Here is a 576,716-nt window from a genome sequence, read left to right on the forward strand (position 1 = left end):
TCCTAGTGGGATCTAATGCTACCAAAACTTGAAAGCCAGTTGTCTCACTAATTAACTGTATGGCTTTATGCACGTCACCAGATATATTTATTTTGTCTCTGTGTTCATACTGTGTGTGAAGATATGGTGATGGTGTGTTTTTATTAATACAAAGCATTTCACCATGTGTAAGGGTCATAACTTCAGGAACTACTCTTCCCAAATAACACAAAAACCTTCAGAACTTGGAGAGAGCCACTTATAAGCTTTCCTTCCACATATAAAATATACATCATCGGGAAGACATAAGGAATAGTGAACATAAATAACCCACACATTTCCCTAGCAAGTGATCCTACTTCAGGTTCTCCCATTTGACTCATACAAGCTTCTCGTTGTAATATCTTGGCACAATACCCTTCTGGTACCCTACCAATCATTTCTTTGGTGGAACTTATAGCCTGATTCAGAGCTGCTTGCTCTGACAGAGCGCTCGCTCTGAATCAGGGCCGGGCTTTTTTTTTTGGAGCGGCCTCTTGACCGCTCGCATAGCTGTGGGTAATCACCCACAGCTATAGCGAGCGGCCATCATGATGGTTGCGATGGTCAAGACCATTGCGACCATCAGGCTTGCGATGAGACCCTTGTGGTAGGATCTCGTTCATCACAAGCCCCAGAGCTTTTGGCTCTAACAGAGCCAGAAGCTCTCCACTGACATCACTCCTGATGTCAGTGGGGCCTGCCCCAAATGTCAAGCGTTCCCTCGGGAATGCCTCCATTTGGGCAGCCACCCCCCTGGCCCGTCCACCGACGGGGGCGAACTGTCACTCAACATCGACAGCTTGCCCCCTTTGGGGCGAGACCCAGAGTGATGGATTGCCCATCGCTAGCCGGGTCTCATGCATGCGCACGATGAAGCTGGCTTCGTCGTGCGCATGAGCTGTGGGCCACCATCGACCCGGTTGCGAGCGCTTGCGACCGAGTCTGAATCAGGCCCTTAGTGTATATTTACACTGGAAGTGTCTTCCACTTGAGCTACTGTAATTGTGCGTAACAATTCATAATTCATAGGCTCATGATCAGCTCTTAGTGAGAATGTCATCGTCTGATTATTCCCAGTCACCTCCCAACTTCCTGGTTCATTGCAGTTGGTGATGTTAAAACATAAAAGTGATTTATCTACTTGGTACTGGTGGAGTTTAAAATGAGGGGGTTTTGATTTAAGAAATTTTCCATCTAGTGCATGCCCTCTTTGTGATTCTAAAATTTCAGAGACATTTAATGGGAATGGCACTAATCCTACATTATGCTGTCCTTGGGGCACGTGAGAGCACACCCAACAGTCGGTTTGGTTTAAAATTTTGCCCACCATGGTGTGATAATCCTCTAAAGGATACCCACCCCAATACTGATTACACTTGGGTTGACATTGTTGGATGCATCTCTCATCAATTACGAACCTACAGAACTCACACATACAATAATCCTCAGATGATAGACCTTCACACTGTCTCTGAGTATCCAAAATAGCAGATCTCTTAACAATTACTGTACTAAGAATGGTCAAACACTCCCCTGATTGGCATAGCACTCCTCCTCTCGACTCCACTCCATCAATGCTACCATTAGCTCCCATCAAATAAACCAGGATGATGGAAACTCTGGAAGAGAATACAAAAATTAACACAGCAGACCTGTCCATTGCCGTAGCAAGGACCTACAAATTTCTTTAGTTCAGATATCTCACTGCAACCATTTAACTCTCCCAGAACAAGCTCGCGATCGACAGGTCCACATTATCTGCCTTGTCTCCGCCTTGTTTCTCCACGGGTTGGTAGACCTTCTTACAGTGAGTGGAATGGACCCAGGTATCTCTCTCTGCCACCTTCAAAGATGTGGTACTTGTCAGCAACACCTGATATAGACCTTCCCACCAATCAGTCAAACAACCTGAACACAAGAAATTTCTGATCATAACAAATTCTCCAGGTTCAACATCATGAAAGTTTGTTTCAGGCATATCATGGGACAACAATTTCAGTTTCTGCTGTTGCTTTTTACTCATTGATATAAGATACCTTACAGTTACCTCGTTGTTACCTTTCAAATCTTCCTGCGGAATTATAATCAAATGAGGTTGTCTACCAAACAGTATTTCAAAAGGGGACAGATTTAGAGGGGGTCTAGGAGTGGTCCTTATGCTATGTAGGACCAACGGTAGTGCTTCTGGCCATCCTAGTCCAGTCTCCGACATGATTTTACTCAATTTGTTTTTAATAGTTCCGTTCATTCTCTCCACCTTGGCACTGGCTTGTGGTCGGTAGGGGGTATGAAGTTGACTATTAATACCCATCAGCTTACACATATTTTGGAAAACATCACCTGTGAAATAAGTTTAGGGATACCGTATCTGCATTCAAACTCTTGAACAATTTTCTTGGCAGTAAACGCAGCAGTATTAGTGGCAGTTGGGTATGCCTCAACCCAATTAGAAAACACATCCGTGCACACTAATACATTCCTGCTGGGTGGTAATTGGATGAAATCAAATTTTATTACCTGGAAAGTTCCGTCAGTCGGAGGAATGTGAGATGGCTCAGTAGGGATCGTTTTCCTAATGTTTTTCCTCAAGCAGGTCAGACAGGACATTGCTCTCTTTTCCACTTGCGAAGAAAAACCCGGTGCGCACCAGTATGCTCTCACCAACTTGCACATACCTTGCTTTCCCAAATGAGTCAGACCATGCACTGGCTCAGCCAGGCTTGGGTAGTATACCTTGGGAGCCACTGGCTTACCTTGTCTGTCTCTCCAGAGTACAGAGGACTCTTGCCCACATCCCTTGGTCTTCCAGACTGCCTTTTCCTGAATGGAACACAAATTTTGCATATCAATTAATTTCAGCATATCAATTGTTTGAAAAGTCATCATTTGTTCAGTTGGTACTTTCATTTTTAACCCTGCTGCCCATTTTGCAGCTTTGTCTGCCCTGTTGTTGCCCAGTGACACCGGATCATCCTCACATGTATGGGCTTTACACTTTATTACTGCCACTGCCTTTGGAAATTGGATTGATGTTAGTAGTCCTTTTATATGTCTGGAATGTGCTATTGGTGTGCCTGCTGCTGTCATAAACTTTCTCAGATGCCATAGGGCACCAAAATCATGTACTACCCCGAAGGCATACCTAGAGTCAGTGTAGATATTAGCAGATTTACCTTCTGCTAATTCCAACGCTCTCTTTAGTGCCACCAGTTCTGACACTTGGGCCGAGTGTGGTGGGCCTACAGGTTCGGCTTCTATGATGTCTTCGTCATTTACCACAGCATAACCTGTACATAACTCTCCAGTGTCAGTTTGTCTATGACAACTCCCATCCATGTAAATGTCACATCTACATTTTCTAAAGGTGTATCCCGTATGTCAGGTCTTGCAGTAAAGGTTTGATTTAGATATTCCATACAATCATGTGCATCAATATACCTGCAGAACTCACCTGTCGCCAGTGGCTCACCTCTCTGCACCCTTTGTGCATCATGTTGCATATATGGTAAAAACATAGCTGGATTTAACATACTGCACCTTTTGATGGTGATGTTTGCAGGTGCTAGTAAACAGAGATTAAAAAAATTCTAAACAAACATTGGAAAATACTGTTAAAAGATGAAACACTCAGATCCATCCTTCCATCAAGACCGTCAATAGTTTATAGGAAAGCCCCGGACATCACAAAGCAACTGGTTCACAACCACATCAAATCAGAAGATCCACAACAAACATCAATCATTACGACACGAAGAACGAAAGGCTTTTTTCATTGTTGAAAATGCAAAAATTGTCTTACTATGGGTAATGAAACAACCAAACCAACAGTAATTTTCACCTCAAATATAACAAAGACAACCTTTCAAATTAAACAATTCATAACATGTGAAACAAAAGGGGTCATCTATGTTTTAGAGTGCCCCTGTGGTAAACAGTACGTTGGAAAGACAATAAGGCAATTTAGTCAGAGAATTGGAGAGCACAGGAGAAACATTCTAAATGGTTTCGAGATGCACAGTGTTTCTCAGCATTTCAAACAATGGCATAACCAAGATCCGAGTCAGCTCACATTTCAAGCAATTGAGAAAGTAAAATCCAATTGGCGAGGAGACCACAATTAAAAAATTAGCAAAGCAGAAATAAAATGGATAATGACTCTGGACACATTACAACCGAATGGTCTCAACATAGACCTAGAGATACAAAATATACTATAAAAAACATAATCTGCTACATGATTCCATATAGAATTTAGAGTTGTTTGTTATATTCCGCAATATATACAACATAACCGAAACATCAACCATTCACAATCAGTTTAAGTGAACATGTACCCATACAGATTAACTGAAGATAGGAATAAAAAGAGAGTCACTAGATAAAGAATATAGGAATATGAGTACTTGGCATATCTAGTATTAATAAATAACTATAATTATATACCATTTGAAACTAATAAAATCATAATATATGCGCTAAACCTAACTAGCAGCTTAGAAGGGTAAGATATATAGAAGATATATCATGTTGGAGACATGCAAATTTATTGCATCACCAACACTGCACACAGGCAAATATAGAATATAGATAGTTGGGTATTAATAATATCCAAAAGGTATCCCCTTAATGACCTATATAATATTCGCACGAAGAGATATATCAGTCTGTGAGTATATTTAAAAATCTCAACCTCATAATCGGATTTGAATGACATATGTTAAGACAGAGAATTATTATTTCATTATATATATCGAAGTTAGAATATCAGTAATACTATATCCCCTAGTATGTAAAACAATACCTATTGTGTCACCCTCATGATTCCATCACAATCGCCACACCTCTGGAGAATACAATCAATTACATGGAATGATCAATTAAAGGATTTATAAGAGGCCAAAAGAGACCAAGATGATACACCTTGACAAAGGCTAGACAAAGCCGAAACACGTTGGTGTACTGACACCATACTAGCAGTAGAAGAGACCCAGCACTGCACTGCAGAATTAAGCATTTAATCCCGGACGGAAGACCAGGACAGCGCGCTGACACGCTGACAAACGAACACTTGAGCCACGGCCCGACCAAGCAGCAGGTGCATAATCAGCACACTGACAGCCAAGCATCACAGCAGGACCACGGACAACACGGCAAACGGAGCAGGTCTCACCACAATCACCACCTGAAGGAACACGCCGCACCAGGAGAGAACTACGTTTCAGGAAGCCGTAGACAGAAGCTCCACTCCCGGACTTCAGCGGCAGAACTCCAGCGGTGACCATCCTGATCCGTGACGCCAAAGGAGAGACCGGAGTCTCTGCAGCCAAGGAAGGGTAAGTCACCCACGGGGCTAACAACGGCCGGACCCCAGCGGCTTTAATAACTTTCAAATTAGCCATTATTCCACTACTTCAGCAAAAACCATCCCGGGTCCCCATACAGGACAATTTTTTGGTCCAAGTATATTGGACAGCATCGGGACATCATACAGACCCATCCCTCCCCCCCAATACCCCCATTACCCACACATAGCACTATTGTATTTGTCTATCACATATTCCCACACATTCACCCATCCCAATGTCAGTTTGTGTTGTACACGAACTGTGATGTTTTATGTGGATGTCTTAAAATTGCTCAGTGCAAGCAGGAGATTTTATAGTATCAAATATATGTTCTGTAACAATTAGCTAACATTCTGATATAAATATTTAATCAAGTATTTGTTAACAGTTTATTTATATCCTGTATATAGCTTAGAATTGTCACTTTACTTACCTGCCAATAGACACTGTAGGTGTCTGATAAACAGTTTATATTAACTTTTGATAGTGGTAACATATATTGATAAATAAATATTTTTAAAGAAACAAAAGATCAACATCTATTCATTTATTTAGACTAATATATTACATACAGGTTGAGCGCTGAGGTATTAATATCAAAATCAAAGATCCAGGTGCTAGTAAGGCCAGTTCCCATTTTGTGAACCTAGCTGAGGAGACATGTCTGGTTTGGGCAGAGTTTAGCAAAGCAGATACAACATGGGGAGTATAGACAATCATACCATGGCCTAATACCACATCCTCACTCTTACTGACCAATAGAGCAGTTGCTGCTACACTTCTTAAACATGTTGGGAGTGATCTTGCCACAGTGTCCAATTGTGCACTGTAGTATGCTATGGGCCTACTGGCATCACCAAGTTTTTGTGTGAGGACACCTGCTACACAACCATCAGCTTCCATACAATACAAATCAAAAGATTTTTCATAATCAGGTATTCCCAATGCAGGTGCTCTTGTCGGACTATCCTTAAGATTAAGGAAAGCCTGCTCTGATTCCTCTGTGTGTATGACACAAACGGGCTTTGAGGAAAAGACTAAGGAGCTCATTCAGAGTCGGTCGTGAGCACTGAGCGCTCACAACCGACTCAATGTTGCCCCACAACGCATGCGCACAACGGTGCCAGCTCCGTCGTGCGCATGCGTGAGGCCCGGCTAATGATGGGTGCTCCATCGTTACGGGTCTCATAGCAGATGGGGCGAGCTGTCGATGTTGAGTGACAGCTCGCCCCGTTTGCTGGGTGGGCTGGGGGCGTGGTGGGCCAAATGAAGGCATTCCAGTTGGAACACTTGTCATTTGGGGCAGCTCCACTGACATCATTGATGATGTCAGTGGGGAACTTCCTGCTCAAACAGAGTAGGAAGCTCCCTGGGGCTTACAAGTGCCCAGACCCTACACTAGGGTCTGGCCGCAAGCCCCGATGGTCATGATGGTCTTGACCATAGCGACCATCACCCATGTCGGTCGTTAGAGCTGTGGGTGTTAACCCACAGCTTAACGATCAACAAGGAGGCGGTTGTTCAGGATGCAAGCGGCCGCCCTGATTCAGAGCGACTGCTTGCATCTAACAACTGCCTCTGAATGAGGCCCTAAGCCCTGTAATGTCAAGGCCAAAATAGAAAAACTTGGGATCCACATTCTGCAGTATCCACACATTCCCAAGACGGTACGAATTTGCTGTTGGTTCTGCGGCAGTGTCATGTTCTGTATGGCCTGGATTCTGTTATTTGTGAGATGTCGTAACCCCTGAGTTAGGCAGTGTCCCAAATATTAAACCCTGGACTGGCATGGCTGTAGTTTGTCCATAGCAACCTTGTGTCCTGTTTGCGAGAGATGAGCAACAAAAGTTTAGTATCATTTAAACATGACAAAAACGAATCAGAACATAACAATAAATTGTCCACATATTGTATTAGAACAGAGCCATTGGCTGGTTGAAAATATTGTAAACAGTCGTGTAAGGGCTGGAAGAAGATACTGGGGCTGTCTATGAAACCCTGGGGCAATCGTGTCCATGTGTATTGTACACCCATGTATGTAAAGGTGAATAGGTCTTGACACTCAGGATGAAGAGGTACAGAAAAGAAAGCAGAACAGAGGTCAATGACAGTGAAATGGGTTTCATTTGGTGGGATCTGCATAAGAATGACAGCTGGATTTGGCACTATGGGAAATTGGCTCTGCACCACCTTATTAACCCCTCTAAGGTCTTGTACCAGCCTATAACCCCTCCCACCACTCTTCTTTACAGGAAAGATGGGACTGTTGGCTACACTTGCTGTACGAACTAAGATTCCCTGCTGTAACAATCGCTCAATTATGGGATAAACCCCTAACTCTACCTCCTGTTTTAATGGGTACTAGGGAATTTTTGGAGCTTGCCTACCACTTTTTACATTTACCATTACAGGACTTACATTTGCCATTAATCCAGTATTCTGTCCATCCTTGGTCCAAAGCGAAACTGGAATTTGGGACATTTGATCTACCAGAGATGGATTTTTACCTGAACCAGTAGAGTGATACATTATCCTTTGGGGAGTGTCCAACATATCCCTCACCTCGTGCGCAACTCTCTCTGGGATATCTAGAAATATACCATCAGGGGTACAATATATGACACATCCCATCTTACATAACAAATCCCTTCCCAGTAGGTTAGTAGGAGCCGATGCTGCCAGGAGGAAAGAATGCTTGGTATGCAATGGCCCGATAGTGACTTCTGTGGATTTTGTTAAAGGATAATGTTGCACTTTACCCGTTACGGTACTGTCTTGCTGGTCACCTGTAAGTTAGCGGCATATTTTATCACTGACCTGGTCACCCCTGTGTCTACAAGAAAAGGATATTTAGTACCAGCTACATCAACCATCATTACCGGTTCTTCCCTAGTACTTCCTGTTAAGCTGACTATCTGTAGACTACAGGTATGACCTGACCTCTAGCATTGACTCTCAACCTCCAATACAGAATTTACGGCTACAATTGGAGCTGGTGATGTGTGGATATTACCTGTACTCTGTATATATCCCTTATGAGGATATCCAGGTACTACCTGGTTAGAGGGTTCTGCCTTCTTCACCCTACAGTTCCTACTTATGTGTCCCACTTGGTTGCAGTTGAAGCACCTTCGTGAATGGGGTGGTTGAAAGGGTTGCTGTGTAGGTTGAGCGGTAGGGAAAGATTGAGGGTGTGGATAAGGAGTTTGAGGGTAATATGGTGGTTGTGGATAGTACGGGTTTGAGGTTAATATGGTGGTTGTGGATAGTACGGGTTTTGTGGCTGTGTGTGATAAGTGGGGTAGGGCTGTGTTTGCGGTGGTGCAGGATTGGTGAGGACGTGTAGCTGTGGAGGTGCATGGATGTCTGCTGGCTGTGATGTTACAGTCATTCCTTCTAGAGCTTGAATACTAACAGCCATTAGCTTCTCGCTCTGAGTCTCTCTCTTTTTAAGGATGTTCTTATCATGTTCAATAGCAGATTCTATGAGGGTGTCTACAGTGACTCCCCTCCAGCCAGGTAGTGAGGTCTGAACTCGGGTCTTTAGGTTCTCTTTTAGACCATCCATAAGTAAAGTGATGACCATTCCCCTGTGATTAGTGCTATCTTTAATATCCTCTAACCCAGTGCACTGGGTGATAGCCTGCAGAGCTCAGTTACAATAATCCTCTGCAGATTCACTCTTTTTGTTTGATGGTGAAAATTTTGCTCCATTTAACTACTACTGGAAAATATACACCCAATTGAGTTATTATGCGGGGAATGTTACCTTGATTACTTTTGTCTGTTATGGGAACATCTCCATCCAATACGCAATCCGTGATAAACTTTTTCACATCGGTATTGTGTGGAATACAAGCCCTTAACACCACTTGCCAATCTTTATTGCTTGGTTCATGAGCACTACCCTAATTTCTTAAAAATCTTTGGCATTCAGCTAATTCCTTTTTAGGGTCAGGGAAATCATTCATTATGGAATTTAGCTCTGCTCATGTCCATGGACAATGCATTGCTACCTCCCTTGTTGGCAACAACGTTCACATCCGCATTCCCATTCAGAACAGTTATTGTCCAAATGGGATGCAGACCGGTCGCACTGCTACTTTTCACCTTGTTACCTGGCTGGGGATGTAGTCTATTACTGCTATGTATAGGGTTAACAAATTCCTCTACGGGTGCAGTGGATGTTAACACTTCCTGTACTATCACTGATGAAGATGGCGGCATCACTTGTGCTTGTTGTGATGGAGCATCTAACATGTGTACAGCATGGGAAATGGCAGACATAACAACAGGTTCATCATCCGCATCATAAACATTTTCTTTGTGATTACTCAAGAGAGGGTACAAATTACTTGTTAAATTTTTATGGGTTTTTACAACTGTACCTGCACCCCCATCCGCATAGGACGGTGGTGGTGTGCGTGAACCACTGGCAATACCTTTCACAATGCTACCTTGCTGCACGTGCGCGCTATTTGATGGCACATGCGCACCGCAGTTTAGCGCTGCGAGTGCTCCCTTGTAACATGCCTGTGACGCTAGTTTGCATCGTGTGCACACCTTTAAGCCACACATCCCCCTCACGCTGCCACAATTTTAAACACTCGTTATATTTTACCTTTTTCATTCGAGAACGCACCATACAGATACTATCTCGGACATTGTTCAATACCTCTTCTTCAAAGCTACCAATTCTGGGGAAAGGTCTAACACTCCTCATCATCATTTTAAACCATACATCACAGTACCTAGTTGCATAAGCACCGTACCTAGTATGCATAATATGCCGTGCCAACGCAAGCGGCACTTCCAACAGCAGCACATCATCTAACATCTCTACCGTTTGCTTGGCCCCCATTCTGGGAGAACCCTAAGCTTTTCAATGGAGATTTAAACTGGTGAAAGACAGTCAAGATACTTTCACTTACCTGTGGACATCTTAACAGGACGCGCCCACAAACCTATGGAAGGATAGTCTAGATGCCTCCACCCACCTATGGAAGAAAGTCGAGATGCCTCCACTCACCTATGGAAGAAAGTCTAGATGCCTCCACTCACCTATGGAAGAAAGTGTAAATGCCTCCACTCACCTTTTCCATTTTTGACTACCTTCCAACTGCTAGCATGTAGGCATTCCAATAACACCTACCCTTTTCAGTGATTTTGTCCACCCTCTACCCAGTTCACAATCACAATTTAGCCAAAACTGTGCGGTTCAATTACAATGCTCAAATAACCCTAACTGATCACTGAATACTGTAATCACACTGAGCCGAACCTACAACAAAGACAACAAATACACCTGCTTATGTGTTAGAATGGTATCTACTACCGAGCTACTAGGCCAACCCTTGCGCCTAGTACTTAAGGGTCCTATGATACCCTTAAATAGGGAACATGTTACCCCTACCAACAAATACTCACTGTTACACACCCTTTTTCTCCGCAGAAAAATACACATTTTCCCAGACTATGGCAACACTGATCAAGATGCTTACAACAATGCTATCTATCAATGCGTTCTCAATGGCTTTGTTTAAAACACGTGGCAGCAATACCGGAAGTACGTATACGCTATTGTGCGACTAGTCGCATACACAATAATGCGACTACTACACAACATGTATTATGACTTTTTACGCTATAGTGCGACTGGTCGCATACACAATAATGCGACTTCCCTTTTTAACACACAAAAAACTATCGATGAAGGAAAATAAACTTTTTCCTCCCTCGTCCCTGGATTCTTAATCAGTGCTCCTATAGCCACAATAACAGGTAGTGGACTCTCAGCAACAAAGTGGTAGCAGATTTTCAAAGGCACAATGCGTTCTCCTGCTATGGCGCCTCCACCCTTTTGCTGAGAGATCGCTACCGAGTGTTACCTAGTGACTGGTAGTGTGATTTCACACTGCGAGCCCCCAACTATCGATTCCTTCCTGTCTATACCTTCTAACAATTGATTCCTGCCTATACCTTCTAAACAATATTCATTCCTATACCTTCGAAAATTGTCGCTATTCAGCGTTATGAGTCGCACAAGAAATAAATGCTTTCAGACTTTGAGTGTGGTTCCAAAGCACTAAAAGATATTATTCAATATTAAAACAGATGGTTACACGCTGTGATGTAATTACAATTAGCGCAATTAAATCATATAGACCAAAGGTACAGTTGTTACATACGCACGCGCTCTGGGCCCAGATACTGGCATCAGCAATAGAAATCTCCGTCAACAGCACAGCAAGAAGACTCTCGACTGGGGTCAGAGAGCGCACATATACACTTAAAGGGATAGGCAATACAATAGAACAGATTGGCATGATTCCATTGGTTCTCCTTCATGGTTACAGGATAGTTCATAGGTCAATTCGTATGGACACGTCAGCCTCCAACAGCCCTTTGTGTCCTATTTCCCGCTGCATACTAATCTAAGCTGGTAATATTACAGAGTACATTTTAATGTTCTAACTCTCTATAGTCCATAATTTGCAGACGCATGTTGCGATCTTCTCACCGATGATACCGGAAATCTGTTGAGACACAGTGGATCAGTACAACACCAAACACGGTCTGCTTATCATGTCCTAAACCTTAGATATCAAATAACCTTTATTTCACAACATTAATCATTACTGAATAAACCTTGAATATTACACTTTAATGTTGAGGAACCTTTTGTGTAAGTGTGCAGTGTGTAAGTATTGGGAAATTGGGAAAAGATGCTAGTTAGCGCTGTGCGACTATGTGTTTTGTGGAGTTCACCATGGTACGTGTTTTGCATGGTTAATCATTTTATATGTTTTAGTGACTGTCTGTATTGGTATGGTGAGGACTTTTAACTTCTTTCTATTGCGTGGGAATCACATAACGCTAAATAATAGCATCGCCGTATGTACTTATAATGGCGTGATTCTCTAAAATGGCGCTGGGCGTCCAGTCGCCAAATGGCATCTCATTGCCATTCGCAAAATGGCGTCGCCCCGATCTAATTTTAAACCGATCCTGTCTCAGCCAATTATCCGGTTTTGACAGGACAGTTCAGGGGAATCGTGCTTCAGGTCGGATCGTGAGCACATCGCTATGTGTGTAGGTACCATTAGATGCATTCGTGCCAAATAAGATGCCTGATGCTAGCAGAGTAGCACAGGACTTGGCGCCTTAAAAATGCGAGGCAAATCACACTGTGTGGCATATTGAGGCTAGATGTAGTAGGACTTATCTGTATCTTGAAATAAACATATTTTTACTAAGTTTACGCACTGTGATGAGATGCTGTCTTCATGTGAACAGTGGAGTTGTGACTTGGACCTCATTCATGATGTGTGTGATGTACAGTTAGTTCATACAGTAATGTAAATCACAGTTAACTGAAAAACTAAAAATACAATTTACAGCTGCTAAATAAAATAGTGAAATTAATATATTCTACATAAGCAGCGGCTATGTTCATAAGGCAGATATTTTCAACTTTTTCCAACTCATGGCCTCACTAACTAAGATGTTACTCTAAAGTTGTCAAGCACACATCACTTCAGTCACACCTGCAGCCTGAAGGATTGTTCAGAAGAGGATAGTTATAGGCAAAGCAGCAGACGGGGCCAGTCTGGTGGTGATGTGCTCAAGGTGATATCGCTGGAACTTCACCCACTGCAGTTCCCATACACCATCATCAAGGATTAAGCAGCCTCCAGACAAAGCTGCTGAAATCAGGTAGTAGGACGGATTTTAGCTGGAGGCTGTAGTGTGGCCATTCATGTTCTACAGTATCTATATCTACCCATTTCAAATTATTTTTATATAACATTTAAGTTAACATAAGCTTACCTTACACTGTAATATGTCACAGAAGATGCAGCTGGTCACTTACCGCTTACTAGCAACTAATGTTACTATGATATTTTTATCACAGTTAATGTTTTTTACCTTTGTCATCCACTTCATTATTAGTGTCTTCTTTCTAGGATCACCCCTCCCTAAATCCCTCCCACCCCAGCTCCCTAATCCCCACCCTCCCTCCTCCCTTACTCCCTCCCACACTCACTCCCTAAATCCCTCCCATCCCAGCTCCCTAATCCCTATACTCCCTAAATCCCTCCCACCCCACTCCCAAACCAACACCCTCCCATCCCCACTCCCACCCAAAATCCCTCCCACCCCCACTCCCTAATCCCCACCCTCCCTCCTCTCTTAATTCCTCCCACCCGAACTCCCTAGCCTCTACCCTACCTCCTCCCTCCAACCCCCACTCCCAAACCCCCACCATCCCTCTCCCTTCCTCCCTGCTCCCTCACAAAATCCCATGCACATACACTCTCAAACCCCCACCCCCCACACCCTAACCCCCCCATCTCTTCCAACCCCACTCCCTAACCCCCACCCTCCCTCCTCCCTCCCTAAATCCCTCTACCCCCTCTCCCTAATCCCCACCCTCCCTCTCCCTTCCTTCCTCCCTCCCACCCATCCTCCCTCCCACCTCCCACCAATCCTCCCTCTTCCCCAACTGACTGCTTATTCCAAAGAAGTGACATTTATACCAAATCTGACAGCATATTTGCTGTTTATGATGTAACTCTGTCAAATGACCAGCCTAGCAAGCAGTGACTCAACAAAGGAGGCTGACATCACAATGGCAGTTATGGATCTAAGCCTGTCACATGATCATCCTACTAAAGTGATATAATTCAAATTGCATGCATTTTACCAATTAAATATTTGTATTTATATGTTCATCTATCTATCTATCTAGCTATCTATCTTTCTATCTATTTATCTACAACAGAGGTATGTAAACATTTTTTTTGAGTGTCATATTAAGAAAATTTTCGTTTGGAGGGCCCCAAAACATTTTTTTAGTTTGTAAAGGTTCCCTGTTGGGAAATTATTATCCCAACAAACACTAAAACTAATAAAACTATAGATGTATCTTCATACATCTTTGCTGCAGTCACGCTAAAAAAGCCCCTCTTGGTGCGCCAGGTCCTATGAGACTCTGCTACCACCAGGCATCTTTGTTGCATCTTTTTTTGCCGAAAATGCGTACACACCAACACACTGTGCTGATTCATTTGATATGCGACACTTGTATTTCTGTGTGTAACTGAGCCTCTAAATCTGTATACCAAGTGCTATAATGTAGCGGTCGCAGCTTTTTTTATTCAATGTTCCATTGTGCTTAATTTGTGGCAAAAATGATGCCTGACGCTAGCAGAGTAGCACAGCCAGGCAAGTTGCACTGTGTGGTGTATTGAGGCTAGATATAGGAGGACTTATCTGTATCTTAAAATAAACATATTTTTACTAAGTTTACGCACTGTGATGGGATGCTGTCTTCATGCGAACAGTGGAGTTGTGACTTGGACCTCATTCATGATGTGTGTGATGTACAGTTAGTTCATGCATTACTGTAGATCACAGTTAACTGAAAAAAAAATACAATTTACAGCTGCTAAATAAAATAGTGAAATTAATATATTCTACATAAACAGCAGCTATGTTCATAAGGCAGATATTTTCAACTTTTCCCAACTCATGACCTCACTAACTAAGATGCTACTCTAAAGTTGTCAAGCACACATCACTTCAGTCACACCTGCAGCCTGAAGGATTGTTCAGAAGAGGGTAGTTATAGGCAAAGCAGCAGACGGGGCCAGTCTGGCGGTGATGCGCTCAAAGTGATGTCGCTGGAACCTTACCCACTGCAGTTCCCATACACCACTCATCAAGGATTAAGCAGCCTCCAAACAAAGCTGCTGAATTCAGGTAGTAGGCCAGATTGTAGCAGAAGGTTGTAGTTTGGCCGTCCATGTTCTACAGTATCTATATCTACTAGGAGTGTGCACCGGCCACTTTTCGTGTTTTGGATCTGGATCTTTCTTCGTGTTTTGGATCTCGATTGGTTATGCCAAAACCACCTTTCCGGGTTTTGGCTTTGGCTCTGTATTTTTTTTGGAAAAAAGCATAAAAATGGCTAAAATCACAGAATTAGGTTTTTTTTGTTCCTACGCTATTATTAATCTTGATAACATTACTTACCACTCATTTCCAGTCTATTCTCAACACCTCACAGTATTGCTTTTAGGCCAAAATGTTGCACCGAGGTAGCTGGATGACTATGCTAAGTGACACAAGTGGGCGGCACAAACACGTGGCCCATCTAGGAGTGGCACTGCAGTGGCAGACAGGATGGCAGTTTTGAAAAACTTGGCCCAAAGAGTACAAAATGCAAAAAAAAAAAAAATAGGCAAGATGGAAATGTCCTTGGGCCCTCCCAGCCACCCTTATGTTGTATAAACAGCACATGCACACTTTAACAAACCATTAATTTCAGCACCAGGGTCTGCCACACAACTGTGGCTGAAAATATTGGTTCATTTGGGCCCCCACAAAACAAGCTAGCAATTAATCTGTCCCTGCACAAACTGGATTTACAGAAGCAAGATGTCATCCTCAACCACCGATTCCTCACCCTCTTCAGTGTTGTGTACATCCTCATCCTCACAGAGTATTAATTCGTCCCCGCTGGAATCCACCACCACAGGTCCCTCTGTACTTTCTGGAGGCTGGTCTTCCCAGAAGAATTGATAATTAATTTTGATGAACATCATCTTCTCCACATTTTGTGGAAGCAACCTCCTATGCCTTTCACTGACAAGGTTCCCGGCTGCACTAAAAACTCTTTCAGAGTACACACTGGAGGGGGGGCAACTTAGGTAAAATAGAGCCAGTTTGTACAGGGGCCTCCAAATTGCCTAATTTTCCTGGAAGTACAGGTACAGACTGTCTAACATGCCTACTTGGAGACTGTCACTGATGTAATCCTCCACCATTCTTTCATTGGTGACAGCATCATATGCAGTTATAGTAGACATGTCAGAAATTGTTGACAGGTCCTTCAGTCCAGACCAGATGTCCAAACTTGGTCCTGCCTGCCCTGCATCACCGCCAGCGGGTTGGTTAGGATATCTAAGTTGTTTCCTGGCAGCCCCAGTAGCAGCAGAAAATGAAGGAGCCGTTGCCGTGTCATGTTCGGCTTCAGCTGACAGTGTTTTCACCACCAGGTCTTTGCACCTCTGCAGGCTTGTGTACACCGGAAAGAGAGACACCACGTAGGATTTAAACCTAGGATCGAGCACAGTGGCTAAAATGTAGTGGTCTGATTGCAACAGATTGACCACCCTCAAATCCTGGCAAAGCAAATGAAGGGCTTCATCCACAAGTCCCACATACCAAGCAGAATTGCTCCATCTTAGCTCCTCCTTCACTTTCTCCACTTGCTTCTGCAAAAGCCTAATGAAGTGAATGACCTGACTCAAGCTGGCAGAGTTTGAACTTACTTCATGTGTGGCAAGTTCGAAGGGCTGGAGAACCTTGCACAGCACGGAAATCATTCTCCACTGCACTTGAGTCAGGTGCATACCCCCTCCTTTGCCTATGTCATAGTTGGATGTATATGCTTGAATGGCCTGTTGCTGCTCTTCCATCCTATGAAGCATATAGAAGCATATTCCACCGCATTACAACCTCTTGCTGCAGGTGATGGCAGGGCAGGTTCAAAGGTCTTTGCTGGCGCTCCAGTCTTTGGCACGCAGTCGCTGAATGGTGAAAGTGCGCCAACAAATTTGTTGTGTGAGCAAAACATGGGACATGCTGGAATTTGCCAAGATGTAATGCACGCACAATATTTGTGTCATTGTCAGATATCACAAATCCCCAGGAGATTCTAAATGGGGTAAGCCATTGGGCGATGATTCCCCTCAGTTTCTCAAAGAGGTTGTCGGCAGTGTGCCTCATACTGAAACCGGTGATACACAGCGTAGCCTGCCTTGGAACGAGCTGGCATTTCGGAGATGCTGCTAATGGTGACACTGCTGTTATTGCTGCATAAGGCGATACATCTACCCAGTGGGCTGTCACAGTCATATAGTCCTTAGTCTGCCCTGTTCCACTTGTTCACATGTCCGTGGTTAAGTGGACATTGGGTACAACTGCATTTTTTAGGACACTTTTTCTGATGTATCTGTACATTCTCGGTATCGCCTGCCTAGTGAAGTGGAATCTAGATGGGATTTGGTACCAGGGACTCACTACCTCCATCAATTGTCTAAATCCCACTGCAGTAATGGAGGATAACGGATGCACATCTAGCACCAACATTGCTGTCAAGGCCTCAGTTATCTGGTTGCAACAGGATGACTGCTGTCGTACTTCATCCTCCTCGCAAAAGACTGGATGGTCAATTGCTTAGTTAAAGAAGTAGTGGTGTTCCAACTTCCTCTCTGGGATGATGAATGACTCCCAGCAGCAACAGCAGCAGTGGCAGCAGTAGGCGTAGCAATGCAGGATCCTCTGGAGGAATTCCGGATAGGAGAGGAGTCAGTCATGATAGTGACATGGCCTGCAGGACTACTTCCGATCCTGATTGAGGAAATTGACGAGGAGGGAGTTGCTGGTGTGATTTGCAGGTGCTTGGGTACAACAGGACAAAGGGATTTAGGTGTCCCTGGACTCCTTACAGTCTTAGCCACAGTTTCTGAACTTGACAGTAACTTTTTATGAACGCGCTGCAGGTGACGTATAAGGGAGGATGTTCCTAGGTGGTAAACATCCTTACCCCTACTTATTACACCTTTACATTAGCTACATATGGCAAGACAGTTGTTGTCCGGATTTGGATAGAAATATTTCCAGACCGAAGAGGTGTATTTTTTTGTCTTTTGCCCAGGCATGATGATGGGCTTTTTCATGCCACGGACAACAACTGTCTCCCCCGGTGCCTGATTTAAACAAACCACATCACCATCAGAATCCTCCTCGTCAACTTCCTCCTCAGCGCCATCTACACCACTATGGATAGTTTAGTTTGTTCTAGTGTCATCTATAAGGGAAATGTTATAAAAAATGTTTATCTTACAAGAAATAATTTTAGTTCAAAACTGTGAGTCTGGATAAAGGAACGGATTTATTGCCCGGAAAAGAGACAGTCTCAGGGACAAACAGTTCTGAGAGATATTTCAGGATGCAGCTTCATACACATGGTAAAATATGTTTGCAGAATATACAGTACTATTAACTATCAATCAATATTCTGTGAATAATTGCTTCATAATAATTGAAAAAGTTATTTCACTAATTGCCCATTAGACTCTGGGGGGTAAATTTACTAATGTGTGAGGTGAGTTATAAAAGTGATGTTGCACATAGCAACCAATCAGATTCTAGCTGTTATCTTCTAGAACATGCTAGTTATAGGTTAAGTAGAATCTGATTTTAAAACTCATTTCTAAAAACTCTCACTTTAGTAAATTTACCCCTGATGTCGGTGTATATATGTTGTTGATTTACAAGGGGTGTACACATTTTGCAAATAATGTCTTAGTAAAAATGTATTCTTTGACTTAATAAAATCATATCCCCACATACATATATATATATATATATATATATATATATATATATATAATGTGATAGGATCACTGGTAAAGTGGCCTGTGGCTGGTACATTTGTCCCAGATTCCTGTCTTATGTGTTTTAAATCCCCAGGAGAAAGTCTGCAGTGTAGCAGGCTTGAGTCTCGGCTTTTTGAAAAGCCGGTTTGGGACCTGGGGGTTGTGGGTGAGAGGAGAGGGAGGGCTCCACCCACGGCCACTTCAGGTTTTGGTTCTCGCAGCCTGGTAACAGGCTTGTTAGGGTTTCCACCTGAGAGTGGCCAATATAAGCCTAGAGTGTTTAGGGCTGAGTGTCTCACCTGGGAGAGCAGGCAGGGAGTTTGCTCAGAGACACTTGAAAACCTAACTGTGAGTGTTGTGCTGTGCCTTTGTTGCTGGTGAGGGCATTAGGCCCTGCCAGGTTCAGGTAGTGAGGGAACCACCTGTGAAGTTAGTGCCCCGACAGGGCTAGGATTTATGTTTAAGCTTTCTTTATGTTATTTCTGTTTTGCACAATAAAGACTGGTGCCGACCAGCTTGTACTCGAATCCAGTCTGGCATACTGTTTCCCGGCTGCTGTGTGTGTAAGGAAGGAGTCCTCTACCCAGGAGAGGGACCCCTAATCTGACTGTGTCACAATATGGTGGAGAATGCGGGCAACCACACACACTGAAGTTGCAGCAAGAGGAAAACTTTCCATTTAAAAATAAAAGGGACAGACACCCAATTTGTGAGTGTGGAAATAACACTGTGTCCTTGGAGTCCCATAGAGGAGGCGTAAGCCAATGCTCAGAGAGGCAAGGTTCAGCTTCCAACTTACACCCCAGGACAAAATGGAGAAAATTATTAAGGCCTTGCTCCAAGCTACAGCAGCTCAGCAGGAGACTAACAAACTTCAACAGGTCTCCATCGAGGAAAACAGACAGGCCATAAAAGAGGTGTTACAGCACCTGGTCGCCCGACCCAGAGATGTTAATACTGGTCCTCCCACCACCACTCACTCCGTACGAGCCAGTCACTTCCTCCAAAAGATGACTTCGGGCGATGATGTGGAGGCCTATCTCGCCGCATTTGAAAGAACGGCCGAAAGGGAGAGCTGGCCCAAGGAGCAGTGGGCAAGTCTGGTGGCACCTTTTTTGTCTGGGGAGCCACAAAAAGCATATTTCGACTTATACCTGGCTGATGCCAAGGACTATAAAAAACTAAAACAGGAGATCCTAACTCGCTTGGGAGTCACCACCTTTGTTCGTGCCCAACGGGTCCACCGCTGGGAGTTCCATATGGACAAGCCTCCACGTTCACAGATGCATGACCTCGTCCATCTGTCCTCAAAATGGCTACAGCCCGAGACGCTGACGGGACCACAGATCGTGGAAAGGGTCGTGATAGACCGGTACCTGCAATCATTACCTGTGACTCTGCGCAGGTGGGTGAGCCATGCAGACCCTAAGTCCGTGGACCAGTTGGTCGAGCTGGTGGAGAGGTACGTGGCGGCTGAGGAGCTGATGAGTATGCCCCACCGAGCCCCGATGGCACCCCGGCGAACTCCCACAGACACTGGTAAGACTGTTCCAGGGGAGAAGGGTGCGGGGTGGTGGAATGTACCTAAGACTGAAGGTGTAGAACCTGGAGACAGGCCTGCAAGGCCAGGAAGGTTCTTGCCCTGTAAACGACTAGACATTAATATGACTCAGTGTTTCCGATGTGGTGACTTCGGCCATATTGCCGCTAATTGTTCACTTACAACTGAACCTATGCAATGTGATACTGCTCATGTCTACCGCAGGGCGTCTTTCTTTGCACAGACAGCCTGTACGGCTGATCGGCAGGCTGAGACTGATAAGCACATGTGTGTACTCACTGTAGATGGCAACCGAGTAGAGGCACTGTTAGACTCTGGTAGCTTGGTGACACTTATGAAAGCTGAGCTGGTGAACCCCTTGAGGCGTGAGGGGAAAACTGTTGGTGTGACCTGCATACATGGGGATACTGGATATTATGTTACTGCCGAGGTGAACATCGAGACACCATGTGGTTCTGCTATAGTTTCTGTTGGTTTGGTGCATGGTCTGATATACGATGCAATATTGGGGAAAGACTTTGCTCACTTCTGGAAGTTGTGGGAAAGCCGTTTTGTTCCAGAAGTGAACAACCCCGATCCATTTGAGAAGGTTGTCGATGTAGTGGAGGAGGGAGTTTCTCCTGAGTCAGAGTTATTCCCTTTTTCTACTATGATTGGCGAACTAGAGAATGCGGAGCGTGATGGTGGCCCGTCAACTGATGTACCTCCCATTGAGGTGGGAAGTGTTGTTGGGCCAGGTGATCGTCTGCCTGATTTAGAGGTCAGAAGAGAGGTCTTTGCCGTGGAGCAGTTGAATGACCCTACTTTGGTAAAAGCCAGGGAGAATGTAAAAGTAGTTGATGGTAAACCCGTAGACCCTGATAGTCCTTTGTCCTATCCCCACATGGCAATGTGTCAGGATTTGTTATATCAGGTGACTAAGAAGGGAGAAGATATTGTGGAACAACTAATAGTTCCCAAAGCCTACAGAAGAACAGTGTTGGATCTGGCCCATGGTCATATAACAGCAGGCCATCTAGGGGTAGAGAAAACCACTGAGCGAATAATGCAGAGGTTTTTCTGGCCCAGGCTTCATAAAGAGGTATCTGACTTATGCGCATCCTGCCCTGAGTGTCAGTATCATGCTCCCAGACCACATTTTAAGGGTCCACTAGTTCCATTGCCTATTATAGAGGTGCCGATAGTGAGAGAGCACCTGGAACAGGCTCAACAGGCACAGCAGAGGGTATACAACCGCAATGCTCGGTTACGCAGCTTTGCTCCTGGGGACAGAGTGTTAGTGTTGGTTCCCACTGTGGAAAATAAACTTTTGGCTAAATGGCAAGGCCCCTTTGAAATCTTAGAAAGAGTGGGACAGGTCAATTACAAAGTTTACCAGCCGGGGAAAAGAAAGCCGGAACAAATATACCATATAAATCTGTTAAAGCCCAGGAAAGATAGAACGGTACTGTCGGCCGTCCGAGCCCCTCCAGTAAGTCCAGGGCCCTTAGTTCCCGAAGTGACAGTGGCAAAAACCCTGTCGGCAATTCAACAACAAGAGGTCAAGGAGTTTCTGATCAGAAATAGGGTGCTGTTCTCTGACATACCTGGGAAAACCTCGGTCATTAAACATGACATAATCACTGACCCATGGGTTAAAGTTAATCTAAAACCCTATAGGTTACCAGAAGCACAAAGAGAATCGGTGTCAAAAGAAATTAAAAATATGCTAGAGGTAGGGGTTATTGAAGAATCACATAGTGAATGGTCATGTCCCATTGTGTTGATTCCAAAGCTCGACGGGAGTGTGCGTTTCTGCAATGACTTCCGAAAGTTGAACAGGGTTTCAAAATTCGATGCCTACCCGATGCAACAGTGGAGAAGGAGGCGTTAGAGGCTCTCAGGTACTACTTGGTTGGAAGACAGTTCAAATTGATCACTGATCATGCCCCTTTGAAGTGGATGTCCGAAAATAAGGATTAATGCGAGAATTACGAGATGGTTCTTGGCATTACAAACTTTTAAATTTTCAGTGGAACATAGGCCAGGAAGCCAGCTGGCCAATGCAGACGCGTTGTCACGCGTTCATTGTTTGGGGGCTTCAGTTGTTCCGCCCCACAGCTCGAAACAAAGGGGGGGATATGTGATAGGATCACTGGTAAAGTGGTCTGTGGCAGGTACATTTGTCCCAGATTCCTGTCTTATGTGTTTTAAATCCCCAGGAGAAAGTCTGCAGTGTAGCAGGCTTGAGTCTCGGCTTTTTGAAAAGCCGGTTTGGGACCTGGGGGTTGTGGGTGAGAGGAGAGGGTGGGCTCCACCCACGGCCACTCCAGGTTTTGGTTCTCGCAGCCTGGTAACAGGCTTGTTAGGGTTTCCACCTGAGGGTGGCCAATATAAGCCTAGAGTGTTTAGGGCTGAGTGTCTCACCTGGGAGAGCAGGCAGGGAGTTTGCTCAGAGACACTTGAAAACCTGTGAGTGTTGTGCTGTGCCTTTGTTGCTGGTGAGGGCATTAGGCCCTGCCAGGTTCTGGTAGTGAGGGAACCACCTGTGAAGTTAGTGCCCCGACAGGGCTAGGATTTATGCTTATGTTTTCTTTATGTTATTTCTGTTTTGCACAATAAAGACTGGCGCCGACCAGCTTGTACTCGAATCCAGTCTGGCGTACTGTTTCCCGGCTGCTGTGTGTGTAAGGAAGGAGTCCTCTACCCAGGAGAGGGACCCCTAATCTGACTGTGTCACAATATATATATATATATATATATATACACACATATAGTATGCACAGTGTATATGTATATATATATATATATATATATATATGTAGACAAAAGTGATTGGACACTGACAGAAAATATATCAACAAGATTTTATTGACGTCAGTATGTTGTAGGTCCACCACTTGCAATAATTACTGCAGACACTTCTTCTTGGGATACTGGACCTGATTCAGCAAGGAACGCAGTTGCTAATATGCATGCAATTGGACGATTGTTGCGTTCTGCCTATGTAGACCCAGAGCAGAGTAATTGACAGGAAGTGACGTTTGTCGGTGGTGATGGGGGGGCGGTCAGGCGAATGCTGGCCTGCCAGTGCATTTCAACGCCGTTGCATGGGCAGGCATAAATTATCCACTGTGTGGCCATAAGCAGCCATAGCACTGATAGTGTGCGTTGCTGTTAGCAATTTCTGAGTAATGTCAGGGCTTGTGCAAGTGTGCGTATGGGTCCAATGTTAACGATTATTTCGCTATGTTTCCCTAGTATACGGATTTAAGGTGAAGTGGGCGTTCTTATGCCTGGCTGTGTTCGCAATTTGAATGCTAACATTTAAATAGCACTACTGATATTAGCAACCGCGGTGCGTGTGTATAATCAGAATTGCGATCCGTAGGGAATGAGGCGCACTGTCCACAAGTTCCTGGACAACAGCAGGTGGTATGTTTTGCCATTCCGCCTTAAGGGCCTTATTCAGGTTGGATCGCACGGCTGCGTTTGCACGCAGTTGGTCAATGTTTGTGCTCTGCGCATTCATGACAGTGCGTGTGAGCAAACCGGCTGCTGCGATTGGGAAGCATTCACAGTGAGCGCGCAGTCCAAGAGCATAGTGAGTGACATGAAGTGACTGTTTAGGGGTGGAGAAGGGGGGTGGTCGGCGGAACGCAGGCATGTCTGTGCATTTGATTGACATTACAAGGGCGTGCATAATTAAGCCCCTGCGATTCTATATGCTGGCAGAGGTCTAGAAGGCGACAGAAAGTTTAGCAGCTTGTGAGGTAGGGTCAGGTCAACCACAACTGTGTGAATGCTTCCGATGTTACTCAGTTTTCGCTGACTTGTGGATGCATGTCTTGGGAAGTGGGCAAGTTTATACAGTGATGGAGCATCTTGGTATAGTGCTGCATTTGCCATGCGATTGCATTAATTAGCATATTTTCACAGCTAGTGGGTGCATGCGAACGCAGCCGTGCTGAATCAGGCCCTAAGTACGCAGAGCAGAGCGACAGCAGACTGTCAGTGATTGACCACAAGCTTTGGGAATCATCATTTCAGAGACCTGCAAAACCATCATTACTGTCCTGAAGCAGCAGTACTGGAAGGTAAGAAAAACACCAGTCTTTGGCCCTGATTCAGACGCTCTGACCAGAGCGCTCGCTCTGAATCAGGGCCCTCCTCCATTAAAATGGAGCGTCCTCCTGGACGCTCGTATAGCTGTGGGTCACCACCCACAGCATATACGAGCGTGCAAAAAGATGGTCGCGATGGTCTTGACCATCGCGACCATTGGACTTGCGAGGGAAACCCTGCAGTCGGGTTTCCCAGCCGCAAGGCCAGGAGTGATTTTGGCTCTGTCAGAGCCAAAATCACTCCCACTGACATCACTAGTGATGTCAGTGGGGCCGGCTTCAGATGGTAGGTGTTCCCATGGGAACGCCTCCGTCTGGCAGGCACGCCCCCGGCACGCCCACCAAAGTGGGCGTGCTGTCAATCAACATCGACAGCACGCCCCCTTTGGTGCGAGAACCGGAGCGATGGAAAGCCCGTCGCTCGCTGGGTCTCATGCATGCGCACGACGGAGCTCCCTCCGTCGTGCGCATGCGCAGTGGGGAACATCGACCCACTTGCGAGCATACTGCTGCTCGCGAGTGGGTCTGAATGACCCCCATTATTTCTTGTGAAAGTAAAAGTTTTTCTTTTAAAACTATATAAAATCTGCACCGTATCGGAAAGACGGCAACATACAGTATATTAAAGATTTTTATATATATATTTTTCCATTTTTAAACTGCAGAACAGTATAAATATAATAATATTATACAAGTTTTATAAAAAGGTTATAGTCCAACAACAATTTGAACAGGTAATAAACAATATACTTTTTTGGCATCATTTATCATCAAGTTTGATCATACTCCATAACCTTTGTGATGTACGATATATGGTGCTCCAGTCAGGCCCTATAACTATCACGTGTTTTTACTAGAGATGTGCGCCGACCCTTGTGTTTTGGTTTTAGATCTAGATCTCCCCTGGTTTTGGATCTGGATTGGTTTTGCCAGAACCTCACCTCCGTGTTTTGGTTCTGGATTTTTTCTTATAAAATAAAAAAAAACAGCTAAAATCACATAAAATGGGCCTTTTTTGTTCCTACAGTATTAGTAACCTCAATAACATTTATTTCCACTCGTTTCCAGTCAATTTTGACCACCTCACAGCTCACAAGGGGACCAGGAAGCATGCTTTCCAAAAATAAATAAACAATTGACTTAAATAATGCTTTGCAAATCTTCTATAAACTGGCATTTCCAAACCTGTAGAGGGACATAAAAAAAAACATACTTAGTGGCCTTCAAACCGCTGCTGTTCCCACTGTCCACTTAACCATATGAGATATATTGTGAACAAGCGGAACATTTCAGACCTGCGCCATGCCTGCTTGGAGTTGATTTTTTTCATCCCAGAACGGGACCAGGAAGCATGCTTTCCAAAAATAAATAGACAACTGACTTAAATAATCCTTTGTAAACCTTCTGCACTGTAACAGAATTTTCCAACCTGTACAGGGACATTTAAAAAAACAGAGCTAGTTAATGGCCTTCAAATTGCCATTGTTCCCACTGGTCACTTCTCTTAGATATGTGAATGAGTGTAGTAGACCAAAAATTGGTTAGACCACACATGGCTTGATTGATTAACCATGGCGACTGGATTAGTGTCATAAAGAAGAGGAGGCTGCAAACTGGGTGTCATGTTATTAGTTGGCCATATGGGGTATGTTGCTGTTAAGGGATCAGGCTGGTTATTATCAGTGGACACATTATAGTTGTTGTTATTCTGGGTTGCCATCTCCTGAAGGGTGTTTACCAACAGACAGAGACTACCTACCTATCAGCTGAGGCATAGACAGTTCCTGAAGAACAGAGCTCTGTTCTCTGGATGGAAGCCAAATAGGTGGGAGCCCCTGTTCCAAGTCCAACATCTGAAGCTCCTATCTCTCCACATCTATGATAGAACAAAAAATGTAATTGGGGACATTTAGCTCCTCTTTCTGCACCCTGCTTACCCTTTTTGGACAGGAAGTCCAGGATGGATGGTTTGGAAGAAGGCCTAGCAACAGATGGGGATGGTCATTATCAAGACCTGGTCCCCCCAGTGTGGTGTAGTCTGGGAGGTATTGGTTGGCATGCAGGCAGCGGAATAACAAAGGCCTCCATGTTGTCTGTGCTTACTGTTCCGTATTTCAGTTTGCGATTCAGATATGAATAAAGTCGGCTACAGAACAGTGACAGAATCACTGGATGTCTTAGTGCATTCAGACCAAATACAATCCATGAATTCCCAGACAGATGAATCCTTTGCTTGTAATAATCTTTGGCTATAACACCCACCTTTGCCAGGAATTACCAGACACTTTGACGGCTATAACTCTGAACTGCTTTATAGAAAACATGTGAATGAAACCTTTCCACACTGCAGAACATGATGGAGAAATACCTTGAAGTTCAGCATCTATAGCATCTTTTTTCATGTTCTCTGAGGCCTCTCCTGACTGTGAAGAAAGATTATCCACACCGTAGTCTTCCATTGTAACTTTTTAATGGTGATTTCAATGTTGTCCACTGGCTGAGAGCCATCTCATCTGAGGGTTGGGTTTTCCCATGCAAATTAGACAATTCACATCCAGAAGGTTACTCTTATGTTTAGCTGTGGGGTCAGTCTCTCTTTTGGCAGAATTAGGCTTTAGTTTTTTAGAGCATATAACTTTATAAGCTGTTAGGATAACATTTCTGCTATGTTTAACCCAATAACTTAAAAAAAAGGTTTTCATTGCAATATTCATGCAGTCCCTTGACAGACAGCAGCACAGCACCCCTGCACAGCTATGCCAATGACAGGTGTGCCTGATACGCACACAAAAAAATAGTTTATTATATTGGGCAGCAGCTCCTCGACAGACAGGAGCAGAGCACCCCTGCGCAGATACGCCGATGACAGTGACAACCAGGTGTAAAATTGATCATAAATTAATTAAAAAACAATTCATGGGTGCAGCCCCTGGCTGTTAAATTGATAAATTAATTAGAAAACAATTCATTGGTTCCTAAACCAACCATAATATTAATTGAAAATGTCAGACAGCAATGCCCCAACCAGCACATAATGGAAAGGAAAAGGTGCAAGATGGAATAGTCCTTGGGTCCTCCCACCCACCCCTATGTTGTATATGAAAAAGGACAGTTTAACAAACAAATCATTTCAGTGACAAGGACTGCCAATTGTGGCTGAAATGATTTTTTTGTTTGGACCGCACATAATACAAGCTGATCCAATACACAAACTGGCTTTACATTACAAGTTGTCCTCATCATCCCCATCAGTGTGTACATCCTCTCCTTCACACAATATGAATTCGTCCCCACTGGAATCCACCATAGGCGCCTCTGTAATTTTTTGATGCAATTGTCAGTAGAGGTCTTCCTCGTTGAATTTGTAATTCATTTTAATGAACATCATCTTTTCCACATTTTGAGGAAGTAACCTCCTACGCCGATCACTGACAAGGTTGCCAGCTGCACTGAAAACTCTTTCAGAGTACACACTGGAGGGTGGGCAACTTAAGTAATGCAAAGCCAGTTTGTGTATGGGACTCCAAATTGCCTCTTTTTCCTGCCAGTACTGAAAGGGACTATCTGACACATCTATTAGGATGTTATCTCTGAAATAGTACTCCACCATTCTGTGAATGGAAACCGTATCACACTTAGTCATGGTAGAAGACATATCACTAGTAGGCAGTTCTCTCAGGCCTGACCAGATGTAATTTTTTGGTGAGCGATCTGCATGACCAGCAGGCATTTTGTAAGGAAAATTGAGTTTTTTCCTGGCAGCTGTTGAAACTGAAGGAGATGAAGGTGTTTCACATGCGGCTGCGGCTGACAATTTTTTGACCAACAGCGCTTTGCATAGTTTTAGATTTTGGTCTGTTGGAATAAAACTCACAAGGTAAGACTTAAACCTAGGATCCAGAATGGTGGTCAAAACATATTTTTCAGATTTCAATAGATTGATGACTCTTGGATCCTGGTGAAGTGAATCAAGGGCTTGATCCACCAGTCCGACATACTTTGCGCAATCGCTCCATTTCAGCTCCTCCTTCAGTTTTTCCAGCTGCTTTTGCAAAAGTCTGATCAGGGGAATGACCTGACTCAAGCTGGCAGTGTCTAAACTAACTTCACGTGTGGCAAGTTCAAAGGGCTTGAGAACCTTGCACAACACAGAAATTATTCTCCACTGTGCTTGAGTAAGGTGCATTCCCCCTCCACGGCCTATGTCATAGTCCGTTGTATAGGCCTGGATGGCCTTTTGCTGTTCCTCCATCCGCTGGAGCATATAGAGGGTAGAATTCCACCAAGTTACTACCTCTTGCTTCAGCTGATGGAAGGGCAAATTTAACAGTACCTGCTGGTCATGCAATCTTCGACAAGCGGTCACAGAATGTCTAAAATGTCCGGATATTTTGTGGGCCACCGAGAGCATCTCCTGCATGACCGTGTCACTTTTTGAAAAACGTTGCACTAAATTAATTGTGTGAGCAAAACATGGGACGTGTTGGAATTCGCCCAGATGTAATGCTCTAACAATATTGGTGGCATTGTCCGAAATCACAAATCCCGAGGAGAGTCCAAGTGGAGTAAGCCATTTAGCAATGATTTCCCTGAGTTTTTCTAAGAGGTTCTCAGTGGTATGCCTCTTAGTGAAACCAGTTATACAAAGAGTAGCCTGCCTCTGTATCAGCTGTCTTTTGGAGATGTTGCTGCTGCTGTTGTAGGCAATACACCTACCCAGTGGGCTGTCACAGTCATGTAATCCTTAATTTGCCCTGTCCCACTTGTCCACATATCAGTGGTCAAGTGGATAGTGGGTACAATGGCATTTCTGAGGACATTAATAAGGTTTTTTTAATGTCCTTGTAACAGACTTGGAATTGCTGTTCTAGCGAAGTGGAATCTAGAAGGGATCTGGTAGCGAGGACACAGGATCTTAATTAACTGTTGAAAACCCACTGCAGTAATGGCGGATACTAGATGCACATCTAATACCAGCATAGCTGTTATGGCGTCAGTAATCTGCTGTGCAAATTGGTGACTGCTGTCATACTTGTTTACCCTTGCAAACGATTGTTTGACAGTTAATTGTTTTTTGGAGGATGAGCTACAAGTAGTCTTCTTACTGGTCCCCTTCTGGGATGAAGATCCACTGACAGCAACAGCAGGCGTAGTCATCAAGGATCCTTCTGAGGAATCACGGGTAGGAGTCAATCATGCTTGTAAAACCAACATTGGATGCAGCAGGACTACTTCTGATGACAAATGAGGATGTTGATGATGCAGGTGTTGGTGATCGAAGGCACTTAGATCTCACAGACAGGGAGCAGGTAGGTGACACTGGACTTGTGATGTTTTGAAACTTGGTGATGTACACTTTGATATTTGATGAATGCGTGCCCAAGTGATGCAACAAGGAGGAGGTTCTTAGGTGGTTTAGGTCCCTCCCTCTACTCACTCTTGCATGGCAACAGCCACATATGGCTTGACAACTGATGTCCAGATCGGGATGGAAATAATTCCACACATGAGAAGTAGATTTTTTTGTCTTTTGTCCCGGCATGACAACAATGGGCTTTGGGTTTTTCAAACCATGGGCAACAGCTGTTGCCTTACTTACACAAAGGACATCCTCGGCTTCAACATCCTCATCATCCTTAGCGCCTTCAACTACAAAATATCCTCCTCCATGTGCAATTCCACAGAAGCATCCTCAAGGGGCACACAAATGTTGGAACTTGGAGGATCCTCCAGTACACTAGTATTTAGGTCGGGCTCACACTTGGCATCCGCGGACACACTTGCACTCTTCTCAGGGATTTGTGATTTCGATTTCTCAGGGCACAGTTGGTTTTTCTGGAGCTGTCTTAACAACTTTCACATTTTTAATTGGACACGACCACTACTACTACTACAAGCAGAAGGGCTATCAGAATCAGCAGTCTTTATAAAGAAAGAAGGCCAAGCCCTTATCCTTTCCTTGCCACTTCGTGTAGTGAATGGCATATTGCCAATTTTTTGTTTATCTAAATTTTTTTCTCTTAACTTCAATAAAACTTGCTTTACCATATCGATGGCTTGACTTTAAGCCCTGGGGCATAGGCCTTCCTAGAGGATGAGGAAGTTGACGGCCTTGCACTGCTGGCGTAAGCTACAACATATGGTTCTTGGCCTTGCTCTCCTGTCATGTGACAGCCCTCCACATATTCTGCTGTTTTGAAGCAGTGTCACAATCACCAATAGTGTAGCCAAGGTGTGGTTAAAAACTTCACACACGTGCAGTCTTGCGCGCACACAAAAATATTAGAAGAAAAGACAAATGATGATTTATATTTTTGTCAGCTCCAGAAGAACTTGGGCCCAGAGCACCAATTGATCACGACTGGAGTTGGACAGCACAAGGTTTCAACGTGTGTTGCTGGCTGGCTCTTGTGCGCTACTGCGGTTAAGCCTAACACCCATGAGCACACACAGAAGAAAAAAATATAAGACACTTTATTGGGTTTTTTTGGAGCATGACTGTAGTTGGGCAGCACAAGGTTGTTGCAACGTGCGTTTCTGGCTGGCTCTTGTGCGCTACTGCAGTTAAGCCTAACACCCACGAGCACACACAGAAGAAAAAAATATAAGACACTTTTATTGGTTTTATTTTGGAGCACGACTGTAGTCGCACAGCACAAGGTTGTTGCAACGTGCATTGCTGGCTGGCTCTTGTGCACTACTGCAGTTAAGCCTAACACCCACGAGCACACACAGAAAAATCTAAAAGACACTTTGATTTTTTTTTTACTTTTTTGGAGTCCAGAACTTGGGCTCAGAGATGGACACAGCACAATCCCAGGACACAGCAGACAGCCCAGATGAATCAGCAGACAGCACAGTGACAGCACCGTGACCAGAGACCAGAATGGATCAGCAGACAGCACAGTGATAGTGACAGCACTGTGACCAGAGTGGATCAGCAGACAGCACAGTGACAGCACCGTGACCAGAATGGATCAGCACCAGCCCAGGATACAGCAGATAGCACCAGCACCTCTTTTATTGTTTTTTTTGGAGCACGACTGTAGTCAGGCAGCACAAGGTTGTTGCAACATGCGTTGCTGGCTGGCTCTTGTGTACTACTATAGTTAAGCCTAACACCCATGAGCACACACACAAGAAAAAAATATAAGAGACTTTTATTGGGTTTTTTTTGGAGCACGACTGGGAACTGATTGACGGGAGCAACATATATCACAGGCCACAAAACTTTTTGTGTATGGTAAAACTTGATAAATGGGTCCCTTTTTTAAATAAAATATGACGCCTAATAAATAAAAAATTTAAAAAATGTCATCAGTTCAGAGTTGGTCAGGTAATGTAACATTGATGAATAAATGCCACTCGAAATGGCAGAGTAATAGATGGGTGTGGGATTTTCCACTGATGGGTGGGAGGCAGTATTGGAGTACTGCTCACAGATTGCTGTGATGGGTCTATTATATGGGTTTGTGGCTTAAGTCACCCACCGATCCCCATGTACCACCAGGTCATACACAAGTCTTTCGAACTACACCCTCTGGTTATTAGACATATGCCACATCCTGCTTGCAATGTTGGACGCAAATACGTCACAGGCATCAGACGGTTTTTGCAGTACTTGCTGTGCAGGTGCAAGGATTTCTTGTGACATCAGGGAAGTGTCACCTCTCTGTTGCACAGTGTATTTTTCCTGGGCTTTTGGGGGACAGCAGGGGTTGTGATAAAGTATCCCCTTCAGATTCTGGCAGGATGCTGGTAGTTTCCCGGGAAATGTCTACCAGGAGGTTGCAGCATGTAAAATATTAAAGATATGCTAAGATCATGTATTTATAAGAATATTTTTTTCTAGTTCCCTACAACCATGGAGGAATGGAAAAGTATTACTCAGGAATTTGAAAGACGGTGGAATTTCACTAACTGCGGGGGAGCCAAAGATGGCAAACCTGCAGATAATTCCACCTGCCAATCCCGGAACCTATTTCTATAATTACAATTGATTCTTCAGCATTGATCTGATGGTCGTCGTAAATGCCAACTATGAACAACTACGAATTTATATTTGTGGACTTTGGCAAGAGCGGTCGAGCTTCTGAAGGTGGGTCCTTTAAGCAGAAAGCTTTCTACGAGAAGCTCAACTCCAAAACCCTAAATTTACCGTCTGCTGAGGAAACCAATCACGGCCTCAATTTTGTGTTCATAGCTGATGTGGCCTTTGCACTACATGAGCACATTATGAAGCCATATGCACAAAGGGGACTGGCGAAGGAGAAGCACATATACAACTATGGCTTTCAAGAGCATGCCATATTGTGGAATATGCATTTGGGATCTTAAGCAATTGCTTCCGGATCTTCCACACAGCCACCAATCACAGCATGGACAAGATCGACTAGGTCGTCATGGCATGTTGAGTACTAGATTATTTCTTAAATTGGAACACCCAGCAGCAAAGGGCAATGTAAACAGCTATGCCAGATGACCCAGAGCACACGGATGACCAGAATCGGTGGTCTTTTGTGGCAGTAGGGGGTTATACCAACAGCCTCTGCATGTGCCAAACAAGTCTGTGAGGAATACAGGACATATTTTAATGGTGTGTGTGCAGTGCCATTGCAGGATGACTGCATCAAGTAATTACATTTAGTGGCCAAATGTGAACTGATGGACTGTTGAACATCGAGCATGTTGCGTTTGCACTGAGTTTCCACTTACAAATTCAATGCTGGAAGTTTTTCCCACATCTTCTTCCACTTCTTCTCCCAGCCTTGGGATGGAGAGCCGCTGTGGGTCTGGTCTAATGTGAACGTCATCAGGTTATAGTACCACCGTGTGGGGATGTGTCAGTCATCTGCCCTTCTCCTGAAGACTTTGATTATTTTATGCTCCTTCAGGAACACTGAACAAAGTTCTGAATTTTCTTGCCCACCCAGACTGCATCCTCACAACTGTAGTGCAGTTTGCAGATATCCACTAACTTGTGGATGGCAGAATTCTTGAGCACTTTGTTGGAGTAATTCCTTTGACTTCACCTTCACCTTCCAGAGGCATTCTTTCTACCTGTATAGCTCGATGAAGGGGGTCCAAAAAGAGCTGTTCTTCTCATTGGCCACTCTGGGAAAAAAACAATAAAAAAATATAATACAAAAATGAAACTTTTTTAATATATAAACTTTGTTAAAAGACATTTATAAACTGTGATATTCTGCAACAAAATGTAATGGGGTTTCTGTTGGGGACTGCAAATTTGCTGCTCAAAATGGAGGAGTGATAGGTGGATGATTTACCACTGATGGGAATACTGCTCACTGGCTGGTCACCCCCTGTAGGGGAGGCCATATTAGACATATTATGCGGCCCCCAATCATCAGTGGCTTTTTTAAATAAATTAATGAATTTATTTTTTTTATCGGAATTAAAAGAATATGTGATTTCTTTTTAAAAGGAATAAAAGACAAACGTGATTTTTGAGATTAATTTATTTCTTAAATGATTTTTAATAAAATATGTTTTTTGCTACTTTACTTTTTTAAAGTTTGCTATAGTGTTTTTATTATTGAATGTTTACTTGTCTACATCTAAGAATGCACCAATTGGTATTAACGTGTGTACGGTCGCTGAAAGTGGGTGTCTCAGACCTTGTACATTGGGATACACTGATGTATACAAAGGAAGGAGTTTGTAGTAGCATTTCCATAGAGTCGTAGATGAGTCACCATTAATAGATGCTACTGCATGCGCTTCTGCATCTTACTCAGAATCAAAACCTATGCCACACTGTAGTGCCCCAAAATACCCATTATGCCACATAGTTGTGCCCTAATACAAATTATGCCACATAGTAGTGCCCCCAAATACACATTATGCCACATAGTAGTGCCCCCAAATACAAATGATGCCACATTGTAGTGCCCCCAAATACACATTATGCCACATAATAGTGCCCTAATACACATTATGCCACATTGTAGCACCCCCAAATACACATTATGCCACATAGTACATAGTAGTGCCCTAATATACATTATGCCACTTAGTAGTGTCCCTAATACACATTATGCCACTTTGTAGTGTCCTGGAACACAGTGTGCCACATCGTCGTGCCACCCTGATACACAGTATTCCACATTTTAGTGCACTAATACACATCATGCCACATTGAAAAGCAGAAGTCACTTTATCAGGGGATAAGCTTTATCAGTCCAAGTTAGAGTCTGTAGCATCTGGCACACATCTCAGCCACTGACAGAGGTGTGTATTTGTGTAGAGAGGGAGGGGGTGGACGATATGAGTTTTAAAGCTTGCCCATGTATGTGCCCCGGGAATACTTCACTTCTCGTACTCCATTTACCACTGAGAAGGTGAGCCCTGCCTGGGCTGCTTCACAGATTCTTGGGGGAAGTGGCAGGAGATTCAAGAGTCTCCTATCCTTACTGAATATTGCAAGGGCAAATATTGATCCAACAGGCTTGAACCTGCTCTGCATCAGTGAGGCCTGTCGTATGTCAGCCTGCCAGTATAGCACCATCCTCTCCACTCAGTAACCAGCCAGTGCTTGCACCTTGTGATGATGACTGATGGGAGGCAGAGGCAGCAGGGGGACAATAAAAAGCAGGGCTGAAGTCGAGGTAGATCTTATTGGCTGCAGCATTTCTGCCAGGAGAGGGGGGGTTAGCAGCCTGCGGTTGGTCGGGGGACAGGCTGCCTCGGATGGCCACTGGCATGCTGCTGTAGCAGGACATTTTTTTTTACAGCACCTGGTGTGGGTCTATTTTTATGAGTGGGCCTGGAGTTGCAGCTCCATCCGCCCCATTGTTAATCAAGCCATGACTTCATTTGCACATATGTCATTGCCCTTTATTTGCATCAAAGTAAAACCAAAACACATTTAAAAATGGACCATGACATGTATGTGAATGAGTGCTGCACTGATTAAAGCACAAAAAATTACACTAGGAAAGAGCACACACACATACATGGGTGTGTGGTAGTGATACAAATTACTTGAGCTTGTTGGATTAGCTGTGTGTATAAATAAATATATATATATATACAGGGGCGCTGAGAGAGGGGAGATTGGGTACTAAGTACCCGTGCCCGGGCTTCCTGGAGGGGCCCGTCGGGGGCCCGGGTCTGGTGCTGCCCCCCCTCCCTCTTTCATTACAGCAGCCCAGCACATGCTGCTGTGTGCTGGGCTGCACTGAGAGACTGCTCATGGCTGCTAAGCAGCAGCCACAGCAGTCTCCTATGACTGTGGGGGAGCGATCACACTGATTGCGCCCCCCACTGTCTATGCGCCAGGCTCAGGGGGCTCACAGTGCCCCCCTCCCCAACATGTAGCTAAAATATTATTTTTATTATTTTTTTCCCTAAGTGGGCATGGCCACGCCTCCCGTGATTAGGCCACACTCCCTTCACCCAGGCCCGGCATCGCTCTTGGCGCCCCTGTATAAATACATACTTGCCAACTATCCCTGATTTTCAGGGATACTCCCTGAAATAGTAGCAATCTCCCTGACTCCCTGAAGAGTCTAGCAATCTCCCTTACCCCCATTATGTAGCTGTTATATACTTAGGAAAAAAAAGAAATCAGAGATATATACATAATATAATCAGTGCCATTTCCCTGCATTGGTTATAAGACACAATGATCTGGTTACATGCATTTTTGTAAGGTTTTTCGTAGCCAATTATACGGGAACCAATTGTAAAACACAATAGCAAAATGCTTAGGGACTCGTTTACATATGGAAGTAAGTAATTTTTATGCCACAACTCCAAGATGCAGCAGTGCACAACCACTTTACCGCCATGCTCATAGGTGTTTCTTTTACAATCTCCCTGATATGCTTTTTCAAAAGTAGGTATATATATATATATATAAAATGCAATAATGGCGGCACTACGGAGACTTTTCAGATTAAGTGAAGAAACAGTGGGCCTGATTCAGAGCCGAACGCTCTGACCAGAGCGCTCGCTCTGAATCAGGGCCCTCCTAAATGTTTTTGGAGCGGCCTCATGGACGCTCGTATAGCTGTGGGTTACCACCCACAGCTATAGCGAGCGTCCATGTTGATGGTCGCGATGGTGAAGACCATCGCGACCATCGGGCTTGCGACGAGACCCTGCGGTAGGGTCTCGCTGCCGCAAGCCCAGGAGTGATTTTGGCTCTATCAGAGCCAAAATCACTCCCACTGACATCATTACTGATCTCAGTGGGGCAGGACTCAGACGGTAGGCGTTCCCATGGGAACGCCTCCGTCTGGCAGCCACGCCCCCGGCACGCCCACCAAATCGACAGCACGCCCCCTTTGGTGCGAGACCCATAATGACGGCTTTGTCGTCATTATTCAGGTCTCGCGCATGCGAACGACGGAGCTCCCTCCGTCGTGCGCATGCGCATTCGCCCAACATCGACCCGCTTGCGAGCGACCTTCCCTTGCAAGCGGGTCTGAATGACCCCCAGTGTTTATTATGATCAATGTTTGGGGGTACGGCGACCCCTTCCTCAGGATACACAACCAGTGGTTGTGTATCCTGAGGAAGGGGTCGCCGTACCCCGAAACGTTGATCATAATAAACATATTGTTTCTTCACTAAGGGGACTATTTACTAAGCAGTGTTATGAGACACAGTGAAAAGTGATAAGTCTGTGATAAGGTGCCAGCCAATCAGCTCCCAACTGCCATCTCACAGGCTGTGTTTGAAAAATTACAGTTGGGAGCTGATTGGCTGACACCTTATCACAGACTTATCACTTTTCACTCTGTCTCATAACACTGCTTAGTAAATAGACCCCTACTTCTGAAAAGTCACCGGAGTGCCGCCATTAGTGGATTCTATACATTGGGGACGCATACTCCCGGAGGGCACCCGGTGAAAGGTAAAGGTCCATAGGGACTAGCGGAGTGCCGTACTATTTTGTGTGGATATATATACAAGTGTAAAGCCGGCACTCCACACTTAGAAAGAAAAAATGCCTAGGTGCCCTCAGAGGGGTATTTTGTAATACCAAAAATAGATATACAAAGAAAAACTGCGGTACTCACAGGTTCTTTTGAAGGAAGATTAACAGACAATGCTGTGTTAGTTTTCAACGTTTCAGTCTCAACGACTTTTATCAAGAACGTTCTTGATAAAAGTAGTTGAGACTGAAACGTTGAAAACTGACACAGCATTGTCTGGTAATTTTCTTTCAAAAGGACCTGTGAGTGCAGCAATTGTGAATAGAGGTGCATTATACGCATGGACATCACTAGGCAACAGACAGCAGCTGTTCCCAAGTGGCAATAGGGGTGCATTAAATACATGATCAGCAGTAGGTACATAGGCAGCAGCAGTACACATGGGAGAATAAGGAGGCAATATACGCATGAACATCACTAGGCAACATAGGCAGCAGCAGTTCACAAGTGGCAATAGGGGTGCATTATACGCATACACATCACTAAATATTTAGGCCGCAGCAGTACAAATGGGAGAATAGGGGTGCCTTAAACGCATACACATTAAACAGTACATAGGCAGCAGCAGTACACATAGTAGAATAGGGGTGCAGGCATGGACCTCACTAAACATACCAGAGAAGAGTTCAGATTAGAACAGGACTGCTGCGCTCCAGATGCTGTCCTTTCAAGCGATGATCTAGTCACAAAACTAAGGAGATGCAAGTGTCTTGGGAGTGCCTGAGGTAACGTCCACATCGACCAGATCGGAATGATATATCATTCATTGTCTGGTAGTGCATACACACTGCACGATTTTTGGAAAATCGTTGACGATATCCTCAGATTGAGCAGCATGTACGGCAGATCTGAAGATGTGACGTATGACCCAGCGGGAGCGTGCATAATGCGTACACACTGGACGATTTGAAAGATTTGTCATTTTAATTCTTTGGAAAATTACAAATCGTTTAAAAAAGCTTCTAGTGTGTACCCAGCTTTAGTGAGGCCAAACTCACTGGACTTCTATCTCCCACATACATTTCAATGGTTTCTGTAAAAAAAAAAAAAAAAACTCCTGCTGACCTATCAGACAATTGGTAAGTGCCCACCCAGTTGAGCTGTCACTCATCGGCGGGTCTCGGCAGTATGTGTATGGGCGACAGGCGGGGGCCCATACACACACAGGGCTGGCGATACCACTAGGTAAACTTAGGCAGAGCGTCGGCCCTAAGAGCGCCGGCCCTGCAGGGCGGTAGTGTGGACCGCACATAAGTGTCATCCGCACTACCTACTGGAACACAGAGCCGCCGGCGCCGGCAGCGGTGTGTTTGTTTTAGCAGCCGATGAGAGTCAGACAGACTCTTGTCAGCTGCTGCGCCAACTGCCGGAGCTGGGCTGGAGCTCCGGTTCCCGCAGTGGGTGATGGGAGTGACGTCATGACGCCTCTCCCATCATGCAGAGCGGGCCCGCCCAGGGGACATAGGAGCGGACGCCGGAGCGGGGATTAAGGTAAGTGGAGTTTTTTTTATTTTTTATGTGTGTGATTGGCTGGGATTACTGCTGGGGGGGGAGATCACTACTGGGTGCACTGCTAGGGGGAGGCTACTACTGGGGGACACCGCACGACTATTACTGGGGGGAGGCTACTACTTGGGGCACGATTACTATGGGGGCATTGCTGGGTGGAGGCTACTACTGTGGGCACGACTACTGCTGGGAGGAGGCTACTACTGGGGGCACTGCTGGGGGGAGGCTACTATTGGGGGCTCTATTACTACTGGGGGCATTGCTGGGGGGAGGCTACTACTGGGGGCACGAGTACTACTGGGGGCACTACACAGGGGGGACTAGTACTGGGGCACTATATAAGGGGCAATGCGTAGGTGGGACTACTACTGGGGGCATTATATAAGGGGCCCTGCATAGGGGGACCACTACTGGGAGCACTGCATAGGGGGCCACTACTGGGGGCACTGTATAAGGGCTTGTGTAGCTATATGAGGGTAGGGGGCGCAAGGCTGAAGAAATGCCTAGGGTGCCAAGAAACCTTGCACCGACCCTGCATACACACCAGCAGATGACCGATACTTCAGATATATCAGCCATCTGCTGTGTTGCGGGGCGGATTCCGATTTCTTACGTCTTTCACAGACATATCAGGTGTACACACCCGCTGAAATACTATAGATATATCGCTCTTACAATGAACAGTCAATATATCTATCAGTGTGTACCCAGCTTAGCAATGGTAGCTTTTTAATAACAGCCTATTACATCCAGTGAGTTACTATACATACGCGCCGAAAACTCGAAGCAAGCCCAGGCGACTACAATCTCGCATCCTATTACATTTACCCCTCCATTTTCTTTTATGAGGGTGAGGGGACACTGAGACTGTGTCATGTTGTGATTTGAAAGTATTTAATATGTTAGCTGAAATGTGCTTTCCTACAAACATGGAACTGGAAGGTGTAAAATGTGTCCCATTAAAAGCATGTGGAAAAGTCTTGGATTTCAGCACCTCAAAATCGCCAGAGAATTAGTACTTTTGTAGGAAGGACAATAAGGCCTATTTATAAAACTGAAAATCATTTGGAAACATCTGTTTCCTCCTACATGATGTAAATATACCAGTGTTTTTTTTCTATAAAAAGTTGGCAGTACTCACCTAAAAGGCCGGATTCAGAGGTGGACCTAATGCCAATGTTTGCGCAGTTGAGCTTTCAAGCAGTGTTATTGACAGACAGGGACCATTTGTGAGATATAACAGGGGGGAAGGCAACTCAAATACAGGCATGTCGCTGATAGCAGTGCAGCACAGTGGCACATTGGGAAGCTAGGAAGAAGAGACTGCTGCTACAGTAGTCTCCTCTCACTGCCCGATGTGCCACTGTAGTTGCACAGCTATACCTGCGTGCCCATTGGTATTGTTAGTGGGCTGACAGGAGCTTACAGATGTCCATCCCCTCCCCTGGAGGTGCTCCCATGTGCTGAGTCCCCCTGTGCTTCCTTAAGTTTGTTTTTTTAAGGGAGGAGGCTTGACCATACATCCCCAGATTTGGCCATGCCCCTATAGTACCCAAGCCCTTCAAAGCTCTTGACAGCCCTGGTGAGATCTCCTTGAACCTTAAAGGAAATACAGAGTTCACACGTACATGCCACAGCGCATCTTTTTACGATAGAATAGGCAGTGGAGTCTCCCCCCAAAAAGTCTGGGTACCTGAGGACATGCTGTGACCAATCAGCAGTGCTGTCCTGAACAGTCAATCACTCTCATTCTCCAGGGCAGGCAGAGAAAGTGGAGTAGACAACAGAAAATGTGCACTCCCGCCCTCCCCTCACCCTCCTTCTGCATAGGCACAGTATCCATCCAAGCAGTGTGAAGCTGCAGTTGCCGGTCTGATGGGATAGTAGAGAACAGATAAGGTAAGTACGAAAACCTGCAACTTTTACACTGCAGCCTGCCTGACAGCAAAAGTGACTCAGCATAGTGCAGTGCAAAGGGAGAAACAGATGGGCATATTCGAGAAGAGAGAGAATCCATGAAGGCGGGAGGTAAGGGCAACTACTACTTGGATGATAGTAATATACAGCCCCAGCACAGGAGATGTAGAGAGATATGGATACCCACTAGGCGATATAACTGTCAGGACTTTGACTATTTCAGTACATAAAGATAAACTACACTTGCCGAAATTCCATTGTGGTCATTGGAGGGTCTATCCTGGTTACTGGTGTTCATCACATGCAATGTGCAGAGAGTTAAAGGGATCATCTGTTTCTTAGGTGTCGTCAGGTTGTTGGATTCCTTGATTGCTTATTATTCCAAACCTGATTCTATTTGGGTCACATGTTCTGAACTTCCTATGGATCACAGACCTCTAGTATAAAGCCTGTTACTAACTGTGCCTCATTGTCTGTGCAATGTTACTTTCAGGTCTTCCTTGGACTCCTGCCAGATCCCCGCTGTGCCTGGTGTATGCTGTGGACCCCGCTACATTCCTGCTCGTGTTCTGGTTCAAGTTCTGAGACTGGTTATCAGCTGCACTACAGAGCTCAGCATTGCCATTGTCTTTCCGTTGTAAACTTGCTGCAGGTCTCAGCCCTGCACAGGACCCTCATTACGTCTCAGGGCTCAACCCAGTTCCGGACCCTTATCAAGTCTCATGGCTCACCCGTTCCGGATCTTCATTACGTCTCAGGGCTGAACCTCGATCCAGATCTTGTTACATCTCAAGGCTCAACCCTGTTCCGGACCTCCGTTGCGATACAGGGCTCAACCCTGTTATTGACCTCCATTCCATCCTGAGGCCCTAGCCTCGTGTCGGACTCGGGGTTTCACCCCACACCAGTTCAGTGTGTACTTCAAACTTTGTTTCTCACAGGGGCATACCCCTGCACCTGTTAGTGCATGTCATGAACTTTGTGTTATTGAGATTTAATGTGGAACTTTGCCATAAAGTTTTTGTTCTTGAATAAATTCTATATACTTTTATTTTGTGCTAGTGATAATTCATGAAAAGGTCATTCCTAAGACCACCTCAGTTCATACTACCAAGTAATGTGGGTACACACTGGGCGATATTACTGAATGACTGCATGATTACGACATCGTAATCGTGCAATCGCTCAGTAATCGTGCACAAGTCGTGCACTTTTATGTCGGAAACGACCAGCGATGCGCACTCCCGCTGGTCGTTTCCGACATTGTCCATCGCCTGAACATGCAGCACAACTTGACGACCTCGTCAGGTAGCTGCATGTCAGGGAATGGGGGAGAGAGCCCGGCGGTGAACGATATCGTTAATGATATCGTTCAGCGGCTGTGCTCAATGTCATGAACGACATTGAGCACAGCCTGCCGGGGACACACTACACGATATCGCTCAGGGAGCATATCGTGTAGTGTGTACGCACCTTAAGCCTGACTCTTCCCAGGAGTCTCAAGTGTCTGTAGCTGTGAAAATATTGTTCAGTCCATCTGGCAGTGTGTACACATAATATATCTGTGAAACTTCTTTCAAAGATATATTGCATTAGCCGTGATGCACGGCAGATGCGATATATATCTGAGATATATATTTCACATCTGCTTGCGTGTACACACGACAAACCCATATGCTGGCCACAGGAACCAGCGATAATGACATCACAGCTGGTTTGTCTGGTAAGACATATCGGGTGGCCGCCTGGTTATTTCTGTATAACCTTGCCAAATCATTATATTGGCCAGCAGATCAGCCGATCTAAAGATTTGTCATTCAAGTGTGTACCCCACATTAAAGGGGATGCAGTTAAAATACTGATGGAGCATTGCGGCTGTCAGAATGCCAGCGCCGGAATCCCGACACCTGTCAGAAATCCCAGTGCCGGCAATCTGACTGCTGGAATCCCGAAGGTAAGTACCAGGGTTAGGGAGAGAGTTAGCATTAGAGTTGGCACTAGGGGAGGATTAGGTTTAGGGTGAGGGGAGGATAGGTTTAGGCACTAGGGGGGGAGGTTAGGGCTAAGCGATGGGGAGGGTTAGGGTAGGGAGACGGTTAGCATACCTGTCGGGATGCCGACATCGGGATCCTGAACGCTGGCATCCCGTACCCATCCCATTAAAGAGCAGCAACATAAAAGACAGGTTCCACAGTGACGGGCAGCAAGTCCTACCTTTAGCCCCAGCAAGAGCTGCACTCGTAATAAATCCATCAGAGCAGGAGGAATCAGACTCCTTTAATAGGTGTATACTGTGCATCAGTGGCAGCAGCCATTGGGGCCTATTCATCATCACTTAAATGCTATTTTATTACAAAGTTTTCATGTTAACCTGTAATTTACTAGTAACAGACTCATTCGTCATTCTTGCTATGTAAGAGATATCACTGATATCTCCTGGTTACAATTCTCCTCTGATAGAATATGTCGTCCCCATACATTAGTATGGGGAAGTAAAAATAATGTCATTCATTAAATTTGAAAAATAATTTTTTTAAGGACTTGTGAATGTTACTGTATGTCATCCAGTGATGGCATACAGTCTTCCGAAAGTCTTCATAAGCTGCCATTTACACAGCAGCTTGTGGAGGAGAGGGATCTTTTTAGATCTCTCCCCACTGTGTGCTCACTGCCTCTGGCTCTCCGCTCCACCTCTATCTTCTCTCTGATGGGACACCTGGGTAAATTGGCTCTCCCTGTTTCCCATGGCAGAGCTGCAGAGCCCCCGCATCAAGCTCCTCTTATCCAGCCGGATCTTGTACTTACCACCGAATCTGGGGACGGGGCCTGTGTGAATGACAGTTCAATCCACATCTGCTAGTTCAGCTGACTATGCATGCACTATATTTTAAAGGTGCTTGCTTGGCTGTGAATGGTATCAGAACACCGGAGTAGCAGGGGAAGTGCCTCACACTTCTGTATATGGGAGGCATGATGAATGTCTCCCATATTTAGTTAAAACTTGCTGTTTTATAGAGATATAGACCCCCAATGTTTTGATTTTGGTTTTAATTCATCATTGTGTTTTGGTTGTGGCAAAACCACCCTCAAGTGTTTTATTTCGGATCTGTTTTTAGACTGATCAAAATTCGGTTGATTAAAAAAATCGATAAATCATTTGATTTGGACCTATTTACATGGAATCCAAAACCCAAGTTCAGGTTTTAAATCCGAGTTCCAAACTGACTGCAGAACCGAACCAGGACTCGGTTCGAGTAGGAACCCCAAAGTGATTCAGAATTAGGACTCAATTTCAACTTAAAACCCCTAAGTTCGTGTGTGTTCGTATTTCAGGAAAATCGACCACTCATCTCTATTTTTTTTTGTCACGGCAAGTTCAATACTTTATTACTTATTTCATAAGGAATAGGCCCTACAGAGAGCTGCACATTCTTTGCACCAATGACCCAACACAACTGGTAGCAGGTAAACATATCTCACATCCTATTACCATATCTGCACCTCATTCATAGTTGCCTACTTTGAAAAAGCATTTCCAGGAGATTGTGAAAGCAGAGTCGTAACGACTTTTTGGTGCCGTGTCAGAGAGAGCATATGCGCCCCCCCCCCTTCCCAAACAGCGCCCCCAGCCCTGCAGTGCCCTGTGCCATGGCACTGGTCGCACTACCCTAGTTACGGCCCTGTGTGAAAGCAACACCTATGAGCACGGCGGTAAAGTGGACGTGTACTGCTACATCTGAGAGTTTCATAAAATTGATTACATTCAAATGTAAATGACTTCCAAAGCAGTTAGTACGAGCTACTTGTTGATGAAAATACACTGATATATCTGTTGTTGTTTTTATATAACAGCTTTATAATGGAGGTAAGGAGGAATCAGGGAGATTGGTAGACTCTTCAGGGAGTCAGAGAGATTACTGCTATTTCAGGGAGTCTCCCTGACAATCAGTGAGAGTTATCAAGTATGACCTAATTTTATCTTCATGTTTAATTTTAATCTCTATCTGTTGTTCCCGCTAGGCTGTTTTAGCGGGGTGAGGGCATGTGGGGGGTTTGAGGGGCATATAAAGGGTGTGTGGGGATGTCTGAGGGAATGTGAGACATCCAATTGTATTTTAAGAGGCATGTGGGGAAGTCTTAGGGCACATGAGGGGGTCTGACGAGCATTTAAAGGGAATGTTAGGATGTCTGATTGAAATATACATAATTTATAGACATCATAACCATACATTAGGATGGGACCCAGAAATACTAAAATTGGACCCAATGATTTTTTTATGATGGGTCCCTGGATCACTGAAATATATGAAGATATCGAGCTGGGTGGATTAAACCATGTTCAGAAAGTCATTATAAGGAAACACACTCCAGGATCTTATAAGGAATGTATGATATGCTGATATTCCATTTATTTCCTGCCGATATAGCACCAAGAGGTTTCCTGCTTTGAAGTTTGTTTTGAAGATTTCTCCAGAAGCTACAATGATGCTACAGTAACTGGGCTCTGTTTATATATTGTTTTATATTACAGTGTCATTCTTTTACAACTTTTTAAAATCTTTATTAGACCATTAGAGAGAAGAAAATATTTGAATTATACTTCCTATAGCGGAGCTCAAGTTCATTCTTATTTGGTATTGCATCGGTAAACCATGTCACAGCTGGTTACTACAATACATTGATACAGTGCTACCGGAATGGGATTGTATTGCTTGCGGCTGTATAGCCGCCGGTGGAAATCCCGAAAGCGGCTGGCCGAAGGGAGGAAATCCCAACAGCGGAAGTACAGCTAACCCTCCCCTCTCCCTAACCCTCCTTTAGGGGTGCCTAAGCCTAACCTCTCCCCCTAGTGCCTATCCATAACCTCCCCGTTAGTGTCTAAACCTAACCTAACCCCCCTCTCCCCTAGCCTAACCTTCCCCGAGGGGGACCTAACCCTAACTCCCCCCGGGGGTGCCCTAAACCTAACCATCCCCTCTACGGCTAAGGGGACCGGCGCCCGTACTTACCTCGTTCGGGCCCCCGTTATTCTGCATTTCAGCGTCGGGATTATGACAGGCATCGGTATTTTGACACCAGTCATAAATCCCTAGCCGGCATTCCGGCGTCGGGATTGTGACGGGCGGCCCTTAGGCCGCCGGTCACATAACTACATCCCAGTGCTACAATATTACACAGTGAGAGTGAGAATATTTATGCTGGGTACACATTAGACGACCTGTGTACCCAGCTGTTGGCAGATGCAACGAATGACGCGGTCCATACACACCACACGCTACAGTGAACGACCGCACGATACATTGTTCCCCTGCCGCATCCAAATGCATGGGTTTGTCAGTCACATCCTCAGATTGAGCAGCATGAACAGATCTGCAGATCCATGTCAAAAAATCGTCTAGTGTACCCAGCTTTAATCATTCACATAAGACCTTGCCGCATTGGTGTTTACACACATGCACATGCACTGGACTTTGTAACTAACTAGAATTAGGACATCTAATGTTCAATAGAGCTCATTATTTAAATAAATTTCAATACTTACAGGGTTTAAAAGAATTGCATTTAAAAAAAGGTTAAATATATGTAGTGTAATGTTATGGAAAAGTTAGATGACACAAAGGTACAGCAGAGGGTCTGGGCTGGCTATACTGTCTGTCCCCTCTGCTCCCTCTCCTGCTCTGGATGGGTACGGCAGCTCAGCTCTGGTGTTGACGCCGGGACTTAGTACCTGCCAGGAAGAAGCAGCTTCGCCAGCGTGTCCATATAGGTCTGTGTACAATACGCATGTGTAACTAATGCTCATTTTCAATAAAGCAAAAAAAAAAAAAAAACTACAGGACAACCAGCCAGCCACGTCGTCGTTGTCATCCTAAGCAGCAGCATGTGGTGCGGGTGGGCTGATATAATAGGGCCACTGTGTGATGGGAGAGAGAGGGGAGGTGGAACAGGAAGAGTTGGGCGGTGACTACATGAGTGTAGATGTAGAATGTGTACGAGTGCGGCCAGTGCACACGGTGTGTGAGTCACATTACAGCGCTGTGCTACTCATATCCGACGTGTGTGATAGAAGCGGAGCGGCTCCGGAGTCCAGACATGTCTTCTCCTCCCAAAGAGAAAACGGACACTAAAGCCGGACACCTCCCTGCCGGTATTACCGCACTTCCCTCACTATGGCGCTGCTTGTACTCTGTAGCCAGTAGGAGCTAGTCACAGGCCAGGCGGGCTCAGGAGTCGCCATATGGTAGACACACAGCTGAAGTATGCAGCTAGCTACGGGTGGCTTTATGAAATGTGCAGATTTATATCAGTGTGACTATAACACTAGCAGGTAACGCGATAGGATCTCGTGTTTAACATGTGCAAGGTAAAAAAATAATTTAATTTTTCTTATGTTTGCACTTAATGATATAATATTAGCACTTAATGATAATCGGTGGGGAACATGGTTTTCTTTCAATTGATTGAACCGTTGATTGCAGGAGAATAGTTTTTCAGGTGTGAAGTCTGTATCCCTGGTCTTGTGGGCAGTCATGTACCCCTGGTCTTGTGGTCAGTCATGTACTGTACTGACAGTATCTTATTAGTCAGTGTAATGAGTAATTGTTAGGGGGAGGTTTGGTGTTAAATGATGGCTGTGAAGTGCTGCAGGAGTGGTCCGACAAAGCTGCTTTGTGGCCAGTAACACTGCTGCTAATGTTCCCTTGTGCCTCATAGAGATACACAGGAATGGAAGATAAGAGATATGGGGCTCCTGCATTCTGCCATGCTGTTTGCGACTAAGTATTGCGCTGGCACATTGCACTTAATGTAATATCTCCCTTATTGGAAGGAATTAAATTTGGCAGAATGGGGGTCTATTCATAAAGCAGTGAAAAGTCCTGTTTAGCTGAAAACGGGGCTTTTTACTGCTTTTGGCAATTCATAGAGCCGTATTCAATTTGAGCGGACCTGCAATACTTTTGCACCTCCCAGACTTATCGCCTACATCGCGGAAAAGTAATGCTCGCGTATCCCTATATTCAATTTGAAAGTACGCGAAAATGGGACCCGGCGAAACTTAAACAAGCGGAAAGTACTGTCAGATTTGGGGAAATCAGCCTGACACCCCCCAAAAGATGCTCTGACATGGGAGTTAGCTATGGTTACCCCTTATTTGGCTTGCTGAGGGTATTTGGTGTTTTTAAATGGGATCAACAGCTGCTAAATAGTGTTTTTGTATAAGTGGTGCAGAACAGTATTCTGGATTTTTTTTTTGCAGAAAAGAACTTATCCCAGCAAATTTGGGGTACTTGAATATGGGGGTCAGCATATTTTAAAGTTTAAAGAAATCCTGAAAAATCCATCTGCCGCAAGCCCCTGCAATGAAAAAAAACACCTGGGGCATACTTGGGGACCCCCCCAGAGTCAAGTTCGCTAGTTTTTGACTTTGTCCCCCAACATTTTTTTTTATTTTTGCCTCCGAATTCAAAGTGATTTTTTTTGGGGTGTTAAGTATTTTTTAAAACATTTTTGACACAGTTTACCTTTGGGGGACTGTCTGAAGGCTGCACAGGGGTTCCCGCAACGTTGCACCCCAAAACCCCAATTCTGCACTTTTTTTCTGCCTGCTATTCATAGGCGAAACTTTTCCGCCTATTACATTGCATTGACTTGCCGCCTAGGCGGAAAGTCTTTCAAATTGAATACGGCGATACTTTTCCGCCTGGCGAAATTACTTAATCGGCGAAACTTATCTGCGGATTCAGGCTTTTCGCCTCAAATTGAATACGGGCCATACACTGGGTTACTGGGTATTCCTTCTCCAGTGGCACCCCTGCTTCATGTATGAATCTCATCACCATACCTGTACTTTTGTATGGTGAGTGCAATTCATAAAGGAATGGAAAGCTTCCTCTCCTGTGGTAGAGATTTACCATCTGAGGATGGCATAGTCTGTACTGCAAGCTGAACAGAGCAGAGAAGTAGCATGCTTCCCTGCTGTCTGCCTGCACCCGTTGCTGGCTCTGCCCCTTTTTTCTAGTGTCCATTGCAGCAGACCTGACCTGCTGCTCTCGGACGCCGGTGCATGCACAATAAGAATACTTATTGGGCTCCCGCTATGTCTGTATTCTCACTGCGTGCGGTGAGGGATCGCGGAGTGGCTGGACAGGTAAGTGTACATAAATGGCTACTAAACATATGTATCATATCAATGTGATGCGATATATATTGATGTTTATCGTGAGCCACTTCATGTTCTTTATGAATAGACCCTGATGTGCTGCTGTGCATCGATGCTATGCCCTGCTCTGTGCATGTCTGTTAATTACAGTAGTACTGACATTGCAAGTTTTCCTTTACACCAGTGGTGAACAGGAGTGTAACTACCATAGGTGCAGCTGCTGTGGGGCCCAGACCTGAGGGGGGCCCATCTTCCTTGTCAAAGTTACATGTGTTAGACAAATTTTTCACCATTTGGTGGTATTTAGGGACCCTTATAAACTTTTGTTATGGGTCCTTCAAATACCTAGTTACACCCCTGGTGGTGAATTTCCCATGAGGTATGTGCCTAGGTTTGCCACTTGTTGGAGGGCAGCACTTGGATGCTTGTTTAGTACTGTCAGTCTGAAATTTAGCAGTAACTACAAAATATTTCCTCTATGCTGTACCATATGCCATCTTGAGTGGAGTTCAGACAGGTAGGACATGCACAGACTGCCCTTGTAAGCTGTTGTACATAATCTGAATATAATTAAAATATGTATACTAAAGTGCCAATAATCAAATGAGTGCTTATAGCCAAACATTGAAAATAACTGTGGCACCCTGACCCCTAAATCCACCCTGGTATAGGACATGATATGCTGTTCTAGAGCGGCACATCGCATTTGTGTTGGCAATTGAATTTCCTCCATAGTTCAGGATTAGTGACTAGAGTAGCAAATGATAAAGCAGGAATAAAGCTGGGCATCCACTATGCAATTATCTGTGCAATCTGGCTGGTTGAAATGAAAATCTGGTAATGTTCGGGAGCAAATGACAACTGACCATTTGCTCACACAATGAGAAACAGACAAAAATGGTTGTTCAGACAAATTAGTTAAAACGCACGAATTTAACCAATTTGAACAATTGTTTTTTGTCCGTTTTCCAGTGTTTAAAACCATATGATCGACTGTCATTAGCTCCCATACATTACCAGGTCTCCATTCCAACCAGCCAAATTGGACAGATATCTGACAGATAATTGTATATTGTATACCCAGCATAAGAAAGCACCATCCACTGTGCTTCCATGATTGAACATATGGTAAGTTGCTATTGATCCTAAACTGGCTGATAACGTGCAGTTGGACAATCCAGTAAAAAAGGATGGTAGCCATTTTGTTTTTTATTACAAATTTCTTAGTTTAATGTCTGAAAAATGTTGTAAAAAAAAAAAAAGTTCTTTAAGCATTTTGTATCGGCGCTGCATGTTTTGTTACTTGTGGGAACAGCAGACAAGTGCAGGTCAATTATTTTTAAGGGTTTTGTTCCAAATGGAATGTTATTGGAGAAACTGCTTACAGTGCACTCGTTTGCTGTCCTTTTACTTTAGAGCTATCCGACATTCAGTAATGAGTCATTGATATAGATGAATGCACATTGGAAAAGTTTAATACAAAGTTTAAATTCTAATTGTAAAACGGTTACAGCATTATTAAATATTCCTGTCCAAGTATATACACAATGCTCTGGCCTCTCCATCCATTGGACTTTTCCATCAAATATTTGCTTGGCCCTGGTAGATGGTGTTAGCCATTGTAGCCTATAGTTGTTTAACTTTTAGGCTTGCCAGTCAGCTAGGGAGAAGTGCAGTTAGCTTCTCAGTCTTGGGAGTTTACCTTAGCACACTACTCTTTAGTTCTTTCTTTTGTTTATATTGGCTTCAAACAACTACTGTAGCAAGATCATTATCATAAACTAACAAACAGAAACATTGAATACTAAGGGGGGGCTTCAATCGGTGCACGGCACCTGATGGAGCAATTCAGTTGTTGCTCCTTTGTGCCAGCATTTCTGCTCATCCCCCTCCTGAGGAGGTGAGCAGAGATGTGCAAAAAGTCTGTGGTTTGGGTGCCCTATCTAGGACTTTAGACAGGTTAAGCCATTTTACACGGCTAAAGCCAGTCTATTTGGGCACCCAAAAACAATTTAATTGCAACATTGGGCACCCATTAATTACCGCACCGTAAAAAAAAAAAAATTGAATCTCCCCCTAAATTTCCTACTTTGCTGTTAAAGCAGGGCTCGACAAATCCCCTAAAATTTTAGTCCTGGCGACAGTTTTTCAAGGGTCCCTCCACCCCCCCCCTTCCCCGCCGCCACACTCCTTCCCCGGTCTCCGCAGGGAGGCTCCATTTGCCGGCTTGCCTGCTGAGATTTTGCCAGCGGGAGTCCGACTCCCCGCTGCCGTCCGCCGCTTCTCGTAACTATGGGTGAGACGTCCCTCCTGAGCTCCGGTGTCCTGCTCCCCACACGGGCTCTATGGGAGAGACATCATGACTTCTCTCCCATAGTTATGAGGAGCGGTGGAAGGCAGCGTATGCAGGATCAGGGCTTAAGGTAAGAATTCTGTTTTTTTTTTTTTTTTGGGGGGGTGGTTTGTGTGTGTTCGCGCAGCACTTTTACAGGGGGCTTACTACTGGGGGCACTTTTACAGGGGGCTTACTACTGGGGGTACTTTTACGAGGGGCTTACTACTGGGAGCACTTTTGTGAGGGGCATACTTCTGGGGGCACTTTTGCGAGGGGCTTACTACTGGGGGCACTTTTGCGAGGGGCTTACTACTGGGGGCACTTTTGCGAGGGGCTTACTACTGGGGGCACTTTTGCGAGGGGCTTACTACTGGGGGCACTTTTGCGAGGGGCTTACTACTGGGGGCACTTTTGCGAGGGGCTTACTACTGGGGGCACTTTTGCGAGGGGCTTACTACTGGGGGCACTTTTGCGAGGGGCTTACTACTGGGGGCACTTTTGCGAGGGGCTTACTACTGGGGGCACTTTTGCGAGGGGCTTACTACTGGGGGCACTTTTGCGAGGGGCTTACTACTGGGGGCACTTTTGCGAGGGGCTTACTACTGGGGGCATTTTTACAAAGGCCAATTTTACTATTGGGGCATTACTATTGGGGGCACTACTACTGGGGACACTAATACAGGAAGTATTACTTTTGGGGGCACTATTACAGGGGCTGGTGTTTGCATGTTGCAGAATCTGATGACCATTAAAGAGGTATGTGTGGCGGTTTGATGGCATGTGGGGAGGTTGAGGGGCACTGAAAGACTTTAGTCCTGGTGACAGTCTTTCAAGTGTCCCACCCCCCCAACCCCCTGCCGCCACGCTCCTTCCCCGGTCGCTGCATGGAGACTCCATTTACCGGTCACCCGCTGAGATTTTATTTGTTTTTTTTGGCGGGGGGGGGGGTTTGTGTGTTCGCGCAGCACTTTTACAGGGGGCTTACTACTGGGGGCACTTTTACAGGGGGCTTACTACTGGGGGCACTTTTACAGGGGACTTACTACTGGGGGCACTTTTACAGGGGGCTTACTACTTGGGGCAATTTTACAGGGGCACAAATACTGGGGGCTCTATTACAGGGGCACAAATACTGGGGGCAATTTTACAGGGACATTACTATTGGGGTCACTAATACAGGAAGCATTACTTTTGGGGGCACTATTAAAGGGGCTGGTATGGGCATGTTGCATTAAAGAGGCATGTGTGGTGGTTTGATGGCATGTGGGGAGGTTGAGGGGCACTGAAAGGGCTTGTGTGGTGGTTTGATGGCTCCTAGATTTTACAAAAAATTTGTCGAGCTCTGTGTTAAAAGGACTATTTTTTTTCTTTTTTTTAATTTAAATTTTTTTTTTCCATCACTACCCTGTTCAGCACCCCCACCCTCTCTTTCTCCTCTTCTCACTTTGCTCTTCTTACTCTATCTCTACATCTGTCTATCTTATCAGCACTATTATATAGATCCCACAGCCCAGCCAAAAAAAGAAAATGGTTTAGTTGCAAAGGATATTTGAAACTAATTTAGGGTATTTTGGGATAGTTGAATTCAAAAATGAAAATAGTTTTTTCAAATGGCTCTAGTTTTTGCAGATAATGGATACCCTCAAGTAATAAGGAACGTAGTGATAACATGTGCATATGGGAATATATATTGGAACATTCTGGAAGTGACACGTGAATATTCTAGGTTTTCACTCTGCGATCATTCAAGAATATTTCCCCTCTATATGTGTGTTTGACCACCCAGCCAGTGGTTGGTTGACAGTAACTTGTGCTTTTCATGGTTCTCGTCGTGTTTCTCAAAAATTAAAGCCAATCTAGCAAAACTGATGTCCTATTCGGAATTGGCATCACAAAGCTTCCCCCAAAATCGCTTGTATGCTTGGCAGTAAAATGTGTTGATCAGTGTTATTCTTATACCCCTTTTGCACTGGTCAAAATAGCCAGGTTATTGTTGTGTCAACCCGGGTAGTGCCTCAGTGGAAAAGGGTCCTAGGAAAAAATCCCGGGACTCAAGCAGGGTTTTACGTGGATAAAATCCTGGTCAGGTTCTGGTTTTTACCCCATTCCCGCTTCATACGGGGAGGCTTTTTAATCTCTCCCTGCCCGGTGACAGCTGTCAGACAACCTCCCAAATGACAGCCCATCCCCGGTAAGGACCCCATCACCTCTGGTCCCGGCGTTCAGGTAGAGCTGGCATTTCCAGCGCTTGGTGATTACATCATCGACAAGTGCCGGCAGTGCACCCGGCTGCAGTGTGAATAGCGTCGATCCGGGATATTTTCGTTGATGAAAATATATAAATAATCTTCAATTGCAGTAAGATGCAAGCATGATAACTGCTCCAGATAAGATTAATTTTTTCAGTGCCTTAATTGGCACCTTCAGTTATCCAGTGTTTGGTAGATCCATCCATTTAAGTTGATAATATAAATAAAACAATAAAGCATAGTGTCATTAAATTTCATAATCTCCTGATGGGAATTGCAGTGTTCCAAGGATCAGAGACTGTGTTGTGTATTTTGAGCCTTAGCTCAGCTGTTAACTGGGAGCTTTTTTAAAAAAAAATGTTGGCAACTATATGAAACGGGTCAAAGTCAATTCCTACTCCCAGTGATGGGCAATGTCTTTCTAGTGCCTAATGCAGCCCTCTAGGCTTTCACATAAGGCCCCGCTCCTTCCTGCTTTGTTGTATTAATTTGTTATAGGGGTGTAGTATATTTTGTCAATATTCATAATGTTGACATTGATGTAATGTCGTCATGATTAGAATATCGACAAAACGTCCCTGGTGGGCCAGTGGGGACTTACTGGGTATGGTGGTCAGTCGATGAGGATCCAGCTGCGCTTCCAGCAGTGTCGCTAACTATAGCCCTTCCCCCTAGTGCCTAACCCACCCATGCAGCAGTCTAACCCTAACATCCGCTGCTGGTCTGTGCAGACTTTTGGTGTTTGAAATGTCGACAGAGTGAACCTATAGATATTCCGCACATGTCAACATTATAAATATTGAATTTTGATGGCATGCAATTAGCAGCGGATAAATTGCTGCTGCTTAAGGTTCACTCGGAACTTTCCAATCAGCTCTAAAGTCTGGCTCGACACTGGCAATTATTGTGTTTTTTTTTTTTCCTGGGACCTGATTGTGTCCCGAAATATAATCTCGAATAGTGCTGTGTTTTTTGCTGCCGTGTTGGAGAAAACGCATATCTGTTCAAAGTTCAGACCCATGTGTTTTCGGCCGAATAATACTATTTGCTTGGCTGATCAAATAGAATACAGCAGAGGTTCCCAAATGATAGTCCTCAAGGCTCCCCAACAGTTCAGGTTTTAGAGAGATCCATGGTTGAGTACAGGTGACTTAACTACAGGCGGGCAGCACATACGGTGTAATGGTTAGCATTACTGCCTCACAGCACTGAGGTTGTGGATTCAATTTCAACTGCGGTCCTAACTGTGTGGAGTTTGTATATTCTCCCTGTGCTTGAGTGGGTTTCCTCCCACACTCTAAAAATATACTGGTAGGTTAATTGACTCACAACAAAATTAACTCTAGTGTGTGAGCATGTGGTAGGGCATATAGTGTAAGCTCCACTGGGGCAGGAACTGATGTGAATGGCCAAATATTCTCTGTAAAGCGCTGCGGAATGTGTGTGTGCTATATAAATAATAATAATGATAATTAGTACCTCAATCAATCTGATTTTAACCACCTGTGTGGTTAAATTCTCGGCAGTGCCTGGCCGACCAAAGCACAGTTCCCGGCAGCAGAAGCCTGACAGCGCTGGAAATCCCGATCGTCTACATCTAGACGCCCGGCATTTCACCCTCACCGGGATATGACAGTCGGGAAGCCAGCTGCCGGTATTAAGGCAGCCGGCTTACCGATTGTATACCTTTTTATATAGGTGTTTTTCTTTGACTAACTTGTTTAACCCCTTACTTTTAATATACAGGCCTATTAGAAGGTCACTGAAGTGTATCGATTTGCATATCATAGCTATAAGTAACACCCATATGCATGTCAGACTGGTGTCTGAATTTAAATGATCAATATTACTGCTAATACATTGGCTAAACTATGAGAATTACCGTAAGCAATGATAAACTGCGTTGTTTATCTCTATCTGAAGTTTTTTACGTTTTTTATAAAATGAAAGCAAATAAATGGCGGACAAGTCCACTAAAGTTCTGGCGCCCTAATGATATAATTTATGTAAAAGTTACTGCAGTTAGGTGAATAAGTGTTGTTTAATACTTCATACTAAGCCACAAACCAAAAACTAAAATTACCACTACACTAGTTACATCTTTATCTAATTACACCATCTGCTCTCCATTATAAGAATAAATGAGGCTCAAATGTGATATATAGTATTAAGACTTTACTAAAAGTATAGTCAAAATAAATAGACCTAATAACTTACATTTACTGAAAAGGTAAATTTAAAATGATGGTTTAAGTCAAGAATTCTAAAACCTTGCACATGAAGTACTTTGCACCCAGTGTTTGACACAATGGTCGGAATTCAATTATTTTAGCGTGCCCGATCTCTCGTATAAAGTGACTGGAGATCGCGGGGCGCTATTCTATTGATGCCAATTATCGAGCTGATCACACCCATAGAGGTCGGATTTAGCCGTGTAAAACGGCTAAACCTGACCAAAGTGCTGGGCATGGTTGTGAAAAGTGGCGTTTAGGCACCCAAACGAACACTTTTCACGCATTTCAGCTCGCCACTCTTCACGATACCGGCAGCTGATCGTGCCTGGCAGGAGCAACAACTGAATAGCTCCGTCAAGAGAGAGGGGGGGGAGAGATCAGCTGCCTGCAAAAATAATTGAATAGCGCCCAAAGTGTAAATGTAGCCTCTTATCGTCTATAATGTTGCAGTTAAAATCTGTGGCTGTGGGGTTTAATAAATCCAGATTCCTGCATAAATGGTTTGATAACCAAATAATAGTCATAAAATACCATGTAGCCACACTGAAGAATAATTTAGTAAAGTTACTCACATGAATGCAGGCAAAGTACGCACAGTAGCACTTCTACTTCTAACAAAGGAGCACCTGGACCATTTCTGGCGTCCCAGCGAGGAAAGTAAACAACCAATTTGTATTAATGTGTAGCTGATGTTGGTGCCGTATCAGCGGAGAGGAATAGTCCTTTTATCATGTCCCGTACTGCTGCAGGATAAATTTTCATTTTCCCTAGTCCACTGGTGATTATACCATACTGCAGGGCTTGAACAATGCAGATGTGAGGTGTACACCAGCAAGTGTACATGTGTAGCAGCAGTTCCAGTGATGTCAACTGTTCGTATCCTTAAACTTATTCAAGTGTTAAAGTTTAAGGATACAAAATGCAAAGACTGTTTCAGTTAGGTTGTTGAAGTGTGTGTGTAAATTTATATGTAGTATTCTATTCAGTAGGTTCGGCACTCCTCTTAACTAAGAGTAATGTACTGCGTACCCTTGGAAATATTAACACAAAGAGGGGTATTCAATATGAAACGTTAACTTCACTGTCGAAGTTAACGTTTCATATCGGAGTTTTTACCTGCGTTAAAGTATCGGGCGCGCTCCCGCTTATCCCGTATTCAATATGAAATTAACGAAAACTGGATCCTCCGAAGTTGGATTTGCGTAAAGTTACGAATTTTTCCTTTAAAAAATTGTAGGACCCCCCTAAAGTTGTAAAAACATGGGGGATCACTATGGGTACCCCCGTTTTTAGCCTTTAAATGAAAGTCGGGGATTTAAATAGCCGCAGCAGGTGTTTTTTCCCGACATTGAAGTGGTGTTGCAGAAGAGCACTTAGGTTATTTTTTTCATTTTTTAAGTGGTCCCATCAAATTTGGGGTACATGAAAATGGGTACTAGCATATTTTAAAGTCCCTAAAGTAAGTTTTTACAAATTCTGCATTTGTGCACCTGCCGCTATAAATCTATTCTAGAAAACACCTGCCGCATACTTGCAGAACAGCCCTGAACCTATTTCCCTATTGTTAATCAATTTTTTCAAATTATTTTTTTTTTTTTCACCCCAATTTTTAAAATAATTTTTTGGGGTGTCCCTGTTTTTTTTTTTTTTTTTTTTTGACACAGTTCTTTTTTAAATGTCATTCCCAGGGGTGCAGGCTATTTTTTTTTTTTTTAAGCCTGCACCCCTAAACCCCAATTCTGCACTTTTTTTTGACACCTATTCAATGGTGAAAAGTTATCCCCGTTTTTTATCAAAGACTTTTCAAAACTGCGAAAAGTCTTTGAAATTGAATACGGTGTAAAAGTAAAACCTCCGATAATGACGTCATAGCTCCGATATTAACGCAAAAACAATGTTTTCGCTCCCATATTGAATACCTCTAAAAGTCTATGTACTGCCCTTTCAGGCAAAACGTCACACTGCACAGATTAAGCACAATTCAATTGTAGTTTACTTCAACGTTTCTGAGCTAACATGCCCCATCGTCAGGAAGCCTCTTCTCTTTATATCTTCCTGAAGTAAACTACAATTGAATTGTGCTTAATCTGCAGTGCCGTGTTGCATTTTGCCTGAAAGGGCAGTACATGGAATATGTAATTTATTTATTTATTTTTTCTATCCCAGGTTTAAGGGTCTGTTTGTTTAGCCTAATCTCTTAAACCACTGGATGGATCTTGATGGTTTTTACTATTCTATACAGCATTGGTTGAGGAAGGTTTAGGTGTATGAACCATTCATCTGTGACAAAAGGGAGCAGAGCAGTGATTATTTTACTGAAGCAAGTCACAGAAAAAGCTTATGATGTGTGAGAGATTGACTGCTGCTGCGCCAGGGGTGAGGATTTCGTTATGATTGTTGCTCTGATAGACTCTCTGAGACAGTGAGAGTCTATGTGCCCTGTAGCAGCAGCCTAGAGAGTAGGGAGTCTGGGACTGAGCAGGGTTATGTCTGAGGCAGACAGTGAGAGAGAGCCTCCAACAAACCCATGAAGATGCCTTGATCCTGCATATGGGATGTGGTTAAGATCTTGACAACCGGGATGGCGTCTGCCGAAACCCCGGTACCTGAATCCCGATCGCCGAGAGAATACGGCGACGGAATCCTGACATGACTGGGTATGCCGACGCCAGGATCCCGGCAGACTGCATCCCGATCGTAAGGAGACCGGGGAAAGGTAAGCATCAGCCGGGGGGGGGGTTAGGTTCAGGCACCACCGTGGGGGAGAGGTTAGGTTTAGGCACTTTAGGGTAAGGGTGTGGGTAGGGAAGGTTAGTATAAGGGTGCAGGAAAGGAGGGTTAAGGTTACTTAGGACCGGGGAACATTACTCACCATTCCCCTGTCGGGATTTGAACCATCGGGATGCTGCGGTCGGTGTACTGACAGCTGGCATCCCATCCATCGGTATTTCATACTGATTCCAATGCATACATAGTAGCCAGGAAGGAGCCAAAGGAGGTATAGCTATATCAGGAATTACAAAAGCATTAAGAATTTGCTGGGTGGGGGCCTTTGCAATGATGAAATGTTGTTAATCTCAATATAAGGTCAGGATTTAATTTGATATGTTAATTCTTGCTTACTACTTAGATTATGAAAAAGCTACAGACAACTGAACCTCTGTCTGTAGGATTTGGTCCCTCTAGTGAACTGTGCATCAGATGATTTAGTGTGCTCTGCTTCATGTGATTCCTTAAACAGGCACATATATACAGCCCAGATAATGCCCCATTTGCTGGTAGCACATATATTTTTACAGCCCCGATACTGTACTGTGTGACTTGAGACACATGGCCATTGAGTCGCTGAGATGGGGCTGAATTAACGTGTTTGGAGGCCCCTAAAAATAAAATTGTCAATATTAATAAAAAGTATATTGTGTAAATGCTCCCAGCAAAACAAATGTGTTAAACACACTATTTTCCCCAGGACGCATTATGGCACACAGAAACCTCAGTCCACATATGCCACAGTACCCCCAATGCTGGTGATGTAGCTATGTGTGAGGAGTACTGGTAGACTGCCCAGACCTGCCCTCTTGTTAATCTGGCACTGGCAAACTTAAGGGGCCTATCCATTAGCAGATAAATTGAACGACTGAACAATATATCGTTCAGTTGTTCAATTTATCTGCTATGGATGGGCTCTGAACGATGACAGATGCACACTCCCGCGGCCGATAAATTGAATCTTTCATCTGTCCAACATGTTGGTCAATTATCGCATATCGCTGCCAGATATTAGACTTATCTGGCAGTCTATATGCGTCGAACGACAAAAGATATTAGCAGCAGCTGCAGAGATAAAAAAATCCACTCCCTGAATGATGTCATGCGATATTGTTCATCGTTCGTCTTTTGACAAAATCTGTCATGTACATGACAGATATCTTTCAGCACAGCCGCCGGAATTTTCAATAGATCTCTTTTGTCTTTCATCGCTCAGAAAAACATCTGCTAATGAATAGGCCCCTTAAATGGTCAATTCACACTCACAGATCGATACAAACGACTACTCAAAACATAACTTTAAAATAATACTCTGGTGCAAGGTGACAGTACGTAAACAAAATCCTCCTTAGTTTATGAATAATTATAGTGATTATTTTCCAAGCTATTGAGTTAACCAGGCCCCTGGAGCCTCAGCATAAAGAAGATTTGCAGCTTGCTGCTCTGGCCCCGCAAAGCATCGTTGCAATGTGAACTACAAATTACATAACTCTTGATTCTCTTCAAATGATAGTACTTCATCAAACCCATTTCCTCACAGACCAAGGAAATAATTCACTTAATGTAACACTAGTCTCCCTCTGTGCAGCTATTTAACATCCAGTACAACAAACACACTTTAGGGTTTTTGGTAAAGTGCAAAAAGCCTATTTTCAAGAAGGATTAGAAAGAAGACACAGCTTCAGCCAACTGCTCTCTCCAGCTGTGGGAGAACTACTAGCCCCAAAAAGCCCTGCCAGTCACCAATACAGCATATGCTGAAGCTCGTAATTGTATCAAGATGCCTGCCCCTCGTATGCATTACAGCCATCAGACTATGTCAGTCACACTGCTGCATTCAAGAAGGTGAATGATCGACCGCTGTCTTGCAACTTGTTCTGCATCAGGTTACCTCTGCGTACGAGAGAGCTGAGGACTGTGGTTAATGCATGCAGCCAGTTTCTTACCTTGCAGTCCAAGATCCCCACCAAGGCCAAACTCTTGAGGTACAGACATCCTAACCTAGAGCAGTGGTAGTTCAAACCAAGCTCATTGGGGGGAGGGTGAATTGGCAGCAGAGTGGGACAGTCGCAACCACCCACCAGGAAACACAGTAGGCTGAATAGTAAGGCCTGTCCGCTGGAAGGAGGTGTGGATTCACTGGAGGCACTACACCGTTGAAGGAGCCCCAAAACACAGACAGCTGGTGCGCTGATGAAGGAGCAGTCAGGGCAGTCGGGGCTCTGTGCTGAAAGTAGACACTGCACTCCACTCTAAAATGTACATTGGCGACTGTTCACCTTCCCATGGACAGCCGTGCCCTGCCTATTATAAAGGGGGAGGGAACTGTAGCAGTGATGAGTCTGACTCCACCCGACACTGTCACACGGCCAACAAATCTGTATGAAATGTTATTGCAGCACTACTTTTCACAGTGCAGTGCTGCAGGGCAATTTTGCCAGGTGGACCGAGAGAAACCGCGTGGGGAGAACACTAGAATGATTTCCATTCGATGATGTCAAACATCGGACTGCCACCATCAAATGATAAAAACACTACCATCGGAACAAACATTGATGGTTAGTAACAATCTGATTCCGATGTCCATCCCTACTCTAAACCTTCAAATGGACTCTGGCTAACACTCCACCGTGAAGTATCTCTCTCAAGCGTGCTGTTCCTACTCATCCACACGAGGCACCTCCCATGGAAGTTGGCGCTGTTCTTGGACAGGGACACCATGGCGAGGAGGCTCCGCAGGAATCCCAGGAAATAAAGGGTACATGGGGCATGATTCATCACAGATCACAACTGCAACAGCGCACGCAGATTGGCCGATGGTGCATAGTGTGCATGCAGCACAGCGCGCGAGTTAGCATTGCGATCACTTACGCAGTTACAAAGCCATTGCAGAGTGAGTGACAGGATGTCTGCATTTAGGAGTGGCTGAAGAAACACAGGCGTGCCTGTGTGGTTGAACGCCGTTTCCTGGGCGTGCATGAATTAGCCACTGCGACAGCATATGCAGCTTGAGTACTCATGCGTGCAATGAGAGTTGCTATTTCTGAGTAAGATCAGACCTACTGTAATTCTGCGTGAGGGTCCGATGTTACCAATGTATACGCAGGATTGCGAGGTCTTACGGATGTACAAAAGCAGTAGTGGGCGTCTATGCTGGGTGAGCAGTTGCAGACAGTATATTTTCGCAGCAGATGTGCGTGTGTAATCGCAGCTGTGATCCATAGTGAATCAGGCCCATTGTGCAAAGAGGACATTGCTTACAGTAGCTGCAATAAATATCTCTCTCTCATCCATGATCCTCCTGCCCTTCCCAGCACATCGCAGTGGCTGTTCCCCATCCAGCTGCAGAGGAGGTTGTGGTAACACTGGTGAGATGCAATGGGCTAGGAGGTTGTGGTGACATGGAGTAGGTTATAAGCTACAGGGGGCTGTGACGAGATGAAATTGCTTCCGTGCGAAGCCAGAGCGGTTCGCTAGTTATTTATTTTTAAACTGCGTTGCTGAAAACAAGTTTAAGTGAACCTAAACTGCAGATTTTGCATGGTGAAGGACAGTCTTGCTATGTAAAATACAATTGTGCTTGTGAACTACTATTTATTTATTTTTAATTAATTTAATAATTCTAATATGCAGTTTCTTGATCTTTTGGAAGTATTTTTTTTGTTACTCTATTTATCCAGGTCACTCCTATTTCCTGATAACATGGGGCAATGTACTCAAATGAGCTATCAAAACATTCTAATTGAGAAACTCTTTGAAATAGAGGAATTTAAACGGCTCAGGCAAATTCCACCAAACCATTTGGCCCTTACCACTGTTTCTGTCTTAATTTCTCACCCAACACCTCCCATCCCTCCGCCCCACCTCCCTTTTCACACCCCATCACCCCTGACACGACATCCAACACACACAGACCACGACATACTACCACTTCAGCATCGCACCCATAGGGCGAGCGCACCCTCCGCATCCTCTACCCCATGGCTCAGGCAAATTGACAATTACGCCAGTGGAAACAGTTCATTAAGAACCATTGTAGGTTACTATTATTGCCCCAGAAAATCTGTGCAGGTAGTTCAAGCTGCAGACTGAGAAATGCTCCTGGATTGCAATACGAGGGGTGTGCAATAAGTTTCCGGAAGCACAAAAAGTATTCTACAGTATTTACAAACCAAGTGAACATTACATTTTCTTTTTTTCAATGTATTCGCCAGAGGAATCTATTCAAAGTTGTATGCGCTCAAACCACTTGGTGAAGCAGCTGGGCCAGTCTTCTACATGCTGGATGAATGTCTCCACTGCAGCTTCTGGTGACTCAAAACGAGTAGCACGCATCTTGCGTTTGACTTGTGGGAACACTAAGAAATCACAGGGCCAGGTCTGGACTATGCAGCGGATGACCAAGCTCCTGGTTACATTTTATGAGCCAGAAAATCAACAACTTTCCTGGACTTGTGGGCCGGTGCATTGTGATGGAGAAGAAGACCACGAGCGCGAGATCTTGGACGGCACTGGAAATGGCTTCCAGCACTTGCGGCAGGCATCGGTTGGTGTGCACTCCCCAGATGTGGGTGCAGCTGCACTGGTGGTATGGTAGCTATATGACCCGTCTTAGGCTATGAAAACAGCCACCATCTGCTTGGCCACACTGCACTTACGTTTGAGCTTCTGTGGTGCTGTACCTCCAACTAGGGTCTGCTGGGCTGACTTTTTGGTATTGGGGTCAAACCTGTAGATCCAGGATTCATCGCCACTGATGATCTTCCAGACAGAGTTTGCGCGATCGCCATCAAACCTAGCTAGCATGTTGTGGCTCCAAGTCACCTGCGCCTCCTGCTCTCGAGTCAGCTGATGGGGCACCAAGTGTGCAGAAACCTTGTTCAGGCCAAGCTTTTCGGGAGTATTGAGTGGATGGCTCCTGATGAAAGGACCTCTCCTTCTGTAACTGGGCCACATTCACCCTCAACTATGGCCCTCACTGCAGCAATGTCGTTTTCTGTGATGGCGGATACAGGTCGGCCGCATCGCTTCTAGTCTCACATGGACCGTCTCCCATACCGAAATTCTGTAAAACACTCGCTCAACAGTGGTTTTGGATAGTTCTTCCTTTCCGAAAGCAGCTAGCAGTCAGTCAAAACTATCCTGCTGTCGCAGACTACTTTTGTAGTCCTAGACTATCACTGCTCTCCAGTGGCCTCTGTTGAGCTCCATAACTAGTTTCTTGAAGGAAGTGAACAAGCTGACTTCTGTTTGCAGTGCTGCTTATATATGGTTCTGTGCCCTGACATGTCACAAGAACTTTGGTTGTGAACTGTAATCTGACTAGACAGTTAGATTGTGTCTACTTTACCCATGCACTACACATCCAGAAACTTTTTGCACACCCCCTCGTATAGAATTTTTTTTGATAGATGGCCGCTTTAAAAAGTCTTCTAGTTTTTCTCTTTCCAATGCATAACACCATTTATAAAATGTTTTCCAGTATAATGTGCCCATTGAACTGTTTTTGTTTTTTTCAGTGAAAGCTGGAGGTATGAGAATTGTTCAGAAACATCCACATACACCTCATGTAGAAGCAAAAGAAGATAAAGATCAGGAGGAAGAAAATTGGGAAAGTGGTATTGTGTAAGTATTATGGCTGTGCCACATGGTCATCTTTTTGTTAGCGGTTACCAAAGTAATGAGTGCTTGCATTTGTCAATAAGCCATATTTGACTAGCCACCCATTGGCTCAATGTTACCCTTATTCCCATAGCTCTAAATGTACCCATAAAGTGATGTAATATACAGATTATGCCAAAATTGGGGAATCGCTTGAAATAACTTTTACCTTTTCAGAATAAAAATAGTTCTGGGATACATGTTATACTAATTTTCATAAATGCACTAACTCTGGAGACACTTTGTCAAAGAAAGAAATAATGGCTAAGTGCTAAAAAACTATGGGCTCCATTTATTAACGAGTTCCACTTGCAGTGCTATTGTTCTTTGATTCACGGCGTTGATTTTCAATTTTTATTGAGTATTTATTAAATCCTATGCCCAGTGCAAGCGCTAATGAAGACTGTCCTTCTCAGTGCTATTTTTCATATCTAGATAACGCAGACACTTTTTTTTTTTTTTTTTTTTAAATAAGTTGTTCTGCATGAGAGGATGTTCTTGCTAACTCTGCAGCATGGAGTGGAAATTTGTGACAGGCAGCCTAGGAAGAATCTGATACGCTGCCTATCATTACAGTACGGCAGGCATGCGGAGCTGTGGTGAGCAGGTAGGTTTCCGAGACAGCTCACCACAATGATGTATATAATACATGCAGAGCTGATTCAGAGCTCCCTGCAGCCGGTGCACTGTAATGACAGGCAGCCAATCTGATGTCACAGCTGCCGGGCCCTGGTGGTAGTGATGGCTACACAGTATCTCAACCCACTATCCCTTGTGTGCCCCTGCCCCCTCTCCACTGTGTGCCTCTGCCCCAGCCATCTTTGTGTTGTGATGCTGGAGCTGCCCGCCGGGACCTCAGCGCTTGTAAGCGCTGTTTAACTAACGCCGGTGGCTGGAGAATTGATTTGACATATATGAATGGTAAGTTAGCTTTACCACTAGTTACTAAATAAAGGTTTCCTTACGTGTCATGGATCCATTTCCATATATCGGTGTTATGGCTATGGAGGCGGATATATCATCCATGTGATCAGGTGCAATATCATGTGATGGGACTTCGGCTGCACTTCCGTGTATCCAGGCTGCTATGGACACGGAGGCTGGGATAACAACTACAAGATGAGACATCTCATTGCTGGAGAGACACCAACCAATGGACTTTATAAGTGGTAGTCACCATGACAGTAGAGGAGTGGCTGTAAGTCATGTGATTGGAGGAGCGAAAATTTGGTTAGCCGGGAGAATTCCTTTTCTTATAGGGCATTAGATAATGTTTATATGGAGTTGCCAAGTAACCATTTTTTCCACTAGTATGATTAGTGTTTCAAGATAAGATGTTGATTAGGTAGATGGACTCTGTCTAGATAGGAGGACATATGTGAAAGGTTGGAGGGGTATTTAAGGGTGCATTGGCGATTCCTGAGTGGCTGTGTGGTTTTTGACGACAGGGGTTTGCTGCAGAACCCAGGAGTATCCTGGGGCTTATGCATCATGCTATTTAGAACTGGCCATTCACAGTTCTGAAAGCGTGGCCACTAATCGTTCTCTGTACTGCCACATAAGGACTTCAGCTTTTTCTTTGTGTCCTGTTACTCTATGTATATAAATTGTCAAATGTCTGATGTGCTGCATTTTAAGGAATTACACTATGCATGCATTTTTTTTTTTTTTTTTAGTCTTACCGACACCTAAAGGACATATGAAAGTTTGGATAAAAAAAAAATACCCATATATAAGGATTTTACTTTGCTAGTTTCCAAAGGATACAAGACTAATTGGGACTTTTCTACATTTTATTTGAGGAAAGTGACTATTATATTTATGTCCATTATTTTCATTGTATTTGTTGGAGCACTCACGGGTAACTGTAACATCACACTTTTTCTATTTAACATATGTTATAGGGGTGCAACGAACACCCTAAGAGTTTTTACCTGTAAGCGGCTCCTAGCACATATTGGATTTTCTATTTTTGTCCATATGTTCCTCTACTTTAGCTGCAGATTTGCAGAGATGTTTCAAGCTAATATACTCTGTCAAGGCCATCTAGAGTGAAAAAGCCCTTTGGCTTGTAGTTATATGGCCTTGATATAGACAATATTAGCTTGAAATGTGTCAGACCACTGGACTGTGACCAACTTATTGGAGAGACCTGCTGAACCAAGAGGACATTGGAAAATGGGTATCTTTTCAACACTTATTTTCGATAAATTTCGGGTACGGCTTTAATCAATCTCTTACACCTTTTAACTACTGAAGTGTTTTTGTATATGTTCTACTTTTTTTTTTTTTTTGTTCTACATTAAAACCTTATTTAGCAATACTTCACTATTGTGAGAAATTATTCTCATATGGTGTCTGTGGCTGGAGATCTACCCCCCACTTGACATTTATTCATTGACGATTAAAAGGCAAAACCAACCTGGGCTTGCCTTTTGTGATTGCCATTTTAAAACCTTGGCCAGACTCCAAGCAAGTCGCTGACTATTAAATTTACCCCATAGGGGTAAACCATAGATTTATCGTATAGTACTAAATATATAAGCTTAACTTCACTTTTAACCATGAATTACTCCATCAAATCGCTCTTGTCAAATGTGGCAGGATAGTATAGATTAGGTCCTCGTATTGCGTACCTTGCTGAAGCCTGCAGCAATACAGTTTCTACTGTTAAAAAATGCTAACCATATTTACATGAGTGATGGAATGTACTGGGGATGTTGACAAACTGAAAACCTAAAAGCAGTCTTGCTGTTTCATTAATAATGAATCACTTATTTCTGAAATAGAACAAATTGTAATGTATGATATAGGGCTAAATGTAATACGGTGCAAGTTCTTCTGTATGATTATACTCGCAGTTTGTAGGTGTGAGTTTGTCCCACAACTCGTAAATGTAATAGGGTGCGAGTGTGTAATGTGTGAGTGAGTCCGAGTTTTTCTATGTGAAAAATCTCAACATGTAATGCGAGTTTCATTACAAGGTGCGAGTTTTGAAGTTTACACAGATCCGTGTAGGCTTCTCTGTGTATAAAAAAAAAAAAAAAAATGAATTAGTGTGTTAAAATAAAAAGACATGAGCTTCACCTCCCAAAGCATATCCAGCACCGTATTTTCAACAACCAGCATCTGGCTTTAACTTGCAGGGGTGTAATGCCACAGCCGGGGGGATGTGCTTCACAGGGTCCCCCGGTCAAAGCATTATTCATCACAAACTAGGCAGCCCAGCCTGGGGTCCCCTCCAATAAAGGAGTACCCTCTCTCCAGGGAACCCCTGGGCCGTGCTGTTAGCCTGGAACTATCCTCCACATCCCTGGGCGATGCATGTGGAGTTGATTGTGTAAGAATAATGTGGTCCTTTACAGGAGAACTACAGGTCCCAGCAAGCCGCCTCATGATGGTACTTGGAGAACCACATGTTCCAGCATGCGGGGAATTATGGGCCAGCTGGTACATCTAGTTCACCTGCAAAGTAAATATGAAAAGAACTGACAAGACACACACTGTTTGTTTAATTTTATACATACTCGTCTGGCGCTGGTTGATTTAAAAAAATAAATAAATAAATATGGGGGATCCTTGCGTCTTTTTCTTGCATTATTACAATCAGGACTGGCTCTAAAAACTTGGTGCTGGTTGTGCTTTTCGGGGGGACCCCCACATCATTTTTTTTTTTTTTTAACAGTGTAGTATAACAATTTTATTGCTTACACACAGTAGCCTACACGGATCCTGCTGATCTGTGTAGGCTTCTGCTATAGACACTTACTCAGGCTAAACTCAGTAGCCTGAAGCAGGTCTATTCTGTGCTTGTGTTTTTTTTTAAGTAATTCTGTGCGAGTTAACAACTCGCACCCTAATACAATGTGAAGACATCTGGATGCGATTTTGCACCATGTGAGTTGTGGAAAGGCGAAAAACATACAATATGGTGTGTGCCCAATTTTTTTTTCCCCCATTTAGTTTGACTTTTGGAAATTATTGTCTTACACTTTATCAGCCATAAATAAATCTGTTCAGGTAGCCAATAAAGGGTGTCTTGAACTGGTTGCAGCACCAAGTTAAATTTCACACTGAACTGTGTATATGTTAACAGCAGAGCGTTGCGTTACACTTGCTTTGGTTGTCCGCTTCACTGCCCCTAATGCAATGTCAACAATATTAGCAAACCAGTGGAACTAATTTAGAGAAGATTGTGAAACTAGCAAACAAGAGAAAAACGTGTCAGATAACATGCTCAGTTGTTTAAGTTTTATGTCAACATAGCAAAATATGGGAAATGTAACAGTCCTTGGGCAGACCTTTTATCAAACCTAACATCAGAGTGAAAACCAAACAGGGTAAATGGATAACAGTCTAAATGTACTTTTTACCTGTCAAACCTACACCAACTAGATCTATAGGCTCTCTTTAGAGGTTGCATCTGATAAATTTTTTATATATATATATATATATATATATATATAAAAAATTTATGTGTGAAACAACAAACGGGCGGCACTCTGCAGACTTGTTTCAATCAAGGATAAAAGACCTTTATCACCAATGTTTCGGGGACCTAACCCCCGTCTTCAGGGACATACAGACAATACAAAGACATGCAACAATGCCTTCAGTAATTAGGTGGTGGTACAAGTGCCATGGATCATTCTACATGTTCCTTGTTTTTTCAGGTGCTAGGCTCAATGGCAGCAGTCGCCAATATGAATACTAAAAAGGTGTTGTTTTTTTTTTTGTTTTTTTTTTAATCATAGTAGCTCATGGTTTTCTATAGATGCATAACCATTTAAATATAACTGTTTTTTGGACCAGCTGTTGCTTTCCTGCTGCTGTGAAACTATGATTCCCAGAATAGATGGTAAAGCATTGTTGTGCTGGGTAGATTTAGTTTGCAGCATTAGACCACTTAATATGAGTTGAGCATAGTTTAGATCCCACAGCCTAGCTGAGTATTGTTTCTGACCCTGTTGGTCTCTTTATGGCTACAATCTACCTGTCTTCTAATGACTACGTCCAGCATGATAAAAGGCCATATCACAAACCACAAGTCCTTTCAAGCTAGTTCCTTGACAATGAGTGCACACCTAATGACCAGTACCTTTAAGGATATGGTGAATCAGGGGTTTTGCAGCTGGCAAATGTTTCCAGTACCTCTTTGATTAAATACCATGAAGAATTATGTGTACCGACTACTATCAGCCATAACATTAAAACCATCTGGCTAATATTGTGTAGGTCCACCTTGTGCCGTCAAAACAGCTGTTGTGTCGAGGAATTATTCTTTGGCACCAAAAGGAGTCCGCAGCGCCTTACAAGGTGCAGAAACATAATGAACTAAACAAGAACATTGCAAGGACATGAACAAGGTTTATAAGCCTTACTACATTCGCAGTCTTAATACATGGCAGCAGAAACCAAGGGTTTGGTGCAGTTGTAGGAAGTGCGGAATAGATGAGTGTAAGTGAGGGAAGAGGGTCCTGCTTGTGAGAGCTTAGTATAAAGGGGAGGGACAGGGGTGACACAGAAGGGAGAGACAGTGAGCATGGAGCAGTGGGTTAGGATGAGAACTGGAAGGCTTTGATAGAAGTGGGTCTTGAGAGCCCATTTGAAGTTTTGTGGAGAGTGTTCCAGTGCTAGGGAGCAGCACGGACAAAATATTAGAGGTGGGAGAGGGAGAAAGTAATCTGTTGGGAAGTGAGACGTCATTCATTTGTGAAGCAATGTGGGCTGCAGTGTGAAGGGATATAAGGTCAGACATGTAAATAGAGGATTCGGTGAGGGCTTTGTAAGTGCTTGTGAGAAGTTTGAATTGGGTTTTGAAGGTGAAGGGGAGACAGATGTAGTCTGTTTGGAGAGGAAGATGAGCCGGGCAGCAGCATTGAGGTCAGATCGGAATGGAGAGAGTTGGGAGACGTGGAGGCCAGATAAGAGGAGGTTGCCGTAGTCCAGTCTGGAGATGACCAGTGAGTGTGGACGAGTTTCTTATTTGCCGCCAGTGTGAGAGAGGGTCTGCTCCTGGAGATATTTTGGAAATGGAAGGATTGTGCAAGGTACTGAATGTGTGATTTGAATGAGGGAAGAGTCGAGGAGAACTCCCAAGACAGCGCACTTGCAGGCTAGAGGAGATAATGAAATTGTGGGATGTGAGGTTATTCGGGTAAGTTTAAGAAAGCGTTCGAACATACAGGAGAAAATAGGGAGACAGCTGTAGATACGAATGAGGAGGAAAGATCAGACACTATGCATTTAGCAGCCACGTCTGGAGGGAAGTACTCGGAGACTGCGTGTGGCATATTTGTTGCACAATATTAATATGGGGGGCACTGTGTGGCATAATTAAATTTTATCCTTAATCTGAGCACACTACATATGACCAAAAAAAGACCAAAACTGATTGCTGCAGAATGTATACAGCTTGGTTTGAAACATAATTAACAATATAGTATAAAGCAAAACCTTGTAACACTATGGCTACTTGTAGGTGTTAAATTAACATACAAATCATCTTTACACAGCTCACAAATAACATTATGTAACCTGTGATCCTTGGAAAATGCAACTTTTAATTGATTTACACAAGGGGGGAAATCAATTGTGGTTTTTTTTTTTTGGGGGGGGGCGTGCTATTTCACTGCCCTGTTTCTTCACCGTCGCAATTGAAATGAGTGTCATGTGGGCGTGTAAAATTGGTGGGCGGCGATGATCCTTCACGCCTTGTTAAATGCGCGCCCAGCCAGACCCAGCTTTCCGACGTTAGGCAAGGTAACCTGTGTGTAGTGCAGAGTGCACTACAAACCAAAACACCGACGCCTCCCAGTTTAGGTCCTCACTATGAAATGGCCATAGTAGTGCCCCCAGTACTGTCCCTCCATATGTATTGTTCCTTAGATTGTCCCCAGAAGTGGTTCCCCATGCCAGTTACAAATATGTAAATAGATACAATACTTACCTTGATCCCTGCTTCTGCACCCGCTGCCGCCTTCTGCACCTCTGTCCTCCACCGTCTCTTCACTCACAAGCACCCATGGGCGGAGCTGGGCTGGATCTCACTCCCGAGCCAGCCTTCCGGCACCCGCTGTGGGTGAAAAGACGTAAGTATTGTATTTCACCCACGGCGGGAGCCGGAAGGGTGCGCTCCAGCCCGGCTCCGCCCGTGGGTGCTTGGCTGCTAATACAGACTTGTTGTAGCTGCCAAATGCCCACGGGCGGAGACTGGCAGGAGCTCACTCCAGAACCAGCCTTCCAGCTTCCGCCGTGGGTGAAGACTTTGGAGGACAGAGATGCAGCTGGCGGGGATTAAAGTAAGTATTGTATTTGTGTATTTCTAATGGGCATGGGGGACCACTTCTGGGGGCACTCTAAGGGATAATACATTTGGAGGACGCTATTCTGGGCACTTCATAAGGAGGACCTAAACTGAGGGCACTAAAACTGAATAGTTGGAAACACTACAGGGGGCACTCGGGTACTAATGGGAGCACTGCACAGGGAGGACCTAAACTGGGGTCACTATAAGTGACATGGGGGAAGACTAATGGGGGCACTCTATAAGGGGCACTGCATAGGGAGGACCTCTAATGGGGACACTCCATAAGGAGCATTGCATAGGGAGAACCACTACTGGGGGCATAAGGGTCACTGCATGGGGGGACAACTACCTGGGGAAATGTATAGGGGAAACACTACTGGGGGCACTAATGGGGGCTTTGCATAATGGGCACTGAATAGGGGAAACCACTACCTGGGTTCACTCTATAAGGGCCACTGCTGGGGGAAATGTATAAGGGGACACTGCATAGGGGGAAGACTACTGGGGGCACTCTATAAGGGTCACTGCATAGGGAGGATCCATAAAGGGGGCACTCTAAGGGGCATTGCATAGGTGTCACCACTACTGGGAGAACTGTATAAGGGAACACTGCATAGGTGGAACTATTCTGGGGACACTAGAAGGGGCATTGCATAAGGGGCACTGCATAGGAGTGACCACTACTGGGGGCACTTTATAAGGTTGCATTGCATGAGGGGCACTATATAAGGGCACTACTGGGGGAACTGTGTGAGGGCACTGCATAAGGGGTACTGTATATGGGGGACCACTACTGGGGGCACAGCTCGGTATCCCGGCACCAGTCTCCCGACTCCCGGCATCCTGAAGGTATCTGGGTGTTAGGGGGAGGTTATGGTTAGGCACTAGGGGAAGGGTTAGGGTTGGGCATCAGGGAGGGAGGGTTAGATTTACCTTGATTCCTTATGGGTGCCGGGATGCTGCTGTCGGTATTCTGACCAGTGGCACCCCGACAGCCAGGATTTCATATCCATCATATCTGCTACATCCTGATCACCTTCCCACTCCCCACACAGCTTATTTTTGCCCTGTACTTTATCCCTACAAAAAGGCATTTTATTGAAATATGTGATTAAATCAATTATATTTACCCTTTAAAAATAGCATACCAGTTAATTATTAATAAAATTATAATATTAAAATACTTTTTATTCAAATCTCACACCCTCTAGGGGTGGTGAGAACTAACAGGTGATAAAGTGAAAAATAGGTCCACCAATAATTTTTTATCACTCCTATTTTGCAACAATTGAATAGCCCTGGCCATATTACAGATAGGCTGAAATTTAGGCATGATAAATCCCAATTATCACAACCCAAAAATTTTCAATTGAATAGTGACTAAATTTTATCACACCTAAAATACTTGTTTATCCTGCGGAAAAACATTGATAAAACAATTGAATTCCCTCCAAGGTGTTCCAATTATATTTGCTAAAATATCACGTGATTTTTGGATTATTAATGTGTGAGATACAAATCCAAAACTTGTGGTTAATTGAATCTCTGGCACTGTAACTTAGGGCCTGGTTCAGAGCCGGACGCTCTGACCAGAGCGCTCGCTCTGAATCAGGGCCCTCCTACCTCTTATTGGAGCGGCCCCCTGGCCGCTCGTATAGCTGTGGGTGACCACCCACAGCTATAGCGAGCGGCCATGATGATTGTCGCGATGGTCAAGACCATCGCGACCATCGGGCTTGCGACGAGACTCTGCGGTAGGGTCTCGCTGCCGCAAGCCCTGGAGTGATTTTGACTCTATCAGAGCCAAAATCACTCCCACTGACATCACTAGTGATGTCAGTGGGGCTGGACCCAGACGGTAGGCGTTCCCATGGGAATGCCTCCGTCTGGGCAGCCACGCCCCGGCACGCCCACCACAGGGTGCGTGCTGTCAATCACCATCGACAGCACGCCCCCTTTGGTGCGAGACCCATAACTACAGCTTGGCTGTCGCTATGCGGGTCTCGCGCATGCGCATGACGGAGCTCCCTCCATCGTGCGCATGCGCATTAGGGCACCATCGACCCGCTTGCGAGCGTCTGAATTAGGCCCTTTAATCTCCAATAATGGGTGTGACCTTCTACCGCTTTTCCAATAAAACCCCGGGCTTGACCCGGAGTTGAAACACTGGCCCTGATTCAGAACCGGACACTCTTTCAGAGCGCTCGCTCTGCAACAGGCCGTTTTTTTTTGTTGTTGTTGTTGTTGTTGCGACTTCCTGGCCGCTCGCTAAGCTGTGGGTGACTCCAGAGAGCTTCCTGCTCTAACAGAGCAGGAAGCTCTCCACTAACATCACTGGTTATGTCAGTGGTGCCTCCCACAAACGGCAGGCGTTCCTTCGGGAACGCCTCCGTTTGTATAGCCACCCCCTCCCCGCCTACAAAACGGGGCGAGTTGTCGATCAACATCGACAGCCACCCCTTTTGTAGTGAGTCCTGGAACGAGAGAATTTCTCTCTCGCTCCGGGGCTTGCACATGCACACACTGCACGTGCGCAGTGCCCCACCATCGACCTGCTTGCGAGCGGGTCTGGATCAGGCCCACTGTTCCAAGCCGGGTCAGACCTGGGATTTACCCCGTTCCCACTGCGGCGCTGACCCTGGAATATCCTGGATTGGCGCAGTTAACACTGCACACGGGTGCCAGCGCTTGGAGATTATGTCATCGCCCAGCGCTGGAAACTCCAATTCTCCCCTGAATGCCAGACCGGCAACAAGGTGAGGGAGTCTATCCGGGGATGGGGGGGGGGAGCTGTTATTGGGGAAACGAGCAGGGAGAGATTACAGCCTCCCCGTATGAAAAGTGCCATTCGGGTGCATTCAAATTGGACCGCAGTGTGCACCAGAGTTTGAATACCTGTAAATCGTGATCCTCCAAACAGACATTTTTGCAACATTTTGGATGGCTTTTGTGCCCACAATTTGCATCACGGCACACCCATACTGTACTTTGGTCACCCCCTCCAACCACTGACAGAGCCTCCTTGTTGTAATGTGTCTTAAGTGCATGTTGCTTGGTAAAAAGTCATGCTTAAAAGAAAAAAAAAAATGCATTACGAAAATGCGCTTGTGCACCGACACAAAAGCTGCAACTCTTAAATTTACATTTTGCTTTTTTAATACATGCCACCTTGTGGTACCCTTTTAATACACTTTTGGTTTTATTAGTTTTGTGACTTACATTTTCATTATTTCAGCTATAGCTGAGTACCACTGTTATTAACACATTAATGTGGGGAATTGTAAGTCTCATCTTCCATTGCTGCCTAAAGTAGCGGTTGTAGCTTAAAGCTAAGCAGAAAAACAGTTGGCCACTTATCTGGCAATCTGTATCTAAAATTTCTCTTTGGGGAAAGCACACTGGGTTTGATGAGGTGGGTGCTAATTCATGTACAGCTGTGATCCTGTACGCAGCGGTTGTGCGAAAATATGCAAATGTCGCAGCCGCTGGGATTTGTATTGAGACTATCACTGCCTGAAATCCGTCCGCTTGTGTACACAGACTCACCAGTTGCACCTACCCTATGGTCTCTCAGAATGGGGCAGATGTTCTAATGGTGCGTACACACGGTACGATAAAAATGAACGATAATGATATCGTTCAACGTTTTATCGATCATTTTTAAGTACCAACCAACTTACCCACGACCAACAACGCACATTCCCACATGGACGATGACTATATCGTCCATTGGCCATGCATGCAGGCCTACCTGGACGATATAGTTATCTTTCCATAGGGATCTGCGATTGTTGATCGTGAGTCATTGGTGGATTTTTGGTGTGTGGATGAACAGAAGATCGTTCAGCGATATCATCGATGACAATAGTACCGTCCCGTGTGTACGCACCGTAAGCTCTGGAAAGTGATAAATTAGAGAGTGGTTGGTAGTTTATCAATCCGCTCCTACCTGTCATTTTTCAAACACAGCCTGCAACATGACAGTTGGGAGCTGAGTGGCTGGTAGTTTATCAATCTCCAATTTATCACTTTCTAGAGCTTAGTACATCTCCCCCAGGGTCGGTCGCAAGTAAGCCACCGGATCCAAACCACTGTACACAAAGTCGCAGATACAGACAAGCCCCCCAAACTGGTCACAGCACAGCTCTGTATGAGTCGCCACCCCTCTGTTACCTCCCACAAATGCTTCCTGTCTGTCAATAACACTGTGTCCGAGGCCACACTGCGACCGCTGTAATAAAACTTGGCGCAAGAGCAGTGTGACGCGTGCGCAGAAAAAACAAGCTCAACTGCAGAAACATCGGCATTGAGTCCAACTCTAAATCAAGCCCACTGTGAGCTCCAGCTTTGAGCCATTAATGTCTCGGTCCAATATTTGGACCTGTACAGCCTAACAGCAAAGGTATAGCCAAATAGATTGCAGTGTTGGTGTGTACTGTAGGGTTATTTTGTTTTATCTATAGAGATTAAAGGAATCATTCTGATTCGTAAGCAGCATCGCCATAATCGGTTGCACCATCGAAACTTGCACCAGCTCTATGGCAGTTTCTCTGTTTGACCATGGCCTCCCATTCTTGATGCTGTGCATCTTTTGAACACATCCGCATGCATTGACACTCATATAACACGTCCACTGATGACCATTTTTGCATTCATTTCTAGTCACCTGCCAGTAACCACCCAGAAACGTCTATAATTTTTTTTTTCCATAACATTCCTGATTCTGTCTGTCCCGATGGCAAAAGCACTTTTGTGCGTACACTGTAACACATGCACCATAGGAGTTTGTAGAAATTTCCATGCATGTGCAGTTGCAAACATTAGCATTGTGTGCGTCTCTGAAGCGGGCTATAATGCCATGTGTTTGTTAAAGATACAGTATTTGGATATTCACCTCTGCATTTTGTTGTGTGGTATATGTTACAACACCATATCCTCCATCTAGTAAAACTAGAAAAAATATATGTAGCTGTTTGTTGCTGTGGACTGCTGGGTAAAGTCATGTTTTGGATAGAGGTGGTTTAGAAGTCCTGGTTTCTGTGTGTGTGACTTATCCAAGTTTGGGTCAGCCCAGATATGTCACAGTATTTTCAAAAGGGTTTTTCTCATTTCAGTTCAGCCACCTCCTTTTTAGATGCATTGTAATATGGCTGCATTGTACATATCCTCTTACAATTAATAGCCATTGTATGTGTGATATATATATTTGTGTGTATATACTTTGTTTTTTGTGATTCCTGTGAATAGTACTGTGTTCTTTGTTTTTTAATTTTATAAATGTAATGGCTACACAAGGGTTGCATTCACTGCTATATTTGAATGCTACTTTAGTTTAGAAAATGTCTGTAGTGTATGCTCTACCATTTAATTCACAGCCTACTATGTGCGAGGATGATCCTTGTGCACAATTAGACCATGACCCATAAGACATGTCACCGTAGACTTAATGATCTATTCTGGTAGATCTGGTGTGTTTCCTTTATTAACTCAGAGATTAACATATACAGTACATTTTTCATCGCAACAGTATCATCAAACAACCTGGCTTCAATAGACAAATCATAACGTTTACAGATATGTCAAACATATTGATATATGAAATGGATCACCCTAAAATTTTGAGGTTGCCCACTAAAAACTCTACACTTAAAATTGCAGTGACATCCTGGCTTTCTCCACCAGAATGGTTGTTTTTTGTTTTTTTTTATGGATCCATTTATTGTCCTGTAATTTACTGTTTCAGCAAATGCTCTACTTCGCATCATTAAAACTTAATGTTTTAATGATGCAAAATATTACCCTATGTAGGGCCGTATTCAATTAGTTTCGCATCAGCGAGAGTTTTGCCTGTCTGACTTTTCACTGCCTTTTGCGTGTTTTGGACGTGAAAACTTTTCGTGCGCACTGATTTACTCCATATTTAATTGCCAAACAGGTGAAAAAGGGACCCGGCGAATGTGAAACAGGCAAAAAGTGCAGGAAGAATTAGGGGAACCCCTCTGTACCCCAGAAAAAGATGTTCTGACTTCGGAAATCATTATAGTAGTTTAGTATTAGCCCTAATTGAACTAGTTAGGGTACTTAAGTGGTGGTAAATGCTTGCTATTAGCGTCTTGGTAAAAGTGGTGAAGAATGGCATAAATCAGTGTTTTTGGGAGCAAATAAGTAGTTCCTTGTAAATGGCTACTACCATATTTTAATGTCTCTAAAGTGTAGTTTTAGAACAGTTAAATTATTTCGTCATACAAGCACCTGCAATCCCAAAACTTGGGCCCCTTCTTAGAGTACCCCCAGAAGCTTATTTCACTAATTATTTATTCTTTTTTTTTTTTTTTTGGGGGTGAATTGTTCATTTTGTACCAAGGGTTTTGAGTGGTTTCCCAACATCTGCACCCCAAATTGACTGGAATTGAATACGGAGATACATTTTCAGGCGAAATTTTCGCAAAAAACACCCGAAAACAGCTTTTCGCTTAATTGTAGCTTAATTGTACTTGTTATGAAGGTCCAAAAATTGCAGCATTAACAGAATAAACCACTAATTATGACTTGCTTTGTATATTTTTCATTTGCTCTATTCTAAATTTTGTACTGTTTTTTTATTTTATTTTTATTTTATTTTGAATTTCTCGATTAACCCCTTTAGTGCTAAGCATGAGTGGCGCTTGTCCTCCAGATGTGCATTAAAAGTGCTAAGGAGGAACCCCACATGATCTAGGCAATGCATGAGTACAAATGGAAGAAAACTTACCTAGAAGTGTGATTATTGCTTATATCTGATGCTGGGGGCAGGAGTTGATGGCTCACAGCCTCTGAGAACTCTAGTATGGGAATGGACATCGGCTTCTGATATTTCACAACCCTCAATGTTGTCCTTTTTAGATGTAGCAGCCATCGAATTGTGTGAAGCGATGGCCATCTGATGTTGAATTACAGCTGAATTCAGCTGATTAACATTAGGAATGGGTGCTATTGCGCATGCGCAAAACAGGGTTTTATTTTTTATTTTTGCACATATGCTAATCATATTAGTGTTCCCGCTAGGCTGTTTTAGCGGGGCACCGCGCCCTGCCCGATTTCTGAAGTGCAGAACGCGCCCTGCCCTCCAGCGCGGCGGCACGCTGAGACAGCCTGCGGGTTCTGCCTCCACCCACGGGTCGCTGTGTCCCGCGGGTGGTCAAAACGGCGGTGCAGCGGTCACAGCCGGTGAATGAACGCCGGGCGCATGCGCCCGGCATCCATTCACAGTGACCGCATCGCTTGGGGGCTGCCCAGCATGTCCGTTCGTGCCGGGCACGCCCCCAGGAGTGACTAAAAGGGGATGCGTCATACAGACACGCCCCCCTTTTCTTTGGCCATGCTCCCTTTTCGGGTGCGCACAAAAGTGCCCTAACTCTAGGTCCGGCGCCCTGCCTCCCGCCAGACCTAGAGTGAACACTTGAACGCTACATATGAATTTCCTTTTTTTTTCCATCAAATTCTTTAAATGCAATGGTTGGTTACCATTACATCAAAAGCTTTTAATGTGGAAGCCCAGCCATTATTTGATGGTGGGCTTCTGATGTCCATCCCTACGCCAGTATGTCATTAAGTTCTGCCCCCTGCAGTGTCATATGTAATGTAAGAGGGGAGCACTCGTAATATGCGCTTTCCTCAATCGTATCCACAGACTCAGGTGTATGATCACCAAAGAAGAACTCCTACACTGCAGAAATCATTAAGGAGTTCAGGGATGTGGGATTATCTCCCGTATTATGGCTTCAATAAACTTGGGGTGTGCGTGTATATGTATATAACAATTCTATATCACAGGGGCTCTGCACTCACCATAATAATAATAAATAGTGGGGTTTTGGTTCATGAATTGATCAATGCATTTAAGCTTGCAGCCCCCCGACAAGGGACCCCACTTTACTGCAAGTTCCTACTCTATTGCTCAGAATTATAACATGGAAATAGCTATCACATTAGTGTTAAACTCCGGGTGTGCTATCAAGGAAGGGTCAGTGCTTTTTGTTTATTTGATTAATTTTTTGAACTAATCATTTTGTGATCACATTTTCTCATGCACCCCTTTTAACCTGTTTAATGTAGCTTGTGTCAGCTGTTTTCCTAGGTGTTTTGCAACACTTGTGCTAGGTGACTGTCTCACGGTTAAAAGCAAAGTTGCTGTGAGCTTTAAACCTTGATAGCACACCCTGAGTTTAACACTGTGATGGCTATTTCCATGTTATAATTCTGAGCAATAGAGTAGGGACTTGCAGTAAAGTGGGGTCACTTGTCGGGGGCTGCAAGCTTAAATGCATCGATCAATTCATGAACCAAAACCCCACTGTTTATTATTATTATTATTATTATTATTATTATTATTATTATGGTGAGTGCAGAGCCCCTCCGATTTCCATTTAAACAGTGTGGTCACATACCATGTTGCACCCCAAATCTAGGAATGGTGAGTGCCGTGGATCAGTGCTTATATATATTATAATGTAAAAAATCTAAATAGAATAGGCATTCGCCAATCAGTAGAAAGTTTCTATAATTACTCACGAGTTGCATAGCAGAGAGTCGACGTTTGTCTCGTCTTGACAAAGGTCTTTACTAGAGCGAATCACCACAAAGCTACCACCAGAGAGACCCATAACCCACAATTCCCTAGAGCTAATTAAAATACCCATGTCAATTAATGAGGCGCCACCCACAACCAGGAAGTCAATACCCACGAGACCTGCAGCATCAGAGCCGATAGTAATCAACGAGCAAGACTTACCGTGGTCACCGGAGATCAATATCCCCGAGCCCAATAACAAAGGCAAACCCGTGCAGTGTGGAAAGGTTAGTAGCTTCTGCACTTCTTGGCATCATAAAAAGGGTGCATCATATGCAGTAGGTTTTCATTAGATTTTGCATTTCATTGAAACCAGTAAAAAAATGTGTTTTTTCAAATTAAAGTATAGATTTTACTGTAAAAACTTGCGTGTAGAATCCTGATTTTTGCTGTTTTGGAAAGGTTGATTAATACTGAAGTAAGAACCACAAAGTATTTGTTGTTGGAAGGAAAATATACAAATTTGCTTACTTTCCATTTGAATAAAAAAAATTAGGTAGATATTCTTGTCTGTGGAGATTTCAACAAACTAATTATGTTTTCTGAACAAAAAACTAAATCTTAAAAAAATACTTATTATTGAGGCTGTGTTCTGAGCAACCAAAAAAAGTGCCAAAATAGTCTCTGCACAGGCAAGATAAAAGCCTGAGCAGTGAAGGGTTTATCTTACACCACTGGTGTCAAACTCTGGCCATCCAGCTACAGTGGAACTACACATCCCAGCATGCACTGCCAGTTTTGCTATTGGGGTATGCTAACTCTGGCAGGGCATGCTGGGATGTGTAGTTCCACTGCAGCTGGATGGCCTGAGTTTGACACTGATTTGACTGCATCTTGATGCAAGTAGTATGATATAAATACATAGTATAATATGTGCTGCATCTATTATAACTTCATCCAGTGCAAAGAATTCACATATTTTTTCCATGATTTTATCTTTTTTTTTTTTTTCTTTTCTTTATGCAGCCCACCCAAACCACCTCTGATCATCTCTGGTGCTGTAGCACGGGTAAGAGTGTGTTTCAATTTTCTGAATTGCAGCACAGTATACAGTTTGAATGTTTTAGAATGGATTATTCTCTTGTTTACTTGTGTGTTTTTATTTTGTTTCCTGGGGTCACAGAGTGGACAATGTTGTCATACTTTACATAGATAGCTAGAGAGATAGAGATAGATATATATCTCTATCTATGTGTACATACATCTAAAAAAAAGTTCTGTGTCAGGACACTTTTATGTTTGGAAACTTCAATTAACAGGATCTCCAAATTATGTGGAAATGCTTCCACTATTCTGGAAGATAATTCCACCTGGGGGTGGAACGAGAAATATATAAACCTGAAACTTGAACATGTACAATTTTAGTAATGGAGGAAGAGGAGAGCCCCTTACTCTCCCCCAAGCGAACTGTGAATAACGTCACTTTCCGACTGGTCTCGCCTTACTGTTTAAGTTTGCAAAATTTTTCACAAAATATTAGTTTTGTTGGAATTACATTAAGAATTTCGTAGGTCATAAAGAAATACTCATGAAGCTTAAATAGTTTTATACTTAAATAAAAACAATGTACTTTGACTATTCCAAAAATTTAAAAATATACTTTCAAGTCTTTTGGCCTGTATGTGTGCGCCTTTTTAAATCTTTAAACTTACCGGGCCTGGAGTATGCAGTTTCCAGCATCAAAGTCTTAGTGGTAAATTTACTAAAGTGAGAGTTTTTAGAAGTGAGTTTTAAGGTGCATACACACACAACGATTTTTTGAACGATATCGATTATCGTTCATCGTTGAAAAACTCGTTCACTTTCTAAGTTAAAACGATGAACGATTATCGTTCATGCGCTTTCACGTTTGTAGTTCAGACTGACCAACTGAACTATTTTCATTAAGGGAATATGCAAAAATCGTTTGTAGTTCAAAAAAATCGTTCATTACACTCTAAAAAATCTGACAGAAAATCATTCATATAATCGTTGGTAACAAAATCGTGTGTGTGTGTATGCAGCTTTAGAAGAGATGTTGCACATAGCAACCAATCAGATTCTACTTAACATTTAAGTCGCACCTTCTAGAAGATAGCTGGTTGCTGTCACAGTCGTGGGGCTTTGAGGCTGTGTTCCCGGGCTGGGTCTAGAACTTGTGCTATTAACCTCGGGTGCTCTCTGGAGGAGACTTGGTTTTATGAAATTTCTCCACATGAGAGGGTGCAGAAGAGTGGTATAGAGTTTGGTTCAATACAGAGACTACTTAATGCGGCTGGGGAACCGTAAGGTGAATGGTGGCAGTACTGACTGCTTGGAGCGGCTGGGAAGCCGTGAGGTGAATGGTGGTAGTACGGACTGCTTGGAGCGACTGGGAAGCCGTGAGGTAATGGTGGCAGTACGGACTGCTTGTAGCGGCTGGGAAGCCGTGAGGTGAATGGTGGTAGCGTGGAAGCTACTTGGTGCGGCTAGGAAGCCGTTAGAGAATTATAGCTGGACGATAGTAGATAACAACGGAGCTCAGTGAGTAGGCTTACTTAGTAGACTAAGGGACTTGTTGCACTGGCAATTTGCTAGTGGGACAGGAGGTCCCTTTATACCAGCTGCTGGAAGCTGACTGGCCAGATCCAGAGGGGGAGCTGCTCCATTGGTGGAGACAGCATCACATGTCTAGGGCCAAGATGGCTGCGCCCATGTCCACTGGGAGTGCGGTTGGCGCACGCGTGGATGACAGCCCAGCAGAGGAAAACGGAGTGCAGGTGCCGGCGGGGAGCGGAGAGAACAGCGGCCAGCCGGGAGCAGGGGCAGCAGAGGATCGGCGGAGAGTCGGAGCGCCGCGGGACAGCGCCCGGACAGGTAAGCAGTGGGGTCTGTTGCGGAGGTCTCGGCGGCTTGTGACAGTACCCCCTTCTTCATGAGTGGCCACCGGACACTCTTTTGGTTTTTGAGGAAACCTCATGTGAAATGCTTTGACTAGGCGAGGAGCATGAACTTCGGAAGAGTTTATCCAAATCCTTTCCTCTGGACCATATCCTTTCCAATTGATGAGGTATTTGAGACGATTAAAACAATAACAGTATGCTTCCAACCTCAAATTCTTCTCCTTGTTGGGTTTGTACACTTGAGACTTTGGGAAGAGCCTTCTGGAATCTGTTTAGAGCGGTTTCAGGAGAGAGATATGGAAGGAATTGGGTACACGAAGAAAAGGTGGTAATTTTAGTTGGTAGGCAACGGGGTGAATCACTCTGGCTAACGATAAGGGTCCGATGAAACGTGGAGCCAACTTCATGGAAGGAACTTGAAGTCTGAGGTTACGAGTGGAGAGCCAGACCATATCTCCAGTTTGAAAGCTCTCGGACCAACTCGTCTCTTGCGATCGGCAAATTTTTTGTATCGAGCCGAGGCTTGGGTCATAGCAGAATAAACCTTTTCCCAGATGACAGAGAATTGTTGGAGCGATAACTTGGCCGCCGGTACGTCAAATGTTGGAAGCAGAGTGAATTCTGGAACTAGTGGGTGATGGCCGAAGACCGTGAGGAAAGGAGTTGACTTAGCGGTGGTATAGTAGTGATTGTTGTGGGCAAATTCAGCCCAAGGAAGGAGTTCATCTCCTCTCAAGATGGCTGGATTGAAGGTGCGAAAGAACTGATCTAGATCTTGATTAACCCTCTCGGTTTGCCCGTTTGTTTGAGGATGGTATGCAGTGGAAAACTTCAGTTTCACCCTTAGAGCTGAACAAAGTGACTTCCAGAACTTCGCCACGTACTGCACCCCTCTGTCAGAAATGATTTTTTGGGGTAGACCATGTAATCTGAAGATCTCCTTAATAAAGGTTTGAGCAAGTAATGGTGCAGATGGTAATCCGGTTAGGGGTACGAAATGGGCAATTTTGGAAAATCTATCAACGATAACCCAAATAGTATTATGACCTCGAGATGGAGGAAGATCAGAGATAAAGTCCATTGAGAAGTGGGTCCATGGTTTTAATGGAATCGCTAGAGGTTGGAGCTGTCTGAGTGGAGCATGTCGGGGTATCTTGTGCTGGGCACACTTGATGCATGACGACACATAGGACCTTATGTCCCCTTTCATCGAAGGCCACCAATAGGACCGCTGGATGAATTCAAGAGTCTTATCCATACCTAAGTGACCAGAGAACTGAGAAGCATGGTAGTAACTTCTTGCGGCGTTTAGGAGCAATAAAAGTCTTCCCGAGAGTGGGCATTGAAGATAGTCTGGTAGTAGCAAAGGTAACTGGATCCAGGATTTGATGAGACTGTTCTATGGGTAGATCAGAGTCACCCGTCATGGAATGAGAGAGTGCGTTGGCTTTGTGGTTTTGTGAGCCAGGGCGATAGTTTAAAATTTAACCTGGAGAAGAACATCACCCACCTGGCTTGCCGAGGGTTCAAGCAATTTGCAGACTTAAGGTAAAGCAGATTCTTGTGGTCTGTATAAATGGTGATGGGGTATTGGGCCCCTTCTAGAAGATATCGCCATTCTTCGAGCGTCAGTTTTATGTCGAGCAGCTCTTGGTCACCGATAGCGTAGTTCTTCTCTGCTGGCAAGAACTTCCGAGGAAAGAAACTGCAGGGACGAAGTTTCTCATCTTCAAATCGTTGAGAGAGTACTGCACCAACACCTTCGGAGGAAGCATCCACTTCCAGGATAAATGGCCGGGTAGAATCCAGTTGTTTTAAGATTGAAACAGAGATAAATGCTTGCTTTAGGAGTTGAAACGCTGAAGTAGCTTCGACGGACCATTTAGTTGGATTTGCACCCTTGCAGGTGAGGGCTGTGATAGGTGCTACCAACGTCGAAAAATCCTTCACAAACTTGCGGTAGTGGTTGGCGAAGCCTAGGAACCGTTGTATGGATTTCAAAGATGAAGGGAGAGACCAATCAAGAATGGCTTGTAGTTTTGAGGGATCCATTTGAAGACCTGTTCTGGAGATGATGTACCCCAGGAATGGTACACTTGAGACTTCAAATAGGCATTTCTCCAGCTTGCAGAAAAGTTGGTTGGAGCGTAATCTCAGAAGAACTTCTGTCACCTGATCACGAGGGCATTTGAGGTCTTGAGAGAAAATCAAGATATCGTCCAAATAGACGACCACACACTTGTACAGAAGATCTCATAAAATTTAATTGACAAAAAATTGGAAGACAGCTGGGGCATTGCAGAGGCCGAAGGGCATAACAAGATATTCATAGTGCCCATCCCTGGTGTTGAAGGCCGTTTTCCATTCGTCCCCAGGGCGTATACGGATTAGATTATAGGCTCCTCTTAAGTCGAGCTTGTTGAAAATGTGGCTCCCTTGACTCGATCAAACAATTCGGTTATGAGGGGAAGAGGGTAGCGATTCTTGACTGTTATATCGTTAAGACCCCGGTAGTCAATACACAGGCGTAACCCACCATCTTTTCTTTTTTACGAAGAAAATTCCAGCTCCAGCTGGAGACGTGGAAGGTCGAATGAAGCCTTTACTTAAATTTTCCTTTAATATATTCTGACATGGCTTGAGTCTCAGGAAGCGATAGAGAGTATGTTCGGCCCCTGGGAGGATTCTTTGCGGGATCAGCCTATGAGACAGTCCCAATCGCGATGGGGAGGCAATAAATCTGCGCTCTGTTTGCTGAAGACGTCCAGGGACCCCAAATAAGATTCGGGTAGGACTGTAGGACTCTGTAGGGCAGAAGATCGAACAGGTACTACCCGATGAAGGCAGCTCTTGAAACAGTCAGAACCCCAGGAGGTTATCTGCATGGTTGACCAATTTGTGGTGAATGTCTCTGTAGCTAGTGTCACCCAAGAACTAGAGAATGAGAGGCTTTGGGAATCACTAGGACGGATAGTTGTTCGGAATGGAGCACCCCGATGGTAAGTTTAAGTGGTGTCGTGTGATGAGTGACTGTTCCACTAGCAATGCGACTACCATCGATGGCGGTTAAAGTGATGACTCGAGGCAGTGCTTTGACGGAAATCCGATTGGTTATGGACAGAGTCCAGAAGGGCTAATACAGCTTTGGAACCTCGAGGAAGCTTCAAATGAGCCTGGATGGTGGAATCTGACTTCCTAGGTGAATCAATAGCAACGCCTAACTTAACCTCTCTTTCGTAAGTTAGGAGGCGTGCCCAGGACAGAAGGGACAGAATTTAACTAAATGTTGGGGTGATCCACAGTACATACAAAAATTTTTCTTTCCGCCGTTCCTCGTTCGACAAGCGAGAGTGGTTGATCTGCATGGGTTCGTCGCCCACGAAAGGAGAAGGTACACGAGGGACCGGACGTGGTCTACCGCGATCAAATCTGCTTTCTAGAGCACGCTCTCTATGGCGCAAGTCCCACCTTGTTCCAGAGAGAGATCAAATCGTCTAGCTTGGGTGGAAGTTCACGGGAGGCCAGATCATCTTTGAGTCTTTCTGAGAGACCACTCCAAAAGGCAGCAATGAGAGCATTCTTGTTCCAGTTGAGTTCTGAAGCCAGGGTTTGGAATTGGATGACATACTGGCCGAAGGTCCTGCTGCCCTGACTGAAACGTAGAATATCGGCTGATGCAGAAGTGGTCCTTCCAGGCTCATCGAAAATTCTGTGAAATGTGGCAATGAATTCAGGATAGTTAGAGAGCAAAGGGTCAGATTTCTCCCGGAGAGGCGAGGCCCAATCGAGTGCTTGATTTGAAAGCAGAGAGATAATGTAAGGTACCCAGGTTCTGGCTGTCGGGAAGTTGGCTGGCTGAAGCTCGAAATGAATTTCGCATTGGTTCAAAAAACCTCTGCATAATTTGGGGTTGCTGTCAAATTTGCTTGGAGGTGAGAGCTGAAGACTGGCAGCGGGTGGTGCTGGAGGAGCAGGAGGTACAGCGGGAGCAGAGGGAACTTGAGCCCCAACTGGAGTACAGTGCGACAGCAAGGCCTGAATGCTGTCCAAACGAGACAACATATCCTGGATGAACTGAATCAACTGTAACTGAGAGGTCTCTTGTCTTTCCAGACGAGATAGCACAACTTGCGAGGAATCTGCCCCAGATCCTTGGCCACTTGCCGAGTCCATTGGGTCAGTGCAAACTGTCAGTCGTGGGGCTTTGAGACTGTGTCCCGGGCTGGGTCTAGGACTTGTGATATTAAACTCTGGTGCTCTCTGGAGGAGACTTGGTTTTATGAAGTTTCTCCGCATGAGAGGGTGCAGAAGACTGGTATAGTGTTTGGTTCAATACAGACTATAATGCGGCTGGGGAACTGTGAGGTAAATGGTGGCAGTACGGACTGCTTGGAGCGGCTGGAAAGCCGTGAGATGAATGGTGGCAGTACGGACTGCTTGGAGCGGCTGGAAAGCCGTGAGGTTAATGATGGCAGTACGGACTGCTTGGAGCGGCTGGAAAGCCGTGAGGTTAATGATGGCAGTACGGACTGCTTGGAGCAGCTGGGAAGCCGTGAGGTGAATGGTGGCAGTACGGACTGCTTGGAGCGGCTGGGAAGCCGTAGGAGAAGGGTGGTAGCGTGGAAGCTACTTGGTGCGGCTAGGAAGCCGTAGGAGAATTATAGCTGGACGGCAGTAGATTAAAGAGCTCAGTGAGTAGGCTCACTTAGTAGACTAAGGGATTTGTTGCACTGGAAATTTGCTAGTGGGACAGGAGATCCCTTTATACCAGCTGCTGGAAGCTGACTGGCCAGATCCAGAGGTGGAGCTGCTCCATTGGTGGAGACAGCATCACATGTCTAGGGCCAAGATGGCTGCGCCCATGTCCACTGGGAGTGCGGTTGGAGCACTCGTGGATGACAGCCCAGCAAAGGAAAACTGAGTGCAGGTGCCGGTGGGGAGCGGAGAGAACAGCGGCCAGCCGGGAGCAGGGGCAGCAGAGGATCGGCGGAGAGTCGGAGCGCTGCGGGACAGCGCCCGGACAGGTAAGCAGCGGGGTCTGTTGCGGAGGTCTCGGCGGCTTGTGATAGTTGCTATGGATAACATCTCTTCTAAAACTCACTTCTAAAAACTCTTTAGTAAATTTACCCCTTACTCGTATTCTGTGTCCTCTCTCCTGAGGCTTTGGCACAATCAGTACATGGTTTCTAATCTTTATAGGCACAAAATGACTGCCAGATCAAAACGCCACAATAGGCTAATTCAGTGAAGGAGCAAGGCAGAAACCCTTCCTCTTCCTGTGAAAGGATGAATCTTGCTTTTAAATTTTCAGTTACTGCTGGAACATCTTTGCATCTGATTGAATTGGCCGCTAAAGGTGCATATCCACTACGTGACCTTACTGCACGATTACGACATCATAATCGTGCAATCGCTCAGTAATTGGCTGCAAATCGGGCATTCAAATGTCAAAAACATCCAGTGATGCACGTGCCCGCTGGTCGTTTTTGACTTCTATCATCGCCCGTGCATGCTAGTCAACCTGACGATCACGTCAGGTTCAGCTTGTACGGGGATGATGGATGTGCCTACACTGAACGACTGAACGTTTAATGTAGGCACATCACAGACTGAAACGAAAGCACGATTACAATGTTGTAATCGTGTTCTCATTTCTCCGTCTATGAGTGGATATGCACCTTTAGAGTTTTATTGTGCTTCTTATCCTCAGTATATAGTATATCTAAATCTGTTATAAATAACTTTACATAAGTATATAAAAAGAGTTCTAGTGTCCTCTCAAACTCAAATTGTCTATTGTAACAAGTAATCCCAAATTATAGGAAATAAATCATATAAACAAAAATAACCATATTGGTGCTTCGGGGATAAGTTGATTAAGACTACAGATTTTTGTGAGCAAGAAACAAAACAGAAGTCTGAAAAGATTGTGCAAATTGTTTAATCCAGATTGTAAGTTTTTCTATACAAGGTTGTGTGGATGGAAGTTTTTAAAGCAAGAAGAGGAGATGTAAACCACACAATTTTATGACTTGACCTCGTCCTCTATGCACCAGTAAAAAAAATGTTTTCTATAGATTTTGTTCATAAGCTTTGCATAAGCATTTCCATTAGGAAGTTGTTACACATAAAATAAATGGAACATCCTTTTATTTTACATAAAATGTTTTATCACCTCATCCTAAAAATATTATTTACTGTTACAAAAAAAACTTAATGAGAAATGAAATGTGGAAATGAAAACTCTTGTTTTGGGTATATTTATATTTCTTAGTAGTAATACATCCTCCTGTAGAGAAAATCGGCAAGCTTTTTACTGTATTTGGGTAAGAATTGCTAGTATGTTGCATAGGTTCTTAACAACATATGATATTACAGAGTTTGGAAATATGAGGGGAATGGTGGGTATTTGTATCTTGGAAGGAAGGATTAAAGAAGACCTCATCAGTAAAGGTCATACAGGGCAGCAAAAAGGGTAGCACTTTATGCAGATAGCACTTTTACAATGAAAGTATTTTCCACTTTTCGCAGGGTGACAAGGACTTTCCTCCAGCTGCTGCACAAGTAGCTCATCAAAAACCACATCCAGCTGTTGAGAAGTTGCCTACCACACAGCATGTCAAACAGCACATTCATCAGCCTCGAAAATGAAGGGACCGTATGACTGAAAACATACAAACATCCTGAATATAAGAATTTCGTCTGTTTTCTGACTTGACGCTCTAAATTTAACAAAGTTCCTGATGTGCATCATGGACTTCTCGTTACCCCCCCCCTCCCCCCCCCAAAAAAATAAATCTAAGTTGAATCCATAGTTATATTCATATTCCATATTACTGTTAAGGTCTATAACGCAATAAATACAATACATTCAGTTGAAGGGTCAAATATGTTTTGTGTAAGAAACTTTTAGATAATAAGATATACATTTTCTTGCCAGTTGGTGCTACTCCACCAGATACAGTACTTTTAAAAAAAAAAAAGACCATATTTGTAGCAGAATCTAACATAATCGCTACACCTTTTGCACTATGGTAGCCAACTTTCCTTTAGGTGCATAGTACAACAAGCACACGTAACACACAAACCATGATTATGTTTGCACATCTCCAACTGAAAAGTTTGACGTGTTTGCTCATTAATTGTTCAAAATGCAAATGGTGCCATTTATCTTTAAGGTATTGTACAATTTCAGGTACGTCATATATGGAAATGTGTATTTGCCTTGCATCACTAGTTTTAATTCCATATATGCAATTAAAGGAAACCTACCAAGAAAAGTATTTTTTATGCTGTATTTACATTTTGCTTATCTCAGTGTATAATTTTCTATTTCGTATAAATTGAATTTGCATGCTCATGAAACATTTTAACTTTTTTCAGTTTTGTTCCTAAAGCAGAACAAAAATTGAGTTTTTAGAAATTGTGCTTAATGTAGTGCCTCTCCGTATACATTAAATGTAGCTCTGGTGTTTTTAGGGGGAAAAATGTCTGTTTAGGATGCATTTTAATTTATGTTTTTTCCTGACGTTGAGCGTTTTTTTATGTCCTTCATTTGAAGTTACATTTTGTTTTTTTGTTTTTTCAGTACAGAACATACATGAATGAATAACTGAAGGGGAGATGTGTAAAGCTTTGTATTGAGAGAAAGTAAAGAAGTTGCCCAAAGCAACCAATCGGCTTCTAACTGCCGTTTCAAAAACTGCTAGATAAATGCTCTACATTCCGCATTTCAAATACAGTTTTGTGATAATTTTGCCTAAATTTACATAGCAAATTTAGGACATTTCACAGGTATGTATGAAGATTCACATACAGGGACAGAGCTTGTGAGAAATCTCTATCCCTGCAAATACACTTCTCACTGTCCACGCACCGTCGCTGGCCTTTCAAATTTTTTTGATAAATAGGGCCCTATCTCTCTCCAAGGATTGATGCATCTCCCCTTGTCTACTCTAATTACACATCAAAGAAAATAGCCTAATAAAAACAAATACAAATAAACATTTCCTCCCCATTCCTCATATTATCAAACCTGGATCAGCTGCCATACATTATAATGGTCCACAGCTAAGAACACAGTATCCGTTTTTTTTTATTTGTGCAAAAATTATTTGTGTTTGTGGAACTATGATTGTTTATCAACATCGTACATTTGGGGACACCTACATTGCAGTTTTAGGAACTAATTCAACTGAAACATTCTGCTACATTTGATTGATTTTAGAATACATTTGTTTAAAATATGATTAAAAATTGCACTTTCCTGTCTGAAGTGTGCCTTGAATATTCAAACCTTATAATTGTGCTTTGCAATAATGAGATGAATAACTAAATGGCTTTTCAAGCTGACAATGTGTTCTATATAAATAAATGCTACTTATTAAAGAGTAGTTGTGTACCTTTTATTTATTTTTTTGCTTCTGGATATCGTATAGATAAGAAGGTCCAAATTCTGAAAGTGAAATTATGCAAATGTATCCATATTCTGCATTAGGGACTTGCTTCTGGAAAAGGGTTGTAAGCTAATTATAGATGCACAAAAAATGCATGTGACGTACTTCCTATGACTATAAAACTACCATTTCATTAATTATGAGGGGATTCAATTAGCTGTGAAAAATGGAGGTAGCCACAGCCTTTAACGCCCGAGGCTATTCAATTAGGCTCCCTTTTTCACCCTATACCATTGTTAACGCCCGGTACATTGACGTGTTAACGCACAAATCTGTGAAAAGTTCCGATTCGTGCGTTAACAGGATCGCTGCACACGTTGACCACCTAGTTATCTGGGATTTTTTTTTCACTACCTGTGATATCCCAGATAAGTGCTGCACTCTGGGGTGAATTCAATTAGCTGCAGTAATTTATTGTGGGCTAATTGATCCTCTGGGGCTAATTGAATTCCCCCTCCTTAAGCTAGGTACACACTGACAGACATATTGCGTTGGCCTTTAAATTTCTTTCTGGCTTGTTGTCACAAGTCCAGTGGTCAATCATATATAACAATGTTAGATGTCTTATATTTTAGTGCACATGTTTTCAAACTTGGTAATCAAGACCCCAAACAGTGCATGTTTTCCAGCTCTCCTCACAGAATCTCAAGTGAAATAATTAGCGCCACCTGTGGATTTTTTAAAATGAGTCAGCGTAAAGAATACACCTGTGTACCTGCTGGGTGACCTGGAAAATGTGAAATGTGTGGAGTCCTGATGACCGAGTTTGAGAACCACTGTTTTAGTGCATCAAGATTAATATATAGGCTTGCTATCTAGGCTTGAGCTTGCTCACAGCCATATTCATGACTCTATCTTCAACTCGTCAATACTTTTTTCTCCTGAAGTTCCTGTTGCTTGCATATAAGAATACAAGATCCGACTTGCTACTCAAAAGCAAAACTCAACAGATTAAAAATACATTGTATTAAATTTGATCTCTGTTTTAATTTTAAGTGTCCAAATAACAAATGTCTTCCATTTTTCATTCCTAAAACTGGTCATTAATAATTTTTCTTATTTAGTGTAACCCCCCTTACTCTCTAAAAAGGACACCAGTTTACGAACTCCCTTGTGGTTAAGTGTACCCACTTATATCCTCCCACTAATACCCCTTTTGCACAGAAAACAAGCAATTTTACCTGGTAATTTGCTGATCAATACGGGTAATTTTTCTGTGTGAAAGGATAAATAAAAATAAAAGACCAGTGTTGATCAGCAAATTACCAGTTAAAAGTGCTTTACCTGGTAATTTTGTTTTCTGTGTGAAAGGGGGATTAGGCTAGAACCGGCAAAAAGAACCGGGACTCAAATGCCAGGTAAAAGCTGTGATTTGTAACAATTTCTGTGTGATATAGGTATAAGTGGTGTACATACTTTCGTTAGATCAGTTTCTCCACCCAAGTATCAGTAGTAATTCAGGGCCTATTTGGGAAAACCCTAATATGTATTTATTTGGATAGTTTCTTGTTTGGGTAAACCTATATTGCTCTGTTTTATTTATACTGTTTCATATAATGTAATGTTCTAGGAACTAACCTGCTCTTTGGTTTTTTTTTTTAGGTTCCCATGTCCTCTTACACCTCTCACCATTATTCCAGATAATTGACACACTATCAATTATACGTAGATTCAATGTTGTTTATATAAGAATAAATACAGATAGATATGCACAAATAATTACCACATTACATCGACCTGAAAATACTCAATTGTGTACAATAAGATGCATATAATATTTTAACAATACCATAAATAACTGACATATACATTCAGTATAATTAATGCAATATAACTTGGTGTTTAGGTAATACAATGAGTCTCTGAATGAGTCCATGGGATGGGAATGCAATATCCACGGTTTATGTCCTGCAGCTTATACAGTTTTAAAAGTAAAAAATCCAGCCAACTAGCTAGACCTGTACTGTCATAGCTGCAGCAACAGAAACCTGTTATACCGCTTTAATACCTTAATTCTGGGTCTGACCCGAAGGTTGGATCAGACCTGGAATTTAGCCGGCACCGACCCAGGATATTCCCGGGTCGGCGCCATTCACACCGGAGCCGGGTCTGCAGTGACCCGGCTCTTCCAACATGGAAGTGGACGCTTGGAGATGACGACATCTCCAAGCGCCACTGAAGCTGGCCAATCAGCCAGCATGCGGCACTCTCCAGGTCATCGCGACCCGGATCGCGCCGTTTACACTGCAGAGTTTCACAGGTCATTCCTGTGTTAAACCCTGCAAGTTACCTGGGTTGGATTGCTGGGTCACTCGACACGGAAATCCAACCCTGTCCCCTTTTACACCAAGGAGCTACCCGGGTTAACCTTTCAATAGCTCTGGTGTAAAAGGGGTCTAACTTTGTTCTACAATTCCCCAGTGAAACCTGATACACTTGTTATTACTTTTGGCAACAGTTTAAGATCAGTGGCCTATTTAGACCCAGTTTTGCTTACAATAACTATATATACATTATAAGGGCACAGTCGTGCCCTTATATTAAGGCTGCATCTAAAAAAACAGATTTCTCCATAGAGAATTCTGAACGGGGGGCGGGGGGGGGGGCAAGGTGTTCAAGGGGCTACACCTCAAAACCTATGGGAGGTACGGATCTGAAATTTGGCATGGCCGGGTAGAACTGTCTCTGGGTGCTGCATGCCGAATTTCAGGGCAAAAACATAAAAAAAAAATGAGGATTTGGGAGTAATATAAAGCTCCAACTGTCAGTTTTTTTCTGTTCTCGATTAGGAACCTTTTTCTGCTGTAGTCTATGGGGGATTTTTGGGAAGGCAAAACTCAGGGTAGGCTGCAAATTTAGACTTGGGGTTTGTTTTATTAGGTAGCTATTGTGCCAGGGTATGTGTTTTTGAGGTTCAGGTAAATTAGAAAGTTATAGTTTTTAAACTTACCTCAAGAATGTGCCATTATAAAGATAGGACTTTTCAACTTATTGCGCAGCCGCAGTAGGAGCCTCCAGCAGGTGTAATCATAGTGGCTTTACTCTGGTGCACAAAGATGGCCATCGTATGTGGGAGGTAGCGGGGGCCAGGTCCGGGGGGAAGAAGCTGGCGTTAGCTGCAGCGGGAACCGGCAGAGAGGCGCGAGAGGGGGTAGCGGGTGTCAGTTGCGGCTAGAACCCGGGGACAGTAGTGGGCTTTAGCGGCTGCGGTGATGCAGGCGCTAGGACCTGTGGGACCTGTGGTAGATCCATGATGCCTACTTATGTGTTTAATTAATTTATGTGTTTAATTTGAAAAAAAAATGGCGTGGCCCCGCCCCCCAGAAAACAACCAGCTCGGGCTTTGGAGCCCCAGTACTGGTTGTGCTAAGTACAGGGGACAAATGACGTAGGGCTCCCCTGTATTAAGCATAACCAGCACCAGGCTTTTGAGAACCTGTCCTGCTTTCCAAAATATGGGGTACAAATGTACGTAGGGGTTCCCTGTGTTTAGTGCAATCAGCACAGGGCTCTGAGCCAGTCCTGGTTCTGGAAATACAGGGGAAAAAAATGTATAGGGCGCCCCCTGTATTTTCCAGAACCAGCACCGGACTCCGTCTAGCGGGGGGGTGATGCCACAGCCAGGGGAGCCCTTTCACCGGGCCCCCCAGCCGCAGCATCACCCCTGACCGCTAGTCAGCCCAGGCCGGGGATCCCCCCCCAAAAAAAGAGGGGTCACCCCGAGGCCCAGGCTGATAGCCCGGGGCTATCCCCGGCATCCCTGGGCGGTGGGTGCCGGGTTGATTATGTATAGTGTGGTGCATAAGAAAATATAAATATTGGCTTTTGCAGTACTACAGATCCCAGCAAGCCTCCCCCGCATGCTGGTACTTGGAGAACCACAAGTACTAGCAGGCGGAGCATTAAGGGCCTGCTGGCACCTATAGTACCCCTGCAAAAGAAATATTAAAATAAAACACACCGTTTTTAAAATTATTTTATTATGCCGTACCTTTAACTGGAGGGCGACGGCCTTTATGCTCTTTTACAGGGCTTCTACGGTGTCTTAACCTGGAGTGCAGCGGCCATTAAGCTCTTTTGCGCACCCGCCGCCCATCCAGGGCTTCCCGCGGTTTCTTGCTTCAGCTGGTCTCCAGCTCCCCAGCCGACGAACTGAATGGACGGAGTTCGCGCTGGCTTTATTTAAGCCAGCCGAGGGGGCAGGTCGAGGATATCGCAAGCCGTGATTGGCTTGCGGCGGCCATCTTTGAATTTCAAAAATGGCGTTGAGGCGTAATTTTTGAAAAGGGCACGCTCGGTTCTCACCATTGAATTCAATGGTGAGAACCGCTCATTGGCTGAGAGTATTGTGTGTGTGCGTGTATTCCAATGAGCACACAATTCTGTGAATTAGCAGCTCCACCATTTTGTGAGTGACAACAATCTCATTCTGTGAGTGCTGAATCTGAGGTTAACCACAGGATGTGATGGCATACCATATCTGTATTGCGCAAGGAACACGTCCATTAAGGCATCAGCCTTAATGATCGTAATTTCATTGCTTTTTTGAAGCTTGAGTGGCAGAAAATCAATAGGTTTTGTGAATTTTCAGATCATGTCTAAGCAGCCTTAATGAGACATATGAAACCGTAAGGGTTTTTTGTCTATGGAATATATATATATATATATATATAAAGTTGCTCTCATAAATGGAACAAATATATCCCCAGATATTGCACATTTGTTGCTGTAAATTAGAAAATTAGATTGCCCAAATTGATATTTTAATATAGTCTTCCACATTTGGCTAAGTATTTATTCCTCCCCCCGACTGCTTCATATGCTTTGATGCTATGCAATTTCTTCACAGGGTATAGCAACTGATAGCTGCTCAAATTGCCATTCCCCTCTCATCAATGTCCCACCAGGCAATAAAAGACTAACTGTGCCCACACACATATCGACTTTTCATCCAATTTGGCCGATTTCGACGAATCGTGACAACAGATCATGTAAAAAAATGGCCAAATCGTGAGGTTCTACTCTTGATCATGATGCCGATGTGCGTCCCCGCTCGTCGTACCTCGCATCTTCAGATCTGCCGTGCTGTAGGGCAGATTAGCCAATCTGGGATACAATGCACTGGCTGCACAATAGATCTTAAATCAGATTGAAATTTTTAACTCCAAATCGTGACCACGACTGCCTGGGGGAGAGTTCAGGGGAAATCTTGTACATAGGCTGATTGGGAGCAAGTCGGTATGTGTGTGGGCACCATTAGGGGTCTATGTACTAAAAATTGTGGCACTGCAGCAACTATTATGTATCCAATCTTGCGAAGCCGGCCAGGGGCTGCGGGGGAGAGAAGTGCTAATTAGCAATTTGCCGGGGATTCTGTGAAATCTCCGGCATTGTGCTATTAATAAATAGCAGCAATATATAAAATTATGCAGAAACTGCAGTTTCTGCACAAGTTTATGTAAAAATCAGCTAGATACATAGGCCCCCAAAAGCTTAATGATGTGCACCCAGCCCAATGTCTCGTGCGGCGGGACCCGCAGGGGGTGCCGGCATCGGCAAGGACATACACACGTGCTGATGCCGGTAGCGACGGAGCAACAGCGGGGTCCATGCTGCATTCAGCAGCATGTCACCCACTGATGATACCACCCGTCAAACCTGCATCATCAGCGACATAGTGGGTACACACTGGCTGATGTGCCCGATATATCGTCCGATCCACCAGATCTTGACGACATATCATCTAGTGTGTACCCGGCTTAAGAGTTACCAGACTGAGACAGCTGAACTTTTGCTGGCTGTTAATTTATGATCTACCTCTACAGTGGTGTGCAGCTGACAGTCTAGGATACCTAGACAACCCTCCTATAGCTCTTGTATTGATCTGCCTGTTTCTGACGACACCCCCCCCCCCCCTCCCAGGGCACTATACATTGACAGCTCTATAAATCAGTGTCGGTGCTGCCACTACCAACTTGACACAAAGGTGCACCCCAGGCGACTACTTTACTACTCTGAGAAATCCGGCCCCTCATTCCTGACCACCACGGCACTCCTCTTTATGCTGGCCAATGAGCAGTCCTGCTGAAAAACACTTACTGACTGCATGCTGCTGCTCCCGAACTGCAGCCAGCTGCCACTCTCCTGTCCTGGTGATTTCTGTGTATATGCAGTGTAAGGGGCTATCTTGCTTACAGCTACTGTCACTTCTGAAGTGTAGACTTTCACCAGCCAGCCGCTGCATGAATTAGCCCTTATGACAGTATATGTTTACTACATACTGCCAAGCCCCTCCACTGTTGCTCCGCCCCATAGTTAGCAGCTACAGACGGCTCCACCAGCTACTGTCTGTCTCTACCGGTTGCCTCTGCTGCTGCTCCGCCACTGAGACCACAGCTGCTGCTCCACCACCGGGGCCTCATCCTCTGCAGCCTGCAGCGATGCTCCCCTACAGTCAGCGGTAAGCTTCCTCCGCTGACGGCCACCGCTGCTGCCTCCTCTTCACCCCCTGCTCCCGGCAGCCGACCATGGCTCCGCCGCCTGTGACACTGGGTGAGCACTTGAGGAGGGGAATGCCAGACTGGCCGGCAACTCATACACCCCTAGCTACAGAGGCACACTTCCCCTTACCCACGGGCCCCTCCTTCCCGCCTAGTGTTCGTGCTATGTGCCTCGCGCTAACCACTAGCAGGAGTTTTCCACAGTGTTGGCTCGTGATATTTCTGGCACCTTCCATCAGCAGCCAGTGTTGCCAAGTCTGAAATGGAAACAAGCAACCTATAAGTAAAAAACAAGCCCAAACCGATCCTAAAAAGCCCAATTTATGGGGATCTCTTTGTCCTCACGCTCTACCTACCTATCTTCCTTTATTCCCACTCTTCTATAACCTAAATATTTTAGTGTATGCATATTGCTTTTCTCCCTCTACACCAGCCTCCATATTTTTACCTCCTCCCTCTTTTCATACCTCATTCCCTTGCCAGTCTTCAGCTGGGTACACACTTGCCGATGTGTGTGTCCAGCGATGCGACACCCGACCACGCAATATATATCGGGTTCGTCGATAGATACTGCACAATGTGGTGTCCAAACGTCCGATATGTCGGGCACCGGCTCCATCCACTATTCCGGCATCGGCATCTGGGTCGTTCCATCGGCCCTACATGCAGGCCGACGGAAAGACTCCGATGGACGACCCACGGAAGTGCACAGGGTCATGCATAGTGGGTACACACTGGCCAATGTGGACGATAATCAGCAGAATCAGGCGACATATAGTCTAGTGTGTACCCACCTTTCCTTTACCTGACTCTTCTCCACATTTCTCTCACCCCTCTTATACCCCTTTTCCACCTAAATTCCGGGTCTGACCCAGAGTTGGAACAAAGTTCCTATCCAGATCAGACCCGGAATTTTGCCGGCGCTGACTCGGGATATTCCCGAGTCAGCGCCGCTCACACCGCAGTCGGGTCTGCATAGACCCGGCTTTTGCGGAGTGAAAGTGGACGCTTGGAGATGACGTCATTTCCAAGCGCCACTGAAGCTGGACCAATCGGCCGGCTAGCAGCGCACTCCAGGTCATCGTGACCCGGAGTGCGCTGTTCCTATAGCAGGGTTTCACGGGCTACGCCCGTGTTAAACCCTGCTAGTTACCTGGGTTGGATTGCCGGGTCACTCGACCTGGCGATCCAACCCTCTGCCCTTTTACACCAGGGAGCTGCCCGGGTTAACCCTTCAAAAACCCGGGTTTTAGCTCCGGTGTAAAAGGGGTATAATTTACACCATTCATTCCTGTCACCTGTCTAATTCCATTATCCCCTCTTTTTAATAGCCTCAGTAATTTTAACTTGCCCCCATGTACCTGCCTCATTTCTATCATCTAGTTTACCTCCCCTTCCAACTTCACCCTGTCCACTGGCTACTGCCCTTTATTCCCGAGAGACAACCTTCCCCCCTCCCTCAGTCACTACCAGTGCAAAAAACACATACATCACACACACATTTACTTACATCCAGGGGTACCTCGGCAATGCACAGAAAAAAAGCCCCAAAACAAGCACCCCAAAAACAAGCAACAAGCAACTTGCAAAAAAAAAACAAGCCCAATTCCGCTTGTTATAAGCTTACTTGGCAACTATGTCAGCAGCTCGTGCTGCATTGGATGCCACCTAATACAATGTACACAAGCACCACAAAAATCAGTGTTATCACAAATTCCATTAAATATTTACATATAATGAATTACAATGCACGTTTTCAACAATATCCATACATGAATTACCACACAAATTATAGATTTATTTATACAATATATACTGTATATATATTTTCCCTTAACTTGAGTTACATTAGTAACCTTCTTAAATTATTGTCTTATGACTGACTTGTTTCTGAATCTTGAAATTACCTTTGATCAACTATTCCAGAGGTTCCCAAACCCGGTCCTCAAGGCACACTAACAGTCCAGGTTTTAAGGATATCCGTGCTTGGGCACATGTGACTTAATTAGTACATCAGTCAATTTCAATTAACCATCTGTACCATGGATATCCTTAAAACCTTGACTGTTAGGGTGCCTTGAGGACCGAGTTTGGGAACCTCTGATTACTATTCTGTGATGGATTGGAGGGGCTGTAGCACAAAAGTTCTTGGGTAAAATTATCTGATGTTAATGACTATTTAGTCAAGAAGTTTCTTTAGAGAGCCTAACAAATTAAGAATGTTTTCCTACCTGGAAACACTGTGCACCCATCCTTCTAATCAAATACACAGCATATGAACCAGCTTTGTTATCAATGTTTATTATGCCCACTGTTGGATGCAGGTGTATGCATTTGGATGCATGCCAATGACTTAATCAAGTCTCTGTTTAAATGATTCTGCACTTTGGTCAGTGCCTGAACAGCATATTTTGTACCTTAGTTGTGTGAACTTCTCTACTTTGTAACTGAATTGCTATGTATTGATAGAGTTAACATTATGTTCTGTATGTCTGGCTGCCATCTTGTTTTATCGACAGCCATCTTGTACCATTCTGTGCTAAATGTTATTCATGAACCTATTTCATTGTTAGCTATATGACTTACAAAAAGACCTGTTTAGAAATGTTTAGAAACTTTCACTTACTCGCTAGCAATTTCTGAACAGCCATCTAAAGGACAGGACTGCATGCACATCCAAGAACAAATACTGAATGTTTCCTGCTTCATGCTTATCTTATTGCTATGCAGAATATCCAGTAGATGGGGATTGAGATACTTTTTACCAGAGTGCTATAACATTGTAACTGAAATGAATACACTTCAGACAATATCATAAACCACCCATTGCTGTGTGTGTTGATTATTGCTCTCCGACCGGTCGTGAAAACAGCTGATTCCTGAGACATATACTAAACGCTCTTTGGGCCCGGTGACCCCAAAAAAACAGATTTATCAGTATGAATGTTTTTACTGCATGCTGGTAAACCCGACCCTCTGCCTTAATATGTAATTTTGTACTTGTTTTGTATTCTGCCTGTCTCTGATCTTGGATTGAATTCTGATTTTAAACCTGAGCTGAAATTCCTGTCAACAGTCACCTAGCAAGATTAGTCTGGCTGCTGTGAACTGGTGATTGACTGCATGGAGTTTGACTACTCTCTTGTTAGGGAACATGGTAAAAACCAAGGGGGTGATTCAGCAAGGACCAAGGGGGTGCATTCAAGCAGCTTTGCAATTATGTCCTTGCTATTATGCAAATGCAGCAGGAAGTGTACGACACCCCCTACTGCATTTGCAATCCCAGCACTGCGACAGAGGTTGCAGGCTGGGATCACCATCGCAACCATCAGTGTTCGATGGTCGTAATGGTGGACGGCACCGGGCCGCCAGCCCGCTGAGTAAGCCTCAGCTAACTCAGACTGGCTCGCTTGCGTGCCCAGGACACTGCGTCAGTGCAGTCCCTGGACTTGCCCCTCCTGGAAAACACGGTGGACACACCCACATTTCTGGTAATGCCAGCCGCCCTTGCACCTCCCCTTAAATGTCTCTGCCTGTCAATCGTACGTTTCATTTACATTATAAATTTACCTATATTCCCTGAATTTTTTGCTGACATCGGTAGTAAACAAGTAGTATTAACACATAAGGGCTTTTGGTAGATTTGTGGGAATTCTATGTGAACAATGGCACCTAGTCCTTAAAGTGTACGCTAAATTTGCACACGTTTATGCAGCCCTGTTGCTGGTGTTTTCTACACTTGGAGGAAAGGTAGTATGGATTATGTAGGTTGCATAAAGAGGTGTTTTCCAGTAGGCCAAGCTCAGCTCTTTACTAACTACACCCATCAGCCATAACATTAAAAACACCTACTTAATATTGTCCCCCTCATGCCATCAAAACAGCTCTGATCCATCAATGCATGGACTTCACAAGACCTCTGAAGGAGTCCTATGGTATATGGCACCAAGATGTTAGCGGCAGAATCTTTATGTTATATAATTTGCAAGGTTGGGTCTCCATGGCTCGGACTTGTTTTTTAAGCACATCCCACAGAAGCTCGATCGGATTGAGTTCTAAAGAATTTGGAGGCGAAGTCAACACCTTGAAATCTTTGTCATGTTTCTTAAACCATTCCTGAACAATTTTTGCAGTGTGACAGAGCATATTATTATCCTGCTGAAAGAGGCCACTACCATCAGGGAATACTGTTGCCATGAAGGAGTGTACTTGGTGGCAAAAATTTTTAGGTAGGTGGTACGTGTCAAAGTAACACCCACATGAATGCCAGGACCCAAGGTTTACCAGCAGAACATTACCCAGAGCAGCACTGTTTCAGCTTGCCTTCTCATAGTGCATCCTGATGCCATCTCTTCCCCAAGTAAATGATGCACACGCACCTGGCTTTCCACATGATGTACAAGGAATTGCAAAATGTAAGTAATCAGACAAGGCTACCTTCTTCCATGGCTCCATGGTCCAGTTCTGAGGCTCATGCAAATTGTAGCCGTTTCTTAGCGGTGCATTGGGGTCAGCATAGGTACTCCAATCAGTCTGCAGCTACACAGCCCCATACATTAAGCTGCAATGCAATGTGTGTTCTGACACCTTTATATCACAGCCAGCATTAACTTTCAACAATTTGTGCTACAGTAGCTCTTCTGTGGGATCAGACCAGATAGGCTAGCTTTCGCTTCTCACTTGCGCCAATGAGACTTTGGTGCCCATGACCCTTGGATCACCAGTTGTCCTTCCTTGGAGAACTTTTGGTAGGTACTAACCACTGCATACCAGAAACACTCTACAAAACCTGTTGTTTTCAAGATGCCTTGAACCTGTCGTCTAGCCTTCACAATTTGGCCCTTGTCAAAGATGCTCCAGATCCTTATGAAGAGGAGGTTAGAGATGTAGGTAGCAGTGGAGTTGGAGAGGGCCTTGTACATGATGGATGTGGGGTTTAAGAGGATTCTGTAGGGGAAGGGGAGACAGTGAAGGGCTTGGCAGAGAGGGGAGGCAGATATGGAGCAACAAGAGTGGAAGGTAAGTCTAGCTGCAGCGTTGAGTACAGATTGAATAAGAGCAATATGGGAGCAGGGGAATCGAGTGAGGAGATGGTCACAGTAGTCAAGGCGAGAGATGATCAGTGAGTGGAGCTGGAACCGGCAGGATAGGGCAAGAGATTGAACGTGGGGGGGCCAAGGAGAGGGAAGAGTCAAGAATAACTCCCAGGCTTCAGAGTTGGGGAACAGAGGAGACAGTGGTGTTTTGGCAGTGATAGAGAGGTTTGGTAGGGGAGGAGACTAGACGGAGGGAAGACAATGCATTCAGTTTTGGCCATGTTGAGTTTGAATAAGCGCTCAGACATCTAGGAGGAGATAGCAGAGTGGCAGGGAAGAGGAGAGATCAGGGAGAGAGGAGAACTCAGAAGAAGGGAGGTAAAGTTTATTGTCATCAATACAGATGTGATAATGGACGCCAAAGGAACTGATTTGTTCACTCAGAGAATAAGTGTACAGAGAAAAGATCTGGAGCAGGAAATAGATGTAATGAAGACCCTAATAGATCCCTTTTCAGATTTGGAGGACTATAGAGAATATGAATTTAGAATATTAAAGAATATAGAAAAAATGAAAGGGAACTTATGTTCAAAAAACAAAAAAAGTACATAAGAGATAGGATAGATTATAAAGAAGGGACCCAATAAGAATTGAACATATTAAAAACAAAATAGGACGAGGTGGAGAGAAATGACACACCAATATTCCACAAAATGGAATTTAAAGGAAGTCCTGAAAAGGTACAAAGAAAGGATAATTTTCAGTTTAAAAATATGGAGACTAAAGGAATTCCTAGGAGAAATCAAATAAAAGAGGATAGATATAGGGAAAAAGATAGGAGATTCCTGGGTGAAAATGACCAGATAAATGAACGTTTTACGCACAGGAATGTCTACCATATCCCTGGAAAAAAGAGATACATTTGTAAGATCGTCTATACACAAAGACAGGCACCCTTTCAGACTCAAAGGGACAATTATGAGAGAATGGAGAAAGCAAGGAGGAGTAGAAGATCATTTTACAGACATCAACAAAGGAGGACAATAGAACAACATCCAGATCACAATATTTTTTAGGAGGAAACTGGTCCCCAAAAAATTATAAGTAGAACAAGAACAAAATAATAAGAAAAATAGAGGGAATAGAGCTGGAATATACCACAAAATGTCTAAAAAGAAAAGAGGTATATTAAGAAATAAAAATAATACAGACAGAGATGTTAAAGGTCATGATGAGAAAGATACAGAGATAGGTAAAACCAAGATCTTTAATCTCAGCAAATATGAACTAACAAAGGATGAACAGGACCTTTTAGAGAAGGGACTTAAATTTGTCCCATCCAACAAGATGGATGATTTTGATGTTTTTGTGGATTTACAGCGTTTCATAAGAAAACTGACGCTGAAAAGATTTTTTGTGGAAACTAATGTTATTAAAAAGGATAAAGATATTTCCAGTCCAAACATTAAGGTGTTCAAAAGAAAATCTAATTTTTTTCCTAAACACAAGAGAGGATGTTTTGTTGAGAGTTTTGAATGTTTAGGGAAAGAAGATTTGGAAAACACAAAATTTACTGCCCCTAAAAGGAGGAACCTGACTGCTGGACAAAGGAAGGCCATTAAAACGTTGAAAAATAACGAATAAATTGTTATCAAACACACCAATAAAGGCGGGGGAGTTGTCATCTTAGATAAGGAAGAATATCATGCAGAGATTTTACGACAACTTCCAGACAAAGAAACATTTATCTCTGATTTTTAATGTATGTGTGTACAAGCGCTCTAAGAGCAGATAATCTTGTGGTGGGGGCAGCTGTGGGTATATGAGGTAACCACCCTCGATTCACACATGGATCTTTAATTTTGATAATGATACCTCAGCACTCAACCTGTGTGTAATATATTAGTATAAAATAAACTGATATGAATCTGTTTGTTTAAAATGTTTGTCAATTTATGTTGACACCATCAAAAATTGATGAATAATATTCACAAATGTCTACAATACTAGCTAAAGTTCTCTTTGCAGGTAAGTGAAGTTTGGTATTATTCCAAAGTATATATACAGGATATCAATGAATGAACCAACTGTTCGCAAATATTGATTAAATTCATATATTAGAATGATACAAAACATATATAATTGGTGCTTTGAACTCTCCTGCTATATCTATGCAATTCTAGGACGTCCACATATAACATCACGGTACATGTACAACACAGACTGACAATGGGATGGGTGAATGTGTGGGAATAAGTGATCTAGACACATACAATGGTGCTATGTGTGGGTACAGGGGGTAGCAGGGGGAGGGATGGGTCTATAGAATGTCCCAATGTCGTCCAAAATGCTTGGTCCAAAAAATTGTCCTGTATGGGGACCTGGGGTGGTTATTGCTGAGGACCACAGGTACTCAGGTCCTCAGGTCATGTTTTCCAGGTCTCCTCTCAGAATCACAAGTGAAATAATTATCTCCACCTGTGGATCTTTTAAAAATGTGTCAGTGAGTAATGAATACACCTATGCACGTTCTGGGTCACCTGGAAACTGTGAGTGGGGTCCTCAGGACTGAGTTTTAGAACTACTGCTCTACACCATCATACAACATTAAGATGGTCTAGAGGCACTAAAATATCACTTAGAAAAAGAGAACACTGAGGAAAAACAGAATTTATATCCTTTTCTGGTATGAGGGTGATTTTTACTTACAACTATCTGGCACAGAGATGGGTACCAGGCTGGCACCCAGCTATGCTAATCTTTTCATAGCCCATTGGGAAGATCTACAGGCGTGGATGGGCCATGAGTGGGGTGCCTGCCTGGTCCTATGGACACGTTAAATAGATTACGTGTTTTTTATATGGGTGGGGACAAGACCTCATTGCAAAATTTTTGTAACTATTTGAATATGAATAACAAAAATATAGAACTTTCTTTTCAAATAAGTCAGACTGAAATCAATTTCCTGGACTTAACAATATACACAGAAGGGGGAGAACTATTAACTAAAAATTATACTAAGCCCACAGACTGCAACTCGTATATCAACCATAATAGTAACCACCATATAAATTAGTTAAAGAGTGTGCCGAGGGGCCAATTATAATGTCTAAGAAGGAACTGTTCTAAATTAGAAACATATGACAATCAAGCAGAAATGATGGAACAACAGTTCCTAAGCAAGGGCTATGATAAAGAAATGGTCCTACATGCCAAGGAAATAAGTAGCGATTCAATACGAATGGATATTCTTAGAAAGGAAAAAGAACAAAAAAACACGATGGAAAAAGAGGTATTATTCAACACACAATATAAACATAACAACTAGAAAGAATTATCAGAAAACATTGGAACATTTTGACAAAATATCCTCTAATAAAAAGCTGTACTACTAATAAACACAAAATAATCTATAAGAAAGCAGAAAATGTAAAAAATCTATTAGTCAAAAGTGCTTTACCTATAGATAAGAGGTTAATGAGGGTCAACTCAAAAGGTTTTTTCCACTGCAGTACATGCAGCATGTGTAAAAATTGTAAGATGGACAGTAAAACTACACATTGTAAGTCAACTACTACTCTAAGGTCGTATTTAATAAAATACTTCATAACATGTAGTACTAAATTTGTCATTTACCTGTTAGAATGCAGCCGCGGTGCCCAATACATATGTAAGACAGGAAGAATGAATATCTTAGAAACATAAATAAAGGATATGACAAACACAATGTATCTTTACACTTCAGGGGTAAACATTGTTGCAATACCAAAGACCTGAAAAGTTTCTGCGGCATTAAAGTACGTAAAATAAATTGGAGAACTAAAGACACAGAGGTCTCTTTAGCAAAATTAGAGATGAGGCCTATGGGCCTGATTCAGAGCCAGACGCAATTAGCGCTCGCTCGTCCAGAAAATAGGGGTGGCTATTCAAATGAACCATTCACTGTTTGCCGTCTGTTCACGCCTCTAGGTCTGAACAAACGACCAAAACTTGCGGACGTTTTTTGGGAAACTACGCCCCCTGGCCGCTCGCATCCTACGTCATGTCCGTTATTTATTAGATTAATCGAGTACATCGACCAGGGTATGAACTGCTCGCTATTCTTGTGGTTGGTTTTTGCTACCACAATTTTGCGAGCAGTTCTGGCTATTAAATAACCCAGTGACGTGGTCAATGACGCTGCTGTTTTAATTATGCACACCCATAAAACGCCCGTTTTGACCTTTAAGCACGCCTGCGGTCGGATCTCCACTCCCCGTTTTCAAGCACCTTCCCCTGTTACCACCCACATACGCCTCATTCTGTCACTCAAATTATCAGGCATTCGCTATTTTGCGAGCACATGAATTTCGGCCGCACTGACTGGTTCGCGCATGCGTATAACGATCCGTACGCATGCGCAGTTGGGCAAACATCGCTCGGAGCGAACGAGCGCCCGCTTACGAGTGGCTCTGAATCAGGCCCTATATACCAAATGAAGACTCTAACACCGGATGGTTTAAATATTGATTTTGAGTCTAAATGGTTCTTATAATATTATGTTACATATTTGATGTCAGCAAACCAATGTGCTTTTATGTTTCTCCTCCCTCTCCCCTCTTATATGTTCCGTGCATAATCAATTCACCATACTAAATGAGAATTCAGCATCTAATGATATATATTCATATTAATACTATCTATAAATTCTGTTTAGATATGTTTTTAGCTTCAGAATGTATATATGTTTAGCATCTATTAGTATACTTTAATTTGCAAGTAAGACTCGGTATTATAACATTCAAACATACTAGATCGTATTTTAACTGTTGTAATTGCAGGAAATACATGACGTGATAGGCAGTGTTTAAATTAAAATCCGGGTCACAGAAGTAAGGCGGCCTATCTTGAAAAAGGAGAGTGAATTCTCCGAAACGCATTAAAGTGCTGCCATAGTGGAAAGGATACATCCCAGCCCAGACTGACTGAGCCGCCTGATTCGTGGAAACAGCTGCTAACCACTACACAGGGAGCAGAGCAAGTTTTCCATCCAGCCTTTTTGGGACTCAGGTTGATGTGCCTACGATGAACTTTTATTCTTTTATGTGGACTCTTTTATTGGAATCCTATGCATGGAGATTGAATTGCTTTTGAATAAATATTTACAAAAATGTCTGCGGAATCGTTTAAATACAAGGAAAGGTACTGAAAGATACCTTGAAGCGAATGCGAGACAGAATATAAATGTAAGTGTCTTTCAATTTGAAAATATGTAATGCCATCCTGAATTTCAGAAGTGAAAGATACCTTGATGTGTACACCAGTTAAAACCAATATGTAAGTGTGTTTCTGGTTAATACAGACAAAAGAACAGGAAGAAGTAGAAAAAATCATTCTCTACGTGGAACAAGTGATCTCCACCCTGATATTTTGTTAAAACAACCTATTATAGCTCCATTTGAGACATTTTCAGCACTGGTGACTTCATATATCCCTTTGGTACAGAGAAAAGAGCAGAGGACCAAGTCCTGCTATTCAATTAAGGTTATTTGACTGGTGCAATGTATACAACAAACTTACAGGGAACCCTGTTTGTTTGTTTTTAATACTGAAAACATTAATTTCTGAACATATTGGATTGAATCCTTTTGATATATGCTGCTTTACAGTTGAAAAACCTGGTTTAGGTATTAATTGATTACATAAGCCCTGTGAGAAATAAAAGGGCATCAAAGTATTCAGTAGAAACATTTAGTTCAATACTTGGACTATGGATGTATATCTTCTTCCAACAAAGCATTACTCTACTAAGTGTTTGCTTGACATTTTCAGAAGCACTCAAAAGACACATATTTTGGATTATTGATATTTATCTGTCCACCGAGTAATGACAATAATTATATCATACTATTTTAATCTGTTGAGAATATGTTGTATTGCATGTACAGATTATACTGTAGTTTTACGCTTATACTTATATGATATGTGTTGGGTACGGAATGTCGGCGGTCGGGATGCCGGTCGATAAGAATACTGACAGCGGCAACCAAACAGCTAGAATCCCAACGCCTGAAGGTAAGTAGCCTAACCCTAACCCCCCCGCAGTCCAAACCTATTCCCCCCCCAGCAGCCTAACCCCAACCCTCCCCTTAGTGCCTAACCTTAACCACTAAACCTAACTCTCCCCCTAACCCTAAAGGTGCGTATCCACTAGGTGATTAAAATGAGCGATTGAACTATAATGGCATCGTTATCATTCAATCGCACATTAATCGTTCAAGAATCGGGCATTAAAATGTCGAAAACGATAAGCGATGTGCGCTCTCGCTGGTCGTTTTCGACATCAATCATCTCCTGAACATGCTGGTCAATCTGCCGATAATGACAGATTGTGAATGTTCGGGGATGAGGGAGGGTGCCTACACTGAATGACATATCGTTCAGTGTAGGCACTACTGGGGATGAGGAACGACTGTACAATTACAATGTTGTAATCGTACTGTCGTTCCTCTATCGCCTAGTGGATATGCACCTTAATGCACACCGGATTCTGTGCCTAACCCACCGGGATAGTGAATACATCCTTTAAATATTCTTATAAGGATTTATTACTGATGCAGGTAGGTTTTTCTGGCTGCATATTAGATGTGCCTGGTTAGTTCTTTACATTATGGGGTATACTCAATTCCAGGCGAAAAGTCCAGTACTTTTCGCATGCCGGACTTTTCGCTGACATCGCTGGTTTTCAATCCGCTTATCCCCGTTCTCAATTAGAAACAAGCGAAAACGGGACCCGGCGAAACTCTAGCGTGCGAAAAGTACTGTCAGATTTGGGGAAATCAGTCTGACACCCCCCAAATGATGCACTGACATTGGGGATCACTATAGATACCCCCGAATAGGCCTGCTGAAGGTATTTGGAGTACTTAAATAATCTCAATAGCTGCTATTTAGCATCTTTGCATAAGTGGTGAAGAATAGCATTTAGCAGTGTTTTTTGGAGATAATAAGTAGTCCCAGCAAATTTGAGGTACATGAAAATGGGTGCTAGCTTATTTTAAAGTTGCTAAAGTGAAGTTTTAAAAGATATAACAAATCCACCTGCCGCAACCACCTGCAAACTTAAAAACACCTGGGGCATACTTTGGACATCCCCTGGAGTCCTGGAGCCATCACATTATCCATCTGTACCAGTCATGGATCCGTTCAATCTCCCCCACACAGATGTGATTCCTATTCCAGCCACCGATCCTTTAGAAGCCATAGCTCTCATCCTTATGAAAAGGAGAGTTACTACAGTAGCAGAGACTAGGGATGTGCAAGCTCGGATTAGTTTGGATTTTCCCGCCAAGTTCGGATTTTTCCCGCAAAAAATCGGGACTTTACTTTGATGAAGGGCAGTGTACAACCCACAGGACAGCCCCTGTAAAAATGAGTTTGATGAAGGGCAGCGTACAATCCACAGGACAGCCCCTGTAAAAATTATTTGTATGAGCAAACCCCTACAGCAGACAGGGCAGCCCCTGTAAAAATTATTTGTATGAGCGTACACCTACAGCAGACAGGGTAGCCCCTGTAAAAATTATTTGTATGAGCGTACACCTACAGCAGACAGGGCACCCCCTGTAAAAATTATTTGTATGACTGTACCCCAACAGCAGACAGGGCAGCCCCTGTAAATATTATTTGCATGAGTGTACACCTACAGCAGACAGGGCACCCCCTGTAAAAATAATTTGTATGAGTGTACCCCTACAGCAGTCAGGGCAGCCCCTGTAAACATTATTTGTATGAGCGTACCCCTACAGCAGACAGGGCAGCCCCTGTAAAAATTATGTGGATGAGCGTACCCCTACAGCAGACAGGGCACCTCCCTGTAAAAATTATTTATATGAGTGTACCGCTACAGCAGACAGGGCACCCCCTGTAAAAATCATTTGTATGAGCGTACCCCTACAGCAGACAGGGCACCCCCTGTAAAAATTATTTGTAAAAGTGTATCCTTACAGCAGACATGGCAGCCCCTGTAAAAATTATTTGTATGACCGTACCCCTACAGTAGACAGGGCAGCCAGCCAGCCCCTATGGACAGGACAACAGCCAGAGCCTATATGGACAAGGACAACAGTAACCAGCCTATGTATTGTATATGGACAACAGTAGCCAACCAGCCCCTATGGTCAGTGTCAGCAACAGCTCCCAGCTCCCTCCCTCCCTCCCTCTTCACAGTAGCCAGCCAGCAGTACTACTTATATTTAATTTTTATAACTAACACACAACACTGAGCACCCAGCTCCCTAACTCTGCACACTCCACAGCCAGAATGAAAAATGGCAGCGATCACGGGACCTTTATAGAATCCAAAAACCGCGAGAATCTGACAGCATGATGATGGCATTTTGCCTCGTTTCGGGATCCGAGTCGGGCGAGAAAACCCGAGCTCGTGGGAGGTTTGGATTTCGGAAATCCAAACCCGCTCATCCCTAATTAAAAGTACAGATTGAGATAAATCTGCCCATAAATACAGACTGATCGCATTTCCCATTAGAGGTATTGGGAAATGTGATCAGTATTCAATAGGGATACAAATTTTAGGTTGTGGATATTTTTAAGAAATCTCCAATACCCCGGTTTATAAAACGAAGAGATACCTAAATAATGATAAAAAAAATGATTAATAGGCCACATAGGGGTATATACAATTAGCCGCGGGGTTTACCCCGCGACTAATTGTCGCGCTGGTGGTGAGTCAATTAATGGGGATTCCACACGCGGGTGTCCACGAGACCACGCTCGCGAGTCCCCCGCTGTCGTGCTTTACCTCGCACCTCATGTACATTTTTGCACTGAATAGAGGCTTTTGGCATAATCTTGGCCAAAGTTATGGGCCTACCCACCACATCCGGGTAACCTCTGTCGGGTAGGTCCCTAACATACTAGGATTCAAATCCAGAGCGCAGGACACCCCCAAACTAGCCCAGCTAGGCCACCCCAAGACACCGCTCTAATAAGAAAGGTGAAGTGTAAAAGAAATAGTTAAGAGCAGCCGCAGCTGCTATTAAAGAATAAAAAATAAAAAAGTGAATTACATATATAAAAAGGAAAAATGTGTTATACTGCGGTGCACTGAGGCAGATCAACCCAAGCAATCCAGGGGGACCCACGCCCCAAAAATGAATCAAAGCTGCACTACACTGTCTAAATATTGCGCCTCTGACAGGTGTGCATATTACAATGCCAGACTCCATGCTAGAGGCGGATTTAGACCTCATAGGGCCCAAAGCAAGATATCAATTTGGGGCCCTACTCCCTCAACAGCATGCAATTTTACACACACACTGCCCTCATAGCCACACACACACACACTGCCCTCATAGCCGCACACACACACACCGCCCTCACAGCCGCACACACACACACTGCCCACATAGCCACACACACACATGCACTGCCCCATAGCCGCACACATACACACTGCCCTCATAGCCGCACACAAACACTGCCCTCATAGCTGCACACGCACACTGCCCCATAGCCCCACACACACACTGCCCCCATATCCACACACACACACACACACACGGCCCCCATAGCCACACACACACACACACTGCTCTCAAAGCCGCACACACACACACACTGCTCTCATAGCCACACACACACACTGCTCTCATAGCCGCACACACACACACTGCCCCCATAGCCACACACACACACCGCCCTCACAGCCGCACACACACACACTGCCCACATAGCCACACACACACATACACTGCCCCATAGCCGCACACATACACACTGCCCTCATAGCCGCACACAAACACTGCCCTCATAGCCCCACACACACACTGCTCTTATAGCCGCACACACACACTGCCCCCATATCCACACACACACACACACACTGCCCTCATAGCCGCACACACAAACTGCTCTTATAGCCGCACACACGGCCCCCATAGCCACACACACACACACTGCTCTCATAGCCGCACACACACACACACTGCCCCCATAGCCACACACACTGCTCTCATAGCCGCACACACACACACTGCCCCCATAGCCACACACACACACACTGCTCTCATAGCCGCACACACACACTGCTCTCATAGCCGCGCACACACACGCACTGCCCCCATAGCCGCACACACACACGCACTGCCCCCTTAGCCACACACACACTGCTCTCATAGCCGCACACACACACTGCCCCCATAGCCGCACACACACACACACTGCTCTCATAGCCGCACACACACGCACTGCTCTTATAGCCGCACACACACACACTCTGCTCTCATAGCCGCACACACACACACTCTGCTCTCATAGCCGCACACACGCACTGCTCTTATAGCCGCACACACACACACACTGCTCTCATAGCCGCACACACACGCACTGCCCCCTTAGCCACACACACACACAAACACTGCTCTCATAGCCGCACACACACACACTGCCCCCATAGCCGCACACACACATACACTGCTCTCATAGCCGCACACACACAAACACTGCTCTCATAGCCGCACAAACACACTGCTCCATAGCCGCACACACACACACTGCTCCATAGCCGCACACACGCACACACACACACAGCCCCCATAGCCGCACACACACACACACGCACTGCTCTTATAGCCGCACACACACACATACACTGCTCTCATAGCCGCACAAACACGCACTGCTCTTATAGCCGCACACACACACACCTCTCATAGCCGCTCAAACACACTGCTCCTTAGCCGCACACACACACACACACTGCTCCATAGCCGCACAAACACACTGCTCCATAGCCGCACACACACACACACAGCTCCATAGCCGCACACACACGCACTGCTCTGATAGCTGCACACACACACGGCCTCCATAGCCGCGCACACACACACACACTGCTCTCATAGCCGCACACACACACACTGCTCTCATAGCTGCACACACGCACGACCCCCATACATACACACACTGCCCCCATAGCCGCATATATACACATACATGTACTGACACACACACTTATTGACACCACTTACTGACACACACTTATTGACACCACCAAGTGGCTGACACACACTTACTGACACTGACACCTCGTACTGATGCAGACATTCATTTATTACACATTCACACAGCACAAGACAGTCTTTATTTGCTTGCAGCAAACACCCACCCCCACATCCTGCAGAGTTTATAGGAGGAGGGTGATAGAAACATCAAACACCCCCTCTGCCCTGCGGACTATAGCAGGTGCAGGTGGACAATTCCCCCCCCCCCAATCCACAGCACCATAGTATGTGGCCCAACAGGCAATGGCACTCACCTTCTATTATACTCTCTCCAAATGTCAGCATGGAGGGCACCTCAGCCTCTTCTAGGCTCCGCTCCTCTCTCTGTGTGTGATGTTACTGGTCACATGCAGCACAGCAGAGCAGGGGAGACTAGAGGAGTGCAGAGACACAGAGCAGCACCCGGCAGCTGTCCAATCAATGTGCTGACAGTCTGCCGGGCAAAACAATAATATAACAAGCCTCCGTTCTACAGCCCTGTCTACAGGCCACCAGGGACCCGCCGGGCCCTAAGCGGCCGCTTGGGTTGCCTAGCGGTAAATCTGCTACTGCTCCATGCTCTAAACTAGGGGTGAGCGGGTTCGGATTTCTGAAATCCGAACCCCCCCGAGCCCCCCCGATCCGAGTCCGATCCGAATCAGGCTCGACTTTTCCCGCCTGACTCGGATCTGAAATCGAGGCAAAACGTCATCATCCCGCCTTCCGAGTCTCGCGGGTTTTGGATCCTATATAAGGTACCCACGTCGGCGCCATTTTCTCACTCGGCTGTGGACAGTGAAGAGGGAGGGTGGGAGTTAGGGCTGTGTAGTGTAGTGTAGTGTAGTGCTGCTGTTGTCCACTACTTCAAAGTCCATAGGGGCTGGCTGTGTTGTGCTGTGCTGCTGTTGTTAATAGGGGCTGTGTCCACTACTTCAAAGTCCATAGGGGCTGGCTGGACTGTGTTGTGCAGTCAGTTCTCCATAGGGGCTGTGTCCACTCCAAAGTCCTGTGCAGTGTCCCAGTCCTAAAGAGGTGCTGTAGTGTTGTCCAGGGGGTGCTCTGTCCATCAGGGGTGCTCCCCCCAAGTGCTAAAAAAATAATATATTTTCTGTGTTTGTGAATTGTGTGCGCAGTAGCCGCACGTGCATCAACAAAGTAGTGCCAAGCGTGCGCCTGTGTCATAAGTAAAGGGCCGGCTGGCTTGACCGTTAAGGGTGCTGTAACCCCCGAAAGTACACTCCAGTCCAAACCAAAAAAAAAATTATTTTCTGTGTTTGTGAATTGTGTGCGCAGTAGCCGCACGTGCATCAACAAAGTAGTGCCAAGCGTGCGCCTGTGTCATAAGTAAAGGGCCGGCTGGCTTGACCGTTAAGGGTGCTGTAACCCCCGAAAGTACACTCCAGTCCAAACCAAAAAAAAAATTATTTTCTGTGTTTGTGAATTGTGTGCGCAGTAGCCGCACGTGCATCAACAAAGTAGTGCCAAGCGTGCGCCTGTGTCATAAGTAAAGGGCCGGCTGGCTTGACCGTTAAGGGTGCTGTAACCCCCGAAAGTACACTCCAGTCCAAACCAAAAAAAAAATTATTTTCTGTGTTTGTGAATTGTGTGCGCAGTAGCCGCACGTGCATCAACAAAGTAGTGCCAAGCGTGCGCCTGTGTCATAAGTAAAGGGCCGGCTGGCTTGACCGTTAAGGGTGCTGTAACCCCCGAAAGTACACTCCAGTCCAAACCAAAAAAAAAATTATTTTCTGTGTTTGTGAATTGTGTGCGCAGTAGCCGCACGTGCATCAACAAAGTAGTGCCAAGCGTGCGCCTGTGTCATAAGTAAAGGGCCGGCTGGCTTGACCGTTAAGGGTGCTGTAACCCCCGAAAGTACACTCCAGTCCAAACCAAAAAAAAAATTATTTTCTGTGTTTGTGAATTGTGTGCGCAGTAGCCGCACGTGCATCAACAAAGTAGTGCCAAGCGTGCGCCTGTGTCATAAGTAAAGGGCCGGCTGGCTTGACCGTTAAGGGTGCTGTAACCCCCGAAAGTACACTCCAGTCCAAACCAAAAAAAAAATTATTTTCTGTGTTTGTGAATTGTGTGCGCAGTAGCCGCACGTGCATCAACAAAGTAGTGCCAAGCGTGCGCCTGTGTCATAAGTAAAGGGCCGGCTGGCTTGACCGTTAAGGGTGCTGTAACCCCCGAAAGTACACTCCAGTCCAAACCAAAAAAAAAATTATTTTCTGTGTTTGTGAATTGTGTGCACTGTGGCTGCACGTGCATCAACAAAGGAGCAGCGCCAAGCGTGCGCCTGTGTCCCATAAGTAAAGAGCCGGCTGGCTCATTTCTTAAAGGGTGGTGTAACCCACAAAGTGCACTACTCTCCAGCAAAAATAAAATAATATTTTCTGTGTTTGTGTGCGCTTTAGCCGCACGTATATATATCAATATAACATAAATGGAGGACCAAACTTTCTCCGATAAAAATAAAATAGGGAAAGATCAAGAACCACTTCCTCCTAGTGCTGTTGCTGCTGCTGGGAGTTGTTCATCATCATTGAGAGGAAATAGGAACATCACTACTTTTACTAAACAATTGACCCTCCAACAGTCCCTAGCGATGAGGATGAAGTACGACAGCAGTCATCCTGAAGCAAAACGTATAACTGAGGCCTTGACTGCTATGTTGGTGTTAGACGTGCGTCCGGTATCCGACATTAGTGCAGTGGGATTTAGACAATTGATGGAGGTAGTGTGTCCTCGGTTCCAAATCCCGTCTAGATTCCACCTGCATCCTCAAAGCAGCAGCGACAAGCGTGCGTCTGTCTGTTAAAGGGTGGTGACACCCTCAAAGTGTGCTACACAAACAATTAAAATATTGTTCTTTTTTTTTCTGTCTTTGTGAATTGTGTGGGCTGTAGCCGCACCTGCATCCTTAAAGCAGCAGCGACAAGCGTGCGTCTGTCTGTTAAAGGGTGGTGTAACTCTCAAAGTGCTCCAAAAAATAAAAAACTATTTTTTTAATGTGTTTGTGACTTGTGTGCGATGTAGCCGCACCTGCATCCTTAAAGCAGCAGCGACAAGCGTGCGTCTGTCTGTTAAAGGGTGGTGACACCCTCAAAGTGTGCTACACAAACAATAAAAATATTCTTCTTTTTTCTGTCTATGTGAATTGTGTGGGCTGTAGCCGCACCTGCATCCTTAAAGCAGCAGCGACAAGCGTGCGTCTGTCTGTTAAAGGGTGGTGACACCCTCAAAGTGTTCTACACAAACAATTAAAATATTGTTCTTTTTTTTTCGGTCTTTGTGAAATGTGTGGGCTGTAGCCGCACCTGCATCCTTAAAGCAGCAGCGACAAGCGTGCGTCTGTCTGTTAAAGGGTGGTGTAACTCTCAAAATGTTCCAAAAAATAAAAAACTATTTTTTAATGTGTTTGTGACTTGTGTGCGATGTAGCCACACTTGCATCCTCAAAGCAGCAGCGACAAGCGTGCGTCTGTCTGTTAAAGGGTGGTGACACCCTCAAAGTGTGCTACACAAACAATTAAAATATTGTTCTTTTTTTTTCTGTCTATGTGAATTGTGTGGGCTGTAGCCGCACCTGCATCCTTAAAGCAGCAGCGACAAGCGTGCGTCTGTCTGTTAAAGGGTGGTGACACCTCAAAGTGTTCTACACAAACAATTAAAATATTCTTCTTCTTTTTTCTGTCTTTGTGAATTGTGTGGGCTGTAGCCGCACTTGCATCCTCAAAGCAGCAGCGACAAGCGTGCGTCTGTCTGTTAAAGGGTGGTGTAACCCTCAAAGTGTGCTCCACAAACAATAAAAATATTCTTTTTTTTTTCTGTCTTTGTGAATTGTGTGGGCTGTAGCCGCACTTGAATCCTCAAAGCAGCAGCGACAAGCGTGCGTCTGTCTGTTAAAGGATTACATCGGTGACAGCATCCAAGTAGGCATGTCAGACAGTCCGTACCTGTACTGGCAGGAAAAAGAAGCAATTTGGAGGTCCCTGTACAAACTGGCTCTATTTTACCTGAGTTGCCCCCCCTCCAGTGTGTACTCCGAAAGAGTGTTTAGTGCAGCCGGGAACCTTGTCAGCGAAAGGCGTAGGAGGTTGCTTCCACAAAATGTGGAGAAGATGATGTTCATAAAATGAATTATCAACTCTTCCAGGGAGACCAGCCTCCAGAACGTACAGAGGGACCTGTGGTTCCAGCAGGGACGAATTAATACTCTGTGAGGATGAGGATGTACACACTGAAGAGGGTGAGGAATCGGTGGATGAGGAGGATGAGGATGACATCTTGCCTCCGTAGAGCCAGTTTGTGCAGGGACAGATAAATTGCCAGCTTGTTTTGTGGGGGCCCAAACGAACCAATCATTTCAGCCACAGTTGTGTGGCAGACCCTGGCGCTGAAATGATTGGTTTGTTAAAGTGTGCATGTCCTGTTTATACAACATAAGGGTGGGTGGGAGGGCCCAAGGACAATTCCATCTTGCACCTCTTTTTTTTCTTTGCATTATGTACAGTTTGGGGCCTAGTTTTTCAATGCCATCCTGTCTGCCACTGCAGTTTCACGCCTAGATGGGTCACGTGTTTGTGCCGCCCACTTGTGTCGCTTAGCATAGTCATCCAGCTACCTCGGTGCAACCTTTTGGACATAAAAACACTATTGTGAGGTGTGAGGTATTCAGAATAGACTGGAAATGAGTGGAAATTAAGGTTATTGAGGTTAATAATAGCATAGGAGCAGAAAAACCTACAAATTCTGTGATTTTAGCTGTTTTTATGCTTTTTTTCAAAAAAATACAGATCCAAAACACAAAACCCAGAACCCAAAACACGCAAGGGTGGTTTTGGCAAAACCAATCCAGATCCAAAACACGAAGAAAGATCCAGATCCAAAACCAAAACACAAAACACGAAAAGTGGCCGGTGCACACCCCTACTCTAAACCAATGTAGTAGGGGTGCTAGTCTGAGTGGAAAGTGTCTAAGGCTTTCCAGGTGTGCAAAGCAATGCACTGACTGGATTCATATAGAAAATGGGCGTCAGACTGCACACCATGAGCATACCTCCCAACATGACCCTCTCCAGGAGGGACACAATGCTCTGGTCCTGGACTTCCCTGGTAATTTATGATTGGTGGAGGCTCCAGGGGCGGGGCTGCAGTACAGTCCAAAATTCAAATAGGTGAGTCACACCAACTGCCAGTGAGTCCCAGCCAGTGATGTTTGGCAGTGTGTGAAATGACAGTTGGTGTGACTCCCCTATTTAAATTTTGGACTGCGCTGCAGCCCCACCTCTTACCAGGGAAGTCCAGGACCAGAGCATTGTGTCCCTCCTGGAGAGGGTCATGTTGGGAGGTAAGCATGAGGGTGTGCAGTCTGAGGCCCATTTTCTATATGTGGCTATGATTAGGCGTTTGCCTCCAATTGGCTGCTGGACCGCAAACACCCGCGGGACCCAACGCCGCTTCAAGGCTTCCTTGCTTGCACCCGGAGCCAAGCTTCTCCTGACTCCACTTTACCGCCGGCCCAGTTGATCTCAGCACGACTTTCCACAGCGGGCGGCCAGTTCCACCTCAGAGCATACTGCGCTCTGTGTGGTGGCACCATCCGCACCACCCTAGTTATGGCCCTGTCAATAATTAACAGTGTATATGGCATATAGCATAAGCTGTTGGGGAGGAAGTCTAAAAAACAAACTTTCTGTATCAACATATAAAATACATTTAAATACTATAAATGGTCAGGAAAATGTTAAACATCCCATAATAAATATACATACTTAGTACAACCATTAGGAGACAAACCTGAGCTTTCTAAGCACATATGCTCCCAGCTCAAGGTAAAACTTTTGTATATTCTTGCTGGGATCTCAGTCAGTGTGCTGACTGAGGGCCTGATTCTGTAAGGATCGTAATTGCAAAGCTGCACTCAGGCAGCTTTACAACTGCGATCCTTGCAGATATGGCAATGCACAGGAGGCATCATGCCCCCTGTGCATTACTTAACCGAGCTGCGTTGTTCAACGCAGCATCGGTTAATCTGCGTACCATCGGCCAGCCGGCTACCGCAGTTAACGGTAAGAGGCCAGGAAATCTCTGTCACTCTACGGAGATCCTGGCCACTTCCCTCCCCCCAACAGCGGCGACACGCCTCCTTTTCGGCTAACGGAGGCTGTCGCCACCCCCTCCCCGCCCCATACGGTAGCAGACTGTCAATCACTAATAATCAACTGCCAGTTTACAAGCGGCCTCGCAGACTCGCAGAATGGGTCTGGCACCTGTGCAGATTCCCAAACATGAATCAGGCCCTGAGTGCTGAGGTCCACACACACAGCAGACTTGAGGGGAGATATATCAAGCCTTGGACAGAGAAAAAGTGGAGAAGCTGCCCAAAACAACCAATCAGCTGATATAATCATATTTAGAAGTTGATGGGTTTCTATGGGCAACTTCTCCACTTCATCTCTCTCCAGGGCCGAAACTAGGATTTTTGTCACCCGGGGCAAGACAGTAATTTGGTGGCCCCTCAGCCCATCATAGATGACCTTTTCTGACATAAATTTTATATCCATCCCTTAAAAATATTAGTTATGGTTTCTTAAAGAAAACCATTAAATGTCCAAATTATTTTTCTGGGACTGTCTCACCTGTGGGCCGAAGTGTCCTGAGGCGGGGGGGAAGTTGGAGGGAGCATAAACCGCTGCTCTGCTATGCAGAGCAGCAGGTGTGCAGGAGGAGAACAGATGTCGTGCACATGCGCACGGCATCTGTTCACCAGTATATGGAGAGCCTGGGGGCTGCACAGCATCTTGGAGAGTGCTGGGCACACCCCCATGGTGACGTAAACGGGGGAAGCCACGGTTTCATGAGGCTCCTCCCCCTTTTCATAAGCCACACCCCCGTTTTGGTCGCGCGCGCCGAAGGCGCGCAACTGTCCCTCTTCGTGGGACCTAAAAGTTGGGAGGTATGAGAACATATTACACATAATGCCACATATTCTAATGCCCTTTATACATAATGCTACATATTGTAATGCCCTTTACACATAATGGCACATATTGTAATGCCCTTCACACATAATGCCACATATTATAATGCCATTTACACATAATGCCCCCCACAGCAGTGCCCCTATAGTAATGCCCCCTGTAGTAGTACCCCTACAGTAATGCCCCCTGAAGCAGTGCCCCTATAGTAATGCCCCCTGTAGTAGTGCCCCTATAGTAATGCCCCTGCAGCAGTGCCCCTATAGTAATGTTCCTTGAAGCAGTGCCCCTATAGTAATGCCCCCTTCAGCAGTGCCCCTATAGTAATGCCCCCTGCAGCAGTGCCCCTATAGTAATGCCCCCTGCAGCAGTGCCCCTATAGTAATGCCCCCTGTAGTAGTGCCCCTATAGTATTGCCCCTGCAGCAGTGCCCCTATAGTAATGCTCTCTGAAGCAGTGCCCCTATAGTAATGCCCCCTTCAGCAGTGCCCCTATAGTAATGCCCCCAGAGGTAATGCCCCCTGCAGCAGTGCCCCTATAGTAATTCCCCCTTCAGCAGTGCTCCTATAGTAATGCTCCCTGTAGAGCCACTTACACAGGAAAAAACAAACAATACTTACCTTAAACCCCGCTCCTGCATCCGCCGCCAACCGGTCCGCCCGGCTGCTCCTCAGAACTATGGGGAGACGTCATGATGTCTCTCCCATATTGCCCGTGAGGGGGGTGGGAAGCTGGAGTCCAGGAATCACACTTTTTTATTTGTAGTACATTTGATTTGTGCGGTAACTCCACCCTTCTTGCCCTTCTGCTCCACGGGAGGTTTCTGTCCTCCCTGAGCTCGCCTTAGGACACCTGCGTTACGGTTTGACAGGTGTACCGCCCCAGTCAAACTCCCCACCTGCCACTGTCCCCGGAGCGGGATAGTGATTGGACTTAAGTAGTATAAATAGATAGAGCTAGCACATCATCCTTTATGTCTTGATAAAGGCTCCGAAGAGAGCAGAAACGTGTCAATCATAAGGAGGTGTGCTATTTTGTATGATCCGGAGGCATGTCATCTTTTGGAACTTGCATTTACATTTTTTAACTTGGAAAAAACAGATTTCCAAATAGTTGATCTGTTTTTATGCTTGTTTTCTTTTTTTGACGGCTGTATGGAACATCTTTTAACTTTATTGTATTTTTATTGTGGAACCCAAGTTTTATGGAATTTATTCTTTTGGAATTGGACTATGAATAAATGATTGGATTGATTATATTTGGAATCTTGAGTTCCTCCCTCTTCTTGGATACATACGATAAGTGGGCTCACATCTATTAAGAATTTATACAAAGTAATATTGATGTCCAAGTACAACATCTAAGACATGGGGTAGATGTATGATAGCGGCACTTAATGTGCCGCTATAACGCTTTCTGCTTCACCTCTTTACCGAGGCGAAGCAGGAAGCACTACCGATGAAATGTAAGAATATCTCATCGGCCGGAGAGGGGGAGCGTTAACTCCCCCCCTCTGGCTCTACCCGCTAGAGACCACAGCGCATCAGCCTAGTGCTGATGCCCTGTGTCTCTGTCCCGGCCGGCTCCACTGAGCATGCGCGGGATCTCACAAGTATCGCAAGATCCCCGTGTGCAGCCTGGAGCCGGCAGCAGGGACAGCACTGTCCCTGCTTTGGAGATAGGGCAGCACCAGGCTGTAGCTGTCGATAACGACAGCTACAGCGGGCCAAACGGTCAGGCGATCTGACCATTCGTACATGGCGCCTCTGTCATTTACTGCCCAGACCCCCGATCATACATCGGGGAGAAGCAGTATCAGCGCACCTAACGTGCGCTTATATTGCTTCTGGGCTTCTTACATCTCCCCCATTGTGAGTGGGTTACGCTATTCCAAAAAACCTTTACAATATTTCTACTATCCACTTTAGAGTGAGTTAACAGTATGCAGTACCTTTTTCCTTCTGACACACATTGGGTGAAGGAGTTTCCGTTTAAAGATACCTTTATGGGAGTCCACATGGTGTCCTTTTTGTGAGTAGGGTACAGCCTATACTCTACCTACTTACCTAGAGTGTGAATCTCCTTCACACTATACTTATTATTGTGTGACATATTAGTGATACTATATATATTTTCTTTGTTTCATGCAAATACCCATTGGAGGGAAACAATTGTGAAATAAAAGAAGGAAAGAAAGAAGCATTTGAGAGAGGAAAAAAAATCCCAACATAAGGGACATTTTACGATCCATATTTAATAAGTATAAACCTGTACTAAGCGCCCATTTGTGTACCTCCTTGTTTCGCTTTTTCTTTTTTGTGTTTATATATGTGGTTAAGGTGATTTCCATTCAAGAACTAGGAGGTCCTTAAGGCAGCTTTTTTGCTCAGTTAGTTTGAAACCCTACACATTTAAATCTTATTTGGATGAAAAAAACCTGGTAATATATGGGAGCAATTGACAGTCGATCATATGGTTTTAAACACTGAAAAAAGCTAAAAAAAAAAAAAAAATTTGATTAAATTGGTTACATTTCTGTGTTTTAACCAATTTGTCTGAACAACCGTTTCCAGTGTCTGTGAGCAAATGGACAGCTGTCATTTGCTCCCATACATTACCAGGTTTTCATTCCAACCAGCCAGATTGGACAGATATCTGACAGAAAATTGTATAGTGGATGCCCAGCTTTACACTATCATCTACTGTCAATATATATATGTGTATTTGAGCAAAAAAAATCAAGTGAAATGCACAATGATAATTTTGATGTTCATCACTTAAAAATATGATTAATGATGGGGGGAGGTAAGTGGGGTTTATATTTTCCTGACAAATTCACAAAAGATAAAGAATCCCTGATTATAAGGTTTGGGGAATAATGAAAATGTACAGTAATACATATTATTAGCTCTGTCTATAGAATAATATTCGTTCTAAAGAGGATATACAGTATGATGTCAATTTGTTGTTGCACCACTAGATGGCAATAATTCCTAATAGACCAGTGATCCTCAATAATGTTTCACTTGGTTACCCTATTTGAATTATTTGTGCCCTCAGCATTTGTACATGTAAAGAATATAATTGCCATTAGAAAAAATGTTTAGACACCACTATATATAAAAGTAATACATATGCTATAAACAAGATTTATTTGTTAACATTTACATATATAGCATCAGCATATTCTGTTGCACTTTTCAATTGGGAATAGATCAGTAACAAAACAAGAGTGAGTAATGACAGATAAGGAGGTAAGAGGGCCTTGCTTAATAAAAAAAATGGCACAAGAATACAGGTATTGTAGATATATTTCTCTCACATATTACAATTGATAAAGAAATGTAAAATTGACAAGGAAAACTATAGTCCACATATGTCTTTTAAATTTTGTTATAATCCCACTGTGATGCATGGGGCTAGAGGTCTCTAGCACACTGTTTTCCTATATGTTTAATCATCACTTGAATGTGCCGCCTTGCTCCACCTTAACAGAATTTTTTTTTAAGTACTTCTGAACATTACAGCAAGTCAGTGGCGTCACTCACCCTGGTGACACCTGGTGCGGACCCAGTAGAAGAGATAGAAGTAGTAGACAGAAAAAAAAACACACACTTTGTTCCACACGGTAAAACATACACATTAGGCCTAATTCAGAGCGCTCGCAAGCGGCTCGATGGTTCCCTACTAAACACGCACTGCGTCCGGCATGCGTGAGTCCATCTGAGTGACTGAGCTTCAGCGCTGCGGGACTCGCTACAAGATGGGGCGGCTGTTGATGGTGAGTGACAGCTCGCCCCATTTTGTAGGCGGGTAGGGGGGGTGGCTGCACAAACGCGGGCCCTTAGGAACGCCTGGCGTTTGTGGGAGGACCTACTGACATCACTAGTGATGTCAGTAGTGGATTTCCTGCTCTATTAGACCCTTACCCCAGGGTCTCATCGCAAGCCTGATGGTCGCGATAATCGTGGCAGTCTCCAGCCCGCTCGCACAAGCTGTGGGTGGACACCCACAGCTTTGCGAGCGGCCTGGTGAAAAAAAAAATTCCCAGAGACCCTGCGAGCTGCCTGTGGCAGCGAGTGGGTCTTAATCAAGGCCATTGTCCCTTACAGGAAAAAAAAAACCACACACACATTGGTCCCCACATGGAAAATAAACACACTAATTCGCCCCCACATGGAAAAGAAACACACATATTGTACCCAACAGGACAAAAAACACAAACATAGGCCCCCACAGGTCAAAATACACACACATTGTCCCCAACAGGACAAAAAACAAACACACTGTGTCCCCAACAGGACACAAAATACACACATTGTCCCCAACAGGACAAAAAATACACACATTGGCCCCCCACATAAAAAAACACACACACACATTGTCCTGAACAAGACAAAAAACACAAACATATGCTACCACAGGGTAAAAAAACACACACTGGCCCCCACATAAAAAACACACACATTGGCCCCCACAGGGTAAAACAACACTCACTCACATTGTCCCCAACCCAACATGACGAAAACCACAAACAGGCCCCCACAGGGTAAAAAAACAGATTGGCCCCACATAAAAGACATACATTGGCCAGCATAGGGTAAAAAAACCCTCACACCTTGGCCCTCATATGAAAAAAAACACACACATTGGCTCCCACTTGAAAAAATAACACACACATTTTCCCCAACAGGACAGAAAAACCACAAACATACTGTAGGCCCCAAAAGGGGAAAAAACACGCACACATTGGCTCCCACAGGGTAAATAAACACACACATTGTCCCCCACAGAGTAAATAGACACACATTGGCCTCCACGTGAAAAAGAAAAAAAAAGCACATTGAATCAATGATTGCTCCCAGAGGAAAACAAATTAAACACACAATTCATTTTCATTGCCCCTTCAACACGCACCTCACTAAACCGCTCAACACCTGCTCAGCCTCCATCAGCATCTGCTTACTGTACATCCCCCTCAGCAAAGTGGCCTGAGTCATCTCTCACCTGCTCATCTCAGCCCCTGAGCACAACCACAGCAAAACTGAGTCTTCAACTCAGGCTCACCGCAACCAGCAGCTGTAATCAGCAATGCACCCTGACCTCCCATGCCCCTGTTTTAGTATCAGTGATGTACTCATTGTGTCACTGCATCACTGACACTGTGCGAGGTTACGTGACCTACTGTATGATGTCACACCCCCACCTGTAGGATCACGTCTGAACAGGTTAGTACAAGGCAGCGAGGAATCAGATGCAGCACAGTGGGTTCTGGTGGCAAAGGCTATGGCCACTCTGGTATGGCGCCAATGTACGCCCTCTTCGCTGGAACTGGCCGCAAGCCTGCCCTACCAGGATCTCTAAATGTGTGGACACCATTTGAATTGCTATCTATAAAAAAGTATTACATTTTCCAACTATAACAGGAGAGTAGTAAAGTGGAGCACTTCAAACAAGATTTCCACACTTTACACAAATCACACTTTTTGAAAAAATATTTTGCTTGACCTTGTTCAAAGGGGAATTGGCTAGTTTTAATAATGAAGGACTGAAGATCAATTATTTTGTCCCATTCGCAAACTGGCACTTTCTTTTTCTTATTATTTTAGTTGTTATTATTAATAGTTTAGTGGTAGAACTTCTTTATGAACATATAAAAAGGATACAGTACCAATACAAAAGGGACAGGACCATGGCTGGGTAGGACTATGTGAATTTCAGTATTGCAGAGTCTGGTACTGTGGTGTTCTTTTGGTTCTTAAGATGAGTCATTATGATCTCCTCAAGTCCTTCACCTGAACAGTTATAGGTATGGGGAGGGAATTGATTATGCACAATGTCTAGTTCACAGGTTCTCAAACTCGGTCCTCAGGACCCCAAACAGTGCATGTTTTCCAGGTCTCCTCACAGAATCACAAGTGAAATAATTAGATCTTTTAAAATGTGTCAGTGAGTAATGACTACACCTGTGCACCTGCTGGGCGACCTGGAAAACGTGACCTGTGTGGGGTCCTGAGGACCGGTTTAAATGTGGCCTCTGTTTCTTAGGGATTGGACAATGTGGCAGTCACTGAAAGTTGGTTAATGAGCTGAGCCCTATAATTAAGGCACAAAGTTAGTACATGTGATATACAGTATTAAGAAAGTGGTAGCTCACATGCAAGGTTTCCTCTAGATACAACAGTATGTTGGGCCCTGGTCTTTTTCCCTTTTTGACAATCGTATAATGTAGTTGCAATGGGGATAATGTTTAAGCCATTTTACACTGTTACATATTGTAGTCTCCCTCTATCTAATAGATTATTGGGGCTTATATTCCACTCACCTCCTCATTTCCTTACTGTCAGCTGTGATCACTATGGCTGCCACCCCCAGTGGGCCATTCACTGCTGTGACTGCAACACACCTATATCTGCTTTATTATTGGAGGCTGATAAGGCTGCTACCTAATGACTTTCCCCACCAACAACTACTGTACAATCTGCTACCTTATATATCATGTATTCCCCACACATTAGATTGTAAGATCATTTGGGCAGAGCCAGTTTAGCTTCCATCCTCTTAATATACAGCCTTACATAATATGACAGTATACATACTGTAATAACATAGACATTTCCACATTGACAGTGCATTCATGTGAGCCGTGCTCAACATTGCCTCTATATCATGTGTGTTTGGTAGATTTAGGTAAAATGCAATACAGTTATTTTTAGCTAATTAACAAATGCACACATTCTGTTTTTGTTCTACCCCGTTTCTCTGTGTCTTTGTGTATGTATGTATGTATGTATGTATGTACTGTATGTATGTATGTTGCTCCATCAATGTATCTATTAAGCTCTACTTGAATTACATAATACTTGCTTGGTGTGTGTCCAAATTTGCTTCCATTTTATTTTTTACAGAATATTAACATATTTGAAAATGCTAAAATGTTTCTCATATTGAAGTAACAGTCGTCTTTCATCAATATTCTATACAATTTGTAACAGTCTTTGTATGGGAATCTTTCACATGCACAGAAAATATCAAGTGAAAGTTCTTTTCTTAATCAATTTTTTTTGTCTCTGCTTTTCGGCTTCCTCAAATTTGCGCTGCGCCTCTTCCTCGGCTCTTCTCCTCTCTTCCTTTATTTCCTTGTAACGCCATTTTGGAATCTGTAAGTAGCTACAGTCATGAGCGCTGCTCCTTTTCCTTGACCTATCAGGGTAGTATGTAGGAGTGGGAGCTTTACTTATGCGAACTTTTGGAATTACATATCCTGGCCTCACACTGCTCCGTCTGACCAAATTTAAAGGTAAAAGGCTTGTTCTTCTGCTGGTCACTACGTTAGGCCTGAGGGATGAATGTGCTTGAAGACTAGATCTCCTCTCCTTTTTCTTGGGAATTACTGTCACACGAGAGTTTTGGAAAAGCTTTTCATAATTCTTGGTGTGATTAGTGGCAGAACCTGTAGTCTCAGGTGCTTGCTGTTTCCTCATAATCTCCTGCACAGAGTATCTATGTTTCCCAACACATGGAGGACTGTCTGGACATACAGTTCTACAACTAATGGCAACAAATGGACTGTTCATGCTTGTTGTAATTTTAACCATGAAATCAAGGACCCCATCTTCTTGAGGTTCATTAAAATAATTAAAACTAAATGCTGATTTCATACATTCAGATATTTTCTGTGTACATGATTTGGGTTCTGCAGCCTTGGCTAGGAGCTCCTTCATTTTAGGCCATTCCATTTTAAATTGCTCACTAAATTGTTCTGGGGAGGGTTTGTCTAACAGTCTCTGCATAAGATAGGCAGTGTCATGTCTTCCTGTAAATCTTGCCCATTCTCTAGCTGTGTAACCCCGACTTGGATCAACGGCATGAACATTGGCACCTAAAAAACAAATGTTTGTAAGTTTAGGAAAAATACTGTAAATGTAATGCCAAATATAAGGTGAGCACAAAATATAAATACTAATCAATTTGTCAAACATACTTCTACTGAACATCAACTTGTCAAGGTATTGATCAAAGTTACGGTCTTTCCATTATGCAGCTATTCGCTACAGTAATCTAGTGGTTCTGTGACACTGGTGCTCTACAAATGTAGTAAATGGGAAGGGGTGGGAGAGGATTGTCAGATGGAAAAAAGATATAATAGATTGTATATAAAATGCTACTTTCCTGATATGGTGCCTGTTTGCAGTGTCTTCAGCATGTAGTCATACAGTATATATGAAATTACATTAATTATGGTCACACCCGCTTCCTTATCACAGGGTCAGTGGCGTCACAGGGGGGGTGTGGGGGGTGCGGCCCACACCGGGTGTCACCCTTCAAAGGGGTGACACCAAAGACAGAAGCACACACACCCTCGGGTCGCACCCCATCCACACCCCCTTCCCTGGCACCACCACACCTCTGCCAAAATGGGCTCGCCCTGAACGCCGTCGGGGGGTCACTTCCTGCTTCCTCTCACAGCGGCCATCGGCCAGCTCCACACACAAACACAGAGCACAGAGAATCTCTCTGTGCCTGTGTGTGGCTCTGGAGGCCGGCCGTGGTGACATCATAACGCATGCGGCACGCCGGAGGGAGAAGAAGGAGGTGCGTGCCCGGACATGGTGAAGAGAGGTAAATAGTATTGCACAGGGCAGGGGGCACAGCATAAGGGGCGTTACTGAGGGCATTCTGGGGCCACTGTATAGGGGCACTAATGGGGGTACTGTACGGGGGCACAGTATAAGGGCACTATTGTCTGGGGGCACTGCGAAAGGGGAGCTTCTGGGGATATTGTATAAGGGGCACTACTGGGGGCATTGCATAAGAGCACTACTGGGGGTACTGTATAAGGGCACTACAGGGGGCACTGCATAAGGGGAGCTCCTGGGGCTATTGTAAAAGGGGCACTGCATAAGAGCTCTACTGGGGGTACAGTATAAGGGCACTACTGTCAGAGGGCACTGCATAAGAGGAGCTCCTGGGGGTATTGTATAAGGAGCACTACTGGGGTCACTACATAAGGGGCACAGCATAAGGGGCTTTAATACAGGGGCATTGCATAAAGGGGCACTACTAAAGGGGGAACTGCATAATGGGCACAGCTACAGGAGGCATTGCATAAGGGGCACTACTACAGGTGGCATTGAATCAGGGGCAATACTACAGGTGGCATTGAATAAGGGGCACTACTACTGTGGGCATAGTATAAGGGGCACTACTGTGGGCATTGTGTATAAGGGTCTATAATGTGGCCATTGTGTAAAATGGGCACTACTGTGGGTCAGAACATATACACTACTTTATGGTGTAATGTGATTCAGGGGCTCTATGTGTGGTGTAATGTGGGTAAGATTGTGCTACTGTGTGGCGTAATTTGAATTTGGGATATTATTTCATGACCACGCCCCTTTCTTTCGAGATCACGCCCCTTTTTTGTGCCACAAGCCTTAGGCGCACGCTGTCCTTTTATTGATAAATCGCAGAGGAAGGGGGTCGCTCTACCACTTTAAGCACTGCTACCCAGAATATCGGGTGTGATATCATCACGCCTGCCGGGTACGCCTGGCATTCTGGGAGAAGCACAATGTGACTGCTGGACTGGTAAGGGGGAAGAGTTCGCAGAGCTGCGCACCTTGGTCCCGAATTTTTTTTTCTGTGTACAAATACAAAATTAGTACCCACAGCATCTAACTGGTCATATCTAATATTACAATAAAAAGAGGTTGGTTGGTCCGCACTATTGATTGTGAGATATGCACAATATTATAAACATTGGGGGAATGAATTGTTAATTAGGATAATAAAATGAATGAATCCCACACGTGTGTTAATCTACTATTTATTCTATTTGATCAATGAATGGTTTATATAGAAGTCACAATGCTCTTATCCCATTCATAAACCAGGTGAGTGCTCCATCGGGTAAGTTGTGCACCTGGCGGACACGGGACACCACTCCACCAGACACAGCCCCCGGGACATATCTCCACCTGCTAGCAGCAGTAACATCCACCTAGCCACCCAATTAACATCACTCCCGATCAGGGAACTAACAGTCCCCAACGTATACCCGTTTAGGGTAGGTACGTTTATTACACAGTTAATTTTTACCATTCAGGTTACTGACTAAGCTCTTTCACATAAAGAATCCAGCAATAGACATTTTTTACTTACTAGACACCACCTGGTTTATGGATGGGATAAGAGCATTGTGACTTCTATATAAACCATTCATTGATCAAATAGAATAAATAGTAGATTAACACACATGTGTGGGATTCATTCATTTTATTATCCTAATTAACAATTCACTCCCCCAATGTTTATAATATTGTGCATATCTCACAATCAATAGCGCGGACCAACCAACCTCTTTTTATTGTGCCAATTAATAATAGGGAAGGGCTACCCTATGCAGGTCCAGCAGCTGATAAACAACAACCCTGAATCTAGAGAGCGCTTACCAGAAACAACCAATTAGAGTGATTATTTAGCCTCTTGGCACCAGCTGCTTCTAGAAATATGGGTTTACTAGATATATGATAACATAGGTCCACTGCAGCGGAATCACTATTCTTAGAACTTGACGCAACATCCAGATTGCATGACAAGGGGCAAAAATTCTGCGATAGTTTTCTACAATTAGAAAAACTTGTAAACAGGGAGTCAAAAGTGTGGTGGGACAAACAGACTCTTAATTGGAATAGAACCAAATTAGTTGTACCAAAAGGACTCAAAATTACAAAAACACCCACTCATAACACAGAAAATAATGAATTATGATCAAATGGAACAACATATTACGTGATTGTTCTATGAACCTCATTGAATTAATTATTGAAACACATGAGATAGAATTAACCAATATTGAGAAAGAAATAAACAAATTAAATACAGAATTAGATCAGTACCGAGAGGATCAGGAATTCAAAGTACTGGAGAATCTAGCACAAAATAGATTTTAAAAAAATGAAGACAACATCATAGCAATAAAAAAATCCAAGATTATCAGAGACAGACTCCCTAAAGAAACACACAAGAACAAGAAAAACAACAAAAAACACAAACTTAAACATGAGAAACTAAATCCAATCCCCACTCAGAATACGGTAGGACAGAAGCATACAGTTAAGAATAGCAGAACACTGATATACAAAAATTTCAAATTAACATATCAGGAATATATGAGAAAACTACACACACAAGTATTGGTTACACCGAGGAAACACAAACAACAGGAAGAAAAAGAAGTAAATAATATCAAGTCCCCAATAGAGTCAGATCAAGACTCCACTTTAGACACATCCTTTTCAACATACAGCCTAGAAGAGGAAGAAACCTATGACACATTGGCTCGTCAATCATTAGGGAGAGGATTCCAACTTACAAACATAGGGAGTACAGCTGTACCGGACAACGAGGCAGAATGGGGGAAGGTTTTTTAGAGCAGGAAGCAGGACACCAGCCCTGCAATATGCAACAAAAAAGAAAGCTGGAAAGACAAGAAGTGGAGTCAGAGGAGGAAGGAAACACACCAGACAAACCAACCAAGAGACAAATCACAATGACATTGACCATGGCATAATGAATTTGAGCAGTATCATATTAACCAATACTCCGAAAAAAGTGTTACATAAGGGACTGAAATTCGCACCTACTGCGAAAATAGATAAATTCAAGACCTATCTGGATGTACACAAGTTTATTCGGAAATTAACATTGGCCAAATACCACCATAATCCACCGTCTATACACAAACAAATAGAGGACACACAATTCAAACATTCGGACTTAAGACCCAAGTCGAAATTTTATCGTCAGCACCTGAGAGGACACTTTATTGACACATTTGAACGTCTAGTAACAAGAGATGTAGATAGAATACAGGATAGAAAGAATAGTAAGAGTATGAATATCACCAAAGCAAAAGGACAGCATTGGAGGATCTCAGTCAGAACAAAAATATAACAATAAAACCAGCAGATAAGGGGGGCAGTATAGTTATACTTAACACCACAGACTACAATTTAGAATCCAATAGAATTTTAGGAAACTGGATCACGTACGAAAAGTTATCCAAAGACCCTACAGTTACATATCAAAAAATCTTGAGACAGTTACTAGAGGAATGTTTAAAACGAGGGATCTGAACGAAAAAAGAACACGAATATATGGATATACAACATCCCGTGACACCAGTGTTCTACTACTTGCCAAAAGTGCACAAAGATGTGTCGAAGCTGGATTAATGGCTGAGACAAGATCAGTTTAAAATTGAATCGCAGCGACTCCATCTTGCGGCCATTTTGCAAAAGGCCGCCTAAGCGCCATTTTAGATAAACTCACATTTTAGTACATGTGGCGATAATACCATTAGCATCATGCGAATGCATCTGTGACCATTACCATAGGTTGCGGCGATTCACTAAAAGCCTATTTCATTACTTTACGTATTATAAGGTATATATTCCAGAAATGGCTTTGCAGTACTGCAGTAAGCAAGTGGCCAGGTGACAACTGGCTTGTGTAGATAAGCTTCCTGCATAGTGTTTGTTCACTATGGGTGGTCTGGCTAGAATAAATAAGCAAGCTTCCTGCAATGACACAGGAAAGGTGGGAGGGCCTGCTGACAGGACATGTAGAACTATCTGGCCCAGCATGCTAAAATGTTAGAGACAAATGCACTCATCTTCATACACACATTAAATATGTCTTTATATCAAACCCCGAATACTCACACATTTCATATTCACACATAAGGTTCCATAAGCATCAAAATGTATGATCCAAATTGGTTAAGTTAGTTTAAATGCTGAGAAATAAAGGTTTTTGATAACTAAGGTATTATACATGATAAGCAAGTTGTGTTTGGTCTTGTTCTGATGCGTACACTTTTTACAGCATTCCGGTATTATCGGTGGAGAGATCGCATCATGCAAACTCAAGTTATGGATCGCAGAACCTACAAGCAACAAAATGTTTAAACTGTTGGAATGTACAGAAGGTGTTACTAGAAAGATTTCCCTGCTGTTAGAGGCAGGGAGAGTCTATTTGAAACAGCCTGTTAAATGTGCTGTAACATATGCTTCTCCTCTGGGAACCAATGATATCAGCAAGAAACTTTCCCTTTGTCCTGTTTTAGTCTGAGGGGGATAAATATGTGTGCTTGGATATACTGATTTTTTTTAGTCCATGCTGAAGGTTGTATGAACTGAGGGTCTCTAGTCTGAGGTCTATCTCTGGGTCTGGAGGCGCAGCATATGTATACTGTACTTGGGTCTGTAATATTTCCTTTTATGCCTAAATTGTGTATGTATCAATTGCGTGTAACTGACTGTACTTTTACCTGAATAATACTTGTGCGTTGGAACCACAGATTCCACTCCTGTCTTTATTTGTGGTCAGACTGCATACGCAAATTAGCGTTATTCTTAGAGGTTTATAGGAAGGATATTTAGAAGGTATAGGCAGGGGTATATAGAGGTTCATTGTAAAATCAACAGATGGGGGCTCATCCAGTGAAGTCACTTACCTACTCACACGGCACATACAGCTATCGATGTCTCAGCAAAGGGTGGAGTGGCCACATGCAGTTTTCCTGCAACCGCTTTGTGCTGAAAAATCGCTATTCGTTTTCGTGCGAGCAAAGGAAGCTGCCTAGAATCCAGGGACAAGAGAGGAAAAGTTTGTTTCCCTCTGTTGTTAGAACCTTGCGTTTAGAGGGGTGCCGCAGTATTGCGTGCGCGGCTAAAACGCATTTTTGCATACGCAGTTAAAAAGTCATTATACGGTTGTGTGGTAGTTGCATTAATGTGTATGCGGATGGTCGCACAATAGCGTATACGCACTTCCGGTTCTGCTGCCACGTGTTTGAACAAAGCCATTGAGGTTTACATTTTTTTCTATTACCAATATCTGGGTTAAAGGTGTATTTTTCTGCGCAGGAAAAAAGTGTGTAACAGTGAATACTTGTTGAACAAAGTTAAGGGTATCGTATGATCCTTAAGGGCTAGGTGCAAGGGTTAGCCTAGTCGCTCGGTAAGCAGCTTTACCGTTCTATACACAGTAGCAGGTGTACATGTTGTCTTTGTTGTATAGAGGTGCGTGAGAGTAGCCAACATATAAACTCTCATAGGTTTGGAAGTTACCTTACTAAAACTTATCCGGGTGTGGAAGTTGCCTGTTTCAAATCTTATCTAGGTGTGGAAGTGGCCTTACTAAATCTTATCCAGGTGTGTGGGCGCCGCCAACTTAAATCGTCCACTGGTAAGTGAAAGTATCTTGATTGTCTTTCACCAGTTTAAATTTTTATTGAAAAGCGTAGGAGTTGTCTCAGAATGGGAGCCACGCAAACAGTAGAGATGTTAGGCAATGATGTGCTGCTAATGGAGGCTCCGATTGGACAGCCCGTCGTATTATGCATACTAAGTACGGTACTTATGCAATAAGGTATTGTGATTTATTGTTTAATATGACGAGGAAGTGTGTTAGACCGTTTCCCAGAATTGGTAGTTTTGATAAAAATGTGTTAGGCAATGTCCAGGATCACATCAGTATGGTGCGATCCCGAGAGAAAAAGGTTAAAAATTTTGAATGTTTAAAACTATGGCAGCATGAAGGGGATGCTTGGCTTAAAAATGTGCAAACGACGCAAACTAACGTTGCGAGCGCATTGCCAGAAAATACATCCGCGACGCTGAGTTGCAATACGGGCAAGCCGCAAATTGGCGCGCACGTGCGGCAAGGTAGCGTCGTGGAGAGTATTGCCAGCAGTTCACGCTCACAGTTAAAACAAAAAACCCATAAAAATGTAACAAGCAACTTGTACCCTCTCTTAAGCAACTGTAATGAAAATGTTCATGATGCGGATGATGAGCCTATTGTAATGTCTGCCATTTCCCATGCTGTGCAAATGATAGATGCTGCATCACCACAATCACGGGTGGTGCCGCCATCTCCATTGGCAACAGCAAGGGAACTGTTAACACACTCTGCACCCATAGAGGAAGTTGTTAATACCATACGTAGCAGCAGCAGATTAAACCCCCAGCCAGGTAACCAGGTCAGAGGTAGCAGTTGCCAGTCTGCATCCCATTCGGACAATAAATGTTCCGAATGGAAATGCGGATGCAAACTGTGTAGTGCCCACGAGGGAAGTAGTAATGCATTGTCCATGGACAAGAGCAGAACTAAATTCCATCTTAAATGATTTCCCCAATCCCAAAAAGGAACTAGCCAAATGTCAAAGATTTTTGAGAAATTTGGGTAGTTCTCATCATGAGCCCACTAATAAAGATTGGCGTGTGGTGTTAGGGGCCTGTCTGTCATGCAATACCGATGTGACAAAATTTGTCACGGATTGTGTATTGGATGGTGACGTTCCCTTAACAGACCAAGTAAACCAAGGTAACATTTCCCGCATTGTGACTCAATTGGGTATGTATTTTCCAGTAGTAGTTAACTGGAACAAAATCTTCACAATCAAACAAAAGGAGAGTGAAACTGCAGAAGACTATTGCAACCGGGCTCTGCAGGCTATCACCCAGTACACTGGGATAGAAGATATTAAAGATAGCACTCACCACAGGGGAATGATAGTCACGGTACTCATGGACGGTCTGAAAGATGATTTAAAGATTCGGGTTCAGACCTCACAACTTGGCTGGAGGGGACTCACAATAGATGACCTCATAGAGTCTGCCATAGAACATGATAAAAATATCACAAAGAAGAGAGAGACCCAGAGCGAAAAACTAATGGCTGTCAGTATCCAAGCTCTGGAAGGAATGACAATAACATCACAGCCAACCGACACACCTGCACCCACACACACACATGCACCTGAACAATTACACATCCTCACCATTCCCACACCACAGCAAACACATCCTTACCCCACATATCATACACAACCACAGGTCCCATACTCATATCCCCCACAATATCCTTACCCTCCCTATCCTTACCCATACCCACCACCTTTCCCTCTTGCTCAAATCCCACAACAATCTTTTCATCCACCCCATTCAAAATTATGTTTTAACTGTCACCAAGTGGGACACATAAGTAAGAACTGCAAAATGAAGAACACCACACAGGAACACGAGTTTCCCATGGGTTCATAGGTAACCCCAGTATCTTCTCCCAGGCCTTATATGACTGTTTATAATCTTTTCAACCTATCAATGGATCTGTTCTAATGTAAAATGTGGATGATTTATTGTTGTATTTTAGGTCATGTTTAAATGATATTAAACGGTTGTGCTTTATCTCCCACTCATAGGACACAAGGTTGCTGAGGATAAAAGGCAGCCATGCCAGGCTGAGGTCGACTACTCGGAATACTATCCAAAACAGTGGCACAGGCATTATTTAGAACAGTAGCTATTAATAACAAGATTTAATTGCAGGAACCTGTATGCAGATACTATATCCCTAGAATTATTAAAAATGATAGGGGGACTTATTTTACAGGTGACGATTCCAAGAACATGTGTAAGATGATGGGTAACAACACTGAGATTATCCCAGACTGTCTTTTCCTTTATTTGCCCCCCTTTGAGATACTGTTCAAACAGGCAGCCTCATGTGAAAATATGATAATGAGGTTACTGTGCAGGGTCTCACGAAGATGAATGAGAATAACCAAAATTGAAAGTGTTATTAACTAACATGTCTAATGCAAACTGTCATGATGTCCAAATCTGGAAGAATTTGTTATGATCCAAATTTTTTTTAGCTCAGGTCGTTTGACTGATCGGTGGAAAGGTCCGTATCTGACGAAACAGCATCCTCAAAGGGTGGCCGGGGAAGATACGTGGGTCCATTCCACTCACTATAGGGAGGTTAACCAACCGGTGGAGATACAAGGCAGAGACAAGGCTGATAACGTGGACCTGTCGATTGTGAGCTTGCGCCGGAAGGATTAAAAAGGTGACGGTGAGATATCTGAGTTAAAGAAATGTGTAGATCAGTGCTTCCAGCAACGGAGTGGTCTGCTGTGGTCATCCTAGTTCTTTTTCTTTCCAGAGTTTTTGTCATGATGATCTGTTTGGGGATACTCAGTGTCTGTGATGGGGGACCGATAAAGGAGATGTGAGCTGATGGCGGAGCTGATGGAGTGGAGTCAGGAGGAGTGCAATGCCAATCAGGGGAGTTTCTGACCAATTTTAGTATTGTAATTGTTATGTTATTTGGGAAAAATACTTCCAGAAGTTATGACCCTCACACATGTTGAAATGTTGGGAATACATAAAAACACACTGTCACCATATCTTCACACACAATATGAACACAGAGGCAAGAGAAATACGATACCTGGTGATATGCATAAAGCCGCTCAGTTAATCAGTGAGACAACTGGCTTCCAAGTTTTAGTCGCCCTGTGTCCCACCAGGATTGCTAGGGGTACATAAAATTTTAGATATATCCAGGAACTTGCTAAATTAATAGATTATCACATCAAGATGTACGATGACACATTCAGGTACACAGGGAGAGAATTGCAAGCGTACAAGAAAGAACTAGTGCAACACAGGCTAGTGTTGAATTATTTAACTGCTGTTACTGGAGGGTAATGCGTAATGTTAGCCACCCAATTTGGAGTAAAATGTTGCACTTATGTCACCCATGATACCAGCGACTCTAAGGAGGTGATAGACCAGAAGATGGATGAGATTCTGCAGCTAAAGTGGGAATTTTCGAAAGAACCATAACGCATCAGTGGCTGAAGCAGGGGAAAAGATAGAAGGATGGGTGTCATGACTGAACCCAGTGAAATGGTTCTCAGGTCTAGGGGAATGGGTCCAGGAAATGATTGCCAGCATAGGCAAATTCTTGATCCTTATACTGATTGTCATCATAGTAATTGGCATATGCGTCCGGTGTGTTCCTATTGTGTTGAAGTGTGGAAAATGTAAAAATAGAGTAAAACGAAAGAATGAAATTATGATAGTGGTCAGTATGAATACCGAGGTAGACACAGAACTGCATTACAACCCTGAGCTAGGAAGTACCATCATTTAATGTATTATATTTAGACATGCATAGAATGTGTTATTGAAATGTTATTTATAGAATACCTCAGACAATGTAAAGTCTCAATTCCCCTTCAAGACTGCTATTATAAGACTGGTGCATTCCCACACCTGTCACATGATCTTCCAAGATCCGCAGTGTGCATATAATAGTAGTTTTATGTCCCCACACAGAGACACATTATTGATGGATTAAGAACCACCTTGTGCCATCCCATAATAACACTAAATAATATGTAAATGTAAGCCTAAATTAAATTTTAATAGCAGAGTGTGATAGCATGTTCGCTATCAAAGGGTGGACTGGCGAAGCTGGATTTCTGGCTGAGACAAGATCAGTTTAAAATTGAATCGCAGCGACACCATCTTGCGACTGGCTGCAAGACGCCATTTTGCAAACTTGCCGCCTAAGCGCCATTTTAGATAAACTCACATTTTAGTACATGTGGCGATAATACCATTAGCATCATGCGAATGCATCTGTGACCATTACCATAGGTTGCAGCGATTCACTAAAAGCCTATTTCATTACTTTACATATTATAAGGTATATATTCCAGAAATGGCTTTGCAGTATTGCAGTAAGCAAGTGGCCAGGTGACAACTGGCTTGTGTAGATAAGCTTCCTGCATAGTGTTTGTTCACTATGGGTGGTCTGGCTAGAATAAATAAGCAAGCTTCCAGCAATGACACAGGAAAGGTGGGAGGGCCTGCTGACAGGACATGTAGAACTATCTGGCCCAGCATGCTAAAATGTTAGAGACAAATGCACTCATCTTCATACACACATTAAATATGTCTTTATATCAAACCCCGAATACTCACACATTTCATATTCACACATAAGGTTCCATAAGCATCAAAATGTATGATCCAAATTGGTTAAGTTAGTTTAAATGCTGAGAAATAAAGGTTTTTGATAACTAAGGTATTATACATGATAAGCAAGTTGTGTTTGGTCTTGTTCTGATGCGTACACTTTTTACAGCATTCCGGTATTATCGGTGGAGAGATCGCATCATGCAAACTCAAGTTATGGATCGCAGAACCTACAAGCAACAAAATGTTTAAACTGTTGGAATGTACAGAAGGTGATACTAGAAAGATTTCCCTGCTGTTAGAGGCAGGGAGAGTCTATTTGAAACAGCCTGTTAAATGTGCTGTAACATATGCTTCTCCTCTGGGAACCAATGATATCAGCAAGAAACTTTCCCTTTGTCCTGTTTTAGTCTGAGGGGGATAAATATGTGTGCTCAGATATACTGGTTTTTTTTAGTCCATGCTGAAGGTTGTATGAACTGAGGGTCTCTAGTCTGCGGTCTATCTCTGGGTCCGGAGGCGCAGCGTATGTATACTGTACTTGGGTCTGTAATATTTCCTTTTATGCCTAAATTCTGTATGTATCAATTGCGTGTAACTGACTGTACTTTTACCTGAATAATACTTGTGCGTTGGAACCACAGATTCCACTCCTGTCTTTATTTGTGGTCAGACTGCGTACGCAAATTAGCGTTATTCTTAGAGGTTTATAGGAAGGATATTTAGAAGGTATAGGCAGGGGTATATAGAGGTTCATTGTAAAATCAACAGATGCCATACACCCCCCTGGCTGACCCATAATATCAGGGATAGATTCTATAACTTTGAATCTATCAAGATATGTAGACACCTTCCTACAGCCCTATGTGAAGAACCATAAGTCATATATAAGAGAGACAACAGATATATTGAGAACACTCGAAGAGGTACAATGGGATGGTGATATGTGGCTGTGTACAAGTGGTGTTACGTCCTTGTACACAGTTATAGATCATGAACAAAGCATGGAAGTAATACAACATTACTTGATGCAGGATGATTCAATGCAGTTACAACAGACACAATTCATCATACAAGCAATAAGATTTATATTAAAACATAACTACTTCTGGTTTGGAGGCGAATACTATTGCCAGACATCAGGCACTGCGATGGGGACTGGATTTGCACCGAGCTATGCATATCTTTTTATGAGCTATTGGGAGGACCGTAATATCTGGTCAGGGCATGGCTTTGGCGCAAATCTAGTCCTCTGGAGGAGGTTCATTGATGACGTAATCTTTATATGGAATGGGGAAGAACAAGTAAACTTTCTGGACATCACAATATACATTAAAGACAACCAGTTACATACAAAAACTTATCTTAAACCAATAGATGTGAATAACTATATCCTCTCTAGCAGTGGGCACCACCCCAATTGGCTCCTGAGTATACCCGTGGGGCAATTCACTAGGTTGAGAACTATGAGATCCAAAGTCAGGATATGAGAGATGAGTTCATAGCCAAACAATATGACAGGGAACTGGTGGACGAAGCTCACCAGAAAGTAAGAGATACAGAAAGGGGGACATTACTCCAATATAAAGTAAAAGAGAAAGGGGATGACATGGAGTTCAAAACAGCCTTTATCACCAAGTACAACAAAGACACAAAGAAATTGCGTAAGATAATAAACAACCATTGGCATGTACTAATGGAAGATGAAATCCTTGCAGATATATTACCAGACTGTCCTAGAATGATATACAAGAAAGAACAGGATCTACAACAGAAATTGGTAAAAAACCACATAAGAATAGACAAGAAAACAATTCAAACTACACTACATCATGACACCCTTAGGGAGGGATTCTATTATTGTGGTAATTGCTCCAACTGCAGGAGCAGTGTAAGCACTACAAGGAGGGTAGAGTGCTTTCAATCCACTTTCACCAAACAAACTTACAAAATCAAACAGCACATTAGTTGCAATAGTACAGGGGTGACATATCTCATACAATGCCCCTGTGGCCTATAATATGTAGGACAAACCACCCGCACACTAAAAGTGAGAATTTCAGAACATATACGTAATATCAGGAGAGGGGTAGATACACACAACCTCTCACTTCATTTCAAGCTCAAACATAATCAGAACCCACAGGGTCTGATATTCATAGGGATTGCTCGAAGGGATGGAGACAGAAGATGCTGAAGACAGAAGACTACTCTACTGCTCACCAGGAGGTGAGCGCTCCATCGGGTAAGTTGTGCACCTGGCGGACACGGTACGCCGCTCCACCAGACACAGCCCCCGGGACATATCTCCACCTGCTAGCAGCAGTAACATCCACCTAGCCACCCAATTAACATCACTCCCGATCAGGGAACTAACAGTCCCCAACATATACCCGTTTAGGGTACGTTTATTACACAGTTAATTTTTGCCGTTCAGGTTACTGACTAAGCTCTTTCACATAAAGAATCCAGCAATAGACATTTTTTACTTACTAGCCACCACCTGGTTTATGAATGGGATAAGAGCATTGTGACTTCTATATAAACCATTCATTGATCAAATAGAATAAATAGTAGATTAACACACATGTGTGGGATTCATTCATTTTATTATCCTAATTAACAATTAATTCCCCCAATGTTTATAATATTGTGCATATCTCACAATCAATAGCGCGGACCAACCAACCTCTTTTTATTGTGCCAATTAGTAATAGGGAAGGGCTACCCTATGCAGGTCCAGCAGCTGACAAACAACAACCCTGAATCTAGAGAGCGCTTACCAGAAACAACCAATTCATATCTAATATTAGTTCAGAAGTGATCCAATTTTAATTATAATAAAGAGTGAGGAAAACTTCCTCGCAAGTAACATCGTCGCAAACTGTTAAGAAAGGAAAAGGAAGTAAAATAGAAACAGAAAACAGAAAGTGGGGAAAGGAAAGAAAGAGAACAGATATGAGATAGAGAACCAATGGGGGTGAAACCTCAAGCTTGAAACTACATAAAATAAAAATGAACACAGGCAATTACCTGTTAAATGGGGATGGGGCGTTCTGAGAAGCCAACCAAGGACTGCAAACTATATCAAACGATTTGGATGAATTATTAATCATGCTAGTCATTTAGTCTATCTTATAATTATGCTAGTCGCGTGAGAGTACTGACTGCAAAGATGGGGGCTAGGGTGTCTTCCAGTCAGCAGCAATTTGGCAGGTCATAGCAGAAATTATATGATGCATTACCTTATTTTGGTGTCTAGATAATGCTGTGAGATGCAGGGAAAGAAGAATGTGTTTAGGGTCAAAAGGAACAGGCACGTTAAATAGTTGCAAGAGGAGGTCTATGACTTCCCACCAAAAAGCCGTTATCCTTGGGCAAGACCACCATATATGGATAAAGGGCCTTTATCGGAGAACCCCATCCAGCATCTATCTGTAATGTCAGGGAACATTTCCCTCCGCTGAGAAGGTATATATTACCATTGGTACAGTCATTTACATACATTCTCTTTAATTTTAACACAGATAGAACTAGAAGCGGCATTGTCCCAGATCTCCAACCATTCCTCAGTATCCAAATTTATTCCTAAATCTGCTTCCCAAGCTAGTTCATGGGTGACTCTCACGGGAGATGCCTCCTCGACAAGCAGCATATATACATCTGAGATTAAGGCCAGCTTTAACTTTCTGTTGACTAAGTCCCATGTGAATAGTGAACGGAGACAATCGTGAGAGATACAGCATCTGGGGACGGCGAGTCCTTGAGAGCCATAGGATGCTTTTATATCAAGCCAGACATTCTCTGCACCAGGGTTACACCATTGTACACAGCGGGAGAGTTGAGCTATATAATAATACCTCTTGAACTTGGTAATACCCAAACCTCCACCCGAGAAGGGTGCTGCAATAGTATCAATTTAACCCATGGATGTTTATTGGCCTAATTAAAATGTAAAGTTTCAAATTATAGTAATTTGAAGACATAGGAGGGAACATATATTGGGAGGGTTTGAAAAAGATAGAGGAGCCGAAGGAGTACATTAGTTTTCACAGAGTTTACTCAACCTATCTAGGAGATAAAGTGACTAGTCCATGAGTGAAGGTCTGATTTTATTTGGTCTAATAAGCGGGGGAAGTTGGCTTGAAAAAGCTGGTGGTGGCGGTGAGTTAGATAAATGCCAAAGTATTGTACTTACTTTTTTGTTTATGCCAAGTAAACGGGAACGATGCCTCTAATATAAGTTTGGACAGAGTTGGAATATAAATATCAAGCACTTCAGTTTTACTGGAGTTGATCTTGTAGCCCGAATGTTGAGAATAAAGATCAATCTCAGAGAGGAAGGGCTGTAGGGATTGAGCTGGGTTGGTAAAAGAGATTAGGACATCGTCTGCATAGAGCATGATTTTGTGTTCTGAAGAACAGGTTCGCATCCCAAAAAATATCTGCATTGCAGCAGATCCTCACCGCTAAGGGCTCCATTACTAAAGCAAAAATGAGGGGCGAAAGTGGACACCCTTGTGTTGTACCATTGGCAATTCCAAAGCTAGAGGTGGGGAGCGGTACAGTGCTGAGATACCATCATATAATTGACCAGCAAAGCCCATCTTTTGGAGATTTGTGAAAGCAAAGGGCCACGAAATACAGAAGAGTGCTGTCTCCGCATCCAGGGCTAAAATGAGCGTGGGGATTCTCATGTTTGTTTTATTTTAACACTCTGGACCTCATTCAGAGTCTCTCGCTAGATGCGATCGCTCGCCCCCAGCATATATGAAAATTTGTCAAAGTGGCGTGGCGATCGCTCGCCAAGGCATAAGCACACCCACCATATCTTAGCAAATGGCCAGCGTACGCCCAGTCGCACAGGCAGAGCCGCCCACCAGCACACGTCATCTCCAGGAAGTGTATTAAAACATTGGTACATCGAGGACAATCGGAAGTGATCGCAGCGCTTGTGCTTGCCTTACCCTACCGCAAGCACTGCGAGGACTTCAGTGTAAAAAACAGGCATGTGACATGTACTGTGACATGTACTATGACACTGCGTGTTCATTATGCATGCCTCTAAAATGCCGTTGAAACACTCAGGCAAGCCTGCGTGTGCACCTCCACTCCCCCGTTATTAGTGTCCTGCCCCTGTTACCACCCACAAATGGTTTGTCCTGTCACTCATTTCAGTGGGCTGTCTTTGCTGGGCAAGCGAGCGGCCAGTGATTGCACAGAGTAGTTTGCGCATGCGCAGTATTAAGCGTGCGCATGCGCGTATGCAAACCATCGGGCCGCTTGCGAGCGCACCGTGCTAGCGAGAGACTCTGAATGAGGTCCTCTGTCCTGCTGTTATCTGGTAAGTTGACAACATCTACTAATTTAGGACATATGACAATTTATATATTCTTATGCCAAATAGTGTTGCGCTTTGTTTAATGTCTCTATCATATATAGGACTACATGCTGAAGACACTACAACCTGGCACCATATAAGGAAAGTAGCATTTTATCTACAATCTATTATATATTTTTTTCCATTTGCCCATCCTTTCCCACCCCTTACGATTTACTACATTTGGATAGCACCAGTGTCACAGAACCACCAGTATATATACTACTTGATCTCTTGGTTTTTTGGGGTAGAACCTAGGTTCTGACACATAGGCTGTCTGCTTTCCCTGTGAAGTGATGGTCTATATTACTCCTTTGTCCTTACAATTGCCATAGTGCAAGTTGCGATGGTAGCATATAAGGATGTACCAATCAGTATTACAGCGTATAAGGATGCTAAAAGTAAGCATCTCAGTCCTTGCACATTCGGCTTAATGATTATATAGAAGGGAAGGAGACTGTAGCGGCCTTTGAATAAAGTTGCAGACGGGCGACTGCCAAAATACGCTTCAGCATGTGACTCAGAATCAGGCCCTAAGAGACCAAGATTGAAACAAAAGTACTGGGAGTAATGTGACTCCTAAATTAATGGATAAAGTAATCTTAAATAATTAACCTTGATGCATCACCAGACACTCAAATAAGAACAATGCAGGTAGTACTTCCAACAAAAAGATGAAGAAGAAAGAAACTCAGATGCTTTTTATTGGCTCCATAACTGAAAAAAAAACATGGATGGACAAGATTGTGGTTCTCAGTATTCCCATGCTGCATGTTCTACCATAAGAATTCACAAAGAACTAAACTGGGTAACATGTCCACAAGAAGCTATCAACTATTGGATACTTAACTAAAATAACTTTACATTTTTTGAGAGTGATGCTTCTAATGATCCAAATCGATGAAATGAGGAACAAAATACAAAATTTCTGAGAATGCACAAACCGTTCTGAGGACAAAATAGAAATGAAAATTGAGTAAAAATTCCCATTTTGATAACACATTTGATCTTTGTGACATAATTTACAGTAGCAAAACAAAGTTTGATTGATAGGTATTCATGAGGAAATTAAACTACCGGTTTAGTATAGATATTTAATGGGGGTGATGTAAGAAAACAGCAAAGTTATATAATAATTGATGGTTGGATTACTGAATCTAAATTGTCCCAGAGCATTATCATAATTTTACAACACCCACCAACTTATCCTGTTCTTGAGCAATTTAAGACCATTCTACTACCATCTCTGCATTAGCCCCAGATTCCTTAAATGTTAACGGGCTGAATTCACAAAAGAACCTTAGTTCTACAACTTGTGACATGATCACCACAGATGGCAATCTGTGTGGGGCTGGAGGGATCCGCCCACACAGGATGTAATTAAAACCAAGTGTTAGCTCACCTAATGGCTGCCCAGTGGATTCAGTCCAGGGAGGACTAAGGCAGTTGAGTAAGACAGAGCTCATTGTGCCAGAAAGCCATTGAGGGCCATGAGGAGAAGGCCATAAAACTCTGGGACTGAGCCGTGTGAATGTGAGTAGGTCAGAGCCCATGTTAACTGCAAGGAAGCAGGCCAGACTGTGATGCTGTGGCAGCCAGCAAAGCTAAAGACCAGGCTGGAGCCTATGTCAGGACAGCTGACAATTGAGAAGCTAGAGGCCAAGCTAAATATCCCAGTTTTACTCTGCAGCAGGCAGGGAGAGACTTTGGACTATGTTTGCAGACTAGCTGCCCAAGGTTTGTCAGGACTGAATAAGTGAGTCAGTGTCCTAATGGGGGCTAGGGATTTGTTGTTTTGTTTCTTGATCATGCTGACATTAAAGCATTATTTCATTTAAAGCTGTGTGGACCCTCACTCGAGCACTAAGTACTGCACCACTGACACCCATCTACCGAGCGAATCACACTATACGATACAGATTGGAATGATATATCATACAGATCATGCAGTTTGAACGCCCAGTTGCATGTGCACTAGTGCCGTTCATCGTATTGTCCCATATGCTGTGCTGCACAGAAAATAGGATGATGTGATGAACAACCATGTGCTGTTATGTGCAGTCATACACCTGATCATTCAGTGTGTACAGTGCGTGTGATATATCATTACATTGCATCGTCGTCTGGGTCATACATCGAATAATGAGTAGCCAGCTTTAGTTCTACTGCTAGAAGCTCATTTTAAACACTCCGAATCTACACTCACACAAAGACCTTATTCAAAAGCTTTCTACTCCATGGTTGACATGAAACAAAAGGGAACTGCAAACCATGTCCACAATAAAGCTCCAGATTAATACTACAGTGTCACAGTGCTATCAACACATACTTATATAGCATCAGTGTGTGTGCTTATTCTGTGGGAAAAGGTATTTTTCTCCAATCTGTATTTTCTGACATCTAGAACAAACAGCAAGAGGACACTTTATAATGTCCCTGAATGCCAAAAGAAGTCTCTCCATCTTGTGAGAATCCAATATCTTGAAAATGATTAAAAAAAAATTAGGGATGTGCGCCGACCCCTGTGTTTTGGTTTTGTATCTGGGTCTCCCCTGGTTTTGGATCTGGATTGGTGTTGCCAAAACAGCACCTCCGTGTTTTGTTTTTGGGTTTTGGTTTTGGATCTAGATTTTTTCTTAAAATATAAAAAAATAGCTATAATCACATAGAATGGGCCTTTTTTGTTCCTAAATAACCTCAATAACATTTATTTCCACTCGTTTCCAGTCAATTTTGACCACCTCGCAGCTCACAATATTGATTTTTTCATCTAGTTAAAGGGCCAAAAGGTTGCATCCAGCTTACTGGTTCAAAACTGATTGATATAATTATTAATAGAGTTGAGGACTGTGCAAAGATGATAGTTGGGATACCCTTGAGGATTGAAGAATTGATAGTTGACAGTTGGTGCAGCCCCTGGCTGTAAAATTGATAGTAAATTAATTAAAAAACAATTCATTGGTACAGCCCGGGTGAATAATTAATAATAATTTAATTTAAAAAGTAAAAAACAATTCATTGGGTGCAGCCCCTGGCTAAATAATTAATAAAAAGAAATTCATTGGTGCAGCCCCTGGCTGTAAAATTGCTAATAAATTAATTTAAAAACAAATCATTGGTTAACCAACCATAACATTAATTTAAAAAGTCAGGCAGCAATGCCCCAACCAGCACATAATGGAAAGGAAAAAGGTGCAAGATGGAAGAGTCCTTGGGCCCTCCAACCCACCCTTATGTTGTATACGAAACAGAACATTCACAGTTTAACAAACCAATCATTTCAGCGACAAGGACTGCCAATTGTGGCTGAAATGATTGGTTTGTTTGGACCCCCATAAAACAAGCTGCCAATGTGCTTTGGACATGGAAAGGAAAATGATCCCATATACAAACTGGCTTTACATTACAAGTTGTCATCATCCTCATCATCCCCATCAGTGTGTACATCCTCTTCACACAATATTAATTTGTCCCCACTGGAATCAACCATAGGCGCAGTTGTAATTTTTTGATGTAATTGTTGGTAGAGGTCTTCCTTGTGGAAATTGTAATTCATTTTAATGAACATCATCTTTTCCACATTTTGAGGAAGTAACCTCCTATGCCGACCACTGACAAGGTTGCCAGCTGCACTGAAAACGTTTTTGGAGTACACACTGGAGGGTGGGCAACTTAAGTAATGCAAAGCCAGTTTGTGTATGGTACTCCAAATTGCTTCTTTTTCCTGCCAGTACTGAAAGGGACTGTCTGACATGCCTATTAGGATGTTATATCTGAAATAGTACTCCACCATTCTGTGAATGGAGACCATATCACACATAGTCACGGTAGAAGACATGTCACTAGTAGGCAGTTATCTCAGGCCCGACCAGATATCATTTTGGTGAACGATCTGCATGACCAGCAGGCATTCTGTAAGAAAAATGTAGTTATTTTCTGGCAGCTGCAGAAACTGAAGGAGGAGGTGATGGCGTTTCACATGTGGCTGCAGCTGACAATTTTTTTACCAACAGCGCTTTGCATAGTTTTAGATTTCAGGCTGTTGGATAAAAACTCACAAGGTAGGACTTAAACCTAGGATCCAGAATGGTCTCCAAAATATATTTTTCAGATTTCAATAGATTGACGACTCTTGGATCATGGTGAAGTTAATCAAGGGCTTGATCCACCAGTCCGACATACCTTGTGCAATCGCTCTGTTTCAGTTCCTGCTTCAGTTTCTCCAGCTGCTTTTGCAAAAGTTTGATGAGGGGAATTACCTGACTCAAGCTGGCAGTGTCTGAACTAACTTCACGTGTGGCAAATTCAAAGGGTTTTAGAACCTTGCACAACACAGAAATTATTCTCCACTTGAGTAAGGTGCATTCCACCTCAACGGAATATGTCACAGGCCATTGTATAGCCCTGGATGGCTTTATGCTGTTTCTCCATCCGCTGAAGCATATAGAAGTTAGAATTCCACTGAGTTACTACCTCTTGCTTCAGCTGATGCAGGGCAAATTTAACAGTACCTGCTGGTCATGCAATCTTTGACAAGCAGTTGCCGAATGTCTAAAATGTCCAAATATTTTGCGGGCCACCGAGGGCATATCCTGTACGCCCCTGTCATTTTTAAAAAAATGTTGCACCACCAAATTATTTGTGTGAGCAAAACATGGGACATGTTGGAATTCACCCACATCTAATGCTCTCAAAATATTGGTGGCTTTGTCCGAAATCACAAATCCTGAGGAGAGTCCAAGAGGGGTAAGCCATTTAGCAATGATTTCCCTGAATTTTTTTAAGAGGTTCTCAGCGGTATGTCTCTTAGTGAAACCAGTTATACAAAGAGTAGCCTGCCTCTGTATCAGCTGTCTTTTGGTAGATGTTGCTGCTGCTACTGTTGTTGTTGTAGGCGAAAAACCTACCCAGTGGGCTGTCACAGTTATGTAATCCTTAGTTTGCCCTGTCCCACTTGTCCACATATCAGTGGTCAAGTGGACAGTGGGTACAATGGCACTTCTGAGGACATTAATAAGGTTTTTTTAATGTCCTTGTACACACTTGGAATTGCTGTTCTAGCAAAGTGGAATCTAGAAGGGATCTGGTTGTGAGGACACAGGACCTCAATTAACTGTTGAAAACCCACTGCAATAATGGCGGATACTGGATGCACATCTAATACCAGTATAGCTGTTATGGCATCAGTAATCCGCTGTGCAACTGGGTGCTTGCTGTCATACTTGTTTGCCCTTGCTAACTATTGTTTGACAGTTAATAGTTTTTTTGTAGTATACACTACAAGTAGTCTTCCTCCTGGTCCCCTTCTGGGATGAAGATCCACTCACAGCAACAGCAGCAGCAACAGGCGTAGTCATCAAGGATCCTTCTGAGGAATCACGGACAGGAGAGGAGGCAATCATGCTTCGAATAACAACATTGGATGCAGCAGGACTACTCCCGATGATGAATGAGGATGTTGATGATGCAGGTGTTGGTGGTGGAGATCGAAGGTGCTTGGATCCCACAGAGAGGAAGCAGGTAGGTGACACTGGAGTTGTTACATTTTGAGATTTGGAACTTGGCGACATACACTTTGATATTTGATGAATGCACTCCAAGTGATGTAACAAGAAGGAGGTTCTTAGGTTGTTTAGGTCCCTCCCTTTACTCACTATTGCTTGGCATTGGTCACATATGGCTTGACAACTGTTGCCCGGAATGGGGTGGAAATAATTCCACACGTGAGAAGTGGATTTTTTTGTCTTTTGCCCTAGCATGACAACAATGGGCTTTGGCTTTTTCAATCCATGGGCAACAGCTGTTCCCTTACAGAAAGGACATCCTTGGCATCAACATCCTCATCACCAACATCTTCATCATCAACATCCTCATCATCCTTAGCACCTTCATCTACCAAAATATCCTTCATTTACAGAGGGCACACAAATGTTGGAACTTGGAGGATCCTCCAGTACACTAGTATTTAGGTCTGACTCACACATGGCAAATGCGTACACGCTTGCACTCTCCTCGGGGATTTGTGATTTCGATTTCTCAGGGCACACAGTTGGTTTTTCCGGAACTGTCTTACTCTTCTTAACAACTTTAAATTTTTAATGGTACCACCACCACTACTACTACAAGCAGAAGGGCTATCAGAACCAGCAGTCAACATAAATAAAGGCCATGGCCTTATACTTTCCTTGCCACTTCATGTTTTGAATGGCATATTGTCAATTTTTTGTTTATCTAAAGGCAACTTGCCATTCGATTTTCTTTTTTATTTACTACAGTAAAAGTAGCTTTACCATATCCATGGTGTGACTTAAGCCCTGGGGCATGGGCCTTAATAGAGGACAAGGAAGTTGACGGCCTTGCATTATCATGATTACTGTGGGCAGCAGCTACAACATGTGGTTCTTGGCCTTGCTCTTCTGTCATGTGACAGCCCTCCATATATTCTGTGGTGTTGAAGCAGTGTCACAAGCACCAATAGTGTAGACAAGGTGTGGTTACAAAATTAACACACATGCTGTCGTGCACACACAGAAAAAAATATACAAAGGACACTATTTTTTTTCTTCCGGGTCCAGAACTTGGGCCCAGAGCACAGATTGATGACGACTGGAGTTGGGCAGCACTAGGTTGCAACTTGCATTGCTGGCTGTATCTTTTTCTTGTGCGGCTAAGCCTAACACGCACACACACACAGAAAAGAATTAGACAAAAAAGACGCTATTTGTTTTATTTTTTGGGGGGTCCAGAACTTGGGCCCAGAGCACAGATTGACGATGACTGGAGTCGGGCAACACTATGTTGCGTTGCTGTATCTTCTGCAGCTATGCCTATAACGCACACACACACAGAATATAAACAGACCAAAGACACTTTTTTTTTTTTTTTTTTCAGGTCCAGATCTTATGCCCAGAGCACAGATTCATAAGCACAGATTGACGCTGCAATATTGTCAATTTAACCCGTGGATGTTTATTGGCCTAATTAAAATGAAAAGTACTGTACTTAATTTTTTGTTTATGCCAAGTAAACGGGAACGATGCCTCTAATATAAGTTTGGACAGAGTTGGAATATAAATATCAAGCACTTCAGTTTTACTGGAGTTGCTCTTGTAGCCCGAATGTTGAGAAAAATGTTCAATCTCAGAGAGGAGGGGCTGTAGGGATTGAGCTGGGTTGGTAAAAGAGATTAGGACATCGTCTGCATAGAGCATGATTTTGTGTTCTGAGGTACCGGTTCGCATCCCAAAAAATATCTGCATTGCAGCAGATCCTCGCCGCTAAGTGCTACATTACTAAAGCAAAAATGAGGGGCGAAAGAGGACACCCTTGTCTTGTACCATTGGCAATTCCAAATCTAGAGGTGGGGAGCGGTACAGTGCTGAGATACCATCATAGAATTGACCAGCAAAGCCCATCTTTTGGAGATTTGTGAAAGCAAAGGACCACGAAATGCAGAAGAGTGCTGTCTCCGCATCCAGGGCTAAAATGAGCGAGGGGATTCTCATGTTTGTGCTTGTGTTTCATCATCGATTATCCTTATCTTTTGAGGCAAAAAAAAACAATTACTGTGATTTTTCTTTTAAACTCGTCGATTAACCTTCCACAGTCATGTTGTTTGCTGGTGGGAGCAAATTTTAGTCCTTTTTTGAGAACTCTTACTTCTATGTCATTGAGTTACTTTCTACTTAAATTGAAGATTTTACCTTGTTCTATAGTAGTGCGGGTAATCTCACAGTTGTTTTTTGATGGTTTCAATGTACTTGGATGAGTGGCTTTTTTTCCTCCTTTTTTTATGTTGTTGATGCTATGGCTTTTATCTCCATCTTTGGGATCTCCTCCCTTGTCCTAAAAAAGGGGATCTTGGAATATAGTTTAATTCTTCCTGATCTGTATGCCAGTGAGCTCATTTATTAGGTTGTCTATAGTCTTAATTTCTTTATTTATAAAATACATAAAGGTTTCATGTATGTTTTATGTATTTTAAAATGTTTGTATTTTAAAAATTATTGTGTTGTTTTATTTTAACACTCTGGACCTCATTCAGAGTCTCTCGCTAGATGCGATCGCTCGCCCCCAGCGTATATGAAAATTTGTCAAAGTGGCGTGGCAATCACTCGCCAAGGCATAAGCACGCCCACCATGTCTTAGCGAGTGGCCAGCGTACGCTTCAATCGCACAGGCAGAGCCGCCCACCAGCACACGTCATCTCCAGGAAGTGTATTAAAACATTGGTACATTGAGGACAATTGGAAGCGATCGCAGCGCTTGTGGTTGCCTTACCATACCGCAAGCACTGTGAGGACTTCAGTGTAAAAAACAGGCATGTGACATGTACTATGACGCTGTGTGTTCATTATGCATACCTCTAAAATGCCGTTGAAACACTCAGGCACGCCTGCGTTTGCACCTCCACTCCCCCGTTATTAGTGTCCTGCCCCTGTTACCACCCACAAACGGTTTGTCCTGTCACTCATTTCACTGGGCTGTCTTTGCTAGGTGAGCGAGCGGCCAGTGATCACACAGAGCAGTTTTCGCATGCGCAGAATGAAGTGTGCGCATGCACGTATGCAAACCATCGGGCCGCTTGCGAGCGCACCGTGCTAGTGAGAGACTCTGAATGAGGTCATCTGTCCTGCTGATATCTGGTAAGGTGACAACATCTATTAATTTAGGACATATGACAATTTATATATTCTTATGCCAAATAGTGTTGCGCTTTGATTAAATGTCTCTATCATATATATGACTACATGCTGAAGACACTACAACCTGGCACCATATAAGGAAAGTAGCATTTTATCTACAATCTATTATATATTTTTTTCCATTTGCCCATCCTTTCCCACCCCTTACGATTTACTACATTTGGATAGCACCAGTGTCACAGAACCACCAGTATATATACTACTTGATCTCTTGGTTTTTTGGGGTAGAACCTAGGTTCTGACACATAGGCTGTCTGCTTTCCCTGTGAAGTGATGGTCTATATTACTCCTTTGTCCTTACAATTGCCATAGTGCAAGTTGCGATGGTAGCATATAAGGATGTACCAATCAGTATTACAGCGTATAAGGATGCTAAAAGTAAGCATCTCAGTCCTTGCACATTCGGCTTAATGATTATATAGAAGGGAAGGAGACTGTAGCGGCCTTTGAATAAAGTTGCAGACGGGCGACTGCCAAAATACGCTTCAGCATGTGACTCAGAATCAGGCCCTAAGAGACCAAGATTGAAACAAAAGTACTGGGAGTAATGTGACTCCTAAATTAATGGATAAAGTAATCTTAAATAATTAACCTTGATGCATCACCAGACACTCAAACAAGAACAATTCAGGTACTACTTCCAACAAAAAGATGAAGAAGAAAGAAACTCAGATGAAGGTAATTACTTTTTATTGGCTCCATAACTGAAAAAAAACATGGATGGCCAAGATTGTGGTTCTCAGTATTCCCATGCTGCATGTTCTACCATAAGAATTCACAAAGAACTAAACTGGGTAACATGTCCACAAGAAGCTACCAACTATTGGATACTTAACTAAAATAACTTTAAATTCTTTGAGAGTGATGCTTCTAATGATCCAAATCGATGATATGAAGAACAAAATACAAAATTTCTGAGAATGCACAAACCGTTCTGAGGACAAAATAGAAATGAAAATTGAGTAAAAATTCCCATTTTGATAACATATTTGATCTTTGTGACATAATTTACAGTAGCAAAACAAAGTTTGATTGATAGGTATTCATGAGGAAATTAAACTACCGGTTTAGTGTAGATATTTAATGGGGGTGATGTAAGAAAACAGCAAAGTCACATAATAATTGATGGTTGGATTACTGAATCTAAATTGTCCCAGAGCATTATCATAATTTTACAACACCCACCAACTTATCCTGTTCTTGAGCAATTTAAGACCATTCTACTACCATTTCTGCATTAGCCCCAGATTCCTTAAATGTTAACGGGCTGAATTCACAAGAGAACCTTAGTTCTACAACTTGTGACAGGCTGCCCAGTGGATTCAGTCCAGGGAGGACTGAGGCAGTTGAGTAAGACAGAGCTCATTGTGCCAGAAAGCCATTGAGGGCCAGGAGGCGAAGGCCATAAAACTCTGGGACTGAGCCATGTGAATGTGAGTAGGTCAGAGCCCATGTTAACTGCAAGGAAGCAGACCAGACTGTGATGTTGTGGCAGCCAGCCAGCTAAAGACCAGGCTGGAGCCTGACAATTGAGAAGCCAGAGGCCAAGCCAGGCCAGGCTAAATATGCCAGTGTTACTCTGCAGCCGGCAGGGAGAGACTTTGGACTATGTTTGCAGACTAGTTGCCCAACGTTTGTCAGGAGTGAATAAGTGAGTCAGTGTCCTAATAGGGACTAGGGATTTGTTGTTTTGTTTCTTGATCATGCTGACATTAAAGCATTATTTCATTTAAAGCTGTGTGGACCCTCACTCGAGCACTAAATACTTCACCACTGACACCCATCTACCGAGCTAATTACCCTTGTTTTATCACATTATACGATACAGATTGGAAAGATATATCATACAGATCAAGCAGTATGAACGCCCAGTTGCATGTGCACTAGTGCTGTTCATCGTACTGTCCCATATGCTGTGCTGCACAGAAAATAGGATGATGTGATGAACAACCATGTGCTGTTATATGCAGTCATACACCTGATCATTCAGTGTGTACAGTGCGTGTGATATATCATTACATCGCATCGTCGTCTGGGTCATACATCGAATCTACACACACACAGACCTTATTCTATGGCTTTCTACTCCATCGTTGACAAGAAACAAAAGGGAACTGCAAACCATGGGCCTGATTCAGACCCACTCGCGAGCGGCTGTCTGCTCGCAAGTGGGTCGATGTTATGGACTGAGCATGCGCACGACGGAGGGAGCTCCGTCGTGCGCATGCGCCAGACGCGACGAGCGAAGGAAAGTCCTTCGCTCGTTGTGTCCGATCAAAGGGGGCGTGCTGTCAATGTTGATTGACAGCACGCCCCCTTTGATGGGCGTGCCGGGGGCGTGCCTCCCTGACGGGGGCGTTCCCACGGGAACGCCTCCCGTCAGAAGCCGGCCCACTGACATCACTAGTGATGTCAGTGGGAGTGATTTTGGCTCTGATAGAGCCAAAATCACTCCAGAGCTTGCGGTTGAAAACCTCAACCGCAGGCTCCGGCTCGCAATTTCGATGGTCGCGATGGTCTCGACCATCGCGGCCATCACAAAGCACGCTCGTATAGCCTGTGGGTGGTGACCCACAGCTATATGAGCGTCCAGGAGGACGCTCCATGAAAATGGAGCCCGGCCCTCATTCAGAGCGTGCGCTCTGCTCAGAGCGTACGGCTCTGAATGAGGGCCCATGTCCACAAAAAAGCTCTAGTTTAGTATTACAGTGTCACAGTGCTATCAACACATACTTATATAGCATCAGTGTGTGTGCTTATTCTGTGGGAAAAGGTATTTTTCTCCAATCTGTATTTTCTGACATCTAGAACAAACAGCAAGAGGACTCTTTATAATGTCCCTGAATGCCAAAAGAAGTCTCTCCATCTTGTGAGAATCCAGTATCATGAAAATGATTAAAAAAAATTAGGGATGAGCGCCGACCCCTTTGTTTTGGGTTTGGTTTTGGATCTGGGTCTCCTCTGGTTTTAGATCTGGAATGGTTTTGCCAAAACCGCAACTCCGTGTTTTGTTTTTGGGTTTTGGTTTTGGATCTAGATTTTTTCTTAAAATATAAAAAACAGCTAAAATCACATAGAATGGGCCTTTTTTGTTCCTAAATAACCTCAATAACATTTATTTCCACTCGTTTCCAGTCAATTTTGACCACCTCGCAGCTCACAATATTGATTTTTTCATCTAAAGGGCCAAAAGGTTGCATCCAGCTTACTGGTTCAAAACTGATTGATATAATTATTAATAGAGTTGAGGACTGTGCAAAGATGATAGTTGGGATACCCTTGAGGATTGAAGAATTGATAGTTGACAGTTGGTGCAGCCCCTGGCTGTAAAATTGATAGTAAATTAATTAAAAAACAATTCATTGGTACAGCCCGGGTGAATAATTAATAATAATTTAATTTAAAAAGTAAAAAACAATTCATTGGGTGCAGCCCCTGGCTAAATAATTAATAAAAAGAAATTCATTGGTGCAGCCCCTGGCTGTAAAATTGCTAATAAATTAATTTAAAAACAAATCATTGGTTAACCAACCATAACATTAATTTAAAAAGTCAGGCAGCAATGCCCCAACCAGCACATAATGGAAAGGAAAAAGGTGCAAGATGGAAGAGTCCTTGGAACCTCCCACCCACCCTTATGTTGTATACGAAACAGAACATTCACAGTTTAACAAACCAATCATTTCAGCGACAAGGACTGCCAATTGTGGCTGAAATGCTTGGTTTGTTTGGACCCCCATAAAACAAGCTGCCACTATGCATTGGACATGGAAATGAAAATGATCCCATATACAAACTGGCTTTACATTACAAGTAGTCATCATCCTCATCAGTGTGTACATCCTCTTCACACAATATTAATTTGTCCCCACTGGAATCCACCATAGGCGCCTCTGTAATTGTTTGATGTAATTGTTGGTAGAGGTCTTCCTTGTGGAAATTGTAATTCATTTTAATGAACATCATCTTTTCCACATTTTGAGGAAGTAACCTCCTATGCCGATCACTGACAAGGTTGCCAGCTGCATTGAAAACTCTTTCGGAGTACACACTGGAGGGTGGGCAACTTAAGTAATGCAAAGCCAGTTTGTATATGGGACTCCAAATTTCTTCTTTTTCCTGCCAGTACTGAAAGGGACAGTCTGACATGTCTATTAGGATGCTATCTCTGAAATAGTCCTCCACCATTCTGTGAATGTAGACTGTATCACTCATAGTCATGGTTGAAGACATGTCACTAGTAGGAAGTTCTCTCAGGCCCGACCAGATATAGTTTTTGGTGAACAATCTGCATGACCAGCAGGCATTCTCTAAGGAAAATTGAGTTATTTCCTTGCAGCTGCAGAAACTGAAGGAGGAGGTGATGGCGTTTCACATGTGGCTGCAGCTGACAATTTTTTTACCAACAGCGCTTTGCATAGTTTTAGATTTCAGGCTGTTGGGAAAAAAACTCACAAGGTAGGACTTAAACCTAGAATCCAGAATGGTCTCCAAAATATATTTTTCAGATTTCAATAGATTGACGACTCTTGGATCATGGTGAAGTGAATCAATGGCTTGATCCACCAGTCCGACATACCTTGTGCAATCGCTCTGTTTCAGTTCCTGCTTCAGTTTCTCCAGCTGTTTTTGCAAAAGTTTGATGAGGGGAATTACCTGACTCAAGTTGCCAGTGTCTGAACTAACTTCATGTGTGGCAAATTCAAAGGGTTTTAGAACCTTGCACAACACAGAAATTATTCTCCACTGCACTTGAGTAAGGTGCATTCCCCCTCAACGGCCTATGTCATAGGCCACTGTATAGCCCTGGATGGCTTTATTCTGTTCCTCCATCCGCTGAAGCATATAGAAGTTAGAATTCCACTGAGTTACTACCTCTTGCTTCAGCTGATGCAAATCATGCAATCTTTTGACAAGAGGTTGCCTAATGTCTAAAATATCCAAATATTTTGCGGGCCACCGAGGGCATATCCTGTACGCCCCTGTCATTTAAAAAAAAATGTTGCACCACCAAATTATTTGTGTGAGCAAAACATGGGACGTGTTGGATTTCACCCACATGTAATGCTCTCAAAATATTGGTGGCTTTGTCCGAAATCACAAATCCTGAGGAGAGTCCAAGTGGGGTAAGCCATTTAGCAATGATTTCCCTGAATTTTTTAAAGAGGTTCTCAGCGGTATGTCTCTTAGTGGAACAAGTTATACAAAGAGTAGCCTGCCTCTGTATCAGCTGTCTTTTGGTAGATGTTGCTGCTGCTACTGTTGTTGTTGTAGGCGAAAAACCTACCCAGTGGGCTGTCACAGTTATGTAATCCTTAGTTTGCCCTGTCCCACTTGTCCACATATCAGTGGTCAAGTGGACAGTGGGTACAATGGCATTTCTAAGGACATTAATAAAGTTTTTTTTAAATGTACTTGTACACACTTGGAATTGCTGTTCTAGCAAAGTGGAATCTAGAAGGGATCTGGTAGTGAGGACACAGGACCTCAATTAACTGTTGAAAACCCACTGCAATAATGGCGGATACTGGATGCACATCTAATACCAGTATAGCTGTTATGGCATCAGTAATCCGTTGTGCAACTGGGTGCTTGCTGTCATACTTGTTTGCCCTTGCAAACTATTGTTTGACAGTTAATAGTTTTTTTGTAGGATACACTACAAGTAGTCTACATCCTGGTCCCCTTCTGGGATGAAGATCCACTCACAGCAACAGCAGCAACAGGATAATCAAGGATCCTTCTGAGGAATCACGGACAGGAGAGGAGGCAATCATGCTTCGAACAACATTGGATGCAGCAGGACTACTCCGATGATGAATGAGGATGTTGATGATGCAGGTGTTGGTGGTGGAGATCAAAGGCGCTTGGATCCCACAGAGAGGGAGCAGGTAGGTGATACTGGAGTTGTTATGTTTTGAGTTTTGGAACTTGGTGACCTACACTTTGATATTTGATGAATGCACTCCAAGTGACGTAACAAGGAGGAGGTTCTTAGGTTGTTTAGGTCCCTCCCTCTACTCACTCTTGCTTGGCAATGGTTACATATGGCTTGACAACTGTTGCCCGGATTGGGGTGGAAATAATTCCACACGTGAGAAGTGGATTTTTTTGTCTTTTGCCCCGGCATGACAATGGGCTTTGGCTTTTTCAATCCATGGGCAACAGCTGTTACCTTACAGAAAGGACATCCTTGGCATCAACATCCTCATCACCAACATCTTCATCATCAACATCCTCATCATCCTTAGCACCTTCATCTACCAAAATATCCTTCATTTACAGAGGGCACACAAATGTTGGAACTTGGAGGATCCTCCAGTACACTAGTATTTAGGTCTGACTCACAAATGGCATCTGCGGACATGCTTGCACTCTCCTCGGGGATTTGTGATTTCGATTTCTCAGGGCACACAGTTGGTTTTTCCGGAACTGTCTTGCTCTTCTTAACAACTTTAAATTTTTAATGGTACCACCACCACTACTACTACAAGCAGAAGGGCTATCAGAACCAGCAGTCAACATAAATAAAGGCCATGGCATTATACTTTCCTTGCCACTTCATGTTTTGAATGGCATATTGCCAATTTTTTATTTATCTAAAGGCAACTTGCCGTTCGATTTTCTTTTTTATTTACTACAGTAAAAGTAGCTTTACCATATCCATGGTGTGACATAAGCCCTGGTGCATGGGCCTTAATAGAGGACAAGGAAGTTGATGGCCTTGCATTATCATGATTACTGTGGGCAGCAGCTACAACATGTGGTTCTTGGCCTTGCTCTCCTGTCATGTGACAGCCCTCCATATTTTCTGCGGCGTTGAAGCAGTGTCACAAGCACCAATAGTGTAGACAAGGTGTGGTTACAAAATTCACACACGTGCAGTCGTGCGCACACTGAAAAAAATATACAAAAGACACTATTTTTTTTGGGGTCCAGAACTTGGGCCCAGAGCACAGATTGATGACGACTGGAGTCGGGCAGCACTAGGTTGCCTTGCTGTATCTTCTGCAGCTATGCCTAACACCAGGGGCTGGCTGGCAACTTTTAGCCTGGAGGGCCTGCAGGCAGCCCTGGCAGAGTAGCATGTCGCCAGGGTGCACGAAGAACGTGCGTGTGCAAGAGGACCCCCTTATGCAGTACTCCAGTAGTGCCATAAGTAGTGTTCCCCCCTGTGCAATGCCCCTTGTGCCCCCAGTAGTAAGCCCATTATATAGTGCACACAGTAGTGGTACCCCTATGCAGTGCCCCTTATATAGTGCCTCCTGTAGCAGTCCACCCCCCATGCAGTGCCCCCAATAGTGGTAACCCTTATGCAGTGCCCCTTAAATAGTGGTACCAGTTGTAGTCTCCCCCATGCAGTACCCTCAGTATTGCCCTTTTTATAGAGCCCTCAGCAGTGGTCCCCTGATGTAGTGCCCCCAGTGGTAGTCCCCTCCCCCCTGTGTAGTGCCCCTAGTAGTAGCCCCCTCCCCCCTATGTAGTGCCCCTAGTAGTAGTCCCCTCCCCCCTATGCAGTGCCCATAGTTGTCCCCTCCCCTTGTAGTGCCCCTAGTAGTAGTAGTCCCCCCTTGTAGTGCCCCCAGTAGTAGTCCCCCCTTGTAGTAGTAGTCCCCCCAGTTACAGTCCCCCCCTTGAAGTGCCCCCAGTAACAATCCCCAGTAGTGGTCTCCACCTTGCAGTGCCACCAGTAGTGGTCCCCCCTTGTAGTGCCCACCCCCCTGTAGTCGCCCCCCCTTGTAGTGCCCCCAGTAGTGATATCCCCCTTGTAGTGCCCCCAGTAGTGGTCTCCCTCTTGTAGTGCCCCCAGTGGTAGTCCCTCCCTATTGTAGTGCCCCCAGTACTGGTTCCCCCTTTGTAGTGCCCCCAGTTGTAGTAGTCCCCCCCTTGTAGTGCCTCCAGTAGTGGTTCCCCCCTTGTAGTGCCCCCAGTAGTAGTAGTCCCCCCCTTGTAGTGCCTCCAGTAGTGGTTCCCCCCTTGTAGTGCCCCAAGTAGTAGTAGTCCCCCCCTTGTAGTGCTCCCAGTATTAGTAGTCCTCCCCTTGTATTGCCCCCAGTAGTAGTAGCCCCCCAGTAGTAGTAGTCCCCCCCTTGTAGTGCCCCCAGTAGTAGTAGTCCCCCCCTTGTAGTGCCCGCCCCTCCCCCAGTAGACACACGTAATTAAAAAAATAAAAAAAACACTTACCTCAATCCCTGCTCCCACCTTCGCCATCCGCTCCTCCATCTGTCCTTCCGGGCCGGGTCGCTCTGCATTATGGGAGAGACATCATATGACGTCATGATGCCTCTCCCATTAACCACTGTGGGAGCCGGAAGATGGAGTGGATCCCGCAGTGGGCGCAGCAGCAGCTAATGAGAGTCTGACAGACTCTCATTGGCTGCTGATCAAAACAAACACACAGATGCCGGAGCCGGTGGCTGTGTGTTTGCAACTTGAGTAGCGCTGACCGAACTCCGTCCAGTCAGCGCTACACACGCAGTGCAGTCTGTGTCCAGTCGTGCTGGTGTTTGGCGAGGGGCATTGGCTGTGCGTGGTTCTGTGCAGGCACATTGTCACTAGGCCTGGTAAGGTCTGGCAGTGTTTCTGTTACGCTGCCATCTTGCCTGCGGCCATGTGATTCAGCTGTCCAATCCTGGTAGGTCATGTGCTCATTCCAGCCAGTAACATCGCGGCACTGAGTATTTAGGAAGGTCCAGAACCTTTCTTCCTTTGCCAGTGCAATGTGTTTCTCAGCTGCGGCTGAGAGAGAGTACCTGTGCCTTACCTGCCTCCATGGAAGTGTTACTAGCCTGAACCTTGCCTATTCCAACATGCTGGACTTACCCTGCACCCTCCATTTACCTTTTCACCTGCCTGAGTACCTGAACCTGCTGTTTCCCTGCACCTTGCCTCCACTCACTCCTAACTGGACTTCATTACCTCTGCCTGCATTCTGTTACAGTTCACCATACCTGCATTCTGTTACAGCTCACCATACCTGTATACTGGACTGCTCCTGTCTGTCACTATCTGGACATTCTCCGATTAACCCCTACTACAGATATCAAGTGCACTTTAGTGCTATATCTGGACTTTTTTGTTTGCCATTCCCATGTCTTCTAAGCCACTTATTAAAAATTCCACTTTTTCATTTAAGTCTGCTTCTGTGTCACAACCCCGGGTCCACAACAAAATCAGAACCTCACACTCATTCAATACAAAGTGTTTTTGCTGTTCTAGCTGACTACAGCATATATGATTGAGTTGACCCTGACAGCAACAAACTTGGTATACAACAAAGCTTTTGGAAAAAGCTGGTGTTTAGCAAGAAAATATTAAAATCTATATATTAATATCGGCAATTTGAAAGCATCTTTTCTTCTTCTGGGTACTGGTTAAACTTAGGAAATGCTCTCTTACATTGGCCTTAGCCAAAATGTTGAAAAAGGTGAGATAACGTTAAGTGTGATTCATTAAGTCTGACAAATATATCTAATGTCCTTTCAGATTCTGTGAATATTTCTGCATTTAATAGAAATTACTCATTTAACTGGCAACGCAACTAAAAATAGGGTATCACACTGGATTTCCATGGTCATCAACATAATGGCATGGTCTGAACCGGAAATTCGGGAGACCCAAGCTTCTTGGAGTTTCTGCATTAGCTATCTATCAGCCAGGATTCAAAAATGTTGTGCAAGTTGTACCAAGGAGAGAAATGGGTGTAAGTTTTCTGTTGTGAATAGAGGTCATAAAACCCATATTTTTTTTTAGAGATGAGCGGGTTCAGATCTCAGAGATCCGAACCCACCCAAATTTTGAGATCGGGGGCGAGAACCGAATGTACGTTCTGTTCCCCCACCGGCAGAGCCAGCCCTAGCCAAATTAGTGCTCTTGGCAAGATTTTGGGTGGTGCCCCCCCCACCATAGGATCCTGAAAAAAGTGTGGCCTCATAGCAGGGCCATGGTCTCACTGTACTGTGGCCCCTTCCCCATTGTGCTGCACTCCCAGCACCCCTCACAGATCACAGCACACAACACCCATCACCCTTCTCCCAGCACAGCACTCACGCTAACCACTAGCCATCGCCCAGGTGCCTCGTCCCCGCAAACCACCGCTGCCCACTCACTGTTTGCTGTGCCAGACCCGATTGGAGCTGTCAGCTGAGCTCTGATCATGAACGCTGCACAGTGACAGTAGCAGCTTCCATAGTCTCTGCCCAGCCTGCAGCAGGTGCCCCGGCTGTGCTTGCTCCAAACCTCTGCCAGCCCTAGTCAGGCTTGGGTGCCCCTAGGCATTTGCTTAGTTTGGCTATGCCTAGGGTCAGCTCTGCCCGCCGACCCCGGATCTCAAACCGAGGCAAAACCATAGAGACGAAATCTTGCGGCTCACAAGATTTCATCTCTATGTATATAAGGGACCACGCGGCGGCCACCATTTCACTCCGGCTGTGGAGACTGAACAGGGAGGGTCGGTAGTGTAGAGCTGGGAGAGTAGTACTACTTACCTCTGCTGTTGCTGTGCTGGTGCTGTGCTGTCTGCTGTGTCTTGGGCTGGTGCACTGCTGATCCATCTGGTGCTGTCACTGCTGTGCTGTCTGCTCTGTCCATCTGGGCTGGTGCTGGTGCTGATCCATCTGGGCTGGTGCTGATCCATCTGAGCTGGTGCTGTGCTGTCTGCTGCGTCCATCTGGGCCCAAGTTCTGGACTTAAAAAATATTTATATATATTGTCTATTTATTTTTTTTCTGTGTGTGCATGTTAGGCTTGGCCGCACAAGATACAGCAATGCAACCAAGTGCTGCCCGAGTCCAGCTGCCAGAGACACCCTGCCACAATGACCTCATATGTAATACCCGGTGACCACCATGCTGAGAAACCCTGGCCGTGACAATGAGGAGATACTAAATTCAGAACAAATCACACTCAAAACAGCATTTTGTTTATCAAGGAGATAAATAACCAATTCATTTTTGACACCAAAGAAATCATGTTTCCAAGAAGTTTTTTGCATTCTTATATAACTACATATCTCCGTGTAGAGATCATAATTCAGTAGATACCAAAAAAGTATTATTCTCTCCTGAGGAGGTCACTCATGTATTAAAGGATGTCAAAAATAATCTGTTACAATTCCAGATGGCCTTCCCATTTCTTTTTTTGCAAATTATTTTTTATTGAAAACAACAACAATATACAGTCAGTACAGTGTATCAGTTCAGCAAATACAGGGAAAACATACACTGACCAAGTAACAAATCATCACGGTTAATTGGTAATATTGACATTATTGAGAATACACAAAAAACAAAACATAAAATACAATAAAAAAAATTATGAAAAATGTAACAATACACGGAAAAGGAAAAAAGGGGAAAAGAGAAAAAGCCACCATACCAGGGAAATGAATAATAGGAATAAAGAAAAAAATCTACCATATAATAGAAGGAAGAAAAGTCTAGACCATAAACTGTTTCTCATGATATGAGGAGGTGTCTTAGCTAGCAACCGTACTGGTGTCTCCACCAGCCCTACCCTCATTTCCCCACAGTGATTTATAGTGGTCTGATTCCCTATAAGTCATCCATGGGTACCATATAGTTGTAAAATCTTGGCGAGAGTTTGATAAGGACAGTATAAGGTCATCCATAGACATATAGAGATCTAAACGAGCACACCATTCAGTCATAGTGGGTATAGAAACCGATCTCCAGTGCACTGGAATGACCGCCTTTGAGGCACTTAAGATATGTCCGAGTAGTGTATTTTTATACTGTGCCTGAGGTCTCCAAAGGAGATTTAATAACCAAAAACTTGGGCATGAGGGTATATCTTCTTGGAGAATAAGACTGGCTGTTTCTATCACCCCATTCCAGAAGGGCCGGATCAGGGGACAATCCCACCAAATATGCAAAAGTGTTCCCACCTCCTTGCTGCATCTCCAGCATGTGTTCTGGACTCCTGGGTACATTTTAGAGCGTAGGCTAGGACAATGGTACCAGCGGAAGAGAACTTTATAATGTGTTTCCATCACCAACATATTTGAAGAGCTAGAAAATTTATTTCTAAAGATCTCTGGCCAATTGTCCTCACCCACCAGACCTTGCAGATCCCTCTCCCAGTTACGAGTAAACTTAGGTCTAGTGGAAAAGGCATTATCCACCAAGATCCTATTGATAGAGGACAAAGGGTGGGAGGGGTATGATTGAGAGGTGCACATTTTTTCAAAAGGGGTAGTTCCCCTATGATAACCAATGTAAAAAAATGCTTGATCTGGAGATATCTCCAAATCTCTTTATTTGGTAAGTCCCAATTAGCTTGAATCAAAAGGAAGCTCAAAACGTTTGGTGCATCTACTAATTGGCTTACCTTAGAGATCCCAGAAGCCCGCCAAACCTGGAATGTGTTACTTGGTACTCCTGGAGGGAAACTAGGATTTCCAAATAAAGGGGTGAGAAGGGAAGGGGTGGAAGACAAAAGAGGTTGCTCACATAGACAACGCCAACAAGAAACAGTAGGGCCCAAAAGGGGGTGAGATATGGATGTAAAAACTGAGAGCCAGGGTAGTTCCTGACTGGGAGAAGGTAGAGATGCAGCCTCAATATCAACCCACTGTTTCTTATACAAGGACCTGCCCCATTCCATAATTCTTGTCAGTAAAACTGCATGGTAATATGAGGGAAAATGGGGCAATTGGTGGCCACCCCTGAGTTTATTTCTATACAATATTTTGGCCTATGACCTGCCCAAATAAAGTCTCTAACTATACGATGGAGTGCAGTGAACCAAGAGTTGGGGATTGCAATAGGGAGGGTTTGCAGGAGATATAGCACCCTAGGGAGTACGTTCATTTTTATAACTGCTCTCCTCCCCATCCACGAAATCTTCTTATTACACCAAGTAAGAAGATCTGCCCAAAGTCTGGGCTAGTAATGGGGGAAAATTAGAATGAAAAGTCTGGGAAAGATCTTTATGCAACATTACTCCAAGGTATTTAATTTGTGTCGGGTGCCACGAAAATTGAGAAGCAGACTTCACATCTCAGAGGCCAGTTTGATTCATTGTGAGGTTAAGAGCCATTGATTTAGATAAATTAACCTTAAAGTTTGACAAATTTCCAAAACGCCCAAATTCAGCCAGCAGACTGGGGACAGAGGTCAGAGGAATTGTCACTATAGCGAGAAGGTCATCTGCAAACAGCACTATTTTATGTTCCTTCGCACCCACAGTCAACCCAGTAATCTGGCTGTTCTGTTGAATGGCCCTCGCCAAGACCTCCATACATAGCACGAATACCAATGATGATAAAGAGCAACCCTGACGAGTGCCATTCGGATTCTGAACAGGCTCAGAGAGATCCCCATTAATCTTCACATGAGCCGAGGGGGTAGAATAGAGAGCCCGGATCCTCTGGAATGCCATCAGACCCATGCCCAGATGCTCCAGCACACCTAATAAGAAGTCCCAGTCTACCCTGTCAAAAGCCTTCTCTGCGTCAGTTGAGAGAAGAATGGGAGGAATCTTCTGATTGGAGGCTTCATGAATTAAGTCTAAGACCTTTGTGGTATTATCCCTGGCTCCACGACCAGGGACAAATACCACCTGATCCGAATGAATAAGTCTGGGGAGGAACAACTTGAGACGATTGGCCATTAATTTGGTGAAAATTCAACAGGGAGATTGGCCTATAACTGGAACATAAGGCTGGGTCCTTCCCTTCTTTAGGGATTACTGAAATGTGGGCCAGGAGAGACTGGGAAGAAAAAGGCAAAATATCTGAAACTGCATTGAAGGCCCTGAGTAATAGGGGTGATAAAGCTTCACGAAATGTCTTATAGTACCCAATAGAGAATCCATCTGGACCCGGGCTCTTACCATTCGGAGTTGATTTAATAGCCCCCTCAAGCTCAAGCAAAGTAAACGTTTCCTCTAATGTCGCTATCTCCCCTTCTGAGAGAGTAGGGAAACCAACCTCTGCCAGGTATGCTTTAATAGAGGCCCTCCAAGACGTGACATCCAGACCTGCCACCGGGTATTTTAAATTATCTAATTTGGAGTAGTAGGATCAAAAAGCTGCGGCTATATGTTTCGTACAAATACAAACCGATCCAGAGTGAGACTTTGCCTGGGCGATATATGTAATATCACGTTGGGCTCGCAATGCTTTAGCTAACATCCTGCCCGGTTTGTTACCCCAAAGAAAATAGCGCCTATGACATTTACAGGTATTTAGTTTGATATTATCTGACATACAGTAAGAGTATTTAGTTCCTTGCGAGCATTTATGAGAGATTGGAGAATATCAGTGGAAAGTGAGGACTTGTTTTGGAGTTCCAAGGTCTGTATCTTCTGTAATAAGGCACCTCTGGCAGCCAGATGCTGTTTTTTTAGGTATGCACCTAATTGTATAAGTTTCCCCCTTATAATGCACGTGTGCGCCTCCCAGACTGTAGTGGTAGATGCATGAGGCAAAAAGCTCAGGAAACAACCAATGTGGGGAGTATATTCACATGGCCAACCAAAGAAAAGCAGTGAATGCGAGTCAATTACTCAACAAAATATGTTGTACTATTTTGGGACACTTAGTGAGCAAGTGATACATTTTCTGGATTATTAGACACACAAGAAGAATTGAAAATCCTAGTATATCAACATTCAAGTCATTGTTTCCAGAGAGACTGTAGAAGAGGGTGAGGAGGGGTGATGATGTCTCCGGGATCCAGGAGAAGACCCTGCAACTTGAAAAGGAGGAATTCTTGGAGGGGCTTGCGGTGGTAGAACACGGGCCTGCAAAGACTGTCACTCAGGGATTTGAACAAGCGGGATATCCAAGTGTGAGCAGAAGGGGGAAATATCTTCTGGGGAATGTAGAGTGAACATTTTCCCTCCATTCGTAGCTGTGAGGCTAAATGGGTAACCCCATCTGTATTTGATGTTACGGGACCTTAACGCATCCGTTAACGGCTTTAGGTGTCACCTTGTTTGCAGAGTTTGCCAGGAAAAATCAGGAAACACCTGAATGGCCCGATCATCTAACTTCAGGCCATCAGTGCCCCGCAGTTTGCGTAGTCTCTCTTTTTGGGCGAAGTAATGCAAACGACAGATGATGTCACGTGGGCGATCAGGCCGTAGACCCCTAGGACAAAGCGCCCTATGTGCTCTATCAAATATTATGGACTCATTAGGATCTTGACCAAGAACTTCATTGAACAATTTAGTGAGAACATCTTGAAGATCTTGAGAGGGGATATCTTCAGGTATGCCTCTAATCCTCAGATTATTCCTGCGGCGTCTATTGTCAAGATCTTCCAAGTGGTCCCAGAGGTTCTGAATCTCAATGGTTTGTAACTTCAGAGTGTCGACTAAAGCATGTTGAAAATCGTTAGTTGCCTCTCCACGCTCTTCTTGAGAGACAATGCAAGACCCTAGGTGTGTCAATTCAGTCTTTAGTGTGGCCACCTCAGAGTGCACTACATCACGTAGCTTGTCCTCTAAAGAAGCAAAATCAGCCTTGGTAGGTATGTCCGCTTTATTAGGCAGAGACTTGAGAAGGTGAAGAACCATACGGATATTTTGTCACTCTCCTGAAGCTGAGATGCCAGAGAGATCATCCATTTCAGCAGGAGCCTCAGAGCTAGTCGATCTAGCAGGTGAGGCAGGGCCCGGTGATGCACACGTTTGAGTCTCCTTGAGGGCGGAGAAAATGGCAGAGGTCCGTGCAGAGCGAGGCTCCTGAAGTCGTAGAAATGCCCTTCGGTCCCCTTCACCTCCTTTGACTCATGAAAAAATACTAAAAGCCCTCTTGAGGATAGCTTGGAGTCCCAGAAGCACCAGAAGGTAGGCCCTTTCTCGGCAGTGAGAATGGTCAGTAGAGAGTAATTATATCATGGTTTGTGTGTAGATATTTCTGTGAGAGATCTCAGGAACCAATATAAGCAAAGTCGGCATTTGGGTGTTCAAATATTAGTAGCAGCAATATAGGTAAATGTGTCGGTTGTCTTAGTCGTCAATCCCCATACAGGCTTTAAGAAGCCCTCATGGGAGCCATAGATCCCAACAGCATACTCATACTGTAGAGGGAATTATAATAGCAGAGGGCGTGTAAATTTCCTGCAGCTGTGTAGTCCCGCATATAGCAGACAATGCAGCAATGTAATGCGCTGCAAGTTGTAGATCATAACATATTGCTCTGCAAGATCTCAATAAGATGTAATTCATGAGACATATCACAGGAGGGAGCTCTTGCACTGTAGATGAATATAGAAATTGGAGTTTGTAGTCGAATAGTGTATGCACCTCTTATTTCACTTTTGGGGGATCACCAGTACAAGCAAGTCCAGTAGATTCAAGAGGTGAATGGAAATATATGTGTATATATATAGTGCTCACAGCAGATGGGTTCTCACATACAGGCACGAGAGTCCTCTTTCAGAGATTATAGCCCAGGTCTTTTACACAAGTGGCCACAACAAACAGGAGGGCAGAGGGAGATCAAGCTGACCACTCAACAAGCTTCTGCAGGGGAGGGAGCCAGTTAGGAGCAACCTGCACAGTATTGTGTAGTGGCCGGTGAAATCAGCAGCAGCAGCAGCCGGCAGGTGACGTCACCGACCTGACTTGCAGGTCTGAAGGAGCCAGGTAGGAGCAGTCCTCACAGCACAGTGGTCAGCGGGATTAGCAGCAGCCGCGGCCGGCGGATGACATCATCAATCCGACTCGCAGGTCTGAGGGAACAACAGAGATGAGCCGGGCAGCCGCAGAGGACCCCGGGCCCAAGTCAGAGCACAGATGAGACTGCTTGGGCACAGGGGAGCTGCAGGGGACAGGCGCCGAGGCCAATCAGCTGAGGAGAGTAGGCCATGTGACGGACGCTACCCCAGGTGCCAAACAACAGCAGGAGGCTAGACCTGAATGCCTCCCCGGCAGCCACAGGGCTCTAGGGGCCGGTAGGAAGAGTGTGGGAGATGCGGAGATCCTAACAGGGCCAAAACTGCAGGGGCAGACACGGAGCTCCACAGAAACAAGTCCATCCACAATGGCTGCCAAGCCATGCCCCCCGGCCTTCCCATTTCTAATTGCAATAAAATAAAAAAATTGTCACTATGTTAGTAGATTTGCTTCACTCAATTTTGAAAGGAGCCAAATGTGCCAATGCCACCACCAGGGCAGAAATACTAATTGTACCTAAGTCTTGCGTAATGTTGACCTAGAACTTTTGGTAAAATCCTGGCAAATAGGCTTGGAAGGGTAAATCATTCTTTGTTTCAAATAGACCAGGTAGGCGTCATCCCACATCACCAGGCTATGGATAATATTAGAGATTCAATTGATTTGTTCTATGTAGCTAACTCCTGGAAGTCCACCCCAACTTCAGTCCCACTTTGGAACAACCTGGCTTTTTCCTCGAGTGTAAGTGCCTGTTCCTTTTCTTCAAAAGGGAGGGGGGATAGTTGGCAGACATTGCACCACTTCATGGTTTCCCACTATTCACAGAGATCCAATGCAGGCTCACTACAAAGATGAATATATAGAGGGGATGACAGACATACAATACTACTATAAAGCAAATTTACTAGATGAAATAGCTCACTGAGGCAGACCCCCAAGTAAAAGAAAATAGATGAAGACAGAGAAACCATGAGTATACTCATCACTTGCACAACTGTCATGGTCACCAGTACCTACTCTACAACAATCCAAACTTTGGTTATTAGTAGACAAGTAGTTAGCACACCACTGTAGGCTTGCCTACAATAAAGCATTAAAGTAAAGTAAAGGGTAATCTCAACCCATTATCTGAATCACGTGACTAGGTTGCAAAATAGTAGATTAAAAATTAGTTGACTCATTGATTAGTAAAAACTTTAGATATACAGACGTAAATTAACATTTACATATCGGAAATCAACAAGTGTCTTCAATAAGGAAACTATTAATAACCACCACAGATAATTTTAGAAAATCTTTATATATTCAAAAAAAGCTTTGAGTCCCATAAAGAATTAAAAAATGTTCTCTGTGATAAAGTGGGAAAAAGGAAGGGAAATAATTTACATTAAGATTAAGAAGGTTACATTATCTTACATTAGATAAGAAAAGTTATTAGAGATATACTCAAAGTAAAGCTGGGTACACACTAGGCCAACAGGTCAGCCATTTTGCCAGCCTGCCGACCTTTATAATGATTGATAAGTGTATACACACTTACCAAACATCTGCCCGATGTGTTGGGTCCGACATCACAACTGGGCGGGTATTTAAGTTTGTCCGCCCAGTTGAGCTGTCACTCATCGCCAGGTCCCAGCAGATAAAATGATATATATGCAAGATACAGCTTCATCTGCTGTGCTGCACAGCAGATCAGATATGTCTGTGAATTATGTCGTTCACAGACATATTCGCTGTACAAAGTAGTAGATGCACTATAGATGTATCGCTTGTTCAATTATATCTATCAGTGTGTAACCTACTTTACCCTCTGTAGAATTACCAACAACTACTAACAATTGTACTGGTACTTTTTACCCCAATCAACCTATAACATTTACTCATATTTATCTATACTGTGCTGCAGTGATTGCTGGTGGAATGCATACTGTCCCAGTCTAAGGGAAATATTTATAATGGGCGCACACCCTGCACCCATAAAACCTACCTCTCTGGAGTCCCACATCAGCTCTGGCGTCTGCACCTGTAAAAAATGGCTAGAAAATGGCCATCGCGGCCATTTTCCCGTTGTTCGCGCATGCACATTACAGGGAAAATGGTCACGGCGGCAATTTTCCTGGTGACCTGCACATGCGCTATAAACTCTGGGCACACTCTAGTGCCCAGAGTACATAAGTGCGGCTCTGGCCACCGGACCGAGAGGAGGGGGCCCATGATGGAGACTGCATATGGGCCCCCTCCTCTCTAGAAATGCCCCTGCCCAGTGTACTACACTAGTTAGCATTAATAATGGTAGTGATGGAACCCAGTGGCTGACAGTCAATATAGGATGTTATAAGTATTAGTATTATATAATAAGGATTGTAAAGACCTAATCAGAAGCTGGTTGGAACCAATGGTCAGTTTTGCAGCCTAGAGCTCTTATACACAGGTTGTTGTTAATGCATTGTATGAAAGCTAAGGACTGGTACACAGTAATTCAGCAAAGTGGTAGCGACGTTTTGGTACACAGAAACTCATGTTTAAAGTCAAGGTTTGCTACACAGTAATTAAGAAGTGTGATAATCAGGAGTATCTGATACATGGTAATTCAGATAATGGAAAACTATTTTCTGATCCAGCGGACTTAATGATCTGGAAACTTCAGAATCATAGTAAGAAAATTATAGTTTAAAGTTATATATATTTATTTAGGGGATCTGGGAGTACCCTTAGTATTTTAGCCCATGGCTGCTGTGTTGTTGATAAGGGTTTGGCATACTTATTTTCATCACTAACATCTCATTGTCAGATACTTATAGCCACAGCATATGCAATAAAAGTCTATATTTGTCCAGTCTGCCAGCCTTACTATGCAGATCAATGAGGCAGGCCATTAGCAGTTACTGGAGGCTGGCTTGCTGCACTGTTAGCAGCCCAGCCTGGATGCCAGCAATACAAATATGGGAGATTTGTACTTAACATGCAGTTTTTTATAAAAGCTAGCTGTTATGAATCACTGGGATAATTCACAGGAACAAGGATTATCATCAGAGGTGTGAATCAATTGATAAGAAGTCTATTTATAAAGAAGCTTGGAAGAGTCAATTGATAAAGAAGTTTTGGGAATTTGATTGATGAGGAGTTAATTAATAAAGAAGCTTTGAGGACTGGAGTGTACTTGACTGGAGTGTGGCTTGATGGCCAAGTTGCAGCCTTGAAGACTGATTTAAACCTGGCTGATGGCAGCCTTGAGGGCTGATGTGCACTTGACTGGTTGCAGCCTTGAGGGCTGACGTATACTTGACTGGTTGCAGCTATGAGGGTTGAGGTATACGTGGCTAGTAGAAGCCACGAGGGCTGACGTGTACTTAGCCGGTTGCAGCCTTGAGGGCTGATGTGTAGCAAAGAGTCCACACAGATGCTGGAGTGTGGCAGAGACTGCTGTGATGTAAATAATTAAAAGTCCACACAGATGCTGTAGAACATAAGAGACTGCTGTGATGTAAATAATTGGTAGTGTACACAGACATTAAAGTGCAGCAGGGACTGCTGTGGTGTATTAGCAGATAGTCCAGATAGACACTGAAGTGTGACACAGGCTGCTGATGTAATTAGTCATAATCCACACAGATGCTGAAGTGTGGTAGTGACTGTCATGATGTAACTGGCAGATAGTCAACACCGATGCTGAGGTGTGGCCAAGATGGCTGTGGAGTACTGGCTGAAAGTACACACTGGCGCTGCAGTGCAGCAGGAACTGCTGGGGTGTTTCTATGCAGCAGATGCTGAAGTGCAGCAGAGACAGTAGAGATACACGCTGGACACGAGGAGCAGGAACATACAGGAACATGAACTCATTCACAGGAACCGGAAGCTACGTACTGAACCCTATAGCTGGCATCAGAGCAGAGAACCAGTGGAGGTAAAAAAGGAAGATCCAATCGGTGGAGGAAGGGGGTAACGGAGCAGTAAGGTAGGAGGACCTCATGGAGTAGCACCCTGGCGTCCTTGTTTCCGAGCAACAGGCACTAGAGAACCGCCTGGAGAATTGATGCCAAACAAGACATTATGGCAGCTTGTGACAGAACCCCCCCCACAACCCCTAGAACCAGGTTTATCAGGGAAGTTTTCAAAAAAACTCTCTTTTTAAAACAGTAAAGATTTTTTAGAGACTCAGGAATGCTCCTCCAGCCTGTACCCCTTCCAGTGAACAAAAAATGTAAAATCTCGTGGAAACCTGGAATCCAAGATTGTCTCCATGACGAACTCTAGATGACCCTGGATGAGTACAGGAAATGTTCTAGCTAGACATCTGTAACTGAACCTCGGGGAAGAAAAAACAGGTTTGACTAGGGAGCAATGGAAGGTATTGTTAATCCTGAGTGTGTTAGGCAACTTCAACCGAAAGGTGACAGGATTGATCTGAGAGATGATTCTGAAAGGACCATTGTATCTAGGACCCAACTTCTGTGAAAGTTGGTGAATGTTGACATTCTTAGAGGACAGCCAGACCAAATCTCCAACCTCGAACCTGCTTGGCTTGTGGTGCCTATCAGCCAAAGTGGAATGATGATTTGAATTAACACTGACAAAACTTTTTCCAAACATAATGGAGTCTAGATTCTGGATTTGAAAATTAAGTTCCTCCATGATCAATTTCAAAAGAGTTAACTCAAGGATGCAATCCGGGGTTATAGAAAAATGGAGAAATGGTAGAAGATGAATGACAAGAGTTATTGAAAGCAAATTCTGTTAATGGTAAATGGGAGACCCAGTCATTTTGATACTTGGAGACAAAACACCGGAGCTATTGCTCCAAGGACTGATTGACCCTCTCCGTTTGCTTGAGGGTGATATCTGGAGGAAAGAGTGAGGCTGATGCCATGAGAAGAACAAAAGATTTTCCAGAAACGAGCAATAAAGTGAGTTCCTTGGTCTGAAACGATGTCTACTGGAAGTCCATGAAGTCAAAAAATGTGTTGAATGAACAAAACAGATAATTTTCTATCAGAAGGCAGTTTGGAGAGTGGAATGAAATGTTTCATCTTACTAAAACGGTCAACAACTGTCCAAATGACAAAGCAGCGAGAAGAAGGTAAATCAACAATAAAATCCATTGCAATGTGAGTCCAGGGTTTGGATGGAGTTGACAGAGGAAGAAGAAGACTAGAAGGAGCGGTGCAAGGAGATTTATTATGAGCACAAACATCACTGTCCATGACAAACTCGCGAACATCCTGGAGTAAGGATTGCCACCACACTGAGCAGGAGAGAAGTTTAGCAGTTTTGGAGATGCCCAGGTGACCAATAGCTCTAGAAGAATGAAAGTCCATCAAAACTGCTTTGTGAAATCTTTCAGGGCTTTGAGTAATCCCAGCAGCTTTCCAGAAGGAGCCTTAGCCTGACAGGAATGGAGAGCATCAGCTAAATTCCTGGTCAAGACCAAATGATTGTGAGAAGCAGGAATGATGGTCTCTTCAAAAGATGTGGTAGGTTGAATGGGTGAGTGAGCTTTGTGAGTGTTACAAGTCGTGGTCACGACTTGACCCTTTCTGACATCTTTCCCAGGCAGGACAGGGTTACTCCCGTTGTTCCTGTTGCAAGGCGATTGGCACGCCTCAGTAAGTGATGTCTCATCAACAGGTGCAGCTTGATTAAGTGCGTCAGCCTATTTATACTTACTGAACTATTGCACCCGTGCCGACTATAACGTGTCTGTGGATTTCATCAGCTTAGCTGCATGGGCAGCTTTTGTTCTCTCCATGATATTGCTTCCATTTGGCTTCCTAGCTGCATCAAGTAGCTCCCGTGCTACCATCGTCCTCCAAATGGCTTCCTAGCTGCATCTAGCAGCTCCTGTGCTGCCAACGTTCACCATATGTCCTCCTAGCCACACCAAGTAGCTTCCGTGCTACCACCAATCTCCACATGGCTTCCAAGCCGCATCAAGCAGCTCCCGTGCTACCACCATTATTCATTCGGCTTCTTAGCCACTCCAAGCAGCTCCCATGCTGCATCATTGGCACCAGCAGTGCAACACTGGCACCATTGCCGCAACATTGGCATAGTTGCCGCACCATTGACTCTCAAAGCCATTTCCAAACTCTAGACTGTTTATCTACAGCTACTGCCGCAACATCGGCACCATCTCCACAACATCGGAACACTTGCCACACCATCGGCTCTCCAAGCCATTTCCAAACCCTAGACTGTTTATCTATGGCCATTGCCACAACATTGGCAACATCGCTGCAAAATCAGCACAATTGCCGCACCATCGGCACACTTGCCATATCATCGATGCAATTGCTAACTCATCAGAACCATTATCTGTATCAGCTACAACTGTACACTTCATCTCTTGAATTCCCTTGTACCTCCATGTGAGCCTCTACTACCCTGTGTGTAAGTCCAGGCGGCCGCCTAAGTACCGGTGAATGTGTCATAGTTCTAAGGGAACAACGGGCGGTTGTTTTTGTTGACAATCTCGCTAGCCGGAATCTAGGAGAATCACACATGGAGCAGGCAGTGGGATTCATAACATTATAGTCGGCCAGTAACACAGGTACACTTGGAATTAGATACAGAAAGAGTCATATCTGAGTTATAGCTTCTGCATCATGGAGCAGGGACAGAGTCCTGCCCAGGTGCTTGCAGCCCAGATCCAAAAGCTCACCCAGAAATTCCAGGAGCTCACTATACGAGTCGAGGAAAACCATTCTCCTGTGCAAGCAGTCCCTCATCTTGAACCCAAGGTAAATCTGCCAGATCGGTTTACTGAGGGTTTTTAAACTTTCGGGAAAGTTGCAAGCTTTATTTCTGACTTCGTCCCATCTCTTCAGGGACTCAGTTGCAACAAGTGGGACTGGTAATCTCTCTCCTTCAGTGGGATCCACAGACTTGGGCCTTTGGAGTGCCTTCAACCCATACGGCATTACAGACCATCGAGGCTTTCTTTACTGCCTTGGGCCTTTTGTATGATGACCCGGACCATGCTGCTTTGGCTGGTCTTTCTGAGGATATCAAGGACATTCTTGATCAACATTCACCTCCTGAGTCCTTGGATGATCTCATACAACAGGCAATTAGGATAGACCGGTGGCTACAGGAACATAAACGAGAACAAAATCTCCCCATCAAATCACCTCATTCTCGGGATTGGGTTCCATCTTCGGTCACAGAGGAACCAATGCAGATTGGGTCCTCTTGACTATCATCAGAAGAGAGACACAGAAGATGGTCCCTTGGCCTCTTATACTAAACCGACAGACAGTAATGCATATATCAACATGAAGAGTAATCACCACCCAGTTTGGCTAAGAAATATACCAAAAGGCCAAATTAGGAGAGTCAGACGAAACTGTACCGAAAGAGAAGTTTTCTTTGAACAAGTAGAGACTCTACAAAAGAAATGTGTGGTTATTCTAAAAAAGAATTGGAAATACCAGTGAAGGAAATGGAAGAGATTAACAGAGAAACTTTATTATTGCCTAAAACCAAGAAAATGGATGAAAAGAAATTAATATTACCCTTTATTACTACTTACAATGGGCAATATAAATTAGTGGAAAAATTAATAAAGAAGTATTGGCATCTTTTACAAAAAGACCCAATTTTAAAGCCTTTGATTCCTGATAAACCCTGTTTTATATATAGACGAGCGGAAAATTTGAAAAACAAGTTGGTGAAAAGTGCAGTCCCTTTAAAAAGGATCCAGGATCAAATCAAAAGGTTTTTATCGATGTGGATTGTGCCAGATGTGCAAAAATCACCTGACACAACCAAATAAATCAGTACAATATAACTCCAGTCACACAGGAGTTAATTATGAAATTACACAATTCATCACATGTAACAGCACTAATTGTATTTATTTAATCGAATGTAAATGTGGACTACAGTACATAGGGCGAACCAGCCGGTCCTTAAAAGAAAGATGGTCCGAACACGTAAGAAATATAAAAAAGGGGTTTGAAAAACACTCATTATCTCAGCACTTTAAGGAACACCACAATAGTTCCATTAACGGGGTCCACAAAGTGTTAGGCATAAAATTGGTTGTGAAACATTGGAGAAAAAAAGAACATAGACAATAATTTAGCACAAGCCGAAATGAAAACAATTTATGAAATGGGGACCCTTCACCCCAAAGGAATGAATATGGACTTCGAGCTTAAGTGGTTTTTATAAATTGCTTTTATAAGTCATTTATATCATTCCAACTCATGTTCTTTTTTATTGGTTATTTTAGTGTCTATATTTTATGTGTGGCTTTTATTACTCTTCCACATGCATTTTATATATGTATTAATCATCTATGTATTATTTATTTTTATGGATTTTAAATAACTTGTAAGTGTGTCCCCCAGGTTGTTACTAAACCGGATGTTTTTAAAACCCCTTAAAAAACATAAACTATTTATTATATTAATCTGCTAAGATGTGAGAAACATGGGACATCAAATATATACTAATTATACATGTGTATATTTGTGACACATGCGTTCCATGACGATTATGCCTATGGAACGCAGAAATATCCAATCCACGGGAGTATTTACTTCCAGTAACAATTCCCGGAAGCATATGGACCCCACGTGACCACCGCAGGGGAGTGCGGTGCTTCTATGTAAACCCCGGCGGATATTAAAGTTTCCGGCGGGGAGAGCAGGAGACACTGACAGCCCAGCCGGAGGACACGCTGGAACACTGTTTTGACAGTGTTCTACACGGAGGGATGCGTTCCACACAGTCAGTGTGGTGGAACGCATTACCTCTGATGACGCGTGGCGGGCAGCCTATCAACGCTACTTCCGGTGGAAGCATCCGGAAGTCCGTGCGTTCCACGAGCACAATGCGGTGGAACGCACTCGATAGTAAAAATAAAAACGGGCATATATTATCCATGTATATTAACAAGTGGGGGCACACAAAGGTCATTTGGGAATCACTATATACAAAATACTGTGTATAACTATATTGCTGTAAGGATTTAGATAAATCTCCATTAACTACACATGGCACAGTATTAACCAATGGAATTATAGGAGGTGGGATAAAAATAGGAGCATTTGGTCTAGCCCAGTACACCTTGACAAAGGCTTTCTTTAAGCTGAAACGCGTTGGTGGATGTTTTGAGGAGCTGATCCAGATCAAAAAGCAAAGTGGGTGGATTCTTGAACCCAGGAGGTACCCAGTTATTTCTACATATGCTTGATGGTGTTTTTATACACCATTTTATCTGGTACGCAGCCTCATAATTACTTTTTAATTGTCACTCAAAATAAAATTACCTTATCACACTATTGCGATTTTTCTTGCTTTTATATTTGAGGAACAAGAGGTACCCTAGTGTGTTTGGAGAGGAAAAAGAGTGGCTTTTTGTGACTTTGGGCAGACCAGTGCATTATACAAAGAAGACGTTCACTTGTACCATTTGTAACAGAAGAACTTTTCTAACTGAATTAACGGATTACTGATGGTGACATTGGACTTATTTTTTATTTATTAATTTATTCTTATTTATTTGGAAAATATTGATTCAGGAACTTTTTGATGATATTTATTATTTACAAATCAATTTGAACATATTTTTAAATCCATTTCCCTATTGAGTTGTTTGCGCAAGGTGCATCAATCCTCGTTTTTCTGTATGTATGGCAGTGTCAAGGGACATACTGTGAATAATTGTCCGCTCAGACTGGTAAAAAGACAGGGCCTAAGTGTTCAGGAGGATTTACACTTGGGTCTGGCATCTTTTACTTCCAGGAATTCTGTCTTAATTCCAGCAGTCATCCAACTCGCTAATTCCACTTTGTCTACTTCAGCCTTCCTTGCTAGTGGGGCGGCAGGCAATTTTATGGATTTTCATTTCTTTCGCACTCTGGGAGTACCAACTGTCCCCTTGGAACAGAAAATTTCGATCTGTGGTCTGGACAGAGGTTTGATTTCTTCAGGACATGAGAAGTTTAAGACGCCTCCTCTACATTTTTTGGTAGGGACTTTACACTCAGAGACTTTGGACCTCATTCAGAGTCGGTCGTAGCGGCCGCACGGTCGTACGCCACTGATGTTTGCTAAACTGCGCATGCATAAAGTTCGCAATGCGCGTGCGCAAACTAGCTCTTACGATCAGAAATTTCTCTCTCCTTGAACACAGCCAGGTCATTAGTTTGAGTGACAGAATGAGGCGTTTGTGGGTTGTAACAGGGGAAGGTGCTTGAAAACGGGGGAGTGGAGATCTGAACGCAGGTGTGCCTAATTATGCGAACGGCATTTTATGGGAGTGCATAATTAACAAAGTAGTGTCATAGCACACGTGACATGGGAGGTTTTTACACTGACATGATCGTAGTGCTTAAGAGAGGGTCTGGTCAACCTTAAGCTCTACGACCAGTTTCGATGATTCCCGATGGTCTCGATTAATCCTTATATGCCTGGAGATGACATGTAATGCGTACGAGAAGGCGGCGTATTTTTTTATCTTCCGGCCGCATCCTCCCCTTGGTCGGCCAGCTACCGATCTGATCTTAAGGATACAACTTGCGAGTGCATCATTTGCATATCCGGCCCCTTTTCCCATACGACCGTGCGGCCGCTACGACCGACTCTGAATGAGGTCCTTTGTCTTTTTACCTCTTGAATTGTCCTTTGGCTCCAGTCATTCTAGGTCTTCCATGGCTTAGACATCATAATCCTGTGATTAATTGGCAATCTGGTGAAATAACCAAATGGAGTCAGACTTGTCAGAATCATTGCTTGACTATGCCTATTCGGTCCGTACTTCCTACGATTTCTGAGACATCTCTGGCTATTCCGCCTCAGTACATGGATTACGCTGATGTTTTCTCCAAAAAACTTGCAGATGTTCTTCCTCCACTTAGGTCTTACAACTGTGTTATCAATTTGATACCCAACGCCAAATTACCCAAAGGCTGGTTGAATTTCCTCTCAATATCAGAGGATAAAGCTATGAGAGAGTACATTGAGGATGCTTTGACTAAAGGATTCATCCGTCCCTCAAAATCACCACTGGGAGCTGTTTCTTTCTTCGTAGGGAAGAAGGTACGGGTCTCTTCATACCTGTATTGATTACAGGGGACTCAACAACATTATGGTAAAGAATTCATACCCATTACCTCTCATTCTGGTATTATTCGATTAGCTGCGTCAGGCTAATATTTTCTCCAAGATTGATCTCCGAGGGGCATATAACCTGATTCGAATCAAAAGTGGAGACGAGTGGAAAATGGCCTTCAGTACTCATTCCGGACATTATGAGTATCTAGTCATGCCTTTTGGCTTATCTAATGCCCCAGCGGTTTTCCAGGACCTGATTAATGAGGTTCTTCATGAATTTTTTGGTGGTATTCATGGTCGTATACCTAGACAATATTCTCATTTTTTCCCAGTCACTGGACCAACATCATCAGCACATATGTCAGGTTCTTCAAAGATTGCAGTAGAACCATCTGTATGCCAAGTTGGAAAAATATGACTATGATGTCACTCAGGTCTCTTTTCTGGGATATACCATCTCGTCCCAGGGATTTTCAATGGATTATGGAAAAGTCGACACTATACTTAAGTGGGACCAACCAAATTCCCTTAAAGCCATCCAGCGGTTCCTCGGCTTTTATAATTATTATCGCCGAATCATAAAATATTTTTCCAGCATAGTGGCACCCATTGTAAATTTGACCAAGAAAGGAGCGGATACCTTAAACTGGCCAATTGAGGCAATCCAGTCTTTTAAAACTCTCAAAGTTGCTTTCACTCAAGCACCTGTTCTTCGACATCCCGATCCTGACCTTCCTTTTATTTTAGAGGTAGATTCCTCAGAAGTAGGAGCAGGAGCCATTTTGTCACAGAAAGACCCGACAGATAGTAAGTTGCACCCATGTGCATTCTTTTCTCGAAAATTTTCCTCTGCTGAATGCAATTAAGATGGAGGAAAGAAATTGAGAGTTGCTAGCTATTAAATGGGCTTTCGAGGACTGGAGACACTGGCTGGAAGGGGCCAGACACCAGATTTTGGTTCTTACTGACCACAAGAACCTGTCCTATATTCAGTCTGCTAAAAGGTTGAATTCCCGGCAAGCACATTGGGCATTATTTTTTACCTGGTTCAACTTCCTCATCTCCTTTCATCCTGGTTCCAAGAACATCAAAGCTGATGCCCTATCCAGGAGTTTTGAAACAGTACAACTGATGTCCAGGTCAGATGAAGCTATCTTCTGGCAGATCTGATTCAGGCATCTCAATCAGAATCACCTCCGGAGAAGCCTTCTGTTCGTTTGTTTGTGCCAGAGAAGTTCAGAAGAGCAGTTCTGCTGGATTTTCATGCTAGTCAAGTTTCTGGTCATCCAGGTATCAGTAAGACTTCAGAGTTACTCTCCTGTTCTGTTTGGTGGCCATCATTGACTAAAGATGTGCATGAATTTGTCTTGGCATGTGAGGTATGTGTCCGGAATAAGACACCTTGGACAGCTCCTTCGGGTCTGTTACTTCCACTTTCCATACCCAGCAGACCCTGGAATCACATCGCCATGGATTTCATCATTGATCTCCCAATATCTGCTCGATGTTCTGTTATCTGGATGGTGGTGGACCAATTTAGTAAAAAGTAAAATGGCACACTTCATACCATTGCAAAAACTTCCTTCTGCTCAGGAACTTTCCAGCCTGTTTCTCCAACACAATTTTTCAGGTACACGGGTTACCAATGGATATTGTGTCGGATCAAGGATCAAAATTTGTGGCACAGTTTTGGCGAGTGTTCTGTACTTCTCTGGGCATTGATCTTAGTCTTTCTTCAGGTTACCATCTGCAGTCCAATATACAGACTGAGCATGTTCATCAGTGTCTGGAACAATTGGGTATCACATCTGCCACTTGCTGAGTTCGCTTTTAATAATTCATGTCACTCTGCATCTTCAGTATCCCTATTCTTCTGTGTTACAGGGCAACATCTGAGGTCAAATGCCTTCAACTCCGGATCACCAGTTTCTTCTTCTGTCTTTCGGCTCCAACATATTTGGGGTAAGGTTCATCAAAGCCTTTGGAAGGTATCTTTCTGCTCCAAAGAACCTGTTGACAAGCATCGGAGGTCGTGTACTTTTAGGAAAGGTGATTTGGTTTGGCACTCCACCAAAAACATCAAGGTCCGTCAGCCTACACAGAAGCTGGGTCCCAGATATATTGGTCCATTCTGAATTATTTCACAGGTGAACCCAGTAGCCTTCAAACTTCATTTGCCCAACTCTCTCCATATTAATAATACTTTCCATTGTTCTTTGCTTAAACCGATCTACTCATCAGCCAAGTTCAAATCTAGGTTCTCGCCCAGGTCTGCTTCAGTTATGGTCCTTGGTCAGCATGAATTAATTGTGGAGAAAATTATGTACTGTAGATTATCCGGGGGTCATCTGCAATTCTTAGTCTACTGGAAGGGCTATGTGCCAGAGGAACATTCCTGGGTTCCTGATACTGCATTATATGCTCCCAGGTTGAGAAGATGTTTCTTTCAGGATTTTCCAGATAAACCAGGTTCTGGAGGTTCTTCAAGAGGGGGTACTGTTACAAGTCGTGGTCACAACTTGACCCTTTCTGACAGCTTTCCCAGGCAGGACGGGGTTACTCCTGTTGTTCCTGTTGCTAGGTGATCGGCATGCCTCAGGAAGTGATGTCTCATCCACAGGTGCAGCTTGATTAAGTGCTGTAGCCTATTTATACTCACTGAACTATTGCACCTGTGCTGACTATAGCGTGTCTGTGGATTTCATCAGCTTAGCTGCATGGGCAGCTTTTGTTCTCTCCATGATATTGCTTCCATTCGGCTTCCTAGCTGCATCAGGTAGCTCCATTGCTACCATCGTCCTCCAAACGGTATCCTAGCTGCATCCAGCAGCTCCCGTGCTGCCAACATTCACCATACGGCCTCCTAGCTATGCCAAGTAGCTTCCGTGCTACCACCAATCTCCATATGGCTTCCCAGCCGCATCTAGTAGCTCCACCATTCTTCATTCGGCTTCTTAGCTGCTCCAAGCAGCTCCCATGCTGCATCATCAGCACCAGTGCTGCAACATTGGCACCATTGCCGCAACATCAGCACAGTTTCCGCACCATTGGCTCTCAAAACCATTTCCAAACTCTAGACTGTTTATCTACAGCTATTGCCACAACATCGGCACCATCTCCACAACATCGGCGCACTTGCCGCACAATCGGCTCTCCAAGCCATTTCCAAACCCTAGACTGTTTATCTATGGGCATTGCTGCAACATCGGCAACATAGCTGCAACATTGGCACAATGGCCGCACCATCGGCACACTTGCCATATCATTGGCAATTGCCAACTCATCAGAACCATTACTTGTATCAGCTCCAACTGTACACTTCATCTCTTGAATTCCTTTGTACCTCCATGTGAGTCTCTATTACCCCGAGCGTAAGTCCAGGTGGCTGCCTAAGTACCGGTGAATGTATCATAGCTCTAAGGGAGCAACAGGCAGTTGTTTTTGGTGAAGATCTCACTAGCCGGGTTCTAGGGGTCTCAAATGGAGCAGGCAGTGGGATTCATAACAGTGACAGAGTGTTTGCCTTGAGATTCCTGGAGCCAGGTCAGAAAGAAATAATGTAGTTAAAACAGGTGATGAATAGAGCCCAACGTGCTTGTCTAGCATTTAATCTCTTTGCAGTTTCAATATATGCCAAATTTTTATGGTTGGTCAAGACTGTGATCAGATGTTTAGCTCCTTCTAACCAGTGCCTCCAATCTTCAAAATTCCATTTGATGGCTAACAACCCTCAATTCCCAACATCATAATTTCTCTCTGCTGGCGCAAATTTGTGCGAGAAGGCACATGGATAAAACTTGTCATCCCGGGGATCCTTTTGCAACAAGATAGCACCAAAACCAACTTCGGAGGCATCCACTACAACAATAAATGGAAGGTCCGGATCAGGATGATGGAGAACAGGAGCAGTGATGAAAGCTAACTTTAGGGAATTGAAGGCCTGTACCGCCTTAACAGGCCAGTTAGCTGTATCTACCCCTTTTTTAGTCAATTCAACAATAGGAGCAACAATGGTAGAAAAGGACTTGATAAATCAGCGATAATATTGTCATACAGGAAAAGGGGAAGAAGATTGATTGCACAGGAAAACAGTTAATTCTAACGATCTAATTATAGATTTATTGGATACACGTATCTAGGTATATTTCAAAAACTGGAGGTGCATCCCAGGAGTAAATATTATCAAGGTTTAGAAGAGGAGAGAAAAAATAAAGAAAAGGCTCCTATCAGGGCACACTCCTGTGCTGTATTGATGGCTACAAAATTAGTATTGGAGAAATAGGACAAACTGATTACATCTAAGTGAGATCATAATCATATGTGAAATTTACATTAATGTCTCAATTAGCAGACAGACCACCATATATTTACCCATTTAATATATCTGAAATAGATGTATTGATGTTGATATTAAAACTAAAGTTTATTAAATTCTTAAAATGAAACAGACACTCGAAATCAACTTATTATACAAAGACAGCATAGACAAATAACAACATTAATAGTGTATGATACACTATATCTATTAACAGTGATCCACTATATCCAGGTCTATTTGACAGTACTGGAAGTATAGTTATAAATATTTGCTAATGATATACACAATTGAAATCGACAATTCATCGAAATGCCACCCTAAATAGTACACATGCGATACTTCACTAATCACAGAAACCATGCATATGGTGCTGGGGGTATAGTTATAAATATATGCACTATTGGAATAGATAATTCATCAAAGTACCACCCTACCTAGTACACATATTAAAATGCAATATTTCAATGATCACAGGAAACATACATATGGTATGTCTAGTGAAAGTAGTCCCTCAATAATCCACCGGAACCAGTGAAAAAATAATACATAGGATGAGTCCACCACAGCCTTCTAATGTGATATTAGTTAATAAAGGTGTAATGTACTGTTATCTAGGGTAGGATATTCTAAGGTTGAGTGGATCCACCTGTATATTTAGATATACAAATAACATATAAATATAAAAAACATGTATCACAATTGACATACAAATACAAAACTAAAGGCGAAATAATAAACAAATACATACAACATGCAAAAGGTATAATGATACCACAATATTAAAATGCTGAACACCACGGATACCACCTATATATATAATATGGAGGTTATTAGAGGCGTCCCTCTATTCCGATCTGGGAGAGTACATATGGTACTAAATATTTTCCTGATATAGATACAGGTATAGAGTGGTGTGCTTATATGCCCAGGATCTGCTGTTGCCCGTCTTAGATATTAGAGGACAGGGAATGAGAGTCCCAGGAACTGGCATCAGAAATTAGAAAGCTGCTTCTGCTGTTACAGCCCAGTCTCACTAGTATCCCTGTTGCCGTACAGCAGCGCAGGGAATCCAGGCAGCTGGCTATAATGAGAGAGCAGGAAAAAGTAGAAGGAAGAAAGTACCTGCCAATATTGTCTCCCTTCTGTATGATCGTCTGTGGTGCAGGGGTCCAGAGTGCGCACTGTGGAGCCCACCAGCAGGCTGTCTGACACGTGTTTCGCCGGGGCTTTATCAAAGGAAGCACCATGCTGTCATGTGCATGCCAGAAATAAATAGTGCTGGCTGTAAGCTGATAGGTTGCTGTTTGTTATTGACAGCATAATCCACCAATGGGCATGTGGTATTGAATAAAGGGGAGGGAGCAGTATATGCTGTTCGGCTGATATCATCTGTCTCTTAGACAAGGAGCTGGCCTGATCGTCAGCTGTGTCAATTACGCTGCTAATCTATGGTAAACTCTCATTATATCACCTAAACCCATATAAAGAGAAATAGTTGTAACAACAGAAAGTGACCCACTGTGTACTAGGTTAGTATCCATTATTAAATATAACACTACAAATAGAATAGACAATATTAAATAAAAATACAGTGATAATTAGCTATATTAGTTTTGCACAAGTAACCACCTGTAGAGTCTTTTTAATCAATATAGATAACAATCTGTAATTAAATACAATGTCAGCTCAATCCATAGTATTATAATTCTATAATGATGAAAATCATTATTAAACATCCTTTGTTACTGATGCGGACCCCTTATGGTTAAATCATTAGCACACAAATTTTCTATCAGTATGCAGAATGCTCCATACGTTATTGTTTGTAATGAAATATGTTACGAAAACTATTTTACATATTCCTGCAGATCCATGTACTTAGATATTAATACCGCATAATAGAAATAAAGAGAACTATATTCCCACCTATGTCCTAAATTAATTTTGGATTAGTGTAATTGTAGGTAATTGTGACAGTAGTGCTGTTATGTGAGAGTAGTGATCACAAAAGGGTGTAATTTGTAAAAATGTTAATAAATACATAGATATTCCTTATAATGGTAAGTGATGTGACAATGGTGCTGATAGGTGAATGTAGTGATCACAAATAGGTGTAAATTGTTGATAAAAATAATAATAAAAATAAATATGAATAAAGATGAATGAAATATGATATAATGACTATCAAAAATATACAAAAATAAGTAATGGTGTTAGGAGCATTCTTAAGACAGAAATGCAATAATATGAGACAAAAAATGAAAATGAAACAAAAAATATATAAAGTGAAATAAAGTATGATATAAATAGTGATATATTTGATAACATGTATGATATAACAATGAATTATTGTAATTACCTCATACTTCAATAGGGGGAATAATATAACACTTGAAGATTAAAAATATAAGAAAGAAAAATATTGAAATGTAATTATATTTACAAAAGGTCAATACCAACCTAACCAAATCGAAGACAAAAATATCGATCTCAGCTGATGTAAAGATTGGCCTAAATATCAAGAAAAGGGCTATAATTGATGGTTTCATTCATTTCAAAGGGATTAACTGAGCCCATACGAAAAGTCCATTCGCATTCCCTTTTTAAGAGTTCTCGAGTGAGATCTCCTTTTCTGATATTCATTGATACCTTCTCAAGACCAAATGCTTTCAAGTCTTTATATGATCCATGATGTTGTAAGAGGAAATGCCGGGCTACCGTGGTAATTTTGTTGAATTTTTGTAAATCACTAGAAGCATGTTTAATATTTCCTATATGTTCTAGTATTCTTTGTTTGAGTGGCCTTGTTGTCATTCCTATATAGTGTTTTTTGCAGGTGCATTCAAGACAGTATATTACAGCGTTGGTATTGCAGTTTATATATTGTCGGATCTTATGTTTCTTGCCATATCGATCCAAAACCTCATTCCTCTTGGCCATATTAGGACAGGCTTTACACTGACCACAAGGAAAAAACCCCATGATACCTGGTTTCCTTTTATTCTCTGTAGTACATAGTCATTTCACTACAGAGAATAAAAGGAAACCAGGTATCATGGTATCCGACAATATATAAACTGCAATACCAACGCAGTAATATACTGTCTTGAATGCACCTGCAAAAAACACTATATAGGAATGACAACAAGGCCACTCAAACAAAGAATACTAGAACATATAGGAAATATTAAACATGCTTCTAGTGATTTACAAAAATTCAAGAAAATTACCACGGTAGCCCGGAATTTCCTCTTACAACATCATGGATCATATAAAGACTTGAAAGCATTTGGTCTTGAGAAGGTATCAATGAATATCAGAAAAGGAGATCTCACTCGAGAACTCTTAAAAAGGGAATGCGAATGGACTTTTCGTATGGGCTCAGTTAATCCCTTTGGGATGAATGAAACCATCAATTATAGCCCTTTTCTTGATATTTAGGGAAATCTTTACATCAGCTGAGATCGATATTTTTGTCTTCGATTTGGTTAGGTTGGTATTGACCTTTAGTAAATATAATTACATTTCAATATTTTTCTTTCTTATATTTTTAATCTTCAAGTGTTATATTATTCCCCCTATTGAAGTATGAGGTAATTACAATAATTCATTGTTATATCATACATGTTATCAAATATATCACTATTTATATCATACTTTATTTCACTTTATATATTTTTTGTTTCATTTTTATTTTTTGTCTCACATTATTGCATTTCTATCTTAAGAATGCTCCTAACACCATTACTTATTTTTGTATATTTTTGATAGTCATTATATCATATTTCATTCATCTTTATTCATATTTATCTTTATTAATATATTTATCAACAATTTACACCTATTTGTGATCACTACATTCACCTATCAGCACCATTGTCACATCACTTACCATTATAAGGAATATCTATGTATTTATTAACATTTTTACAAATTACACCCTTTTGTGATCACTACTCTCACATAACAGCACTACTGTCACAATTACCTACAATTACACTAATCCAAGATTAATTTAGGACATAGGTGGGAATATAATTCTCTTTATTTCTATTATGCGGTATTAATATCTAAGTACATGGATCTGCAGGAATATGTAAAATAGTTTTCGTAACATATTTCATTACAAACAATAACGTATGGAGCATACTGCATACTGATAGAAAATTTGTGTGCTAATGATTTAACCATAAGGGGTCCGCATCAGTAACAATGGATGTTTAATAATGATTTTCATCATTATAGAATTATAATACTATGGATTGAGCTGACATTGTATTTAATTACAGATTGTTATCTATATTGATTAAAAAGACTCTACAGGTGGTTACTTGTGCAAAACTAATATAGCTAATTATCACTGTATTTTTATTTAATATTGTCTATTCTATTTGTAGTGTTATATTTAATAATGGATACTAACCTAGTACACAGTGGGTCACTTTCTGTTGTTACAACTATTTCTCTTTATATGGGTTTAGGTGATATAATGAGAGTTTACCATAGATTAGCAGCGTAATTGACACAGCTGACGATCAGACCAGCTCCTTGTCTAAGAGACAGACGATATCAGCCGAACAGCATATACTGCTCCCTCCCCTTTATTCAATACCACATGCCCATTGGTGGATTATGCTGTCAATAACAAACAGCAACCTATCAGCTTACAGCCAGCACTATTTATTTCTGGCATGCACATGACAGCATGGTGCTTCCTTTGATAAAGCCCAGGCGAAACACGTGTCAGACAGCCTGCTGGTGGGCTCCACAGTGTGCACTCAGGACCCCTGCACCACGGACGATCATATAGAAGGGAGACAATATTGGCAGGTACTTTCTTCCTTCTACTTTTTCCTGCTCTCTCATTATAGCCAGCTGCCTGGATTCCCTGCGCTGCTGTACGGCAACAGGGATACTGGTGAGACTGGGCTGTAACAGCAGAAGCAGCTTTCTAATTTCTGATGCCAGTTCCTGGGACTCTCATTCCCTGTCCTCTAATATCTAAGACAGGCAACAGCAGATCCTGGGCATATAAGAACACCACTCTATACCTGTATCTATATCAGGAAAATATTTAGTACCATATGTACTCTCCCAGATCGAGATAGAGGGACGCCTCTAATAACCTCCATATTATATATATAGGTGGTATCCGTGGTGTTCAGCATTTTAATATCGTGGTATCATTATACCTTTTGCATGTTGTATGTATTTGTTTATTATTTCGCCTTTAGTTTTGTATTTGTATGTCAATTGTGATACATGTTTTTTTATATTTATATGTTATTTGTATATCTAAATATACAGGTGGATCCACTCAACCTTAGAATATCCTACCCTAGATAACAGTACATTACACCTTTATTAACTAATATCACATTAGAAGGCTGTGGTGGGCTCATCCTATGTATTATTTTTTCACTGGTTCCGGTGGATTATTGAGGGACTACTTTCACTAGACATACCATATGTATGTTTCCTGTGATCATTGAAATATTGCATTTTAATATGTGTACTAGGTAGGGTGGTACTTTGATGAATTATCTATTCCAATAGTGCATATATTTATAACTATACCCCCAGCACCATATGCATGGTTTCTGTGATTAGTGAAGTATCGCATGTGTACTATTTAGGGTGGCATTTCGATGAATTGTCGATTTCAATTGTGTATATCATTAGCAAATATTTATAACTATACTTCCAGTACTGTCAAATAGACCTGGATATAGTGGATCACTGTTAATAGATATAGTGTATCATACACTATTAATGTTGTTATTTGTCTATGCTGTCTTTGTATAATAAGTTGATTTCGAGTGTCTGTTTCATTTTAAGAATTTAATAAACTTTAGTTTTAATATCAACATCAATACATCTATTTCAGATATATTAAATGGGTAAATATATGGTGGTCTGTCTGCTAATTGAGACATTAATGTAAATTTCACATATGATTATGATCTCACTTAGATGTAATCAGTTTGTCCTATTTCTCCAATACTAATTTTGTAGCCATCAATACAGCACAGGAGTGTGCCTTGATAGGAGCCTTTTCTTTTTTTTTTTCTCTCCTCTTCTAAACCTTGATAAAATCAGCGATAATAGTTTGCAAAACCAAGAAAGCATTGGATGGCTTTTAATGTGGAAGGCTGTACCCAATCTGAAATGGCTTTCACGTTACTTGAATCCATAGACGACCCCTGGGAAGAGATGATATATCACAAAACAGAGACCTCCTTCACTTCAAACTCGTATTTCTCTAGTTTTGCGTACAGATTATTCTCTTGGAGTTTGCGTAACACCTGTCTCACATGTTGGCAATGTTGTTCCAAAGACTTAGAATAGATGAGAATATCGTCTAAGTATATGACGGCAAAGACTCCAAGGAACTTCCTCAAAATATCACAAACGAAGTCTTGAAAGATGGCAGGAGCATTTATAAGACCAAAAGGAAAGACCAGAGATTCATAATGGCCCAAATGAGTATTGAATGCTGTCTTCCACTCATCACCCTCCTTAATCCGGATCAGGTTATAGGCCCCTCGCAGATCGATCTTGGAAAAAATGGATGCCTCACAAAGTTGGTCGAACAGAACTGATATTAATGCTAATGGATAAGATTTTTTAATGGTGATATTATTTAACCCACAGAAATCAATGCACAGTTGAAGTGATCCATCCTTCTGCACAGAAAAAAATCCAGCCCCAACCGGTGATTTGGATCGACGAATAAAGCACTTCTGAAGAGTGCCTTGGATGTACTCTTGCATAGATTGACTTTCAGGTAGGGACAAAGGGCCTGATTCAGAGCCACTCGCTGCTAGCAATCAATCGCTCTGAATCAGGGCAGGGATTTTTTTTTTACCAGGCCGCTCGCTAAGCTGTGGGTGACCACCCACAGCTTTTGTGAGTGGCCTGGAACCTGTCGTGATTATCGCGACCATCAGGCTTGCGAGGAGACCCTGTGGTAGTGTCTCAGCTCTCGCAAGCCCGAGTGGAATCCCTGCTTTAATAGAGCAGGAAGTCCACTACTGACATCATCGACAGCCACCCTGTCTTGTAGTGAGACCCATAGCGACAGAGCTGCCATCACTAGACGGGTCTTGCGCATGCGTATGCCGGAGGCTGTGCATGTGCAGAGGGGGACCATTGACCCTCTTGCGAGCACTGTGCGCTTGTGAGCGGGTCTGAATCAGGCCCAAAGTGTATAACCTGCCTTTCAGAAGTTTGAAGGCTGAAGCTCAATGGCACAGTCATATGGACGATGTGGAGGTAGAGTATCAGCCTTTTTCTTAGAAAAAACCTCAGAGAGACACGATAGGGAGCAGGAATAGCAGATGAAGATTCTTACTGGATGGTAGCAATTCGTACCGGTAGAGCGAGACATCATTCGGAACAGGTGGATCCCCACCAAAGGACTTTATCCGATTGCCAGTTGATCACAGGATTATGATTACTAAGTCATGGCAACCCTAGAATTATAGGTGCCAGAGGACAATGAAACAGCAGGAACATTATGATTTCGGAATGTAAAGCTCCAATTGATAAATGGATGGGAGGTGATTGATAGTTGACTACCCGTTTGGTAACAAGATTGCCATCCAAACCAATAATTGAGACAGGTTGATGTAAGGACTCAGGAGTCAAGCCTAAAGAATTAAAAAATGTCCATGAAATTGTCTGAGGAACCACTATCCAGAAAGGCAGAAATGTTTAATTCTTGATCAAAAACTTGGACGACTGTAGGAATAAGGACTACATTACTGGGAGTGACAGATGCAAGGCCCAGATGTATCTCCCCCTGTACATCTAGACCATGCCTTTTTCCGACTTGACTGGGAAAACATAGGCATTATGGACCTCATTCAGAGTCAGTCGTAGTGGCCGCACGGTCAAACTAGCTGCTACGATCAGAAATTTCTCTCTCCTTGAACACAGGGTCTCATTCAGACCTGCTTGTGAGTGCAGGACGCTCGCAAGCGGGTCGATGGTGCCCTAATGCGCATATGCACGACGGAGGCCCCACTGGGTCCGGCCCCACTGACATCACTAGTGATGTCAGTGGGAGTGATTTTGGCTCTGATAGAGCCAAAATCACTCCAGGGCTTGCGGTCACCGAGACCCTACCGCAAGGTCTCGTCACAAGCCCGATGGTCACGATGGTCTTGACCATCGCGACCATCATCATGGACGCTCGCATAAGCTGTGGGTGGTAACCCACAGCTATGCAAGTGTCCAAGAGGCCGCTCCCTTTTTAGGTAGGAGGGCCCTGATTCAGAGCGAGCGCTCTGGTCAGAGCTTCTGGCTCTGAATCAGGCCCACAGCCAGGTCATTAGTTTGAGTGACAGATTGAGGCATTTGTGGGTTGTAACAGGGGAAGGTGCTTGAAAACGGGGGAGTGGAGATCCGAACGCAGGCATGCCTAATTATGCGAATGGCATTTTATGGGAGTGCATAATTAACAAAGTAGTGTCATAGCACACATGACATGGGAGGTTTTTACACTGACATGATCGTCGTGCTTAAGAGAGGGTCTGGTCAACCTTAAGCTCTACGACCAGTTCCGATGGCTCCCGATAGTCACTATTAATCCTTATATGCCCGGAGATGATGTGTAATGCGTACGAGAAGGGGGTGTATTTTTTTGTCTTCCGGCCGCTTCCTCCCCTTGGTCGGCCAGCTACCGATCTGATCTTAGGGACGCAACTTGCGAGGGCATCATTTGCATATCCGGCCCCTTTTCCCGTACGACCGTGCGGCCGCAACGACCGACTCTGAATGAGGTCCTATGTCCCTTATTTCCACAGTAAAGACATAAACCAAGTGCTCGTCTTATGCGCTTCTCCTCAGAAGAAAGATGGAAAGCCTCTAGCTGCATGGGCTCTTTTAACTCAGGAGGAGTAACTCAAACTGGATATTGAGGACAAACAGTAGGCAAATCATTGTCCAGACTACGCTCTTGAAGCCGATGGTCAATACAGATGGTCAGTTGCATAAGTCCATCCAGATTCTCATGAGCTGGATACTGGACAAAGATGTCTTTGATTTGGTCAGAGAGACCCAACAAAATTGACTACAGAATGCGGGATTGTTCCACCAGTAATCTATTTACCACTTGTGGAACTCCATGCAGTAATCTTCTGCTGCTTTCTGTCCCTATCTTAGAGATCGAAGACTGGTTTCTGCCATTGGTGCCTTATCTGGGTCATCGTATAATAGTACTAGAGCAGAAAAGAAAGCATCAACAGTGTGAAGTGCAGAATGGGTGGATGGTAAACCAAATGTCCAGGTTTGAGGGTCACCTTGGAGTAGAGATATAATGATTCCCACGTGTTGGGCTTCAGAGCCAGAGGATTGGGGACATAACTTGAATTATAATTTGCAACTTTCCCAAACATTTACAAAGTCTTTGCGGTTCCTGGAGAACCGGTCAGGAAGGTTCAACTTAGGTACTCTAATGGCGGTTAGAGCAGAAGAAACATATGTATCCTCAACCTGGAGGGACAGTTCTTGAACTTTCTGGGTTAAGGCCTGAATTTGTGCTGCAAGGACTTGTGCCAGATTTTGAGTGGGATACATGGCAATGCAACAGTACCTCTATGAATATCTTTGTTGTGGCCGGTTATAATGTTATGAATCACTGAGAGAATTCACAGGAAGAAGGATTATCATTAGTTGGTGTTAATCGATTGATGAGAAGTCTATTTATAAAGAATCTTAGAAGAGTCAATTGATAAAGAAGTTTTTAGAATTTGATTGATGAGGAGTCAATTAATAAAGAAGTTTTGAGGACTTGAGTGTACTTGACTTGAGTGTGGCCTGATGGCCAAGTTGCAGCCTTGAGGACTCCTCATATAAACCTGGCTGGTGGCAGCCTTGAGGGCTGATGTGTACTTGATTGGATGCAGCCTTGAGGACTGATGTGTACTTGGCTGGTTGCAGCCTTGAGGGTTGAGGTATACTTGGATGGCAGCAGCCTTGAGGGCTGTTGTGTACTTGGCTGGTTGCAGCCTTGAGGGTTGAGGTATACTTGGCTAGTAGCAGCCTTGAGAGCTGACGTGTACTTGGCCGGTTGCAGCCTTGAGGGCTGAGATATACTTGGCTGGTAGCAGCCTTGAGGGCTGATGTGTACTTGATTGGATGCAGTCTTGAGGGCTGATGTGTACTTGGCTGATTGCAGCCTTGAGGGCTGAGGTATACTTGGCTGGTAGCAGCCTTGAGGGCTGATGTTTAGCAGAGACTGCTGTGATGTAAATAATTGGTAGTGTACACAGACGTTAAAGCGCAGCAGGGACTGCTGTGGTGTATTAGCAGAAAGTCCAAATAGACACTGAAGTGTGGCAGAAGCTGCTGATGTAATTAGTGATAATCCACATAGATGCTGAAGTGCGGTAGTGACTGCCATGATGTAACTGGTGGATAGTCCACATCGACACTGAAGTGCGGCAGAGACAGCAGTAGAGTACTGGCTGATAGTTCACACTGGCACTGCAGTGCAGCAGGAACTGCTGTGGTGTTACTAGCAGATAGTCCACACAGATGCTAAAGTGCAGCAGAGACAATGAGATACATGCTGGACACGAGGAGCTGGAACATACAGGAACATGTACCAGGGCCGCAACTAGGGGGGGTTAAGGGTGCACGTGTGCTGGCTGCCGCATCTAAGGGGGTAACAGGACGAAAGAGGGTAGTGGCGGAGTATCTCCAGGCAAGGAAGCAGTGCAGTGTGTGCAGGACACAGACAAAGCGGCATGACTGTCGCTGCTGTGATCGGAATGATGAGCACTCTGAGGCCTGTTGGTGACTCTGGCTCAGCAGCACGAAGGTGGTGAGTGGGTGATGTGGGGCCTCTAACGCACCGCCAGTGGCGGCGTATCTACAGTCCCTGCAGCCCCCGCGGTGGCTTGGGGTCGGTGCCGAATGAGGGCTGCACCGGCATCATTGAAGTGAGGGTAGAGCAGCACTAATGACTGTGCTGCCACCATCACTGACTGTCAGACGGACGGCGGGCACATGGTATCTGGTGAATCACCGGCCGGGGGTGATACAGGGCTGCATAGCGGCTGCTTCACTCCTGGCTGTGTGATCTATTCAGCGAGAGCTTAGCTGCCCTGAAGTGAGGACCGTGTGTCGCCTGCGGGGACAGGTAGGCAGTGCTGGGCTCAGTAAAAAGTGTCTTGCCCCGGGTAACAAAAATCCTAGTTTCGACCCTGCATGAACTCAATCACAGGAACTGGAAGCTACGTACTGAACGCTATAGCCAGCATCAGATTAGAGAACTGGCGGAGGTAATAAAGGAATAAGATCCAATCGGTGCTGGGAGCAGGTAACGGAGCAGTAAGGACCTCATGGAGTAGCAGCCCGGCGTCCTTGTCTTCTAGCAACAGCCACCTGGAGTTTTGATGTCAAACAAGATGTTACGGCGGCTTGTGACATTAGCTTTGACAGTAACTGAAGTCTTAGATGAGAGTTTAAATCGTGAGAGTTTTTGAGTCTAAAAGAGTTTGTATGTTCTCGGACTCTAGGCCTGATTCAGAGCCGGATGCTATTTGCGCTCACTCGTCCAGAAAAAGGGGCTGGCTATTTAAATTAACCGTTCGCTCTTTGCGGTCTGTTCACGCCTCTATGTCTGAACGAGCGAACAAAACATGCGAACGTAATTTTGAAAAAAACGCCCCCTGGCCGCTCGCATCATACATCATGTCCGCTATTTATTAGATTAATCGAGTACATCGGACGGCGTATGAACTACTCGCTATTCTTGTGGTTGGTTTTTCCTACCACAATCATGGGAGCAGTTCTGACTATAAAACAACCAAGTGACGTGGTCGATGACGCTGCTTTAGTAATTATGCACACCCTTAAAACGCCCGTTTTGACCGTTTGGAACGCCTGCATTCGGATCTCCACTCCCTGTTTTCAAGCACCTTCCCCTGTTACCACCCACAAACGCCTCCTCCTGTCACTCAAAATAGCAGACATTCGCTATTTAGCGAGCACACGATTTTCGGCCGCACTGACTGGTTCGCGCATGCGTATTAAAATCCATACGCATGCGCAGTTGTGCGAACATCGGTCAGAACAAACGAGCGGCCGCTTACGAGCGGCTCTGAATCAGGCCCACTGTTACGTTCTCAGCGTTTAAAAATTTTGAGCTAAACTTTTTCTAAACTCTCACCCTATTACATTATTAAAACATTACATTATTACATTTCTTTTGAAATCCTGAGAATCAGCAAGGCCACCATCCAAGCTAAAGTATCGACCTTATTGCAAACATAGGGCCTGATTCAGCAAGGATCGCTATTCTGCTAGAACGTATGCACTGCATTTGTTAATATTAGCGGTGAAATGCAAATGTTTGCAATCACATTGTGATCACAGCTTAACATAAGGACGCTCACTTCCCCTCACACACATCCGTATACTTTGCAACATAGCAAATTAATCGGTAACATCGGACCCATATGCACTCACTCAGGAATTGCTAAATTCAGCACACGCTATGAGGCCTCATGCTGCATATGGTATTGTAGTGGATAATTTATGCATGCCCCTGCAACAGCATCCAAATGCACAGGCACGCCTGTGTTCATCTGACCACTCCCTGTCACCACCCACAAAAAGCACTTCCTGTCAATCACTGTGCTCTGGCTCTGCATAGCCTCTGCAAATGCAGTACCCATCGCATTTAGGTAAACAATTCATACAGAAGGGATATGGTGAGGAATTGGTGAAAAAAGCTATTACACGAGCTCAAGATCTCGATAGAGATCAAGGCCCTCATTCAGAGCCGTACGCTCTGAGCAGAGCGCACGCTCTGAATGAGGGCCGGGCTCCATTTTCATGGAGCGTCCTCCTGGACGCTCGTATAGCTGTGGGTCACCACCCACAGGCTATACGAGCGTGCATTTTGATGGCCGCGATGGTCGTGACCATCGCGACCATCGAAATTGCGAGCCGGAGCCTGCGGTTGAGGTTTTCAACCGCAAACTCCGGAGTGATTTTGGCTCTATCAGAGCCAAAATCACTCCCACTGACATCACTAGTGATGTCAGTGGGCCGGCTTCTGACGGGAGGCGTTCCCGTGGGAACGCCCCCGTCAGGGAGGCACGCCCCCGGCACGCCCACCAAAGGGGGCGTGCTGTCAATCAACATTGACAGCACGCCCCCTTTGAGCGGACACAACGAGCGAAGGAAAGTCCTTCGCTCGTCGTGTCTGGCGCATGCGCACGACGGAGCTCCCTCCGTCGTGCGCATGCTCAGTGCAGACCATCGACCCACTTGCGAGCGGACAGCCGCTCGCGAGTGGGTCTGAATCAGGCCCCAAATCCTTAATTATGTTGGTAGTAGAGGAAAGCAGAAGGATATGGGAATACCCTTTATTACAAAATATCATAGTCAATATAGACAGGTAGAGACTATTATTTCAAAGCATTGGGATGTTTTGTTAAGGATCCTATAGTAAAGGGACATATTAAAGAACATCCAGTGTTTATTTAACATCCAGTGTGAGGAGTATAACATCTAAACCAAAAGAAATAATGACAAATAAATCAAAAGGTTTATTTAGATGTGGAGAATGCATTATGTGTAGACTATGTAAAAGTAAGGAGTCTCACATTAAGGAATATAAATCAACCCAGACCAATCAAAAATACAAGATCAATGATTTTATAACCTGTCACAGTAAATTTTGTGTGTATTTGTTGGAATATGTCTGTGGTTCACAATATGTTGGCAGGACAACCCGCATGTTAAAAGTAAGACTGGCAGAACATGCCAGATATATTAAAAAAGGGCTTAGCACACATAGTGTATCACTACATTTCCAACAAAAACATCAATGTGATATCACACAATTATCAACATTTTGTGGGATTAAAGTGATCCCAGATAATTGGAGAATAGATAATAGGGAAGAAAGTCTTGCACAAGCAGAAATTAAATTAATATATTTACTTAGGACATTGGGCCTGATTCAGACCCACTCGCGAGCGGCTGTCCGCTCGCAAGTGGGTCGATGTTATGCACTGAGCATGCGCACGACGGAGGGAGCTCCGTCGTGCGCATGCGCAAGACGCGACGAGCGAAGGAAAGTCCTTTGCTCGTTGTGTCCGATCAAAGGGGGCGTGCTGTCAATGTTGATTGACAGCACGCCCCCTTTGGTGGGCGTGCCTCCCTGACGGGGGCGTTCCCACGGGAACGCCTCCCGTCAGAAGCCGGCCCACTGACATCACTAGTGATGTCAGTGGGAGTGATTTTGGCTCTGATAGAGCCCAAATCACTCCGGAGCTTGCGGTTGAAAACCTCAACCGCAGGCTCCGGCTCGCAATTTCGATGGTCGCGATGGTCTCGACCATCGCGGCCATCAAAGAGCACGCTCGTATAGCCTGTGGGTGGTGACCCACAGCTATACGAGCGTCCAGGAGGACGCTCCATGAAAATGAAGCCCGGCCCTCATTCAGAGCGTGCGCTCTGCTCAGAGCGTACGGCTCTGAATGAGGGCCATTGACCCCTAGAGGTCTTAATATAGAATTCGAAGCTAAGTGGTTCCTGTGAAAAGGGTGTATATGTTGGTTTTGTGTGCAATTATTCTAATTTTGTTATCACTTTTTTTCTCTTCTATGTATGTTGGAGTAATACCATCTCCAATTACATGACTATGGATTATGGCCCTCATTCAGAGCCGTACGCTCTGAGCAGAGCGCACGCTCTGAATGAGGGCCGCCCTCCATAAAAATGGAGCGTCCTCCTGGACGCTCGTATAGCTGTGGGTCACCACCCACAGCCTATACGAGCGTGCAGTTTGATGGTCGTGACCATCGCGACCATCGAAACTGCGAGCCAGAGCCTGCGGTTGAGGTTTTCAACCGCAAGGCCCGGAGTGATTTTGGCTCTATCAGAGCCAAAATCACTCCCACTGACATCACTAGTGATGTCAGTGGGCCGGCTTCTGACGGTAGGCGTTCCCTTTGGAACGCCCCCGTCAGGGAGGCACGCCCCTGGCACGCCCACCAAAGGGGGCATGCTGTCAATCAACATCGACAGCACGCCCCCTTTGATCAGACACAACGAGCGAAGGACTTTCCTTCGCTCGTCGCGTCTGGCGCATGCGCACGACGGAGCTCCCTCTGTCGTGCGCATGCTCAGTGCTGACCATCGACCCACTTGCAAGCGGACAGCCGCTTGCGAGTGGGTCTGAATCAGGGCCTATGTTTTGACGTAAATGAGACCCCCTGTTATGATGATTAGCAATAGTGAGGATAAGTTACTACATGACAACACTCCGCATCCTTCTGATACCCATCCATCCATATCTAAATGGAGGATATTGTCTACAAACATGAAAGAATGATGGAACCTATAATCCAGGATTGCGGGGATGAATGTCCGTAAAGCTCAATCACCGGATGTAGTACATGACACGCACCGAGTTCCAGTTATGGAGATGATCACTTCCAGTTTCGCCGCGTGTACATCTGGAGTGACGGAGGAAGCAGCTGGTTGTTCGGCTTCCGGGTTTGAGTGTCCTAATTAGAGTAAGATGTGGGTGGTGAAATTACCTAATAAGGACTTCCGCTAGGCAATACAGAATATATGGTGGACATGAGGACTGTGTTCCATTCATTAATCGGAGTAGAGGGATGGATTTTTCCCCCTCATTTTGGGTATCACCAATGATTATGTCTGATTTATGTTTTTTATGGTTTTCATATAACCATTGTAAAATGGAGTTTCTGTTATCCATGCACTATGTATTTATTGTTTAGGGATACATTGTAAGGAACGACAGATGGTAATGTAAGGGTTTATAATGAGGTTTTTAACATGTAATTGTGATTATTGGATAACGATCTTATTATTGCTGTCCATAACAGAAGGGTATATAAGGCCCTTCTCAGACTTCTTGCTCCACATCCTGAGGAAGGACCAAGTGTCTGAAATGTGTTGATTGTGGAGCTCTAAGCAGGGACTGAACCACAGGTGATATCATTTTGTTTTTTGGTTGTTCGCCATATGATTTTCTCCAACTATTTATTTTTCCCTGGAGATATACCTCTAATTTTTTAGGGTATATGGAGATATACATACGAACTGAACTACAGACTTTGCATTGCCACCTGTGAGTTTCACACTGCTTTTTTGTTTTTATATATTTTTATTTTGTATTTTTATCCATTGTTGTTCAAATTTCCATGGTTTCTCTGGGAGCAATAAATTATTTTATGAAGAATACCACTACTGTTTACTAATCTCCGTGAAAAGTGTTTTTCTAATGAAACCTTGATGTGTATGACCCAAGGGGGATAAACGGTGAGTGTGTCTAGTGACTCCTAGAAGTATGATGTACCCCAGAGAATGAGAAAGTATGAAAGAAATTTCTTAGTGAACGTCAGTTAAGTTCCCATGGTGAGTTCCATCCAGTATATGTGAAAAGGAAGAAAACCCTAGGGCCCTGATTCAGAGCCGTTCGTTAACAGCAGTACGCTCGTTGCGTTCCGATGTTGACTAACCGCGCATGCGTCTGTGTTACACTGCGCATGTGCGTACGGCAGATTGCGAGCTTTTTTTGTCTCGTTCGTCAAATAGCGTACAGGAAGTGACATGTCAAATGTGATTGACAGAACAGGGCGTTTTTGGGTGTTGACGGGGGAGGAGATGGAAAAACGCAGGCGTGGCGAGGCGTTTTTGGGGCGTACATACATTAACAAATGCGAACGTCAAATGTGTTCGTACCAACTCATACGTCACTGGATGATCCTCTTTCCCTTCAAAATGCTCGCACAGCTTGGGGTCTGGATAACTCGACCACATTGGCGATGGCCTTCTCCTCCGTCCCGGCACTCCACGATGTTGCATCGATTAATCACGGCTTGTCAGAAAATCAATTAGTGTTGGATTGAAAACCGGCTTGGTATGTGTTTGGAAAGCAGTTTTTTTGGATTGCACAAAACCGAACGCAGGTGGAAATCATAGCTGCTAATGTCTGGATTACACAATCAATTAGCGTACATTTGTGGGGGTTTATTTTGGCAGCAATGTGTTGTTTTTGGACTATTGTAACAATAATGTCATCATGTTTAGGTTTTGTGCCTCATTTTGTTTTTGCAAGGTGAATTTGCATCCTTAGGTAATGTTTTAAACGTTCCTTAAAGAGTCCTTTTTTTCAAATGTTAAATTTTTTTGTTTGAACGTTGTTGGCTTGTGGGCCCTGATTAAATGTAACCCATTTTGTCAATAATGTCAGAATACAAAGTCTTACATTTGATGTAAATTTATTGGTATCCCAAAAACAATTAATGCGCATATTTAGCACAAACATTTTTGGCAGTGTTCATTCCACAATATTTATTAATTGTGCAAACAATAAATTGTTGGTAAACGTAAATGCAAAAATTAAAAACAATTCACAAGAAAGGAGAGGGAAGTTTTGGCCAGAAAGGAATATGAGGCAAGCACAGAAGGAGTGTGGGAAAAGTAGCCAATGCTGTCACTGTTTTTTCGGCCGTTTGGCTGGGGGAGGGAGGGTGCCAGACCGGGTCCGGGATGTCATCGGGCTGGCCTGTCCAGAGGCAGATGTTGTGGCCTCTGGACTAGGCCCAGGGCTAGGCACATTTGGAGGATTGGCTGATGTTGTGCCAGAGGTGGAGGATCCTGATGTTCCGGCAGGAAGGGAGGTCGGCTCCACCATGTGCTGGCGAACGAGCTGCTCCAGGGCATTGGCGATGCGGATGTTGGCCCTGGTATTTTCCGCCAGGGCCTGGCCAATGGTCACGTTGGCCGCAGCATTTTGCTCCAGGGCCTCAGCCACCCGTACCAGACTGGCGTCCATCCTCTGCAGAATCTCCGTATGGAAATCCGATTTAAAATTGAGTTCTGTGAGGAGGGACACTGCCTGCGAGGGGGATTGCCCAGGACTGGCTTCTGCCTGGTCCTCAGCCAGTTGTACTGGTTCATCCCCTGCAGAGCCTGCAGAAATTCTGCGGCCAAGGCTCCCCTCTGGAGCAGACTCATCCACCTGTGTCTCTGTTGGAAAAATGAGAAAAGAGTCACATTAGAATCTACATATTGGCACAATAACATTGCAGAGTTGGTGACATCACAATATTTACCTGGGACAACATGAGGAGCTGCAAAGTCTGGCATGTCCGTATCCATGTTGGACATGCCAAACACCTCCACAGGCTGCACACACCCCTGTGCCAGCTCTTCTAAATCAGTCAACTCCAATGACGTCCCCCTTGCATGCCTAGCCCTGTCCGCCAGTTTTTGCTTCAGGCGATATTTGAAGTCTGCCCATCTGTGGGTGAAATTGGAACCATTATCCTTTTGTTTAAAATGGGTTTTAGTTTTAGGGGGGGGCAAGTGTTTACTTACCTCCGTTTGATATCCCGGGCTAGACGGACATAATCACCCACCCTATTGACATCAACGGCTACCTCTTCCCACATTCTCCACTTCTGGCTTGCACTCATATTCCTGTCTGCCTGTGGCAGGATGTCCACACACTTCTGAATCAAAACCTCCATCTCCTTTCTTGTGAATTGTGGCTGCCTTTTCTTTTTGGCAGCTTTGCCCGGAATACTGGGCCCAGCAGCCTCTTCCATGTCATCCTCCTCACCTATTTGTGTAAATTTGGAGAATTCACAACTTGCACAATATTATGTTTCTAATTAATCATTGAGTCAAAATGCCTGAAATACTTACCGCCAGACTGTTGTCCATTGTTTCCCTGGTCTGTAGCCATGTCTGAGCTCCAAACAAGAAATACACCAGAATGTTTGTTTTGGCTCGTGACGTATTTATACATGCGTCCTTATTTTTCGGCCGCATCATTGATTGTGCATTCCTCAGATCCCTCCTTAATTTGTGCGGGAAACTAAAAACTATTTATGGCTTGGGGCGTCTCGAGTCGAGGTGGCGTTTTTTGAATGTTGGAGGTTACGTTGTTTGGAGTTGATTGTTGGCTGGTGTAGGAGTTTGCTTTGGTGGAAGTAGTTTTTTGGGATATATTCGCATTTTTATTTCCGTTTGCTTTTTTTCGGTTGTAATTTTTTTGGGCGTTTCCAGTTTTGGTAAGTTTTGGGAAGTCTAACTTTGGTTCAATTTGTGTCTCCTTCTGTTTATGAATTTTCTAACGTTTTTTTGGCGTCATTTCATCTCTGTTAGGTTTTATTTTGGCTCTGCCCCAAAGACCTTTTGATCCGGAATCTTATATATTATCTCTTGGTAAGTTTATTTTTAAAATTGTTTTGTAAATGTTCTTGTTTGTCTTTACGCAACTTTGGTTGGCCTTACACATGTAACCTTTGATTTTCTAATTCCGAAATCTGTGTTTTTTTTGTTTTTTGTTAGCTGCGTTTTTATAACTTGTACTTGCGAACTAATTAGCGCATTTTTATTACTTTCTATTGTGACTTGTATTTGCGAACTAATTAGCGCTTTGTGAAATGCTTATTCATCCCATAAAATTGTTTGTTTTCTCGTTAGCATTTGTTGCTTACATTTGGCCTCAATTTGACGTAGTGTGCGCAATGTCGTTTTGCTCTTTGCCCAAATGTGTGTTTCTCCCCTTTTATGTTTTGTCTTGCTTAAAATTTGGAATCAGAAATGGCCAGCATACAATTATGTATATTTATGTTGTGATTATTTCCAATTTGCACATATCATGACAATACCCCGGCATGTAAGCATCAATGGATTGTATCTTCAAGCTAAGTTAAATTTTTAATTTTTGGGGGGGGGTTAAAAAGCCTGACATTCAAATCTTGCCATTTCAGGTTGATCTGGGTCGGATTGTTCTGGCTATGCTCCCGGAAGCCGACCAACCTCAATCTCATCCCAGGCGTAGGCATCGTAGGCGTGCAAGGCCACAGATATTTCGAACACGTGTCACCCTTTTTGGAATGCCCGATGATGAGGTTTTAAGACGCTACCGTCTTCCTCCCAAAATCATCATAGACACTCTCTCATTAATAGAGAGTGATCTTGAGCGGCAAATTGACAGTCCTACAGCAATACCACCACTTACGCAATTTATGGTGGTGTTACATTTCTGTGCCTCAGGATCATTCCAAACAACGGTGGGAATAGTGGCGGGCATATCACAATCCTCCTTTTCCCGGATCCTGAGGGCAGTGATGGAGGCACTTTTCAAGCACCTCCATCATTTTATTCAAATGCCTTTGGATATGGGTGCCCTTAGTGTGGCCAAGGCCAATTTTTACCAAATAGCTGGCTTCCCACACATCATAGGGGTTGTGGATGGTACTCACATACCACTTCAGCCTCCAGCATGGCTGGAGGCAATATTTAGAAACCGGAAACACTATCACTCTCTCAATATAATGGTGGTATGTGATGCCTCCCTCCAGATCCTGTCCCTGAATGCAAAATTACCAGGAAGTGCACATGACTCCTTCGTCATCCGGCAATCAGGGATATGGCACAAATTAACCAACCTACAAGCTGGTGATGCGTGGCTTCTGGGTAAGTGGAGACCTTTAGTACATAACAATGTTAAGCTTCATACAGAGTGATCCTGATGTTGTCTATTCTTTTTCACAGGAGACAGTGGCTACCCTTGCACGCCCTGGCTGCTCACTCCTTATTTGGCTCCCACACCAGGGCCACAAGTGAGTATAATTCCACACTTACAGCCACCAGGCAAGTGGTGGAGCACTGTATTGGCCTTTTAAAAGGCCGATTCAGATGCCTCCACCGCTCTGGTGGCGAGCTCATGTATTTGCCGGATATGGTTTCAAAAATTGTGGTCCTGTGTGGGATATTTCACAACATCGCCATAAGGAGTGGTGTCCCAATGCAGCCAGAGGATTCCTTACCAGAGGATGGCCCCCCCCAGGTTGGTCGGAGGTCAGTATGTGGGGGGGCCATACGCGATGATGTGGTGGCCAGATTTTTTAGGTAATTATTGTCAAAACAACAGTGTTTATACCCAATGTGGTACGGTTTGTTTGAGAACATCTAATTAATTTTTTTATTTTCTCCATCTTCTGTTTTTTCACATAATCTTTGGCACTCCAACGATGACTACTTCCTGCTACCCTTAAAAAACCTGTATGTGGACATTTTGGGGATATATTATGGAACCCATATTGCAACGCCATATTTGTGGAATCATGTTGGCATGGTCCTTCGTCAACCAGTTATTGATTTGTTGTGTATTTTTTTTGTTTTGTTGGTATGTGTTGTATTTGTGATTATCACTGTGTGTTTTGTTTGTGAGTGACCACTTTGATTTTTGAGTTATGTTGTGAATAAATGTTTTGAGAGTGAAATTTTGTACTTTTTTTTTAACGTTACAAGCAAGTGTAACCAGGTTCACACACGTTACATTTGCCTAAGGGGTAATCCAGTAATGACGCCAGTTGAGCTAAAATGTAATATGTTTTCAGGGTCCAAACCAACACCCAAAGGAATCCTGTACAATCAGTTGGCTTCGTAATATTGGCCTAAGCAGCTTGCACCCCAACTAGGAACCTGTAAAATGTAGTAATATCTAATTGTGACTACACCAAAAAAGGGAAATGAGATTGTTACTGTTAGGTGTTTCTTGTGCCTGTTTTACATAAAAATACAACACACAATCTTAGTGACAAAAATTGCTAATCCTTGCAGGAAGAGTCTACTTATGTCAGGGTAAACAATCTCTGATTTTGAAAAAACGAATGAGCCAGAACAGTACTTAGAAAATATTAATTTAATAAAATTTGGCCAAAAAACAAAAAAAACTAGTCCCTAAGGAGGACCGACATATGGTCAAGGACCAAAAGCAGACCGATGATATTGTGCCGCATACGGGCCACACAGGCGGCTAATTCAGCCCGACACCTCTGTTCCTCTGTGGGTGAGAATAGTGTGGGGATTAATACAACAATAATGAAACCACATTAAAAAACAAGCCAAAACCAAAAAAATAAATAAAAATATTTAGAAACTAACCATAATTACACCATTAAAACCCATCCACCCAAAATGGTGTAGGCCAAAAATACAAGGCCAATCAACAAATTCCGACAGGTGTGATATGTGTATGTTGAAATCAGCAGTAACAGGTAAAGGCAATCTGCAAAATCACCAAAAGTCTAGCAAAAAACTCCAAAAAAAGGAGCGACACATGATTACATACAGTTTGTGGTGAAAAAGAAACCAAAACAAATACATACCGGAAGAAAAAATGGCAGCTCCAGAAGGCCCTCCCTTGTCCTCCTCGGAGGTGCCTCCATTCCCCAACGATCTGGGTGGGGTAATTACCGATTCCGGGGAGGGGGTAATTCGAAGAGGGGTAGTTGGAGGAGAGGGGGAATTGGGATGGAGGGGAAGGAGCCCAGAAATTTCCCCCAGAGGGTCTTGGAAGGCTGGGGAGGAGTGGGGAATAGGGGAATTTGGGGTTGTGGAGGGTTGGCTGGGGGTTGGGGAGAGTGGCCGTGAGCGCCGTCTGGGCTGACGATGACGGCGTAGTCTTCGCTGGGCCCGTAAAAGATGTGAAACAAATTGTGGTTAGTTTCAACACAAATCCTAGAAAAACACCATTTTCTAATCCCCCCCCCCCAAAAAAAGGCCATGCAGATATGAGTACAATGAATAAATATGACCTACATGGAAAACATGGCCATGCAGATATGAGTACAATGAATAAATATGACCTACATGGAAAACATGGCCATGCAGATATGAGTACAATGATTAAATATGACCTACATGGAAAACATGGCCATGCAGATATGAGTACAATGATTAAATATGACCTACATGGAAAACATGGCCATGCAGATATGAGTACAATGATTAAATATGACCTACATGGAAAACATGGCCATGCAGATATGAGTACAATGGTTAAATATGACCTACATGGAAACATGGCCATGCAGATATGAGTACAATGAATAAATATGACATACATGAAAACATGCACACGCAGTTAGGGCCACAAAGACAAACATGAAAACCACAGTCCCTAAAACTTACTTTCTGCGATCTGCATGCGAAAGCATGCCAGCAAGCGGGGCGTCCGCCGTTGCAGGTCCGACCACCTGCGCTCCAGCTGCCCGATCTGGCGGCATGAGCCGAAGGAGCGCAGGCGGGCCCGTACCTCCGCATATGCGGAACGCTTTTCGCGGTTGGTGATGGGTGGAGGCTGGCTGGTGATCCGCTTATCCATCACCTCTGTTAGCACCAGCAGCTCGCGCTTGGTGAATGCGGAGGCTCTCATGATGGCAATGGTGTATTTGTGAAAAATCATTTTTAATAAAGTGCCCCAAAAATTTTTGATTGGCTAATGTATTTGGGTAATTAACAGGACCAATTCTATTGGTTAGTGTATGAGTCATGTGTTCGACAGGGCCAGAAATCTCTTGAGAGTTATGATAGGCTTGATGAAGTGACATGCGTAAGCAAATTTAAATAAAGAAATGAACTCCGGGAAATATGCGGGTAGAAAAACAAATAGAACAATTGTTTAATTGGGGCTAACATGTATTTTGACAATTAAAAGCGAATGTTTAAGCCGTACGTATTCTGCGGGTAAACACAAACACAGACAAGAATAAAGTTTATTGCATTGTGTTAAAAAAAAAAACAATTAAGCTAATTCATATATTGATTGGCATGATACGATTGAGGGAGGTAGGCAGAATAAATGAGCAGATAATCGAAATCTGACAGTCCCACTTCCGGGTAGTACTAGTGCGTGTGTTCCCTTCAAGCCACTTCGGGGATGTACGCTCGCTATTTGGCAAGCTCGTTAGAGGAGGGGGTCGCTTGAGTTTGGGGAGGATGTTTGGCTGCGATCGAAAATACGAGCGAGTGCTTGAATTTAAATATTTTTTTACGTACGCCGAACGTACGAACGGCCACTTGCGTCCGGGTCTGAATGAGGGCCTATGTCCGGAAGCAATATCAAATTGAGATAAAGGGGACTGCCTTGCATATTTATATAGAAAGACTGCGCTATTGACACTATCTCCTATTGTGTAAAGTCTGCAAATGCAGTACCCATCACAATAGCTAGTTTGCGTGCATTGGCCGAGTGCGTGCGTTCTCTCCTGTGCATTCCTTGCTGAATCAGGTCCATAGTTGTCTATAGTAAAGTACTGGAAACAAATAAGCCCAATTAGATTTAAGTGATAAGGTGTAACTATTGTGAAGCATGACAGACATCTCCAATCTTTTTTAATTATATGTTACTTTGCTTAAAGTATCTGCCAGTTACTGTTATTATATTTTTCAGTGTTCACTCTAAGGCCCCGCATGAAAGTTATCAGAATATCTTGTTGCAGTCTAGAACCTCTATGTGGATCACGGAGTGCTAATCAAAATTTAGAACTGGAGGTCATGTAGAACCATAAATATTTTGAGGATTCAACTTAAGAGCACATGAGTTGATTGCCTCATACTTAAGTTCAGTAGTAATTACTAAACACTTGGCAACTCTCACACAAGACAATTTAAATTGCTATCCCAGAGAGGTAATTTATTTCTATTTTTGCAAATTGATTTTGGGAGCATCATTCTACCTAAATACTTATATATAGCAACTCTTGCATTCATCTCACCAAATATTTCCCTTAAAAGCTATAATCCATAGACTGTTTTATATTTCTACTCTTGCGCAATTTTAGTCCTTTTGAATTTTCCTGTGAAATTTGTCTGAATTAATTTATGAGAATATATATAAATATATATACACATATAATAAGCAAGAAAGTGTGTTTGTCTGTCTATTTGTCCTTTATGCACAGCCACAGTTTTGTACATAGCTCCACCAAATTTGGCATAGTTGTGTAGTTTGACAATCCCATAAAACTGGGACATTCTTAAATTACACAGGTTCTGTGGCTGAGGGACTGGTTTCATACACACACTGTCACACTCTCTTCCAAAGTGCTGTGTTATCAGGGGCGGATCTAGACTTTTCTTTTAGGGGGGGCAGATTTAGAGTTAATCCTAAATCCTCCCCTCTCTATGCATTACTCCTCCCACTTCCAGTCCTGGCTTCTCCAATTGCATGTGCTGAGACCAACAGGCATATCAATCAATGAAATATGTGCCCGCAGGCATACAGGCAGCCGCTGCACCATTTCATATGTCACAGCAAAAATCATCCAGAACACACCCAGGGGTGCCGGGGATAGCCCTGGGATATCAGCCTGGGCCTCGGGTGCCCTGGAGAGGGGGACCCTTTTTTTGGGGGGATGTCCCCAGCTCCCCAGGGATCTCTGGCTTGGGCTGACTAGCGGCCAGGGGTGATGCTTTGGTTGGGGGGGCCCAGGTGAAAGGGCTGCACTGATTGTTGCATTTCGCCCCCCCCACTAGAAAGGCTATGGTGCTGGTTCTCATAAATACAAGGGGTCCCTACACATTTTTCCCCCTGTATTTCCAGAACCAGGGCTGGCTCAGAGCCCAGTGCTGGTTGCGCTGAATACGGGGGAGCCCTACATCATTTGTCCCCCCTATTTTGGCAACCAGGGCTCGCACTCTGCACCTCCCAAACCACCTCCTGTGTGCTGTCCCCTCTTCCAACTGCGCTACTGTACCATTTTATTGCCCTCACCTGCAGGTGGCCTGGTTTTCTCATCCAAATCCTAATAGTTAATACATTTTAAAAAGCTATGAAATTCCATGGAAAAAAACCTTACGGTTTCACAAGTCCAATTAAGGCTGCTTAGACATGATCTGAAAATTCACAAAACCAATTGAATTTCTGCCACTCAAACACCAAAAAGCAATGAAAATACGATCATTAAGGCTGGAACTTTAATGGACGTGTTCCTTGCATAATACAGATATGGTATGCCATTTGGGCTCTCCTCAGGATTTGTGATTTTGGACAATGCCACCAATATTGTGAGAGCACAACATGTGGGCGAATTCAAACAAGTCCCATGTTTTGCTCACACAAATAATTTGGTGGTGCAACATTTTTAAAAAAGTGACAGGGGCGTGCAGGAGATATTTTGCTGGCACACAAAATATCAAGACATTTTAGACATTCGGCAACTGCTTGTCAAAGATTGCATAACCAGCAGGTACTGTTAAATTTGCCCTTCCATCAGCTGAAGCAAGAGGTAGTAACTTGGAGGAATTCTACTCTCTATATGCTTCAGCGGATGGAGGAACAGCAAAAGGCCATCCAGGCCTATACAGTGGACTATGACATAGGCCGTGGAGGGGGAATGCACCTTACTCAAGTGCAGTGGAGAATAATTTCCATGTTGTGCAAGGTTCTCAAACCCTTTGAACTTGCCACACGTGAAGTTAGTTCAGACACTGCCAGCTTGAGTCAGGTCATTCCCCTCATCAGACTTTTGCAAAAACAGCTGGAGAAACTGAAGGAGAAGCTGAAATGGAGTGATTGCGCAAAGTATAACAGACTGGTGGATCAAGCCCTTGATTCACTTCACCATGATCCAAGAGTCGTCAGTCTATTGAAATCTGAAAAATATATTTTGGCCACCATTCTGGATCCTAGGTTTAAGTCCTACCTTTTTAGTTTTTTTCCAAAAGACCAAAATCTAAAACTATGCAAAGAGCTGTTGGTCAAAAAATTGTCAGCTGCAGCCACATGTGAAACGCCTTCATCTCCACATTCAGTTTCAACAGCTGCCAGGAAAAAACTAAATTTTCCTTACAGAATGCCTGCTGGTCATGCAGATCAGTCACCAAAAAATGACATCTGGTCAGGAATGAGAGAACTGCCTACTAGTGACATGTCTTCTACTGTGACTATGTGTTATACGGTCTCCATTCACAGAATGGTGGAGAACTATTTCAGAGATAACATCCTAATAGACATGTGAGACAGTCCCTTTCAGTACTGGCAGGAAAAGAGGCAATTTGGAGTCCCATACACAAACTGGCTTTGCATTACTTAAATTGCCCACCCTCCAGTGTGTATTCCGAAAGAGTTTCAGTGCAGCTGGCAACCTTGTCAGGTTGCTTCCTCAAAATGTGGAAAAGATGATGTTCATTAAAATTAATTACAAATTCCACGAGGAAGACCTCAACCACCAATTACATAAAAAAATTACAGAGGCGCCTATGGTGGAATCCAGCGGGGATCAATTAATATTGTGTGAAGAAGAGGATGTACACACTGATGGGGATGATGAGGACGATGACAACTTGTAATGTAAAGCCAGTTTGTGTATGGGATTATTTTCTTTTCCGTGTCCAAAGCACATTGGCAGTTTGTTTTATTGGGGTCCAAACAAACCAATCATTTCAGCCACAATTGGCTGTCCTTGTCACTGAAATGATTGGTTTGTTAAACTGTCCTGTTTCGTATACAACATAAGGGTGGGTGGGAGAGCCCAAGGACTATTCCATCATGCACCATTTTCCTTTCCATTATGTGCTGGTTGGGGGATTGCTGCCTGACATTTTAAATTAATGTTATGGTTGGTTTAGGAACACCCAATTGCACCCAATTAATTGGTTTTTAAATGAATGTATGATCAAATTAACAGCCAGGGGCTGAACCCAATGAATTGTTTTTAAATGAATTTTTAATCAATTTAACAGCCAAGGGCTGCACCCAATGAACTATTTTTAAATTAATTTATGATCAATTTTACACCTGGCTGTCACTGTCATCGGTGTAGCTGTGCAGGGCTGCTGTGCTCCTGTCTGTCAATGGACTGTTGCCCAAAATAATAAATAAACAATTTTTGTTGTGTGCGTGTCAGCCACACCTGTCATCGGCATAGCTGTGCAGGGGTGCTGTGCTGCCTGCTGTCAAGGGGCTGCATGAATATTGCAATGAAAACTTTTTTTAAGTTATTTGGTTACAAAAAGTTTTTATTTTAATCTAAAACATAGCAGAAATATTATCCTAACAGCTTATAAAGTTATATGCTTTAAAAAACTAAAGCCTATATTTGTTAAAAAAAACTAAAGCCTAATTCAGCCAAAAGAGAGACTGACACCACGGTTAAACATAAGAGTCACCTTCTGGATGTGAATTGTCTCATTTGCATGGGGAAAATACAACCCTCAGATGAGATGGATCTCAGCCAGTGGACAACATTGAAATCACCATTAAAAAGTCACAATGGAAGACTACAGTGTGGAGAATCTTTCTTCACACTCAGGAGAGGCCTCAGAGAACATGAAAAAAGATGCTCTAGGTGCTGAACTTCAAGGGATTTCTCCATCATGTACAGAAAAAACACTTGTTTCTGCTTGCCTGTGACTCTCAACTCATAGTAAATGTTAGCAGCTCTCACCCGCGGCGTTATTATGGATACAGCATTCATGAGTGACAACCATTATTAGTCCCATTTTACTTGCGAGCAGTATTGCCGCATTGATATATATTAAGGCTGTTTTGTTTATATCTTTGAACAGTATATATCCAGCGCTGTTTTTTGACACTAAAATGTTTTTTCTGTCCTAATTTGATACACCTAGCTGAAAGGTGTGAGCATCAGGTGCAGCAGCAGGGAGGAGAACTCCATTTGAATACTTTAACCATTATACGATTTCTCCATCATGTTCTGCAGTGTGGAAAGGTTTCATTCACATGTTTTCTATAAAGCAGTTCAAAGTTACAGCCTTCAAAGTATCTGATAATTCCTGGCAAAGGTGGGTGTTATAGCCAAAGATTATTACAAGCAAAGGATTCAACTGTCCGGAATCTGTCTGGATCGTATTTGGCCAGAATGCACTAAGACATCCAGTGATTCTGTCACTGTGTTCTGTAGCCCACTTTATTCCTACCTGAATCGCAAACTGAAATACGGAATAGTAAGCACAGACAACATGGAGGCCTTTGTTATTCCGTTGCCTGCATGCCAACCAATACCTCCCAGACTACACCCACTAGGGGGACCTGGTCTTGATAATGACATCCCCATTTGTTGCTAGGCCTTCTTCTTCAAAACATTCATCCTGGACTTCCTGTCCAAAAAGGGTAAGCAGGGTACAGAAAGAGGAGCTAGATGTCCCCAATGACTTTTTTTCTTCTATCATAGATGATGTGGAGAGATAAGAGCTTCAGATGTTGGACTTGGAACAGGGGCTCCCACCTATTTGGCTTCTGTCCATAGAACAGAGCTCTGTTCTTCAGGAACTATCTATGCCTGAGCTGATAGGTAGGTAGTCTCTGTCTGTTGGTAAACACCTTTCAGGAGATGGCAACCCAGAATAACAACAACTATAATAATAATAATAATAATAACCAGCCTGATCCCTTAACAGCAACATACCCCATATGGCCAACTCATCATAACATGACACCCAGTTTGCAGCCTCTTCTTCCTTATGACACTAATCCAGTTGCCATGGTTAATCAATCAGCCTTGTGTGGTCCACCCAATTTTTGGCCTTCTACATTCTAAGTTTCTAACATTCACATATCTAAGAGAAGTGGACAGTGGGAACAATGGCAATTTGAAAGCCACTAACTAACTCTGGTTTTTTTTATGTCCCTGTACAGGACAAACATTTCCGCTTCAGAAAAGAAGGTTTGCAAAGGATTATTTAAGTCAATTATCTATTTATTATTTTTGGAAGGCACGCTTCCTGGTCCCCTTTTGGGATAAAAAAAATCAACTCCCAGCAAGCAGGCATGGCGCAGCCGCACAACGTAATACTTAAACCTTAGGTCTGAAATGTTGCATTTGCTGCTCAGTTCCGCTTGTTCACAATATATCTCATATGGTTAAATGGACAGTGGTAACAACGGCAGTTTGAAGGCCACTAACTATGTTTTTTTTATGTCCCTCTACAGGTTTGGAAATGCCAGTTTATGAAAGTATATAGAAAAAAGAAGACTCTTGGTTGGGGGCACTCGAAATACTGTATCAATAGTAAAAACTAGTGATACTAAAACTTAACTTTTAATATTCAGGATTTTAAAACAATAGATACTCAACAATACATTACATACAACATATAACATAAAAATCTTCCACTAAACCACTCAGGCAAGTGGGACAAATGGCGCACGTGACACTAATAAATGATGTGAAAAAATAAGCTAATTAAGCTAAGTTCAGGCGAATATTATTCTTGTTAGAATGAATCAACAAGCTGTGATTATCAAATATTATTTATGGATTCTCCTAATATTGCATATGACTAATCAGTTGCTCACACAAATGGGCATGCAAAGATCACCATAACAGACGTTTAGCACAACAGTACACCAAAATGTCAAGTTGGCGTATATGTTAAGCCAGTATGTCAAATAATAGCTAAAAGTTATACCAAGATATGTTGGCTGCATGAAATTTAAACAATTTGCATATACATGACATATGTCAGTTTATATTATTAGAGCTTATTATACAATTTCGTTGGTTTTTATACTGTGAGGGTTTCTGCAGCAGGTTTCTAAATGAATATCAATCTGATACTATCTATTTAGCAAAAGTCATAGTATTTAACAGTGCACACGTCATGCTTTTCAGGATGCTATACACAGAATGCTTACTGTATCTAAATGACTGGCTATAGATTAGCCTAGGACATAATATTTAGTATAATTATAACAGACATTTAGTCACTGTGTCACCTAGATCAGGGAATGAAATACATATAGTTATCATAAGGCAAACCATTGCACAGGGGTATATGAATTCCTGTAGGCAGTACCAAAAGGGGCCGAGACAAATGTCTCCCCCGTTTCTGCTGTCACTGTGTCATGTAAAAACAAGGACACGGGATGAGAGAACAGGGTTGGCAGCTGGTAGGAAGAAAGAGAAAGGACACCTCTGCTGTCAGTGTGCACCAGTTGTGACTCCCCTGGTATCAGAAGACATTGCAGGACATGTACAAGAGGCAGACTGATGAGAGAGTGCAGAAAATACTCTCTATATGTGCAATTGTCCCCTAGCAATTTCATACATAGAGGAATTTACATGTAAATTATTAGTTAGAAGTATAAGACATACATAATAATATCTATGATTCTTGTTTAAGATTGCAAGTTCCTGAGCCACTATGTAGTCAATATTGGGTCATACAGTAGCAAAGGTGAATATGAAGCACCCTGATCTGGTTATCCGAAAAGTAAATAAGTAATAAGTAAAACACTTCCCTGCAGTGATTATGCAGAGTGGTATCTGATTAGTCAAGGGTAAATAAATAAATATATACTGGGGGGAATGTATCTCCCAGCAACGTTCGTTAGTTATTCCTCCAGAGCAGGTGCACGGCATAGAGAAATGGACTCGTGCATCGTGATCGGGAGAGCAGCAAAAAATAGGAGAGGATCCCTCAATTGAGAAGACAGCGGAATCTGGCTGTCTGGTCACAAATAAGAGAGGGGAGGGTAAAAAGGTAAAATACTTCTTACTTCAAACAATGAGCGGCTCTGGCTGCGTGTTTATATCATTCAGGCAGTAAGCGGGATGACGCCCGGCCGGTCAAGTTGTTTAGGCGGTGAGTAATTTGTTTTCATGAACGAGCGGCTGTGACTGCATGCTGCTTTCCTCAGGTAGTCTGCGGGATGGTGCCCGGCCGATCGGATCATTAGGCAGGGGGTGATGACGTACGTTTCGCCTCATTAGGTAAGGCTTGTTCACATCACTGGTCCCCTTGTGAGCTGTGAGGTGGTCAAAATTGACTTGAAACGAGTGGAAATAAATGTTATTGAGGTTATTAATACTGTAGGAATAAAAAAGGCCCATTTTATGTGATTTTAGCTGTTTTTTTTATTCTTTAAGAAAAAATCCAGATCCAATACCAGGGGAGATCCAGATCCAAAACCAAAACCAAAACACGAGGGTCGGTGTACATCTCTACTTTTTGGAGTTTGAGTGGCAGAAATGTAATAGGTTTTGTGAATTTTTAGATCATGTCTAGGCAGCCTTAATATGACATGTGAAACCATAAGGTTTTTTTGTCTATGGAATTTCATAGCTTTTTTAAAATGTATTAACTATTAGGGTTTGGATTAGCAAACCAGGCCACCTGCAGGGGAGAAGGGCAACAAAATGGCACACTAGCGCAGGTGGAAGAGAGGACAGCACACAGGAGGAGGTTTCGGATGTGCAGAGTGTGAGACAGCTGTAGGGGTGCGGGGTATGGAATATATATACAGTATATACACACATACATACATACATACATATGTATACATATATATAGATAAACACATACATACAGCTGCATGAATTGCATGAATAGTTCTTGTATTTTAATGTTATAATTGCACCCCCAGACCCTTATTAAACAGACCTCAGATCTATGGGATGCCCAAAGTATTCAGCCCTTCATTCTTTCCCTGGCATTCTCTCACTGAGTTTTTTGCTGGATAGCTCCTTCCATCCACCAGTCAGTGTGTGTAGACCTCCCACCACTATCATGGGTGAATGGCCAGCATCATCCACCAATCTGAATGCTAGCAGTAATTGTTTACAGGGTATGACAGATTTGTCATCCCCTGTAACAGCGTGGCTGCAGCGCACACTACTGTGTGTTTTAAAGAATCCAACTGGCATCCAGGAGCAGGAGGCAGGCAGTGTAAGTGAGGGGATCTCCCCGGCGGCTACTCCAACCCTAAGTGAGCCGGATTGATGCCCCAGGTCCCCTGCTGATGACCCTCCCATCCTACTCTCCTCACTGCTGCTGGAACTGCTGGGGGAGCGATCATATATGAGTGACTTAGCGGTGGCGATCAACCTGATCGCCCCCCCTAGATCCGCCACATATCACTTTTCCAACAGGAGTTAGTCAGCCCTCTGTGTTTGAACAATTAACTTAAACAGTGTACATTATTAGCATTTCACTCACTCTCTCATCTTAAAGCAGCCACCCTGGGTGTCTTAGCAGAGTGCCTGGCAGGCTCATGAGCAGCTCAGCGCTTAATACATTCAGACTGTGGCAGACAGCATAATCAATCCACAATCTTTGATCCTTGCAAAAGTTAGCAAATGGAGATTACACACAGCAGGGGAGATTGATCACAGCCACACAGTGCCATTGTGGGAGGGCACCCTTCTGACCAGGAATGGGACTCCAGTCCTGGCATTTTCCTCCTGATGGCAGCCCTGCTAGACATGGTCTTCAAAGTGATTTCAGGGAGTGATTCAGCTGTGGGCACAGTGACAGGGATCATTCAGATTCCTGATTATCGAGAATCTGTGCATGCATCTGACCCGTACTGTACAGGTATGTGATTCCGCATGCAGTCTGTCAATCACTGATAGGCTGTTGCCATTTTTGGGCAGGGAGAAGGCAACGAAGGCCTCCATTTACCAAAATGGAGACATGCTGCCGCAGAAGGGGGGGGGGGAGTGGAGAGGCCAGGATCTCTGGCAGCTGACGGAAATTTCCTGGCCTCTTTTACTCAACTGCGATGGCTGGCTTGCATTATCCCATGGTAACTTAGCCAGCCGAAGGGATCGTAGATGATCTGATGCTGTATCCATTGACGCAGCTGAGATCAGTAATGAATGCAGGAAGAGTGACGCCTCCTGCTGCATTACCATATTACAGCTATTGCAGCTGCTAACAAGTTAGCAACTGCAATAGCATATCCGTCCGCAGCAGAATCACCCCCTCTGTTCTGCAGTGATTTCTGAAACTCAAGTGATTTTGGAAGCTATACTGATTTCTGTTCAGTAAGTCAGTCTGCTCCTGACATTCCCCATTCCAAACGGTGTGAGATACACCTGCCTGCACTGTCATTTACTCCTAATGTAACAAGTACAGGTAAAGGCTGTAAATATATATTATTAGCAGAAATCAATACATTACAATGTGAATCCAATCTCGGGCCCCCTTTATGCAACTCCTGTAAGATTATTATTACAGAACTTAAAAATGTACATAATAGAAATTGGTGAGTTTTGCTCAATGAGTAACAGTGAGCAACCAGCATACATCTCCTATATACATGTAATGATGGCTAAGACGCAGACAAGTGGCAGGTATAGGTGTGTAAATGGAGAGTCCAAAATCAAACATGAATTGCTGACAAGATCTCTCCCTTTCCTCATTAAGAAGCATATTTATTATGATAATTATTGGGGGATGGATGGCCCCCAATAATTAACATTCTTACTTGCCGCAAGTGCCAAAGAAATTCATCATTGCTCTGGCGTGAAGTCAGCTGATCCAGAATCAGCTGTCTCCACAAATCTTTTTACTGTTATTTTTGTAGCAGTGAAAATTAGTACTGCTGAATATGACTCGACAGTGCTAGTGCACTTGCATGAACTAGGGATCACTCGGGCCCTGGCATCCAGCAGAAGAAGCTGGACAGAGCTGTAGAGATCTGAAATGTGAATGTTTCTGCAGTCAAGCTCTGAAAATATTGTATTTTCAGAGCTTGATGAATTTAGGTCCCCATACTAGTGTATGGGGATAGCAGTACAGATCGGGCAGAAAGGTAAGCAGGAGATAAACCTTTATAATTAGAGATGAGTGGGTCCGGTTCTCCGGGAACCAGACAAGCCCAAATTTTGGGGATCCAGGGGGATCTGAGAAACAACTCCCTGCCTGTCTTGGATTCCTAATCAAGGCAAAACCTAGGGATCCCGCTGTTAGATCTTGAGGTTTTGCCTCTAGTGGCCATTTTAGAAAGTCCCATTAAATTCAATGGGCTTAACACTTATTGGCTGAGAGAGCCGCCTGTCACAGCTCTCATCCAATCAGTGTTAAGCCCATTGAATTCAGCAAGCACAAGAAGGTAGGAAGATGCCGCCCATCCACCTTGCCTGGCCCCACCAGCACCGACTGCTGCCGGCACCCCAGCACCGACAACGCCGGCACCCCCCATTGCTGACCCCCACTGGTGGCACCCTATGCTGCCAACACCCCCGCTGCTGACACTGCTGGCACCCTGCATTGAGGATACCACCGGCACCCATGCACTGCCAACACCACCAGGACCCCCACAATGAGGACAACACTGGCACCCCTGCTCTGCCGACACCACCAGCACCCTGCACTGAGGACAATGCCAGCACCCCTGCACAGCTGCCCCACATACTGAGGACACCGTCAGCAACCCCACACTGCCAACACTGCTGGCATTTCTACACTGAGAACACTACCAACACCCCTGCACTGCTAACACTGTCAGCACTCGTGCACAGAGGACACCACTGACACCCTCACTTTGCCAACACTGCCGGCACTCCCACACTGAGGACACCACCATCACCAAAAACCGGCAAGGCCAAGAACCACATGTTGTAGCTGCCACCAGCAGTGCAAGGCCATCAACTTCCTCGTCCTCTATATGGTAAAGCTACTTTTACTGAAGTTAAGCAAAAAAATTGATAGGAAATTTGCCTTTAGATAAAAAAGTTGCCAATATGCCATTCACTACACGAAGTGGCAAGGAAAGGTTAAGGCCTTGGCCTTTCTTTATGAAGACTGCTGGTTCTGATTCTGATAGCCCTTCAGAAAAAACAACTGTGTGCCCTGAGAAATCGAAAAAATCACAAATCCCAAAGGAGAGTGCAAGTGTGTCCGCGGTTGCCATGTGTGAGCCAGACCTAAATACTAGTGTACTGGAGGATCCTCCAAGTTCCAACATTTGTGTACCCTCTGTAAATTTGGGAAAGGGCAGTCAACATCTTGCAGACGTAGTCAGTGAGGATGCTTCTGTGGAATTGCACATGGAAGAGGAGGATATTTTGGTAGTTGAAGGCGCTAAGGATGATGAGGATGTTGATGATGAAGATGCTGGTGATGAGGATGTTGATGCTGAGGATGTCCTTTGTGTAAATAAGGCAACAGCTGTAGCCCATGGATTGAAAAAACCAAAGCCCATTGTTGTCATGCAGGGGCAAAAGACAAAAAAAGTAGTGAGTAGAGGGAGGGACCTAAACCACCTAGGAACCTCCTCCTTGTTACGTCACTTGGAGCGCATTCATCCAATATCAACGTGTATGTCGCAAGTTTCCAAACCTCAAAACGTAACAAGTCCAGTGTCACCTACCTGCTTCCTCTCTGTGGGATCCAAGTGCCTTCGATCTCCAGCACCAACACCTGCATCATCATCAACATCCTCATCGTGAAGTAATTTAAAAAAACAATTGACTATTAAACAGTCTTTTGATAGAGGAAGTAAGTATAACAGCTGTCACCCGGTTTCACAGCAGATCACTGACGCCATGAAGGCTGTGCTAGTATTAGATGGTGAAATAATAAAAAATGAGGATGAGAGTGTGGAGGAAGTGCTAAGGTGTATGAGGGGGAAATTTGTGTCCTATCTGACACTAACGTGGATGTTGATGATAAGGATGTGGTTTGCGTAAATCAGCCACCAGTGGCAGCAGTTCTTGCTAATGATAAAAAGCAAGCCAGAAAAGCAAAGTCTTGGGTGTGGAATTATTTTAATCTAAATTCTGACAACAGTTGTGAAGGCATCTGTTCCATTTGTAAAGCCAAAGTTAGCAGAGGAAGGGACGTTAACCATCTAGGCACCTCCTGCCTGTTACATAATTTGCAGCGAGTTCATGTAATTGTTTAACAAAATTATAATTTGTAAATTAATAACAAGCAGTCCAGTATCAGCTACCAGCAGTTTGGACCAGCACATGCAATTTCCAACCACCAACAACCTCATCATCAACATCCTCCTTAATAAATGAAGGTAGTCCTTCCAAAAAATGTTTTGTGGGGGCCCAAACAAACCAAGGAGTTCAGCCACGAAAGTGTCAGTCCTAGTGGCTAAAGTGCTTGGTTTGTTAAACTGTGCATGTCCTTTTTAATATCCCACATAAGAGTGGGTGGGAGGGACAATTCCATCTTGCACCTCTTTTCTTTAGATTTGGCACAATTTGGGGCATTGCCGACTGACATTATTATAGTTCATTAAACTGCCATCCCGTCTGCTAGTGCTGTGTGGCAATGTTTCATAGATGTCCTATATTTTTTTAAACTGCCATGCGTTTGTGCTGCTGCTCTGTTGCTTACTTTAGCCAGCCTGCTCGCTGCAGCCTTTGGCCTGTAGTGGTGAAAAATAGTGAAATCAATATTGTGAGCTGTGAGGTGGTTAAAAATGCCTAGAAATGCCTGAAAATTACTGCTATTAAGGTTAATAATACTGTAGGAACAAAAACAGGCCCAAATTATGTGGTTTTAGCTGTTTATATAATTTTTTGGAAAAAATACAGATCCAAAACCAAAACCTAAAAACAAAACACCAAGGAGAAAAATCCAAAACCAGATTCAGATACAAAACCAGGGGAGATCCAGATCCAAAAACCAAAACACGGGGGTCGGCGCACATCTCTAATAAAAACATGGACCTGATTCAGACCTGCTCACTAGGATGCGATCGCTAGTAGCTGACTGATATTTGCATTCTGCGCATGTGTATGCTTCACAATGCCCATGCACGAACCACTGCGACAGATCAGGAAGTGCTCACTCACCCAGCATAGACAGCCCAGTTGAATGAGTGACAGAAGAGGCCGTTTGCGGGTGGTAACGGGTAGGCCACTAGAAATAGTGGAGTGGCAGTACAAACGCAGGTGTGCCTGTGTGTTTCAACACCGTTTCATAGGTGTGCATAATTAACAGGCAGTGTCATTGTACACGTCACCTGGTTGTATTTCACACTGAAGTGATCACAGTGCTTACGGCCAGGTATAGTCAACCTCAAGCACTGCGAGCACATCCGATGGTGCTCGTTGTACCAATGTTTTCATGCTCTTCCAGGAGATGACGTGCGCAAGTGGGCGTCTTATAAATGGCTGGTGGGCGTCTGCATACACAAAGTGATCGCTCGCCAAGACATAGTGGGCATGCTAATGCCTTGCCGTGCGATCGCCTGCCTTGCTGGTGTGCACTGGATTTGCATACGCTGGGAGCAAGTGATCGCATCTAGCGAGCGGCTCTGAATCAGGCCCTATAACCTTGACTTTCATCCAAGCAACATGTATAATACTTTTGATGTGTCTAGACCTTATGAGTTAGGAGTACAGACGTGTGCGGATTAGAGATGTGCGCCGACACCCGTGTTTTGGTTTTGGATCTTTATCTCCTCTTGTTTTTGATCTGGATTAGTTTTGCCAAAACCACCCTTGCGTGTTTCGCTTTTTGGTTTTGGTTTTGGATCTGTCCTTTTTCTTAAAAAAAAAATCAGAAAAACAGCTAAAATCACAGAATTTGGGACTGTTTTTGTTCCTACAGTATTATTAACCTCAATAACATTTATTTTATTTCCACTCGTTTCCAGTCAATTTTGACCACCTCACAGCTCACAATATTGATTTTTTTCATCTAGTAAAGGGCCATAAGGTTGCATCCAGCTAGCTGGCTGACTAAGCTAAGTGACAGCAGTGGGCAGCACTAACATGTGGCAGTTCAGCTTCGAACATGGCACAGAGTGGCATTGCAGTGGTAGACAGGATGGCAGTTTAATAAACTATACAACCCCTAGGAATTTTAAAAACAAAGAATGTTTTCCTTAACTAGGTCAGAGGCCTGACGGAGTTGGAATGTTTATGGACTGAAGACTGGGAAAGGATGGAAAGAATGAGAATTTATTTAATTTAAAAAATGATGAAGGAAGATCAATCTTGGATCAAGTTCTTCAGTTCCTAAAAGACATCTTTGATCTGGAGGAGGTTTTTAAATTTTTTATGCATCATGATCTATTAAAAAAAATGAGGTGGCCTTGCTTGTGGATGTCCTGGTACAACATACTGTAAACAGACGTATACAAGTTTGTACTCAGGGAGGTTGTTGGGATAATGGGACCAAGACTTGCTGTTAACATTAGAGGAAAGCAGCCTGTAGTTCTCTGACTGAATTAGAACTCCCACCATATGTGATGTTTGCTGGACCTACAGGAAGTTATTTGTCAACAACAGGTGGCGTGCTTCAGGTTACCTCAGCCTGCTTTACGCACTGTATGTACCATGTAAATATATTTGTATGTGACCAATATAAACAACTAATCTTTGTATTAAACGTATTTGCACTTTATTGCACACATCCTGGCCGGAAGATGTTATGTGCTGCTGCTGCTTAATTTGCCCACCTCATCAATTTGGTGGTTCAGAACTTTCTTTAAAAAAATTAAAGGGGCATACAGGAGATGCTGTCTGTGGCCATTACAATTTCTGGACAATCATAAACCATAAAATTTAAAATGTCAGACAGCAATGCCCCAAACAGCACATACAGTACTGTAATGCAAAGAATAGAGGTGCAAGATGGAATTGTCCTTGGGCCCTCCAACCCACCCTTATGTTGTATATATTAATTAGGACATTCACAGTTTAATAAACCAATCACTTCAGCGAAAGGGACTGCAACTTATGGCTGAAATGATTGGTTTGTTTGGACCCCCCACAAAACAAGCTGCCAATGCGCAGTGGACATTGGTGGCAATGATCCTATACACAAACTGGCTTTACAATACATTAGATTAGATGTCGTCATCGTCATCTCCATCAGTGTGTGCATCCTCCTCTTCTTCACATAATATTAATTTGTCCCCGCTGAAATCCACCGTTACAGGCGCTTCTTTATTTTTTTTTACTTAATTTTTTTCACATTTTTGGAAGTAACCGCCTACGCCTCTTTCAGAGTACACACTGGAGGGTGGGCAACTTAAGTAAAGCAAAGCCAGTTTGTGTAAGGGATTCCAAATTGCCTCTTTTTCCTGTCAGTAGTGAAACGGACTGTCTGACATGCCTATTTGGATGCTATCCCTAAAATAATCATCCACTATTCTCTGAATGGTGACCATATCAGACAAAGTCACAGTAGACATGTCACTCATTGTAGGCAGATGTCATTAGGTTTTGCTGACTGATCTGCATCACCACCAGCAGTGGGTCTCTTAGCAAAATTTGTTTTTTTCCTGGCAGCCGCAGAAACTGAAGGAGAAGATGCTGCCATGTCACGTGGCCGCTTGAGCTGACAATTTTTTCACCTCCAGCTCTTTGCATCTTTTCAGATTTATGTCCATCGGAAAGAAAGACACAAGGTATGACTTACACTTAGGATCAAGTATGGTTGCCAAAATATAGTGATCTGATTTCAAGAGATTGACGACCCTTGGATCCTGGTGAAGCGAAATGAAGGGCTTGATCTACAAGTCCGACATACTTAGCAGAATCACTCCATTTCAGCTCTTCTTTCAGTTTCTCCAGCTGCTTTTGCAAAAGTCTGATTAGGGGAATGACCTGACTCAAGCTGGCTGTGTTTGAACTAACTTCAAAGGGTTTGAGAACCTTGCACAACATGGAAATTATTCTTCTCTGCACTTGAATAAGGTGCATTCCCACTCATTTCCCTATGTCGTAGGTCGTAGTGTAGCCTTGGATGGCCTTTTGCTGCTCCTCCATCCGCTGAAGCATATAGCGTGTAGAATTCTACCTAGTTACTACCTCTTGCTTCAGCTGATGGCATGGGAAATTCAACAGTACTTGCTGGTGCTGCAATCTTTGACACGCAGTTGCTGAATGTTGAAAATGTCCTGAAATCTTTTGGGCCACCGAGAGCATCTCCTGCAAGCCCCTGTCATTTATAAAAAAATGTTGCCCCATCAAACTAATTGTGTGAGCAAAACATGGGATGTGTTCGAATTCGCGCACATGTAATGCTCACACAATATTGCTGGCATTGTCAGAAATCACAAATCCCAAGGAGAGTTCAAGTGGCATAAGCCATTTTACAATGATTTCCCTGAGTTTTTCTACGAGGTTCTCAGCTGTATGCCTCTCAGTGAAACCAGTGATACACAGAGTAGCCTGCCTCTGAATGAGCTGGCATTTGTTAGATGCTGCTGCTGTTTGCACTGTTATAGCCAATACACCTATCCAGTGGGCTGTCACAGTCGTGTAATCTTTAGTTTGCCCTGTCCCACTTGTCCACATATCTGTGGTTAAGTGGACAGTAGGCACAATGGCATTTTGGAGGACATTCATAAGGTTTTTTTAATGTCCTTGTACAGATTGGGAATTGCTATTCTAGAGAAGTGGAATCTAGAAGGGACATGGTAGCAGGGACACAGGACCTCAATTAACTGTCTAAAACCCACTGTGTTAATGGTGGATACTGGACGCACATCTAATACCAGCATAGCTATTATGGCATCAGTAATTCGCTGTGCAACTGGGTGTCTGCTGTCATACTTGTTCACCATTGCAAAGGATTGTTTGACAGTCGATTGTTTGGTTAATCTAAAAGTAGTCTTCTTCCTGGTCCCCTTCTGTGTTGAAGATCCACTCACTGCATCAGCAGCACTCAAGGATCCTTTTAATGAACCCTGGATAGGAGAGGAGTCAGTCATTCTAATGAAATTGGATGCAGGACTACTTCTGATCATGATTGAGGATGTTGATGATGATGCAGGTGTTGGTGGTGGATATTGCAGGCGCTTGGATCCAGAGAGAAGGGAGCAGCTAGGTGACACTGGACTGATTGTTGTTACGTTTTTTTTTGCCAAAGTTTCTGAATTTGAAAAACCCTTTCAATTTGATGAATGCGCTGCAAATGACGTAACAGGGAGGAGGTTCCTAGATGGTGAAGTTCCTTACCTCTACTCACTGTTACTTGGCAATGGTTACAGATGGTTTGACAACTGTTGTCCAGATTGGAATGGAAATAATTCCACACATGAGAAGTGGATTTCTTGGTCCTTTGCCCAGGCATGGCAACAATGGGCTTTTTCCCACCACGGGCAACAACTGTTGCCTTATATACAGTTTTTATGCAAACATCCTCGGCATCAACATCCTTATCATCCTTGTTTGCGCCAACTACAGAAATATCCTCCTCATCCTCCTGGTGCAATTCTACAGAAGCATCCTTGATTTCTATGTCAGCATGTTGATTTGTGCTGCTCATCCACACATTTGCAGAGGGCACACAAATGGTGGAAGTAGGATCCTCTTCAAGTGCAGTATTAGAAAGGTCAGGCTCAAACATGGCAACCGTGGATATACTTGGACTCTTTTTGGGGATCTGTGACTTTTCTGAGCACAAAGTTGGTTCATGTGCCTTAGCAATTTGAATTTTTTTGACACTTCTAAAGGGAAAAGGGCTTACATCATCATAAGATGCAGAACCACCAGTCATAAATAAAGGCCAAGGCCTTATCCTTTCCTTGCCACTGCACGTAGTAATAGGCATATTGAACATTTTTGAAATTTTTTATTTCTCTGCAGCTAACTTAACTTTTAATTTTTTTTCTTTAACACTGTAAAACATTTCTTGCTTGATTTTAGATGCCTTGACTTAAGCCCTGTATGCCCTTGGGCATCAGCTTTAGTACATGATGTACAGTAGATGGACTAGTATCGTCATGACTTGTGGCACTGGCAGCAGCTCCACTACTACTGTAGTATGTGGTTCCTGCAATCTCAACTGATCATTCTCCATGACAAACATGAATGAAGTGGGGTACAGCACACACATCAATTTGTACAATTTTAAATATTACAGTGTGGTATCAATGACCTACAGTGTGACAATATTTTTTACGAATACACTGCATTTTCCACTTATACTGTGGACAATACTTTTTACAAATACACTGGGTTTTCCACTTACAGTGTGACAATATTTTTTATGAATACACTGCGTTTTCCACTTAGTGTGACAATATTTTTTATGAATACACTGCATTTTCCACTTACAGTGTGACAATTTTTTTTACAAATACACTGTGTTCTGTCCACTAACAGTGTGAAAATATTTTTTACAAATACACTGCATTTTACACTAACAGTGTGACAATATTTTTTCAGAATACACTGCGTTTTCAACTTACAGTGAACAGAGCAGGAAGCTCCCTACTGACATCACTGGCGTTCCTTTGGGAATGCCTCCATTTGTCCGCCCACAATGGACAAAATGGAGCGAGCTGTCGATCAACATCAACAGCCACCCCGTTTGTAGTGAGTCCCGGAGTGAGTGAATTTGTCACTCGCTCCAGGGCTTGCGCACGTGCACTGCGAACGCTGTGCATGCGCATGCCCTCACCATCGACCCACTTGCGAGAGCATAGCGCTTGTGAGCGGGTCTGAATGAGGGCCAATATTTTTACGGATATACTGCGTTTCTTTCCACTAACAGTGACAATATTTTTTACGAATACACTGTGTTTCTTTCCACTAACAATGTGACAATATTTTTTACGACTACACTGTGTTTCTTTCCACTAACAATGGCACAATATTTTTTATGAATACACTGCGTTTCTTTCCATTTACAGTGTGACAATACTTTTTATGAAAACACTGAGTTTTCCACTTACAGTGTGACAATATTTTTTACGAATACACTGCGTTTTCCACTTACAGTGTGACAATATTTTTTACGAATACACTGCATTTTCCACTTACAGTGTGACAATATTTTTTACGAACACACTGCGTTTTCCACTTAGTATGACAATATTTTTTATGAATATTCTGTTTTCCACTTACAGTGTGACAATATTTTTTAAATGGTGCCAATCACTGTGAGGGAGGGACTTTTTTACACTCCAAAACCCGCGAGAATCGGACACAGCAGGATGATGACTTTTTGACTCACTTTGAGATCCAAGTCAGGTGGGAAAACCCGAGCCGGACTTGGATCTGGAAGTTTGGGTGGATTCGGTTCTCAGGGAACCGGACCCACTCATCTCTAGTGCAGATGTTTTGGTTTTGAAAAACCCACCTGCAAGTGTTTCTGTCCAGATTCAGTTTTGGTCTCTGTAAAATTGATAGAAAACAGCTAACATCAAGTCATTTGGACCTGTTTACATGCAATCCAAAACCCAAGCTTTAGTTTTTAAATTTGAGTTCCAAACATACAACAGACCCAAGCCGGGACTTGGCTCTAATTGTAACCCCAAAAGTGATCCATTACTAGATTCGGCATGGAACTCCTACGTTCAGGTGTGTTCGGTTTTCAGGAAAATCGAATCACACGTCTCTAATTAGGAGCAAATGTACAAGTGGAGAACCTACCTGCTTTTACATGTGTAAGACTCCACTTTGAGAAGTGATGCCATTGCCATGGATTTCAATGTGTAAGAGAAAAGTCTGGAGAGTTCAGAGAAAAAAATGGTATTAAAGGAGAGAAATTGAGATGTGCTGAGGAACTGAGTGGAACTTGTGAGAAGGAGATACCCTGGAAAAAGGAACTGTTGGTGTAAAGCAAATGTGCTGCTGAGAAAGAACAACATGCTGAGAATGTGACAGAATGGATTGTGAAAGGATAAAGAAGTATTGAGAAAGGACCAAACATAAGAGAAATAGTGAGCAGGATTTGTTGGAATGCAGGGGGGTATCTATAATGGGTGCAGGTGTACATGGGTCCAGGTCCAGGGGGGCCCACACCGCACACCCTGCACCAATATAGTTTATACTTATCTGTCCATAGTGCTGCTCAGCAGCCATTTTCCCAGTGACATGTGCATGCACAGTACTGCTGTCCCTAGGAAAACAGCGCAGGCGCCATTTTCCTGGAAACCTGCAAATGCGCAGTAGATTCTGGCACAAAGTCAGAATCTACTGCACCCAATGCACCGTGGCACTGCCAGAAAGAGGAGGGGGCCCACACTGAGTCTGCACACGGGTCCCTTCCTCTCTTAAAACGCCCCTGGTGGAATGTTACAGAAAGGTGGGGAAGCTGCCCATTTTCAATAACAAGCAACATAGGGGCCTTTTCATCATCACTTAATTTATATAAAAGTAGGTGAAAATTAAGATTTTCACCTATTTTTTAATAAATTAAGTGTCAGGGTTATTCATCATACATGTAACGCAGGAGATATTATTAACATCTCCTGGTTACAATTGTCCCCCGATAATTTCCACAGTCCTCATACTATAATATGGGGATGTGGAAATTATATAATTCATCAAGTTGCATAAAAGCATTATTTGGGGAATTTGACAGTGACACACATTTTGAGATGGCGTACAGCACCCAATGCAGCAGAGGGATCTGGAAAGATCCCTCCATCCGGGGTCCTCTTACCTTAAGCTGCTCCCACCTGGCTCCCCAAGCTCTACTCCTGTGAGCAGGAGCAAGGGAAAGGGCACAGCAGCAGTGGCATTACTATCTGTTGGTACTCCCACCTATTCCAATATGATTTATCTACTATTTTCCATAGCATTAGCAATATCAGTGTGTTGATTTATAATTGGAAGTACATTGGAAGAAATGAGTTGTCTAATGAACCATTTAGTTATTTTGTTATGTCATTGAACCTGTAATACATGCAGTTCATTTTGTTGATTGCATAACCTGTAATTCATCTTACTTTAAAAAAATTTGCTCATCTTGCAAAAAAATACATGTGTTGCAGAAAGTTATTCCTGCCAAACTAAATAACTGTTACAATAGATTGACGGGGAAAAAAACGGGCCTCACGATCATTCTGACTTTTTGGGTTTTAAGAAGGAGAGTCAGAAAAGTTACCTGATTGGTGTCAACTTCCAACGTGACCTATTTTTCACCCATTTCCATGGAAACCTGGAAGCGATCTTGCTAGTTGCAGTTTTTATATGTTTTTAGAAACGCTTTACGTGAATAATAGAGAGAATCGAAGTGGTTGTGAGTACCGATCTCTTCGGAGTTTGATATGATATATATGAGTATATTTACATTGTTAATTTGTCTAAACTATTATTTTTTTATTGCACATTGTAGATGAATATATACTCATATGCACTAACTGCTAACCAATCCATTTGCAAAATAAACACCTGCAGTTCATTGAAACCATTTAGGAGGGTATTTAACACAGAGAAAGTGGAGGTGGGGTAAGTAAGCCTCTGGCAAAGCTGTGGATACAGAGAAACGCGTTAGCCGGACCTAATGAACAGACCCCGGACTTGCATGTACGAGAATTCACTGGTATATCAGGACTTTCATCAAGTGAGCTTTCATTCTGGTCCTAATAATTCTACTCTTTAATAACGCATAGGATAACAGGAACATCCCAGTAGACTGCACAGAGCTACACAGAAGTTTTTGACACCCAGACGGAGACATCTGGGTGAAAGTACTGACCGGTCAACACTGACATTGTTCCCCGTGGCTGTAATCACGTAAGCTGCTAATTTGGAGTGGCCGCGGGTGGTAAGGTATAAACCTTTAATTGACTGTACCACTGCCGATCAGCCTTACACAGCAATAGCAGCTCTCTATGAGAGGCCGCATAAAAAAAGCAGGCAGACTGACTGTAAATACACCACTTGTGCTGGGACATAAATATCTACAGCTACATTATCTATGAAAATTAATGTCCTGTCTGTGACTTGTAAGACTGTGTAGGAATCAGAGAAACAGGTGACAGTCTTATCTCCATATGTCAGCAAAGGTTGGAGAGTGAATGCTAGTTTGCATTACTAATTAAAGAAATTTAGCACATCTCTGAGCACCTTAAGATTTTTTCTGCAAAGTGCTATTTTATCCTGTATAAATATGCCTCTATTGGAAATAATGTACTTTGACCATATATTGGATACAATCTTTCCACACCTGTGGATAAAGACTACTAATACCCCTTTTAAATCAAAGCTTCGGGTCTGACCCAGGATTTGGAATACATTTCCAACCCAGATCAGACCCGGGACAGACTCCCTTTTACACATAGCCCGACTCGGCACCGTTCAAAGCGCTTTTTACCCTCCCCCTCCATGACCCCCTTACCTTACTCCGAAGTGGTCCGGATGCACAGAGGGCGGGTGGGGTGTGCTGCTTCGTTCTGCTCGGCCCGGCAGTCAACACTGCCAAACGGTCAAAATGGGCATTTTAAGGGTGTGCATAATTAACAAAGCAGCGTCATCGGCCACGTCACTTGGTTGTCTTTTAGCCTGAACTGTTCGCATGATTGCGGTAAGAAAATGCTACCACAAGAATAGCGAGCAGTTCATACACTTTTCGATGTACTCGATTAAGCTAATAAATAGCGTAGGTGACGTATGATGCGAGCGGCCAGGGGGTGTTTTTTCAAAATAGTGAGCGCATGTTTCGTTCGCTCGTTCAGACATAGAGGCGTCAACAGACCGCAAAGAGCGAGCGCTTAATTTAAATATCCGGCCCCTTTTTCAGAACGACCATCCGCAAATAGCGTCCGGCTCTGAATCAGGCCCACTGTCTTATGTTTTATTGTTTTATTTTATTGCATTGGATATATTGAATTTAACTGTGTAATACATTTGGATTAAATTTAATATTCTGACAGCGCCTCGAAATACTCTTTATTCTCTCTGCTATAGCTATTTGTGGGTTGGTTTATTTCCCGCTTTTGTCTTCTTGGCAGCAGTCAGAATATTTCCATAGTGTGACCAGGGGAATCCACCTGTGAAAGGGCACTGAATGTTACAATTGGACACGGTAAAACAACATCATACCTACCTGCAGGTTAGGTCATTAACCATCTGTTCCAGTGACGTGCACTATACCAAGTTTAGTACCAGGATTTTTGTTTACAATATATCCTTTATTAGAACATACCTTTTTATTGAATGCAATACTTCATTTTTCATTCATCAAGTGTCGGGACTTTTGTTCATCACATATTATTTATTTATTCCTTACAATATACTGTAGGCTTTTACATTCATGGTTTTTTACTACCGTGAGATTCACGTTTTAATTCATGTTATGTGAATAAATTTTATTCTTATATTTACATCTATCTTTGTGTTAGAAGTTCATATTCCAATTGATATTCATATATTTATATAGATTTTCATTTGAATTTCGCTCATTCTCACACACCGTGCCATTGTGCTGTCCTTTCCACATAGTCTTTGATTGGAAAACTGGTTCATCTTGGAACAGCTCAATTTAGTACAAATATATATAGAGAAATAAAATTAAGTGCAATGTTACTCATAAAAGGAGTGATTGGTAGATATATACAATTTGAATGTTTCTAAAAAGGCAAGTTATATAATATAAGGCAATTCTTAAACTGGACATATAGTGAAAGATTTTTCCAGCCAATATAAAGTTCTGAACTATTATCATTCAGTCTAAGTACATCCAATCCAGATAAACACCAAAATACAATCATGATTGTTGGTTTTCAGTTAAAAACATGTTCCATATGGCAGATTGTTGTTCTGCTGATTTCATTCAGTGTACTGTACATCGTCACAATGAATTATTCAATTTATGGAGCCACTTCAAAGTCATCTCTATCACCCAGAGCCAAGATAGTCTGAAAAATCTACAGTGTATGGCTGTTTACGTGTGATTTCTATTTCCATGTTGATCTCATCAGTCCAGTTCAATAAAGGCCTTTGTGTACAATTAATTACTCCTACAAATAATTATTCTTGTTCTTTAAATTTCTAAAAGTTAATTCCACTACAGGATGAGTCTCCCATATCCAAAATGCTTGGGACCAGGGGTATTTTGGATATCGGAATATTCCGTATTTTGGAATAATTGCATATTATAATGAAATGTCTTGGAAATGGGACCCAGATATACACACAGAATGCATTTATGTGTTATATACACCTTATACACACAGCCTGCAGGTCATTTTAGACAATATTTTTTATAATTTTGTGCATCAAAAAAAGTTTGTGTACATACATGAAATTCATTTATGTTTCATATACACCTTATGCACACAGCCTGAAGGTTATTTTATACAATCTTTTTAATAATTTGTGCCTTAGACAAAGTTTATGTACATTAAACCATCAAAAATCAAAGGTTTCATTATCTCAGTCATGCTGAAAATATTCCGTATTTCGGAATATTCCGTATTTCGGAATATTTGGATATGGGAGACTCAACCTGTACTAAACAATTAAATATATTAGACCCAAATATAGTTCAATAGTGTTCATGCACCCACATAAATGGATTACAGCTGCTGGGGTGCTTCCACAAATTAATAAAGAATCTTTAGGCTACTCCACACATTTAGAAATTATGAGGGCACTCACCAATTTCAAAAAGTTAACCTCATTCAGCGTTGGATGCAAACATATAATGCGCCCAGAAAAAAAGTGCATTTTGTTTCTGTATCTCTTCAGAGTTGGATGTGAAAGAATTCTGGCCAGTATGAGGTGAATGCTATGCAGTGGAATTACTAGGGGGATGCAGACCGCACCCAGTGTCAAACTGAGGGAGTGACACAAAAATGCCGGCTCCTCCTCAGTGAGAGGAAGCCGAGTGCTGTGCACTAACATCACAGTGCAGCGCCCAGCTCTCGATCACTGAGGTGGATCCTGCAATGCAGGGAGAGTCTCTGGGGGCAGAAGAACATCTCCAGGAGTGCCTGTCATGCCCCAGACTGATGAATCTGAGGGTTTGCAGTAAGGCCTTGTCCTCCAAGCGAGACCATGCCCCCTTTTCAGCAAGGGTTTTACTTGCAGCACTGGGTGTCACCGACCCCAGTGCCGCCACTGATGCTATATGTAATTATAATTATTGCCAGCATGATGTGGAGTTATGTGCAATTCAAAAGATTATTTGAAAACAGTTATCCTATTTTCATAGTAGGGATGTACAGGCTCGGTTCTACTCGGTTCCGTTCGTTTTTTTTTACCGAATCTTATTGGGTTTCATCTGTCACGAGTTTTGGATAGCCAATAAGATTCGGTAAAAAAAAACGAACGGAACCGAGTAGAACCGAGCCTGCACATCCCTATTTCATAGGCGTGCGTAGAAGCCGTTACATGGAGAACATATTCGGCACTACCCCTTCTCCGGATCATAATACGAAAATCTAGCATTCCATTTATCATGGGATGCATATATTCATACTTGCCTACTTTTGAAAAGTAGTTTCAGGGAGATTGGATATACGCGCGGTGCGCCATTAAGGGGGTGTGGTCAGCTCCGCCCAAATGGGCATGTCTAGCTCCACCTATGGGTGTATATATTCCTATAAGCTGACACCCTAGCTCCCCCACTGGCATTAATATATCTGTGCCATCACAATTCATTGAGGAAAGAATTGTTGTTTTAGGGCGGGATGCATGACGCATTGCACTCACGATGCAATGCATTCCGCCGGTCATCGCATGCATGCCAGCATTGGTAGCGCCGGTATGCATGATGATCACTTCAAAGGACTGCTCTATCAATAAGAGCAGCCCTTTGCGGTGGAGGGACTTCCGGGTCTATGACCCAGAACCCCCTCCAGCATCCTTCCGCGCATGCACAGAAGGACGCATGCGCCGCGGGAGGTGCTGGGAGTTCTATTGGCACTATAGGCTTCTATGGATAATGCCAAGTCTTGGTGCATATGAGAAATGCGGTCAAACCCACTTTTTTGGTGTTTGACCGCATTTCTCCCCTTGATGCATCCCACCCTTTTAAGCTGTGGTGGAATTTCTATTCTCAATTCCAGAAACTAACTCTTCAGTGGAACATGTATTCTCACGTAAGAACTATGGACAGATGATTAAAATAGTTAGACATTGATACAGTAAGAACCAGTCTAGTAGTGAGACTCATTTTGTACAACTATCTTGTGTGGAGTTTTACCAGAAGATTCTTAAGAACAAAAATTGATGCAACAAATCCATACAGTAGTTCATGCAAATACTCCTCCTCTCAAAAACAAAATGAAAGCAAGGGTCCAGGAACATCATTATCTACATCATAGTGTGAGTGTTTGAAAATATTTCTTAAATTTTTCAGTGGACACATTATTTTAATTAATGAACATGCATACAGTCAGGATAAATTGTCAAATGTTAATGTGCTTTAAATTTGCAAACATGACCAAAATCTATGTACAGCCTGTATTTTGCCTTAATAGTGTCCAGGGCCTGGACACTAGCAGAACGGGAGGGGGCCCACGTCTGCTCCTACCACCGACACGCTACTGGAAGTAAGAGGTCAGAGGAGCCGTGGCACATGAGGAGCCACGCCAGCCAGACCTGGACGAGAAGAAGCCAGAAGGAAGGAGCATTCTTCAAGGCGATAAGGTAAGTCATGACTCATGACACTTGTAGCAGGGGTAGGGGGAGGGGGGTAGGGGCCCTGCCTATTTTGTCAGTCCCGGGCTCCACAATATCTTATGGCAGCGCTGACAACTGCTAAAGATGACCTAACAACCAGATAAACTAATATTTTCCTTTGAGGTTAACCTAAGCCATGAAAAATGACCTCATTCTTCTGTAAGATTTAGAGCTACCCACTTTTCAATATTATACATTAGTTCACGCAGGCATCGTAAAGCTCATCACACTTCTATGAAAACATTCTGTGGTTAAATCACTCTCATTGTTCCATTGTTGTAGCAGTGAGTGGGTTTCTGTGGGCAGAAAAGGCTCTTTTCTTCTGTCACAAAGTTTCTCAACAAAGTTGTTGAGAATGGCTAATACAATAGTTCTTTAGCTGTTGTTTTCTCTTTTTCTATTTGCTTAAATCAATTGTGGAACACTTTGAGCTGGAACTGTAGGAATGTAAGCCACAACATAGATGTGCTGGATGCAAAGAATTTTTTCAGGAGTTTGGGACAGGTTGCTTGGGAAAGTACAGTAAGTAGGATATCAGAGCATCTGCTGGAAACAATGTCAAATGTCGTAAAATGCCTTATGTACTGTACATAAGCAAAATCGCAAAACTCTTGTAGACTTGTCAAATGGACAGTATTAATATGAAACTATGAATATATCTTGCATATAATTGTTTCTACATCAACTGGTAACACATCACTGGCACATGGAATATTGTTGTGCAAAATGTGAGCAACACACCCTTGCAAAAATGTTCCTTTTTAAATGTGATTTTAGTTTAATAAAAAACATTGCCTTTTCCCCCATGTTTGACTTCTCCAAAGTTAGTGTTCTGATTATCTGCAGATAATGCTATTACTTTATCTGTCAGCTTGTATTGTTCAGAACGTCAATAATCAAACGCGTAATCAGGTCAGAAGTTTCTCCCTGAAGATTAATAAAGTGAATTATTTTCATCATGATACCTACACCTGGCACAAAGTAGAGAACAAGGACAGTGTCACGACCTGGCCCTAGAGACTTCCAGACAGGGGACTAGGAGTAGAGGGGACTAGACGGCGAGGCAGCTGTAAACGAAGAGATCAGTAAGTAATTTAGCACTGAAGTATATCACTGGAAACAGTCACTGGAAGTATGCAGCGTGGAGCCTGGAACGATGCTTAGCAGCAAGCAGCTTGTAGGTGTAGTAAAGAGTTACTCAGGCAACTTCCTGTTTCCTGGAGTCCTACTTTATACCCTATGGTAGCTGTGCATTAGAGGAGAGAGTCAACTGAGAACTGACAAGGCTACCATTGGATAAGGATCCTATCAGGTGATACAGACAACATGGCTGCGCCCATGACCACCGCCGCGGGATCTCGGATATGGAGAATTGCATCGAAGTCACCTGGGCCCCAGGGAGAATACTCAGCGTGTCACTCACTGCCGCACCTGACATCTGACCGTGCTCGCTAGTCAGGGGAAGCCGGCACCGCGGTAAGTAACAGCCGATCCCAGGCTGATCCTGACAGACAGGAACTAACTTCATGGCTTTATGATTGGAACTGTCTGTTATAACGGTTACAAATTGTGCATCTTCCAGTTCACGAACAACTTCTTCCATCGTGTACAGTGCCAGTATATTAGCAAGGTCTGTTGATTTTGCCGTGCAGATGTAAATGTCATTTTTTCAAAGATTTCACTTACAATTTCTGAAGTGCAGTTCATTGAACTGAAACTATGATTATGCTCTACCATATGGAAAGCCATAGTTCCCTCACATGCTGCCAATTCAGAGCACTCACTATCCATTTTGGCAGGTGTAAAAAAACTGGTCACTTTCCCAGAAAATTAAGAATCCCGAGATGAAAGTCTGTGTTTCTTTGTTTTAATATGATCCATAATGTCCAACCTCCCACCATGGCTAATTGAAATCACAGCACTGCACATTGATCATAACACTGTTTCATTGTTATTCTCTTTAAATTTCTTAATATAAGGAAAGTCAGTACACAATTTATCAGTTACCTGACATTTTCTCTTTTTTGGTGGCATTTTTGTAATAATCACAATTTAGAACTTTTATCTTAAGCACAAAATAGGATTTAAAATAAATGAATCAGCATACAGGGCACTGGATTACTATTTTTTATCAGCACACAGGGCACTGAATTACTATTTTTTATTAGCATACCAGGCACTGGATTACTATTTTTTATCAGCACACAGGGGCACTGGATTACTATTTTTATCAGCATACAGGGCACTGGATTACTATTTTTTATCAGCATACAGGGCACTGGATTACTATTTTTTATTAGCATACAGGGCACTGGATTACTATTTTATATCAGCACACAGGGCACTGGATTACTATTTTATATCAGCACACAGGGCACTGGATTACTATTTTATATCAGCACACAGGGCACTGGATTACTATTTTTTATCAGCACAGGGCACTGGATTACTATTTTATATCAGCACACAGGGCACTGGATTACTATTTTTTATCAGCACAGGGCACTGGATTACTATTTTTAACAGCACATAGGACACTGGATTACTATTTTTATCAGCACACAGGCTACTGGATTACTATTTTTATATCAGCACACAGAGAACTTAATTCATACATTCCAACCCTCCCAGAAGTCGCGTGAGGCTCCTGATTTTTTGGGTAACCCAATGTACCCCCAGAAGGGTAGGCACTTCTTCCACATTCTGCCCACTTCCTAGTGAAGTGGGCAGAATAAGGAGAATTTTCTTGTGAACCGAAAGGTCCGTGAGTATGGGGCATTTGGCCATGCCCCTTATTTAAATACGCACCGTGAGGGGGCAGAGCTTAATTATGCATCCCGACTGGCGCCGCCCCAACACCTCCTTCCTGCTTCTCCTCCCACTTCTCCCAGGGAGGAAAAATCAGATGTCGGCAAGTATGACTTAATTACAATTTTTTAATCAGCACTGGATTAAGATAAAACAACAGCAGTGTCACGATTCTGGGTTTTAGCATTTCTGACAAGCTCAGACACTCCTTCATTGCTGGCCTATGCAGAAACAGTCCATTGCAATTACCTGATGCCCCTGAGCAGTTCAGCAGTGCTCACCTGATCCTCTGCTCCAATAGGAATGGACTGTTTGCTATTTAAATCTGCACATTGGTTGAACAACATGTTTCCTTCCCAGGATTCATTCCTTGTGTTCTGATATCATGTCTCCTGTGAATTCCATTGTTATTTCATGGACAACTCTTTGGATACCATCCTCAGCTATTTCTGCCAGCGTTGCAGCTTCCACATTGCATTCAGACTTATCTATTTGCTATTGTTACCTGCATTCTATTTTCTATACTGCAGCCTCCATGCTGCATACAGACCTGCTCCTAGTACATGTCTGTGGACTCTGCTCTACATCAGTGCCGCTGGGACAGTTCATGCAAGTTACCTTTATTATATTACTCTGTGTTCTGTGGTTATTCAGGTTATACTATTGTGCTGACCTTGTATTGGTTACTCTGTGCTCTGTGCAATTGTCTTGGGATGGTTCAGAGAAGGCTGCTAGTACCAGGGCTAGGGTTCAGTGTGCAGTATACTGTCTGTAAACTGAGGTGTCCAGTAAACTGTATTACTATCCTGACTCTCAGTTTCTGAGTTCCTCAATCAGTTCTAGTTCCAAGTCTTGCATCAGAGCAGTACCAGAGTTGCAGCTTTCTCAAGCTGTACTCTGACTACATTAGACTTTGATTCTTGGCCTGAGTTCTGATTTCCAATCTACCAGTACTAATGTTCTGAGTTCCGGAGGTCACCTTTGTCTCTGGAGTGTATCCCCGGTCTTGCTGGCCTTCACAGGTCACTAGGCATGTGGTCACCCAGTGGACCTGATCTGTTCACTCCAATTCCAGTTCAGTATACATGCATATCACTAGGAGAGGAAACCAATCCGAGCAAGGCAGAGATGATGGAGAAGCCGGATAGGAAGACCTCATGGAAAAGCAGACCGGTGTCTCCTAGCAACAAGCCTACGAGAGCTGACCAGAGCACTGTTGCCCAACAAGACGCAGCGGTGGCCTGTGACAGATCCTGGGTGCTAACTACCATTCATTCAGTGACAGTCCTTTGAATGAGAGGCAGTTAGCGGCTGTTGCATGACACAGGTGAAGAGAGATGCACATATACCCTGCCCCCTGAGCTCTGCTCACCCATCATCCTCTTGTTTGGCCTGGTCAGGACTCTTGTTTTGCTGCTGCACTGCAGTCCATTCCACGGAGGATGTGGCCATGTAGGTACATATAATAAAAATACCTCTCCCCCTCAGAAATTTGCCATTTGTTCCTGCTCCTCCCGCCCTGTGTGTCTGTCTCAGACTCTCACTCTGTCTCAAATCTTCTCCCATACTTTATTTATTTCATACACCACAACTTCATCCTCCTCATCTTCCATTTAGCCCTCTTCATGCCTTTCCATCCTCCTCTTCTGGATGTTGTAGATAGAACCAAGGCTAGTGCCTGCCTTTCAGAAGTGGCGTGGACAGCTGGAAGCACAATCATGTTTAACACTACACAGAGCCTAAGGAGGTCAGGTAAGTACACTTTTCCTTTATTATAGGGTTACCGATGATAACACTGTTATCACCAGCAGTAACTACTGCCAGTGGTTTGCATGATGGAACCTAAAAAACAAGTAGTACTTGTTCCACTATAATAAACAAAAATATATATTTTCCATATGCTTTATTCTTTGAATCAAGTGTATTTTTCAATCTTTACATGTTTTACATTTTTTTGTTTTGGGACATGTGGGGAACCCTGATAGAATGTTGCACTTCTCCCCTGTTGGTGCCCCCCCTTTCTCTGTCACTCAGAGCATGTGCCACATCTGCCCCTTGACCACCCCGTTAGCTGTGCCACAGCCCTAGGGTAAGACAAAACAAAAGCCCTAGTCTGACAGTTAACAATTGAGCCTAAAGGTGGGTACACACCTGACAGATATATCTGCAGACATATCTGTCCATTGGCTGTGCAGCACAGTCAATGCGACATCTCTGTGAAAAACGTAGTTCACAGACATATCGTCTGTACACACTGGCCGACGGGCAGCAGATATATTGGCCGATCAATTGATCGGCCAATGTATTGCCCAGTGTACCCAGCATTACAAAGGGTTATAAAATAAAGTATAATGCTATGTCTGCAGTCTAAAGATGCAGATCAGAATGAGATATCGTACACACCGTATAGTGGACCTGATTCAGACCCACTCGCTAAGGTGCGGTCGCTCGCTGTGAACGATTTTCGCCCAACTGCACATGCGTAAAATTCGTAGTGTGTGTGCCCAAGCCATTCATTGCGATCTGATTTTGGTAGCTCATAAGCCACTAATAGGTCGCTGCTTTGAGTGACAGATTGCTTTGAGTGACAGTGCGGTTTGTGGGTGGTAACAGGGGAAGGTGCTTGTGAACGGGGGAGTGGTGTTGCAAACGCAGGCGTGTCAGTCCCCCAAAACACTGTTTAAAGGGCGTGCATAATTAGCAAAGTAGCGTCATTGTACACGTCACCTGCATGTATGTCAGCCCGCACTGATCGCAGTGCTTGTGGCGGGGAAAGGCAACCCCAAGGACTGTGAGCTACTTCGATGGCTCATGATGGTCCCGATTAATCATACATTTTACGGAGATGACATGTGTTTTGCGAGAAGCAAGGGGGCGTCTTCATATACTTGCGAGAGCATTTTGCCATAGCTCACTAACACACAGGGGGCGTCCTTACGCGACGCAGTGCAACGGCTTAATTTAAATATCCAGCCCCTTCTGGCCAGCGAGCGATCGCATCTTGTGAGCGGGTCTGAATGAGCTCCAGTGTGCATGTTCGATCCATCATTAAGGACGGTCATTCATCGCATCGTCTCATCTGCTGTTCTGCACAGACGATGGAACGATTCAATGAATGACGCGGTACTGTTACATGCAGCATGTAACAATACATCACGCCATCGTACACTGTATTGTGCAGTGTGTACAGAGCCCACAATGTATTGTTTTATCACATCGCACCATTGCTGAGTTGCACATCATATAATGTATACCCAAATTAAGACTCCTTTTTTTTATACATACTTACTGTAGGCTACAACAAATTGTACTCTCAAGCGTGTCCGTAACCTGACAAGAATTTTATTAAATAGAAATACACTTACCTGCTAACATTAATGCTCTAGCACAGTCTGTTCTGCCTTGAATTGATGCTTTCATCAAAGCGGTAAATCCATGGATATTTCTCCTTTCAAGGTCCAGTCCAGGAAAATAATTTAACAAATGATTTGTGATTGTTACATGTCCTGTAAGTTATAAATATACTTTATTATCCAAGGAAAATCCAAGAATATGTAATGTACAGTATCCCCCTTTTTAAAACAAATAAATGTAATATCACAATATTACTGTATATGTTATGGTACACTACTTGGTGTTATAAGTGTTAAATTACAGCATAAACCCAACTCAATTCATTTATGGAGTACAAAGCAGATTATTGATAGAATGTAGTTCACTTAAAACTATAAGAAAATAAATTGAACAAAACATATTGCACACTTTCATAACAATTTTAATGTCATGCACATATTTGGAGTTTGGCTATTATCAATTTAGTAACCAAAAATTTTGTAACACAAAGCTGTTTTGTCAAGCAAATGCGGTACAAAACGCGGGATGAATTAAGTATTCCAGGGAAGTAATCCAGGAGAAACTAGCTGGATCAGAAAGAGTAGAGAGATGGAAGCAGCAGTGTGCCACATAGGGATAAAGAAAACTTGCTCTGAAGATTAGAACAATGCTGTATGTGTGTGCTATGTGTACCCCAGAGATATTGTCTATAGGGTAAAGACGTTCAGGATAGAAGGGGGTTAGGTTTGTTAATTATTTAGTTGACCTATACCAAAATTAGTGGGCTCTCTTTTAGTTGCTGATTATTGCTAAGTGAATGTGTGGAACCAAATTGCATTCAAGCAATTTAACAGAAGGAATAGCGAACTTGCAGACATTATATGTTCAGAATGGGTTTAAAGAGTAACTGTTTGGACATCTGAAGAGCCAAGTATAACCCTGAAATTGGAATTTCCTGCTGGTAATCTTAAGTACTGTAACTTTTTGAAATGTCTTAAAAATGAAAGCATTAATTCAAAGTGTTAATGGCCTGTTCATCATTCATCATCATGGACCTGTTACACTAGTGTTTCCGCATGTTTTTTGTAACTGGCCCATTTAGTATTAGGAGCCAGATGAGGCAGCCTTTTAATCAGTTTGCTTGTGAGAACCAACGTCATCTTCAGATGGCATTGATTCCTGGAATCCCACTCCTTCCTATGGAAAGTAGGTCTAGGGTTGCAAAGAAAACTGGTATCTAACATGGCCACTGGGGGGTGTAGTACCCGGCAGAGTGGGACTTAAGCTCTGCCCCACAATTAAGCCCCACCTAACAGCGATGTCACAATTAGCCCCACCTCCTGGCGATATCATCTGTCAATCACTGGGAGGGCAGGGGGAAACAGGCTACACAGGGGCGAGGCATCACTGGTCAAAAAGGTGGCGTGGCCTTGCGGCAGGCACAATTATGTCCCGGCCATGGCTCCAGCCTGTGATGTTGGGGACTGAGTCTATGAAGACTCAGGTTCCCCCATGTCCTCATGTAGGAGGGCAGCCATTTTATGCTGGGGCCGCGGGATGGGAGGAGGGAGGTCCAACGGTACCCTGGCATTCAGGGGGGTGCATGGAAACTGCCATGAGCTACAATTTGTATATTCGATGAGAATACAATGCCCCTAGGCAATAAGGGGTCTTAAACAGAGAAGTCCCTAGTTACAGAGTTCAAGAGGGGAAGTAACCATGACAATGCTGCAGGGGAGCTGTAGATAGAGTAAAAGCCCATGTAAAGTAAAGAGGGCCCCCTTATAAGTAGCTCCACATGAGAAGGGAAAGCCCCTGCAAAAGGAGGAACTCCTGGGAGAAATATAAGAGTTGCCCTGTGATACTAAAGAGATGCCCCCTGTGGAAGATGAGAGGGAACATGCTGTGTGGCTGTGGCATGCCTGCAGTGAGGCAGGAGTGTGCAGTGGAGAGAGCTCCTGTACAGTGTGACCCCTGCAGCAGACCAGTGAAGAAACTGAAGAAACTCCTGTGAAGAGAAAGCTGTGTGTAAGAGGGTGAGTGTCTGCATGATTTATAATACTGGATCCCTGGCTGATAGCCCCTGGAGAAGTGTCCCATAGTGAGGGAGTGGTCAGTGCAAGATGACAGCAGGGCTAGAGGGGAGTCCCATTGAAGAGTACGGAATAACCATGTGCTGAAGTAGAGAAGCTCTGCAATGAAAGGGTTAATGGTCTGCATTAAGTTGCCAGCACGTCTAATGAAAGGTCCCTGGATAGAGGGATGTGTGCTAGTGGCAGAGTACATGGATATACAGGGTGTCCCAGTGTAATGGGGATGTGCCGCTCTTGAGAATTGAGATGAGTACGAAGAACTTCGAATCTGGTATCCCTTGTATGCTGTATAAGTTGAGCTGACTTGCAGTGGAACTACTGGGCCCAGCAACACCGGGTATGTGCTTCCATTTCACTGCTGTGTCACTTGTGTAAGGCTGTGCTGGAGGTGTTCATTTGGAGTGGAACATAACTAATCTTCTGTAATCATTAAGCTTAAAAAAAATACTGCATTTATCATCTGCTGCAAGTATTGTGCTGAAGGAATTTGGCAAACTAGAGCTTGTAACTATTACGCTTACTGTGCTGGAGGATATGGAGGAGTGTAAATAAAGTTTTCCTGTTCTTGTATCATGAGATGGTCTGGCACCCAACATTTCTTTATTGCACTGCATTTATTGTCCATGTGTCCACTCCTGGCCTGGCGACAGGGGGAGACAAAAGGGACACTTGTAATGGGCCCCGAGATTCTGAGGGGCCCCGAACCCTCAGGAATTTCAGGAGCCCAGATCATGTGTCCCCCTTGCCTCTGCAGCCTCTGCAGACAGCTGTATAAGCAGGGCACCTGGCATAACAATTGCGCGTAGATTCTCCTGACTAGTCTCAGCAAACACAGGGAGGCCAGACGGTTGCAGCGAGCGTGATGTCAAGACATTGCGCTGCTGAATCAGACTGAGGAGCCGCTGGGTGTGAGAGCCGCCAGAGAAGACTGAAAAATATAGGCAACACAGCAGGTACATATTGGTAGAGGCAGGGAAGGCTAGAGAGTCACATGTTAGGTGGTGAGGAGATATAGATGAAGGGGTGGTAGACACAGGGGCTGGGGTACATGTGACAGGGGCTGGGGAAGAGGGGGAGATGTGACAGGGGCTGGGGAAGAGGGGGAGATGTGAAGGGGCTAGGGAAGAGGGGGAGATGTGATGGGCTGGGGAAGAGGGGGAGATGTGACATGGACTGGGGCTGTGTGTGACAGACTGGGGAAGAGGGGTGTGTGACACAGGGGCTTGGGAAGAGGGGTGTGTGACACAGGGGCTTGGGAAGAGGGGTGTGTGTCATACAGGGGCTGGGGAAGAGGGGTGTGTGACACAGGGGCTGGGGAAGAGAGAGACATGTGACAGGGGCTAGGGAAGAGGGGAACATGTGACAGGGGCTGGCGAAGAGGGAGGCATGTGACAGGGGCTGGGGAAGAGAGGGAGATGTGATAGGGGCTGGGAAAGAGGGGAAAATGTGAGAGACACAGGGGCTGTGTGTGATGGACTGGGGAAGAGGGGTGTGCGGCACAGGGTCTGGGAAAGAGGGGTGTGTGACATGGGCTGGGGAAGAGGGGTGTGCGGCACAGGGTCTGGGAAAGAGGGGTGTGTGACATGGGCTGGGGAAGAGGGGTGTGTGACACAGGATCTGGGAAAGGGGTGTGTGACGTGGACTGGGAAGAGGGGTGTGTGACACAGGATCTGGGAAAGAGGGGTATGTGACATGGGCTGGGGAAGAGGGGTGTGAGACACAGGATCTGGGAAAGGGGTGTGTGACATGGGCTGGGGAAGAGGGGTGCGTGACACAGGGGCTGGGTAAGAGAGTTGTGTGACATAGGGTCTGGGGAAGAGGTGGGGTGACTGACAAGGGGGCTGGGGAAGAGCGGCCGCACTGCGTGTGCACAAGCCCTGGAGTGAGAGAGAAATTCTCTCACTCCGAAGCTCACAACAAAAGGGGTGGCTGTCGATGTTGATCGAAAGCTCGGCCCGTTTTGTAGGCGTGGCCGGGGGGTGGTTTCACAAATGGAGGCATTCCTTAAGGAATGCCTGCCATTTTGTGGGTGGCCGCACTGATATCAGCAGTGATGTCAGTGGGGAGCTTCCTGCTCGATCAGAGCAGGAAGCTCCCTGGGGCTTGCGGTTGCCGAGACCCAACCTTAGGGTCTCGTCGCAAGCCCCGATGGTCGCGATGTTCTTGACCGTCATGACCATCATCCTGGTTGGTTGCTAAAGCTGTGGGTGGTAACCCACAGCTTAGCTAGCGACCAGAAGGCTGCACTTCAAAACCCTAGCGGCCGCCCTCATTAAGAGCGACCGCTCGCATTTTGTGAGCGCCTCTGAATGAGGACCATAGTCCTGGGATTGGGCCTGGAGATTCTGCCAGATCTGGTGATGAAGTAAGGAGCAAGAGAAACAGACTCTTTATGAGACACTTCAGTCCCAGATGTGGTCTGTTGGGTGAATCAAGGATTGAGTTTCTGTTCATGATGGTGCTCACCTTCAGCAGGTGGTGAAAGAGGTGATTTTACAGGTTCAGGCACCCCTAGCAATTGAGGTTTGTTGCTCTCAAGCAAGGTAGCATCAACTTTGACAACATAGCTGTTGGGTCTGTCAATATGTCTTGGCACAGTGCCTAACTTCCAAAATCCTACAGGGGTTTGGATGCACTCAGCTTGCCCTGGATACAGATGGCTTAGACAGTGTGATGATTTGCCATAGCTGGACTTGAGCCATTGACTAGAGTTTGCCAAGGCACTTTGGACATTGCATTATACCTTTGGCATTATGTTGCACTTGGACATGGGGATGACAGTGTGGGTGCACCTATAGAGGAGGCACTGTGCAGGTGAAGGCAGTACATCCCATTGGAGTCTTTAGTAAATTCAGCAATGACAGAAATAAATCTGACCCATCTCTTGAACACTTTTCAAGCAGGTGTTTTGCAGTAGAAACTGCTCTTTTAACCTGTCAATTTGACTGTGAATAATGTGGGTGATGTCCCATTGAAGTTTTTGAATTCAGTGCTCATTAACTGCATGGCATTATCTGTGAAGAGCTGTTGTGGCATTCCATTTACTGAGAAGTTTCTCTTGTTTATAACTGCATTGCTAATGATTTTAGGTAAATAGTTCATTTTGAATCCACAAATATGAGGTGTCAGTCACAACAATGGACCTGGGTAGATCAGGAATGGAAGAGGACTACCCTTACATGATAGGAGCGGAGCAGCAATGTCTCATTCAACATCAGCCAGCATGGATGGCCAGAAGAGAGCTTCCTTCACTCCTTGTTTAGTAACCTCACACCCTGGGTGCCTTTGATGCACTTGGGTGGCATAAAAACTATACAGTGCATAGGGTATGATGTAGCATTGAATCCTAATGAGGATACCATCAGATGAAGTGAACTCATGGAAAGCAAAGAAGATGTTCTAGCAGACACCTGGAGGACAACGCATCCAGCTCCATCCCATCCAGGTTATCTGTCTCTGTGAGAGCTCAGAAGGCAAAAGCAACAGGCTTACTGGGCTGCATGCATACAGTACCTAGACTGTGCTGAGAGGTATCCACTTGTATGAGGACCAGGAGATGTATATCAAAGAATTGAAGGACTGAACTGTTGGTAAGCATTGATTTTAGCTGAGAAATGGCACCATCATGGTGTGCACCCTAACACCACTCAGTGTCCAGGTGTAACAATTGACTAATCTCACATTAGTGGGGCAGAAATTTACAGTAGATAAGTAATTTGTCATGCCCAGGGACACTGAAGGCTTAGTTTCTCAGAAAGGATGGGCACCTGTTGAAAGGCCAGTGTCTTGAATGGGTTGGCCCTGATACCCTGTGAGGTGAGCAGATGACACGAGTAAGGAACTTATATTACCTGAAACCGGCATTTGTCAGGGTTGACTTTCATGTTGATGGAACAGTTATCTTTAACACTTTGGTGAGGTGCTATTCATGCCCATTCATAGTGGGACCCCAAATAGGGATGTCATCAACAATATTTTCACTGCATTAGCCCTCAAACAGTGATTTGCTAAAATATCACTTAATTTGTGTAGATTCTAGTAAAAGGATTTTCCGTAATTACCTTTTCCACAGTTTTAAGAGGGTGATCTGTTACCGTGAATTCCTTGTTCAAGTGTACTGAGTCAATCAGATGTGTACACTACAGATGCATCCTTTTTAATGACAGTCACCATGGCAGACACCTGCTGAGTTGCATTCCCCACAGAGGTGATTACTCCAAGTGCTGTCATGTGGTTTAGTTCGGAAATGACTGTTCTTCATGGCTAATGGTCTCCGTCTGGGAGCACATACTACTGTATGAGTGTGTCAAAATTGTCTAGATGCATGTGAAGGGAAACAGGCAATTTGTCAAAGATACTATCACAAAAATCTGCAAATTGTTTCATTTCTGGAATTTCCTGCTGGATAACATGTACATTTGTTCCCAGCAAGATTAAACCCAATTTGACACTATTCGGCAAAATAAGGAGTGGCTTAACATCACTGTCCACTATGTTAAATAGTAACAGAATGGTTGAGAAGTTAATGACATACATGATCAAAGTCTAGATCATTTGACTACTGTAGGTTATAAGGTTCACTCTTTGAGCATGGTCCACCTGTATGTTACTATTAGTTCAGCGGAGGAGGTCCATGACATTGGACTTGGCACATGTGTTAATTTTCACTCTGATGGCATTGTGGGTCTTTTTGTCATTAATGGTGGTAAATATTTTACCTTCCTCAGCACTGAGATTTATTCACAATGGAAGCCTGTAACTGGTGTGGTGTATGTTGTGAGCACTCTGGTGTTTATTCTGTTTGGCAGGCTGCTTGTTTAGGACTGTCCATTATCACTTCTGATTTTTGATTTGCATGACCTTGCAAAATGGCTGAACTCACCACAAGCATTTTAGCAATTGTCAAATGCAGGACATATATGACTAGCCTCCTTTTTTAAATTCTTGGACACTTTTGTATATGGCTCATGCAAAATGTATACTGTATGTGTATGGCCAGTGGCGGAACTAGCGGCGGTGCAGCTGGTGGTTTACACCGGGGCCCACTGTGGTGCTGGGGCCCATAGCTACTTGCATCCAACAGGGCGGCTGCACACGCCGCCAGTGTTCCCCGGGCCCCACAGCATTTAAGTGTAGTGCAGACCGCAGTGTTAGCAATCCGCACTACACAGAAACAAATACACCACCGCCAGCGGCGCTGTGTGTTTGTTATAGCAGCTAATGAGAGTCAGAAAGACTGTCATTGGCTGCTGAGTCCACTGCGGGTGATGGGAGAGATATCACAACATCTCTCCCATAGTGCAGCAGAGTGGGCCGGGAGGAGCAGACAGTGGCGGTTGGGACAGGAGTGGGGATTCAGGTAAGTTGTGGGGGGGGGGTTGTGTGTAAGGGGCACTGACACTGGCACTGCAGAGGGCGGTGCCACTGAGGACACTATATAGGGGATGGTGGCCGCTACTAGGGGCACTGTATTGGGGGCATTACTGGGGGCACTGTATAGAGGGAGCTGCCTGGGGGCACTGTATAGGGGTGACTACTACTGGAGGCAATGCATAGGGGGACTACTACTGGGGGCAATGCCTAAGGGGGACTACTACTGGAGGCAATGCATAGGGGGGACTACTACTGGGGGTACTGCATAAGGGGGACTACTACTGGGGGCAATGCATAGGGGGACTACTACTGGGGGCACTGTATAGGGGGGACCACTTCTGAGGGCACTGTATGAGGGGTACTACTGGGGGCACTGCATAGGGAGACCACTACTGGGGGCACTGTATATGGGGCACTGCATTGGGGGCCCAAAGCATATTCTTGCACCTGGGCCCACCACTCTCTAGTTCCGCCACTGTGTATGGCCATGTATAATGTCAGTAATTTCTCACAGGAGGTGGCTGCAAATTCTGTTATTGTGAATGTCAGTCTATTTTGTCACTGATAAGTTCATTTGTGAGTGCACCATAATTACATTTCATTACCAGTCATTAGCACCACATGACTGTATATTTATTGTGTTTTCCACTTGATTGTTAAATGAGTTTGTCCATAATACCATTATTAACTGGTTGGCATATTTCATCAAACTTTAATTCTTTATTACCTTCTGCATAGACAAGTGTCAGCAAGATTCAATAGTGGACCAGCCTGTAACTCTTTTGATTTGTCAGTTAGACTAACAGTAGCAATACAAACATCATTCTCTGCTGTACAAACACATCAAAATTGCTCAATGCTGTGGAGACCTCATAGCCAGTATTCTGATGCCATGTAAATGTGTTTAAGCCTTGTAACACAACAGAACACAGGAACTGTAACCAAACATGGCTTTTCTGCAAGATCTATCTATCTATCTATCTATCTATCTATCTATCTATCTATCTATCTATCTATCTATCTATCTATCTATCTATCCTGCTTGAAAAGTAATGAGACTGCCTATGTCCCATAGGTAGACGTGGCAATGCTATGCTGGTTATTGTGAAGCTCATAAGTAGATAGAGAACACTTTTTCGTCAAACTTAATTTGACGGGTACCACGCCCCCAGCCCCTCCCATTTACCCTCCTCCTGGCACTCCAGATCACTGCCGGTGTTAAGCTGACAAGGATACTGGGTTTACAACCTAAAATTAGGTTTTTAAAGCCATGTGCCGACATCAACGGGGGGCAATATACGTTGTACGTGTACACAGACATTATCGAACACCAGAGGGTCGGTGATAGTTATGTACCATTGCTACGGACTGTTGAAATTAACAGGCGTAACAACAAAATGGTCACAATTCGATACGAGAAATTTAGAAACTCTTTACCGCGGTCGGTTTGCAGCTTCTTTGGCACGCAGCCCTGCTGAAATATTTTTTCAAAAGCGCTAGCGACGGTTGCTGCTCTCTTAGACATTAGGCTTACGGCCCAGGCTCTCTTACTGAATATATCGATAACTGTTAATATATACTTAAAACCATCGTTGTACTTCGCAAGGTCTATCAGCGATACCAAATCGCATTGCCATTGCTGATTTATATCGGATACGCAGATCATGTTCCTTTTATAGAATTTCCTAGCCGGTTTATGTAACGTATACGCATCTTGTTTTTGAATCCATTTTTTAATTTCCGTTCTTTTAAACACGTCTTTATTGGCCTTATAATACTTATCAAAGCCGCTATAACTGCCGGGGTTCAATACCGTGTAATACGCCTTTTTCATCCGCTTTTTTCGATTAGCGGCACGGCGCGACGCACCGTTTCTTTTGTTCGTAGGCATGGCTGGCTGTTAGATAAAGATGTATTTACTTTTATAGCTATCACGAAGTTTAACAACAATACTGCCTGTTTAAGCATTGAACACATTTTATATCAAGATCTATCGCATTTATATACATTTGATTTAGATTTATTTATCAAACCCTATCAAAAAGATATCGTTTAATATGAATTTATTTTCATTTAATATTAAAAGCTATAAATTCATATAAAATTTTATATGAAGCGATATCAAAAAGGGGAGGAAAAGTGGGAGTGCCAGGAGGAGGGTAAATGGGAGGGGCTGGGGGCGTGGTACCTGTCAAATTAAGTTTGACGAAAAAGTGTTCTCTATCTACTCTCATACATCGATGTGAATTAACCTGCAGTTGGACTGCCGTAGTCTTCTTTGTTTGGTCACAGCGAGTGGAAGCTCTTCGTACGTTTCGTCATGGCGGATGAGGAAGACATGTCTGTGAGATTACGTCAGAGATGTGTAATTGAATTTTGTGTTAAACTTGAAAAAAGCGGCAGTGAAACTCATGAAACATTACAACAAGCATACGGTGGAGAAACAATTAGCCATGCTGCAGTATTTCGGTGGTGGAAACACTTCAAAGTGGGTAATACGCAAGTGACTGACAAAGCGCGTTCTGGGACAATCCACCGCAGGTACAGATGTCAACATTGCCAAAGCTGTGGAGATGTTTTAAAATTACAGAAGGGTAACTTTACGCGAACTTTCAGCTTCACTTGGCATCTCATTCAAATAGGTTCAGCATATTGTGACAAAGGAACTGAAAATGTATCGCGTGTGTGCCAGGTGGGTACCCAGATATCTCACAGAAGAGCAGATGCGACGACTAGTTGAATTCTGCGAGAACACTGTTTCAATATTGAAGAGGAAACCCAATTTCCTGACGTTGGTTGTGACATGTGACGAATCGTGGATTCGTCATGATCTGAAATCCAACAACAGTCCAGTGTATGGAAACACTTGAATTTGCCTCTGCCAGAAAATTCTGTGTGATTCCTTTGGCGTGTAAAGTCATACTTCTGCTGTTCTTTAATACACAGTACGATCCTACAGCACTGAGTTCCCCGTGGACAGAGAATTAATGGCGACTACTATGCAAACTTCCTGAAAACCCATTTGGAGCCATGAGGATGAATTGACCACATTTCAGGAGAAAACAGTTTTTTTTCTCCAAGACAATGCCCGACCACATGTTGCTGCTGTTGCATTGGCAGAGCTGACTGAAATTAATGGAACAACACTGGAATACCCTCCATATAGCCCAGACTAAGCACCCTGTGATTTCTGGGCATTTCCAAGTCTGAATAAACAACTGTGTGGAAAGAATACACAGTAGGTAATTAACTCCTGGTGCTAGTAAATCCTATTGTAAAAACAGCAGCAAGTGTACGAAGTTTGGCAAAAACTTAAAAAAATGATAGAACATAAAAATAATAAATTGACACTGTGCTAATTATATGCCTAGGTGTACGTTATAATAAATAAAATATCACTGAGAGGCTCAAATATACATAAATACAAACATTATTTATTTTGAGACTAAAAGATATCATTTGAACATTGGATGGTATCACAGTAATAAACTCACATCCACAGTGTATTTCTATTGAAAAATTACATAAATAGAATGTTGCAAATAACAAGCTGTTCTCATGGGTAGGCTTAGTCTATCAATGCACAAGTTCTTTAAAGCTGGCCACACACATAGCGATATTTTACCCGATCTGGCCGATTCCGACACATTGGAACGACAGATCGTGTAAAATATGGCCAAATTGAGAGTAAATCATGAGTCCCCACTCACGATCACGATGTGATGCGCGTCCCCGCTGGTTGCAAATCGCATCGTCAGATGTGCCGTGCAGTAGAGCAGATCTGACAATCTGGGACACAATGCACTGGAAAAAATAAAAAAAGTTAGTATGCACGATAGATCTTAAGTCAGATTGGATTTTTTACTCCAAATCGTGTGTAGGACTACCGGGGAGCTCCCGGAGGAGAGTCCAAGGGAAATCACACATGATGTCGGATCATGAGCACATCGCTATGTGTGTGGGCACCTTTAGACGTGCTTCCAATTGCTCCATGTGTTAATATCTGTGTTATAAGAGATTTAGAGGTCTATTTCCTAAGCAGTGTTAAGAGACAGAGTGAAAAGTGATAAGGTGCCAGCCAATCCGCTCCCAACTGTCATTTTTCAAACATAGCCTGTCAGATGGCAGTTAGGAGCAGATCGGCTTGCACCTTATCACTTTTCACTCTGTCTCCTAACACTGCTTACTAAATAGACCCCTTAAAATCAGTGATAAAAAAGCAGCAAGTTATTATATATTACCTCTCTGAAATAGTTGTGGTCATCTGTGCTAGCGTCCCAGCACAGGTATGTTTTGGCTCTGTATGCCACAGATCAATAGTCAGGCGTTATTGTATAGCAGACTCCCCAAATCCGGCAATAATGTGAGAGGGGAATAAACTAGAGATGTGCGCTGGACCATTTTTGCTGGATTTGGATATTCTCTAATTCATCGCCTGGCTTTGGATTTGGTTTGCCAAACTGCTGTGATTGGTTTTGGATTTGGATTTTTTACAAAAATTGACAAAAAAAAATCTAAAATCGAATAATTTGTTTTGTTTTTATTGTTCTTTTTGTTCCTAGAGTATTATTAACCTCATTTACAGTCATTTACAGCCAATTTAGACCACCTCACAGCTCACAATATTACTGGCTGGTTAATAAGCGACAGAGTAGCGGCACAGACACCACAGTTTAAAGCACCTCTGTGAAACATTGTCACACAGCAGTGACAGAAATGAAAGGTAGTGCAAGATGGAATTGTGCTTGGGCCCTCCCACCCACCCAGCGGGGTACGGTCAGCAGAGTCACAGTACTTGTATACACAGTGAGCTATGGCTCAAGGAGTCACAGTGCTTGTATACACAGTGGGGTATGGCCAACAGAGTCACAGTACTTGTATACATAGTGGTGTACGGCTCAAGGAGTCACAGTGCTTGTATACACAATGTGGAAAGCACAAATAAACAGTTTTTTTTACTTTTATTAATTTTTTTAACTTTGCTTGCGTTAACTTGTCACAGTGGGCTACAGCCCAAGGAGTCACAGTGCTTGTATACGCAATGGGGTATGACCCAAGGTATAACAGTGCTTGCATACACAGTGGGATAAGGCCCGGGAGTCACAGTGCTTGTATACACAGTTGGCTTTGGCCAAAGGAGTCAGAGTGTTTGTATACACAATGGGCTATGGCCCAAGGAGTCACAGTTCTTGTATACATAGTGGGGTACAGCCAACAGAGTCACAGTGCTTGTATCACAGTGGAGTATGGCGAACAGTGTCAAAGTACTTGTATACACACTGGGATATGGCCCAAGAAGTCACAGTGCTTGTATACACAGCGGGGTATGGCCCAAGGAGCCACAGTCCTTGTATACACAGTCGGCTATGGTGCAAGGAGTCACAGGGCTTGTATACGCAATGGGCTATGGCCAAAGGAGTCACAGTGCTTGTATACATAGTAGTGGGGTACAGCCAACAGAGTCACAGTACTTGTATACGCAGTGGTGTGCAGCCCAAGGAGCCACAGTGCTTGTATACACAGTGTGGTATGGCCCAAGGAGTAACAGTGCTTGTATACACAGTGGGCTATGGCTCAAGGAGTCACAGTGCTTGTATACACAGTGGGGTATGGCCAACAGAGTCACAGTAATTGTATACACAGTGGGGTAAGGCCCAAGGAGTCACAGTGCTTCTATACACACTGGGCTATGGCCCAAGGAGTCACAGTGCTTGTATACATAATGGGCTAAGGAGTCACAGTGCTTGTATACATAGTGGGGTACAGCCAACAGAGTCACAGTGCTTGTATACACAGTGAGATATGGCCAACAGAGTCACAGTACTTGTATACACAGTGGGGTACAGCCCAAGTAGTCACAGTGCTTGTATACACATTGGGGTACAGTCCAAGGAGTTACAGTGCTTGTATACACAGTGGGGTACAGCCGAAAAAGTCACAGTGCTTGTATACACAGTGAGGTACAGCCAACAGAGTCACACTACTTGTATATGCAGTGGTGTATGGCCCAAGGAGTCACAGTGCTTGTATACAGAGTTGGCTTCAGTTAACAGAGTCACAGTACTTGTATACACAGTGGTGTATGGCCCAAGGAGTCACAATGCTTGTATACACAGTGGTGTACAGCCCAAGGAGTCATGGTGCTTGTATACACAGTGGGCTATGGCCCAAGGAGTCACAGTGCTTGTATACACAGTGATGTACAGCCAAAGGAGTCATGGTGCTTGTATACACAGTGGGCTATGGCCCAAGGAGTCACAGTGCTTGTATACACAATGGGCTATTGCCCAAGGAGTCACAGTGCTTGTATACATAGTGGGGTACTGCCAACACAGTCACAGTACTTGTACACTCAGTGGTGTATGGCTCAAGGAGTCACATTACTTGTATACACAGTGGGGTACAGCCCAAGGAGTCACGGTGCTTGGGGTACACACATTGGGGTACAGCACCAACAACCTTTATTGTACACACTCGTGAGTTTGGACACAGCCACTTTAATCAGCAGAGTATAGTGCAGCATACATTAGCGTGCAGTGTGCCCCCTATATAGTCACTGTCAGGGCCCAATTATGGTCTGTGGGGGCCCCTGGGCAACAAACATGTGGGGGCCCCTATTAAATGTGTCAAACTGGGGGTATGCGCAATGGGGACCCCAGTAGTGTCATTTCTCACACTGGTAGTACCCCGGTATGCAGAGCCCACAGTAGTGGTGCACTTTATGCAGTGCAACCAGTAGTAGTGCCCGTTATGCAGTTCCCCCTATGCAATACTCCCATTAGAAGTGCCCCCAGTAGTCATGCTCCCTGTAGTTATGACCCCCAGTAGTAATGCCCCCTGTGGTTGTGTCCCCAATAGTAATGCCCTCTGTATATCTATCCCAGTAGTAATACCCCTGTAGTTGTGCGCCAAATAGTAATGCCCCCTGTGTGTGCCCAATAGTAATGCCCTAGTAGTAATGCCCCCTGTATAAATGTCCTCAGTAGTAATACCCCTGTAGTTCTGCCCCCAGTAGTAATGCCCCCAGTAGTCATGCCCCCTGTGGTAGTGGCCCCCTGTAGTAGTGCCCCAGTAGTAATGCCCCGCCTTCAAGTAGTAGAGCCCCAAGAGTAAAACCCCTAATAGTAATGCCCCTGAGTAATGCCCCCAGAAGTGGTGCCCCCAATAGTAATGCCCCCATGAGTAATGCCCCTAGTAGTAATTCCCACCCTGAGTAATGCCCCCAGTAGTAATGCCCCCCCCCGAGTACTGACCCCAGTTGTAATCCACCCCCCCGAGTAATGCTCCCAGTAGAAAAGTCGCTTGCTCCAGCTTCAGTCTCCGGCTAAAGCTGCCACTGCGGAGATGGGCCGGGCGCCCGCTGGTTACAATCTCAGCGGGTGCCTGGCAAATGGTGCCTCCCTGCGTCGGCGGAGTTAGGTTGGCCGGAGGAGGCAGAACTGGTTCCGACTCCTCCGGTTCACGTTAACCCCAATGGGTGTGGGGGCCCTTCAGGTGTGGGGGCCCAGGGATGATCGCCCCTGTCGCCCCCCATGAATCCGGACCTGTTCACTTTGCCAACACAGCCACTTGTGAGTCTGAACACAGCCACTTTAATCAGCAAAGTAAAGTGCAGTATATATCAGCATGCAGTGTGCCCCCTATACACAGTCACTTTATGAGTCTCTGGACACAGTTACTTAATCAGCAGAGTATAGCGCAGCACACAATACATCAGTCTGCAGTCAGTGCCCCCTATACAGTCACTTTACCAACAGAGCGACTCAGCAGAGCAGTGCGCAGCGTGTGAGTGAAATGGCGCCGAGTCCTGGTCGTGGCGCGTTATAGAGAAATCAACTCTCATGAGAATCTGACGTCACGAGGATGACATTCAGCCTCGAAGTGGGATCCGAGTCAGGCGGGAACACCCTAGCTGCGGCTCTCGTGTATTCAGATCACCGGTGTTTGGAGCGGTTCGGATTCCACTGAATCCGAACCACTCATCCCTATAATAAACCCTTGTAAATTACCACCTTGGGTGACCTTCCTTGGATAGCGGTAAAGTCAAGCCGACCTGCTATAAGTCAAGCGGAATCTTACAGCAGATGTAGAGAGCTTGGTCCGGCTCTGTTCTCGTGTGTCTTGAAATATCCGGCTTTATCCACATGCAGCTGGGAGCACTGGGCTGGCAATAAGCTCGTGGAGGTTTTGCTCAGAGAGGTGATGAAGTTAAAAATTCCACAGCGGCAATGCTAAAAGTGATGTCACAAAACAGTCTACTGCACATCTTTGAATTGTTGTTGAAACGCTGCAAAAAATGTATTGAATGTGAAGGCTGCTATTTTGAAAAATGTCCAGATCCTGTGGAGTCAACTGATTCTGACTAAAAGAATCAGTCTCATTACTTTTCAATCAGCCCTAGTGTGTGTTTATAATATATACTGTACACATATATATATTAGGGGTGTGCACCGGCCACTTTTTGTGTTTTGGTTTTGGATCTGGATCTTTCTTCTTGTTTTGGATCTGGATTGGTTTTGCCAAAACCACCCTTCCGTGTTTTGGGTTCTGGGTTTTGTGTTTTGGATCTGTATTTTTTTTTTAAAAAAGCATAAAAACAGCTAAAATCACAGAATTTGTGTGTTTTTCTGCTCCTATGCTATTATTAACCTCAATAACCTTAATTTCCACTCATTTCCAGTCTATTCTGAACACCTCACACCTCACAATAGTGTTTTTATATCCAAAAGGTTGCACCGAGGTAGCTGGATGACTATGCTAAGAGATACGAGTGGGCGGCACAAACACGTGGTCCATCTAGGAGTGACACTGCAGTGGCAGACAGGATGGCAGTTTGAAAAACTAGGCCCCAAACAGTACATAATTCAAAGAAAAAAAAGAGGTGCAAGATGGAATTGTCCTTGGGCCCTCCCACCCACCCTTATGTTGTATAAACAGGACATGCACACTTTAACAAACCAATAATTTTAGCGCCAGGGTCTGCCACACGACTGTGGCTGAAATGATTGGTTCGTTTGGGCCCCCACAAAACAAGCTGGCAATTAATCTGTCCCTGCACAAACTGGCTCTACGGAGGCAAAATGTCGTCCTCATCCTCCTCATCCACCGATTCCTCACCCTCTTCAGTGTTGTGTACATCCTCATCCTCACAGAGTATTAATTCGTCCCTGCTGGAATCCACAACCACATGTCCCTCTGTACGTTCTGGAGGCTGGTCTTCCTGGAAGAGTTGATAATTAATTTTATGAACATCTTCTTCTCCACATTTTGTGGAAGCAACCTCCTACGCCTTTCGCTGACAAGGTTCCCGGCTGCACTAAACACTCTTTCGGAGTACACACTGGAGGGGGGGCAACTCAGATAAAATAGAGCCAGTTTGTACAGGGACCTCCAAATTGCTTCTTTTTCCTGCCAGTACAGGTACGGACTGTCTGACATGCCTACTTGGATGCTGTCACCGATGTAATCCTTTAACAGACAGACGCACGCTTGTCGCTGCTGCTTTAAGGATGCAGGTGTGGCTACAGCCCACAACTTTCACAAAGACAGAAAAAAAAAGAAGAATTTTTTATTGTTTGTGGAGCGCACTTTGAGGGTTACACCACCCTTTAACAGACAGACGCACGCTTGTCGCTGCTGCTTTGAGGACAGTATCATATGCAGTGACAGTAGACTTGTCAGAAATTGTTGGCACGTCCTTCAGTCTGGACCAGATGTCCAAACCGGCCCTTGACTTATGACACAGGCGCACGCTTGGCACTACTTTGTTGATGCATGTGCGGCTACTGTGCACACAATTCACAAACACAGAAAATATTTTTTTATTTGGTTTGGACTGGAGTGTACTTTGGGGGTTACAGCACCCTTTAACGGTCAAGCCAGCCGGCCCTTTACTTATGACACAGGCGCACGCTTGGCACTACTTTGTTGATGCACGTGCGGCTACTGCGCACACAATTCACAAACACAGAAAATATTTTTTTATTTGGTTTGGACTGGAGTGTACTTTGGGGGTTACAGCACCCTTTAACGGTCAAGCCAGCCGGCCCTTTACTTATGACACAGGCGCACGCTTGGCACTACTTTGTTGATGCACATGCGGCTACTGCGCACACAATTCACAAACACAGAAAATATTTTGTTATTTGGTTTGGAGTGTACTTTGGGAGTTACAGCACCCTTTAATGGTCATGCCAGCCGGCCCTTTACTTATGACACAGGCACACGCTTGGCACTACTTTGTTGATGCATGTGTGGCTACTGTGCACACAATTCACAAACACAGAAAAAAAATATTTTTTTTTAGCACTTGGGGGGAGCACCCCTGACGGACAGAGCACCCCCTGGACAACACTACAGCACCCCTTTAGGACTGGGACACTGCACAGGACTTTGGAGTGGACACAGCCCCTATGGACAACTGACTGCACAACACAGTCCAGCCAGCCCCTATGGACTTTGAAGTAGTGGACACAGCCCCTATTAACAACAGCAGCACAGCACAACACAGCCAGCCCCTATGGACTTTGAAGTAGTGGACACAGCCCCTATGGACAACAGCAAAACAGCGCAGCACAGCACAGCACAACACTACTCTGCACTACACTACACTACACAGCCCAGCCAGCCCTAACTCCCACCCTCCCTCTTCACTGTCCACAGCTGAGTGAGAAAATGGCGCCGACGCGGGTACCTTATATAGGATCCAAAACCCGCGAGACTCGGAAGGCGGGATGATGACGTTTTTCCTCGATTTCAGAATCCGAGTCAGACGGGAAAAGTCGAGCCTGACTCGGATCTGACTCGGATCTGCCTCGGATCGGGGGGGCTCGGGAGGGTTCGGATTTCAGAAATCCGAACCCGCTCACCCCTAATATATATAGATATAGATAGATGATGTATAGATATAAACCACCCTTCTACCTTTAAAAATCCTGCTTTTGCCCCTGAGTAGGGGGGGCATAGATGCACAAACAGGTGTGGAATTGCATATTGAACATACAGTAGGGAGAGCATTATTAAACGTACATGCAAAGGTGTACAGTATCTACAATAAGTGCAGGGAGTGCAGCTGCTACTGGAGTATGGCCATATTCCAATACTGCCCCTAATGTTTAACTGGTGTAATTGCTACACATCTGGCCATTTTTCTTCCTGGCAATAGTGAGCACAAGAATGAGCATAGAAGATATACAGATAATGGGGAGAGCACATGAATGGACATAGGACATACAGCTGGGGGAGAGAGCAACACACACAGGAGTGGGAAACAGCAACACATACAGGTGGGGCGAATATCAAATATAAATACACACAAAGGTAGGGGGGAGAGCATAAATATGAATACAGGTGGGGTGAGAGCATAAATACACATACAGATGGCAGAGAGCATAAATTATCATAAAGGTGAATACTTCTCTGACTGGCTACCTCACTGCCAGGGCTGGACTGTGCATCTGGCACTTCTGGCAAATGCCAAAAGGGCTGATGACCAATCTGGCCAAGCAGCTCGGCCACCCAGCTCTCTACTCAGCTTGTTCTACGGCCCAAGTCCGTCCCTGCTCACTTCTTTATTATTCCTATTAGCATCTTGGTTTACTTTGGATCATTCACACCAATAAAAATATCAGTTCTATTAATTTTGAACAATTTTCAGACATGAATGTTGATATTCAAAATGTCTACAATAACAGAATATCGACATAACATAATGTTGAGAGATGATTTTTAATGACTTTAGGGTTAGGATCAGGGTCACTTGCCACATCAATGTAAAACTGTATAGTGCTGACTGTCAACATTTACGATGTCTACATTTTGGCAGTTTTTGGCATTATGCCAATGCCGACATCATGAATGTAGACATTCAGAACATGTCGACATTGTCAATGTTGACATTCTGAATGGCAACATTTTGTACGATACCCCCTTTAAATAAATGTTCTTCAAATAAATTATATTATGTGATTACATTTTTTTATGTAGTTTTTACTTATAAGAAGTGCCAAAGTAGTTTTTGTTTCCAAATTTTACATTGTTGTATAAAAGTATAATTTTGTAATAAATTTATCTTTTGACAAAAAATATTTCCGCAATAAAAAAAATCTAATTTGCAACCAGCTGCAAAGCTGCTGTGCACACAAATATTGTTGCAAACAATAAAATATCTTTTGTGGCGTAAAATATATTTTATTTCAAGAAATAAAAAGTTCTCTTATGGATTAACATAATAGATCTTAATCTTTTTGACACTTCTGCCTTTCCATGACGGTTGCATACATTTATTTTGTAGCACACACATTATGCTTTCCTGTTTATTTTTGCAAATGCACTCTGGGCCTGATTCAGAGTTGTACACTATTCCAATAGCACTGAGTTCTGTGATGTAAGGTGCCCCAGACAGAAAGTCCCATGGATGTCATCTGTCACCTACACTACTACATGCAGAAAGTTAACATTCTTAGAAAAGTCCATCACTTGGATGGCATTGATGTGGATGGTCAGAGGATCCAAATCTGTCAGGACATTTCCTGGGCTACTTTACAAAATCGCAGAGTTTTCTGTCCCCTGACAGCCAAATGGGTAAATTGGACATTAAATATAGGTGGGGCTTCATCATCAGCCTACAAGTCTCGCCTTAATTGAAAAGTGATTACCTTATTATTATCATTATCCTTTATTTATATGGCACCACAAGGGTTCCATCGCAGCGCCTTATAAAGTACATAATAACTGTTTTTCTTGTGTGCTCATTTGTTTAACAGTACAAACAATACAGGGGCCAATACATGGTTTATAAACATTAGTGCATAACACTTAAAATAAGCAGCAGGGTGTCAGCAACCAAGTGCTAAGCACCATTGTGGGGAGTTAGCAGTAAATTAAGGTATATGTAAGACAAGGAGAAGCACGTGAGGAAAGAGGGCCCTGCTCAGTAGAGCTTACATTCTAAAGGGGAGGGGGAGACAAACAATGGTGACACAGATAGGCTAGATAGTGGGGAAGGAACGTGGAGTAGTGGGTTAGGATGAGTGCTGGAAAGCTTTGAGGAAGAAATGGGTCTTGGGAGCCCATGTGAAGATTAGGAGCCAGGAAGTAAAGTTATCAAGGATTTTGATGCTAAGGCCAGGGGGATGGAAAAAGGCAGCTACTCGAAGGTTGACTGGTTGTAAGAGGCTAATAGCATGACCCTCAATGGAAATAATGAAAGGGAGGGTTCAGAAGGTAAGAGTTGGTAGGAGTGAACAGAGGATAGAAGGCTGTCTACAACATGGTGACCCCCCCCCCCAGACCATGGTGTGTGAGAGAATGTGAGGCCCCCAGAAGAAATAGCTGCAGGAGAAGTGGTGTCAGATGGGTAAATTAGGGAGTTGAAAATGAAGCTGTCATGGATGGGGACCAGTATTATAGACAGATCTGGCTTTCCAGAGGGCATATGAGAGAGGGACATAGTTAAGAGGAGAGAAGAGAATGAGATTATTAGGGTTGATGTAGTGTGGAGGTGAGATTGATTTAGAGCAGGTGGATGATGAGAGTGTGGGGATGTGATGGGCTTCTGAATGAAGAATGGTGATAGCAGGTGGTGGGCAAGGTGGAGGTTGAGTGTTGTGTGGGTGGAGAAGAGGAAAGGAGAGGTGACTTGGAAAAAAATGAGGGTGCAGGGCTTAGTGGTGGTGTAGCAGGACCATGGTGGAAGAACAGCTATTCCTACAGGCGGCAGTGTGCATGGCATACTTAGAGCATCCAAAGTTATACTGGCTACAGGGTGCCATACCAGGCACTCTGCTAGCCAAAAGCAAGAGCCATGGGGCAGTAGCAGTGCTGACCACAGAGCTCTGAGCTCTGAGCAGTGACACTGGTTGCACACCCCTAGTTATGGCCCTGGTGCAGGTATATGTAGGTTATACAGCAGGGTATGCAGCATACTCAGCATGTCCCACAGTGGTACTCATACACAGTGACAAGATGGCACCATGCATGCGCAGAAGACCAATTACCATCTTGGTAAGGTAGAATGTTTCAAGTAATGGAGCATTCATGGAGACATCACAGTAGCACACTCTATATTTCAACACCTCCCCTCTCTGCAAGCTTTTCTATATTATGCAAACATTTCTTATACATTTACTGCAGCAACCTGTTAAACAAGCAAGAGCATACAGTATTAACATTTCAAGTAATTCTAGTCCACACTTCTTTAGAAACATGACCAATAACTGTGGCATAATCATTTTTATAAGCAAGCAAGCAAGCAGGATTTTCTCACTAGATATGTGAACCACAACAACAGTTCCATTCACTCAAAGTCTATTTAAGGTGAACAGCTTCCTTGGTTATTGAATTTCCACTTACACCAGTCATTTCTTGACTTTGCTTCTTGGATAATTTGAGACTCACAGAATGTAATATTTGCAAATTCTTCATAATATCTTTTTGGTGGATATCCACTGTTTGATCTTGCAGAGGTTATTTTCTGAGGTTGGATGTCCATGCTGGTAGCCTCTGGTTCAGGTATGTGTCCAGCTGCTGGCATATTCAATAACACATACTTGTTCTGCAAATACAATTCCAGCTTTTCTTTAAGTGGCGCTGTCTCATGAAATATGACATCCCTTGACTTGACAAGCTTCTTGGTCTTTGGATTCCAGAGTCTGTAACCTTTACTCTCTTGGCAATATCCATGCATGATGCATTTTCATAGAATTGGATCCACCTTACATCCTTTGTTTTTGCATATGTATACAAAGGTAGTTCAACTAAAAACTCTGAGTGGTCTGATATTTGGTTTTCTTCCAGATCATGCCTTTATTGGTATCTTGTCTTCAAATAGACTGCTGTAGATGCTGCTTCTGCCCAATACCACTTGTTTAGGCTGGTATCTTTCAGTATGCATTGGGCTCATTCACTTGCACCATTCTATTCTGGTGTGTATGCAATGGTCAAGTGGTGTTAAATAACTTGCATATTTGTTTAGATATTCTCCTCCATTTTCCAACCTCTTTAGTTGTGACCAGTTTGTGTTTTCACAAAATTTTCATAGTCTGCAATCTTGTGCATAACTGCACTCTTTTTTTTGATAAAGTAAATGTGTCATTCTTATGAAATCAATGATGAATGTTATGAAGTATCCACTTATTGATTTAACCTCCATCAGACCACAAACATCCATATGCATGATTTACAAATTCCAGGGATGCCACAGCTCTGCATGCTGATTTTGGAAATGGACAGCGGCCTTGTTTGCCTGTAATACAGCTTTCTTACATGGGCTTTTCTGTATCAGTCACTGATATTCCTGTAACCATCCCATCTTGGAGTTTGTGGACATTGGTCATATCTAAGGTGACTTAACCTTCTGTGCCAGAGTTCCAAAGATTTTAGGTCAGATGTTATCATTGTATAACACTGTTGTGTGTCAAGGACATAAAATTGACAACACCGGGTGCCTGTGGCTAATACAGTCCCTTTTTTGTTCTGTACAATGCACTTTCCTTTTGTGAACAGGACTCTGCAGCCTCTTTGCCCTAGGATACTTACACCTATGAGGTCTGTCCCCATATCTGGTACATAAAGCAAATCTTGGATTTCTGTGACTTTGGTTCTAATCCCTATTTTCAAGCGGCAGTGAATGTCCCAACTTTGGTAGCTGTAAACACTTAATTTCCTATTCTTTTGATTGTTATAAGTTCACTAGTGTTCAATGTAGTGAACCATTCTTTTTTGCAACTTAAATGTCTTGTAGTACCTGAGTAAATATACCAGCAATATTTTCTTGGAGTGTCTGTGACACTTAAAGCTGACTCATCATTTCTGCTGCACTTCTTTCTTTGTGTAGCATTCACATTTTTAGGTTTATGTTTAAAATGCTTTATGTCCTATCTAATGACATACATAACAATAGTATTTTCATTTTCTGGGCTTTTCACTTTTAGCGTGCAATGCAGTATTTTGATCATTTAACTGCTCCCCCTCTCTCCCTTGGAACTGTAGCAGATTTTTCCTGACAATCTCTGTAGATAGCTTGGCTATGTTATACTCTAATGCCACCACCAGGAAATCAAACTCAAGCATTGATTTCTGTAGCATTGTCATTGCAATCTCCTGTTCATCAACCTGGACTCCTACAGATGTCAACTGCTGAATTATGGACATCATGTCAATGTAGTCACTCAATTTAGTGTTATACAATACACACCTCAGATCAATTCTTTTCATCAGAACCCCATCCTCATATGCTACCTGCATGGGTATCAACATGTCTTTAGTTGACATTTTCCCATGTATAATAGAATACATATTCTGTTCAACACTTAAGCCTATTATTCCCTGGCTTTTGTTTTATATCACCTAATCTTGGATTGTCACCTGGGTCATTTGTAACTTTCCACAACCTTTTATGCATTTGTTGCATTTCCATTGAAAATTTCAACTTGGTGTAATTCTCTAAACCTTTCAGCTTAATGAAACCCATCATTGAGGCGGCTCCTGTATACATGCCGTGCACTGAAAACAGTCTTACAGTCTCACTCATTAGTTTTACAGGTTAAGTTTAGTGACTCTCTGCACTGACACCCTGTGCTTCTGGTGTTAGGTGCCTGGCATTTGTGTGCTTGGGCCCATAGCCTGTTGATATATGTGGTATTGGAAGTGGAATACACAATATAATAGCAACAGCAGCGGAATCCAGATACACCAAACAGCCCAAGTGTCTAACCACATGTCAGGTTTATTGTAGTGTAGCGTAGTTGCTAGTACAGCTGTACTCACAGTGATGAACTTGTTAATCTGGATGGAGCAGCAGCCAGTGATGTATGAAGATAGCGGTGCAGGTATTGTATTTGCAGGTTATAAAGGATTATCAGCAGGGTTTCTGGAGCTAAGTGGAACATGTCTGTGTCCCACTGTGGCGCTCATACACAGTGACAAGGTGGTGCCACGCATGCGCAGAAGATTGAATGGCAGCCATCTTGGTAAGGTAGAGTGCTTCAAGTAAGGAGCATTCATTGAGGTGGAGCAGTAGCACACTCCATATTTCAACATGTTTAACATGTGTAAATGGAAAAAAATCTCAAGTTATTGTTCGCAATTGTGTCCATCTGTCTTCATTTATAAAGAACCTGAATTTACACATCAATATCAGTGTCAAACATTACTGTTTATATGATCCTTTGTTTTTGTATTTAAATTTGGAGACCACTTTTATTGGGCTGTCAACTCACAGTGGTGAAGGCTGGTATGTAGAAATATATGAATCTGTCCTCTGCTGTAGCAGCAGCAGGGGGTTTCAACTGTTAGGGGACCGGATGGGGGAGGGGGCACTTCCCCATTCAAAGTCCCATATGTATGTGCATTTTTTTCACCATTGGACTGTAATGGCCCAGTCTCTCTAGTGGCTCACTTTAACTATATAGACATAAACAAAGTAGATCGGATGGACATTTCTATGCAGTAGATTAATGTCTTTAGTTTTATTTTTGTAAGGAAAGGAAGTATGGTTTAATATAAAATTATTTTTTACATTTTCTACCCTGATGGTGCTGCTAATAACAGTTGAAAATATACCATACTGGTTTAATCTTATGCTCAGTTAATGATAATTAGTTACAGTGAATAAAAAAGAAGATATTAGTAATAATAATTACCTGCTTGTGCTGCTGTTATAAGAGCAGTGTTCCCATCATTGTCTTGCCAGTTCACATCAACATGGGGACATTGTGATAAAGCTATTACAATATCCACATAACCTTGATAGCATGCAACAAGAAGGCCAGTCTGTGAAAATGGAGTACAAATACATTTAGAAAATATGTACATTCTTAGAATTGGCTCTACAACAATGTATCCTATAAGGTGAATTATTTGTAAATAAGAGATCTATTTAAGGGTGTGGTATAAGAGATAGACAGTAATTAGATAGACAATGTCTAGATAGACACCAGATGTTAGACAGTCAGTAGTTAGACAGGGACAAAAGGTCGACAGGGACAAAAGTCAGACACACTAAAGTTAGACATGTAAAAAGGTTGAGAAGTACAAAAGTTCGACTGTCTATCTATAGTCCAGAACCCCTATTTAAAGAAAAGTTACATCTGATCAATAAATATACTGACGGTTTTCGCAGCATTTTCAGTGAAAATATTGTTGATATTTAGATAAATTATACTGCCGAGGCAGACCAAGTGCTAACAGCGTGTCCCACCGAGCTCTTTATCAATGATGAGCTGACATCCTTTGCATTTGCAAAACATGTCACTAACATCACTGCTCAGTCATCGATGTCGCAGTGTTAGGAGACAGAGTGAAAAGTGATAAGAAAGTGATAAGGTGCCAGCCAATCAGCTCCCAACTGTCATCTCACAGGCTGTGTTTGAAAAATGAGAGTTGGGAGCTGATTGGCTGGCACCTTAACACTTTTCACTGTGTCTCCTAACACTGCTTAGTAAATAGACCCCATAGAGTCTTATGTATGTTTTGTATCAGAATTCAATAACAAATCCTCTCAAATTAAAAATATCTTGAATAACAACTTTAACATCCTAAAACAAGACCTCATTCTGAATGAAGTATTGAAGACTAAACCCAGAATAGTATTTAGAAACAATAAGAATCTAAAAACACACTTGGCCCCAAGTAGTTTGAAGAAAATTTTGAATCCTAAACTGGCATACTCAGGAGAAAGGCAAATACTTTATAGCCTTGTTTTGTCTGTTCGTTCTGCCTAGGGTGATATGCTCCCTCTTGCTGTAACTCCACGTACTATTGCATGTTGTTTTAGCCTTGACCACTAATCGTGTGCTAATCCTGCCTAATTGTTTTTGGTCCCGTCCACATGAGGCCACTTCTAAAAATAAATTCCAGGGCCACTTTAAATTCCCAATCCGTCCCTGTTGACAAGTCAGGTGAAAGGGTACAATAAATGCGGCAGAAATAGATGTATCATTAACTGTGCAACTATGTATTGTATATATGTATTACAATGTCCATGTGGACTACAGTACATAGGACGAATGACCTGTACAATAAAAACCAGATTCAGGGAGCATTGCCTTAATATCATCCAAAAATATCAACAACATAGTGTTTCTCGTCATTTTTGTTTTCATCATAATGGGAATCCTAAAGGACTGTCTATTCTCGGTAGAGATGTGTGCCGACCCTCGTGTTTTGGTTTTGGTTTTAGATCTGGATCTCCCCTGGTTTTGGATTTTTTTCCTTGGTGTTTTGTTTTCGTGTTTTGATTTTGGATCTGGATTTTTTTCTTAAAAAAATTTAAAAAACAGCTAAAATCACATAAAATGTGCCTTTTTTGTTCCTACAGTATGAATAACCTCAATAACCTTTATTTCCACTCGTTTCCAGTCAATTTTGGTTACCTCACAGCTCACAATATTGATTTTTTTCATCTAGTTAAAGGGCCAAAAGGTTGCATCCAGCTTGCTGGCTCAAAACTGATTGATATAATTATTAATAGAGTTGAGGACTGTGTAAAGATGATGGTTGAGATACCCTTGAGGATTGAAGGCATGGGCCTTCATAGAGGACAAGGAAGTTGACGGCCTTGCATTATCATGATGACTGCTGGCGGCAGCTACAACATGTGGTTCTTGGTCTTGCTCTCCTGTCAAGTGACAGCCCTCCATATTTTCTGTGGTCTTGAAGTAGTGTCACGAGTACCAATAGTGTAGCCAAGGTGCGGTCACAAAATTCACACAAGTGCAGTCGTGCGCACACAGAAAAAAAATATACAAAAGACACTATTTTTTTTTCCGGGTCCAGAACTTGGGCCCAGAGCACAGATTTGTGACGACTGCACTAGGTTGCGTTGCTGTATCTTGTGTGGCTAAGCCTAACACGCACACACACACAGAAAATAAATAGACAAAAGACACTATTTTTTTTGGGGGGGGGAGGTTAAGGGGTCCAGAACTTGGGCCCAGAGCACAGAATGACGATGACTGGAGTTGGGCAGCACTAGGTTGCATTGCCGACTTGCTAGATCTTGTGCGGCTAAACCTAACACGCACAGACACACAGACAATTATTAGTAAAAAAGACAATTGATTTTTATCTTTTTTTCAGCTCCAGAACTTGGGCCCAGAGCACAGATTGATCACGACTGGAGTCGGGCAGCACTATGTTGCAACTTGCGTTGCTGGCTTTATCTTGTGCGGTACTGCGGTTAAGCCTAACATGCATGCACACACACTCAGAAAAATATAAAAGACACATTGATTGATTCTCTTTTTTTTTTTTTAGCATGACTGGAGTCGGGCAGCACTAGGTTGCAGTACTTAATATTGTTGGTGTTGTATACCTGCGCTCTTACCAAAATAGTGGGGAGTATTCACTCAGCAGCAGAACCTTCAAGGTGACCCAAACTTTATATATAGGTTTAATAAATAAATGACTGGAGGGGGGTACTGCGCTCCAATGAAAATGTTATTGCGTGTGAACTGATGAGGCTCACACAGTATCTTGAGTACTGCTGTGTTTATTTAACAGGGAGTCACAATGCTGGGTTAATATTGTATTGGGGGTAAGCAATCTGGGTGTGTACCCATAAAGTGTGGGAAATAGTCCTGTGCTTGAATGGCAGATTAAACTGGGATTGATTGCTTCCTGGGTGGGTGTTGGTGCACATGGTATATTGGGTATGCAATCATGTCTTATTGTAGTCACTCAGTGGTGGGATGATCTGGACTGTGAAAGTCTCACTATGCGAGGCATGTAAGCAGTGTCTGGCAGGGCGGCGTCCCGTATCCCCCAGGTGCACCTACTTACCCTCTGCGTCCTTTCTGTACACCTCTGGGTGTACCTTTTGTCTTCCTGTGTCCTCCTGGTCTCCGATGTCCTGCGTCTCTAGGATGCAGTCCACACTGTGTCCTGCGAGACTTCCGGGTGTCACGATCTCGCGTGATCCTGCGGCACCAGGGCTCAGCAGAGGTAACAGCGGCTCCACTCACTCATGCAGCGAGGAGTCTTCGGATTCCTTATTAGGTATAATGTGGTCTCTGATACTTGGGTGAAAGTCTGGTGGTGTTAGCTCCGACGCATATAGGCCTTCCGGGCCTTCCTCAGGGAGTGGAAGTGGGGACAGGCCCTGTTGTGACTCCCTGCTGAATAAATACAGCAGTACTCAAGATACTGTGTGAGCCTCATCAGTTCGCACACAATAACATTTACATTCGAGCGCAGTACCCCCCTCCAGTCTGTCAAAGCCGGATGATTGGCTGAGACAGAATCTGTTTAAAATCAAGATCTGCAAGACGCCATTTTGCAACTGGTCTTAACGCCATTTTAGCTACAACTGAAAAAAATCCTTACATTGAATATCCAGTGATGACGAGACAGGTTTTGTGGATTTGTCTGTGACAAGTGATTAGAGAAGACAAATGGTGAGCATTTGCTCTGCACACAGAACAGTGGGCCTGATTCAGACCAGCTCGCAAGCGCTGAGCGCTCGCAAGCGGGTCGATGGTGGCTCAGTGCGCATGCGCACGACGGAACCGGCTCCGTCATGCGCGAGACCCGGATAGCGACGGGCAAGCCGTCGCTCCGGGTCTCATACCACACGGGGCATGCTGTCGATGTTTTAGCCGAAAGCACTCTAGGGCTTGCGGCAACGAGACCCTACCACAAGGGTCTCGTCACAAGCCCGATGGTTGTGATGGTCTTGACCATCGCGACCATCTTCCTGCCGCTCGCTATAGCTGTGGGTGGTCACCCACAGCTATGTGAGAGGGCAGGGGGCCGTTCAAAAAAAAAATAGCCCGGCCCTGATTCAGAGCGAGCGCTCTGTCAGAGCATCCGGCTCTGAATCAGGGCCAGTATGCTTATGAAAATGTAAGTATAATACAGACACTAATATATTCAGAATGAATGGATTGGGAAACAATTGTTAGACATCTAAGCTATCGTTAGCCATTGTAGGCCTTGTATCTAATGTGATGTGGTTATGGAAAATAAATTGCATTCTAAATAAACCATTGTCTTTAAGTCTGAGGCTTAAACAAATTAGCCTTACCTATGTGATCTCATCAAGCCTCATTTGATCACATATGTAAACACATTGCCTGTTATTGTTGTAGCCCATCAATATCAAAACCAAGTAATGCAGAGAGAGATATATATGTATTTATATAACAGGCTTAAAACATGGCACTCAACCATTTGGGGTGCCCTTGGCATGTGACCACGCCATCTACATAAAAAATATCATACAAACTCTTCACTCACTTGGTTTTCAAACTGCAACTCCTTTAAATACAGGGAATGTTGGTTCCTAAATATTGCAATAATTTGTTAAGCTGGCCACCACTTCACGGTCATTCCCATCTGGCCAGTCCCTACACTGATTCTCAGATAAATGATCTTGGTCTGCCACCTTTGGCTCAAGCTTGCATACATTTTAAACATGACTATGGGTCCTGACTTAAAGAGACAGGACCACATATATATATATATTAAATTCATGATAAACACATGCATGCACATAGACAATCGCATGTGTACCCACAATGCGTGCATATATATATATATATATATATATACAGTTGCTATTTCAGATATAAACGTACACACAGCGCACCTTTTTGTGCTCAGACACACAACGCATACTTACATATAATCATAAATATACACACAATTATATTAAAAAGTTCTGCAGTATTTTAGGTTAATATTCAAGGTTTTATTTATATCAGCAATGCTGTGAAGTGCATGTTATATGATATCTATGGTTTAGTACATGATAAGCAGACCATGTTTGGCGCCATTCTGATCCGCTGCTTATTTGCAGATCTCCGGTTATATCGGCAAGGGAATCGGATCATGCGTTCGGGAGTTATGGACCATAGTGAATTATTGGTTGAAATATAAAACTCTGTATGCTGAGCCTGTGGTTAATTTAAATCAATTAAAGAAAGACAATGCAATCTGGAGAAGATTGGACATAACCCTAGAACTGCCCAATAAGAAAATCACCCACAAGCAAGAACCAATGGAATTATGTTTGTCTGTCTACATTGTTGTTATCATGATCTGTAAGGTATAGAGCCTCGTCCCGACCCCAGTTAGGAGCCATTCTTCTTCTTGGATGACCGTAGGCTACTGGATTGATGGCTGTAACTGGGACTGGTACGCTGGCGTATGTATTGACTGTACCCAGAGCCGGCCCTAGGCATAGGCATTCTAAGCAAATGCCTAGGGCGACTGGAATGCCTAGGGGCATTCCAGGGCTCTGTCGCTGCCCCCCTCCAATAAAGCTGCTGCCTGTGCGGCGCCTGCTGTAGTAAGGAATTTTTTTTTTCTACACAGCCTGCCTCCGTTGCCCCGCTGGCGGCCGTCCAAAGCCCCGCCCACATAAAACCCAGCGACACCCACCTGTCAACCCCCCCTCCACGATGGAGCCTGCCAGTGACACCATAGGTCCCGTCCCCTTACTGATGCCCCACCCCCCACCCGCGACCCCCCTTCCCCACCAGAGGCTTAACTGAATGGCCCCCAGCAAGGAGTGACTTCCAGTATTTTATTACTGTCTGAAGGGGACCAGTCACAGCAGCGTCAGCACAGCTCCACTTACTGGAGCTCCTCACACTATTCCACTCAGCCCCTCCCCCATGTTGACTGTTTCACTATGCAGAAGTAGTGTGCACAGCATGCAACTAACTAATGACAATGGATGGACATTGGCAAGCAATGCAGGAGATTTCAATGCCTGACTCCTTTCCTTCTTACTTCTACACAATGACCTTCAGTAAAGTGATCCAGCTTAAGTGATCCAGATTCCAGGACTAAGTAAATCAGGTGCATCTATATATAGATGTGTGAGTATAAATGTCTGTATAGATATTTGTGTGTGTGTGTATATATATATATTAGAGGTGAGCGGGTTTGGATTTCTGAAATCCGAACCCCCCCGAGCCCCTCGATCCGAGGCAAATCCGAGTCAGGCTCGACTTTTCCCGCCTGACTCGGATCTGAAATCGAGGCAAAACGTCATCATCCCGCCTTCCGAGTCTCGCGGGTTTTGGAACCTATATAAGGTACCCGCGTCGGTGCCATTTTCTCACTCGGCTGTGGACAGTGAAGAGGGAGGGTGGGAGTTAGGGCTGGCTGGGCTGTGTAGTGTAGTGTAGTGTAGTGCAGAGTAGTGTTGTGCTGTGCTGTGCTGCGCTGTGCTGCTGTTGTCCACTACTTCAAAGTCCATAGGGGCTGGCTGTGTTGTGCTGTGCTGCTGTTGTTAATAGGGGCTGTGTCCACTACTTCAAAGTCCATAGGGGCTGGCTGGACTGTGTTGTGCAGTCAGTTCTCCATAGGGGCTGTGTCCACTCCAAAGTCCTGTGCAGTGTCCCAGTCCTAAAGGGGTGCTGTAGTGTTGTCCAGGGGGTGCTCTGTCCATCAGGGGTGCTCCCCCCAAGTGCTAAAAAAATTATTTTTTTTGTGTGTTTGTGAATTGTGTGCGCAGTAGCCGCACGTGCATCAACAAAGTAGTGCCAAGCGTGCGCCTGTGTCATAAGTAAAGGGCCAGCTGGCTTGACCGTTAAAGGGTGCTGTAACCCCCAAAGTACACTCCAGTCCAAACCAAAAAAATATATATTTTCTGTGTTTGTGAATTGTGTGCACAGTAGCCGCACGTGCATCAACAAAGTAGTGCCAAGTGTGCGCCTGTGTCATAAGTAAAGGGCCGGCTGGCTTGACCGTTAAAGGGTGCTGTAACCCCCAAAGTACACTCCAGTCCAAACCAAAAAAATAATAATTTTCTGTGTTTGTGAATTGTGTGCGCAGTAGCCGCACGTGCATCAACAAAGTAGTGCCAAGCGTGCGCCTGTGTCATAAGTAAAGGGCCGGCTGGCTTGACCGTTAAAGGGTGCTGTAACCCCCAAAGTACACTCCAGTCCAAACCAAAAAAAAAAATATTTTCTGTGTTTGTGAATTGTGTGCGCAGTAGCCGCACGTGCATCAACAAAGTAGTGCCAAGCGTGCGCCTGTGTCATAAGTAAAGGGCCGGCTGGCTTGACCGTTAAAGGGTGCTGAAACCCCCAAAGTACACTCCAAACCAAAAAAATATATATTTTCTGTGTTTGTGAATTGTGTGCGCTGTAGCCGCACGTGCATCAACAAAGTAGTGCCAAGCATGCGCCTGTGTCATAAGTAAAGGGCCGGCTGGCTTGACCATTAAAGGGTGCTGTAACCCCCAAAGTACACTGCAGTCCAAACCAAAAAATAAATTTTTTCCTGTGTTTGTGAATTGTGTGCGCAGAAGCCGCACGTGCATCAACAAAGTAGTGCCAAGCGTGCACCTGTGTCATAAGTAAAGGGCCGGCTGGCTTGACCGTTAAAGGGTGCTGTAACCCCCAAAGTACACTCCAGTCCAAACCAAAAAATTAAAATATTTTCTGTGTTTGTGAATTGTGTGCACAGTAGCCGCACGTGCATCAACAAAGTAGTGCCAAGCGTGCGCCTGTGTCATAAGTAAAGGGCCAGCTGGCTTGACCATTAAAGGGTGCTGTAACCCCCAAAGTACACTCCAGTCCAAACCAAAGAAAAAAATATTTTCTGTGTTTGTGAATTGTGTGCGCAGTAGCCGCACATGCATCAACAAAGTAGTGCCAAGCGTGCGCCTGTGTAATAAGTAAAGGGCCGGCTGGCTTGACCGTTAAAGGGTGCTGTAACCCCCAAAGTACACTCCAGTCCAAACCAAAAAAAAAAATATTTTCTGTGTTTGTGAATTGTGTGCGCAGTAGCCACACGTGCATCAACAAAGTAGTGCCAAGCGTGCGCCTGTGTCATAAGTAAAGGGCCAGCTGGCTTGACCGTTAAAGGGTGCTGTAACCCCCAAAGTACACTCCAAACCAAAAAAATATATATTTTCTGTGTTTGTGAATTGTGTGCACTGTGGCTGCACGTGCATCAACAAAGGAGCAGCGCCAAGCGTGCGCCTGTGTCCCATAAGTAAAGAGCCGGCTGGCTCATTTCTTAAAGGGTGGTGTTACCCACAAAGTGCACTACTCTCCAGCAAAAATAAAAAAATATTTTCTGTGTTTGTGTGCGCTTTAGTCGCACGTATATATCAATATAAAATAAATGAAGGACAAAACTTTCTCCGATAAAAATAATTATAGGGAAAGATCAAGAACCACTTCCTCCTAGTGCTGTTGCTGCTGCTGGGAGTTGTTCATCATCCCAGAGAGGAAGTAGGAATCACTACTTTTACTAAACAATTGACCCTCCAACAGTCCCTAGCGATGAGGATGAAGTACGACAGCAGTCATCCTGAAGCAAAATGTATAACTGAGGCCTTGACTGCTATGTTGGTGTTAGACGTGCGTCCGGTATCCGCCATTAGTGCAGTGGGATTTAGACAATTGATGGAGTTAGTGTGTCCCCGGTTCCAAATCCCGTCTAGATTCCACCTGCATCCTCAAAGCAGCAGCGACAAGCGTGCTTCTGTCTGTTAAAGGGTGGTGACACCCTCAAAGTGTGCTACACAAACAATGAGAATATTGTTCTTTTTTTTCCGGTCTTTGTGAAATGTGTGGGCTGTAGCCGCACCTGCATTCTTAAAGCAGCAGCGACAAGCGTGCGTCTGTCTGTTAAAGGGTGGTGACACCCTCAAAGTGTGCTACACAAACAATAAAAATATTGTTCTTTTTTTTTCTGTCTTTGTGAAATGTGTGGGCTGTAGCCGCACCTGCATCCTTAAAGCAGCAGCGACAAGCGTGCGTCTGTCTGTTAAAGGATGGTGACACCCTCAAAGTGTGCTACACAAACAATAAAAATATTCTTCTTTTTTTTCTGTCTTTGTGAATTGTGTGGGCTGTAGCCGCACTTGCATCCTCAAAGCAGCAGCGACAAGCATGCGTCTGTCTGTTAAAGGGTGGTTACACCCTCAAAGTGTGCTACACAAACAATAAAAATATTCTTCTTTTTTCTGTCTTTGTGTATTGTGTGGGCTGTAGCCGCACTTGCATCCTCAAAGCAGCAGCAACAAGCGTGCATCTGTCTGTTAAAGGGTGGTGTAACCCTCAAAGTGCTCCAAAAAATAAAAAACTATTTTTTTAAAGTGTTTGTGACTTGTGTGCGATGTAGCCGCACGTGCATCAACATAGTAGCAGCGCCAAGCGTGCGCCTGTGTCATAAGTCAAGGGCTGGTTTGGACATCTGGTCTGGACTGAAGGACGTGCCAACAATTTCTGACAAGTCTACTGTCACTGCATATGATACTGTCCTCAAAGCAGCAGCGACAAGCGTGCATCTGTCTGTTAAAGGGTGGTGACACCCTCAAAGTGTGCTACACAAACAATAAAAATATTCTTCTTTTTTCTGTCTTTGTGGGCTGTAGCCGCACTTGCACCCTCAAAGTGTGCTACACAAACAATAAAAATATTCTTCTTTTTTTTTCTGTCTTTGTGAATTGTGTGGGCTGTAGCTGCACTTGCATCCTCAAAGCAGCAGCGACAAGCGTGCGTCTGTCTGTTAAAGGATTACATCGGTGACAGCATCCAAGTAGGCATGTCAGACAGTCCGTACCTGTACTGGCAGGAAAAAGAAGCAATTTGGAGGTCCCTGTACAAACTGGCTCTATTTTACCTGAGTTGCCCCCCCTCCAGTGTGTACTCCGAAAGAGTGTTTAGTGCAGCCGGGAACCTTGTCAGCGAAAGGCGTAGGAGGTTGCTTCCACAAAATGTGGAGAAGATGATGTTCATAAACTGAATTATCAACTCTTCCAGGGAGACCAGCCTCCAGAACGTACAGAGGGACCTGTGGTTGTGGATTCCAGCGGGGACGAATTAATACTCTGTGAGGATGAGGATGTACACACTGAAGAGGGTGAGGAATCGGTGGATGAGGAGGATGAGGATGACATCTTGCCTCCGTAGAGCCAGTTTGTGCAGGGACAGATTAATTGCCAGCTTGTTTGTGGGGGCCCAAACGAGCCAATCATTTCAGCCACAGTTGTGTGGCAGACCCTGGCGCTGAAATGATTGGTTTGTTAAAGTGTGCATGTCCTGTTTATACAACATAAGGGTGGGTGGGAGGGCCCAAGGACAATTCCATCTTGCACCTCTTTTTCTTCTTTGCATTATGTACAGTTTGGGGCCTAGTTTTTCAAACTGCCATCCTGTCTGCCACTGCAGTTTCACGCCTAGATGGGTCACGTGTTTGTGCCGCCCACTCGTGTCGCTTAGCATAGTCATCCAGCTACCTCGGTGCAACCTTTTGGACATAAAAACACTATTGTGAGGTGTGAGGTGTTCATAATAGACTGTAAATGAGTGGAAATTAAGGTTATTGAGGTTAATAATAGCATAGGAGCAGAAAAACATACAAATTCTGTGATTTTAGCTGTTTTTATGCTTTTTTTAAAAAAAATACAGATCCAAAACACAAAACCCAGAACCCAAAACACGGAAGGGTGGTTTTGGCAAAACCAATCCAGATCCAAAACACGAAGAAAGATCCAGATCCAAAACCAAAACACAAAACACGAAAAGTGGCCGGTGCACACCCCTAATTTATATATATATATATATATATATATATATATATATATATATGTATATAGTGTGTGTATGTACGTATATATATATATATATATATATATGTATATATATGTTCTCCCCCCCATGTTCCTCCCATCTCCGCCTGTGTACCTTCTGTCTTTCCATGTTGTTCCCCTTGTTTTCCTCCTGTCGTTCCCTGTTTTTATCCCATCTCCCCTGTTGTAATCATTCTGGTGCTTAGTGCATATTGGAAATGCAGTAAAACCTCATTGAAAACGGCAACGCAATTTTCAGTGGTTTTACCTCATCCCGCCCTAGGGCCATATTCAATTAGGTGCGAAAAGCCATTTTTGGCGAAAAAGTTTCGCCGGTGATGCCAGCGGAAACTTTCCCCCGTTTTCAATTGCGGAGACTTTTCGCCAGTACGGAAAGTCAATGCAATGAACCCTGCGAAAAAGTTTTGCCTATGAATAGTTGTCGAAAAAAAGTGCAGAATTGGGGTTTTGGTGTGCAAAGTTGCGGGAACCCCCCTGCACCCTTGGGACAGTCCCCCAAAGGTAAACTGCACCAACAAAAGTTTAAAAAATACTTTAGATCACCCCAAAAAAGTACTTTCATTTTGGGGGTGAAAAAGTCCAAAGTTGGGGGACAAACTTAAAAACTAGCGAAATAACTCCAGGGAGGTCCCCATGTATGCCCCAGGTGTTTTTAAGTTTGCAGGTGCTTGCAGCAGGTGAATTATTTACGTTTTTTAAAACTTCACTTTAGCAACTTTAAAATATGCTGCCCCCCATTTTCATGTACCCCAAATTTGCTGGGACTACTTATTTTCACAAAAATCAACCTGCTAAATGCTATTCTTTACCACTTGTGCAAAGTCATTAATTCGCAGCTACTAAGACCATTTAAGTGCCCCAAATACCTTCAGCAGGGCTATTTGGGGTGATCCCCAATGTCAGTGCATCTTTTTGTGGGTGTCAGGCTAATTTCCCCAAATCGGACAGTACTTTTCACCTGTTAGAGTTTCCCCGGGTCCAGTTTTCACCGATTTCAAATTGAATACGGGGAAAAGCAGGGACGAGTGCGATACTTTTTGAAAACCAGCAATGTCGGCGAAAAGTCCGACATGCGAAAAGTATGGGACTTTTCACACCTAATTGAATATGCCCTAGTGAGAGAATTGGTGTGGGGGGCGTTGAAGAAGTGTGGAAGATGACAGTGGGCAGTTAGAGGAATGTGTTCTGACTATTTTTTTTAAGCTCGGTACACATTAGACTATTTTTGGCCTGAAATATCGTCAAAATCGTCTAATGTGTACCCACTATGTCGGCCATTGCGCGCTCCTGTGGGGTTATCAGCTGCATCTTCCCTACATGTAGCTCAACCTGATGATGCGACTAACGAACCCATGCAGCAGGATGCAACAGGGGCTGACATATCAGGCGGTTGGGCACCAGATAGTCTAATGTGAACCGGCCGCCTGATATGTTGGCCCATCGGCAGGGGAGGTCAACAATCGCGTCACTGGGTACACATCATTTAATGTGCACCCAGCTTTAAATTTAAGGTAGTCTATATTATTAGCATTTGCATTTGATGTACTATCCCACTATTAGATTTCTCAAGACAGCCTTAATCGAAAGACAGACGCCTAATCAGAGGTGCGCGCTATGGCGATGCCGCATGAAAGTGCCAGATATTTTCAGTCTGCTTTTGCGTCCAAGTCACAAACACAGAAGAAAATGTTTTATTTTTGTTGGAGTGCACTTTGGGGGTTACACCACCCTTTAACAGACAGACGCACGCTTGGCGCTGCTGCTTTGAGGATGCACATACAGTGCACACAATTCACAAACACAGAAGAAAATGTTTAATTTTTTTGGAGTGCACTTTGGGAGTTACACCACCCTTTAACAGACAGACGCACGCTTGGCGCTGCTGCTTTGAGGATGCACATACAGTGCACACAATTCACAAACACAGAAGAAAATGTTTTATTTTTGTTGGAGTGCATTTTGGGGGTTACACCACCCTTTAACAGAAAGATGCACGCTTGGCACTGCTGCTTTGAGGATGCACGTACAGTGCACACAATTCACAAACACAGAAGAAAATGTTTTATTTTTGTTGGAGTGCACTTTGGGGGTTACACCACCCTTTAACAGACAGACGCATGCTTGGCGCTGCTGCTTTGAGGATGCATGTACAGTGCACACAATTCACAAACACAGAAAAAAAAATATTTTTTGGAGTGCACTTTTGGGGTTACAGCACCCTTTAACGGACAAGCCAGCCGGCCCTTTACTTATGACACAGGCGCACGCTTGGCGGTACTTTGTTGATGCACGTGCTGCTACTGCACACACAATTCACAAACACAGAAAAAAAAAATATTTTTTGGAGTGCACTTTGGGGGTTACAGCACCTTAAACGGACAAGCCAGCCGGCTCTTTACTTATGACACAGGCGCACGCTTTGCACTACTTTGTTGATGCACGTGCGGCTACTGTGCACACAATTCACAAACACAGAAAAAAATTATTTTTTTTTGCACTTGGGGGGAGCACCCCTGATGGACAGAGCACCCCCTTGACAACACTACAGTACCCCTATAGACTTTGGAGTGGACACAGCCCCTATGGACAACTGACTGCACAACACAGCCCAGCCAGCCCCTATGGACAACAAACTGCACAACACAACCCAGCCAGCCCCTATGGACTTTGGAGGAGTGGACACAGCCCCTATGGACAACAGCAGCACAGCGCAGCACAGCACAGCACTACACTACACTACACTACACAGCCCAGCCAGCCCTAACTCCCACCCTCCCTCTTCAATGTCCACAGCCGAGTGAGAAAATGGTGCCGACACGGGTACCTTTTATCAAATCCAAAACCCGCGAGATCCGGAAGGCGGGATGATGACGTTTTGCCTCGATTTCAGATCCGAGTCAGGTGGGAAAAGTCGAGCCTTACTCGGATACGACTCGGATCGGGGGGGCTCGGATTTCAGAAATCCGAACCCGCTCACCCCTAGTGTGGGCACAATATCGTATGACTGGGAGAGTTCAGGAATTCAAGGGAAATCGCAAACAAGATTGAATCGTTTGCAAATCGCACCATGTATGGGGGCCTTAAGACTGTTGATTTTGAATCTTTTCTTCAATGATTGAGGGAGGGGCCTCATTTCAATATCAAATTTATATGGTCAGGTTATTAGTATAAGTTAACTAGGGTATATATATAGCTATATTTGGCTCATAGTATGGTTCCTTGTGCATGGTTGCTAATGGTTCCTCTTCATTGGGCATATATAGGTATATTCAATGGAGGGAGGTTATAGGATAGTAATAATATCGAACATAGTTCATCTTATATCTCAATTGTACATCTGGTATTCCATAAATGAATAAACAATGTGAATACAAGTAGTACTTATTAGTTCCACATAGTTATGAGGATCTCTGGTTAGTTAATTCATAGCTTATTTAGTGGCAATTTTATAATACATAGGTTTAGTTGGTCTTATGAATAGGTTTGTTCATATAAGGCAAATTGGTTTAGATTCATTAGTTACACAGGGATCATATGACATCCATATGGTTAATCTAGGATAGAGTTAATCATTGTGTAACTTGGGGCACTGTGTCCAAGATTAGGGGGGAAATAAAGAGATATATAAGGAAAGTGATCAATAACCAATAATAGACAGGTTACATACATTGAATTGATAATATGTGATTTGAAGCTGTTAGATACAGGCCATAGATATGGTGCATTACCAAGTAATTTCAGATGAATATAGGTGATCATTTTAAAGGTCTGGGGTTCATACTTTGTTTTACGGATATTAAAATTGGTCACACTTTTTGAGAATTCATAATTTATAGGTACATGCATTTAATGGGGGGATGGTAAGTTAATTTAATTTTAAGCATTAATAAGGATTTAAACTCATTAAATATATTCATTACAATATGAAGTAGGCCAAGGTGTTCATGAGGTCTGTTTGTTTAAATGGGGAGGTAACTCTATATTACTTAAGACGTGTATTAATGAGATGGTGAACAGATTCCAGTGATAATTCACACCAGGGCCTCATTTATCAATGAGTGATTTTCATTTTATAACTCCAAACTGTCATGTGTTTGAGAAATTACAGTTAGGAGCTGATAGATTGGAGCAAAATTTAATTAGTAAAGAGTGATAACAAGAATATCACATACTGATAAATGAGGCCTTAAGTTCCGTTGTGCTTCATTCGCGACGTTGTAGTTATTTAAACCTAATTTCTGTGTGGTTAAAGTCACAGCCCGGGGTCTCTGGTACAGATTGAGTGGTGTTTTGTTGCATCTGCTGTGCGAATAATATGCAAACGTATAGTAAAATCGCTATTCTACAATGCTCTGCACGGCTTACTTGCGCAAGGCATTTTGCGCCTCAGCGTATTGAGGCTTGGTGAATAAGGAAACAACTCTACACTGATTGTTTTTTTAATGAAAAGTTTAAAAAATTGTGGTATTCTTTAAGCCCTGTATAATGTTTATTAATAAGGTTTCTTGCCTCTTAACCTTCTTCTGTAAAACTAAACGTCTACTAGTATCTGTAACTTACTGGAGATAATTCTTGCTGAAGGAAGAAATGCTTATTATTTTTGTTTTTATTATTATCATTATTATTATTAGTAGTAGTAGTAGTAGTATTATCATTATTATTATCATTATTATTATTATTATTATTAGTAGTAGTAGTATTATCATTATTATCATTATTATTATTATTATCATTATTAGTAGTAGTAGTATTATCATTATTATCATTATTATTAGTAGCAGCAGTAGCAGTAGTAGTATTGGAACTTCCATGTAAACCCCTCTCCATAATTGGTTTTCACCCTATCACCGACGACAGCCTAATGTTACCAGCGATTGGTTACAGTGATATGTGCATGAGCATTGAGATTTCATTTGGAGAGGATCCAGCAAATCCTCTGCAGCTGTTCCCCCATTACCAGGTAATGGCGTTATCTAGTCGTGAAGAACATAGCTTTTGTGCCGTTTGTTAAATTGATTATAGCCGCTGTCTGCATAGACAGCAGTAAGAGGTGCAGAGAGATACAGCGAGAGATTTCTACAGTTTACCTCTTCTTAACGTGTTAGAAGCAGTGATAACTCCTTTCTCCAGCTGAAAAGCCAAAGACAGGCGTTAACAACGCTTCTTAAAAAGACCCCTTACCCTTATGCAGGAAAGTATGTTGCATTTTGGAGTAGGCCCTAATGTGAGATATGATATACATATCTAAAAGACAATACAGAGATGTCACTAAATATGCAGGATTCTGTAGGTGGTAAGTGACAATCACTGTGGCTAGTACTAAAAGGGCCTGATTTATTTCATTGTTGCATCACGCTCTCCTTTGAAATGAAGGGAATTGTTATCTGGGGTTGCAACCATAACAGGCAGTCATTGGGGTCTAATTATCATTCATTTATACACATGACACTTACTTTCTGTGTCTTTTGCACAAACTGAACTAACTGCCCGACTCATGGTCTAGGTAACACAATCTCCTACTTACTGGACAGCACTGAAGGGGAACACATTCGCCATATTACTCTAGATCAACAAATACATATTTTCCATAATTGTCACTGTCAGGACAGCATAATTAACTCAAGTTGTCTTGGAAATGACAGTGAAAAGAATGCCTTGTTGTAAACTGTAACTCATTTTGGTCTGGCGATGATCTGTCACGGGTTGGCCCTATGAAAAGTTGGTCTCCCTAACTACAGGTGGGACATATTTAAAATATGCAGACAGATTTAAATTTAGGAGGGGGTGTGTCCCAGCTTAATGTTGAATTTCAACGTAAAAAAAAATGCTACGAGTATTCACTACATGCAACAGTAGCCGCGCACAGCTCAGTGCGCTGCTGGCCACCGGGCGGAGTGGAGGGGGCCTGTGTCGGACACAGAACATGGGCCCCCTCCTCTCTAGAAACGCCACTGCACATTGCCAAACCCTATTTCCGTGTGAATTCATTTGATGGGCGCACATTGTCTCGCTACCCCTCTTCCTGATGTTGCGAGATAAGTTCTAAATCTGAATCAGGCCCAAATATGTTTTCCTCATCAACAACAGGAAGGTGTTTTCCAGGTTGTGGAAATTGCAAAACAAATTGGGAGCGCTAAATATCACAAAAATGTTTAATTGTTTAATTAATAAACATTGTATCATAATGTTAATAGCAATATATAAAACGACGCACTGTGGCCATAGGAAAATAAAACAAATGCAATAAAAAACAAGCATAAAAATCAAAAATAGAAAAGGGGAGGTAGTCAGTAATAAATAATATTGTATAAAAATGCCTGTTTGGTTTATCCAAATTAATAATACAGCTTCAGAAAAAATACTTATTCACTCCATCTGTAGATAGCATAATGCAGGAGCAATGTCTATAATTTAGACAACTTTGAAGCTTTGTAGCAGACTGTAAAAACTGTTCAGTATTCTTTAAAAAAGCAAATACTCAAAATCACCAGTCCGCATTAGGACATAGACTCCATGCTGAAGGAATGGTAAATACCGTGATGCTGATATCAGCGTGGACCTCCGGAGTGGCCTTCCTCCTGTGTCCTTAGGCAGAGGGATCCCTACGTCTGCCGTGAATCCTATCGCAGGGAGTCAAGGTGACATGATGCGGCGTGGACAAACCGCCGGCTGTAGCAGCACAATGAGCGTCTGTATAAACAGATGGACAGTCCCGTCCTGCAGTATTGCCGGAATCAGCTGAAGAATCCAGTAGGGAGATGCAAATGCAGAGAAAAGGTCCTGGGTGCACTAACGTGCGGGCGTGTTCAAGGCCTAACGCATTTCTCAGCCACAAGATCACCGGCTGTTTCCCAGGTTGTGTAATTCTTTACACAACGGAAGTGGCAATGGCAAATTCCCCTATAGGTCTAAAATGATAGTTGATTAGTTGCAGGATTTGTTTTGCCTGTCTCTGGAGCAGCACAGCTAGAAATTACAAACAGTTGAAACTATTCAGTAGAGGTATTCAGCTAGTATTTGTAGTAAGCCACTCTTATATGTTAGGGAGATTTAGTAGACCAGACGTTTAAGTCTTACTACAAAAAATTTACTGAAAGGAGAAACATAAAAAATGTTCCCTTTACATAGCTTTATAGATATCACCCCCCATTTATATAAAATGATTGTGTACCCCCCTCCCTTTTATATAGCTTGATTGCGTCCCTCTTTCTTATGCTGATGTCACCTCACTCTCCAGATAAACTGAAGCCAATTAATGAGGATAAACAGAGCTGTATTTTAGGGAAAGAACTGAACTGAAAAATATAATTTCTGAGTCGCATTTCCCTATGGCCATGGCTTTATACTTGCTTTCATATTCTAATATGACAATTGGTCAAACTAAGGGCCTTATTCATCATTGCACGTACGTGTGCAGGGCGGGTCCTGTGTGATCAACGCAGAGCGGCAGATTGTCAGTGATTGACAGTCTGCTCTGCTGCCATTTGGAGGTGGGGAGAGGGCAGCGACTGCCTCTGTTTTCCAAAATGGAGGCGTGTCTTCGGTGTTGGGGAGAAGGTAAGAGGCCAGGATCTCTGTCGGCTGATGGAGATTTCCTGTCCTCTTTGTTGTATCTGTGACGGCCGGCTTGTGTAACTCAGCTGGCCGATGGGATTGCAGATTGATGCTGCATCCTAGGAGACAGCTCGGATAAGTAATGCAGGCAGGAGGTGTGACGCCTCCTGCTGCATTACCATATTACAGCTACTGCGTCCTCTGCTGAATCACCCCCTAAGTCGTAAATTTATGCATCTGAAAGTGCAGGCCTATCCCACCCACTGTTCACAGATGCAACTGTCATCATTAGTATAGCCACTGGCACCAACCCCAAGCTAGGTGCAATAGATCCGTCTTTAAATCACATGAAATGCAGTGCTGCTGTCAGCTCACTCTCAAGATAACATGAAGCCAATTAATGAGGCTAAAGAAATGAAAAATATCATTATATGAAATAAGTGGTTATAAAGTGGCAGATTGGACTTAGGTGTGACATTTGCAATTTTACATAGTCCATGTCTTCAATTTTTTTTCTTTAACTCCTAGTTACTCTTCCAGTATGTGCAGGTATCTCCAAAGATGAGATAGTATGCAAGCACCTCGAAGTGCCTTATCCAAACCATCTCGGTGCATCAGTTTGTTGTGCAAATTAAGTGTACTTTGTAAGGACTTTTGCATTCAAGGTTGTCACATATGATATGAACAATTATACAGTTATAAAAGCAAGCAACAAAGAAGTCATCCAAATAAAATATTGCCTAATATACATGTAGCTAGTACACTACAGTATAAATATATAAAACATAAAAATAGCATTCAAGATTGTTTATTAAAATTAGCTGTCAGCTTGTATCTGTTTATCGGCAGTCAGCAGCACCAAGAGAGGGGCTACAAAGTAGCCTTTTTTGGAAGCCCCTCAGAGGATTGTAGTCGGCATCCCAGGGCACAGAATGCCGGCACTCAAACTCCCAGCGCCAGAAATCCGTAAGGAGTCAGAATCCCGTCTCAAGAATCCCATCGGCTGCAATCCCGATTGTGAGTATTAGGGTTAGGTTTTGGGTTAGGGATTAGGCACCAAGGGGAGGGTTAGGTTTAGGTTGCGGGGGGGTGAGGGCTAGAGTTAGGCTGCGGGAGGGGAATGTTAGGGTTAGGCTGCAGGAAAGGTGGGTAAGGAGTAGGGTTAGATTGCTTACCTGCATATGCCAGGATATCCATCGTCTGGATTCCGGTGCCAGGATTGACCGCCGATATTGTGTGCACTGGGATTGCATACCCAACTCTCCTCAGATTATTATTTTGAGGAAGTGACTTTGTGGACCAACAGATTGCTTATGATGTCTCTCCTACAATTTTCCAAAGGTACATTTCCCCCTCAGCTCCTGCACTGCACAACAACTTTTTATTTTCAGCAGCCATGATGCCAGTTTATCAAAGTGAATGCATGATTATTTACTATAATTACTGTCATTTCAACATCTTTCAAAAATGTAGATTCTTAAAAACCGTCAGCAACGGAGCTGTATTTGCTTTAGACTAAATGTGCATACTAACAACACTGCTACCGTTAACCAATTGCATGGATCTAAAGGAGGAAACATATGACTGCACACACAGGCCTGATTCTGAGTCTCTTTTCCCTATGGTCTCTATTGTACTTACTTTCATATACTAATATGGCAATTGGCCAGACTAAGGGCCTTATTTAGCATTGCACGTACTGTATGTGCAAAGCTAAATGCAGATTCCCAATAGCCACATGTGCAGAACAGGGCCTGCATGATCGTACACAGGGCCCGATTCAGACCCGCTCGCTAGATGCGTTTGCACGCAGCCAAGGTATACAAATCCCACGATAGCACAGCAAGACATTAGCACGCCCACTATGACTTGGCGTGCAATCGCGGTATGAATTTAGATGCCCACCAGCCTGTCACAAAATGCCCACTTTCCCTTAGTAGCACACATCATCTCCAGGAAGTGTATGAAACAATCGGTAACATCGAGTAACATCGGACCCATATGCACCACTTGTGGCTGACCATACCCTACCGCAAGCACTGCGAGTGCTGCTGTGTGTACTTAAGCCATGTGACGTGTATGTCACTCATTCTAGCGAGGAGTCTGTGCACAAGGGGCGATAACTTCGCTATCGACGTGACTGGTTCGTGCACGCGCACTGCATCTTATACGCATGCACAGATTGCAAATATCATCAGGCTACGTGCGAACGCATCCTAGCGAGTGGGTTTGAATCGGGCCCACAGAGCAGTATACTGTTAGTGATTGTCAGTCTGCTGCCGTTACAGGGTGGGGAGAGGGCGGCAACGATTTCCGAAAAGGGGGCGTGTCGCCGCCGTTGGGGAGGAAGGAAGAGGCCAGGATCTACGTCGGCTGATGGAGATTTCCTGACATCTTTGTTGTATCTGCGGCGGCCAGCTTGCATGACCCGATGGGATCACAGATTATCCGATGCTGCTTCCTAGGATGCAGCTCGCATAGGGGAGTCACACCAACTGCCAGTGAGTCCCAGCCAGTGATGTTTGGCAGTGTGTGAAATGACAGTTGGTGTGACTCCCCTATTTGAATTTTGAACTGCGTTGCAGCCCCATCTCTTACCAGGGAAGTCCAGGACCAGAGCATTGTGTCCCTCCTGGAGAGGGACATGTTGGGAGGTATGCAGCTGAGATAGCTACTGCGTCCTCTGCTGATTCACCCCCTAAGTTGCAAAGCCGTCCATCTGAAAGCGCAAGCCTATCTCACCCACTGTCCGCAAATGCAACTGTCATCATTAGTGTAGGCACTTGCACAGCTCCATGCTAGGTGCAAGAGATCCATCAGAAACACGTCACTTTCTTATAAGCATGACTCTGAATCACACAAAGAGTCATATACATGCCCACACACTCCCATGAAATGCAGTGCTGATGTCACCTCACTCTTAAGATAAAATGAAGCCAAGTAATGAGGCTAAAGAATTGAAAAATATTTCATGAAAGAAGTGGTTATAAAGTGGTAGGAGATTGGATTTGGGTGTGACATTTGCAATTTTACACAGTCCATGCCTTTAGATTTTTTTAACTCCCAGCAAACCTAGTCACTCTTTCAGTATGTGCAGGTATCTCCAAAGATGAGATAGTATGCAAGCTCCTCAATGTGCCTTATACAAACCATCTCAGTACAGACTCAGAGTCGCACATACATGTCAGCAACACTACCATGATACTCCCATTAATAATAGCTGCTTTGCATGTCTTACAATTCACTGCCCCCACCTGCCGCCCAGAAATGCCTACTTCATGCTGGTCTCTGTTTGCACAAGATGTGACGTGCACAAACCTCCTTGGGACTTCGGACACATCATGCAGCATATGTACACACCATGTTTTGAAATTTTGATGCATGAACAGTCTGCTCAAAAACGGGGATGCGCCATTTTCACATATGTTTCCTACTCAGTCCAAGACAATTGAAGCTACATTCATTGCTTATTTGAACATTTCTTCTGGGGAAACATCCACACTCTCCGTCAGAGCACTGCTCAGTGTTTTTAACTCACTTTGCACCTATTGATTTTGCATTTTTATTGTTCTGTTTTTGAAACTATGGTGATGATTTATAGGTGCATGCTGTTGCAGTAGCGGCTGCGTATTTTGTCACAGCAGCTAGTGCGTCTATATTCTAATGCCAAAGCTGAGGCGCTAATCTGCAAATGTACGTACAATCTGCGCACCAATGGCCACACCTTCACACATTGAATCTGCCCTCTGGCAGGAGCAGAATGTCCGACATGGATGCTTGTGTCAGTGCAACTGTTTCTTTGAGGCAGATTATAGTTTAAATGCTAATTATGCCCTCTTCATGGATTGGCCACACTCTAAAATAAAACAATTGGAAACCCCAATTTACAAATCTTGCGTTTGCCCCTGCTTGGTGTCTATCTCTCATGGAGCAATGTTAATTTGTTACTTATACTCTTAAATTATAACCCAGAACCACATTTCACTTATATCATTCACCAGCAATTCACTTTGATTTAATCCAAGTTATAGTCACAAATGCCAAATCTTGTACATAAAATATACCACCTTTTTTTAGCTCTACTGTGACTAGATTACTAATACCCCTTTTCCACCTAAATTCCGGGTCTGACCCGGAGTTGGAACAAAGGGCCTGATTCAGAGCCGGACGCTCTGACCAGAGCGCTCGCTCTGAATCAGGGCCCTCCTACCTGTTTTAGGAGCGTCCTCATGGACGCTCGCATAGCTGTGGGTTACCACCCACAGCTTATGCGAGCGTCCATGATGATGGACGTGATGGTCAAGACCGTCGCGACCATCGGGCTTGCGATGGAGACCCTGCGGTAGGGTCTCGCTGCCGCAAGCCCTGGAGTGATTTTGGCTCTATCAGAGCCAAAATCACTCCCACTGACATCACTAGTGATGTCAGTGGGGCCGGCTTCAGACGGTAGGCGCTCCAATGGGAGCGCCTCCGTCTGGCAGCCACGCCCCCGGCATGCCCACCAAAGGGGGCGTGCTGTCAATCAACATCGACAGCACGCCCCCTTTGGTGCGAGACCCGGAGCGACAGCTTGGCTTTCGCAGTCCGGGTCTCGCGCATGCGCACGACGGAGCTCCCTCCGTCGTGTGCATGCGCAGTGGGGCAACATCGACCCATTTGCGAGCGTCCTTTGCTCGCGAACAGGTCTGAATGACTCCCAAAGTTCCTATCCGGATCAGACCCGGAATTTTGCCGGCGCCGACTCGGGATATTCTCGAGTCAGCGCCGCTCACACGGCAGTTGGGTCTGCATAGACCCGGCTTTTGCGGAGTGAAAGTGGTCGCTTGGAGATGAAGTCATCTCCAAGCGCCATTAAAGCCGCACCAATCGGCCGGCTAACAGCGCACTCCAGGTCATTGTGACCCAGAGTGCGCTGTTCTCACAGCAGGGTTTCACAGGCTGCATCCGTGTTAAACCCTGCTAGTTACCTGGGTTGGCTTGCCGGGTCACTCGACCCGGCGATCCAACCCACTTCCCTTTTACAACAGGGAGCTGCCCAGGTTAACCCTTCAAAAACCCGGGTTTTAGCTCCGGTGTAAACGGGGTATTAGTAATATATGTTCTGTGCCTACCAAGTGAAACATTATTTTGGGGTATGTTGGAATAGATTGTTAATTGTAAACAGCATCCATAAAACATACAAGTAGCTATATAAAAAGCCACTTCTTATCCTTCTGTCTGCTCCATTGTGTATATTATTATTAGTGCCCAAGGTAAAATTATGATTTCTTTTTTTAAGCTCTGTTATTTCTTACCAATAAATGCACTTGATATGCCCAATAATTATGCCCCATATCCTTGTTCCACTTTTGCATTCCCCACAGACAGGGCCGGATTTACCAATGGGGCAACCTAGGTGCCCGCCTAGGGCCCGCGGGTCCTAAGGGGCCCGGGCCGGGCCCCACGCCCCGCCCAGCCTCCCCTGGTTCCTGCCCAGGAGATAACCTGCTGCTCTGTGCACTGGCCGAGGAGAGATCACATCACAAAGGCAGCAGCAGCATGTAACTCCGCCTCCGACCATGCTGCTGCCTTTGTGATGAGCTCACTCCTCGGCCAGTGCACAGAGCAGCAGGTTTCTGCAGCGTGTACCCTCCGGTCAACACTGAGATGTGCCATGTGAGGCTGCTGCTGTCACACGGCTGACTTCAGCGCGGGGGTAGGGGGCAGAGGAGAACTTACTGTTCTCCTCTGCCCCCTACCCCCCACGTTGAAGTCAGCCCACACTCCAAACTCTCTCCCCGCAGTCTGCATTGCCCCCTACCCCCCCTATTCTCCACAGAGTAGCTAGCCCCCTATTTGCAGCATGAGCTAATCTAGTCAGCTGATTCTAATCAACCCCCCCTAGCCTATGCAGTCACAGTGAGTGCTGCGAATCCCCTCCATTGCAGCGCCTCTCACCTCCCCCTGTGGTGTAGTCAGTCTCCTCTAACAACCCCCTCCCGACAGTGTGCTTTCACTCCCCCGACTAATACCACAACTCCGGCTGAGGTCAATGGATCAGACTGGACTTCTGCTTCCTATGACATGAGATGGTAGTCTGAGTAAGTCAAACTGAAATAAAAAAATGATCTTACTGTTAAATAACACTCTCTCTACTTGTATGTATGTAACTATATATATATATATATATATATACATATATACATATATATATATATATATATATATATATACATATATATATATATATATATTATACACACACACACATTGGTCACCTTGAAATATATACGTATTTATTTGAGTCCCTAGCTATTGTGTAGGTGTTTATTTTCATTTTTGTTTTCCCATCTTCTCTCGTCTCCCTCTGTATGTTCCCTTTTCCTCCCGTCTCCCTCTGTATGTTGCCCATTCCTCCCGTCTCCCTCTGTATGTCCCCCATTCCTCCCGTCTCCCTCTGTATGTCCCTCATTCCTCCCGTCTCCCTCTGTATGTCCTCCATTCCTCCCGTCTCCCTCTGTATGTCCCCCATTCCTCCCGTCTCCCTCTGTATGTCCCCCATTACTCCCGTCTCTCTCTGTATGTCCCCTTTTCCTCTTGTCTCTCTCTGTATGTCCCCTTTTCCTCCCGTATCCCCCTGTATGTCCCCTTTTCCTCCCGTATCCCTCTGTATGTCCCCTTTTCCTCCTGTCTCCCTCTGTATGTCCCCTTTTCCTCCCATCTCTCTCTGTATGTCCCCTTTTCCTCCTGTATCCCTCTGTATGTCCCCTTTTCCTCCCGTCTCCCTCTGTATGTCCCCTTTTCCTCCCGTCTCTCTCTGTATGTCCCCTTTTCCTCCCATCTCCCTCTGTATGTCCCCTTTTCCTCCCGTCTCCCTCTGTATGACCCCTTTTCCTCCCGTCTCCCTCTGTATGTCCCCCATTCCTCCCGTCTCCCTCTGTATGTCCCCTTTTCCTCCCGTATCCCTCTGCATGTCCACTTTTCCTCCCGTATCCCTCTGTATGTCCCCTTTTCCTCCTGTCTCCCTCTGTATGTCCCTTTTTCCTCCCATCTGTCTCTGTATGTCCCCTTTTCCTCCTGTATCCCTCTGTATGTCCCCTTTTCCTCCCGTCTCCCTCTGTATGTCCCCTTTTCCTCCTGTCTCTCTCTGTATGTACTCTTTTCCTCCCATCTCCCTCTGTATGTCCCCTTTTCCTCCCGTCTCCCTCTGTATGTCCCCTTTTCCTCCCGTCTCCCTCTGTATGTCCCCCATTCCTCCCGTCTCCCTCTGTATGTCCCTCATTCCTCCCGTCTCCCTCTGTATGTCCCCCATTCCTCCCCTCTCCCTCTGTATGTCCCCCATTCCTCCCCTCTCCCTCTGTATGTCCCCCATTAGTCCCGTCTCCCTCTGTATGTGCCCTTTTCCTCCCGTATCCCTCTGTATGTCCCCTTTTCCTCCCGTCTCCCTCTGTATGTCCCCCATTCCTCCCGTCTCCCTCTGTATGTCCCCTTTTCCTCCCGTCTCCCTCTGTATGTCCCCCTTACCTCCCGTCTCCCTCTGTTCCTCCCCTTTTCCTACTGTCCACCTCTGTTCGTTCGTCCCCCTTTCCTCCTTTCTCACCTATTATATATATATAATATATACACACGCACATCTTATTTATACACATACATACACACTTCGTTCATACAGCACATATGTTTACACACACATATATATATATATATATATATATATTTATTACAAAATTTTATATATATATATATATATATATATAATTATATATATATATATATATATAATTATATATATATATATATAATTATATATATATATATATATATATATATATATATGTGATCTAGTAACACTACTAACTGTACATATATTGCAGAAGGTGTCACTGGAGCTAGATACACACATCACACACACATATATATATATATATATATATATACAGTATATATAATGTGTGTGTATATATACACACACGTATATATTTATATAAATATATATATTATGACGCCTCTATATAACATGATTTGTGTAGCTTGATCCAGCGACACCAACTGTAATATATGCACAGGATTGTTTGAGGTAGGGGGCCCCAAACCGGTATCTTGCCTAGGGCCCCATGAGATCTAAGGCCCTGATTCAGAGCCGCTCGTAAGCGGCCGTACGCTCATAGCGGTCCGATGTTGTCAAACCACGCATGCGTCAGTGTAACAGTGCGCATATGCATACGGCTGATTGCGATAATTTTTCCAGTCGTTCATCGAATAGCGAACAGGAAGTGACATATCAAATGTGATTGACAGAACTGTCCGTTTTTGGGCGGTGAAAGGGGTGGAGATGGGAAAACGCAGGCGTGGTGAGGTGTTTTTTGGGTGTACATAAATTATCTGATGCGAACGGCCAATGTGAACGGAAAAAGTGTTACGTCACTGTCTGATCAACTTTCCATTCAAACTACTCGCTCAGCTTGTGGTCTGGTATTCTCTATCACAATGACGATGGTCTCTTCGTTCCTCCCTTGGCTCATCGATGGTCTCCTGATTTATCAATTGAGGCCTCATAAACAATCACTTTTTAATTGCAAAATTGCTTGTATGGTGTATAGCAAATAGCCTTTTTTTATTAGCCAAAAACCGTACGCAGGTGAACTACTCAGTTGCTAATTTCTGGGTTAGACAATCAATTCGCTTACAAATGTCTTTTAAATTTGCGTGTTTTTCCTAAATTATTATCTTTTTTTGTTTATGCCAACAATATTGTAGGCATGTTGGTTTTTTTCCTTTTTTTTTTAGGTGCCAACTAAACAATCGTTCTTTTTTTGTTTGATAATTGTTAATTAAAACTGTTAAATGGTTTTTAACCCTTGCTTTTTTTATAAAATAAATAATGTTTACATTTCCGTTGTATTGTTTGTAATTTTGTTTGTGGGATTACCTTTTCACCAGTTTTTGAATGAATTAACAATAGATTTGTTCTGATTTTCAACCTTTTTTTTTTTTGTACACATTTTTTTTTGTGTGTTTTTTCATAAATAAAATATGGATAACTATAAGAAAAAAATATATATATTTTTAAACGCACAAACAAAAAAAGTGGCATTTTCAAACCACAAACAAACAAACAAACTTTAAAAACAATTCACAAGAAAGGAGAGGGAGGTTTTGGCCATTAAGGAATATGGGGCAAACACAGAAGGAATGTGGGAAATTTAGCCAGTGCTGTCATTGCCTTTTGGCACGTTTTGCCAGGGTAGGGAGGGAGCCTGAACGGGTCCGGGAGGTCCTTCGGCTGGCCTGTCCAGAGGCAGATGTTGGGGCCTCTGGACTAGGCATAGGGCTAGGCACATTTGGAGGGATGGCTGTTGTTGTGCCAGAGGTGGAGGATCCTGAAGTACCGGCAGGAAGGGAGGCCGGCTCCAACATCTGCTGGCGAACGAGCAGGGCATTTGCAATACGGACGTTGGCCCCAGTATTTTCCGCCAGGACCTTAGCAATGGTCATGTTGGCCACAGCACTTTGCTACAGGGCCTCCGCCACCCGTAGCAGACTGGCATCCAGCCTCACCAGAATCTCAGTGTGCTGATCCATTTTAATATTGAGATCAGTGAGGAGGGTCACTGCCTGCGAGGGGGATTGCCCTGGACTGTCTTCCACTGGGTCCCCTGCCAGATATACTGGTTCCTCCCATGCAGAGCCAGCAGAAGTTCTGCGGCCAAAGCTCCCCTCTGGAGCAGACTCATCCGCCTGTGTCTCTTTGAAAAAAAAGAGAAAAGAGTAACATTTGAATCTAGATATTGTCCAAAACACATTTCTGAGTTATTAACATTACTACATTTACCTGAGGCAACATGAGGAGCCGCAAAGTCTGGCATGTCGGTATCCATGTTCGACACGCCAAACACCTCCTCATCCTGCACACACCCCTGTGTCATCTCCTCCAAATTGTTGAGCTCCAGTGACACAGGAGTGGGACCCCCACCTGTCCCCCCTGCATGCCTAGCCCTATCAGCCAGTTTTTGCTTCAGCCGATATTTGAAATCGCTCCATCTGTGGGTTAAAAAGTTGGCATTATTCCTGCAGTATTTGGACCTGTAAACACTTTTTACTAAATTGTAGTTTGTACGTACCAGCGTTTGACCTCCCGGGTTGCTCGTTCAAAATCACCCACCCTAATGACAGCACTGGCTATGTAATCCCACATTTTCCATTTCTGGCTTGCAATCATATTCCTTGCTGCCTGGGGCAGGTTGTCAACGCACATTTGGACCAAAACCTCCATCTCCTTTCTTTTGAATTGTGGCTGTCTTTTTTTTTTGGTTTGTTTTCTTGGCCTGCTAGGGCCAGAAGCCTCTTCCATTACATCCTCAACACCTATTTGTAAATTGGAAATAAAATTTATAATATAAAATGTACCTAAAATGTTGTTTCCACATAATCCTTTAGGCCCAAAAATACAAATACTTACCTGGCGCCTGTTGGACAGTGCTTTGCTGCTCTGTAGCCATTTTTGACTTTCAGGTCTCACTACAGCAGACCGATTGGGGTTTTCAGTGATGTTTTTATACATGCGTCAGCATTATTCGGCCACATAATTGATTGTGCGCTACAATTGTCCATCCGTAATTTGAGCGGGAAAATAGAGACTATTTATGGCTTGGTGTGACTCGAGTCGAGGTGGCGGGTGATGAATGTTGGAGGTTTGACGTAGGAGGTGTTTGTTGGCGGATTTTGGAGTTTGGAGTTTGGAGTTTTCTAGTGTGATCATTTTTTTTATTTTCTTACTTAATTGCTTTTTTTTTTTGTTTACCTTTTTTTTGGGGAGTTTTTGAGTGTCTTTTTCCAAACCACCGTAAACAATAATAGTAAATAGTTAAAAAATGTTAGTACTTATTTTTTTTTTGTTTTTTTTACAGTTATTTTGGCCTTGCCCCCTTGACGTTTTTGGACTTTGGGTTATTTGTCTGTTTTTGGTAAGTGTTTTTAGTTTCATGAAGTTACAATTTCAATGTGTTAGTCTTCGCCTATGTTTCGCTAAGTAATTTTTTTTTGGTGGTAGGACCAATCATGTCTTCCCACTAAATATTGCGTACTCTTTTGCGAAATAATGTTTGAGTTGTTTTTATTTTAAAATGAACGTACTATTTAGCGCACTAATGTCTCCTTATTGAACTGTAAAAGTAGCGTAATATTTAGCGAACTCATGTGTCTTGTTTTAACTGTAAAAAATGCGTACTATTTAGCGCACTAATGTGTTTTTATTATTTCAGTGTAAAATCATGTTTTACCACTAAATGTAGCGTGCGTTTTTCCGAACTAATGTGTGCTCCCTTCTCTTTTTTTTAAGCCTAAAAAATGTGATCACAATCCAAGTTTTCCCAATAATAACTAAATATTTTTTCTACTTTTGAAATGTAGGTTGTTCTACTCATGACAAGACCCCAGTCTATAAGCATCTTTGGATTTCTTAAAAAAGATAAGTATATTTTTCTTTTCAAATTTATCGAAAATAACTTCCTGGCTTACCATTTCAGGTTGATGTTGGTCATATTTTCTTGGCCATGATTCCAGAACCCAACAAAACCACAACTTCGTCCCAGGCGTAGGCCTCATAGGCGTGCAAGGCCCCAGATATATAGAACACGTGTCACCCTTTTTGGAATGCCAGATGATGAGGTCTTAAGACGATACCGTCTTCCTCCACAAATCATCCTAGACACTCTCTCATTAATAGAGAGTGATATTGAACGGCAAATTGTCAGTCCTACAGCAATACCACCACTTACGCAATTAATGTCGGTGTTACATTTCTGTGCCTCAGGATCCTTTAAAACCACGGTGGGAATAGTTGCCGGAATCTCCCAATCCTCCTTTTCAAGGATCCTGAGGGCAGTGATGGAGGCCATTTTTAAACACCTCCATCATTTTATTCAAATGCCAGTGGATATGGGTTCCCTTAGTGTGGTGAAGGCCAATTTTTACCAAATAGCTGGCATCCCACACATCATAGTGGTTGTGGATGGCACTCACATACCACTTCAGCCTCCAGCAAGGCTGGAGGCTATTTTTAGGAACCGCAAACACTTTCATTCACTGAATGTAATGGTGGTATGTGATGCCTCCCTCCAGATCCTGTCCCTGAATGCCAAATTCCCAGGGAGTGCACATGATTCGTTCGTCATCCGGCAATCAGGGATTTGGCACAAATTAGACAACCTACAAGCTGGTGATGTGTGGCTTCTGGGTAAGTTGACACCTTCTGTGGCAACCAATGCAAAGCTTGTTACACAATGGTCCTGATGTTTGTTTTTGTTTTTTCACAGGAGACAGTGTTTACCATTGCACGCCCTGGCTGCTCACTCCTTATTTGGCTCCCACACCAGGGCCACAAAGTGAGTATAATTCTGCACTTACAGCCACCAGGCAGGTGGTGGAGCGCTGTATCTGCCTTTTAAAAGGCCGATTCAGATGCCTCCACCGCTCTGGTGGCAAGCTCATGTATTTGCCGGCTATGGTTTTGAAAATTGTGGTCCTGTGTGGGATATTTCACAACATCGCCATAAGGAGTGGTGTCCCAATGCAGCCAGAGGATGCCTTGCCTGAGGATGGCCCCCCTGAGGTTGGTCGGAGGTCAGTATGTGGGGGGGCCATACGCGATGATGTGGTGGCCAGATATTTTAGGTAATTATTGTTAACAATTTAGTTAATTGACACAATGTAGACATTTAAGATTTTCATAGCCAATTTTAATGTTTTTATTTTTATTTTTTGTGTGTCTTTTATTCCATAAAATTTACCCGAAAAAACTATGCCTACTACCTGATCCAAAAAATTGTCTTCATGTGGCCACATTGGATATAACTTCTGGAACAATTATTTCTTCGCCTCATTTGTGGATTCATGTTGGCCTGTTACTTCTTCAAACAGTTCTTGATTGTTGTTGTTGTTTTGTTTATTTTGGTGGTGGATGTTCTTTGGAGTGTGTTTTCACTGTGTGAATTGATTGTCACAATTCACTTTTTGGTTATTATTTGTGTGTATTAAGTGTTTGGTTTCCGTTAAAAAGACTTTTCCCTGGTAAATTACAAGCAAGTGTAACCTGGTCCAAAAAAGCCAAACTTTCTTACAGGCTAATCCTGTAATGTGTTAAATTGTAAAGTATTTTACCATGCTTTGTGGCTAAAAACAAACACCAAAGGTAGTATGGTGAATCAGTATGTTTTCTAATCTAGGCCTAAGCAGGTTTGATTTAATATTTACATTACCCACCAAAAAAAAAACAAGCTGGTAATTCTACAAACCTATTGGTATTGTTCGGTGTTTAATGTGCCAGCTTACATACTTACTTGAGCTTTCTACAGTCAAATTTACATTACTTTAAAAAACATGCTCCAATAGTCGACTTATGTAAGGTTAAACAATCTAATATTTACAGACAAGGAAAGAAACTTGAATAAAGCAAATTTTTTTTTTATTTTTAAACACATTTTTAGGGGGGAAAAAACATAAAAATTAGTGGTGCAGGACCGCCAACATGTGATCAAGGACCACAAGCATCCCTATGACATGGCCCCTCAATGTGTGCAAGCCCGTCTGCATTGCTTACAGCCGCCTCTAGTCCTCTGGGGGTAAAAAAAATGTGTGGATTACTAAAATGACACCTTAAATTATATGTTACCAAACAACTTCAAAATCAGACTATATTTAAAAAAAGAGAAAAAATGTTTAAAAAAAAAAATGGCAAACGCAAAGATGATATAAATACAAACTAAACAAATAACACATAAAAAGACAACCAAAAAAGGGCAAAGTACGCAAAAACACTACATTTGTTGGTACCGTTAACTAGAAAGACACAAATATGAGTGATTGGACATGTGTGATATGTGTAATGGGAAAACATCCTAGACATTGATTTGCCAAGATATATATCCAAAACATTAGAAATACTTAACAAATTGGAAATGCACAGGCAAAAGGACAACATCACCCAAAACCTAAAAAAGACAAAAGCAACCATAGTTCAAAAGTGAAACATACCGGTCATATTGATGCCTGGTGCAGAAGCCCCGACATCGTCCTCCTCTGAGGTGGGTCAGTGCTGGTCCGATGGAGGAGGGGTGATTTCAATTTGTGTGGAGGGGGAGGAAAAGAGAGGGGTGGGTGGAGGGGAGGGTGATGAAAAGAGAGGGGGGGGTGGAGGGGTGGGTGAATTTTGAGGGATGTTAATATTAGGAGAGGGAGGGTCCGGGGTGGAGGGGGAATTTTGGGAAGGTTGGGGAGAGGAGGTTGGGGTGGGTGTGGGGGATAGGGGACGAGGCCAACGTCGTGCTCATCTTAGACATCCTTGTCTGCGTTCAGCCCCTAAATGATGGTTAAAAAATTTTAAGCTTATTTTTTATTTTTGGAATTTTATTAAAAATTATGCCACCAAAAATTAAAAAAAAAAAAAAAACATGCACATGCAGGTATGTCCTAAATAAACAAACAGGGTTATACTGGAAACATGCACATGCAGGTATGTCCTAAATAAACAAACAGGGCTATACTGGAAACATGCACATGCAGGTAGGGCCAAAACACACACACAGGGCTATACTGGAAACATGCACACGCAGGTAGGGCCGCAAAAAAAAAAAAAATCAGAAACACTTACTTTCCTCAATCTGGAGCCGCAAACATGCAAGCAGGCGTGGGGTTCGGCAGCGCAAATCCGACCACCTACGCTCCAGTTGGCCGCTATTTCGGCGATATCCGAAGAAGCGCAGGCGGCGGCGCACCTCCGTGTACGCCATACGCTTGCGGACGTTTGTGATGGGGGGAGGATGATGCGTGATCCTGTGGTCCATGACCTCTGTGAGGACCAGCAGCTCACTCCTACAAAACGCTGAGGCTCTCATGTTGGCAATGATTTTCGAAAACAAAAACAGTTTTAATAAAGGCCCCTGAAAAAATTTGATTGGCTAATGTACTTGGAAAATTAACAGAACGCATTGTATTGGTTATTGTATGAGTCATGTGACCTACAGCCTCACAAATAAAATGTGAGTTATGATAGGCTTGATGCAGTGAAATGCGTAAGCTAATTTAAATAAACAAATTAAAGTTCTAAAATATGCCTAGAAAAAACAACGGAAAACAATAGTATCATTCCTAAAAACATGTAATTTGTAAAAAAAAAAAAACATTGGTGAAACCGTACGTATTCTGTGGTACAAATGACACACATTGACAAGAATAAAGTTTATTGACAATGAAAAAAAAAAAAGGATTGAAAACAAGTGAATAGCAATTAAGGTAATTAATATATTGATTGCCATGAAACGATGAAAGTATGTTTGAAGAATGAAGTAGCAGGCAATCGAAAACTGACAGGGCCACTTCCGGAATAGAATTGTGCGAGCGTTCTCTGCAACCAAAGAGGAGACGGACGGTCGTTATTTTGAACGTTCGCTAGCTAGAGGAGGGGTTGGGAGACTATGGGGCAGTAAATTAGCAACGAGCAAACTTATGAGCGAGCGCTTGAATTTAAATATTTCCGCTCGTACGGCGGACTAGCGAACGGCCACTTGCGTCCGGGTCTGAATGAGGGCCTAAATCCGGCTCTGCCCACAGACACCAACATTGTGGTCTACAAATTACAATGCTTATTAAAAACAGATGCAAGCGCACAAAGTAGGGTATTTGCAATATGATTCCCAGCATGTCCTAGCAGCAAAGAGCCATGTCATCAAAATTTGGGTTTTGGGCTCCAGAATGAGAGGAAAAGAAGGAAAAATGCAGGAGTTTGCCGAGGGGCAAGGCCAGCAGCACCAGGAAGTTGAGCACTGCCTGGAGCATGGGTCCCCAATATAGAAGCTGCTCGGTGCTGTGAATCACCATGAGGGCTTTGGCTGCACCATTTGAGGACATGGTTATTTCTCCATGGCAGGCCCATACCCTCATGAGAGGCCCAGGTACCTTGGTGGCAAGGTGAGTAGTCTATGTCCTGGAGAGAGGGCGGGATGGGATAGTCCATGACCCAACAGAGGGGGAGGTCCTGTTGTGGCACCCCTTGTGCCAGCTTCTGCGCATGCCTATGACTGTGTCCAAATCCTCGCTGCGACCGCTGATGGTAACGAAACTTGATGCATGTGCAGTGCGACTCATACACATGCGCAGTGCGACTCACACACATGCACAGTGCGACTCATACACATGCAAAGTGCGACTCATACACATGCGCAGTGCGACACATACACATGCCCAGTGCGACTCATACACATGCGCAGTGCGACTCACACATGCACAGTGCGACTCATACATATGCGCAGTGCGACTCATACACATGCGCAGTGAGACTCGGACACATGCACAGTGTGACTAATACACATGCACAGTGCGACTCACACACATGTGCAGTGCGACTCATACATATGCGCAGTGCGACTCATACACATGTGCAGTGCGACTTAGACACATGTGCAGTGGGACTCAGACAAATGTGCAGTGCAACTCAGACATATGTGCAGTGCGACTCATACACATGTGCAGTGCAACTCAGACACATGTGCAGTGCGACTCAGACACATGTGCAGTGTGACTCAGACACATGCACAGTGCGACTCATACACATGCGCAGTGCTAACTCACACATGCACAGTGCGACTCATACGTATGCGCAGTGCGACTCATACACATGCGCAGTGCAACTCGGACACATGCGCAGTGTGACTAATACACATGCGCAGTGCGACTCATACACATGTGCAGTGCGACTCATACATATGCGCAGTGTGACTCAGACACATGTGCAGTGCGACTCACACATATGCGCAGTGTGACTCAGACACATGTGCAGTGCGACTCAGACACATGTGCAGTGATACTCAGACATGTGCAGTGCGACTAATGCACATGTGTAGTGCGACTCCTACACATGCACAGTGCGACTCATACATATGTGCAGTGCGACTCATACCAATGTGCAATGCGACTTAGACACATGCGCTGTGCGACTCAGACAAATGTGCAGTGTGACTCAGACATATGTGCAGTGCGACTCAGACATATGTGCAGTTCGACTCATACACATGCGCAGTGCGACTCAGACACATGTGCAGTGCGACTCATACACATGCGCAGTGCGACTTAGACACATGTGCAGTGCGACTTAGACAAATGTGCAGTGTGACTCAGACATATGTGCAGTGCGACTCAGACACATGTGCAGTGTGACTGAGACACAGGTGCAGTGTGACTCAGACATATGTGCAGTGCGACTCATACACATGCGTAGTCCACTCTTACACATGCACAGTGCGACTCATACATATGTGCAGTGCGACTCATACACATGTGCAGTGCGACTTGTACACATGTGAAGTGCGACTTACACACATGTGCAGTGCAACTTAGACAAATGAGCAGTGCGACTAAGACACATGCGCAGTGTGACGTAGACACATGTTCAGTGCGACTCATACACATGCGCAGTGCGACTCAGACATATGCGCAGTGCGACTCATACACATGTGCAGTGCGACCCACATGCGCAGTGTGACTTAGTGCGACTCAGACAAATGTGCACTGCGACTCAGACATATGTGCAGTGCGACTCAGACATATGTGCAGTGCAACTCAGACACATGTGCAGTGCGACTCATACACATGTGCAGTGCGACTCAGACACATGTGCAGTGCGACTCAGACATATGTGCAGTGCGAATTAGACACATGTGCAGTGCGACTCATACACATGTGCAGTGCGACTCAGACACAAGTGCAATGCGACTCAGACATGTGTGCAGTGCGACTCTTACACATGCACAGTGCGACTCATACATATGTGTAGTGCGACTCATACATATGTGCAGTGCGACTTAGACACATGTGCAGTGCGACTCAGACATATGCGCTGTTCGACTCATAGACATGCGCAGTGCGACTCAGACACATGGGCATTGCGACTCAGACACATGCACAGTGCGACTCATACATATGTGCAGTGTGACTCAGACAAATGTGCAGTGTGACTCAGACATATGAGCAGTGTGACTCAGACATATGGGCAGTGTGACGCAGAAACATGTGCAGTGTGACTCAGACATATGTGCAGTGTGACTCATACATATGTGCAGTGCAACTCATACACATGTGCAGTGCGACTTATGTACATGTTCAGTGAGACTTAGACACATGTGCAATGTGTCTCAGACAAATGAGCAGTGCGACTTAGACACATGCACAGTGCGACTGAGACACATGCGCAGTGCGATAAATACACATGCGCAGAGCAACTCAGCAACTCAGACAAATGCACAGTGCTACTCAGAGATATGCGCAGTGCGACTCATACACATGCGTACTGCGACTCATACATATGTGCAGTGCAACTCATACACATGTGCAGTGCGACTCAGACATATGTGCTGTGCCACTCAGATGTACGTGCAGAGCGACTCAGACATATGCACTGTGCGACTCATACACATGCGCATTGCGACTCATACACATGAGCAGTGCGACTCAGACCTATGCGCAGTGTGACTCATACACATGCGCAGTGCATCTTAGACACATGTGCAGTGTGACTCAGACACATGTGCAGTGCGACTCAGACACTTGTGCAGTGCGACTCAGACATGTGTAGTGCGTCTAATACACATGTGTAGTGTGACTGTTACACACGCACAAAGCGACACATACATATGTACAGTGCGACTCATGCACATGTGCAGTGCGACTGAGACACATGTGCAGTGCGACTCATACACATGCACATTGCGACTCATATACATGTGCAGTGCGACTCAGACCTATGCTCAGTGCGACTCATAAACATGCGCAATGCATCTTAGACACATGTGCAGTGCGACTCAGACACATGTGCAGTGCGAGTAATGGACATGTGTAGTGCGACTCCTACACATGCACAGTGCGACTCATACATTTGTGCAGTGCGACTCATACCAATGTGCAATGCGACTTAGACACATGCGCTGTGCGACTCAGACACATGGGCATTGCGGCTCAGACACATGCGCAGTGCAACTCATACACTTGTGCAGTGCTACTCATACACATGCGCAGTGCGACTTAGGCACATGTGCAGTGCGACTTAGGCACATGTGCACTGTGACTCAGACAAATGTGCAGTGCGACTCAGAAACATGTGCAATGTGACTCAGACATGCGTAGTGCGACTCATACACATGCGTAGTGCCACTCTTACACAGGTGTAGTGCCACTCTTACACATGCACAGTGCGACTCAAACATATGTGCAGTGCGACTCACACACATGTGCATTGTGACTCAGACATATGTGCAGTGCCACTCAGACATATGTGCAGAGCGACTCAGACATATGCACAGTGCGACTCATACAGATGCGCATTGCGACTCATACACATGCACAGTGCGACTCAGACCTATGTGCAGTGTGACTCATACACATGCGCAGTGCATCTTAGACACATGTGCAGTGCGACTCAGACAAATGTGCAGTGCGACTCAGACAAATTTTCAGTGCGACTCATACACATGTGCAGTGTTACTCAGACACATGTGCAATGTGACTCAGACATGTGTAGTGCGTCTAATACACATGCGCATTGAGACTCATATACATGCGCAGTGCGACTCAGACCTATGCTCAGTGCGACTCATAAACATGCGCAATGCATCTTAGACATATGTGCAGTGCGACTCAGACAAATGTGCATTGTGACTCAGACAAATGTGCAGTGCGAATCATACATATGCACAGTGCGACTCATTCACATGTGCAGTGCGACTCAGACACATGCGCAGTGCATCTTAGACACATGTGCAGTACGATTCAGACAAATGTGCAGTGTGACACAGACAACTGTGCAGTGCGACTCATACACATGTGCAGTGTGACTCAGACACATGTGCAGTGCGACTCAGACACTTGTGCAGTGCGACTCAGACATGTGTAGTGCGTCTAATACACATGTGTAGTGTGACTCTTACACATGCACAAAGCGACATATACATATGTAAAGTGCGACTCATGCACATGTGCAGTGCGATTCAGAAACATGTGCAGTGCGACTGAGACACATGTGCAGTGCGACTCATACACATGCACATTGCGACTCATATACATGCGCAGTGCGACTCAGACCTATGCTCAGTACGACTCATAAACATGCGCAGTGCATCTTAGACACATGTGCAGTGCGACTCAGACACATGTGCAGTGCGACTCAGACACATGTGCAGTGATACTCAGACATGTGCAGTGCGACTAATGCACATGTGTAGTGCGACTCCTACACATGCACAGTGCAACTCATACATATGTGCAGTGCGACTCATACCAATGTGCAATGCGACTTAGAAACATGCGCTGTGTGACTCAGACACATGGGCATTGCGGATCAGACACATGCGCAGTGCGACTCATACACATGCGCAGTGTGACTCAGACCTATGCTCAGTTGCACTCATAAATATGCGCAATGCATCTTAGACACATGTGCATTGCGACTCATATACATGCGCAATGCGACTCAGACCTATGCTCAGTGCGACTCATAAACATGCGCAATGCATCTTAGACACATTTGCAGTGTGACTCAGACAAATGGGCAATGTGACTCAGACAAATGTTCAGTGCGACTCACACACATGTGCAGTGTGACTCAGACACATGTGCAGTGTGACTCAGACACATGTGCAGTGCGACTCAGACATGTGTAGTGCGTCTAATACACATGCGCATTGCAACTCATATACATGCGCAGTGCGACTCATACCAATGTGCAATTTGACTTAGACACATGCGCTGTGCGACTCAGACACATGGGCATTGCGACTCAGACACATGCACAGTGCGACTCATACACATGTGCAGTGCTACTCATACACATGCGCATTGCGACATAGACACATGTGCAGTGCGACTTAGGCAGATGTGCACTGTGACTCAGACAAATGTGCAGTGCGACTCAGAAACATGTGCAGTGTGACTCAGACATATGCGTAGTGCTACTCATACACATGCGTAGTGCCACTCTTACACAGGTGTAATGCCACTCTTATACATGTGCAGTGCGACTCACACACATGTGCAGTGCAACTCATATATATGTGCAGTGCCACTCAGACATATGTGCAGAGCGACTCAGACATATGCACAGTGCAACTCATACACATGCGCATTGCGACTCATACACATGCACAGTGCGACTCAGACCTATGTGCAGTGTGACTCATACACATGCGCAGTGCATCTTAGACACATGTGCAGTGCGACTCAGACAAATGTGCAGTGTGACTCAGACAAATTTTCAGTGCGACTCATACACATGTGCAGTGTTACTCAGACACATGTGCTGTGCAACTCAGACACATGTGCAATGTGACTCAGACATGTGTAGTGCGTCTAATACACATGCGCATTGAGACTCATATACATGCGCAGTGCGACTCAGACCTATGCTCAGTGTGACTCATAAACATGCGCAATGCATCTTAGACATATGTGCAGTGCGACTCAGACAAATGTGCAGTGTGACTCAGACAAATGTGCAGTGCGACTCATACTTATGCACAGTGCGACTCATTCACATGCGCAGTGCGACTCAGACCTATGCGCAGTGCGACTCATACACATGCGCAGTGCATCTTAGACACATGTGCAGTACGACTCAGACAAATGTGCAGTGTGACACAGACAACTGTGCAGTGCGACTCATACACATGTGCAGTGTGACTCAGACACATGTGCAGTGCGACTCAGACACTTGTGCAGTGCGACTCAGACATGTGTAGTGCGTCTAATACACATGTGTAGTGTGACTCTTACACACGCACAAAGCGACATATACATATATAAAGTGCGACTCATGCACATGTGCAGTGCGATTCAGAAACATGTGCAGTGCGACTGAGACACATGTGCAGTGCGACTCATACACATGCACATTGCGACTCATATACATGCGCAGTGCGACTCAGACCTATGCTCAGTATGACTCATAAACATGTGCAGTGCATCTAAAAACACATGTGCAGTGCGAATCAGACACATGTGCAGTGCGACTCAGACACATGGGCAGTGATACTCAGACATGTGCAGTGCGACTAATGCACATGTGCAGTGCGACTCAGACACATGGGCAGTGATACTCAGACATGTGCAGTGCGACTAATGCACATGTGTAGTGCGACTCCTACACATGCACAGTGCAACTCATACATATGTGCAGTGCGACTCATACCAATGTGCAATGCGACTTAGAAACATGCGCTGTGTGACTCAGACACATGGGCATTGCGGCTCAGACACATGCGCAGTGCGACTCATACACATGCGCAGTGTGACTCAGACCTAGGCTCAGTTGCACTCATAAATATGCGCAATGCATCTTAGACACATGTGCATTGCGACTCATATACATGCGCAGTGCGACTCAGACCTATGCTCAGTGCGACTCATAAACATGCGCAATGCATCTTAGACACATTTGCAGTGTGACTCAGACAAATGGGCAATGTGACTCAGACAAATGTTCAGTGCGACTCACACACATGTGCAGTGTGACTCAGACACATGTGCAGTGCGACTCAGACACATGTGCAGTGCGACTCAGACATGTGTAGTGCGTCTAATACACATGCGCATTGCAACTCATATACATGCACAGTGCGACTCATACCAATGTGCAATGCGACTTAGACACATGCGCTGTGCGACTCAGACACATGGGCATTGCGACTCAGACACATGCACAGTGCAACTCATACACATGTGCAGTGCTACTCATACACATGCGCATTGCGACATAGACACATGTGCAGTGCGACTTAGGCACATGTGCACTGTGACTCAGACAAATGTGCAGTGCGACTCAGAAACATGTGCAGTGTGACTCAGACATATGCGTAGTGCTACTCATACACATGCGTAGTGCCACTCTTACACAGGTGTAGTGCCACTCTTATACATGTGCAGTGCGACTCACACACATGTGCAGTGCAACTCATATATATGTGCAGTGCCACTCAGACATATGTGCAGAGCGACTCAGACATATGCACAGTGCGACTCATACACATGCGTATTGCGACTCATACACATGCACAGTGCGACTCAGACCTATGCGCAGTGTGACTCATACACATGCGCAGTGCATCTTAGACATATGTGCAGTGCGACTCAGACAAATGTGCAATGTGACTAAGACAAATGTTCAGTGTGACTCATACACATGTGCAGTGTGACTCAGACACATGTGCAGTGCGACACAGACAAATGTGCAGTGCGACTCAGAAACATGTGCAGTGCGACTCAGACAAATGCGTAGTGCGACTCATACACATTCGTAGTACCACTCTTACACAGGTGTAGTGCCACTCTTACACATGCACAGTGCGACTTATTCATATGTGCAGTGCGACTCAAACACATGTGCAGTGCGACTCGTACACATGTGCAGTGCGACTCGTAAACATGTGCAGTGCGAATCAGTGCGACTCAGACAAATGTGCAGTGTGACTCAGACATGTGTAGTGCGTCTAATACACAGGCGCATCGTGACTCATATACATGTGCAGTGCGACTCAGACCTATGCTCAGTTCGACTCATAGACATGTGCAATGCATCTTAGACACATGTGCAGTGCGACTCAGACACATGTGCAGTGTGACTCAGACACATGTGCAGTGATACTCAGACATGTGTAGTGCAACTAATGCACATGTGTAGTGCGACTCCTACACATGCACAGTGCGACTCATACATATGTGCAGTGCGACTCATACCAATGTGCAATGTGACTTAGACACATGCGCAGTGCGACTCAGACACATGGGCATTGCGACTCAGACACTTGCGCAGTGCGACTCATACACATGTGCAGTGCTACTCATACACATGCGCATTGCGACTTAGACACATGTGTAGTGCAACTTAGGCACATGTGCACTGTGACTCAGACAAATGTTCAGTGCGACTCAGAAACATGTGCAGTGTGACTCAGACATATGCGTAGTGCGACTCATACACATGCATAGTGCCACTCTTACACATGCACAGTGCAACTCATACATATGTGCAGTGCGACTCACACACATGTGCAGTGCGACTCAGACATATGTGCATTGCCACTCAGACATATGTGCAGAGCGACTCAGACATATGCACAGTGCAACTCATACACATGCGCATTGCGACTCATACACATGCGCAGTGCGACTCTTACCTATGCGCAGTGAGACTCATACACATGCGCAGTGCATCTTAGACACATGTGTAGTGCAACACAGACAAATGTGCAGTGTGACTCAGACAAATGTTCAGTGCGACTCATACACATGTGCAGTGAGACTCAGACACATGTGCAGTGCGACTGAGACATGTGTAGTGCGTCTAATACACATGCGCATTGCGACTCATATACATGCGCAGTGTGACTCAGACCTATGCACTGTGCAACTAATAAACATTCGCTATGCATCTTAGATACATGTGCAGTGCGACTCAGAAAAATGTGCAGTGTGACTCAGACAAATGTGCAGTGCGACTCATACATATGCACAGTGCGACTAATACACATGCACATTGCGACTAATACACATGCGCAGTGCATCTTAGACACATGTGCAGTACGACTCAGACAAATGTGCAGTGTGACTCAGACAAATGTGCAGTGCGACTCATACACATGTGCAGTGCGACTCAGACATGTGCAGTGCAACTAATGCACATGTGTAGTGCGACTCCTACACATGCACTTTGCGACTCATACATATGTGCAGTGCGACTCATACCAATGTGCAATGCGACTTAGACACATGTGCTGTGCGACTCAGACACATGGGCATTGTGACTCAGACACTTGTGCAGTGCAATTCAGACATGTGTAGTGCGTCTAATACACATGTGTAGTGCGACTCTTACACACGCACAAAGCGACACATACATATGTGCAGTGCGATTCATGCACATGTGCAGTGTGACTCAGAAACATGTGCAGTGCGACTGAGACACATGTGCAGTGCGAATCATACAAATGCGCATTGCGACTCATATACATGCGCAGTGCGACTCAGACCTATGCTCAGTGCGACTCATAAACATGCGCAATGCATCTTAGACACATGTGCAGTGCGACTCAGACACATGTGCAGTGCGACTCAGACACATGTGCAGTGATACTCAGACATGTGCAGTGCGACAAATGCACATGTGTAGTGCGACTCATACACATGCACAGTGCGACTCATACATATGTGCAGTGCGACTCATACCAATGTGCAATGCGACTTAGACACTTGTGCACTGTGACTCAGACAAATGTGCAGTGCGACACAGAAACATGTGCAGTGTGACTCAGACATATGCGTAGTGCGACTCATACACATGCGTAGTGCCACTCTTACACATGTGTAGTGCCACTCTTACACATGTGCAGTGCGACTCACACACATGTGCAGTGCGACTCAGAAATAAGTGCATTGCCATGCAGACATATGTGCAGAGCGACTCAGACATATGCACAGTGCGACTCATACACATGCGCATTGCGATTCATACACATGCACAGTGCGACTCATACACATGCGCAGTGCATCTTAGACACATGTGCAGTGCAACTTAGGCACATGTGCACGGTGACTCAGACAAATGTTCAGTGCGACTCAGAAACATGTGCAGTGGGACTCAGACATATGCGTAGTGCGACTCATACACATGCGTAGTGCCACTCTTACACATGTGTAGTGCCACTCTTACACATGTGCAGTGCGACTCACACACATGTGCAGTGCGACTCAGATATATGTGCAGTGCCACTCAGACATATGTGCAGAGCGACTCAGACATATGAACAGTGCGACTCATACACATGCGCATTGCGATTCATACACATGCACAGTGCGACTCACACACATGCGCAGTGCATCTTAGACACATGTGCTGTGCGACTCAGACAAATGTGCAATGTGACTAAGACAAATGTTCAGTGCGACTCATACACATGTGCAGTGTGACTCATACACATGTGCAGTGCGACTCAGACACATGTGCAGTGCGACTCAGACATGTGTAGTGCGTCTAATACACATGCGGATTGCGACTCATATACATGAGCAGTGCGACTCATACCAATGTGCAATGCGACTCAGACACATGCGCTGTGCGACTCAGACACACGGGCATTGCGAACCAGACACATGCGCAGTGCGACTCATACACATGTGCAGTGCTACTAATACACATGCGCAGTGTGATATAGACACATGTGCAGAGCGACTTAGGCACATGTGCACTGTGACTCAGACAAATGTGCAGTGCGACTCAGAAACATGTGCAGTGCGACTCATACACATGTGTAGTGCCACTCTTACACAGGTGTAGTGCCACTCTTACACATGCACAGTGCGACTCATACATATGTGCAGTGCGATTCACACACATGTGCAGTGCGACTCACACACATGTGCAGTGCGACTCAGATATATGTGCAGTGCCACTCAGACATATGTGCAGAGCGACTCAGACATATGCACAGTGCGACTCATACATATGCGCATTGTGACTCATACACATGCGCAGTGCAACTCAGACCTATGCGCAGTTTGACTCAAACATATGCGCAGTGCATCTTAGACACATGTGCAGTGCGACTCAGACAAATGTGCAGTGTGACTCAGACACATGTGCAGTGCAACTCATACACATGCACATTGTGACTCATATACATGCGCAGTGCGACTCAGACCTATGCTCAGTACGACTCTTAAACATGCGCAGTGCATCTTAGACACATGAGCAGTGCGACTCAGACACATGGGCAGTGCGACTCAGACTCAAGTGCAGTGATACTCAGACATGTGCAGTGCGACTAATGTACATGTGTAGTGCGACTCCCACACATGCACAGTGCAACTCATACATATGTGCAGTGCGACTCATACCAATGTGCAATGCGACTTAGAAACATGCGCTGTGTGACTCATACACATGGGCATTGTGGCTCAGACACATGCGCAGTGCGACTCATACACATGCGCAGTGTGACTCAGACCTATGCTCAATTGCACTCATAAATAAGCGCAAGGCATCTTAGACACATGTGCATTGCGACTCATATACATGCGCAGTGCGACTCAGACCTACGCTCAGTGCGACTCATAAACATGCACAATGCATCTTAGACACATGTGCAGTGCGACTCAGACACATGTGCAGTGTGACTTAGGCACATGTGCACTGTGACTCAGACAAATGTGCAGTGCGACTCAGAATCATGTGCAGTGTGACTCAGACATATGCGTAGTGTGAATCATACACATGCATAGTGCCACTCTTACACAGGTGTAGTGCCACTCTTACACATGCACAGTGCGACTCATACATATGTGCAGTGCAACTCAAACACATGTGCAGTGCGACTCAGACATATGCACAGTGTGACTCATACACATGCGCAGTGCATCTTAGACACATGTGCAGTGTGACTCAGACAAATGTTCAATGCGACTCAAACACATGTGCAGTGTGACTCAGACACATGTGCAGTGGGACTCAGACCTCTTACACAGGTGTAGTGCCACTCTTACACATGCACAGTGCGACTCATACATATGTGCAGTGCAACTCAAACACATGTGCAGTGCGACTCAGACATATGCACAGTGTGACTCATACACATGCGCAGTGCATCTTAGACACATGTGCAGTGTGACTCAGACAAATGTGCAGTGTGACTCAGACAAATGTTCAATGCGACTCAAACACATGTGCAGTGTGACTCAGACACATATGCAGTGTGACTCAGACATGTGTAGTGCGTCTAATACAAATGCGCATTGCGACTCATATACATGCGCAGTGCGACTGAGATCTATGCTCAGTTCGACTCATAAACATGTGCAATGCATCTTAGACACATGTGCAGTGCGACTCAGACACATGTGCAGTGCGACTCAGACACATGTGCAGTGATACTCAAACATGTGTAGTGCAACTAATGCACATGTGTAGTGCGACTCCTACACATGCACAGTGCGACTCATACATACGTGCAGTGCGACTCATACCAATGTGCAATGCGACTTAGACACATGCACAGTGCGACTCAGACACATGGGCATTGCGACTCAGACACTTGCGCAGTGCGACTCATACACATGTGCAGTGCTACTCATACACATGCGCAGTGCGACTTAGACACATGTGTAGTGCAACTTAGGCACATGTGCACTGTGACTCAGACAAATGTGCAGTGCGACTCAGAAACATGTGCAGTGTGACTCATACACATGCGTAGTGCCACTCTTACACATGTGTAGTGCCACTCTTACACATGCACAGTGCGACTCACACATATGTGCAGTGCAACTCACACACATGTGCAGTGCGACTCAGATGTATGTGCAGTGCCACTCAGACATATGTGCAGAGCGACTCAGACATATGCACAGTGCAACTCATACACATGCGCATTGCGACTCATACACATGCGCAGTGCGACTCAGACCTATGCGCAGTGTGACTCATACACATGCGCAGTGCATCTTAGACACATGTGTAGTGCAACACAGACAAATGTGCAGTGTGACTCAGACAAATGTGCAGTGCGACTCATACACATGTGCAGTGCGACTCAGACATGTGCAGTGCAACTAATGCACATGTGTAGTGTATGTGTAGTGCGACTCCTACACATGCACATTGCGACTCATACATATGTGCAGTGCGACTCATACCAATGTGCAATGCGACTTAGACACATGTGCTGTGCGACTCAGACACATGGGCATTGTGACTCAGACACTTGTGCAGTGCAACTCAGACATGTGTAGTGCGTCTAATACACATGTGTAGTGCGACTCTTACACAAGCACAAAGCGACACATACATATGTGCAGTGCAACTCAAACACATGTGCAGTGCGACTCAGACATATGCACAGTGCGACTCATACACATGCGCAGTGCGACCCCGACCTATGCGCAGTGAGACTCATACACATGCGCAGTGCATCTTAGACACATGTGCAGTGTGACTCTGACAAATGTGCAGTGTGACTCAGACAAATGTTCAGTGCGACTCAAACACATGTGCAGTGTGACTCAGACACATGTGCAGTGTGACTCAGACATGTGTAGTGCGTCTAATACAAATGCGCATTGCGACTCATATACATGCGCAGTGCGACTCAGATCTATGCTCAGTTCGACTCATAAACATGTGCAATGCATCTTAGACACATGTGCAGTGCGACTCAGACACATGTGCAGTGCGACTCAGACACATGTGCAGTGATACTCAGACATGTGTAGTGCAACTAATGCACATGTGTAGTGCGACTCCTACACATGCACAGTGCGACTCATACATACGTGCAGTGCGACTCATACCAATGTGCAATGCGACTTAGACACATGTGCAGTGCGACTCAGACACATGGGCATTGTGACTCAGACACTTGCGCAGTGCGACTCATACACATGTGCAGTGCTACTCATACACATGCGCAGTGCGACTTAGACACATGTGTAGTGCAACTTAGGCACATGTGCACTGTGACTCCGACAAATGTGCAGTGCGACTCAGAAACATGTGCAGTGTGACTTAGACATATGCGCAGTGCGACTCATACACAAGCGTAGTGCAACTCTTACACATGTGTAGTGCCACTCTTACACATGCACAGTGCGACTCACACATATGTGCAGTGCAACTCACACACATGTGCAGTGCGACTCAGACGTATGTGCAGTGCCACTCAGACATATGTGCAGAGCGACTCAGACATATGCACAGTGCGACTCAAACACATGCGCATTGCGACTCATACACATGCGCAGTGCGACTCAGACCTATGCGCAGTGTGACTCATACACATGCGCAGTGCATCTTAGACACATGTGCAGTGTGACTCAGACAAATGTGCAATGTGACTCAGACAAATGTTCAGTGCGACTCACACACATGTGCAGTGTGACTCAGACACATGTGCAGTGCGACTCAGACACATGTGCAGTGCGACTCAGACATGTGTAGTGCGTCTAATACACATGCGCATTGTGACTCATATACATGCGCAGTGCGACTCATACCAATGTGCAATGCGACTTAGACACATGCGCTGTGCGACTCAGACACATGGGCATTGCAACTCAGACACATGCACAGTGCGACTCATACACATGTGCAGTGCTACTCATACACATGCGCATTGTGACTTAGACACATGTGCAGTGCCACTTAGGCACATGTGCACTGTGACTCAGACAAATGTGCAGTGCGACTCAGAAACATGTGCAGTGTGACTCAGACATACGCGTAGTGCAACTCATACACATGCATAGTGCCACTCTTACACAGGTGTAGTGCCACTCTTACACATGTGCAGTGCGACTCACACACATGTGCAGTGCGACTCAGATATATGTGCAGTGCCACTCAGACATATGTGCAGAGCGACTCAGACATATGCACAGGGCGACTCATACACATGCGCATTGCGACTCATACACATGCACTGTGCGACTCAGACCTATGCGCAGTGTGACTCATACACATGCGCAGTGCATATTAGACACATGTGCAGTGAGACTCAGACAAATGTGGAATTTGATTAAGACAAATGTTCAGTGTGACTCATACACATGTGCAGTGTGACTCAGACACATGTGCAGTGTGACTCAGAGAAATGTGCAGTGCGACTCAGAAACATGTGCAGTGTGACTCAGACATATGCGTAGTGCGACTCGTTCACATGCGTAGTGCCACTCTTACACAGGTGTAGTGCCACTCTTACACATGCACAGTGCGACTCATACATATGTGCAGTGTGACTCAAACACATATGCAGTGCGACTCAGACATATGCACAGTGCGACTCATACACATGCGCAGTGCGACCCAGACCTATGCGCAGAGTGACTCATACACATGCGCAGTGCATCTTAGACACATGTGCAGTGTGACTCAGACAAATGTGCAGTGTGACTCAGACAAATGTTCAGTGTGACTCAGACATATGTGCAGTGTGACTCAGACATGTGTAGTGTGTCTAATACACATGCGCATCGTGACTCATATACATGCGCAGTGCGACTCAGACCTATGCTCAGTTCGACTCATAAACATGTGCAATGCATCTTAGACACATGTGCAGTGCGACTCAGACACATGTGCAGAGATACTCAGACATGTGTAGTGCAACTAATGCACATGTGTAGTGCGACTCCTACACATGCACAGTGCGACTCATACATATGTGCAGTGTGACTCATACCAATGTGCAATGCGACTTAGACACATGCGCAGTGCGAATCAGACACATGGGCATTGCGACTCAGACACTTGCGCAGTGTGACTCATACACATGTGCAGTGCTACTCATACACATGCGCATTGCGACTTAGACACATGTGTAGTGCAACTTAGGCACATGTGCACTGTGACTCAGACAAATGTGCAGTGCGACTCAGAAACATGTGCAGTGTGACTCAGACATATGCGTAGTGCGACTCATACACATGCGTAGTGCCACTCTTACACAGGTGTAGTGCCACTCTTACACATGCACAGTGCGACTCATACATATGTGCAGTGCGACTCATACATATGTGCAGTGCCACTCAGACATATGTGCAGAGCAACTCAGACATATGCGCAGTGCGACTCATACACATGCGCATTGCGACTCATACACATTTGCAGTGCGATTCAGACCTATGCGTAGTAAGACTCATACACATGCGCAGTCAATCTTAGACACATGTGCAGTGTGACTCAGACAAATGTGCAATGTGACTCAGACAAATGTTCAGTGCGACTCACACACATGTGCAGTGTGACTCAGACACATGTGCAGTGCGACTCAGACACATGTGCAGTGCGACTCAGACTTGTGTAGTGTGTCTAATACACATGCGCATTGCGACTTATATACATGCGCAGTGCGACTCATACCAATGTGCAATGCGACTTAGACACATGAGCTGTGCGACTCAGACACATGGGCATTGCGACTCAGACACATGCACAGTGCGACTCAGAAACATGTGCAGTGTAACTCAGACATATGCGTAGTGCGACTCATACACATGAGCAGTGCCACTCTTACACAGGTGTAGTGCCACTCTTACACATGCACAGTGTGACTCATACACATGTGCAGTGCGACTCACACACATGTGCAGTGCGACTCAGACATATGTGCAGTGCCACTCAGACATATGTGCAGAGCGACTCACACATATGCACAGTTCGACTCATACACATGCGCATTGCGACTCATACACATGCGCAGTGTGACTCAGACCTATGCACAGTGTGACTCATACACATGCGCAGTGCATCTTAGACACATGTGCAGTGCGACACAGACAAATGTGCAGTGTGACTCAGACAAATGTTCAGTGCGACTCATACACATGTGCAGTGTGACTCAGACACATGTGCAGTGCGACTCAGACACATGTGCAGTGCGACTGAGACATGTGTAGTGCGTCTAATACACATGCGCATTGTGACTCATATACATGCGCAGTGCGACTCAGACCTATGCACAGTGCAACTCATAAACATGCGCTATGCATCTTAGACACATGTGCAGTGCGACTCAGAAAAATGTGCAGTGTGACTCAGACAAATGTGCAGTGCGACTCATACGTATGCACAGTGCGACTAATACACATGCGCATTGCGACTCATGCACATGCGCAGTGTGACTCAGACCTATGCGCAGTGCAACTCATACACATGCGTAGTGCATCTTAGACACATGTGCAGTACGACTCAGACAAATGTGCAGTGTGACTCAGACAAATGTGCAGTGCGACTCATACACATGTGCAGTGCGACTCAGACATGTACAGTGCGACTAATGCACATGTGTAGTGCGACTCCTACACATGCACATTGCATCTCATACATATGTGCAGTGCGACTCATACCAATGTGCAATGCGACTTAGACACATGTGCTGTGCGACTCAGACACATGGGCATTGTGACAAAGACACTTGTGCAGTGCAACTCAGACATGTGTAGTGCGTCTAATACACATGTGTAGTGCGACTCTTACACACGCACAAAGCGACACATACATATGTGCAGTGTGACTCATGCACATGTGCAGTGCGACTCAGAAACATGTGCAGTGTGACTGAGACACATGTGCAGTGCAACTCATACACATGCGTAGTGCCACTCTTACACTGGTGTAGTGCCACTCTTACACATGTGCAGTGCGACTCACACACATGTGCAGTGCGACTCAGATATATGTGCAGTGCCACTCAGACATATGTGCAGAGCGACTCAGACATATGCACAGGGCGACTCATACACATGCGCAGTGCATATTAGACACATGTGCAGTGCGACTCAGACAAATGTGGAATTTGATTAAGACAAATGTTCAGTGTGACTCATACACATGTGCAGTGTGACTCAGACACATGTGCAGTGCGACTCAGACAAATGTGCAGTGCGACTCAGAAACATGTGCAGTGTGACTCAGACATATGCGTAGTGCGACTCGTACACATGCGTAGTGCCACTCTTACACAGGTGTAGTGCCACTCTTACACATGCACAGTGCGACTCATACATATGTGCAGTGTGACTCAAACACATATGCAGTGCGACTCAGACATATGCACAGTGCGACTCATACACATGCGCAGTGCGACCCAGACCTATGCGCAGAGTGACTCATACACATGCGCAGTGCATCTTAGACACATGTGCAGTGTGACTCAGACAAATGTGCAGTGTGACTCAGACAAATGTTCAGTGTGACTCAGACATATGTGCAGTGTGACTCAGACATGTGTAGTGTGTCTAATACACATGCGCATCGTGACTCATATACATGCGCAGTGCGACTCAGACCAATGCTCAGGTCGACTCAAACATGTGCAATGCATCTTAGACACATGTGCAGTGCGACTCAGACACATGTGCAGTGCGACTCAGACACATGTGCAGAGATACTCAGACATGTGTAGTGCAACTAATGCACATGTGTAGTGCGACTCCTACACATGCACAGTGCGACTCATACATATGTGCAGTGCGACTCATACCAATGTGCAATGCGACTTAGACACATGCGCAGTGCGAATCAGACACATGGGCATTGCGACTCAGACACTTGCGCAGTGCGACTCATACACATGTGCAGTGCTACTCATACACATGCGCATTGCGACTTAGACACATGTGTAGTGCAACTTAGGCACATGTGCACTGTGACTCAGACAAATGTGCAGTGCCACTCAGAAACATGTGCAGTGTGACTCAGACATATGCGTAGTGCGACTCATACACATGCGTAGTGCCACTCTTACACAGGTGTAGTGCCACTCTTACACATGCACAGTGCGACTCATACATATGTGCAGTGCGACTCATACATATGTGCAGTGCCACTCAGACATATGTGCAGAGCAACTCAGACATATGCGCAGTGTGACTCATACACATGCGCATTGCAACTCATACACATTTGCAGTGCGATTCAGACCTATGCGTAGTAAGACTCATACACATGCGCAGTCCATCTTAGACACATGTGCAGTGTGACTCAGACAAATGTGCAATGTGACTCAGACAAATGTTCAGTGCGACTCACACACATGTGCAGTGTGACTCAGACACATGTGCAGTGCGACTCAGACACATGTGCAGTGCGACTCAGACTTGTGTAGTGCGTCTAATACACATGCGCATTGCGACTTATATACATGCGCAGTGCGACTCATACCAATGTGCAATGCGACTTAGACACATGAGCTGTGCGACTCAGACACATGGGCATTGCGACTCAGACACATGCACAGTGCGACTCATACACATGTGCAGTGCTATTCATACACATGCGCATTGCGACTTAGACACATGTGCTGTGCGACTTAGGCACATGTGCACTGTGACTCAGACAAATGTGCAGTGCGACTCAGAAACATGTGCAGTGTGACTCAGACATATGCGTAGTGCGACTCATACACATGAGCAGTGCCACTCTTACACAGGTGTAGTGCCACTCTTACACATGCACAGTGTGACTCATACACATGTGCAGTGCGACTCACACACATGTGCAGTGCAACTCAGACATATGTGCAGTGCCACTCAGACATATGTGCAGAGCGACTCACACATATGCACAGTTCGACTCATACACATGCGCATTGCGACTCATACACATGCGCAGTGTGACTCAGACCTTTGCACAGTGTGACTCATACACATGCGCAGTGCATCTTAGACACATGTGCAGTGCGACACAGACAAATGTGCAGTGTGACTCAGACAAATGTTCAGTGCGACTCATACACATGTGCAGTGTGACTCAGACACATGTGCAGTGCGACTGAGACATGTGTAGTGCGTCTAATACACATGCGCATTGTGACTCATATACATGCGCAGTGCGACTCAGACCTATGCACAGTGCAACTCATAAACATGCGCTATGCATCTTAGACACATGTGCAGTGCGACTCAGAAAAATGTGCAGTGTGACTCAGACAAATGTGCAGTGCGACTCATACGTATGCACAGTGCGACTAATACACATGCGCATTGCGACTCATGCACATGCGCAGTGTGACTCAGACCTATGCGCAGTGCGACTCATACACATGCGTAGTGCATCTTAGACACATGGGCAGTACGACTCAGACAAATGTGCAGTGTGACTCAGACAAATGTGCAGTGCGACTCATACACATGTGCAGTGCGACTCAGACATGTGCAGTGCGACTAATGCACATGTGTAGTGCGACTCCTACACATGCACATTGCATCTCATACATATGTGCAGTGCAACTCATACCAATGTGCAATGCGACTTAGACACATGTGCTCTGCGACTCAGACACATGGGCATTGTGACTCAGACACTTGTGCAGTGCAACTCAGACATGTGTAGTGCGTCTAATACACATGTGTAGTGCGACTCTTACACACGCACAAAGCGACACATACATATGTGCAGTGTGACTCATGCACATGTGCAGTGCGACTCAGAAACATGTGCAGTGTGACTGAGACACATGTGCAGTGCAACTCATACACATGCGTAGTGCCACTCTTACACTGGTGTAGTGCCACTCTTACACATGTGCAGTGCGACTCACGCACATGTGCAGTGCGACTCAGATATATGTGCAGTGCCACTCAGACATATGTGCAGAGCGACTCAGACATATGCACAGGGCGACTCATACACATGCGCAGTGCATATTAGACACATGTGCAGTGCGACTCAGACAAATGTGGAATTTGATTAAGACAAATGTTCAGTGTGACTCATACACATGTGCAGTGTGACTCAGACACATGTGCAGTGCGACTCAGACAAATGTGCAGTGCGACTCAGAAACATGTGCAGTGTGACTCAGACATATGCGTAGTGCGACTCGTACACATGCGTAGTGCCACTCTTACACAGGTGTAGTGCCACTCTTACACATGCACAGTGCGACTCATACATATGTGCAGTGTGACTCAAACACATATGCAGTGCGACTCAGACATATGCACAGTGCGACTCATACACATGTGCAGTGCGACCCAGACCTATGCGCAGAGTGACTCATACACATGCGCAGTGCATCTTAGACACATGTGCAGTGTGACTCAGACAAATGTGCAGTGTGACTCAGACAAATGTTCAGTGTGACTCAGACATATGTGCAGTGTGACTCAGACATGTGTAGTGTGTCTAATACACATGCGCATCGTGACTCATATACATGCGCAGTGCGACTCAGACCAATGCTCAGTTCGACTCAAACATGTGCAATGCATCTTAGACACATGTGCAGTGCGACTCAGACACATGTGCAGTGCGACTCAGACACATGTGCAGAGATACTCAGACATGTGTAGTGCAACTAATGCACATGTGTAGTGCGACTCCTACACATGCACAGTGCGACTCATACATATGTGCAGTGCGACTCATACCAATGTGCAATGCGACTTAGACACATGCGCAGTGCGAATCAGACACATGGGCATTGCGACTCAGACACTTGCGCAGTGCGACTCATACACATGTGCAGTGCTACTCATACACATGCGCATTGCGACTTAGACACATGTGTAGTGCAACTTAGGCACATGAGCACTGTGACTCAGACAAATGTGCAGTGCGACTCAGAAACATGTGCAGTGTGACTCAGACACATGCGTAGTGCCACTCTTACACAGGTGTAGTGCAACTCTTACACATGCACAGTGCGACTCATACATATGTGCAGTGCGACTCACACACATGTGCAGTGCGACTCATACATATGTGCAGTGCCACTCAGACATATGTGCAGAGCGACTCAGACATATGCACAGGGTGACTCATACACATGCGCAGTGCATAATAGACACATGTGCAGTGCGACTCAGACAAATGTGGAATTTGATTAAGACAAATGTTCAGTGTGACTCATACACATGTGCAGTGTGACTCAGACACATGTGCAGTGCGACTCAGACAAATGTGCAGTGCGACTCAGAAACATGTGCAGTGTGACTCAGACATATGCGTAGTGCGACTCGTACACATGCGTAGTGCCACTCTTACACAGGTGTAGTGCCACTCTTACACGTGCACAGTGCGACTCATACATATGTGCAGTGTGACTCAAACACATATGCAGTGCGACTCAGACATATGCACAGTGCGACTCATACACATGCGCAGTGCGACCCAGACCTATGCGCAGAGTGACTCATACACATGCGCAGTGCATCTTAGACACATGTGCAGTGTGACTCAGACAAATGTGCAGTGTGACTCAGACAAATGTTCAGTGTGACTCAGACATATGTGCAGTGTGACTCAGACATGTGTAGTGTGTCTAATACACATGCGCATCGTGACTCATATACATGCGCAGTGCGACTCAGACCAATGCTCAGTTCGATTCATAAACATGTGCAATGCATATTAGACACATGTGCAGTGCGACTCAGACACATGTGCAGTGCGACTCAGACACATGTGCAGAGATACTCAGACATGTGTAGTGCAACTATTGCACATGTGTAGTGCGACTCCTACACATGCACAGTGCGACTCATACATATGTGCAGTGCGACTCATACCAATGTGCAATGCGACTTAGACACATGCGCAGTGCGAATCAGACACATGGGCATTGCGACTCAGACAATTGCGCAGTGCGACTCATACACATGTGCAGTGCTACTCATACACATGCGCATTGCGACTTAGACACATGTGTAGTGCAACTTAGGCACATGTGCACTGTGACTCAGACAAATGTGCAGTGCGACTCAGAAACATGTGCAGTGTGACTCAGACACATGCGTAGTGCCACTCTTACACAGGTGTAGTGCCACTCTTACACATGCACAGTGCGACGCATACATATGTGCAGTGCGACTCACACACATGTGCAGTGCGACTCATACATATGTGCAGTGCCACTCAGACATATGTGCAGAGCAACTCAGACATATGCGCAGTGCGACTCATACACATGCGCATTGCGACTCATACACATTTGCAGTGCGACTCAGACCTATGCGTAGTAAGACTCATACACATGCGCTGTCCATCTTAGACACATGTGCAGTGTGACTCAGACAAATGTTCAGTGCGACTCACACACATGTGCAGTGTGACTCAGACACATGTGCAGTGCGACTAAGACACATGTGCAGTGCGACTCAGACTTGTGTAGTGCGTCTAATACACATGCGCATTGCGACTTATATACATGCGCAGTGCGACTCATACCAATGTGCAATGCGACTTAGACACATGAGCTGTGCGACTCAGACACATGGGCATTGCGACTCAGACACATGCACAGTGCGACTCATACACATGTGCAGTGCTACTCATACACATGCGCATTGCGACTTAGACACATGTGCTGTGCGACTTAGGCACATGTGCACTGTGACTCAGACAAATGTGCTGTGCGACTCAGAAACATGTGCAGTGTGACTCAGACATATGCGTAGTGTGACTCATACACATGAGCAGTGCCACTCTTACACAGGTGTAGTGCCACTCTTACACATGCACAGTGTGACTCACACACATGTGCAGTGCGACTCACACACATGTGCAGTGCGACTCAGACATATGTGCAGTGCCACTCAGACATATGTGCAGAGCGACTCACACATATGCACAGTTCGACTCATACACATGCGCATTGCGACTCATACACATGCGCAGTGTGACTCAGACCTATGCACAGTGTGACTCATACACATGCGCAGTGCATCTTAGACACATGTGCAGTGCGACACAGACAAATGTGCAGTGTGACTCAGACAAATGTTCAGTGCGACTCATACACATGTGCAGTGTGACTCAGACACATGTGCAGTGCGACTCAGACACATGTGCAGTGCGACTGAGACATGTGTAGTGCGTCTAATACACATGCGCATTGTGACTCATATACATGCGCAGTGCGACTCAGACCTATGCACAGTGCAACTCATAAACATGCGCTATGCATCTTAGACACATGTGCAGTGCGACTCAGAAAAATGTGCAGTGTGACTCAGACAAATGTGCAGTACGACTCATACGTATGCACAGTGCGACTAATACACATGCGCATTGCGACTCAGGCACATGCGCAGTGTTACTCAGACCTATGCGCAGTGTGACTCATACACATGCGCAGTGCATCTTAGACACATGTGTAGTGCAACACAGACAAATGTGCAGTGTGACTCAGACAAATGTGCAGTGCGACTCATACACATGTGCAGTGCGACTCAGACATGTGCAGTGCAACTAATGCACATGTGTAGTGTATGTGTAGTGCGACTCCTACACATGCACATTGCGACTCATACATATGTGCAGTGCGACTCATACCAATGTGCAATGCGACTTAGACACATGTGCTGTGCGACTCAGACACATGGGCATTGTGACTCAGACACTTGTGCAGTGCAACTCAGACATGTGTAGTGCGTCTAATACACATGTGTAGTGCGACTCTTACACACGCACAAAGCGACACATACATATGTGCAGTGCAACTCAAACACATGTGCAGTGCGACTCAGACATATGCACAGTGCGACTCATACACATGCGCAGTGCGACCCCGACCTATGCGCAGTGAGACTCATACACATGCGCAGTGCATCTTAGACACATGTGCAGTGTGACTCTGACAAATGTGCAGTGTGACTCAGACAAATGTTCAGTGCGACTCAAACACATGTGCAGTGTGACTCAGACACATGTGCAGTGTGACTCAGACATGTGTAGTGCGTCTAATACAAATGCGCATTGCGACTCATATACATGCGCAGTGCGACTCAGATCTATGCTCAGTTCGACTCATAAACATGTGCAATGCATCTTAGACACATGTGCAGTGCGACTCAGACACATGTGCAGTGCGACTCAGACACATGTGCAGTGATACTCAGACATGTGTAGTGCAACTAATGCACATGTGTAGTGCGACTCCTACACATGCACAGTGCGACTCATACATACGTGCAGTGCGACTCATACCAATGTGCAATGCGACTTAGACACATGTGCAGTGCGACTCAGACACATGGGCATTGTGACTCAGACACTTGCGCAGTGCGACTCATACACATGTGCAGTGCTACTCATACACATGCGCAGTGCGACTTAGACACATGTGTAGTGCAACTTAGGCACATGTGCACTGTGACTCCGACAAATGTGCAGTGCGACTCAGAAACATGTGCAGTGTGACTTAGACATATGCGCAGTGCGACTCATACACAAGCGTAGTGCAACTCTTACACATGTGTAGTGCCACTCTTACACATGCACAGTGCGACTCACACATATGTGCAGTGCAACTCACACACATGTGCAGTGCGACTCAGACGTATGTGCAGTGCCACTCAGACATATGTGCAGAGCGACTCAGACATATGCACAGTGCGACTCAAACACATGCGCATTGCGACTCATACACATGCGCAGTGCGACTCAGACCTATGCGCAGTGTGACTCATACACATGCGCAGTGCATCTTAGACACATGTGCAGTGTGACTCAGACAAATGTGCAATGTGACTCAGACAAATGTTCAGTGCGACTCACACACATGTGCAGTGTGACTCAGACACATGTGCAGTGCGACTCAGACACATGTGCAGTGCGACTCAGACATGTGTAGTGCGTCTAATACACATGCGCATTGTGACTCATATACATGCGCAGTGCGACTCATACCAATGTGCAATGCGACTTAGACACATGCGCTGTGCGACTCAGACACATGGGCATTGCATCTCAGACACATGCACAGTGCGACTCATACACATGTGCAGTGCTACTCATACACATGCGCATTGTGACTTAGACACATGTGCAGTGCCACTTAGGCACATGTGCACTGTGACTCAGACAAATGTGCAGTGCGACTCAGAAACATGTGCAGTGTGACTCAGACATACGCGTAGTGCAACTCATACACATGCATAGTGCCACTCTTACACAGGTGTAGTGCCACTCTTACACATGTGCAGTGCGACTCACACACATGTGCAGTGCGACTCAGATATATGTGCAGTGCCACTCAGACATATGTGCAGAGCGACTCAGACATATGCACAGGGCGACTCATACACATGCGCATTGCGACTCATACACATGCACTGTGCGACTCAGACCTATGCGCAGTGTGACTCATACACATGCGCAGTGCATATTAGACACATGTGCAGTGAGACTCAGACAAATGTGGAATTTGATTAAGACAAATGTTCAGTGTGACTCATACACATGTGCAGTGTGACTCAGACACATGTGCAGTGTGACTCAGAGAAATGTGCAGTGCGACTCAGAAACATGTGCAGTGTGACTCAGACATATGCGTAGTGCGACTCGTTCACATGCGTAGTGCCACTCTTACACAGGTGTAGTGCCACTCTTACACATGCACAGTGCGACTCATACATATGTGCAGTGTGACTCAAACACATATGCAGTGCGACTCAGACATATGCACAGTGCGACTCATACACATGCGCAGTGCGACCCAGACCTATGCGCAGAGTGACTCATACACATGCGCAGTGCATCTTAGACACATGTGCAGTGTGACTCAGACAAATGTGCAGTGTGACTCAGACAAATGTTCAGTGTGACTCAGACATATGTGCAGTGTGACTCAGACATGTGTAGTGTGTCTAATACACATGCGCATCGTGACTCATATACATGCGCAGTGCGACTCAGACCTATGCTCAGTTCGACTCATAAACATGTGCAATGCATCTTAGACACATGTGCAGTGCGACTCAGACACATGTGCAGAGATACTCAGACATGTGTAGTGCAACTAATGCACATGTGTAGTGCGACTCCTACACATGCACAGTGCGACTCATACATATGTGCAGTGTGACTCATACCAATGTGCAATGCGACTTAGACACATGCGCAGTGCGAATCAGACACATGGGCATTGCGACTCAGACACTTGCGCAGTGTGACTCATACACATGTGCAGTGCTACTCATACACATGCGCATTGCGACTTAGACACATGTGTAGTGCAACTTAGGCACATGTGCACTGTGACTCAGACAAATGTGCAGTGCGACTCAGAAACATGTGCAGTGTGACTCAGACATATGCGTAGTGCGACTCATACACATGCGTAGTGCCACTCTTACACAGGTGTAGTGCCACTCTTACACATGCACAGTGCGACTCATACATATGTGCAGTGCGACTCATACATGTGTGCAGTGCCACTCAGACATATGTGCAGAGCAACTCAGACATATGCGCAGTGCGACTCATACACATGCGCATTGCGACTCATACACATTTGCAGTGCGATTCAGACCTATGCGTAGTAAGACTCATACACATGCGCAGTCAATCTTAGACACATGTGCAGTGTGACTCAGACAAATGTGCAATGTGACTCAGACAAATGTTCAGTGCGACTCACACACATGTGCAGTGTGACTCAGACACATGTGCAGTGCGACTCAGACACATGTGCAGTGCGACTCAGACTTGTGTAGTGTGTCTAATACACATGCGCATTGCGACTTATATACATGCGCAGTGCGACTCATACCAATGTGCAATGCGACTTAGACACATGAGCTGTGCGACTCAGACACATGGGCATTGCGACTCAGACACATGCACAGTGCGACTCAGAAACATGTGCAGTGTAACTCAGACATATGCGTAGTGCGACTCATACACATGAGCAGTGCCACTCTTACACAGGTGTAGTGCCACTCTTACACATGCACAGTGTGACTCATACACATGTGCAGTGCGACTCACACACATGTGCAGTGCGACTCAGACATATGTGCAGTGCCACTCAGACATATGTGCAGAGCGACTCACACATATGCACAGTTCGACTCATACACATGCGCATTGCGACTCATACACATGCGCAGTGTGACTCAGACCTATGCACAGTGTGACTCATACACATGCGCAGTGCATCTTAGACACATGTGCAGTGCGACACAGACAAATGTGCAGTGTGACTCAGACAAATGTTCAGTGCGACTCATACACATGTGCAGTGTGACTCAGACACATGTGCAGTGCGACTCAGACACATGTGCAGTGCGACTGAGACATGTGTAGTGCGTCTAATACACATGCGCATTGTGACTCATATACATGCGCAGTGCGACTCAGACCTATGCACAGTGCAACTCATAAACATGCGCTATGCATCTTAGACACATGTGCAGTGCGACTCAGACAAATGTGCAGTGTGACTCAGACAAATGTGCAGTGCGACTCATACGTATGCACAGTGCGACTAATACACATGCGCATTGCGACTCATGCACATGCGCAGTGTGACTCAGACCTATGCGCAGTGCAACTCATACACATGCGTAGTGCATCTTAGACACATGTGCAGTACGACTCAGACAAATGTGCAGTGTGACTCAGACAAATGTGCAGTGCGACTCATACACATGTGCAGTGCGACTCAGACATGTACAGTGCGACTAATGCACATGTGTAGTGCGACTCCTACACATGCACATTGCATCTCATACATATGTGCAGTGCGACTCATACCAATGTGCAATGCGACTTAGACACATGTGCTGTGCGACTCAGACACATGGGCATTGTGACAAAGACACTTGTGCAGTGCAACTCAGACATGTGTAGTGCGTCTAATACACATGTGTAGTGCGACTCTTACACACGCACAAAGCGACACATACATATGTGCAGTGTGACTCATGCACATGTGCAGTGCGACTCAGAAACATGTGCAGTGTGACTGAGACACATGTGCAGTGCAACTCATACACATGCGTAGTGCCACTCTTACACTGGTGTAGTGCCACTCTTACACATGTGCAGTGCGACTCACACACATGTGCAGTGCGACTCAGATATATGTGCAGTGCCACTCAGACATATGTGCAGAGCGACTCAGACATATGCACAGGGCGACTCATACACATGCGCAGTGCATATTAGACACATGTGCAGTGCGACTCAGACAAATGTGGAATTTGATTAAGACAAATGTTCAGTGTGACTCATACACATGTGCAGTGTGACTCAGACACATGTGCAGTGCGACTCAGACAAATGTGCAGTGCGACTCAGAAACATGTGCAGTGTGACTCAGACATATGCGTAGTGCGACTCGTACACATGCGTAGTGCCACTCTTACACAGGTGTAGTGCCACTCTTACACATGCACAGTGCGACTCATACATATGTGCAGTGTGACTCAAACACATATGCAGTGCGACTCAGACATATGCACAGTGCGACTCATACACATGCGCAGTGCGACCCAGACCTATGCGCAGAGTGACTCATACACATGCGCAGTGCATCTTAGACACATGTGCAGTGTGACTCAGACAAATGTGCAGTGTGACTCAGACAAATGTTCAGTGTGACTCAGACATATGTGCAGTGTGACTCAGACATGTGTAGTGTGTCTAATACACATGCGCATCGTGACTCATATACATGCGCAGTGCGACTCAGACCAATGCTCAGGTCGACTCAAACATGTGCAATGCATCTTAGACACATGTGCAGTGCGACTCAGACACATGTGCAGTGCGACTCAGACACATGTGCAGAGATACTCAGACATGTGTAGTGCAACTAATGCACATGTGTAGTGCGACTCCTACACATGCACAGTGCGACTCATACATATGTGCAGTGCGACTCATACCAATGTGCAATGCGACTTAGACACATGCGCAGTGCGAATCAGACACATGGGCATTGCGACTCAGACACTTGCGCAGTGCGACTCATACACATGTGCAGTGCTACTCATACACATGCGCATTGCGACTTAGACACATGTGTAGTGCAACTTAGGCACATGTGCACTGTGACTCAGACAAATGTGCAGTGCGACTCAGAAACATGTGCAGTGTGACTCAGACACATGCGTAGTGCCACTCTTACACAGGTGTAGTGCAACTCTTACACATGCACAGTGCGACTCATACATATGTGCAGTGCGACTCACACACATGTGCAGTGCGACTCAGACATATGCACAGTGCGACTCATACACATGCGCAGTGCGACCCAGACCTATGCGCAGAGTGACTCATACACATGCGCAGTGCATCTTAGACACATGTGCAGTGTGACTCAGACAAATGTGCAGTGTGACTCAGACAAATGTTCAGTGTGACTCAGACATATGTGCAGTGTGACTCAGACATGTGTAGTGTGTCTAATACACATGCGCATCGTGACTCATATACATGCGCAGTGCGACTCAGACCTATGCTCAGTTCGACTCATAAACATGTGCAATGCATCTTAGACACATGTGCAGTGCGACTCAGACACATGTGCAGAGATACTCAGACATGTGTAGTGCAACTAATGCACATGTGTAGTGCGACTCCTACTCAGACATGTGTAGTGCAACTAATGCACATGTGTAGTGCGCAGTGCGAATCAGACACATGGGCATTGCGACTCAGACACTTGCGCAGTGCGACTCATACACATGTGCAGTGCTACTCATACACATGCGCATTGCGACTTAGACACATGTGTAGTGCAACTTAGGCACATGTGCACTGTGACTCAGACAAATGTGCAGTGCCACTCAGAAACATGTGCAGTGTGACTCAGACATATGCGTAGTGCGACTCATACACATGCGTAGTGCCACTCTTACACAGGTGTAGTGCCACTCTTACACATGCACAGTGCGACTCATACATATGTGCAGTGCGACTCATACATATGTGCAGTGCCACTCAGACATATGTGCAGAGCAACTCAGACATATGCGCAGTGTGACTCATACACATGCGCATTGCAACTCATACACATTTGCAGTGCGATTCAGACCTATGCGTAGTAAGACTCATACACATGCGCAGTCCATCTTAGACACATGTGCAGTGTGACTCAGACAAATGTGCAATGTGACTCAGACAAATGTTCAGTGCGACTCACACACATGTGCAGTGTGACTCAGACACATGTGCAGTGCGACTCAGACACATGTGCAGTGCGACTCAGACTTGTGTAGTGCGTCTAATACACATGCGCATTGCGACTTATATACATGCGCAGTGCGACTCATACCAATGTGCAATGCGACTTAGACACATGAGCTGTGCGACTCAGACACATGGGCATTGCGACTCAGACACATGCACAGTGCGACTCATACACATGTGCAGTGCTATTCATACACATGCGCATTGCGACTTAGACACATGTGCTGTGCGACTTAGGCACATGTGCACTGTGACTCAGACAAATGTGCAGTGCGACTCAGAAACATGTGCAGTGTGACTCAGACATATGCGTAGTGCGACTCATACACATGAGCAGTGCCACTCTTACACAGGTGTAGTGCCACTCTTACACATGCACAGTGTGACTCATACACATGTGCAGTGCGACTCACACACATGTGCAGTGCAACTCAGACATATGTGCAGTGCCACTCAGACATATGTGCAGAGCGACTCACACATATGCACAGTTCGACTCATACACATGCGCATTGCGACTCATACACATGCGCAGTGTGACTCAGACCTTTGCACAGTGTGACTCATACACATGCGCAGTGCATCTTAGACACATGTGCAGTGCGACACAGACAAATGTGCAGTGTGACTCAGACAAATGTTCAGTGCGACTCATACACATGTGCAGTGTGACTCAGACACATGTGCAGTGCGACTGAGACATGTGTAGTGCGTCTAATACACATGCGCATTGTGACTCATATACATGCGCAGTGCGACTCAGACCTATGCACAGTGCAACTCATAAACATGCGCTATGCATCTTAGACACATGTGCAGTGCGACTCAGAAAAATGTGCAGTGTGACTCAGACAAATGTGCAGTGCGACTCATACGTATGCACAGTGCGACTAATACACATGCGCATTGCGACTCATGCACATGCGCAGTGTGACTCAGACCTATGCGCAGTGCGACTCATACACATGCGTAGTGCATCTTAGACACATGGGCAGTACGACTCAGACAAATGTGCAGTGTGACTCAGACAAATGTGCAGTGCGACTCATACACATGTGCAGTGCGACTCAGACATGTGCAGTGCGACTAATGCACATGTGTAGTGCGACTCCTACACATGCACATTGCATCTCATACATATGTGCAGTGCAACTCATACCAATGTGCAATGCGACTTAGACACATGTGCTCTGCGACTCAGACACATGGGCATTGTGACTCAGACACTTGTGCAGTGCAACTCAGACATGTGTAGTGCGTCTAATACACATGTGTAGTGCGACTCTTACACACGCACAAAGCGACACATACATATGTGCAGTGTGACTCATGCACATGTGCAGTGCGACTCAGAAACATGTGCAGTGTGACTGAGACACATGTGCAGTGCAACTCATACACATGCGTAGTGCCACTCTTACACTGGTGTAGTGCCACTCTTACACATGTGCAGTGCGACTCACGCACATGTGCAGTGCGACTCAGATATATGTGCAGTGCCACTCAGACATATGTGCAGAGCGACTCAGACATATGCACAGGGCGACTCATACACATGCGCAGTGCATATTAGACACATGTGCAGTGCGACTCAGACAAATGTGGAATTTGATTAAGACAAATGTTCAGTGTGACTCATACACATGTGCAGTGTGACTCAGACACATGTGCAGTGCGACTCAGACAAATGTGCAGTGCGACTCAGAAACATGTGCAGTGTGACTCAGACATATGCGTAGTGCGACTCGTACACATGCGTAGTGCCACTCTTACACAGGTGTAGTGCCACTCTTACACATGCACAGTGCGACTCATACATATGTGCAGTGTGACTCAAACACATATGCAGTGCGACTCAGACATATGCACAGTGCGACTCATACACATGTGCAGTGCGACCCAGACCTATGCGCAGAGTGACTCATACACATGCGCAGTGCATCTTAGACACATGTGCAGTGTGACTCAGACAAATGTGCAGTGTGACTCAGACAAATGTTCAGTGTGACTCAGACATATGTGCAGTGTGACTCAGACATGTGTAGTGTGTCTAATACACATGCGCATCGTGACTCATATACATGCGCAGTGCGACTCAGACCAATGCTCAGTTCGACTCAAACATGTGCAATGCATCTTAGACACATGTGCAGTGCGACTCAGACACATGTGCAGTGCGACTCAGACACATGTGCAGAGATACTCAGACATGTGTATTGCAACTAATGCACATGTGTAGTGCGACTCCTACACATGCACAGTGCGACTCATACATATGTGCAGTGCGACTCATACCAATGTGCAATGCGACTTAGACACATGCGCAGTGCGAATCAGACACATGGGCATTGCGACTCAGACACTTGCGCAGTGCGACTCATACACATGTGCAGTGCTACTCATACACATGCGCATTGCGACTTAGACACATGTGTAGTGCAACTTAGGCACATGAGCACTGTGACTCAGACAAATGTGCAGTGCGACTCAGAAACATGTGCAGTGTGACTCAGACACATGCGTAGTGCCACTCTTACACAGGTGTAGTGCAACTCTTACACATGCACAGTGCGACTCATACATATGTGCAGTGCGACTCACACACATGTGCAGTGCGACTCATACATATGTGCAGTGCCACTCAGACATATGTGCAGAGCGACTCAGACATATGCACAGGGTGACTCATACACATGCGCAGTGCATAATAGACACATGTGCAGTGCGACTCAGACAAATGTGGAATTTGATTAAGACAAATGTTCAGTGTGACTCATACACATGTGCAGTGTGACTCAGACACATGTGCAGTGCGACTCAGACAAATGTGCAGTGCGACTCAGAAACATGTGCAGTGTGACTCAGACATATGCGTAGTGCGACTCGTACACATGCGTAGTGCCACTCTTACACAGGTGTAGTGCCACTCTTACACATGCACAGTGCGACTCATACATATGTGCAGTGTGACTCAAACACATATGCAGTGCGACTCAGACATATGCACAGTGCGACTCATACACATGCGCAGTGCGACCCAGACCTATGCGCAGAGTGACTCATACACATGCGCAGTGCATCTTAGACACATGTGCAGTGTGACTCAGACAAATGTGCAGTGTGACTCAGACAAATGTTCAGTGTGACTCAGACATATGTGCAGTGTGACTCAGACATGTGTAGTGTGTCTAATACACATGCGCATCGTGACTCATATACATGCGCAGTGCGACTCAGACCAATGCTCAGTTCGATTCATAAACATGTGCAATGCATATTAGACACATGTGCAGTGCGACTCAGACACATGTGCAGTGCGACTCAGACACATGTGCAGAGATACTCAGACATGTGTAGTGCAACTATTGCACATGTGTAGTGCGACTCCTACACATGCACAGTGCGACTCATACATATGTGCAGTGCGACTCATACCAATGTGCAATGCGACTTAGACACATGCGCAGTGCGAATCAGACACATGGGCATTGCGACTCAGACAATTGCGCAGTGCGACTCATACACATGTGCAGTGCTACTCATACACATGCGCATTGCGACTTAGACACATGTGTAGTGCAACTTAGGCACATGTGCACTGTGACTCAGACAAATGTGCAGTGCGACTCAGAAACATGTGCAGTGTGACTCAGACACATGCGTAGTGCCACTCTTACACAGGTGTAGTGCCACTCTTACACATGCACAGTGCGACGCATACATATGTGCAGTGCGACTCACACACATGTGCAGTGCGACTCATACATATGTGCAGTGCCACTCAGACATATGTGCAGAGCAACTCAGACATATGCGCAGTGCGACTCATACACATGCGCATTGCGACTCATACACATTTGCAGTGCGACTCAGACCTATGCGTAGTAAGACTCATACACATGCGCTGTCCATCTTAGACACATGTGCAGTGTGACTCAGACAAATGTTCAGTGCGACTCACACACATGTGCAGTGTGACTCAGACACATGTGCAGTGCGACTCAGACACATGTGCAGTGCGACTCAGACTTGTGTAGTGCGTCTAATACACATGCGCATTGCGACTTATATACATGCGCAGTGCGACTCATACCAATGTGCAATGCGACTTAGACACATGAGCTGTGCGACTCAGACACATGGGCATTGCGACTCAGACACATGCACAGTGCGACTCATACACATGTGCAGTGCTACTCATACACATGCGCATTGCGACTTAGACACATGTGCTGTGCGACTTAGGCACATGTGCACTGTGACTCAGACAAATGTGCTGTGCGACTCAGAAACATGTGCAGTGTGACTCAGACATATGCGTAGTGCGACTCATACACATGAGCAGTGCCACTCTTACACAGGTGTAGTGCCACTCTTACACATGCACAGTGTGACTCACACACATGTGCAGTGCGACTCACACACATGTGCAGTGCGACTCAGACATATGTGCAGTGCCACTCAGACATATGTGCAGAGCGACTCACACATATGCACAGTTCGACTCATACACATGCGCATTGCGACTCATACACATGCGCAGTGTGACTCAGACCTATGCACAGTGTGACTCATACACATGCGCAGTGCATCTTAGACACATGTGCAGTGCGACACAGACAAATGTGCAGTGTGACTCAGACAAATGTTCAGTGCGACTCATACACATGTGCAGTGTGACTCAGACACATGTGCAGTGCGACTCAGACACATGTGCAGTGCGACTGAGACATGTGTAGTGCGTCTAATACACATGCGCATTGTGACTCATATACATGCGCAGTGCGACTAAGACCTATGCACAGTGCAACTCATAAACATGCGCTATGCATCTTAGACACATGTGCAGTGCGACTCAGAAAAATGTGCAGTGTGACTCAGACAAATGTGCAGTACGACTCATACGTATGCACAGTGCGACTAATACACATGCGCATTGCGACTCAGGCACATGCGCAGTGTGACTCAGACCTATGCGCAGTGCGACTCATACACATGCGTAGTGCATCTTAGACACATGTGCAGTGTGACTCAGACAAATGTGCAGTGCGACTCATACACATGTGCAGTGCGACTCAGACATGTGCAGTGTGACTAATGCACATGTGTAGTGCGACTCCTACACATGCACATTGCATCTCATACATATGTGCAGTGCGACTCATACCAATGTGCAATGCGACTTAGACACATGTGCTCTGCGACTCAGACACATGGGCATTGTGACTCAGACACTTGTGCAGTGCAACTCAGACATGTGTAGTGCGTCTAATACACATGTGTAGTGCGACTCTTACACACGCACAAAGCGACACATACATATGTGCAGTGTGACTCATGCACATGTGCAGTGTGACTCAGAAACATGTGCAGTGTGACTGAGACACATGTGCAGTGTGACTCATACACATGCGCATTGCGACTCATATACATGCGCAGTGCGACTTCTACACATGCACACTGCGACTCATACACATGCGCAGTGCGACCCTGACCTATGCGCAGTGTGACTCATACACATGCGCAGTGCATCTTAGACACATGTGCAGTGTGACTCAGACAAATGTGCAGTGTGACTCAGACAAATGTTCAGTGCGACTCAAACACATGTGCAGTGTGACTCAGACACATGTGCAGTGTGACTCAGACATGTGTAGTGCGTCTAATACAAATGCACATTGCGACTCATATACATGCGCAGTGCGACTCAGATCTATGCTCAGTTCGACTCATAAACATGTGCAATGCATCTTAGACACATGTGCAGTGCAACTCAGACACATGTGCAGTGCGACTCAGACACATGTGCAGTGATACTCAGACATGTGTAGTGCAACTAATGCACATGTGTAGTGCGACTCCTACACGTGCACAGTGCGACTCATACATACGTGCAGTGCGACTCATACCAATGTGCAATGCGACTTAGACACATGTGCAGTGCGACTCAGACACATGGGCATTGTGATTCAGACACTTGCGCAGTGCGACTCATACACATGTGCAGTGCTACTCATACACATGCGCAGTGCGACTTAGACACATGTGTAGTGCAACTTAGGCACATGTGCTCTGTGACTCCGACAAATGTGCAGTGCGACTCAGAAACATGTGCAGTGTGACTCAGACATATGCGCAGTGCGACTCATACACATGCGTAGTGCCACTCTTACACATGTGTAGTGCCACTCTTACACATGCACAGTGCGACTCACACATATAAGCAGTGCAACTCACACACATGTGCAGTGCGACTCAGACGTATGTGCAGTGCCACTCAGACATATGTGCAGAGCGACTCAGACATATGCACAGTGCGACTCAAACACATGCGCATTGCGACTCATACACATGCGCAGTGCGACTCAGACCTATGCGCAGTGTGACTCATACACATGCGCAGTGCATCTTAGACACATGTGCAGTGTGACTCAGACAAATGTGCAATGTGACTCAGACAAATGTTCAGTGCGACTCACACACATGTGCAGTGTGACTCAGACACATGTGCAGTGCGACTCAGACACATGTGCAGTGCGACTCAGACATGTGTAGTGCGTCTAATACACATGCGCATTGCGACTCATATACATGCGCTGTGCGACTCATACCAATGTGCCATGCGACTTAGACACATGCGCTGTGCGACTCAGGCACATGGGCATTGCAACTCAGACACATGCACAGTGCGACTCATACACATGTGCAGTGCTACTCATACACATGCGCATTGTGACTTAGACACATGTGCAGTGCGACTTAGGCACATGTGCACTGTGACTCAGACAAATGTGTAGTGCGACTCAGAAACATGTGCAGTGTGACTCAGACATATGCGTAGTGCAACTCATACACATGCGTAGTGCCACTCTTACACAAGTGTAGTGCCACTCTTACACATGTGCAGTGCGACTCACACCACACACATGTGCAGTGCGACTCAGATATATGTGCAGTGCCACTCAGACATATGTGCAGAGTGACTCAGACATATGCACAGGGCGACTCATACACATGCGCATTGCGACTCATACACATGCACTGTGCGACTCAGACCTATGCGCAGTGTGACTCATACACATGCGCAGTGCATATTAGACACATGTGCAGTGCGACTCAGACAAATGTGGAATTTGATTAAGACAAATGTTCAGTGTGACTCATACACATGTGCAGTGTGACTCAGACACATGTGCAGTGCGACTCAGACAAATGTGCAGTGCGACTCAGAAACATGTGCAGTGTGACTCAGACATATGCGTAGTGCGACTCGTACACATGCGTAGTGCCACTCTTACACAGGTGTAGTGCCACTCTTACACATGCACAGTGCGACTCATACATATGTGCAGTGTGACTCAAACACATATGCAGTGCGACTCAGACATATGCACAGTGCGACCCATACACATGTGCAGTGCGACCCAGACCTATGCGCAGAGTGACTCATACACATGCGCAGTGCATCTTAGACACATGTGCAGTGTGACTCAGACAAATGTGCAGTGTGACTCAGACATATGTGCAGTGTGACTCAGACATGTGTAGTGTGTCTAATACACATGCGCATCGTGACTCATATACATGCGCAGTGCGACTCAGACCTATGCTCAGTTCGACTCATAAACATGTGCAATGCATCTTAGACACATGTGCAGTGCGACTCAGACACTTGCACAGTGCGACTCATACACATGTGCAGTGCTACTCATACACATGCGCAGTGCGACTTAGACACATGTGTAGTGCAACTTAGGCACATGTGCACTGTGACTCCGACAAATGTGCAGTGCGACTCAGAAACATGTGCAGTGTGACTCAGACATATGCGCAGTGCGACTCATACACATGCGTAGTGCCACTCTTACACATGCACAGTGCGACTAACACATATAAGCAGTGCAACTCACACACATGTGCAGTGCATCTTAGACACATGTGCAGTGTGACTCAGACAAATGTGCAGTGTGACTCCGACAAATGTTCAGTGTGACTCAGACATATGTGCAGTGTGACTCAGACATGTGTAGTGTGTCTAATACACATGCGCATCGTGACTCATATACATGCGCAGTGTGACTCAGACCTATGCTCAGTTCGACTCATAAACATGTGCAATGCATCTTAGACACATGTGCAGTGCGACTCAGACACATGTGCAGTGCGACTCAGACACATGTGCAGTGATACTCAGACATGTGTAGTGCAACTAATGCACATGTGTAGTGCGACTCCTGCACATGCACAGTGCGACTCATACATATGTGCAGTGCGACTCATACCAATGTGCAATGCGACTTAGACACATGCGCAGTGCGAATCAGACACATGGGCATTGCAACTCAGACACTTGCGCAGTGTGACTCATACACATGCGCATTGCGACTTAGACACATGTGTAGTGCAAATTAGGCACATGTGCACTGTGACTCAGACAAATGTGCAGTGCGACTCAGAAACATGTGCAGTGTGACTCAGACATATGCGTAGTGCGACTCATACACATGCGTAGTGCCACTCTTACACATGTGTAGTGCCACTCTTACACATGCACAGTGCGACTCACACATATAAGCAGTGCAACTCACACACATGTGCAGTGCGACTCAGACGTATGTGCAGTGCCACTCAGACATATGTGCAGAGCGACTCAGACATATGCACAGTGCGACTCAAACACATGCGCATTGCGACTCATACACATGCGCAGTGCGACTCAGACCTATGCGCAGTGTGACTCATACACATGCGCAGTGCATCTTAGACACATGTGCAGTGTGACTCAGACAAATGTGCAATGTGACTCAGACAAATGTTCAGTGCGACTCACACACATGTGCAGTGTGACTCAGACACATGTGCAGTGCGACTCAGACACATGTGCAGTGCGACTCAGACACATGTGCAGTGCGACTCAGACATGTGTAGTGCGTCTAATACACATGCGCATTGCGACTCATATACATGCGCTGTGCGACTCATACCAATGTGCCATGCGACTTAGACACATGCGCTGTGCGACTCAGACACATGGGCATTGCAACTCAGACACATGCACAGTGCGACTCATACACATGTGCAGTGCTACTCATACACATGCGCATTGTGACTTAGACACATGTGCAGTGCGACTTAGGCACATGTGCACTGTGACTCAGACAAATGTGTAGTGCGACTCAGAAACATGTGCAGTGTGACTCAGACATATGCGTAGTGCAACTCATACACATGCGTAGTGCCACTCTTACACAAGTGTAGTGCCACTCTTACACATGTGCAGTGCAACTCACACCACACACATGTGCAGTGCGACTCAGATATATGTGCAGTGCCACTCAGACATATGTGCAGAGTGACTCAGACATATGCACAGGGCGACTCATACACATGCGCATTGCGACTCATACACATGCACTGTGCGACTCAGACCTATGCGCAGTGTGACTCATACACATGCGCAGTGCATATTAGACACATGTGCAGTGCGACTCAGACAAATGTGGAATTTGATTAAGACAAATGTTCAGTGTGACTCATACACATGTGCAGTGTGACTCAGACACATGTGCAGTGCGACTCAGACAAATGTGCAGTGCGACTCAGAAACATGTGCAGTGTGACTCAGACATATGCGTAGTGCGACTCGTACACATGCGTAGTGCCACTCTTACACAGGTGTAGTGCCACTCTTACACATGCACAGTGCGACTCATACATATGTGCAGTGTGACTCAAACACATATGCAGTGCGACTCAGACATATGCACAGTGCGACCCATACACATGTGCAGTGCGACCCAGACCTATGCGCAGAGTGACTCATACACATGCGCAGTGCATCTTAGACACATGTGCAGTGTGACTCAGACAAATGTGCAGTGTGACTCAGACATATGTGCAGTGTGACTCAGACATGTGTAGTGTGTCTAATACACATGCGCATCGTGACTCATATACATGCGCAGTGCGACTCAGACCTATGCTCAGTTCGACTCATAAACATGTGCAATGCATCTTAGACACATGTGCAGTGCGACTCAGACACTTGCACAGTGCGACTCATACACATGTGCAGTGCTACTCATACACATGCGCAGTGCGACTTAGACACATGTGTAGTGCAACTTAGGCACATGTGCACTGTGACTCCGACAAATGTGCAGTGCGACTCAGAAACATGTGCAGTGTGACTCAGACATATGCGCAGTGCGACTCATACACATGCGTAGTGCCACTCTTACACATGTGTAGTGCCACTCTTACACATGCACAGTGCGACTAACACATATAAGCAGTGCAACTCACACACATGTGCAGTGCGACTCAGACGTATGTGCAGTGCCACTCAGACATATGTGCAGAGCGACTCAGACATATGCACAGTGCGACTCAAACACATGCGCATTGCGACTCATACATATGCGCAGTGCGACTCAGACCTATGTGCAGTGTGATTCATACACATGCGCAGTGCATCTTAGACACATGTGCAGTGTGACTCAGACAAATGTGCAATGTGACTCAGACAAATGTTCAGTGCGACTCACACACATGTGCAGTGTGACTCAGACACATGTGCAGTGCGACTCAGACACATGTGCAGTGCGACTCAGACATGTGTAGTGCGTCTAATACACATGCGCATTGCGACTCATATACATGCGCAGTGCGACTCATACCAATGTGCAATGCGACTTAGACACATGCGCTGTGCAACTCAGACACATGGGCATTGCAACTCAGACACATGCACAGTGCGACTCATACACATGTGCAGTGCTACTCATACACATGCGCATTGTGACTTAGACACATGTGCAGTGCGACTTAGGCACATGTGCACTGTGACTCAGACAAATGTGCAGTGCGACTCAGAAACATGTGCAGTGTGACTCAGACATACGCGTAGTGCAACTCATACACATGCGTAGTGCCACTCTTACACAGGTGTAGTGCCACTCTTACACATGTGCAGTGCGACTCACACACATGTGCAGTGCGACTCAGATATATGTGCAGTGCCACTCAGACATATGGGCAGAGCGACTCAGACATATGCACAGGGTGACTCATACACATGCGCATTGCGACTCATACACATGCACTGTGCGACTCAGACCTATGCGCAGTGTGACTCATACACATGAGCAGTGCATATTAGACACATGTGCAGTGCGACTCAGACAAATGTGGAATTTGATTAAGACAAATGTTCAGTGTGACTCATACACATGTGCAGTGTGACTCAGACACATGTGCAGTGCGAATCAGACAAATGTGCAGTGCGACTCAGAAACATGTGCAGTGTGACTCAGACATATGCGTAGTACGACTCGTACACATGCGTAGTGCCACTCTTACACAGGTGTAGTGCCACTCTTACACATGCACAGTGCGACTCATACATATGTGCAGTGTGACTCAAACACATATGCAGTGCGACTCAGACATATGCACAGTGCGACCCATACACATGCGCAGTGCGACCCAGACCTATGCGCAGAGTGACTCATACACATGCGCAGTGCATCTTAGACACATGTGCAGTGTGACTCAGACAAATGTGCAGTGTGACTCCGACAAATGTTCAGTGTGACTCAGACATATGTGCAGTGTGACTCAGACATGTGTAGTGTGTCTAATACACATGCGCATCGTGACTCATATACATGCGCAGTGTGACTCAGACCTATGCTCAGTTCGACTCATAAACATGTGCAATGCATCTTAGACACATGTGCAGTGCGACTCAGACACATGTGCAGTGCGACTCAGACACATGTGCAGTGATACTCAGACATGTGTAGTGCAACTAATGCACATGTGTAGTGCGACTCCTACACATGCACAGTGCGACTCATACATATGTGCAGTGCGACTCATACCAATGTGCAATGCGACTTAGACACATGCGCAGTGCGAATCAGACACATGGGCATTGCAACTCAGACACTTGCGCAGTGTGACTCATACACATGCGCATTGCGACTTAGACACATGTGTAGTGCAAATTAGGCACATGTGCACTGTGACTCAGACAAATGTGCAGTGCGACTCAGAAACATGTGCAGTGTGACTCAGACATATGCGTAGTGCGACTCATACACATGCGTAGTGCCACTCTTACACAGGTGTAGTGCCACTCTTACACATGCACAGTGCGACTCATACATATGTGCAGTGCGACTCACACACATGTGCAGTGCGACTCATACATATGTGCAGTGCCACTCAGACATATGTGCAGAGCAACTCAGACATATGCGCAGTGCGACTCATACACATGCGCATTGCGACTCATACACATTTGCAGTGCGACTCAGACCTATGCGTAGTAAGACTCATACACATGCGCAGTCCATCTTAGACACATGTGCAGTGTGACTCAGACAAATGTGCAATGTGACTCAGACAAATGTTCAGTGCGACTCACACACATGTGCAGTGTGACTCAGACACATGTGCAGTGCGACTCAGACACATGTGCAGTGCGACTCAGACATGTGTAGTGCATCTAATACACATGCGCATTGCGACTTATATACATGCGCAGTGCGACTCATACCAATGTGCAATGCGACTTAGACACATGAGCTGTGCGACTCAGACACATGGGCATTGCGACTCAGACACATGCACAGTGCGACTCATACACATGTGCAGTGCTACTCATACACATGCGCATTGCGACTTAGACACATGTGCTGTGCGACTTAGGCACATGTGCACTGTGACTCAGACAAATGTGCAGTGCGACTCAGAAACATGTGCAGTGTGACTCAGACATATGCGTAGTGCGACTCATACACATGAGCAGTGCCACTCTTACACAGGTGTAGTGCCACTCTTACACATGCACAGTGTGACTCACACACATGTGCAGTGCGACTCACACACATGTGCAGTGCGACTCAGACATATGTGCAGTGCCACGCAGACATATGTGCAGAGCGACTCACACAAATGCACAGTTCGACTCATACACATGCGCATTGCGACTCATACACATGCGCAGTGTGACTCAGACCTATGCGCAGTGTGACTCATACACATGCGCAGTGCATCTTAGACACATGTGCAGTGCGACACAGACAAATGTGCAGTGTGACTCAGACAAATGTTCAGTGCGACTCATACACATGTGCAGTGTGACTCAGACACATGTGCAGTGCGACTCAGACACATGTGCAGTGCGACTGAGACATGTGTAGTGCGTCTAATACACATGCGCATTGTGACTCATATACATGCGCAGTGCGACTCAGACCTATGCACAGTGCAACTCATAAACATGCGCTATGCATCTTAGACACATGTGCAGTGCGACTCAGAAAAATGTGCAGTGTGACTCAGACAAATGTGCAGTGCGACTCATACGTATGCACAGTGCGACTAATACACATGCGCATTGCGACTCATGCACATGTGCAGTGTGACTCAGAACTATGCGCATTGCGACTAATGCACATGTGTAGTGCGACTCCTACACATGCACATTGCGACTCATACATATGTGCAGTGCGACTCATACCAATGTGCAATGCGACTTAGACACATGTGCTCTGCGACTCAGACACATGGGCATTGTGACTCAGACACTTGTGCAGTGCAACTCAGACATGTGTAGTGCGTCTAATACACATGTGTAGTGCGACTCTTACACACGCACAAAGCGACACATACATATGTGCAGTGTGACTCATGCACATGTGCAGTGCAACTCAGAAACATGCGCAGTGTGACTGAGACACATGTGCAGTGGGACTCATACACATGCGCATTGCGACTCATATACATGCGCAGTGCGACTTAGACACATGTGTAGTGCAACTTAGGCACATGTGCACTGTGACTCAGACAAATGTTCAGTGCGACTCAGAAACATGTGCAGTGTGACTCAGACATATGCGTAGTGCGACTCATACACACGCGTAGTGCCACTCTTACACATGCACAGTGCAACTCATACATATGTGCAGTGCGACTCACACACATGTGCAGTGCGACTCAGACATATGTGCAGTGCCACTCAGACATATGTGCAGAGCGACTCAGACATATGCACAGTGCAACTCATGCACATGCGCATTGCGACTCATACACATGCGCAGTGCGACTCAGACCTATGCGCAGTGTGACTCATACACATGCGCAGTGCATCTTAGACACATGTGTAGTGCAACACAGACAAATGTGCAGTGTGACTCAGACATGTGTAGTGCGTCTAATACACATGCGCATTGCGACTCATATACATGCGCAGTGTGACTCAGACCTATGCACAGTGCAACTAATAAACATGCGCTATGCATCTTAGACACATGTGCAGTGCGACTCAGAAAAATGTGCAGTGTGACTCAGACAAATGTGCAGTGCGACTCAGACATATGTGCAGTGCGACTGAGACACATGTGCAGTGCGACTCATACACATGCGCATTGCGACTCATATACATGCGCAGTGCGACTCAGACCTATGCACAGTGCAACTAATAAACATGCGCTATGCATCTTAGACACATGTGCAGTGCGACTCAGAAAAATGTGCAGTGTGACTCAGACAAATGTGCAGTGCGACTCATACATATGCACAGTGCGACTAATACACATGCGCATTGCGACTCATACACATGCGCAGTGCATCTTAGACACATGTGCAGTACGACTCAGACAAATGTGCAGTGTGACTCAGACAAATGTGCAGTGCGACTCATACACATGTGCAGTGCGACTCAGACATGTGCAGTGCAACTAATGCACATGTGTAGTGCGACTCCTACACATGCACATTGCGACTCATACATATGTGCAGTGCGACTCATACCAATGTGCAATGCGACTTAGACACATGTGCTGTGCGACTCAGACACATGGGCAATGTGACTCAGACACTTGTGCAGTGCAACTCAGACATGTGTAGTGCGTCTAATACACATGTGTAGTGCGACTCTTACACACGCACAAAGCGACACATACATATGTGCAGTGCGATTCATGCACATGTGCAGTGTGACTCAGAAACATGTGCAGTGCGACTGAGACACATATGCAGTGCGACTCATACACATGCGCATTGCGACTCATATACATGCGCAGTGCGACTCAGACCTATGCTCAGTGCGACTCATAAACATGCGCAATGCATCTTAGACACATGTGCAGTGCGACTCAGACACATGTGCAGTGCGACTCAGACACATGTGCAGTGATACTCAGACATGTGCAGTGCGACAAATGCACATGTGTAGTGCGACTCCTACACATGCACAGTGCGACTCATACATATGTGCAGTGCGACTCATACCAATGTGCAATTCAATTTAGACACTTGTGCACTGTGACTCAGACAAATGTGCAGTGCGACACAGAAACATGTGCAGTTTGACTCAGACATATGCGTAGTGCGACTCATACACATGCGTAGTGCCACTCTTACACATGTGTAGTGCCACTCTTACACATGTGCAGTGCGACTCACACACATGTGCAGTGCGACTCAGAAATAAGTGCATTGCCACTCAGACATATGTGCAGAGTGACTCAGACATATGCACAGTGCGACTCATACACATGTGCATTGCGATTCATACACATGCACAGTGCGACTCATACACATGCGCAGTGCATCTTAGACACATGTGCAGTGCGACTTAGGCACATGTGCACGGTGACTCAGACAAATGTTCAGTGCGACTCAGAAACATGTGCAGTGGGACTCAGACATATGCGTAGTGCGACTCATACACATGCGTAGTGCCACTCTTACACATGTGTAGTGCCACTCTTACACATGTGCAGTGCGACTCACACACATGTGCAGTGCCACTCAGATATATGTGCAGTGCCACACAGACATATGTGCAGAGCGACTCAGACATATGAACAGTGCGATTCATACACATGTGCATTGCGATTCATACACATGCACAGTGCGACTCACACACATGCGCAGTGTATCTTAGACACATGTGCTGTGCGACTCAGACAAATGTGCAATGTGACTAAGACAAATGTTCAGTGCGACTCATACACATGTGCAGTGTGACTCATACACATGTGCAGTGCGACTCAGACACATGTGCAGTGCGACTCAGACATGTGTAGTGCGTCTAATACACATGCGCATTGCGACTCATATAAATGAGCAGTGCGACTCATACCAATGTGCAATGCGACTCAGACACATGCGCTGTGCGACTCAGACACATGGGCATTGCGACCCAGACACATGCGCAGTGCGACTCATACACATGTGCAGTGCTACTAATACACATGCGCTGTGCGAAATAGACACATGTGCAGAGCGACTTAGGCACATGTGCACTGTGACTCAGACAAATGTGCAGTGCGACTCAGAAACATGTGCAGTGCGATTCATACACATGTATAGTGCCACTCTTACACAGGTGTAGTGCCACTCTTACACATGCACAGTGCGACTCATACATATGTGCAGTGCGATTCACACACATGTGCAGTGCGACTCACACACATGTGCAGTGCGACTCAGATATATGTGCAGTGCCACTCAGACATATGTGCAGAGCGACTCAGACATATGCACAGTGCGACTCATACATATGCGCATTGTGACTCATACACATGCGCAGTGCAACTCAGACCTATGCGCAGTTTGACTCAAACATATGCGCAGTGCATCTTAGACACATGTGCAGTGCGACTCAGACAAATGTGCAGTGTGACTCAGACAAATGTTCTGTGCGACTCATACACATGTGCAGTGTGACTCAGACACATGTGCAGTGCGACTCATACACATGCACATTGTGACTCATATACATGCGCAGTGCGACTCAGACCTATGCTCAGTATGACTCTTAAACATGCGCAGTGCATCTTAGACACATGTGCAGTGTGACTCAGACACATGGGCAGTGCGACTCAGACTCAAGTGCAGTGATACTCAGACATGTGCAGTGCGACTAATGTACATGTGTAGTGCGACTCCTACACATGCACAGTGCAACTCATACATATGTGCAGTGCGACTCATACCAATGTGCAATGCGACTTAGAAATATGCGCTGTGTGACTCATACACATGGGCATTGCGGCTCAGGCACATGCGCAGTGTGACTCATACACATGCACAGTGTGACTCAGACCTATGCTCAGTTGCACTCATAAATATGCGCAACGCATCTTAGACACATGTGCATTGCGACTCATATACATGCGCAGTGCGACTCAGACCTACGCTCAGTGCGAATCATAAACATGCGCAATGCATCTTAGACACATGTGCAGTGCGACTCAGACACATGTGCAGTGTGACTTAGGCACATGTGCACTGTGACTCAGACAAATGTGCAGTGTGACTCAGAATCATGTGCAGTGTGACTCAGACATATGCGTAGTGCGAATCATACACATGCGTAGTGCCACTCTTACACAGGTGTAGTGCCACTCTTACACCTGCCCAGTGCGACTCATACATATGTGCAGTGCAACTCAAACACATGTGCAGTGCGACTCAGACATATGCACAGTGTGACTCATACACATGCGCAGTGCATCTTAGACACATGTGCAGTGTGACTCAGACAAATGTGCTGTGTGACTCAGACAAATGTTCAGTGCGACTCAAACACATGTGCAGTGTGACTCAGACACATGTGCAGTGTGACTCAGACATGTGTAGTGCGTCTAATACAAATGCGCATTGCGACTCATATACATGCGCAGTGTGACTCAGATCTATGCTCAGTTCGACTCATAAACATGTGCAATGCATCTTAGACACATGTGCAGTGCGACTCAGACACATGTGCAGTGCGACTCAGACACATGTGCAGTGATACTCAGACATGTGTAGTGCAACTAATGCACATGTGTAGTGCGACTCCTACACATGCACAGTGCGACTCATACATACGTGCAGTGCGACTCATACCAATGTGCAATGCGACTTAGACACATGCACAGTGCGACTCAGACACATGGGCATTGCGACTCAGACACTTGCGCAGTGCGTCTAATACACATGTGCAGTGCTACTCATACACATGCGCAGTGCGACTTAGACACATGTGTAGTGCAACTTAGGCATATGTGCACTGTGACTCAGACAAATGTGCAGTGCGACTCAGAAACATGTGCAGTGTGACTCATACACATGCGTAGTGCCACTCTTACACATGTGTAGTGCCACTCTTACACATGCACAGTGCGACTCACACACATGTGCAGTGCGACTCAGACGTATGTGCAGTGCCACTCATACACATGTGCAGTGCGACTCAGACATGTGCAGTGCAACTAATGCACATGTGTAGTGTATGTGTAGTGCGACTCCTACACATGCACATTGCGACTCATACATATGTGCAGTGCGACTCATACCAATGTGCAATGCGACTTAGACACATGTGCTGTGCGACTCAGACACATGGGCATTGTGACTCTGACACTTGTGCAGTGCAACACAGACATGTGTAGTGCGTCTAATACACATGTGTAGTGCGACTCTTACACACGCACAAAGCGACACATACATATGTGCAGTGCGATTCATGCACATGTGCAGTGCGACTCAGAAACATGTGCAGTGCGACTGAGACACATGTGCAGTGCGACTCATACACATGCGCATTGCGACTCATATACATGCGCAGTGCGACTCAGACCTATGCTCAGTGCGACTCATAAACATGCGCAATGCATCTTAGACACATGTGCAGTGCGACTCAGACACATGTGCAGTGCGACTCAGGCACATGTGCAGTGATACTCAGACATGTGCAGTGCGACAAATGCACATGTGTAGTGCGACTCCTACACATGCACAGTGCGACTCATACATATGTGCAGTGCGACTCATACCAATGTGCAATGCGACTTAGACACTTGTGCACTGTGACTCAGACAAATGTGCAGTGCGACACAGAAACATGTGCAGTGTCACTCAGACATATGCGTAGTGTGACTCATACACATGCGTAGTGCCACTCTTACACATGTGTAGTGCCACTCTTACACATGTGCAGTGCGACTCACACACATGTGCAGTGCGACTCAGAAATATGTGCATTGCCACTCAGACATATGTGCAGAGCGTCTCAGACATATGCACAGTGCGACTCATACACATGCGCATTGCGATTCATACACATGCACATTGCGACTCATACACATGCGCAGTGCATCTTAGACACATGTGCAGTGCGACTTAGGCACATGTGCACTGTGACTCAGACAAATGTTCAGTGCGACTCAGAAACATGTGCAGTGGGACTCAGACATATGCGTAGTGCGACTCAAACACATGCGTAGTGCCACTCTTACACATGTGTAGTGCCACTCTTACACATGTGCAGTGCGACTCACACACATGTGCAGTGCAACTCAGATATATGTGCAGTGCCACTCTGACATATGTGCAGAGCGACTCAGACATATGAACAGTGCGACTCATACACATGCGCATTGCGATTCATACACATGCACAGTGCGACTCACACACATGTGCAGTGCATCTTAGCCACATGTGCTGTGCGACTCAGACACATGTGCAGTGCGACTCAGACATGTGTAGTGCGTCTAATACACATGCGCATTGCGACTCATATACATGAGCAGTGCGACTCATACCAATGTGCCATGCGACTCAGACACATGCGCTGTGCGAATCAGACACATGGGCATTGCGACCCAGACACATGCGCAGTGCGACTCATACACATGTGCAGTGCTACTAATACACATGTGCAGTGCGACATAGACACATGTGCAGTGCGACTTAGGCACATGTGCACTGTGACTCAGACAAATTTGCAGTGCGACTCAGAAACATGTGCAGTGCAACTCATACACATGCGTAGTGCCACTCTTACACAGGTGTAGTGCCACTCTTACACATGCACAGTGCGACTCACACATATGTGCAGTGCGATTCACACACATGTGCAGTGCGACTCACACACATGTGCAGTGCGACTCAGACATATGTGCAGTGCCACTCAGACATATGCACAGTGCGACTCATACATATGCGCATTGTGACTCATACACATGCGCAGTGCAACTCAGACCTATGCGCAGTTTGACTCAAACATATGCGCAGTGCATCTTAGACACATGTGCAGTGCGACTCAGACAAATGTGCAGTGTGACTCAGACAAATGTTCAGTGCGACTCATACACATGTGCAGTGTGACTCAGACACATGTGCAGTGCGACTCATACACATGCACATTGTGACTCATATACATGCGCAGTGCGACTCAGACCTATGCTCAGTACGACTCTTAAACATGCGCAGTGCATCTTAGACACATGTGCAGTGCGACTCAGACACATGGGCAGTGCGACTCAGACTCAAGTGCAGTGATACTCAGACATGTGCAGTGCAACTAATGTACATGTGTAGTGCGACTCCTACACATGCACAGTGCAACTCATACATATGTGCAGTGCGACTCATACCAATGTGCAATGCGACTTAGAAACATGCGCTGTGTGACTCATACACATGGGCATTGCGGCTCAGACACATGCGCAGTGCGACTCATACACATGCGCAGTGTGACTCAGACCTATGCTCAGTTGCACTCATAAATATGCTCAACGCATCTTAGACACATGTGCATTGCGACTCATATACATGCGCAGTGCGACTCAGACCTACGCTCAGTGCGACTCATAAACATGCGCAATGTATCTTAGACACATGTGCAGTGCGACTCAGACACATGTGCAGTGTGACTTAGGCACATGTGCACTGTGACTCAGACAAATGTGCAGTGCGACTCAGAATCATGTGCAGTGTGACTCAGACATATGCGTAGTGCGAATCATACACATGCGTAGTGCCACTCTTACACAGGTGTAGTGCCACTCTTACACATGCACAGTGCGACTCATACATATGTGCAGTGCAACTCAAACACATGTGCAGTGCGACTCAGACATATGCACAGTGCGACTCATACACATGCGCAGTGCGACTCAGACATATGCACTGTGCGACTCATACACATGCACATTGCGACTCATACACTTGCGCAGTGCGACTCAAACCTAAGCGCAGTGTGACACATACACATGCGCAGTGCATCTTAGACACATGTGCAGTGTGACTCAGACAAATGTGCAATGTGACTCAGACAAAAGTTCAGTGTGACTCACACACATGTGCAGTGTGACTCAGACACATGTGCAGTGCGACTCAGACATGTGTAGTGCGTCTAATACACATGCGCATTGCGACTCATATAAAGGCGCAGTGCGACTCATACCAATGTGCAATGCGACGTAGACACATGTGCAGTGCGACTCAGACATATGCACAGTGCGACTCATACACATGCGCAGTGCGACCCAGACCTATGCGCAGTGTGACTCATACACATGCGCAGTGCATCTTAGACACATGTGCAGTGTGACTCAGACAAATGTGCAGTGTGACTCAGACAAATGTTCAGTTCGACTCAGACACATGTGCAGTGTGACTCAGACACATGTGCAGTGTGACTCAGACATGTGTAGTGCGTCTAATACAAATGCGCATTGCGACTCATATACATGCGCAGTGCGACTCAGATCTATGCTCAGTTCGACTCATAAACATGTGCAATGCATCTTAGACACATGTGCAGTGCGACTCAGACACATGTGCAGTGCGACTCAGACACATGTGCTGTGATACTCAGACATGTGTAGTGCAACTAATGCACATGTGTAGTGCGACTCCTACACATGCACAGTGCGACTCATACATACGTGCAGTGCGACTCATACCAATGTGCAATGCGACTTAGACACATGTGCAGTGCGACTCAGACACATGGGCATTGCGACTCAGACACTTGCGCAGTGCGACTCATACACATGTGCAGTGCTACTCATACACATGCGCAGTGCGACTTAGACACATGTGTAGTGCAACTTAGGCACATGTGCACTGTGACTCCGACAAATGTGCAGTGCGACTCAGAAACATGTGCAGTGTGACTCAGACATATGCGCATAGCGACTCATACACATGCGTAGTGCCACTCTTAGACATGTGTAGTGCCACTCTTACACATGCACAGTGCGACTCATACATATGTGCAGTGCAACTCACACACATGTGCAGTGCGACTCAGACGTATGTGCAGTGCCACTCAGACATATGTGCAGAGCGACTCAGACATATGCACAGTGCGACTCAAACACATGCGCATTGCGACTCATACACATGCGCAGTGTGACTCAGACCTATGCGCAGTGTGACTCATACACATGCGCAGTGCATCTTAGACACATGTGCAGTGTGACTCAGACAAATGTGCAATGTGACTCAGACAAAAGTTCAGTGCGACTCACACACATGTGCAGTGTGACTCAGACACATGTGCAGTGCGACTCAGACATGTGTAGTGCGTCTAATACACATGCGCATTGTGACTCATATAAATGCGCAGTGCGACTCATACCAATGTGCAATGCGACTTAGACACATGAGCTGTGCGACTCAGACACATGGGTATTGCTACTCAGACACATGCACAGTGCGACTCCTACACATGTGCAGTGCTACTCATACACATGCGCATTGCGACTTAGACACATGCGCATTGCGACTCATATACATGCGCAGTGCGACTCATACCAATGTGCAATGCGACTTAGACACATGCGCTGTGCGACTCAGACACATGGGCATTGCAACTCAGACACATGCACAGTGCGACTCATACACATGTGCAGTGCTACTCATACACATGCGCATTGTGACTTAGACACATGTGCAGTGCAACTTAGGCACATGTGCACTGTGACTCAGACAAATGTGCAGTGCGACTCAGAAACATGTGCAGTGTGACTCAGACATACGCGTAGTGCAACTCATACACATGCGTAGTGCCACTCTTACACAGGTGTAGTGCCACTCTTACACATGTGCAGTGCGACTCACACACATGTGCAGTGCGACTCAGATATATGTGCAGTGCCACTCAGACATATGTGCAGAGCGACTCAGACATATGCACAGGGCGACTCATACACATGCGCATTGCGACTCATACACATGCACTGTGCGACTCAGACCTATGCGCAGTGTGACTCATACACATGCGCAGTGCATATTAGACACATGTGCAGTGCGACTCAGACAAATGTGGAATTTGATTAAGACAAATGTTCAGTGTGACTCATACACATGTGCAGTGTGACTCAGACACATGTGCAGTGCGACTCAGACAAATGTGCAGTGCGACTCAGAAACATGTGCAGTGTGACTCAGACTTATGTGTAGTGCGACTCGTACACATGCGTAGTGCCACTCTTACACAGGTGTAGTGCCACTCTTACACATGCACAGTGCAACTCATACATATGTGCAGTGTGACTCAAACACATATGCAGTGCGACTCAGACATATGCACAGTGCGACTCATACACATGCGCAGTGCGACCCAGACCTATGCGCAGAGTGACTCATACACATGCGCAGTGCATCTTAGACACATGTGCAGTGTGACTCAGACAAATGTGCAGTGTGACTAAGACAAATGTTCAGTGTGACTCAGACATATGTGCAGTGTGACTCAGACATGTGTAGTGTGTCTAATACACATGCGCATCGTGTCTCATATACATGCACAGTGCGACTCAGACCTATGCTCAGTTCGACTCATAAACATGTGCAATGCATCTTAGACACATGTGCAGTGCGACTCAGACACATGTGCAGTGCGACTCAGACACATGTGCAGTGATACTCAGACATGTGTAGTGCAACTAATGCACATGTGTTGTGCGACTCCTACACATGCACAGTGCGACTCATACATATGTGCAGTGCGACTCATACCAATGTGCAATGCGACTTAGACACATGCGCAGTGCGAATCAGACACATGGGCATTGCGACTCAGACACTTGCGCAGTGCGACTCATACACATGTGCAGTGCTACTCATACACATGCGCAGTGCGACTTAGACACATGTGTAGTGCAACTTAGGCACATGTGCACTGTGACTCAGACAAATGTGCAGTGCGACTCAGAAACATGTGCAGTGTGACTCAGACATATGCGTAGTGCGTCTCATACACATGCATAGTGCCACTCTTACACAGGTGTAGTGCCACTCTTACACATGCACAGTGCGACTCATACATATGTGCAGTGCGACTCACACACATGTGCAGTGTGACTCAGACATATGTGCAGTGCCAATCAGACATATGTGCAGAGCGACTCAGACATATGCACTGTGCGACTCATACACATGCACATTGCGACTCATACACTTGCGCAGTGCGACTCAAACCTAAGCGCAGTGTGACTCAGACCTATGCGCAGTGTGACTCATACACATGCGCAGTGCATCTTAGACACATGTGCAGTGTGACTCAGACAAATGTGCAATGTGACTCAGACAAATGTTCAGTGCGACTCACACACATGTGCAGTGTGACTCAGACATATGTGCAGAGCGACTCAGACATGTGTAGTGCGTCTAATACACATGCGCATTGCGACTCATATACATGCGCAGTGCGACTCATACCAATGTGCAATGCGACTTAGACACATGCGCTGTGTGACTCAGACACATGGCCATTGCAACTCAGACACATGCACAGTGCGACTCATACACATGTGCAGTGCTACTCATACACATGCGCATTGTGACTTAGACACATGTGCAGTGCAACTTAGGCACATGTGCACTGTGACTCAGACAAATGTGCAGTGCGACTCAGAAACATGTGCAGTGTGACTCAGACATACGCGTAGTGCAACTCATACACATGCGTAGTGCCACTCTTACACAGGTGTAGTGCCACTCTTACACATGTGCAGTGCGACTCACACACATGTGCAGTGCGACTCAGATATATGTGCAGTGCCACTCAGACATATGTGCAGAGCGACTCAGACATATGCACAGGGCGACTCATACACATGCGCATTGCGACTCATACACATGCACTGTGCGACTCAGACCTATGCGCAGTGTGACTCATACACATGCGCAGTGCATATTAGACACATGTGCAGTGCGACTCAGACAAATGTGGAATTTGATTAAGACAAATGTTCAGTGTGACTCATACACATGTGCAGTGTGACTCAGACACATGTGCAGTGCGACTCAGACAAATGTGCAGTGCGACTCAGAAACATGTGCAGTGTGACTCAGACTTATGTGTAGTGCGACTCGTACACATGCGTAGTGCCACTCTTACACAGGTGTAGTGCCACTCTTACACATGCACAGTGCAACTCATACATATGTGCAGTGTGACTCAAACACATATGCAGTGCGACTCAGACATATGCACAGTGCGACTCATACACATGCGCAGTGCGACCCAGACCTATGCGCAGAGTGACTCATACACATGCGCAGTGCATCTTAGACACATGTGCAGTGTGACTCAGACAAATGTGCAGTGTGACTCAGACAAATGTTCAGTGTGACTCAGACATATGTGCAGTGTGACTCAGACATGTGTAGTGTGTCTAATACACATGCGCATCGTGTCTCATATACATGCGCAGTGCGACTCAGACCTATGCTCAGTTTGACTCATAAACATGTGCAATGCATCTTAGACACATGTGCAGTGCGACTCAGACACATGTGCAGTGCGACTCAGACACATGTGCAGTGATACTCAGACATGTGTAGTGCAACTAATGCACATGTGTTGTGCGACTCCTACACATGCACAGTGCGACTCATACATATGTGCAGTGCGACTCATACCAATGTGCAATGCGACTTAGACACATGCGCAGTGCGAATCAGACACATGGGCATTGCGACTCAGACACTTGCGCAGTGCGACTCATACACATGTGCAGTGCTACTCATACACATGCGCAGTGCGACTTAGACACATGTGTAGTGCAACTTAGGCACATGTGCACTGTGACTCAGACAAATGTGCAGTGCGACTCAGGGTGACTCAGACATATGCGTAGTGCGTCTCATACACATGCATAGTGCCACTCTTACACAGGTGTAGTGCCACTCTTACACATGCACAGTGCGACTCATACATATGTGCAGTGCGACTCACACACATGTGCAGTGTGACTCAGACATATGTGCAGTGCCAATCAGACATATGTGCAGAGCGACTCAGACATATGCACTGTGCGACTCATACACATGCACATTGCGACTCATACACTTGCGCAGTGCGACTCAAACCTAAGCGCAGTGTGACTCATACACATGCGCAGTGCATCTTAGACACATGTGCAGAGTGACTCAGACAAATGTGCAATGTGACTCAGACAAAAGTTCAGTGCGACTCACACACATGTGCAGTGCGACTCAAACATGTGTAGTGCGTCTAATACACATGCGCATTGCGACTCATATAAATGCGCAGAGCGACTCATACCAATGTGCAATGCGACTTAGACACATGAGCTGTGCGACTCAGACACATGGGTATTGCTACTCAGACACATGCACAGTGCGACTCCTACACATGTGCAGTGCTACTCATACACATGCGCATTGCGACTTAGACACATGTGCAGTGCGACTTAGGCACATGTGCACTGTGACTCAGACAAATGTGCAGTGCAACTCTGAAACATGTGCAGTGTGACTCAGACATATGCGTAGTGCGACTCATACACATGCGTAGAGCCACTCTTACACAGGTGTAGTGCCACTCTTACACATGCACAGTGTGACTCTCACACATGTGCAGTGCGACTCACACACATGTGCAGTGCGACTCAGACATATGTGCAGTGCCACTCAGACCTATGCGCAGTGTGACTCATACACATGCGCAGTGCAACTCATATATATGCGCAGTGCGACTCAGACCTATGCACAGTGCAACTCATAAACATGCGCTATGCATCTTAGACACATGTGCAGTGCGACTCAGACAAATGTGCAGTGTGACTCAGACAAATGTGCAGTGCGACTCATACACATGTGCAGTGCGACTTAGATATGTGCAGTGCGACTAATGCACATGTGTAGTGCGACTCCTACACATGCACATTGCGACTCATACATATGTGCAGTGCGACTCATACCAATGTGCAATGCGACTTAGACACATGTACTGTGCGACTAAGACACATGGGCATTGCGACTCAGACACTTGTGCAGTGCAACTCAGACATGAGTAGTGCGTCTAATACACATGTGTAGTGCAACTCTTACACAAGCACAAAGCGACACATACATATGTGCAGTGCGACTCATGCACATGTGCAGTGCGACTCATGCACATGTGCAGTGAAACTCAGAAACATGTGCAGTGCGACTGAGACACATGTGCAGTGCGACTCATACACATGCGCATTGCGACTCATATACTTGCGCAGTGCGTCTCAGACCTATGTTCAGTGTGACTCATAAACATGCGCAATGCATCTTAGACACATGAGCAGTGAGAATCAGACACATGTGCAGTGCGACTCAGACACATGTGCAGTGATACTCAGACATGTGCATTGCGACTAATGCACATGTGTAGTGTGACTCCTACACATGCACAGTGCGACTCATACATATGTGCAGTGCGACTCATACCAATGTGCAATGCGACTTAGACACATGTGCTGTGCGACTCAGACACATGGGCATTGCGACTCAGACACATGCGCAGTGCGACTCATACACATGTGCAGTGCTACTCATACACATGCGCAGTGCGACTTAGACACATGTGCAGTGCGACTTAGGCACATGTGCACTGTGACTCAGACAAATGTGCAGTGCGACTCAGAAAAATGTGCAATGTGACTCAGACATATGCGTAGTGCGACTCATACACATGCGTAGTGCCACTCTTACACAGGTGTAGTGCCACTCTTACACATGTGCAGTGCGACTCATACATATGTGCAGTGCCACTCAGACATATGTGCAGAGCGACTCAGGCATATGCACAGTGCGACTCATACACATGCGCATTGCGACTCATACACATGCGCAGTGCGACTCAGACCTATGCGCAGTGCGACTCATACACATGCGTAGTGCATCTTAGACATATGTGCAGTGTGACTCTGACAAATGTGCAGTGTGAATCAGACAAATGTTCAGTGCGACTCACACACATGTGCAGTGTGACTCAGACACATGTGCAGTGCGACTCAGACACATGTGCAGTGCGACTCAGACATGTGTAGTGCATCTAATACACATGCGCATTGCGACTCATATACATGCGCAGTGCGACTCATACCAATGTGCAATGCGACTTAGACACATGAGCTGTGCGACTCAGACACATGGGCATTGCTACTCAGACACATGCACAGTGCGACTCCTACACATGTGCAGTGCTACTCATACACATGCGTAGTGCCACTCTTACACAGGTGTAGTGCCACTCTTACACATGCACAGTGTGACTCACACACATGTGCAGTGCGACTCACACACATGTGCAGTGCGACTCAGACATATGTGCAGTGCCACTCAGACATATGTGCAGAGTGACTCAGACATATGCACAGTGCGACTCATACACATGCACATTGCGACTCATACACATGCGCAGTGTGACTCAGACCTATGCGCAGTGTGACTCATACACATTCGCAGTGCATCTTAGACACATGTGCAGTGCGACTCAGACAAATGTGCAGTGTGACTCAGATAAATGTTCATTGCGACTCATACACATGTGCAGTGTGACTCAGACACATGTGCAGTGCGACTCAGACACATGTGCAGAGCAACTGAGACATGTGTAGTGCATCTAATACACATGGGCATTGCAACTCATATACATGCACAGTGCGACTCAGATCTATGCATAGTGCAACTCATAAACATGCGCTATGCATCTTAGACACATGTGCAGTGTGACTCAGACAAATGTGCAGTGTGACTCAGAGAAATGTGCAGTGCGACTCATACACATGTGCAGTGCGACTTAGACATGTGCAGTGTGACTAATGCACATGTGTAGTGCGACTCCTACACATGCACATTGCGACTCATACATATGTGCAGTGCGACTCATACCAATGTGCAATGCGACTTAGACACATGTACTGTGCGACTCAGACACATGGGCATTGCGACTCAGACACTTGTGCAGTGCAACTCAGACATGTGTAGTGCGTCTAATACACATGTGTAGTGCAACTCTTACACAAGCACAAAGCGACACATACATATGTGCAGTGCGACTCATGCACATGTGCAGTGCGACTCATACACATGCGCATTGCGACTCATATACTTGCGCAGTGCGTCTCAGACCTATGTTCAGTGCGACTCATAAACATGCGCAATGCATCTTAGACACATGTGCAGTGATACTCAGACATGTGCAGTGCGACTAATGCACATGTGTAGTGTGACTCCTACACATGCACAGTGCGACTCATACATATGTGCAGTGCGACTCATACCAATGTGCAATGCGACTTAGACACGTGCTGTGCGACTCAGACACATGGGCATTGCGAATCAGACACATGCGCAGTGCGACTCATACACATGTGCAGTGCTACTCATACACATGCGCAGTGCGACTTAGACACATGTGCAGTGCGACTTAGGCACATGTGCACTGTGACTCAGACAAATGTGCAGTGCGACTCATACACATGCGCGTTGCGACTCATACACATGCGCAGTGTGACTCAGACCTATGCGCAGTGTGACTCATACACATGCGCAGTGCATCTTAGACACATGTGCAGTGCGACTCAGACAAATGTGCAGTGTGACTCAGATAAATGTTCAGTGCGACTCATACACATGTGCAGTGTGACTCAGACACATGTGCAGTGCGACTCAGACACATGTGCAGTGCAACTGAGACATGTGTAGTGCATCTAATACACATGCGCATTGCGACTCATTACATGCGCAGTGCGACTCAGACCTATGCACAGTGCAACTCATAAACATGCGCTATGCATCTTAGACACATGTGCAGTGCGACTCAGACAAATGTGCAGTGTGACTCAGACAAATGTGCAGTGCGACTCATACACATGTGCAGTGCGACTTAGACATGTGCAGTGCGACTAATGCACATGTGTAGTGCGACTCCTACACATGCACATTGCGACTCATACATATGTGCAGTGCGACTCATACCAATGTGCAATGCGACTTAGACACATGTACTGTGCGACTAAGACACATGGGCATTGCGACTCAGACACTTGTGCAGTGCAACTCAGACATGAGTAGTGCGCTAATACACATGTGTAGTGCAACTCTTACACAAGCACAAAGCGACACATACATATGTGCAGTGCGACTCATGCACATGTGCAGTGCGACTCATGCACATGTGCAGTGAAACTCAGAAACATGTGCAGTGCGACTGAGACACATGTGCAGTGCGACTCATACACATGCGCATTGCGACTCATATACTTGCGCAGTGCGTCTCAGACCTATGTTCAGTGTGACTCATAAACATGCGCAATGCATCTTAGACACATGAGCAGTGAGAATCAGACACATGTGCAGTGCGATTCAGACACATGTGCAGTGATACTCAGACATGTGCATTGCGACTAATGCACATGTGTAGTGTGACTCCTACACATGCACAGTGCGACTCATACATATGTGCAGTGCGACTCATACCAATGTGCAATGCGACTTAGACACATGGGCATTGCGACTCAGACACATGCGCAGTGCGACTCATACACATGTGCAGTGCTACTCATACACATGCGCAGTGCGACTTAGACACATGTGCAGTGCGACTTAGGCACATGTGCACTGTGACTCAGACAAATGTGCAGTGCGACTCAGAAACATGTGCAATGTGACTCAGACATATGCGTAGTGCGACTCATACACATGCGTAGTGCCACTCTTACACAGGTGTAGTGCCACTCTTACACATGTGCAGTGCGACTCATACATATGTGCAGGGCCACTCAGACATATGTGCAGAGCGACTCAGACATATGCACAGTGCGACTCATACACATACGCATTGCGACTCATACACATGCGCAGTGCGACTCAGACCTATGCGCAGTGTGACTCATACACATGCGTAGTGCATCTTAGACATATGTGCAGTGTGACTCTGACAAATGTGCAGTGTGAATCAGACAAATGTTCAGTGCGACTCACACACATGTGCAGTGTGACTCAGACACATGTGCAGTGCGACTCAGACACATGTGCAGTGCGACTCAGACATGTGTAGTGCATCTAATACACATGCGCATTGCGACTCATATACATGCGCAGTGCGACTCATACCAATGTGCAATGCGACTTAGACACATGAGCTGTGCGACTCAGACACATGGGCATTGCTACTCAGACACATGCACAGTGCGACTCCTACACATGTGCAGTGCTACTCATACACATGCGCATTGCGACTTAGAAACATGTGCAGTGCGACTTAGTCACATGTGCACTGTGACTCAGACAAATGTGCAGTGCGACTCTGAAACATGTGCAGTGTGACTCAGACATATGCATAGTGCGACTCATACACATGCGTAGTGCCACTCTTACACAGGTGTAGTGCCACTCTTACACATGCACAGTGTGACTCACACACATGTGCAGTGCGACTCAGACATATGTGCAGTGCCACTCAGACATATGTGCAGAGCGACTCAGACGTATGCACTGTGCAACTCATACACATGCACATTGCGACTCATACACTTGCGCAGTGCGACTCAAACCTAAGCGCAGTGTGACTCATACACATGCGCAGTGCATCTTAGACACATGTGCAGTGTGACTCAGACAAATGTGCAATGTGACTCAGACAAATGTTCAGTGTGACTCAGACACATGTGCAGTGCGACTCAGACACATGTGCAGTGCGACTCAGACATGTGTAGTGCGTCTAATACACATGCGCATTGCGACTCATATAAATGCGCAGTGCGACTCATACCAATGTGCAATGCGACTTAGACACATGAGCTGTGCGACTCAGACACATGGGCATTGCTACTCAGATACATGCACAGTGCGACTCCTACACATGTGCAGTGCTACTCATACACATGCGCATTGCGACTTAGACACATGTGCAGTGCGACTTAGGCACATGTGCACTGTGACTCAGACAAATGTGCAGTGCGACTCTGAAACATGTGCAGTGTGACTCAGACATATGCATAGTGCGACTCATACACATTCGTAGTGCCACTCTTACACAGGTGTAGTGCCACTCTTACACATGCACAGTGTGACTCACACACATGTGCAGTGCGACTCACACACATGTGCAGTGCGACTCAGACATATGTGCAGTGCCACTCAGACATAAGTGCAGAGCGACTCAGACATATGCACAGTGCGACTCATACACATGCACATTGAGACTCATACACATGCGCAGTGTGACTCAGACCTATGCGCAGTGTGACTCATACACATGCGCAGTGCATCTTAGACACATGTGCAGTGCGACTCAGACAAATGTGCAGTGTGACTCAGATAAATGTTCATTGCGACTCATACACATGTGCAGTGTGACTCAGACACATGTGCAGTGCGACTCAGACACATGTGCAGTGCAACTGAGACATGTGTAGTGCATCTAATACACATGCGCATTGCAACTCATATACATGCACAGTGCGACTCAGATCTATGCATAGTGCAACTCATAAACATGCGCTATGCATCTTAGACACATGTGCAGTGTGACTCAGACAAATGTGCAGTGTGACTCAGAGAAATGTGCAGTGCGACTCATACACATGTGCAGTGCGACTTAGACATGTGCAGTGTGACTAATGCACATGTGTAGTGCGACTCCTACACATGCACATTGCGACTCATACATATGTGCAGTGCGACTCATACCAATGTGCAATGCGACTTAGACACATGTATTTTGCGACTCAGACACATGGGCATTGCGACTCAGACACTTGTGCAGTGCAACTCAGACATGTGTAGTGCGTCTAATACACATGTGTAGTGCAACTCTTACACAAGCACAAAGCGACACATACATATGTGCAGTGCGACTCATGCACATGTGCAGTGCGACTCATACACATGCGCATTGCGACTCATATACTTGCGCAGTGCGTCTCAGACCTATGTTCAGTGCGACTCATAAACATGCGCAATGCATCTTAGACACATGTGCAGTGATACTCAGACATGTGCAGTGCGACTAATGCACATGTGTAGTGTGACTCCTACACATGCACAGTGCGACTCATACATATGTGCAGTGCGACTCATACCAATGTGCAATGCGACTTAGACACATGTGCTGTGCGACTCAGACACATGGGCATTGCGAATCAGACACATGCGCAGTGCGACTCATACACATGTGCAGTGCTACTCATACACATGCGCAGTGCGACTTAGACACATGTGCAGTGCGACTTAGGCACATGTGCACTGTGACTCAGACAAATGTGCAGTGCGACTCAGAAACATGTGCAATGTGACTCAGACATATGCGTAGTGCGACTCATACACATGCGTTGTGCCACTCTTACACAGGTGTAGTGCCACTCTTACACATGTGCAGTGCGACTCATACATATGTGCAGTGCCACTCAGACATATGTGCAGAGCGACTCAGACATATGCACAGTGCGACTCATACACATGCGCATTGCGACTCATACACATGCGCAGTGCGACTCAGACCTATGGGCAGTGTGATTCATACACATGCGCAGTGCATCTTAGACACATGTGCAGTGTGACTCAGACAAATGTGCAGTGCGACTCACACACATGTGCAGTGTGACTCAGACACATGTGCAGTGCGACTCAGACACATGTGCAGTGCGACTCAGACATGTGTAGTGCGTCTAATACACATGCGCATTGCGACTCATATACATGCGCAGTGCGACTCATACCAATGTGCAATGCGACTTAGACACATGAGCTGTGCGACTCAGACACATGGGCATTGCTACTCAGACACATGCACAGTGCGACTCCTACACATGTGCAGTGCTACTCATACACATGCGCATTGCGACTTAGACACATGTGCAGTGCGACTTAGTCACATGTGCACTGTGACTCAGACAAATGTGCAGTGAGACTCTGAAACATGTGCAGTGTGACTCAGACATATGCATAGTGCGACTCATACACATGCCTTGTGCCACTCTTACACAGGTGTAGTGCCACTCTTACACATGCACAGTGTGACTCACACACATGTGCAGTGCGACTCACACACATGTGCAGTGCGACTCAGACATATGTGCAGTGCCACTCAGACATATGTGCAGAGCGACTCAGACATATGCACAGTGCGACTCATACACATGCGCATTGCGACTCATATACTTGCGCAGTGCGTCTCAGACCTATGTTCAGTGCGACTCATAAACATGCGCAATGCATCTTAGACACCTGAGCAGTGCGACTCAGACACATGTGCAGTGCGACTCAGACACATGTGCAGTGATACTCAGACATGTGCAGTGCGACTAATGCACATGTGTAGTGTGACTCCTACACATGCACAGTGCGACTCATACATATGTGCAGTGCGACTCATACCAATGTGCAATGCGACTTAGACACATGTGCTGTGCGACTCAGACACATGGGCATTGCGACTCAGACACATGCGCAGTGCGACTCATACACATGTGCAGTGCGACTCATACACATGAGCAGTGCGACTTAGACACATGTGCAGTGCGACTTAGGCACATGTGCACTGTGACTCAGACAAATGTGCAGTGCTACTCAGAAACATGTGCAGTGTGACTCAGACATATGCGTAGTGCGACTCATACACATGCGTAGTGCCACTCTTACACAGGTGTAGTGCCACTCTTACACATGTGCAGTGCGACTCATATATATGTGCAGTGCCACTCAGACATATGTGCAGAGCGACTCAGACATATGCACAGTGCGACTCATACACATGCGCATTGCGACTCATACACATGCGCAGTGCGACTCAGACCTATGCGCAGTGTGACTCATACACATGCGCAGTGCATCTTAGACACATGTGCAGTGTGACTCAGACAAATGTGCAGTGTGACTCAGACAAATGTTCAGTGCGACTCACACACATGTGCAGTGTGACTCAGACACATGTGCATTGCGACTCAGACACATGTGCTGTGCGACTCAGACATGTGTAGTGCATCTAATACACATGCGTATTGCGACTCATATACATGCGCAGTGCGACTCATACCAATGTGCAATGCGACTTAGACACATGAGCTGTGCGACTCAGACACATGGGCATTGCTACTCAGACACATGCACAGTGCGACTCCTACACATGTGCAGTGCTACTCATACACATGCGCATTGCGACTTAGAGACATGTGCAGTGTGACTCAGACACATGTGCAGTGCGACTCAGACACATTCGCAGTGCGACTCAGACATGTGTAGTGCGTCTAATACACATGCGCATTGCGACTCATATACATGTGCAGTGCGACTCATACCAATATGCAATGCGACTTAGACACATGAGCTGTGCGCATCAGACACATGGGCATTGCTACTCAGACACATGCACAGTGTGACTCCTACACATGTGCAATGCTACTCATACACATGCGCATTGCGACTTAGACACATGAGCAGTGAGACTTAGTCACATGTGCACTGTGACTCAGACAAATGTGCAGTGCGACTCTGAAACATGTGCAGTGTGACTCAGACATATGCGTAGTGCGACTCATACACATGCGTAGTGCCACTCTTACACAGGTGTAGTGCTACTCTTACACATGCACAGTGTGACTCACACACATGTGCAGTGCGACTCACACACATGTGCAGTGCGACTCAGACATATGTGCAGTGCCACTCAGACATATGTGCAGAGCGACTCAGACATATGCACAGTGCGACTCATACACATGCGCATTGCGACTCATACACATGCGCAGTGTGACTCAGACCTATGCGCAGTGTGACTCATACACATGCACAGTGCATCTTAGACACATGTGCAGTGCGACTCAGACAAATGTGCAGTGTGACTCAGATAAATGTTCATTGCGACTCATACACATGTGCAGTGTGACTCAGACACATGTGCAGTGCGACTCAGACACATGTGCAGTGCAACTGAGACATGTGTAGTGCATCTAATACACATGCGCATTGCGACTCATATACATGTGCAGTGCGACACAGACCTATGCATAGTGCAACTCATAATCATGCGCTATGCATCTTAGACACATGTGCAGTTCGACTCAGACTAATGTGCAGTGTGACTCAGACAAATGTGCAGTGCGACTCATACACATGTGCAGTGCGACTTCGACATGTGCAGTGCGACTAATGCACATGTGTAGTGCGACTCCTACACATGCACATTGCGACTCATACATATGTGCAGTGCGTCTCATACCAATGTGCAATGCGACTTAGACACATGTGCTGTGCGACTCAAACACATGGGCATTGCGACTCAGGCACTAGTGCAGTGCAACTCAGACATGTGTAGTGCGTCTAATACACATGTGTAGTGCAACTCTAACACACGCACAAAGCGACACATACATATGTGCAGTGCGACTCATGCACATGTGCAGTGCGACTCATGCACATGTGCAGTGCGACTCAGAAACATGTGCAGTGCGACTGAGACACATGTGCAGTGCGACTCATACACATGCGCATTGCGACTCATATACTTGCGCAGTGCGTCTCAGACCTATGTTCAGTGCGACTCATAAACATGCGCAATGCATATTAGACACATGAGCAGTGCGACTCAGACACATGTGCAGTGCGACTCAGACACATGTGCAGTGATACTCAGACATGTGCAGTGCGACTAATGCACATGTGTAGTGTGACTCCTACACATGCACAGTGCGACTCATACATATGTGCAGTGCGACTCATAGCAATGTGCAATGCGACTTAGACACATGTGCTGTGCGACTCAGACACATGGGCATTGCGACTCAGACACATGCGCAGTGCGACTCATACACATGTGCAGTGCTACTCATACACATGCGCAGTGCGACTTAGACACATGTGCAGTGCGACTTAGGCACATTTGCACTGTGACTCAGACAAATGTGCAGTGCGACTCAGAAACATGTGCAGTGTGACTCAGACATATGCGTAGTGCGACTCATACACATGCGTAGTGCCACTCTTACACAGGTGTAGTGCCACTCTTACACATGTGCAGTGCGACTCATACATATGTGCAGTGCCACTCAGACATATGTGCAGAGCGACTCAGACATATGCACAGTGCGACTCATACACATGCGCATTGCGACTCATACACATGCGCAGTACGACTCAGATCTATGCGCAGTGTGACTCATACACATGCGCAGTGCATCTTAGACACATGTGCAGTGTGACTCAGACAAATGTGCAGTGTGACTCAGACAAATGTTCAGTGCGACTCACACACATGTGCAGTGTGACTCAGACACATGTGCATTGCGACTCAGATACATGTGCTGTGCGACTCAAACATGTGTAGTGCGTCTAATACACATGCGTATTGCGACTCATATACATGCGCAGTGCGACTCATACCAATGTGCAATGCGACTTAGACACATGAGCTGTGCGACTCAGACACATGGGCATTGCTACTCAGACACATGCACAGTGCGACTCCTACACATGTGCAGTGCTACTCATACACATGCGCATTGCTACTTAGACACATGTGCAGTGTGACTCAGACACATGTGCAGTGCGACTCAGACACATTCGCAGTGTGACTCAGACATGTGTAGTGCGTCTAATACACATGCGCATTGCGACTCATATACATGCGCAGTGCGACTCATACCAATGTGCAATGCGACTTAGACACATGAGCTGTGCGCATCAGACACATGGGCATTGCTACTCAGACACATGCACAGTGCGACTCCTACACATGTGCAATGCTACTCATACACATGCGCATTGCGACTTAGACACATGTGCAGTGCGACTTAGTCACATGTGCACTGTGACTCAGACAAATGTGCAGTGCGACTCTGAAACATGTGCAGTGTGACTCAGACATATGCGTAGTGCGACTCATACACTTGCGTAGTGCCACTCTTACACAGGTGTAGTGCTACTCTTACACATGCACAGTGTGACTCACACACATGTGCAGTGCGACTCACACACATGTGCAGTGCGACTCATACCAATGTTCAATGCAACTTAGACACATGTGCTGTGCGACTCAGACACATTGGCATTGCGACTAAGACACATGCTCAGTGCGACTCATACACATGTGCAGTGCTACTCATACACATGCGCAGTGCGACTTAGACACATGTGCAGTGCGACTTAGGCACATGTGCACTGTGACTCTGACAAATGTGCAGTGCGACTCAGAAACATGTGCAGTGTGACTCAGACATATGCGTAGTGCGACTCATACACATGCGTAGTGCCACTCTTACACATGTGTAGTGCCACTCTTACACATGTGCAGTGCGACTCACACACATGTGCAGTGCAACTCAGATATATGTGCAGTGCTACTCAGACATATGTGCAGAGCGACTCAGACATATGCACAGTGCGACTCATACACATGCGCATTGCGATTCATACACATGCACAGTGCGACTCAGACACATGTGCAGTGCGACTAATGCACATGTGTAGTGCAACTCCTACACATGCACAGTTCGACTCATACATATGTGCAGTGCGACTCATACCAATGTGCAATGCAACTTAGACACATGTGCTGTGCGACTCAGACACATGGGCATTGCGACTCAGACACATGCGCAGTGCGACTCAAACACATGTGCAGTGCTACTCATACACATGCGCAGTGCGACTTAGACACATGTGCAGTGCGACTTAGGCACATGTGCACTGTGACTCTGACAAATGTGCAGTGCGACTCAGAAACATGTGCAGTGTGACTCAGACATATGCGTAGTGCGACTCATACACATGCGTAGTGCCACTCTTACACATGTGTAGTGCCACTCTTACACATGTGCAGTGCGACTCACACACATGTGCAGTGCGACTCAGATATATGTGCAGTGCTACTCAGACATATGTGCAGAGCGACTCAGACATATGCACAGTGCGACTCATACACATGCACATTGCGATTCATACACATGCACAGTGCGACTCATACACATGCGCAGTGCATCTTAAACACATGTGCAGTGCGACTCAAACAAATGTGCAATGTGACTAAGACAAATGTTCAGTGCGACTCATACACATGTGCAGTGTGACTCAGAAACATGTGCAGTGCGACTCAGACACATGTGCAGTGCGACTCAGACATGTGTAGTGCATCTAATACACATGCGCATTGCGACTCATATACATGAGCAGTGCGACTCATACCAATGTGCAATGCGACTTAGACACATGCGCTGTGCGACTCAGACTCATGGGCATTGCGACCAAGACACATGTGCAGTGCGACTCATACACATGTGCAGTGCTACTCATACACATGCGCAGTGCGACTTAGACACATGTGCAGTGCGACTTAGGCACATGTGCACTGTGACTCAGACAAATGTGCAGTGCGACTCAGACACATGTGCAGTGCGACTCACACACATGCGTAATGCCACTCTTACACAGGTGTAGTGCCACTCTTACACATGCACAGTGCGACTCATACATATGTGCAGTGCGACTCACACACATGTGCAGTGCGACTCACACGCATGTGCTGTGCGACTCAGACATATGTGCAGTGCCATTCAGACATATGTGCAGAGCGATTCAGACATATGCACAGTGCGACTCATACACATGCGCATTGCGACTCATACACATGCGCAGTGCAACTCAGACCTATGCGCAGTTTGACACATACACATGCGCAGTGCATCTTAGACACATGTGCAGTGCGACTCAGACAAATGTGCAGTGTGACTCAGACAAATGTGCAGTGCAACTCATACATATGCACAGTGCGACTAATACACATGCACATTGCGACTCATACACATGTGCAGTGCGACTCAGACCTATGCGCAGTGAGACTCATACACATGCGCAGTGCATCTTAGACACATGTGCAGTACGACTCAGACAAATGTGCAGTGTGACTCAGAGAAATGTGCAGTGCGACACAAACACATGTGCAGTGCGAGTCAGACACACATCTGCAGTGCGACTCAGACACTTGTGCAGTGCGACTCAGACATGTGTAGTGCGTCTAATACCCATGTGTAGTGCGACACTTACACACGCACAAAGCGACACATACATATGTGCAGTGCGACTCATGCACATGTGCAGTGCGACTCAGAAACATGTGCAGTGCGACTGAGACACATGTGCAGTGCGACTCATACACATGCGCATTGTGACTCATATACATGCGCATTGCGACTCATACACATGCGCATTGCGACTCATACACATGCGCAGTGCGACTCAGACCTATGCGCAGTGTGACTCATACACATGCGCATTGCATCTTAGACACATGTGCAGTGCGACTCAGACAAATGTGCAGTGTGACTCATACAAATGTTCAGTGTGACTCATACACATGTGCAGTGTGACTCAGACACATGTGCAGTGCGACTCAGACCCATGTGCAGTGCGACTCATACATGTGTAGTGCATCTAATACACATGTGCATTGTGACTCATATACATGCCTAGTGCGACTCAGACCTATGCTCAGTGCAACTCATAAACATGCGCAATGCATCTTAGACACATGTGCAATGCGACTCAGACAAATGTTCAGTGTGACTCAGACATATGCGCAATGCGACTCATACACATGCGCAGTGCGACTCATACACATGCGCAGTGTGACTCATAAACATGCGCTGTGCGACTCATTAACATGTGTAATGCGACTCAGACACATGCGCTGTGCGACTCTGACACATGGGCATTGCGACTCAGACATATGTGCAGTGCGAGTCATACACATGTGCAGTGCGACTCAGACATATGTGCAGTGCGACTCATACACATGTGCAGTGCGACTCAGACATATGTGCAGTGCCACTCAGACATATGTGCAGAGCGACTCAGACATATTCACAGTGCAACTCATAGACATGCGCATTGCGACTCATACACATGGGCAGTGCGACTCATACAAATGCGCAGTGCATCTTAGACACATGTGCTGTGCGACTCAGACAAATGTGCAGTGTGACTCAGACAAATGTTCAGTGCGACTCATACACATGTGCAGTGTGACTCAGACACATGTGCAGTGCGACTCATACACATGTGCAGTGCGACTCAGACACATGTGCATTGATACTTAGACATGTGCATTGCGACTAATTCACATGTGTAGTGCGACTCCTACACATGCACAGTGCGACTCATACATATGTGCAGTGCGACTCATACCAATGTGCAATGCGATTTAGACACATGCGCTGTGCAACTCAGACACATGGGTATTGCGACTCAGACACATGCACAGTGCGACTCACACACATGTGCAGTGCTACTCATACACATGCGCAGTGCGACTTAGACACATGTGTAGTGCGACTTAGGCACATGTGCACTGTGACTCAGTCAAATGTGCAGTGCGACTCAGACATATGCACATGCGTAGTGCCACTATTACACAGGTGTAGTGCCACTCTTACACATGCACAGTGCGACTCATACATATGTGCAGTGCGACTCAAACACATGTGCATTGCGACTAAGACATATGTGCAGTGCGACTCAGACATATGCACAGTGCGACTCATACACATGCGCAGTGCGACTCAGACCTATGCGCAGTGTGACGCATACTCATGCGCAGTGTAACTCATACACATGTGCAGTGCATCTTAGACACATGTGCAGTGTGACTCAGACAAATGTGCAGTGCGACTCAGAGACATGTGCAGAGCAACTCAGACATTTGTAGTGCATCTAATACACATGTGTAGTGCGACTCTTACACACGCACAAAGCGACACATACATATGTGCAGTGCGACTCATGCACATGCGCAGTGCGACTCATACATATGCACATTGCGACTCATACACATACGCAGTGCTTCTTAGACACATGTGCTGTGCGACTCATACAAATGTGCAGTGCGACTCATACACATGTGCAGTGCGACTCAGACACATATGCAGTGCCACAGACATGTGTAGTGCGTCTAATACACATGTGTAGTGTGACTCTTACACATGCACAAATAGACTCATACATATGTGCAGTGCGACTCAGACACATGTGCAGTGCGACTTAGAGACATGTGCAGTGCGACTGAGACATATGTCAAGTACGACTCAGACAAATGTGCAGTTCGACTCAGACATATGTGCAATACGACTCAGACATATGCGCAATGCGACTCATACACATGCGCAGTGCGACTCATAGACATGGGCAGTGTGACTCATAAACATGCGCAGTGCGACTCACTAACATGCGTAATGCGTCTCAAACATATGTGCAGTGCAACTCATACACATGCGCAGTGCAACTTAGACACATGTGCAGTGCGACTCAGACAAATGTGCAGTGTGACTCAGACAAATGTTCAGTGCGACTCATACACATGTGCAGTGTGACTCATACCTATGCGCAGTGCGACTCATACACATGCGTATTGCGACTCATATACATGCACAGTGCGACTCAGACCTATGCTCTGTGCGATTCATAAACATGCGCAATGCATCATAGACACATGTGCAGTGCGGCTCAGACAAATGTGCAGTGTGACTCAGTCAAATGTGCAGTGCGACTCATACATATGCACATTGCTACTCATACACATGTGAAGTGCGACTCAGACACATGTGCAGTGCAACTCAGACACATGTGCAGTGCGACTTTGACACAAGTGCAGCACGACTCAGACAAATGTGCAGTTCGACTCAGACATATGTGCAGTTTGACTCAGACAAATGCGCAATGCGACTCATACACATGCGCAGTGTGACTCATACACATGTGCAGTGTGACTCATAAACATGCGCAGTGCGACTCATTAACATGCATAGTGCGACTCAATCACATGCGCAGTGCAACTCAGACAAATGTGCAGTGCGACTCAGACACATGTGCAGTGCGACTCAGACAAATGTGCAGTGTGACTCAGACAAATGTTCAGTGCGACTCATACACATCTGCAGTGTGACTCAGACACATGTGCAGTGCGACTCAGACACATGTGCAGTGCGACTCAGACACATGTGCATTGATACTCAGACATGTGCATTGCGACTAATTCACATGTGTAGTGCGACTCCTACACATGCACAGTGCGACTCATACATATGTGCAGTGCGACTCATACCAATGTGCAATGCGATTTAGACACATGCGCTGTGATACTCAGACACATGGGCATTGCGACTCAAACACATGCGCAGTGCGACTCATACACATGTGCAGTGCTACTCATACACATGCGCAGTGCGACTTAGACACATGTGTAGTGCGACTTAGGCACATGTGAACTGTGACTCAGTCAAATGTGCAGTGCGACTCAGACATATGCACATGCATAGTGCCACTATTACACAGGTGTAGTGCCACTCTTACACATGCACAGTGCGACTCATACATATGTGCAGTGCTACTCAAACACATGTGCATTGTGACTAAGACATATGTGCAGTGCGACTCAGACATATGCACAGTGCGACTCATACACATGCGCATTGCGACTCATACACATGCGCAGTGCGACTCAGACCTATGCGCAGTGTGACTCATACTCATGCGCAGTGTAACTCATACACTTGTGCAGTGCATCTTAGACACATGTGCAGTGTGACTCAGACAAATGTGCAGTGCGACTCAGACACATGTGCAGTGCTACTCAGACATGTGTAGTGCGTCTAATACACATGGGTAGTGCGACTCTTACACACGCACAAAGCCACACATACATATGTGCAGTGCGACTCATGCACATGCGCAGTGCGACTCATACATAAGCACATTGCGACTCATACACATGCGCAGTGCTTCTTAGACACATGTGCTGTGCGACTCATACAAATGTGCAGTGCGACTCATACACATGTGCAGTGCGACTCAGACACATATGCAGTGCCACAGACATGTGTAGTGCGTCTAATACACATGTGTAGTGTGACTCTTACACATGCACAAATAGACTCATATATATGTGCAGTGCGACTCAGACACAAGTGCAGTGCGACTTAGAGACATGTGCAGTGCGACTGAGACATATGTCCAGTACGACTCAGACAAATGTGCAGTGTGAGTTAGACACATGTGCAGTGCGACTCAGACATATGTGCAGTGAGACTCATACACATGTGCAGTGCGACTCATACACATGCGCAGTGTAACTTAGACATATGTCCAGTGCGACTCAGACAAATGTGCAGTGCCACTCAAACATATGTGCTGTGCGACTCAGACACAAGTGCAGTGCGACTCATACACATGTGCAGTGCGACTTTTACACATGCGCAGTTCGACTTAGACACATGTGCAGTTTGACTTAGACACATGTGCAGTGTGACTCAGATAAATGTGCTGTGCAAGTCACACACATGTGCAGTTAGACTCAGACACATATGCAGTGCGACTGACATGTGTAGTGCGTCTAATACACATGTGTAGTGTGACTCTTACACATGCACAGAGAATTATACATTTGTGCAGTGCGACTCAGACACATGTGCAGTGCGACTTAGACACATGTGCAGTGCGACTGAGACATATGTCCAGTACGACTCAGACAAATGTGCAGTTCGACTCAGACATATGTGCAATACGACTCAGACATATGCGCAATGCGACTAATACACATGCGCAGTGCGACTCATACATATGTGCAGTGCAACTCAGACATATGTGCAGTGCGACTCATACACATGTGCTGTGCGACTCAGACATATGTGCAATGTGACTCATACACATACGCAGTGCGACTCAGACAAATCTGAACTGCGACTAAAACAAATGTGCAGTGCAACTCAGACATATGTGCAGTGCGACTCATACACGTGCACAGTGCAACTTAGACACATGTGCAGTGCGACTCAGACACATGTGCAGTGCAAATCAGACATATGCGCAGTTCGACTCATAGACATGCGCAGTGCGACTCATAAACATGCGCAATGCATCTTAGACACATGTGCAGTGTGGCTCAGACAAATGTGCAGTGTGACTCAGTCAAATGTGCAATACGACTCAGACATATGCGCAATGCGACTGATACACATGCGCAGTGCGACTCATACACATGTGCAGTGCAACTCAGACATATGTGCAGTGCGACTCATACACATGTGCAGTGCGACTCAGACATATGTGCAATGCGACTCATACACATACGCAGTGTGACTCAGACAAATCTGAACTGCGACTAAAACAAATGTGCAGTGCAACTCAGACATATGTGCAGTGCGACTCAGACACATGTGCAGTGTGACTCAGACATGTGTAGTGCGTCTAATACACATGTGTAGTGTGACTCTTATACATGCACAAAGCGACTCATACATATGTGCAGTGCAACTCAGACACATGTGCAGTGCGACTTTGACACGTGTGCTGCATGACTGAGACACAAGTGCAGCACGACTCAGACAAATTTGCAGTTCGACTCAGACATATGTGCAGTACGACTCAGACAAATGCGCAATGCGACTCATACACATGCGCAGTGTGACTCATACACATGTGCTGTGTGACTCATAAACATGCGCTGTGCGACTCATTAACATGCATAGTGCGACTCAATCATATGCGCAGTGCAACTCAGACAAATGTGCAGTGCGACTCAGACATATGTGCAGTGCGACTCATACACATGTGCAGTGCGACTCATACACATGCGCAGTGTAACTTAGACATATGTCCAGTGCGACTCAGACAAATGTGCAGTGCCACTCAAACATATGTGCTGTGCGACTCAGACACAAGTGCAGTGCGACTCATACACATGTGCAGTGCGACTTTTACACATGCGCAGTGCGACTTAGACACATGTGCAGTTTGACTTAGACACATGTGCAGTGTGACTCAGATAAATGTGCTGTGCAAGTCACACACATGTGCAGTTAGACAGACATGTGTAGTGCGTCTAATACACATGTGTAGTGTGACTCTTACACATGCACAGAGAATTATACATTTGTGCAGTGCGACTCAGACACATGTGCAGTGCGACTTAGACACATGTGCAGTGCGACTGAGACATATGTCCAGTACGACAGACAAATGTGCAGTTCGACTCAGACATATGTGCAATACGACTCAGACATATGCGCAATGCGACTAATACACATGCGCAGTGCGACTCATACACATGTGCAGTGCAACTCAGACATATGTGCAGTGCGACTCATACACATGTGCTGTGCGACTCAGACATATGTGCAATGCGACCCATACACATACGCAGTGCGACTCAGACAAATCTGAACTGCGACTAAAACAAATGTGCAGTGCAACTCAGACATATGTGCTGTGCGACTCATACACGTGCACAGTGCAACTTAGACACATGTGCAGTGCGACTCAGACACATGTGCAGTGCAAATCAGACATATGCGCAGTTCGACTCATAGACATGCGCAGTGCGACTCATAAACATGCGCAATGCATCTTAGACACATGTGCAGTGTGGCTCAGACAAATGTGCAGTGTGACTCAGTCAAATGTGCAATACGACTCAGACATATGCGCAGTGCGACTGATACACATGCGCAGTGCGACTCATACACATGTGCAGTGCAACTCAGACATATGTGCAGTGCGACTCATACACATGTGCAGTGCGACTCAGACATATGTGCAATGCGACTCATACACATACGCAGTGCGACTCAGACAAATCTGAACTGCGACTAAAACAAATGTGCAGTGCAACTCAGACATATGTGCAGTGCGACTCATACACGTGCACAGTGCAACTTAGACACATGTGCAGTGCGACTCAGACACATGTGCAGTGCGAATCAGACATATGCGCAGTTCGACTCATAGACATGCGCAGTGCGACTCATAAACATGCGCAATGCATCTTAGACACATGTGCAGTGTTGCTCAGACAAATGTGCAGTGTGACTCAGTCAAATGTGCAGTGCGACTCATACATATGCACATTGCGACTCATACATATGTGCAGTACGACTCAGACATATGCTCAAAGCGACTCATACACATGCACAGTGTGACTCATGCACATGGGCAGTGTGACTCATAAACATGCGCAGTGCGACTCATTAACATGCGTAGTGCGACTCAATCACATGCGCAGTGCAACTCAGACAAATGTGCACTGCGACTCAAACATATGTGCAGTGCAACTCAGACATATGTGCAGTGTGACTCATACACATGCGCAGTGCAACTTAGACACATGTGCATTGCGACTCAGACAAATGTTCAGTGCCACTCAAACATATGTGCAGTGCGACTCAGACATATGTGCAGTGCGACTCAGACATATGTGCAGTTTGACTCAGACATATGTGCAGTTCGACTCAGACATATGTGCAGTACGACTCAGACAAATGTGCAATGCAACTCATATACATGCGCAGGTCGACTCATACACATGGGCAGTGTGACTCAAAAACATGCGCAGTGCAACTCATTAACATCCGTAGTGCGAATCATACACATGCGCAGTGTGACTCAGACAAATGTGCTGTGCGACTCTGTCATATGTGCAGTGCGACTCAAACACATGTGCAGTGCATCTCAGACATATGTGCAGTGCGACTCAGTGCGACTCAGACAAATGTGCACTGCGACTCAAAATATGTGCAGTGCAACTCAGACATATGTGCAGTGTGACTCATACACATGGGCAGTGCAACTTAGACTCATGTGCAGTGCGACTCAGACAAATGTGCAGTACCACTCAAACATATGTGCAGTGCGACTCAGACATTTGTGCAGTGCGACTCATACACATGCGCAGTGCGACTTAGGCACATGTGAAGTGCGACTCATACACATGTGCAGTGCAACTCAGACATATGTTCAGTTCGACTCATACACATGCGCAGTGCGACTCAGACACATGCGCAGTGCGACTCATACACATGTGCAGTTTGACTTAGACACATGTGCAGTGTGACTCAAACATATGCACAGTGCAACTCAGAAACATGTGCAGCGCGACTCATACACATGTGCAGTGTGACTCGTACACATGTGCAGTTCGAATCAGTGCGACTCAGACAAAGGTGCCCTGTGACTCAAACATATGTGCAGTGCAACTCAGACATATGTGCAGTGCGACTCATACACATGAGCTGTGCAACTTAGACACATGTGCAGTGCGACTTAGACAAATGTGCAGTGCCACTCAAACATATGTGCAGTGTGACTCATAAACCTGCGCAGTGCGACTCATTAACATGCATAGTGTGACTCATACACATGTGCAGTGCGACTGAGACACATGTGCAGTGCCACTCAAAAATATGTGCAGTGCGAAAAAGACATATGTGCAGTGCGACTCGTACACATGCGCAGTGTGACTCAGACAAATGTGCAGTGCGAATTAGACATATGTGCACTGCGACTCATACACATGCGCAGAGGGTCTCATACACATGGGCAGTGTGACTCATAAACATGCGCAGTGCGACTCATTAACATGCGTAGTGCGACTCAATCACATACGCAGTGCAACTCAGACAAATGTGCAGTGCGACTCAGACATATGTGCAGTGCGACCCATACACATGCGCAGTGCGACTCAGTGCGACTCAGATAAATGTGCACTGCGACTCAAACATATGTGCAGTGCAACTCAGACATATGTGCAGTGTGACTCATACACATGCGCAGTGCAACTTAGACACATGTGCATTGCGACTAAGACAAATGTTCAGTGCCTCTCAAACATATGTGCATTGCGACTCAGACATATGTGCAGTGCGACTCAGACATATGTGCAGTTTCACTCAGACATATGTGCAGTTCGACTCTGACATATGTGCAGTACGACTCATACAAATGTGCAATGCGACTCAAACACATGCGCAGGTCGACTCATACACTTGGGCAGTGTGACTCATAAACATGCGCAGTGTGACTCATTAACATGCGTAGTGCGACTAAAACACATGCGCAGTGTGACTCAGACAAATGTGCAGTGTGACTCAGTCATATGCGCAGTGCGACTCAGAAACATGTGCAGCGCGACTCATACACATGTGCAGTGCGACTCGTACACATGTGCAGTGCGAATCAGTGCGACTCAGACACAGGTGCCCTGTGACTCAACATATGTGCAGTGCAACTCAGACATATATGCAGTGCGACTCATACACATGAGCTGTGCAACTTAGACACATGTGCAGTGCGACTAAGACAAATGTGCAGTTTGACTCAGACATATGTGCAGTGCAACAAAGACATATGTGCAATGTGACTCATACACATGGGCAGTGTGACTCATAAACCTGCGCAGTGCGACTCATTAACATGCATAGTGTGACTCGGACAAATGTACAGTGCGACTCAGACAAATGTGCAGTGCCACTCAAAAATATGTGCAGTGCGAAAAAGACATATGTGCAGTGCGACTCATACACATGCGCAGTGCGACTCAGACAAATGTGCAGTGCGACTCAGACATATGTGCATTGCGACTCATACACATGCGCAGTGGGACTCATACACATGGGCAGTGTGACTCAAACATGCGCAGTGCGACTCAGTGCGACTCAGACAAATGTGCACTGTGACTCAAATATATGTGCAGTGCAACTCAGACATATGTGCAGTGCGACTCATACACATGCACAGTGCAACTCAGACACATGTGCAGTGCGACTCAAACACTTGTGCAGTGCGATGCAGACATGTGTAGTGCGTCTAATACACATGTGTAGTGTGACTCTTACACACGCACAAAGCGACACATACATATGTAAAGTGTGACTCATGCACATGTGCAGTGCGATTCAGAAACATGTGCAGTGCGACTAAGACACATGTGCAGTGCGACTCATACACATGCACATTGCGACTCATATACATGCGCAGTGCGACTCAGACCTATGCTCAGTGCGACTCATAAACATGCGCAATGCATCTTAGACACATGTGCAGGGCGACTCAGACACATGTGCAGTGCGACTCAGACACATGTGCAGTGATACTCAGACATGTGCAGTGTGACTAATGCACATGTGTAGTGCGACTCCTACACATGCTCAGTGCAACTCATACATATGTGCAGTGTGACTCATACCAATGTGCAATGTGACTTAGACACATGCGCTGTGCGACTCAGACACATGGGCATTGTGGCACAGACACATGCGCAGTGCGACTCATACACATGCGCAGTGCGACTCAGACCTAAGCTCAGTTGCACTCATAAACATGCGCAATGCATCTTAGACACATGTGCTTTGCGACTAATATACATGTGCAGTGCGATTCAGACCTATGCTCAGTGCGACTCATAAACATGCGCAGTGTGACTCATTAACAAGCGTAGTGCGACTCAATCACATGCGCAGTGCAACTTAGACAAATGTGCAGTGTGACTCAGACATATGTGCAGTGTGACTCATACACATGTGCAGTGCGACTTATACACATGCGCAGGTCGACTCATACACATGATCAGTGTGACTCATAAACATGCGCAGTGCGACTCATTAACATGTGTAGTGCGACTCATACACAGGCGCAGTGTGACTCAGACAAATGTGCAGTGTGACTCATACACATGTGCAGTGCGTCCCAGACATATGTGCAGTGCGACTCATACACATGCGCAGTGCGACTCAGACAAATGTGCACAGCGACTCAAACATATGTGCAGTGCAACTCAGACATATGTGCAGTGTGACTCATACACATGCGCAGTGCAGCTTAGACACTTGTGCAGTGCAACTCAGACAAATGTGCAGTTCTACTCAAACATATGTGCAGTGCGACTCAGACATATGTGCAGATCGACTCATACACATGCGCAGTGCAACTCAGACCCATGTGCAGTGCGACTCATACACATGTGCAGTGCGACTCGTACACATGAGCAGTGCTAGTCATACACATGTGCAGTGCGACTCAGACACATATGCAGTGCAAAAGACATGTGTAGTGCGTCTAATAGACATGTGTAGTGTGACTCTTACACATGCACAAAGAGACTCATACATATGTGCAGTGCTACTCGTACACATGCGCAGTGTGAGTTAGACACATGTGCAGTGTGACTTAGACACATGTGCAGTGCGACTCAGACAAATGTGCAGTGCGACTCATACACATGCGTATTGCGACTCATATACATGGACAGTGCGACTCAGACCTATGCTCTGTGCGACTCATAAACATGCGCAATGCATCTTAGACACATGTGCAGTGCGGATCAGACAAATGTGCAGTGTGACTCAGTCAAATGTGCAGTGCGACTCATACATATGCACATTGCGACTCATACACATGTGAAGTGCGACTCAGACACATGTGCAGTGTATCTTAGACACATGTGCAGTGCGACTCAGACACATGTGCAGTGCGACTCAGACATGTGTAGTGCGTCTAATACACATGTGTAGTGTGACTCATACATGCATAAAGCGACTCATACATATGTGCAGTGCAACTCAGACACATGTGCAGTGCGACTTTGACATGTGTGCTGCACGACTGAGACACAAGTGCAGCACAACTCAGACAAATGTGCAGTTCGAATCAGACATATGTGCAGTACGACTCAGACATATGCGCAATGCCACTCATACACATGGGCAGTGTGACTCATACACATGTGCAGTGTGACTCATAAACATGCGCAGTGCGACTCATTAACATGTGTAGTGCGACTCATACACATGCGCAGTGTGACTCAGACAAATGTGCTGTGCGACTCATACACATGTGCAGTGCGTCCCAGACATATGTGCAGTGCAACTCATACACATGCGCAGTGTGACTCAGTGCGACTCAGACAAATGTGCACTGCGACTCAAACATATGTGCAGTGCAACTCAGACACATGTGCTGTGTGACTCATACACATGCGCAGTGTAACAGTGAGACTCAGACAAATTTGCAGTGCCACTCAAACATATGTGCAGTGCAACTCAGAAACATGTGCAGCGCGACTCATACACATGTGCAGGGTGACTCGTACACATGTGCAGTTCGAATCTGTGCGACTCAGACAAAGGTGCCCTGTGACTCAAACATATGTGCAGTGCAACTCAGACATATGTGCAGTGCGACTCATACACATGAGCTGTGCAACTTAGACACATGTGCAGTGCGACTTAGACAAATGTGCAGTGCCACTCAAACATATGTGCAGTGTGACTCATATGTGCAGTGCGACTCATTAACATGCATAGTGTGACTCATACACATGTGCAGTGCGACTGAGACACATGTGCAGTGCCACTCAAAAATATGTGCAGTGCGAAAAAGACATATGTGCAGTGCGACTCGTACACATGCGCAGCGTGACTCAGACAAATGTGCAGTGCGAATTAGACATATGTGCATTGCGACTCATACACATGCGCAGAGGGACTCATACACATGGGCAGTGTGACTCATAAACATGCGCAGTGCGACTCATTAACATACGTAGTGCGACTCAATCACATACGCAGTGCAACTCAGACAAATGTGCAGTGCGACTCAGACATATGTGCAGTGCGACCCATACACATGCGCAGTGCGACTCAGTGCGACTCAGACAAATGTGCACTGCGACTCAAACATATGTGCAGTGCAACTCAGACATATGTGCAGTGTGACTCATACACATGCGCAGTGCAACTTAGACACATGTGCATTGCGACTCAGACAAATGTTCAGTGCCTCTCAAACATATGTGCAGTGCGACTCAGACATATGTGCAGTGCGACTCAGACATATGTGCAGTTTCACTCAGACATATGTGCAGTTCGACTCAGACATATGTGCAGTACGACTCAGACAAATGTGCAATGCGACTAAAACACATGCGCAGGTCGATTCATACACATGGGCAGTGTGACTCATAAACATGCGCAGTGTGACTCATTAACATGCGTAGTGCGACTAAAACACATGCGCAGTGTGACTCAGACAAATGTGCAGTGTGACTTAGTCATATGTGCAGTGCGACTCAAACACATGTGCAGTGCATCCCAGACATATGTGCAGTGTGACTCATACACATGCACAGTGCGACTCAGTGTGACTCAGACAAATGTGCACTGTGACTCAAACATATGTGCAGTGCAACTCAGACATATGTGCAGTGTGACTCATACACATGGGCAGTGCAACTTAGACTCATGCGCAGTGCGACTCAGACACATGCGCAGTGCGACTCATACACATGCACAGTGCGACTCATACACATGTGCAGTGCGACTCGTACACATACGCAGTGCAACTTAGACACATGTGCAGTTTGACTTAGACACATGTGAAGTGTGACTCAGACAAATGTGCACTGCGACTCAAACATATGCGCAGTGCGACTCAGAAACATGTGCAGCACGACTCATACTCATGTGCAGTGCGACTCGTACACATGTGCAGTGCGAATCAGTGCGACTCAGCCCTGTGACTCAAACATATGTGCAGTGCAAGTCAGACATATATGCAGTGCGACTCATACACATGAGCTGTGCAACTTAGACACATGTGCAGTGCGACTCAGACAAATGTGCAGTGCCTCTCAAACATATGTGCAGTGCAACAAAGACATATGTGCAGTGCGACTCAGACATATGTGCAGTGCGACTTAGACACATGTGCAGTGCGACTGAGACACATGTGCAGCACGACTCAGAGAAATGTGCAGTTTGACTCAGACATATGTGCAGTACGACTCAGACATATGCGCAATGTGACTCATACACATGGGCAGTGTGACTCATAAACCTGCGCAGTGCGACTCATTAACATGCATAGTGTGACTCAGACAAATGTACAGTGCGACTCAGACAAATGTGCAGTGCCACTCAAAAATATGTGCAGTGCGAAAAAGACATATGTGCAGTGCGACTCATACACATGCGCAGTGCGACTCAGACAAATGTGCAGTGCGACTCAGACATATGTGCATTGCGACTCATACACATGCGCAGTAGGACTCATACACATGGGCAGTGTGACTCAAACATGCGCAGTGCGACTCAGTGCGACTCAGACAAATGTGCACTGTGACTCAAATATATGTGCAGTGCAACTCAGACATATGTGCAGTGCGACTCAAACACATGCACAGTGCAACTCAGACACATGTGCAGTGCGACTCAGACTCTTGTGCAGTGCGATTCAGACATGTGTAGTGCGTCTAATACACATGTGTAGTGTGACTCTTACACACGCACAAAGCGACACATACATATGTAAAGTGTGACTCATGCACATGTGCAGTGCGATTCAGAAACATGTGCAGTGCGACTAAGACACATGTGCAGTGCGACTCATACACATGCACATTGCGACTCATATACATGCGCAGTGCGACTCAGACCTATGCTCAGTGCGACTCATAAACATGCGCAATGCATCTTAGACACATGTGCAGTGAGACTCAGACACATGTGCAGTGCGACTCATACACATGTGCAGTGATACTCAGACATGTGCAGTTTGACTAATGCACATGTGTAGTGCGACTCCTACACATGCACAGTGCGACTCATACATATGTGCAGTGTGACTCATACCAATGTGCAATGTGACTTAGACACATGCGCTGTGCGACTCAGACACATGGGCATTGCGGCACAGACACATGCGCAGTGCGACTCATACACATGCGCAGTGCGACTCAGACCTAAGCTCAGTTGCACTCATAAACATGCGCAATGCATCTTAGACACATGTGCTTTGCGACTAATATACATGTGCAGTGCGATTCAGACCTATGCTCAGTGCGACTCATAAACATGCGCAGTGCGACTCATTAACAAGCGTAGTGCGACTCAATCACATGCGCAGTGCAACTTAGACAAATGTGCAGTGCGACTCAGACATATGTGCAGTGTGACTCATACACATGTGCAGTGCGACTTATACACATGCGCAGGTCGACTCATACACATGGGCAGTGTGACTCATAAACATGCGCAGTGCGACTCATTAACATGTGTAGTGCGACTCATACACATGCGCAATGTGACTCAGACAAATGTGCAGTGCGACTCATACACATGTGCAGTGCATCCCAGACATATGTGCAGTGTGACTCATACACATGCGCAGTGCAGCTTAGACACTTGTGCAGTGCAACTCAGACAAATGTGCAGTGCCACTCAAACATATGTGCAGTGCGACTCAGACATATGTGCAGTTCGACTCATACACATGCGCAGTGCGACTCAGACACATGCGCAGTGCGACTCATACACATGTGCAGTGCGACTCGTACACATGCGCAGTGCGAGTCATACACATGTGCAGTGCGACTCAGACACATATGCAGTGCAACAGACATGTGTAGTGCGTCTAATAGACATGTGTAGTGTGACTCTTACACATGCACAAAGAGACTCATACATATGTACAGTGCGACTCGTACACATGCGCAGTGTGAGTTAGACAAATGTGCACTGTGACTTAGACACATGTGCAGTGCGACTCAGACAAATGTGCAGTGCGACTCATATACATGGACAGTGCGACTCAGACCTATGCTCTGTGCGACTCATAAACATGCGCAATGCATCTTAGACACATGTGCAGTGCGGATCAGACAAATGTGCAGTGTGACTCAGTCAAATGTGCAGTGCGACTCATACATATGCACATTGCGACTCATACACATGTGAAGTGCGACTCAGACACATGTGCAGTGTATCTTAGACACATGTGCAGTGCGACTCAGACACATGTGCAGTGCGACTCAGACATGTGTAGTGCGTCTAATACACATGTGTAGTGTGACTCTTATACATGCATAAAGCGACTCATACATATGTGCAGTGCAACTCAGACACATGTGCAGTGCGACTTTGACATGTGTGCTGCACGACTGAGACACAAGTGCAGCACAACTCAGACAAATGTGCAGTTCGAATCAGACATATGTGCAGTACGACTCAGACATATGCGCAATGCGACTCATACACATGGGCAGTGTGACTCATACACATGTGCAGTGCGACTCAGACACATGCACAGTGCGACTCATACACATGTGCAGTGCGACTCATAAACATGTGCAGTGCGACTCAGACACATGCGCAGTGGGACTCGTACAAATGTGCAGTGCGACTCAGACAAATGTGCAGTGTGACTCAGACACATGCGCAGTGTGACTCAGACACATGTGCAGTGCGACTCAGACAAATGTGCAGTGCGACTCAGAGACATGAGCAGTGTGACTCAAACACATGCACAGTGTGACACAGACACATGCACAGTGCGACTCATACACATGCGCAGTGTGACTCATACACATGGGAAGTGCGACTCAGACACATGCGCAGTGCGAATTAGACACATGTGCAGTGCGACTCAGACACATGTGCAGTGCGACTCAGACACATGCGCAGTGCGGCTTAGACACATGTGCAGTGTGACTCAGACAAATGTGCAGTGCGACTCAGACATATGCGCAGTGTGACTCAGAATCATGTGCAGTGTGACTCAGACATATGCGTAGTGTGTCTCATATACATGCGTAGTGCCACTCTTACACATGCACACTGCGACTCAGACACTTGCGCAGTGCGACTCATGCACATGTGCAGTGCGACTCAGACATATGTGGAGTGTGACTCATACACATGTGCAGTGTGACTCAGACACATGTGCAATGAGACTTAGACACATGTGCAGTGTGACTCAGACAAATATGGAATGCAACTCAGACATATGTGCAGTGAAACTCAGACTGCGCAGTGTGACTCAAAAACATGTGCAGTGCGGCTCAGACATATGTTTAGTGCGAGTCATACACATGCGCAGTGCGACTCATACCTATGTGTAGTGCAACTCATACGCATGCGCAGTGCGACTCTTACACATGCACAGTGCGACTCATACATACGTGCAGTGCAACTCATACACATGTGCAGCACGACTCGTACACATGTGCAGCGCGACTTGTACACATTCGGAGTGCTACTCAGACACATGCGCAGTGTGACTCATACACATGCGCAGTGCGACTCATACACATGGGCAGTGCGACTCATAAACATGCGCAGTGTGACTCATAAACATGCATATTGCGACTCAAACACATGCGCAGTGCGACTCAGACACATGTGCAGTGCGACTCAGACAAAAGTGCAGTGCGACTCATACACATGCGCAGTGTGACTCAGACACATGTGCAGTGCGACTCAAACAAATGTGCAGTGCATCTCAGAGACATGAGCAGTGTGACTCAAACACATGCACAGTGCGACACAGACACATGCACAGTGCGACTCATACACATGCGCAGTGTGACTCATACACATGGGCAGTGCAACTCAGACACATGCGCAGTGCGAATTAGACACATGTGCAGTGCGACTCAGACACATGCACAGTGCGACTCAGACACATGGGCAGTGCAACTCATACACATGCGCAGTGCGACTTAGACACATGTGCAGTGTGAATCAGACAAATGCGCAGTGCGACTCAGACGTATGCACAGTGTGTCTCAGAAACATGTGCAGTGTGACTCAGACATATGCGTAGTGTGTCTCATACACATGCATAGTGCCACTCTTACACATGCACACTGCGACTCATGCACATGCGCAGTGTGACTCATACATATGTGCAGTGATACTCATACATATGTGCAGTGTGACATGTACACATGTGCAGTGTGACTTAGACACATGTGCAGTGCGACTCAGACATATGTGCAGTGCGACTCATACACATGTGCAGTGCGGCTCAGACATATGTTTAGTGCGAGTCATACACATGTGCAGTGCGACTCATACCTATGTGCAGTGCGACTCATACGCATGCGCAGTGCGACTCTTACACATGCACAGTGCGACTCATACATACGTGCAGTGTGACTCATACACATGTGCAGCATGACTCGTACACATGTGCAGCGCGACTTGTACACATTCGGAGTGCTACTCAGACACATGCGCAGTGTGACTCATACACATGCGCAGTGCGACTCATACACATGGGCAGTGCGACTCATAAACATGCGCAGTGCGACTCATAAACATGCATATTGCGACTCAAACACATGCGCAGTGCGACTCAGACACATGTGCAGTGCGACTCAGACAAAAGTGCAGTGCGACTCATACACATGCGCAGTGTGACTCAAACAAATGTGCAGTGCATCTCAGAGACATGAGCAGTGCAACTCAATCACATGCACAGTGCGACACAGACACATGCACAGTGCGACTCATACACATGCGCAGTGTGACTCATACACATGGGCAGTGCGACTCAGACACATGTGCAGTGCGACTCATAAACATGCATATTGCGACTCAAACACATGCGCAGTGCGACGCAGACACATGTGCAGTGCGACTCAGACAAAAGTGCAGTGCGACTCATACACATGCGCAGTGTGACTCAGACACATGTGCAGTGCGACTCAAACAAATGTGCAGTGCATCTCAGAGACATGAGCAGTGCAACTCAATCACATGCACAGTGCGACACAGACACATGCACAGTGCGACTCATACACATGCGCAGTGTGACTCAGACACATGCACAGTGCGACTCAGACACATGTGCAGTGCAACTCATACACATGCGCAGTGCGACTTAGACACATGTGCAGTGTGAATCAGACAAATGTGCAGTGTGACTCAGACGTATGCACAGTGTGTCTCAGAAACATGTGCAGTGTGACTCAGACATATGCGTAGTGTGTCTCATACACATGCATAGTGCCACTCTTACACATGCACACTGCGACTCATGCACATGCGCAGTGTGACTCAGACACATGCACACTGTGATTCATACACATGCGCAGTGCGACTCAAACACATGCGCAGTGCGACTCAGACACATGTGCTGTGCGACTCAGACAAATGTGCTGTGCGACTCAGGCAAATGTGCAGTGCGACTCAGAGACATGAGCAGTGCGACTTAAACACATGCACAGTGCGACACAGACACATGCACAGTGCGACTCATACACATGCGCAGTGTGACTCATACACATGAGCAGTGCGACTCAGACACATGCGCAGTGCGAAATAGACACATGTGCAGTGCGACTCAGACACATGCACAGTGCGTCTCATACACATGTGCCGTGCTACTCATACAAATGTGCAGTGTGAATTAGACACATGTGCAGTGTGACTCAGACAAATGCGCAGTTCGTCTCAGAAACATGGGCATTGAGACTCAGACACATGCACAATGTGACTCATAGATATGTGTATTGCGACTCATACACAAGCACAGTGCGACTTAGACACATGTGCAGTGCGACTTAGACACAAGTGCAAGTGTGACTCAGACTGCGCAGTGTGACTCAAAAACATGTGCAGTGTGACTCAGACATATGCGTAATGCGACTCATACACATGCGTAGTGCCACTCTTACACAGGCGTATTGCCACTCTTGCACATGCACAGTGCAACTCATACATATGTGCAGTGATACTCATACATATGTGCAGTGCGACATGTACACATGTGCAGCGTGACTTAGACACATGTGCAGTGCGACTCAGACATATGTGCAGTGCGACTCATACGCATGTGCAGTGCAGCTCAGACATATGTGTAGTGCGAGTCATACACATGCGCAGAGCGACTCATACCTATGTGCAGTGCGACTCATACACATGCGCAGTGCGACTCAGAAACATGCGCAGTGCGACTCATAAACATGCGTATTGCGACTCAAACACATGCGCAGTGTGACTCAGACACATGTGCAGTGCGACTCAGTCAAATGTGCCGTGTGACTCATACACATGAGCAGTGCGACTCAGACACATGTGCAGTGCGACTCAGACAAATGTGCAGTGCGACTCAGACACATGCGCAGTGCGAATTAGACACATGTGCAGTGCGACTCAGACACATGCACTGTGCGACTCATACACATGATCAGTGCTACTCATACAAAAGTGCAGTGCAACTTAGACACATGCGCAGTGCGACTCAGACACATGGGGATTGCGTCTCAGATACATGTGCAGTGCAACTCATACACATGTGCAGTGCGACTCATACACATGCGCAGTGCGACTTAGACACATGTGCAGTGTGACTCAGACAAATGTGCAGTGCGAGTCAGACATATGTGCAGTGCGACTCAGACATATGCACAGTGTGACTCAGAAACATGTGCAGTGTGACACAGACATATGCGTAGTGCGTCTCATACACATGCGTAGTGCCACTCTTACACAGGCATAGTGCCACTCTTACACATGCACAGTGTGACTCAGGCACATGTGCAGTGTGACTCAGGCACATGTGCAGTGTGACTCAGGCACATGTGCAGTGTGACTCAGACATATGAGCAGAGCGACTCATACACATGTGCAGTGCGACTCAGACAAATGTGCTGTGCGACTCATACACATGCGCAGTGCGACTCATACACATGCGCAGTGCGACTCATACACATGCACTGTGCAACTTAGACACATGTGCAGTGTGACTCAGACACATGTGCAGTGTGACTCATACACATATGCTGTGCGACTCAGACACATGCACAGTGCGACTCATACACATGCGTAGTGCGACTCTTACACATGCACAGTGCGACTCATACATACGTGCAGTTAGACTCATACACATGTGTAGAGCGACTCGTACACTTATGCAGCGCGACTCATACACATTCGCAGTGTGACTCAGACACATGTGCAGTGCCACTCAGACACATGCGCAATGCGACTCATACACATGTGCAGTGCGACTCATACACATGCACTGTGCAACTTAGCCACATGTGCAGTGCGACTCAGACACATGTGCAGTGTGACTCATACACATATGCTGTGCGACTCAGACACATGCACAGTGCGACTCATACACATGCATAGTGCGACTCTTACACATGCACAGTGCGACTCATACATACGTGCAGTTAGACTCATACACATGTGTAGTGCTACTCGTACACATGTGCAGCGCGACTCATACACATTCGCAGTGTGACTCAGACACATGCACAGTGCGACTCATACACATGTGTAGTGCGACTCATAAACATGTGCAGTGCGACTCAGACACATGCGCAGTGGGATTCGTACAAATGTGCAGTGCGACTCAGACAAATGTGCAGTGTGACTCAGACACATGCGCAGTGTGACTCAGACACATGCGCAGTGCGACTCAGACCAATGTGCAGTGCGACTCAGAGACATGAGCAGTGTGACTCAAACACATGCACAGTGTGACACAGACACATGCACAGTGCGACTCATACACATGGGCAGTGTGACTCATACACATGGGAAGTGCGACTCAGACACATGCGCAGTGCGAATTATACACATGTGCAGTGCGACTCAGACACATGCACAGTGCGACTCATACACATGTGCCGTGCTACTCATACAAATGTGCAGTGTGACTTAGACACAAGTGCAGTGCGACTCAGACACATGTGCAGTTCAACTCATACACATGCGCAGTGCGGCTTAGACACATGTGCAGTGTGACTCAGACAAATGTGCAGTGCGACTCAGACATATGCGCAGTGTGACTCAGAATCATTTGCAGTGTGACTCAGACATATGCGTAGTGTGTCTCATACACATGCGTAGTGCCACTCTTACACATGCACACTGCGACTCAGACACATGTGCAGTGCGACTCAGACATATGTGCAGTGTGACTCATACACATGTGCAGTGCGACTCAGACACATGTGCAGTGCGACTTAGACACATGTGCAGTGTGACTCAGACAAATATGGAATGCAACTCAGACATATGTGCAGTGCGACTCAGACTGCGCAGTGTGACTCAAAAACATGTGCAGTGTGACTCAGACATATGCGTACTGCGACTCATACACATGCGTTGTGCCACTCTTACACAGGCGTAGTGCCACTCTTGCACATGCACAGTGCGACTCATACATATGTGCAGTGATACTCATACATATGTGCAGTGTGACATGTACACATGTGCAGTGTGACTTAGACACATGTGCAGTGCGACTCAGACATATGTTTAGTGCGACTCATACTCATGTGCAGTGCGGCTCAGACATATGTTTAGTGCGAGTCATACACATGCGCCGTGCGACTCATACCTATGTGCAGTGTGACTCATACGCATGCGCAGTGCGACTCTTACACATGCACAGTGCGACTCATACATACATGCAGTGCGACTCATACACATGTGCAGCACGACTCGTACACATGTGCAGCGCGACTTGTACACATTCAGAGTGCGACTCAGACATATGTGCAGTGCGACTCATACACATGTGCAGCACGACTCGGTCACATGTGCAGCGCAACTTGTACACATTCGGAGTGCGACTCAGTCACATGCGCAGTGTGACTCATACACATGCGCAGTGCGACTCATACACATGGGCAGTGCGACTCATAAACATGCGCAGTGTGACTCATAAACATGCATATTGCGACTCAAACTCATGCGCAGTGCGACTCAGACACATGTGCATTGCGACTCAGACAAAAGTGCAGTGCGACTCATTCACATGCGCAGTGCGTCTCAGAGACATGAGCAGTGCGACTCAAACACATGCACAGTGCGACACAGACACATGCACAGTGCGACTCATACACATGCGCAGTGTGACTCATACACATGGGCAGTGCGACTCAGACACATGCGCATTCCGAATTAGACACATGTGCAGTGCGACTCAGACACATGCACAGTGCGACTCAGACACATGTGCAGTGCAACTCATACACATGCGCAGTGTGACTCAGACAAATGTGCAGTGTGACTCAGACAAATGTGCAGTGCGACTCAGACATATGTGCAGTGCGACTCAGATGTATGCACAGTGTGTCTCAGAAACATGTGCAGTGTGACTCAGACATATGCGTAGTGTGTCTCATACACATGCATAGTGCCACTCTTACACATGCACACTGCGACTCAGGCACATGCGCAGTGCGACTCAGACACATGCACACTGTGATTCATACACATGCACAGTGCGACTCAAACACATGCGCAGTGCGACTCAGACACATGTGCAGTGCGACTCAGACACATGTGCAGTGCGACTCAGACAAATGTGCAGTGCGACTCAGAGACATGAGCAGTGCGACTTAAACACATGCACAGTGCGACACAGACACATGCACAGTGCGACTCATACACATGCGCAGTGTGACTCATACACATGAGCAGTGCGACTCAGACACATGCGCAGTGCGAATTAGACACATGTGCGGTGCGACTCAGACACATGCACAGTGCGTCTCATACACATGTGCCGTGCTACTCATACAAATGTGGTGTGACTTAGACACATGTGCAGTGTGACTCAGACAAATGCGCAGTTCGTCTCAGAAACATGGGCATTGAGACTCAGACACATGCAGAATGTGACTCATAGACAAGTGTAGTGCGACTCATACACAAGCGCAGTGCGACTTAGACACATGTGCAGTGCGACTTAGACACATGTGCAAGTGTGACTCAGACTGCGCAGTGTGACTCAAAAACATGTGCAGTGTGACTCAGACGTATGCGTACTGCTACTCATACACATGCGGAGTGCCACTCTTACACAGGCGTATTGCCACTCTTGCACATGCACAGGGCGATTCATACATATGTGCAATGATACTCATACATATGTGCAGTGCGACATGTACACATGTGCAGTGTGACTTAGACACATGTGCAGTGCGACTCAGACATATGTGCAGTGCGAATCATACGCATGTGCAGTGCGGCTCAGACATATGTGTAGTGCGAGTCATACACATGCACAGAGCGACTCATACCTATGTGCTGTGCGACTCATACACATGCGCAGTGCGACTCATAAACATATGTGCAGTGCGACTCATAAACATGCGTATTGCGACTCAAACACATGCGCAGTGCGACTCAGACACAAGTGCAGTGCGACTCAGACAAATGTGCAGTGTGACTCATACACATGCGCAGTGTGACTCAGACACATGTGCAGTGCGACTCAGACAAATGTGCAGTGCGACTCAGAGACATGAGCAGTGTGACTCAAACACATGCACCTTGTGACACAGACACATGCACAGTGTGACTCATACACATGCGCAGTGTGACTCATACACATGGGAAGTGCGACTCTGACACATGCGCAGTGCAAATTAGGCACATGTGCAGTGCGACTCAGACACATGCACAGTGTGACTCATACACATGTGCCGTGCTACTCATACAAATGTGGAGTGTGACTTAGACACATGTGCAGTGCGACTCAGACACATGTGCAGTGCAACTCATACACATGCGCAGTGCGGCTTAGACACATGTGCAGTGTGACTCAGACTAATGTGCAGTGCGACGCATACATATGCGCAGTGTGACTCAGAATCATGTGCAGTGTGACTCAGACATATGCGTAGTGTGTCTCATACACATGCGTAGTGCCACTCTTACACATGCACACTGCGACTCAGACACCTGCGCAGTGCGACTCATGCACATGTGCAGTGCGACTCAGACATATGTGCAGTGTGAATCATACACATGTGCAGTGCGACTCATACAAATGTGCAGTGCGACTCAGACACATGAGTAGTGCGACTCAAACACATGCACAGTGCCACTCAGACACATGCGCAGTGCAACTCATACACATGCGCAGTGTGACTCATACACATGGGCAGTTCGACTCTTACTCATGCACAGTGTGACTCATACATACGTGCAGTGTGACTCATACAAATGTGCAGTGCAACTTAGACACATGCGCAGTGCGACTCAGACACATGGGGATTGCGACTCACATACATGTGCAGTGCAACTCATACACATGTGCAGTGCGACTCATACACATGCGCAGTGCGACTTAGACACATGTGCAGTGTGACTCAGACAAATGTGCAGTGCGAGTCAGACACATGCGCAGTGCAACTCATACACATGCGCAGTGTGACACATACACATACGCAGTGCGACTCTTACTCATGCACAGTGTGACTCATACATACGTGCAGTGTGACTCATACACATGCGCAGTGTGACTCAGACACCTGTGCAGTGCGACTCAGACACATGAGCAGTGCGACTCAAACACATGCACAGTGTGACACAGACACATGCACAGTGCGACTCATACACATGCGCAGTGTGACTCATACACTTGGGCAGTGCGACTCAGACACATGCGCAGTGCGAATTAGACACATGTGCAGTGCGACTCAGACACATGCACAGTGCGACTCATACACATGTGCAGTGCTACTCATACAAATGTGCAGTGCAACTTAGACACATGCGCAGTGCGACTCAGACACATGAGGATTGCGACTCACATACATGTGCAGTGCAACTCATACACATGTGCAGTGCGACTCATACACATGCGCAGTGCGACTTAGACACATGTGCAGTGTGACTCAGACAAATGTGCAGTGCGAGTCAGACATATGTGCAGTGCAACTCAGACATATGCGCAGTGTGACTCAGAAACATGTGCAGTGTGACTCAGACATATGCGTAGTGCGTCTCATATACATGCGTAGTGCCACTCTTACAGAGGCATAGTGCCACTCTTACACATGCACAGTGTGACTCAGGCACATGTGCAGTGCGACTCATACACATGCGCAGTGCGACTCATACACATGCGCAGTGCGACTCATACACATGCGCTGTGCAACTTAGACACATGTGCAGTGCGATTCAGACACATGTGCAGTGTGAATCATACACATATGCTGTGCGACTCAGACACATGCACAGTGTGACTCATACACATGCATAGTGCGACTCTTACACATGCACAGTGCGACTCATACATATGTGCAGTGCGACTCATACACATGCGCTGTGCAACTTAGACACATGTGCAGTGCGATTCAGACACATGTGCAGCGCGACTCATACACATTCGCAGTGTGACTCAGACACATGCGCAGTGCGACTCAGACACATGCGCAGTGCGACTCAGACACATGTGCAGTGCGACACATAAACATGTGCAGTGTGACTCAGACACATGCGCAGTGGGACTCGTACAAATGTGCAGTGTGACTCAGACACATGCGCAGTATGACTCAGACACATGTGCAGTGGGACTCAGACACCTGTGCAGTGCGACTCAGACACATGAGCAGTGCGACTCAAACACATGCACAGTGCGACACAGACACATGCACAGTGCGACTCATACACATGCGCAGTGTGACTCATACACTTGGGCAGTGCGACTCAGACACATGCGCAGTGCGAATTAGACACATGTGCAGTGTGACTCAGACACATGCACAGTGCGACTCATACACATGTGCAGTGCTACTCATACAAATGTGCAGTGCAACTTAGACACATGCGCAGTGTGACTCAGACACATGGGGATTGCGACTCAGATACATGTGCAGTGCAACTCATACACATGTGCAGTGCGACTCATACACATGCGCAGTGCGACTTAGACACATGTGCAGTGTGACTCAGACAAATGTGCAGTGCGAGTCAGACATATGTGCAGTGCGACTCAGACATATGCGCAGTGTGACTCAGAAACATGTGCAGTGGGACTCAGACATATGCGTAGTGCGTCTCATATACATGCGTAGTGCCACTCTTACACAGGCATAGTGCCACTCTTACACATGCACAGTGTGACTCAGGCACATGTGCAGTGCGACTCATACACATGCGCAGTGCGACTCATACACATGCGCAGTGCGACTCATACACATGCGCTGTGCAACTTAGACACATGTGCAGTGCGATTCAGACACATGTGCAGTGTGACTCATACACATATGCTGTGCGACTCAGACACATGCACAGTGCGACTCATACACATGCATAGTGCGACTCTTACACATGCACAGTGCGACTCATAGATACGTGTAGTTAGACTCATACACATGTGTAGTGCGACTCGTACACATGTGCAGCGCGACTCATACTCATTCGCAGTGTGACTCAGACACATGCGCAGTGCGACTCAGACACATGCGCAGTGCGACTCAGACACATGTGCAGTGCGACTCATAAACATGTGCAGTGTGACTCAGACACATGCGCAGTGGGACTCGTACAAATGTGCAGTGTGACTCAGACACATGTGCAGTGGGACTCATACACGTGCAGTGGGACTCATACACGTGCAGTGCCACTCATACACATGTGCAGACAGCTGATATTCACTCAAGTGCAAAAACATCAGCATTGCGTTTACCTCTGAATCAAGTCCTCTTTGATCACTTATAAAGTATTTATGGGCTATGCATATTAATATAAAAGGGATTCTATTTTACTATTCTATGCATATGCTGTATGTGTGAGGATTTGCATTTTATATCAAGTAATAATTAGAGAAGTGTTGCAGCAGCCGAGGTTAAGAAGTGTGTTTTGATTGACAAGTTGGCTGGTTATTCACCTTATACAATTATTAATAGTAATTTAGGGCCTGATTCAGCTAGGAACACATGGATGCAGACGCACGCAATCGGTCGATGTTTTTGTTCTGCACATGCATATGCTTCGCAGTGCGCGTATTCGAACAGGGCAGTGTGATGGAGTATGCATAAGCAGGGAGTCCGCAGCCCCAGGGACAAGTGATTGACAGGAAGTGCCGTTTGTGGGTGGTGATGGGGGAGTGGTCGGGCAAATGCAGGTGTGCCTGTGCGTTTGGACCGCGTTTCAGGGGCATGCATAATTAAGCACTTGTGGCAGGTGGACGCAGCCTGAGGTCTAGTTGCACACAGGAAGTCTCGCTATATCTGTGGGAGGGTCAGGTCAACCAATATTGTGCGCATGGGTCCGATGGTTCTCAATGTTACCGATGTTTCCAGTTTTGCCAGGTATAGAGGATGCAAGTAAAGGGAAGTGGATGGTATTTTGTAGTGCTGGGCGTCTGCTTATTCTGATGCGATTGCCGTACGTATGCATTCATTAGCATATTCTTGCAGCGGCCGGGTGCGTGCGTCTGCATCTGTGCATTCCTTGTTGAATCAGGTCCTATGTGCATATTAACATTATTATATTTGTGCATAATTATATGTAATTTTCATGATGATCATTTCTATTCATCCGCTGCATTGTTATTTTTATGTGAAGCCTCATGTCATTTGTATGCTGATGCTTAGTTCTTGCATATACTGTATTATATTTTACTATTTGGACATGTGAACTCCTACTTTGTTAATGATAAATTTGTCTGATTATTCTGCCTGTCAAAGTTGTCAACTTAAGTAATTTTAGTGTGTATGAGCATAGCCCAGGCTCAGAGTGGGCTGTCGTGGAGCCGGTTAAATCCCCGGTAGACCCCACTGATCTCAGACTTGCTGTTGAGGGGCGGGACTTAACGGGTCACGTTTGGGGAGGGGGGCGGAGGGTTGCTGCCCAGCATGTATGTCAGGGTCTGTCACCAGCCTGCAATACAGCTCTTCTAGTCTGTGACTCTGAGCACTTCAATCTGTTGCGGAGCTGGATAGGGATGGGCAGATCGAATCACTGTACTGAGTTGAGCCTCATGGCTCAACTCAGTGAAGTGTCTCGAGACACGGCTCTTTAGATAGAGCAAGTGCTGGAGCCAGCAGGGGAGCTAGCGACTCAGAGTGAGTCGCTGACAGCTCTGCCCCCCGCAGCCCAGCACTACAGCTCAGGGTTCTCACTGACTCTCTTGAGTCAGTGAACTCCCCTGAGACCTTGCTGTAGCTGTGCGACTCAGTGAGTCGCTGACAGCTCCGCCCCCCCAAGGCCAGCTCAAGCCTCTGCACTGACTCAGGAGAGTCAGTGCACTGCCCTGAGCCCTTGGCAATAGCTGCACGACTCAGAGTGAGTCGCTGACAGCTCCGCCCCTACACTGCCGATCTGACACAGTGGAGAAGTATGATCAGGTTGGATCAGCAGTGTAGGGGGCAGAGCTGCCATTCACTAGCTACCACTGGCAGAGAGGCTAGGGAGGTCAGTGTCTCAGCTCACCAAACACTGAGTGACTCGAATCATTCACTCATCTGAATGATTCAAGTCAGTGTGTTGAGACACTCACTCACTAGCCATCTCTAGAGCTGGATAGGAGAAGGACGTAAGAAGATCCAGCAAGAAGCAGGGCTACACAGATCAGTCCTTCAGCAGAGTGCAGTCACCTCACCATAGACACAGGAAGGAGAGAAGTTACTGCAGTGCAACCTCCAGGCTTCCAGAGCACAGCCGGCACTGACAGTGGGGTAAATAACTGGTCTGTTAGGTATGAGGGACAATCTTGTGTGATTCAGGCTGTGTCTGTATGTGTGTGTCTTTGTGTCTGTCAGAAAAACAGATTCTGCGTGTATGACACACTGTCTCTCTGTGTTATACCCTCAGTGTGATAGGGTTGAACTGGACCAGCGGGGGAGCAGGTAGATCCCCAATGGCCCCCTGCTTTTGATCCCCGCTGACAACAAGCGGGTCTAGTATAGTGCAGCAGCTATTATTGGCAAACGCCGTCACCACAAACCTGCCTGAGCCACCGCTGCACAGCGGAACACTGCTACATCTGAGTATTGACTAGATCTCCTCCTGACATCATGTGTGGATTCCATGAGGTGGGCTCATACTAGTCAGCATGAGACTGTGAGTGAGACAGGAGAGAGGCACCACAGGGCATCACCTCCAAGGGGAAGTGGTCAGAGATGAAGTCAGGAAGGGGAAAGCTGCTAGTAGGAGGAGCCGAGCAAGAGAAGGCTCTGACACGTTTAATATATTTTTAGGTGCTTCTGAAGTGCAATTTTTTCCCCCTTACCTCTTACTCATTCTCTTTCTTTCCATGCTATCTCTTCATTATCTATCACCTTTTTTTCTCTTATATTTTGTCTATTCATATTCCCTGCTTTCTTTTTCTCCTGCTAAACCCTCTATATATTCCCCTCTCTCTCTGTCATGCTGCTTCCCCCCATCATGCTCCTTTCCTCCTCTGTGCTACCTGCCCCTAAAGCTGGGTACACACTAGGATGATGTCGGCACAATATGTAGTTTTCGGCTATATCTGCTGAAACAATTACTAAAGCAGGTGCAACATCGCCTGATAGTTTGTTAGGTCCCTGTGATTAACTGAAAAGAGCATGTTGGTAATTGCAACATGAACCTCCTACAAGTTAATTTATTGTCCGTGAACCTCTCTTTGCACCAATGATAATCTAGGTCTTGACCTCCCTAAACAATTAGTCCTGAAGAGACATTGTTGGGGGCTAAATAACACATTTACTAATACTTGAAATACTTAAAAAAAAAATGTAATCAAAAATTGCCTGTTAGTAAATGTGTGATGTAGCCCCAGAAACACAAAATTGATGTTGGTTGATTTTGATCGATTTTGATAAATTTCAAACTGACTTTTAATAAATATACCCCAAGATATCTTTAGTACCAATGTATAGTGTACTAGTCACAGTATCCTTGACGTCTACTATATATTTTACTTCACCTCCCCGATTTAGGCATCGATGACAACTTTTCTCTGTCTTGATCCCCCAGTGATAATATTTATGCTTTGCAAAGTCTATGGGGGTCAGTCAGACCCAGTCGCAGGCACTGAGCGCTCGCAACCGGGTCGATGTTCCCCCACTGGGCATGCGCACGTCGGAGCCGGCTCTGATGTATGCATGCGCAAGACCCGGCTAGCGACGGGCGCTCCATCGCTAGGGTTCTCACACCAAAGGGGGCGAGCAGTCGATGGTGAGTGAGCAGGAAGCTCCCTGGGACTTATGAGTGCCGAGACCCAACCTTAAGGTCTCGTCGCAAGCCCCGATGGTCGCGATGGTCTTGACCATCGCGACCATCACCCTGGTCGGACGCTAGAGCTGTGGGTGGTAACCCACAGCTTAGCGATTGACCAAGAGGCGGCACTACAAGGTGCAAGCGGCTGCCCTCATTCAGAGCGACCGCTTGCATCTAACGAACGCCTCTGAATGAGGTCCTATATCCTGTCTGTCTTGAGATAAGAGATACTGGGCCTGATTCAGAGATGAACACAATGTCGAAGTTGGACACAGTGGAGTGATTTTTTTGCCACTGCTCACGCGTGGCAATGGATCAGCGATGGCGGTTGCAGAGAAGATTTCTTCGCAAAGTACGTGACAGGTAGTCAGCCTTCGGGGGAGGTAATGGAGGTGGTTACAAAATGCAAGCTATCGGGGAACATTTTCTGGACATGATATAGTGAGCCTCGGCATTTTCGTTTGCAGCTGCAGAGGTCCTGGTGTCATAGGAGAGCTGCTCTGTCTTAGACAGCATAGTCTTACTCAGAAGTTTGATGTGCAACCGATGTTTCCACGTCTGCAGCCCACTGCTCCAATAGTTGTCTTCCCTGCTTATAGGCCTAAAGAGAAGTGTCACCTAACTAGGATATATACATTACAAAAAGTCAACATGGTCGACCGTTGAAGCTTTATATGTAGTAGCTAATACCTTTTTTTTCTGACAACATAGTTAACAATGTGGCCTTGTAATACCCCTAACTATATCTTTACAAAACCAAGTGTCTGCACAGATTCTGAGCATGCAAAAGAGAAAGAAACATACAGCAGGTGTCACTGATGTTTGAAAGTCCTGAAGCTGATCTGAGGAAGAGAGTCAGTACAACACTTAGCTACTGGGAAATACAGAACACAGATCTACTGTCAGTACTCTGTACATGAGATTCTTATGGCAAGTTGAAAATGTCAAGAGATTACGCTATTTAACACACTATTAGAGATGAGAAGGGCTTTACAATGTATTGACAGAGGGCCTGATTCAGCAGAGGACGCATTAGCTGCGATAGCTGTAATATGGTAATACAGCAGGAGGCCTCTGCCTCCTGCATGCATTACTAATCTGATCTGTGTCATAGGATGCAGCATCAGATCATCTGCGATAACAAAATTATGCTGGTTAGGTGACCCATGAGGTCATACAAGCCGGTCGTTGTAGATGCTCAAAAAGAAATCCTGGCATCGTCACTCCCTCCCAGTGGTGGCAAGACACCCCCATTTTGGGAAACCAATGAAGTGAGTTCAGAGTCAGTTGATTCCCTTAATCTACTGGAAAAGTAGCTAAAGAAGCTGAAGTAGGAGATAAAGCAAAGTGATTCCACTGAGTATGTTGGAATTGTAGATCAAGTTCTTTTTTTGCTTTGCCAGGGCCAAAGGGTTTGTAACATTTTGCAAGTGGATCAGTACATTTTGGCAACCATACTTGTTCCTAGGCCTATGTTGTGTGCAATGTCTTTTTTTCCAACTGACGCAGAGATGCAAAGAGCTCCTTGTGAGCAAGTTGTCAGCTCAAGTGGCACATGAAGTCGTCCACTGCTTCAGTGTCTTCTACAAATGCTGCTGCCAGGAAAAAGCTTACTTTTTCTAAGAGACCCACCGGTGATGATGATGAGACAACTCAGCGCACTGGAGTGAAACAACATTGTGCCATCTGGTCAGGCTTAAAATAATTGGCCACAATTATTTACAATATGATACAGTAAACATCAATAGAATGGTGAATGATTATTTTAATGACAATCCGCAAATTAGCATTTTAAACAGTCCCTTTGAAAACTGGGAGGAAAAAAGGCAATTTGGAGCCCCTTGTACAAACTAGCTTTGCTTTATTTAAGATGCCCACCCTTCAGTGTGTACTCAGATGGAATGTTTAGCCCACCATGTGAGCAATTAGCATAGGAGGCTACTTCCAAAAACTGATGTCCCTAAAAATTAACTACAAATTCTTTGAGGAAAACCTCTGCTGCCAATTACTACAGAAACTTCTGTAATGGTGGATTCCAATAGGGTTGAGCTAATTTTGTGTGATTATGATATTAGCACTGATGAGTTTGCGAATAAGCATGATAATGACATTTTCGAACTGTGACAATTATTAACAACACTGTTAGCCACCTTAAGCCCATTAGTAGCTTAGTAGCTTGGTTTGTGGGGGCACCAAACATACCAAGCACTTCAGTCACAAAAGTTGCATTCCCTGTTGCTGAAGTGCTTCTCATTAGCTTCTCATCCAGGCATATAGGCCCCATTTCCTGCTTCTCTGCAGATACAGAGTAGTATCATCAAATCATATAATTAATAATTATTGACTTCGAATAGGCAATTACACAACCTTGAATCCTGAGGCCTGTGATTGCTGTTTAGATTTAGTTTTCACTTTAAAAATCTAATTGAGATTTTACAAACTTTTTTTTAATAGTGTTTTCCATGTCTCTGATTTTTTTTTAATGTATTTATTTAGTACTGCAACCAATCAATCAATGCTTTACCTGACTTCCACTAAATACTACACCTCCATTTACCTGTGCTGTTCTCAGGCCTTTCATCTAGTTCTTGATTAATTAAAACATTTTATAGCATCATATAGTTTATTAAACTGGCATTCTGTCTGCCACTTCAGTGGCACTATGTTTTATAGAATTGCTATATTCGTTTTTAAACTGCCATGTATTTGTGCATGGGTTTGATGTTATTTATACTGTAGGGACAAATATAGGCCCACATTACATGATTTTAGCTGTTTTTATCAATTTCAAAGAAAACCAAAACATTTGAGGGTGGTCCGTGCACATCTCTACGGTAAGTGAAGAATAAAAACATATGTAAATGTAACCAACAGGTGGTGTTGTAGGTCCAGAACCAGGGTTCTTGATGTCTACATAACAGTAATAGTATCTGTCAGTTCAGAGCTTCCAATAAGTAATGCCTCCACTAGCAGAACAGTGAGAGAGGGCTGCAGCAATTCGTTATATCTCTGAGTTTATGTATTAATTTTAGTCTCTTCCTTTACTCTGCAATCCTCTGTGATTTTCTCTCCATGTGCAGAGGAGCTCATGCTCTAGTTGTTCCTGTCAATCTCTCTTCTGTCTGTCTCTATGCAGTACGACTGCCTCTTATACTGAATTGCTGTCCTTTTTCCATTCACTGTGCTATTCCCTTTTCATATTCATTTCGGCCGCTTAGTGCTGGAAATCAGCTTATTGTTACATATATCACCATTATTCTTTCTGTTCTCCCTTAATCAATAGAACCCAGACACTAAAAAAAGCAGACGTTCTCTCCATCTGACACCCGCAGCTATTCCCTGCTCAGGCTGTGCACGCAGCCTAGGCAAAAGTGTTGTCTGATTACAACATTTGTTAAATCTGTATCAAGCAATATGTGGTAACTTTGTCATTACACACCCAGTAAATACAGAATATACAGATACTCACATGTCTGGCCTGGAGGGATAACATGGCCAGGCTAGCCTTTGCAGATGGGGACATGTGGCAGCTGGCTCGTGCATATTCAGTGAACTGAAATCACCTATTTGAGCTTGAGTTCTAAAAGCTAGTATAATAATAGTAATTAATTTATATTAAAAATAAGTCTAAATCAAAAATATTGAATAATAATAACAAAAGATATTTGCATGTTCTGTCTGCACAGGTATAACCTGTGTAAGCACTGGGGAGTGCAACGTACTATGCTGCCTCCTTCAATTACATCATTACAGTGGTAAAAGCAGTGATGGGGGTGTTACATTACAGGAAGGGAACAGCCTGATCTTTAACAACAAGGCTAGGTAGAGTGCCGTCATTGAGCTTATCTTTGCGGTATCTCACTATTTCAATCAACTTATAATGTGGGTGGTGGGGTTAAGAATGCTGCAATTAACACTCACATATTTATATATATGGGGTACAGCAGGACGATACTCAGCAGACTAAAACACAGGTCAATAAAGATAGTAAGCTTCCTGTAGTACAATATTTTGGGTCGTTAATGACCTATATATATACAGTGTGTATATATATATATATATATATATTTATTTATCTATATCTCTGTGTCACACCTGTTAGTCTGCCCCTCCCCTTTAGAATGTAAGCTCTTACGAGCAGGGCCCTCTACCCTTTTGTGCTTCTCCATTCTTTACTTTCATCTACTCCTTACTTCCCACTAGGGCACCTAACACTTGGTTGCTTTGCTCTTTTGCTTATCTGGGTGTTATGGTCGCGAATGTAGCAGTGTATATTATCCATGTCCTGAATTGTACCGTAAGTCACTGGTCAACCTATTTGTTTATGAACTTTGTAAGGCGCTGTGGAACACTTGTGGCATCATATAAATAAATGATGATGATAATAATAATAATAATAATAATAATAATAATAATAATATATACAGCAGGTAAAATAAGTATTGAACACATCATCAAGACCATCGCGACCATCGGCGATCTATCAGAGCCAAAATCACTCCCACTGACATCACTAGTGATGTCAGTGGGGCCAGACCCAGACGGTAGGCATTCCCATGGGAACGCCTTCGTCTGGGCAGCCACGCCCCCGGCACGCCCGCCAAAGGGGGCGTGCTGTCACTCACCATCGACAGCACGCCCCATTTGGTGCGAGACATGGAGCGACGGCTTCCTCGTCGGTCACCGGGTCTCGCGCATGCACACAACGGAGCTCCCTCCATCGTGCGCATGCGCACTTGGGCACCATCGACCCGCTTGCGAGCGTACAGCGCTCGCCTGCGGGTCTGAATGAGACCCAGAGTTCATAGAAGAGGCTCACGGAACCTTCAAGATTTGAAGACTGTGTGGAAGAATGGGCCAAAATCACACCTGAGCAATGCATGTGGCTAGTTTCTCCATACAGGAGGCATCTTGAAACTGTCATTATCAACAAAGGCTTTTGTACTAAGTATTAAATAAATTTCAGTAAGCGTGTTCAATACTTTTTCCCTGTGTCATTTCACATCATTACACATAACTTATGGACATATATGGTTTGATTTCTTTACATGTGTGGATTGCATTTGTTGTTGCTGACATTTGGTGAAAATTAAATTACAATAGCCCCATTACAAATATATTTACTGGAAAAAATGTTGATGTGTTCAATACTTATTTTACCAACATATATATATATATATATATATATATATATATATATATATGTGTCTGTGTATGTATGTGTGTGTGTATATATATATATATATATATATATATATGTGTCTGTGTATGTATGTGTGTGTGTATATATATATATATATATATATATATATAGATTGGCAAATAACCAAAAAGTCATGAAGTGGTTAACTATTCATCTATGTAATGGGATTAACAAAAAAGCTTTAAGACTCATTCTTATCCTTTCTTTAAACGTGATGCGCACAGAGTCTATCTATTTATAGAATTTTCTTAGCTTGCATGCATGAGCTTAGCTTCCTTCATAGATCACTTCTCTCACAAGTGAACCATAAAATAAAGCTTTACCAAACTAAAGAGCACTGAACAAAAAAATGCAGCAGAAGATCACTGCACAAAATACATGTAGAGCAGTAACCTAAGCATCACCTACTTTTTCACTGTCCTCTTTCTTCTTTATAAATGTTCTTTTTATTGGAATAAATGATAACAAAAAGTCATAAACACACATTTTTTGTTTATTTTTAAAAACCAAGCAGAATGTAGCACTGAATTGTAGAAGACTAGAGAATATTACCTTTGGTTTGTGATGCTTTAGTTGCTAGTTTTTATTCCCCTCTTCTGGACAGGGCGCAACTAGGGGGGGGGGGGGGCTAAGGGGGCTGTACTTGAGAAGGTGACGAGAAGAGGCTGTAAAGGTGGGGCGGCCCCAGGTAGTTACACATGTGGGTTTGAGCCTCACGCTGGCGCCTGCTGTCTGGCCTTGAGAGACACAGTGCAGCCATCAGTTTAATGTGTTGCAAGCCAATCAGAGTTTGCGGACCGGCAGCCAATCAGCAGTGGCTGCCAGTCAACAAGCTCCAATCAGTTCGCAACCAGCGCCACATTAGAATGAGTGGCGCTGACCGATCCATGGCATGTGGCATCTCCGTCCCATCCCGCACCGCCCAAGCGCCCAAGCACACCCACCACGCAGCACCGGTAGGTAAAAGGAGGGAGCTGGCTTACTGGGAGATCCCATTTTAATGTGAAAGTCTGATTTTAATAGTGTTTCATCTGTCAGTTCTGGGGCGGCTGCAGTCACTAAGGGGCGAAGGAGGGAAGGCAGGCTAACTGGCAACAATACAAACAACTGCGTTATGTACTTACTGTAACTGGAATGGGATTGTAAAGCCAGCGTCGGTATCTCGACACCTGTCATAAATCCCTAGCCGGCATTATGGCGTCGGGATTGTGACTTAACTACATCCCACTGTAACCTACCCTCCAACATGACCCCTTCTACCTGGTACAAAATGCTCTGCTCCAGCCACCTGTGCTGAGCTAGTTAATAAATGAGAAGGGTGTTTCACCACAGGTGGTTGCAATCATACATTAAGAAAGAAGTCCAGGAGCAGAGCATTTTATACCAGGTAGAAGGGGTCATGTTGGAGGGACTGTAACACCACATGCATCTTGGCCAAACACATTATACCCTAGTTTAACTATTGTCTGGTGGACTACTGCTCCTAGCACAATCTGCTTGCACATTATAGTGACTGTCTATGGATAACTGTGTTTTTGATCCTAATTTGGTGACTACATCACTACGAATACATGCTTTAAACCTAAGGGTGAATCGTCCATGTTCATATGTGGAACCCTGTTATCCTAATTAGCACCGTCTAAAATTGTATTGGTACTAAACAAAATGTTTTTTATTGTAATAAATTGTATTATGTTTTTATAAGGGTGTCAACAGCTTTTTGTCCACAAAAACTACTAGGTTTTTATATGTGAATGTTTTTGTACTTCAATAGTAGTATTTTGAAGTGTCTATCCAGAATGGCCTTTTCTTTATTAATTCTCCAGTATAAACTACAAAGTTACTCAAGCTCTATCTCACAGACCTTTTTATATCTCTATTATCCAGTCCCACTAACAGAGGACTCTGGGGGTCATTCAGACCCACTCGCGAGCGGCAGTACGCTCGCAAGTTGGTCGATGTTCCCCACTGCGCATGCGTACGACGGAGGGAGCTCCGTCGTCCGCATGCGCGAGACCCGGCGAGCGATGGCCTTTCCATCGCTCGGGGTCTCGCACCAAAGAGGGCGTGCTGTCAATGTTAATGGGCGTGCCTTTGGTGGGCGTGCCGGGGGCGTGCCTGCCAGATGGAGGCGTTCCCATGGGAACGCCTACTGTCTCAAGCCGGCCCCACTGACATCACTAGTGATGTCAGTGGGAGTGATTTTGGCTCTGATAGAGCCAAAATCACTCCTGGCCTTGTGGCTGGGAAACCCGACCGCAGGGTTTCCCTCGCAAGTCCGATGGACGCGATGGTCAAGACCATCGCGACCATCTTTTTGCACGCTCGTATATGCTGTGGGTGGTGACCCACAGCTATACGAGCGTCCAGGAGGATGCTCCATTTTAATGGAGGAGGGCCCTGATTCAGAGCGAGCGCTCTGGTCAGAGCGTCCGGCTCTGAATCAGGGCCACTGTATGAGTAGCTGCTAGTTTTAGCTCTCTGTTTAGGTGCAGGATAAGGGTGGTTTGTATAACTATATATATATGAATATATATATGTATGTGTATATATATATATATATATATATATATGTATATGTATATATGTATGTATATGTGTGCTCCAATACCTCATAATGACAACGTGTAATAAGTTTTTATTTTTAGATTTTTGCAAATTTCATTAAAAAAACAAAACTAAGAAATCACATGTACATAAGTATTCACAGCCTTTGCCATGAAGCTCAAAATTGAGCTCAGGTGCATCCTGTTTCCACTGATCATCCTTGAGATGTTCCTACAGCTTAATTGGAGTCCACCTGTGGTAAATTTAGTTGATTGGACATGTTTTTGAAAGGCATACACCTGTCTATATAAGGTCCCACACTTGACAGTGCATGTCAGAGCACAAACCAAGCATGAAGTCCAAGGAATTGTCTGTAGACCTCCGGGACAGGATAGTCTCGAGGCACAAATCTGGGGAAGGGTACAGAAAAATATCTGCTGCTTTGAAAGTCCCAATGAGCAAAGTGGCCTCCATCATCCATAAATAGAAAAAGTTCTGAACCACCAGGACTCTTCCTGAAGTTGGCAGGCCGTCTAAACTGAGCAATCACTGGAGAAGTACCCTAGTCAGGGAGGTGACCAAGAACCCGATAGTCACTCTGTCAGAGCTTCAGCATTCCTCTGTGGAGAGAGGAGAACCTTCCAGAAGGACAAGCATCTCTGCAGCAATCCACCAATCAGGCCTGTATAGTAGAGTGGCCAGACTAAGCTACTTCTTAGTAAAAAGCTCATGGCAGCCCGCTTGGAGTTTGCCAAAATTCACCTGAAAGACTCTCAGACCATGAAAAACAAATTTCTCTGGTCTGATGAGACAAAGAATGAATTCTTTGGTGTCAATGCCAGGCGTTATGTTTGGAGGAAACCAGGCACCGCTCATCACCAGGCCAATACCATCCCTACAGTGAAGCATGGTGCTAGCAGCATCATGCTGTGGGGATGTTTTTCAGTGGCAGGAACTGGGAGACTAGTCAGGATAGAGGGAAAGATGAGTGCAGCAATGTACAGAGACATCCTGGATAAAAAACCTGCTCAAGAGCGCTCTTGACCTCAGACTGGGGCAACGGTTCATCATTCACAGGACAACGACCCTAAGCACACAGCCAAGATATCAAAGGAGTGGCTTTAGGACAACTCTGTGAATTTCCTTGAGTGGCCCAGCCAGAGCCCAGATTTGAATCCGATTGAACATCTCTGGAGAGATCTGAGAATCGCTGTGCACCGATGCTTCCCATCCAACCTGATTGAGTTTGAGAGGGGCTGCAAATAGGAATGGGAAAAAATGCCCAAAGATAGGTGTGCCAAGCTTGTGGCATCATATTCAAAAAGACTTGAAGCTGTAATTGCTGCCAAAGGTGCATCAACAAAGTATTGAGCAAAGGCTGTGAATACTTATATACATGTGATTTCTTAGTAGGGGTGTGCACCGGCCACTTTCGTGTTTTGTGTTTTGGTTTTGGATCTGGATCTTTCTTCGTGTTTTGGATCTGGATTGGTTTTGACAAAACCACCCTTCCGTGTTTTTGGGTTCTGGGTTTTGTGTTTTGGATCTGTATTTGTTTGAAAAAAAGCATAAAAACAGCTAAAATCACAGAATTTGTGGGTTTTTCTGCTCCTATGCTATTATTAACCTCAATAACCTGAATTTCCACTCATTTCCAGTCTATTCTGAACACCTCACACCTCACAATAGTGTTTTTATGTCCAAAAGGTTGCACCGAGGTAGCTGGATGACTATGCTAAGCGACATGATTGGGCGGCACAAACACGTGGCCCATCTAGGAGTGACACTGCAGTGGCAGACAGGATGGCAGTTTGAAAAACTAGGCCCCAAACAGTACATAATGCAAAGAAAAAAAAGAAGTGCAAGATGGAATTGTCCTTGGGCCCTCCCACCCACCCTTATGCTGTATAAACAGGACATGCACACTTTAACAAACCAATCATTTCAGCGCCAGGTTCTGCCACACGACTGTGGCTGAAATGATTGGTTTGTTTGGGCCCCCACAAAACAAGCTGGCAATTAATCAGTCCCTGCACAAATTGGCTCTACAGAGGCAAGATGTCGTCCTCATCCTCCTCATCCACCGATTCCTCAGCCTCTTCAGTGTTGTGTACATCCTCATCCTCACAGAGTATTAATTCGTCCCCGCTGGAATCCACCACCACAGGTCCCTCTGTACGTTCTGGAGTCTGGTCTCCCTGGAAGAGTTGATAATTCATTTTTATGAACATCATCTTCTCCACATTTTGTGGAAGCAACCTCCTACACCTTTCGCTGACAAGGTTCCCGGCTGCACTAAACACTCTTTCGGAGTACACACTGGAGGGGGGGCAATTCAGGTAAAATAGAGCCAGTTTGTACAGGGGCCTCCAAATTGCCACCTTTTTCCTGCCAGTACAGGTACAGACTGTCTGACATGCCTACTTGGATGCTGTCACCGATGTAATCCTCCAACATTCTGTCAATGGTGACAGTATCATATGCAGTGACAGTAGACATGTCAGAAATTGTTGCCAGGTCCTTCAGTCCGGACTAGATGTCCAAACTTGGTCCTGCCTGCCCTGCATCACCACCAGTGGGTTGCCTAGGATACCTAAGTTTTTTCCTGGCAGCCCCAGTTGCGGGAGAAAATGAAGAAAGAGATGTTGACGTGACACGTTACGCTTCAGCTGACAGTGTTTTCACAAGCAGGTCTTTGCACCTGTGCAGGCTTGTGTTGGCCAGAAAGAGAGACACCACATAGGCTTTAAACATAGGATCGAGCATGGTGGCCAAAATGTAGTGGTCTGATTTCAACAGATTGACCACCCTGGAATCCTGGCAAAGCGAATGAAGGGCTTCATCCACAAGTCCCACATGCCGTGCGGAATCGCTCCATCTTAGCTCTTCCTTCACTTTCTCCAGCTGCTTCTGCAAAAGCCTGATGAGGGGAATGACCTGACTCAAGCTGACAGTGTCTGAACAGACTTCACGTGTGGCAAGTTCGAAGGGCTGGAGAACCTTGCACAACACGGATATCATTGTCCACTGTGCTTGAGTCAGGTGAATACCCCCTCCTTTGCCTATGTCATAGGTGGATGTATAGGCTTGAATGGCCTTATGCTGCTCCTCCATCCTCTGAACCATATAGAGGGTTGACTTCCACCGCGTCACAACCTCTTGCTTCAGGTGACGGCAGGGCAGGTTCAAGAGTGTTTGCTGGCGCTCCAGCCTTCGGCACACAGTCGCTGAATGGCGAAAGTGGCCAGAAATTTTTCAGGCCACCCAAAGCGTCTCCTGCACGCCCCTGTCGCTTTTCAGAAAATTCTGCACCACCAAATTATTGTGTGAGCAAAACATGGGACATGCTGGAATTTGCCCAGATGTAATGCCCGCACAATATTGTTGGCGTTGTCAGATATCACAAATCCCCATGAGAGTCTAAGTGGGGTAAGCCACTGGGCGATGATTTCCTTCAGTTTCTCTAAGAGGTTGGCGGCGGTGTGTCTCTTACTGAAACCGGTGTTACACAGCGTAGCCTTGCTTGGAACAAGATGGTGTTTCTGAGATGCTGCTACTGGTGACACTGCTGTTGTTGCTGTATAAGATGATACATCTACCCTTTGGGCTGTCACAGTCATATAGTCCTTAGTCTGCCCTGTTTCACTTGTCCACATATCCGTGGTTAAGTGGACATTGGGTACAACCACATTTTTCAGGACACTGAGGACACTTTTTCTGACGTTTTTGTAGTGAAATGGAATCTATCCGGGATTTGGAACCGGAAAAACACAACCTCCATCAATTGTCTAAATCCCACTGCACTAATGGCGGATACCGGTCGAACGTCTAACACCAACATAGCAGTCAAGGCCTCAGTTATACGATTTGCTTCAGGATGACTGCTGTCGTACTGCATCCTCCTCGCTAAGGACTGTTGGAGGGTCAATTGTTTAGTAAAAGAAGTGTTGTTCCTACTTACTCTCTGGGATGATGAACGACTCCCAGCAGCAACAGCAGCAGCGGCAGCAGTAGGCGTAGTAATTCAGGATCCTCCAGAGGAAACCCATATAGGAGAGTCAGTCATGCCAGTGACATGGCCTACAGGACTACTTCCGATCCTGACTAAGGAGGAAATTGACGAGGAGGGAGTTGACGGTGTGGTTTGCAGGTGCTTGGATACAACAGGAAAAAGGGATTTAGGTGTCCCTGCACTGCTTACGGTCTTAGCCAAAGTTTCTGAACTTGACAGTAACTTTTTATGAACGCACTGCAGGTGACGTACAAGGGAGGATTTTCCTATGTGGTTAACGTCCCTACCCCTACTTATTTCCCCTTTACATATGGTACATATGGCAAGACAGTTGTTGTCCGGATTTGGCTAGAAATATTGCCAGACCAAAGAGGTGGAATGTTTGGTCTTCTGCCCAGGCATTACCGTGATGGGCTTTTTCATCCCACAGACAAAAAGTGTCTCCCCCGGAGCCTGATTTAAAAAACCACATCACCATCAGAATCCTCCTTGCTAACTTCCTCCTCAGCGCCAGCTATACCAGTATCCTCATCCTGTTGTACTTCAACAGTGACATCTTCAGTTTGCATATCAGCAAGTGGACTGTGGGTGCTCTTTTCAGCACTTGCAGAGGGCGTGCAAATGGTGGAAAGAGCCACCTCTTCCCTTCCAGTGCTGGGAAGGTCAGGCATCGCAACCGCCACCACACTTGGACTCTCCTTGGGGATTTGTGATATCTTCTTAGAACGCACAGTTCTTCGCTGTGCTTTTGCCAGCTTAACTCGTTTGATTTTTTTAGTGGGATGAGGGCTTCCATCATCATGTGAAGCTGAACCTCTAGTCATGAACATAGGGAAAGACCTTAGCCGTTCCTTGCCACTCCGTGTCGTAAATGGCATATTGGCAAGTTTACGTTTCGCCTCAGATGATTTAAATGTTTTTTTTTTAAGGTCATTTTCCTGAACTTTGTCATTTAGTATTGTATATGCCCTCTACTATGACATTAGGCATCGGCCTTGGCAGTCGACATTGATGGCATGTTATCGTCTATGTCATGACTAGTGGCAGCAGCTTCAGCACTAGGAGGAAGTGGTTCTTGATCTTTCCCTATTTTATTTTTATCAGAGAAAGTTTGGTCCTCCATTTATGTTATATTGATATATACGTGCTGCTAAGGCGCACACAAACACAGAAAATAATTTTTAATTTTTGTGGGCGACTAGTGCACTTTGTGGGTTACACCACCCTTTACGAAATGATCCAGCCAGCTCTTTACTTATGGGACACAGGCGCACTCTTGGCGCTGCTCCTTTGTTGATGCATGTGCAGCTACAGTGCACACAATTCACAAAGACAGAAAAAAAAGAAGAATTTTTTATTTTTTGTGGAGCGCACTTTGAGGGTTACACCACCCTTTAACAGACAGACGCACGCTTGGCACTGCTGCTTTGAGGATGCAGGTTCAGCTACTGCGCATACATTTCACACACAAACAGAAAAAAAGATTATTTTATTTTTGTTGGAGCGCACTTTTGGGGTTACACCACCCTTTAACAGACAGACGCACGCTTGGCGCTGCTGCTTTGAACGATGCACGTAGAGTGCACACAATTCACAAACCCAGAAAAAATGTTTTTTTTGGTTGGAGTGCACTTTGGGGGTTTACACCACCCTTTAAGAGATGAGCCAGCCGGCCCTTTACTTATGGGACACAGGCGCACGCTTGGCGCTGCTCCTTTGTTGATGCACGTGCAGCCACAGTGCACACAATTCACAAACACAGAAAATAATTTTTTATTTTGTTTGGAGTGCACTTTGGGGGTTACACCACCTTTAACAGATGAGCCAGCCGGTCCTTTACTTCTGACACAGGCGCACACTTGGCGCTACTTTGTTGATGCGCGTGCGGCCACAGTGCACACAATTCACAAACACAGAAAATTATTTTTTATTTTGTTTGGAGTGCACTTTGGGGGTTACACCACCCTTTAACAGATGAGCCAGCCTGCCCTTTACTTATGACACTGGCGCACGCTTGGCGCTACTTTGTTGATGCACGTGAGGCCACAGAGCACACAATTCACAAACACAGAAAATAATTTTTTATTTTGTTTGGAGTGCACTTTGGCGGTTACAGCACCCTTTAATGGACAAGCCGGCCCTTTACTTATGGGACACAGGTGCACGCTTGGCGCTGCTCCTTTGTTGATGCACGTGCAGCCACCGTGCACACAATTAACAAAAACAGACGAGCCAGCAGGCCTTTTACTTATGACACAGGTGCACGCTTGGCATTACTTTGTTGATGCACGTGCGGCTACTGCGCACACAATTCACAAACACAAAAAAAATATATTTTTTTTTAAGTGCACTTTGGGGGAGCACCCCTGATGCACAGATCACCCCCTGGACAACACTACAGCACCCCTCTATAACTACAGCCTTTATGGGACACTGCACAACACAGTCCAGCCAGCCCCTATAGACTTTGGAGTGGACACAGCCCCTATGGACAACTGACTGCACAACACAGCCCAGCCAGCCCCTATGACAGCAGCACAACACAGCCCAGCCAGCCCCTATGGACAACAGCAGCACAACACAGCCCAGTCAGCCCCTATGGACTGAGTGGTCACAGCCCCTATGGACAACAGTAGCACAACACAGCCCAGCCAGCCCTATCTCCCACCCTCCCTCTTCACTGTCCACAGCCTGAGTGAGAAATGGAACCGGTGCGGGGACCTTTTATAGGATCCAAAACCCGCGAGATCCGGAAGGCGGGATGATGACGTTTTGCCTCGATTAGAATTCCGAGTCAGGCGGGAAAAGTTGAGCCTGACTCGGATACGACTCTGATCGGGGGGTCTCGGGGGGGTTCGGATTTCAGAAATCCAAAACCGCTCATCCCTATTTACCTATAAACCCTTAGGGTTTTTTTTTATTAAATCTGCAAAAATCTCATAAAAACTTTTTATATGTTGTCATTATGGGGTATTGTGTGTAGAATTTTGATGACAAAAATGAATTTATTCCATTTTGGAATAAGGCTGTAACATAACAAAATGTGGAAAAAGTGAAACGCTGTGAATACTTTCCGGATGCACTGTACTGTATGTTTTGTTAATGCCAGGAGATGTGACTTGACAGTGTTAGTAGTAAATGCTACAGTACTGAATTTATTCAAAATATACTTTAATAAAGTGTAATATGCAGTGGCATAACCAGGGGGGTGCGTGTGAGGCACCTTGCCCTGGGCGCCATCTGACAGGTCAGGCAGAGGAGGGTGCGGCCAACAGCGCTGGGATCAAGTGCTGATCCCAACTCCGGAGGTCCTGCAGTCCAGTGAGATGTGTCCCCGACGGGACACATCTCACCAGACTGTTCCCAGCGGCAGGTGACATATGACACTGGCTGCGAGCTGGGTGCAGCTCGTGCACCAGCAGCCATTTGAATTTGGAGCTCGTCACAAGCCAATTATGGCTTGCAGACCAGCAGCCAAGAGAAAGTGGCCAGGATGAGCTATATTATGGCCTGTTCTGCCCGCGGCATCTGCCGTCAGACACCATTGGGCAGAGAGGTCAGTTCAGTGGGCATAGGATGCAGACATTGTGTGAAGAGCTCTGGCGGCCCTTGAAGAGGCCAGAAGACACCGGGCTCAAGACAGAAGGGCTCCGGTGGTGGTGCCTTTGGCCAGGCCGGGGCAGCATCAGAAAAAAGCAGCCAGACAGGTAGGCTACCATTAATTCCTCCCTAGACCACCAGGTTGTTGGGCACTAGGCCCATGGGGTAATTAGACCTGTGTCACTGATAGGGGGCGGCGACATTTATTTATGAGGTGTGATCAAGCCTTGGCGAAACTTACGTCACCTGACCTCTAACGGGACGGATTGTTGTGAGCAGCCAGGTACCTTCCTGTAACGGAGCATGGAGGGTCATTCCCGCTGCATCTGCCGTGTTCCCCGATCCTATACCCGACCACCAACTGAAGGGAGATTCAGGAGCAGCCAGGTACCCTCCCGTAGTACAGCGTGGAGTTTTATTCCCGCTGTCTCTGCCGTGTTCCCTGGTCCGTCTATATAGTTGATAAAGGACTGATAGCGGCAAGGTATTTTCCTATTGTGCAATGTAGAGGGATATTCCTGCTGCCGATGCCGCATCCCCTGATGTCTGTGATTTTTATATATATGCCTGAATATACCCTGTTCATAACGGAGTAGTCTGATTATAACGTGAGGTGAAATCCCTCACTGTGGTGGAATCCCTCACTGGCCTCCGGTATCTATATACTTTATAAGCACAGATAATAACAATTGGAATGTTATAGTGGATACAATGTAACCAATATAAGTTAATCTGCAAACTGTATCTCACTTTTTAGATAGACGGATAGCCTGTCTTTTGTTACTATACAATTCAGCTCCGTTTATTATTGAATTTAATATATCACTCTTACATATGAGATACATTGATTCGATGTTGTTACAAATCTGAATAATACTGACATTTGCTATGTTGTTGTAAATCTGAATAATACTGACATAAACTATGGATGCTGGATATATCTTTAAAAAGTGTGTGTTTATATGAAAAGAAGAAACTCTTTCTTGGTATTGCAGATTTTCTGTCTAAAAAAAAGTCACCCTATCTCTATACCGCTGCGTCCATGGAAAATGTAAATATTTGTTAACAACAAGAATTGGTACGAATGTATATGTTCAGGCAAACAATCTCATGACTGGATATCCTTTATATGATATTATTAGAGATAAATTGGATTATGGATTAGAATACACTATTTTTGGTTTTCAAATATTTGCATGGCTTGATCAATAACTATCTATATATCAAATTATCGGACCTGGTATAGGATATATTTATCCTGCATAAATTAATTTTCCTTATGGAATTAGGGATATATATGTATGTTTTTTACCGTTTATGTATGTGTGTCTAGTTCTTGATTTTTTAAGGGTTACTTATTAAAAGTAAATTTTTAATTAGATCATGTCTCATACTTAAGCAGTGCCCCCTAAAAGAGTCTCCTTTTGTCTCTTGGTGTATTTTGAGCAGCAGAAGAAAGCAGCCAGACAGGTAGGCTATGATTAATTTCTCCCTAGACCACCAGGTTGTTGGGCACTAGGCCCATGGGGTAATTAGACCTGTGTCACTGATAGGGGGCAGTGACATTTATTCCCTTGCCCTGGGTGCCAAACCCCTAGATACACCACTGGTAATATGCATAAAATATGTTTATGTATGGACAATGTTATTAATAACTAAATTGCTGTGACAAAATTTAGGACTTACCACAGGTCTCTGGAACAGATCCTGTCTTCAATCTTGCTGGCAGATATCAGGGTGGGGCAGCTCAAACAGAACATCTGGGTTAATTAGTCTTGTATAGACAACAAGCAGTTGCTATCCTTGCTATTATGCAAATGCACAGGAGGTGTATGACACCTCCTGCTGCATTTGCGGTCCCAGCACTGTGACGGAGGTTGCATGCTGGGATCACCATCAAGACCATCGGTGGTCGATGGTCACGATGTTGGATGGCGCCGGGCCTCCGGCCAGCTGAGTAAGCCTCAGCTTACTCAGGCTGGCCGGCTTGCGAGCCCAGGACACTGTGTTGATCTACGCAGATCCTGGGCTGGCCACTCCCTGAAATGGGATTGACACGCTCCCGTTTCTGAGAATGCGGGTTGACCCAGCCCCCGGACCGCCCCTTAATTGCCACTGCCTGTCAATCAGGACTGCGTGCGACTATGCAGGACCTATTCTGCACGCTCGCAGAATGGTTCATGCGCATGCGCAGATTCCTGATAATCGGGTTTCTGCAATCAGCAGTGCAATGGGGGGACTGCTGAATCAGGCCCTGAGAGTTCACAGTTACTCTTTTGTATTAGTTACTGCTCTATTGCATCTATCCCGACACCCACATGCACTAACTCTCTCCTCCTCCCTTTCTTTTTCTGTCTGCCTGTCACTTGTTCTGTCTGCCTCTCTCTCTTTCTATGTTCATCTCTCTTTCTCCTTCAGGGTCTGATTCAGAGGTGGATGCAGTGTCAATTTTGGTTGTATGTGGCTGTTTTCAGTCTGTGCATGTGTCAGTGTAGCACGGCGCATGTGTCACGATGGTCTTGCGAAAGGGGTTGTAGTATGGATTAGGACAAGAGTTATTGACAGACAGTGACCATTTGGAGGAAGTAACGGGAAAGTGTGACTATTGTAAAACACAGGCATGTCTTGACTGTTTCAGGTCCTTGCCACAGCCAGCAACTGCTTCCTTGTACGCAGCTGTTTACGTCCCAGCGGCTTCGTTGCTGTCACAGTGCTCCAGACGCCGGCACACACTTACCGGGTCCGGCGGCACTGGTCTGCGCGGGGACAGGAGGCGGGGGGTTCCCTGCATCTGCCGCTGGTCCCCGCTGCTTGTTCCTCTCTCTGATCTCTGATGCAGGCGGGGGCGGCTCCCTACGGGTACGCGCACCGACCTGCTAGGGATTTAAAGGGCCATGCACACACCCTTTTAGTGATGTCACAGGAAGTGACTAGGATAGCTGCCTATATAAGGAGGACTCTGTGAACACTCCAGTGCCAGAGTATAGGCTCATTACCATACTCCAGCGTTCCATGCATATCCTGATTACACTGTACAACAATTTAATACTTTTAATTTGTTTCCTTTCTAAAAATAGTCATACATTACTAATTTCAGGTCAAGAAAAACTAAAATTATTTCAGAATGTGTTTACTAGCTCTATTTTTGAGCTATACTACTTGCATTATACTGTATGTACATTAGTAATAAAGTCATAGTGAAAAGCTATTTAAAAAAAATGTAATATTTTCTTGATAGAAAATAAATAACAGTTGTTTTAATTCAATCACTCACAAATAAGAACACAAAACGAAACAAACATACAGCATACGAAAGTACTATCTAATATAGTGGCCTATTCATGGGGGTGCTTTCTCTCTGCTTGTCGCTTGTACTCCTATTCTGGGGCATCTCTTGTCACTGTCCAACAGTAGTGATTCACCTACCCTGATATCTTTGTTCCATTGCTGAAATGTCTTGGTGGAACCGCTCACTATGCTTGTCACTCAGTGCACCACAGTTATCTTGTGTGGGTAATCCCGTGAATCGCATATATTTGAATAGGGGAGGGGACAAATAACTGATTCATTTAATTGGGTCATTAGGCCCCACCCCCTCTGCACGGAACGCAGATTGCTGGTAAGATTCTCTCCATTCTGCCCACTTCACTAGGAATACCCCTATATCGTCATAAATGGGCTATATCTCGGAAATCAGAGCTAACTGAGAGTTTTAAATGTCATATTCATTCTCTGCATGCTGAAATCAATTAGAAGTAACTATTTTCACATCTGAAACATTTTCATTGTTGTGCAGTGTTACCGATTTGACCTTGGCTTCGTTTGTGACCGCGATTCTGTCTGATCCCTGGTTCTGCGTTGATATCTGGGTCTCATCTCGGCTATTCCCTGTGACCCGCTTATGCCTGCTCCCTGGTACCATCTCATCTGTATTGGTTCTCACCCGGCTTGTCGACTACGCTAATCTCCTGCACTCTGTCTAAAGTACAACAGCACCTGTATAGAGAAACCTAACCTGAGGGCCACGACCTGTGTGTCGGACGCAGCCAAGCCCATACCTTCTTGCGAGGGTCCCTGGTGAATACCGTCGGCACATTAGACTCCGCGCCTCAGGAATAGGTCTAGCCAATTTCCTGCATACGGGTTGCATCCACAATCCACCCGAGAGTTGTGACAGTTGCAATCTGCATTCTGTGTGACTATAGGGTTTTTCAGAAGTCAGATGGTGCAATCACTGTGCAACCAATGGTGTGTCTTGATACGCAAGCAGCGGACTTAAGACTTTGCTAGTGGGCATCTCAATACAAGTCCCGGCGGCTGTGACATACACATATATTCTCAGAAAATGCTTTGTGTGGAATCACAGCTGCATTGGAATTTGCATCCACCTCTGAATCAGGTCCTCTGCTCTCCCCCTGTCCCTCATACTCTTCCTCCCTATGTTGGGATGTGCTGGAGAAGCAATAGTGAAGGTTAGGTTGTCCTTATTTTTTCCTCTGGGAACCCACTTTGGAGACTGCCTGCCTGTTGGAACAAGGAGAACCGGTGCAATCCCTTTTAATTACTGCTCTGCAAAATGATACTACAAGAGCCGGATCCCGGCTTCATCTGCTGGTACTAAGGATTGCCGCGCTCTGTCTCCCAAGTGCCGCTTGATGGAACCCCATGCCCGCAGCACCGAACACCAGCTAGGGTAAGAGATCAGCTGGCCATATAGTCACATGGTCGGTATCCAACTACAGGAGAAGTGGAGCATAGCACTGGCTGGACTGTTATATTGAGTCCGGATAATTTAAAGGACTGTGCACCAAAATATACTCGGTGACATTTGGTACTAATGATTAGCAATTTTCAATAAGGTCGTGTATTGAAACTCATCCAAAGGATTACTAAATAGAGGAACAATATTTTCCATGAAGGATTGCTTATTCTATCTGACCAATATCAGATTTTTTGCTGGGACTCAAGTCTTCTCAGTACATTTTTAATACATTTTTTATTAACAAATACATTTGTATAAATTGTTTATGATATTATACACGCTCTCTTTGAATCTCTTTGAATGATTTATTTATCATTCTGTTTGTATATATATATATGTCTATTGTAACAATGCAGAGTTGTTTAGTAGGGAGCAGCTGATTTATTCATACAGTATATATTGATACATAATAGCGATCAGCAGAATTTTAATTGTTTATTATATATACAGTATGCATACCGAAAATATATTTTTTTACGCCTGATTATATTAATGGGTTCTTTTTTTTACAATAGTGAAAGTCACTGCTCTTTGTTTCTGGGTGCCAGCCACATAAGTTTCTTTATGACCTGTAACTGATGGCGCTACAGATATAGCGGTTATTACATCACCTGTTATTTGATCTCAGTTTGCCACAAGACAGAGATACATGGAACAGTTGGACACTAAAAGCGACAGCAAACTTTAGAACCTGGCTGTAAACAAGAGGTGCAAAATGCACGTTTGGCCTGGTGAACTTGCGTACATGAGTGGATTGAGTGGCAGACAAAAATAGGTAATTAAGAGGCTTATTCATCTCGTGTGGCCCCCAATTATGAGATATCCATCTCTACATGGGGGATACTCAACTCTGGAGCAATCATCATTGCTCAGTAGTGGTGCCCCTTATGCAGTGCCCCCAGTAGCGGTAGTGCCCCTTATGCAGTGCCCCCAGTAGTGGTAGTGCCCCTTATGCAGTGCCCTCAGAGGTGGTAATGCCCCTTATGCAGTGCCCACAGTGGTAGTGCCTCTTATGCAGTGCCCACAGTGACAGTGCCCTTTATTCAGTGCCCCCAATAGTGGTACCCCTTATGCAGTGCCCCCAGTAGTGGTGCCCCTTATGTAGTGCCTGTTATGCAGTGCCCACAGCTACCACCTACAGCTTATGCAAGCGGCCGTGATGATGGTCGTGATGGTCAAGACCATCGCGACCATCAGGCTTGCAACGAGACCATTGTGGTATGGTCTTGTGGCCGCAAGCCCCAGAGAGCTTTTGGCTCTAACTGCCGGAAGCTCTCTCACTGACATCACTGGTGTTGTCAGTGAGACCGCCCACAAACGGCAGGAGTTCGCTTGGGAACACCTCCGTTTGTGAATCCACCCCCCGGCCATGCCTACAAAAGGGGTCAAGCTATCGATCAACATCGACAGCCCCTCCTTTTGTAGTGAGTCCCGGAGCGAGCGCTTTTTGCGCTTGCTAAGGGGGCTCGCGCACACCGTTCGTGCTCACTGACCCACCATCGACCCGGTTGCGAGCGCACATCGCTTGCGACCGGGTCTGAATCAGGCCCTAAGTAACAATATGTAGGGAAGGCTTGCTGGGCCCTCTAGTTCTCCTGTAAAGGACAATATTATTTGTTCTATTTTTTTATTACAATCAACCCGGCATCCACTGCCCAGGGGTGTTGGGGATAGCCCTGGGTTATCAGCCCAAGTCTAAGGTGCCTTGGATAGGGAAAACCCCTTTATTGGGGTAGTGCCCACCTGTCCAGGGATCTCTGGCCTGGGCTGACTAGCGTGGGGTGTGAATGCTTTGGCCAGGGGACCCGGTGAAAACTAGTCCCAATAACTACATCTTTTTTTCCCCATATTTTCACAACCAGGACCGGCTCAGAAAAGCCAGCTGCTGGTTGTTCTTTTAGGGGGGGACCCCACGCTATTTTTTTATTTATTGTTCTATTTTAACACTTTTATAGCTTTAAGCATGCATTGATCACACTGATCTGTGCATGCTTCTGTGTAACCAGCATCTTATAATTAAAGTCGCATTACAAGGTTTGAGTTTACCCGCAGTTTAACTCGCATGCCATTCAAACTTGGACCCTTGAACTCGCACTATGTTACATTTGCAAATTTATGGACAAACTCGCACCTTCCAAATGTACGAGAAGGTGCAGGTATGACCCACACTAAAAACTCGCACCCTGTTACATCCCACCCATATGATAACTTTGGGGTTTAAAGGTTCCAATCACAACTAATAAAAGTTAATTGAACATGGATGCTCCAGAGAAAGTTTGCCTTTTTATAACAAATATACACAGATAGGGATAGACTTAAATAAGAAAACTGCTTGTGTGCATGGCCTGGTTGCCATCTTGACAGTGTGCATCTACACTGTGCTCCATTTCCAGTGTGCTCCTGCAACGTGGAAGAAAAAAATCCTGAACATCTGAGTACCCTCTATTCCTTACATCCTTTCACTGCTCTGTAACCATTGTAGGTTACTAAGCCAATATTTGTTTTGGGACCTTCTGTGCAGAAGTTGTGTGCCAGTGGCCTATTTCAGGCCTACATCACAGGAGATGCAGACAGAGGGCCTGTTTCAGACCCTGACGCTAAGCCGCGATCGCTCACTATGGGCGATTATTACTTGTCTGCAGTCCACGTGCGCGAGCCAGCCACTGCGATCGCCAAACGATCGCTCTGTGCAAATTACCAGTGCAATAGTTTGAGTGACAGAAAAGGATGTCTGTGGGTGGTGGCCGGGGCAGTTCTGTGTAAACAGGGTGTGCTTACACTAGCACGGGCATGGCTGGGCATTTTACACCAACATATGGGAGTACATAATTAAATTGCATCGTCACTGCACATGTCCCCTGGCTGTGTTTTTTTTCCTCTGCACCACTCAAAGTGCCTGCGGTAGCCTAGGGCCTACCACAAGCACTGCGTTTGCAGTCGGTGGTTCTCTTCGCTGCTGATGTTTTCAGTCACAGATAATAGAGTAGCAGGTGCAACTCATTGCATTGTATAATTGCTATGTAGATGTGTTCTTAAGCCTAATTCAATTATTTTTCAGGTTACTCTATTTGTTTATGATTGTGATGTGTTTATACATACCAAATACATTTAACTGCCCTAACAATTGTCCCTATATTTTATCATATTCAAATACAATCAAAATTGTGTTTTTTGTATTTAAAGTGTAATATAGACAACTGTGTAATATATTTTTTATTTATGCTCCCTTCAAGCTGGTGTGGAACTGCACATTCCCTGCATGCCACTCCAGAGTATATACATACCTTCATAGCAATACTGTGCCAGGCCAGGCTTGGATTTGTAGTTCCATAGCAGCTATAGAGGTTTTGTTGTCATTTTTAGAAGGTAAAAATGCAGATAAAAAAAAAATATTGAAATTTAAACAGTAAACTTTTATTTGTTCATACAAACATTTTTTTTTTAAATAAAAAAAACAAAATAAACAGAATAAAATTAAATGAATAGATACACTATTTTCTGGACAAATTTGGAATGGGTACACACTTGCAAATGTGGGTTGTGACTTTTGTGCCATCACGAAATGTCCCTCCTTCACCCCCTACAAATCATAATTCACCTCCAAATATGTCTGGCATATATGATGGCAAGATACAAGCTCAAATTATTTATTTGTATAGTTTCCAGGGGCACTAACCAGATCTAATTTTTGGCCATAACCTTCCATAAAGTTGGTGGAGAAATCTGGGTGGTAAAAATCTAAGATCAGCAATCTTTGCACTTCCGCTTTGCAGCCGACTCCGGAGACTTCAACTTACGGATCCGGGTGGACTGTCGTGTACCCTGCTTGGAGCTCGTTCCAGCCATAGCAGGGCACTGGTCCACCTCATCTTGTCTTGGGCCAGTGAGTTGTTCTTTCATCTCCCTGACATCTTGGCTAATTGTCCTTAGAATATATGTTTGCTCCACCATGCTGGCCTGGACTGCCTCAATGGCTGCAGATTGGCATTCCACTGCCTCCCTAAGGCAATTGATGACTTCGGCAGTGGTGGATGGGGGAGGCACAGTTGATGGAGGTTGTGCCCTCACCCCATCCGACTGCAGCCTTTGATCCATGGCAGGTCCTTTAAAAATGAAGTAGTACAAATTTGTATTTCTACTTTATACATAGATACAGAGACAGGTGTATGTTAATAATTACCAGACACAGCATGTTGGCCATCTTGTTGAGGCGCCAGATGGAGTAATTGGGTCTCCGATAATAACCTCCATTCTAAGGAACCCAACATATGTTGTTCTCTTTGGGTCAAAGCCAAGCTGTCAGGGAGGGGACTACATGGCCCATTAAGGTATTGGATCTGTAAATTGAGTTTTGTCCGGAGTCGGCTGCAAAGGTCACTCCATCTAATAAGATTTTTATTGTTGTTTTTCAGATTCCAAAAACATCTTGCTATGTCACAAATCATGTCTTGAACATTGGGCTTACAACATTGGGACAACAAAATATACTTCATTTTATTATATTTTTTAAAGAATAAACAACGAAAATCAAGATGCATTTTTAAATTTGTATGAAATTAAAAATATACATACCTCAATCTAAGGTAATACATATTATAATGAGAGGAGTGCTTCAGATTGATGATCTTGGTTATTTCCACCCAGATCTCTCCACGAGCTACTAATGGAATGTCATGGCCAAGATATGGTTAGTGCCTCATGGATGAGTGTATCCATAACCATACAAGTAATAACTTGAACTTGTATCCTGCCATCTGATGGTGCCAACACATTTGGAGGTAATGTGTCTGTAGGAGGTGGAGGAGGAACATCTAGTGTTGTCCAAGGCAGACTTTCCACACCCACATCTGCAAGTGTGTCCACATCTTCATTTTCAACTGCTAGTACCAATCCAAATTCATCCAGAAAATCATGTATCTCCTTCATGCAGTCAGACATACGGCTATCCTGATAATCCATGACTGCAAAAATCTAAAAGCTAGGTGTTGCCATTTATAAGCATGTGTGTACGCAGCTGTCTTTGCGCGCCACTCCCATGCAGTGCCCTATGCAGAGCACATGCGACCAACCGGCACAAACACATGCCTATAAAACCGCACCACCAAGTTACACTCACTTTCACAAGGAACTGCAGAGTGTTGGGAGTGTACGAAATGCCACACAGGCATATGCCAGCTATGGGATTAGGTGAGACAAATGCTGTATGGAAGGTGTTATGTTGATATAGATGTAGTAAATTAAAAAACTGTCCTGTGCCCATCCACCATTTTTGGAGGGGTGGCTTGCCAAACGGAGGCATTCCCGACGGAACGTCTGCCGTTTGGGGGCGGCCCCACTGACTTCACTGGTGATGTCAGTGGTGAGCTTCCGGCTCTAATAGAGTCGAAAACTCACTGGGGCTTGCAGTAGACGAGACCCTACCACAAGGGTCTCGTCACAAGCCCCGATGGTCGCGATGGTCTTGACCATCGCGACCATCAACCTGGCCGCACGCTAAAGCTGTGGGTGGTCACCCACAGCCTAGCGAGCGGCCAGGACGCCGGCCCGGAAAATAGATGCGGCCACCCTCATTCAAAGTGAACGCTCGCATTTTGCGAGCGCCTCTGAATGAGGTCCATTGTTACATACACTGTTTTTTTTAAAACAGTTTTTTTAAAAATACAACAAAAAAAACAGCCAAACATTGTAATCAGAAATGACATTTTGAAAACCAAGCTTATATAATGACAGTTAAGAGCTGAATTAGGACACATTATACATAGTTATAAAGATATATAGATATCTCTCGCGCTCTCTCTCTATAGATATATATATATATATATATATATATACACATACACAGAGAGAGAGATTTTGAGAGAGAGAGAGATTTTGAGAGAGAGAGAGATTTTGAGAGAGAGAGAGAGAGATTTTGAGAGAGAGAGAGAGAGATTTTGAGAGAGAGAGAGAGAGATTTTGAGAGAGAGAGAGAGAGATTTTGAGAGAGAGAGAGAGATTTTGAGAGAGAGAGAGAGATTTTGAGAGAGAGAGAGAGATTTTGAGAGAGAGAGAGAGATTTTGAGAGAGAGAGATTTTGAGAGAGAGAGAGAGAGAGATTTTGAGAGAGAGATTTTGAGAGAGAGATTTTGAGAGAGAGAGAGAGAGAGAGAGAGAGAGAGAGAGAGAGATTTTGAGAGAGAGAGAGAGATTTTGAGAGAGAGAGATTTTGAGAGAGAGAGATTTTGAGAGAGAGAGAGAGAGAGAGAGATTTTGAGAGAGAGATTTTGAGAGAGAGATTTTGAGAGAGAGAGAGAGAGATTTTGAGAGAGAGAGAGAGAGAGATTTTGAGAGAGAGAGAGAGAGAGAGAGAGAGAGAATGGCTCAGCACTCTGTTAACTCCAATCAGGGTATGTACATTGCTCCAGGTGCCCTCAAAGGTGGAGCTCACTTCCCTTGATATATACAGCAATGGAATAGCAGCACTCAGGAGACACCTTAATACGGTGAAAAAAGTGTCTTGAAAGACACTTTTTTCAACGTGTTAAGGAGTCTCCTGAGTGCCGCTATTCCATTGCTATATATATATATATATATATGTGTGTGTGCGTGTGTGTATATATAATATATATATATATATATATAAATATATATGGAAATAGGGTATGGAAAGAACATGCGCCTGATAGTGTAGTATTTAAAAATGTTTTAGCACGTGCTCGAATATAAATGTGCGTACCAGAAAATAAGTCTTTAAAGCTTATCTGTAGGTCTTTTACTGGGACCTCGTATGGTGGGATGTTTTCACAGCTTCGGGGTGACCCGGAACCTTAAATAAGATTGGCTCGTATCAAGCCAAAACAAGCACATATAGTGTGGTAATTTTATGTCCAGAAAGAATGGTGTGGTAAAGCAGTTAAAAATGCGTACCAGAAAGTTACTTGAATCTCTGCATAAAGTACTAAGTCATCGGAACCTCAAAGATATTTTAGCCCCTAGTATGCTTCAACCAACAAAATCCAATAGGCAAGACCTTAATAAATGTCTGGGTGCATATAAATGTGGACACTGCAATATGTGCAAGTTTCTACATCCTAATAGGAGGCAGTTCTCTAATTTTGACAATTCCAAAATGTATAATATGAAGCATTTTATTCATTGTAACACCTGCTCTGTTATTTATTTGCTTGAGTGCCCATGCGGCCTTAAATATGTGGGCAAAACCAAAAGAAATCTTAAATTCAGAATACAGGAACATGTCAGAAATATAAAGAATAAAATTTAGAGCCACTCGGTGTCCAGACACTTTAAGTTACACCATAATGCCAATCCAGAAAATCTACTCTTTAGAGGTATTAAACACGTGAAACTGGGTCCGAGATGTGGTGATCTAGCCAATAGACTATCTCAAAGAGAGATGTTCTGGATCTTTGAGCTGAATACTCTCCTACCCCAGGGCTTCAATGACAGCTATGAAATTGCACCTTTTTTATGATTTTTTATGATTATTGATCAGTCTGTGATTTTTTATGGTGTTGTTGCATTTTATGGTTTTAATATTCATACTGTGGATTTTATAGCTTTATGATTTTAAAACATCGTTCAACCCCATACTCTTATTTATCTTCTTTTAAGTGATGCGTATTTTAGATCCATTTTTAATATTTAGTCCCTGTTTTTGTCTTTATTCTATTAACCTCATCAAGTTTATGTTACTATTTATATTATTATTGTACTTTATAACAATATTTGTTTGATATATGCTGCTGCTTGGTGATTCTCATATACAATGAGAAATTAACAAAATGGCCACTTTATGTCTTATGATAGGGCCATTTTCCACCAACAAAATGGCCACCTATCATTTATTGCATTCATTGTATTTATGGGATCCTACAAAATGGTTGCCGCCGCGTGTGTATACTTTTACAGCGGTGGTCACATCTAATATGAAGTCCCGCTAATGTTGGACCTCTACATCATTATATCTGGGAGCATGTTCGTGGCAAACATCCCTCATTAGCTGCCGCGATCTGCGCATGCACGAGGTCAGCCGCGCGGCATCTTGGGAATTGCAGTTCCCGATACAAGATGGCCGCGGGCAGCCGCGCATGCGCAGTATGGCGTTTGACGCCGTTACATCTTCAGATTGATAGCGGTGGTCTTACTTAATATAAGGACCCGCTAATGCCAGATCCCTGTATCACTCCACTGGTGAGCACGATCGCGGCAGACATTTCCCATCAGCTGCCGCGATCTGCACATGCGCGAGTTCGGCCGCGCGGCATCTTGGTACTTGTAGTTTCCCATACAAGGTGGCCACGGGTAGCCGCGCATGCGCAGAACGGCACTAGATGCCGTTTTTGGTGCAAATCAGCACCTTATCATTTATGTTATAAATAGGGCACCCCAAACAGTTCATCCATACCCCTGAGGAAGTATTTTTGGACGAAACGCGTTGGAACCCCTGTTCCAGCTCCTCTCCACACTACTGATTGTTCAGATAAGCATCCCTTTATCTTATTTCTATGTTTTTTAACCCCTTGTGTACCTTGTATTCCCCATGTACTAAGTATTATTAAACCACTTGTTGATGAAGCTCCTTTGAGTAAGGGTCACTTTCTGCTTGTTTTAAGTTGACTTACAACACCTGCAAATGCTAATGCTGGGGCCACCATGTGAGTTTGAAGAGACGACTTAGTACTTTATGCAGAGATTCAAGTAACTTTCTGGTACGCATTTTTAACTGCTTTACCACACCATTCTTTCTGGACATAAAATTACTACACTATGGGCCAAATGTAATAGGGTGAGAGTTTAGAAAATGTGAGAGATTAGCAGTAAACTCTCACATTGGTTGAGTTTTATCTTCAAAATGGGAAAACATCTGAATGAGATTTTAAATCGTGAGTGTTTTTTAAGTCTAAAAAATCATGTGAATTCTCTCTGTTACTTTGTTTTTGGACTCAATTACATTGGCAAAGTTTAAAAGTGTCAGAAACTCTCACTTTTCTAAACTCTCACCCTATTACATTTGGCCCTATATGTACTTGTTTTGGGTCGATACGAGCCAATCTTATTTAAGGTTCCGGGTCTCCCCGAAGCTGTGAAAACATCCCACCATACGAGGTTCTAGTAAAAGACCTACAGATAAGCTTTAAAGATTTATTTTCTGGTACGCACATTTATATTCGAGCACGTGCTAAAAATATTTTGAAATACTACACTATCAGGCACATGTTCTTTCCATACCCTATTTCTAGATCACATTCCACCTGACTGCCATACAGGAATACGGGAAGACTGCTGCCACCTTCACCAAAAGGGATCTAAGTGTCACACCTGTTAGCACTAACTGGACTTTATTATTTTTGCACTACGGTGCAATATCACTTGAGATTTGAACCAGAGCGCCATTCTACACATCCTATACACATATATATATATATATATAAAGTCCAGTATTAGTCCACACTCACGTCTGAAAATCCAATTGGGATCACCTGTATCCCTGCATACAAAAAATGAACAAAGGGGGTGCACTCACCAGTCTTCTAAAATGAGTTTTTATTTCATCTTTTTAAAAATAATTTACAGCATCATAGTAAAGCTCCGACGTTTCGGTCCTAGCCATGGACCTTTGTCAAGGTACAATTCCAAGTAGTACTTTGCATCAATATATACCTGAGTCCAATTAAGAGACTCCTCCCTCACAATCATGTGAGTACAAACAATACAAACATATAGAGACATGAAGACATCATTTCTAATTGTGCAATAATGCCAATCCAAGACTAACACTAAAAAATGAAAAGTTATTAAAAAAACATGTTAACAGACACATATACAAAAACAAACCTTACAGGTATAATCGAGCTGCATCCCCCGCTAGCGTGCGTGTCAACTCCCCAAACTTCCTGCCAAGTGGAACGCAAGCCGGTACCATTTCCTGTCAAGTGGCACGCAAGCTAATACAGCAGTCATGACAACCGCTGTTAATGCTTCCTGCACTTCATCTGTCGATGCTAGCGCCCGGAGCAATCAAATCACAAAGTAATATACAAGAACACTAGGGACCCGGTGATGCAGACAAACAAGTATACGTCACCATATAACTAGGGGTGAGCGGGTTCGGATTTCTGAAATCCGAACCCCCCCGAGCCCCCCCGATCCGAGTCCGATCCGAGTCAGGCTCGACTTTTCCCGCCTGACTCGGATTCTGAAATCGAGGCAAAACGTCATCTTCCCGCCTTCCGAGTCTCGTGGGTTTTGGATCCTATATAAGGTACCCACGTCGGCGCCATTTTCTCACTCGGCTGTGGACAGTGAAGAGGGAGGGTGGGAGTTAGGGCTGTGTAGTGTAGTGTAGTGTAGTGCTGCTGTTGTCCACTACTTCAAAGTCCATAGGGGCTGGCTGTGTTGTGCTGTGCTGCTGTTGTTAATAGGGGCTGTGTCCACTACTTCAAAGTCCATAGGGGCTGGCTGGACTGTGTTGTGCAGTCAGTTCTCCATAGGGGCTGTGTCCACTCCAAAGTCCTGTGCAGTGTCCCAGTCCTAAAGAGGTGCTGTAGTGTTGTCCAGGGGGTGCTCTGTCCATCAGGGGTTCTCCCCCCAAGTGCTAAAAAAAAAATTATTTTCTGTGTTTGTGAATTGTGTGCGCAGTAGCCGCACGTGCATCAACAAAGTAGTGCCAAGCGTGCGCCTGTGTCATAAGTAAAGGGCCGGCTGGCTTGACCGTTAAGGGTGCTGTAACCCCCAAAAGTACACTCCAGTCCAAACCAAAAAAAAAATTATTTTCTGTGTTTGTGAATTGTGTGCGCAGTAGCCGCATGTGCATCAACAAAGTAGTGCCAAGCGTGCGCCTGTGTCATAAGTAAAGGGCCAGCTGGCTTGACCGTTAAAGGGTGCTGTAACCCCCAAAGTACACTCCAGTCCAAACCCCAAAAAAATTTATTTTCTGTGTTTGTGAATTGTGTGCGCAGTAGCCGCACGTGCATCAACAAAGTAATGCCAAGCGTACGCCTGTGTCATAAGTAAAGGGCCGGCTGGCTTGACCGTTAAGGGTGCTGTAACCCCCGAAAGTACACTCCAGTCCAAACCAAAAAAAAAATTATTTTCTGTGTTTGTGAATTGTGTGCGCAGTAGCCGCACATGCATCAACAAAGTAGTGCCAAGCGTGCGCCTGTGTCATAAGTAAAGGGCCGGCTGGCTTGACCGTTAAAGGGTGCTGTAACCCCCAAAGTACACTCCAGTCCAAACCAAAAAAAAAATTATTTTCTGTGTTTGTGAATTGTGTGCGCAGTAGCCGCATGTGCATCAACAAAGTAGTGCCAAGCGTGCGCCTGTGTCATAAGTAAAGGGCCAGCTGGCTTGACCGTTAACGGGTGCTGTAACCCCCAAAGTACACTCCAGTCCAAACCAAAAAAAAAATTATTTTCTGTGTTTGTGAATTGTGTGCGCAGTAGCCGCATGTGCATCAACAAAGTAGTGCCAAGCGTGCGCCTGTGTCATAAGTAAAGGGCCGGCTGGCTTGACCGTTAAAGGGTGCTGTAACCCCCGAAAGTACACTCCAGTCCAAACCAAAAAAAAAAATATTTTCTGTGTTTGTGAATTGTGTGCGCAGTAGCCGCACGTGCATCAACAAAGTAGTGCCAAGCGTGCGCCTGTGTCATAAGTAAAGGGCCGGCTGGCTTGACCGTTAAAGGGTTCTGTAACCCCCAAAGTACACTCCAAACCAAAAAAATATATATTTTCTGTGTTTGTGACTTGTGTGCACTGTGGCTGCACGTGCATCAACAAAGGAGCAGCGCCAAGCGTGCGCCTGTGTCCCATAAGTAAAGAGCCGGCTGGCTCATTTCTTAAAGGGTGGTGTAACCCACAAAGTGCACTACTCTCCAGCAAAAATAAAAAAATATTTTCTGTGTTTGTGTGCGCTTTAGCCGCACGTATATATATCAATATAACATAAATGGAGGACCAAACTTTCTCTGATAAAAATAAAATAGGGAAAGATCAAGAACCACTTCCTACTAGTGCTGTTGCTGCTGCTGGGAGTTGTTCATCATCCCAGAGAGGAAGTAGGAACATCACTACTTTTACTAAACAATTGACCCTCCAACAGTCCCTAGCGATGAGGATGAAGTACGACAGCAGTCATCCTGAAGCAAAACGTATAACTGAGGCCTTGACTGCTATGTTGGTGTTAGACGTGCGTCCGGTATCCGACATTAGTGCAGTGGGATTTAGACAATTGATGGAGGTAGTGTGTCCTCGGTTCCAAATCCCGTCTAGATTCCACCTGCATCCTCAAAGCAGCAGCGACAAGCGTGCGTCTGTCTGTTAAAGGGTGGTGACACCCTCAAAGTGTGCTACACAAACAATTAAAATATTGTTCTTTTTTTTTCGGTCTTTGTGAAATGTGTGGGCTGTAGCCGCACCTGCATCCTTAAAGCAGCAGCGACAAGCGTGCGTCTGTCTGTTAAAGGGTGGTGACACCCTCAAAGTGTGCTACACAAAGAATAAAAATATTCTTCTTCTTTTTTCTGTCTTTGTGAATTGTGTGGGCTGTAGCCGCACTTGCATCCTCAAAGCAGCAGCGACAAGCGTGCGTCTGTCTGTTAGAGGGTGGTGTAACCCTCAAAGTGTGCTCCACAAACAATAAAAATATTCTTTTTTTTTTTCTGTCTTTGTGAATTGTGTGGGCTGTAGCCGCACTTGAATCCTCAAAGCAGCAGCGACAAGCGTGCGTCTGTCTGTTAAAGGATTACATCGGTGACAGCATCCAAGTAGGCATGTCAGACAGTCCGTACCTGTACTGGCAGGAAAAAGAAGCAATTTGGAGGTCCCTGTACAAACTGGCTCTATTTTACCTGAGTTGCCCCCCCTCCAGTGTGTACTCCGAAAGAGTGTTTAGTGCAGCCGGGAACCTTGTCAGCGAAAGGCGTAGGAGGTTGCTTCCACAAAATGTGGAGAAGATGATGTTCATAAAATGAATGATCAACTCTTCCAGGGAGACCAGCCTCCAGAACGTACAGAGGGACCTGTGGTTCCAGCAGGGACGAATTAATACTCTGTGAGGATGAGGATGTACATAACACTGAAGAGGGTGAGGAATCTGTGGATGAGGAGGATGAGGACGACTTCTTGCCTCCGTAGAGCCAGTTTGTGCAGGGACAGATTAATTGCCAGCTTGTTTTGTGGGGGCCCAAACGAACCAATCATTTCAGCCACAGTTGTGTGGCAGACCCTGGCGCTGAAATGATTGGTTTGTTAAAGTGTGCATGTCCTGTTTATACAACATAAGGGTGGGTGGGAGGGCCCAAGGACAATTCCATCTTGCACCTCTTTTTTTTCTTTGCATTATGTACAGTTTGGGGCCTAGTTTTTCAATGCCATCCTGTCTGCCACTGCAGTTTCACGCCTAGATGGGTCACGTGTTTGTGCCGCCCACTCGTGTCGCTTAGCATAGTCATCCAGCTACCTCGGTGCAACCTTTTGGACATAAAAACACTATTGTGAGGTGTGAGGTATGCAGAATAGACTGGAAATGAGTGGAAATTAAGGTTATTGAGGTTAATAATAGCATAGGAGCAGAAAAACATACAAATTCTGTGATTTTAGCTGTTTTTATGCTTTTTTTCAAAAAAATACAGATCCAAAACACAAAACCCAGAACCCAAAACACGGAAGGGTGGTTTTGGCAAAACCAATCCAGATCCAAAACACGAAGAAAGATCCAGATCCAAAACCAAAACACAAAACACGAAAAGTGGCCGGTGCACACCCCTACATATAACCCATTAATTTAAATGAAGATGTAACTAACAGAGTTTTCATATATTGACTCATTAAGCTAATATCAATCGGGCAGTCGACATGCACGCCCATCAAAAAGACGCAGCCTGTAAGCAAACCAATGATAAACACCTCCTCATAGATAATATAATGATAGGGCAACGTCTATCCATCTGGATTGAATTACATATGCCTAAATTATAATGTATACAAAAACATGGTTTGTCAACACGTGTGTGTCGACATTTTTTTTTTTTTAAATTTCAATTATAAACATAACCAAATTTAGACACATTAAATAATTAAAAATAAATAACAAATAAACAAACTCCATAGAAAACCCACAATGCCACAACACTCGAAAAAACAAAAAATAAAAAATAAAAAAAAATTATCATTACAAAATCTGATGATGCATTTTGCTGCCTCCGGTCCGGTATTCCTGTATGTGCTCGAAGTGTGCCTGCATGTTTCGCATACCGGCACTTCGATGGACTGCACTGCACACAGCGGGGGAGTGGCTTGAATGCCGAGAGCCTGGAGGGTCGGGTTTGTGTGAAAGCAACAGCCACACACTCTAGTCTGGAGCCCTGCTGTCCCGCTGCCCGCCTGTTAATGGAGCCTTGCTGTCCCGCCGAAAGGTCTGCAGTTACCCCAGGGTCAGTGTTATTGGTGGCCGGATGGTCCCTCATACCAGCCGCAGCGGCAGTCTCTGCTGAGCCCTGGAGCGCATCCCTGCTGTTGGAGCTTTTTAGTAAGGTCCTTCCCACCCGCTTGAGTACCGCTGCTGCTGCTAATGTGGGTTTGGTTGCCGCTCGACATTACTTCTCTCCCTGCTGCCTTCATTCTGTGCCTTCTACACCGCCTCCGGATCCCGCTACCACTCGACTGGTCACAGAAGCAGCTGGTAATACCATCCATTTCCACAGTTATACCTGTGTAGCTGTCATCTAGTACTTATGTTCCTCTCCTTAGAGGTGGTGAGGTAGTCTACATTTCCCTAAATATTTGAGTGCCTGCCTATATGTTACTCTGTTTGGAGCTGGGAATATGCTTCTGTGATACACTATTATTTTCCTGTGGGAGCCTGTGTGTGTTTTTTTGTCCTGTGGGTGCCTATGTGTGTGTTTTCTTGTCCTGTGGGTGCCTATGTGTGTGTTTTTTCGTCCTGTGGGTGCCTATGTGTGTGTTTTTTGTCCTGTGGGTGCCTATAGGCCCCATTTAACAAGGATACATAACCAATTTAGCACTCACTAAAGGGATTATGGGGGTCATTCAGACCCGTTCGCGAGCAAAGGATGCTCGCAAACGGGTCGATGTTGCCCCACGCCCCACGACGGAGGGAGCTCCGTCGTGCGCATGCGCGAGACCCGGACTGCAACAGCCAAGCTGTCGCTCCGGGTCTCGCACCAAAGGGGGCGTGCTGTTGATGTTGATTGACAGCACGCCCCCTTTGGTGGGCATGCCAGGGGCGTGGCTTGGGGCATGGCTTGCAGACGGAGGCATTTCCATGGGAACGCCTACCATCTGAAGCCGGCCCTACTGACATCACTGATGTCAGTGGGAGTGATTTTGGCTCTGATAGAGCGAAAATCACTCCAGGGCTTGCGGCAGCGAGACCCTACCGCAGGGTCTCCGTCACAAGCCCGATGGTCGCGATGGTCTTGACCATCGCGACCATCATCATGGACACTCGCATAAGCTGTGGGTGGTAACCAATAGCTATGTGAGCGTCCATGAGGACGCTCCTAAAACAGGTAGGAGGGCCCTGATTCAGAGCGAGCGGCACAATGGATTGCAAATGCGCATACACATGCTTCGCTCTGCGTGTGCGCGAACTACTCTATGCGATCGCAGGCCGCTCGCTCGCTCAGCAAAGACAGTCCAGTGAAATGAGTGACAGGAAAAGCTGTTTGTGGGTTTTAACAGGGGCAGGACACTAATAATGGGGGAATGGAGGTGCGAACACAGGCGTGCCTGGGTGTTCCAACGCTGTTTTTAAGGCGTGCATAATTAACAGGCAGCATCATAGTACAAGTCACATGCCTGTTTTTTACACTGAAGTCCACGCAGTGCTTGCGGAAGGGTAAGGCAAGTGCTGCGTTCACTACCGATGGTGCTCGATGTACCAATGTTTTAAAACACTTGGAGAGGAAGTGCGCTGGTGGGCGTCTCTACATACGCTAATGGGTGTCTGCATACACAGAGCACTTCTAAAGTGGGTGTGCTTATGCCTTAGCGGACGATCGCTTCCCATGGCATCACAATGACAAATTTGCATACGCTGGATGCGAGCGATCGCATCTAGCGAGCGGCCCTGGGACCGTTCAGATATAGAGTACCTGGGAGCTCAGCACTTAGCTGTAACTTCAGCAAGAAGCGACATTGTACTGGCAATAGAGGTTGGATCCCTAGGGATTGTATGCTACGATCAGTGCTCTGAGTGGAGGAAGAGTGTCAGATGACAGATTCCAACATGGCTGTGCCTATACTGTTGTTTAGCAGATAACTCTGGCATGTAGCCTGTATGCCATCATGCTGGGAAAACATGCTGTAAGCAAAAGGCTGCGGAGAGCCATCTCCATGCTCTGTAACAGGACACTGAGCGGACGGGACAGGAGCAGCGCAGACAGACCTCAGCACCAGCCGAGAGCGATGTGAAGCATGAGTGGACCTCTGTGCTATCCTGGACAGGCATCAGAGAGGTAAGAAAGTGGATTTAATAGTCTGGACTGTGACACATCTAAGAGCAGAAGCACATGTAAGACCTCTGACTTCATCACCAGATACACTCCTGCTGGACCTCTCTGCTCTGCCTTTTACCTATGCTTTCTGCACCTTGCAGCTTGGATAACCACCTTTCTTTCCCGCTTCCAAGTCGTCTATTGTGCTGCTCCCCATTTAAAAAATGCCCATCCCACCTTAAAATATTCCAAACTTTGATCTTTTAAGCATTCCCTCAGAATCCAACTCTTCACTTTGGCTTACCCTGCCCCCACCGGAGGCTACTCCCTGTGCACTTACCTCCTACTTCCAATAAGCACCATTTGTCTTGGCTTTTGCTTCCTACCTCAAGACTGTAAGCACCCATGAGCAGGGCCCTCCCCTACAGTACTCAGTGTAGGACTGGGGTATAAAGGGCCTACCAGGAGATTGCAATAGTAGGGACCCACTGAAGGCGCTTAACCATCTGCCATAGTGAGTGTACTCATTGAACAGAGACGTGTGGCAATAATATGTGCACAACCTACAGCATGGGGACACCTTAGTGATATACACTTACTCAAGGGCGTAACTAGGGTAGGGCGACCTGGGGCAAGGGGCACTGTTTAGCCATGTCAATAATACGGTTTATTATCATTCTCACTTGTAGCCTCCTCTACTTTTATCCCCAGCATCTCCTGGCTGCCCCAAGAGTTCCCATATCTCCTCCCTGGCCCTTCCCCATGAGGGGATGGTCCTTTTTCTAGTGCACTATATTATGTTCCAGTTTAAAAAATGGGGGGGGGGGGGGCGCCAATGCTCTCTCTGGCACAAAATGTCTAGTTACAGCTATGCACTTACTACAGCCTGTATACACCAACACACATCTCTATATAACACTGCAACTGCCTGTATACTGACCCACGGCTCTATATAACAAAGCAGCCCCCAATATACTGGCACACAGCTCTAAATAACACTGCAACTGCCTATATACCAACATACAGCTCTATTTAACACGGCAGCCCCCTATATACTGGCACACAACTCCATATAACACAGCAGCCCCCTGTATCTATATAACCACAGCACACAGCTCTATATAACACTGCAACTGCCTATATACCGACACACAGCCTTATGTAACATTGCAGCCTCCTATATACTGGCACACTGCGGGGGAGGGTTAGGGTTAGGCTCCCCCGGGGGGAGGTTAGGGCCCCCCGGGGGGACTTAGGTTTAGGCAGCGGGGAAGGGGGGATTAGGGTTAGGCACTTGGGGGGGAGGTTAGGGTTAAGCACCCCTAAGGGAGGGTTAGGGTTAGGGGGGTAGGTTAGGTTAGTTAATACTTATCTATGGACAATCGGGATTTCCAGCGCAATCGGGCTGCCAAGGCCGGGAATTTCATACCGATTCCCTAAATAACACCGCAGCCCCCTGTACAGTGGCGGGCTGGGCCGGGGGGCAGGGTGCCATGTGCCCCCCGGGCCGCAGCGTCATGCGGGCCGCGGGCCGGTGCAGTCTGTGTCACTGTGACACAGACTGCACCGCGTGTGTAGCTACACAGCACAAGCACACAGCCGCCAGAGCCGGCAGCTGTGTGTTTGCTGTAATCAGCAGCCGCTGAGAGTCTGTCAGACTCTCAGCGGCTGCCGCTGCTCCCACTGCGGGAGCCATCTTCCGGCTCCTGCAGTGGGTAATGGGAGAGCCGTCATCATGATGATGTCTCTCCCATAATGCAAAGCGGCCAGAGGAGCCAGTGGAAGCGTTGGGACCAGGAGCGGGAGTTTCAGGTAAGTGTTTTTTTTTTATTTTTTTATTAAGTCTCTCTCTACTAGGGGGGGATTACTATGGGGGCACTACCAAGGGGGGGATTACTATGGGGGCACTACCAAGGGGGGGATTACTATGGGGCACTACCAAGGGGGGGATTACTATGGGGGCACTACCAAGGGGGGGATTACTATGGGGGCACTACCAGGGGGGGGATTACTATGGGGGCACTACCAGGGGGGGGATTACTACTGGGGGCACTACCAGGGGGGTAGATTACTATGGGGGCACTACCAGGGGGGTGGATTACTATGGGGCACTACCAGGGGGGTGGATTACTATGGGGGCACTACCAGGGGGGGGACTACAACTACTGGGGGCACTACAAGGGGAGGGGACTACTACTAGGGGCACTGCATAGGGGGGAGGGGACTACTACTAGGGGCACTACATAGGGGGAGGGGACTACCACTGGGGTCACTGTGAGGGACCACTGCTGGGGTCTCTATACTGGGGGTACTGCATAGGGGGGAGACTACACCTGGGGCCACTATTTAAGGGACATTGCATAAGGGTTACCACTATTGGGGGCACTGCATGGGGGGGTGGACTGCTACTGGGGCACTGCATAGGGGGTACCACTATTGGGGGCACTATATAAAGGGCCTACTACATGGGGCACAAGGGGCACTGAACAGGGGGGGACCACTACTGGGGGCTCAAGGGGCACTGCATAGGGGGGGATCACTACTGGGGGCACTTCTGGAGGCCTGCACAAGGGCGTTATCTCTTGTGGCACACGGGGGCACTGCATATGGGTACTACAACAGGGGGCTGCCCCTAATCTTTATTTGTATCTTACATTAATCCCATATGGACCCGCCTCCTCCCTGAAACACTTGAGGGGGGGCGGCGCCGTAGCACGCACGTTCTTCGGGCACCGTGGCTACACGCTACTCCTCTGCCAGGGCCGCCTGCATGCATTTGCCCCCCAGGCTAAAAGTTGCCAGCCAGCCCCTGCCCCTGTATCTATATAACAGCAGCACGCAGCTCTATATAACACTTCAACTTCCTATATACTGACATACAGCTCTATATAACACTGCAGTCCCCTAGATACAGAGACAGCTCTATATAACACTGCAACTGCCTATATACCGACATACAGCTCTATAGAACACGGCAGCCCCCTATATACTGGCACACAACGCCATATAACACAGCAGCCCCCTGTATCTATATAACCGCAGCACACAGCTCTATATAACACTGCAACTGCCTATATACCGACACACACCCTTATGTAACATTGCAGCCTCCTATATACTGGCACACTGCTCTATATAACATTGCAACTGCTTATATACCGACACACAGCTCTAAATAATGGGATGCAATCGGGAAGCCGGCTGACATTATACCAACAGCCGGCTTCCCGACTGTCATATCCCAGCGAGGGTGAAATGCCGGGCGCCTAGATGTAGACACCGCTTATTTTAGTATCACCTATAGTTATTACAAGGCAATTGGAGTAGAATTCGTAAAATTCTACTCCAACCCTGAAGAATCACTTAATTTTAGTAAGCAGATCGCATTTCCCATAATTGTAATGGGAAATGTAATCTGGCCAAAGTTACTAAAAATAAATTGTAAAAAAATACCGGGGAAAGCCATGTGATAATAACGCCACCTGGAGGTGGCGTTATCCAGGGTCTCCCCCGGTTACCGGGCTCCTACTCTGCTCTAACAGGGAGAGCAGAGCCCGGAGCCGGTCCTAGTGATCAGCTATGTGGTCTAAACAGACCGCAAGCTGATCTCTGCTAAAAAAAAAAAAAAAGTTAAAAAAAAATGTACTTACCTCACTCCATGGAACGTTGGTTGGAGCTCCGGGGATGACTCCCCTCTGGTCAGCTGGTGTCCCATGGTGCACTGGGGCCCGGTCATCAGGTGATCGGGTCCCAGTGCAGTATGGGATATCAGCTGACCGGAGGCATGGAAAACATCACCGGAGCACCGATGACTGCAGGTAAGTGCTATTAAGGGATGGGGGGGTCGCAGGGGGGGTCCGTGATCGCGGGGGCGGGGCTTAGTGATGAGGACGGGGCTTAGCGCCGGGGGAATAGCAGCGTCAGCCGGTTGGCGCATGCGTGGGCACTTTGTCACGGTATTGTTTGTGAAAGTACCGTGACTAGTGTGCGGAGGGTATTCGCAGGGACAGAGATTTATCGCAAGCTCTGACCCTGCAAGGGATTTGTAGTAAATCCCTGTGATATTGCCTGAATTCGCAATGTAAATTCAGTCGATAATATCACACTACAATCTGCATTACAAATGCGGATTGTAGTAAATAGAGCCCTATATAACACAGCAGTGGACTAGATACAGAGACAGCTCTATATAACACCATGGCCCCTATATACAGACACAGAGTCCCCTATCAAAGATAATACAGCACCTATATACAGACACATAGTCTCAAATAAAATGTAACAGTCCCTGAATCGAAAAACACACTTGAAATAAATGTCAATTAGACAGCTGGCTACTGTAATCAATCACTGTATTATGCGGTATAAGTATGCATATACAGTATTCTAAAAGTCTTAAAAGGAATTATATATCAGAAGATGTATAATTCCACACCCCACATGTGCTGCCATCTTCACTAAACAATGCACCTCCAACTATAAACAAATTAGTTAAATGAAGAACCAGAATATTATCACATTATCCTTATATAAACTAGGGGTGAGCGGGTTCGGATTTCTGAAATCCGAACATCCCTGAGCCCCCCCGATCTGAGGCAGATCCGAGTCAGGGTTAAAGGGTGCTGTAACCCCCAAAGTACACTCCAAACAAAATAAAAAAATATTTTCTGTGTTTGTGAATTGTGTGCGCAGTAGCTGCACGTGCATCAACAAAGTAGTGCCAAGCATGCACCTGTGTCCCATAAATAAAGGGCCGGCTGGATTGACCGCTAAAGGGTGCTGTAACCCCCAAAGGGCACTCCAAACAAAATTAAAAAAAAATTTCTGTGGTTGTGAATTGTGTGGGTTGTAGCTGCACATGCATCAACAAAGGAGCAGCGCCAAGCGTGCGCCTGTGTCCCCATAAGTAAAGGGCCGCCTGGCTCATTTCTTAAACGGTGGTGTAACCCACAAAGTGCACTAGTCTCCAACAAAAATAAAAAATTATTTTCTGTGTTTGGGTGCGCCTTAGCCGCATGTATATATCAATATAACATAAATGGAGGACCAAACTTTCTCCGATAAAAATTAAATAGGGAAAGATCAAGAACCACTTCCTCCTAGTGCTGAGGCTGCTGCCACTAGTCATGACATAGACGATAACATGCCATCAACGTCATCTGCCAAGGCCGGTGCCTAATGTCATAGTAGAGGGCACATACAATCCCAAATGACAAAGTTCAGGAAAATGACCTTGAAAAAAACATTTAAATCATCTGAAGAGAAACGTAAACTTGCCAATATGCCATTTATGACACGGAGTGGCAAGGAACGGCTAAGGTCTTTCCCTATGTTCATGACTAGTGGTTCAGCTTCATATGACGATGGAAGCCCTCCTCCCGCTAAAAAATTCAAATGAGTTAAGTTGGCAAAAGCACAGCGAAGAACTATGCATTCTAAGAAGATATCACAAATCCCCAAGGAGAGTCCAAGTGTGGTGGCGGTTGAGATGCCTGACCTTCCCAGCACTGGAGGGGAAGAGGTGGCTCTTTCCACCATTTTCACGCCCTCTGCAAGTGCTGAAAGGAGCACCCACAGTCCACTTGCTGATATGCAAATTGAAGATGTCACTGTTGAAGTACAACAGGATGAGGATACTGGTGTAGCTGGCGCTGAGGAGGAAGTTGGCGAGGAGGATTCTGTTGGTGATGTGGTTTGTTTAAATCAGGCTCCGGGGGAGAGAGTTGTTGTTCGTGGGAAGAAAAAGCCCATCACGGTCATGCCTGGGCAGAAGACCAAACATTCCACCTCTTTGGTCTGGCAATATTTCTAGCCAAATCCGGACAACAACTGTCTTGCCATATGTAACATATGTAAAGGTGAAATAAGTAGGGGTAGGGATGTTAACCACCTAGGAACATCCTCCCTTATGCGGCACCTGCAGCGCGTTCATAAAAAGTTACTGTCAAGTTCAGAAACTTTGGCTAAGACCGTAAGCAGTCCAGGGACACCTAAATCCCGTTGTCCTGTTTTATCCAAGCACCTGCAAACAACACCATCAACTCCCTCTTCATCAATTTCCTCCTTTGTCAGGATCGGAAGTAGTCCTGCAGGCGATACCGAGACTGTACAGAAACGTCAGAAAAAGTGTCCTGAAAAATGCCGTTGTACCCAATGTCCACTTAACCACGGACATGTGGACAAGTGGAACAGGGCAGACTAAGGACTATTTGACTGTGACAGCCCACTGGGTAGATGTATCACCTTACGCAGCAACAGCAGCAGTGTCACCAGTAGCAGCATCTCAGAAATGCCAGCTTGTTCCAAGGCAGGCTATGCTGTGTATCACTGGTTTCAGTAAGATGCACACCGCCGACAACCTCTTAGAGAAACTGAGGGAAACTGAGGGACTCTCCTGGGGATTTGTGATATCTGACAACGCCACCAATATTGTGCGGGCATTACATCTGGGCAAATTCCAGCACGTCCCATGTTTTGCTCACACAATAAACTTGGTGGTGCAGAATTTTCTGAAAAGCGACAGGGGCGTGCAGGAGACGCTTTGGGTGGCCTGAAAAATTTCTGGCCTCTTTCGCCATTCAGCGACTGCGTGCTAAAGACTGGAGTGCCAGCAAACACTCTTGAACCTGCCCCGCCATCACCTGAACCAAGAGGTTGTGAAGCGGTGGAACTCAACCCTCTATATGCTTCAGAGGATGGAGGAGCAGCAAAAGGCCATTCAAGCCTATACATCCACCTATGACATAGGCAAAGGAGGGGGTATGCACCTGACTCAAGCGCAGTGGAGAATGATTTCCGTGTTGTGCAAGGTTCTCCAGCCCTTCGAACTTGCCACACGTGAAATCAGTTCAGACACTGCCAGCTTGAGTCAGGTCATTCCCCTCATCAGGCTTTTGCAGAAGCAGCTGGAGAAAGTGAAGGAGGAGCTAAGACGGAGTGATTCCACTCAGAATGTGGGACTTGTGGATGAAGCCCTTCATTCGCTTTGCCAGGATTCCAGGGTGGTCAATCTGTTGAAATCAGACCACTACATTTTGGCCACCGTGCTTGATCCTAGGTTTAAAGCCTATGTGGTGTCTCTCTTTCCGGCTGACACAAGCCTGCAGAGGTGCAAAGACCTGCTGGTGAAAACACTGTCAGCTGAAGCGGAATGTGACACGTCAACAGCTCCTTCTTCATTTTCTCCCGCAACTGGGGCTGCCAGGAAAAAACTTAGGTATCCTAAGCAACCCGCTGGTGGTGATGCAGGGCAGGCAGGACCAAGTTTGGACATCTGGTCTGGACTGAAGGACTTGGCAACAATTTCTGACATGTCTACTGTCACTACATATGATACTGTCACCATTGACAGAATGGTGGAGGATTACATCGGTGACAGCATCGAAGTAGGCATGTCAGACAGTCCATACCTGTACTGGCAGGAGAAAGAGGTAATTTGGAGGCCCCTGTACAAACTGGCTCTATTTTACCTGAGTTGCCCCCCCTCCAGTGTGTACTCCGAAAGAGTGTTTAGTGCAGCCGGGAACCTTGTCAGCGAAAGGCGTAGGAGGTTGCTTCCACAAAATGTGGAGAAGATGATGTTCATAAAAATGAATTATCAACTCTTCCAGGGAGACCAGCCTCCAGAACGTACAGAGGGACCAGTGGTGGTGGATTTCAGCGGGGACAAGTTAATACTCTGTGAGGATGAGGATGTACACAACACTGAAGAGGGTGAAGAATCGGTGGATGAGGAGGATGAGGACGACATCTTGCCTCCGTAGAGCCAGTTTGTGCAGGGACAGATTAATTGCCAGCTTGTTTTGTGGGGGCCCAAACGAACCAATCATTTCAGTCACAGTTGTGTGTCAGACCCTGGCGCTGAAATGATTGGTTTGTTAAAAGTGTGCATGTCCTGTTTATACAACATAAGGGTGGGTGGGAGGGCCCAAGGACAATTCCATTTTGCACCTCTTTTTTCTTTGCATTATGTACAGTTTGGGGCCTAGTTTTTCAAACTGCCATCCTGTCTGCCACTGCAGTATCACTCCTAGATGGGTCACGTGTTTGTGCCGCCCACTCATGTCGCTTAGCATAGTCATCCAGCTACCTCGGTGCAACCTTTTGGACATAAAAACACTATTGTGAGGTGTGAGGTGTTCAGAATAGACTGGAAATGAGTGGAAATTAAGGTTATTGAGGTTAGTAATAGCATAGGAGCAGAAAAACCAACACATTCTGTGATTTTAGCTGTTTTTATGCTTTTTTTTAAAAAAAATACTTATCCAAAACACAAAACCCAGAACCCAAAACACAGAAGGGTGGCTTTGGCAAAACCAATCCAGATCCAAAACACGAAGAAAGATCCAGATCCAAAACCAAAACACGAAAAGTGGCCGGTGCACACCCCTAATATAAACAGTTGCAGTATTTAAAAAAATAATAATTTACACTTTGGATCTGCAAGTCAGTATGCCACTATGCTTTAAAGTTACTATACCTTGCTCAAATACAGTATACTTAACTCCTGCTTTAAAATCCGTTCATCTTCCCTACAGAGTGTAAAACAGTTCATATATGTATTTTAATGTATGAGTAAGCTCTTAAGCTTCAATTAAGTAATTGAAACACGTTAAGGGCAGTTAGGATTGAGCTGGTTCCTAGCACCCTAATCTGCATCGTGGAAAGCCTTAGGCAGCTTGCGCTTCTAAGCGCATGGAATATTTGGAATATTGCAAAAAAAAAAAAAGGCAGGTGAGGAAAAAATGCTGCAAAATAAGAATGCTTTCAAAAATAGAAGTGTGAATAGTTTATTTTTATTAATTAACAAAATGCAACATGAATGAATGAATAGAAGAAAAATCTAAAATCAGATCAATATTTACAGACTGCACCTCTCCTAAAAGATGAGAATCTAAACTGTTTGTTTTTTCACCTTTATGCCACTCATTATTTTGTATGATTTGTAATTGATTTTTAATTTCTACGGCTTGCTGTTGCAGTGTTTTTACATTGTAATGCCTTCTTATTTAGGGGCATATGTATCAAAGCTTGATGTGAGATAAAATTGTGAAATTATATATATATATATATATATATATATATATATATATATATATATATATATATACACACACACACACACCAACCAATCAGCTCCAAACTATCATTTCTTACACACAGCCTGCAAAATGTAAGTTAGAAGCTGATAGGTTGGTGACATATATCTCACAATTTTATCTCACATCAAGCTTTGATACATATGCCCCTCAATCTTTTCCTGTGCTACAGTATATATATATATATATATATATATATATATATAGATTTTTTAAATATATTTATTGTGATATCTTGGGGTAATTAGCTCGGTAGCCCTCTCTTAGGGTACTAGCTCACTTCTTGTCTGAGAGGTTTATGGTCTCCCCTTGCCTCCTGCAAGGTCCAGACACAGGCCTGCATTCTCCACCACATGTGATAACTTGGGGTAATTAGCTCGGTAGATTGGAGTCAGTGGTGCAGTGATTAGGTGCAGAATTAGAGTCCACACATGGCATTCCAGTAAAATAAAGAAAATGGTTCTCTACTTCAGCATGATAATCAGGAAACAAAAATAGAAAATAAAAAACAACCTAGCCCTCTCTTAGGGCACTAGCTTACTTCTTGAACCCTCTCTATCAAGGTGCAGCTAGTCTGCCAATAAAGTCTCTGCCTGCTTCTCTCCAGGCTTGGCTTGTACAACTGTACAAACACCATCAGTCTTTGTGGCCTTCCCTGTATCCTCCAGGTATACAGTAGGTCCTGGCTTCCTCAGCCTGCATCCCAGCTGCTTCAATGTCACACAGTCTGAGAGGTCTATGGTCCCCCCTTGCCTCCTGCAAGGTCCAGACACAGGCCTCCTGGTCCCCAATGGCTCACTTAGCTTCACTCTGCTCTCTGGCTGCCACAGTCCCACATAGACTGTTTCCAACAGCAGCCTGACTGGTCTGCCTCCTAATCAGCACACACCTGAGCTCTCTCCACAAGGCACCCACAGGTGTATCACAACTCAGTATTAATACCCTGTGTGGGAGGATCTATCCAACCCCACACAGAATCTGCTGCTCACCAACGCCATCTCTGGTGACACTGCCACATATCACCCTCCCCAGCTTGAAACCCCTGGGTTCAGTGACATGGAATGAGGCATTCTTATGACAATGTCCCTCTTCACTCTCCTCATGAGGGAAATCCACCACATCCACGGTCATACAAACTCATGTGATTTCAGGGGGTCTCATCCCCCAAGTTCCAGAGTTAATTTTTCTCCTTACTTTTTTCCTCACTTTATGGTACCAATGGTGGCACTTGTTTTCTTTATGCAGTACTTGAGGCTCACCCTTAGGTACCCAATGAGGCATTAAGAACTTGAAGTAACTTTTTCCAAAGAGACATCTTTACTCTTGCTAGCTACTTCAAAATCCAGACTCTCATGTCCGTGTAAGATACTTGAGTATTTACTCCATTGATCCGCAGACTTTATCTCATGGTTTTGATGGTTTTGATCTGCCACTTCATTAAGGCATATATCATTTGCATTTTCTTGTGCTCCTGCTTTTTGAGCCTTGAAAATATGATGAACAATTTCAACATGGTCCACCAGCACAGGTTGAAGTTCACTCTCAACAGAGGTCTTTATTTTCAAATACTGTCTAGCTGGACTACTTGCTTCAAGCTTTATCAAGTGAGACCACTCTACTTCCCCACAGACAAATTCATCAGCATTGCATGTTCCATCCTGCTTGCATGTAGGCATTGTTTCACAAACATGAGTAGTATTCTTCACAAGACTCTCAGAATTAACTTTCTCCAAGGGTCTGCTTCGCACAGCAAAACTGTGTGACTTGGGCACATTCACATCACTGTGGTACATAGTGACAACTGAGTCTCATCTTTGGAAGCCATCAACATATCTGTAGACTTCTGTACATCCTGTACCTTTGCCTTATGGGTTATGCGATCACCATCCATATACGTTAGTTCTTTATCACCAACTTCAGACAGAGTTTTGCAATATGGACCTGTGCCCCTTTTGGAGGACTTCATACCCTTAGCTATCACTGTAAGCTGAAAGTCACTGCAAGGAATCTCATCTACTTTTACAATACTGTCCGTTAGGGAATTTCCCAACTTTGATACTTCTGCCTTTTCTTGTACACTGGTACTGTTAATAAGGACATCTCTATGGTCCCACTGCTCATCATACAAGACATTATCTACTGGTAGCATATAACTCTGCATGCCAGCCTTTTCAGGATCAACCTGTAACGATTGCTGCTTGTGTTTATGTACTTCTGCCACACTGGGTTCAGTGAAGACATTGGATGCCATTTTAGGTCCAGAATCCAACTTTAGAATGTTATTTAACTTCTCTTCCTCCTCTGATTCTGAGCCATAGACAGCTGCTCTTCCAGCTGGGCAATTTTCACCATGGCGCTTTCCAACTTACTCTCAGATTGCAGTAGATTGTGATCCACAACTTCACGCTCAGCAAGTCTCAACTTTTGTACAATTCTTTCAGACTCTGCCACGTTTAATTCACTTTGCAACTCAAGTTCTTTGGTACTCCTCTCCACTTGGAATCTTTGCAACTGGTCCTGTGTACATAGCAGATACTTCTTAAAACTCTCACTCTGGCCCTGATTCAGAGCCGGACGCTCTGAAAGAGTGCTCGCTCTGAATCAGGGCGTTTTTTTTTTTTTCTTGGAGCGGCCTCCCGGCCACTCGCATAGCTGTGGATCACCACCCACAGCTATAGCGAGTGGCCAGGTTGATGGTCACGATGGTCAAGACCATTGTGACCAACGGGCTTGCGATGAGACCCTTGTGGTAGGGTCTCATGGCCACAAGCCCCAGAGAGCTTTTGGCTCTAACAGAGCCGGAAGCTCTCCCATTGACATCACTGGTGATGTCAGTGGGGCCGCCCCCAAACGGCAAGCGTTGTGTTTGGAACACCTCCATTTGGCTGGCCACCCCCCCAGCCTGCCCACCAAATGGGGCGAGCTGTCACTCACCATCAACAGCTCGCCCCTTTTGGTGCGAGACCTGTAGCGACGGAGCACCCATTGCTCGCCGGGTCTTGCGCATGCCCAGTGGCCAAACATCGACCCGGTTGTGAGCGCTCAGCACTTGCGACCGGGTCTGAATCAGGCCCCCTGTTCTTGCAACTTCCAAGCCCGGCCATGGGCAAGGTACAGCTTTCTCTCCAAAGATTCAGTTTGCTCCGTGGCTTTATGCAGACTTTCCTCCAGGAATACATTTCTTTCCGCCAGACCTTCTGAAACTGCTCTAGCTGCAGCTAAATTGGAGTGGAGGGTTTGTACTTGCTCCTTACAGCTGACTTCAAGATGTACTATCTGCATCTTTTTTCCTTCATGGTCTGTCTCCCACTGAGCGTTAGTCTGCAGCATCTGGAGATGCTTCTGTTTCAATTCACAAAACTTTTTAGCCAAAGAACTTTTCTCAAATTGACATTCTTTAAGCTTTACTTGTGTAGACACAATTAAAGAGTCTTTTTCCTTTAACACCAGAGCCTGATCTGCCACTTTTACTTACGTGCACTCTGCATCACTCTGATGTCTCTGGACACCTTCTTTCAATTCTTCCACTTCCTGCTGAAGTACCACACACTTTTGCTGCAATTCAACAACATCTTGCTCTAATAAGTCATTATTTGCATGGAGCACATCATTCTCATCCTTTGTAACACATTGGGATATTTTAGCCTTCTCAAAGCGTTAAGACATCGTTGCCAATTTGAGGTCTGTCTCTTTAAGTACTTCACATTTTTTAATTTCTTCCTGCTCAAATGCCATTTTCAAGGTGGACAATTCACTCCATAATTTCTTTTCAGTTTGTTCATAAAAATTTCTCTCATCAGTCAATTGTTCCATTAAGTAATCAATCTGCCCAGCATAATACATATTACTTTTATTCAAAACTTTACGCAAACTGCCAAATTTTTCCAGGCTGATATAGTCCCCTCTGGACGGACCTTGCACCATACACTGACCACTTTCTTTTTGCGCCTTGAGCTTGCCCACTGTTGCTTGTTGGCTTCTTGCTGAGCTGCTGTAGCCAGCAGCAAGGCCTTCACCATGTCATCCATGTTGTCTCAAAGGGGTAAGAGTGAAGCATAATTTGACTTGCCTGATAATCACTGGATGACACCTTCATGGGAAACACGGGACAACAGTCTTTTCAGCCACAATGAATTGGGTGTATGTCACTTTAAGGATTAAATGTTTTTTTTTTTTTAGTGCACAGTTTTTAACTTGCAACACTTGGTTTTAAATGTATACACTTCACAACATAACACAGTAACTACTTTGGTTGTCATTTGCACCAACTTTGATTGCAATGAACACCATATAACAAGTCTCTTTCCCTTTAATTGCAAAAGAAAAAGCCCAGGATACAGAATAGCACACCTTGAAATTAACGAGCAGGTCCTAAGCATTCAGCAGAATAAACCACTTTTCTTGCAGGTTTTCAACATTAGAGGTTACACACATTTCTCTTCACAGTCACAGTATATATTGTATAGCTGGTCATTTCAACCTTTAAACCATGATTTGCAGGCATGCATACAACTTTTTCATGAAATACTTCAACAGACTTCTCTTCACTCACCACCTTGATGAGCCTTCCATCACTCAGGTGCAAAGAGCCTCCTTTAGCTTTCTAATACCTCTTTTCCACCAAAAACCCAGGTCCAACCTGGGTTTTTGGACATGGTTCCAACCCTGGTCAGACCCAGGTCAGACCCATTTACACTGCACCTTTGATCTGGGTTACTCCCAGGTCAGCCCTGTTCACACTGAACCTGGGTCTGCCCTGCTAAACCTGTGAGGTCATAAAAAGTGGAAGGTGAATGCTCCACTACCACCAATCAGCTCATTTTAGGCATGATCCAGGTCAGATAACCTGGGTTGCACCATTTACACTGCACCATTACCTGGGTCCATCCTGGGTCCAACCCTGGTAGCTACCTGGGTTGGATTGCAGGGTCACTTAACCCAGGTTATTTTTCAGGGACCCTTTTACACTGAGCTGCGACCCGGGTAGAACCAGCAATAACCCAGGTTTTTGCTCTGGTGTAAAAGGGATATAAGAGAGTCCAATTATGTAGTGCAATAAGCATCCATATTTCCATTTGTACTCCAATTTTTCTGTACCTGCTGTAATCCACTTTTGCACAGACCTGTCTTGCGTAGACCTTTCTTGCGTAGAATCTTCATCCCTGCATTCTCCACCACATGTGATAACTTGGGGTAATTAGCTCGGTAGATTGGAGTCAGTGGTGCAGTGATTAGGTGCAGAATTAGAGTCCACACATGGCATTCCAGTAAAATAAAGAAAATGGTACTCTACTTCAGCATGATAATCAGGAAACAAAAATAGAAAATAAAAAACAACCTAGCCCTCTCTTAGGGTACTAGCTCACTTCTTGTCTGAGAGGTTTATGGTCTCCCCTTGCCTCCTGCAAGGTCCAGACACAGGCCTCCTGGCCCCCAATGGCTCGCTTAGCTTCACTGGGCACTCTGGCTGCCACAGTCCCACATAGACTGTTTCCAACAGCAGCCTGACTGGTCTGCCTCCTCATCAGCCCACACCTGAGCTCTCTCCACAAGGCACTCACAGGTGTATCACAACTCAGTATTAATACCCTGTGTGGGAGGATCTCTCCAACCCCACACAGAATCTGCTGCTCACCAATGCCATCTCTGGTAACACTGCCACAATATATATATATATGACTGTTACTATATGCTAGTTTATTGTCTTAATAGTTTTTAATAAATTGGATGTTATATATTTTTTAAACACAGCTCTCAGTCATATTTTAATGTGGTTTCTACACTCTATTACCCTATTCTTTCTTAATCATTTGTTTGCAAAGGTTACTTATCATCGCCTATTTTACTTATGGGTGAGCTGACGCCCTTTTGTCACATATAGGGAGTGTTAATAAAGACTGAAGGCCTGATTCAGCAAGGATCGCAGTAGCATAGATGCACACATTCGGTCGATTAATTTGCATTGTGCATGTGTATGTATTGCAGTACATGTGCGCAAACTAGCAATTGTGATGGGAACTGCATTTGCAGAGACTACGCAGACCCAGAGCACATTGATTAACAGGAAGTGCTGTTTGTGGATGGTGATGGGGGTGGTCGTCGGGTGAACGCAGGTGTGCCAGTGCGTTGCAACGCCGTTGCAGGGGCGTGCATAAATTATCCACTGCAATACCATACGCAGCATGAGGGCTCATAGATTGTGCTGAAGTAAGCAATTCCTGAGTGAGGTCTGACCTGCCTTAACTGTGCGTATGGGTCTGATGTTACTCATTTGACTGCTGGTAGGAAAAAAAGGTAATTTGGAGGCCCTTGCACAAACTGACTTTGCGTTACTTAAGCTGTCCACCCTCCAGTTTTCAGCACAGCCGGGAACCTTGTCAGTGATCGGCCTATGAGTCTACTTCCCCAAAATGTGGAAAAGATGATGTTCATCAAAATTAATTACAAGTTCCACGAGGAAGACCTTTACTAGCAATTCAGTAAAAAAAATACAGAGGCGCATTTAATGGTGGATTCCCATGGGGACTAATTAATATTGTGTGAAGAGGATGTACTCACTGATGGGGATGATGATGATGATGACATCTGATGGATGTGCTGCAGATGAAGTAACAGGGTGGAGGTTCCTAGATGGTTAAGGTCCCTATCTCGATTCTCTACTAATTTTGGCTTTACAAATGGTACAGATGCCTTCACAACAGTTGTCAGGATTTGTGTTAAAATAATTCCACACCCAAAATGTGGCTTTTCTGGTGTTATGCCCAGGCGTCACCCCAGCCTATAACCCCAGTTTATATCATTACCCCAGCCTATACCATCACCCCAGGATATACCAGCACCCAAGCCTATATCGCCATCCAATCCTGTGTTGTGTATAAATTATAGCTGTGCTCCTTGTTAGATTGGGGATTCATTGTCCAGTTTAGGGATTGAGAGTTCCATTTAAATCCATATCACCACACCCTCTACACATCTTCTGACCTGGGCTACAGGAGGAGCAGCTGTACTCTGGTATATGGTTGCATGGAGTTGCCCCTCTGACTCGCTGATATTCAGGTAGAGGGACCATTGGTAGGGAGCAGGGTCACTATAATCAGAGAACACAGTTTTAGCTGCTTTATTAAATTTTTTAAACCATATCCTCTATTTTCACCTTTTGAAAATATGTTTATGTGAATCTTAGCTGAGGCATTTGTGATGTCATTATGTTTAATATATTATGCACTTTATTTAGCACTTTGTTGTGGTCTTGTAGTCCGCGTGTAGACTAATCAGTTATTCATGATTGAGGAAAGAAGAGAAAAGTTGCATTTTATTATTGCTAACTTTGTGTTATTAAATTGTAAAACTTACAGTGTGACAATATTTATTACGAATACACTTCGTTTTCCACTTACAGTGTGACAATATTTTTTACAAATACACTGCGTTTTCCACTTACAGTGTGACAATATATTTTATGAATACACTGTTTTCCATTTACAGTGTGACAATATTTTGTATGAATACACTGCGTTTCCAAAAAAAAAATAAAAAAAAAAAAATATATATATATATATATATATATATTACACTGGGGTACAGCACAAGAAAAATATATAATATATTATTTTTGTTATTAATAATATTATTTATTAGCTTTTTTTATATACACTGGGCACCCTTGGATGGACAGAGCACCCCCGGTTGGACACAGCAGCCCCTGACTCTGGATGGACAAAGAAACCCCTGGATGGACACATAAGCCCCTGCCCTAGATGGATGCAACAACCCCTGGATGGACACAGCAGACCCTGGATGGACACAGAAGCCCCTGCCCTTGATGGACACAGCAACCCCTGGATGGACACAGCAGACCCACAGCAGCTCCTGGATGGACACAGCAACCCTGGCCTGGATGGAAACAGCATCCCATCTTGGATGAAGCACAGCCCTGACAGCCCGGGACTCAGCAAGCAAATGGAGCCGATCACCGTGGGGAAGGGACTTTTATACAATCCAAAACCAGAGAGAAGCCGACAGCAGGATGATGATGTTTTGCCTCACTTTGAGATCTGATTCAGACGGGAAAACCCGAGCCGGACTCGAATATATGGAAGTTCGGGTGGGTTCGATTCTCAGGGAACCAGACCACGCTCATCTCTAGTACAAAGGGTGATGTAAGAAACATACGGAGAGTAACCCTCTAATGGGGCACACTCACAACCACCCCCTTCCTCATAAATAGTGTACCCTGTGCTGGACACTCTACACAGGTAGCAACACCGCAGGTGTCTTGACGGTAACGTAGTGTCAAGGACACCATGGATAGAGGCACCCTTAAGGAGCCGGCTAATGACCCAGGCAACCACTCCCATCTTATGTGATTTTAGACATTCAAGTTGTTTCTATACTGAAGCACTGTGTATTCCACGTTAATAAACAATGTTTTCTACATTCTCTGATTGTTGTCCATAATTGTCTCATATACATGAGGGATATAGAGTATAATGGGTGATAATGGGTATAATGGGTGAGCGCTTAGTACATAACTGCCATCCTAAAGTATTATTTTTGGAGTAAGGACATCTTCAGCACCCAGCAGCTCCCACAACCATAGGTGTGATACCTATATAATGCGGAAACATTCAAAACATTCACACAAATTAAATTTGGTGTGCTACATAGACCCCTCTGATTTCTTCACTAGACCAGGTGATCCCTTGTGCTCAGTTCTCACTGCTGCATGTCACCTCATTCTCTGTCATAGTACACCAATTCTCACACCTGTCAGGATCAGCTTTACACTTCGCTCACTTCTTTCTCTCCCATTAAACTGAACTTCATTCTCCCTCACTCTACTTTCAACTGGAAGCCTCACTCATCCTGCTTGAACTAGCGCTCCGCTCACCTCTATTCAAACTCTGCTCAAGGCTGCAACTAGAACTAGCACTAGAACATCACTCACCAAACTATGGGGTCTATTTATCAAGCAGTGATAAGTGTGGAGAAGTGGACCAGTGGAGAAGTTGCCCATAGCAACCAATCAGCTCGTACCTATTGTTTTATAGACTGTACTTGATAAATACTACTTCAAAGCTGATTGGTTGCTATGGGCAACTTCTCCACTGGTACACTTCTACACGTTTCACTGCTGGAAAAATAGACAACTATGTGTGTACCTCCCTTTAAGATGTGCCACTCCCGACCGCCGGCTTCCCGACTGTCTAATACCGGCAAGGCACTAATGACAGGCATCGATATACTGACGCCTGTCATTAGACCTATGCCGTGGGCCCGACACCCGGCTTACCGATTGAAGGTAAGCCTGGCGCGGACAGCTGTGGGAGGGGGTTAGGTTAGAGGCTCCTGGGGGGGCCTTAGGGTTAGGCACCCCCGGGGGGGAGGTTAGGGTTAGGCACCCCCCCAGGGGGACTTAGGTTTAGGCTGCGGGGAAGGGGGGGTAAGGTTTAGGCGCTTAGGGGGGGATTAGGTTTAGGCACTTGGGGGGGAGGTTAGGGTTAGTCACCCCTAAGGGAGGGTTAGGGGGGGAATTAGGTTAGCATACTTACCTTAATGGACGATCGGGATTTCCTCCTCTGTCGGGCTGCCGCTGTCGGTACATCATACTTAATCCATTCAAATATATCTATTACCACATTGAGTTGCCTGGTATTCCTGCTAGTTATACTTATATTTATATATTACTATTATAGTATATATTGTACAATATCCTATAACTTTCTCCACCACCTCATTCCAACCAGAATACACCACCCCACTGGTAGATCAGCAAAATATGTGTTGCCAATGGCTGATCAAATATTGGTAGCAGATACAGAGTTGGCCTAACAGTAGCAGTACTTTGCCCACCAATAGATATAATTATTATGCACCTTCTTTATGTATCTTGGGTAAGAACGTTTGGGCAGGGCGATTTTAACTTTCTGCTTCATGTCATTGTATGCAGTGGTGTCTCTCCCTGTGGTGACACCCGGTACGGGGAGGGATGTAGTGTGTGCGCCTGCAAAAGGGAGCATGACCTCGTGGCCAGAGATGTGGCCTCACGGGCAGGGGCGTGGTCTTGCGGGTAGGGCCATACCCAAACCTCCATTTTAGTCTCTCCGGGGGGACACCCTGTGTGCAGTGCCGGCTCCCTCACTGTGTCAGGAGCCGAGTAATGCACATAATGCTACAGTGCAGCACCCAGCTTCTGTCACTGAGGAGGAGTCAGCACTTTGTTGTTACCCCTCAGCAACCCCTGCACCTCCCTTGTGGGGGAAAATAATGATAATAATTAATAATAACAGTATCCTAATAATAATATGTAGTATTATTCATATGTCATGCTTGTTATTGTACACTGTTTATGCTGTTACTCTGAGTTCATTTAATAATGTTTGTAATGTATATGCTATGTTAGTAGGCTGCACTTTGTTGCTTTCTTTTTATGCTTTTTTCCCCTTGTTCCCTACACATTCATTTGTACACATCTGTTATTTTCAGTTACCCTACGCCATGATCCTCTGTCATATGATCAGATTTATAGTCTATGTGGTATCACACACTCAGCACAGTCTTATTTATTGTATTTATCTGTATATACTTCATGAATATCAATTCTTCTTGACTTTATTACTTTATCTACTTGTAGAAATTATATAATGAACACTTCTGTCTGTGTCTTACTGTATTATGTGAATCAGGTCATAGTCAGATTTATACCACATGGCAAGAAACTTTGCCTTCCTGCCAATCAAAGAGGCTGGTCATGACACAACCCTGTCCCTCTTCTGGCTAGCTGTGGGCTTTAGCATAATGAACACAGGGCCTGATTCAGACCCGATCGCGAGCGCTGAGCGCTCGCAAGCGGGTCGATGTTGGCCCAGTGCGCATGTGCACGACGGAGCAGGCTCCGTCGTGCCCATGCGTGAGACCCCGGATAGCGACGGGCAAGCCATCGCTCCGGGTCTCGCACCAAAGGGGGCGTGTTGTCAATGGTGCATTGGTGAGTGACAGCACGCCCCCTTTGGTGGGTGTGCCGGGGGCATGGCTGCCCTGACAGAGTCGTTCCCATGGGAATGCCTACCATCTGGGGCCGGCCCCATTGACATCACAACTTCACAAGTGATGTCAGTGGGAGTACTTCCGGCTCTGATAGAGCCGAAAGCACTCCAGGGCTTGCGGTAATGAGACCCTACCACAAGGGTCTCGTCGCAAGCCCGATGGTCGCGATGGTCTTGACCATCGTGACCATCTTCCTGGCCGCTCGCTATAGCTGTGGGTGGTCACCCACAGCTATACGAGTGGCCAGGAGGCCGCTCTAAAAATTAAGTAGGACGGCCCTGATTCAGAGCGAGCGCTCTGTCAGAGCGTCCGGCTCTGAATCAGGGCCAGAGTTCCTGTGAGTAATTGTAATGGCATTGCATCTTTGCATTCATTCACTAACCTACAATTAAGTCATCCCAGTGGTAAGAGCTCAGATAGCTGAATTGTTTTTACCATAGCATTTATTTTGCCTTTACAAGACATAATGCAGTGCTCATTTAGTTTTGACATTGGCCGGTGGTCCCCTATAACATTTACAGTACTACAATGTGGTATATATAGACAGGATCATCATCATGTGCAATCAGAGGCGCTGTGAGGGGGGAACAGGAAACTAATTAGGGCCCAGGCTTGTAAGAGGGGCCCGGCAGGGGGCCTGGGTCCAATATCGCTCCCCCTCCCTCTTACCTGTCAGCAGGGCTGGCTCCAGGAGCCACATCCTGTGCAAAATGGTACTGAGGAGCCCATTACCTGCACACAGCTTAGCCGTGTGTGTCTGAAAATGGGGGCTAATTATCATAGGCCACACCCCCTAAATGGAGTTATTTGGGGGCGTGTCCATTTGGCATGCCTCCCATTTAACATCAGGCTGGGGGCAAGCCCAACACTCCCCCAACCCTCTTTCTCTACTGCGAGCGGCATCCATTCTCTTCTCCCGGGTCTGGCACCGCCACACAGCTGCGGCGGTGGAAGTGCCCATCCTCCCGACCACCCGTGGGACACTTTGGCCCATGGGTGGAACAGTGGGGCAGTGCCCAAAAACCGGGACTGTCCTACTGAAATCGTGAATGGTTGGTAGGGGTGCGCCCTCTATGGGGTGGCACCCTTGTTCGACCGTACTGGTCGAACATGCCTCGAGCCGGCCCTGCCTGTCAGCAGCCCAGCACATGCTCCTCTCCTCTTCCTGTGGTGGGGTGCGATCGTGGCACCCCCCTGTTTTTGCCTGGACCCCTAACACTGAATTCTCACGGTGGGCCCTCCATGCCCCCTGTTATTAATGTTATTTGAGGGGAGGTAATTAATGTTATCTATGCCAAATAACATTAATATATTAATTAATAAAGTAATACACCCCTGCACACCTATCCAAGAAGAAACAAATGTACAAAATAGAGGAGAGGAGTGGCTATCAAATGAAGAGGAGAAAGAGATGGTGGGAGGGGAAGAAAAGGGGCATTGTTGCCTGGCACTGTGTATGGGCCTGTCAGCAGGAAGCAGAGCAGTAGATTAATCCTTTAATGCAGATCATCCATTATGTGACCCCAGGCCCCTATTGCTCTCTTCCAGGCCCTATTGCTCTCTTCTGTTGATCCCTAGGCAGTGGTCTAAGGGAGAGATGTATGAAGGTGTGATAAATGTATCTTTGGTGACTGAGCATGTCATGTGCTGCAGTTACCACTTCCCTGCATTATCGGTGCTGCTAATAACTAGATATATTGCTGATCAGGTTTGGCAAGCAATGGTTGGTCAGTGGCACTGACCGCTCCGACAACTGCAGATATTTTGACAGCTGTAGCTGTCATTGTCACACACATAGCACTGTCCCTGGCTGTCAGAATATGCAGCCAGGGATTAAGTTTACCAAAAATAATAAAGTTTTTTTTCCATTATAGCCGCGGGTGCAGCTGGGAAGTTATGACTAGCGCATGCACAGAATCCCTGCAAGCGGTGTTCAAAGCTGCCAAAAGAGGGAGAGTGACAATTCACAGGAGAAATTAGTTAACACTCTCTCTTTCTTTGACAAATAATTTTTCATATATCCGTGCAGAATTTGGCCCTGCTTAACCTCGATAATGGGCAATGCAGAGCCATGCATTCAAAGACTTTTAGCAACATGATAATACATCTTCCCCTATGTTTGGAAAATGTCATGAACTGATTTTTTGGTACTTTATCTGTCTCCAAGTTTTGATACATCTCCCCTATTACCTCCATCTGTCTATTAAATGGCATGTGGCATAATTATGCTGTTATAATTTTTTACCTATTTGATTAGCAGCACTTGCACTTACTTTGATTATGTTAAGCCGCATACATACTAGACGATTTTTATGAATGATATGGACGATAACAGTATCGTATGTATGCAGTGATGTATCAAAACAATGATGCACGCTCCCACGGGTCATTAACGATGTCTTTTGTTGTCCGTATATGCAGGCCAATCTGATGATATCGTCAAGAATTGCCTGTTAAGAGATGTTGCAGGATGACTTCACTGAAAGATATCTTTAAAGATATCTTTCAGTGTGTACACCCAATATCGTTTGTACTGCACTACAAAAAGTTCAAGGCAAATCTTTCACCAATATCGTTCATACAGCACATTGTCTAGTGCAGGGGTCTTCAAACTTGGCCCTCCAGATGCTGTGGAACTACACATCCCAGCATGCACTGCACATAGTTTTAGCATGTTGTTATATCAAAAAGGTGGCAGTGCATGCTGGGATGTGTAGTTCCACAGCAGCTGGAGGGCCAAGTTTGAAGGCCCCTGGTCTAGTGTGTATGAGCCTTTAGACTATAGTGCATATGCTTTTTATGATGTGCCATCCATTCTGTATGTTTTCACATTCCCGTATTTACCCAATATCACATCCCTTTGTTTACATTACCAGAAAGGAATGGGAGTGGTTAGCATCCAGAAGAAGCATAGCCATTATGTGATAGGTCTCTGTATGATGATTCATTGTAATCTTTGACACTCTACAACATATTTAATCCCCACACATCTGTTCCACAAAACTCCACCCATACAACAAGCACACCTTGGCCCATCACCATAATAAGTATCAATAGCAAAAACAACAAGTGTTAATCTGTCACTTCTATACACTAGATAGACAATGAATCCAAGCGGAAATAGTAGTTACTGAAATGCCTATGTAATTATTTCTTTCAACCATTTCTATTTGACAATCACTGAAATTCATAGAAACATAGAAATGTGGCAAATTGTTTTGCTCAGCTCAGAAGCCAGGTGTTTTCCTCTATGATCCACTATAGCAAAAGTAACCTATTGTAGGTTCAAAAATAAGAAATCCACAGTCAGCTACCATTATTGTTGTAATTATTATAAACCTCCTAAATCTTACAAGTTAAAAGTGTTGAATATTTTTAACAATGAAAATGTAATAAATACAAAGGATCTATAGTTTGGACTTACCCTGTTGTTTCTGTCTGTCTCTCCTACCTCTTCCTTGGTCACGCCTTGGCGCATAAAGGCCTTTAAAATAATTGCGTTATTGCTACTGCAGGCTTTAAATAAAGAAAGTGGTTCAGGACTTGTCATGCTCTCTACGCTCCTGAAACTGTCACTGTCCAATCCTGCTCCTTCATCTTGCTCCTCATCTTCACTTTCATCACCTTGATGCCAGTAGCCTCCAGTCTCAAGATCAGGTGGATAAAAGGAGTCATCGGATGCAATGCTTCTAGTATCAGAAAAGTCTGAAAAATCATCATATTCTTCAACTTCTTCACCCTTGTTAATACAAATCTCTAAGTTGGGGACAACTGCAAGGAGCTGTGGCAAAGGGTCTCCAGTCCCCTGCCATGGAAGACTTTCCTCTTCATAAATATTTCCTCCTCCTTTATCATTTTCACCAGAATCTTTTACTAGTCCTTTACCATCTCTCACATCTTCAACAGGTTGTACCTCTGTCCTCCCCTTTCCTGCCTTTGCATCACCACCTGCATTCTGTGTCCCAGACAAAAGCACCATTGATCTCAATTAGATAAAAGAATAGTAAATAGGAATCACTATTGGTTAATTGTATTTTCTTATAAAGTGCAATTAAGCTGATACATAATTTGACATCATGATAAGATGATAAAACGTCCTTTGCCTTTAAAGATACTTTTTGTTTTTATTTCCATTAATTTTGTCCTTTTTGGATGTCCTCAGTTCCCTTGTCCAAGAAAATGTTGAATTGTTCACTCATTTAACACCGTTGCAATCTTTATTTTTCTTCCTTGAGTAGAAATAAGTTACAAGCAGCACGTTTTCCCTCTTCTGCACAGTCTATGCAGCTCTCTGAAAATAACAATTTCACTTAACTTTTTATGCAAATGAAAGGGTTGAAGTTATGCCAAAAATACCAGTCTCTGTTTTTGTAGCTAAAAAATGTGACATACAAAAATCTATACAAATTGTTTGGCTAGTGGCCTAATTTATCTTTGTTTCAAATGCCTAATGCTTTTAAATGGCTTCATAATTGTGACTTTCAGTCAGTAAATAAGAATGAATCCCCATCATCAAATTACAAGTGAAAACAAACATAAACAAAGAAAAAAACACTGTATGGTCGAAATGCTTACCATACTTTTAAAAATGGAATCTGATCCCTTATCAGTGTAACAGCGTAGCGCAGTAAGCAAAAGGTTCGTATGATAGGTTGAAAAAAAATCAGGTTGACATTAAAAATAGAAATACAAATACTTGCTGAAGTATAAAAACAGAACATGTAAGAGGTCCTTAGCATCCGACTTCAGTGGAGAGAAAGACATTTGGAAAAGTCCGGCTCCCTAATCCGATCATCATTTCTGAGAAGATTGAGAATCCAGCTTAGCATGTTGACATCACGGGCACATTTTAAAAGAGATTTAAATGGGAAATGTGCAGCTGTCAATGTTAGTCCCTATAAAGCAGAAACGTAATCATGAACGACTAGCAGGTGAGAGTTTTCTTTCATTTCTGGTAAACAAGGTGATATACAATATGTTGTGAAATTAATAAGTGGACTTGGGAAAAGCCTGCAATTGCATCACTGGTTTAGACTGGTTATGCATTGTATTTTTATTATTTACATATTTCACATTACTGTAAACTAGATATAGTTCATTTATTGTAGACGTTGTGTTTATTTAGTCATCTAGTGATTGATTAACTTAACAAACGTAATCAAAAAGATTTTGTGGAATGCTTATTTGCAATACTTGTTAGTAGTATACTTTCATTTTGTGTAATAATATATTATCTCTTTATTATATTTTACCATACTGTAGTCGTTTACACTTTGTATGTAATGCAAGTGAAAAATGAAAAATGCAATGATAAAAAATCTGATCAGACTTTAAGGGGTCAATTCAATTGTGGGTGATGCTAGTGAGCCCCCAAACAAACAATCACAATTTAGGGGGGAATTGGGGGCAATGTGGTTTGCTGTTGCTAGTGTCCCAGCATTAAACCTGCATCATTATTGTCATTCCTCATGTACAGCTTCTTTGTGACTTATTTATAAATATTTGAGTATTTGCTGAGCTGTGGATTTAGTTTTTACATTTGTGTGTGTGTGTGTATATATATAAATATATATATATATATATATATATATACACTTATTGTAAGGTAATAAATATTGTAATATTAATTTCTATTTCTAGTTGTGCAAGTAGCTTTGTTTTTTTTTCCTTTTACATAGAAACATAGAATTTGACGGCAGATAAGAACCAAGTTCACCCCAGATGCCCGGGGGCAAGTTAAAATTTGTTACCACCCGCTGTCACAGCCGCTGGCACTGCAATGTAGCAATTTGCATGCAGACAGGCTATAGATAGATGAAGGCAGCAGCTGATGGTCTGACATGGAGCTCTCCACTAGTGTATGGTGGCTTCTCAGATGCCGGGAAGGGGTGCCATGTATTGGGCGGCCATGATGGTATATACTGGGTATATAATTACATGGAGGAGGTGCCCCTTCAGAGCTGGAGCCTGGCGGCAGGCGCCTCCATTGTCTCCCATAGTTCTGCCCCTGACTTGGCCCATTTAGTTTGCCCCTTTTTATGTATCCTTTAGGCAACTTCAACCCTATTTGCTCCTTATGTCTCTCTTAAGGATATTCTTCTGCCTAACCCAAGCATGTTTAAGTTGTTCCACCATTTTAGCTTCAACCACATCTGATGGGAGGCTATTCCACTTATCCACTACCCTTTCTGTGAAGTAATTTTTCCTCAAATTTCCTCTGTGCCTACCTCCCTCCAGTTTCAGTGCATGTCCTTGTGTTCTTGTACAACTCTTCCTTTGAAGAATGCTTTCCTCTTGTCCCTTGTTAAAACCCTTCATGTATTTGAAAGTTTCTATCATGTCCCCCCTTTCCCTTCTCTGTTCCAATCCAAACTATACATATTAAGATCTTTTAGTCTTTCTGGGTAAGTTCTGTGCTGTAGGCCATGAACAATTTTAGTTGCCCTTCTTTGTATTGTCTCTAATGTGTCTATATCCTTCTGGAGATATGGCCTCCAGAACTGAACACAGTATTCTAGATGAGGCCGTACCAAAGACCTATACAGTGGCATTATCACTTCTTTTTTCCTGCTACTGATTCCTCTCAATATGCAACCAAACATCTGACTTGACTTCCTCAATGCTTTGGTACATTGCTTGCCTGCCTTTAAGTCACTTGAAATGGTGACTCCTAAATCCCTTTCCTCCTCTGTATTCTCATTATAGTGTCCTTTTTACTATATTTAGCCTTTAGATTATTGAGACCCAAGTGCATGATTTTGCATACATGCAAATAGAAAATGTGTCCCAGACAGGATGTAGTTATGTGACAATCCCGACTGCACAATGCTGGCAAAGGATTTATGATAGGTGTCTAAAATACTGACGCCTATCATAATCCTGATGCCGGAATCCAGTATGACACGTGCCCGAATGAGGTAAGTCCGGGGCACCCATCTGGTTAGCCGTGGGGGGGGGAGGGTTAGGTTTAGGGCAGTTAGCAGGGTTAGCATTAGGTTTTGGGGGGACAACATTCAGTTTGAAGTACTACTAATTATAATTATATAATAATATATGATTTCACATTATCGATTTCTAAGCACACTCAATGCATGAAGCCCGACTATTACTTCTGCAATACATTCAAATTATTATTTCAACTAATTTTTTAAAAAACAAATTCATACAGAAAAAATTGGTATCAATATCTCTGCTACATACTTACTAGCTGTCCCCTTATGGAATGAAAGTCCCATACTTCATAACATCTAGACAAAAAAACTACCACCACCTGACAGTGACCAGGCATAGCTCATAAAACAATGGTCCCATTTGGCATTGGTTGTACATACATTCCATTATTACTCACTTTTTGTCCCAAAAAATTTACTGGAATATACCCTATTAACTGGGATAGTTCTTCTTTTGGGCCCAAATAACCCAGTCCCTCATTACCTTTACATAAATGGTGGCTTTTATGTGCCTAGCTAGTGTGGAAACTTTGTGTGTAGTAGTTAAACTAGCAGAATGTCATACTTAGCCCATTGTTGCTGTGGAGCACTTGGTGATCTCAGGTGGCTTTGGATGTCCTGGATATGGATGTCCAGAGTAGTGTAAATAGGAATTTACATTTTACTAGCTGATGTACCCGGTTTCACCCAGGTAGACCTTAGATATTTACTGCCTTCACTGATCTGTGAAGGCTTCTGTGAAACATGCACGTACTCAGGCTGAACTCGCTAGCCTGAAGCAGGTTTATTATATTGCTAGTTTAATTTAAGTTATTCTGAGTGAGTTTTAAACTCACACTCTCGTTATATTGGCCAAATTGTATGCTTTCCATGGGAAAACATTTGGATGTGAGTTTGGCCATTGCGAGTTGCGGGAATACTAGAAAAATGCGACTTTGCATGTTCTTGCACCCTATTACATGTGCGAGTTGTAAAAAAATGTTAGCGTTAAACTTACATTTTTTTTACAACTTGCACCCTATTACATTCCGCCTGACATCTTTAATATTGGAGGTTTATTAAGAGGTGAGGACCATTCTATGATTCCCTGCTAAATTGGTATGGATTCTGAAAATAAAAAAAATGAAAACCTCATGGTTTAAAAAATTATTATTTACTTGGAAGTATGGTTGAAGATTTTTCTTGTTCTTCTCTCTGTTTCTGAAATATACTCTTCATTTATGCTAAAGTATTTTCCTGCTCTCTAAACACCATCCTTTTCTTAGGAACTACTGTTGAAAATTTTGTAGGTGTTAATTAGAGTTCTTCTTGATACAATTGGATATGAAGCATGCAATTCGTTTATGGCCTTTGTTACAAATTTAGATTTATTTTTAATTTTTATTCATTCTTCTGTGTTGGTTAATTCAGAGTTAGGAGTGACCTGTCTGCATAATTTTAATGTGCTTTCACATTATATATGTGTACAATTATTAAGGACTATTTGAATTGCTAGTGCAATTACAGGTTTGACACATCTGCTAGATAATAAATCAGCTAAGGGGGTTTTAAGATGACTCCAGATGCTGGTGAAATGCATTAAGCATTAAAGGTTTTTCAAGCCGCTGATCACCAGTGTATATCACAGTCCCTTCTCCTATATTGATGTGGCCCATGCAAGGATATGCTCCTGCTGTGGAGGTGCACATAAGGGACATAGGACCTCATTCAGACCCGGTAACAAGCGCTGAGCACTTCTACTACATTGGTTACAGCATGGAGTCTGGCAATGTAATATGCACACCAGTCAGAGGCACAATAATAGGTAAGTCCTGCTAATATTTAGACTGTGTAGTGCAGCTTTGGTTCATTTTTGGGGTGTGGGTCCCCCTAGATTGCTTTGCTGATCTGCTTCAGGGCACTGCAGTATAACACATTTTCCTTTAACACATTTTAATACCTCACTGTCTGTTTCTTTTATATATATGTATTTCACTTTTTTATTTTTATTATTTATATGCGGCCAGCGGCTGCTCTTAACACTTCACTTTTCTTATTAGAGCGGTGCCTTGGGGTGGTTTAGCTGGGCTAGTTTGGGGGTGTCCTGCGCTCTGGATTTGAGCCTTAGTATGTTAGGGACCTGCCCGACAAGAGGTTACCCGGATATGGTGGGCAGGCCCATAAGCTTGGCCAAGATTATGCCAAAACCCTCTATTGTATTTACTGCAAAATGTATTTATTTATATTAGGGGTGAGCGGGTTCGGATTTCTGAAATCCGAACCCCCCCGAGCCCCCCCGATCCGAGTCCGATCCGAGTCAGGCTCGACTTTTCCCGCCTGACTCGGATTCTGAAATCGAGGCAAAACGTCATCTTCCCGCCTTCCGAGTCTCGCGGGTTTTGGATCCTATATAAGGTACCCACGTCGGCGCCATTTTCTCACTCGGCTGTGGACAGTGAAGAGGGAGGGTGGGAGTTAGGGCTGTGTAGTGTAGTGTAGTGTAGTGCTGCTGTTGTCCACTACTTCAAAGTCCATAGGGGCTGGCTGTGTTGTGCTGTGCTGCTGTTGTTAATAGGGGCTGTGCCCACTACTTCAAAGTCCATAGGGGCTGGCTGGACTGTGTTGTGCAGTCAGTTCTCCATAGGGGCTGTGTCCACTCCAAAGTCCTATGCAGTGTCCCAGTCCTAAAGAGGTGCTGTAGTGTTGTCCAGGGGGTGCTCTGTCCATCAGGGGTGCTCCCCCCAAGTGCTAAAAAAATAATATATTTTCTGTGTTTGTGAATTGTGTGCGCAGTAGCCGCACGTGCATCAACAAAGTAGTGCCAAGCGTGCGCCTGTGTCATAAGTAAAGGGCCGGCTGGCTTGACCGTTAAAGGGTGCTGTAACCCCCGAAAGTACACTCCAGTCCAAACCAAAAAAAAATTATTTTCTGTGTTTGTGAATTGTGTGCGCAGTAGCCGCACGTGCATCAACAAAGTAGTGCCAAGCGTGCGCCTGTGTCATAAGTAAAGGGCCGGCTGGCTTGACCGTTAAGGGTGCTGTAACCCCCGAAAGTACACTCCAGTCCAAACCAAAAAAAAAATTATTTTCTGTGTTTGTGAATTGTGTGCGCAGTAGCTGCACATGCATCAACAAAGTAGTGCCAAGCGTGCGCCTGTGTCATAAGTAAAGGGCCAGCTGGCTTGACCGTTAAGGGTGCTGTAACCCCTGAAAGTACACTCCAGTCCAAACCAAAAAAAAAATTATTTTCTGTGTTTGTGAATTGTGTGCGCAGTAGCCGCACGTGCATCAACAAAGTAGTGCCAAGCGTGCGCCTGTGTCATAAGTAAAGGGCCGGCTGGCTTGACCGTTAAGGGTGCTCTAACCCCCGAAAGTACACTCCAGTCCAAACCAAAAAAAAAATTATTTTCTGTGTTTGTGAATTGTGTGCGCAGTAGCCGCACGTGCATCAACAAAGTAGTGCCAAGCGTGCGCCTGTGTCATAAGTAAAGGGCCGGCTGGCTTGACCGTTAAAGGGTGCTGTAACCCCCAAAGTACACTCCAGTCCAAACCAAAAAAAAAATTATTTTCTGTGTTTGTGAATTGTGTGCGCAGTAGCCGCATGTGCATCAACAAAGTAGTGCCAAGCGTGCGCCTGTGTCATAAGTAAAGGGCCAGCTGGCTTGACCGTTAAAGGGTGCTGTAACCCCCAAAGTACACTCCAGTCCAAACCAAAAAAAAATTTATTTTCTGTGTTTGTGAATTGTGTGCGCAGTAGCCGCACGTGCATCAACAAAGTAGTGCCAAGCGTGCGCCTGTGTCATAAGTAAAGGGCCGGCTGGCTTGACCATTAAAGGGTGCTGTAACCCCCGAAAGTACACTCCAGTCCAAACCCAAAAAAAAATTTTTTTCTGTGTTTGTGAATTGTGTGCGCAGTAGCCGCACGTGCATCAACAAAGTAGTGCCAAGCGTGCGCCTGTGTCATAAGTAAAGGGCCGGCTGGCTTGACCGTTAAAGGGTGCTGTAACCCCCAAAGTACACTCCAGTCCAAACCGAAAAAAAATTATTTTCTGTGTTTGTGAATTGTGTGCGCAGTAGCCGCACGTGCATCAACAAAGTAGTGCCAAGTGTGCGCCTGTGTCATAAGTAAAGGGCCGGCTGGCTTGACCGTTAAAGGGTGCTGTAACCCCCGAAAGTACACTCCAGTCCAAACCAAAAAAAAAATTATTTTCTGTGTTTGTGAATTGTGTGCGCAGTAGCCGCACGTGCATCAACAAAGTAGTGCCAAGCGTGCGCCTGTGTCATAAGTAAAGGGCCGGCTGGCTTGACCGTTAAAGGGTTCTGTAACCCCCAAAGTACACTCCAAACCAAAAAAATATATATTTTCTGTGTTTGTGACTTGTGTGCACTGTGGCTGCACGTGCATCAACAAAGGAGCAGCGCCAAGCGTGCGCCTGTGTCCCATAAGTAAAGAGCCAGCTGGCTCATTTCTTAAAGGGTGGTGTAACCCACAAAGTGCACTACTCTCCAGCAAAAATAAAAAAATATTTTCTGTGTTTGTGTGCGCTTTAGCCGCACGTATATATATATCAATATAACATAAATGGAGGACCAAACTTTCTCTGATAAAAATAAAATATGGAAAGATCAAGAACCACTTCCTACTAGTGCTGTTGCTGCTGCTGGGAGTTGTTCATCATCCCAGAGAGGAAGTAGGAACATCACTACTTTTACTAAACAATTGACCCTCCAACAGTCCCTAGCGATGAGGATGAAGTACGACAGCAGTCATCCTGAAGCAAAACGTATAACTGAGGCCTTGACTGCTATGTTGGTGTTAGACGTGCGTCCGGTATCCGACATTAGTGCAGTGGGATTTAGACAATTGATGGAGGTAGTGTGTCCTCGGTTCCAAATCCCGTCTAGATTCCACCTGCATCCTCAAAGCAGCAGCGACAAGCGTGCGTCTGTCTGTTAAAGGGTGGTGACACCCTCAAAGTGTGCTACACAAACAATTAAAATATTGTTCTTTTTTTTTCTGTCTTTGTGAAATGTGTGGGCTGTAGCCGCACCTGCATCCTTAAAGCAGCAGCGACAAGCGTGCGTCTGTCTGTTAAAGGGTGGTGACACCCTCAAAGTGTGCTACACAAACAATTAAAATATTGTTCTTTTTTTTTCTGTCTTTGTGAATTGTGTGGGCTGTAGCCGCACTTGCATCCTCAAAGCAGCAGCGACAAGCGTGCGTCTGTCTGTTAAAGGGTGTTGTAACTCTCAAAGTGCTCCAAAAAATCAAAAAAATTTTTTTAATGTGTTTGTGACTTGTGTGCGATGTAGCCACACTTGCATCCTCAAAGCAGCAGCGACAAGCATGCGTCTGTCTGTTAAAGGGTGGTGACACCCTCAAAGTGTGCTACACAAACAAAAAAAATATTCTTCTTCTTTTTTCTGTCTTTGTGAATTGTGTGGGCTGTAGCCGCACCTGCATCCTTAAAGCAGCAGCGACAAGCGTGCGTCTGTCTGTTAAAGGGTGGTGACACCCTCAAAGTGTGCTACACAAACAATTAAAATATTGTTCTTTTTTCTGTCTTTGTGAATTGTGTGGGCTGTAGCCGCACCTGCATCCTTAAAGCAGCTGCGACAAGCGTGCGTCTGTCTGTTAAAGGGTGGTGACACCCTCAAAGTGTGCTACACAAACAATTAAAATATTGTTCTTTTTTTTTCGGTCTTTGTGAAATGTGTGGGCTGTATCCGCACCTGCATCCTTAAAGCAGCAGCGACAAGCATGCGTCTGTCTGTTAAAGGGTGGTGACACCCTCAAAGTGTGCTACACAAACAATAAAAATATTCTTCTTCTTTTATCTGTCTATGTGAATTGTGTGGGCTGTAGCCGCACCTGCATCCTTAAAGCAGCAGCGACAAGCGTGCGTCTGTCTGTTAAAGGGTGGTGACACCCTCAAAGTGTTCTACACAAACAATTAAAATATTGTTCTTTTTTTCGGTCTTTGTGAAATGTGTGGGCTGTAGCCGCACCTGCATCCTTAAAGCAGCAGCGACAAGCGTGCGTCTGTCTGTTAAAGGGTGGTGTAACTCTCAAAGTGCTCCAAAAAATAAAAAACAATTTTTTTTATGTGTTTGTGACTTGTGTGCGATGTAGCCGCACTTGCATCCTCAAAGCAGCAACGACAAGCGTGCGTCTGTCTGTTAAAGGGTGGTGACACCCTCAAAGTGTGCTACACAAACAATAAAAATATTCTTCTTTTTTCTGTCTTTGTGAATTGTGTGGGCTATAGCCGCACCTGCATCCTTAAAGCAGCAGTGACAAGCGTGCGTCTGTCTGTTAAAGGGTGGTGACACCCTCAAAGTGTGCTACACAAACAATTAAAATATTGTTCTTTTTTTTTCGGTCTTTGTGAAATGTGTGGGCTGTAGCCGCACCTGCATCCTTAAAGCAGCAGCGACAAGCGTGCGTCTGTCTGTTAAAGGGTGGTGACACCCTCAAAGTGTGCTACACAAAGAATAAAAATATTCTTCTTCTTTTTTCTGTCTTTGTGAATTGTGTGGGCTGTAGCCGCACTTGCATCCTCAAAGCAGCAGCGACAAGCGTGCGTCTGTCTGTTAGAGGGTGGTGTAACCCTCAAAGTGTGCTCCACAAACAATAAAAATATTCTTTTTTTTTTTCTGTCTTTGTGAATTGTGTGGGCTGTAGCCGCACTTGAATCCTCAAAGCAGCAGCGACAAGCGTGCGTCTGTCTGTTAAAGGATTACATCGGTGACAGCATCCAAGTAGGCATGTCAGACAGTCCGTACCTGTACTGGCAGGAAAAAGAAGCAATTTGGAGGTCCCTGTACAAACTGGCTCTATTTTACCTGAGTTGCCCCCCCTCCAGTGTGTACTCCGAAAGAGTGTTTAGTGCAGCCGGGAACCTTGTTAGCGAAAGGCGTAGGAGGTTGCTTCCACAAAATGTGGAGAAGATGATGTTCATAAAATGAATGATCAACTCTTCCAGGGAGACCAGCCTCCAGAACGTACAGAGGGACCTGTGGTTCCAGCAGGGACAAATTAATACTCTGTGAGGATGAGGATGTACATAACACTGAAGAGGGTGAGGAATCTGTGGATGAGGAGGATGAGGACGACTTCTTGCCTCCGTAGAGCCAGTTTGTGCAGGGACAGATTAATTGCCAGCTTGTTTTGTGGGGGCCCAAACGAACCAATCATTTCAGCCACAGTTGTGTGGCAGACCCTGGCGCTGAAATGATTGGTTTGTTAAAGTGTGCATGTCCTGTTTATACAACATAAGGGTGGGTGGGAGGGCCCAAGGACAATTCCATCTTGCACCTCTTTTTTTTCTTTGCATTATGTACAGTTTGGGGCCTAGTTTTTCAATGCCATCCTGTCTGCCACTGCAGTTTCACGCCTAGATGGGTCACGTGTTTGTGCCGCCCACTCGTGTCGCTTAGCATAGTCATCCAGCTACCTCGGTGCAACCTTTTGGACATAAAAACACTATTGTGAGGTGTGAGGTATTCAGAATAGACTGGAAATGAGTGGAAATTAAGGTTATTGAGGTTAATAATAGCATAGGAGCAGAAAAACCTACAAATTCTGTGATTTTAGCTGTTTTTATGCTTTTTTTCAAAAAAATACAGATCCAAAACACAAAACCCAGAACCCAAAACACGGAAGGGTGGTTTTGGCAAAACCAATCCAGATCCAAAACACGAAGAAAGATCCAGATCCAAAACCAAAACACAAAACACGAAAAGTGGCCGGTGCACACCCCTAATTTATATATAATCAGTTATTTTGGATTTGTGCACCTGTATCTCTTCTTTGTGTATATATCAATGGTCTCCACAGGTAGCACCTCCAATTATATATATATGTCCAGAATGTGCAGTCTGAGATCCATTTTTTTTGTAAACCAATTAGTGCATTGATTTGCACACCTGGGAAGCCTGAGCCACTTCCCACTCAGACTAGCACTTCTACTACATTGGTTACAGCATGGAGTCTGGCAATGTAATATGCACACCAGTCAGAGGCACAATAATAGGTAAGTCCTGCTAATATTTAGACTGTGTAGTGCAGCTTTGGTTCATTTTTGGGGTGTGGGTCCCCCTAGATTGCTTTGCTGATCTGCTTCAGGGCACCGCAGTATAACACATTTTCCTTTAACACATTTTAATACCTCACTGTCTGTTTCTTTTATATATATGTATTTCACTTTTTTATTTTTATTCTTTATATGCGGCCAGCGGCTGCTCTTAACACTTCACTTTTCTTATTAGAGTGGTGCCTTGGGGTGGTTTAGCTGGGCTAGTTTGGGGGTGTCCTGCGCTCTGGATTTGAGCCTTAGTATGTTAGGGACCTGCCCGACAAGAGGTTACCCGGATATGGTGGGCAGGCCCATAAGCTTGGCCAAATTATGCCAAAAACCTCTATTGTATTTACTGCAAAATGTATTTATTTATATATAATCAGTTAATTTGGAGTTGTGCACCTGTATTTCTTCTTTGTGTATATATCAATGGTCTCCACAGGTAGCACCTCCAATTATATATATATATGTCCAGAATGTGCAGTCTGAGATCCATTTTTTTTGTAAGCGCTGAGCGCTCGCAACCGGGTCGATGTTTGCCCACTGGGCATGCACACGTCAGAGCCGGCTCCGACGTGCTCATGCTCGAGACCCGGCTAGTGACGGCCGCTCCGTCGCTCTGGTTCTTGCACCAAAGGGAGCGAGCTGTCGATGTTGAAGGCGGGCCAGGGGGGTGGCCGGCCAAATGGAGGCGTTCCCGATGGAACATTTGTCTTTTGGGGGCGGCCCCACTGACATCAGCAATGATGTCAGTGGGGAGCTTCCTGCTCGATCAGAGCAGAAAGCTCCCTGGGGCTTGCGAGTGCCGAGACCCAACCTTAGGGTCTCGTTGTAAGCCCCGATGGTCCTGACCATCGCGTCCATCACCTTGGTCGGTCGCTAAGCTGTGGATGGCAACCCACAGCTTAGCTAGCAACCAGGAGGCCGCAGTTCAAGATGCAAGTGGCCGCCCTCAATCAGAGAGACCGCTTGCATCTAACGACCGGGTCTGAATGAGACCCATAGTTTTCCTGAAAAGGCATTGAATTCCCTCCACATTAAAGTCTATATGTATATGGGACTTCACTAGACTGTCTAGCCTAATTAAGAATAGTGATAATTATGCTGTTGGCACTGGCTACAGTTTGATTCCTCTGTAGGATCACATTCCAATTTTACCCCATCCTATTAAGGAGGACTGTTTGTTAATTGATTTAGTTAGACTGTTTAAACAACACGGCAACTAGAACTTATGAAGAGTGGATTTATTAGACTTTATTGATGCTGATCTGACTGTTGACATTGTTATTTTGTTCTGTGACTATTGTTATATGTTATATTAGTATTATGTTTTATTGTAATTAGACTGTCACTGTATAATTTTGCTTTATTTTAATAAAATTATTAATGTGCACACAAGTCACCTTCCATACTTATAGGGCTCTTTAGAGCTATCTTAATTGTTTTATGTGTTTGTTATGGATGTTCAAAGTAGTGTGTTAGTGACTGGATGCAGAGGTAGAATGTTAAAAATAAAAACGAATAATACAATGAAATTGTCACAGAGGTAGTGCTATATGGTGTGCAGTCTGTACAGGCCATAGGTCAAAGAGGGGCCCACACCATAGACCTTGTACCCAGAACAGACTATGCAGTCCCATACATCACAACATTTTGAAAAATTGAGACACAAAAGGATCTCCCACTACTTCACCAGCAGTGGTGTAACTATAGAGAGTGCACTTGCTATGGGGCCCAGAGGCTTAGCGGGCCCACCAGCCCAGCAAGCAACCCCCTGCAACCTGCCAAGTTGTTTTTAAAAACCCTTTTGGCCCCGAGGTCCAGCAGGTACAAAATGGGGCCGCGGACTGCTGACTAATTTCTCTAGCCTGTGGGCTGCAGCCACTGGTACCCATAGCCGCTGCTCAGCCCCAGCTCCCTTGTAGCCTGGCCTGGGCAGAGCTGTGCTCTTCCAATTGGCTTAACTGCGGCCCTGGCCAGGCATGACCTTTAAGTCAGCAAAGCAGCAGCGTGACATCATAGGTCATGCCGCTGCACATCATCCGATGAGGAGTTAGGAGATAGAGGATAAGGCATAGGGGTTTGGGGCAGAGGAAGGTGATGGTGCCCCTGGGGACAGAGGAAGGTGAAGCAGGCAGAGGAAGCTGAAGGGGGCTGTGGGCAGAAGGTGATAGGGGCTGAGGCAGAGAAAGGTGATGGTGCCTGGGGATGAAGAAAGTGAAGGGGGCATAGAAAGTTGAAGGAGGCTGTGGGGATGGAGGAAGGTGATGGGAGCTGGGGATGGAGGAAGGTGGCAGAGGAAGGTGATTGGGGATGGAGGAAGGTGAAGGTGGCAGAGGATGGTGATGAGGGCTGGGGGCAGAGGAAGGTGATAGAGGCTGGGGATGGCGATAGGTGATGGGGGGCTTCTGGGCTGAGGATGGTGATGAGAGGATGAATTTGAGGAAGGTGATGAGGGGCTGAGGACTGAGGATGGCTGGCTGCAGACAACATACCTCCTACCCCTGAGGCATCCACAGCACTGTCATCAAGAAAACCTTGCAAGAGACGGCAGACAAGAACTACAGCCTGCATTGTTCATGACAGAGAGACAGTGTGGTAAGTCATGGTGTAGTTTTACTTTATTTAAAGGTTGGCATATCATTCAGTTAGCCTGCTTCACATATCACACATGCCGGGGAGGAAGGATGTGCAGGATTGGGGGGGTGTTGAGAAGGTGGAGCCCCAAGAGACATCAGTGTACCAGGCCTAAGATTTCAGTTGCCAGCCCTGAGGCCACCAGCACCTGCATGCAGCCACAGTAGCTCTTGAGGAACAGCGCCGATTTTATTTTTAATCAGGCACCGGTCATGAGCCAATAGAAACTCATGGACCAGCAGCTGCTGCTGATTGGTTGTTGGTCCGTGAGTGCCGATTGGCTTGTGACCAGCGCCTTATTAAAAATGGCATCAGCGCTGTTTCCCATTGCTGCGGCTACATACAAGTGCTGGTGGCCTGGCTGGCAGCAACTTCACCAGAGCACACAAGAATAGAGATAGGTGGAAAGACACAAGAGGGAGGAGAGATGCTCCCAGCGGGACACAGGGAGAGTTGCTGGAGGGGGGTGGGGTGGCATAATAGCCTAGGTAAGGGGCCAGGGCTGGCCCTAGCCAATTTGGTGCCTTAGGCAAGATTTTGGCTGGTGCCCCCTATCAGATAATCCCACCACCAATCTTAAAGTGGATACACACCTGACAGATACAGTATATCTGCAGATTATGGTTGGTCATACACACTAAACAACCATCACATAGCAACCCCCTCCTCACCGGCCTTTGCATCAAGTGTAAGGGCGGTCGCCCGTACACACAGCACGATGAGCAGATATATCTGCCAACAGCTGTGCTGCATAGCAGAAGTGATGTTGTTCATGGACATATTGTGTGTAGGGGATATATTCGGTATCTCGGCGATCAGGATGCCGATGCTTACATTACCAGCACCGGAATCCCGATGCCAAAATCCTACCTGCCGGGTTACCGAAGGTAAGTAGCGGGGTTGGGGAGAGGGTTAGGTTTAGGGTGCTAGGGGGGGAGGTTAGGGTTAGGCACCAAGGAGGGAGGGTTAGCATACCGACCAACAAGTGTCGGTATGCTAACCCTGTCGGGATGCCAGGGTCTGGTTTCTGATTACCGGGATCCTGACTGCTGGCACCCCATACCCAACCCGTGTGTACACACTGGCCATTCAATTAATTGAATGGCCTACATGTCAGCCAGTGTATACCAAGCTTTAGTGTTTATACGTGGTGCCAAATTATATACTGTATGTATATATACAGTATATATGTATAGTTGTGTTTAATCCTAGCCATAAGAAAAAAAAATTATATATATCTCGTGTAGCAATGTAGCAAAACAGCTTGCCCAGTGCCCAGACTATTGGAACCGAAAACATTGATAACCTTCTTGGGAGTGAGCTTGCGCTTCTTGCTTATACATCATTGGGTCCCAGAGTAGCAGACATTTTTGTGTGAGAATATATATATATATATATATATATATATATATACACATACATATACACACATACACATGCAAGTATATATTCATATTCATAATTACATACACACATATGGTAGGTTTCTTGTGAGTTGTGATGAAAATCATACTAAGGAAGGGACACAGTATTCAAGTGGGATGGCAGAGGCACCCAAGGGAGAGAGCTGCAGCCATAGGTCAGGGTCCGGAGACAGCATGCAAGGGAGAGGACTAAGACACCCTGGCAAAAGAGGAGAGAGAGAGCAATAAAGGATGAAGGACCCGAGAGCTGCAGGGAGAGAGTGACTTCTGCATAGTATAGAGACACTGACACACCGCGCTCCTCACTCTCTCTGGTCACTGACTCCCGGCGCCATTAACAGCAACTAATCACCTTAGTCAGCCTGCCCTGGTACCTGATCTGTCAATGCAGCCACTGTGCAAGTGTGCAGCCAGCATCACAGCTCCATGCTCCTCTCGCTACAGCGGGACTGGCACATTGACTCTGCCCCAGACGGTCACATGGTTGTGAAGCCAGAATGAGCTTCTATGCAGAAGCTCATTCTGACTTGGCTCTGGCTGTCACATGACAGGCTGACTAGTGATTACTGTGCTGCCCGATCGGAGCTGAGCTCCGATTGTGGTAGCGGAGGGGGGAGGTGCAGAGCCATGGAATGCCCCTCGGCATTCCAGATGCCCTAGGCATTTGCTTAGAATGCCTATGCCTAGGGCCGGCTCTGTAAGGGGCAATACTGTGTGTGGCATTACTGTGGGGTATAGTGTGTGTGGCATAATGTGTAAGTGGCATTACTGTGGGGCATAATGTATAAGGGGCACTACTACTCTGGGAGATAATATATAAGGGCACTACTACTGCATGGCTTGTGTTAAAAGGGGCACTACAACTTTGTGGCATAATGTTTATAAGAAGTACAACTGTGGCATGACGTGAATGGGGGGGCCCTTAAAAATGCTTCTATGGTGCCCACAAAGTCCTAGTTACGCCCCTGCTGACCAGCCACAGCTCTATTAAGATCAGCACGGCAGATAGCAATGACTCCAACTGTGCCAGAGTCTTTGCTATCATCTACACATGCACTATTTTTCCATAGACATCACTGGAAAGATGGCATTCCCAGCAACAGGTATAGAGGGGTGGGGGGGGTGCTGCTTGGGGGATGGCCCACTGCACACAGGTCCCCAATTGTCAAAACACATCTGCACGAGTTGAAGTTTTATGATGGAAGGGTTATGTCCTCCCCAAGCTTGCCAATTGCACACAGACTTCGTGCTGCTCCAAACAAAACCCCACACTACATTTTGGGAGTCAAGAAAGAAAAGAGTTCTCTCCATACACCAGGGTGACACAAGATTATACTTGATGTCAACAGGATGATTTGCTTGGTATTTCTAGTAAGGGAATTCTTCAGATAAAAGAGTTTTGCAGTAGTTTCATCAGTAATACACTCTTATCCGGACTCCTGGGACCCGGTGGACACTTGTTGGACTCATTGTTTTCTCCCTGTGATTACCACTGCAGCATTGGATGACACCTTGCGATTGTGCTTCCGCCTTAAATTTGAACCTGCTGGATGCCAAAGGATTTCCACATCAGCTGCCTAAGCCATCTATTAGTAAAGTTTGTGTGCTGGTAAATACACCCTTAGTACACAGAGGAATGAGCCCTATAACACCAGTCCAACTATTACAGGAGCAGACTTCGGTGGGGTTATATTATTAACTGCATTATGCACTTTATATCAGTGTGTTTTCTATGTATCAATTACACATGAGTCACTCTGCATAGATGTGCAGATTTTAATTAATTGAATAAATAATTGTTGGCTAATTTTAAAACTATCCATCACCTTTCATTTTATTTTAGCGCTGGTTTTATGTTTTTTTATCTACAGTCATTATTGTTGGGACTGACAGCCCATCTTCTGGCTGCTCTTGTGACAGTGCATTAGAATATGTCTCTTTATTTACATCCTCACAGAGATATAATTATCTAAAACTGTTGCCATTTTTTTAGTTCTGCTTCTGCACCAACACTTAGCCACAAAGTATCCTGGACATCTAGATTGAGAACATCCAAAGCCAAGCAAGTCTATCTAGCGCTAAACATCAAACATTTAAGTTCACATCTTTACTTTCAAACTGTAGCCCTGATTCAGAGTCGGACGCTCTGACAGAGTGCTTGCTCTGAATCAGGGCCGTCCTTGATTTTTAGAGCGGCCTCCTGGCCGCTCGTATAGCTGTGGGTGACCACCCAAAGCTATAGCGAGTGGCCAGGAAGATGGTCGCGATGGTCAAGACCATCGCGACCATCGGGCTTGCGACGAAACCCTTGTGGTAGGGTTTCATGGCCGCAAGCCCTAGAGTGCTTTCGGCTCAAACAGAGCCGAAAGCACTCCCACTGGCATCACTTGTGATGTCAGTGGGGCCGGCCCCAGATGGTAGGCATTCCCATGGGAACGCCTCCGTCTGGGCAGCCGCGCTCAACATTGACAGCACGCCCCCTTTGGTACAAGACCCAGAGCGACGGTTTGCGCTATCCGGGTCTCGCGCATGCGCACGACGGAGCCAGCTCCATCGTGCGCATGCGCACTGGGCCACCATCGCCCCGCTTAAGAGCGCTCAGCGCTCGCGAGCGGGTGTGTATCAGGCCCAGTGCTTCTTATGGACCTTCCTATACAGATAAGTATAGATAACATATTCTACCTGTTCCCAAACTTGTCTCCTAGTTAATATCACTAGTGTAATATCACCATTCTTATCCAAGTTCTGCTGAGATGCCATGGGATTTCAAGTGTATCTGTTTTTGAAAAATGTTGTGTCCAACTTTGGTCATTTTGGAATATACTTGTAAAGAAAAAAAATGATTATAATACATTAAATTCTGAATTAATAAAACATAAAAATTTGAAGAAAGCTTAAGTGCTTATGGATATTTTTATTAACACTGTTTATACGAGACTTATGACAATAACAGTCTAGTATTACATTAAAAAATAATTTACCATGCATTTTTAATAATGAAACAGTGTGCATTCTCATTCTATTGCCATTCCCGTTTTCCTCTATTACTGGAAAGTGATTCCATCAGTGGCATATGAGCCATTTCCTCTCTCACAGATACCAGCCTGCAGAAATGATAAGAGACTCAGGGGTCACATGGACCAAAATATTTAGATTTTAAATGCTGTATGTAATTTGCTACAAATTGAAGTTTTAACTAACAACCATTACTGTATAGGTTTCCTACATTCATTCCAGATGCTTTTGAAAGGGATGTAGTCAAAAGGTAAACAATGACAATGTCGACATTCATAATGTCAACACCACAATGTTGACAGTTATTATGTTGACATTGTTAAAATGTTGACAGGTAATGTGTCAACATTCTCACAATGTCGACAGGTGAAATGTCAATATTTGCAGAATGTTGACAATTGGGTTAGGCTGTAGGTGGGAGGTTTAGAGGAATTAGAGTTAGTGATAAGGGAAAAAATACTCACCCGAACGATGGCGGATCGAAAGGACGGACTTGAAAGTCACGGTCAAATGACCGCCAAGACCCGAAAGACGCTGCTGGAGCCGCTGCAGCCGTGAGGAGCAGGTAAGTGAAAATGGGCCACCAGGGATGATATGTGGACACTTTAACATGTTGACATGATGACTGTTGACATTATAACTTTCGACATATCATACCCATCCTTTTTGAAAGTACTATGCATCTAACCATTTACAGCTAAGTGACAACTAGTTTCTCACAGCACAAACAACAATATCAGCAAAAAGAACTATGCAAGTAGTTTTTACGAGGTTATATGCATAGTGGAAGTTTCAGCTATGTATCATACTTGTCTACCAGTGGTGTAACTAGGGTCTTTGGAGCCCAAGGCAAGCCAAAAAAGCCACATGTCAATATGACACAACACCATTTCTTGTCACTCTGTGAACATTCTTTTCCATTCCATATGCACCTTTATGCTCCCAGTAGTAGTGTCCTTTATGCAATATCACCAGTAGTAGTGCCCCTTATGCAATGCCCCCTGTTGTAGTTCCCATTACACAGTGCTCCCAGTAGTGCTCTTTATGCAGTGCCCCAGTAGTGTCCCTTATGCAGTGCCCCTTATACAGTGCCCCCCAGTAGTGCCTCTTACACAGTGCCTCAAGGCATTTGCTTAGAATGCCTATGCCTAGGGCCGGCTCTGGCCAGGTCTTATACCTCCGAAGCTTATGCAACAGACAGGACTTCACTAGGTATAATGTATGGAGTAGGAACAGATATTTAAAAGGGTCAGGGTAATAGCAGAATCAGAACCAGCATCCACAGGGTTAATAGCAGGACAGCTAGTCCAGTTAGCAAACAGGTGATTTAGCAGACAACAACAATAATCCATTGTGCGCAAGACTTGCAAATGTAGTAGTGGCCCAGAATCCAACATAGCATATATATGCTATAGCACCCATATATATATGCTATAGCACCCACATAGCACCCATAGGGTTAATAGCAGGACAGCTAATCCAGATAGCAAACAGGTGATTTAGCAGATGGCAATAACAGTCCACACAGCAACAATTGCAGATTTAGTAGCAGCACTTGTGTAAGGCAGATATTTGAATATGCAGAAATACAACAGCAGAGATGATATTCACTGTGTAAGTTTGGTAACACTTGCAGTTGGTAGAAACAAGAATTAAGGTTCCACAAGAATGTAGCAACTAAGAACAGACATGGCTGGGCATATGCAAAGCAGGAGGCCAGAACAACAATACACATAGAACACACCAGGTAGCAAAATAAGGTATAAGCTATCACCAGCAGGGAATTCTGGGAGTGAATGCAATATAACAGGAAGAGGAACCAATGCAACCATCCTCCAAATTGCAATACAGCTGAACTGCATACACACTGAGAGCTAGATTGCAAACTGGCTGCAGCTGAAAGCTTCCACAATACTGACAGCTTCCTTGCTGCCTAGCAACAGCCAGGACTAGAAACTGCTAAGGTTATCAGAAATCCTGGTAACGGATCATAGAAGTACCCCCCTCCCCTTTGAGGAGGGACAAGGGGTCCCCTAGCACCTAGTTTACTAGGGAACTGCTGAAAAAAATTCTGTTTTGAGTCTGGGGGCATGAACAAACCTCTCTGGAACCCGTAACCTTTCCTCTAGGAGCATGGACCCAGAACCAGTCAAAGAGCATGACTGGCTTGAGCAGAGAACAGTGGAAAGTACTGTTAATCTTAAAGGAAGTTTGTAATTTCAAGCAGAATGCCACTGCGTTAATCTCCTTTATTAATCTGAAAGGACCAATGTACCTGGGGCCTAGTTTCTGTAATGGCTGACAGAGTTTGATGTTTTTTGTGGACAACCAAACTAACTGAATCGGCCCACCTTGATGTTACATGGTCTTTGTCACTGGTCAGCAGAAACACAGGCATGATTAGATGCCCTTAGGAGAGCCTCATGAACTCCCTTCTAGATGGCCCGAAGTCTAACGATGGGAGGCAAGGATCTGAAGCCTGTTGTAGTGGCTCAAAGGAATCAGCCTCAGATGGATTCTGCTAATTTTTGTATGCAAACTCGGCCAAAGGCAAATACTCCGTCCAGTTGTTCTGATACTTGGAGACATAACATTGGAGGTATTTCTCCAGTGATTGATTCACCCGCTCGGTCTGCCCAATAGATTTCGGGTGATACCCAGAAGATAGGCTCACAGTGACCTTGAGAGCTGCACAAAAGATCTCCAAAATGCCGCCACAAAATGAGATCCACGATCCGACACAATATCTTGTGGGAGGCCATGCAGTTGGAATAGATGCTGCAAAAATAACTTGGAAAGTGTCTTTGCTGAGGGTAATCCTGTCAGTGAAAAGAAGTGGGCCATCTTATTGAAATGATCCACGGCCACCCAGTTGGTATTACACTAGCTTGACCTAGGAAGGTCCACAATAAAGTCCATGGTAATGTGAGACCATGCTTTCTGAGGTAATGGCCGAGGCAGATGATGTCCAGTAGGCACTCTGCAGGGAACCTTGTTTCTGGCACAGATGTCACAACTCTGTACAAACTCCCATGTATCCTGAATCATTGATGGCCACCACACTGAATGAGACAAGAGTTCCAAGGTTTTGGCCACCCCAGGATGTCCCAGGACACTGTTGGCATGGAACTGTGAGAGAACTGTTGCCCAAAGGTTCTGTGAAATAAATAGATGCCCAGTCGGAGTCTCAGGTGGTGCTTGGTCCTGAAAAGCATGGATCCAGGCTGCGAGGTCTTGGGCCAAACCAGCATATATAATAGTGGATGGAATAATAGATTCCACTGGTGTCACTGCAGTTTGGACTGACTGAAAGCAGCATGACAGAGCATCTGCCTTGACATTTTTTGATCCTTGTCTGTAGGAAATAATAAAATTTAATCTGGCAAAAAATAGCTCCCACCACTGCCGATTGCCAACATCATAATTAGCCTCTTCTGAGGAGAACTTTCTGGATAAAAAGGCACATGGATGAAGTCTAGAGTCCCATGGGTCCTTTTGAGATAGAACAGCGCCCACTCCAATCTCAGAAGCATCTACCTCCACCACAAATGGCAATGCTGGGTCTGGGTGCCAAAGAATTGATGCTGAGGTGAAGGCCGTCTTGATGTTGTGGAATGCCTGGATAGCTGCTGGAGACCAATGGACAGTATCTGTGGCTCACTTTGTCAACTGCACCATGGGATCTACAATGGCGGCAAATGACCAGATAAATCTGTGGTAATAGTTGGCAAACCCAAGGAAGCGCTGAATGACTTCAAATTCACACTTCTCAAGTTTGGCATAGAGGTGGTTCTCCCATAACTTTTGCAGTACCTGGCGGACATGGGCACAGTGTGTATCAAGAGATGCTGAATAGATCATGATGTCATCTAGATAGACAACCACTAAATGACCCAGGAACTCTTGGAGGACATCATTGATATACAGTAGTCCTGGAAGACCGCAGGAGCATTGGCCAGACTGTACGGCATTACAAAGTAGTTTTAGTGTCCTGAGTGCATGTTAAATGCGGTCTTCCATTCATCTCCATCTTTGATCCAGATGAGATTATAAGAACCGCGCAAATCAATCTTAGAGAAGAGCGTGGCATCCAGGAGCTGATCAAACAGGACTGAAATAAGTGGAAAAGAGTAAGAATTCTTAATGGTGACCCTGTTGAGCCCTCGGTAATCAATGCAGGGTCGCAAAGTTCCATCCTTCTTGCCTACAAAGAAGAATCCCACGCCCACCGCGGATTTGGAAGGATGGATGAATCCCTTGGCAAGGTACTCTTTGATATAGTGCTTCATTGCCTCCGACTCTGGAATGGAGAGAGCGTATAAGCTGTCTTTGGGAAGCTTGACTCCATTAACTAGCTCGATGGCGCAGACATATGGATGAAGCAGAGGGAGAGTATCTGCTTTCTGCTTAGAGAAGACATCTAAATAGCCTTGATAAGGTGGTGGTAATTGATTAGAATCCTATTGCAGCGCACATGTGGGAAGGGTAAGGCAAGCCTTGGAGCAGTTTGGATCCCTCCGCAGAACCTCACCAGTCTCTCAATCGATGACAGGATTGTGAGTTTTCAGCCAAAGTAGTCCAAGTATGATAGGAGCTTGAGGACAGTGGATAAGGTAGAAAGACAGGTGTTCAGTATGCAAGGCTCCGATGGATAGCAGCAGAGGATGTTTCTGCCTTTTCACTTGACCGTTGAGCAGGGGATGTCCGTCTAGTCCACAGATGGAAATTGGAGACTACAGTACCTCTACAGGAATGTCAACAGACTGGGCATAGGCAAAGTCCAAGAAATTTCCTGCAGCTCCATTGTCCAGGAAGGCCAAGGCCTAGACCTGCTTACCTCTGACTAATATGCGCATTGAAATGAAGATGGAATTTGCCATTGACATAGCTGACCTAAGTGGATCCCACATCACTTACCCTCTGTCATTTCCCGACTTCTGAGGACAGGAACATGCTTGATGCCCCCTGCCACCGCAGTAGAGACACAGAGCCATGGGTCCATCTACATGTCTTCTCCTCGGCTTGCAAGCGTCAGGCCCCTATCTGCATGGGCTCCGGACCCTCCTCAGGTGATGTGATTGCAAAAGTATGGGAAAGTGGGGATGGACCCTCCTTCTCCATCCTTCATTCTATGATGTGTCGATCTACCCATATGGCCAACTGCATCAAGGCATCCAAGGAGCTCGGCGATGGATACTGCACCAAATGATCTTTTATCTGTTCCATTAGGCCTAAACAGAACTGACTGCGTAACGCTGGGTCATTCCAACCGCAATTGTTGGCCCAGTGCCAAAAATTTTTTGCAGTATGCTTTGGCGGTACTCCTTCCTTGCCGGAGAGAATGTAACTGAGCATTCCGCTGTAGTAGCTTGATCCAGATCATCATAGAGGACCCCCAAGGCAGCAAAGTCATCCACTGACAGACAGGCTGGATGTTCTACAGATAGACCGAATGCCAAAGTCTGCGGATCACCATGGAGCAAAGAGATAACAATCCCTACTTTTTGGACCTCTGATCCAGAGGAGTGTGGTCTCAACCAAAAGTATAGCTTGCATGCTGCACAAAAATTAAAAAACTGACTCCGATCTCTAGAGAATCAATCTGGCAGATTCATCTTGGGTTCTTTACTAGCAAATGCTGCCAATGGAACAGTGTGGGATCTCTGATCATGAGAGGTCACTTGGAGGGACAAGTCCTGAAATTTCTGATTCAGCGATTCAGTGATGTTATGAAACTCCTGCACTATTGCATAGGACCCCTAGAGTCCCTCTATGGAGGGTTTTCTGCCTATAACAGCCACCCGCTCTTCCCTTAGTGTTAGACGGACACCGGTGCTTACAGTAGGTGTCTGCCAGGTCTTATACCTCCAAACAGTAGGGGCTTATGCAACAGACAGGAGATCACTAGGTAATAACTGTATTAGTAATGTATAAGCAACAGTAATATGACAATGACACAGTTAACTGAAGTACTGACACTAGTTTTGGTCCAGTCCAGGTGAAATGCAAGTAATAGAACACACAGATCTGCACCACAGTTCTCAATGCAGTAGTAATGGTTAAACACAGTCACTATTATTGCAGCAGTGCCAGCATAGCACAGCAATCCCAATATAGAAAATACATTATATTTAAAACAGTGATTCCAGCAAGGCACAGGTGGATTGCTCAGCAGAAAATGCATGCACAGGTCACACAGCAGGACACTAAGGAGTATATATATCACCAGGGTTAATGTACAGTAATGAAACATTTAGCTGAGTATTTCCTTCAGGAAGACAGCTAGGAACTCAGGAACAGCAACCATGAACCGGGAACAAAATACAACTCTCCAAGAAGGACTACCTCTGACAGGAAGTGAAGGGCTGGCTGTAACTTATCAGAAGCAGGGACCAATGAGAGCAATCTCTGAACAGAGGCCCTGATTCTGAGCCGGACGCTCTGACAAAGCTCTTGCTCTGAATCAGGGCCGTCCCTGCTACCCGCATAGCTGTGGGTGACCACCCACAGCTATAGCGAGCGACCAAAATGATGGTCGCGATGGTCAAGAACATCGCGACCATCGGGCTTGCGACGAGACCCTGTGGTAGGGTCTCGCTGCCGCAAGTCCTGGAGTGTTTTTGCTTCTATCAGAGCCAAAAGCACTCCCACTGACATCACTAGTGATGTCAGTGGGACTGGCCCCAGATGGTAGGCGTTCCCATGCGAACGCCTCCGTCTGGGCAGCCACGCTCCCGGCATGCCCACCAAAGGGGGTGTGCTGTCAATCACCATTGACAGCACGCCCCCTTTGCTGCGAGACCCATAACGAGGCCTGGCCATCATTATTCGGGTCCCGCGCATGCGCACGACGGAGCCGGCTCCCTCGTGCGCATGTGCACTTGGGCAACATCGACCCGCTTTCGAGCGCTCAGCGCTCACGAGCGGGTCTGAATCAGGCCCAGAGCCTCTATAATTACTGAATGGTTTGCAGTTGAGCTGCACACAGACTGACAGGCACGAATGCAGCAATGAGCTGCACAGACACAGACAGAGGGCCTGATTCAGAGCCGGACGCTCTAAACGAGTGCCCTCTCTGAATCAGGGCGTTTTTTTTTTTTAATAGTGCGACCTCTTGGACGCTCGCATAGCTGTGGGTTACCACCCACAGCTTATGCGAGCGTCCATGATGATGGTAGCGATGGTCAAGACCATCGCAACCATCGGGTTTGCGACGAGACCCTGCGGTAGGGTCTTGGTGACCGCAAGCCCTGGAGTGATTTTGGCTCTACCAGAGCCAAAATCACTCCCACTGACATCACTAGTGATGTCAGTGGGGCCGTCTTCCGTCTGGCAGGCACGCCCACCAAAGGGTGCGTGCTGTCAATCAACATCGCAGCACGCCCCCTTTGATCAGACACTACGAGCGAAGGAAAGTCCTTCGCTCGTCGCATCTCGCGCATGTGCACGACGGAGCTCCCTCCGTCGTGCGCATGAGCAGTGCAGGCCATCGACCCACTTGTGAGTGGACAGCCGCTCGCGAGTGGGTCTGAATCAGGGCCTTTGTCTATATTGCTTGCAATTTATTAAGAAAGGTTGTTGTGTTTTTAAGATATGTTTTCTCACATTCTATTACCGGCTGTAAGTAGTAATCTAAATACCTAGATACATCATACAGTAAGGAACCCCTGGCCAACATAATCGCACTTCCTGGTGGATGGGCACTGTTTTTAGGCAATTTGTGGATCATATAAAAAATTGGAACACTTGGGAATTCTGTAATCAGAGCTGAAGCTCCAAGTATACAATATATATATATATATATATATATATATATATATATTGTGATAGGATCACTGGTAAAGTGGTCTGTGGCAGGTACATTTATCCCAGATTCCTGTCTTTTGTGTTTTAAACCCCCAGGAGAAAGTCTGCAGTGTAGCAAGCTTGAGTTTCGGCTTTTTGAAAAGCCGGTTTGGGAACTGGGGGTTGTGGGTGAGAGGAGAGGGAGGGCTCCACCCACGGCCACTCCAGGTTTTGGTTCTCGCAGCCTGGTAACAGGCTTGTCAGCTTTCCACCTGAGAGTGGCCAATATAAGCCTAGTTTGTTTAGGGCTGATTGTCTCACCTGGGAGAGCAGGCAGGGAGTTTGCTCAGAGACACTTGAAAAACCTATCTGTGAGTACTGTGCTGTGCTTTGTTGCTGGCGAGGGCATTAGGCCCTGCCAGGTTCTGGTAGTGAGGGAACTACCTGTGAAGTTAGTGCCCCGACAGGGCTAGGATTTATATTTATGTTTTCTTTATATTTCTGTCATTGTACAATAAAGACTGGCGCCGACCAGCTTGTACTTGCATCCAGACTGGTGTGCTGCTTCCCTGCTGCTGTGTGTGTGTGTAAGGAAGGAGTCCTCTACACAGGAGAGGGACCCCCTAACCTAACTGTGTCACAATATGGTGGAGAATGCGGGCACCCACACACACTGAAGTTGCAGCAAGAGGAAAACTAAAGGGACAGACACCCAATTTGTGAGTGTGGAAATAACGCTGTGTCCTTGGAGTCCCATAGAGGAGGCGTCAGCCCATGCTCAGAGAGGCAAGGTTCAGCTTCCAACCTACACCCCAGGACAAAATGGAGGACATTATTAAAGCCCTGCTCCTAGCTACAGCAGCTCAGCAGGAATCTACCAGAGCTCAGCAGGAATCTACCAGGGCTCTGCAGGAATCCACCAGGGTGCAACTGTCAGCCTTGGAGACAGCCCAGGGGCAACAACAGGTTGCCATTGAGGAAACCCGCCGGGCCTTAGTGGAAAACAGCCAGGCCATAAAAGAGGTGGTACAGCACCTGATCGCCCGGCCCAGAGATGTTGGTACTGGTCCTCCCACCACCACTCACTCCGTACGAGCCAGTCACTTCCTCCAGAAGATGACTTCAGGCGATGATGTGGAGGCCTATCTCACCACATTTGAAAGAACGGCCGAAAGGGAGAGTTGGCCCAAGGAGCAGTGGGCAAGTCTGGTGGCACCTTTTTTGTCTGGGGAGCCATAAAAGGCCTATTTTGACTTATGCCTGGCTGATGCCAAGGACTATAAAAAACTAAAACAGGAGATCCTAACTCGCTTGGGAGTCTCCACCTTTGTTCGTGCCCAACGGGTCCACCGCTGGGAGTTCCATAGGGACAAGCCTCCACATTCACAGATGCATGACCTCGTCCATCTGTCCTCAAAATGGCTACAGCCCGAGACGCTGACGGGACCACAGATCGTGGAAAGGGTCGTGATTGACCGGTACCTGCGATCATTACCTGTGACTCTGCGCAAGTGGGTGAGCCATGCAGACCCTAAGTCCGTGGACCAGTTGGTCGAGCTGGTGGAGAGGTACGTGGCAGCTGAGGAGCTGATGAGTATGCCCCACCGAGCCCCGATGGCGCTCCGGCGAACTCCCAGATACACTGGTAAGACTGTTCCAGGGGAGAAGGGTGCTGGGTGGTGGAATGTACTTAAGACTGAGGGTGTAGAACCTGGAGACAGGCCTGCCAGGCTGGGAAGGTTCTTGCCCCGTAAACGACTAGACATTAATATGACTCAGTGTTTCCGATGTGGTGGCTTCGGCCATAGTGCCGCTAATTGTGCACTTACAACTGAACCTATGCAATGTGATACTGCTCATGTCTACCGCAGGGGGTCTTTTTTTGCACAGATAGCCTGTACGGCTGACCGGCAGGCTGTGACTGATAAGCACATGTGTGTACTCACTGTAGATGGCAACCGAGGAGAGGCACTGTTAGACTCTGGTAGCTTGGTGACACTTATATACTGTAGTGCAACTTTGGTTCATTTTTGGGGCGTGGGTCCCCCTGGATTTGCCTTTGTTGATCTGTGTCAGGGCACCGCATTATAACACATTTTTCCTTTATAACACATTTTAACCCTTCACTGTTTGTTTATTATATATGTACCTCACTTTTTATTTTCATTCTTTATATGCAGCAGTAGCTGCTCCTAACTATCTCTTTCACACTGCACTTTTCTTACTATGGCACATCAGCATTGGCCAGCTGGCTTCCTGGCCAGCTGGCTTCCTGGCCTGTGTTCCACTGAAAATTTTAAAGTTTGTAATGCCAAGAACCATCTTGTAATTCTCGCATTACTGTCCTTATTTTCAGACATCCACTTCAGAGGGGCATGGTCAGTGATCAATTTGAACTTTCTTCCGACCAAGTAGTACCTGAGAGCCTCTAACGCCCACTTTATGGCCAACGCCTCCTTCTCCACTGTGGCATAGTTTCTCTCATGTACATTCAACTTTCTGCTAAGATAGAAAATAGGGTGTTCCTCACCCTCCTTGTTCTGGGACAGGACCACTCCTATACCTACTTCTGATGCATCGGTTTGTACTATGAATTCCCTTTCAAAATTAGGAGTCATCAGGACTGGTTGGGAACACAACGCTACTTTCAACTCCTGAAAAGCTTTCTCTGCCTCAGGACTCCATTCTACCACTTTTTGTTTGCCTTTGGTCAGGTCAGTCAGTGGGACTGCCATGGTGGCAAAGTTGGGTATAAACCTCCTGTAGTACCCCGTAATTCCCAAGAAGGCTCTCACCTGCTTCTTATTCAGAGGCCGTGGACAGTTTTGTATGGCATCAACTTTATTGAGCTGAGGCTTTATCAGGCCTCTGCCTATGGTGTATCCCAGATATTTTACTTCCTCAATGCCTAGACAACACTTTTTTGGGTTGGCTGTCAAACCTGCCTTATAGATGGAGTCCAACACTGCTTGTACCCTGGGTAAGTGAGACTGCCAATCAGGACTATGAACGACCACGTCATCCAGATAAGCAGCCGCATACCGTCTATGGGGCCTTAGAATCCTGTCCATCATTCTTTGGAAGGTAGCAGGTGCCCCATGTAGCCCGAAGGGCAACATCTTGTACTGAAACAAGCCCTCTGGCGCTGAAAAAGCTGTCTTTTGTTTGGCGCTCTCGGTTAACGGTACTTGCCAATACCCTTTGGTTAGGTCAAGAGTGCTTAAATACCTTGCCATCCCTAGTCTCTCAATCAGTTCATCCACTCTTGGCATTGGGTAGGCATTGAATTTTGAAACGCTGTTCAACTTTCGGAAGTCATTGCAGAAACGCACACTCCCGTCAGGCTTTGGAATTAACACAATGGGACTTGACCATTCACTATGTGATTCTTCAATAACCCCTAACTCTAGCATATTTTTAATTTCTTTCGACACCAATTCTCTTTGTGTTTCTGGTAACCTATAGGGCTTTAGATTAACTTTAACCCCTGGGTCAGTGATGATGTCATGTTTAATGACCGAGGTTTTCCCAGGTACGTCAGAGAACAGCACTCTATTTCTAATCAGAAACTCCTTGACCTCTTGTTGTTGAATTGCCGACAGGGTTTTTGCCACTGTCACTTTGGGAACTAAGGGCCCTGGACTTACTGGAGGGTCTCGGATGGCCGACAGTACCGTTCTATCTTTCCAGGGCTTTAACAGATTTATATGGTATATCTGTTCCGGCTTTCTTTTCCCCGGCTGGTAAACTTTGTAATTGACCTGCCCCACTCTTTCTAAGATTTCAAAGGGCCCTTGCCATTTAGCCAAAAGTTTATTTTCCACAGTGGGAACCAATACTAACACTCTGTCCCCAGGAACAAAGCTGCGTTACTAAGCATTGCGGTTGTATACCCTCTGCTGTGCCTGTTGAGCCTGTTCCAGGTGCTCTCTCACTATCGGCACTACCGCAGCAATTCTATCCTGCATTTGAGAAACATACTCAATCACCGTTTTGTAAGGAATAGACTGCCCCTCCCATGTCTCTTTGGCAATGTCTAGTAACACCCTTGGGTGTCTCCCATACAACAAGTCGAAGGGTGAAAACCCGGTGGAGGACTGGGGAACTTCTCTTAAGGCCAACAATAAATACGGCAATAAGTAGTCCCAATCCCTACCATCCTTGTCGACCACTTTCCTAAGCATGTGTTTTAACGTCTTGTTAAACCTCTCGACCAGCCCATTAGTTTGGGGGTGATAAACCGAACTTCTTAACTGTTCGATTTTGAACAGGCGGCATAACTCTTTCATGACTTTGGACATAAACGGTGTACCCTGGTCAGTTAGTATCTCCTTAGGTATACCCAGCCTGCTAAAGACATGAACTAGCTCTCTGGCAATGGTCTTGGTTGACGTATTGCGCAACGGGATCGCTTCCGGGTACCTGGTAGCGTAATCCATTATGACCAGAATATTCTGGTGTCCCCTGGCAGACTTCATTAAGGGTCCAACCAAATCCATCGCTATTCTTTCAAACGGCACCTCTATGATAGACAATTGAACTAGTGGACCCTTAAAATGTGGCCCGGGAGCATGATACTGACACTCAGGGCAGGATGCGCAAAAGTCAGATACCTCTTTATGAAGCCCGGGCCAGAAAAACCTCTGCATTATTCACTCAGTGGTTTTCTCTACCCCTAGATGGCCTGCCGTTATATGACCATGGGCCAGATCTAACACTGTTCTTCTGTAGGCTTTGGGAACTATTAGTTGTTCCACAACATCTTCCCCCTTCTTAGTCACCTGATATAACAAATCCTGTCACATTGCCATGTGGGGATAGGACAAAGGACTATCAGGGTCTACGGTTTTATCATCAACTACTTTTACATTCTCCCTGGCTTTTACCAAAGTAGGGTCATTCAACTGCTCCACGGCAAAGACCTCTCTTCTGACCTCTAAATCAGGCAGATGATCACCTGGCCCAACAACACTTCCCACCTCAATGGGAGGCATCAGTTGGCGGGCCACCGTCATGTTCTGCATTCTCTAGTTCGCCAACCATAGTAGAAAAAGGGAATAACTCTGACTCAGAAGAAACTCCTTCCTCCACTACATCAACAACCTTCTCAAATGGATCGGGGTTGTTCACCTCTGGAACAAAACGGCTTTCCCACAACTTCCAGAAGTGAGCAAAGTCTCTCCCCAATATTGCATCGTACACCAGACCATGCACCAAACCCACAGAAACTATAGCAGAGCCACATGGTGTCTCGATGTTCACCTCGGCCGTAACATAATATCGAGTATCCCCATGTATGCAGGTCACACCAACAGTTTTCCCTGTATGCCTCAAGGGGTTCACCAGCTCAGCTTTTATAAGTGTCACCAAGCTACCAGAGTCTAACAGTGCCTCTACTCGGTTGCCATCTACAGTGAGTACACACATGTGCTTATCAGTCTCAGCCTGCCGGTCAGCCGTACAGGCTATCTGTGCAAAGAAAGACCCCCTGCGGTAGACATGAGCAGTATCACATTGCATAGGTTCAGTTGTAAGTGCACAATTAGCAGCAATATGGCCGAAGCCACCACATCGGAAACACTGAGTCATATTAATGTTTAGTCGTTTACGGGGCAAGAACCTTCCTGGCCTGGCAGGCCTGTCTCCAGGTTCTACACCCTCAGTCTTAGGTACATTCCACCGCCCAGCACCCTTCTCCCCTGGAACAGTCTTACCAGTGTATCTGGGAGTTCGCCGGTGCACCATCGGGGCTCGATGGGCCATACTCATCAGCTCCTCAGCTGCCACGTACCTCTCCACCAGCTCGACCAACTGGTCCGCGGACTTAGGGTCTGCATGGCTTACCCTCTTGCGCAGAGTCACAGGTAATGATCGCAGGTACCGGTCCATCACGACCCTTTCCACGATCTGTGGTCCCGTCAGCATCTCGGGCTGTAGCCATTTTGAGGACAGATGGACGAGGTCATGCATCTGTGAACGTGGAGGCTTGTCCCTATGGAACTCCCAGCGGTGGACCCGTTGAGCACGAACAAAGGTGGTGACTCCCAAGCGAGTTAGGATCTCCTGTTTTAGTTTTTTATAGTCCTTGGCATCAGCCAGGCATAAGTCAAAATAGGCCTTTTGTGGCTCCCCAGACAAAAAAGGTGCCACCAGACTTGCCCACTGCTCCTTGGGCCAACTCTCCCTTTCGGCCATTCTTTCAAATGCGGCGAGGTAGGCCTCCACATCATCGCCCGAAGTCATCTTTTGGAGGAAGTGACTGGCTCGTACGGAGTGAGTGGTGGTGGGAGGACCAGTATTAACATCTCTGGGCCTGGCGACCAGGTGCTGTACCACCTCTTTTATGGCCTGGCTGTTTTCCGCTAAGGCCTGGCGGGTTTCCTCAATGGTGACCTGTTGAAGTCTGTTAGATTCCTGCTGAATTTTGTTTGTCTCCTGCTGAGCTGCTGTAGCTTGAAGCAAGGCCTTAATAATGTCCTCCATTTTGTCCTGGGGTGTAGGTTGGAAGCTGAACCTTGCCTCTCTGAGCATTGGCTGATGCCTCCTCTATGGGACTCCAAGGACACAGTGTTATTTCCACACTCACAAATTTGGTGTCTGTCCCTCTTACTGCAACTTCAGTGTGTGTGGGTGCCCGCATTCTCCACCATATTGTGACACAGTTAGGTTAGGGGGTCCCCCTCCTGGGTAGAGGACTCCTTCCTTACACACACACACAGCAGCAGGGAAGCAGCACACCAGTCTGGATGCAAGTACAAGCTGGTCAGCGCCAGTCTTTATTGTACAATGTCAGAAACATAAAGAAAACATAAATATAAATCCTAGCCCTGTCGGGACACTAACTTCACAGGTAGTTCCCTCACTGCCAGAACCTGGCAGGGCCTAATGCCCTCACCAGCAACAAAGCACAGTACTCACAGATAGGCTTTCCAAGTGTCTCTGAGCAAACTCCCTGCCTGCTCTCCCAGGTGAGACAATCAGCCCTAAACAAACTAGGCTTATATTGGACACTCTAAGGTGGAAAACTAACAAGCCTGTTACCAGGCTGCGAGAACCAAAACCTGTAGTGGCCGTGGGTGGAGCCCTCCCTCTCCTCTCACCCACAACCCCCAGGTCCCAAACCGGCTTTTCAAAAAGCATATTAGGGGCGTGCATCGGCCACTTTTCGTGTTTTGTGTTTTGGTTTTGGATCTGGATCTTTCTTTGTGTTTTGTATCTAGATTGGTTTTGCCAAAACCACCCTTCCGTGTCTTGGGTTTTGGGTTTTGTGTTTTGGATCTGAATTTTTTTGGAAAAAAGCATAAAAACAGCTAAACTCACAGAATTTGTGGGGTTTTGTTCCTATGCTATTATTAGCCTCAATATCATTAATTTCCACTCATTTCCAGTCTATTCTGAACACCTCACATCTCACAATATTGTTTTTAGGCCAAAAGGTTGCACCGAGGTAGCTGGATGACTATGCTAAGCAACACAAGTGGGCGGCACAAACACGTGGCCCATCTTGGAGTGATGCTGCAATGGCAGACAGGATAGCAGTTTGAAAAACTAGGCCCCAAACAGTACATAATGCAAAGAAAAAAAAGAGGTGCAAGATGGAATTGTCCTTGGGCCCTCCCACCAACCATTATGTTTTATAAACAGGACATGCATACTTTAATAAACCAATCTTTTCAGCGCCAGGGTCTGCCACATGACTGTGGTTGAAATGATTGGTTCGTTTGGGCCCCCACAAAACAAGCTGGCAATTAATCTGTCCCTGCACAAACTGGATCTATGGAGGCAAGATGTCATCCTCATCCTCCTCATCCACCGATTCCTCACCCTCTTCAGTGTTGAGTACATCCTCATCCTCACAGAGTATTAATTTGTCCCCCCTGGAATCCACCGCCACAGGTCCCTCTGTACTTTCTGGAGGCTGGACTCCCTGGAAGAATTGAAAATTAATTTTGATGAACATCATCTCCACATTTTGTGGAAGCAACCTCCTGCGCCTTTTGCTGACAAGGTTCCCGGCTGCACTAAAAACTCTTTCGGAGTACACACTGGAGGGGGTGGAACCTAGGTAATATAGAGCCAGTCTGTACAGGGGCCTCAAAATTGCCTCTTTTTCCTGCCAGAATAGGTATGGACTGTCTGACATGCCTACTTGGATGCTGTCACCAATGTAATCCTCCACCATTCTGTCAATGGTGACAGTATCATATGCAGTGACAGTAGACATGTCAGAAAATGTTGACAGGTCCTTCAGTTCAGACCAGATGTCCAAACTTGGTTCTGCCTACCCTGCATCACCGCCAGCAGGTTGCTTAGGATATCTAAGTTGTTTCCTGACAGCCCCAGTTGCGGGAGAAAATGAAGAAAGAGCTATTGACGTGTCACACTACACTACAGTTGACAGTTTTCACCAGCAGGTCTTTGCACCTCTGCAGGCTTGATTCCGCCGGAAAGAGAAACACCACTTAGGCTTTAATCCTAGGATCGAGCACGGTGTCCAAAATGTTGTGGTCTGATTTCAACAGATTGACCACCCTGGAATTATGGCAAAGTGAATGAAGGGCTTCATCCACAAGTCCAACATACCGAGCGCAATCGCTCCATCTTAGCTCCTCCTTCACTTTCTCCAGCTGCTTCTGCAAGAGCCTGATGAGGGGAATGACCTGACTCACGTCTAACACCAACATAACTGTCAAGGCCTCAGTTATCTGCTCTGCAAGAGGATAAATGTTGTCGTACTTCATCCTCCTTGCAAAGGACTGTTGGACAGTCATTTGCTTAGTAAAAGAAGTAGCGGTGTTCCAACTTCCTCTCTGGGATGATGAACGACTCCAAGCAGCAGCAGCAGCTGTAGGCGTAGCAATGCAGGATCCTCCGGAGGAATCCCTAATAGGAGAGGAGTCAGTCATGCCAGTGGCATGGCCAGCTGGACTACTTCCGATCCTGACTGAGAGGAAATTGACGAGGAGGGAGTTGACGGTGTGGTTTGCAGGCGCTTGGATACAACAGGACAAAGGGATTTAAGTGTCCCTGGACTGCTTACGGTCTTAGCCACAGCTTCTGAACTTGGCAGTAACACTTTATGAATGCACTGCAGGTGACGTATAAGGGAGGATGTTCCTAGGTGGTTAACATCCTTACCCCTACTTATTACACCTTTACAAATGCAACATATGGCAAGTAGAGATGAGCAGGTTCGGATCTAAGAGATCTGAACCCATTCGAATTTGGTGGATCCGAGGCGATCCGAGCGCAGCTGACACAGCCAGCAAAACTGCACTATGACACTGCTGGTACCCCCGCACTGCCAACACAGCCAGAAAACCTGCACTAAAGACACCGCTGACACCCCCGCACTGCCGACACAGTCAACAAACCTGCACTAAAGACACCGCTGGCACCCCCGCACTGCCAACATCACCGGTACCCTTCACTGAGGACACTGCCAGCACCGCAGCACTGCCATTCCATGTACTGAGGAGGACACCGTCAGCAACCCCGCTCTGCTGACACTGCTGTCACAGTAAGTGCACTATTGGTGTATTCATCCCACACTGTATAACCCACTGTATCCATGTTGGAAATTAGAAACTGAACTGCCACATGTTAGAGCCGTCCACTGTGTCACTTAGCTTAGTCAGCCAGCTAGCTGGATGCAACCTTTTGGCCTTAACTAGATAAAGCAAATAATATTGTGAGGTGGTCTAAATTGTTTGGAAATTACTGGAAATAAATGTTATTGAGGTTAACTATACCGTAGGAACAAAAAAATCCAGATCCAAAACCAAAACACGAAAACAAAACACAGAGGTGAGATTTTGGCAAAACCAATCAAGACCCAAAACCAGGGTAGATCCAGATCCAAAACCAAAACCAAAACACGGGGGTCGGCACACATCTCTAATGGCAAGACAGTTATTGTCCGGATTTGGACTGAAATATTTCCAAACCAAAGAGGTGGAATGTTTGGTCTTCTGCCCAAGCATGATGATGGACTTTTTCATCCCACGGACAACAACTGTCTCCCCCGGTGCCCGATTAAACAAACCACATCACCATCAGAATCCTCCTCAGCACCAGCTACACCAATATCCTCAGTGACATCTTCAATTTGAATATCAGCAACTGGACTGTGGTGCTCCTTCCAGAACTTGCAGAGGGTGTGCAAATGGTGGAAAGAGCCACCTCTTCCCATCCAGTGTTGGGAAGGTCAGGCATTGCAACCGCCGCCACACTTGGACTCTCCTTGGGGATTTGTGATATCTTCTTAGAATGCACAGTTCTTTGCTGTGCTTTTGCCTGCTTAACTCGTTTCATTTTTGTAGCGGGAGGAGGGCTTCCATCGTCATGTGAAGCTGAACCACTAGTCATGAACATAGGGAAGGACCTTAGCCGTTCCTTGCCACTCCGTGTCGTAAATGGCATATTGACAAGTTTAAGTTTCTCCTCAGATGACTTAAATTTATTTTTTAAGGTTATTTTCCTTAACTTTGGCATATGGGATTTTATATGCCCTCTACTACGACATTGGGCATTGGCTTTGGCAGACAATGTTGAAGGCATTTCATTGTCTATGTCATGACTAGTGGCAGCAGCTTCAGCACTTGGAGGAAGTGGTTCTTGATCTTCCCCTATTTTTTTTTTTATAGGACAAATTTTTGTCCTCCATGTTTGTGATATTGATACGTGCGGCTAAGGTGCACACAAACACAGAAAAATATATATTTTTTTTTTTTTCAGGCACTTTGGGGGTTACACCACCCTTCAACAGACGAGCCAGCCGGCCTTTGACTTATGACACAGGCGCGCGCTTGGTGCTACTTTGTTGATGCACGTGCGGCTAAGGCGCGCACAAGTCACAAACACAGAAAACTTATTTTATTTTTTCCTGCACTTTGGGGGTTACACCACCCTTCAACAGATGAGCCAGCTGGCCCTTGACTTATAACACAGGTGCACGCTTGGCACTGCTACTTTTTTGATGCACGTGGGGCTAAGGTGCGCCGCACACAAGTCACAAACACAGAAAAACATATTTTTTTTATTTTTTCCGACACTTTGGGGGATACACCACCCTTCAACAGACGAGCCAGCTGGCCCTTGACTTATGACACAGGCGCACGCTTGGCGCTGCTACTTTGTTGATGCACGTGCGGCTAAGGTGCACACAAGTCACAAACACAGAAAAATATATATATATATTTTATTTCTGGTACTTTGTGGGGTACACTACCCATCAACAGATGAGCCAGTCGACCCTTGACTTATGATACAGGCACACGCTTGGCGCTGCTACTTTGTTGATGCACGTGTGGCTAAGGTGCACACAAGTCACAAACACAGATTTTTTATTTCAGCCACTTTGGGGGTTACACCACCCTTCAACAGACGAGCCAGCCGGCCCTTGACTTATGACACAGGCGCACGCTTGCCGCTGCTACTTTGTTTATGCATGTGCGGCTACGCAGCACAGCACACAAGTCACAAGCACAGAAAAATATATTGTTTTATTTTTTCCGCCACTTTGGGGGTTACACCACCCTTCAACAGATGATCCAGCCAGCCCTTGACTTATGACACAGGCGCACACTTGGCGCTGCTACTTTGTTGATGGACATGCGGCTAAGGCGCACGTAAGTCACAAATACAGAATTTTTTTTTTTTTTCTGGCACTTTTGCGGGTTACACAACCCTTCAACAGATGACCCAACTGGCCCTTGACTTATGACACAGGCACACGCTTGGCGCTGCTACTTTGTGGAAGCATGTGCGGCTAAGGTGCACACAAGTCACACACAGAAAAATATGTTATTTTTTTTCCCGGCACTTTGGGGGTTACACCACCCTTCAACAGACAAGCCAGCTAGCCCTTGACTTATGACACAGGTGCATGCTTGGCGCTGCTACTTTGTTGAAGTACGTGCGGCTAAGGGGCACACAAGTCACAAACACAGAAAAAAATATTTTTTTTTCCAGCACTTTGGGGGTTACACCACCCTTCAACAGGTGATCCAGCCAGCCCTTGACTTATGACACAGGCACCAGGCCCTTGACTTATGACACAGGCGCATGCTTAGCACTGATACTTTGTTGATGCACATGCGGCTAAGGCGCATACAAGTCACAAACACAGAAAAATATTTTTATTTTTTTTCCAGCACTCTTTGAGGTTACACCACCCTTCAACAGATGAGCCAACCAGCCCTTGACTTATGACACAGGCACACGCTTGGCGCTGCTATTTTGTTGATGCACGTGCGGCTAAGGTGCACACAAGTCACAAACACAGAAAAATATTTTTATTTTTTTTCTAGCACTCTTGGGGGTTACACCACCCTTCAACAGATGAGCCAACCGGCCCTTGACTTATGACACAGGCGCACGCTTGGTGCTGCTATTTTATTGATGCATGTGCAGCTAAGGCGCACACAAGTCACAAACACAGAAAAATATTTTTTTTTTTCTGGCACTTTGGGGCTTACACCACCCTTCAATAGACCAGCCAGCTAGTCCTTGACTTATGACACAGGCGCATGCTTGGCGCTTCTACTTTGTTGAAGCACCTGCGGCTAAGGCGCACACAAGTAACAAACACAGAAAAATATATTTATTTTTTTTCCGGCACTTTGGGGTTTACATAATCCTTCAGCAGATGAGCCAGCTGGCCCTTGACGTATGACACAGGCGCACGCTTGGCGCTGCTACATTGTTAATGCTTGTGCGGCTAAGGTGCACACAAGTCACATACAGAGAAAAATTTTATTTTTGTATTTTTTCTGGAACTTTGGGGGTACACCACCCTTCAACAGATGATCCAGCTGGCCCTTGACTTATGACACAGGTGCACGCTTGGCACTGCTACTTTGTTGAAGCACTTGCGGCTAAGGCGCACACAAGTCACAAACACAGAAAAATTATTTAATTTTATCCGGCATTTTGAGGGTTACACCACCCTTCAACAGATGAGCCAGCCGGCCCTTGACTTATGACACAGGTGCATACTTGACGCTGCTACTATGTTGATGCATGTGCGGCTAATGCGCACCCAAACAAAAAACTATTTTTTTTTTTGCACTTGGGGGGAGCACCCCTGATGGACAGAGCACCCCCTGGACAGCACTACAGCACCCCTTTAGGACTACAGCCTTTATGGGACAACAGCAATCCACAACACAGCCAAGCCAGCCCCTATGGACAGCAGCAGCACCAGCACAGCAATCCCCACCCTTCCTCTATGGACAACACAGCCTTTATGGGATAACAGCACTGCACAAGACAGCCCAAACAGCCCCTATGGACCTTGGACATAGCCCCTATGAACAACAGCAGCACCAGCACAGCAAACCCCCACCCTCCCTCTCCACTGTCCATAGCCAGAGTGAAAAATGGTGCCGACGTGGGGACCTTTTATAGAATCCAAAACCCGTGAGAATTCGACAGTGGGATGATGACGTTTCGCCTCGAATTTAGGCGGGAAAACCTGATCGGCGGGGCTAGGGTGGGTTCGGATTTCAGATATCCGAACCCGCTCATCCCTAATATATATATATATATATATATATATATATATATATAAAAAAGGGTGAGTCAAAACCCATACTGAGATGGCAGCTCTCTTGCAATGGGTCTCGCTACAAGACAGGGTGGCTGTCGATGTTGATTGACAGCTCGCCCCATTTTGTAGGTGGGGAGGAGGGGTGGCTGCACAAATGCAGCCATTCCCTTAGGAACACCTGGCATTTGTGGGCGGCCCTACTGACATCACTCATGATGTCAGTAGTGGACTTCCTGCTCTATTAGAGCAGGAAGTCCACTCGGGCTTGTGAGTGCTGAGACCCTGCCACAGGGTCTCCTCGCAAGCCCGATGGTCACGATTATCGAGACCATCGCCAGGCCGCCCGCAAAAGCTGTGGGTGGTCACCAACAGCTTAGCGAGCGGCCTGGAGGCAGAAAAAATTAAAAAACCCGCCCTGATTCAGAGCGAGCACTCGCAAACAGTGAGCACCTCTGAATCAGGCCCTAGGTCTCTGTATCTCCATACACTGCTGTGCAGGTTTCAACGTGTTACGTCAGTTCATCTGTGACTGCACTGCAAGAAAAATGGCTGCCTCACTTGTGATTTGCACGAAAGAAAAGCAGCATGCAGTGATTAGTTTTTTGTGGTCTGAGGGTGTGTCTGGTGTTGATATTTATTGAATACTTTGGGGGCAATTCAGACCCGGACACTAAGCCACGATCGCTCGCATCCAAAAGGGGCCGGGTATGCAAGTTCCGCGAACGCACTGTCTGGTGTAAGGACACACTCTACATCTTAGAGAGTGATGGCAGAGTGAGCGCACACCAGTATAAAGATGCCCACTTTTCTTTCGTAGCACACGTCATCTCCAGGAAGTGTATGATTAATCAAAACCATCGAGTACCATCGGAGCTGCACGCAGCGCTTGAGGTAGACCCTACCCCACCGCAAGCACTGCGATCACTCCAGGCTGAAATACAACCAAGTGACGTGTACACGCTTCCATGCTAGTTATGCACTCCCATAAAACTCAGTTTTGACGCCCAGACACGCGTGCGCTCACAGCACCACACTCCCGTTCACAAGCACCTTCCCCTGTTACCACCCAAAAACGGCACGGTCACTCAAAGTAGTGTCCAGTCTGTGTTCTACGAGCGCACAAATCCCGAGCGCAGTGATTGACTCGAGCATGCAAATATTGACGCATACGCATGCGCAGACAGGTGATTATCGGAATTAGCGTGCGTTTGCGGCTTAGCCTCCGGGTTTGAATCAGGCACTTTGTGCACAGTATGGAGAAAGTGTTTTGTTGCAAAGAAGTGTGAATGAATGGATAGAGAAGTTCAAATAAGGTCGCACAAGTGTCAGCCATGAAGAAGGAGTCGGACACCTGTCCACCTCCACGACTGATGAGAACATTAAGCATGCACATAAACTGATTCTGTTGGATAGACGAGTGACAGTGAATTATATTGCAAATCATTTGCAAATCAGCCATGGTTCTGCCTATGCTCGACAGACTTAGGTGAAGACAGCGGTGCATATGTGGCTCGCAGCTCAGCCTAAAACATATTTTAATGAGGGCATGCGAAAGCTTGTTGACAGATGGACAAAGGGCCTGATTCAGAGCTTAACGCTCTGACCAGAGCGCTCGCTCTGAATCAGGGCCCTCTTACCTTTTTTTGGTGCGTCCTCATGGACGCTCGCATAGCTATTTATCTTGGTGCTTGGGAGGCAATGTAGTACAGATTAAATATAAATATTTATTTGAACAAGCACAGCTGCTAGACCATATGTCCGTTACTATCCTGACACTTAGACAAAACCATGAAATCTATCTACTAAAAGGAACTGTGCTGATGCATGTAATATGGAAATGTATAGTCATATTATACCAATGAAAATACCCCAAAAATACCAAAAAAGGAGACTTTCGGTTCCAGCGGGTATGCGATAAAATGCGGGCTGGGAGACAGTACACGCTGATTACCCAGATGCGGATGGACAAATTTATTTCCTCCCCCATGCCTCGAAACCAGCGTTCCAAGGGAGACAAAGAAAGAGGCAAATCCAACATGGCTACTGCAGCAACAACAGCTCCAAAGGTAGGAGACCGGCCATCTCACTAGCTCCCTTCACTGTTTATACCAGTGAAGACTCAGTGAGGGATCATAGCGTGGAGGCTCCTATCTCCTCTACAGGACCACAACTGGGGGGAGCTGGAGGTGCACGTGCACCGGTTGTCGGATTAGGGTCTCATAGCCCCTGCATCCAACAGCACTGCTGCACCCGCTGCCAGTGTCCCCTAGGTCACCTCAGCCCGGCGCCGCAGGGAGGCTCCATTTACCGCTGGGATTTAATTCATTACCAGCGGGTGCCCTGCACCTTCCCTGCAGCACAGCAGTATCCGGAGGCTGGAGTTCTCTTCTGTACTCCAGCTTCTGGCTCCCCCCACGCAAAGGAGTAGCGTGGAACCATGGCACCTTGAGAAAGTGCATGTCATAGCGCCCCCTTGTACTGAACTGTGCCAGTGGGATATGGCCAGCCTGCGGGGGAATACTGAAGTGAAAAGAAAACAGCAAACAGTGGCAGTATCACGCTGGACATTGAGGTCCCATTGGGGAAATAGAATCTGACATTAAAAGGTAGCTCTTTTGACACTGCTTTATTTATGTATAACACCTAGGATCAGACTTTTATCTCCTTTGAATCATTGTTATTAGTCAATAGAGGAGATTGTATTATATATTCTGATCATTTAACTTAAATTGACAGAAAGTGAAATTCCACAGGGTGCACAGCTTATTACTGCAATTACTGCCCCAAGCAGCTATCATTGGAGTGGGAAAACCTATGGGAAGCTCCCTTCTTAGCTATGCTCCTACTTTGCAAATATACATTGCACCTATATTAATGTGAGTACTACTAATCATGTTCTGTCTACCACCATTATTATTATTTCAGGTCTCCTAATATTTTTTAAAAGATCTTTCAAATAACACTTTGTGGTCATGCCTGGGAACACCTCCATTACTTTAAATAGCAAAGCAATTACTTTTTTTTTTAATCTCATACTTTATACTTGAAGTTTAGGAATTTATCTCAGATTTTTTAGCCCATTGAAGCACAATTAACGAATGAGGAGAGAAGGAGGGGATCAAACAGGGGAAGGGGAAAGGAAAGTGACAATCAGAAAGGGGAGGTGACAGAAGCCAATAAGAAAGGAGAGGTGAAGGGCAAGGGGGGGCAGTGACAGAAGCCAATTAGAAAAGGAGAATTGAGGGGTAGTGACAGAAGCCGATAAGAAAGGAGACGGCCAAAGAGACGATCAGAGAAGGGTGGTTACAGAAGCCAATAAGAAAGGAGTGGGGAAGGGAAAAGAGTCGATCAGAGAGGGCTGGTTACAGAAGAAAATAAGAAAGGAGAGGGGAAGGGCAAAGAGTCGATCAGAGAGGGGTGGTGACAGAAGCCAATAAGAAAGCAGTGCACAGGGACAAAGAGACGATCTCAGGGTAGTGAGGGGAGGGAATTAAAGAGGTGAAAAGTTAATGTAATCAATCTTACAGGAAAGGGGAGGTGACAGAAGATGACCACAAAGGAGGGGAGCCGGAGGGGAGGCAATCTGGGCAGCTTGGGGGAGCATGAAATGGAGAAACAGATATCAGATCCATAACAGGTGGCCGTCATACTGTGCAGCGCCCCAGGAATTCCGGAACCCTGAATGGTGCTCTCTGTCCATTTTGGCGCCCGGAGCTCATGAACCACCAGAACCACCCTCGCTACTCCCCTGCCCCATGGGCACTATGGGAGAGACATCATGACGTCTCTCCCATAGTTCCGAGGAGTAGCCAGGTGGACAAGATGGCATCGGACGCAGGAGCAGGTTTAAGGTAAGTATTGGGGTTTTCTTCCAATGTAAGCGACACTACAGGGATCATTACTACAGGGACTTCACTATGGGGACATTATCTCAGGGGGCATTACTTTAGGGGCATTGCTGAAGGGAGCATTACTATACAGGCAATGCTTCAGGTGGCATTCTCTCAGGGGGCATTACTATAGGGGCAGTACTACAGGGGGCATTACTATAGGGGTACTGCTGTTGGGGGCACTATTACAAGGGGCATTACTATAGGGGCACTGCTGCAGGGGGCATTACTATAGGGGCACTACTACAGGGGGCATTACTATAGGGGCACTGCTGCATGGGGGCATTATGTGTAAATGGCATTATATGTAAAGGGCATTACAATATGTGGCATTATGTGTAAAGGGCATTACAATATGTGGCATTATGTGTAAAGGGCATTACAATATGTAGTATTATTTGTAAATGTGTGCAGTCGCTGTGTCTCGGGCAAATCTGTTAATCACTTAGTGACGTTACTAGCAACCACATAATGGTCATATTTAGTTCACATATATATTAACAGTAATAGTGGTCAGCGTGTTGCCGCCCGTCTACATTGGTGCTCGTTTGCAAGACATAACAGATTCCTCAAGCGTACAGTTGCCGCGTCTCAGGCAGATCTGTTAGTTGCTTAATAACATTGCTAACATTCACATAGAGGTCATATTTGCTTCACATATATTTTAAACACAAGCAGCAATAGTGGTCAGCGTGTTGCTGCCGACGTACGTCTCACCTAAAAAGTTTGTCAAGGCCTTCACAAAAACTTTTAGGTGAAACGTACATCAGTGGCAACACGCTGACCACTATTGCTGCTTGTTTTTAAAATATATGTGAACCAAATATGACCTCTATGTGGAATGTTACAATATGTAGTATTACAGTATGTGTAAAGGGCATCACAATATTTAGCATTATGTGTAAATGGCATTACAATATGTGGAATTATGTGTAAAGGGCATTGCAATATTTGGCATTATGTGTAAAGGGCATTACAATAGGTGGCATTATGTGTAAAGGGCATTACAATATGTAGCATTATGTGTAAAGGGTATTACAATATGTGGCATTATGTGGAAAGGCCATTACAATATGTGACATTATGTGTAAAGGGCATTACAATATGTGGCATTATGTGTAAATGGCATTACAATTTGTGGCATTATGTGTAAAGGGCATTACAATATATAGCATTATGTGTAAAGGGCATTAAAATATGTGTATAGGGCATTACAATATGTGGCATTATGTGTAAAGGGTATTACAATATGTGGCATTATGTGGAAAGGCCATTACAATATGTGACATTATGTGTAAAGGGCATTACAATATGTGGCATTATGTGTAAAGGGCATTACAATTTGTGGCATTATGTGTAAAGGGCATTACAATATATAGTATTATTTGTAAATGTGTGCAGTCGCTGTGTCTCGGGCAAATCTGTTAATCACTTAGTGACGTTACTAGCAACCCCATAATGGTCATATTTAGTTCACATATATATTAACAGTAATAGTGGTCAGCGTGTTGCCGCCCGTCTACATTGGTGCTCGTTTGCAAGACATAACAGATTCCTCAAGCGTACAGTTGCCGCGTCTCAGGCAGATCTGTTAGTTGCTTAATAACATTGCTAACATTCACATAGAGGTCATATTTGCTTCACATAAATTTTAAACACAAGCAGCAATAGTGGTCAGCGAGTTGCTGCCGACGTACGTCTCACCTAAAAAGTTTGTCAAGGCCTTCACAAAAACTTTTTAGGTTGAAACATACATCGGTGGCAACACGCTGACCACTATTGCTACTTGTGTTTAAAAATATATGTGAACCAAATATGACCTCTATGTGGAATGTTACAATATGTAGTATTACAGTATGTGTAAAGGGCATCACAATATTTAGCATTATGTGTAAATGGCATTACAATATGTGGCATTATGTGTAAAGGGCATTGCAATATGTGGCATTATGTGTAAAGGGCATTACAATGTGTGTATAGTGCATTACAATATGTGGCATTCTGTGTAAAGACTATGGAGCATTAGAATATGTAGCATTATGTGTAAAGAGCATTACAATATGTAGCATTATGTGTAAAGGGCATTATAATATGTGGCTTTATGTGTAAAAAGCATTACAATATGTAGCATTATGTGTAAAGGGTATTACATTATGTGGCATTATGTGGAAAGGCCATTACAATATGTGACATTATGTGTAAAGGGCATTAAAAAATGTGGCATTATGTGTAAAGGGCATTGCAATATGTGGCATTATGTGTAAAGGGCATTACAGTATGTGGCATTATGTGTAAAGGGCATTACAATTTGTGGCAATATGTGTAAAGGGAATTACAACTTGTGTATAGGCCATAACAATATGTGACATTATGTGTAAAGGGCATTACAGTATGTGGCATTATGTGTAAAGGGTATTACAATATATAGCATTATGTGTAAAGGGCATTACAATTTGTGTATAGGGCATTACAACATGTAGCAATATGTGTAAATACTAAAGACCACTACAATATGTAGCATTATGTGTAAATGGTATTACAATATATGGCATTATGTGTAAACGCCATTACAGTATGTAACATTATGTGTAAAGGGCATTACAATATGTAGCATTATATGTAAAGGGCATTACAATATGTAGAATTATGTGTATAGGGCATTACAATATGTGTATAGGGCTTACAATATGTGGCATTCTGTGTAAAGACTATAGAGCATAACAATATGTAGCATTATGTGTAAAGAGCATTACAATATGTAGCATTATGTGTAAAGGGCATTACAATATGTGGCATTATGTGTAAAGGGTATTGCGATATGTAGCATTATGTGGAAAGGCAATTACAATATGCGACATTATGTGTAAAGGGCATTACAATATGTAGCATTATGTGTAAAGGGCATTACAATATGTGGCATTATGTGTAAAGACTAAAGAGCACTACAATATGTAGCATTATGTGCAAAGGGCATTGCAATATGTGGCATTATGTGCAAACGCCATTACACTACGTGATATGTGTAAAGGGTATTACAATATGTGGCATTATGTGTAAAGGGCATTACAATATGTAGAATTATGTGTAAAGGGCATTACAATATATAGCATTAAGTGTATAGGGCATTACAATATGTGTATAGGGCATTACAATATATAGCATTATGTGTAAAGGGCATTACAATATATAGCATTAAGTGTATAGGGCATTACAATATGTGTATAGGGCATTACAATATATAGCATTATGTGTAAAGGGCATAACAATATATAGCATTATGTGTAAAGGGCGTTACAATATGTGTATAGGGCATTACAATATGTGGCATTATGTGTAAAGAGCATTACAATATGTAGCATTATGTGTAAAGGGCATTACAATATGTGGCATTATGTGTAAAGGGAATTACAATATGTGGCATTATGTGTAAAGAGCAATAAAATATGTGGCATTATGTGTAAAGGGCATTACAATATCTGGCATTATGTGTAAAGGGCATTACAATATGTGGCATTATGTGTAAAAGGTATTACAATTTGAGATATTATGTGTAAAGGGCATTACAATGTGTGGCATTATGTGTAAAGGGCATTACAATATATAGTATTATGTGTAAAAGGGCATTACAATTTGTGTATAGGGCATTACAATATGTGGCATTATGTGTAAAGACTAAAGAGCACTACAATATGTAGCACTATGTGTAAATGCTATTACAATATATGGCATTATGTGTAAACACCATTACACTATGTGACATTATGTGTAAAGGGCATTACAATATGTAGCATTATATGTAAAGGGCATTACAATATGTGGCATTATGTGTAAAGGGCATTTCAATATGTAGAATTATGTGAAAAGTGCATTACAATATATGTATAGAGCATTACAATATGTAGCATTATGTGTAAAGAGCTTTACAATATGTAGCATTATGTGTAAAGGGTATTACAATATGTAGCATTATGTGGAAAGGTCATTACAATACGTGACATTATGTGTAAAGGGCATTACAATATGTGGAATTAAGTGTAAAGGGCATTACAATATGTGACATTATGTGTAAAGGGCATTACAATATGTGGCATTATATGTAAATGGCATTACAACATATAGCATTATGTGTAAAGGGCATTACAATTTGTGTAAAGGGCATTACAATGAGTGGCATTATGTGTAAAGACTAAAGAGCACTACAATATGTTGCATTATGTGTAAAGGGCATTACAATTTATGTATAGGGCATTACAATATGTAACATTATGTGTAAAGACTAAAGAGCACTACAATATGTAGCATTATGTGTAAGCGGTATTACAAGATATGGCATTATGTGTAAACGCCATTACACAATGTGACATTATATTTAAGGGCATCACAAAATGTGGCATTAAGTGTAAAGGGCATTACAATTTGTGTATAGGGCATTACAATATGTAGCATTATGTGTAAATACTAAAGAGCACTACAATATGTAGCATTATGTGTAAAGGGTATTACAATATATGGCATTATGTGTAAACGCCATTACAGTAGGTAACATTATGTGTAAAGGGCATTACAATATGTAGCATTATATGTAAAGGGCATTACAATATGTAGAATTATGTGTAAAGGGCATTACAATATATAGCGTTTAGTGTATAGGGCATTACAATATGAGTATAGGGCATTACAATATATCGCATTATGTGTAAAGGGCATTACAATATGTGTATAGGGCTTACAATATGTGGCATTCTGTGTAAAAACTATAGAGCATAACAATATGTAGCATTATGTGAAAAGAGCAATACAATATGAAGCATTATGTGTAAAGGGCATTACAATATGTGGCATTATGTGTAAAGGGCATTACAATATGTAGCATTATGTGTAAAGGGCATTACAATATGTAGCATTATCTGTAAAGGGCATTACAATTTGTGTAAAGGGCACTACAATATGTGGCATTATTTGTAAAGACTAAATAGCACTACATTATGTAGCATTATGTGTAAAGGGCATTACAATTTGTGTATAGGGCATTACAATATTTGGTATTATGTGTAAAGACTAAAGAGCACTACAATATGTAGCATTATGTGTAAATGGTATTACAATATATGGCATTATGTGTAAATGCCATTACACTATGTGACATTATGTGTAAAGGACATTACAATATGTAGCATAATATGTAAAGGGCATTACAATTTGTGGCATTATGTGTAAAGGGCATTTCAATATGTAGAATTATGTGTAAAGGGCTTTACAATATATCGCTTTATGTGAAAAGGGCATTACAATATGTGTATAGGGCAATACAATATGTGGCATTCTGTGTAAAGACTATAGAGCAATACAATATGTAGCATTATGTGTAAAGAGCATTACAATATGTAGAATTATGTGTAAAGGGTATTACAATATGTAGCATTATGTGGAAAGGCCATTACAATATGTGACATTATGTGTAAAGGGCATTACAATATGTGGCATTTTGTGTAAAGAGCATTGCAATATGTGGCATTATGTGTAAAGGGCATTACAATATGTGACATTATGTGTAAAGGGCATTATAATATGTGGTTTTATATGTAAAGGTCATTACAATATATAGCATTATGTGTAAAGGGCATTACAATTTGTGTATAGGGCAGTACAATATGTGGTATTATGTGTAAAGACTAAAGAGCACTAAAATATGTAGCATAATGTGTAAAGGGTATTGCAATATATGGCATTATGTGTAAACGCCATTACACTATGTGACATTATGTGTAAAGGGCATTACAATATGTAGCATTATATGTAAAGGGTATTACAATATGTGGCATTATGTGTAAAGGGCATTTCAATATGTAGAATTATGTGAAAAGTGCATTACAATATATGTATAGAGCATTACAATATGTAGCATTATGTGTAAAGAGCTTTACAATATGTAGCATTATGTGTAATGGGTATTACAATATGTGGCATTATGTGGAAAGGTCATTACAATATGTGACATTATGTGTAAAGGGCATTACAATATGTGGCATTAAGTGTAAAGGGCATTACAATATGTGACATTATGTGTAAAGGGCATTACAATATGTGGCATTATATGTAAATGGCATTACAAAATATAGCATTATGTGTAAAGGGCATTACAATTTGTGTAAAGGGCATTACAATGAGTGGCATTATGTGTAAAGACTAAAGAGCACTACAATATGTTGCATTATGTGTAAAGGGCATTACAATTTGTGTATAGGGCATTACAATATGTAGCATTATGTGTAAAGGGTATTACAATATGTGGCATTATGTGTAAAGGCCGTTACAATATGTGACATTATGTGTTAAGGGCATTACAATATGCAGCATTATGTGTAAAGGGCATTACAACATGTGGCATTATGTGTAAAGGGCATTACAAGATGTGGCATTATGTGTAAAGGGTATTAGAATATGTGGCATTATGTGTAAATGACATTACAATATATAGCATTATGTGTATAGGTCAATACAATATGTGTATAAGTCATTACAATATATAGCATTATGTGTAAAGGGCATTACAATATATGGCATTATGTGTAAAGGTCATTATAATATGTGTATAGGGCATTACAATATAAAGCATTATGTGTAAAGGGCATTACAATATATAGCATTATGTGTAAAGGGCATTACAATATGAGTATAGGGCATTACAATATGTGGCATTATGTGTAAAGTGTATTACAATATGTGGCATTATGTGGAATGGCCATTACAATATGTGACATTATGTGTAAAGGTCATTGCAATATGTGGAATTATGTGTAAAAGGGCATTACAATATGTGGCATTTTATGTAAACAGCATTACAATATATAGCATTATGTGTAAAGGGCATTACAATTTATGTATAGGGCATTACAATATGTGGCATTATGTGTAAAGACTAAACAGCACTACAATATGTAGCATTATGTGTTAAGGGTATTACAATATATGGCATTATGTGTAAACGGCATTACACTATGTGACATTATGTGTAAAGGGCATTACAATATGTAGCATTATATGTAAAGGGCATTACAATATGTGGCATTATGTGTAAAGGGCATTACAATATGTGGCATTATGTGTAAATGGCATAACCATATGTGGCATTATGTGTAAAGGGCATTACAATTTGTGGCATTATGTGTAAAGGGCATTACAATATCTGGCATTATGTGTAAAGGGCATTACAATATATAGCATTATGTGTAAAGGGCATTACAATTTGTGTATAGGGCATTACAATATGTGTCATTATGTGTAAAGAATAGACAGCACTACAATATGTATCATTATGTGTAAAGGGTATTACAATATACGGCATAATGTGTAAACGCCATTACACTATGTGACATTATGTGTAAAGGGCATTACAAAATGTGGCATTATGTGTATAGGGCATGACAATATGTAGAATTATGTGTAAAGGGCATTTCAATATATAGCATTATGTGTAAAGGGCATTACAATATATAGCATTATGTGTAATGGGCATTACAATATGTATATAGGGCATTACAATACATAGCATTATGTGTAAAAGGCATTACAATATATAGCATTATGTGTAAAGGGCATTACAATATGTGTATAGGGCATTACAATATGTGGCATTATGTGTAAAGGGTATTACAATATGTGGCATTATGTGTAAAGGCCGTTACAATATGTGACATTATGTGTTAAGGGCATTACAATATGCAGCATTATGTGTAAAGGGCATTGCAATATGTGGCATTATGTGTAAAGGGCATTACAATATGTGACATTATGTGTAAAGGTCATTGCAATATGTGGAATTATGTGTAAAAGGGCATTACAATATGTGGCATTTTATGTAAACAGCATTACAATATATAGCATTATGTGTAAAGGGCATTACAATTTGTGTATAGGGCATTACAATATGTGGCATTATGTGTAAAGACTAAACAGCACTACAATATGTAGCATTATGTGTTAAGGGTATTACAATATATGGCATTATGTGTAAACGGCATTACACTATGTGACATTATGTGTAAAGGGCATTACAATATGTAGCATTATATGTAAAGGGCATTACAATATGTGGCATTATGTGTAAAGGGCATTACAATATGTGGCATTATGTGTAAATGGCATAACCATATGTGGCATTATGTGTAAAGGGCATTACAATTTGTGGCATTATGTGTAAAGGGCATTACAATATCTGGCATTATGTGTAAAGGGCATTACAATATATAGCATTATGTGTAAAGGGCATTACAATTTGTGTATAGGGCATTACAATATGTGTCATTATGTGTAAAGAATAGACAGCACTACAATATGTATCATTATGTGTAAAGGGTATTACAATATACGGCATAATGTGTAAACGCCATTACACTATGTGACATTATGTGTAAAGGGCATTACAAAATGTGGCATTATGTGTATAGGGCATGACAATATGTAGAATTATGTGTAAAGGGCATTTCAATATATAGCATTATGTGTAAAGGGCATTACAATATATAGCATTATGTGTAATGGGCATTACAATATGTATATAGGGCATTACAATACATAGCATTATGTGTAAAAGGCATTACAATATATAGCATTATGTGTAAAGGGCATTACAATATGTGTATAGGGCATTACAATATGTGGCATTATGTGTAAAGGGTATTACAATATGTGGCATTATGTGTAAAGGCCGTTACAATATGTGACATTATGTGTTAATGGCATTACAAAATGCAGCATTATGTGTAAAGGGCATTGCAATATGTGGCATTATGTGTAAAGGGCATTACAATATGTGGCATTATGTGTAAAGGGCATTACAATATGTGGCATTATGTGTAAAGGGCATTACAATATGTGGCATTATGTGTAAAGGGCATTGCAATATGTGGCATTATGTGTAAAGGGCATTACAATGTGTGTATAGTGCATTACAATATGTGGCATTCTGTGTAAAGACTATAGAGCATTAGAATATGTAGCATTATGTGTAAAGAGCATTACAATATATAGCATTATGTGTAAAGGGTATTACAATATGTGGCATTATGTGGAAAGGCCATTACAATATGTGACATTATGTGTAAAGGGCATTAAAAAATGTGGCATTATGTGTAAAGGGCATTGCAATATGTGGCATTATGTGTAAAGGGCATTACAGTATGTGGCATTATGTGTAAAGGGCATTACAATTTGTGGCAATATGTGTAAAGGGAATTACAACTTGTGTATAGGCCATAACAATATGTGACATTATGTGTAAAGGGCATTACAGTATGTGGCATTATGTGTAAAGGGCATTACAATATATAGCATTATGTGTAAAGGGCATTACAATTTGTGTATAGGGCTTACAATATGTAGCATTATGTGTAAATACTAAAGAGCACTACAATATGTAGCATTATGTGTAAATGGTATTACAATATATGGCATTATGTGTAAACGCCATTACAGTATGTAACATTATGTGTAAAGGGCATTACAATATGTAGCATTATATGTAAAGGGCATTACAATATGTAGAATTATGTGTATAGGGCATTACAATATGTGTATAGGGCTTACAATATGTGGCATTCTGTGTAAAGACTATAGAACATAACAATATGTAGCATTATGTGTAAAGAGCATTACAATATTTAGCATTATGTGTAAAGGGCATTACAGTATGTGGCATTATGTGTAAAGGGTATTGCGATATGTAGCATTATGTGGAAAGGCAATTACAATATGCGACATTATGTGTAAAGGGCATTACAATATGTAGGATTATGTGTAAAGGGCATTACAATATGTGGCATTATGTGTAAAGACTAAACAGCACTACAATATGTAGCATTATGTGCAAAGGGCATTGCAATATGTGGCATTATGTGCAAACGCCATTACACTACGTGATATGTGTAAAGGGTATTACAATATGTGGCATTATGTGTAAAGGGCATTACAATATGTAGAATTATGTGTAAAGGGCATTACAATATATAGCATTAAGTGTATAGGGCATTACAATATGTGTATAGTGCATTACAATATATAGCATTATGTGTAAAGGGCATTACAATATATAGCATTATGTGTAAAGGGCGTTACAATATGTGTATAGGGCATTACAATATGTGGCATTATGTGTAAAGAGCATTACAATATGTAGCATTATGTGTAAAGGGCATTACAATATGTGGCATTATGTGTAAAGGGAATTACAATATGTGGCATTATGTGTAAAGAGCAATAAAATATGTGGCATTATGTGTAAAGGGCATTACAATATGTGGCATTATGTGTAAAGGGCATTAAAATATGTGGCATTATGTGTAAAAGGTATTACAATTTGAGGTATTATGTGTAAAGGGCATTACAATGTGTGGCATTATGTGTAAAGGGCATTACAATATATAGTATTATGTGTAAAAGGGCATTACAATTTGTGTATAGGGCATTACAATATGTGGCATTATGTGTAAAGACTAAAGAGCACTACAATATGTAGCACTATGTGTAAATGCTATTACAATATATGGCATTATGTGTAAACACCATTACACTATGTGACATTATGTGTAATGGGCATTACAATATGTAGCATTATATGTAAAGGGCATTACAATATGTGGCATTATGTGTAAATGGCATTTCAATATGTAGAATTATGTGAAAAGTGCATTACAATATATGTATAGAGCATTACAATATATAGCATTATGTGTAAAGAGCTTTACAATATGTAGCATTATGTGTAAAGGGTATTACAATATGTGGCATTATGTGGAAAGGTCATTACAATATGTGACATTATGTGTAAAGGGCATTACAATATGTGGCAATAAGTGTAAAGGGCATTACAATATGTGACATTATGTGTAAAGGGCATTACAATATGTGGCATTATATGTAAATGGCATTACAACATATAGCATTATGTGTAAAGGGCATTACAATTTGTGTAAAGGGCATTACAATGAGTGGCATTATGTGTAAAGACTAAAGAGCACTACAATATGTTGCATTATGTGTAAAGGGCATTACAATTTGTGTATAGGGCATTACAATATGTAACATTATGTGTAAAGACTAAAGAGCACTACAATATGTAGCATTATGTGTAAGCGGTATTACAAGATATGGCATTATGTGTAAACGCCATTACACTATGTGACATTATATTTAAAGGGCATCACAAAATGTGGCATTAAGTGTAAAGGGCATTACAATTTGTGTATAGGGCATTACAATATGTAGCATTATGTGTAAATACTAAAGAGCACTACAATATGTAGCATTATGTGTAAAGGGTATTACAATATATGGCATTATGTGTAAACGCCATTACAGTAGGTAACATTATGTGTAAAGGGCATTACAATATGTAGCATTATATGTAAAGGGCATTACAATATGTAGAATTATGTGTAAAGGGCATTACAATATATAGCGTTTAGTGTATAGGGCATTACAATATGAGTATAGGGCATTACAATATATCGCATTATGTGTAAAGGGCATTACAATATGTGTATAGGGCTTACAATATGTGGCATTCTGTGTAAAAACTATAGAGCATAACAATATGTAGCATTATGTGTAAAGAGCATTACAATATGAAGCATTATGTGTAAAGGGCATTACAATATGTGGCATTATGTGTAAAGGGCATTACAATATGTAGCATTATGTGTAAAGGGCATTACAATATGTAGCATTATCTGTAAAGGGCATTACAATTTGTGTAAAGGGCACTACAATATGTGGCATTATTTGTAAAGACTAAATAGCACTACAATATGTAGCATTATGTGTAAATGGTATTACAATATATGGCATTATGTGTAAATGCCATTACACTATGTGACATTATGTGTAAAGGACATTACAATATGTAGCATAATATGTAAAGGGCATTACAATTTGTGGCATTATGTGTAAAGGGCATTTCAATATGTAGAATTATGTGTAAAGGGCTTTACAATATATCGCTTTATGTGAAAAGGGCATTACAATATGTGTATAGGGCAATACAATATGTGGCATTCTGTGTAAAGACTATAGAGCAATACAATATGTAGCATTATGTGTAAAGAGCATTACAATATGTAGCATTATGTGTAAAGGGTATTACAATATGTAGCATTATGTGGAAAGGCCATTACAATATGTGACATTATGTGTAAAGGGCATTACAATATGTGGCATTATGTGTAAAGGGCATTGCAATATGTGGCATTATGTGTAAAGGGCATTACAATATGTGACATTATGTGTAAAGGGCATTATAATATGTGGTTTTATATGTAAAGGTCATTACAATATATAGCATTATGTGTAAAGGGCATTACAATTTGTGGATAGGGCAGTACAATATGTGGTATTATGTGTAAAGACTAAAGAGCACTGAAATATGTAGCATAATGTGTAAAGGGTATTGCAATATATGGCATTATGTGTAAACGCCATTACACTATGTGACATTATGTGTAAAGGGCATTACAATATGTAGCATTATATGTAAAGGGTATTACAATATGTGTCATTATGTGTAAAGGGCATTTCAATATGTAGAATTATGTGAAAAGTGCATTACAATATATGTATAGAGCATTACAATATGTAGCATTATGTGTAAAGAGCTTTACAATATGTAGCATTATGTGTAATGGGTATTACATTATGTGGCATTATGTGGAAAGGTCATTACAATATGTGACATTATGTGTAAAGGGCATTACAATATGTGGCATTAAGTGTAAAGGGCATTACAATATGTGACATTATGTGTAAAGGGCATTACAATATGTGGCATTATATGTAAATGGCATTACAACATATAGCATTATGTGTAAAGGGCATTACAATTTGTGTAAAGGGCATTACAATGAGTGGCATTATGTGTAAAGACTAAAGAGCACTACAATATGTTGCATTATGTGTAAAGGGCATTACAATTTGTGTATAGGGCATTACAATATGTGGCATTATGTGTAAAGTGTATTACAATATGTGGCATTATGTGTAAATGGTATTACAATATATGGCATTATGTGTAAACGCCATTACAGTATGTAACATTATGTGTAAAGGGCATTACAATATGTAGCATTATATGTAAAGGGCATTACAATATGTAGAATTATGTGTATAGGGCATTACAATATGTGTATAGGGCTTACAATATGTGGCATTCTGTGTAAAGACTATAGAACATAACAATATGTAGCATTATGTGTAAAGAGCATTACAATATTTAGCATTATGTGTAAAGGGCATTACAGTATGTGGCATTATGTGTAAAGGGTATTGCGATATGTAGCATTATGTGGAAAGGCAATTACAATATGCGACATTATGTGTAAAGGGCATTACAATATGTAGGATTATGTGTAAAGGGCATTACAATATGTGGCATTATGTGTAAAGACTAAACAGCACTACAATATGTAGCATTATGTGCAAAGGGCATTGCAATATGTGGCATTATGTGCAAACGCCATTACACTACGTGATATGTGTAAAGGGTATTACAATATGTGGCATTATGTGTAAAGGGCATTACAATATGTAGAATTATGTGTAAAGGGCATTACAATATATAGCATTAAGTGTATAGGGCATTACAATATGTGTATAGTGCATTACAATATATAGCATTATGTGTAAAGGGCATTACAATATATAGCATTATGTGTAAAGGGCGTTACAATATGTGTATAGGGCATTACAATATGTGGCATTATGTGTAAAGAGCATTACAATATGTAGCATTATGTGTAAAGGGCATTACAATATGTGGCATTATGTGTAAAGGGAATTACAATATGTGGCATTATGTGTAAAGAGCAATAAAATATGTGGCATTATGTGTAAAGGGCATTACAATATGTGGCATTATGTGTAAAGGGCATTAAAATATGTGGCATTATGTGTAAAAGGTATTACAATTTGAGGTATTATGTGTAAAGGGCATTACAATGTGTGGCATTATGTGTAAAGGGCATTACAATATATAGTATTATGTGTAAAAGGGCATTACAATTTGTGTATAGGGCATTACAATATGTGGCATTATGTGTAAAGACTAAAGAGCACTACAATATGTAGCACTATGTGTAAATGCTATTACAATATATGGCATTATGTGTAAACACCATTACACTATGTGACATTATGTGTAATGGGCATTACAATATGTAGCATTATATGTAAAGGGCATTACAATATGTGGCATTATGTGTAAATGGCATTTCAATATGTAGAATTATGTGAAAAGTGCATTACAATATATGTATAGAGCATTACAATATATAGCATTATGTGTAAAGAGCTTTACAATATGTAGCATTATGTGTAAAGGGTATTACAATATGTGGCATTATGTGGAAAGGTCATTACAATATGTGACATTATGTGTAAAGGGCATTACAATATGTGGCAATAAGTGTAAAGGGCATTACAATATGTGACATTATGTGTAAAGGGCATTACAATATGTGGCATTATATGTAAATGGCATTACAACATATAGCATTATGTGTAAAGGGCATTACAATTTGTGTAAAGGGCATTACAATGAGTGGCATTATGTGTAAAGACTAAAGAGCACTACAATATGTTGCATTATGTGTAAAGGGCATTACAATTTGTGTATAGGGCATTACAATATGTAACATTATGTGTAAAGACTAAAGAGCACTACAATATGTAGCATTATGTGTAAGCGGTATTACAAGATATGGCATTATGTGTAAACGCCATTACACTATGTGACATTATATTTAAAGGGCATCACAAAATGTGGCATTAAGTGTAAAGGGCATTACAATTTGTGTATAGGGCATTACAATATGTAGCATTATGTGTAAATACTAAAGAGCACTACAATATGTAGCATTATGTGTAAAGGGTATTACAATATATGGCATTATGTGTAAACGCCATTACAGTAGGTAACATTATGTGTAAAGGGCATTACAATATGTAGCATTATATGTAAAGGGCATTACAATATGTAGAATTATGTGTAAAGGGCATTACAATATATAGCGTTTAGTGTATAGGGCATTACAATATGAGTATAGGGCATTACAATATATCGCATTATGTGTAAAGGGCATTACAATATGTGTATAGGGCTTACAATATGTGGCATTCTGTGTAAAAACTATAGAGCATAACAATATGTAGCATTATGTGTAAAGAGCATTACAATATGAAGCATTATGTGTAAAGGGCATTACAATATGTGGCATTATGTGTAAAGGGCATTACAATATGTAGCATTATGTGTAAAGGGCATTACAATATGTAGCATTATCTGTAAAGGGCATTACAATTTGTGTAAAGGGCACTACAATATGTGGCATTATTTGTAAAGACTAAATAGCACTACAATATGTAGCATTATGTGTAAATGGTTTTACAATATATGGCATTATGTGTAAATGCCATTACACTATGTGACATTATGTGTAAAGGACATTACAATATGTAGCATAATATGTAAAGGGCATTACAATTGGTGGCATTATGTGTAAAGGGCATTTCAATATGTAGAATTATGTGTAAAGGGCTTTACAATATATCGCTTTATGTGAAAAGGGCATTACAATATGTGTATAGGGCAATACAATATGTGGCATTCTGTGTAAAGACTATAGAGCAATACAATATGTAGCATTATGTGTAAAGAGCATTACAATATGTAGCATTATGTGTAAAGGGTATTACAATATGTAGCATTATGTGGAAAGGCCATTACAATATGTGACATTATGTGTAAAGGGCATTACAATATGTGGCATTATGTGTAAAGGGCATTGCAATATGTGGCATTATGTGTAAAGGGCATTACAATATGTGACATTATGTGTAAAGGGCATTATAATATGTGGTTTTATATGTAAAGGTCATTACAATATATAGCATTATGTGTAAAGGGCATTACAATTTGTGGATAGGGCAGTACAATATGTGGTATTATGTGTAAAGACTAAAGAGCACTGAAATATGTAGCATAATGTGTAAAGGGTATTGCAATATATGGCATTATGTGTAAACGCCATTACACTATGTGACATTATGTGTAAAGGGCATTACAATATGTAGCATTATATGTAAAGGGTATTACAATATGTGTCATTATGTGTAAAGGGCATTTCAATATGTAGAATTATGTGAAAAGTGCATTACAATATATGTATAGAGCATTACAATATGTAGCATTATGTGTAAAGAGCTTTACAATATGTAGCATTATGTGTAATGGGTATTACATTATGTGGCATTATGTGGAAAGGTCATTACAATATGTGACATTATGTGTAAAGGGCATTACAATATGTGGCATTAAGTGTAAAGGGCATTACAATATGTGACATTATGTGTAAAGGGCATTACAATATGTGGCATTATATGTAAATGGCATTACAACATATAGCATTATGTGTAAAGGGCATTACAATTTGTGTAAAGGGCATTACAATGAGTGGCATTATGTGTAAAGACTAAAGAGCACTACAATATGTTGCATTATGTGTAAAGGGCATTACAATTTGTGTATAGGGCATTACAATATGTGGCATTATGTGTAAAGTGTATTACAATATGTGGCATTATGTGTAAAGGCCGTTACAATATGTGACATTATGTGTTAAGGGCATTACAATATGCAGCATTATGTGTAAAGGGCATTACAACATGTGGCATTATGTGTAAAGGGCATTACAAGATGTGGCATTATGTGTAAACGGTATTAGAATAAGTGGCATTACAATATATAGCATTATGTGTATAGGTCAATACAATATGTGTATAAGTCATTACAATATATAGCATTATGTGTAAAGGGCATTACAATATATGGCATTATGTGTAAAGGTCATTATAATATGTGTATAGGGCATTACAATATAAAGCATTATGTGTAAAGGGCATTACAATATATAGCATTATGTGTAAAGGGCATTACAATATGAGTATAGGGCATTACAATATGTGGCATTATGTGTAAAGTGTATTACAATATGTGGCATTATGTGGAATGGCCATTACAATATGTGACATTATGTGTAAAGGGCATTGCAATATGTGGAATTATGTGTAAAAGGGCATTACAATATGTGGCATTTTATGTAAACAGCATTACAATATATAGCATTATGTGTAAAGGGCATTACAATTTGTGTATAGGGCATTACAATATGTGGCATTATGTGTAAAGACTAAACAGCACTACAATATGTAGCATTATGTGTTAAGGGTATTACAATATATGGCATTATGTGTAAACGGCATTACACTATGTGACATTATGTGTAAAGGGCATTACAATATGTAGCATTATATGTAAAGGGCATTACAATATGTGGCATTATGTGTAAAGGGCATTACAATATGTGGCATTATGTGTAAATGGCATTACAATTTGTGTATAGGGCATTACAATATGTGTCATTATGTGTAAAGAATAGACAGCACTACAATATGTATCATTATGTGTAAAGGGTATTACAATATACGGCATAATGTGTAAACGCCATTACACTATGTGACATTATGTGTAAAGGGCATTACAAAATGTGGCATTATGTGTATAGGGCATGACAATATGTAGAATTATGTGTAAAGGGCATTTCAATATATAGCATTATGTGTAAAGGGCATTTCAATATATAGCATTATGTGTAATGGGCATTACAATATGTATATAGGGTATTACAATACATAGCATTATGTGTAAAAGGCATTACAATATATAGCATTATGTGTAAAGGGCATTACAATATGTGTATAGGGTATTACAATATGTGGCATTATGTGTAAAGGGTATTACAATATGTGGCATTATGTGTAAAGGCCGTTACAATATGTGACATTATGTGTTAAGGGCATTACAATATGCAGCATTATGTGTAAAGGGCATTGCAATATGTGGCATTATGTGTAAAGGGCATTACAATACGTGGCATTATGTGTAAAGGGCATTACAATATGTGGCATTATGTGTAAAGGGCATTGCAATATGTGGCATTATGTGTAAAGGGCATTACAATGTGTGTATAGTGCATTACAATATGTGACATTATGTGTTAAGGGCATTACAATATGCAGCATTATGTGTAAAGGGCATTGCAATATGTGGCATTATGTGTAAAGGGCATTACAATATGTGGCATTATGTGTAAAGGGCATTGCAATATGTGGCATTATATGTAAAGGGCATTACAATGTGTGTATAGTGCATTACAATATGTGGCATTCTGTGTAAAGACTATAGAGCATTAGAATATGTAGCATTATGTGTAAAGAGCATTACAATATATAGCATTATGTGTAAAGGGCATTATAAAATGTGGCTTTATGTGTAAAGAGCATTACAATATGTGGCATTATGTGTAAAGGGCATTGCAATATGTGGCATTATGTGTAAAGGGCATTACAGTATGTGGCATTATGTGTAAAGGGCATTACAATTTGTGGCAATATGTGTAAAGGGAATTACAACTTGTGTATAGGCCATAACAATATGTGACATTATGTGTAAAGGGCATTACAGTATGTGGCATTATGTGTAAAGGGCATTACAATATATAGCATTATGTGTAAAGCGCATTACAATTTGTGTATAGGGCATTACAATATGTAGCATTATGTGTAAATACTAAAGAGCACTACAATATGTAGCATTATGTGTAAATGGTATTACAATATATGGCATTATGTGTAAACGCCATTACAGTATGTAACATTTTGTGTAAAGGGCATTACAATATGTAGCATTATATGTAAAGGGCATTACAATATGTAGAATTATGTGTATAGGGCATTACAATATGTGTATAGTGCTTACAATATGTGGCATTCTGTGTAAAGACTATAGAGCATAACAATATGTAGCATTATGTGTAAAGAGCATTACAATATGTAGCATTATGTGTAAAGGGCATTACAATATGTGGCATTATGTGTAAAGGGTATTGCGATATGTAGCATTATGTGGAAAGGCAATTACAATATGCGACATTATGTGGAAAGGGCATTACAATATGTAGCATTATGTGGAAAGGGCATTACAATATGTAGCATTATGTGGAAAGGGCATTACAATATATAGCATTATGTGCAAAGGGCATTGCAATATGTGGCATTATGTGCAAACGCCATTACACTACGTGATATGTGTAAAGGGTATTACAATATGTGGCATTATGTGTAAAGGGCATTACAATATGTAGAATTATGTGTAAAGGGCATTACAATATATAGCATTAAGTGTATAGGGCATTACAATATGTGTATAGGGCATTACAATATATAGCATTATGTGTAAAGGGCATTACAATATATAGCATTATGTGTAAAGGGCGTTACAATATGTGTATAGGGCATTACAATATGTGGCATTATGTGTAAAGAGCATTACAATATGTAGCATTATGTGTAAAGGGCATTACAATATGTGGCATTATGTGTAAAGGGAATTACAATATGTGGCATTATGTGTAAAGAGCTATAAAATATGTGGCATTATGTGTAAAGGGCATTACAATATGTGGCATTATGTGTAAAGGGCATTACAATATGTGGCATTATGTGTAAAGGGTATTACAATTTGTGGTATTATGTGTAAAGGGCATTACAATGTGTGGCATTATGTGTAAAGGGCATTACAATATATAGTATTATGTGTAAAGGGCATTACAATTTGTGTATAGGGCATTACAATATGTGGCATTATGTGTAAAGACTAAAGAGCACTACAATATGTAGCACTATGTGTAAATGCTATTACAATATATGGCATTATGTGTTAACACCATTACACTATGTGACATTATGTGTAAAGGGCATTACAATATGTAGCATTATATGTAAAGGGCATTACAATATGTGGCATTATGTGTAAAGGGCATTTCAATATGAAGAATTATGTGAAAAGTGCATTACAATATATTTATAGAGCATTACAATATGTAGCATTATGTGTAAAGAGCTTTACAATATTTAGCATTATGTGTAAAGGGTATTACAATATGTGGCATTATGTGTAAACGCCATTACAGTAGGTAACATTATGTGTAAAGGGCATTACAATATGTAGCATTATATGTAAAGGGCATTACAATATATAGCGTTTAGTGTATAGGGCATTACAATATGAGTATAGGGCATTACAATATATCGCATTATGTGTAAAGGGCATTACAATATGTGTATAGGGCTTACAATATGTGGCATTCTGTGTAAAAACTATAGAGCATAACAATATGTAGCATTATGTGTAAAGAGCATTACAATATGAAGCATTATGTGTAAAGGGCATTACAATATGTGGCATTATGTGTAAAGGGCATTACAATATGTAGCATTATGTGTAAAGGGCATTACAATATGTAGCATTATCTGTAAAGGGCATTACAATTTGTGTATAGGGCACTACAATATGTGGCATTATTTGTAAAGACTAAATAGCACTACAATATGTAGCATTATGTGTAAAGGGCATTACAATTTGTGTATAGGGCATTACAATATGTGGTATTATGTGTAAAGACTAAAGAGCACTACAATATGTAGCATTATGTGTAAATGGTATTACAATATATGGCATTATGTGTAAATGCCATTACACTACGTGACATTATGTGTAAAGGACATTACAATATGTAGCATAATATGTAAAGGGCATTACAATTTGTGGCATTATGTGTAAAGGGCATTTCAATATGTAGAATTATGTGTAAAGGGCTTTACAATATATCGTTTTATGTGAAAAGGGCATTACAATATGTGTATAGGGCAATACAATATGTGGCATTCAGTGTAAAGACTATAGAGCAATACAATATGTAGCATTGTGTGTAAAGAGCATTACAATATTTAGCATTATGTGTAAAGGGTATTACAATATGTAGCATTATGTGGAAAGGCCATTACAATATATGACATTATGTGTAAAGGGCATTACAATATGTGGCATTATGTGTAAAGGGCATTGCAATATGTGGCATTATGTGTAAAGGGCATTACAATATGTGACATTATGTGTAAAGGGCATTACAATATGTGGTTTGATATGTAAAGGTCATTACAATATATAGCATTATGTGTAAAGGGCATTACAATTTGTGTATAGGGCAGTACAATATGTGGTATTATGTGTAAAGACTAAAGAGCACTAAAATATGTAGCATAATGTGTAAAGGGTATTGCAATACATGGCATTATGTGTAAACGCCATTACACTATGTGACATTATGTGTAAAGGGCATTACAATATGTAGCATTATATGTAAAGGGCATTACAACATGTGGCATTATGTGTAAAGGGCATTACAAGATGTGGCATTATGTGTAAAGGGTATTAGAATATGTGGCATTATGTGTAAATGACATTACAATATATAGCATTATGTGTATAGGTCATTACAATATGTGTATAAGTCATTACAATATATAGCATTATGTGTAAAGGGCATTACAATATTTGGCATTATGTGTAAAGGTCATTATAATATGTGTATAGGGCATTACAATATAAAGCATTATGTGTAAAGGGCATTATAATATATAGCATTATGTGTAAAGGGCATTACAATATGAGTATAGGGCATTACAATATGTGGCATTATGTGTAAAGTGTATTTCAATATGTGGCATTATGTGGAATGGCCATTACAATATGTGACATTATGTGTAAAGGGCATTGCAATATGTGGAATTATGTGTAAAAGGGCATTACAATATGTGGCATTTTATGTAAACAGCATTACAATATATAGCATTATGTGTAAAGGGCATTACAATTTGTGTAAAGGGCATTACAATATGTGGCATTATGTGTAAAGACTAAACAGCACTACAATATGTAGCATTATGTGTTAAGGGTATTACAATATATGGCATTATGTGTAAACGGCATTACACTATGTGACATTATGTGTAAAGGGCATTACAATATGTAGCATTATATGTAAAGGGCATTACAATATGTGGCATTATGTGTAAAGGGCATTACAATATGTGGCATTATGTGTAAATGGCATAACCATATGTGGCATTATCTGTAAAGGGCATTACAATTTGTGGCATTATGTGTAAAGGGCATTACAATATCTGGCATTATGTGTAAAGGGCATTACAATATATAGCATTATGTGTAAAGGGCATTACAATTTGTGTATAGGGCATTACAATATGTGTCATTATGTGTAAAGAATAGACAGCACTACAATATGTATGATTATGTGTAAAGGGTATTTCAATATATGGCATAATGTGTAAATGCCATTACACTATGTGACATTATGTGTAAAGGGCATTACAATATGTGGCATTATGTGTATAGGGCATGACAATATGTAGAATTATGTGTAAAGGGCATTTCAATATATAGCATTATGTGTAAAGGGCATTACAATATATAGCATTATTTGTAGTGGGCATTACAATATGTATATAGGGCATTACAATTCATAGCATTATGTGTAAAAGGCATTACAATATATAGCATTATGTGTAAAGGGCATTACAATATGTGTAAAGGCCGTTACAATATGTGACATTATGTGTTAAGGGCATTACAATATGCAGCATTATGTGTAAAGGGCATTGCAATATGTGGCATTATGTGTAAAGGGCATTACAATAAATGGCATTATGTGTAAAGAGCATTACAATATGTGGCATTATATGGAAAGAGCATTACAATATATAGCATTATGTGTAAAGGGCATTACAATATGTGTAAAGGGCATTACAATGTGGCATTATTTGTAAATACTAAATAGCACTACAATATGTAGCATTATGTGTAAAGGGCATTACAATTTGTGTATAGGGCATTACATAATGTAACATTATGTCTAAAGACTAAAGAGCACTACAAGATGTAGCATTATGTGTAAAGCGTATTACAATATATGGCATTATTTGTAAACACCATTACACTATGTGACATTAAATGTAAAGTGCATTACAATATTTAGCATTATATGTAAAGGGCATTACAATATGTGGCATTATGTGTAAAGGGCATTTCAATATGTGGCATTATGTGTAAATGGCATTACAATATGTGGCATTATGTGTAAAGGGCATTAAAATTTGTGGCATTATGTGTAAAGGGCATTACAATATGTGGCATTATGTGTAAAGGGCATTACAATATGAAGAATTATGTGTAAAGGACATTAGAATATGTAGCATTATGTGTAAATGGCATAACAATATGTGGAATTATGTGTAAAGGGCATTACAATATGTAGCATTATGTGTAAAGGGCATTACAATATGTGGCATTATGTGTTAAGGGCATTACAATATGTTGCATTATGTGTAAAGGGAATTACAATATATAGCATTATGTGTAAAGGGCATTGCAGTTTGTGTATAGGGCATTACAATATGTGACATTATGAATAAGGACTAGAGAGCACTACAATATGTAGCATTATGTGTAAAGGGTATTACAATATACGGCATTATGTGTAAACGCCATTACACTATGTGACATTATGCGTAAAGGGCATTACAATATGTGGCATTATGTGTAAAGGGCATTACAATATGTAGAATTATGTGTAAAGGGCATTACAATTCATAGCATTATTCGTATAGGGCATTACAATATATTTTATTATGTGTAAAGGGCATTTCAATATATAGCATTATGTGTAAAGGGCATTACAATATGTGTATAGGGCATTACAATATATAGCATTATGTGTAAAGAGCATTACAATATGTGGCATAATGTTTAAAGGGTATTACAATATGTGGCATTATGTGGAAAGGCCATTACAATATGTGACATTATTTGTAAAGGGCATTACAGTATGTGGCATTATGTGTAAAGGGAATTGCAATATGTGGCACTATGTGTAAAGGGCATTACAATTTGTGGCATTATGTGTAACGGTCATTACAATATGTGGCATTATATGTAAAGGGCATTACAATATATAGCATTAAGTGTAAAGGGCATTACAATTTGTGTATAGGGCATTACAATATGTGGCATTATGTGTAAATAGCACTGCAATATGTAGCATTATGTGTAAAGTGCATTACAATTTGTGTATAGGGCTTTAGAATCTGTAGCATTATGTGTAAATACTAAAGAGCACTACAATATGTAGCATTATGTGTAAAGGGTATTACAATTTATGGCATTATGTGTAAACGCCATTACACTATGTGACATTATTTGTAAAGGGAATTACAATATGTAGCATTATATGTAAAGGGCATTACAATATGTGGCATTATGTGTAAAGGGCATTACAGTATGTGGCATTATGTGTAAAGGGAATTGCAATATGTGGCACTATGTGTAAAGGGCATTACAATTTGTGGCATTATGTGTAACGGTCATTACAATATGTGGCATTATATGTAAAGGGCATTACAATATGTGGCATTATGTGTAAAGGGCATTAAAATTTGGGCAATATGTGTAAAGGGCATTACAATATGTGGCATTATGTGTATAGGGAATTACAATATATAGCACCATGTGTAAAGGGCATTACAATTTGTGTATAGGGCATTTCAATATGTGGCATTATATGTAAAGACTAAAGAGCACTACAATATATAGCATTATGTGTAAAGGGTATTACAATATACGGCATTATATGTAAACGCCATTACACTATGTGACATTATGTGTAAAGGGCATTACAATACGTGGCATTATGTGTAAAGACAAAAGAGCACTACAATATGTAGCATTATGTGTAAAGGGTAAGACAATATATGGCATTATGTGTGAACGCCATTACACTATGTGACATTATGTGTAAAGGGCATTACAATATGTGGCATTACTTGTAATGGGCATTACATTATGTAGAATTATGTGAAAAAGGGCATTGCAATATATAGCATTAAGTGTATAGGGCATTACAATATATAGCATTATGAGTAAAGTGCATTACAATATGTAGCATTATGTGTAAAGGGTATTACAATATGTGGCATTATGTGGAAAGGCCATTACAATATGTGACATTATGTGTAAAGGGCATTACAATATGTGGCATTATATGTAAAGGGCATTGCAATATGTGGCATTATATGTAAAGGGCATTACAATTTGTGGCATTATGTGTAAGGGCATTACAATTTGTGGCATTATGTGTAAAGGGCATTACAATGTCTTCCATTATGTGTAAAGGGCATTACAATATATAGCATTATGTGTAAAGGGCATTACAATATGTGGCATTATGTGTAAAGAGCATTACAATATGTAGCATTATGTGTAAAGGGTATTACAATATGTGGCATTATGTGGAAAGGCCATTACAATATGTGGCATTATGTGTAAAGGGCATAACAATATGTGGCATTATGTGTAAAGGGCATTACAATTTGTGGTATTATGTGTAAAGGGCATTACAATGTGTGGCTTTATGTGTAAAGGGTATTACAGTATATAGCATTATGTGTAAAGGGCATTACAATTTGTGTATAGGGCATTACAATATGTGGTATATGTGTAAAGACTAAAGAACACTACAATATATAGCATTATGTGTAAATGGTATTACAGTATATGGCATTATGTGTAAACGCCATTACACTATGTGACATTATGTGTAAAGGGCATTACAATATGTAGCATTATATGTAAAGGGCATTACAATATGTGGCATTATGTGTAAAGTGCATTTCTATATGTAGAATTTTGTGTAAAGGGCATTACAATATATAGCATTATGTAAAAAGGGCATTACAATATGTGTATAGTGCATTACAATATGTGGCATTCTAAGTAAAGACTATAGAGCATTAAAATATGTAGCATTATGTGTAAAGCGCATTTCAATATGTAGCATTACGTGTAAAGGTTATTACAATATGTGGCATTATGTGGAAAGGCCATTACAATATATGACATTATGTGTAAAGGGCATTAAAATTAGGGATGTGCAGGCTCGGATAGGTTCGAGTTTGCACGTGGAGTTCGGATTTTTCCCTCCAAAAAAACGGAACTCAGAACGAGGCAAAACGTCATCTTACATGGACGAACATCATCATTCCTGGACAAAAGACCAGGAATGATGATGTTCGTCCATGTAAGATGACGTTTTGCCTCGTTCTGAGTTCCGTTTTTTTGGAGGGAAAAATCCGAACTCCACGTGCAAACTCGAACCTATCCGAGCCTGCACATCCCTAATTAAAATATGTGGCATTATGTGTAAAGAGCTTTGCAATATGTGGCATTATGTGTAAAGGGCATTATAATATGTGACATTATGTGTAAAGGGCATTACAATATGTGGCATTATATGTAAAGGGCATTACAATATACAGCATTATGTGTAAAGGGCATTACAATTTGTGTATTGGGCATTACAATATGTGGAATTATGAGTAAAGACTAAAGAGCACTACAATATGTAGCATTATGTGTAAAGGGCATTACAATTTTTGTATAGGGCATTACAATATGTAGCATTATGTGTAAAAGGCATTACAATATATAGCATTATGTGTAAAGGGCATTACAATATGTGTATAGGGCGTTACATTATGTGGCATTCTGTGTAAAGACTATAGAGCATTACAATATATAGCATTATGTGTAAAGGGCATTACAATATGTGGCATTATGTGGAAAGGCCATTACAATATGTGACAGTAATTGTAAAGGGCAATACAATATGTGGCATTATGTGTAAAGGGCTTTGCAATATGTGGCATTATGTGTAAAGGCATTACAATATGTGGCATTATGTGTAAAGGGCATTACAATTTGTGGTATTATGTGTAAAGGGCATTACAATGTGTGGCTTTATGTGTAAAGGGTATTACAGTATATAGCATTATGTGTAAAGGGCATTACAATTTGTGTATAGGGCATTACAATATGTGGTATATGTGTAAAGACTAAAGAACACTACAATATATAGCATTATGTGTAAATGGTATTAACATATATGGCATTATGTGTAAACGCCATTACACTATGTGACATTATGTGTAAAGGGCATTACAATATGTAGCATTATATGTAAAGGGCATTACAATATGTGGCATTATGTGTAAAGTGCATTTCTATATGTAGAATTTTGTGTAAAGGGCATTACAATATATAGCATTATGTAAAAAGGGCATTACAATATGTGTATAGTGCATTACAATATGTGGCATTCTAAGTAAAGACTATAGAGCATTAAAATATGTAGCATTATGTGTAAAGCGCATTTCAATATGTAGCATTACGTGTAAAGGTTATTACAATATGTGGCATTATGTGGAAAGGCCATTACAATATATGACATTATGTGTAAAGGGCATTAAAATATGTGGCATTATGTGTAAAGGGCATTGCAATATGTGGCATTATGTGTAAAGGGCATTACAATATGTGACATTATGTGTAAAGGGCATTACAATATGTGGCATTATATGTAAAGGGCATTACAATATACAGCATTATGTGTAAAGGGTATTACAATTTGTGTATTGGGCATTACAATATGTGGAATTATGAGTAAAGACTAAAGAGCACTACAATATGTAGCATTATGTGTAAAGGGCATTACAATTTTTGTATAGGGCATTACAATATGTAGCATTATGTGTAAAAGGCATTACAATATATAGCATTATGTGTAAAGGGCATTACAATATGTGTATAGGGCGTTACATTATGTGGCATTCTGTGTAAAGACTATAGAGCATTACAATATATAGCATTATGTTTAAAGGGCATTACAATATGTGGCATTATGTGGAAAGGCCATTACAATATGTGACAGTAATTGTAAAGGGCAATACAATATGTGGCATTATGTGTAAAGAGCATTACAATATGTAGCATTATGTGTAAAGGGCATTACAATATGTGGCATTATGTGGAAAGGCCATTACAATATGTGACAGTAATTGTAAAGGGCAATACAATATGTGGCATTATGTGTAAAGGGCTTTGCAATATGTGGCATTATGTGTAAAGGGCATTACAATATGTGGCATTATGTGTAAAGGGCATTACAATTTGTGGTATTATGTGTAAAGGGCATTACAATGTGTGGCATTATGTGTAAAGGGTATTACAATATATAGCATTATGTGTAAAGGGCATTACAATTTGTGTATAGGGCATTAAAATATGTGGCATTATGTGTAAAGACTAAAGAGCACTACAATATGTAGCATTATGTGTAAATGGTATTACAGTATATGGCATTATGTGTAAATGCCATTACACTTTGTGACATTATGTGTAAAGGGCATTACAATTAGGGGTGTGCACTGGCCACTTTTCTTGTTTTGTGTTTCGGTTTTGGATCTGGATCTTTCTTCGTGTTTTGGATCTGGATTGGTTTTGCCAAAACCACCCTTCCGTGTTTTGGGTTCTGGGTTTTGTGTTTTGGATCTGGATTTTTTTCTTAAAAAATAAAAAAAAACGCTAAAATCACATAAAATGGGCCTTTTTTTGTTCCTACGCTATTAATAACCCCAATAACATTAATTTCCACTCGTTTCCACTCTATTCTGAACACCTCACACCTCACAATATTGTTTTTAGGCCAAAAGGTTGCACCGAGGTAGCTGGATGACTATGCTAAGCGACACAAGTGGGCGGCACAAACACGTGGCCCATCTAGGAGTGGCACTGCAGTGGCAGACAGGAAGCCAAAAAGCGTTATGGTGCCCATTTGCATGTAGCAAGAACCCGGGAGATCCGTGCTACATGCATCTGTGTGATTGGCACAGAGAAATGACAGGTCCGTGAGACCCGTCTGTTCTGCTGTGGTAAAATAAAAAAAAAAAAAACTGGTGTAAAATAAGAAAAAAATGGCGTGCACCCCTCCAAAAAAGAGCAACCAGCCCCGGGCATTAGTAACCCACTGCTGGGTGTGCTTAAATACAGGGGACAAATGACATAGGGGTCCCCTGTACTTAAGCACAACCAGCACCGGGCTAGTCAGAACCAGCGCTGGTTGACAAAATACGGGGGACAAACGACGTAGGGGTCCCCCGTATTCTGCGCAACCAGCTCTGGGCTCTGATCCGGTCCTGGTTCTGGAAATACAGGGGGAAAAAATTAGTAGGGTTCCCCTGTATGTTCCAGAACCTGCACTGGACTTTTTCTAGCGGGGGGCTGATGCAACAGATAGGGGAGCCCTTTCACCGGGCCCCCCAGCCGCAGCATCAGCCCTGACCGCTAGTCAGCCCAGGCCGGGGATCCCTGGAGAGCTGGGGACCCCCCCAATAAAGGGGTCACCCTCTCCAGGGCACCCCAGGCCCAGGCTGATAGCCCGGGGCTATCCCCGCCACCCCTGCTGGCGGTGGGTGGCGGGTTGATTGTGTGGTGTGGTGTAAATAAAGAATAGCAAACATTGTCTTTACAAGTAGAACTGCAAGTCCCAGCTAGTCTGCCCCGCATGCTGGTACTTGGAGAACCACAAGTACCAGCATGCAGGGCATTAAGGGCCCACTAGTACCTGTAGTTCACCTGTAAAAAAAATGTTTAAAAAAACACAGGACACACACACCGTGACAGTATAAGTTTATTAAACATACATACACACACACACACATGTACACATACTCACCTATGTAACCTGTAGCATCGGTCCACTTGTCCGGTAAAGTATCCATAGGGGACCTGTGAAAAAAAACATACTCACCATCTCCTATGCGAGGTTATGTCCTCTTCGTTCCAAAGTAGGCATCCCCGGGACTTGGCAAAAAAAAAAAAAATGAAAACACGATCCACGAACTTAGTACCGTTCTATAGAACGGTTCTATAGAACGGTACTTCCCGAATGAGAGCGTAGTGGCGGGGTATCACCATGGAAACCCCGCTGCTAAGCGTTCATTGGCTGAGAGAGGTCATCTCCCGTCTCTCAGCCAATGAACGGCTCCCTCCATTGTAGTCAATGGTGGGAACCGCAGGGTCAACTTTAATAACCTTGCGGCTCCCACCATTGACTACAATGGAGGGAGCCGTTCATTGGCTGAGAGACGGGAGATGACCTCTCTCAGCCAATGAACACTTAGCAGCGGGGTTTCCATGGTGATACCCCGCCGCTAAGCTCTCATTCGGGAAGTACCGTTCTATAGAACGGTACTAAGTTCGTGGATCGCGTTTTCGTTTTTTTTTTTTTTTGCCAAGTCCCGGGGATGCCTACTTTGGAACGAAGAGGACAGAACCTCGCATAGGAGATGGTGAGTATGTTTTTTTTCACAGGTCCCCTATGGATACTTTACCAGACAAGTGGACCGATGCTACAGGTTACATAGGTGAGTATGTGTACATGTGTGTGTGTGTGTATGTATGTTTAATAAACTTATACTGTCACGGTGTGTGTATCCTGTGTTTTTTGAAACATTTTTTTTACAGGTGAACTACAGGTACTCGTGGGCCCTTAATGCCCTGCATGCTGGTACTTGTGGTTCTCCAAGTACCAGCATGCAGGGCAGGCTAGCTGGGACTTGCAGTTCTACTTGTAAAGACAATGGCCCTCATTCAGAGCCGTTCGCTATTTGCGGTCGTTCGTTTAAAAACAAGGGGTGGCTATTCAAATGATCCGTACGCACATTGCAGTCTGTTCACACCTCTAAGTCTGAACGAACGAGCAAAACATACGCTCGTTTATTTGTTAAAAACGCCCCCTGGCCGCTCGCACCATACGTCATGTCCGCTATTTATTAGATTAATCGAGTACATCGACCAGCGTATGAACTGCTCGCTATTCTTGTGGTTGGTGTTTGCTACCACAAATTTGCGAGCAGTTCTGGCTCTAAAATAACCCAGTGACGTGGTCATTGACGCTGCTGTTTTAAATATACACACCCATAAAACGCCCGTTTTGACCTTTAAGCACGCCTGCGTTCGGATCTCCACTCCCCATTTTCAAGCACCTTCCCCTGTTACCACCCACATATGCCTCATTCTGTCACTCAAAATAGCAGGCACTCGCTATATAGCGTACAAACGATTTTCGGCCGCACTGACTGGTTCGCGCATGCGTACTAAAAAGCGTACGCATGCGCAGATGTGCAAACATCGCTCGGAACGAGCGTACTGCCGCTAACGAGCGGCTCTGAATGAGGGCCAATGTTTGCTATTCTTTATTTACACCACACCACACAATCAACCCGCCACCCACCGCCAGCAGGGGTGGCGGGGATAGCCCCGGGCTATCAGCCTGGGCCTGGGGTGCCCTGGAGAGGGTGACCCCTTTATTGGGGGGGTCCCCAGCTCTCCAGGGATCCCCGGCCTGGGCTGACTAGCGGTCAGGGCTGATGCTGCGGCTGGGGGGCCCGGTGAAAGGGCTCCCCTGGCTCTGGCATCAGCCCCCCACTAGAAAAAGTCCAGTGCTGGTTCTGGAACATACAGGGGAACCCTACTAATATTTATTCCCCTGTATTTCCAGAACAAGGACCGGATCAGAGCCCAGAGCTGGTTGCGCAGAATACGGGGGACCCCTATGTCGTTTGTCCCCCGTATTTTGGCAACCAGCGATGGTTCTGACTAGCCCGGTGCTGGTTGTGCTTAAGTACAGGGGACCCCTATGTCGTTTGTCCCCTGTATTTAAGCACACCCAGCACTGGGTCACTAATACCCGGGGCTGATTGCTCTTTTTTGGGGGGGGGACACGCCATTTTTTTCTTTTTTTACACAGGGTTTTTTTTTTTTTTTTTTTACCACAGCAGCACAGACGGGTCTCACGGACCCGTCAGTGCTCTGTGTCAATGACACAGATGCAAGTAGCACGGATCTCCTGGTCCGTGCGTGATTCTGTGTCATTGAAATACACAGCAGCACAGACGGGTCTCACTGACCCATCTGTGCTCTGTGTCACTGTCAGTCATAGAGATGCATGTAGCACGGATCTCACGAGTCCGTGCTACATGCAAATGAGCACCATATTGCTGATTGGCTGAGAGCCGTGACAGACAGCTCTGTCAGCCAATCAGAACTTTGCCCATTAAAGGCAAAGGCATTTTTTTTAAAATGGCCGCTCTAGGCAAAACCTTGAGATCCGACAGCAGATCTCGAGGTTTTGAATTGGGAGAGGGATCCGGGGCAGACAGGGAGATCCGAGCTTGGGCTCGGATTGCCCCGGATCCCCGAAGATCGGGTGGGTTCGGTTCTCAGGGAACCAAACCCGCTCTTCCCTAATTACAATATGTAGCATTATATGTAAAGGGCATTACAATATGTGGCATTATGTGTAAAGGGCATTTCTATATGTAGAATTATGTGTAAAGGGCATTACAATATATAGCATTATGTGAAAAGGGCATTACAATATGTGTATAGGGAATTACAATATGTGGCATTCTAAGTAAAGACTATAGAGCATTACAATATGTAGCATTATGTGTAAAGAGCAGTACAATATGTTGCATTATGTGTAAAGGTTATTACAATATGTGGCATTATGTGGAGAGGCCATTACAATATGTGACATTATGTGTAAAGGGCATTAAAATATGTGGCATTATGTGTAAAGTGCATTGCAATATGTGGCATTATGTGTAAAGGGCATTACAATATGTGACATTATGTGTAAAGGGCATTACAATATGTGGCATTATATGTAAAGGGCATTACAATATACAGCATTATGTGAAAAGGGCAATACAATTTGTGTATAGGGCATTACAATATGTGGCATTATGAGTAAAGACTGAAGAGCACTACAATATGTAGTATTATGTGTAAAGGGCATTACAATTTGTGTATAGGGCATTACAATATGTAGCATTATGTGTAAAGGGCATTTCAATATATAGCATTATGTGTAAAGGGCATTACAATATGTGTATAGGGCATTACAATATGTGGCATTCAGTGTAAAGACTATAGAGCATTACAATATGTAGCATTATGTGTAAAGAACAATACAATATTTAGCATTATGTGTAAAGGGCATTACAATATGTGGCATTATGTGAAAAGAGCATTACAATATGTAGCATTATGTGTAAAGGGTATTACAATATGTGGCATTATGTGGAAAGGCCATTACAATATGTGACATTATGTGTAAAGGTCATTAAAATATGTGGCTTTATGTGTAAGGGCATTGCAATATGTGGCATTATGTGTAAAGGGCATTACAATATGTGACATTATGTGTAAAGGTCATTAAAATATGTGGCATTATGTGTAAGGGCATTACAATATGTGGCATTATATGTAAAGGGCATTACAATATAGAGCATTATGTGTAAAGGGCAATACAATTTGTGTATAGGGCATTACAATATGTGGCATTATGAGTAAAGACTAAAGAGCACTACAATATGTAGTATTATGTGTAAAGGGCATTACAATTTGTGTATAGGGCATTAAAATATGTAGCATTATGTGTAAAGGGCATTTCAATATATAGCATTATGTGTAAAGGGCATTATAATATGTGTATAGGGCATTACAATATGTGGCATTCAGTGTAAAGACTATAGAGCATTACAATATGTAGCATTATATGTAAAGAACAATACAATATTTAGCATTATGTGTAAAGGGCATTACAATATGTGGCATTATGTGTAAAGAGCATTACAATATGTAGCATTATGTGTAAAGGGTATTACAATATGTGGCATTATGTGGAAAGGCCATTACAATATGTGACATTATGTGTAAAGGGCATTAAAATATGTGGCATTATGTGTAAAGGGCATTTCAATGTGTGTCATTATGTGTAAAGGGTATTACAATATATAGCATTATGTGTAAAGGGCATTACAATTTGTGTATAAGGCATTACAATATGTGGCATTATGTGTAAAGACTAAAAAGCTCAACAATATGTAGCATTATGTGTAAAGGGCATTACAATATGTGGCATTATATGTAAAGGGCATTACAATATGTGGCATTATGTGTAAAGGGCATTACAATATATATAGCATTATGTGAAAAGGGCATTACAATATGTGTATAGGGCATTACAATATGTGGCATTCTAAATAAAGACTATAGAGCATTACAATATGTAGCATTATGTGTAAAGAGCATTACAATATGTAGCATTATGTGTAAAGGGTATTACAATATGTGGCATTATGTGGAAAGGCCATTACAATATGTGACATTATGTCTAAAGGGCATTACAATATATGGCATTATATGTAAAGGGCAATACAATATACAGCATTATATGTAAAGGGCATTACAATTTGTGTATATAGGGCATTACAATATGTGGCATTATGAGTAAAGACTAAAGAGCACTACAATATGTAGCATTATGTGTAAATGGCATTACAATTTGGGTATAGGGCATTACAATATGTAGCATTATGTGTAAAGGGCATTACAATATATAGCATTATGTGTAAAGGGCATTACAATATGTGTATAGGGCATTACAATATGTGGCATTCTGTGTAAAGACTTTAGAGCATTACAATATGTAGCATTATGTGTAAAGAGCGTTACAATATTTAGCATTATGTGCAAAGGGCATTACAATACGTGGAATTATGTGTAAAGAGCTTTACAATATGTAGCATTATGTGTAAAGGGTATTACAATATGTGGCATTATGTGGAAAGGCCATTACAATAAGTGACAGTATGTGTAAAGGGCAAAACAATATGTGGCATTATGTGTAAAGGGCTTTGCAATATGTGGCATTATGTGTAAAGGGCATTACAATACGTGGCATTATGTGTAAAGGGCATTACAATTTGTGGTATTATGTGTAAAGGGCATTTCAATGTGTGTCATTATGTGTAAAGGGTATTACAATATATAGCATTATGTGTAAAGGGCATTACAATTTGTGTATAGGGCATTACAATATGTGGCATTATGTGTAAAGACTAAAGAGCACTACAATATGTAGCATTATGTGTAAATGGTATTACAATATATGGCATTATGTGTAAACGCCATTACACTATGTGACGTTATGTGTAAAGGGCATTACAATATGTAGCATTATATGTAAAGGGCATTACAATATGTGGCATTATGTGTAAAGGGCATTACAATATATATAGCATTATGTGAAAAGGGCATTACAATATGTGTATAGGGCATTACAATATGTGGCATTCTAAATAAAGACTATAGAGCATTACAATATGTAGCATTATGTGTAAAGAGCATTACAATATGTAGCATTATGTGTAAAGGGTATTACAATATGTGGCATTATGTGGAAAGGCCATTACAATATGTGACATTATGTTTAAAGGGCATTAAAATATGTGGCATTATGTGTAAAGGGCATTGCAATATGTGGCATTATGTGTAAAGGGCATTACAATATGTGACATTATGTGTAAAGGGCATTACAATATGTGGAATTATATGTAAAGGGCATTACAATATACAGCATTATGTGTAAAGGGCATTACAATTTGTGTATAGGGCATTACAATATGTGGCATTATGAGTAAAGACTAAAGACCACCATAATATGTAGCATTATGTGTAAAGGGCATTACAATTTGTGTATAGGGCATTACAATATGTAGCATAATGTGTAAAGACTAAAGAGAACTACAATATGTAGCATAATGTGTAAAGGGTATTACAATTTGTGTATAGGGCATTACAATATGTAGCATTATGTGTAAAGGGCATTACAATATATAGCATTATGTGTAAAGGGCATTACAATATGTGTATAGGGCATTACAATATGTGGCATTCTGTGTAAAGACTTTAGAGCATTACAATATGTAGCATTATGTGTAAAGAGCATTACAATATTTAGCATTATGTGTAAAGGGCAATATAATATGTGGCATTGGGCTCTATTTACTACAATCAGCATACTGAATGCGGATTGTAGTGTGATATTACCGACTGAATTCGCATTGCGAATTCAGGCAATATCACAGGGATTTACTATAAATCCCCTGCAGGGACAGAGCTTGCGATAAAGCTCTGTCCCTCCGGATCCCATCCGCACTCTAGTTGCGGTATTTTCGGAAAAAAACACTGCGACTAAGAGCCCGCGCATGCGCCGACCGACCACCGCTACTACCCCCCCACCGATGCTATGCCCCGCCCCCCGCGATCGCGGACCCCCGCGACCCCCCCTCCCTTCATTATACTTACCTGCATCCTCCTGGCCTCCGGTGATCTTCTCCGGGCTTCCCGATCAGGTGATCTCCCATACTGCACTGTGACCCGATCACCTGATGACCGGGCCCCAGTGCACTGTGGGAGACCAGCTGACCGGAGAGGAGCCATCACCGGAGGCCCGATCACTGGTCCCTGGATTCAAGTAAGGAAAAAAAAAAATGTTTCATTTTTTTTTCTTTTTTTTACAGTAATCAGCTTGCGGTCTACTTAGACCACATAGCTGATTACTGGTACTGGCTCCCGCCTCTGCTCTCTCCGTTAGAGCAGAGTGGGAGCCCGGTAACTGGGGGAGACCCTGGATAACGCCACCGCCAGGTGGCGTTATTATCACAGGGCTTCCCCCATGTATTTTTTTACAATTTATTTTTAGTAACTTCCACACAGATCACATTTCCCATTACAATTATGGGAAATGCAATCTGCTTTACTAAAAATAAGTGATACTGGGGGTTGGAGTAGAAGTTTACTAATTCTACTCCAATTGCCCTGTAATAACTACTGGTGAAACTAAAATAATGTGAAAAGGGTGTGAAAACATCCTTTTTCACTTTATTTTAGTAAAAATAATGTTAATAAATAGAGCCCATTATGTGCAAAGAGCATTACAATATGTAGCATTATGTGTAAAGGGTATTACAATATGTGGCATTATGTGGAAAGGCCATTACAATAAGTGACAGTATGTGTAAAGGGCAGTACAATATGTGTCATTATGTGTACAGTTCTTTGCAATATGTGTCATTATGTGTAAATGGCATTACAATATGTAACATTATGTGTAAAGGGTATTACAATATGTGGCATTATGTGGAAAAGCCATTACAATATGTGACATTATGTGTAAAGGGCATTAAAATATGTGGCATTATGTGTAAAGGGCATTGCAATATGTGTAAAGGGCATTACAATATGTGACATTATGTGTAAAGAGCATTACAATATGTGGAATTATACGTAAAGGGCGTTACAATATACAGCATTATGTGTAAAGGGCATTACAATTTGTGTATAGGGCATTACAATATGTGGCATTATGAGTAAAGACTAAAGAGCACCACAATATGTAGCATTATGTGTAAAGGGCATTACAATTTGTGTATAGGGCATTACAATATGTAGCATAATGTGTAATGACTAAAGTGAACTACAATATGTAGCATAATGTGTAAAGGGTATTACAATTTGTGTATAGGGCATTACAATATGTAGCATTATGTGTAAAGGGAATTACAATATATAGCTTTATGTGTAAAGGGCATTACAATTTGTGTATAGGGCATTACAATATGTGGAATTATGTTTAAAGACTAAAGAGCACTACAATATGTAGGATTATGTGTAAATGGTATTACAATATATGGCATTATGTGTAAACGCCATTACACTATGTGACATTATGTGTAAAGGGCATTACAATATGTAGCATTATATGTAAAGGGCATTACAGTATGTGGCATTATGTGTAAAGGGCATTACAATATATATAGCATTATGTGAAAAGGGCATTACAATATGTGTATATGGCATTACAATATGTGGCATTCTAAGTAATGACTATAGAGCATTACAATATGTAGCATTATGTGTAAAGGGTATTACAATATGTTGCATTATGTGGAAAGGCCATTACAATATGTGACATTATATGCAAAGGGCATTAAAATATGTGGCATTATGTGTAAAGGGCATTGCAATATGTGGCATTCTGTGTTAAGGGCATTACAATATGTGGAATTATATGTAAAGGGCATTACAATTTGTGTATAGGGCATTACAATATGTAGCATAATGTGTAAAGACTAAAGAGAACTACAATATGTAGCATTATGTGTAAAGGGTATTACAATATATAGCTTTATGTGTAAAGGGCATTACAATTTGTGTATAGGGCATTACAATATGTGGCATTATGTGTAAAGACTAAAGAGCAGTACAATATGTAGCATTATGTGTAAATGGTATTACAATATATGGCATTATGTGTAAACGCCATTACACTATGTGACATTATGTGTAAAGGGCATTACAATATGTAGCATTATATGTAAGGGGCATTACAATATGTGGCATTATGTGTAAAGGGCATTACAATATGTGCCATTATGTGTAAATGGCATTACAATATGTGGCATTATGTGTAAAGGTCATTACAATTTGTGGCATTATGTGTAAAGGGCATTACAATATGTGGCATTATGTGTAAAGGGCATTACATTATGTGGCATTATGTGAAAAGGGCATTACAATTTGTGTATAGGGCATTACAATATGTGGCATTATGTGTAAAGACTAGAGAGCACTACAATATGTACCATTATGTGTAAAGAGTATTACAGTATACGGCATTATGTGTAAACGCCATTACACTATGTGACATTATGTGTAATGGGCATTACAATATGTGGCATTATGTGTTTAGGGCATTACAATATGTAGAATTATGTGTAAAGGGCAATACAATATATAGCATAATGTGTATAGGGTATTACAATATGTGTATAGGGCATTACAAAATATAGCGTTATTTGTAAAGGGCATTACAATATATAGCATTATGTGTAAAGGGCATTACAATATGTGTATAGGGCATTACAATATGTAGCATTTTGTGTAAAGACTAAAGAGCACTACAATATGTAGCATTATGTGTAAAGGGTATTACAATATATGGCATTATGTGTAAATGCCATTACACTATGTGACATTATGTGTAAAGGGCATTACAATATGTAGCATTATGTGTAAAGGGCATTACAATATGTGGCATTATGTGTAAAGAGCATTACAATATGTAGCATTATGTGTATAGGGCATTACAATATGTAGCATAATGTGTAAAGACTAAAAAGAACTACAATATGTAGCATTATGTGTAAAGGGTCTTACAATATATAGCTTTATGTGTAAAGGGCATTACAATTTGTGTATAGGGCATTACAATATGTGGCATTATGTGTAAAGACTAAAGAGCAGTACAATATGTAGCATTATGTGTAAATGGTATTACAATATATGGCATTATGTGTAAATGCCATTACACTATGTGACATTATGTGTAAAGGGCATTACAATATGTAGCATTATGTGTAAAGGGCATTACAATATGTGGCATTATGTGTAAAGAGCATTACAATATGTAGCATTATGTGTATAGGACATTACAATATGTAACATAATGTGTAAAGACTAAAAAGAACTACAATATATAGCTTTATGTGTAAAGGGCATTACAATTTGTGTATAGGGCATTACAATATGTGGCATTATGTGTAAAGACTAAAGAGCAGTACAATATGTAGCATTATGTGTAAATGGTATTACAATATATGGCATTATGTGTAAACGCCATTACACTATGTGACATTATGTGTAAAGGGCATTACAATATGTAGCATTATGTGTTTAGGGCATTACAATATGTAGAATTATGTGTAAAGGGCAATACAATATATAGCATAATGTGCATAAGGTATTACAATATGTGTATAGGGCATTACAAAATATAGCGTTATTTGTAAAGGGCATTACAATATATAGCATTATGTGTAAAGGGCATTACAATATGTGTATAGAGCATTACAATATATAGCATTATGTGTAAAGGGCATTACAATATATAGCATTATGTGTAAAGGGTATTACAATATGTGTGCAGGGCATTACAATCTGTGACATTATGTGTAAAGGGCATTACAATATGTGGCATTATGTGTAAAGGGCATTGCAATATGTGGCATTATGTGAAAAGGGCATTACAATTTGTGGCACTATGTGTAAAGGGCATTACAATATGTGGCATTATAAGTAAAGGGCATTACAATATATAGCATTATGTGTAAAGGGCATTACAATTTGTGTATAGGGCATTACAATATGTAGCATTATATGTAAAGGGCATTACAATATATAGCATTATGTGTAAAGGGCATAACAATTTGTGTATAGGGCACTACAATATGTAGCATTATGTGTAAAAGGCATTACAATTTGTGTATAGGGCATTACAATATGTAGCATTTTGTGTAAAGACTAAAGAGCATTACAATATGTAGCATTATGTGTAAAGGGTATTACAATTTATGGCATTATGTGTAAACGCCATTACACTATGTGACATTATGTGTAAAGGGCATTACAATATGTAGCATTATGTGTAAAGGGCATTACAATATGTGGCATTATGTGTAAAGAGCATTACAATATGTAGCATTATGTGTAAAGGGTATTACAATATGTTGCATTATGTGGAAAGGCCATTACAATATGTGACATTATGTGTAAAGGGCATTACAATATGTGGCATTATGTGTAAAGGGCATTGCAATATGTGGCATTATGTGTAAAGGGCATTACAATATGTGGCGTTATGTGTAAAGGACATTACGATTTGTGGCATTATGTGTAAAGGGCATTGCAATATGTGGTGTTATGTGTAAAGGGAATTACAATATATAGCATTATGTGTAAAGGGCAGTACAAGTTGTGTATAGGGCATTACAATATGTGGCATTATGTGTAAAGTCTAAAGACCACTACAATATGTAGCATTATGTGTAGATGGCATTGCAATATGTGGCATTATGTGTAAACACCATTACACTACGTGACATGTGTAAAGGGCATTACAATATGTGGCATTATGTGTAAAGAGCATTACAATATGTAGAATTATGAGTAAAGGGCATAACAATATATAGAATTAAGTGTATAGGGCATTGCAATATGTGTATAGGGCATTACAATATATAGCATTATGTGTGAAGGGCATTACAGTATGTGGCATTCTGTTGAAAGGCCATTACAATATGTGACATTATGTGTAAAGGGCATTACAATATGTGGCATTATGTTTAAAGGGCATTACAATATGTGGCATTATGTGTAAAAGGCATTACAATTTGTGGTAAATTGTGTAAAGGGCATTACAATGTGTGGAATTATGTGTAAAGGGCATTACAATTTGTGTATAGGGCATTACAATATGTGGCATTATGTGTAAAGACTAAAGAGCACTACAATATGTAGCACTATGTGTAAATGGTATTACAATATATGGCATTATGTGTAAACGCCATTACACTATGTGACATTATGTATAAAGGGCATTACAATATGTAGCATTATATGTAAAGGGCATTAGAATATGTGGCATTATGTGTAAAGGGCATTACAGTATATATAGCATTATTTGAAAAGTGCATTACAATATGTGTATAGGGCATTACAATATGTGTCATTCTAAGTAAAGACTATAGAGCATTACAATATGTAGCATGATGTGTAAAGAGCATTACAATATGTAGAATTATGTGTAAAGGGTATTACAATATGTGGAAAGGCCATTACAATATGTGACATTATGTGTAAAGGGCATTAAAATATGTGACATTATGTGTAAAGGGCATTACAATATGTGACATTATGTGTAAAGGGCATTACAATATGTGGCATTATATGTAAAGGGCATTACAATATACAGCATTATGTGTAAAGGGCATTACAATTTGTGTATAGGGCATTACAATGTGTGGCATTATGAGTAAAGACTAAAGAGCACTACAATATGTAGCATTATGTGTAAAGGGCATTACAATTTGTGTATAGGGCATTACAATATGTAGCATTATGTGCAAAGGGCATTACAATATATAGCATTATGTGTAAAGGGCATTACAATATGTGTATAGGGCATTACAATATGTGGCATTCTGTGTAAAGACTATAGACCATTACAAAATGTAGCAATATGTGTAAAGAGCATTACAATATTTAGCATTATGTGTAAAGGGCATTACAATATGTGGCATTATGTGTAAAGAGCATTACAATATGTAGCATTATGTGTAAAGGGAATTACAATATGTGGCATTATGTGGAAAGGCCATTACAATATGTGACTTTATGTGTAAAGGGCATTAAAATATGTGGCATTATGTGTAAAGGGCATTGCAATATGTCGCATTATGTGTAAAGGGCATTACAATATGTGACATTATGTGTAAAGGGCATTACAATATGTGGCATTATATGTAAAGGGCATTACAATATACAGCATTATGTGTAAAGGGCATTACAATTTGTGTATAGGGCATTACAATATGTGGCATTATGAGTAAAGACTAAAGAGCACTACAATATGTAGCATTATGTGTAAAGGGCATTACAATTTGTGTATAGGACATTACAATATGTAGCATTATGTGTAAAGGGCATTACAATATATAGCATTAAGTGTATAGGGCATTACAATATGTGGTATTCTGTGTAAAGACTTTAGAGCATTACAATATGTAGCATTATGTGTAAAGAGCGTTACAATATTTAGCATTATGTGTAAAGGGCATTACAATATGTGGCATTATGTGTAAAGAGCATTACAATATGTAGCATTATGTGTAAAGGGTATTACAATATGTGGCTTTATGTGGAAATGCCATTACAATAAGGACAGTATGTGTAAAGGGCATTACAATTTGTGGTTTTATGTGTAAAGGGCATTACAATATATGGAATTATGTGTATAGGGTATTACAATATATAGCATTATGTGTAAAGGGCATTACAATTTGTGTATAGGGCATTACAATATGTGGCATTATGTGTAAAGACTAAAGAGCACTACAATATGTAGCATTATGTGTAAATGGTATTACAATATATGGCATTATGTGTAAACGCCATTACACTATGTGACATTATGTGTAAAGGGCATTACAATATGTAGCATTATATGTAAAGGGCATTACAATATGTGGCATTATGTGTAAAGGGCATTACAATATATATAGCATTATGTGAAAAGGGCATTACAATTTGTGTATAGGGCATTACAATATGTGGCATTCTAAGTAAAGACTATAGAGCTTTACAATATGTAGCATTATGTGTAAAGAGCATTACAATATGTAGCATTATGTGTAAAAGGTATTACAATATGTGGCATTATGTGGAAAGGCCATTACAATATGTGACATTATGTGTAAAGGGCATTAAAATATGTGGCATTATGTGTAAAGGGCATTGCAATATGTGGCATTATGTGTAAAGGGCATTACAATATGTGACATTATGTGTAAAGGGCATTACAATATCTGGAATTATATGTAAAGGGCATTACAATATACAGCATTATGTGTAAAGGGCATTACAATTTGTGTATAGGGTATTACAATATGTGGCATTATGAGTAAAGACTAAAGAGCACCACAATATGTAGCATTATGTGTAAAGGGCATTACAATTTGTGTATAGGGCGTTACAATATGTAGCATAATGTGTAACGACTAAATAGAACTACAATATGTAGCATAATGTGTAAAGGGTATAACAATTTGTGTATAGGGCATTACAATATGTGACATTATGTGTAAAGGGCATTAAAATATGTGGCATTATGTGTAAAGGGCATTACAATTTGTGGCATTATGTGTAAAGGGCATTACAATATGTGGCGTTATGTGTAAAGGGCATTACAATATGTGGCATTATGTGTAAAGGGAATTGCCATATGTGGAATTATGTGTAAAGGGCATTGCAATATGTGGCATTATGTGTAAAGGGCATTACAATTTGTGGCATTATGTGTAAAGGGCATTACAATATGTGGCGTTATGTGTAAAGGGCATTACAATATGTTGCTTTATGTGTAAAGGGAATTACAATATATCGCATTATGTGTAAAGGGCATGGCAGTTTGTGTATAGGGCATTACAATATGTGGCAATATGTGTAAAGAGCATTACAATATGTGTATAGGGCATTACAATATGTGGAATTATGGGTAAAGTGTATTACAATATGTGGCATAATGTGGAAAAGCAATTACAATATGTGACATTATGTGTAAAGGGCATTACAATATGTGGCATTATGTGTAAAGGGCATTGCAATATGTGGCATTATGTCTAAAGGGCATTACAATTTGTGGCATTATGTGTAAAGGGCATTACAATATGTGGCATTATATGTAAAGGGCATTACAATATATAGCATTATGTGTAAATGGCATAACAATTTGTGTATAGGGCATTACAATATGTGGCATTATATGTAAAGACTAAATAGCACTACAATATGTTGCATTATGTGTAAAGGGCATTACAATTTGTGTATAGGACATTACAATATGTAGCATTTTGTGTAAAGACTAAAGAGCACTACAATATGTAGCATTATGTGTAAAGGGTATTACAATATGTGGCATTATGTGGAAAGGTCATTACTATATGTGACATTATGTGTAAAGGGCATTACAATATGTGGCATTATGTGTAAAGGGAATTGCCATATGTGGAATTATGTGTAAAGGGCATTGCAATATGTGGCATTATGTGTAAAGGACATTACAATTTGTGGCATTATGTGTAAAGGGCATTACAATGTGTGGCATTATGTGCAAAGGGCATTACAATATATAGCATTATGTGTAAAGGGCATTACAATTTGTGTATAGGGCATTACAATATGTGGCATTATGTGTAAAGTTTAAAGACCACTACAATATGTAGCATTATGTGTAAAGGGCAATGCAATATGTGTCATTATGTGTAAACGACATTACACTACGTGACATGTGTAAAGGGCATTACAATCTATAGCATTATGTGTGAAGGGCATTACAGTATTTAGCATTATGTGTAAAGGGCATTACAATATGTGTATAGGGCATTTTAATATGTGGCATTCTGTGGAAAGGCCATTACAATATGTGAAATTATGTGTAAAGGGCATTACAATATGTGGCATTACATTAAAAGGGCATTACAATATGTGGCAGTATGTGTAAAGGGCATTACAATTTGAGGTAAATTGTGTAAATGGCATTACAATGTGTGGCATTATGTGTAAAGGGCATTACAATATATAGCATTATGTGTAAAGGGCATTACAATTTGTGTATAGGGCATTACAATATGTGGCATTATGTGTAAAGGCTAAAAAGCACTACAGTATGTAGCATTATGTGTATATGGTATTACAATATATGGCATTATGTGTAAATGCCATTACACTATGTGACATTATGTGTAAAGGGCATTACAATAAGTAGCATTAAATGTAAAGGGCATTACAATATGTGGCATTATGTGTAAAGGGCATTTCAAAATGTAGAATTATGTGTAAAGGGCATTACAATATATAGCATTATGTGAAAAGGGCAATACAATATGTGAATAGGGCATTACAATATGTGGCATTCTGTGTAAAGACTATAGAGCATTACAATAAGTAGCATTATGTGTAAAGAGCATTACAATATGTAGCATTATGTGTAAAGGGTATTACAATAAGTGGCATTATGTGGAAAGGCCATTACAATATGTGACATTATGTGTAAAGGGCATTAAAATATGTGGCATTATGTGTAAAGTGCATTGCAATATGTGGCATTATGTGTAAAGGGCATTACAATATGTGACATTATGTGTAAAGGGCATTGCAATATTTGGCATTATATGTAAAGGGCATTACAATATAAAGCATTATGTGTAAAGGGCATTACATTTTTTGTAAAGGGCATTACAATATGTGGCATTATGAGCAAAGACTAAAGAGCACTAGTATATGTAGCATTATGTGTAAAGGCCATAAAATTTGTGTAAAGGCCATTACAATATGTAGCATTATGTGTAAAGACTAAAGAGCACTACAATATGTAGCATTATGTGTAAAGGGTATTACAATATATGGCATTATGTGTAAATGCCATTACACTATGTGACATTATGTGTAAAGGGCATTACAATATATAACATTATATGTAAGGGCATTACAATATGTGGCATTATGTGTAAAGGGCATTACAATATGTGGCATTATGTTTAAAGGGCATGACAATATGTGGCATTATGTGTAAATGGCAATACAATATGTGGCATTATGTGTAAAGGGCATTACAATTTGTGGCGTTATGTGTAAAGGGCATTACAATATGTGTCATTATGTGTAAAGGGCATTACAATATGTGGCATTATGTGTAAAGGGCATTACAATTTGTGGCATTATGTGTAAAGGGCATTAAAATATGTGGCATTATGTGTAAAGGGCATTACAATATGTGGCATTATGTGTAAAGGGAATTACAATATATAGCATTATGTGTAAAGGGCAATACAATTTGTGTATAGGGCATTAAAATATATGGCAATATGTGTAAAGACTAGAGAGCACTACAATATGTAGAATTATGTGTAAAGGGTATTACAATATACGGCATTATATGTAAACGCCATTACACTATGTGACATTATGTGTAAAGGGCATTACAATATGTGGCATTATGTGTAAAGGGCATTACAATATGTAGAATTATGTGTAAAGGGCATTACAATATATAGCATAATATGTATAGGGCATTTCAATATGTGTATAGGGCATTACAATATATAACATTATGTGTAAAGGGTATTACAATATATAGCATTATGTGCAAAAGGGCATTACAATATGTGTATAGGGCATTACAATATGTGGCATTATGTGTAAAAGGTATTACAATATGTGGCATTATGTGGAATGGCCATTACAATATGTGACATTATGTGTAAAGGGCATTACAATATGTGGCATTATGTGTAAAGGGCATTGCAATATGTGGCATTATGTGTAAAGACTAAATAGCCCTACAATATGTAGCAATATGTGTAAAGGGAATTGCAATTTGTGTATAGGGCATTACAATATGTAGCATTATGTGTAAAGACTAAAGAGCACTACAATATGTAGCATTATGTGTAAAGGGTATTACAATATATGGCATTATGAGTAAACGCCATTACACTATGTGACATTATGTGTAAAGGGCATTACAATATGTAGCATTATATGTAAAGGGCAATACAATTTGTGGCATTATGTGTAAAGGTCATTACAATATGTGGCATTATGTATAAAGGGCATTACAATATGTGGCATTATGTGTAAATGGCATTACAATATGTGGCATTATGTGTAAAGGTCATTACAATATGTGGCATTATGTATAAAGGGCATTACAATATGTAGCATTATGTGTAAAGAGCATTACAATATGTAGCATTATGTGTAAAGGGCATTACAATATGTGGCATTATGTGTAAAGAGCATTACAATATGTAGCATTATGTGTAAAGGGTATTACAATATGTGGCATTATGTGGAAAGGCCATTACAATATTTGACATTATGTGTAAAGGGCATTACAATATGTGGCATTATGTGTAAAGTGCATTGCAATATGTGGCATTATGTGTAAAGGGAATTACAATATGTGGCATTATGTGTGAAGGGCATTACAATTTGTGGCATTATGTGTAAAGGGCATTACAATATGTCTTTAGTCAATATTAAATGCAGTTCGCAGTAAAAGCAGATGATGGTGGAAGATTATTTCGGTGGTAATCAGCGCTGGTGTGTATAAGGTAAGTAGCCTGACATGTTTCCCTGTCTACAGATACAGTAGCTTATCTCCCCCCTTAGTTTCCTCCACCTCATTATCCCCCTCTCCTCTTCTTTTTCTGCCTTTCACCCTTCTGGTACTCTCCACCACCTCTCTCCTTACTCCATTTCAATCACTTCTCTTCCTCCATATTCCTGCTACCCCGCTACTAAAACCTGCACCCTCCCTTCTTTCCCAGTCACCTCTCCTCACCTCCACTCATATAACACTAAACTTCCACCCTGCCCTCTAACTGCAATTGCCCTTTCTCAGTCAGGAGCCCACACCATTCTAATACTCATTCATTCCCTTGCTCCAAATCAATATCACCTCCACATTACAGCAACCCTCAGTCACATCTCTTTCCTTATCTCTGTCTCTCTCTCCTGTGTCCACTGGAATTCCAGATCTGTCTGTAAAAAACTGTCCCCCACCGATGATCTTTTTATCTCCAACTCCTTGAGTTTCCTTGCCATCACCGAATCCTGGAGTCAGATACCATTCTCCCACTGCTCTCTTCCATGGTGGCCTCACCTTCTCTTATAACCTCTGCCATGGCCATCCGCATAGTTGTGGTGTAGGGGTCCTTCTATAAACCTCCTCCTTCTTCCAACACATACCCTGATAACCTTTTACTCCTTCCAACACATATCCTCAGAACAAGGCTGCTGGTCTGCGTAGGCGTTGGGGTGTTAGTATCTTAAGTGTTTTGTTCTAAAGTGTTATGAACATTTAAATTATACCAGTGTTCCTGTTAGCTGTGATGTGACACTGTCTTTTTGTCATCCACAGGTAAACTGATCAGTTACTACTCCCATCAGATGCAAGTGATCTATGATTTTTTAGTATAGCAGTGATTGCATTGCATAGGTAAAATCTTAATAGTTGTTATTATAAGTTGTTTAACATATGTACTCTGTTAAAAAAAGTGTGATATGCTGAGATTGTAATGTTTAGATTTAATTAGAACCTTTTGCTGTGGGTGGAGGGTTGTTTGTGTGGGGATGGGGTTGAATCAGGAAGCACACATGTCTGTAGTCTTATTTATCTAAGATAGATTAGGCTGCTAGGCCATACTGCAGACCAACAATACTACAGATGGATTGCATTACATCCACAAAAGTGAGTTCACAAAATATCAACAAAAACCTGCTGGCTGCATAACCTGGCCACTCTACACTGAATTCCCTATTCTGGACTCTGCAAATTCATTCCACTTCACCTACAACTACTGTACTTGTATTTGTACTTTTTCACAAACATCTTAATATACATCTGAATAGGGTTACCATACTATGGGCCAGATTTAGCAAGGAACACAGTTGCTAATATGCATGCAGTCGGCTGATTGTTGTGTACTGCTCATGTGTATGCATTGCAGTGCATGTGCGTGAACTAGCCATTGCATTTGGAACTGTGATTGCAGCGGCTAAGCAGACCTATCGCAGAGTGATTGACAAGAAGTGCTGTTTCTGCATTTTAATGGGGGGTGGTCGGCCGAACGTGAGCGTGCCAGTGTGTTTGAATGCAGTTGCATGGGCATACATAAATTATCCACTGCGATGCCCTATGCAGCCTGAGGCCTCATAGCGTGTACTGAAGTTTGCAATTTCTGAGTAAGCGTGAATAGAGCAAAAAGAAGAAAGAAGGCTCTCTTTTTAACAGTTTAACAGAAAAGGAACAAATGGCACTGAAAATATTGGAAGAATTGGAGGAAGAGAATACATCAACAACATTATCCAATCCACCAAAACGACCATTGTGCAAAAATAAATCAGAATTCTTTCCCCAAGAACAAATATGCCCAGAAGTTAGAATTTTTCAGGAATTGGTATCCCGTGATCTTGATACCTTACACAACCAAAGTAGGAGGAAAAAATTAACATATGGCAATTTGACCAGTCAAGAAACAGAAACACTTAAAGATATGAACAAATGGCAAGATGTGGTCATCAAGCCCTCAGATAAAGAGGGCAACATCATGATTTGGCCTACAGACATGTATACTAAGGAAGCTCTACGTCAATTGGAGGATACAAAGTGTTATAGAAGAATTATATTCAATCCCACTGACAACTCCAATATAATCTTCAATAGGATATTGGACTAAGCCTTTTCAGATGGGATAATTCTCAAACGAGAACATGAATATCTTAAAATACCATACCCCAAAACACCAACATTCTACCTTCTCCCAAAAGTACACAAAAACCTCTCTGAACCACCAGGAAGACCTATTGTTTCTGGGATAGGGGGAGTATCAGAAAAGGTTGGAAAATTCATTGACTTACATCTGAGACACCATGACCTAGGCTTACCATCTTATATCCAAGACACAGCAGATGTGCTGCGAAAATTGAATGATGTAAGATTGGATGAACAACATCTACTAGTGACATTGGATATAGAATCACTGTATACCAGCATAGAACATGCACTAGGATTGAAAGCAGTGAAATACTTCTTAATGATGGAAGGGTATAATGATTTCCACCGTTTCCTAATGGAACTACTGGAATTCGTACTAACTAGAAATAGTTTTACATTTGGTGACCAGCACTACCTCCAAATTAAGGGAACAGCTATGGGGGCAGCATGCGCCCCGACCTACGCAAATCTTTTTCTGGGATGGTGGGAGAAAGAAATTGTATTCTGTGACAAAAATGACAACTTCACAAACCACGTAACTGCATGGTGGAGATATATAGACGATATCATCATGATCTGGGAAGGTGATGAAGATGCTATTCATTGGAAGTTTAAATATAAATTCCATAAACCTGAAATTGACACAATACATTAGTCATCAATCAGTTCCCTTCATGGATTTAAGAATCTATAAAGACCCCACTGGTATGGTTCAAACAGAATTATTCTGAAAGGAAACTGCAACAAATAATCTTCTACATCAAACCAGTGCGCACTTTCCACCCACTATAGAGAATTTACCTAAGGGTGAATTCTTAAGATTAAGATGCAACTGTTCCGACAAAAAGATCTTTGAGGAGAAATGTATGGAACTTACTGAGAGACTTCTGGAGAGAGGTTACAGCAAAAGGTTGATCAAAAGAGCTAATAAAATCACATCTGACATACCAAGGGAGTCCCCAATCTTCCCAAATAAAGACAACAAAGATAATAAGACCCCAGATAAACTCCGCTTTGTCGGTGACTTCTGTCAAGAATGGAGGCAGATACAGGAGATTATACAAAAACATTGGCACACTCTACACCTTGACTGGGACCTTTCAAATATTCTTGATGACAAAGTCTCTATGAGCTGGTGACGGTCCAAACACCTACATGATGGATTGGTAAGAAGTAATTTCATTAAAAATCCATCAAGACCAATGAAATTAACAGGAACCTTTCCATGTGGCGCTTGCAAAGCATGCCAATTCATACTAAAGATGAATAAGGTGGAAGATAAATTTGGCCAAACTCTACATATAAAAAACTTCATGAACTGCAACGCGGTAGGGGTAATCTACTGCATAATGTGTAGTTGCAATAAAAAATATGTGGACATGACAACTAGAGCACTCAAACACAGAATCCAGAAACACATTGGATCCATTAGAAATGCACCCTCGGATTTAGAAAAACATAGAAAGCTAACCTCGGTAGCCCGACACTTCTTAAGATATTATCAAGGATCCAACCAGTATTTTAAATGCTTTGGTCTAGAGAAGATCAGTCTTGGTATACGTGGAGGAGATATGACATGGGAGTTGCTCAAGAAAGAGAGTGCCTGGACCTTCAAACTGGGAGCATTAACTCCTGATGGCTTAAATGAATATATAAATTACAGTGCTTGTATCAAATTTACTGTTTGACCCTGTAAAATTTTTATGTGGGATTACCTACTAAGTAATCATATTCTTTATATAGATAGTCAATAATACTCCTTTATCTCAGCATAGATAAAACTTCTTCAAGCACATAGGTAACCACGATTAATTCATAATATTTTTCTTTGTTTATTATTATTCACACTAATCCTATTTTAATCTTTCTTATTACATTCTTTATATTCCTTTTGTTGGAAGTACTTTAACACCTAAGAGTCCAACGAATAATACTTATTTTCTTCCCCTTTCATTCGGAACACTAGCTCACATAATTCTTGGCACACACACTTCACCCTCATATTAAAAACTTTTTCTAACAAGACTTCAAATTAGATCTTCATACTAATCTTATCCACGATAAGATCATATGGAATCTATAGAATTCCTCATAATAAATTGTATAAAAATTTATTTCTAAACTTTTTCACACTTATGCTCTGACACTGTCCATTTCCATACTATTAAATGAACTATTTTATAAGCGCTGACATTTCCCTGGACCCAGAGATATCATCTTATTTTCTACATGCAACACCTACAGGAAAACAGGAATTGTGACTCTGCAATGCTATTAGCAACAGAGCCATCTTCGTATTAGTACTGTCGGAAGTTTCATTGTACTCTCTTTCTTCATCTTACTCCATGCATGACCCCTATGTTCATCAATCACCAATGCCCTTCAGGACATATGATGGAAAGAAACTTGGCCAACTGCCACTGTAGTAAGACTTATCTCAAACCACATTACTCCTATATGGGTACTCTCATTATAGACTTTCAGGGAGGATTCCTGCAATGGTATCAACAGGTCTTCCTCCTGCTGATACAATGTAACAGCAGATACCCAATGTACTCATTTGTGCACCCAATCACACAGGTGATATGCTCACATGCCATTCAATACATGATATAATGGCATGCAGCAGCTGTCACCTGTGCTAGTTATCTGGTGTCCACTTCATTATCATTCCTAATACTGTATACTACAATCTGTCCTATCCCTGTGTTTGAGGACCCCACATATATACAGTATACCACACACTCCCTTGGTATATTACACTAATTTAATACATGACATTAAAGAAGTATACATATTATATCATAAATGGCATTGTATAAGATCTGACCACTAGGGAATTGTGGATATATAAAATGCCATCAATTATGCTATAACAAAATTTCCCATGCACTAATTTTTAGTAGTACTCCTCACGTACCACTAAGATGACACATGAGGATGAATAATAAACTTCATCTGCTTGTCATTATTATCGCTTCAGAATATATGAAATTCATTGTCATTTTCTTCTCCACCTCTCCCTTAGATAGAATGGTTAATACTATTTATACATGTTGAAAATTCAACCAGCAATAAACAAGTGCCCTCATGGAAGGATCATTCTTACACTCTGGCCAATGCTGACCAGAGAACACACATGACTTAATCAATTAAATTAATTTACAATAGTGTATCCTCTTACCCTTAACCATTCCTTACCTTTATAGAAAAAATAGAAGTTTAATACTTGCATAAAAATAACTATTTTATACCCCTTTAGGATGACTTATGCACTGTGATTATCAGCTAGTGCAATTTGAGCACACCAGCATTTTAGGAGTCAATCCTATATCCCAGTTATTAATTTCATCAGCTTATCATTATTATTGCTCCACAATATATGATACTTAAGGTTATCTACCTCTCCCTTGGACAGGATGATAAACACTATTTATATGTGTTGAAAAATTCAACCAGCACTGAACAAGTGCCCTCATGGAAGGATAATCCTTACACTCTGGCCAATGCTGACCAGAGAACACACATGATTTAATCAATGAAATTAACTCATTATCGTGTATCCTCTCACCCTTAACCACTCCTTACCTCTATAGGAAAGATAGAAGTGTAATCTTGCTATAATAATAACCATATCATACTCCTTTGGGATGAACTATGCACTGCGATTATCAGCTAGTGCATTTTGAGCACACCAGCACTTTAGGAGTTAATCCCATAAGAATAGGAGACTGATACCTTGTTTTAATGGATGTCCATCACATTTGTGACAGACATAGAATAATAGATGCTGGATGGCTCTGTTAATACATGTGACCAAGACAGGTGAACACGGCTGCGACTGAGCCAATGAAAATAGATGTCCCGCGATCATGTGATCGGGACACTGACCGGAAAACGTGTACAAAAGGTAAGAGCAGAGATCCTGCATTACATGCGATGGTGAACAAGCCTGCAATGGGCGAAACACGCATCCAGGGACTGTGATGAACCTGGTCAGGCTAGTGCACTAGCCGACCATCTCCCTCCATCCTGATTCACTACAAGGGTAACTGTATCACATCATGCAGACCGCCGTACCTGCACCTCAAAATGTTATAACTCTGCCTGTTTATTTATTGTTGTATCTGGACAACTGCAGATTCCACACATGTTGCGGATGTTCAATGATCGCAAGGACACACTATCCTATACATATGCCTCAATAGAAATGTCATATAACAACTGTGTTTTGGAGGTGCGCACTGTGGTAGAAACAAGATACAACTTAACCATATAATCTCTGTTATTAACATGTATCATTGACAAACATGTCTTACATAACAGCAGATATTACTGTCATTTAGACGATTGGATAATTTCTCTTAAAAGGAATTACAGACTAAGAATTGATTTACTATCACATGCTAGTCTATCTATACAATTATACCTAAAAACATTGTATTATAAAGTTGTTCCTAAATGAGAAAATCATTCTAAACTCAGCATATCGTATCATTTTTGCCTCTCTGGGGTCCCTATATGCATTACCATAGGTAGACTGTGGATGTGAGAGTCATATGTATAAATGTGTGTAGATACACACACTGGATATACCGTATAAATCATTTTTATGGTACTTAAGATTGATGAGTTCTTATATATCCCTTGTAAAGATTCATACTGGAGGTTTATGAACATGGTGAACAAATTGTTCTAAGATATAAACTAATATGTTCGCTCCTCGCTGTCTTATTTATGATGTTGCATATGTGTCCCAATGGTGAATTACCAAACCAATAGAAGGAATTTCTGTGGATGCAGTGTCTCTACTGCATATCAAACATTATATTCTTGCCTATCTGATTAGGAATTTGGACTCACCTATATTCTAGGACACAGCTTCAATATATTGCAGCATAAAACTATATGTGTTATGTGTAATTCTTGTTTTGTAGTGTTTTGTATTGTCCTTACATACCTTGAAGCTCAAATTTTAATGGATTTAATAAATGCTAAATTTTATTCTTAAAAATTGTACATAAAGAGTGCCCCAAAAAGAGAGCCTTCTTTCTTCTTTTTGCTCTATTCACACATATGCATTTGGGCTCTGGGGAGCACCACCAATAGGAGTCACTTTTGAGATCTAACTTGTGTTGGATATATACAGGTTTTGACTTTGGTAATCACTATATCGCATTACAAATAGATATCTTTCTGTGTGGATACAACCCCTCTCCCTTTCAGAATTTCTGAGTAAGGTCGGGGCTTGTGCAAGTGTGCGTGAGGCTGTGATGGTACTCGAGTGTACCAATGGTTTCGCAGTCTTGCTGCACATTATGGATGTGTGTAAGGTAAAGTGGGCATCCTTACGTTGTGCTGAGATTGCATTGCGATCACAATGGACTTTCGTAGTGAGACTGCGTGCGTAATCACTATTGCATTTGCATCTATGTTCCTTGCTGAACCAATCTCTTTAAACTAGGACACTCATGAATTACACAGGTTCTGTGGCTGGGTGACTTCAAGCCTGAATTTCACTTGGTTTTAATGTAATCCATGAGTATCCCAGTTTGAAAGGATGATATAGTAAACCTACATCTGAACAAATGTAATTTTTTCTTCTATACTCTTGACAGTGCTGTCTGATTATACCACTTACCATTTTACAGTACTGTCACTACTCTTAATTTTAATTTTAAACATTCTACAAATCAACCTACACTCTATAACTACCTCAATGTCTGATTGCACTGCCCAATTGTCTGCCTCTGTGTTTGCCTTTTACCTGCCTCCCCTCTAAATACCTGTATTCTCTACTGTGCTTTCCTGCCCACCTCCCATTTGTACACATACCATCTTTCTCTGTCCCCCTCCTAACCCCCACTCCCTACTCCCCGAGTCAGCCACAATGACTCATCACCCGTGTTCTATACCAATTCTCTCCTCCGGCTCTCACCTTCACCCCATATCCGGCCAACACCCCTCAGTCACAACCCAGCCAATCTCATCCACATATCCCCCATCCCCTCCTTCCCATTCTCCTGTGTCCTTCTGGATACCGGATCCATCTGCAGTAAACTGCTATCCATGACCTCTTAATTTCCCACTCTCTTCTGGCAATCACCAAAAATGGCTCTCCCCCTCTGACACTGCCTCCCATGCTGCCCTATGGAGGCCTCTCCTTCACCCACCCTATCAGACATGAAAACTGCCAAGGTGGCGAAGTGGGCTTTCTCTTATTCCTCAACTGCACTTTTTGCATCATCCCACCTGAGCCCTTCCTTTCTTTCTCCACATCTACCATCCCCCAGGCTCCTCCTTCCAATTTCTTGACAACTTTGCTACTTGGCACCCCCACATTTTCTCTCTACAGATCTCCCCTTTCTCATCTTTGGCAACTTTAACATCCCTATTGACATTACTAATCCCACATCCACCAATATTCTTGCCCTTTCCTCTTCCTTTTGGCCATTCTCAATGGCCCTCCACCCCCACCCACTGTCTTGCCCTCTCCCTTGACCTTGTCTTCACCCATGTGTGTGCTCTCTCTGACTTCTCTAACTCTCCCTTCCCCCTCTCTGACCACATCTATGCTTCTTCATTCTCTCATCTCCAACTCGCTCCAAAACCATCATCACCAGGTGCATTCTCAAAACTCTTAACCCTGCTGTCCTGTCCTCCTCACTTGATACTCTCCTCTCTGCACTATCAACCAGAGCTTGCTCCAACCAGACAGCCTCCATCTACAATACCACCCTCACCTCTGCACTTGATTCCATTGCCCCATCTTCTCTGTCTCCTCTGCCTTTCCAAACCCCAACACTGGCACTCCAAACTGACCCGGTTCCTACAAAAATGCTCGCACACTGCAAAACACCTCTGGAAGAAATCTCACTCTCTGGTGGACTTCAAGTTCATCCATTCTTCCTACAGCTCGGCCCTCACCAAGCAATCCTTCTTCCAGTCATTCTTTCAACACTCTCCTTCTCTCCTTCCACTGCTCTATACATCTCCAACCTCATCTCCTGACATACTCCCTCCCACCCTCTCTGGTCGGTCAATGGCCATTGCCACTACTATACCCTGGTTACTGTATTTCATGCTCATATCCAAGATTTTGGAATGTGCTCCCTCGCTCTACCATGCTCTCCCCAACCTTGCATAACTTCAAACATGCACTAAAACCGATGTGTTCAAGAAATTGTAACCTTCCACCACATAACTTTGTCACCATGTTGCTCACCCCACCCTCTTACTTCAGTCATCTCTACCTTGCCAACTTCCTACCCTCAGGTCCTGATGCACCTGTATGTGCCCCATGTCATCTGTCTGTCTTCCCTCTCCCTTAAATTGTAAGCTCCTAGGAACAGGGTCCTCCTTCCTTTTGTTCTTACAGCCCTCTTCTCTAGCACTTCAATGATAACCTTCACCTACTCAGTGGCTATTTAGCCCAGAATTGCTTTAGCTCATAGCCATTTGTCTCTTCCAGTGGCTCTACTCCTGCTAGTCGTGGTGACACTTTTGGAAACTTTTTCCACCTTTTGCAGATTACTCCATCGCTCACCTTGCTTCCCAGCTGTATTGTGTACTGGGAATTTTGGTGCTAATTGTTACTTGTGTGCTGTTTATGTTTTGCTCACTGTAATGTAATGTAATATGTTCTGTGTGCCCTATACTGTCCTATTGTTGCTGTATGTATGGTGCTGCGGACCACTTGCAGTGCATTATAAATAAAATGTAATAATAATAATAATAACAACCATCCATTTCATTTTCTTCCTTTGAGGTTCATGCTATTATCCTCTTCAAAAGCAGTTGCTATTTTCCATTCATAGACATTGTGACAGGGTCAGCATAATTCCACATGCGGTAAATGTGGAATATCCAGATCTCCCAGGGTTGACAGAGCAAAGGCATTAGGAATGTGTAATGTCCAGTTCAGGTGTTTCCTCAATCGGAATCTGGAATGCAGCTGTTAACAGACACCTGTGTGAGGCTGGATTAAGAACTGCTGAGACACTGAGGAAACTGAGCCTGATGGTGAGATAGTCACCCAGTTTATAGGCCCGGGAGTGACTAGTGTTAGGGTTCCTGGACCTGCGAGTCCACTGAAGAAAATATTGCTGTTTGGAAGACTGTATAACATCTTGCCTGTGAAACTGCCATATCCTGTGTACCTGCCTGTGGTGAGCAATAAAGCTACTGATGGATTTTACCAGGTCTGTGTGATTCTTGTCACATTTGGCGCCCAAACAGGGACTTGCTGGAAATAACTATGCAGCAATAGCCTGGATGCAATGACCAGATCCACCCATAGCGGCAGTGAGATGCATTGCAGGACTCTACCTGCTGCACATTGGCTTGGTGAGTCTGAGTCACTTTACTAGCAGCTGGGTAGGTAAGTGTGACAGGCCAGCCATAGTTGTTCACAGTGATAATTTGTCTGTGTGTATGCAAATTGTGCACAATGTAAAAACTGCTTAATCCCTGTGTGTGTGGGTGAATGGCCAGGGAATGTGGTGCAGTTTTAAGAGAAGCAAGCTGATATAGATTGCTGGGAATCTGGCTTCCAAAAGAGAATTTATAAAGCCTCCTAAGTTTGTCCATAAAGGGATAAAGCAGTGTAATATGGAGGAGCTTTTGATAAGTTTTGCTGAATTAGCTGCAGGGCAACAAACTGAAATTCAGTTATTACATGCCCAGTTAACTGAAATAAGGAAAGGTGGACAGGAGCAAGAGGTGTTACAGAAGCTTACACCATCTGATGACATTGATGCTTTCTGTGCACCTTTGAGCATACTGTGGCATGTTTAAAATGGCCTGAGGATGAGTGGGCTGCCAGACTTGCTCCCTGTCTCACAGGGGAACTTCAGAGAGCATATGTTGATTTAAATGTGACTGAGGCAAATCCCTATCCGCACTTGAAAAAGGCCATATTAGGCAGAAATGGAGTGACTGGACCTAGCAAAGCTCAGGAGTTTCAGGAATGGCGGCTAAACCCCTCTGAAGCTCCAAGGGTCCAGCTGGCCAAATTAGCCAGTCTGAGTGATGCGTGGTTGCAGCCAGATAAGAACTCTGCTCAGTGATTAGTAGAGATGGTGGCTTTGGACCATGCTGTACAGGTACTAGATCGTGTGGTGCAACAGTGTGCTCTACAGGCTGATCCTCAAACATTTGAGGAGTTAGCAGTGGTGATTGAATGGTACCTGACTATTGGGAAGTTAAACAGAGCCAAACAGTGACTCCAGCCAGTGAGCAACCGGAGGGGAGTGAGACCGAGACACAGTGAGTTCCCACTGGCAAGGAAGTGTCCTTGCAGGACTTTGGCCAGCATCAACAGAATGATGGGAACTTGATAAATGCATTTGAAAATGTTGTAGAGATAAATGGTAGAGTAATCATGGCTTTACCAGCAGAAGGTGTACCATATTTTGGATTGAAAAATGATTTGCTATATTGTGTAACCTATTTGCAGGGTAGGAGAGTAAACCAATTGTTGGTTCCCCAGAAACACGAGCATTTGGTGTTAAGGGTGGCTTATACACACCTGTGGGGTGGCCATTTGGGGGAGGTGAAAACTCTCCAGTGGTTAAGATTCTTCTGGCCCGGCATTCATGCAGCAGTAAAAACGTATTGTCCAGTCTGTCAGAAGACAGCAACCTGGCCAGGGTTTCAGGCACTCCTGGTTCCCCTTCCTGTCATTTCCATACCCTTTGAGATAATTGGTATGGCTCTGACAGAGCTGGTGGAAAAATCTGCTCATTGGGCATCAACACATATTGGTGGTTGTTGATTATGCCACAAGGTACCCGGAGATCATCCCGCTATGTAACATGAAATCTAGCACTATTGCCTGGGAATTGTTGATGCTATATACCTGCTTGGGAATACTAAAGGAGGTCTTAATGGACCAAGGTACCCCTTTTGTCTCTATATTTATGAAAGATATGTGCCGACTGTTAAAGGTGGATAGGATTACTACCTCAGATTACCACCCACAAACAGATGGGCTTGTTGAACGCTTTAACCAGACCCTTAAACAAATGATAAAAAGGGCGGTGTCTGAGGGGCTTCCGGTTCCAGTATGACAGAGTGAGCAGCTCTGTAGCTGATCTCCGCTGATAACCCGGCTTATTCCTTCTCTCGGCTGCACCCCCAGCCTCCATACCAACTCGGCAATTGATCATTGCCTCTTGTGACAGGCATGGATAAATATCTGACACAGCAGCAGCTTCCGAAACAACCCCTGACACCGCTACACCAGAGACAGGAGAAGCGACGCACCGATCCCAACATGGCACCGGACGCTGAGACAACCGCTGTGTCTCCAGCAGTTAAGAAGTCGGCAGCCTCTCTGGTGGATCATGCTGACACCCTGCAGGTACGAAGGGCTTTAGATTCCCCTATTACATATGGTGATCTCGTGGAGGCCATTAAAACAGCTATGACCCCGCTCTTACATCAAGCAGTGACTGACATCACAGCCCAACTTCAGCTTCTCTCTATTAAAGTAACAGAGGCTGAGGAAAAAATTGAGGCAAACTCTCATGATATTTCTCTCCTTAAACACTCTGTGCATAAACAGCAAAAGGAAAACTTCCAGTTATGGAATAAAAGTGAAGACCTAGAAAACAGGTCCCGCCGCAATAACATAAGGGTGGTTGGCATCCCGGAATCTGTTAAAAACTCTTCCCTTGCACACTTTGTACGCAATACTCTGCTGGCATTACTAGAAATAGAAAGAGAATGCGCAGACCTGGTCATAGAGAGAGTGCATAGAGTGGGACAGGCACCTTCTAATCCATCCTCTCGTCCAAGGGTCACCTTGTTCAAATGCTTAAATTATGTACACAAATCTATAATTTGGTCAGCCTCTCGCAAGAAGATTCCTCTCATTTGGGAAGGACATCGCATTTATATTTTTCAAGACTTTTCAGCTGAAATGCCCGGAAGGCATTTGCTCCAGCCTGCAAAGTGTTATCTCAGAACAAATTCAAGTTCGCCCTTATATATCCAGCGAAACTTCGTATATTTGAAGATGGTGCATTTCAATATTTCACAGATCCTGCTGCTGCAGATACCTACTTGAAAGAGAAATTTCATGATTTAAATCGTGACATATCTGATCATCAAGATCAGAACATCTGAGCGTCTCCACATCCGACATCATTATTTTTCAAAACCTCCCCATATAGGTCTTGTTGCTTATGTTTGACCCATGGGGTTCTGTTTTGTATTACCCATCCAATGTTAATGTTACATGCCATAATTTCTCTTGATAAGAGAAATGTAAAAATATTTTTCTACTTTTTTGTATTTTATATTCTACTGTTAACACACTTGGAATTACCACGACTACCCTTTATTCTGGTCGTGATTTTTCATGTGACATCACCGAAGGTATCTCTCAGTTAAATTCAGCATTTATAGCCGGAATACAGTCGATAGATCAGCTCATACCGACAGTTATGGTTTATTGCATAGGTATTCAGTTGACGTACCTGAAGTCTATATTTCTTCTATTTGTTACGTCAACTCTCGGCGCTCTCTGCTCATGTCCCCCCCTTAGAATCTTATCTTGTTTTGTCTCTTCCCCTTGTTCTATCCCAACCCTATTTCTTTGAATCTAGATTCAGTAATTGCAGGCTTCATGCCTAACAGCTCTTTAGCTTATGGATAAGGTTAAAATAGGCACGTTTAATGTTGGAGGTATCAATTCACCGGTCAAAAGACGTAAAGGCCTCATGTACCTAAACAAACAAGGTATAGATTTAGCCTTTTTACAAGAAACACATCTTGTCCAAGATGAGATCAAGAAATTACAAATGTTAAATTGGTCTCTGGTGGCGGCCGCCCCCTATAATTCTAAATTCAGAGGTGTAGTAATTCTGGCAAGAAAACACATGCAAATAGAAATCCTATCCATTGATGCAGATCTAGGCAGCAGATATGTAATAGCTGAGATGAAGCTACAAACAACTAAATTTACTCTATGCAATATATATGCCCCCAACATATACCAAAGGTCCTTTTTTAGATCTCTGTTGGTCAAACTAGTGCTCTTTGATCCTGCCTCTTTAATAGTATGTGGGGACCTTTATCTCATTTATTCTCAATATCTAGATAAATCACAAAATGCATCAGGCCCATCCTCACTCCCAAAGTTAGGAGTTCCTCTTTTTTCCAAGAAACTTCATATTTTAGACATATAGAGAACACTTAATCCAATTGGAAGAGAGTATACATGCCTCTCAGCGGCGCATCACACTCTATCTAGGATAGATTACACATTCATCTCAGAAATTCTTTTCCATAGAGTTCTCTCTTCCAATATAGAACCTGTATTTCTCTCAGACCATGCACTGGTCTGGTTTCTATTGCAATTATCAGCAGACAAGAATACTTATAAGTCATGGCGTTTTCCATCACACTAAGCTCAATCGTTGAAATTCTGCAAAGCATTAGAGACTTCGTGGGAAGAATACAGGATGAATAATATATCCTTTGCTGAATCTAACCCTGCACTTTACTGGCAAACTTCCAAAGCTGTCCTTCGGGGTAATATCATTTCTTATGTCTCATCGCTACATAAACACTATTCAGACACCTACCTGAAGCTCCAGCAAGAGCTTACAACTACATATCAACAATTTAAGATATGCCCTAACACTTCTACAAAACACGATTACCAAACTGCTAAGCTTCACTTCAATGAATTTCTTAAAACAAAAGGTGATAGATATGTCTACAATATAAATTACAAATTTCCTAAATTCGGTAACAAAACTGGCAAATTACTCACTAATCTTCTCACTGGTACCCGCCCTCCAATGGTGGTCCACCCCCTAAAACTCCCAGACGACACTCTCATACAATCCAGTAGTCAGATCACCGATGTCATGAAATCATTTTATCAATCTCTATACTCTACAGAATCAATTACACCCAGTAGCAATACTTCCATTTTCACCCCTTCCACCCCCTCCCTTACCCCACCTCCTCCCACTGAGGCACATTGCTCACCTACACCCCTACTGCACCACATGGGCTTCCCATGGAGTGATATATCTCTCCCAAAAATTCCTTCTGATTTAGAAAACCTCCTGCTAATGCCAATCACTGAAGAAGAGGTTATGAAAGCAATCCAACAACTTAAACCAACTAAAGCTCCAGGCCTAGATGGCCTATAAGGAGAATATTACAAATTATTAACACCTAAAATAGTCCTCCCTTTAACATCCTTATTCAATAATATTATGCAGTCTAAAACTATACCTTTATATTTTAACTCTGCAATAATAAAAGTTCTCCCCAAGCCAGGAAGAGATCTCTCTTCACCCAGCTCATACAGACCCGTATCTCTCCTGAACGTTGATTTTAAATTATTTTCAAAAATCCTGTCTGAAAGATTTAAGATTATACTACCAAATGTTATTCACCCTGATCAAACAGGATTTATACAGGGTAGAAATTCAGTGGTAAATGTCAGGAGAGTAATATCGGCTATCCAACATATCGGCTATCCAACATATTAACTCTCACCCCAAATCTGAACCTAGTGCTATAATAACCCTAGACGCCGAAAAGGCTTTTGATCTCATACTTTGGCCTCATCTCTTCACAACATTGCAAAAATTTGGATTCCCACTTCTTTTCATTGACCTTCTCCGTACTCTATATTCCTCCTCTCACTCCCAAGTCTTATGTAATGGGTATATTTCCTCCCCTTTCCAGATACACAGAGGTACTAGACAGGGTTGCCCCTTATCCCCTCTCTTATTTGACATAGCAATAGAGCCATTAGCAATTGCAAACCGCTCCATTATCAGGGGAATCTCAATTGGTGATAGTGATCTTCGCATATCCCTCTTTGCAGACGATATGCTCCTATTTCTGACTGATCCCGAGCACTCTCTCACGGCAGTCATGGACATTATCGCATCATTTGGCGGTATCTCCAGATACAGGATTAATGTCACCAAATCTGAAATCCTCTTTATAAATGGACCTCATAATCTTTCCACTTCTATCTTAAATATGCTCCCTTTTAAAATCACTCAAGCACAATTCCGATATTTAGGTGTTAACATAACCTCAAACTTGTCAATCCTTTACAAGGCAAATTTTACCCCTCTAATTATCAAATTATCTGATCTGATGGATAGCTGGAGATCCCTCCCATTATCACTCCTGCTCCGCTTAGCGGTTGTCAAAAGTATAATATTTCCCAAAATTTTCTACATTATGCAAATGTTGCCTATCTCACTAACAAAATTTGACATTTCCAAACTCCATAATCTTATTTCCCGCTTTGTTTGGCAGAACAAACGTCCCAGAATTGCATGGAAAAAATTAATAGCAACTCGTTCTAATGGTGGTTTAGGCGCCCCGGATCTAACATCCTACTCACTATCAGTTTTCTTCAGGTACATCGGTGACTGGCAACTGGAAAAAAGTACACATACAGATCGCCAATTGGATAGAAATCTTTTTACTCCTTTTTCACCAAGCTCCCTGTTGCACACCCAAAAAATCAGACATCCCACCCCATATTCAACAACATATTATATTTCAAGACACCTATTTTGCCTGGATATCTATTAACAAAAGGCTTAACAGAAATTATCTCTCCTCTCCATATGTTCCGCTTTGGGGCAATCTTGCATTCACTCCCTCCTTATCCAATTCTAACTTTCTGCTTTGGAGAAACAGGGGTCTCACATGTGCCTTCAAGGTATTTGATCCTGGAGGCAATCTGATCTCCTTCAACGAGCTTCAACAATTATATCACATCCCAAATCAACACTTCTATATGTATTTGCAAGCTAGGCATTATATCTCCTCCCTCTCTATAGCCCCTCCCTCTTTGACCATCAGAGATCTTCTAATATCCCTATTGCATTTTCTCAAAAGTAATTCCTATAGAACTAAGTACTTATATCCCCACCTTTTAACACATCCACCTCATAAACAATGGGATCATCTGGGAGACAGATGGAAGGATGATATCCCTCAATTAACCTCAGTTTCAGACTTGATCTTACACTATGATAGCACTCTCAGAAGACTACAATCTGCATATTAACAGGAAGTTCACATACGCACTATCCACAGAGCATATATATCCCCTGCTCAGCGTAAATATATGTCACCGGAAGAAACCGGTACCTGTTTAAAATGTAAAGTGCTTTCAGCTAATTTTATGCATTGTATGTTACACTGTGGTAAAATCAAAAAATTTTGGAACAAGGTTGTTAATTTTGTTAATTCCATATTTTCAATCAACGTGCACCCTGATTCGTTAGTATGCTTATGTTCGAATTTTAGAAACTGGAATTTAGGAACACATGGGAAAGATATTTTACCGCTCCTCACGATTATGGTCACCCTAGCAAAAAAATTAATACTGATCCATTGGACATCAAAATCTTCCCCATCCTTATGCGAACTCAAACAGCAAATGTTACAGCTGATTTATTTTGACAGGCGTTCCACACTTCCAGATGTTAACAAAAATGTTAGAAATTTTTATACAAAATGGGAAAGATATATAAACACTGTAGACACCCCAACTCAAAACCACATCTCTAAAATATTTGAAGATACAGATTGGTTAATAATAAAACGTCTGACTACAGATTGACAGATACCCAATGTCGCAACTCTCTGATAGGTAGGTTGTATCCTCCAAATATCTCATACTGTATTGAATCCTAGTCACTTCAGATGATGTAGGAATTCAAACCTTACTCGCAAAACTACTGAACATCCCCCCCCTTTACCCCGTATGTGTTTTCCTTTCTTGTCATTCCCCTATTACCCTCCCCCAATTGCTACACTGCAGTACATACTTTATATTGTTACATTCCTTTTTTGTATTTTTTTTTTCTCTCTCTTCTTCTTTTCGTAATATTTTATATGTACAATTTATATATGTTAACAATCATCTGTATTAAGGCTGTTAGCCAGGTTTGTCATGATATAATGACTGTTTATTGGATATCTAGATCCCTAGATGATATTATAATTATCGTTACTGGCATGCGAATATGAAGATTATTCCTTGTAATGCTTCTATTTCATATTACTGTTTTAGTAATATATCTACTACATATGTAAGATGTACGACACAATATTTTGAAAAATTAATAAAAAACTATATTTAAAAAAAAAAAGGTTGGTGTCTGAGGAAAAGCAAGATTTGGACTTACTCCTACCCCATTTAATGTTTGCAGTGCGAGAGGTACCCCAATCCTCTACGGAATTTAGGCCCTCATTCAGAGGTGGTCGTTAGATGCAAGTGGTCGCACTGAATCAGGGTGGCCGCTTGCATCCTGAACGGCCGCCTCCTTGTCGATCATTAAGCTGTGGGTTACCACCCACAGCTTAACGACTGACTAGGTTGATGGTCGCGATGGTGATCACCATCGCGACCATCGGGGCTTATGACCAGACCCTAAGGTTGGGTCTGGGCACTCGTAACCCCCGGGGAGCTTTCTGCTCTGATGGAGCAGTAAGCTCCCCACTGACATCACTGATGATGTCAGTGCAGCCACCCACAAAATGGTAGGCGTTCGTAAAGGAACTCCTCTGTTTTGGAAGCCACCCCCCGGCCCGCCTACCAAACGGGGGCAGCTGTCAATCAACATCGACAGCCACCCCTTTGGTAGCGAGTTGGAGTGCGACAGAGTTTCACTGTCACTCCGGGAGTTGCACACATGCAGTGCAGCCGCTGCTCGAGCGCAGGCCTAACCATCGAGTCAGTTACAAGCGCATCGGTGCTCGCGACCGACTCTGAATAAGGTCCTTAGTCCCTTTGAACTCCTCAAATGGAGGCAACTTAGAGGGATTTTAGATCTGTTGAAAGAAGGGTGGGAAGAACAGTCTTGCCAAAAGCCTAACATCGTTCAGTTTATGACCTAATTATTATTGTTTAGGGCAAATTGTGCCACTCGTGAACAAGCACATGGATAGGGAACAACAGTGGCAAAAATGATGATATGATGTGACCACGGTCTTTTAAACTGGGAGACAAGGTACTGGTTCTGGTACCCACCACTGAAAGCAAAATGTATTCCCAGTGGTGAGGCCCTTATGAAGTTATAGAGGCAGTGGGACATGTTAAGTACAAGTTTCGACAGGAGGGTAGTAGGAAAGAAGTAAAAATCTACCATGTAAACCTGTTAAAACCCTGGAAAGAGAGCACTGGTCAGCCCTCTTTGATTGCCAAGAAAACCCCGGAATGTCATGTATCCATTGAAGTTACCCTTAATCCCCGCCAGAAACAGGAGGTGGTGAGTTTAGTAGCACGGCACCAAGATGTGTTTTTTGCTATTCCGGGAAAAATCCAAATTATCCAGCATGATATAGTTACTCCTCCCGGGGTGGTAATAAAACAGAGGCCATACTGTATACCCAAGGCAAAGCAGGCAGCAATGAAACAGGAAGTAGAGGAGATGCTGAGCCTAGGGGTCATAGATGAATCAAATAGCGAAAGGAATAATCCCATAGTTTTAGTGCCTAAGCCTTCAGGTGCTTTAAGATTCTGCAATGATTTTCGCAAATTAAATAAAGTGCCACAGTTTGATTCCTATCCGATGCCCTGGGTGGACAAGCTGGTAGAGAATTTAGCAAACAGCCAGTATCTCACCACACTAGATTTGACAAAAGGGTGTTGGCAGATTCTTTAACTGAGACTGCTAAGGCCAAAACAGCCTTCTCTACCCCAGTAAGTTTGTTTCAGTATAAAATGCTGCTGTTTGGTTTGCATGGGGCTCCGGCAACCTTCCAGAGGGATATGAACAGATTGCTGTGACCTCACAAGGAATATGGAGCTGCATATCTAGATGACATAGTCAGCTTTAGCCCTGACTGGGAGTCATACCTACTAAGAGTAGAAACATGGTTGCAATCTGTACGGGCACATGGGTTTACTGCTAATCCTTATAAGTGTGCCATTGGAATGGTAGAGGCAAAATATTTGGGATATATTGTAGGCAGAGCGCAGATAAAACCTGAGCCCAGTAAGGTGGAGGTGGTCCTCACATGACCTAAGCCCAAATGGAAATCCCAGCTCAGAACATTCCTTGGCCTAGTGGGTTACTACCACAGATTCATTCGTGATTTTGCCTCTAGGGCCATACCATTAAAAGAGTATCTTAAAAAACAGTCCCCAGACAAGATAGTACGGTCTAGAGCAGCAGAAGCTGCATGACAGGATTTAAGGTATGCCTTGTTTGCAGAACCTGTTTTGAAGGCTCCTAACTTTAAAAAGCAGTTTATATTGCAGACAGATGCCTCACTCAGGTACAGGATTGGGGGCAGTCCTTTCCCAAGTGGTAGGAGGGGAAAAGAAACCCATCCTCTACCATAGCCGGAAATTGCTGCCCAGGGAACGCAAGTAGTCAACTGTGGAGCAAGAGTGCTTGGCAATTAATTGGGCAGCAGACTCATTAAAATATTATTTGTTGGGGCAGGAGCTTTTGTTGGTTACAGATCATGCCCCTTTACAGAGAATGTACATGAACAAAGAAGTGAATGCTCGTGTAACCCGGTGGTTTTTGTCTTTGCAGCCATTTAAGTTTGCGGTGCAGCATCATCTGGGGAAATAGCACCTCAATACTGATGCCCTTTCCGGAAGGTTTGTTTGGCCCAATCCTCCAAGCAACCCTATGGTGAAGCTAGAGGAGGAGGAGGAAGAGGGTGAGGATGGCGAACGATGAAATATGGTAGAGAGCTGTGTACCCGGATTTATGGCACAAATAGATGTGGGTGAGGCAGATTGCTCTCCTGAAAGTGTTTTAGCTTCACCACGGTGGTTGAAGCTAAGGGGGAGGAGTGTGACAGGGTCAGCATAATTCCACATGAGGTAAATGTGGTATATCCAGATCTCCCAGGTTTGGCAGAGCAAAGGCATTAGGAATGTGTAATGCACAGTTCAGGTGTTGCCTCAATCAGAATCTGGTAGGCAGCTGTTAACAGACACCTTTGTGAGGCTGGTTTAAGAACTGCAGAGATACTGGGGAAACTGAGCCTGATGGTGAGATAGTCGCTCAGCTTATTTGCCCGGGGTGACTAGCGTTAGTGTTCCTGGACCTGCGAGTCCACTGAAGAAAATATTGCTATTTGGAAGACTGTATAACATCTTGCCTGTGAAACTGCCATATCCTGTGTACCTGCCTGTGGTGAGCAATAAAGCTACTGATAGATTTTACCAGGTCTATGTGATTCTTGTCACGACATATAACTCTTATG

At 43.9% G+C, this 576,716-nt stretch overlaps 2 protein-coding genes across 2 annotated transcripts; one reads left to right on the forward strand and one right to left on the reverse strand.

Annotated features, from left to right (window-relative positions):
- The first annotated feature begins 46,794 nt into the window (after positions 1-46,794).
- Positions 46,795-91,447, forward strand: DAP (death associated protein). The gene is made up of 4 exons (XM_088445658.1): positions 46,795-47,020; positions 64,140-64,245; positions 81,165-81,207; positions 89,591-91,447. Exons 1-4 carry the CDS (start codon positions 46,966-46,968, stop codon positions 89,708-89,710), a joined length of 324 nt encoding a protein of 107 aa, XP_088301784.1. The 5' UTR covers positions 46,795-46,965; the 3' UTR covers positions 89,711-91,447.
- Positions 91,448-128,080: 36,633 nt separating this feature from the next.
- On the reverse strand, positions 128,081-464,483 carry ANKRD33B (ankyrin repeat domain 33B). The gene is made up of 4 exons (XM_088445661.1): positions 463,929-464,483; positions 268,175-268,304; positions 243,099-243,239; positions 128,081-128,954 (listed from the first exon to the last, which is right to left on the reverse strand). Exons 1-4 carry the CDS (start codon positions 464,481-464,483, stop codon positions 128,104-128,106), a joined length of 1,677 nt encoding a protein of 558 aa, XP_088301787.1. The 3' UTR covers positions 128,081-128,103.
- Positions 464,484-576,716: the final 112,233 nt, after the last annotated feature.

Source organism: Taudactylus pleione, unplaced genomic scaffold, assembly GCF_031769625.1.
Source record: "Taudactylus pleione unplaced genomic scaffold, aTauple2 ptg000386l, whole genome shotgun sequence".
Classification (NCBI taxonomy): Eukaryota; Metazoa; Chordata; class Amphibia; order Anura; family Myobatrachidae; genus Taudactylus; species Taudactylus pleione.

What these genes read in the sequence shown, in the direction of transcription:
- DAP (XM_088445658.1), top strand. Translation starts at nt 46,966, where the DNA reads ATGTCTTCTCCTCCCAAAGAGAAAACGGACACTAAAGCCGGACACCTC. An exon ending in AGCCGGACACCTCCCTGCCG is followed by an intron (nt 47,021 to 64,139) that starts GTATTACCGCAC and finishes TGTTTTTTTCAG; the next exon opens with TGAAAGCTGGAGGTATGAGA. An exon ending in TCTCTGGTGCTGTAGCACGG is followed by an intron (nt 81,208 to 89,590) that starts GTAAGAGTGTGT and finishes CACTTTTCGCAG; the next exon opens with GGTGACAAGGACTTTCCTCC.
- ANKRD33B (XM_088445661.1), bottom strand. Translation starts at nt 464,483, where the DNA reads ATGGTGCTTTTGTCTGGGACACAGAATGCAGGTGGTGATGCAAAGGCA. An exon ending in AGACAGACAGAAACAACAGG is followed by an intron (nt 268,305 to 463,928) that starts GTAAGTCCAAAC and finishes CCATTTTCACAG; the next exon opens with ACTGGCCTTCTTGTTGCATG. An exon ending in TAGAGCATTAATGTTAGCAG is followed by an intron (nt 128,955 to 243,098) that starts GTAAGTGTATTT and finishes TTTGTTTTTTAG; the next exon opens with GTGCCAATGTTCATGCCGTT.